General features: G+C 41.9%; 4 protein-coding genes across 8 annotated transcripts; 2 read left to right on the top strand and 2 right to left on the bottom strand.

Annotated features, from left to right (window-relative positions):
- Nucleotides 1-3,454: 3,454 nt before the first annotated feature.
- Nucleotides 3,455-38,939, bottom strand: LCP2 (lymphocyte cytosolic protein 2). 3 transcript variants are annotated; one of them, XM_014282785.3, is made up of 22 exons: nucleotides 38,632-38,939; nucleotides 35,016-35,078; nucleotides 31,649-31,695; nucleotides 23,992-24,057; nucleotides 23,055-23,086; nucleotides 22,699-22,746; nucleotides 22,192-22,226; nucleotides 20,659-20,854; nucleotides 19,770-19,873; nucleotides 18,488-18,554; nucleotides 18,215-18,298; nucleotides 17,405-17,430; nucleotides 17,306-17,325; nucleotides 17,094-17,198; nucleotides 16,166-16,196; nucleotides 15,523-15,535; nucleotides 14,358-14,478; nucleotides 12,027-12,076; nucleotides 11,093-11,196; nucleotides 10,156-10,233; nucleotides 8,880-9,035; nucleotides 3,455-8,136 (listed from the first exon to the last, which is right to left on the bottom strand). In XM_014282785.3, exons 1-22 carry the CDS (start codon nucleotides 38,707-38,709, stop codon nucleotides 8,014-8,016), a joined length of 1,647 nt encoding a protein of 548 aa, XP_014138260.1. In that variant the 5' UTR covers nucleotides 38,710-38,939; the 3' UTR covers nucleotides 3,455-8,013. The 3 variants fall into 3 exon arrangements, with proteins under 3 accessions (XP_014138260.1, XP_014138261.1, XP_005442727.1); XM_014282786.3 differs by having other exon boundaries at nucleotides 22,699-22,743; nucleotides 38,632-38,938; XM_005442670.4 differs by lacking the exon at nucleotides 22,699-22,746.
- Nucleotides 38,940-82,704: 43,765 nt separating this feature from the next.
- On the top strand, nucleotides 82,705-519,473 carry KCNIP1 (potassium voltage-gated channel interacting protein 1). 3 transcript variants are annotated; one of them, XM_027810328.2, is made up of 8 exons: nucleotides 82,705-83,276; nucleotides 501,577-501,701; nucleotides 510,060-510,129; nucleotides 512,933-513,003; nucleotides 515,129-515,236; nucleotides 516,205-516,309; nucleotides 516,883-516,945; nucleotides 519,193-519,473. In XM_027810328.2, exons 1-8 carry the CDS (start codon nucleotides 83,189-83,191, stop codon nucleotides 519,238-519,240), a joined length of 678 nt encoding a protein of 225 aa, XP_027666129.1. In that variant the 5' UTR covers nucleotides 82,705-83,188; the 3' UTR covers nucleotides 519,241-519,473. The 3 variants fall into 3 exon arrangements, with proteins under 3 accessions (XP_027666129.1, XP_027666130.1, XP_014138251.1); XM_027810329.2 differs by lacking the exon at nucleotides 82,705-83,276 and adding an exon at nucleotides 243,549-243,792; XM_014282776.3 differs by lacking the exon at nucleotides 82,705-83,276 and adding an exon at nucleotides 458,819-459,018.
- KCNMB1 (potassium calcium-activated channel subfamily M regulatory beta subunit 1) lies at nucleotides 112,740-127,996 on the bottom strand. Its single transcript, XM_005442671.3, has 4 exons — nucleotides 127,678-127,996; nucleotides 121,668-121,837; nucleotides 119,839-120,034; nucleotides 112,740-117,792 (listed from the first exon to the last, which is right to left on the bottom strand). The coding sequence occupies exons 2-4, from the start codon at nucleotides 121,802-121,804 to the stop codon at nucleotides 117,523-117,525; spliced, it is 603 nt and encodes a 200-aa protein (XP_005442728.1). The 5' UTR covers nucleotides 121,805-121,837; nucleotides 127,678-127,996; the 3' UTR covers nucleotides 112,740-117,522.
- A 22,879-nt stretch (nucleotides 519,474-542,352) lies between the features above and the next one.
- GABRP (gamma-aminobutyric acid type A receptor subunit pi) lies at nucleotides 542,353-562,005 on the top strand. The gene is made up of 10 exons (XM_055718601.1): nucleotides 542,353-542,499; nucleotides 547,408-547,497; nucleotides 548,785-548,897; nucleotides 551,035-551,102; nucleotides 553,099-553,316; nucleotides 554,153-554,235; nucleotides 556,675-556,812; nucleotides 558,069-558,221; nucleotides 558,788-558,981; nucleotides 559,960-562,005. Exons 2-10 carry the CDS (start codon nucleotides 547,442-547,444, stop codon nucleotides 560,272-560,274), a joined length of 1,338 nt encoding a protein of 445 aa, XP_055574576.1. The 5' UTR covers nucleotides 542,353-542,499; nucleotides 547,408-547,441; the 3' UTR covers nucleotides 560,275-562,005.
- Nucleotides 562,006-567,201: the final 5,196 nt, after the last annotated feature.

The following is a 567,201-nucleotide window of genomic DNA, read 5'->3' as shown; positions in this document are numbered from 1 at the left end:
TTTTGCCTGAAATTATATTCAAAGTAATTTTACTGCAGAGGTGAGGAAGGTAGTTCTGTAAAGTGAACTGCACTGTTTTAGTTGCCTGCAGTGCTTGCTGATTCATGTCATAATCCTAAATTCATGACCTGAAATATATTTCTAGCCTTCCCAATCTTTTTTTTTTTCCTCCTTAGAGAACTGGTTTGGTAGTAATTCTGTCTTTATCTGAGATTCATAAATGTGGCTGAATGGCTTCAGCTTCCGTAACTAAATGTATTTGCGGAAAGACTCCAGGGAGACAGTTGTTTCGTGTGTTAAACTAGCATACACAGCCAGATCAGCCCATGATTAAAAAGAGTTACAATCATCTTCAGCCGCACATATCTTTGCACATGAACCTGTAGGTTTATTTCAGGGGAAGCTGCAACTGCAGCTCATAAACTGACACATTGATATGAAATTTTTAAGGGCACTCCTCACGTAGAGGTGTAACTTAATAATTTAAATTATTAATTTCAAATTTTCATTTTGAAATATTACTTTATTAAGAAATCCAGAAAGTATGTCAGTTCCAGGTAATTTTTATTGCAGAAATTAAACATCTCTTAGTCTCTTTTTTAATTCTTAGAAGAAAATGCCTCGTACAATCAACAATTATGGAAGGTTGTTTTTAGGAAGGCTTTGCTGTTAAGAACCAGTTTGGTTTGTCCAGTTAGTTCTGGGGGCTCTGTTCATATTTTGTATCTAATTTTTCTGGTCATCACAATATTCTATTTTTCCTTCTACAGTTACTTCACAGAAGAATTTAAGTACAATGTGAGCAGTTATTTATAGGATGTGGTAAAAAACCCAAACCCAAATGTAGAAAGTAAACTTAAATATTTGAGCAGAGGTCAATGTGGAACTGCCTCCCCTGTCTTGAAAACCTCCCCATTACTTGGTATTTCACTGCTGTTGAGGTCAGCTATATCTTTCCCCTTCTCTAGTACCATAGCAGGATACTATGCCTGTTTTAACTAGCGGTCTCTGCAGTAACGCAGGTGCCTGTTTATCTTCATTATAGCTTCCCCTGCCAGCCCCATTCCTGGCAGCCATTTAAGAAATCACCTTTACAGGTTACTGAGGATAATGACTTCTGCTTATGCTAACACAGATGTTTTCAGGAACTCACTAGGCTACTGTTTTACTTTTTTGTATCTATGTTTTTTATACAATTTTATATATTTCTTTACATATAGGAGCTATATAAAACCACCTTGTTGTATATTTTCTTTCTATGCACGTGTACTCCAGTATTCTGCCAGGAAGATCACCAGTTTCTGCAAACCACAGAGAACTTTTTCCTTAGACACACACAGAAAGGGCACAGCTAACTTGTTTGCACTGGGGTCCATGTAAGACCTTATAAACAGAAAGGCTATGTAGTACAGGAATTAGTGAACATGTGAAGTGTTTCCTGCCCTGCATTTCTCATCTTCAGAAAGCTCCAAATCTAAGTGTCTCATGTTTACTCTTTGAGTCACAGTTCAATTGTGCCTTAACAGAAAATGCTATTCTGAGTTGCAATTTAGCTTCACCCACAGTCAGAAAACAACACATTTAGAACGTTGCATTTTTAAGAAGAAGTTTTGTGAAAGCATACCCCTGAAAAAGAGAATAGAAGAGTAAGTAAATGGCAATGGCAGGCAGCTGACTTCTCTGTCCATCTGCTCTCTACTGCACATGCAAGTAATTCCACTCTGCTCTGAGGTACGGTAACCCTCCTCAGTGGTGCTCACATTACAGCTGAACACTGAGCAGCAGGAAAAATGGTTGCAGTAAATTAAAGTTCTGACAGCCATTCCCTTGCTTGGTGTCCGTGGCTTTAAGTACTACGGGGCACACACTGGGGAAGAAATGAACAGTTCCCAACTCCCGGTCATTACTTAGCAGTTTTTGTTGAGTTCAACTGAGGTCAGATACATGTGTCTAAGGGCAGCGTTCAGTGTTGTGTAGACTAAAGTGATAAATCTGCATAGCAAAGTGCCTTTCTCATCTTCCTTGAATTTAGGTGTAGTATTTGATTTTTGCTCATCATAAATTACTCTTACTCCATGAGAATTTAAATTGATGACAAAAAGGAACTGACTGCTTATAAATTGGTTGCTGCAATGTGCAGTGAACACTTGACAGACAGGGCTTCAGAGGATGAGAGGAAATCCCGTTCACCACTCCCCCATGGACACCTCAGTCCTCTCTTGTCCACGTCTTCAGCTTTTGCAACATTTGTGGTTACTTCATACCTCCCACTGCTAAAATCACAACTCATACAGGCCTCTTGCAGCCTACTGACATTCCACATGCTGGAAGAGGAGCGCATCACGGGGCTTTCCTTGGTGAGCAAGGCAGAGGGCAGCCAAGCACTGGGGCTGCCCATGCTGGGGGCACACGCTTTCTCCTGCCCCCATGGGCTGCTGCCTGCCCCCAGCCAGGGCAGCCAAGCCCTTGGCCATGCCCCAGCCATCGGGGCTGCCCAGGGCCAAGCTGGAGTGACCAGCTCGTCCTGTTGCCTGCTGAGATGAAGCTACGGCACAACCAGGCTGTGGTAGTGGTGGGCTTTTCACCTCTGGTGGGAAGGGCTGTGCTGCTGCCTGCCCACAGGCCTCACCAGTGCCTGTGAGGTGCCAGGGCTCAGCCGGACTGCACTTTCCTCAGGGAGAGCCCTGCCTGCCTTCATGGCAAAGGGGCAAAGGCGCCCTGCGGTCCCTGGTGTTCTGCGGGTCTTGCTGCTAGCGGCTGCAGTGTGTGCAGGGGAAGGGGGCAGCCGGGAGGCATGGCCCTGCTGCCGCGTGGCCTTTGAGAGCAGAGGGGCCACCGCTGCAGGCCACAGCGGGCAGCAGGGCCTTGGGCGCCAGTGTCCAGGGAGGTGTGAGGCTTCATATGCCCGCACGCCATGAGGGGGCTGGTGCCGGTGGGTCTGATTCTCGGAGAGTGTACCTGCCCATGGAGCACCACCAAGAGCAGGGCAGCGTGGCCTGGCCAAACTGGCTGCCAGGGCTTTCTTTCAGTCCTTGGCAGGCCTTGCTGCGAGATATCCCATCTGCACTCCTGCGTGCTCAGGGCAGCCTCCAGTGACTCGTGGGGAAATCCTTGGGCCTTGAGGGGCGCCCTCATGGCCTGCTTCCTAGTGGCCCGTGGCCATCAGAGCTGGGCCTTGCCAGGGAGGGGCCTCACCCCGCCAGCCCACAGGCTGCGTTCCCCTCCCCGGGGCTATGAGGGACTTGGTTTGGCTGCCCCTCCAGCTAAGGGCAGGGTCTGCTTCATTTCATTGCACCCTTGCTGAACACATACAGTACCAGCATGAAATAAACCCTTTTTCCCCCCCTCCCTTTTCAGCACTGAAACAGCTTTCCAGTGACGTTATACATGTAAACGTGCTGAGGGTGTCTGAATCTGTGAGGAGAGAGATCAGAGAAAATGGCAGAAGAGCGAGCCCAGGCATCAAGTATTTAATTTCAGCTCTGTGACCGACCAGCAGACATCCAACACTTGACTTTTTTTGTGTCTGCTTTACATGCTCCTTGCATAAATTGATGATAGAAACTGATTGCAATGACTTTTTATGAAGTTTTTAATCTAAAAAAATGTAGAATTTTGTTTGACGAATTCTTCATCACAGTTATAAATATCCTTATTATAATATTATTATAATAATATTATATGCCTAAAATTAAATTAAATGCCTAAAACATTTGTGAAACAGACTCTAAAAGAAAGTAAAATAAGTAAAATTCAAGATTTTATTCTACCTCAAGGAGAATTACAACTATTCGACCCCTTAGACTCTATTTGCAAATAGCACTAATGACAACATAGTCTAGTTATCATATTTATCAAATGTTATTATATATTTGATTGAGCAAGATATATATATAAAATATATGTTACTCCACAATAATTTGGAGTTTGTCCTTTTAGGATCTTTGGCGTTGACTGATGACCTCAGTGCAAAGCCACTGTGTGAAGGGAAGGGAGACTTGGACAAAAAATCTATGTTAAATGTACGTTCAGGGTTTTTTTTTCTTATTTCTCAATGTGCTAAGGTGTTCTACAAAGTGAGCATTATTTATGAATATCACCCAGAGTTTTTCCAGATATTATTTTTGGAATTTTTGAATGATAGAGAGCTTATAACTAGGCCAGAAACATGATATGTGCCATTTCTTCTAATATTTTTCTTAAGGAAAAAAACATGCCCAAAAAGATTGTAGTATAAAATTCAAAATTCAAATTATACTTAATTTCAAACAGTTAGTCTTATTTGTCGCCAGATTTTTATAGTTTTTTTTTAGTTAAAAGTGAAAGGGAAGGAATATGATCTCCAAAATAAGCCAAAAGATGTTGTTTATAAGATAATTACCTGTACAGACACAAATGTTCCTGGGCAGGTATTAACAGATTCATTAATATTCAGTGCTGACAGTGACATTAATTTCTTTTACTCATGTTAGCGTCACAGTAGCTCCATCTTGTGGTTTACTAAATATTGCTTGATTATTAATTTTTATTTAGATTCTATAGGAAAAGTAAGGTTGGAAGCAAAAATGAAAAAATGCTGGTGAGGAGAAGAAATCTTAGATATGATTGATTTCATTGCAGTTGTTTGTAAGAAAAGAAAATGAACAGAAAACAAAAAATAAAGTCTGAGTGTTTAGTAGTTGCCTTCAGTATCTGCAATTTGCTATATCAAAGTGGATAATTATAAAATGGGGGAAGTGTTAGTTAAAATATTATTTTAGAAAATCAAAGAAAAAAATCATAAAGATTATGATTAGCTAAGTTAATGAGTTTGTGAATCATATGTACACTGCCAGTTATGGTTTGTTTCTGTTTCATACAGGTGTTCAAAAATGATGTTGCTGATCAGCAGTTTAACCTCGAAGCTGCGATTAAAAATGTTGAGAAAATGTCCAATGAGCTGAGGAAACTAAATGGTACTTCTGAGTTCATCATCCAGTTAAACAAGAAGCTGTTTAAGGCATCATTTTAAAAAGTGTGCAGTTGTGAATTATTTGGTTTTCTATGTCATGCAGCTGGGTTTTGATTTAATGAAACAATACAGTTGCTTTTTTTGTTTTGAAAAATTCATGAAACAGTAGGTACATAGAAATGAAACATGTTAGTTAGCCATGGAAAAAAACGGTTAGATAGTCAAAGGCATTCCTCTGCAGGAACAACAGTCTCCTAATAGAAATATTACCAGTATGCTAATACCAAGCTTTATTTAACCATCTTGAAATAAACAAAACAAGGCAACCCTCCAAATTTTTCAGAGTTGGTAGGTGAACACTTCAAAAAGTGCTGTGTATAAATTGCCTTTCACTTAGCATCTACTATTCCATAAATCCCATGATGATACACTGCCCTTTGTCTTTCAGTGGAAAGCCAGCTACTGCTTTGTGACCTTATTTTGAATTTCAACCATCCTAAGAAAGCCAAAGATTTAAGAGAAGCTGAAGACAAAAATTGGAGTTTGACAGATTAAGTAATAACATCAATCTTCATGCATCATCTATTAATACTGCTTCAGTCTGAACTGTAAAATAATAGTACAGTTTCCTTCAGTTAGGCTATTTTTGTTTTAAATTGAAAATGTGGAATGGAAAAATGCTAGTTTACTGGTTTTGAGAACTTTTTTTTTTTAACCCAGATTTCCCAAATTAAGCCCAGTAGGGCTGGGAAGACTGATATAATTCGCTAGAAAGGTCAGGAAACTGGGCATAACATTTTTCACATGTGGTTGTCTTCCCTTAAACAAAGATGTATTGGAACAGTAACAAAAGGTTTTAAATTACTTCAAGTCAAGTCATTGCTCTCTTATCTCAGTTGTGCTGTGGAAAATGGGTTAAGAAACAGTCAGTAAAGGAGGAACTGCAACTTGTCTCATTTGATCTGCCTTCCTCATTCTAAAAATGATGCTGAGGACGGGGGCCAAAGAGCAGATTACTTCTGGAAAACTGAAAGTACTTTCATTCTGGTTTTGGTGGTAACTTTCTAAAGCACCTAGCTACAAAAGAAAGAGTGGTCTAATACTCTGCCCTGAAATCTTCTTGGCTCTAAATTTGAGTAGCCAGTATTTTTGTGTAGTTCATTGCAATTAACACTCGATCGTACTTTACTTATGGACATGTTTGACTATTTAGGTGTGGTTTTATTCATACAATATATGCTTATCTGAATAATTAAATCAAGATTTACTCTGCAGAAAAAAAACCCATGCAGTATTATAATTTGTTATGCTGGTTTATATTTTGTTTCTCTTTCTCTAAGGAGATGATTTAAAACAAATATAACACAATTCCAGGCGAGGTATGGCTGGGTTGTCAGACATTTCAAGGCAGTGCATTGGAATAGAATTACAACCTCCAGCTCACATAATCAGTGGTAATATCAGGGATGGTATTCTTAGTTTTAACATGTTTTTAAAAACATGCATTATAACTGACTTTCAGAAGGTTAGTAGTGAGTTTTGAAAAAAAAATGGACTAGAAACAGGTTTTGTCTCCTGAAGTATTTTTAAAACTTTTTTTTTATTTTATTTTTATTTTTATTTTTGAGTCATGGTTGCATGGAAATGAAATGCACTAACTTTAAACTCCAGCACCTAGCTAAATATATTAGAAAGGAAGATAACATTTACAAAACATATATTTAAAGTAAAACTGTTTATGAAATCTGGTTAATTTATCTGAGAAGCTGTACAGATTACACGGAAGATAGTTTTCTGCCTTGAATTTTGGTTTAAGTGTTTCAAGTGATATACACACAAATGGCTTTAAAGGAGAAAAAGTGCGGCACAGCCTAACATAATTATCAAACCAAGGTCTCATCAGAAATCAAAGGTTACTGGAAAACCGAGGCAAAGAGTTGATAAATCCCAATTAACAAAGGAGAGGGGAAAACTCTTGATACAGTATGCTTCAGTGATCCTCTGTTGCAATGTATTTTAGAACTGAGAACTCTGATGTTTTTCTTTAAAAAATACAGTAAAAACAGAAGGCAGTTGTATAAGAGGAACTAAGCTTTGCCTGCTTGTCTCTGTCTGCTTTAAGAGATTTGGGTGTGTTCTGCCAATTAAGAATCGCATGATGATAATCTTGTTGATGTGCCTCCTATAAAAAAAGTAGTTGCTTAATTTGGAGTCAGAAGGACAAAGCTAAAGCAGCTCGAGCTCTTTGTTAAGGGGGAAGAGCTTGTTTCGGAGTGAGGTTAGGAGATACAGAATTCCAAGAGTGAGGTTAGGAGATACAGAATTCCAATTTGTGGGCTAAGACATGCCATCAGCGGTATGACAGAGAGAACATGATGTTTGCAGGATGTTGGTTTTTTTTTTTCTAGAAAACTGTGAACACAGTTTCATGGCTGAATAACATAGACCCAAATCTTGACAGGCTGCTACATATAAAACACTGGGGCTTTTTTTCGGTGTTGCTGAAACCTAGGTGTCTTTAGGATCCAGGGTGGAGTCCTCATCTTTTCATAGAGGAGGCCATAGTTAGAGTTATTGGGAAGTAGATTGTGGGGAAAAAAAAGTCTGGCTTTTATTGTCTTTTGTCTGCTACTCATCTTTGACAAGGTTTGGGTCTATTCTGTATCACTTTAAATTATATAACTGCTGCTGCAGTTCAGATGTGAAAAATGGCTTACTTTTTTTTTCCTCCTTGGAAAGTAGATACTTGAAAGAAATAAATTGGTATTTATTTCTGGGTCCTCTAATTTCATGTGGAAATAATTTCAAGAATGTACAGCTATCTCGGAAGAAAAAATTCTCCTGTACTGTATGCTTAGTGGACAGTAATAAACATGTAGGAAAATCAAATTTTAGAGTACTGCATATAAGGCATAATTTAAAAAAAACATTGTCCTTTTTCCTTAAAATTAGAAAGATTTTTGACGACTTCATGATTTTAGTTTGCTGAAAAAAGAAATATCCTGAAGTTTACAAACTTCAGTAGGCTTCAATATTGTATGTGATCTTCTTTAAGGTCTGATTTAAATATGTCCTGCAGCGTATTTTAACATGCATTGATTTCTTGAACCTCTGTCTTTTCCATCGATCAGAAGAAGAGGTGTTCTTTGGAAGTAATCAATGATATCTGCTACAGAAGAAAAATCCTGTGGAATGGAAAAAATGATAAGGCTATGGCAAAAACCACTGGTGGTGTTAGTAAATAATAAAACAAGAAGGTTTTTTTTAAACTCTAAATATTTAGCAGTCTTATAAGGTCCACTAGATACTGTCTGATAAGCTGGTTTTGTTCCTGCCATAACCTGTAGCTCAGTAACTTAATCTAGTGTGTGTACAACCTACTGCAACTTTGTATAATTAATTAATGCACTCTTGGCCTGTTTAATACATGATGTTGTCATTCTGCCTGACATGATGATTGCATTTGAACATTCAAAATGTTGGCTGATCAATTCAGAGAGTTCTGACTCGATCAGAACTGCAATACATGTGCTGACCCGTCAGTCTGGTGCCAGTGAATCCAATGCAGTAGTGCGGGATGTAAGTAAATCAGCAGTCCAGGAGCAAAGCGGTAAATTTGGCAGATACAGATTTGCTCCCACCTGTGTATTTCTTTTATCTGATATATTAGTGGTAAATAAACATTCTCTAACCAGGTATCTGGATTTCTAATAGCTGTATTCTAAGGCTATCCCTCATTCCTTGAGCACAAACAGGTGAATCTGATTTTACTTTCAGCAGTAACGTATTCTATCAGGAATAGCTCCGGGACAATAAGCAGAATTCATTGGAGTAAACCAGCTGCCAGGTTAAGCAGCCTGACACTTAGGAATGAGGCAGGAAATACCTTAAGATGAAGGGGAGTACTGTGAAAAAACAAACATAGTACCTCTTTTCCTTTTAAGCCGGTTCCTAACAAATATACGTGGTTTTGCTCCTGGTAACGAATCTGGATGTTGTATACTTTATCTCTGTACAACACCATTAGTACATATGGATGAGTAGCAGTTTTTCTTGAACTGTCTCTTACCAAGAATGTTCCATCCTGATGAAAAAACAAAAGATGAGAAATATACATCACTTCTGGATTTGGTCAGCGTAACAACCTTAACTAGAGCACTCATGCTTTTAAGTGTTGGGGTTTTTTTTCTTTCTGAAATCTCTTTCCTCCTGGTAAAAGAAGCTGCACTGTTAAAGAGTTTAGGTCATTTCTCAAATGTTTTATCTTTCAGTTTGCTACTTAAAACTTTCTGGTCTGATACAAACGCCGATTTTTAGGGAAGGGAGGAATGGTGTTCTGTGAGGGAGAGATTCCATTAAAGGAGGAAATAAAATGTCAAAGGCAAAATCTTACATCATTTCAGCCAGAAGAGAAGTTCATTTCTGGTAAGTGCCAATCAAGGTTCTTATGTGATCTATTCACAGACAGTCTCAAATAATGATAGTGTCTGTGTAATTTTGGTAAAGGCAGTAATATTCTCTCTCTCTCTGCTTTTCTTAATTTCAGATCTGTTTTAACAAGTCTTTCATTGAAACACCCTTTCTTAAAGGCATTGAATGTGGTCTCATAAGCTGGACCTTAGTACAAGTCACTGCAATGCTGTACGCGTCATCCTCAGCTCATGACATGTGCTGTGACACACCACAGAGTAAACACGTTTCCACCGTGCTGGAATACAGCCTGGTTTATCTCCACGTGCACAGGTAAGCGTGGGTTTCATCTGTTTGAATCTGTACTTCATTTTGCTGGTAAGTATGGCCTAGAAGAGGGTGGGATTCATCTAATTCAAGCTATCTAAAACTTGGAATGTGCAAAAAATTCCTCAATGGTGACTAAGAACTAGTTCCAGAAAACAAGTAATCTTCCTTCGAGAGGTGAGGTGAAACTGCTTTCTGGAGACACGTAGTTTGTTATCTTGGACTATGAAAAACAACAGCCTTTGTGGCTGGTTTAAACTAGGTGTGGAGTTTTTATCCAGGTAAAGCTATTCAAGACGAATCTTCCACTCTAAACATCTACATGGGTGCCTTCACTCTTCCCGTATGACTGCAAGGACATCTAGCTAGGAGGTAGTGAGAATTTAAATTTAATTTTTTTTTAAACTTTTTTTTAACATTTAAATTTAAAATTAAATTTAAATAAAAAACAACAATTTTAAGAGTACCTTGTTTATTTTTCGAAGAGCTGCTTCTGCTTCTGTCCGGCTAACGTAAGCAACGTACCATTCATCATTTAGGGAGTCCTGTGGGGTTTTGTGAGAAAGTCAGCTGCCAATGAATCAGCTTGTCATGTTAGCAACATACAAATAAGTAGAGAGAAATCTGAATGTGAGGGATATTTGTGTTTATGTGCAGAATCTCTGAAGGTATGAGCACCAGGGATCATACTAGTATATATATAATAAGTTCCACTACATAATTTTATAATAATCTTCTTACTTTGATGAATTTTAAAATATTACAGACCTAGCTATATTATGCCTTCAGGTAAGCTAGGAAAACAGATATTTCCAAATACTTTTCGTAAATAAGTAAAAAATAGATTTTAAGTGACATTTTCTCTTTTGTCTGCATGGGACACTAGCATCCTTTGTTTCTCTGGTTGTGATTGGGTTTTTTTTAATGATTTCATTTTGTTTTTCCTTTTTTGACTACCTCTGAGACAATAATGCAGACCCTGTGAATATGCCATGTATGGTTGCCCAGGAGTGTTATCACCAGGAGTGGTTTGCTCTAAACTTGCTGTAAAGAAGTATGAAACCAAAATGCACATAAAGGGTGTGAATTCTTTACTCACCAAGGTTTTGTGGAAGGAGAACTGAATATGTAATGCTACTTGAAGGCAGTTATGCAAACCACATAATCCAGCAAACAAGTATTTTTCTTATTTTGTTCTACTGGGGTTTTGCTATTTTTTTTTTCTTGGTGAAGACAAAATAGGGCACTAAAGTTTGACACAGAGAAAGAAACTGAAAGTCTGAAAGTGCTTACTAACATCATGACAGTGACTACTAATTAGAAAAAACAACTTTGAAAAATGTTTTCCCTCAAAATCAGAAAATTTGCTGGGTTTAACAGTTATGATTAATGTTTGTTTTGTACCTCTTCGCCCTCCATATTTATTTGGTGAACAGTGTGTCTGCTGGGAATTGGCAACGGAGGTCTTACATCACCTGTGCCTCTTGAAGGAGATCTGCTGTTGTTGCCTTCAAAGATATAAAAGTAGAAAAAATGTTAAAATTAGGAAAATAATTTCATCTGTGGAGTCATATAGTCTACAATCTTGAGTTTATGAGGCATGAAGAATTTATATCACTCTGATACTGAGACATTTTGAATTGATTTGAAATCAGATTTAGGCGACTATATGAGAACCAAGTTCTTCACATAAACTCACCCCTCGTGCACAGGGACTTTAACTGAACTTTTGCAGTTCAGTTTTCCTAAAAATCGGATGAACTTGAAAAAGAGGTTACATCTTTTTAGCTTCTGTACCATAGTTACTCAGTTGAGAGCATATCCGGTTCCTTTAGACAGTTAGAAGTGATGTTAACTGCATCCCTTAACTTCTTAGCATGTAGAAAGTAAAAAATTTCACTGTAAAACATTGGCAGCTGTCACCATATAAAAAAAATATTTGAAAAGCAGTTGATTTCTAAGCTTCCTTTATTTTTTACTTGTTATTACAGGATAAATATGCAGCATATTTCACATGGAAAGTGTTTTCTCTCTTTTTTGAGAATATTAGTATACCGCAGTGACTTGCAGCTGATGTTGCTGAGCTCTCAGTAGTGTTAGTTATATTGAAAAAGATGATTACATGAAGTTTTGATAATGGTTTAACTAGGCAGTAAGCCCAAACTTTATGGGGAAAAAAAATCTTACATTCAGACTAAGTTACACAAGCTGCCTTTCAGGAACTTGATAATTTTCTAGCATCCATAGGAAAAAAAAATATTATATTAACTGCACTGAAACCACCTTTTAACCTTCAATCATTTTTTGTATAAAAAATGCAGGAATGCAAGATACAAACCTATATGTAAGCGTGGTGGTAGTGAGCCACTTGAAGGCAGGTTTCTAGCACTGTTAAAAAAAAAATAGTAGTCAGTATAAATGCAAGACTGCTATACAAGATTTCTTGGCTCTGAAGAACTGATCTGGACTTTGTGCCTGTTTTGCAGAATATGAGAGGCTCTTGAGACCTATGCAGGATGAGGATAGCCTTCTCTTTTCTTTTTTTTTTGTTTTGTTTTCTTTCTTTCTTTTTTGTAAGCAGATCCACCATTAAGTTTACTTGCAGCTCAGTATCTGGGAATAAGGTAAAGGCAATCACTAATGGGCCCCCAATTCTTCTGTATCAGGATCAATTCAGAAAACTCATTCAGCTTGTTGAGCTTTCATGGGAATGATGACTTTATTTCCCTAAAGCAGGAAGCACAGGCAACACCTTGCTAAACGTTTCTTTCTGTGGAGTTCCACTTGAAGAGTCATTTTTCTTGTGGCTTCTATAACATTGTTGATGACCATGCAGTTTCTCATTATTAATGTTGCAACTGTGGATATGGAGCTACTGGAGACAGTCCAGTAAAAGACTACTAACGTGATAAGGAACTGGAACATCTCACATGAGTAAAGGATGAGGGAGCTGGGACTGTGTAGCCCAGGAAAAAGAAGGCTCAGAAGGGACTGTATCAATACCTGAAGCTCCAGAGGGCCAGGCTCTTTGCTGCGATGCCCACTGACAGGGCCAGAGGCAGTGGGCACAAACCGAAACACAGAGGGGTCCCTCTGAACATCAGGGGATGCTTTTTTACTGTGAGGGCAGCTGAGCACAGGAGCAGGTTACCATGAAGGGTGGTGGAGTCTCTGTTCTTGGAGATATTGAAAAGCTGTCTCGACACGGTGCTGGGCAGCCTGTGCTAGGTGACCGTGCTTGAGCAGGGGGCTGGGACCAGATGATGTCCAGAGGTCCCTCCCCATCTCAGCCACTCTGTGTGAGCTATGAGCTGACAGTGGCACAGAGCTCGTACCCACAGCTTCCGTGCATAACACTTCCAAGTGCCTATGCTTTCTCTCCAGTGTTTTTTTTTTCTTTTATGGTTTGTTTTTTTTTTTTTGTTAGAAATCTATCATTTTCTTTTATGGCCTGATCTCAAAACCCACATCCAAAATTACTCAAACTGAAGATTCCCAATCTTTGATTTTTATTTTTTTTTAATTTCTGTACCTAATTGAGAACAAACTGCCTGCATGATTTTCCTTTACAGTTCATATTTCTCTTCTGCTTAAATGGACTGTACAAAGAGCTCTGGGATGAATATGTTAATTTTGTTTGCAGAACAAAACACCCTATCACAGCTTGATTCATGAGAGAGAATCAGCCAAACGAGGGCCTCTGCTAGAGCAAAATTTGGCAATGCTGTTTGAATATAAGCAGAAGTGTTCATCATAGGAATAGTTCATATTTGCATATGACCTTGCTATTGCTACTGCAATATTTGTTCTGCTGGGTGTCAGCAGTTCCAGAGGATGATGGTAAGTGGGAGGAATTTATCAGAGACCCATTAAAAAAATACAGAGATTAGAAAATGAACTTCAGATTTAGACTGAAGGAGCCCGCTCTAACTCATGAAAGGCTAAGTCTGTTGCACACTACATCAGAAATAAAATTTTGATTAAGGGCTCTTCCATCCAGCAAACGAAGACATAACAATCTAATATTTGGAAGCTGAAGCTAGAAAAAAATAATAGTTGAAGTAAAGTTCGCAATTTTAAGTAGGAGTTATTAACCATTAGAGTAAAAATTAGTAGAAGGGTGGTGAAATTATTTTATATTTAAATTTAGAGGACTAAGGTTGTGGGGTTGTTTAAGTTTTGAAGCAATTAGTCACAGCTCTAGCACTTAGGCTCCTAGAGTGTGCAGAATCCTTTTAAAGAAGAAACTCTTTGACCTTCATCCTGCATAGCGTTGCAGAAGATAATCCCTTCCTTAAAGGGTATATCATTCTTATGGATCGTGCAGGTAATGGGAAAGATGTCTCAAAATGGAAGCATTGTACCATGTAGGCCCTAAAATACTTCTTTGACGTAAAACTGAGATAGTTACATTTTTTCTTGGTTGCCTGATGTACACTATCTGCTTCACTGAGTACAGAGCTTCAATTATATGAAGGATTCTCCTGGATAGTAGGAGTAATACATATTAGCATATAGTGGGGCAAGGGTATAGCTTGAAAAATTATGGACTACTACAAGTAGTTATCTTGTGTTAGCCTGAAAACCCTGTAGCCATGTGCATACTATTATTTGCTAAACTGCAAAGAGGTTGAGATTCCAAAGGAATGGCACAATGAGTGAGACAAACCTTTCTGCACCAGGCATGCTGTTGGATCCTGGCTTAGGCAGAGGCTTGACAGATTTGCATGGGAATGTATTGGAGCTGTATGGGGGCAAAGATATCTGTGGCACTGGTCTTTGGGGTGCAGCTGTGGAGAGAAAGAGAAGGCATCTTAAAACTTACTGAGACATTCTTAAGTGAGGTAGAATGAAGAAATGCTGTCACATTACTGCTGTTTAATTAGATAAACATAATGGAGTGAACTATTCTATAAAAAGTCCTTGATATGTTAGTTATGGTTTGTAAACTCATATAGTTAGCTGAGAACTTAAAATTAAATATTAAAATTTAAAATAAACTGGAACAGGCTTGAGCAACATTTACATTTTCTGACTCCTGTTTTGGATAAGCCACAATTCAGATACCTTAATTGTATTAGAGCTGAAGGTGGTACAAAACCATGTGTTTTCTGTTATGTTGCTTCAAAGTAGTGGATTTGAGGTTACCTTTTTGAACTTAATTCCTTTCTGAGATTTCTCCCATGTCATCATAAACAACAGTATAAAATAAAAAAGAACAATTTCTTTCTGCAGTGTTCTCAGACCTGAATTACTGGTAAGAGGGGAACAGATTAACTGTGCTCTGCACAGCTTAAATAGCCCTGTTCTTTATGGGGTCTTAGAGGCAGTGATAATTTGTAGACACTTGGCCAAATATTCTGTTTCTCTTATGGTACTATTTTACCAACTTAATTTTAGGAACCAGGATTCTGAAGTAATTTATAAATGCCATTATTACATGAAACAAGTTCTGTTTTTGTTAGAGTAAATAACAACCCAGCAGGGTCTGACTGAACACTTTGTTGAAAACTGGGAGGATACCAAGTTTGCATGCCTACCCATTTGATGCTGTGTGTATATCACAAATCTTTAAAATGTAATGTATTTCAAAATAAGAAATCCTGCTGTCTTGTAACTGGCTGACTGAAGGAAGCTATTACCTATTGATTTCCTGTGTTTTGCAGCCTTGATATATAAATCTGCATGAGGTGCTTTATAAGTATTCTACACCCTGTCAAGACAGCACCTGCCTTTTTGAAATGGCTCTAAAGAAACAACTCTGATCATTATTTATTTTTTTTTTAGAACTAAGACAGACTTAGAGTTTTAAAAATCACTGTAGAAATACTTACCGTCTTCTTCTTCCTGGGGAGCCAAAAGAAAATAAACATTAGCGACATATTACAACACAGTTCTTAGGAATATTTTACAGATTTGCATATACCACGAATCTGGTATCTATAGTCGCTTTCATCTAAAATTCTGGGGTTTCTATCTTCATGCCACGCCACATAATTTTTAAATTTCTTGCATTAAAGTGCAGCTATTATTTACAAATAAACTGTGACATAGATGTCCCATAATGGATCTTGACCCAAACTAGTCAGAAACTCTCAGTGGATGTAAACTTTCCTCATTCCTTCAGTAAATGTAAGCCCTCAGAGTTCTCTGAAAGTGAAATTCTTAGGTCAGCTTAAACTGAAAAAGAAACCCTAAACTCCAATACACAGTGAAAGAAAAATCACTTCTCACATGTCCTAAAAATATTCTGGCCTTATTCTTCCTGTTATCTAAGATAAAGTACTTGGGGAATAAACTGAGCCTGACATAGAAGAACTGTTTAACAAGAAACACATGCTATGGAAAAGCCATGAGTTTTCTTTATAACTGATAAAAGAAATGAGTTTACGTTTTCCAGAATTATTATTTTATACAGGTATTTAATTTTATTACCATTCCTATACCTTTAAATATTTGCTTTGAAACTATACTTACTTCACATTTTTTGTGAGGTGGCCAACCTTGCCTGAAATAAAACAAAGAAAACAAAACATACTTTGTAGCTGGAATATTACTAATTCACTTTGTGTGCATTAGGCCATATTTTCAGACATGAAACTATAGTAAGTTATACAGACCCAATGAATGCAAAACATTTTTTCCTCATAAAAATATTGGAGATTCTAATTTCAGCCATAATCTATGCTAGTCTTTAGCCCATCTTGAGTCTATCAACAAGGAAAATGTCTGATGAATTGATGATAAGATTAGAGCTTAAACCAAAATTTTTGCAATGATGAAACAGTCTTGAACTCGTTTATAGTACTTAGAAACATTGCTGGAGCACATGATAAGCCTTCCAGTCTTTGTTTCTCTGATAAATTATCTGGTTGATTAGCAAATATCAATTAATTTCTTATTTTGTTTTGAGATCAGTCACACTGTTCAGCCCTCAAGTTATCGAGAAAATGCTAGAGATTGATATAGTTCTGCTAAAGAATGCTGTTTGCTATTAAGAAGGAGTTTTGCAGGCTAGTGAAAATCAATGGCAGGGAAGTAAAGCTTTCTTTTTCTAACATCCTAAACAAATTAGTAATAGAACTCATGAAAGAATGTTCCCTAGAGCAACTTGATCTGGTGAAAAAAAGCATGGATCGTATATACATTTCCTTGTCCAACTTGGAAGTGAGTCATGCCCTGTGTAACAGCCCTTTCAGAGGTGGCTGGAGAAAGAGCTCTCTCTGCATTCACACTTTTCTGTAGCTTAAAGCACATCCCATGCCGATTCCTAAAGCAAAGCTTTCGTGTCTGCAGACACTGCTGTCATGCAGTAGCAGTAAATTATACTATGCTGTGTTGCTTATCCATGTTTTTCTTAAATTTAATTTATCCTTTATTAAATTTAAATTAAATGAACACTTACTTTAGAGGGGTTTGCTTCCGTAAAGGAGGTGGATTGCCTCTTTCATATCTGTCACTTGGTGGGACAGGAGGTTTCGGCATCATTGCAAGCTGTTCCCCCAGGGATCTAAAGCAGGAGCAGGATGATGAAATAAAGGCAAAACCCCTGCTTATTAAGAAATAGCTGGGTAATACTGGCATCAAAAGCCTCATTTCCAGAGGCAAAACTCTTACCTTAGCTGTGAAGTCAGAGGCTGTAAAACAACAAGGAATGGTTAAAGAGAATGTGTATCAAAATCGGTGAAAAACCTCAATAAGCACCAAAGACATTACCTTTTCAGGAAAGCCTGGCTTCCTCCCTGAAAATAGTAAAAGCTTACATTTAGAAAAAATGAAAGTTAAGATGATTAATTAAACTTTATATGAAACAAACAAGTTTTGAATAGCATTGAAAATTAATTTTGCAGATTGAAACCCTCAGCTTCCTGAGATGTAAGCCAGAAAAAAATTTGGTTTTGCAAGAGATGGCAAAACCGCCATATCTCTTACTAAAGGAAAATTTTAAGATTTTCAAAGTGATATGTTTTGCAATCATATTTTCTATGGTTCAGCTTTGAATTACTGGATACTTTTATGCCATTATATAACAGATGAAAGAATTTGGATAATAAATAAAAATCATAGAGTAGTCTCTTTAGAGTCTTCATAAAATATGGTTTTCAGGTCTGAAACAAATGCTACTTTTTCCTGTTTTTTCCAGTACCCAGCGTTTTTTTAGATCTAGGTACCAAATCACATAGAGTAGTGTGTGCAGAGTTTCATTAGCTTTGTATGCAAAAGTAATTTCCTCTTTATAACCTACTAAATATTTTCTTGTTCATTCACTCAAAACCTTTACTGCAGAGGGATCTCATAATGTCTTGCTGTTCAACTAGTCCTGACTAGGGCTGCTACTTTCTAGATATAATTTCTCTCACTTTGTAAGTAGTGCTCACATTATTTATTTGTAAACAGATCACCTTGTATGTGATTGGATCACAATACGTTTGACTGAGCCTTGTTCTTTTGCATGAATGATATTCAAACTGATCATTTTGAATAATTAAAAAAGCTCCATTGATGTTACCGTAAGGAAATACTGACCTGATACTGGGCTTTCTCTTTCAAATGGTGGAGCAAGGCGATCCAGTGGGGGTTTTGTGCTTCTGTCTATAGAAGGAGCTGGGGCTAAACACAAAAGCTGTGTAAGATAATTTACTAGTATAGGTAAATATATCTTTATTTCACATAGCCGTGAACAAGTGAGGCTTCCATATAAATAGTAAAAGAGAGTGGAACTGAGGAGATGTAGGCAAAAGTGAGGTGCTATATAGCCCGGGGGAGAAGCTTTACAAAGAGAAAACCAACTGTACTTACGTTTCAAAGGCTTGGTATTTCTCTCTCTACTCAAATCGTTGCTTGGTGGAGGAGGAAAAGCTGGCAGCTAAAACAAATATTTTACATGTGGTTAGAGTGTGTCTTCACATTTCTGGTTTAATTTTCGCGTATTAACCTCACCCCACCATATCTGCCAATCTTTGTCTTTGGCACAGCACAAAAAATAGGTTTCTGCTCAGCACAGGAAGGATAGGAGCCATTACCACCCCTGAAGAATGACCTACATACACGGGGGTTTTGTTACGTGCAGGATTGCCTTGGTTTGTTTCATCTCACAGGGAATACTCCAGTGGGATGTTACGTTTGAGGGGGGCCTGAGTATTGTCAAAGGAAAGAAATGAGCTTCAACAATCCTGTTATGTCTTTGCCTCTGCAATGGAGCAGGTGTTAGTTTTGAAAATTGGTATTGAAATTAGTGGGTGTAAATTTGAAGCTGAGAAATATTTATCATGTCTGTGCTGCTGATTGAGACAGAAAGAGGAAAGAGTGTCCTTTGTGGCTGGGACAGCTGGGGTCAAACAGCATTGTGTTGTCAGCAGCTGCAAAAGATGTTTGCATCTAAACCTAGATTTCTCCAGATAAATGCCTTTGAATGTTCATTCTTATTCCAAAAAAAGTAGAGCAGCAATTTAGGACAGCAGTCTTGAGAACTCATGACACCTAAGTCCTGTGTGGTTTATAGATATATGAACTATGACACTGTGTCAGACCAAAAGTCCCTCTATCACATCCTAAAATTACCTTTACTTGTATACGTGGGTAGGTCTAATGTATGTCTGTTCTGACAACCTATAGTGCCAGTAGCTTTCAGTTTTGAAGTATTCACAGTACCAAAAAAAGAGGGGAAAATATTTAAGTCCCCTATACTTTTAAGCGGTCTTAAATCAATTGAGTAATTGCTAGAAGTATCGCTTGGAAAGACTTAGCCTTTTTTTCTTTTTACAAATTTCACTAAAGAAACGAAGAGGCATCTATTCCATATCTAATTTATATGGGAGAGGCATTCACAAGTGGGTACAAACTTTTAGTGTAAGAAACAGCCAAGTACTGTGAAATAATTTAATATATATATCCCATGAAATTTAATTGTTCCATGAAATAATGGCCAGCCTTAACAGAGTTCAAATCAATTTTGATGGCTGAAATTCTTCCTCTACATACAGTGTCTGAATAAAAATGGCATTACACTTGGACTTCTAAGAAGGTACTGGCCAACCCAAACCATTCCATGATTCTATGAAATTTTAAGAAACAAACATACAGAAGCACCTCTTCCCCCAAATGAGGCTGGTACTGGGGATGGGCCAGGTCGCTGAGGTGGCACTGGAGGCTGCTGATGTGAAGATCTTGTTGTTGGAGGTCTGTCTGGAAAAAAGCAACCCCAAAATCCCAAATTAAACAACTACACAGTCTGGTTATTTTATTCTCATTCGATCTTTATGAAAAAAAGCCCTTGCAATAACCTGCATACTTAAATAATAGATCATAAAGACATTGTTTTAGTATATAATGGATAGTTGTTTTGTGATCAATGTTGCATTGGGAGTTAGGGCTCATCTGTCCCTCTGGTGATGAGGTGACTCCATCTGCTAGTCTGTTGGCCCACGCTATTTACTGTCATTCACTACAGTGCAGCGAGTGTGTGAAGCGCCAGCCAGTCTGACTGGCTGTTTTGTAGTCCTGTATTTGACTCCCAATGGCAGGCTGCTAAAGAATCAAACATTAAAAAAAAACCATGACAGGCAGAGAAAGCTGCTAGTTTGTTTTGGGTTTTTTTCCCCGATTTTTACTGGAGTTGTTGACACTTGTGACAACTTGCTCTATTCAAGGTTGCACTACTAGAGGTAATACAGTACACAGATATGTTTAACTTCATGTGGATTCAAACCAAAGACCAAATAACACACACATCCCATGAAACTAATCTTTAATCCAGCAGGGCTTGTCTGAAGTAGAAAATCTAGCTTTAAAAGTCACAAAGCCACCAACATGTTGTAAGTCTGTGTCACTAAATCTTATTCATGAGCTACACTGTTGACTTCAAGGAAAAACCTTCTATATTCCCTAACCAGTCACCTAAAATGTGCCTGATAATGTATGAAAAATACATACTTAAAAATCATTAATAACACTTAATATTTACTGATTACCTATATAATCTGTGTTGTTTGTAAGTGACTTGGCAGGAAATATGACATTGTGGTGTGCTTCATCATTATTGGATGGAGGTGGCTCATAGCCATCACTGTCATGTTCTGCTTCCTCAGGTTCTTCTGTTGGTGATTCATAGTCAGCCTCTTCCTTTTCCTGGTCATCATCGGGGCTTTCATAGTCATCATCTTCATCCTAGCAAATGTACACAAAATTGGGTGCTGTAACAGTGAACTAAACACTTTAGTGCAGTTTCCTTGTGGCCTTTCACTGTTGTGTTTTTCACTGGAGAATATAAAGTTTTTACAACCAGTTTGGGTGAAAAAATTCACTGTTGAAATAAAATGGTGAAAGGTGGCAGAATTTTATTAATGTATATAGCACTCAACAGCTGACAAAAGAAAATGAATATCATTTCGTAACAGTAACTGCAGTGGAAAGTCAAGATAAGGTCACAGCTGGTTGAAATGCACTGTGCCTTTGTTTTAAGTAACAGACAAGGCACCAGCAAACCAGTCAGTGCTTCCTAGGAACATAGTGGAGCAACAGCTGATGCCTGTTAATACTCATTCTTCCTTAATGGCATGTACTCTACAGCCTGCAACTCAACTTTTTTAAAATGCTTCAGAAAAAATGAGGTCTTTGATACGGGTATTGATGCCCTCCTGACCAGAACAAAATCAGCTTCAGACAACTTGCAGGACCCAGTAACATCACAGTGAAAATACGGTAGCAGTCATTACACACATCCGTGCAGTCTGTCAAGGCCCACAAGAAAAAGAATATTCAGTTTATCATTGATATCTTGGCTGAAATTTCCAGGCTCATTCTGTATTTACATAGAGCCTAGGTGCTCTATAGGTAGTTACTTTTAACTTTTGTGCTCCTAAAATAGCAGCAACTCTCCTGCAAACTTAGTACAAGTGGTTTTTAAAAATCCCTCTCCATTTTTCACAAAAAACTTTGGCATTGGTCAATGTAAGAGATCTTGATAAAGTCGGGCCATGCATCGTTCAGCTCATTCATTTAGCTAGCCATGTATGCTTCATTTAATCACATTTAACAATACATTTTCTATGCCAAAAGGCAAAAGGAACTTTTACAGTCTAGTTGGCTTCAAAAAATCACATTCTTCAACAAATCAGCTCTAGAGAATAAAATGGCAAGAATTTGCCACTGAATAACATAGCAACCTTTCCTTTACCTCTTTTAAGAGCTTGAAATATGTATATAAAATTCAGCTAAGGTTCTGTAGAGGCCTGATTGTAGGCTGTGAGCTTGAGCCGGTGGCATAGGACCGCCATTCTGAACCTCTGCCTTGCATTACTGGGGGAGACTTTTTTCTCAGGGAAGAAATTTGTAAGCAGCTACTCCAATCACTCATGTTCCTGCTTCTCTTTCTCCTCACCCTAACACCCCCTGCCATCGATCACTCCATGTATGCTGCTCAAAGTAGATAATGCAAGAAATGATAGACCTTACAGAAGAGGTAGTCCACTCAACCAGTAGGTTTTGCTAATCCCGATACTCACAAATGAAGACCAGTCATCATCTTCTTGACTGTATCCTGTGTAAAGAAGCATAACCACAGACTTCTTAGCAAGTACAACTTTAAACTATCAAGATACAACTTGACAAAAAGGACAGGACAAATCCCAGATGAGTTCTGAACCACCGTATGATGTCAGAGGAACAAGGTAAGTCTTTCAAAGGCAGGCAGGCAGGCCTGAAAGGCACTACAAATAACATTCTGATTCAAAACTAAGAATATAGCTATTCTTGTATGATATATGTACTGTCACTTCAAGTTTCTCCTATACTTTGAGTTTTAACTATAATTTGAAGTAGAATGCTTTCAGAATGAGCACAGACTTCTTATCTCTTTGTTTAATACTATTTTAGCTTTCATATCAAAAGATTTTTTAATTTCAGTAGGACTGGGGGAACATGGTAGCTTACAGAAGTTTTAAATAATTGTGGCCTATTAAGAAAATAATTGAAATAAAATTTCAGAACATGACAGGCACCTAGAAGCTTACCTCTCTGATGTATGGTGCTGCTAGGAATAGAGGCAGGGGGCAGAGCTGCTGAAACAGAGATATATAAGCACTGATACTATGTATTGGGTTAAAGAAAGGCAGGTTGGGGATGTTCACATAATTGTCTCTGCTCTTGCCCTTTTTCACCATCGTTTCTATTTTAAGCATATTGTTTCATACTTGTTCTCATGTAACTATTCTTGCAACTTCTTCGTGCTCTCCTCTTTTCCTGTTTGTTGTTTTGGGTTTCCCCCACCCCTAACCCCCATTTATTCTGACCTGCAGGGACTGACTTAACGTTTTAATACTTTTACACAGTTTTTGTTGTTAGAGACTATCTGCCAGTACACACTTACCTGGATTTTCAGGACATTTTTGTGTTTGAGCCCTACAACAAAGGTGAAAAAAAATAAATTGCTTTGATTTGCAGTTCTTAAATGTTTGAAGCATACTAAAATCTATTGTGAATAAAGGTAATAGTTAGCTTTTAACAGTGAAATGAAATTTATATAGATGAGTTTAACTCTGCCTGAAATGCCAAAACCACACTACTTCATATTACACATACAGGATCCTAATGTAAGTTAAACTGTCTTGAAAAAATTTAAAGTCAGTGAGGTCAAGTGTTTAGAAACAAGAGGACTAAGTAAATAAATTTACTCGAGGCCCCAGTCCTGAAAACCTTTTTTACTAACTCCATTCATGCTGCTGAAAATGAAGTTCATTAATATTTTTAGGGTTGATAGATATTGTTACGGTTTTCAATTTTAGTTGTGAACTCTAGTTAAATGGAAAGGTGTAAAATTGTGTTGTCAGATGATGCAAAACCATGTTATGTAGACTAGAGTTAGATTTCATTGTATATGAATATAAATTGTTCTTATGCAGTGTTATTGCAATTTTTGCTTTTTCTATTGCAAGAATATTCTAATCAATAAGTCATAAAGTATTAAAAAGTGTAACACTGTATACCTCTGTGAAATGCATTAATGATGATTTATTAATGCAATAGTATTTGCCTAGGCTTTATAGCATTCAAAAAGGTTAATTTAATCAGGTCGAAAAATGTATGAGATTTACATGTTACTTGGCTCTGGACATGGCAGAAGTATCTAGGGTGTTTGTGGGCGCAGGCCTCACTATTCTTAACAGATGACATTAACAAAATAGAGTTTTATTTTATATAATTTCCAGGCTGTCCCTCTGACCCAGGTATTATTGATAAAATAGAAAACAGTCCAGAAAAGATATATCTGAAAGCTTTGAAAAAGAAACCCAATTTGTTTTACTTACCATTTTGGTAAGAAAGATAGCCTCCCTTCATTTCTGTTTATTTCTTGACTTAATTTACTTACAATCCTATTTAAAAGAAATGCAAAAACAGTTTTAAAAAACTCCTTGAAACTCATCAGTCATTTTCTTAGCTGCTTTCCCTTCATATTTACTAAATTAAATCTGGTAATTCAGAATTATTATTTACAATGTGGTAAGAATACTGAATTTATCATCTTATTGCAAAGTTGAGCTATAGTGCATCCAATTCAAAACTGAAGGTTTTTTACATAGATAAAAACCTGTACTGTTGGATCAAGTTTAAAAATAAACATTAAACATACCAAGCCTTAGAAACTTTGGGTGTGGTAGACATCACACACTAGAACACTGTTTTAGATAGTGGCAATTGCATTTGCATTATTTTGCATAGAAAAAGCAGATAATGCTTCAGGAAGCAGCTTCTGCCAAGCTTATGGTTGAAAAAGCAGGGATTAAATGTACCCTGTGTCTATTCTTTTTTTTCCCTCCCTCTGCAATCAATATATACCTAACCCAGAATCCTTCCAGTAAAGAAGGTGAAAAGGTTTAGTTCCATGGGATGACACATTTGCAGGGCAGAAATAGTCATGGAACATATGAAGTTTTATGTCTAGAGACATTTTTCCAAGCGGATGTGTTTGTCATCACTCTGTAGTTTGGTGAGCAACAACCAATGAAATACAATCTTGAGTAAAATTTCGGTCAGGAGCATGCTTTTATGCTGCTAATATCGCTGGCATCTATAGTCAGCACAGACATCTAGGACTGAGAGGTTTTATATTGACTGACTCCCTGAAACAACTCTGAGCTTACAGGACAGTCGTTACTGAGGCTGACAGAATTAAGTCCACTGAGAGCAACAGAATTCTGCTCTGCTAGTAAGCAAGTTTGCCTCTCTGATTATTTTGTTTCAAGTAACAGGGGTTTTCTCAAAGAAAACCTATGATGAGTCATGGTCTGATTCTTAATTGTCATTATTTCTTTTTGAGGAAAGTCCTACCGGGAAAGTCCTGTGACAACCAAACCAAATTGGTTACATATACCTGGTTAACAGTTTCCCATTTTACTTCAAGTTTATATTATTCAGGTCTATCAGAGACAGTAATTGTGGAAATAAAAGTAGCATGAAAAAAATCAGCAACTCAACATGTCTGTTTATCTCAGGTTCTAAATTCTGTAAAATCTTAACTTGTTTGTTAGTGCAGAATTTTTTCCCATACATCTTAGATCTGGTCAATCAAACTCTGTATCAGTATTGCATAATCTTTGTTTCTGGCCAGGCAGTTGCCACTCTGTTTTGTTTTGCTGCTTCTTTCATGTCTTTCTGCTACTCAGCGATAATAATCCCCTAGGTTTTTCTGAATGACCTCATTTATGCATCTCTTTAATGTCTAACTGCTTTTCTATGCTGGGACTTGAGGAAGACACAATTTCAAGCAATATAATATTAAAAAAAATAAAGCCTACAAAATCATATTATTTTTTTTCATCCTCAACCATGCTAAAAATCTTTCTCTTATTTTGAATATCCCTTCTCTTGCCCTTTCTACTTTCCTAATACTTACTTTACTATAATTCAGATCAAAAGATAAATTCAAGGCATAGGGTTGCTCTATTTTATTACGGAAAATGCTATGGGGGCAGATCAGGCTGCCAGCACGTATCAGAGAACAAGCAATTTCAGATCAGTTTGATGGTGCTGTCTGAAAAGGATGAAGATGGGTAATCTGTAATTAAGGATCCACATGTGAAAACAGAAAGGCAGAGGAAGAATATTTTTTGGTGTTTCTGTTTGAAGACAGTGCTTTGCAGTTTTCTGATTTGAAGTAAACATTGTCATACTTGCCCCTTTTGAAGTAAGCACATACACAAATGTTAATAATTCAAGAAGGTTTGCAGCTGTCTAAATCCGACATCAGTACCCAAGCAAATTGTATAAAGCAAGAAAAATGCCAAGTTGTAGGCGCAGGACTCCTCACGCTCCTCTTCTTTCCCATGCAACTAACGCTCTGCGCAAGAAATGTCCTGCTGCAGGTGGTAAGGAAGCTGCTGTGTGAATAATAAGTTCCATGTGAAACATCAGGAAACATTCTGGGGTCACCAGTGCACTGTGTGTAGCAGTGCTCTGGTTGAGAAGTAGATTACGGAACTTTTTGTGTGTGTGTGGCATACTCTCTGTGTAGAAGAGGTAGAGGAAGGATCTTTCATAATACTTGTGTTTATTTTCAGCTAAAGAAGTATAATGAAGATCACTGGGTTTAGAGCTAATAATTATTTTAGTTCAGACTTCCATAGTCATGAATGAGACCTGAGTGTTTGGGAAGTTTCTGGACTGAACCTGGGCTGGCTGCTACGAGGATTTACACCAAATGGGTTTTGAGGAAAAATTGAAAGGGAAAAGTTGCTCATCTTATCTCGCTGTCAAAAAAATGATCATTTGCTGCTTAAAATTCAGTGTCTAATTTTTGCTTCAAGTTTATTGAAATGCTTTAAACTTCAGAGAGGTTATGAGAGGAAAGCAACGTTTAGAATAGTAACACTTCACAGTTAACATTATTGCAGAGAAGATTGGTGCACTGAGCTGCTGAGTCTGTAGCCATGCGAGGAAGGAAGTACCCAAACCACACTGCTTTCTGAGTTGTGGGAGTGGATGATAGGAGAGGATAAGGCAACAGCACTTGCAGAAAATGTTACTCAGACTTCTCTTTCTCTTTCTACCTCCTCCACCAGACACTTAGCTTAAAGCTGGCAGGAAGTTGAAGATAAAAAAGAAAAACAAAACCACACAACCAACCCCCAAAGCAGTACTCCCAAACTGGCTTCTGTTCACTTAACTGCAGATATCATTGTCACGAGTAAAATCCATTCTACATCTGTTGGGATAAAGGACTTAAGATGGATGAGAGAGATGGAAGGCAAAGTCCTCTAGGGCCAGGAAGATGCATAGTTGCATATTGAACACTGTCAAGAGCGTAGTGATGAAGTCTTTGTTTTGGCCGTTGAGAACTCTGTCAGGCAGATGCAATACTAATATGTTGGCTTCAAAACTGAGTGAGTATTAGTTATATTCTAAACCTTTCAACAACCTTTAGTATCCCAGCTAAGAAAGCATGTGTGCACACCCATCACCTCTGCCCAAGGCATACCTTTTTAAAAGAGAAGGGTACCACAGATTTCTTTTTTTTTAGGTTTTCACTTTGACTCCCCTGAAAGTAGGACGACTTTCAGACTGCGCCATGTCAGTAGGTCTGAACACTTCCCATTCAGAACTCAGCTCACTTCCTATGTTTGAACTGGTGGGTGCAATTATGTATTTTAGTGCAGTGATGCTCTTTTCATTACTGGAGTTTTTCACAAGTGCTATAGGATATGCCATAAGATTTCTGACCAAGACTGAAAATTTCAAATCTCAGGTTTGCCAGCAACCTGCCACTGAGGATAGCCAAAAGGATCAACAGCCTGGGTTAGTACCTTGACTTACTGAAAACTTGGACATCTTTTCTCTCAAGCTAGTAAACAATAAGAGTGGCAAAGACTGACTTTGGTGTTTAGATCATAGCTCAGGCATCGACCAGCCACCAACATTATTTTGAATGAGATCTTTGCTTTTTCTTCTTTATTGATTCTGATCACATTAAGTAAGGCACAGTCTGTCGAATGCACTTTAAAATATTTTGAGACTCACATTTGTTATCCACAAGCATAAACCTTTATGACCTTCTGTGACTTCCAATAGTGATAATGAGCAGTAAGAAAACTCCATGTGTCCCTTCAGTTGTATATTGGCCTTTTGTTTCATTAGATTTATTTAAAAAATGTTAATTACACCCCCATGGTTAGGTCTGAGTTTTAGTTAGCACTTAAGACACATACTCAGTGTCTGCTCTGTGTAACATATACCATATCCCTTCCCTGTTTCCCTGATGTACCACTTACTCTCTCAGGATGCAGTGAGTTGTTTGTGAAGCTTCAGGTGCATGTTAACCTAGTGGTATTGATATTAATTTAAATGGTTACTTCATAAGATAGCAAGTACAAGAGTAATATGTATGAGCTCAACGAAATCCATAGCACTACGTTTTTTAACAGTTTTTCATATTGTTACCAAAATGCCACATGTTAAGCTTAGTATATGTTTGAAAAAAAAACAGGTTGCAACTGTGCTAAGCTTTAATAACTGAATGAGTTGTTAGGTCAGCCATGATGCTACCTCTGTCTTAGGATGACAGCTCCATTCACGATAACCCAATCTCTAAAGCTGATGGTTGTGCCACATTTACTTGTTTTAATTTGTCAGTGGGAAAGGGGAGAAAATGTGTGTTAGCTGTTCCTACCAATAGGTTACTTGGCCCAAATGTTGCTGCTCCTTAAAGGACTGTGGCAATGTGGTAGCTGGGGCCATGGCTGAGTGTCTCCGGGGCCATAGATTTCCACTAAAACTGTAAACAGATGATGTAGGGAAAACCCTTGGTGGTCTGGAACCTGGCGACTGCATTCCACTGCGGCATGCATGATCCCTCAAGAAATCTACGCGTGGCCTGTGCATTTGCAAGTGCAGTGAATCCTGAGCAGGCTCATTGCCCGTTAACCCTTTTGCCCGCCACAGAGTTCCCAGAATAAAACTTGCGGGACTGTCTGGATACATCAGACACTTTGGTGCCCTTAAATATCTAAACTTTTTAGCAAAGTTTTCAGTAAAGAGTTCAGCTTTTTTAATGGAGAGTTTTAAAGGTTTTATGAAGTATTTTGATTTTCAACATGATGTTTAAATCCTTTTATCTGGTATTTAAAAATAAGCCAAAAGAAGATTTGTGAAGATGTGTACCTATAACATGACTGGTGGACATTTACTTTCAAAATAATAATTCTGTTAATAATAACAGAAAATAGTGGGGTTTTTTAATTAGTTTCAGGAAATGGCCTATCATACTTTGTAATGACAACTGTTACATACTTAGGCACTCAAAGATTCTTGTAAAAGTCACAGAATCATCCCCAAGTAATGCCACTGTTATATGCAAAGCTTGATCAGTAGAGTTGCTCAAATGTATGTATTTTGTAAACCCGCATACCTGGCTCAGGAGGTCGCTATGGATGCAGGCTGTGCTTTGCAAGCCTTGTATAGCTGCAAGTGCTGGCTTCTGTTCTCCGTACATGTAGGTCAGCACAACCCTGTAAAGTTACTGGAGAACAATCTCTCCTGTATATGTACTTTTTATTCATGCCACTGGCCACTGCTGTAAGTGTGATGCTTGCTATTTATATTAAGCATTTTTACAGAACATGCCCAGATTTTAGGACTGTTTTTAAGTATCAGGTACTATAACTACAATATGCTAATGTGTATTTCAGCTTGTAGAAAAACTCTTCCTACTAGGTGAGGTCTACATTATGATATAAAAGTAAGGTGTGAATGTCTTCTAGTAGAAGTCAACAGCAAGCACTTTCCATTTTGATGACAGTGTAGAGATTCTGAAGTAATGAAATTCATGTTAAAAAAAATGGAACGTTCTTCTACCCATGAATTTTATACTGTTGGATTTGGTTTTTTTGTTTTGGGTTGTTTTTTTTGTTTTGTTTTGTTTTGCTTTGGTTTTTTGTTGTTGTTTTGTTTTGTTTGGGTTGGGTTTTTTTGATGGTAACCAGCTTTTTTTCCTATTAAAGCTCTAAACTCTTGTTTTACACAGCAGCATTACATGGAGGACCCCACATCTCACCAACCTTTTTGCATGTATATTCACAATGTTCTAGTGAATTGCTTCCCTGTGTGGAGAAAGCTGAGGACAAGGGCTTTTCTGGCAGAACTTTAATTCAGATTCAATAATTTACTTATTCAGTTCTTCAAGTTGTGCACCGAGCTTCACTCTTCTCTAAAAGCTCTTTAATTTCAAGTTCTCTTCTTTTTGAGAAACCCAAAATATCTGACTAGAAAAGGCTGTTTGCTTTCTGCTAGGGTGTTTTGAGGTAGGTGGACAGTGAAAACAGAATTTTCAAAACATTTTTGAGCTATCAATAGATTAGAATCATTAGGCTATGATCATTAGATTAGGATCGTTTAGGCTGGATCTTTAAGATCATCGAATGCAACCCAGGACTCCCAAGTCCACCACTTAGATGAGGAGATAGGAGCAATGTCACATTGTTAGATTTCCTTTTAACTATTCAGCTATGACATTAATATCTCTTGTGTGTGTGTGTGTTTATTAGACCTTCCACTGACCACTTTTGACTCATGAATTGGAAGGAAATCACCAAAAATTCTCAAAATCAGGAGTTCAAACTGGGAGAACACAAGGCAGTTTTGCCGAAGGAGGGACAAATGATCAGAGAATTAAGAGTGATGCATTTTACGGTATGGTAAAATGAGTTTTTTGCAGAGAATCTGCTGTGACTCTGGGCCCTCAGTCTCAGTAACCACAGTTAAATGTTGCTTTTAATTGACAGTAAGTTAAAAAATGCTGAGCCACAGGGGCATTTTTTTTAATATAGTATGTTGGCCTCCTTACTAATACATCATACACCACCAATCCCTATTATTAGGAAATTTATTGTGTGAAAATATAGATATAACCTTAAGAAACATGTCATATCCAAGGCTTTCACGTTCAAGTCCTTGCATATCTGATCCAAACAGAGGTATCCTCCTGCCCTCAGATCTAGCCATCAGCCTACCCATGAGCACATGAAAGTGGGAGATCACACAGGTATTTCAGAATATTTCAGTATTCTTAGCTTCACCAAAGCATCTTACACAAGCTCTGATGCATCAAAAAATAGCAAAGCAGACTGTACCTCGCATAGCAAAATCAAGATATGCATACAGGGAGTGAGTCCAGAATTGGGAAACGAGGAACAAAGAAACAGCCATGTTGGAACAACTTAAGTTCCTTTTTCCCCTCCATTGTTTAGAAAACCTCGGAGAGCTTCATGCGATCATGGTTAAAAACCTGCACCTTCCAGCTTAAATACGTACCTGAGAACTCATAGCAAAATAAAATCCTTCATTTTTCACCATGAAATATTAGAAGCTAATTTCTCTGTCACTCAATATTGACTTAATGAGATTATTGTTCTTCAGTTAGTAACTTCTATGAAATTATGAAAGCTATTCTGGTAAATTTGAAACTTTTTCAAGGCCTAATCTACAGTAGCTAAGGAAAGCTATTTAACACTGAATCAAATGTTCCAGACTGATTTATCTTTAACGCCTACCTAAAGGAAAAGCACGTGATGAAAATCACTTGAACTTGAACTCCTCAACAGTTGTGTACATACCTGACTTTTTTTTTTTCCCTTTGAGTTAAAGATAACAGTTAAGCAGGGAATAATTAAGTCATACTTTGAAGGTAATACTTGCAAAAAAGTTTAACTTTTGTGTAGCTGCTGTCAGTCAAAGAATTTATGGATGAGTTTTTTGAACAACCCCCAGACAATTTTTTTGTATTGCATCATTGTGCTTGAGCAGTCATGACAACACTCCTTTTATTTTGGAACGTTCTTATTTTTCTCTTAGTACACTGCAATTAACAGGTCTCTAATTAATCACTTGTAAATCATTTGCCCAGTATTTCCTGTGAGTTTTCACTGCAGACCAGCTAAGATAATTTTAATGTTAAATTGGTTTGGCTTTACTTACGGCACTCTGAGTTTGGGAAATTTCTGAATATCATTTTCAGACATGTTCTGAAAAAGAAACACATGGCATATATCACAAAATTGTCCATGGATACCCTGTGACTTACAGAAGATTACTCATTCAAAAATGTGTCATGAAGTTTCAACAGATAGGAATATAGAGTGCATAGAGAAGCAATGCAAGATAAGAGCCTGCCCATCCCATGGCTCATTTTCATAAAAAATCCTCTCTCTATTTTTCTTGTTTTGCTGGCTGTTGGTTTTTACTTCAAATTACTGCCAATTGTATTAAACTATCTAGGAGGTTAATAAGCATCATATATGTTTGTTTACACACAAAGGACTTCAACAAAATAATCGCATCTAACTTCAAAGAGAAGTATTTCTGTAGCTAGAATGTTTTAATGATATCTTGTCAAAAGGATGTGTAAGGAGAAGGGAAATCTTAAACCAGCTCTTACCAGCTGAGAGTTGGGTAACCAACATCAATCAGCAGGTGAGCCGTTCTTCCAGGATTAATTTCAAATTAATAGGACTCTGTGCAAGGTTAAAGTCAACTCTTTTGCTTTTATGATCTGGGTGCTAATCCAGTTCTTTATTGATGTTATATTGTCACACTGACTTACAGGCAAGCTTAAAATCCATCCCTGCTCTGCTTCTCAAAAGAACTGGAAATAAAACCCTCTTCTGCAACAGCTTTCTCCCTTGAGATTGTTAGAGATAATTAAGCTAAAGCAGGTGAACAAACGTAAAACCAAAAAATTCCAGATTTTTAAGTTTTCTTCTATTTTTAAGGCAACGTGCAATGAAATACCCTTTATATAGGGCTGTTCCTGGCAGGCAAGGCAATCTCCTCCCATAGATTCTGATTTAATGCTATTTTGCTTCACATCTTTTTGGTACAGCTAAAAGATATGGTATTTAAATTATTTTGGAAGCTAGGTGTATTGAATTCCTTCATGTCTGCATAGTCCAGTCGGGCAAAGTTGTGCATGGTTGTGAAGTTTCAGGGTGAAACTATAAATTTTAAAACAGAGCATCATTTGCTGGAGATTTGCATTAAGGACCTTATCTGCAACATCACAGTATAGATCAAATCACATGTTCTAATGAAGATGTTGCTGAAAAACGTGAATTAAAAGCAGCCTTGGCAGCCTAACAAAAATCTTTCTAAAAACTGGGATGGGGGGAGAGTGATTCTCCCCCCTGCAATCATAGCATAGCATATAGCAATTAGATTCCAGATTACTCCTGACCTGACCTGAGTCTTGAGAACCTTACTGATGCTCCTGCAGAGAGACTCAGCTCTCTCTCTTCTGCCATCATGCACAACTCCAGGTTTAGGACCAATTAACCCATTATGAAAACTTTTGAGAAAGTGTTTCATTTAGCTAATCACAAGCTTCGCAAACTCTCTTTGGAACGTGGATGATAGTCTGGTTCGTTCTTTCTTGCTGCCAACAATAAGTTTCTAATTACACACTGGTTCACAATGCTATCAATGATTCTCAGGACAGAACAAATCCTATCTGTGTTTTCCAGCACTGTTTTGCCTCTGGGAGTACTCACAGCAGTAAAACAGAGAAAAAATGTATTCCCCTTATGGAAACGTCCTGCAGGATTTACTGAAGCGTCATATTTTTTTCTAAAGACTTTCTAAGCTTCTCTCTGGAATTCTATTCTGGTGATAAACCTGACAAATACTATGGGTTTAAACTCTCATAAAAGGGCCATGTTGCCATTTTAAATATTAGATAATTTTATTAGGATAAGTTACATGGAATCCCTCTGATTTTATTCCTACTACATCTCAACTGGAGTTTCCTTGTGGTAGCCAGCAGATACAGAAATGTAACTTTGAAACTAGGGTGTCGTTCTGATGCATAAGAAAGCAATACTTTTACAGTCAGGTTTACCATATAGATCTGACAATAGATATAAAACCTGCAGACATTCAGTCTTAACAGTTTCTTCTGTGTGAATGTAATTTGGCAGTTTCCAATAACATAAAATGTAAAAAGATATTTCTTAGAAAAGCCATTCATACAGAGAATCAACTGTACTCTAGAATTTTCCACTTAAAGTCTTTTTTGTTGTTCTGTTTAACAGGTGAACCGTTTTTTGCATTATAAAATTGACAAGTAGGTCAAAAGCTTAAAAACATTGTCTCAACAGGCATGAGCAGCTGCTTGCTTACTTAATAGAAAAGCATCCTTTGAATCTACTGGCATGCTTCTGGATAAATGCTGCACTCTGAGCTATACATTTACAGAAAAACTCTGGAAATAATAAAAAATTACAAAAATCACTTAGGAATCACACAATTATTGCTCTTGTTATTTGTACCTCACTAACTTTCAGGATTTCATAATGCTTCCAGAGCTAGAACTCCCACTCCAGCCACAGATCCTTAGCGCTTGAGCTAAGGAGAATCCCTCAGGCGTTAGTAGGATAAATCCTATGACACACATCTGAATGATTCTGACTCCACCCAGCATGAGGGAAGTGTAATATCCTGTTCCTACAAAAGGTGTTTGAAAAATTTATGTTGTATTTCAATGAAATGTCAAAAAAGATTGATACATTAGGATAAGTAAATAAAAAATAAGAAGGCTTTAGAAGAAGTATGCATAGATTTTCCCATGATGGCTGATTATGCAGATGATCAAAAAGGTTACTTTAAGGGAAAATAGAATACTTAATATTTGGAAATAAAATAAAATAGAAGTAAAATGAAATAATAATAAAAGCCGTTACACATCTTAATGGATATGTATTTAAGACCTGAACTAGCAGATATGTCAATGGAAGTTGTCAGCTTTTCTAAAGTTAATTTGTTGCTAAAGCCTGGAGCAATGTTGATTTAAACCCACAGGGACCTTGCTTACTAGTTTTGCTTCTCTTAAATGTCATTGATTTTATATATTGCTGCAGAAGAAATCCAATTTTAACTATAGAGGCATGAAATAGTGATTACAATAGAGGGCCAGTCATTCTGGCCAGGTCTCTCTTCTTTAGTAGGAAAGGACACTTAATAAATGTGAATTTTCTGTAGTTACTATTTGAAAACAAGTACTTCCTATAAAGAAAAAAATGAATTCTAGACAAAATTGTGGTTTTATAGCTTCCTTTTCAGTTTAAAAAATACTAAAAATTATGCATATTAAAGAACATGTTTGGGTTCCCAGCATTCCATATTTAAAGCAAGCTTTCTGGCTGATTTTAGCAAAGACATTTGCTTTTTAAATTTGTACCCCAGTAACCATCTGCAAGCTAAGTGCTTTGCATCTGCCAATGCAAAGTAGGGAGGAGTCAAAACAATGACTTGATTGGCATTTTACAGGAAGAAATTGTACAACTCTACTTACCAAAAACCTTTGTCCATTTATGCTGTGCTTCCTCACGACTTTCTCACAGTCCTTATACTTTAACTGTCAATGAAAAGAGGATGATTATTGCACCCTTAATTGCAAGAATGGATTAAGACACTTAGACACATGGCTAGCTTTCAGTAGATGCTTCAAGTAACCCTTTTGTAAACTGGAGCCTGTCTAAATGGCTCGTTTTGTTCTGTAAACATGAATTTTTAAGACAAAGGTTCTTGTGTGGACTTGAGGATTTTCATCCATCTGGGAACATGTAATTTCTCACATTAAAAAACCACCTCACAGTTGCCTGGGCCAAAAAAATATTTGGGAAATGGATAGTTTTGGTACTGACGAAGATAAACGGTTGCTGAAAACAGGGATTACAGCAAAAACCTTACTGTCTTGGAATACTGAACCTTGATCCTGGTTGCTGAATTCATTATTCTGATTGAAAAGTTTCCTTTTCTGGATGGAAATGTCATTTGTTAATCCTGGAAATTATCTATAATATTTGAAAAGCTTTTCCACAATATTATGTTTTACATTAGCATCTAGAACAAGGATATGCATTTTAAAAGTTGATCATATACATAAGAAAAGAAAGCTCCTAGTCCTACCAGACAAAAATTCAACAATAGCTGGGGGCACTTAAAAAAAAATAATTGAAAAAATGTTAGGTATATTTAGCAAGACATGCCTCTTAAATATTTCAAGTGGGTGTCTTAAGTGTTTTTTAATTTGAACAGTAATAGCATAATATGAGAGCACAACTTATATTTTTGATCTGGCTAGAATGCATGCTTTCTGTTTCAAGCTGATCAAGTCCATATCAGAAGGAACCCAAAGAGTGGGCAGAAAAAGTGACATTTTGGAGCCTTCAAGCGAGCAGAATGGCTGTGGGTCTGCCTGAAACTTCAGTTAGTGAAAGTTATGCAGACAAATGATCCTGTGCTGCTGGGATAATTCCCCTAAAGCAGAGAACACCTTATAGGGAGCATTATGTTCTTTCTTAGTTCTATCCTATTTATGCACCTCAAGGAATAATTTTGTAACGGTGTTGCATGAGAACAGATCCTGAAAACATCTGAACAACTGAGAGTATTTTTAGGAGCCACCTTCATTTATTCATATGCAAAAACAGGCCTAACTCTGCTAAATATTTTAGGAGACAGATTAAGACTCTTGCACAGACCAAGGACTTAAACCTGTAAATGATGTCTCTGTCATGCAGCGAGTCCTATCATGACATTACAGCTCAAGTCTGTATGCGGCGGTGAGCAACTGCTGTATTTGGTAGAACGTATCAGTGTGACTGACGCCTAATCTCTTCTTAAATTAATTAATGAAAAATACTGTTTAGCTATTAAAAATAAACCTTGGGATATTAGAAATATGACCATCTTTGCTTTTTCTAAAAAAAAAAAAAATTTGAAGTCTTTAGAAATTCTTTAAAGGTTTGATTCTTTATTGGTCCTTCCCTATTTTGAACACATGGTTTAAATTAACATAGGCAGAATTATGTTAACACACACAGAATTATAAATTAGATCTTATTACTGATAAGCATGAAGAATTCTTATTTGACAGAAATGGAGGACTTTATTAATTCCGTAATATATCATAGCATTGTTACATATATTACTGATGTGTATGCTGGCTGAATTTTGCTAATATGAAGGTGTAAGCTAACAATGAATTGACAAAAATCTTACCACTGCCCTGGGTCATGACCAATCACTTCAGGTGAAAGGAGATATGAATGTGATTGGCCTTTGAAAATTACCCCACAATTAGCTCAATTTAGGAGGAAAGAATTTGCTTATCCCTCTTGGACTTGAATCTTGACTTCGAACATATGGCTTCGAACAGGCAAAATATATTAAGCAGATGCAAATAAAGCATTCCTAATATTCAACCATTTAATGATACGTGTGAGGGAAATTGTATGAGTTTATCTGGGGAGAAGATTGGTCAATTGTGGCCGTTGCCCAGAGATAGCTGACTTAGGCTGCCAATACTGTCTTACACGGGTCTCTTAGATGACTTTAAGCAGCTTTTGCCTTGATTCACCTCCCCCAAAGTGGAATGCCAGGATTGTCTCTATCCGGAGGGGTATCTGGATCTGTCAAAGGGAAGTACTCAAAAATAAATGTAACCAGGCACGTTCAGTTATGATAAAACCTACAGTTAATCCTTCTGTCACTGTTAATAGAATTATCAACTCTTCCAGGAAGCCGCTTCCCCTAGTCTCTTGGAAACGGTGATCCAAACCACTGTGCCCCAGCGTTGTAATGTTTTTCGTATCTGTCTGAGGTTGCCTGTTGATAAAGATCTCATCTGTTCCATCTCTGAGTCTATGTTTCACTTTGCTGTGCCACTAACCCCTGCACCCTAAAATTAGAAGTTTGCAGGTAGTTGGTAGTTTCAGTTCTCTGGAGATCTGGTAGACATAGACTTCATGTTTGATCTGCTTGTCTTTTTTAGCTAGTTTTTCATCCTCGTATCAAACTTGCAAAATCAACTACCCAGATAAAACTTTTGTAGTTATACATGCCATTGAAACAACAAACAGCATGATTTCAAAATGAAGCCCAAACTGTTCCGGGTTTTACAAGTCCAGTCTGACAACTTACTGGAAAATCAGCCAGCTATGCTGATATTACTTGCAAATCTTCCCGAATCTTCTGATTGACCTGAATGTTAAATTCCAGGATGACAGTTTTGGACTTTGGGAGGAACGTGTTCAGTTGCCAGGGAGATGGAGCAGACACTCTCTCTGATGTGAACTGAAAAATGAGCCATTTACAGAGAACACACAGAAGTGAAATCTCAGTAAAATTGGCTCAGTTACACATTCCTGGGCAATTGCAAAGGTGTCAGCATTGCTGTGCAGAGGATATATTTTGGCAGTGAATTCCCGTTTTGCCCTTCAGAGTATTTATTCAGTGTGGAAACTCCTTTGCATTGTAAAATAAAATTTATAGATCATCACAAGTGGAAAAGATGTCAAAACAAACAGAAGTTCCGAGCTAGTCACACAAGGTAGTCAGAAAAGTTTACAGTGACAGGAAAGAAGGGGTAGCTAGTAATCTTTACCCATGAGGTTTGCCTACAAAGTTTTAGAATAGGGAAGTAAAATCAAAAGGTGAAAGGTCTTTCTAGCTGAGCCTAAAAAAATTTTAGGAGTCCATGTATCCACTGTTGTTAAGTTCCTGGCTGCGTTCTCATGGATGTGATTAGCAAAGACATTCAGAGACTCATTTGTGAACACGGAGCAATTGAAAAAAATGCTCTCTTCTGAAAGTCACTGAAGAAGACCTAGAAAACTTGTAATCTTCACACATTAATGCCCTCTACAGCTGTTAATATTTGTTATATCAACAATTGTAGTAAAGTGAGTACTTTCTCTAAAAGACATGACTTTCACTTGTACCTAATTTAGAACACACTTTCAAGATTCATTTATAGATTTCCCTGGCCAGTTTAGCTCAGCTTTTTAATTGTCAGAGGTTTTGGTTTTAGTTTTGCAGCAAGCTTTGCCCAATATAAAAATAGGTAAATTTAGCACAAACAATATTACACTAGTTTGCTCCTGACAAAACACAGTTAAACTTACCATCCTAAAATAGTCTGCTAATTCATCTGGGTTCCACGTAACCACGTCTGAACGGTAAGGAACATTTCGCAAATCCATTGTAAGTTTTCTCCTCCGGGCAGCTAGAGAACGTTCATAGCAGTATCGTCAATGAACCAGCCATGTATTTCCTGCACGCGCCCACCTCCACTGGATCCAGTAATTCCTCGCCTAATGCCCAGTTTCTTCTGTTTAAGAGCTGTTTTTGTAAATGTAGAACTACGTTGTTAGGACTTCCAGGAGAGATACTGCTTCCTCTAACACAAAATGGTCTCTTCTCAGAAAAGTTGTCAGCTAGTCAGCCTTACCACTTCCTTTGTCTGAATATAAATAAGTAAACAAGGAAGCACAGTAAAATGTTGAAAATATTCTGCCTGCTACATGTAAGTGAGCTGCTGTGGACCTATTTGCTTGTAACTGCATACATAAACATTTACATAGTTACACACTCCATACACTATAAAAATATTGGCATATTATCTGCATGGACATTGGTTACTGCTTCAGTGCAAGTCTAGCCTGGGCAAGACCCCCTCCAAAGAAGAAACATTCACTTAAGAGAAACTTCTTCAACTTACCTCACACATGGAGTGTCAATTATCTTTCTTTGATTTGTGCAACAATAAAAGGTTGTTGCTGGAGTTGCGCATAAGGGGGTAATGGTTGAATTACGGATGGAATTACAGTCAGCAGTCCTTCAAATGAGGAATCTCTCAGTGAAACTAAAAAACGGACAAGCTTAGAGGAAAAGTTATTACGTTGTCATTATTTCCGTGCTCCATTTTTCAGCTACCTCTAATGAGGATTTCTGTGTCTGAAAAAAAATCCACAGAGCCATAATATTACCACAGGGACATGACTGACTGTATCTGTCGTGTAAAGCCAATTCAGGCACTGTCCTCTCAGTAGGTCCTTTTGGTGAGACTACATTTAGTAATTCCAAATGTGCCTATTTTTTTACAAAAAGCCACCATGTCCATTGTCCCTTTTCTTGATGTGGATCTCCTTCCAAAGCTGTGTTGGTATGAATGCCTGAGGTCACTGTTCACATCTGCTCCATTTAACTGCACAAAGGGTGGCATTTTGTGAGGTTCCTATATTAGTAAGACTGCATGCATAGTTCTGAAGCACTGGAAGGTTTCTCATCTTTCTAATTAAATGCATCACTCGCGCTATTTCTAGTCATTGAAGACCTTCTAACCTTGGGTCTGTAATTTGCAAGCGCATTCCATACAAGTGTGTGTATTTGAGATCATATCTACAAGTCTCAGTAGTATTGTATATGAGTTTTCCTTTTGGAATTCACAGTCTGGCTTAAAGTACCTTATTTTTTCTGGGGAAATTTTGGTAAATGATGGCAGCATAGTAATTAAATCTCTTTAAAACTAAACTGCTGTAACAGCTGGTCTAAACACTGTAGCATTCATCAAATACATGATATGGCTGTTTGATGGGTTCCTACTTGAAATGGCCTACATGAATCATCTGAGGCATGTACTGACAGTATCACAGAAATACCATCACCTCTTCATTGCAAATCTAAATTTGGGGATGAAATAGGGCTAAATTAACTCATGACAAAGAATCCCCAAAGAAGAAGTTGTTTTGATGGTGCATTATGATCAGTGGTAGAGTGGGGATCACACAGCATACGTCTCAGCCACCCCATCACACACCATGTCTTTCAACAGAGAAACAAGTTTCTTACAGTACGGAAACAGGAAAGAGCCTGTGCTATAATTTCTAATTGTTCATTCTATTATAGTGTTTCATTACCTTCTAATGTAATTTCTATCCCAAATCCAGTGTAGCAACTCTAATTTCAATTGCGTTATTCCTTATTTGTACTAATATAAAATTAATTAGTCAGAATTTATTCTGATGATGTTACAGAAGAATCATAGATTCATTTATTCTGATGCTGAGATAGGAGAAAAGCAGTCACCTTTGAATTCAATCTCCTAGCCTAGAGAGCAACTAAGAAATTCTAACACATTTATCTAATCATTATTATTTGTTTAGATCCTGTCTATGTCACTGTAGAGTACATTGTAGATACCTGCATATTTCATGCATTTTGCAAAACCCAGCTGCACACATACTTGAGCTTTGTCTTTAACTAGAATTTCTTCTGTGATGTGATAAAGACATAGGATGTGGTGGCCAAGTGAGGCTTGCTGAGGAAACATCACTTTGTATTTTCTACATTTGTATTTTCAGATATACTGCTAAATTAGTGTAATGATTTCAAATTGCATTTCCAACCTATGCATGTATTTGAACACGTCAATGGAAAATGTTGTTCAACTTGCAAATAACCACGCATGAGTCATGGCCCCCAATCCCAACTAAACTGCAGAGAATTGTTATGAAAGATGTTTTTAATCATCTGTCTTTGTGGCCCAGAAATGCAATGTGGCAAATCCCATATTCCACAAAAGGAAAATCTTGATCCTGGAAAAAAGACCCCACATTATTTCCTCATGCTTTTAATTGTTCTTCTGTTCACTTTTCCCATATATTCCCATTTGTTTCTTCTTTCTCTTTCTCTCTTCAAAGTCACTGTGGTTACCTCCAGAGTCAGCACTTTCTCCCATGTGCTCCTGTTGCCGTCAGTGTCCTCTGCTCAGAGAGGCAATTTCAACACTGATGGTCACAAAGAAAGGAAATGGAGAAACAAGAAGTTGAATGTTCACACTTGCACAAACAAGCCTACACGCCAGAATCTCCAGCCAGATTTGGACAGGAGTGAAAAGGAGGACATCTGGGAAGCAACCACATCTGATTTTTACAGAGGAAGACAGAATGACTGCGGGGATAGCATTAGGGTGGTTAAATGAAGTGCAGCCAACAGGCAGGGCCACAGAGACTTCCTGGGGAAGAACGTCAGGTTGACAGGCTACATGCAGAAACTTGGTTGATACCTGAATACATTTAAGAGGTGACAATCCTAACTGTCTGCTGGGAATGATCACATCCTTTGAATTGTAGTAGTTCAATCTTATATTGCAAGAAATGAAGACACAATAAGTAGGCAGCACAAGATACATCTGATCCGTAATATAATTTTTCATCTAATTCAGTTGGCAATCTTCCACGAAATGGATTTTAAGCTCTTAGATTTTCAAATGCTGAGGAACACTGACATTACAACTCTTATCAGGTGCGTACCTTTTCCATTAAGACCTTTTTTCCTCTTTTTAAAGATTCAGGTCTTTTGTAGTTGATGCCTGCAGTGACACAACCTTCACATAAGAAATGTGTGTCTTCAAATAACAGCTGCCAATGGTACAGTTCTTTCAGATGTGGCAATGGTCCGGTGACTGGTATTTGGAAATGTGAGAGTCTAACCATTTCAGGCACTGCAGGAAGGAAATTCACACTGCCCACATTCCACTGTCTTCAAAGAGCATCGATATTTTCCATTTTCTCTCACCTCTTTCTGGTGGTGTTCTGTCCTGCAGCACCCTTTTGTAAAGTGCAGACAAGGGCTTCCTTTGAACAGCTTTCAGAATGGCTTATTTTTATAGAATAACTCAGTTTACATGGCAGTTTTCCTAAAGCCAAGCAAAAAAAGTGAAACCTCATAAGAATTTAGTCTTCATGTTCATCTCAGTCCCAAAGCAAAGTGGATCTTTATGACGTTTTGCTTTTGCCCCACCTAATTTTGTTTTTAAAAGACTCGGGCACTTTCTTCCTTTTATCCTGGGAACACTTATCATTGCCAGCCTGTGTTTCCCCTTTTAACATTGTGTGACTTATTCCCAAGCTGTAAATCTATCTATAACACATGGAAAACATGTTTTCATCTTTATTCCCTTTAAAAATCATCACATTATTGTTATATATTCCTGGCTGTCTTTAATAATCACCGAGCCACTCTTCCTCCTCCTCAAATATCCTTATCCATTATTTCTTTAATTCTTGTAGTCAAGTGTTAGCCTTGATTTTGCAGCATCTCTGCATTAATACAAGATCAAAACCTGAGTCTTTGCCAACTTAAAAAAGCGCTTCTCTAGGAATGGAGCTACAAGTCGTCGTCCCTCAGCTAGCGACCACCTCACAGCCCAGCACCCAGCACTAGTCCTGCTGTGCTGAGGAACAGGGATGGACACTGAACTGCTGACACTGCACTGATTTGGTACTTGGGTAATATATATGACATTTGATGGGACTAGCAGTTGAGGTAGATGCTAACCAACCTACCTGCATCTGAAATACATGGTTTGAATTAAACTGAGATACCGGCTTCCAATCCAATTTCACAAAAATAAAATTTCTGTATTCATCTTTCTGATCTCAACCTTCAGCAGTGATTTTCCTGGGCGGGAAAAAAAATGTGCATACTTGAAGAAGCATGTTTTCCATTACTAGTGAATTGTATTACTTTGAGTAGGTGGAAATGGGGAGTTCAGGCAGTTCCAAAATGCCTGAAATCCTAGAATGCAGCCACTAGAGTGCAGCTGAAGTCTATTCAGAAAACAGAGCATCAACTATCTATTAAGGTGCTGTAAAAAAAAGGCAAGTAGTTAGAGATATTCTAGCAAGAGTACTGTTTGTTCAGGTGCATACTTTGTTCCACTCTGTTAGGGCCATAGTGGCATAACGTGTCTAGTTTGTCCAGAGACACTGAACAAAAATGCAGAGGAGAACACCTAGCAGGACTTGGAAATGATGTCTACTGAGGAAAGACTAGAAAAAAAATAATGTTTTGCGTAGTCTGGGAAAGGGAAAGACAAGGGAAGGGAAAAGGAGACAAACTTAGTGACTTTGGGTGATAGCAATCAGTTGTTCCTGTGACCTGTGAAAGGCTCTGCTAACAAGAAAAGTAGCTGCAACCTTGAAAAGTAGGCATTGCAAATGGAAGGACTCTCCTGCCCGGTATTTGAACTGTTCAGAGCAATTCAACAGCTCAGTTCATAAACTGCCAAACAATGCCGGCCGTGTTGTGACTCAGAAGGAAACTAAGTAGGCAAAAAGAGCAACTGGAGAGGCTGTTGGGTTTGGATGTGATATTCCATTTTAGTACAGCGCCTTCCAGGTACAGAACTCTACCAGTGAACACACAGGTTTTGTAACTGAATACGCAAGTTTGACAGAGACACTGGACTTACTTAATGTGAAGATGAAGAAAGTTCAAAACACACCATTTAGTGCCAGGGAATTGCTCAGACCCTTTCCACCTGTGCTTTCAAAACCCACCGGTTTCCTGCCACCGGCTCCAGACATGACCTCTGCCAAGGGGGTGGGAGCCAAGCCCTTGGCTCTGCAGGGCTCCCCAGGGCCCCGTTCCAACAGCAGAGCTGCCCTTTGCTCCGACAGCTCCTGCGCCAGCTCCTGGTGGCCCCCGGCCCTCCTGCCCTCTCTGCTGCAGAGCTGAGCTGTGTCGTGCTGGGCTGGGGGAACCGCCAGCTCTGCAGCCAGACCCCATCCGATGCCAACTGTGGTGAGCATTTTGGGGTTTTTGAAAATTAGAGTTAAATCAAGGCTAGATTTTGCTGTCGTGGTGGGTAAAAGCCTATTATTTAGATCTGACTATGAGGAGAGGTGATCAGGCTCAAATTATTTTTATCAGTGCTGTAAACAAAAGGGGTTGATCAAAAAAGTCCCCGAACAAAGTGGTAAAAGATGGGAAAGGGAGAAAAAAGGACCAGTGTGAATTCAGTAGGGACGTCCACTTTCTGTGTCCTGGCCCTCTTCTGGCCTGGTTACCCCTGAAGAGCTGGCACAGGGTGGACTGGACAGTGCTGTGACATGGCTGGCGCTATGACATGGCCGGCGGTGATGACATGGCCAATGGTGTGAAATGGCTGGCGCCGTGACATGGCTGGTGCTGTGACATGGCCTGTGCTGTGACATGGCCGGTACTGTGACATGGCCAGCAGTATGACATGGCCAGTGCTGTGACATGGCGGCACTGTGGCATGGCTGGCGCTATGACATGGCCTGTGCTGTGACAAGGCCAGCGGTGTGACATGGACGGCGCTGTGACATGGCCGGCGGTGCTTTCACCTGGCTGGTGCTGTTACATGGCCGACGCTGTGACGTGGCCAATGTTGTGACATGGCTGGCACTGTAACATGGCCATTGCTGTGACATGGCCGGTGCTGTGACATGACCTGTGGTGTGACATTGCCTGTGCTGCGACATTGCCGGTGCTGTGAGATGGATGGCGCTGTGACATGTCCGGCACTGTGAAATAGCTGGCATTGTGACACAGCCGTTGCTGTGACATGGCTGTTGCTGTGACATGGCCAGCACTGTGACATGTCCAGTGCTGTGACATGGCCGGTACTGTGACATGACTGGCACTTTGACATGGCTGGCGGTGTGACGTGTCCAGTGCTGTGACATGGCCCACGCTGTGAGATGGCTGGCTGTGTGACATAGCCGGTGCTGTGACATAGTCGGCAGTGTACACATGGCCGGTGCTGTGACATTGTCGGTGCTGTTACATAGCCAGTGCTGTGACCTGGCCAGCAGTGTGACTTCTCCGGCACTGAGACATGTCCGGTGCTGTGACATGGCCGGTGTTGTGTTATGGTTGGCGGTCTAAAAACGGCCGACAGTGTGACACAGCCGGTGCTGTGAACATTGCCTGTGCTGTGACATGGCCGGTGCGGTAGAGATGGACGGTGCTGTGACATGTCTGGCACTGAGACATAGCTGGCATTGTGACACGGCCGTTGCTGTGACATGGCCTTTGCTGTGACATGGCAAGTGGTGTGTCATGGCCAGCAGTGTGATGGCCGGTGCTGTGACATGGCCGGCTGTGTGACATGGCCAGTGCTGTGACCTAGCCAGCAGTGTGACATGTCCGGCACTGAGACATGGCTGGCACTGTGACATGGCCGGCACTGTGACATGGCCAACGCTGTAACATGGCCGGCATTCTGACACAGCTGGCAGTGTGATACAGCCGGCGCTGTGACATTGCCGGTGCTGTGACATTGCCAGTGCTGTGAGATGATGGTGCTGTGACATGTCCGGCACTGTGAAATAGCTGTCATTGTAGACATGGCCTTTGCTGTGACATGGCCAGTGCAGTGACATGGCCGGTTCTGTGACATGACTAGCACTGTGACTTAACCGGTGCTGTGACATGGCCAGCGCTGTGACATGGCCGGTGCTGTGACATGGCCGGCGCTGTAAACATGGCGGGCAGTGTGACACGGCCGGCAATGTGACACGGCCGGCACTGTGACATTGCCTGTGCTGTGACATGGACGGTGCTGTGACATGGACGGTGCTGTGACATAGCTGGCATAGGAGGTGGTGTGACATGGCTGGTGCAGAGACATGGCTGGCAGTGTGACATGGCCTGTGCTGTGACAAGGCTGGCGTTGTGACATAGCCGGCGCTGTGACATGGCCAGCAGTGTGAAATGGCCGGTACTGTGAGATGGACGGTGCTGTGACATGGCCAGCAGTGTGACAAAGCCAGCAGCGTGCCATAGCCGGCAGTGTGAAATAGCCGGCAGTGTTACATGGCCGGTGCTGTGACATGAGTAGCACTGTGACATGGCCGGTGTTGCGGTGACATGACTAGCACTGTGACAAGGCCGGCAGTGTAACATGGCTGGTGCTGTGACATGGCCAGCGTTGTGACATGTCTGGCGCTGTGTCATGTACAGTACTGTGACATGACTGGTGCTGTGTCATGGCCAGCAGTGAGACATAGCCAGCAGTGTGACATGGCCGTTACTGTGACATGGCCTGTGCTGTGACGTGACGGGCACTGTGACATGGCCAGCGGTAGTGACATGGCCAGTGCTGTGACATGGCCAGCGCTGTGACATAGCCGGCAGTGTGACATGGCCAGTGCTGTAACCTGGCCAGCAGTGTGACATGTCTGGCACTGAGACATGGCCGGCACTGTGACACGGCCAGCGCTGTGACATGGCCTGTGCTGTGACATGGCCTGTGCTGTGCACAAGGCTGGCGTTGTGACATAGCCGGCGGTGTGACACGGCCGGCAATGTGACACGGCTGGCGCTGTGAGATGGCTGGTGCTGTGACATGGCCGGTGCTGTAACATGGCAGGCAGTGTGACACGGCCGGCAGTATGACACTGCTGGCGCTGTGACACTGCCTGTGCTGTGACATGGCCGGTGCTGTGACATGGCTGGTGCTGTGAGATGGACGGTGCTGTGACATGGACGGCGCTCTGATATGGCCGGCGGTGTGAAATGGCCAGTGCTGGTACATGTCCAGCGGTGTGACCTGGCCGGTGCTGTGACATTGCCGGTGCTGTGACATGGCCAGTGCTGTGACATGGCCGACAGTGTGGTAACATGGCTGGTGCTGTGACATGGCTGGTGCTGTGACATGGCCGGTGCTGTGACATGGCCGGCGCTGTGACATGGCTGGTGGTGTGCAGGTGGCAGTACCCAGCAGTGGCTCTCAGTGGCGAGGTGATGACAATGGCCCACCCCTGCCACTACTCAGAAGGGTGGAAAATAAAGCTGGGTACAGGACTATTGCTGAAGTATGCCCTAAAGTATTTACCAGATTGCTTTTTTTTTGGTGTGGTTTCTCCTTTCCCTGGGAGAAATCCATTATTTTCAGCCCTTTTGAGTCGCTGTCTGTGAGGGGGCTAATACTGCCTCTTGCACAGTGCTGAAGGTAACTACTGCGGCGTGTTTAAGATTATTTAAGTTCTTTACTACAAAACAGCAGCTGCTGATGGTTACGTATGGCTCTGGAATTATGCAGTGTGTCCAGAGTTGCACACAGCTTGTTACCTGGATGCTGACGGCGCAGTGGCCTCCATGCAGGATGGACCCTCTCGTGCCGTGAGGAGGTGCAATGCTGGGACTGCCAGGGGGGGCCTGGGAACCAGCTGCAGGACGCTCCGGATAACAAAGAGTGCTTCTGGAGTGAGCTGAAGCTGCAAGGAGGAGATGCTTTCACTGCAGTTGGGTAAAATACATGTAAGACAGAGTTGCTTTTGAGTTTTGTGGGTTTGGTTTGGTTTTGGTTTTTTGGTATTGGGTTTGGGGTTTTTTTGGTTGAGACCATGGCTTTGAAAGGAGCTTCCAGGAGTGCAAATGCAAAAGAAGGCATTTGTGCAAGCTGTGACAAGGGTGGCTCTGCAGGGCTCGCCTTGGGTGCTGGAAATCAGCTGTTACGCCTAGATGGTGCAGGAACCCTGGGGTGCTCCTGCTCACTACTGCTGCAACAGCTTTCTGTGTGCTTTGCCTTTTTTTTTTGTACACATTAAAAAAAAAAAGTAAAACTGTTCTCTTTCAGCAGAGACGACTAAACAGTAACAAAAATGTGATTTTTATCTCACGAAAGTTTTATAAAAAGCAATATTTAATTTTATCCAACTATTCTGACAGCTAAATACATTAAGATTAATTTAACTCAGGACATTTTTTAATTTTTATCAAATGAACTATTTACACCAATAGACAGCTTCTTGGCTCTGACATTCAGATTGTAAGTGACCTCCTTCTGCTTAGACAAGCAGTTATCTTAACCTAAACACACCTAACTACAGAACTTGCAGCGTTTACACTGCACTCAGCTCAGATCTGTACTGGTTAACAGCACGGCATTTTAATAACCGTACCCATCACAAGGAAGGCTTGACAACTTAATAAAGAAGAAAACAATTGCTCTTAATTTCAAAGTCAAAATCTGGAGTGAATGTTGCAGTTGCAGAACATCCTGTTCATACACAAACCCAGAACTGGATTCTGGTCCTAGTATGTTTCAAATTGTCTAAATATTAAACAGCTTGCTGAGCAATAAGAAAACCACTAGTGATTTTGCAATGCTGAGAAAAAGAAAAAAGCTTCAACAGCTTGTACAACAATATGTGTTCATTTCAGACTTTCATGGGAAATGTTTTTGTCAATCCTGAAAGTTTTTGAGAATGAATTTCTTGCCAGATGAGAAAATATCTTACTTGTGAGACCATTTTGATGAAAATAATGATATCTCAGCTCCTTGGTTACAACCCAGTGGTTCTGTTGGCACTTCATCCCTGTAGTGTTCCTAGCAGACCGAGCAAAAAGCTGGGACTCGGAAGAAATGCTCAGCATTCTTGTGTTTGTGGCACAGGGTTTTTTTCTTGCAGGCAGAGAAGACACTATCCTATAAATGGTGGAACATTTCCTCCTCTACAGGTTTCCCGAGGGCTTCTGAAATTTAGAAGTTTAGATGCATCTAGACCAGCGTGGTCTGCAGGCACAGATGTCAAGCAGAAAAATAGAGCTGCTGCTAACCAGCGTAGTCTCAGGTATAGTTTCGGGTTTAGTGTTAGTTTTGTTTTCATTATTTATATTCCTCTCTATGACTAGCTCAGAGTTTCCAGGGAGCTGAATTCTTGAACACCCCGTGCTTTTAAAATTTTCAGTGTCACCTTATATTCAAAATAAAGTATGTACAGAAAAAGAGATTTTTTTTCCTCATAAACAGGCATTTCACATACATTTTAATCTGTACACATGTGTAGCACTATGAGTGGATGCAGAAACAAATCTTTTTAATCCTCTGGCTCATTATGAAGGAGGGTCAGCACAGATCAAAAGTAATTATTCAGTTGGGCCAGTCCTAATTAGTCAGGTCTCTCATCCAAGATGTAGATTACAGCAACAGCAGTGTCCGAGTAGGAGCTCAACTTGCTACTTGATGGGTGACAGGGCACATTCTGTCAACTAGGGGCTGGAGCGTCCATTGCCCAGAGCAGCGCAGGGATGTGATCTGGGCTTCCTTCGTCGGCTACAGTGGTATAAAACTCAAAACCTCAGAAGGAAGAGTTGTGAGTGCTGAAGTTTCACACACAATTAAAGACAGCATTAGCTGATTCTGCAACTGCAAGGCATGGTCCCTTCCCAGCCGCTGGGTTCTGTGCTTGTGCTGCTCCTGCTTGCGCCAGCATAAGCATTTCCATGACCACAGGGGGAAACAGGATCAGGGATTTGGCTGTTAGCTATTCTAACAAAAATAATGACGAAACGGTAAGTTTCAGACTGTAGCTCTTCCCTGCAATGCCTTTGCTATATGACTATGCAGTGGTTATGCTGGCAGAGTAGGAGGTGTAGCATAGCAAGAAAAATTTTTGGCTCTGGCTCTGCCGGGAAGTCTGGCCTGTTTCTTTTGGCAGCAATGCTAGTTCAGACTGCACATTAAATTCTAATGTAGGTAAAGTGGTCCAGAAAAAAATAGGAACCCATTTAATTTTTACTGTGTAGTTCATCCCATTTCACCATCTTATTCTGGCTGATAGGGCACTACTTGTTTGGGATTTCAACTTACAGAATTAAAATCCTATTTTCTAGAGAAAGTTGAGCATTCTTTCATGTGCTTCTTACTAACAGCCCTGAGCAGCTTCACCTGGGGCCTCCACTCAGCCCCTGCCCATGGTCTGAGACTCTATTTAAGCTCAGCTCGGGACCCTGCTAAAATGTTTGTTATTGAAGATGTCGATGGGTAGAGACAGGTCTCCTCAGATAAAGTAATATTTGCTTTCCAGTAAAACTTTTGCTTTCAAGTGAAGGTTTCTGCTTTCCAGTCTTCACTGCATTGGTCAGAGCCTTGATACAGCACATATAGTGGGGATGATGAATCTGGATTGCTCTATTTATAGTCATTTAAAGACACGGGCTGCTCAGTATTCTTACTTAGGTTGCCTTGTTACTTATAGGATGGTCTTGAAAATGAATGACTTCCTAATGTTAGTAGTTTGGAGTACGAACCTGAGGATATGTTCCCTGATGCAGTTCTGAAGTGCATGTAGGACTGTTGGATATTCTCTGTTAACCAACATTAGCTCTGATTTAATGGTGTTAAGACAAGAGGTGATGCAGATAAGAGGGAAGGTAAGTAAGGAGGTATATGAATCTTGTTCCTTGCTGTGTAAGATGTGTAAGCAGCATACAGGAGCAAGATGACAGAGATCCAGCATGCATCCTATGCAGCTGGCTGCATACAAGCTGCATGCTTGTGGTGCAGCTTCAGCTCTATAGCTATTTTATCTGGCAGTCCAGCATGGACTCCATGTCCCCTGTGCCACAGCTGTGCAGTTGTAATAGCTAGTTCTGCTTGTCGTTTTCCTTCTTCTGAGTGGTGTGGCCATGAGAAGGGCGGTGCTTCTTCCCTTCTGTAGACTGTAGACATGCCTACAGTTGCACCTTCAAGACCACTTTTACTGCATTTCTTATGCGTTTTCCAGCCTGATTAATCCAGACCACTCAAATGGTTTGCAATGTCCTGTTAAAGGCTGGCTATGTAAGTTTACATGTATGTACATCAGCTATGGGAAGTTTTCTGCAGTCCCTTGATTAACAGATGAACTTCATAAGGAACTGAACTTTTCATGCTGTTGTGGTTGCTTCTGTTCTTAACACCAGTTCATGTAAGAGCAGATGTGATCAAGATACCCACCATGACCTCGTAGACCCAGGTACTCCTTTACCTAGGTAGGCTTATTCTTGCTTACTAATTTGAGTGCTTATAGGTCAGAAGGAAGTTAAATGATTCTTGCAAAATGAGACACTGATACCTCTAGTGAAAGGAGTAAATGTAAAACCCTTCCTAAAACTTGGGGATATAATTTCGTAGATGCAGAAACATCCTTTATTCCTCTGCCCCAAAGCAAATGCCCTGTAAGTATAATTTGGAGCAGTTTTAGGACCATTTTTCCCCCTCTCTATCTCGGCAATACACAGAAACTACCTCATCTCAACTTTGTGTACTTCTGCAGGAACACTTACCTTTGTGCTTTAATGTGTTCTGCAGTAATGGATGCAGCCCTCCAAAGGTTGTCGGGTGAATCGATTGGGTTTTTTGTCTTAATCCAACTAGGACAGAATCATTATTGATCAGCATGAAGTTCTCCAAAGAGACTAATATTGTGCTAAGGCTCCTGGAAATGGATCTATGTACGAATCTTGAATTTACTTGGCCTTTTCTCAGATACTATTTGTAAAGTAAAACTGTTACTGTTTTCATGGAGATAAATATCTATAAATAGTAGCAAAGAGAGGGTATCTTTCATGGTACATATCCCATGTAAACAACTTGCTCAGCTAAGTGCTTGTGCTGCTCAGTCAAATAAACAGCTGCCAGTTGCAGAATGCTTTTGGCTAATGTTGAGAATTGTTGGGCAGCAGAATTCCAGAACATGCTTTGGCTGCCTCTGTTAGTGGGGGGGACAGGTTAACAAGAGAAGCCATTTCTACAAAGTGAGCTCAGGTTCCCATCTCTGTGCAAAGACTAAGCAGAGCTCTGTTAATACATCTGTCTTACTGCAACTGCACATATAATAACATTTGTTTTGCAGGAGAGCATGTATTAATTCCATATTAATCTTCTATATTAATAAAGATCAGTTCTCTCTAGGTACTCTTGGCTTCAGGTCCAGTTTCTTAAATCTCAACATTTATTGAGAAAATTTTTGATAAGTGCAGAAGTTTATTTTCAATAAATATAAGTGATAGTGTGCTTCTGTGGGTGTGAACCAAATCAAGCTCTGTTGTCAGAGGTCAGGTGAATGTCATTTAAGTCTATATCGAGGAGGAGCTGGTGTGTGTGGTCAGAAGCAACATGGAGCTGTTGGTGGGGAAGACAGGTGTGTGCTGAGGATAGGCCTTGAGGGGGTGGGGGCAGCAAGACACCCTGGCTGCTCCAGCAGCTGTATGTAGGGTTACTGAGGAAAATGTTCCCGGGAGCAGTTTGTACACACGGAAGTGAAACTGGATTATGAGGGGTGGATCTGGAGGTGGTAAACTCAGGGCCAGATCTGTTATGGAGGTATGTGTCCGATGATCTGCTGATATTTACTGGTTTTGAAGACACTCAGTGATTCTTCTGTGAGAAGAGGGACAAGCCCCAGCCCCTGACTGGTGCAGAAAAGGGGGATGACAGGCTTGTCTTGTCTCCCCATAGGCTCCACTGTGGGATGAGATGTTCCAGCCCGAAGCCACGTGCAAAGCAGAAAGCTGCATAAGGTTCGGAAAAATGCAATTTGTTGGAAATGTGTCTTAATGACATAAGAAATATTTTCTTCAGAAAACATGAGAAAATTTATACCCCATCTTAGGAGTAATAGGAAATTATTGAACAGTGTCCAGAGTCTCTGGTTGCCGTGATAGGAAAATAGAGCACTTCTGAGGCAAATGTTTGCAGAATCATAAACAGTAAGAAAGATGAGAGCATTAACTGCAATCATTGAGGGTTCAGATCTTCAGCTGGACATGATCTTTTTTGAGTTCTATTTAAATACTTCTTTGCTGTAAGTACTGTATGTTGGTCTGAGTCTTTTGCTTATGGATCACTGACAGGAGACAGATGGCCTGATCCAAAGCTATGTGCCTTAGCTGGAGCATACTTGCTTTGCTAATAGCAAAATAGCAAATAATGACACCGTGTAGACTTTGAAAATACTTTGGTTCCAGCAGTTAATATTACACACATCCTGAATTCCTCCTGCCAAATTCACAGGGTAAAGGACTGTAGTAAGAAATTGTTGGGAGGAGCAGGGTAAAAAAGGCACTGAGGTACAAGCTGGCCATGATCCACTTCACATGTGGATTTAGGTATTTATAATTTGAAAGGCTTGATAAAAGGAAGAAAAATCATCTGAGACTTCTCAAACAGGAAGAGAATCGGTCTCAGTTGGGGAATATATAAGAGCAGGCTGGGTGAGAAGGGGAAAAAGGTTGATTATAGAATCATAGGGATTCATTTCACTACAGCATTTGCTGGAAGAGGTGCAGAATAATATTGTTGTATTTTAAATGAACACAGATTTTGGGTGACTGCATTGCTTACAATGAGATGATAGTTGCTATTTTTCTGGAGAGGAAACCCAATAGGCAGCTGTTAATTCTGTAATGTAACTTATGGGAGCAGTTTTACCATGCCTACAATGTGTTTTAAGGGAAATATTTTTATTCATGAAAAAGTAGTAAGCAAGCTAAAACTGTGGGTAGGGCTGGGGAAGAATTCAAATTGTGTTTTAGGCATAGTGCTTTAAGGCAGAGTTAGTTATACTCATGTCTTGAGTCACAGTGTTTCCATTTCCCAATGTTTATTATACCAGAATTATTCATGAATTTAAATCAGGTCTGAACACTGATCTTTGACGGGAAAATTCTAGCTTTCCTCTCCCAACCAGGCATATCGCCATTTTCCAAAGCAAACTGTTGGGCATATAACATTTAGTAATTTAATTATTTCTAAAGATGGGGTGGTGGTAGTGTTCTGAAAAACAGTTAAGTCACAGAGAAAGCTAATTTGCTGAATAAGCTGTAAGTCAAAGACCAGGTGATGGGGAATCTTGCATGGGGAATGTGTCTGCACAACTGACATTTTTCCCCTGCAAGCTTTGTATGTAAACAGGATACACATCTAAAGTGTAGCAAGAATGAAAACAGTGTCTGTTTCCACCTACACCACAATGATACTTTAAATAATTTCATTTACAGCTTTCTCTTACAGTACTGATTTGCTGCAGCTGAGAAATGGACCTTATCTTAGCAGCTCTTCATAAAGGTACAGTTCTCAGCCCAGATAACTTATGGAAAGATCTTTCAACAGTTATAGAAATTTCTTGAGATCCAAAGACTCACAAATCCCACTATGTAATGCATAGGTATTTCAGCCTGCTTAGACATGTTGTGCTTTACTGAAGTACCTTGCACGTATACGAAGCACGGCTGTTCGTGTGCTGGCCGGGGTGTCATAAATTTGCGTTCCTCACAGATGCCTAGTGCAGTGTTGTAAGACTAAGTGCACAATGCTAGATCCTTTTATAGACCTTGTAATATGTATGACTAGGTAAGTTGAGAAGAGACAGGAAGCTAATTTACACCTTACAAATGAGGGATTGAAAACTTCTCCAGAGCAATTTAATTTTCTAGGAATGACTGACTGTCATCACAAACATCTTCCTGTGTGGGTACAAGATCTGTTCCTTTAACCTTTCCCTTTTGCTAATGCAAATGTGCAGGTGTGCATGAGCTGGAAGGTGCTTGGGTGTTGGAGGGATGAGCATGGCATAAAAGCCTGTATGGCACAGAATATCACTGAGGTCACGCAGAAAGCATATAGCAGAGCAACAGCTTTAATCAGTGTAGTTTGAGTTCCAGTTCAGTGCATCAACTGTCTTGCAGAATTAGTCATCACTTGGCATAAATCTCAACAATTTTGCAAATCTGCAATTTTATGGTACACAGTTGGTGTTAAGTTACTCAACCAGGTATTTCCTGCACCGTGGTGGTATCAAATGCATATTTAGTCACAAAGCCATTTTGCTATTACTTATCCTTTGTAAGACCAGCTCTTTTGTGTGGGCAAGGTGGTGTTGAGAACACTTTTACCATTATAGTGCCTGGCAATAGACTTATGAGAGCACGGGTAACACTGTGGCTGTTTTGAGTTCTGTGAAGATACTGATATGCCCAGAGCATCTAGTAGAGGGGGAGAGTGTAAAGATGACTAGAGCCAGCTTTGTATAGCCATGGTTATCTTTGGTTTGAGAAAGAACCATTCTCTTCCCCCATTCAAGTTCTATTCTCCCATTTTCACCCTCTGTTATGATCTGTGAAGGAGAGTTTGCTTTGAGTGGACATGTATTCAATGTCAAGTCAGATGACTTGGAACCAACAGCCTCTGTTAGGCTCAAGGCAGCAAGAAAGGCCCACTTCAGAAGTATTTTGAACCTGTTTATAGGTAGCTTCTGATGAGCTGTGTTCAAAAGGAGATGCAAGTAACACATTATTCATCTAAATTTAACTTCACCCTTCACAAAAGAACAATTCTGCAAAGGAAAATATAGTAAGAAATTGAATTAGATTTCCCACTGTTGAAAGCTTATGAACAGCGGCTGATCAGTAAGCCTGATAATGAGGATGGAGTGCAGTGTTAGCAAGGCCTTGACATTAAAGAGAAAAAAACAGATGATTCTATGGGACCACAGTGTTTCGAACAAATGATCTGTATTCAAAAGAAAGTATACAGCAAACATTAAACTTTAATGGAATAATCTCAGGGGGAAGGTTATTTTCATGCAGCTGAACATTTTTCTTATTAGCATAGCAAATGGTCACTTTTGCAACAAGCATAATAAAGTTGTTCATCATCCACTTGTTCTGTGTAAAGGTTAAGTCTCCTTGGAAGTATAGTCAAATAAACTAGTTTACTATCCACTTTGGAATGCAGTTCTCCCTCTGATGAGCACATATGTGAGTTCTAGGCATTACTTCAATGCCAGTGGAAACTATACTTTTTTTGTTTTTAATACTTGAAAGAAAGAGTAGTGCTAATGCCTTGCATTAGCCACCTTTGGAGATCAGACTTCCTTATGAAATGTTTGTATGTGCTCATCTTAATTTGTCCCTTCTGAGATAAATGGGATTCTTATTCTACATGGAAAGTGTGGAGAGTGATTTGGTTCCAAAATTTCAAAGCTGGGTACAAGAAGGAAGGAATTCTTATGTTCTGAAGAGGTCAGTGGTGGTTGGCGCTGTTTTATTAAAAACGCCTAGAAGCTGAGTCTCTATTTTGAATATTTTTGAGCCTCAGTGATTGCTGAGGTTAGACAGGGTTGGTTGTTTATAACTTCAGCAGTAAGTTGAGGTGCATAGCTCTGGTTATAGACCATGAATTGCACTGGAAGTCAGATTGTTGAAAGTTGGTCATTACTTGATTCTCCCATTAGTTCAGAAGGATGGTAACCTTTGGAAGCCTTTTCCCTTTCTGTGCTCTTTCAGTTGTGATACCTTCATTTGTGAGAAAAGAGGAATGACTTTACAGGCTTACCGTGGTCTGCATAATGGATGGTCTTAATCATAGATTTAAAATACTGTTAAATAGCAAGTTCAACAAGGAACTGGTGAGTGCTGCAGCTGTAATTACTGGAGGCTGAAAATCACTTAAGATTGGTAATATATAGTAGCTGATATGTGGGCCCCAGATGAAACCACCCTCAAAAATATCTGTTGCAGTGAAGTTTGTTCTAAGGATATTTTTTGCCCACTCTATGATCCAGGACTATTACCTTTAGGACTTTTAAAAGAATTTCATACAATAACTACAGGCAGTAAGTTGTTGCAGTCCATGCTTTGTACTTGGACCAGTGTTTGCTTTTACCTGTTCTCACACTCACTGTTACGAGCAGCACACTTACTGCTTTTTTCATACAAAACTTCTGCCTACCTCTACTCTCTCCTTACTCCCTCCTGCACTAGTGACCACTATTTTTTACAGCTACTAAAAACAAACATAGTTCTATAAAGATTTGTTTATGCACAGCAAAAACACAAACTGTGAGTCTAAGCTTGATTTCCTGTCTGCTTTCTTTATACAAACATTTTAGTTTCTTTAAAAAGCAAGTACTTTAAGGTGGTGATCTCCAGTTTGCAGTGAACACACTGTACTTTCTCACCTCAGTACCTGTCATTCAAACCTGCCATAGGCCTCTTCCAAAAATAGTATAGACAACTTATAGCAGAAGCTGGGTAATCTAGTTAGAAGAGCAGGAGACTAAAAATGGATGAAATCAGATAAATGTTTTGCCTTTGATCAACCATCTGTGAAATGGTTCTACCAATGTCTCCTCTTACGGAAGGATTTCAATTTTTGCATGTAGAAAGAACCTACTGTGATTTCAAGTGTAAATCAGCAGGATTTGTGCTCCTAACTTGGAAACTTTCATAAGTCCTATGCAAGGGACCTATTTCCCATTCTCCCCTCTTAATATTGTAAATCATGTTTAAACTCTCCCAATATACAGGTTTGTATCCTGAAGCAGTGAAAACTGTGCGGTCAGGGTTTTTTGACATTTTACTATGAAGCTCACAATACTAACTTTTCTCCTTTAAGTATCTAATATTTAGAATTCTTAGATTTTAATAAAAAATAATTTCTGACCTTTGTAGTAGAGGTGGGAATCCAAAGATCTCAAATAATAGAACATGAATGCACACCTAAAATGTACTTAAATATGTAAAACTCCTTTATGTAGCTTGCTATTTGCTGGGTTAAAGTCTTACAAGTAACACTACATTGCGGACTTCAGACTGAAAATCTGTCTCGGAAAGTATGATCCATGTTAAGCATGCAATTACAGAGTGCTTAGCGTCTGCAGCAGGAAAGTCCTTATCCTGTGTTAGTTTAAAAAAAAATCCCAAAACAAACAAAAAAAAACACTTTAGGCTTCAAACACTGAAAATGCTTAGTTATGTCACCATTCAGTGTTCTTGTCAATCATTATGGTATGTCTCTTATGAAGCCAGTAAAAGCTATGGAACAATTTGTAACATAATCATTTTAATGAAGACATTCAGAATGGTGGAAGCAAACTGTGAACAGTTGCTAAATATTTCTGAAATGTGAACCCTGTAGCTTGTCACACATTGAGAAGTTATACAAATTTATACTCACTTCATCTTTAGTTATTCATAAATATTGTGATGCGCCAAATTTTTTCTAGGCTAAAATCGAATGTCTCTAATAGTAAAGATTAGACACAATATACTGCTAACACTTAAACTGGATCTAAACCCAGAAATTATTAGTAGGCCTTGGTCCCTTGCTCAGTGTACTTATGCTCTGTTATTCCACTTAAGAACTTGAAATACTGTTTATCATGTCATTCAAAACTCAACTAGGTGATGACAGGAGGCACAATTTAAATTTAGTTTTTTAAAAAAATAATAGAAAAACAAAATCCCTAAAGGCTATAGGGGAAATGACCAACAATTGCTTTGGGTTTTGATTTATAATTGGAGACAATGTCAAGCTTCACTTAAACTGTAAAGCAAAGTCCATATTTTGTTATAAATACCAGCCAGCATAAAAGAAGAATTTAAAACATTTACCAGCGGTAAAGGTGTCATCAAAAATTGCCTACTTCATCAAGTATGTAGTCAAAAAAAGTGAACATGTCAGCTAGTCCTGACTTTTAAGGTCTAAGTTTTTCTGCCAGTTTTTAAATGGCTGGAATAACTTCTTGATGGAAACAGACGAAGCTTTGCAGTTTGACATTCTAAATTAAGATGGGCAAAGCATTTACGCAATCCTGTCCTCTTTATTGTGTTCTGAGACTGAGAGGGGCTGCATGATTTTACAGGCCTTTTTTCTAGTTTCTGACTTACCTGCTGCTCCTCCAGATCACTTATTTGCCTTATGACAGTAGTAGTAACTGCTACCTGTGTACCCTGTGGGAAGTATATTGAGTGCTCACAGTTTGGTTTCATTTTATGTAAATACTGACTTTCTTGTAGCAAAGGAAATAACCTTTCTAGGGTTGTACTATGTATTGTACTAATACATCAACTCAAACAAAACTTAAAGGTTGCTGCCTAAGTTACTGATTACTGCAGTTATCTGTCTGTAAATTTGTACAAGTGCATCTGTGAAGAAGGTGCTTGAGATTAGGTTGGTTGTTCAAAATGCCACGTGTAAAATGATCAGCCTTCTGCACAGGCTTTGCTCGTTTGTACACATATACTTGGACACATTGATATTTTATAATCGCTATAACACTTTTCCGAATAGCCATAGCTAGTAAAAGTGTCTCCTCATCCAGGGTTATTTATTATAACTAGACTGGAAGCAGACCCACAGTAGATATTCTCTAAATGAGGACTACAATGAGACAAATACACTGTTCTACTAATGGCAGGAAAATGGACTTCTCTTTGTTCAAAAGCCAAAGGTTTTTAGAAGATGTGCACCTTCTGTATCTAAATTTAAGTGATTGATATAGAGGTAAGTATACATTGATCTTAACGTATTATTCAGGGTTAAGATACTGTGTGTGTTATAACAGCCTGTTGTCTCACTAAGGCAAAATAAGGCACTAAAATTTCCGAGTGAAATACTGAAATCAAATTAATTCTTGTAAGAAGTAATGAGCCTTTTCTTGTCAAATTCACTCCTAATTATAATCTCAGCAAGACAGTAACAGGCTAGACTCAGCAGGTATGTTTTAGCTAATGGAAATTACTAGTCTACATTTCCAGGAAAAAAAAGCGAAAAATTTACTTTGGATGCTTTAATGGAAGTGGGATATGAAGCTAGTAATACTGTGGGGTTGCTTGGCAGTCTCATGGACCAAAGTCACTTAGTATAGTCTATTTGGTTTTTTTTTTTCCCTATGTTGTGACTGGCTGCATATATCCTAGATTCAAGGCTCCATGTCGTAACAAGTTGTGTAAAGTTTAAATGAGTTTTCCTGGATTAGAATACTGAATTCCCTCAAGAGGACACAAAGAAACTGCATGTCATCACTATGGTATCAGGAATCTTACTTGGCCCTTCTTTTCTCCCACTAAACAACTTAGGGACACTTCATTATTAGCAGGTTCTGGAAGCTATAAATGAGGGATGATTTATCTGGTAATGGATCCGGTTAAAAGGCAGCCAGAATGGAAATCAAAGTAATCATACAATGGCCATTATTACCATACAATTAAATCCCCTTGCCATTACTGTCTTACACTAGTTAAATATTCAGTGTACCATGGCTACTATTAGTAACATTTCTAACTTATTTGTTCCAAACATGTCTTATTACTGTATGTTCAATTTAGTGTCAGTGTATGATTTTGGCTACTGGGCAATGCTACCTGTGTCCTGGTTCTTACAAAAATTGACAGACCTGAGGACACTTAATTCAGAATTGGACTGAGCCTGTATTCATTTATCCTTTAATAATCTAAATGCTTTCTATTTTCAACAACCTAAAATTATATAATCCTTTTACTCATTCAAGTATTACTAACAAAATTTAGTACATTTTAACACTTGGAATTGGTGGGCAAGTCTGTTTAAATTATGACTTTATTGGAATAGGGAAAGGTAAAGAAAATAAACTGCTATTTTTATTTAATAAAAGTACAGATTAAATGTAGCAGTTCTTTTCCCAGGAATTACCTAGCATTATCTAAATATATGCTATCCAGTAAAGCATGCCTTTTAATTTTCATGAAATCCCTGTTGTCACAGATGAATATTTTAAGTGCTTCTAATTGGAGGTAAGATCCAGTTTTGAAGTCAACTATAAAGCTCCAATTGATTTCAAAGGGTTTCTGAAACAAATATATTTCAGTCAACCTATTTGACTGATTTATAGCTGTCTGTGGCCTGTAATACTATGGTAACAAGGACTGTTATGTACCACTTCTATCAATAAGTGGTACCTAAAACTCCTTCTCCCTTGACGTTATGAATGCAGACCCATGACACTTTGGAGTGTGTAGTGGCGATGTTTGCCTGCATTCTATATTCTGCAGCAGTATAGGGTTTCTCCTTATCTCAGGCACAGGTAAAATGTTCTCAGTTCAGGGCTGCTGAGTAAAGAAAGAAACAGAAGAAGAGAGAGTAGACAAATGAACATTTCAGATTGTAGTGCAAAAGCTATTTGTCTGTTAAACAGCTCCTATTGTTATGGTTAAGAAAGAATCCCAATATGGAGGGACAGCTGAAAGGAGGAGAAAGAAATAGCGTTGTTCTCTTGTAAGGAAGGCACTATTACAAAGAGCAAGGAATAAAATTTATGAAGGAAAAAGGAAAGCTAAGGGAATGTCTTGCTGGGCAAAAATAGATGAAAAGGTAATGAGATCTTCAGAATAAATCTTTTTAAGTAGATGCAAAGTTTAGAAAGGAGTCTGTGGGTTAAGAGTCCAGAGTCAGCAGTCATCGATGGATGCCCACTCTCCCTTCAGGAAAGGAACAGACAGAAAACAATTGAAATCTGCACTTGTTTCCCTGGTCAGTGAGAGCTCTGCCAAACAGGGAGTGCTCTTTTGTAAGATGACTTGTGAATAGCATTGCTGTTCAGCTGTGCAGGTAGGCATTTGCTGAAAATTAATTTTAGAGGAACACATCAATGATTTTTTTGCATTAATATACTCTACCTGTACTGGTCTGGGGTAAGTACATCACAGTAAACTATAAGGATTCCATTGGGTGAATTAAGATTGTAACAATCATATTCAATAATCAACCAAGATGGACTGGCTTGAGCTCACCTACCTTTAGTCATCTGTTTTACCTAATCTTCAGAGTGGCATCTAGCAAATGGAGAGGCATCTCTTATTTGTTTCTTTTTTTACTCAATAGTCCTTCTCTAAAATGTAATCATCTGAAGACAACTGGGTTCATTTGCCCTCCAGAAACGTGCAATTCTCTTCACGGACTTTCAAGGGGGCTGAGGTGACAGCTTAGCCTTGAGGAATAAGGTTAAATGATGTAAATATGCACTAAGACCTCTTATAGCTCATCCTACAAAGAAGAAGTTTTAGTATTTTTAATTTTTCCCCCTCACTTTCACTGATTTATACTTCAAAACTCTCCTGGGACATGTGGTGGTATGGTTTTTTTGTTGCCAGTGCTTAAAGCATTAGTTTGAAATTATTTAAATTCAGTCAACCTGTTTGTGCAGGAAAAAACAACCTATTCAATCCCAGGGGCAGTCACACTAACCTAACCAATCCAGGAAAGGGTGGATATAATGATCCGTCCAGAATGAGGTGGAAATTTTCTTTGAAATCCGTGAAGTCTATACTTGATTCCACTTTAACTTCCTGAAGAGATGAACATTATAAATGTGTATTACTGTGCTGGATTGGCTCAGAGTATATTTTTTTCACTCATGAATTTGCTATGTGCTTAAAGATGTATTAACAATCCTATGATCTAATAAACAGTTTCCCCTGCAGTGATGTCTCTTACAGTAACGCATGTGAATGTGTGTTTTTTCAGGGGTGTTTGTGGCTAATAGGTTCTTCAGTAGCTGTATATTTCTGACTAATGGAGAAGTCTAGAGTGGATAAATCAGATAAAACTGGGTATTTTGTTTGAGCTGTGGGGTTTGTCCCTGTATCCTGCTCTATTCATGGCACAAATTATCCAATTAGAACTCAGGAAGATTACTGTTGATCTTGAATTCCTACAAAATTTAGGGTGTGAGCTTCCCTGCAGCTCCCAATTACAATCTTGATCCAATCTATTGGCAAAACCAATTCTCCTAGTTAGGAAGAGGAGTTGGCTGCAAAGCCAGTTCCCTGATGCAGTCTTATTTGTTTTTATGGGACATTTAATTCCCTGTATGGAAGGTCTTGAACAGAAGCAGATAATGTCCTTGTGCTTGTTCCCACATTCTCTCTGCAGCTGGCACTTTGCTTTGAGGTGTTCTGCTTTCAATCCAAAGGGTGACTGATGCTGTACAATATGTTATTTTCTTGAGGTTCTCACACAGCTTCTCAGAAATCGCACTCAAACCCAAATACCTCAGGTACTTGGTGTACCTTTTGCCTAAGGTAGGTGTGTTTTCCCCACATTTAGCCTTCTTCCTGCTTTTTCTACTACACCATTATGTGAAGATGTGTAACCACTAGTAACTCTGCCACAACACAAGACAGCAGTTACGTTCTTGCCTCCAAGCACCTTCCTTGCTTTTAATCACCCCACCAGCAGCAAATAGAATTGCATAAAGAACAGAAATATTAACATCTTGCTACAGTGTGTTTGGCTTTTTTAGATCACAAAATCTGCTGTTCTTTTTAAAAAACTGTTAAATTTTGGCAAAAAAAGCCAAAACAAGACAGATTTTTGCCTTTCGTGCTTGTCTGTCTATACTAGATTTTGATAAAATTGATACAATTTTCAAAAATTGTAAGAACCTACTTATAGGACTGCCATGTTCCTAGTGTAAAATAGTTCAGATTCAGTTCTCCTGCCCATGTCTAGTCCTATGGCCTTCGTACGTGCTTCTGAACCCTTCAGAGGCTCTTAGGTTTTTCCCTTTTCTACTAACTACAATTTGTAATGTCTCTTATTCTAACAATCCCACTTTTGATTTATTTGTTTGATATTGCACTCAGTTCTGGGGAACTTTTCTTTAATGTAATCATGTCTTCCCAACTGGATAATATTAGAAAATTGGATAATAGGAGCCAAATGTGGGAATTCCTCCGTACCTGTTATCATTAGTGTGATTTAGCAGTGTGCAGCAGAGTATGCAAAGACCAGCTGTTATCACAACTGCTAGATTTAACTTTACCTTTTTTTGGTGACAACACAGATCAAGGTGAGACACTTCTAATGAAATGACATAGTATTCCAAAACTGTTTCTCTTTCTGCAGATCAATTCCTTCTAGACACACACACACACACACACCGGGATTTATGCTAGTTCTTTAGTGGCACTTGAAAGCTTTTGAATACAATATCATGGTCTTCCCAGAATGAGCAGTGCATTCTTGAGAGTAAGTGTACTTTGCAACATGAAACAGCTTCCCCCTCAGGTCTGTCATATGATTGAGCTTCTCTGTCTAAAAGCCAAGTGGGAAATGGAACAAAGGAAATAATTGTCACTTTATGAATCTTCAGAGAACTACTAAAAAGCCTTTGTAGTTTTTTCTCTCACTCTTTTGTGAAGATCTCTTATGCATGACACTTTGAAAACAATGATAGATTACAAATACATGCATAGGTTAAACAAAACTGGCAGAATTTGGACAGCCTTGACAAATCCATTCTGCATAAGTGTATGTAGCTGATGAAGTGACTGATAGTCTGAATTCTCTCATTCAGAGAGTATTTACTCAGTTCAGTACTGAACTACTCAATATGGGTAGTTACATCTTTATGTAGAAAATCACCTGCTATGAGTTGTTTAAATGTTGTTGACTGGTCTAGCATCAAAGTAAGTTGTAACTTGGCTCTGCTTCTGAAAGGGCAGAAAGTTCCCCATCTGAAACGTTAAACTGCCACTGAGTTCAAGAGCAGAGAGTAGTTATCTCCCCTGCTGCCTCACCTGAAAACACAACTAATACTTCCAATGTCCTGGTTGAACTCATTTAAAAGGCTTTTTCAGAAAATACAGTCATGCATTGGAAGCCAGCAGGGAACAGAAAGAATCGGAGTCTTATCTACTTGAATTATTATATAAAATGTTGAAACCCTGGCCTGGTGCATAAGAGCTCATTTTAAAGAAAATCACCTGGCTATATTTTAAATGCAAATTTTACCCACTCTTCTCTAGTTCTGCAATCCAGTACCTTCCCTTTATGTATGAGAGAACATGCTTCACAGCACCCCAAAGAAGGGCATATGTTTTCTGTGTTCAAGTTCATGGCAGTAAGCAGAAAGGATCAGCTTCACAGGTGAGTGGATTGACTACAAAGGACATCAGAATTAGAGTTCAGCTCTAGATTCTTTACAGGAGGGTGACAGGATAATCTGCACGTGTCTATCAAATTAAGATGCATGTACACACAGAACATTCTAAACCACAGCTTGGAAGGAAACTATATTAATTTGGGGTGAAACACTGAATTAATTGACAGATTGTGATTTCTCTGCCTTATTCAGCCTAAAATGTGTTTAAATCAGAATCTTTCTGGTTTTTAAAGTCTCTAGAATGAAAAACAAATCCAGAATATACAATATGTGATGGTGGGGCACAGCTTTGATGAATCAGCTGAAGTATTACCACAGAAGAGTGGACCCATTTTAATGAAAGGCTTCAATTTGTAGTGGAATAACTAACCACCCTTAGACAACTATATGTATTAATACAACATAAGATGTTAGTTTTCCTCCCTCAAAATCAATGTTTAGAACATTCAGTATTAGCCACAGTGATAGGGAAATGCACCAAATCCTATTGACTTAAACATATGGGATTTGAGTACTTTAGGTATCTCTGGTTTATTGATGGGCCTTTTGTAGGTCGTGACACAATGTATCATGTGCTAAATTCTTTCTAAAATCTACAATCTAGAGTAGGTGCCAAGAACTGGGAATTCTGGTCATAAACTTTTTGAAAGATGTTATTGCTGGGTTTTAAAATTAAAACAATATTTCGAGATCCTAGTCTAAAGGTAGGGTTTTTTAAGTGGAGCTAAATCTTAATGCCATAAGTGAAAAATAACCTGGTTCAATGGGTGAAGCAAAAAGCTTAATCTAGATATAACAGAGGCTTTATCTAAAACTTGATGTGAATAGAAGTCTTAACATCCATTTATTGCTGAGGTTTTGGAAGCACATAATGAATAGATAAGTGATCTCAGGCTTTACCATTTATTTGTTTCTAAACACTTTCTCATACTCTGTAGCAAAGCAGCATTTAATTTCCTCTGAAAGTGAGACTACATTGTCTTAGCTGTAGTCTAAGTAAGAGTTAGCCCTGGTTTTAGAGCTTCCCATCTGCATTAACAGGAGAGATAATCAAAGAAATGTGGGGACTTTTTTAAGGCAGGAAATCGAGGTTGTTTTCCTATAATTCTTCCCTATCTTTTTACTGCCTTGTCTATTTAGACTGGTTGACTCCTTGCAGCAGGGAATGTTTTATTTTCTCTACAGAACCTCATGCCCAGTTGAGTGCCAAACTGAAAGACTGTAGAAGAGATTAGAAACACAGATTTATTGAACACTACTGTAGTGACTTAGTCAAGAGCAACTTATTCTTGCACAGTACTGCTTAGGTATGTCTTTGCAAACACTGCTTTCCAATGGTCTTTGGGGAAAGAATGATGTGGTAGACCCTGAGGAAATTAGTTGTGGAGATATGTACTACAGATGAATCAGACCAGCATGTCTGAGTGGTTTTAGACTTTTTAAAGGGCTCAAGATCTGGAGTAGTGACCAAATATAGTTAACTCATCCATAGCAATTTTGTTTGGCAATTTATCTGTTCTTTTCTCTGGCCTTTGGATTTGATGCAAGCATCTCACATAGATTATTCCATGTGGAGATCAAAGGCCGTGGAACCTCTGGAGCAGCCCTTCATCACCGTATGAAAGCACAGGGAGGTGTGTGAGCTTCATCCAGGTGAACTGTGAAGAGCTTTACAAACCAAGAAGAAAGCATATAAACATTGTAACTTTCTAAGTAGAAAGAAAAAGGTCCTACATGATTAGGACCTGGAGAAAAATACCTTTCCTTCTGAAAAGATCTGAGACGTTACAAAACAGCTAGAAGTGTCTATAATACAGCCAGTTTATTTTGTAGTGTTGCTTTTATATTTAACAGAAATTGTGACAGTGGAAAGGTGGGTAGAAATATTTCTTTTCCCATACTGGGAGAGTTATCCTGGGATACAATGTTTTTAACTTAGGCAGTCTAGGCAGCTGTAATCCTGCTATAATAACTGAAGTATCAAAACTGCAGTTAAGTACTTAAGCACTTAAAGCTAATTGGAAATTTGATTTGGATTCCATTGGAAAACATTTTACTTTTTCTCACTTCATGAGTGTTCCAATTGCGAGTAAGAGCAACTGCAGCCCTTGGGTTGGTTCACGGGGGGGGGGGGGGGGGAGAGGTGGGGGCAGGATTCAGGCTGCAGAGACTTCTGAGAAACTCCAGAGGTTAAGAGTTGCCAGGTTTTTCTTTGTACCTGTACAAAAAAGTGGATGGTGCTTGTAGGTGCTATTGACGTGCAATTATTATTACATTTTGAAATTAAAAATGCATTTCCTTAACATCAGGTTTGGGGTAGAAAGTGTATTTACTATTCAAATAAAAGAAAGTATTTGGAAGCAACTTGTCAGAGGCAGATTCTGTTTGGTGAACATGGTGAACATGCTTGGCTTAAAGACAGCAAAGGCACTGGCAAGCAAAAACTGCTTGAGGGTCAGTATGGTTTTACCCTGCACAAACATGTATGTAAGCAAATTAAAATACAACAGTCTGGGTTTAAACTGCTCTCATAAAGGACAGGATAAATGAGGCACTTAGTGGCTAAATGCACAGGGGTAATTAGGCACAGACACACACAGACCCTGTATGTCTGAGTATGTCTGAGTACCTCTCTAAGAATTTACAGGAGGGGGAACATTCAGCACAACAAAAACTCAAGAGTTTTTCAAGAGCACAGAACAGACTTATGAACCTCTCCTACAAATATTTTTACCACATCTTGTATAAGGCTTGCTTAGAATCCTTCAGTTCCAGAATACAAATTTTTCATTTCATGTGTCCAATTAAAATAACATATCATGACTGCTCCATTACTCTAAAATCTGGCAGGATCATGAAAAAGCATGAGTTCCTCTGCTTTTATACTTATCTTTCTCTCTTGTCCTTGCAGGATGATATTTTTATGTCTCTGTTTCCATTGAAAGTGTTCTTTGAATATGCAGCCATCAGCTTTTATGCTCAACAGCCAATTAGTTTGCTCGATCTAACCAACACAGCGCTTCCCCACAGCAATCTCATCTTCTGTTCCTTGGACGACATGTGCTCTTATACAATGTCCTGGCAGCTGAACCATGCTGCAAGCAGCTACCACATCTGCAAGAGAGGAAAAGGTGATGCTAAAGGGCTGCTGCCACTTGCTTGTGCCCAAGTGCTGCCATGTTGATGACCCAAGGGCTATTGCTATGGTATGACCCACAGGGAGAGTGCCAGAAACCAGATTCTATACCCTCAAAACTGATAAAGTCGGACCATACAAAAAAGACTTTTTTGGTTGACAGATCTGATGTTTCATGTATTCAGTTACTAAACCTTCAGAGATTTCAGAATTCAGATGTGCATCTTGGGATTACACCTACTCCTGCATGCCTTTATGTACCAAAGCAGATGAAGCATTAGGCACCAAATAACTGCATTGCACTTCAATAGTGGCATGATTCTGAATTGTCTTGTAAAGGCCATAACTAGCAGATATGAGTGTTCATGTATTTCTAATCCGTTATGGCAAAAGGGCCATATGTGTTATGCATTTTAAGGTCCTACAAAAGTCTAGAAGTTTTGATTAAAAATTGATATATACTTCAGCATTTCTTAATATAACTGTATGTGTATGCTTTTAATATGATCATTAATATCCTGGTGAGTCTCTAGTTAGCTGTGTGAATGAAGCTGACAGAAAGAAGAGGTCTGTGAGTGTGAACTTCCAACTTACTGCCAGATCTGACAAACCTTCTGCCAGGTATTTGCAGAGGTGGACAGAGACCCAGAGATGCCATGGGCCCACCTTTTAGGGACTTATTACTCAGTCCCACTTTCCCTTGTAGTTTAATAGAAAGTTTCTCAAAAGAGTGACAGTTTTCCTTGTCCTCTGTCCCCCAGTTCATGCAGGAAACCTGGTTCTCTACTGATATCGATATTACACTGTTTCAGCTACCACAAGCATGACAGTGTGACTACCCTGATCTAATAATACTTTAAAATCAGTTTGGGGGTAGTGAAACAGTACAGGGCAAGAACTCATGTTTGGCGTACATTAGTCAAACCATGTATTAATCTCACTGTCGGTTTTCTTCCACAAATATTAATGAGGAACTAGACTTTTTAAATGACCCATTTAATTGCAGAAGAGGGTACACTTTAGGGGCAACTTAAAAGCCATTAATTCCATTTCAGAAAGCATTTCTGACATAAAGGTTAATGGTTAAATATCTTAAGATACTTTATAATGAAAATATCAACTTCTCTGTTATAAAGTCGTATTTAACATAAAATTTAAGTAAAGTTAACAAAAACTAGTAAAAAATGAATTCTGTATTGCGGAAAAAAAAAAACCCAAACCACAACACTTCTTTCCTATCTAAACAAAAAGCGCTGTTGCAGAAGTAGATTTAAGGCCAGTCTTAGCCAGTGAACTCAGACTCCTTGCAATCAGAAGTCTTCCAGCAATAGTTTTTGTTCTAATTGTGTTGTCATTGCAAGTCTATCTTTGCCGGTTAAGTATGTTTGGTATTTACTCCAGAAGTTCTTGCCTCATGAATATTTTCATGCTTGGTAGCAGCTTTCAGATTTCAACCCACCTGCCTAGTTCAACTGACCTGAGAGTTTGGTTATTGAATTAGGAAGACTATGACCACAAATTTCTATAGCTCCAAACTAATTTGGCTTTGTGGTGGAAATACTAACATTTTAATATATTCCTACATCTTTTAACAAAAAGATAGCAGATGTCTGGCTGACTTGACATAGATCAAAGTTGCTATACAATATATAGCAAGCTCATGCATTGTTCAGGTACATTCCTGATGCCTCAGGCTTAGTATAGATACTAGGAGTCATTAAGACCAAAGCAAATCCTTTGATATGTTATTGTACAGTTACTCATAAAAATAATATGATGAGGATTTTTGCTAGTAAGAAAGAACAAAGCAAATCTTTTGAATGGTGGGGTTTTTTTTTGTATTTTTCATTTCGCTTTGGATTTTGAAACCCAGTGATTCACAAGCTTTACCCATTGCTGAATTTTGGAAAGCACTATTGCTTTTTCTTTGATGGATCTGATGGCTCCAAAACCTGTCAACCTTTCCTTAATCCTGTTAGGTGTAAAAGCAAGGGGTAATCAAAACCATATTGCAGTTATTTTTACCTCTCAGGTTGTCTGGGAATGCATCTGTGCTATTCTGTAGCAGTGACAATGCTGAAATAGTGGCCTAAGGGCCAGCTGTGTACATAATTTTAGAAGACATAAGCTGAAAGAGAAAATACACCTAAATTCTCTTCATTGACATAGAATGCCAAACTGGGTAAAGACATTATTTTGTTAGGCAGCAGTCTGACCAGCTCCAGGGTTTTCGAAGTAGACTTGTAGGACATAGAAAGGCACAAAAGGGGATTTGTAAAGGATAAAGAAAATCATGGGAGAACAATTTTTAAAATAATTCATAAAAATAGTAAGATAGTAGTACAGATGTCTGAGGATAGTAAAAGAACTGGGCCTACTCAGTCTTGCCCACTTATTTTAGAATCAAAAATAAAGAAAATTATACTTCCTTTTTTCCAGCTGTCCTTTTTGCTGTATCTAAAACTTCCTGAGCTCTTTTCACATTGCATCGGTAAAGTTCTCCCCAGCTCCTGTGGCTATTCTTCTAGTCTATCTTTAAGTTGATTGCACAGCTGCAGGAGAGGTAAGTATTCCATCAGTCTTCTCCTGCTGCTACACAATCTGTCATTTTATTGCCTCTCTGATGAATCTCAACAGCTTTAATTGATTTTAAAAATAGAAGTGACAAAAATATGATAAAAACAAAAACATATCACCCATTGCTTTCCATGTATGGCATAACTGACTTTTGGAGCAGCCAACGCCAATGTTAATGGAAAGAGCTCATGCAGCATTTTCTGAGCTGGAGCCCACTTCTGCAACATGAACGGTTTACCATGGGCGAAGATGGGTTTTCTGTTACTCAACCCCAAAGAGCTTGACTCAGTGAGGCAACCAAGTTCTGTAGTCTGTTATGCAGAAAGTCAGGAGGAACTTCTCACTGTTGGTGAATGTGACACATAAGTATGTAAAAACAGTAAAGTCTGGAACTGCTGAAACTGTTATGGTTCTTACAAACCTTATAAGCTTCACTGAGGGGGATGCAGGAAGCTTTTAAATTCCTGTGTTCCATAGCCAGAAGTGATGGAGAATGATGGTTGAAATTGGTCAGGCTTTTCCTGTCATCAGGTTTGTTGTTGTGTGTCTTGTAGATCAACCATAATTGCCACTACACAGTGGCAAAATGGGAAAGTTTATGACAAGGAAAAGCCTGTGGTGAATGGAATAGGAGGGGAAGATGTTCTAAAGTTGTCTAAAATTAGTGAGATGCAATAGTCTCTGCTTTTGTTTTTTGAGAACAGTAATGTGGTAAATTGAATCTTGAATTGAAAGTATTTCTGATCTTTCAGAACTATAGTTGCCTGATAAATGGCTGCCTTTATAGCCTTGTGCTAGCATGGACCACCCAGATGGTACATGTACAGTGAGAAGTGGTACTGTAGGACACTGGAATTGATGGCATAACACAGTGGGAACAACATACAATACCAGTAAACACATTCTGAAAGACTGAGCTTGTCTACATGAAAGAATAATGCAGAAGAAAGTGTTGTTTCCCTTTTAATTGTATAGGTAAGTTGCAGTGCTTATTAATAAAATACGTGCACACAAAAGGATGTGTTTTATTGCTCCAGTAATAGTTGCTTTGGGTGTATTGAGAAGTAACCTTGGACCATCACTTCCTTTTAGCTGATAATTAACTAGGAGGTTCATTACAGCTTAGATTAAATTTACCAGCCTCAGAAAGCCTTGCAAATAAGATAGATGTGGGGTTGGAAAAGATGTTATTGCTTGTGAGATGAGGTGGCCTTCTGCAGAGGTTATTGGACTGGGAGCTAAGAGACCTGACTGCTGTAGATGCCCCAGGTACAAATTTCTGTTCTTGCTGGGTATGCCACTTTGAGTTTAGTTACCCTCATTCCTTCTAATTCTTTATTTTATCTGTTTATACCTTGGTCTGGCCCTATAGCAAAACTAATCTGACAGAAAGTCCTGTTTGGGCTGTCAGCAAATAAGTACCTCTGCCATGATCTGTGAAGAACAGTGGGCAATCAAAGTGTATCTGCCATAAACTATAGATGTAAGTAATCTTCAGGGAAGTTTGGCTTGCTTCCCGTGTATACTTCTGGGGTCTGGGAAAGGCTTGGAAATGTAAAACTGTACAGGAAGTTCTCTGTGTTTTCCAAATTCCATATGCTAATGTATAGTTTAAATAAAATCATTAAAATCTCAGATGCAATAGGAGATCCACATATTTCTTGACCCCTGATAGTCTGGGTAAATTCTCTCTGGCTGGTATAATTCAGAACGGTGCTGATAAGCTTGTGCAATGCACAGTTTATACTTCATTTCACATGGATTTCATTTGATTAGCTTTGAGACAGAACAAAACAGCAACAAAAATCCCACATAATGAACAGCAATGTTCAGAACTCTGACAGCTTTTCCCCAGCACGTTGCTTTGATTCACAGGGTCCTTAAGCCAACAAACTATCTTGTTCTGGTTCCTGACCCACAGTAGTCAACCTAGTTGTATTTGGACAAGTGTGCAAAGTTCACATTATGCTGAATTCATGCAGGTGATGAGTATGAGCTGATGTACAAAGGAACATTCCCTTAAAGACCACGTTAGGGCTTTGCAAAAGTCCAGTGAGAAGGGTGGTTGGAGGGTTGGCTTCTTTTATACAGCAATAATGTTTGTGGTACTATTAAGGAGCATGGTGCTTAGTAAGTCAGAATACTGTTGCTGAACATTCTCAGAGAAAGCTAGATAAGCATCCCACTCCTCCTCTGATTGTGTTTTAGCTGCAGTAGCTGCAGAACTATTTGGAAGATCATGGAGGAACTAATGGAAATAAGGAGTTATCATCTACTTTCAAAACTTTCAAAATCTCACCAGGCACCTGTGTGTGCTGGAAGGCCTGAAAGTGCACATGTGAAATAAGGTACAAAAGAAAAGTGAGGGTAAATTATCCTCAGTCCATGATCTAGCTGACATATTAGATTGCTGGGCTGTTTGGAAAGGGATACTGCTTCTTAGGTGCCTGTATCTAGTGACTGACTAGCCCTTAAAGTCTATCTAGATCTAGTAGGTAAAGTAGTGGACTGTGATATAGGTTCCGTCACTCGCTGCTGCAAGAAACTGAGTATGTCAGCCTTTTGGCACCAATGCTCTTCATCTGGCAGCTAAGGAAAATACCATCTTTTTTGCCCTTCTTACTGTTTCCAAAGTATTCTGAGATTTAGTGATCAGGGTTCATTAGATTAAAAAATAAATTAAAATTTTAAAAAGCAGAGAAAAAAACCCCCAACATTTAAAAATCAATTAAAACCTAGAGTATCAAGGCTTTACTATTCATTGGAAATGGAGGGGAGCAAAGAGCACCTGTTATGAGGGGTTTTTGAACAAAGGCTATCAGTGGTTAGAGTCCTGCCTTTTGCACCATGTGCGCAGAAAAAGGAGTTGCAATAAGTAGAAAACAGCAGACCCTCTATCTTGCTGTTTAAATATCAGGAATGAAACCCTACATTTTTTCAAGGCAATAGGTAACTTGTCATTGTCAGCTGATCCAGGACTTCTTCCCTTGATGTACCTCCCCAAAGCACTGTAGTTGAGAAGAACATGTACATCAAAAAGATCATGGGTAAAGCCAACTTGAATAATATTTATTACGAATCTACCCTTTTAATTAATGACTGACTTTTTTTTTTTTTTTTGAATGAATGAAACTGAAGTTCCAAGTCCTGAGTATTTATGAACACTTGTGAATTTGCCCAAATGAACAGATTTCACCTAAGGGTAATTTACAGACTGTTTGTTTTGATTCTACTGTAGTCATACACAGCTGGTTAATCTGCTGATTCCAGGCTGTTTTGCTGATTGATGAATTTTAAACTAAATAACAGCTGAACTAACATTTATATTTATATTAGTGGAACTTTCAAGAGTCATGGAAACTTTTAAAAAATCTCACAGGTGTCTACAAATTCACAAATGATACAATCACATTATTGTGGTCTGTATTGAGTGTAACTGCTCTGTATCATAACAGTCTCAGGGCAGGGCTCTATGACACAGGACAACTATGACACAGTTCTTCAGATGGTGGTGTGTCCAGAAGCCATTCATAGCTTTCCATCTATTAGAGGTTAGCGGTTTAGTCAGTATCAGAATCAGGCTGTTAACAGCTATGTTTGGGTGCGTGCATAAACCTACATCTGCTAAAAAGGTAATTGAAAGTGGTATAAACCTATTTAAAAAAATCACAGATACTGATACACACTGCAATTTTCAAACCCAGAAAATATTTCCGTAAGAGTTCAAATAATCCTTTTTAACCTCAAAAAAAACCTTCATTTTTTTCCTTTGAAACTATTATTTTCTGAGATTGTCAAAGTAGGCTGGACATGTTCTCATAATAGGATAAAAAAGAAAGCTTAACAGTTGTGACAGCTATGTTTAGATCAATTGTTTTGGGTGGTTATAAACAGTTTGGGTTTGTTTTTTGGTTTTTTTTTTGTTCGTTTGTTTGTTTTTTGTCAGCTGAAACATTAATTTTGTATAGCTATTCCCTACATTTAGCTGGAGAATTATAGCTTCACAATTGGAGGTTAGTTTAATGCAATTTAATTGTGATTTAATTGGGAAGGGGCTTAACTGTTTGCTCAAAAGCTTCAACACCTATTTTATGCCCAAAGGAAATAAAAAAAAAAAAAAGAAGAAAAAGTGAACGTAAAAGGAGATCATGGGAATTTTGGGAGATTTGGAAGTATGACCTATCCTTCCCTATCCTGCCTGACTTCATTTATATAAGTCTTCCTGCTTCCACCAGAATTTAGTTTATTTTTCTGAACTAGAACAAATTGTTATAGCTCATTAAAATGTTTAAGTATATATTCTTTCTTGCTGCTTTCTGAGAAGTTTAGCATCTGCTGCATAAATTAATGTACCTATACCTCAAGAATGGGCAGGATGGAATAAGTAGTACAATATGACTGGCTGTAGAAAGAAAACTGGCTGGAAGTGCTTTGCTTCATAATTCCTGTACCAAGCTAAAGACAGTTTGTCATAAAACTGTCAGATGCCAAGTCATTAAACCTTATTTTATTGAGGCAAATAGATTCTTGGGATGCCAAAAATAAGTATGAGGTAGGCACATGTTATTAGATGCATTTAATAACAAGATAAAAGACATGGAAAGAGTATTTTAAATCAATTCTATCTGAGATAAATACTGCAATGTAAAGAAAGAAAATACTTTGTCTAGTCAAAATACATACCAGGTCCAGACCAACGAATGCATCAGTGAACTAACTCAAAGTTGAGTGAAAACCTAGTATGTGAGGAATGGGGGGGTGAAGGAAATATATTTCTAATTTTCCCTGAAATTGAAATGCTGAGAAAATTTCATTTTGGAAGCTCAATGACATAGTGCTTCTGGAAGGAGCTGTGCTGTCCTTACTGCCATAGTTGTTCTTCCAGTTGATGTTCTCATCAGTGTTGTTTCATCTTTTTCCTGACCTGTCCTACCAAGCCACTGAAGCACAGCTAACATATTAGTGATTGCCTCTCTCCTTTTTCACTCAGGGACAGCTCAAGCTCAAGCATGCTCTGATACTGTTATAAACTAAAAATGAATGTGTGCACGCATCCATGTCATTGAAGCTGGGAGGCATAACAGCAGCCATTGATTTAGCATAAACATTCCCAGCCTACAAATCTGGAGACCCCTTTGACAAATCATTGCCCCCAAGGTGAAGAGAAGCATGGTTTACTTTTTCTATTCTTCCTACTTTGGTCCTCTGTAACCACCTCTGCAAAGGCATACTTACCCATACAGCTTACACACTTATGATAAGTAAATCTCTTGGGTTTGTACTAGAAGTTTTTCTGGATGGTAGATGTCTTCTGGGGAAGCTGCCTTCACCTCCCACCAACCTACTTGCAAGGGCAAGACCACTATATCCCTGTCCCCACTTCGAGCTTTACAAGCCGACTACAGCCAATGTGTTCAGTGTATGCTGTTTGCTCTCTGAATAGCTTTGTATTTGCCAAGTAGCATCTCTGTCCTTAGTTATGGTTGAACAAACTGTAATTGAACATCAGAACAAAGGAAAAGTGTGTCTAACCCATCTCCATAACACAACTATTTTGAGAATACAGGGCTAAAGTGGAGCTTAAGCAGGACCTCATCAAAATACTAACATCACCTCACCACTGGAAGCATGGCATCAAATGTGCATTTGATATGTTAAACCATCATTTCTATTTACTGAGCAGAATTCACTTCCCAGTGGAATATTTCTGTAAAGCCTGTGTATGGCTCTGGTTTTCCTGCTACTTTTAATCTCCTGTTGATACACATGTGATAATGACAGACATAATGAAAGCTAAGACATGTCACTAGAGTGTTTCTTGGACTCTCATAGCCAACAGCTGTGAAACTCTGAACAGTGTCTGGCTAGATTTGGGGGTTGTTTTTGTGACAGAAGCTCATGTAATTTTCAGGGATGTGGTGTAGAACCCTTTTGCTTTAGACTGTGCAATTATTCAAATCTATTCAAGAGTATGAAGAAGTATTCAGCCCAATCCCAAACTGAATTATGATTTTACCGGTATATTTTAGCAACAGTGACAAACCACCTCAAGAGAAGTCCAGAACTGGAATATCATGAGGGCTGGAACTTCAGCCAATTTCTCTGCAGGAAGCTTGCACAGCAAGTACTGAGCTTGGCTAGGAAAGAAGGATCTAGGCATTGGCCTCAGCCCTCTCTGTAGGGAAAAGCTCTGTCTGCACACAGCTTCAGGGAAGTCAATGTGGTTTTCCACAGGCAGAAGTGAACCACCTGCTTGGAGTGACTTCCAAGTCCAAGGTGTCAGGCTGCTCCTGGAAGAGAAAGACAGAATTGTAACTTCAATTTATGTGCTCTCTGTATATGTATGCCTGTATTCCAGGCAAAAAGTTTTGTACCCAAACCTTGAGTCTCTTAGTTTCTCACTGCACTCTAAAAAGCTCATTTTAGTGTGCATGCATTTTCATAAACCCTCTCTTCCCCTAGATTTCTGTATAAATAAACAATTAGTCATGCTCGGCAGATGGGATATTAAATAAACAGATGATCCAATTTGAGTGGACAGTTTGTGGAAAATACTGATGTGTTGCTATCTATATACATTCCTACCCAATGAGGAACGCTGCCTGAGTCTAGCGATAACTACTGTGCCATAAAAAACCAAATTCTATAATGATGAGGAAATCTCCATGTGATGTTCCTGAGGCTCTGATTGATAATACTAACTGGAATTACAGACTGAATAAAAATGCAATATGGTCATTATCTGCCTGGCAGCAATGCCAGACACCAGTGGAGAAGATAATATCAGGGCTGGGAAGCTGCTGCTGAAGTGTTGGACTGGTACAAAGGAGACCTTGATTCTAAACTTGCTGCTGCTTTGCTCCTGGTAATCATAGGCAAGTGAGTCCATCTGGTTTTGTGTTAGTCTACCAGATCTGAAAAACAGATACTAGTACAAACTTCCTTGGGAGTCGAATGTAGCTGATTTCTATACATGGAAAATGCTCAATATTAATTCTGGTATTATTGCAAATAGTAATGGCATGTGATATGGCATGCTGAGAGCTCTACCCTCACAGGCTATCTGTATTCAAGTAAGGCGTGAATCCTTCTTTTTAAGTAGATTGATTTTCAAAGCTATTCCTTGATATTATACTTTTCTAAAGGGCCAAAAAACCTGGTTCTTATTGTGTCAGGTTACCTCAAATCTAGAAGTAATTGGGATACAGCTAGTAGGAACAATTGCCTGTACCTGCTGGATTTGCTTACAAACAGATTATTAATATTTAATTTATATTATTTTCAGGTCTATCCTGAGACAACTGTGCCTTTGGGAGTGCAATGAAGATGATACAGTACGTCGGTAACAACACTTCTGGACCCAAGAGAACACCTGGCACCTCTACACTTCCATGTCTGGGTAACTCAGTGCATATCATTGCTTCACATACCTCTCTTCTCTGTGAAGGAGAGCTGGGTGTGCAGGCTGGGCAGGAAGGAATCTTGTGGCATGCTCCAGCCAAGTCTTCAGCTTTGTCAGGACAGCAGGGACCATGACCGCCAGGCTCAAAATGAATACATGGAGACTGAAAACAATTTCCTGTTCTTCTTACAGCATTAATGTAACAGTGCACCATACCAACAATGGAAAAAACTTCTTAAGAAAAAAATTAGGGGAAGGAGTTTGAGAGAAATTTTTGCAATGATATGCTTCCCGAAACCACAGGGAAAAAGGGTGACTTGGATTATCCTTCTTAGGGTGAGACCTTTCTGGCTTTCATGCAAAAGTCTTTCTGCAGGCAGATATGAGAACGGATCTCCCGAATACCAAACTAGTTGACAGTTTCTTCCACAATGCCAAGTAGCAGAAACACAGGAAAAGAATATAAATAATGCAAATACCAGAGTGTATTCTCTGATAGTACCCAGGATCTATGATGGATCCCAGCCATTATCCCATTTGCCTTTTGGTCTCCACAGCATGATGGTAATATCTGTGGGATGAACTGGGTATCATGAATGCTATACCCTGACACCCTTGGCAGCAGTTAGCTCTGGAATTGCTCTTTCCAAACCTAATATAAATACAGAAAAATAGGGATATTCCCTTTATGCTGGAGGGGGCTGTAAGGAAGCAAGGCATCCAAGTTTGCAGTTTGTTTGTTCACACCTATTCCAGAGATTATTCTTGAGCATTTGCTGTGTGGTTTCAAGATAAGGGATTAAACTTTCTCCTGATGCAAATAGGTTTAACTGTCTTTGATGTCAGTGAAAACCATACTGGCTGAACCTCTGGTTGAACTTAGCTCATCTGAGTCTTACAGACTTGGAGAATATTTTTACATCTTGCCCACCCACACTGTGATCCTGAATGGCAAATTAGGAAAGAACAATTTCCTACAATGCACTTTTATATCTCTTTGGGATGACAATTAACTTGTTATATAGTGTTCTCAGACTTTACATGCAGAAAATTAAACTAAGCTTGGGTGTGAGTGAACCAGTTATGTTTCTGAATGCTGTGTAACTACTGTAGTCCCTGAAAATGCATGTAAAATATATTAGAGGGCATATTCTGTTTTATTTTGGAGTTTATTATATCAAAACCTTCAGAGAAAAATACTTTCCCCTACATCACAACCTTCCCTTTGAATAACCTTACTTCTATATGCCTTTTTACCTTTGCCTGACCTTAGACTTCCAGCATTATACAGAAATTTAATATACAGCAATATAGAGGAGTACTATCTGTCTACACTCATTGTCTGAGGCCATTATAAAAAAGCTCAAACAGCGACATAACACCTTTTTTTCTCAGTAACATTTTCAGTCAGTTACTGAAGACTGTCTACATTTGCCTGCAATCAGAATAAGCTGCCTTTGTGCTTTCCCACAAATAACAGCAGTGAGCAATTTGAGACCTTTCATGCCCAGTATTTTTTTAGGATTGTCAGTGCTGGAGGCTACATTTAGAGGGCCTTTTGGCTGCTGGAAGTCTGGTTAACTCCAGCTTTCGCTGAGTTACAGGGCTGCAAATCTCCACCACTGCTGAACCTGATGCAGCTTTTAGGAAACCCTGTGGTTAAGATGATCCACTCCTATTAAAGTATATTTTGTGTTCCTTTTGACCCGTTTTCCCCTGTGTGGTATGGGTGTGCTGGTTTTGGCTGGGATAGAGTTAACTTTTTTCACAGTAGCTAGCATGGGGTTGTGTTTTGGATTTGTGCTGGAAACTGTTGATAAGACAGGGATGTTTCCCTTATTGCTGAGGGGTGCTTACACAGAGCCAAGGCCTTTGCTGCTCCTCACCCCACCTTGCCAGTGAGTAGACTGGGGGTACACAAGGATTGGGAGAGGAAAAAGCTGTGACAGCTGACCCCAACTGACCCAAGGGATATTTCACACCGTATGACATCATGCTCGCTATACAAAGCTGGGGGAAGAAGGAAGAAGGGAGGGGACATTTGGAGTGGTGGCATTTGTCTTCCCAAGTAACTGTTAGGTGTGACGCAGCCCTGCTGTCCTGGAAATGGCTGAGCACCTGCCTGCTGGTGGGAAGTGGTGAACAAATTCCTTGATTTGTTTTGCTTGTGTGCACAGATTTTGCTTTACCTATTGAACTGTCTTTATCTCAACCCATGAGCCTTCTCACTTTTACCCTTCCAATTATCTCCCCTATCCCGCTGTGGGGGGAGTGAGTGAGTGGCTGTACGGGACTTAGCTGCTGTCTGGGGTTAAACTACAACATATGGGCCAAGAGAGGTAAATGGATGTCCAAGAAGAACTCTCATTCTCTGTGTGAAATTAGGGTGTTAGGGACACTTAAAGTGCTATCTGGGATATGACACAGTTTTCTTCTCCCAACTATGTAAGACCTCTCAGTTTCCATTACTTCCATTAATACAACTCCTAGCTCTTGTTATGTCCATTGCCCTACATTCCCACCCCAAATTATATCACGATGTATATATATAAATGCAATTAAACATGCTGCAAACCTTTTATACAGAGATATACAGAGATATACTAATTAGCAACCTGCTGACTCCTTGATTTCCCTATTGACGTTTTACTGCCTTATTACAATTTATTTTTTCTTTTAAAGAATCACATTTCCAACTTTGAATTAGATCTCTGGGAATGAAGGACAGCCTTGAGATGGCTTTATGAAGGAGTTACTTAGTACTGTGTTTCCCACAAATCTGCCATTCATTTTGTGTAGTCAGCAAAGGTTATGAAGCCAAGAATGGTCCAGAGAAAAGTGGCTTTTGGCTTTTTCAACACATCCCCTCCACCTCCTTTCCCACTCTCCATCTTCACATCACTCTGTACTGTTTACCTTACTGGTTGGAAATTTGTGGTGTAGAGGGCAGAAATATTACTTTACACCTGAAACCCATGCCACTCTCTATTCAGTCATATGTTTCTGACAAGGTTCAGCAATGTATTTAACCTCTGCCTCAAGTTTCCCACTAATAACCTTGGACAGAGAGTCCCCACTAACGTAATCACCTCTGAGATGGGGAAGCCCTGTGTAACAAAGGCTCTGGGCTGTGTGGAGGTGAGGGTGGCAGGAACCACAAGACCTTTGGGTGTTTGCTGCAATCCAGGGGGAGGATTTGGCGGCAGTAGGGACCCGGCTTCTCTCCTCCACCTGCAGTGCCCCACGGAGGGCTGGCCTCAGTACTCAACATCCTGTGCCTCAAAGGGCAGGTTCTGAGCACTCAGCTGGCTGGCTTTGGCTCTGCCGAGCGTAATAAAGGGAAGAGAAGATTTTTTTGATAGATTTACAGAAAATTTACATGAAAGGTTGTGTGGGAGTACAACCCCGAGGCGGAGGCCGCAGCCCCAGGGGATGTCCGTGTGGGGCCCTGCCGGCCTCCCGCCACCAGGCTCAGCCATCCTTGTGAGCTCACACCTGCTTTCTACAGAATGTTTCCATTGAAGCTTTTTGGAAATTTTCCAAATTTGAGAACTATTAAATCTGAAAAAAACTGAAACTGAATGTTAGGTATTTAAGGCTAGAGGCAACTGGGTGGAAGCCAGTGAGCAGCAAAACTTCCAGTGCCTGACAGCTCAGCTTGGGAGTGACAGCCCGGGCATGAGCTTCATGGTGGCTATTACTGAAGTAATTTTGTCTGTATGTCAGTTTTTATGTGTCAAAGTACCTTTTTCTGAGGTAAAATGAGGCAGTGTGAAGCCTCTCTGAGCAGCCCTGAGGAGATGGTGAGCAGCTGCATGGCACAGGGGTGCCTGGGGAGGAGGAGGGCAGGAGCGCCCATGTGAGGGGAGGAGGAGGAGGGCTAGGGTGCTTCCAGGCGCGAAGGGCAGGCAGTTGCCTGTCTCAAAGCAAGGTGAACCATTTGACAAAGCCCTGAATTTTGCCTGAGAGGGATGTAAGTTATACTGCAAAGCAGGTTAGTGCCCCCTGAGCAAAAGGGATTATCGTTGTTCCCTGAAGTGAAAAGCTGTTTGTTGTGCTTGTTTCTCAGCTAAGGCAGAAGACTCAGCTGTTGCTGCTCAGACGTGATGGCTGGCTCCAGGTGGCTGTGTCAGAGACAGGGCTGATCAAGTCATCTAACAAGTGGCAGCTGGGTGTGAACTGAAGCCTGAGCTAATCTGCTTTGTAACCTACCCTGCGACAAGCAAATACGGCATTTTGGGAGTTGTTTAAAAACATCTGAGAGGTCTTCAGTATGAATGAAAGCCTGAAGATGCCCGACTCAGTGCTCAGGTGGGGTTGAAGCTCTGAGGCAACTTCTGCTTTGCTGCTGGACACATCAAGTCTTTTTATTAAAAGTATTCCAGGCACGCAGAAATAATTGACTGAAGTGAAGAAGCCAGAGCTGTGGCTGTTGCTAGGGGATAAACTCACGGTACATGGTAAGAGGGAGCCTTGTGTGCATCGGACAAGCACAACATGAGGTAGTGTGTAAAAAGTAAAGGTATTAAACAGTGCTGTGCTGCACAGAGGTGTGAGCATAAGCCCCGCAGGCTCTAGGAGCCTGACTGACACATCCCTGAGTGTTGAGCAAATACCCAGCTGAGCAGCGTCTAAGCTGGTAATATTAAAAGGGACTTTTTCTGAGTGCAGCTTTGCTTTTCTACTTCTGGCAGGTTTTGCAGAGGAATCCCCTGCAGCCTTCTATGTGTAAAGTGCAAGTACAGTGTTGGTAGAATTTTCTGGTTCCTTTGGGCCTGATGGGAGTAAAATTGGCAGCTTCATTGAAATCAGCTGGAAAAGAGAACCAAGAAAAGGGTCTTCAAACAGCAGCTTCTTTTTCTTGCAGCAGTCACCACCCTGTGACTCCAGCATTGATTGCTGCATTACCAGTGCCCGGCATGGCAGGCTGCAAAGCCTGGTGAAGCAAATCCCTCCTCCTTCCCTGCCTGGCTGAGGTGTTGCCTGTGCTTAGCAACTTCCATCAGGGCACCGCGGCATGCATGTGCAATCACAGTGGAGAGGCTGAAGGGGAGAGCTATACCTTTAACAAAAAGGGGATGCAAATTTCTCCACTGCAATCTTTCCTAGTAGCTTCAGAGAGGCAAATCTCCGTGCAGAGGCTGGTGCTTTAGTGCATGAGAGCAGAGTTATGTGCATTGCACAAACTGTCGTCTCAACTTTGTAAAGGACTTGCTTTTTTATTTTTTTGTCATACCTGGACTTTATAAGAGAGAAGAGCATTTCTACCCTTTTGAACCATGAGCGGTTGTTCAAAGAGATGCAAGCATGGGATTGTCAAATTTGCCCAGACTATTTTTAATCTCATCACAGGCACTCTCAGCAAAGGTAAGAGAAAACATTTTAGTTCATATCGTTCTTCTCTGCTGTTAGCTTTGTGTGGGGAGTTTTGTAGCCTTTAAGGAGGTTTGTGATAGAGTTTATTATTGTCTCTTCAGTGGCGTTCTCGTTTAATTCTGGGAACTGACTGCTCTGAAAGAAGTTGCTGTGTGCAGCGAACACTGGAGCTATGCTGTAAAGCCTTATGTAATTGTTTCTAACTTGTGTAGTTTGTAACCTGTATTTGTCAATCTGACATAGCCCACAACTGTAGCGGGCTATTTCAATGTGTTCGGAAATGTGCTTCTGAAAGCTGATGTGCAGCTTCAAAAATTGAAGACTTCATAGCTGTCAGTAACTGGTACTTCTCTGTGTCATTTTCTACTTCAGTGTTTCTGCTTGTTTGAAGCATGCGCGTACCTTGGCTCATAATCTAGGTATGCCTTTGAGTACCTTTTGTTTATTTAAGTTTTGCTTGTCACCTACACACCCTGTGTGCCTTACTATGTGGCAGGTGGAACAGTACCAAAATTATTTATGCTGTCCTCTTCACTAAAATCAAACAATTAAAAAAACAAATCCTCTCTTCTTGTTTGGAAGTTTAGTAGTTCCTGTAGTGGTGCACCGAGGTAAGTTTTTGTTGGTTGTTCCTTTTGTGATGATACTTTTCAGCACCACCTATGGCAGCTGGTTAAATGAGTACTGGTGATCTGGTTGGGAACTCCTGACAATAATAAGCAACATTATGCTTGACTGCTGCTTGCCTGTTGAAATGTGGACAATGTTTAGGTGAGGGTCAAACTTCTGCAGGGGTGTGTGTGTGGTTGGAGGGGATGTGATTTATTTTTTGTTACTTTTGTTTGGAATTGATAATACAGTCCGGATTAAGTTATTAGTAGAGAGATTCATATAAGGCTGAAGAGTCTGTGCCATGATGTGGGTTTTTTAAATATAAAGTCTGTAGCTTTTTTTAATGTGTTCATAATCGAGGAGCAAAAATGAAGCATTTCTTTTTCAGGTAAGTTATAATCCTTGTAGTTCTGTGGCTGTGTTGGCTGCCTGCAGCACATGTGCTCCTGCATGAATTTTAATGTTTAAGTTGTTTCCTAGGATAAACTGAAGCAGGCTGAGGTGACTTTTAAAATAGCAAATGTGAAAGTGCCAAGAACTGTTAAGTGCAGCGTGCAGCTTCCTTTTGTAGAAACTGGGGAAATATATTCAATCTGTCTCTCTGGAAAAGAAATAACAGTTCTGAGACAGCATTCTCATATTAACCTTACTGGTTTTCAAAAGAAATCTACACAAGAAAATATCTGTTTCACATAAGGAATGCTGGACAAGTTGGTTGTCTTTAAAGTAAAAACTGGTTTTAAATTGCATCTTTTTGTATTTAATTATTCTTCTTCCACTTGCCCCTGCCCCCATCATCCATAGGCTGTCAAACACCAGCAGAGGAAAGATTAAAAACTTGTAAAAGTCTGTCACAGGAAAAAGCTGTCTGATGTTGGTTATAATTCATGATTAATGCCAAGATGTCTTTTTAATATTAAAAACAAAAGAGAAAATCACAGAAGAAAATATAGCAAAAGAAATTACTTTCACAAATGGTAGGGAAGAGAAAGTAGTGGTAGGATGCTATCTGCAAGACCTTATCTACTATAGCATGTATGTATGGTGTATTTGGTGTAATTTATTTGTGCTTTTTTCAGAAGATAATAGAATGTAGGGTGTAGACTGCTTTAGTCACAAGTTATTGACAATAAACTTTGTGCTGTTTGCTTGAGCTCCCCTTAAGGCAAGCAGAAACCTGTGGTCTTGTAGTGTTTCCCCATGTGCTCATCTAGAGCAGTTCATCTATTGTGGAGTTTTCAAGTAGCCCTTGTGCCTCTACTGCTTGCCTTGCTTTGGCAAAGGGATACATCAATGTTTGAGTCTGACAGTAGAATAACACATATGGAGAGCTAGAAATGGGAGTATGAATGGTCCAAGGCCTGCTTCCCATCCCCACCCTTTCTTCTGAAAGATGCTGCCGTTGTGCCATCATTGTCTTTGCGGCCAATGCAATGGTATTGTACAGTTTTACCCACATCTTTCCTGTGGCAATGTCTCATTTCAAGCTGCTTGAATTAGATAAGGGTGGCTTCCTAGGATTCAAAGCATTTAAAAGTCTGTTAAACTTTTTTTTTCTCCTAGTCAGCTGCTTGTGTTTTGAACTGGAATAACCAGACTGAGGAAGGAATAAACTGTATGAATGAGTTTGTTGCATAGATATCAAAGACCTGCTGTAATTAAAATAAATGTTTCCGTATCATTACCTATGAAACTCATAACTAGAAAGAAAAACATTAGAAATCTTGCTCAGGAGTCTTGAATATTTATTTTTTTTTAAAGTGTTGAGGTTTGTATATTTATCCCAGAGCTGATTGTTTAGTATTTCTTCTAGTAAAAATGGTGTATGTTAAGCCAAGAAATAGAAACTGTTGTATGTTGCTATTATTGTAGGGTTTTAAACTTAGACCATATACATGCTCTTGAATGTTCAAGCAAAATCCTGTGTTCTTCATCCCAATCCTGCCTATTTTCCTTCGTACTTATTAATGTTCTTTATTTTCCTTGTAAAAAGTGTTTAAAGTAAAAATAAAATGTGAGGCACAAGATCCTTTATTTTCTTATGCTTCTATCTTTGAGTGTTATTGTGGTGGCAGATATTCCACAGTTCAGTGAGATGTAGTCCTTAGCTGTGCTCTATGGCTTCTACTTGTCTTAATAATAGCATTTTTCTGTCCCCTTGATTATTTACAGTAATAAAATGATACTGTCTGAGCTGCAGCTATAAAATCATTTTGCAACAGGGTGTGATGAGACAACAGCCTCTCACTGCAGTCTGCAGTGAGGGAATAGGCACACCTGCTAACCCCGAATGGTCACCAGCCAGGTTGGTGTGTCCTGATTTAAATCTGAGCTGCAGCAAATCTATGAGGTTGTAAGCCAAGAAGTTCATAGCTGGTATCTCTGCAGAGCTGGACTAGCAAATTTTGCTAGGTTCCTTCTCACTGTGCTCTTATTTGGAAAAATTTAGTGGCAGAGGTGTCTGCTGCTGTGCAAAAGAAGGCCTCTTCCACCAAGAGCTTTGTGTAGTAAGATGCATGTGGTAAAGAAAATATGCTAGTTGAAGCATATGAAGTATGCAGCTGGTGGAAGAAGAGTAACTCCCTTATTCTGCTTCTTGGCTTGGATGGAGGTCTAGCACTTGCAGGGAAGAGTCCAGAAAAGGCTTTTAGAAGTGGGTTACCCTGGTGATGGACAGTGTGTGATCAGCAGCACTTTTACCAAAGTTGCCTCGAAGTGGTGGTGGTGGTGGTAGAAATGTTTTGTGCGAGGTTTGGGTGTGCTTTCACATAACCTCTACTGTGGTGTGTGAAATAGTAGTTCATTCTCCACACCCTGGGAGCAAGTAGGGATGGTAAGAATGAGTTTGTTGGGGGTTTCCTATTGAGCAGAATGATTAAACTACAAGTCTCTCTGTGAGTGTGAAGATATTGCTAATGTAATTAAAAACCTAGTACAGGAGGACCTTGCTGAGTGACCAAAAATGAAGCTGGCATGAGACCTCTTGGATTTCTATTAATGTGTTATAAATTTCAATGCAAGAATACAAAGATTATTTCTGGCACTAGCTCTTTCAAAAATGTTCCTTTGCAAAAGCTGATAAGATTCTGCAAATTAACTATCCTTTCACCTTTGTTCCCAAGCTGCCCCTCTTTTAGTCATGCTATTAAAATGCTTGCCAAAGGCTCTCATTTCTGTTTTCTTGTTTCTCCCATCTCTGTTCTGCAGTGCAGTTCATCTGCAACTGGTAATTTGTCCATTTTCTTAGTTTTAATTGCCTAATTGTCTGTTCCACTGCAGCGATAAAGTCTTAAAACATCTTGCTCTCCCCACAGCCTCCCTCTGCATGAAAGTATTCTGTTTTACAGAAGTGTGGTCTGTTTTGCTGCTGCTTTGTCAATCCAAATTAGTTAGTCTTGTGAGATGGTAAGGAAAATGCATGGTCCCTTTTAGTAATACACAGGCTCTGTCTCCTCTTAGTGAAAGTTAATCTTGTTCCTTCAGAGCATACTGGCACTGCATTAGGTTTGTCTTCATGTCTCCAGTGTCTGAAAAAGCAAGGGTAGAGTAGATGTTACTAGATGTCCTAAAGACCCAGGAAGGTTTAACATTTGTTCAAGTGATGCTGTGGTTACTGCACCTGTGTGGAATACAAAAATGTACTTGGATTCTCCTGCTGCTGCATAGCTTACTTTCAGCCCTTGAGTTCTGGCTATTCCTTCAAATTTAGAGAAGCTCTGATTCAGAGGGCTCTTCTAAAAGCCTTTTGTGTCTGTTCTTTCTTTACAGAACTTTTCTGAGTGTTTTAAATGTCCTTTTAATAAGGAAACTGTACAGAAGCCAGGTTAATAACATGCTGTTAGAGTGGGATTAGAGCTTATCCACGTTTTCCAGGTGGTCCTGAAAAGTAAGTGAGGGTTTCTGTGCAGAAGATGCTGGTGTAAAGCCCCAGTTAGAAAAGGACTGCCACTATAACGGGCAGAGTAAGAGTCTTCACTGTGCATCTTTAGAGAGAAGTCCACAACTGCTGAAGCCTCACAGTTCAGAACCTGATCCAAAACTCTCCCCAGTGAAGCTCTCCAATTTTACTACGTGGCTGGTAGGAACTCTTGCGTGGTGTGTCTGTGGTTCTTGTTTTGCTTTTTAAAAACCCAGCATATCTAGTTATATTTTCTCCATACTGATGAATCTTTGACCCACAAAGCAAAATATACCTCTGTTTGGCATGTTACACATGTTTTATGTCTATGAAAAATGAACTACAAATAAATCTTTTTTTTTTCCACAAAGTATGTACCACTTGAGCCATGTATGTACACACATTTCACTTCTGTCTTTCATCAGGAGCAAGATATAATAATAAGTATATATTTTTTTGCATAACTGATGGATTAATCTGCAGATTCTCTAATAAAAAAATTTAAAATCAATAAAGTAATCATGTTGGATTCTATAGCACTGGAACAACTTAGGAAAATTTGGCATCCTATTGTGTGTAGGGGCTTTTTTTGGTTGGGTTTGGTGTTTTTTCTCTCTTCCCCCCCCCCCCCCCCCCCCCCCCCCTTTTTTTTTTTCTTCTCATAATTGGTGGGCTGAAGAAAGAATTCTGACCCATGCTGTAGCTGTATTGATATGCTAATTGTACATGTAGGTTTTGTCATTTAAAATGGTGTAAAATGAACATGCCACAGTATATTTTGACCTAATGGACCATAATAATGTCCACCTAATGAATGGTAGTAAGTGTAAACAGATAACTTCTGAAGATGGCTTGACATAACTGGGTACTAGCATGTATTAAATAATTGTAAAAATAGCTTTAATTAACACATGAAGTGTAATTTTAAGATGTAGTTTTATCTCCAATAACACAGTACTAAAGGGTAACAATAAGGTAACACTTGTACATCTCTTCTGTGCTCAGAAACTAGTCTTGAGCTGCCAGTCGACTGTTTGGTTTGGGCTATATTCTGCAAGTTTCTTTATTAATTACTCCTGGTCTGTAGAGTGTGTTCAAATGTTGATCACCTTGGTGCTAACAACAAAACAAGCAGTGGTGTTTCTACTCCATGCTGGGTGCCTGGTAAAGCTAACTTGTTTCCTAAGCAGGAATCCCATTGTTAGGGAAGCAAATGAAATTCTGTCGACTATTCTTTATGATGGTATTTGTGGGATTCCTGTTCTTAAACCTTTGTTTTTGTTGTTTTGATATGATTAGTAGGGCTCAAAGATGGTAATGTAATGGAAAGCAGGCATGGGGAAATTTTAACTATAGCAGCATTTAAGCTTGTGATGTAATTGGAATGAATATTCATGGACAACTTGTTCCACATTTGCACAGCTTTACTAAAAACCAGTAGCATGCATATATAATTTGACTTTCACTTCTCAGCTGGCTTTAACTTCTAATGTCATTCTTTGTAATGAGCGTTTCACAACATTTGGCTTGCAGGGCACGTGAGAGGAGTACATTTAATGCCAATAACTAGAAGTAAAGTAGTCTGAGGTTTAAAATCGGAGTGATTGAATGCTTTCTTTTGTAAATGGCAGACGTGGTACAGTAGCCTTACATTACAGAGTGAGAGAGAAATTGCTGCTGCAGGCTTGATGAGGTGCTCATCTTGTAAAGCCAAAATAGAGTTTTGAGAGTGTAAAAATAAAACCTTGTTATATAATTTACATAATTGCATCTAGCAAAATTAATACCATTTTAATCTATTTCAATCTGAGAATTGTCCCTAAACATTTAAAAATCTAGTAAAGAACAAGTGTTTAACTTGCCTGGCTTTGAGATTGAGTGGCACCTTCAACTTTTAAGTAAGTGTGTCTCTCAGATGTGCAAAAATGGCATGGCATTTTTCTAATGCTTTCTTTATTTTTAATGATACAATGGTGTTTTGCCATTTTAAAATCTTTGTACCTGGAAAAGCAGATGTTTGGTTCTGCATTATTTCAGCTAGAGTCATGTTTAAACTGGGTAATGGGAGACGTAATGAACACATACTGCACTTCTTTCATGATGGATGTGTGTTTTACTCAGTGGAACAGCAACCATCATATACTGAAACTACTTTCCTAACTCAGCCTGTGAAGCAAGGAAACAAAGACTAAATCTACATAGAAAAGTGGATGATAAAGGCGCTCTTAAACTCTTGTCTGCTTCCTTCATGTTCTAGCTATGAATAGATGCGTCAAAGCTGTTGCTAAGTGTGAGGAAAATCATGTGAACTCCAAAGAAAGATTCTTGGTGCCCTAGTTCAAGTCTAGTTCAAGAATCCCAGGAATTTTAACCCCCCTCACCAGCCAAAGTGAATTAGGAATTAGCCAGGTAGGGGTGACCATGTTTCAGGGGTTTGGGTGGAGCTGTTCTGCTCAAGCTGCGCCAGTTTATAGAGGTGATTATATAGCAGTGGTGATCTGGAACACCTGTGATTGAGGCACTAACTGTGGGACTGCTCTGCCTTTCTCTGTCCCTCTTGCAGCTTTCCTGCTAACAGGGCTGTGCCATTTTCCTCTTCTTTATGGGCTTCTGACTATCACACTTTTAAAATATTTACTTTGTCACTGGATGCAGGGTCACTAGCAGGAGTGGATTTCAAGGTAAGGATCAAGAAACTTATTCGTCTCTGTGGATCCAGTTTTACTTGCATAGAAACTCACCTGAAAGCAATGTAAGTAATGGAATACTTCAGTTGCCTGAAATTGTTCTGTCATGTTTTCAGACCCTGCAATAACGGTGTCAGTCTTCATCAAACAAATATGGTTTAAAACATGTCTTTGAATTGGCTGTATTTCCATATAATCTGCTGTTGAAGGTGACATGTTCTGGGGTTTTTTTGGTCTACACCCTCATAGTTTTGCTATAAATATCATTTATTTTTTATTTATTGTCTTGTCTATGGGTTTTATTGCCAAAATGTTGTATGCTTCAGGTGAATGTGTTGCATAATGTTTTGATTAAGGCAATAATTCACAACAGTATTGCATATGTTATCCAGTCTAAATTAAAGTGTGTGTTGGCTACAAGTGAAATTAATAAGCACCTGGAAATATCATTCTCTTAAAGTGTTTTTGTACATTCAGTTGGGAAGATGATAATGGAGGATGATGGTGTGGGGCAGTATTCCGGTGAAATATGCACGCTTTAACATAAGTACTCACAAACGTGTTGCTGTTACTTTGCAGTTTGAGTGTCTGCTTTAGAGTAAATGATAAACACAATAGATCATCTGTCTTCCAAAGAATAATGAAAACATACATAGCCATTCTTAGAGTGGAATAGTCTGGTTTAGACTTTTAAATTCACAACTCCCCATGGTTACCCATGATAAAGCATTATTACTACTGCACAATAAAGCTAGTGATGACTCTAAGCAGGATAAGCCTCTGATAGTACACCAACATTCCAATGTTTGCGTGGGTTCCTGGAATGAACTGAGAATACAAAGTGTGAGAGATCTTTATCGTTTGTATATTGGTAGAGGTAAACATGTTAGTTTAAAGAAATGATCATGACATGTTCTACATCAAAGTGCTTAGCCTAATACTATAAAATATGGCTCTTGTCACACCCCCTTGAAGTAGTAAAACTTCAGCTGTCTGTTGACAGAAGTTGAATAAGATTCAGTCTAAGAGGAGGCCAACAAAAATGAAAACCACATTTCCAAGCATAAAAAAGTTAGCTTGAAGCTTTCAAAGGCATAAAAAGTAAGATAGACTTCTCTATTTCCTACTTAAAGGTTTGGGTATTTTTGCTGTGATGATTTTTGGGTTTTGGGGGGGGGGGTGTTGGTTTTTTAATCCCATACCTGTTGCATTCTATGTGTACAAGGAGTAGCAGTTCTTCAGGTTATGTACTTTAGGGAAAGTCATAAATGTCACAGGTTTTTGACTTGGGTCTGAAAATGTTTGCAAGCTCCCCAGTTGTTGAATTCTGTGTTTATGTTGATGCTCTGAAAAGAATTTTATCACTTGTTTCATGAGAAGCAATTTGAGATTCAATGAATGAAAGCATTGTATAAATGTAATCCATACTGCAGATGGTAACTCAGGATGCTGCAGTGATTGTTATTGGCAGCATGGTGAGCTGTGATAACTAGGGTCCTTTCAGTTCTCAAAAGTTCTCACTCATGCAGTTGTAGTGATGCGAATCACTCCAGAAACTTAAAGGAGTGCTGTTTGTATTGAGGGCTGGCATTTGAATTTATAGGGAAATACCTCATGCTGTGCCTTATGTTCATCTTGGAAATAATTCTGCTTTTTGTGAGATTTCTGTCTTCTCATAAATACAGGAAAACAGAAGAAACATTTGGAATGTGAACATTACTCTGCAAAATCACCATTACAAACTGAATATATTTGCAGTATTTCATGGAGAGGTAAATCATCAAGACCATGGGCTGTCTTGTGAAGGCAGCTGTGATAAACAAGCTGTGCATTTGTCTTTATAAGAGGAAGAAATGACAATATTAGACAAACTTATCTGACAAGCTATAGTATGCAAATAAACAAGGGGGCACAGAGCTACGAATACTTTTAACAGTCTTTGGGATTGTTTAGGAAGTTGGGGGAAGGGGGAATTCAAGCCTTAAATGCTTATTAAATATTGTTGCCTATTATGCAGCTAATAGCACAAGCAAGGAAATATTTAAACCAAGAACTGCTTCTGATAGAGTACAGCAAATCAGACCATAACAGGTGACGTGGGTGTGATAATGTACATCTGCAGGAAGTAATTCTGCCTAGCAAGGATGGGGAGTGGAGAGCTGAAGCCATCTTGAAGCTTCTGTCCATCTCTCTTTTTTTCAGAGACAGAGTGCTGCCATTCTTACAGAGCCTAATTTAGCATTTTTAAATGCTTTTGTAGGAGCTTAATTGTTTTATTCCATCTTCAGACTTACCCAGCTTTGCTATGCACTCAGTGTGTGACAAAAGTAGGTATTCTGTAGGTATAAAAATTGAGTGTGATATATACAAGGTGGGCAGAATGAACCTGTTGTCTTCTGTTATGGTTTGTTTTGGATTTTCCGTAGCACATCTTCTGCAGGTTGGATAACCTCAGGTAATGGAAGAAACAACCTGTGTTTCATGGTAATCTTCACTTGCAAGGACTAGACTCTGGATCAGCTTCTATAGAACAAAAACTTAAGCACAAGTTCTTTTTGTGGTTTCTGGAGTTGTGTATCTGGGGTTTTGGGGGGGTTTTTTTGTTTATATTTGATATACCAAAAGTGACTTGTCAGGCATAAAGCTGAAAAGATTATTTGAGAACAACATCCATTTCAGGATTTGTTTATTTTGACTTTGGCTCTCTAAATCCTATTGAATTTTAAAAGTTGAGGGGTAAATCCCTTTACAAGGAATCAGACACAGAAGAAAATTTTACGAAAGGCCATCTTTTTGGCTTTATGCAGAAATACTTGCTTTGCTCTTAATGACTCAGTACAAGGGGCAGAAGTATGATCCATAGTGACTACAGTAAGCCACAACCCTGATATCACTAGAATTATAATCAGTTTTTGGGATAAAGATTTTGACCAACTTGTCTAAGAATCTATAGTGAGCTTTACTGCTCAGGACCGCTATGTGAGAGGGTTTTTTTTCTTCTTTTTCTGTCTGTGACTTGGCTAACAACTCATCCTGTGAGTGCGCTTGTTACCTTCAGAGGAATTAGTCCACCAGTTAATTTGACATGCCGTGTCTTTCCTGTGTGTTTGATCTGGTTTTTGAGAAAAATGCTCTGTGTACTTGCAGTGTTTTACATAAATAATAAGTAGCCATGAGAATTTTGTAAAATGACTGGTCAGTAGCTGTAGAAACAAACAGGCATAGTGGCAAAGCCTGGCGTTTCTAGCATTCTCACAGTATCTATCGCCTTCAGCTAAAATCAGCCTCCAGATAGCTGAAGGCTATCGATGTCCTCATAAAAACAATTTATCTGAGAATAACCTAACGGTTAGTATTTTTCTATGCCACAGAGAGTAACCATAATGAAGACTAGCTCTTAAAACCTGTTTGAGACCTACTTATTTTTGGGCTATGTGTTTTCTGGTGGTGTGCTTTGTGACACTTTGTGCACTTAAAGTTGGGCAATACCGCATTACAAAGTCTCTTTCAGCAATAAACACTTGATATTATGGATACATAGACATGTAGATGCTTGCTGGAAGTGCATTTTTCTCCTGTTTGAGAGCAACATGAATATTGCAGCACCGATCTGTTAAGCAAGGGGCTTAAAATGGTGGTCTGATATCCAGGACATGTGAAGCGGTACAACTCTGCAGCACTTCAAGATCTGACCTAATTATTTTGGCACTTGATGTCCTGCTAGAAAAGAAACGCTACCCTTAGCAAAATTAACTTGCTAGATCTGGGTGTGAGGTTTTGTAAACGCTGTGCCAGGAAAAGGATAATATATTTGATAAGTGTATATATTTCCCAAACACAAGAACCTTGGGTTTACATTTGAAAAGAAATTTGTAATTTCTCTAAGTCTTCATCCCTTGAAAGTATTTTAATGTCCTTTGTCCACTGTTATACGTCTTAAGGGATAGATGTCAGGAAATTTTTGAAAAACTGATTTCCCTTTAGGTAAATAATGTCGTGTGTCTAAACTACAGTGTTTCTTACATATCTTAGGAAGAGAAGGAATAAGATATTTCAGAGGAATTTCTAGATTGTTGTGAATATGATTCCGGTTCTTTCAAGTTGCTGTTTGACTCAAATTTCTGACCTCTCCTTGTAGAGATATCTAAAGTAGATTAAAAAAAACCCAAAAAAACAAAAAAACAACCACACATGTTTTCATGGTAATGTGAAAATAATTTGTGCACTTAATTCCAGATGAGGAATCTGGTGAATGCTATCACTAAATAAAATAAAATAAAAATCAGCATCGTGTTTCAAGAACTAATATATTTTCTAGAGTTGTTCCATGCTGCTGTCTGAAGTAAAGTATTTCCTAAGATGAAATAAACTGGTGAATTGCCCTTTAAAAAGCTAAAACTCAAGTGGATTACTTGTAGTAAACTCATGAGCATTTGGATTAGTTTAAATGTTCCAGACTATCTAAAAATAGTCTCAGAAGCTGCAGAAGAGGATGCAGTGAGCAGCGTTCATGCTGGGCAAGACATCCTTTAACTTATATGTGTAGGGGTTTTGTTGTTTTAACAAAGCCATTGTCTAGTTTGAAAAGAAAAAAAATTCTGGTACACTTCAAAGAACACTCTAAATACTATAGTGTGGCTACAAGGCCTATTAGTGCTTATTTTAATAAAGAACAAACTACTATAAACCCCCTTTACTTTTTAAGAAATATGTGGAATTGTTTGGCGTGGGCTTCTCCTAGCAGTAGTATAAAATGAACTTTAGATTTGCAGCCCTTATTGTTGCCTTCTAGATTAAAGCAGGAGATACTCAGTTCATGGGCACAGAGGAAATCTGCAGAACAGCACACAGAAAATGTTCCTATTGATCAAAAAATGTTTAAGTGTTCGATTTCTTTGTCCTTGTTCATGAACTTGACCAATGCTGCTTTCAACGGCCGTATCTGGCAGAGATGAAGAGTTTACTCAAATATCTATTCTTTGCCTTCTAGCCATGATAACATTAAGCTGTGTGAGGTGGCCAGAAGCATCTTTGATTGCCAGCCACTTATTGCTGCTTTCTTATGTATACAGTATCTTGTTTTGCTGCAGACTTAAATGTTTCTTTCCGGTATGTTGAAGTACTTAACTGTGCCTTTTCCATGTATTACACCCCTCTTTCCTCTCCAGTTGTGGAGCTATAATTTAGCTCCATTCTACTCTTTATCAGTTAACTGACAAAATGAGAGACACCCCCCAGCACATGACTTGGAAGTCCCTTGAGAAATGTTGAAGGAGGTTGTGTGATATTGTTCTGATTAAATCTTCCTATCAATGATTTTATTTCATAGAATCATGGAATGGTTTGAGTTGGAAGGGACCTTAAAGATCATTTAGTGCCAAACACCTGCCCCAACCAACCTGGCCTTGAATACTTCTAGGGATGGGGCATCCACAGCTTCTCTGGGAAGTATTTCTGTAAGTATTTGCATAATTACCTTAGAATCGTAGAATCATTTATGTTGGAAAAGGCCTTTAAGATCATCAGGTCCAACCGTTAACCCAGCACTGCCAAGCCCAGCACTAAACCATGTCCCTAAGTGCCACATCTATTTTAAACACCTCCAGGGATGGTGATTCCACTACCTCCCTGGGCAGCCTGGTCCAATGTCTGACCACCCTTTCTGTGAAGAAATTTTTCCTAATCTCCAATCTAAACCTCCCCTGGTGCAACCTGAGGCCATTTCCTCTTGTCCTGTCACTTGTTACCTGGAGAAGAGACCGACCCCCCCTGCCTGCAGCCCCTGTCAGGCAGCTGTGGGGAGCGATAAGGTCCCCCCGGAGCCTTCTCCAGACTAAACCCCCCCAGTTCCCCCCGCCGCCCCTCCCAGCACTTGTACCCCAGCCCCTTCCCCAGCCCCGTGCCCGGCCCTGGACACGCTCCAGCCCCTCCATGTCCCTCTGGCCGTGAGGGGCCCAAACCCGAACCCAGGGTTCGAGGGGTGGCCTCACCAGTGCTGAGCACAGGGGGACGGGCACTGCCCTGGCCCTGCTGGCCACGCTGTCCCGGCTACGAGCCAGGGTGCTGCTGGCCTCCTTGGCCACCTGGGCACGCTGCTGGCTCCTGCCCAGCTGTCTAATCCCATTGATATCCCTTTATAAGGCTGCAGTAGTGCTATAATATAGTCCATGTTTTCACCTCCCATCCTACCTTATAAAAAGATATTTCTGAGCAAGTTAAACATACATTGCACTAGCATGCTTTTTATGACAAATGTTGATAATATTCAACAAATACCTGTACACAGTATTAGTGCATATATAAAGCAGTGAGTAGTTAGTAGTCAGATAAATAAAAACCAAACTAAACTGCTAGCACTGTACACAAATGGCAATTGCAAGCTGATCCATTCCATCTTAGTAATTGGGCTTGCTAATGCTGCTGTAGGAATGCCTTGTGTTGTGCAAATCAAGAAGCAAACATCCCAGTTTTCTTGCAAGCTGTTTTATGAAAGGACAAAGGGAAGCAACTGTCCCAGCCCTCAGATCCTGGGCTCTGAATTCTGAACATGATGCCAGAAGTATAAAGAACTAAAAAAATTATATGGACTGTGGCTCCAAAATTGGAAAACTGCATGTAGCGCTAAAACATCTTCTCATAAGTCAGCTTACAGTAAAAACCCTTTTATTTCAGTGTTTGGCATAAATACAGTACTGTAAAAGCAAAGAAATAAGCTAAATTGAGTTCCACTATTGCAACAATATTGAGTCCAGTAAATGAAAATGCTTCCTCCTTTGCAAATATTGGCTTTTGTTAGCAGCCTTAAACTTCTTGGAACAATTCCCATTGACTTACCCAAGTAGCTAAATAAGTTTTGAAAAACAAGCTGGTTTTAATACTGCAGCTTCAACAACACAGATACCAAAATATAGCCTTGTCTATGTAACCTGAGCTGGGGCTGAAGCTGCTCTGGAACTGGGAGCTAAAAACACTGATGTGTTTGCAAGGACTCAGCAAAGTATTTGCTACTGCCTTAAGGTATTAAAGGAGGAGCTATAATGAAATAAATGCTGACTTGGTAAGAGTTGCGGAGTTCATTTTGACAAGTGAATGTGCTACGCACCCGGCTCTCTCTTTGGCTCTCTCTTTGCCCTCCTGTCCCTAAGCCATAAAGGGTTCTGGCATCACACTACTGGAGAAGAGGATATAAAAGCTGTGCAGTAGCCAGGAACATTTTCCAGCCTAAGAAAAGCCTGAAAAAATCTTATGTCTTGCAGCAGGGCTGGGTCAGCAGGTCTCACAGAAGTGAGACGCGAGAGGCTCTGGCTGCTCCTGACTGCCTCTTACAACAAGGGACATTACCCTTCATTTAGAGCTTACTGGGAAAGAGAGAAAATGGTATGAGCAGCTTATGTCTTTCATGAAAAACTTTTTTTTTTTTTTAAACAAGATTATGCACAGGTTCCTCTCTTATTTAATTTATCAGGAAAATAATGACTGGAAATCTTGTGGCTGGCACTTGCTAAGCCTTTCTCTCTGCAAGCTCTGTGTTGCAAGGGACTCATTTTCCACTTATCCACAGCAATGTCTCGACATTCTTGCTGTTTTTTCTTCTAATACTGATAAATAAAGCTATTAACAGGCTACTGGTATAGTTGTTGATGTGACCATCTGTCACAGACACCTTCCATTTCATAATGTAGCACAACTGTAATACTAGGACGCAGATTACTCAGGGATAGAAATGTACGTACTGGCAATATTTCTAGTTTTCACTCCTCTTTCTAGTGGAGCGGTATGTAAACTGGTATAGGTACACCAGCCTCCCCAAGTGAAAGGAGTCACGTGGGCTTTAAATGCTGGAGTATGCTGTAATGACATTGCAGTATTAGAAAGTAAAGGGTGAAGCTGCATATGGGACCAAGGAGGGGGAAGGACTGTAAGCTTGAAAATGCTCTATGCCGGCAGTTGCCATGGTGCAACTTTACTAACACACATCTTTTCCTTGCTCCAATGTTATGCTAATATTAAACAATACATTATAGCCATCAAATGCTACCCTGTGTGTTTCTTAAACAATAAAATCAACACAAGAAAACCCAAACCTGCCCATGCCAAATAAAGTTCTGTAAAGCAGTTTCAGGTAGGGGTTTTATTTTATTGTCTTGAAGAAAGTTTGTTGCTCCATGTTCAGGAGGTGAATGCAGTTTCTGTAGGCCAGCAAACAGAGTTTCATGGTGATTTAGGAGCCCTAGTGAACTGTAAAACAGTTAAAGTAAGCTATCTTTACACTTCCTTCTGAAGTCCTTTGTGTAAAAACATTTTTTTTCAGCTTAAATTAACTGGTTTTGGTGCTTGGAAGCACAGTAGTATAGGCTCCTCCATTCTTATTGCTGTGTAGGAATTAAAGCTGGCATCTTTTCTGACAAGAGCAGCAATAGCATGGGATGGAATCTCAGAAAGGAGCTTTTTTTGTTATTTGGGCCTGGTTTCGGAGGAATAACCACAAACAGTTATGCTTTTTCTACTTTGTTCACTGCAGTTCATATCACACTGAAAATACTATGCCATATCCTTAGAGTTTTTCAACTTGCACACCATTAATGTTTTTCATTTTTCACTATCAATGTTACAATTGTATGATCTGTTCATGCTGTTAGAATTATGAAATGGATGTTTCAGTTTTGAGATATTGGAAGGGGTTAGGGAAATTACAAATTTAGATGCCTACATTTTAACAGAGAAGACCTTGTCCTAATTAAAGAATGGCTTAAATTTGCTCGGTTTCAAGTCCTGTGTACAAAGTTGTCTTGGTTGCTATCTTCCATGTAAAGCATGAACAATAATTTAACTTCCTCATTATTCATCCTTGAGTTTGAAATCACAAAGCCTCATCTCTTCTCTGTAACTTAAACTTCCTATCAACCTATGTGTGTGTTTCCTTTCTAAATTCATTAGTTCATTAATTTTTGTCCTTGCTTCTTGTTCAGTTTCCAGTAATAGAATGTGAGAGAGCCAAGAAAACTGTCTGCTGGAGACATCTCTTTTTAATAACTTTGTATTAGTGCTGCTGTGCCCCTACCCAGAATTCATTTGCTAAGAAGGCTTTATAGGAAAACCTGTCTCATGGTGCTTGGCAGAGAAAACGCAATGCCTAACTGTAATGAGTATTGATTGGTTTTAATTTGTTTGGTGTACAATAAGAACAAACTTTCTCTTATGTTGGGTAAGGAAGTGAAAGTTGAGCGATATCCATTTCCCACCTATCTTAGACTGTTCTTATTGCAGCCATGCAGGGCACGAGTACAGCTGACTTTTAGGTGAGCAGTTAGACAGCCATGAGATCAAATTGCAGCAAACTTACTCAATTCACTTAAGGGGAATCTTCTTCTCACAAGCTGTAGTTTGAGAGGGGGAGGTTGATTTGGCATTGAAGGAGAAGTTGGTGCTGTCTCTCACCTGATTCCAGAGTTGCAGTCCTTCTAGAGCTCTAGTTTCATAATTAACTACTTTACAATTTTGTGTTTTATATTAGTCCATGAATAAGCACCATGTCTACATATTTTGAACTCCTTCTTTTTTATTTTTTAACTCTTTTAGTCATGACTGCAAGTGATTTGCATGGGAATTCCCACTTGAGTGCTGTTCTCTCACCTACTGGATTTTCAATGAGTTAAAACTTTGGCCAATTTCCCTGATGGTTTCTTCCCAGGAAGCGTTTCTTCTTGTTTGACTTGAGCATAATCTGTGTTTGGAGACAAAATTTTATAGTGACAGTAATAGTAATAAGGTTGACAACTTTTTTTTTTTTTTTTTTTTTTAAATAGCTGTTGTAATTTACTCAGGTCAAGAAGTGAAAGAAGGCACTCTTTCGGGTTTTGGGTTTCTTTCTCCTTCCTTTAAATGTGTCAGATCTTGTAATGGTTTTATCCATCATGGATGATGATGCTATATTTGTTTCCACTGTAATTCAGAAATTTGTTTATGGATTGAAAGTTTTTAAGAGAGTGTCACAAATGCTGCTGATAAGCCTTTGTGCAAGACTTCACATTTAGATTTGAGTCAGCTCAAAAATGTGTTTAAAAAATAAGAAAAACAAAAAGACTTGCAAACAGCCAGGCTGTTTGGTATTGGCCACACATCTGAAGTGGCTTAACTGTTGAAGTAATTCTATTACAGGTGCAGAATGAATTATTTATGAGGAAATTTGTAGCAGACTTAGTGGCTTCACAAAGTAGTATATAGGTATGTTGGGCTAAAAGCTGCTGACTGTGGTGTAGCTCTGATCCGCCCCTGAGATCTGTCATTGTGTGTACATAGGTATTGATATTGGCTCCAGCAGTGTTCCATTTTCAGATCAAAGTAAATTTTGGTTTGACCAGGTAATAATGCCATTGCAAAGTGTCGCACTGGAGGTTCACGTCTGCAGTGCTGCACGTGTCTATTGAGACTGTGACAGAGCAGTGTGGTGGTCTTAGAGATCTCTGGCATCCTGTCAGTCATACCCTTGAATAGAGGCTAATTCTGAGCAGGCTGAGGATTCAAGCAACAAAACCTTTCAACATCCAAGCAACATATGGTAAGTCACATGCTCAGTGTAGTAATAAAGAGGGGGCAAAAAGGCTTGTTATCTTCATCTGTCCAATGGGGGACCTCTTGGTCTCTGCATGAGGTTCCTAGGCTCTGTTGCAACAGGAAGATTTGAACAACTAATGACATTAAGGAACAAAAAGCTTATGCCGTTATCAAATTCATTAAACGTGGAAATAAACTTTTAGAGTGTACCGTCCTCGCTCATCCAAAATCAAATGTCATAAGTGCCACTCTTTAGTAAACAGCCTAGTATCCTCAGTGACTTTAATGAAAGCCTATCTGCTTCTTATGTAGCCACGCCTGCTGGGAGGTATTAGGAAGACAGTGTTACTGGTAAAGTCACTCTCAGCACTGCATGTGTTTTATAAAAAGGCCTTGATTTTCTCCTGGCCTGACAGCTGCAGTGCTTGGGAGGTATTGTATTATAAGTGTGCCAGTTGTCTGGCTTTCCTGCAGCATGCTAACAGGAGATGAAGGAGAGGAGAAGTATACTTCTTCCTCGTTACCCCAACCAGTGACCAGGACATTTTGCTGTAGCTTAAGGTGTTGAGGATCTGCCTTTTCACAGGCAACTATTTGTTTGCTAGTGTTTGATGTATCTCTGACAGAATCCTTGAACGAGCAAGGTGAAAGAACTCTTGTTCCAGATGTGACATCTGGGCAGGATGGAGCTGTGCTTGTCAATGGATGCTCATTGCCATTCCTGCACTTTCCAGCAAGTGCAAAAAGGAGGATGTGGTGTTCTATATGAAAATGCTGTTGTTTTCCTATTATGTAAGAAGCAAACGCTGCAAGTTATGCAGGCCAAAGAAATTATTCCAGTCCACCTCTTGACATACTTTGTTCTTTATTTGGTGCTATATGCAATTATTTATATTCATAATAATTTTTTTAAAAGCTCTACTTCCAAATGCTTCTGTTTTAAAAAAGCTTAACATACTGTGAGAATACGTGTCCTATACTCCAGTTTGCGGCAATTCTCTTTCTACCAAAGTTTACCTTATATCAGAATAAGACTATATTGCTATGTACACTTACACTTACAGATTTGGTGCTTTTAAAGCCGAAGGACCTTCAGGTTTGCAGCTTGAAAATATTGAAGGTGAAAAGTTTGGTGTGTGGGAAGCAATTTAACAGCACTTGTGCTGTGAAGAGCACCCAATAAATACATGTCAGGAAGGCTTATTATGTGTTGTTTTTCAGAATGAATTAAGAAGGAAATTTTACAAGATACCAGCCAGTAAGAGCTGATTTGAGAAGTGAAGGCTAATGGCTGCCTTTTTATTACTGGGCTTTGTAAAGCATCATGTGTTTATCTAATGCATAACGTTCTGCTTGGGTGCAGCCTTTGGTGAAGGGAGCTGACTAATGCCTAAATGACATCTTTTGCTCCAGTCTTGTGCAGAACTTCATTGATTGCCTTTTCCCAGGCACTCGTTTGATTAGTAATAAATAATGTCTTCTGCTAATTTAAACTAATTGAGTTTTTGGCAATATGTGCATATTGGGAAGGAGAGATGATCAGGTTCCTACTTCCCTAATTAACTTACATTAGGATGAGGTTCTGTGCGAATGCAGAAATCCCCATGAAATGTAGGAAATATTAATCCATTTTTCAGTGCCAGTAGGTGTTTAACATCCATCCTGAAAGCTAACCTTTCACTTCTGTTAAGTCTGTTGGATGCCATGACACCCCTCTATTGAATTAATAATTGAATATTAGCTAGACTGGCCTAAAACTAACCTCATAAGGAAAACAACTCTTCTGTGAGCCAGGTCCCAATGCTGAGGTGAGAGCCAGTGTCTGGATCAAAGGCAACATTGCACATGTAGGAAGAGGGGAGAGGTGTGTCTGTCTCTTTGGGAAAAGCTGTTAGATCAGATTTGCTGTAATAGCCATCAGAGTACTCCAGTGATAGGGCTTTGAAGTATCTTGGACAGATAACTTTGAACCTGTCGACATGCTCAAGCACTTTAAGAACTGTTTCAGAGCTGGGGTGATTTAGCAGCCTGACTGATAGTGCCCTCATTGAATCCTTTCTAGGGATTAGATAGGAGTTGACTCTAAGGCCAAGATCTGTTGATTCTCAAGAGCACCCTGTGATCAAGCAATAGTTGTCTGACAGTGTTTAAGAAATATAGGTTACAGAATGTTAAAGCAGTAGACTGTTCTCAAAGTAGCTTTGATTTCTTGAGCAGAGGACCAGTAGCATGTAGTATATCTGAGAGTGTTATGGGGTGTAAAAATAGAAAATGGAAACATTATGGCTTGTATTAAGGAGGGAGAGGTTTATTGTAACGTTTCTTTTCAGACATTGAAGTATATCACTATACATATTTGCTTAGAAAAGCAAAGGTTGGGGTCTTTTGTGTTTTCATGTTGCATGTTGGCTCTTTGCCCTAATAGAATTGCATGGGATTTTCTTTCTTTCAAATGATCTTTTTCTATAAATGCCTATCAGAATGTATTACACTAAAAATTCAAACCCACACAGCAATATCATGTTTCAAATGACACTGCAACAGTAATGCAGAAAAGATTAGAAATGGAAGTTGAGATTTAATGTGGAAATAGTCATGACTAATGATAGGCATCAAGGTTTGCTTGAGGGAAAAGTGCATTTTAATTGCTGTGGATGATTAGTCTTGTCATACATGGGCCAAATACAGTAGTTGTTGGTTTTCTGTTTTGGGGGAGAAGAGAGCAAGAGAAATGGCCCAAGTCACAAAAGAAAAATAATGCTAATCATATGGCAGGAGGCTGCATTGCTTGTGTCTGATGCACACAGGTCACTCCTCTTCCTATTGAGTAAGGTGTTATGAGAGTGTTTCACTGAGATTCACTAGTGTTATATTCACAAGTAGAGTAAGGTGTGTCGTCTTAAAATGGTATTATGTCGTTAAAAGCTATAAAAATGTATACTCTTTCTTATTCTTTGAATTCAATGCAGTAGGGTTTTTCTAAACCTAATTTGAACTGGCTGATATTTTTCAAGTCAGACTTGTTGACTCTTGTCTCAAACTCATTTTTTTAATGAAGAATAAAAGACCAGAGAGGCAAAACTGGAGTAGATTTAGAATAATTTGTAAGTCTTTAATGATAAATTTCTACTAAGTTCCCCAAAGAATTGACATGTGAAATACAAACTTCTCTCACTGCAGTTTTTCTTCTCCATACACCCTTTGTTCACCTATTTTTTTTGCATACAGTTGAATGGCTTTGTAGATGTCTTCCTTTAGAACTTCCAGCCTGAATTTCCTTATAAAATGGGATGTGCAGGAGAAGAGTCATTGAAGTGAGAAAATGTAGAGAACAGAACAAGAAATCGTTGCAAAAGCAAACCCCGCAAAAGAGAAATATAAATTGGAGCAGAAAGAAGAAAATAGGTGCAAAACCATAGATAGCCCTAGTTCTGCCTGCCTAGGGAAGGGAAGACTCTAATTTGTTTCTGCCAAAGTTGTGGATAAACAGAAAAGAAAAATCCCACTATTTTCATGATTTAAAAGGACTATTGAAATACAGGCTATGCTCTTCAATCTCAGATGAAAGCTCAGCATTAGTTCTGCTTATCTCTTCAACCATGTCCATAGTTTTAATGGAACTGGAGAGCAAATTAATATTACTTAAACTAAATGTGTCTTACAGCCCACTTGTGACTTCTGCCAAAAATCTCGTTCTTTTTCCTTATTGTTTGCAATCACATGATGAGAGATGCAGAGAGGCTGGGGAGCTGGATGTGTGTGGACCGTAATCTGTTTAAATAAATTATGCTGAAGGATTGCCATTGGCAATATTCAAACGCTATTCTACCACATTCATACACCAAGTACTACATTTATTACTACAGATACAGTTAAGGGAGTAAAAATTTCAGTCTCAGTTGCATGCTAGCTAGATCTTGAGGGTCTTGGATCAGTCAGCACAGAAGTCCTGTGTCATCAGTTGAAGAGGCTGTTAATTTTTTTTCTCGTTACGAAGCAAGAAAGATTGCTAAACATCAGGTTTTGGCGTTTAGCCCATAAGTTTTATTTTGCTCAAGTGCAGTATCTGCAAATCTCTCCATCTTTGAAATATGTACTTTAGTTTGACATTTCTGTTTTGTCTTTATTGAATTTCAACATTTTTACTGGCCATACACATATTAAGGGTAATACATAACTCTTTATATCAGTCAGTATGGTACAATAGATAATACTAAGTACTGTTAAAGAATTTGCTAAAAAAAAAAGATTTTATTATTTTTCTTTGTTCAGAACTACATGATATTAGGATGGACTGATGGAGGAGGGCAGTGTTAGGTGAAGGCATTTGTTAAATGACTGGCTTCACAGTCCTACATGAAGAAAGGAGAGCAGTAGTAGTACGAGAATAATGGGCTTCAAAAAAGATATTTCAGCAGGCTTGGGAAGCTGATGTACAGTCATCTGGGAAGGTAATATTAGGAAAGCTGGTCACTGCTGGAAACGGCAGGCAGTGATCCTGACTGTGCAGGAAGATAAGCACCGTAAGAGACTAATACAGATGAAATAGTGGAAGCATGTTGGGATAAGAGCAGAACGGTCAAGGTGCAAAATGAGTTATTACAACTGACAAGCAACTTGAGAGATGGTAATAAAAGTGTCCAAAAATACACTGGAAAAGAGAGAGACAACAGACAAAGATCACGAGTGCTGAATGGCTCATGGCTGAAGTCATGGCTGATTCTTCCTTTAGCCTTCAAAAACATGTGACTTGTAGCTTCACATAATTAATTACCACAAGGAAAGAGAAACCAGATGGGAACAATGGCTTAAAAAATGTGTAGATAAGTCAGACGTAATTGAATTCATATTGCCTGATGAAAATCACTATTGATGGCTAGATCTGTGTAATCTTTTAGCTGTTGGAATTTATTTCTGAGAACAGGGGAAACTTTGGAACAGTGATTACTGTAGCTGTAGCGTGGTATGGGGAAGAGAGAATGTATAGGCCAACCAGCCTAACATTCCTGAACAGAAAGATAATAAAATAATTATGGGAAAAAAGCCCAGCTGTTTGAGATGACCCAATTTTGTAATCATCTCTTCACCATTCTCTGCCCACCCAAAAACCAAAAAAAAACCTCCCCAGCTAGCCAGCTTTTTGTCAAAAATCAAACATGCAAAACCCCACAACAAAACAAACAAAAAACCTCCTCTTGTGTTTTCATTAGCAAAACTTTCCTAGTGGGAATGTTGGAAATGGGAGATGCAGTGCTGCTTTATTAGGTTTTGTTTTGGAACTATATACTTGATAATTTTTAACCAAAATAATGAAATACTATAGTTGAAATTGCTGTTAAAAGCCGTTTATTAAAAAAAGAAAAAACACCTTTAAATATGTCTCCTAGATTACTGTCATCTGCATCTGGTGATGTATGCACCTGGGGACTTTGCTTTTTTACAGTTGGTGAGATGAATTGACAGAAATTGGGATTAGGAGCATGATAGCTCTGCATAACTTTACAGAATAAGTGTTAACATTCAGTATCATACAAAAATTAGCAATATTGCAGAAGGGAGGTTAGAGATTGTATTTCCTTTTGTTGGTGGCATCTGAGCTCTTACAACTAGCTTTCCAAAGTGCTTTTATCTGATTAGTTTACTAGTGATAATTTTACTTTGGTATTTTTCATGCTTTTCCTAACTTTTCCCAGTCCCCAGCTTGTCAGTGATCATAGAGTATTTGGTGACATGTCTGGTAGGCTTATGATTTTGGTTTTGTTGGGGATGTTTGTGTCTGCATGGGGAAGGGGGTGTGTGTTTTGGGGTTTTGTTTGGTTTTGTGTTGTTGTTTTTTTCCCCTAAAATGTGTTGCTTCCAGCAAAGTAGATCTCTTGTTCTGTTTCTGAGCTGTTCTCATTCTGTTGCAAACTTGCTTCTAGATACTGTTGTGCTGTACTCCCCATGGGTAGGACTTGAGAGAAAGCACAATCACACTGGAGCAGCAACTTGGATCAGCACCAGTTTTGCTTGTATCTCCAGCTACTAAGAAAAACAAGGCTGATGTGGACTGCTAAATGCTACCAGTCTCCTGTGCAGAATTGTTTCTTTCAACCACAGTGCAACACACGGGAATAGTCTTACAGAATTAATTACGTGTCTTTTAGTCACTTAGCTCTTCAATGCTGGGAAAAGCATATCTTAATACCTACAGCTGGGATTTGTACCTTCATTTTTTGCAGGCAGATTAATTCTTAACTTCTGAATTAATATTTCTGACTATTGCAATCAAGTGCCAGTGCCTGCTTTTGACATGAAACTAGGTTGAGTTGAGAAGATGGAGGCAACAGAATTACACTTTATCTGTTCATTTTTCTTGGTTTGAATTAAATTTTATCCTTTGATAAATAATTTTTCCAATCTTAATAGGCACAAGTATATCCCTGTACATTGCTATGATTTGAGATCATGAAGTGTCATCAGTTTGAGTCTAAATTTCATTCTCTTCTTATACTACCTTCCTGTAGAGTCTTGATATTTTAAAGCTGTATAAAATACTTGTTCTTAATACCATCTGAGAGTTTAAATGTCAGCTGAATGGGTGGTTTACTGCATTTCTATGTAGATAAATCCCGTGCAAACATGAACCTAAACAGTGCAGATTATCACAATATAAAATAACAGAAGAAGCATGTTGTTAATCTTGTTCCAAAACAGCTTCTGTAGTGTTTTATTCATTAAAAAAAAAAAAAAAAATAATGCTGCTTTCCAGTGAAGAACCAGCTGGGTATCAAACTTCCTGTATTGATCTATTAATTGAACTTTTAAAGAGGCTGTGAGACTACAGGAGCTTCTCATTTATTAAGAGTATCTTCAAGTGGCTAGGGACTCTGAGAGCTTCAGTTATTAGGTGTCCTATGCTGACAACCGCATTTACATAGTGCAATCTAGAATTTGGATCCTCTTGCCCACGATCAGCTGCGGCTCGCTCAAGGAGCAGGATGTGGCAATGTCAGCTGTCTGAGTGACCTGCAGATTTTCAAAACCTGTGATTGGAAGCATCTATTATGTATCAAGAAAGATATATTTGTATGCCTCCCCTTGCTTTCAGCTCTCCTAGACTGTCCATTCCCATAACACTCGCCAACAAATACCAGTAATAGGGGGCTTTTTTTGGTCAGTTGGTGTTTTTTGTTGTCTTTTTAAAGGCTGTTCTTCTATTTGCAGTTTGGGCTCCTTCATTTTGACAGGTTTGTGCAGTTTTGTGTGGGTTTTTTGTTTGGTTGGTTTTTAGTCTGTGAATGTTTCTGAGACTGTAGTATATTGGTATACTGGTGAAGGTGGTACATGGCCTTTATGGTCAGAGCTATGGTTCTTGTATTTTACCTGAAGATTTCCAGAACCTCCTCAGTGTTCATATGCTCTGTAGTCCAGGCAAAATATTCTGATGCTTTTGAAAGCAGCTGGCTTTTAGGCACAATGTTATGTAGGAAATGTTTGGGGAAAAACGGCAACAAAACAGTTTTGTCATGCAGGTATTGTATATTTGCTGACATTAAATGCATGTTACCTATTCTGTAGTACTAACTGAAAATTTTAGTATTTTTAAGTGGCTTTAAGCAAACTTGATAACTGTCATTCTGAAACTTTTTTTTCTTCTTTTTCAACACTGTCCATAACTAAGCATGTTGGTCACTCTGTTAACATTAATTTGATTATACGGTAGTAATATCTACTGCTGTTTTAGCCTCTTACATTAAGCCTCATTTATGAAACTAACAGTGTCATATTACCCAAACAGGCTCTTGACTCCATTGCCTTAAATCCTGTTCTCAGCTTTGGTCTGCCTCACCAGTTCAGTGTAACCTGTATCTCTTTGTAATGTCCCTTCTATTTGCAGGTTTCTCTGTTGCTAGTTATACAGGGCATATTTCAAATGCCCTGGAAAAGCAACCAATGTTTTAGCTATTAGAAAGACCAAATAGATTTGTGGTTTTTTGAGGCCAATTTAGTACGTGACTTCCAGGAGGCAGATGTGGCAAAAACTGGAATTTGATATCCGCATTCAGTGCCACCTTGACCCATGGTAAAAATGAGGTGTCACTCCGCAGTCCTGCCCTGAAGCTGCCACTGAGCCAGTGAGTCGGCTAGGAGTCAATTAAACACTTGATGCTTCTGCTGAAATCAGCAATAACAGCACAGTTGACACTTTTATTTCCTATCACTTGTAAAAGGGGTGGATTTTCCTGAGCTGGTGCTCAGAATGCTGCAGGCTGAGCCACAGCATTGAGCAGCTTATGTAAGGGGTTCACATCTCAGTCAAAAATTCACGTCATTTTCCTCATCACCAATGTCAGACCCAACCTTCCAATACACATTGCTACACTAAGACCAAAGACAAGAGGTCCTGTGCTTAAAGCACAGACAGTAGGACATGCTGGAAGAGCTGTATTCATTCAGAAAATGCTCAGGTGCCCCCACTAGGGTGGCCATTCTGGGGTGAATAAAGCCACCTTGTGTAAATCTGTTCCTAAACTTGTGGTGAGCATTTACTTGGGATGTTGGCAACGTGTTCTGCTGGTCTGGAAAATACTCTCAAATGCAGCACTGCTACAACTTTACAGAATAGAAACTGCCAGGAGCTATTAAAGTTGGTTGTGCAATTTTGTCTTTTTCTCATGCCAGATAATCTGCCCCAAAGGATGCTGCGAGAATATTGGGAAGCTGAGAATGCTCTATGGATGTAGGCAGGCCACAACAGCATAGGTCAATAACTTCAGCTTTGCCAGGATGACTTGATTCTTCCAGTCTAAATTATTTTCTTGTATGGAGATCTTTGGGCAAGAATCAAACAATAGTGTTTCTACCTGGCCATAAAGAACCCCACATTCTTTTCATGAGGTGTGTGTGGGTGCTTCAATTTGTTTATAGTCTATTGAATCACCACATTAACATGCTACTTCTGAAGAGTAAATGGTATATAATTCACGTTCAGGTAATTTGATTGATTGCATAATATTTTAACACCTTTAAAAGTTCTGTTCATTGGTGCTATTTCATTGCTTTACTGAAAGCAGTAGAGAAGGCAATGAATTATTTCCTATCTGCTAGTGAGGCATGAAGAACCACTAGTGAGGCATGAAGAACTGTTTCAGTGACTATAGAGGGGAACATCAGTGGCTATAAAAGGAACAATGGAGACTTCAGATTTTTAATCTGATCTGCCTTTCCATAGATAGAAGCTTTAAAACAGCTTATAAAAGTTTTATTAATGTATATCTTTATGCAGCCGCCTAAGTGCTATATTTTGAATGAATTGCTCGATACATAATTTCTCATACAGATTTAATTTCTGTTGTCAGTCTGTCTGATAAACATGCACTTGCAAAAGGCTTAAAAAACCAAAACCTAAACAGCGATGCATCCTTTACAGGCAAACTATTCTTTCATGTCAAGTCCAAGGCAAAAAGTTCACTGCAAGGTCAGAGCTGGAGAAAGAGGAATGTCTGTTTTAGCAGTGAATCACCTGAATTCCCTCACCTTTGAGTTCAAGCCCCTTGTGGTTAGCCACGCATCTGGGTTTTGCAGTTGTAACTCTCTGATTTTCTGACCATTGACGGATATGGATAAAAGGGTGTTCTTTTGCTCACCTTTTCTTGTGTGTTCACCTGCTTCTGTCACTAGCTTCAGGATCATAGGAAAGAACCAACAGTATGTGTAAGTAAAGGCAGCAAATGTTTACTCACACAGCAGTCCCTTTATGTAACAAGTTTAATATTTTTAAGTGCAGTAAAGGTAAAACCTGTGGTGCTAAGTCTCTAGACAGGTCAGATAGTTTATTTACTCACATTGTTTATCAGTTTCATCCTAGTTGTGTATTTTATAGGCTGCAGTAGTGGCAGGTTTCACATTATTCTTGGTATGCAAGATTCAGACATGATTGTGGGCATCTTCTCGCCAGAAATCAGAGGGTAATTCAGTTCTGAGGGCTGTCCAATAATCATCTTTCTGTCAATCTAGTTCATATAAGAATAATTAACTGGAGGCATTTGTTCATTGCAACTATTTCGTGATTCCAGAGCTGGTAATTATTTTCTGTAGACTAGGCTTAAAATCTGGTGTTATGGTTTCAGGCTGTTGAGGCTGATAGCCCTATTGACATAGGGGTCATTTGATTATTAAGAGTAATCTCCAAAAAGTAGTCAAGATTTATTTCTTTATTTACTGTACAATTAAACATATCCAATGTTTTGAAATATTCCAGCAGAGAGAAAATTATGCAGTGCTTTAGTAAACTATAAACCAATAAGCGTTTCAAACACAATTCTTTTGTTCAACCTCTGTCTTTGAGGTTTCTTTCAGCGACACCTCTTTAATACATTGTGTTGTCTCTTTAGACTTTAAAGCATTTGTATAAAATTATTTAAAGACTATTCAAAGAGGTTTTATAAGAATGGCCTTGAGTTTGATTGGACTACACAGCCTGTATTTACTTCATTCAGGTCACCTTGTTTCGTGTGTGGTACAAATAATTTACTGAAGAGATGGAGCCTTACAAAGAACTCTCTTCCCTGCCCCCCATCTGTAAAATTAATCTTGTGTTATCTTTTTGCTGAAGCTGAAGTATTTTCAGGTGCTCTCCTTGCTTGCTCTTTGTGCTGAATGCAGAATAACTTATTTAGCACGCTGAGACTTTCTGAAAATCTGACTGGAATGATAAAAGGTAAGAAGTAGAATCATAGAATGGTTTGGGTTGGAAAAGACTTTAAGGATCATCTAGTTCCAACTGCCCTGCCCATGGGCAGGGACACCTTCCACTAAACCAAAGCTCAAAGCTCCGTCCAACCTGGCCTTGAACACTTCCAATGATTGGGCATCCACAACTTCTCTGCACAGCCTGTGCCGGTGTCCTACCACCCTTATAGTGAAGAATTTCTTCCTTCTATCTAATCTAAAGCTACTCTCTTTCTGTTTAAAGCCATTACTCCTTGTCCTGTCACTGCATGCCCTTGTCCCTCTCCAGCTTTCTTGTAGCCCCCGTTAGGAAGTGGAAGGCTGCTATGAGGTGTCCCCAGAGCTTTCTCTTCTCTGGGCTGAACAACACCAACACTCTCACAAAAGAGAACTGCCTGCAATCAATACTTATAATTATTCTTCCTGTGTTAAAATATTATCTAACTTCAAGCCACTTTGTAAATTTGGAGTCAGTCAGTTAACCCTAAATGCTATTTTTTCTGTTGTGGAAATTGCTAAAAGGAAAATTTCTGAATTGTTTTGTATGGCTTCTGAATATTCTAGAGACCCTGAACTGGTGGTGTTAAGTTTTTCCTAGTTTTGTAATAAGTAACTAAGGATAATTTGCTGATCAGACAGGTTAAGCAACAGGAATGATCTCGTTGCAGACATGGGAGTGTCCTACATTATCTTAAGACAAATGTTAAACCCTGATGCTATGTTGCTTTGACAATTTGTATCTTTGTTTAAACCTTTGTACCAAACGGCTGTGTGGAGAAAGATTGCATGAACTAGTTTTGTAACAGACTAAGCAAGAAACCACGATAACGGAAGAAGCTGAGGGGCGTACCAAAGATGTTGAAACCGACTTCCATGAAGGTAAAAGGAGCTGTTTAGCTTGCCTAAATTTGCGAGCCTTGGAGGAGCTGTGACTCCCCAGCCGCCCAGTGCACTGTTTTTGCTTTCCTACCTTAATAAATATTTAGTGAATTTATTTTGGACTCAATTTATAATTCAACTATAACAGTTTCCTTATTAAAACACACACACACAAACACAAACACCCAAACAAACAAAAAACCCACCAAAAACCAGCCAAACAAAAAGACAAACCCAAAAGAAAAAAAAAAAAACACACCCAAAAGGTAGTAACAAAGTACCAGCTACTCAGCTGGAAAGTATTTTGTTATCAAGTGTAGTGGGTTTATGCAATGAGTGAGGAATCTTCAGGGACCAGAGTCGTCTTTGTGTTAACTGCCCTGTTGCTGCTTTGAGGATGAGGTAATAAAAATAGCACCAGTTAGCAGGATACTTAAATCAAAGCTGCCAGAGGTAGCCAGAAAGTATCTGCTATTGTTTACGTACATTAAGAAGATGCTGGTGACTAAGGGGTAGCTGCTTAGCAAATCGGTGGCCATAGGCTCCTCTTAAGCTGCCATTGTTGCTACCTTATTGAAGGTGGAAAACAGTGATCTTACTAAAAGCTGATGAAAACTGAATCTGTCTCATCCAGAATTATAGCCTCTGGTTTATGGGAAAAGCTTTGTTTTACAACCTTTTGCAATAGTTGTGTGGGTGGTGTGTTTTGTTGTTTGTGGTTGGGTTTTTTTCCCCTAGAAAAAATGCTAGTTCCCTCAAGTATAGTGCTGGAGCTTTTGTTCTTTTTCATCTTCCAACAGTAGAATCACCAGGTCCAAGCCTTATTTGGCACCAAGGAGAAAAACTATTCCTAAGAGTCTGTGCCCAGCACTTGAAAATTAGGACTTCTAATAGTTTCAGCAAAACAATATTATTCATATAGACATATAAAGGGCTTGCACAACTGAAGTATTCATCAGGGTCTAAAAATCTGTCCCTGTTCCCTATGTTCCCTGTCTTTCTGGTCGACTCAAGCACTACTGTGGTCTGAGCATCAATGCTGGTGAAAGCTGTGTGTAGTCAAACAGATTTGAGGTATGAATTTAATCTCCAGCTGCTTATACTTCCACTTCTCTTCTGGCAGGAGTCTTAATGCTGTCGTATGTACCTTGAGCATCTGCTCTGCCTTGAAAAAGTGGATTGTGTACATCTGTCACTGCGATAGTCACTGTATTGAAGCACTTCTCATAGGAAGTGTTTTGCTGGATCTCAGAAAAATAGCATTTTATTTATCGGATATTTTATAGACTTGATGGTATAATCCAATAATATTAAAAAAACCACCAAACACACACACAAAAAAAAAACCAAACCAAAAAATCCAAACGAAAAAACCAAAAACCACCTACCCAACAACGAAACAAAAAGCCCTAAAGGCTATATAGCTTCCTTGTGTGCTGCTCTAAGAAGCATAGAGTATTATTAAAACTTCACTCTCTAGCAAATTACAACTTTTGCAGATGGAAGAAGGATAGAAAAATGTTTACAAAAGGCCAAGAATAATTCAGCAACGTGGCACAATGTTAAAACATTTAGTTCTGACTTTAAGAGAAAGTGAAACTGTAAAGGAAAAAGAGTATCTATGACTTTAACATTAAACTTTTTCAGAAATGTGGAAAATAACCAGTATTTATACACGGGCAAATTGTTATTATAAAAGAACCATTCTGTAGTGCCTATATATTTTGTGTGTTTGTTTTCTACATTATAATATTTGGCTTTTTGAATTTAAACACCCTTTTTAATTTGGGCGAGAGAGAGGCTGGTTGGTGAGAGTCCAAGACAATGCAGTTTCTGAACTTGCGTCTAGTTTTTCCCCTGAACGGGCTGTTTTCACTTGGAATATCTCCTGCCCTAATAGGAAATGTTGCTATATTGGAGAACAAAATTTGTGGAAGGTTTTTCTTCATGTTTTTGCAATGTTGTACATGTTGGAGGGAAATAATTGTTTTCATGCGATAATCAACTCTATTTGTGGTAGACGTAAATCTGGAGACACAGCTTGCACTGAATAAATCTTCATCTACTTCTATCAGGGATAACTATGAACAGGGAGGCGAGGAGGGTGGCTTTAGGGAGTAGTCTCAGGAAGCCAAGGTAGGAGTTGGAAGCAGGAGCTCCCAGTCTTCATGCTGAGTTCTGAGCTTAGCAAAATCAAGAGCTTCTGTACTTCAAGGACAAATTACTGACTCATGAGTTAGCAATGGGGACTGCTGCTAAATATCCAACCTTCATTTTTCTCTGCTGAGCTGAGAGAGGAGCAAGGTGGCAGGGGTACTGGTTTGCTGGACTGAGTATAAAGTAGTCATGAACAAGTTTTAGTTTGCAAACTGAAGGCTTTTGCTTTTCAGCAGTAGTTTAAAAATATGGAGTAAAGCTTTGAAAGAACCTTTTAAATAAACTGCTTTTGTCTTATTTGCAGCTAGCTTGTTCACCTCCTTTGGTACCAGTACAATGCATTAGGTTCAACAGGTATCCTCTCTGCCTTTTTATTTTTAAGCAGTTACCACAGTCCTGCCTTAGCTTTTGGTGAACTAATAAACCAGGGTCTCTTCCCCTTGCCATCCTGTTGGCAAATGCTTTTGGTCACCCAAAACGCCTGTACCTGTCAGCTGCACTTTCACTTTCCTGAATGAGAAAGATTAGAATCATATATACACACAGCTTCAGATGCATTTCATAGAAGTGTTGTATGAAGCTGTAAATACCTTCCTGTTTCTTGTGGAAATAATTCTCCTCCTATATTCATTTTTTAGTTTAGGCTTTTTTTTTTTTTTTTTTTTTTTTATAGCACCACTGACACTGTGTGACTCTTAAGCACTAGAGCTTGTCATTTTTCCTCTTGTAGATTTCTAATAGATAACCATCTAGACTTTTCATGTTGAACGAGTGTTACTGATATTAATAACTGCTGTTTTATACTATCTTGGTCTAATTTTGGTTTGATGATCATGATGAAAAGCAAACTCTTGATGCTGTTCCATTAGTAATGTTGGAAAATGAATGTGGTGGCTTAATATTTCAGCCTTCCTCTTTCTCACAATAGAGAATTGTGCCACATTAATGAGAATAATTTTTTTCCACTAGAGTTTAATGGATTTAAATTTGCACCTAAGCCCTGAAATTTTCCTATGAATGATAGCTACCAAGTGGTTCATCAGGAATGTGACAAAAAATTTTTTATTAGCTATGTCTCAAGTGCCAGTCAAATACAGCATATAGGAAGTAGCTTGTGTTCCTCCTGTGTCCAGTAGCAATTTGGAAATTGTCTGAGGGAAACAGTTATTTTCAGAGAACAGAAAATGTATCTATGCATGCATCAGAGCATTCCTAAGAGTTGGCACTAGAAACAAAGATGTCTCCATTGTGAAATATCCTTGTGCTAAATATGGAAACTTCTGTCCTTAGGTCATATTACAGTGTTTAGTAAGACATCATGGATGTTTCAGACTACATAATTGTGTTTTTCATATTGTGACTTCCCTTCCTTAACAGTTTTATGATACATGCAAATGGTAGGCAGATGGTCTTCCTTGAGTGGTACACTTTGTAAAAAGTAAAGCAAGGTGAAGATTTGAGTTAAATACAAAAACTTCTAATATAAACTTCTTTACCATACCCTGTGTTTTGTGGATATATTTAAATACATACAATTGGTGTTAAATGTTTAGAGTGCAAACTTTGTAGTGTCTGCGTATGTATATTTTGTTTTTAGGTGGTTCTCCCCTCTCCCCTTTCCCAAAAGCAGAGACATCCATGATGATAAATACCTTTTTGGACCATAGCAAAACTTCTTTATCAACAGACAAGAAGACTATGCCATGAATACACACTATATTGGTAATTAAGTATATAAAACATGTGTCTGCAGTGATGATATATGTGGATCTGGCACCAATTGTTATCAACCAGACAGAAAATTAGGACCACGTCTAAAACATGGAACAAGAGTTTAGTAGTAAACTTAAGTTGTAGCTCTGTAAAGCTACTCTACCGCAGAAAGTCCAAGGAAACAATAGGCAGTAACTCGGTCTGCGTTCTTATGAGGTATTTTCAGGCATTCCTGGTGTCCTGGTTTCGGCTGGGATGGACTTAAATTTCTTCTTAGTAGCTAGTACAGTACTGTGTTTTGGCTATGATGTGAGAACAATGTTGATAATGCACTGATGTTTTCAGTTGTTCCTGGATAATTTTTATACAAAGTCAAGAATTTTTTGGTTTTTTGGGCCGTGCCAGCCAGAGGGCTGGAGAGGCACAAGAGACTGCGAAGGGACACAGTGAGGACAGCTGACCTGAACCAGCCATAGAGGTATTCCATGCCATGGGACGTCATGCTTGGTATAGAAACTTGGAGGGTTAGCTGGGGGGGGTCGTTGCTCAGGGACTGCTTGAGCATCAGTTAGCAGGTGGCGAGCCGTTGTACTGTGCATCACTTGTTTTCCTTTCTCCCTTTTCCTTTGGATTTTGTCCTTTTCCCCAACTTTCCATTATAATTGTTGTTATTATTGTTATTATTATTGCTCTTACCTTTTTATTCTGTTTAAATTATTAAATCTTATTTCAGCCCTTGAGTTCTACATTCCTTTCCGATTCTCCTCCCCACCCCTCTGGGTGCAGGGGAGTGAGCAAGCGGCTGGGTGGTACTTTGTTACTGGCCAGGATTAAACCACGACACCTGGGAATCAGTTTTATATTTTGTCTTCATGTAATGGATTACCATCCATAGTGATTCAGTTTTCTGGAATGCCTACCCTTGGATTGATACCTGATGTATTAAAAGTCACACAATGCAGATAAACAGGCAGAACAAAGCCGCTTTAATATCTTGCAAGGATCTCTGATAGATATTTATGTTCTACTGCCGAGCAGAAAGAACAGAAAAATACTGACTAATTTTTACTAGAACAATAATCAGGCATCCACCTGTAAACATGAGTGTAGGCCAAAGGAAAGCAAAAAGGAGGCCTTTTGGGGGATAAAGTCTGCTTAAAATGACATTGGTCTGCGTTCCTCCTGGGTCATAGTAGCACGGGAAAGTCTGGTATTTTTTGAAATTGCTTGCAATTATTTCTATTCGTGCTTTAACTTCTTTAGAGTTCTCCGACTTGCCTGGGACGTACGAACACTGGAATAAGAAATCAAGGTGATTCATTATAATGGATACTCACAATTCAAGGTTTGTAGTTAAGCCAAATTGAGTAAAACAAACATGCTAGTACTGACAAAAACTCGTGTGGTTTGGCTAGTATCCAGGGTAATCATCTTGGTTTCCTTATGCACATAACCCATTTGCCATGCTTCACTGTTTCTGTCAGTGTGTCTATGCCCCCAGTCTGCAGTTTTGCAGATTGGAGTAATGTTGGAAACCAATAGTACATATGTGCTTGAACTAAAACCGCAGTCTTTGAGACTGTCACTTCATTATTGCAGTGCCAAGTTTGGATTCCTAACAGAGCTTGTAGGCACTACCACAGCAGAAATGTGTTAATTGTGCAGAAATTCACAACTGGCTTGTCAGTGTGCAGAAAAATGAAGTTGCTGTACTCTGCACCTCTGGTTGTAAGTAGCAGGAAAAATAAGAGAGAGGCATGGCTGTTGGCAGCTTTCTACTTATCCTTGCAATGCAGAACTATCTTGACCTGTAGTAATAATGCAAAGTTATTTATACTTCAGTGGATATACTAATAGACTTCAAAGCAGTCTTTTTGTTGCTGTAATTCATAACAGTTTCTTTTATGCAACACTATTTTGCATACATAATAATGCTTAGGTGTCTTAAGATGGAAACTGGCCAAGGCAGAAAGGGTATGGTTCCCAACCTGAAGGTTTGTACTTGCAATAATGTAAACAGTAGGTAGGAAATCAGCTAATGGCTGCCTCTTGCAGTGAGCAAGGCTCTCATTTCAATCTACAGCAGATAATTTCTCCTTTGCCACTTCATTATATGTAGCTTTTCCTGAGATAGTTACTATAAAGACAGACATTAGCTAGCAAAATTTTCTTCATTTCAGTGTTTTATGCTACCAGGTTTGCACTGTGTGAAACTAATCTATATAATTTCTTTAAGAAGATGAACACTTGTAGTCTGAGGATGTTTGTTTTGGATTCTGAAAGTGCTTCAGTCTTGGGCATCCAAGATCTGAATTTCATTTTATGTCCCCTTAGAGAGAGTGTTGAGCAGCAGTAAGGTCTCTGAAATACTTCTGCTATTGGTACTGAACTGAACCTGACCTTCCTTGGACAGCATACTTGTTAGAGAGGTTCTGGTTGTGGGGGAGCAAGCCTAAAGATGTTGAGCTCTTTGATTCCCAAGGAGAAATAGTGGCAGGAACAAAACAATAACATCCTCCTTCCCCCCCCCCTTCCCTAATTTTTCACACACCTCTAAAGCCAGATTAATACTGTGCACCCACATTTCTGTCCCACCCATGGTCTACAATCATCCTCTGGGGAAGAGATTGCTAAAACAACTGGCCAAGGGACCTCTACTGTGATACGCAGCGCCTCTGCATTACACAGGTGCTTCCCACAGCATCACTCTCTTCTCCGTGACTCCAGGTTTCTGCTGCCATACTGGCCAGAAAGACTTGCAAACCAAACCAAGGACAAACAAGTTTTCTGGGTGATCGTCTTCCAAAATTATGGATTTGTTTCTCCTTTCTGTCTAAAATGTGCATAATTTCAGATGTTCCCAACAGCACCCTTATTTCCCCTTTCTTGGCTTTATTTCCTGCTTGATACCACCCACCTATAAAATAGAAGTACAATTGGTATTTGTGCTCTCGCTTTGGACAGTTTTTAACCAGGTCTCTCTTGTGATAATTCAACAAGCAAGTGAGCAAACCACAGTTTATGAACTATTTCTTACCAGTGGTCTTTAGCTGGGAGACTTATGTATTTTTAAATGTTCATGAATGTTAAACATTCATGTTTGTTTACTGTAATTCCTTAACAAGTATTAACTTAATGTTTGATGTAATGTTTAAAAGATATTTTTTTTTTAAAGTGTTATTTCTGGAATGTTTTAAAAATGCCTTGGTCTAAGCATGGATGTGAAAACATGAACAACAAATGCTTTTACTATGCTTCTTGGTTTAAAAACAATCACCCCTTCTCCTCAAAGTTGCCAGCCAGCAGCAAAGAGTGATTATTCAGTCTCTGTTGCAAGTACCTTAGGGTTTCTTTCCAGTGTATCTTCAGTCTGATACAGCATCACCTCTTGTCCTGAGGCTGTCAGATTTACCCACACCTGCAGGCAGGGGTAAGGAAAGGTATCCCCATCCTCTGAGCCTTCGCTGTTTGGGCAGAGTGCTTTATCCTTGATGTTGGCTTTGAGTACCTGGCACACACTTTCTGTTGTCCACACACTACAAAACCAAAACAAAAAGTGTTGCTTTTAAATGTGTTGACAGCGTATGTTATGGGCCACATGCTGGAGATACATCTGTGTGTGCCAGCTGTAGGTGTGGTACGGGTGAACTCACGGCTGCTCCCTTCTGGGGCCCTGCACTTTGCCTTCCCTGAACTGACGGCTGGGCCAGGGGAAATGGCGCCATAGGAAGGCGGTTCTTTTGTTGCTGTTTGTTACACGTTCTGTGGTTTGAAGTCAGATTCTAACCTCATCTGTAATCAGCTTCAAGTGTTATTCGAGAAAGAAAAATTAATATGGATTTTAATGTTTGGTAGTAAATATTTGGAAGCACAGTACACTTGATGTCTCAGAAATATTTTGACTAATCTCACTCAATTCTCAGAACTCAGATTAGCTCCCATGTTTCCCCTGCCTTTTCTTCCTTATGCGAACCTTTTGCATGAATAAGTAGCAGGGTTCTGTCGGACAAAAGTGGTTTTTTTTTTTTTTGGGGGGGGGGTGTTTGTTTTTTCTGTTGCTTATCCCTTTTTCTCAAGGATTACTGTTAGCATACCAGCTTTTGCTTACAGCAGTACACTTCAGTGGCAAAAAAAAGTAAACAAATAGTCTCACTCAAGTTCTTAAACTAATCTTTTTACATGCAAATATATTTTGTAATGTAATCTGGAGGCTGGAAAATAAATAAGCGTAAATTACTGTTTTAAAGATAATGTTTTTCAAATGTTTTTGAGCTTAAAGGTGCGCTTAGTAAGAAGAATGAGATGGATGTACTTTATCGAAATCTTCAAGCATGAAAAACTGAGCTGCACTCTTGTTGCTTTGTTTTGTTGCAAATTGATTTTGTGTGTGGAGACAGAACTTGCAAAACAAAATAAAAATATGAGTAACAGTAACTTCATCAGCATTCATTGTATTCTGCAACATTTGCTGTGGTAGACTGGGCTGTTGGAGGATGGTTGATTTGGAAATAAGCTACTGATTCTCAACTGAACAATTTTACTGTGACTTTTATGCTCAGGTTTTTATAGTTTTATTAAAAAACACACACCCTCCTGCACATGGAAAAGCTTTTTTAAATTATTTTTTTAATTATTGTTAATCCAAGATTTAGTTTTCCGTTATTGAGCTTTGATAGTCATGGCTGGTTTTTATTTTACATGTTTTCATAGTAAATGTTTTGTTTTAGTCCAAGGGTCCTCAAACTTTTTAACCGGGGGCCGGTGCACGGATGAAGTGGCAGGCAGTCATCTGCGACTGCTTGGTTCCCCCCCAACCCCCGGTGGGGGGGCGGGGGGGTTCTGTAAATACCAGGGGCCGGATTGAGGACCCTGGGGGGCTGTATCCAGCCCGCGGGCCGTAGTTTGAGGACCCCTGGTTTAGTCTATTCTTACTCTGGCTCTGAAGGTGATCATTCCCTCTTTCTTTTGCTTACCTGTGAATGCTCAATGACTTCTTGGCTCACCTATTTCTTTCTTGTTTCTTCTGTCTTAAATTCTTATGAGCTCTTCAAGAACATACTGTTTATTTATTGTACAACATACTACCATATATTTTGGCGCTGTTTCAATAATTGTATTTGACAGGAAAAAGAAATAGCTTTGTATTCATAAGCAAATGTCTGTCATTACCTTTTAGTGTAGAATGGCACAATGGTGATCCCAATAAAAAAGTACATCATCGTGGAGCACGCAACCATTCCCAGTCCCAGGCACAGGGCTCTTGTCTCCCCTCGCTTCTGTGCAGTCACCAACTTTTTTCCCAACATGATTTAGAGTTGTGTAATCTGAACAATCTCTTCCTGGTATAAAACAAAATAGAGAAAGGAGAGGGAAAACGGGACTAGGATTGGCTATAAGTATCGCAGTTCTGTAATAAGTTTCTGGAATATAATGTATCCCATGGAGGAACAGTCCATTTTTTCAAAAAATAGATTTTTTCAAAAAAAGTTACAGTGTCTTTTATTATCAGTAGACTTCCTTTTTACTTTCTGATATTTACCATATAGTACTCCAAAATGTATGTGTGTGTGGAGGATGGGAGTTAAGGGTAGGAAAACCTGATTATCTTGTGGGAGAGTTCTGTTAACAGCCTGATTGTCCTCAGCCTTAATTCCATCTTTTTTACGTCGTTGCTTCTCTGAAGTAAGAGGTATTGTGTTGTGTATTGGTAAAGGCTGCATGAAGGGAAAATCTTCCCACAGCAGAATCCTTTTTACGTTATGTCTTTTGTTCTGGATTAGTCTGAAAGGGGTTGTCTTATTTCGAAAGAGCTGAAATAATTTAAAATTTAGCATTTGAGAGGCTGGGTTCTGACTTCTGCATGTTTGTTGTTTGGCCTTGCCTGTTCAAGGATGCTCAAAACTTGATGTCCAGTCAAATAGTGGAGAAAAGCTGTGTTTTCTAGATGTGATGCCACCAAACACGATGCAATAGGATTAGAAAAAAGAGCAGTTAAACCTGCTGTATTTCTCACCATAAGTACGGGGTCAGGACTGCTGCTGGCACTAACGGGAGAGTGCAAACTGCAAAATGTTGGTGTAACACCAGGGGAACATTCAATCAGAGCTGTCTGAACCTGAGCTCAGGAGAGCCTGGCATTTCCCCCCAGCTCCCTTGCCAAATAGCATTTTAAATTATCTTGCTAATGTTTTGATAAAGAGAATCTGAAAATAATTGCTGTGAATCCATAAGCCATTAAATCATTACAACTGATAGAAAGGATTAATACATAAATGAGGATAAAATTCACAGAGTTCAGCCTATCACCAGAATCTGTTGAACTGACAGCTGTTAACTGAAGGTTCATGAGGTTCTGTTTTTTCCAAGAAAACATGGTGCAAGCCATAGTTATGGCAAATGACAAGACTGGCACGATTTTGGGTTTTTTAGGGGGGAGAAGGGACAAGAGCAGAGCAGAAAGAGAAAGGGAGACTATATTACATACATGCATGTGAGAACAGGACTGAAACCTGTTTAGGCAAGACGATGCCCAGCTTCATGCTTTAGCTGGTGCATTTTCAGGATTTCAGCTTCAGGTATGTGCAACTATTTAGTATTTACCCTTACTGGCTGGCCTTCAGGACAGCGTGGTCTCTACCAATGTTCAGCTAAGCAATGGAGCAAATGCCAAGACTTAGGTTTAGATACCGTATAAGACAAATACAAGCCAAAGCTAGCGAATGGGTTCTTAATGTTAACCATGAGTAAATGGTCTCCAGCTACCCCAGGCTGGCAGAGCTGTGGTGTTATCGGGGTGGGGAACAAGACTGAATTCTGTGAAAGACAAGATAATGACACCATCAGTTGTCAAAAGAAAAAATGTGAATATAATCTGAGTTTTGCTTTCTTTTCTGTTATTTTTGGTTTTCACTGGTAAAAGTGCCTTACTTTGACTGTTTAAATGTTCAAAAATTTGAACGTTGAAATATTACTGATTTTAGACTACTATAACACCTGAATGTTAGTGTTATTAACAATAAAAATATAGATCTCTATGGACAGTAAAACAGCTTTCATACAGCATAACTCAAGGCTAGTTACAGAATTTTTTAAGTATCTATTTTGAAGTTGCTGGTACATGATGTCAAAATGAAAGGCTGTTTTGAGTTGTCCCTAGGAACAAAAGGAGTTTTTGTTTGAATATTGAATTTTTTCCAGTTCCATATTTCATTCCACTTTAAATAAAACATCAATATACACTGTGAATTTTACAGACAGCATTTTTAAGGGAATTATTTTTCTGATGATCATGTGTAATTCACTGGCATTTTAAGAAGTAAGGAAATTGCCATAAGATGAACCTTACCTGCTTACTGGCATTTGAGTTTAATACAGAATGTGAGCAAATGCCCTTAATAAGGCTGTATTCTGTTTTTCTTGGTCTGTGGGGCTATAATAGAACATGTGGCATCAAGCACTGTCAGTGTGCTCACACTGTGTCTGCATACTTGTGTATAACCATGCACAGATGCATGTGCACCTTGCAAGGAAACTTGGGTGAATGTCAGTAGTGGCTATTCCTTGGAAACTTCTCTCATTTCTTTTAGTTCTGTGAGGGCAAAGTGGAAATAGCACTTTCAAAAAACCAATGAAGTCTGAAATAATAAAAATATTGGAACATTGTACAACTTGGTATTAAACTGACTCTTTTACTTATTGTCCAGCTTGGTCAGAGGGGAAAATGGAACAAAGGAACATCATCAGTCCTGGAGCATGGGCCCTGAGTCTGTGTGTACCTGAGTGGCAATTCCTTATATCACAGTGGGAAGCTGCTAATAGGCGAGCGAAAACCTGTGTTGTTAGCAAGAAATTCTTAGATGCAGTAACAATTACTCATCTTTCATTAGTTCTGTGGGAAAATGAAAAAGTGAATGATTGGTACTGCCACCATGACTTATGGAAAACTTCTAGTGGCCTTGTGCTGTTAATGTCTTGAATTTTAGATGAACCATAATCTTTATATAGCTGTCCCAGTTATGCTGAGAAATAGTGGGGTAATCAGACCACTTATTACATAGAAAACAAGAACTGTGGGTCAATTAACCAAAGAATTAACAAGAAATGTAATTACCCCACCAGTCTGAATGTCAGCCACATATGCAGCAGAAGTACTAGTAAGCTCATCCCTCCTAATCATTGTAAACTGCCAGACTACCTCTTTAAGACACATAAAGAATTTGTATGTGTAAATTGGAAATTTTAACAAGTGGCCAAGAGGTTTTCCAAGTATTATGTGCAGTGTTGTTCCCCTTCCTGAGGCTAGCCCCAGGCTGCCTGACCCTTGTTCACTGCGTGGGCTGCTAGGTGATCCTGTTTGCCTCAGCTTCCCCAGTTCAGATTTCTGCTTGACACCAAAGAGAATAAGGACATATAAATTATGCAGAGAATGTTAACAAGAAAGATTCATCTAAAAATATCTCACTGAGGCCTCCTGTAAACATTAAAAAATAACCTACTAGGTCTTCAGGCAGTGTAAATCAGAGGTGCTCATGTCACTGTTGTGTTGCTGAACCAGATTACTGTGAATGCAGTCCCTAAAACTGAAATATGTGCTTTCTGATGCTTTTTTTTATGATTTAAAATTCAGAAGACCAGAAAAATCTGTAGCGCTATTTCATGTATGTACAGAATAATTTAAGAGGAAGCACAAGTCAGTGAAGGAAACTCCGTGTGCATTTTTTTTTCTTTTCATATATAAATCTTATGTTCTTGTGCTGAACATCCTGCATTTTCTGGCTTCAGGACAAAACAAGGTGCATGCATATAGAAAAATGTATTCATTTGGAATTTCCCCATTGTTCAAAAGGTTAAGTTTTTTCAGATTAAAAATTCTTCTGTCTCCTAGCTCTGTCAGTGTATATTAGGAGGAATGTTCAAAGAGCTAATTAAGTGTTTCTTCAGACAAAATCATTACATCTTTGAAAAATGAAGCACTGCAGAGCACTTGATTGGCCCAGGAAGTTTCTGAGCATATTTGAATTGGTAGATATTGAAGTGTGTAATGTGGGTTTTAGCCTGGCCTTCAAGAGTAAATCTAAATGTATCTTTTGCATAGAAGATTGTGGGGTGCCTCCATAATTATTAGGAAAATATAAGCTCCAAATCTTTTCATAATGTTCCTTCTCCCTAATCTTCTTCTTCAGTCTAGTTAAATTATACAGTACATTAGCTGTGCAATTTCAATGTATAATCACTGCATTGACAGCTGCTGGTGATAATCCTAGGGATACCATCTGCTCAAGTTTGGAATAGTCCCCTATTTTGATTAGTAGACATGTTTGATACTTAGCAGGAAGTCTCTGACGCCTCCTCCCCCCATCTCAAGGAGTTTCCAGTGTGTGACCTCCACTAGTTAGCTTGAGAGAGGACTCATTCAGTTCCAGGCTGCTCTTAACTTGGGTATCACAGTATTGGTAGCAGTGATGAATGAATCTTGCTTGCTTGCAGAAGGAAGGGTGCTAAACCCTTATCACAAATTTAAGTTGGGAATAGATATTAAACAGTGAGGTAGTATTTTTTTTTCAGCTGATTTATCGTATACCATATGGTGAACTTGCAGTGAGCATTATGTTTTGCTTTCAGATGAGCATCAAGTGCTAATACCACATTACACCCAGAATGATGCAAGTCATCCACCTCCCTAAAGTGATGAGTTTTTAAACAGGCCTGGACCCTTTGGCCTCTACTACCTCTGCATACAAATAGCCACCTTGTTTTCCCTTATCAAGTGTCAACTTAACAGCCACCTTGTTTTATTCTCAGAACATGTTGTGTGGACAACATGAAAATTGATGGCTTTGCTGGGTGTGTAAAAGGAGCATAGTATTCATTGCCAGTTTATTGGCCAAGTGCTTTGTGTGGGGACCAGAAGGCAACCATAATTTTTAGATCTATAAATATGAGCTCTGTTCTGGTTATGCTACTGTGGCAGAGCAGCACAGCTTACACATTTACTGCTGTCTTTGAGTAGAATTAGTTTGATCACTCACACTTGCCTACCTGTTTCCATATCCATCTACTTAGATTCTTCCTTTCTGTTTCAAACCTGCCTCATCCTTTTCTCATCTGTTACCCCACCGCTTACACCCTGGACAAGGGACCTGAAGTTGAAACTACACTTGTGTTGGCACTTGCTTCCCCTCTCCCTGCCCTCTATTTCCTACCCTAGCATTTATATGCATCTCTTGCTGGTAACAGATCTGCCTTTGCCAGGGATGCTGGGGCCAGGGGACAGTGGTTTTTGTTCATTGCAAACTTATAAGAACCCATTACTGAAAAAGCATTCTGGGCATCTGGGACCACGAATCCTCTGAGTGTTACAGAATAAGGTGACGCTGAACCTCAATGGAAATCTGCACAGAAAAGATTTTGCCACGTACTCATAGTTGCCTTGGAAACCTGAAGCAGCAATATTTTGACTATGTAAAATGGTACAACCACATATATTTTATGAAATATGCTGTATCTTTTTGCTCTATTAATGTTTATCTGATGTAATAACTAGAGTGAATTAAAGAAGTTAGCTTTTTTGTTTAAAAACCTGTACAGTTGTTTAAGAATAAATCTGTTAGCTTTTTAACCTGGTTGTTCTTAAAAAAAAAAAAAAAAAAAGGCAAAAACAACCCAGAAAAAGAGAGTTAATTGCTCAGTTCAGCAGTTCTAAAACCTGTCTGGAGTGCTTCTTTTGGATTCTGTGCAGTATAGGGCTGCACAGAATGGATCAATTTAACAATAGATTTCATGGAAGCCTGGAAGCATTCAAATGCCTGGTTTCTCTAACTTAGAGGTAGGCAAGCACAGCCTCTAAAGAAATGCTGAACACCCAAAGCCATGAAACTCCTAAGAGTAAAGGTGTGTTAACCATTAAAATTAATAAAAGCTATGATCCCATATGAACTGCAGACTCCTGATTTGTGAAATTGTGTGTGTTATCTTTCCTAATAATTGTGGAGAATTATCAGATTGCATCCAGTTACAAAAGAGAACAACTTAACCCACAGGCTACAGAAAAGTTATCTGTGCTGTCCTCTACAGTGCTGCAGATTCAGAAAGATTGTTGCTTCCAAAACCACTGTACTTCTCAAAACCCAGAGCTATTGCATGTTCCCAAGGAAAAATTCCTGCTTGGAAATATACTTACCGATTTTGATGAAATGCTTCTTTCTTTGATGAAAAACTTCTGTTACATGATGGACTTGGAATAGTAGTAGAACTTAAAGCTGAAAGGGATTTTTATGTTTGGTTTTTTCTTTTTTTCCTTTCCTGTACTTCTCTGGGTTTGCTTTGCTGTGGCTGAACTCCTAACTTGGTTCCACTATTACAAAGCTTTCTGTAACCATAAATGGTAAGGTATGAAAGAACACTGTCCTTTTTGAGATTAATTGCTGAAAACCAGGAAGCCACAATACTAAGACCCACTACAGCTGAAGAAACTGAGAATTCTTATACCCTAAGGCCCCTTTACCACAGATCCCGGTGGATTTGTCTTAAGCAATGGTTCTGCTCCTTTTGTACAGCTTTTTAGTTTAGAAATCTGATAGGTCTTTTGGGTAAGTTTTAAGGAATTGACTGTACCAATGACCACTGATACAGATTCTTAATTCTTCATACCTAAGCTATTGACAGCAGTGTATGAATGTTTTGTTCCCACTAGTTTTGGTCAGTTTGTATGCAACAGATGCTAAAATTCTGTCTGTACAGCAGACCTCTGTAGACAAGAACAAAGCATCCATCGTGCCATAGATATGTTAATGTCCAGCATGTTCCTCTAGCCAAAAAGCCAACTTTATTTCTGGGACTTATAAACAGATGACTCCTAACACAGATCTTCAGAGAAGAGCTAAAATAATTTTTTTGAGAGAGAGAAAGAGAGAGGAAAATTCTTTTATTGGGAGACTAAAGGAGCTGAAACAAGATAATCTACTATAAAGCATTAAGAGTGTTCTGAGCAATGTAAACAAGGGTAGGATCCCCTCCATCCTGCTTTAGGCATCTAATAATTAGCTGTTTTATCTTAAGGCGATCTTCTGGGTTTACTTTTGGTAAAAGATTTGAAAGTGACATGTTCAGAGAGTTCGTGCTGCCTGAAGATAAGAGATGTATCTCCCCCAAAAGGACTTTTTCTATTATAATTGATGCAGAAGAGAGCACACAAAGCTACCTTGGATTTAGAAACTGTCTGTTAGACACTTAAAGCTAAGTAAGTTGAAGTCAGCTACTATCATCTAGATTGGAAAGATTTATGATCATAGTATTTTTTTTAATATTTGAGAAGTGATGTAGCTAAATTTAAAGAATGACATTTGAAGGTTGAAAAAAAAGCCTTATGAACAAAACTTATTCCCAGATAAAAAGTGATCTGGTTGAGTGGAGTTTTCTATCATTTTTTGAGACTTGGAAAACAAGACCGAGTATTTCAAAGGTGCAGGCTTTGGCTCAAGTAAAAGTCATATTTTTAATGAGGAATTGATTGAAAGTGAGGGTTTTGGGGGACTATGTGATTCAGGAGTCAAAGCAGAAAACAAGGTAACCCTTGCTGACTGAAATTAATGAATTTTGAACTCTGACTGTCTCTTCTGCCTGCTCTCCTTAACCCTGATGGCTAACACACATGGATCAATTTTTAACTGCAGCACTAAGCAGTTCTGCAAAATTAACATAAATCTTGTGGATTCCACAGGCAGAACAGATCACACTGCTGAAGTTTCTCAGTGTACGGAAGGAGGTGGTGGTAGAGCGCTTTGGCTCACCTTGAGGTGCACTGGTGATTTATTTGAATAGACAGAAGCTATGCTACAAGTCTGGTACCACAATCTACCTTTTGCTTGTTTCTTTTCATCTCGTGTACACTGCAGATGTGCAAGTCCAGATGGCCTCTGGCTTTTGGAGAACTAACCCAATAAAATAACATAGGTTTGCCAAAGGGAGGTGCTATGCTGATATCCACTCTAACCCTGGGATATTTCAATGTGCCACTGACCTGTATGGTGATGTGTATGCGTGAGAGCTGTATCAATGGCAAGCCAAATCTTTGTTATCTTATAGACTGTAATTCTGTACTGCAGTCTAAAATAGCATATGCCTTATTAAAATCACATGGATTTTTTTTTTTCCCAATTTGATGGAAGGGAGGAAAAAGGGAACAGTCTGGCTGAGATCACCATGCACTTTTGCCTTGGTGCACCTTTCCTTGCAGGAGCTGCAGTGCTCACTCCTCTCCGAGCCTTGCTCCTGGCTATCAATATGGGGCATCATGAACCAACTCACCTGCTTGTTCAAGGCAGGATTTCCCTGGTCTCAGAGAAGTACAGGACCAGCTGTATCCCCTGCATGAGGATCTGCTGCAGGGACACTAATTCACTGGTTATTTGTAAGCAGCTAACTGGTAATGAACAGTTTCTCTTGGCCTTATGCTGACCCAGAGAGGGAGTGTGGGTGACTGCTGGAAAGGGTGAGATCCTGGAAGTGCTCTTTGAGTATGTGCAGCAGAAGAAACTGTGCCCAGTTAAGGTCACCTGGAGCTAAAGGCAGTAGCCCCTTTGGTCTATGATCCTTTCATAAATACTAGTTTTAGCCAAGTTAATCCCAGACTGTATCTGGAGGAAGAAAAAGGGAAGAGAGTATCAGAACAGGCTTTTCTGAACTAAAATTCTCTATTTTGAATCTGAAAAAGTTTCTTTTCAGTGTCTTGGTTCCTACTTTTTTTATTCTAATATATTAAATTTTAGCTAAGGACAAAATAAATTAAATTTGAGGGATCGTTTCCCACAATTCTTTGAAAAATGAGCAATTTTTCAACTTGGAAGACCTGCTGTGTCTGTAGGTTAGCAAAGTATTTACACTTAAAATTATCAGTCTCCAGAACTGCAAGAAACTATCAGAGAAATTGAAGAGAATTAAGACAAATATTTCTGAGTAGTTATTTTCTCTGTAAGTGCTAGTGGAAATAAAAACATGGAAGAGAAGGCATGTAGATCTGAAAGAGAAATTGTGTAAACATTAGCATACAAGGATTGTAGCTCTGTTTTGTAAGTAAAAATATGAAGGGACTGTAAACGTTACAACAATGGCAGGGGAAAAGTTTCTGATGTTTGTTTCCTGTACTACTCTGTAACTAGTACTCAAACTGTTGTCCTTTCTGCATCATCTGTATTGCAGAATGCTTTCTCCCAGCTCCTTTTTGTTTCTGATAGGGCATGGTCATGGCAGGTGTGTTTTAGTTCAGAGGACTCTTAACCCTCCCAAGAAATCAGACTGACTCTGAAGCTTCAAGGAAGCTCAGGAGAGTCTGGTTCAACCCCATGTGCTACTGAACAGTTTCTTGATGTGACATCACATGAATTAAACTTATTTTGTGGTTGCAGGTGACCTGTTATGCATTAGGCTGTTATGCATATGTAACAGGTGGATCTTGCTGGAAGTCCTAGTCAGATTATACAAATAGTGTCCATACACAGGCAGAAGTGATGTGAATTTGCAAACTGTGAACCCCCTTTTAGCTCCAGTGTAAAGAGGAGTTCAGGAGTTAAAAAGGGGAAAGGAAAAAGTATGAAAGGTAAAAAACCCCCAAACAAACACCAGTATCTTTTTGTTGGTCAGAACTGCGTATTCTATTCTTCTAAGGCAATCATCCATAAGGGTTATTTTCATGTTAGGGCATAAGAAAAACTTAATGGCTATGAGACAGAGCCAGTTTAATAAGTATTGTAATTTTATTTCCAGGGCTTTCTTGTGCTTCTGAAGAATCACTGAGCTGTGAAATGAGAACAGTTGTTTGTATCTTCAGAGAGCCCTACAAAGTTATTAGCTCCCACCTTCCTAATTGAAACATATTCATAGTGTAGTACATTGTCATTTTTAATGGGCATCATAAAGAGAAGCTGTGGCTCTTGAACAAGGAACAGTCACGTATTAAAAATTATGCAAGTTAGAAGGAGGCAGATGTCCTAAGTGCTGGCATGTCTAAATCAGGCACGGGCAAGCTTTCAGACTCAGCTGCTTTCTTTTAAGCAACTAAATTAACAAACTGTTTGCTGGACTTGCTGATAACTCACCAGTTTCCTGAGGACTGAGAGATTCCTCAGAACTTGTCACACACACATAAACAGGGATTTTGGATCATTTGTTTGGCCTCTAACTTTGCAGCGTGGTGGCTGTGTGCTTGTGAAGATTCCCTGAGTTGGAAGGTAGCTGTAACGTGATGGGCCTTCCTGTGATGTTATACCTGTATTAAAGCATAATGTTGTGGTAGAATTTCATTTGTGTCTGAAGTTACTAACAACACTTACTACTGTGTGTTGAAACTGAAGTTAGAGAGGATACTTAACTGTTTGCTGTACCCAGCCATCTGTGGATACATACTAACTGACTTCAGAGATTAAGGACATGGTTTTCAATCAGAGAGTAAGTGCATATACTCCTTTCTCAGGTTGGATCTTGCATGTGTAATCAGTTCTTAATAAAGATATTCCAGATAGAGGAGCCCTTGAGATTTAAAAAGAAAACAACAAACACCACCACAAAAAAAACCCTCAAACCCAAACAAAACAAACTCACACCACATTGTATAGAAATTTCGATTGTGAATTTAAAAGTATTTTACAAAGGGAAGTAATTTTTTTTTCCTTGCTTTGTTAGATGAGCAAAAAGAGCTAACTGCCTTTGCCTGGCAAGTGAGAGGCAATCAGCTGACCGGGTTTGCTGAGTTTCTGCAGGGTGCTCTGTATGTTTGCAGGTAGAAGTACAGAGGGGGCATGGGGGTTGTTCTGAGACCATGGCATCTCCCACCTTACTCCTTTTATCTGCCACAGTGACTTGTGCTCTCTCACTGCTATATGCTTAGCTGTGTGACAGTAGCAAACAAACCTGAATAAAAAATTTTCAGTGTAGTTAGAAGTTGGTGTTGTCTGCTTTTGAAAGTGTGTCTCAGACATGCAATGCATATAGCATTACATTTGATGCTGATGGGAACTTTATGCAAAGACTGAGTAGTATCTGATGTCAGGTAAACAGAAGCTGCTATGAACATAGTCATGGTCAGGTTAACTACAACATAGAGCAAATATAAGACCTTTCCTGAATTTGCAAACTTAGTACAGCAACTTTCTGACATGTTAAAGTGTGGCATGTAGTGTACAGGTACCATGTGCTCGTGCTGGGAGACGTAAGCATTGCCAGATAATCAAGGCAGATGCTTATCCAAGATAGGATGGAGGGCTAACTCTGGTAGTATTGTTGCTAATGGTCTCTGCTGTCATCTGTGAAGTTGGTTTCTTCAGTGAAATGGTAAATTTCTCTTTCTGAACCTTGTTGGTTCCATGTTTGTACTGTATCTGAAAGAAGGACTTTCCCCTCGTCTGTAGAATAGGAACAGTATTTCTGTTCTTGCTGTCTGAAGGCCAAATACATTAATGAAATGTCATTTCGTAACGGAAGGCACTCACTATATTAAGTTGAGTATAACTCATTATGCAGCCTGGCCAATAAAAGGAAAAGTGTTTTGGTTTTTGGTCATCACCTGCTTCTCCCTGGCCCTTCACCCCCGTATTGGGTAGTTTGCTAAGCTGACAAAATGCAGGCAGAAAAGAGGAGAAATGTGAAGAAGCTTTCACAAAATAAGATATTTAGACATAACAGTCTGTGATGTTAAGTAAGCCTATGAGAATGCAATTCCAGTCATCTACTCAGAAATAACACAGTTCTGTATAGCAGAAGAGATCAGAGAGTTGCTGTTAAGACTTCTTTACTTTTTACTTTTTGGAACTGAGTAGAGCCCCTGTATTTCTGTCTGACAAACCCCCGTCAGCAGCATGGCCGCGTGCGGCCTAACACGTTCTAGATATGTCAGACCTACTGCATATGCAAGTTGCAGATGAGCACCTTAAGTTAAGCAAATCTGCATGACTTAATTTACTGTCTAAGTTCTGGGCATCAGGCAGTCTGGTTATGGTAAGTCATATAGAAACGATAAAAACTTTTTCTTGGCTTGAGGGAGAACCTCTGTGTTTTGGGAAGCCTGGATATTGGTAACTTGAGTACAAGGCATATATCATAAGTGGTATTTTGTTATTGCTTATCAAATAATAGAAGTCAGGGCAGTTAGTATGGTTCATGTGAACCGCCTGTTGAAACCCCACAGCTGGAGCCTATTGCTGTCCGCTGTGATCCCTGATGCCATTGCTTCCTTTGCTGAGAGCTCTGCTCCCTGATGTGCTGCTGCTGCTGTTATGGTGAGTGAGGTGCTTTCTACCTCTTTGTTCGTGTCCACACATTGACAGCCTTTATTGCTGTGACACATTTACTCCTCTCCTGTATTGGTGAGGGGAGATTGAGAAGCGATGTGCTATCCTTTAGTTTCCTATGCTCCCAAAATACATGATACTGTAAGTGTATCAGCCTTGCTGCAGTGAGTTACAAAGTCTCCAGAAAAGAGATGCAAAACATAGTGGTAGCAAGGGTGATGTGCCTTCTTTTTCTGGAATTAAATTGCTTAAAGACAGGATTAAAAAAAAAAAAAAAAAAAAGGTGGTGGTGAAATGAAATGAAAATATATTATGAAATGTCCTTTCTTTCTATTCCACGCCTGTTCTGTATAGAAAAGTTCACAATTTTTTTCTTCTTGCCCTAAGTCAGATTGATATAAGGAATTAAAGTAAATCTTTTCTTTAACATTACTCTTTTGTTGCAGAAAGTTACTGTAAATGAGACTGTGGCCTAAAAATAATAGCATTGATCTTGTGTTCCTTGAAGCAGTTAAATTTCCTTTTGGAGTGCAGTCCCAATATCTAGGCATTTAATGTGCTTTAATATACACTTTTCATGAAAGTAACATGATTACTTTGAGCTCTTCCTTTACCTGGGGAATTTTAATCCATTTCAAAGTAACATTGCCCCAAGAGGTGACTGACACAGACGTTTTGGGCTTATGGAGCAATTTCCACTGTGATTAAAAACTCAAATGAGCCATTGGTAGCAGAGGTCATTAATTTTGTCTGTGTAAGAGAGGAGGTCATGCAGGCTACTACTACAACAACCTGGTACTGGATTTTTCCATGACTTGTGGCAGGTTTCAGCTGAAGAGGGTCTGACATATATGGCAGACCAGAGGAACATAGTTTGTGAATACCATTTTTTCAGATTCACTTGCCGAAGTACATTTATTCTGTGCTGACATAGAGAAACAAAAGCCTCAGCTGCTCCGTGTGTGGAGAACAGGAGGGGAGTGATGGAGGGAGAGGTGTGGCAGGGATTTGGTGGAGAGAATTGCTAGGAAATGGTCTTTTTTACACATTAGAAGCCCTAACTTCCTATCTTGACAGAACAGCGGCAGAAACAGAGGTAATGTCACACTTCTTCACCTTTTTCAACCGGTCATGCTTTTGGGTTGGCAACACTTTTATTCTGTAATCATGGTCTTTGTGCTTCTCGTACTATTTTTCACTTGCTTGCTTTATTGATAACTGAAGGTTGAAATACCAAGATGAGGCACAGACGCTGGGCAGAAGGAGCAAGTGCTCAGGGCATGCAAAGGTGAAAGGCTATGTTGATGCTTGATCATTTCAGTGTCACTTCTACCCCCAGTTTTACTGCAGGACTGTCTTCTCTTGGTGCAGCACCTCACTGGACTATGAGGTCCTGGTTGCCAGAAACTGTGGTGAAGCAAATGGCTCTTGTACAGCATGGATGTGTTTGCATCTCACTCTACCACAGAGTGCAAAAAAGGAGTTCTGTGTGCAAATTTAAATTTCTCAAAGAAAAGTGGAAGCAGAGCTGAGGAGAAGATAATATTTGGGCCACTAGGACATATACCCTATCGGAGATACATATAGGCTATATTTGTGCACAGTTTCTACCTTGAATCTTTTCACCACCAGGAAGATTTGATAGTATACCTGCATGGACTTCAAAGATGTTAATAAAATGTGTGTTGCTTGAGGAAACAGCACTAATTCTTTTTGTGGGGAGAAGAAACTATTAGACCTTGCTCTGTAACTCTCAGCCTTCCTCACTTTAACTGTATATTTCTCCCTTGGACCCTACTGTTTTCACTGTTGATGTTTAGTTTCTTGTTTTCTGTGTTATTGCCGCTAACCTTGCAGCGTTGTGAGAAGGAATGGACTGATGAACCAAGATAGAAACCTGTGACTGTTGGGAGGAATTTGATGTTTGTGCATACAATCTGGCAGGAACTGGCACTTGCATTGCAGAACCTCTTTTCCTCTACCAGAAGGCTTTGCTAGAAATGACAGGAATGAGTAGAATGAGAGAAAGAATTACTGAACCATTAAGGCCCAAAAGTTTCAGGACGACCTTTCCTTCAGGAAGGGATGTTCTGGTTTCTGGAGGGCTGGACATGTTTAACAAGCCTCCAAGAAGGACATCTGACCCAGGATGTGATGTGAATTGCTTTGCCCTGGTTTACTTTTTCTGAACCATGAATGCAAGTGTGGCTACAATAACTTAGTAACTTCTTCTATTTTTCCGACCTCAAATGTAGTGAGTGCTGATGCTAGTGTGGTTTGTAACCTCATTTTACAGACACAAGTTCTTGTAATGCAGAGGATTTCAAGAGGGAAGACCTTTGTAGCTGAGCAGAGTCCCCTGTAGAGTGAAATGGTTCTGTTGCAGTTAAAATTGAGTACTTGGAGAACTGGATTCCAGTAATGTGTATTTTGCTTTTGCTTGCAGAGGAAGAGAGTTGAACACTAAAAAGTTACTTTTCTAATCTTTCTCATCTCCTTTTGTATCTCACAGTATTGTAATTACAAACCAGTAAACAAGAATATATGAAAACTAGTTTCAGGTCATAGTTTTATGTTAAATTTTTATGGGTATCAACACAGTTTCCATGAAAATAAACTTACAAACCTTGGCCCTTCATTTTAGTGAGCTTTGTTAACAGTGCTATGCACTTTAGTAGGAACTTCTGAGACGTTTTACAGGATTTGGAAACCTCTTGATGAAATGCTATGGCTCACTACTTTAGGGCATAAACAGTGGCAATGTTTAATCTTCATTATCTGTCTTTGTACTTGCTCAGCAATTCTATGCTCCCCCTGGATTTCTTTGTTCTTATCAAAATTATTTTATCCCCCTCAGGTTCTTTCAGTCTGTTGCTTTTCTCATTCAGTTTCTAGGTGAATAAGCCTTTTTTTCCTCTTGCTGCTTCCCCCCCCCCCACACACACACACACCCAGGCTAAAGGAAAGAAAAGGTGAAAACTGCATCCTGAACTTTGATTGTGTGTGATGAGTTACAAAGCACTGCAATGTTCATAGGGATGATGTGTGAAATGTGGGTGGTCCACAGCAGTGGGCTTTGAACTGGGCTTTAAGCCAATGGCTGACTTTCAGATATATTTTTTTTTAGGGAGAGTGGGGTGGGGTGGATGGTGGTGTCTTAACTAGCTGGATTTTAAAAAAAAAAATAACGTATAACTATGGGTGAAGAACACTAGATGAAAACCAAAATGCTGTTCTTTCTTGACTCTACAAGATGGGATTTTTTTACCACTTGACTTCAGTGGCAAGAGGATCTATGCTGACAGCTCATGCACACCTTAAGTAGTATTATTTAAAAACTGGCGTAAGCAAATGAAGCCAAATTTTGGCAAATAGAGGAACCTGTTACTGTAGTATTTCTTGCAGGTTTGCTGAAAATAAAAATGTAGGGAACAGAGTCACAAACCAGTACTCTAATAGATTGATGTCTGTAGTACCTTTTCCCCAACTATATATGGGGATGGGCATCTCTTTGTCTGGCAGAAGCTGAAAGAATAGTGAATGGTAACACAGGAGGGGATAGATTAAGTGTCTGTGGTATAGCAGGTTCAGTTTCAGATATATATGGCTGGAATTTGGCCTGCAGTTCCCGGGTACTGATCCTAGCCATTCCTGACAAATAATCCTTTTACAGACCTGTGATTTAATAGTTTCATCTTGACAAAATAAATGAAGCTTGCTGTCCATTTTTTTCTGGGTGATAAAGTTCTCAAACTTAAAATGGTCATCAAGTATCACTGTGTAAACTGTTTGAGGCTAATCAGAGACCTTATTAAAACAAGAGCCAATAATGTGTTTATATGTCTCCTCCTCCCCCTTCTTCTACCCTGCTTTTGATGCAGATGCTCTCCAAAAAGCTTACAGATTGCTGGCACTGACATGGGAGGTGGAGGAAGTGTAATAAGCTTCCTGTGTATGACTTCACGATTTTTGTCAGGTACTAAATACCTGTGTGTACAAGGTGCCCTTTATATCAAGGGTTTTGTCTTGCATTTGAATTAAGAAGATCGGATTCCTGCAAAGGTAATAATGCCAGGATAATAGCTGCATATGGGAACATCTCCATAGTTTCTTCATTAAAATATTTTGGACATAACTAAGGATGTGCTAGCCAAAACCTCTTCAAAATCTGCATAAATTGGCAGGTGTCTATCTGTGGGAGCAAACAGAAGAATTGATCAGGATTTTTTTTGCAGGGTTTGCAAACTTCTTGTAGGATTTTTGAGCCAAGTTCAAGACATCAAAATGATCCATAAATGATTATAACAGAAACTAAAGTAAAAAGATAGTTACAACTTGTATTGATATTGTGTGGTCATGATGCAGAATTTGCAGCACATGTCTCCTTGTTGTCACCTGACAAGACCTCTGTCATGCCCAAAAAAGAAAATAGCATGAATTTCTCATATAATGCCCCACTGATTTCTTTCACAGGCCAAGAAGCAAATGTATCCAAACTTTTAAAAATCTGAACTCTGGCTGTACTCATTGAATCGGTACTAGAGAGCCAAGGTAGCAGAGGGACTGGAATCGCGGCCATGCCAAGAATTTACGATGACACAATATCCAGCCAATCTAACACATTGCCTCATTTGCCTGCATTATGTTGCCACAAGATGTATCCTAGCCTGTTCCAGTTTCCTTATGTTCTACTTATAGCAGGGGTGCTGAGATAATATTGTGCACCCTCAGCAGGTGCTCTGAAAAAGGAGCATTCTCTAATTCCTACTGTTTTTCTTTTTGCACATAGAAAGGAAGACTCTTACAAAGCACTGGCAAGCAGGCTTCATGTAGATAACTACCTCAGCTTTGACTTCAATGATATTGGGCTTATGTGTGCAAAGAAGGTCTATACCTGACATTTTGTTGGGCAAAACAGCAGCATGTTTTGCACTAAATATTCTAGTTTCCTTTAGTCCTCTTCATTGCTTTTGACATTACAAACTCTTGGATATCTCCAGATTTACCCTGAGCCAGTTGGACTTGCTTCTGAGATGGAAGTTAACCTCCCAAGTCCCTCAGAGCTTTCCCATACTTCATACTGTCTCAGGAGTCATGCTTTTGCCTTTCGTTGTTGCATTTCCTGTGTATTTCTGTTTACAGTCAAAGTTCTGGCTTTTCTCAATATTCTTCATGGTCTGCAGAGCTTAGTAATATGACTCTTCTACTGACTCTGGACTGCTTTCATTTTGCTGCAATTCTTCAGAGCAGTCCTTTTTTAAAAAAACAAAGCGGGAGGAGGGAGAAAGATTGACACTTTTCTTAGTGACACCAGCCAACTTGAAAATAGACCAAATCTTGTGATGCTTCTCTTGAAAGCAACTTAGATGGAAAACAACCTGAATTCTTTAGCATCTTCTTTTTTAAATAGTATCCTAGTGGGATGCTGAAAACACCAGAAACAGGCTTGTAAGAGATAGCATGAGTTTTGGGATTTGGTATGAACTGCTAAGGTTTAGAGAATTTTTAGATGTAACTTCCTGGATCCCTTGTCTTTATTTATAGACAAAAGTTACCAGCATGGGGAAAGCACTCTTACACTTAGCACAGTAGTTCAACAAATAATACCTGTGGTCAAGTTCTAGAAGAGGCAATGTCTCCAAGGCTGGACTGAGATAGGGTGTTGGTATGTGTTATGCCTACTGAGCCTGCCAAAAGTCTTCAATAAAGTTTTGCAAGTAAATGAGCTGTGACACCGTTCTTTAACAGTAAATGGACTTAAACCCAAAGAGAGTTGAATGCAACCTACTAACCTGAGTGGTGAAGGATTATTTCCATGATGAAAGAACGAATGTGTTGGTACTGTTACATTCACATCTTGTTTCTGACAACAGATTTGAGACTGCAGGAAATGTGGTTTTTTTACTTTCTTTTACTAGTAGTCAGGTTTTTGGCCTCTTATGCTTGAATACATGCTATGCTGAACCTAACTGTTATGACTTGTAGCCGTATGGGAACCAGAATGGCAGAGGTGCAAGTGAATTTCTGTTATGTGATTAAGGCCGCTATCTATTCCAGGGAGAAACACAAAGATGACCAAAAGAAAAATGAGAAAGAAGAGAAATTACAAGAAGAGTTTACTTGAAAAGGGAAATAGAGGATGATAAGAAAGATCAGAAAAAATGAGGAGCAAGATTCAGCTTCCTTTTTCATGCCTGTGACAGTTGTGGAGCTCAGTAATCACAACTCTGTGGGGATGATATCCGGCTAGGAAGATTAGTAACAGGAACCAAAAATCTGTCACAAGACATTCTTGAAAGCTTATGTTTCCATAAGTACTTGTTCAGAGTATGCCCCATGCTGAGTCTTGCTTATCTCTAAGTCTGTGAATAGCTTTTGGAAATGAATGGGGGTTTTATTTTTTTCATTTTATTTTTATTACCCAGTATACTGCAAAAAGATAAATAAGCAGCTGAAATACTTTAAAACTTCTTTGTCATCCATCACTCCATCTGCTTCAGGGCTTAGCACACATCCCTGATCCTTCTCTGCTGTGCTGTAGAGCTTGGTCTCTCATATTTCTTGAGTGGAGAACAAGGGCAACAGTGTGAATTCAGGAATTATCTTGATATTTGTAACCTTTCAATTTTTGCTTCTCTCTTTAACCATTTCAATTGCATGGCAAACTGCCTGTTGCATACTTTGGTGGAAAGTCTTTCTATTATAAATATAGTCTGTGTAAAGGTAGGATATGCATAGCTATGGACAGGTACCATCAGCTGAACAAGGGAACACAATCTTGAGGATTACTTGTGGGTAAACTGGAGATCACATCTTTGCCCACAGTGAAGTAGAACTGGTCTGTTGTACAGATGACTGGTAATAGCAAATCCTAACTAATGTTCACACACTGTTTGCTTTAAAGATCTATTTTCTTTTTGAGAAAATAATAAAGCTGAATATAGGGAAAATACTTCCAAAACTGATTCAGGACAGATATCTGAGTTTTGGGAGTACTCTGAAGTGGTTTGGATTTTTAATTATTAAAATGTATATTGATTTATATTAACATGTCAATTGCAAAATATTACAGTCTTTCCCACACCCTTCTTTCTTAATGACTTAACTTTTCTCTTAGAAAATTACCACTTTAGTTTTGAATTCTTCCTGATTTGTAAGAATGTTCTTGACTTGCAGATGAATTTTACTGAGCCAAACTGACAACTTCCATGGCGGTGGAGCAGGAAAACAAAATACTGTGTTCACTGGGGGATGCTGACAGTATTTTTATCAATGACCAAGAATGGTAAATCTGAAGTGGCTTAAACTAAGGTAGGATGAGGAAAATACACACACTGGCAGCCAGTATAGGAACGCTAGGTTATCTTCTTATGTCTGGTATTTTGTGTCTAGAGCTGTACAGAGCCTTTTGTATTTTGGGAGGTATGGTATCTTTCTGTGAGCACAGCCATGACTTTGGATGAGTATGTATACCTGACATGGACATGTTCTGTCCCTCAAGAATGGATTCCACCGTGAAGAAGAACAACCATAAATATTCCTTCCTCATTATCACCTGGACCAGTGATGAGCTGCTAAACAAAACCATAGCTAAAAGCCACAAGGGTTATAAATTACTGGCATGGTCACTTGACCTAGTTATGGGATCTTAAACCTGGCCAGCTCATATAACTTTGATGACAATGATTGCCTTGATGTCTGGGATTAATAGTGCTGGTCCTTTGATGACAGAGTTTGTTTATGAGAGGTAAAGGATTCTAGGTACTTGCTGAGACAGCTAGTATTAGAGAAGATCAGACAGTCCACAGTGTTTTCATTCTTTTTTAAAAATATTTTTTAACCTTTGAAAATTTATTGCATAAATATTACAGAAAAGAGCATATAAGAAGATGGATTGGCTTGGCTGTATCTATATAAGGTATAGTTTAGCCCTGACTATCTCCTTGCTTTCCTTTTGTAAATTAATTGATTGGGAGAAAGGAAAGATGAAATAACTTGTAGGAGTATGATTTCCACTGAACAGGATCAGTCAGTGGCTATTAATTTTTGTGCTGAGGTTACTGAGCCATGTGGTTGTGCTAGCAGGAAAATTCCCCAGAACCTTTTACCCCAAAAAATGTTAGATTCTTCCCATGATCTCAGGATGCTTGAAGAATGTCTAGTAAGTTGGACTGCATGAGACCCTGGCAAGGTAGAAAATGGGTTTGTAGCCTCTCTGAGTCTCAAACACTGTCCCAGACAACATGGGGTCAAGGGAGGTGCTGCTGCAGTACTCCCCTCCCAGGCCATAGCACACTACATGCAAGACTGTACAGGCACAGAATGGCACCTGGAGTGAGAAATGGGAAGATGCTGAAGCAGCCTTGAGCTTGTAGGCAGTGGTGGAGTCCTGTGTGCCTTTGCAGCTGCAGTCTGCTAAATTCATCACCTGCCTTGGTGGCCATTGCCCAGTTCAGAACGAGGGGATGGTAGTACTCCTCAAGGAAGTATTCATCCCGCTTTACTGACCACAATGCTCACATAGCCCAGGTGAGCAAAAGGTAATTTTCTGGTCCCCAGGGCAGTGATGGTAGCTGTCAAAAAACATTAGGACGGAGCAGGCTCCGTGAAACAGTTCCAGAGAGCTGGGAGAGGATTTTTTCGTGATCATGTCTTTAACCCATTTTCTGTGCTCAAGTTATTGGCCTCAATGCAGAGCGGTCATACTTCTAAAGCTCCTTTTTGCTGAAATGTAGTAAATTCACCTATACAGGTCTGGTTTGTTTTTTTTTTACCCTCTCTGCCATTGTTCACTTCAGACATTAAGGAAAAGGGAGATCCTGAAAGTTGTTTGTTCATAAAGATTTTTCAATCCTCAAATGCAAAATAGAGTCTGCAGAGATTTGGCCTCTAATCTGTATCATAACTTTGTTATATACTTAATGGCCATTAATTTGTACTAATAACATTCAGCCATTTAAAAGAAATTATGTATATACCTGTTATTATTTCAAGATTAATTTGCCTGTCAGTTAAGATCAAAAAGCTTGCTCCTGAAAGTTCCTTGATATTAATCAGAACACTTTTCTGTTAGTGCAGCTATCTTTTCCATAAGATATATGTTGAAAGAAGTCTTGGTGTCACTTCTGTTTGCATTGTTTTCTTTTAATGACCCATCCCCCCATCTCATGGCTCTTTCCCCCTCCCCATTCTTATACCAGCAAACAATGCTTTGTTTTTACTGGTGACTGTTTTCCTGTAACAAACTGTCCTCAAAGAGCACAGTGCTAATGGATACCAATGACATAAAATCAGTCTTCGATGCGTAAACACCTGCTGCAGTCAGTAGATCTCACATTGGTTTATTCCGTTTTGTCCTTGTTTCCATTTTACGCTACTCATGCTTCCCCCAGTTGTTATTTTGCCACATTATTTTGAGGCTGAGCCTCCCTAAGCAGGCTGCTCCATGTAACACTTGATGTGAAGTTGTTCTTTCTTTAATCTCTACAATGTGGACTTTTATGTGATGATTTTCATTCAGCATAGCTATAATTAAGAAACAAATTATACTGTGAAAATACTGGGTCATTTCAGGAAAAAAAGAGGTGCAGAATCTTTCCCTTTTAAATCTTGGGGATCTTTGGACAGACTCTGACAAGGAAGGTACTTCAAATAACCCTCATGAAGGGGAGAAACCTGGACAGTTTCTTGTAGTTAAAACATGTCTCACTGATCTTCTGAACTCGCAGAATTTACAGCTTTTGAAATATGAAACTAGGATAGCCTCTGAATTTTGCAGGTAATGCTTTCTTGTATAATCAAATTGTTTAAAGTAATATTTTTGGGTTTGCTTGGTTTTAAGGTTGAGCTCTGTCTGATTTGGTTCACACATTCTTAATTGCTATTATTTTAACTGTCTGTCTTACTTGAGATGGAAAAATCACCAGCTAGCCAGCATTTCTAAAATTAGCCTAATTACATCACCACTTTATTTCTAAGAAGTTTTATTTATTGAGGATCAAAAGAAGCAAAAATAGAACTTTTTGGCGCGAAGCGTATATCAGTATTTCTAAGTATGTCTGTGAAAACATGCCCAGTTTTTAAAACGAATGGAAAGAAAAGTCAGCAAATGAGTTGTTAGAAAGTAAGCATAATTGCAAAATGTCAGCAGGTACAAAACAGCAGGGAAGGAAGGAGTCCAGTTGCACAGAGTAGAGGGCGATCAGTGGCTTTGTGCACACAGTGACTCATCTCTCACAGAGCAGAGTTCTGCTGCATGGTGTGGGCTTCGTCACTTGCCTTTTTGTTTCGGGGTTGAACACGACTGATTCTATTTCATATAAGTAATGTTATTCCTATACTGTGCAAGGATATGGTTTGTTATTTCTAAGGAACCAGTACTACTTAATGTTTGTAATGTGATCTACAGTCTTTCACTTGCACGACAAGCACCATGCTGTGAGCAGCACAAGATTTTGCTTAACCTGTCATCCATTTTTTATAATTTCGTTGGCTGTTAAAATTTTTGGAGAATACAAAATGGCAATGTACTGCCCACAAGCTGAGAGGTGTTGCTGGCTGAAGATGTGGTTTGCTGGCTAGTAAAGCAGCTGCAAAACCCCATCTGTCCTAGCTAGAGTTTGCTTTGCTTTACAGTCAAAGCAGCAGAGCTGCCTCAGTGAGGCACCAGGCCCGTATGGTTTAGCTCCATGAGGTTCCAGGGCCTTTTAGTCAGGAAATAAAATCGTGGCGAGCTTGGCAACGCTGTTTTTCTGGAATTTTTCCACAAGTAGAATTGGTGAAGGGTGAGAGTCTTTGCCATGTGCATTCAGAAGAGATAATATTGAGAGGATTAAAAGCTCGCTTCAGAGTTTCCTGAGACTCCTTCAAGCAATGCCAGTCCTTCACAAAGACAGTAAAAATAAGTTTTATTTATTATTTTTTTCCAGTATTGGTATTCTAGTATGTACATAGACATCCAGGTATAGATTTATTCTCTTATTCAAGTACTTCTAGCAGGAACAATTTCAAATTCTGTATATGTTGCAATAATTACCATCTTAAGCAATATTAGAGTATGGGCTGTTACTAAAATTGGAAGTTATGAAATGATGAAAACAAATTTAGTATACACCTACTTTCAAAAGTCATAAAAGAATGAGAGAACAACCCTGCTATTGTCTCTGACGGTCTTCATACCATTTTTTGCTGAAGATGGTATAACTTGCTGTGTTCTTATGGAAAACGTTTCCATTTTATAATCTGGTTCTAATTTCTGTGCATGCCTTTCTCCTCTGCACAAGAAAAAAATCTGGATATTGGATCCCTTCTGTAAAAGCAACTAGATAAGAAAATTCTTCGTACAGTCCATGTATGCCCTTTAACTAAAACTTCTTGTCTTTAGTGGAATTTCTGTGCAGTTTCAATGTTGTAGTGCTATTCAGGATTAAAAGCACAACATAGCATGTAACAGCAAGTACCTCTAGTTGGGATCTCTATTCTTCCATCTGGTGAGGTCCAGGATTGTTGTACATCTGTTCATGGGCATGTAGGTAGCTGTCACAACAGCCTTGACAACGTAGTCAACAGTGCAACAGCACCAGCCAAGTGTGTAAAAACACAGTGTTTTTCAGCTGGGAGTATCCTGGCAGGTGATAAAACCAGAATTCCTTCTCCACCCATGGTTTGGAAGAGGCAGGTCACGAATGTGTTTGGTGCCGGGGTTTTTTGTTTGTTTCTCTTTATTTCTTCCCAGTTTTCTGGAAAGTAAAGAAGTCATTACGTTGTAAGGTATAAGTGGTTCCCCTGCTTAGGTACTGAAAGCCTAATACAGAGCTGGAATAATAAATTGTCTCCAACACTGTATTGATGTCTCAAGATAATGTAAACTTTCTGGTTCTACATTGAGGGCATATGGCATTAATCTGTCAAAATTACCCGCGTAAACTTACCCTCTGCTGTGTGAGTGTTCCAGTTAGATGTCAGAAACATTTTTTTTTTTTCTTTTTTTTTAATTGCAGAATATGTGCACCAATTAAAAGCCTAACAAAACCACACTTCTTATTCAGACCCTGTCAAGTCCTTCTGCTCCAAAACCAGGCTGTGTCTATCTCCACACAAAGGAAGGGACATTTTATCTCAGCTTCCATCCAGCTTTATGTGCTTGGATCAAAGAGAGTTTTCAACATACAGTACTGCACTGGGAACAAAAGTTGTGCATGTGTTTATTTTTGAGGAGTTGAAGGACAAACTAACTTCAGTGTCTGTGTTGTACCAGGCTTTCTCCTTAGCTTATCTAGCAAACAACCCCACTACTTCTGCTTTAGGAAATTCATGGTGAAATATCTTGAAATTCCAATGTGAAGATGTGCAGGCAGTAGGGGTATATGAACTGAAGTTACGGGTCTTTCTCTGCAGGTTGGTATGAATGCTTGCCATTTGATGAAAAACCAGGGATGAGTTTGAACAGCAAACCATCTCACCATCCTGCACCTGTTTCAGCTGGTCTGCCTTTCTTAATGAGGAACACACAGATGTAGGGTGATGCAAACTTACAAAACAAAGTAATTAACACTGGTTATAAAAGAGGGAAAAAAAAAATTTCTCTCTACTCAGTAGAAAATGGAAGGCGGTAGGTAGGGGACTTTGCAGCTGTGGCTGCCATTGCCTTGCTGTCATTTGGAGCGATGGCCCCTGCTCAGCTGCCTAGGGCTGCGCCCAGGCTGGGGGAGCCCGGTGTAAGGCATGGCAGGGAGGGGATCTCATGGCTATACAGAGTAGATTAGGGTGTTTGCCCTTTGTGAGTTTGGCTTAAAATGGAAAGAGCTTCAGAAATAAGGATTTTTTTTTTTCAATGTACTTCATTTTAGTTTCCACAAATTGGCTGGCTTTCCCTCTTGTGCTTTGGGTTCTTTCCCTGTTTTAAAGAATTGAAAAGGCAAAGAAGATGTACTATCTACTGTTCTCTTGCTGAGTAACTAACATCTTGAATTAATGCTTTCATGCCTAATACAATTTTTATAATGATTACTTTTTCTGTATGAATTTTTAATATTTACAAATTGCATTTTATATTGGTGCAAGAAAATAGGAAGCCAAATGTAAAATAAGTAGATTAACTCTGCTTCTAAAACCAATTGCTGAAAATAAAAATTTCTCAAGTGCTGAGCTTGTATTTTGCTGATCAGCCTGACACTGAGGAAAAAAATAAGTAGAATGTGAAATTTTTTTTGTTTTGTTTTGAGAACCTGCTTTTTCTTCAGTTGAAGGTCTGTTGTCAGTTTGTGAGGACAAACCTCCATTAAGCCACGTTGCTCTTAAGCTCTGATGTACATAACTGATGAGCAGCAATTCTCATAAATATTTATTCAATTATAATTTAATTTTAATCTTATTAGTGTGTACCATTATCTGTTTCAGCTTCTTTTAAAACAGTATCTTCATCCTCTGAAAAGGAAGTATTTAAGTTTTAATATTACACCAGTATGGTAGTATAGTGAGGCTAAATTAGTTTAAATCTCTTTGTGTTCAAGTTGTCTCTGCTTAAATAGGCACAGAGTAATTGATGGTTGAATGAATAAAAAGATATGTTGCCTCCATTTATCCCTCCAATTTTTATTCATAATTGTGACTGACTTAATGTTTGTACGACATTGAGCTAAATCACTTATTTCAAGCAGTTCAGATGAAATTTTGATATGATGTTATTGTATTGCACGTGGTAACTGAAGGTCAAGCTAAGTGTGAACAGAAGGGAAATGTTAAGGAACTAGTAAGTGTTGCAGCTTGGATGCAAGAAAGTGCAAATAACCATGAAACCAATTTTGAGAGAAGCATTTTTTGTCTCAGATTCTGGTGTATTTGCCCGTCCTGAGAGCACCTTGCCTGCACACAAAGCTTCTGATGAAATTTTGCTTTGTATTCTTTAAATTGATTTTTTTTGGTGTTAAACCAAGTAGCTGATGAACAGTAAATGTAACTGAAGGTGCAAAGTTTGCATGTATATAGAAGAGCACACAAATCTGGAGAGCGGTGTAAATGACTTTTGCAGTTTTGCTTTATGGAGATGTATTTACCCATTGAGACGTGACTGTTTCTTCACCAGGGAGTGAAGGCAGTAAAAAACTTCCATGTACTCTTGTGCTTTACAGAAACTTGGCTTTAGCATGTTAAAATGTTGAGTAGTAACTTCAAATAGTAAATTTCAGATGGTATTTGAAAGGGACAGCTGTTTTTTTAGTTTTAAAGAAATAAGCCAAAGTATTGCTCAGCTACTGTTTTAAGTCAGTACTGTAAGACATTGTTTGCAAATGTTATCATTGCTTATTTACATTTCTTTGCTCATATCTAAGGCATGTAAAGATCATCTTTGTTCTGCATTTCAAATATATTTCTTTTAAAATGTCATCAAATCACATGCCTTTGCATGCAGCAGTATACCTGTATTAAGAACAAGCAGATCAGTGTCTCTAAGCAGAAACATTTAAAGGGGATCACTTTAGTGTATTAATTTAATGTTTAAGCATTCTAGCCTATTTTTATTAATTAGATTTGTATTGTTCTATGTTACTGTATTGAGTTGTAGTAGAAGATGCAAACATAGCATGGTAGGTGCAGTTAAGTGGGCTTTAGTGACCCCAGAGTCCTTGAGGAATTAGCACAGCTTTTACTGAGGTCCTGTCCCCCTCCTGCCCCAGCCACCTTGCTGTCATCGTGGAGACTAATTCAGAGTAAAGGTTGCTTCAATAAACTTCTTTGCAATGTGTTCACAGCTTTTTGGGTGTGGACCTTTCGTTTCCATCTCTGCTCTTCTGGTATGTTACGTGCATATTCAGTACATGGAAGCAAACGCCACAGCCTGGGTTGCTATGTGGCACCTGAAGAAGGGCTGGTGTGGAGGTAGGATCGTGTGTGGGTGGGTTTTTTCCCAACGAAATTGGATAGTCTAATAAAACATGTTTTCTTCACAGGATGCTTACCTCATTCTGTATGCTTGGCAAAAGGAGATGGAGTATTTTGTTAGCTCCTTTTGTAAGTGTTAGCTTACTCAGGAGCGGTATTTTTCATTGCAATGTGTGCCTTGCCACTAACCAAGCTGGGAAGGTGATGCTAATTGTGAAATGGCTCTGGCTGCTGGGGAACCATGGTGAGGGCTGCGATGTGCTGGCAGAGCCAGGCGGGGGCCGAAAAAGGTCTTGCCTGTTTGGTTCAGCAGCTGAGAGTAGTGTGCTGCGCTTGATAACAGCCGCTCTTTGGTGAAAGAGTAATCTGTCAAAATGCTTGATGACCCCTCCCACCTTCCCTCCCTCCCTCTTTGTTTTTTTGGGGCTTGGAGTTTTGTTTTTGAACAAAATCTATACATGGAAGAGCTTCCTGTAACAGGTCACCTTGTGGGTGGGCTGCATGTGAGGGAAGGGGAACAGCGGAGCCTGAAGGTCTCCCTGCATCCCTGGCAGGTGGCACTGGTGTCTGTCCCATCCATACCTGCTATGACTGGTGCAGGAGTGGGGGGCACAGAGGGGAGCACCCTCCTGAGGGGTGCAGCTGCAGCACAGTCCCTGCTGCCAGGCACCCCTATGGCAACTGCCTGGTTTGGCTTGGCTAAAATCCTGCCCTGCATGCAGGGAACTTAAAACTTGAGTCTTTTAAAAGAAGGGAGGATGCAGAGAAAAAAATAATGTAAAAAGCTCCATTAACTTCAGTTATGGTGGTCTGTTAATACATTTGTAGCTCAGAGTGGTGGAAAATTATTTGCAATAGCAACTTTCATCAGGCTGTTTGACTGGTTATTTCCAAGTGCTTTACTGAGGAGGTAATTGTGGCAAGCCCATTCCTACTGATGGGTGGCTAAGGACATAAGGAAACCAGGAAGGATTGGGGATGAGCTAAACTAGAATCCCCTTAATTCAGAGGGTTTGTGCCCTAGGTCCTTCTGCCACCCTGATTTTGGGGTGGGTTTTTTTTGGGGGGGTGGTGGTGGTTGGTGTTTTGGTTTTGCACTGAGAGGCAATGTGCTGTATGCAGGAGGTGAATTTTCCTGCTGCCCTGCACATAAAGCTGGGAAATACAAATTTTCTTAGTCTTTGAGGTACTTGGGCAAAGCTTATTTATTCAAGGTCTGTGTACGTACATGAGAGAATAAGCCTGTTCATGGACAAGCAATAACAGAAATCCTTTAATTAATAAATTAGTAATTTTTATCTGTCTGAATAGCAATTATAAGTGAGGAAACAAGCAACTATAAAACACACGGCTGAGACGTACCAGCAGGCCTGTTCAGATTGTAATTTAGATGCTGCTCATCCAAATTCATGCTCTCTTCTATTATACTTGAAAGGCTGCAATAAAAGCAGCATGGACCATTACAGCTGATGGCACCTAGGTGCAAGGTGACTCCGCTTTGGGAGAGATTCACAGCCCAGCTGCATGCTCCCAGTACAGCGGGGTGTGCAGAGGCCGAGCCAGGACAATCTGGTAGAACCAGTCCCTTGTTCCTGGGCCTAAGAATTAAGCAAACCAGGACTTAACCTTCAAGATGAACTTAGAAATCAAAATTTACTCTGGAGTGATTCCTTTGGCAATTGTTTTGTGCAAATTATGCTGAGGAAAGCAGAGCCTTCTCCTTTGTTTTCCTTGACAACCGCCATGTGAGAGCAGTGAAGAGACAATTCAGGCACATGGTATTTCCAGAACTGGGCTGATGTTGCTCCGGAAAGGAAGGGCCAAAAGCAGTGAGGTGCAGCTCTGACAAAAGCTGTGGCTCAAGCTGTTCCAGTAGGGATGGATGGACACGTCAGATCTGCAGTGCTGTTTGCAAAGCTGTTTGCTATGAGGAAATGTTTCTTGACTGGAGCAGTTTTGTTGGAGAGCTCAGCTGGATGGTGACTTTTGACTACCGTTCAGGAATTTCCAAGGTGTACCGAATATTACCGGTGTGCTTATATCTCACAACCTTTGTCAAGAGCCTTATCTGTTGTGAGGGCTCCACTGAATCAGTGCACATATGCATTTTATCTGAACATCAGCAACCAAATTCGGGAGAGGCAAAGTTGTATGGCTTTTGATTTTTTTTTTATTTTTTTTTTTTTTTTGGTCCTTAGATGAATTCTAACTTGTGTGAAAAGTAGCAAAGATTTGGTTAGGTATGCTTTGGTCTTTTCTGGTGCCTGGTAGATCTGTACACATTGGGGGCTGAGACAGTTACTAAGGTGTTTAGTAGCGTACCTCTGCAACAGAGAGGGGCTTGTAGGGGTACAGCTAGAAGCCTGTGACAGCAGTGAGGGGTTACAATCAGGCTGCCCCCTGGTGCTGTAATACAGGTTAGATGTAAAATGCTTTCTTACCTGCAGAAATGCGGTAGCAGCTTCTCTAGAACGACCATGCTGCTTTGGTGGGGCCTTTGATTATGGAGGGTGCGTTTTGGCTGAGGTGGGATATAGAGAGGGTGAAATCCAATGAGGTGTTAGTACCTTGTCCGGGTCTGCACTGAGCCTCAACACAAGAGGCAGAGCTTGGACTTACTAAACGTTGTCTTGTGCTCATAGCAGCAGTTTCTTTGCTTCGAGTGATTTCTGTTTTACCTTGGGGTTAGTTACTGAGTTTTGTAAAGAACTTGGAGGATGTGGAACTTGCTAAATGTACATTCAATTAACCTAATTTTGAAGGTGAGTTTTTTTTGTTGTTGTTTTGTTTGGGGTTTTTAATTTTTTTTCCCTGCATTATATTGGCTTTAGTATGTGAAATAAGTACTTCAAATTCCCAATTATTTTCCCAGGAGGAATTGTTTGGGCTGTAATGTATTCATGTAGAACTGCTTTTAACCTTTGAATGGATGTCCTTGAATAATCATTGCTAATTTTCATTAATAGTGATAACTATAGATGACATTTTATGTTGATGGTACTACTCCAGAGTGAGAAATCACATTTTTATTCAAGCGTTTTTCCTGAATACTACCATGTGATTTTTGCTGAAGCTACCATGTGATTCAATATCATTTAAACTGTTAGAGAAAAATTCTTCACAGTGTTCTGTACATCTATATTACCATAGTTTTAAAGCATGTCCTTATGGAAACATTGTCTTCCAGAGTAAAATTTGGCTCCAATATTTTCAGAGTTAAGCTAATGGATAAACTTGCAAAATCAATGCAGTGAGGCTATGCATTTGACATACTGCTGTACAATACTGTAGCTTTGAAGTACAATTTTATGGCCACTGCATGAAACGTTAATGTAAACATGTACCTGGCAGTGGAGACAACTATAGCAGTCATGTGTAAATCAGGGCAATGAGTACAAAGCTGCTTACAGGCAAGCATTCAGTTGGATCAACTATTGAACCACTTATTAAAGCTCCCAGTGCTGTGTTCTAACTTTGCAGAGTAAGGGAGCACTGGTGCTGCTGTCTTCCTCAGGCTATGTGAGTGCACTAGGTCTTTCCCTGTGTTTTAAACTGGTATTGCCTTAGTTTTTGCATTAGGTACTTAACCTGCTTCTCAGCTACTGCATACAGCGGGTGCGCTATCCATAACACTCATTCAAGCTTTTATTATTGTAGCATCACTGTGGTAGACCATGATATACTAGATGTTGTAGAGCTTTTGGAAAATAAATCTCAAGAGATGGAAAAGTGAAAGTGTTATTAGATTTGCTACAGCAGCCAAAATGCAGAAAGAATAAATAACTATTCTATTCTGACTTCACAACAACAGATCTGCATATTAAGCTTGGATCTCATGCCTAACTTCTCTTGCTTCAGACCATCAATTCTAACAGTTCATATTGTTGCACAGGCAAAACATGTAGGGAAACTCTTACCTACCCAGTTGAAAAAATAGGAAGGATACTATAAGCTTATGGAGAGATACTATAACCTTTCAATATGCATCAGCTTAAAACATTTGCAAAAAAAAGATAAGTTGAATAATGTATTTGACACAAGAAGTAAAACTTTCTATAGTTATGTAGGAGGAATTTATTTCAAAAAAAAGAAATCAAATATTGCGTTTTCAAAATGACAAGATTTTGTATCTTTCAAAAACTGCTTATTTGTGTGTGGTCAGAAAATCAGTGGAATTGGCACCTGATTAAATACCCAAATGTTGCCAAATCTGTACTTTAAATGAGAGAGACAGTTGTAGAGGATAAGCCGCCTGGAGCGTCTGCTACTTGTAGGCAGTAAAACTACTCCGTGCTTGACCTTGATAAATCTCCAGTTTTTGCAGATGAAGATGCTGGACGTTTATAAGGAACTTTTTGTTTTGAAAGTGCAAGACAGTCATTGTTCTCCAAGTGCAAAAGATCGCAGAGCTGAGAGGTTTTATGCTGATGTGGCTGCTGTAGCATGAAACACATTCTGGTGATCCTTCAGTGCAATTCCAGATGAAATAAGCACAGGAAGCCACAAACAATGTTTAGATTTAATAAAAGAACAGATCCTTTTGCCAAATGAAAGCCGTAGGCTTGGACTTGCTAAATTGATGGCTATCTGTAATGTCAGCTGCCAGTGATACTTCATTAATAGTGATAGTAGCTGTGGTAATTGCCTTCAGCACCTGGCCTGTAAACACCCAAGGAAGTTAAGTATCCCTCAGCAAGGTCTTATTTAGTGCCAGATCAAAGGAGGGATTATAATATGATAAAAATAGGGTACTCGTTTACAACCGTAAAACGACTCTGCCTCCTGCTCAGCTCAGAGATGTATAAGCTCCAGGGCTGGGTACTGTCAGGTTTCTGAGTTCCCTGGAACATCTAGCCCTGCATTTCTGCATTCCCCCCAACCTATGGTTTTCACAGGTTGAAGCAGCTTAGTCTAAATGTTCAAAGAGTAGGAGAAATGATCCAGGACTCATGTCAAATCTGATTTACCAGCTGGTATTGAAAGTGCACTACTTTTTGCAGAAAGGCTCTTCAGGACAGAAATTATGTCAGCTTTTCTTTTTTTTTTTTTTTTTTTTTTAATAGCTACTGTGTGTAACTAGTACCACAATATCAATATATCAATGCATAATAGTTCTAATTTTGTTTTTTTAATTGTACATGTTGATCTTATTCTTTTGCAGTTGTTCAGAGGAATTTAGTCCTGTGTTGAGGTTTTTAACCTTGTAAGTACTGTAACCAAATGTTTTTCATGGTTCTTGTCAGCTAGAAAGTGCTACCAACGAACATGAATATGTAACATACCCATTACCAGAAGGCAGCTTTCTGAGGAGAAGAAAAAAGAGAGGAAAAATATGTATACATCATATAAATTGCAACAATAAAATGGAATTTGGCGTGGAAGGGGGGAGCATAATGATCTGATATTGTGTTCGTCTATCTGGGTCTAGGTACCAAGCTAATTGACTCTAGCCCCCTAGAAGTCTTAGCCACTACAAATTCTTACCTATTTTCTATTCAGAAGATGTATTTATCATCTTTTCTTCCTTTTTTCTCTTTTAAATTAGGTCAGCTAACCTGTCACTTAACAGGTTAAGGCAGAAGTGAAGTAGAATAACTTTACAATATTAACATATCCTAGATTCACACCAGTGTAGACTGTGGTCACTTTTTAAAAAGCTGAATTTGAAATGTCACTGCACTTAGGGTTCAGAAAGATAGACTGGGCTGTACTGGTTTAAATAGATGCAGTGAACTCACTGGAACAAACTTCAATTAGTGTCAGTTGAATATTATGTCCAAAATTTGCAAATGGTCAATATTCAATTAGTTCAGTTGGAGACTGGCCATTGAAGAAATTATAGCTACACTGTGAATAAAGCATTCTGGAAAATATTTGAAAGCAGGATTTCAGTTTGTGTGTATGAGAAATGCCGATAAGCTTAGTCAACCAGTTGTCACAATTTTTTGCTCTTTGTCCAGTATTTATTTTACTGCAAATTTGAAGAAACTGCATTATCACAAGTAAGTCATACTCAAATATTTCAAGTGGAACAATTTTATATGTAGTTTAATTTCATGCACTAATACTTTTCCTTTGACACTGTGCTGAGTATTCAAAACTTGTAAACTGCTGGGACTCCGCTTTTCACTGATGTTATACCATAAAGGATGTATAAAAACAGTGGCCAAGTCATTCTGAAAGTAGACGTCACAGATTCAATATACTAATTAGTTTTTAATTCTGCTCCTATTGTAAGTCAAAAAGCTTTTGTAGAACGAATGAGTAGAAAACAATGCAGATAACCCTCATTTAAATTTTTATGCATGTATGTATTACAGAAAACTAGAAAGAATTTTCATTAATAATTTAGAATAAGTACAAGACTTGCTCTTCCAACATTCACATTTTGTGGTGAAATCTGGGAATCATCTTCTCTTTAGTGTTTTTTTAAATTAGATATTTCCTTAACTGAAGCATTTAAGTGAAAAATGGTATTGGGTATTCAGTCTCTCCAGGGTTGAATTCTGTGGGTTTATGTGGTTTGTTTTTTTGGTTTGGTTTTGTTTTGTTTTGTTTTTTAACAATTCTATTTCTCAATGCCAAACACCTTAAAATAATGGAGGACATTAAATGTGGACAAACCGGACTTTGTGGATTTAGGTTAGGCTGAAGCTTGGACAATTCAACAAACAACAAAAATCAAGGGATCTTGGTAGGACTCAGTGGCCCTTTGTCATTTGGGAGCTCTGCATCTAACCCTGTCTTTGTACCCTCTGTATCTAATCTCCTTTTAAAGTTCATTCTTCACCCAGTCCTACAAGTTGATGCGAACTACTTAAACAGCAAAGCACAATGGACAAGATTCCCCTTTGATGAAATAACAGGGATGTAGTGTTTTCCTGTCATTTCTCTGTGTTGGATCCAAAGATCCAATGAGCATGTTACAGGTCAGGGATCTTTCCAGTTACTTGTTTAATTCCAGGTTTAAATTTTGGTCAAATCCGTAAGGTACAGGAATCATTGCATGACTTCTGGATTAAAAGAAGGCAAGTAGTAGGTTGTGATACAGAGTGGGAGGAGACTGGGTTTTGGTGGGCTGGACTGACTGAAAGGTGCCCTTTTAACCGAACTTTGAGAAACTGGTCAAGCCTCAGTTCTTTTGGCTTGATAACTAAATGCTTCATATATTTCTAAATTTTAAAAAAAGAGTATGAAGAAAAGGTTGGTTCATTGATACTAAGGTAATTTGCGCTTCAGTATTCTTCAGTATCGCTTGTTTTCTGATGTGTAACATGTCTTTCATTCACTGAAGTGGACACATAGAGTTGTCTGTACATTTTTTTGTCTTTGTTAAATCCTGATTATTTTGGGGTGGTTTTTTTCCGTTTTGGTTCCATTTTGGGGTTTCCTAAGGTCACTTTGGTACAGCAGGAGCTATTTTAAAATCTTAGTATTCATTGCATGTAGAGGTTAAATTGACTATATTTTTTAAAGTATTCCCCAAGCATGCAGAGTACCACAAATAACCAAGGTTCAGCAAAGAAGTATTAGAATAGTTCTTGCTGCATTAAAGCATTTGGAAAAGAATATAAATTGCCGTTGTGTTCAGCATAGTGTGGTTGTGATCTAAGGTCAAGAGATACTGAAAAAGCCTTTTTCGTATTAGTTTGATGGATTAACTTCTACTGGAAATATAGGAAATTACATTCTGTGGAGCAAAATAAGCATTATGGAAAAAAAGCACGTGTGGAAATGGCTGCAATCAGATTTCTTCAATTTTATTTTTTTTATTTTTATTTTAAGGTTTCCTGTACAACTCCATTATATCAGATTGTAGCCTTGGTGACACCTGTCAAGCCTTTTTGTATTGGTGGCTCTTCTGCTGCCTTTCTAGATTTTAAAAAAATATCTTCTGGTTCTCTGTTTTGAGCTACTGAAATGAGGAAAGGGGCATGACTACAAGGATAGAAAAGGTAACATGAAATTTTAAAGCCATCACTAATGAATTAAATCTCTCCTGAAATCATATTGGGTAACTTTAAGCAGGAATAGTTTAGAGTAGATTAATGAGGGTAATAAATAATCTTATGTATGTGGAGTACTAACTGACTGATTCCTTGGAAGTAAAACAGATCAACAGATCCTAGAACTATTGCCAAAACAGTACAAGCTATTGAACAAGATGGGCTAAGTTAGAGGCCCAGCTCAGCAATTAGGTCCCGTCCTGTTCCCCGCCCCCCTCTTAGAGCTCTCTCATCTCCCATCTTCCTTCCTCTGGAGTCTTCAGGAGCCTTTTCTCTGTCATCCTCCTCCTCCTTTCTCAGGTCAGTCTATCTCTTCTTCCACCATTTACCTTCCAAGACTGTTGGAGAGGATCTTGCTTCTAGATATATTTTCACCTTTTGTTCTCCACTCTTGGTTCTTTTGTACACAAATATGTGCATGCTCCCACACACATCAAGGTGCAGAAAATGATCGCAGACAGCAAATATTTAAGGGAAAGAAATGCAGAGAGTGGAAGACTGAAGAGACGGAGGGAAAAGGGGGAAGGCAAACTTAATAAGATTTAAATCTGAGCTCAGAAGAGTATGTGTTTTATGGGCTGAGGGGAGAAGGAATAGATGTCCTTTCACTTTCCTGGGTCTGAGTCCCAGGAAAATGGAGTGTAAAGTTGCCCACAGGCTGCTGGTGATCACCTCTATATCACTGCTCCCCACAGGGACTTCTAGTTTGATGCCATTTTCTGTGGTGGCAAGGGAAGGAGAACAGTACCTGAAAATAGGCCTGGATCACGAGACATCTGAAAAAATTAATGTCAGTTTGTTGTGGGAAAGACCTAATATTCTGTGGGACCTTTTTGGTTTACTCATCATCACCAGTGAACTAAGATATTTCCCTCTGCCACTTCCTTACTGTTTTCTGATATAGTAGTCTCCAACAGTTCAGGAATTCACATTTTTGTGTATAACAGTGTTTCATCTAATCCAATACCCCTTCACACACACCACTGAGTTCAGCATTCAGAAATGCTTTTCACTTCTCGGAGTGTCAGAGGATGTCAGAGAGGTAACAATCTCCTGATTCCCTCCCAGATCTGCTGCTGGTTTCCAGATGTGTTTTGGCTCCTAAAAGAGCTGTCAAGGAATAAAAATAGCTGAAGGGTTGGGTTTTTTTCCCTATCAGCTTTCAGTTGAGAAGTTCAGGCTTGGTAAGATACATATCATACCTCTTCCATGCTCTACATTATGGTCAAAATTTAGTGTGGGAGGTGTAGCTTAATTTGTCATTAGCCATCAGCTGTGTATGTATGTTGCTCTAGGGCCAGTGGGCATTGAGATTCTAATTGCAGCTTGTTTTGCTGTTCAGCTCAATTGTTTCTGTTGTTTTCAATAAAGTAAGCCTGCTGAAAGCAAATTGTATCCTCATTAAGACTAATTAATAGTTGCCTTTTCCAAAAAGCTTTATGTGAGGCTTTGCACAGAGCAATAAACTGAAATATTGTCCAGCTGCAGACTTAATGTCAAACTTTTGCAAAGGGAGCCAGATGCTATATAGAAATAGTTCTGCAGACCCTAGCACTTTCTTTGCGTTTTATACTCTTCCAAATGGCCATCGTTACTCTCATTCTTTATTCAGACTAACAAAACTTGTAAAGTCTGATGGAGTCGGATCCTGCTGCCATGGGAATCGGGGGAAGTGGGAGCTGAAAACAGTCATATTTCTTAAAACAGATTCTCATAACCTATTTCCTGAGGAAATTCTGTTCCAGAGTTGCTTTGGCCATTGGTAATAAGACTTATGATAACATTTATCTATCTGTACAGCATGCTGAAATACTGCCTTGTCAAAAGCTATCAAAATAACTTTCAGGTACTGAGCGGAGACGGTGAGAGACTGATTAGCTTTGCTCTGTTCTTTCAGGTCACACAAAACTTTATGCTTTTTCATCAGTATTACTTTCTTTAAAGTTTAGTTAATGCCCAGAAGGCAAAAATAGGTTTATGACCCAAATATGATACTGGCAGCTCCTGTCCCCCAACAGGCAAGGCACGGTAGCTGGAGGAGGCCCATGTGAGTGAGACAAGTAGGGACAAAGCCATCAAGTGACGCCATGTGTTTGCTGTTCAGGCACTTCTGCTGCAAAACGTATTCCCTAAGGAAGAGTTTGTAATTGCCATGCCCCCCGCCCCCCCGGGTCCTTCGTAGTGCTGTGTCTATTCCCTTGGTCATTCCTTGGGCCACCACTAAGGATGCAGATCCCTCAATCCTTTCCATCTACTGTCACTCAGAGCAGTGGAAGATGTTATGCTGTGCACAAAGGTGTTCTCTCCTGTTTGTAAAATGAAATACTGGTTTATCTTCATTTAAATTCCTGCCCCCCACCCCAATCCAAAGTTTTATCTGATTTCAGATGAAATTAGGTTTACCCGTATCCATCAGAAAGCATGAGAGGGCCTTATTTTGTTTGCATTTATACTAATACATTTTTTTATCTGTTCTTGTTAAGCATCAGCTGTGAACCAGCACTCTGAAAGTCATGGGGCAGGATCTAGTACTTCCAGGTGAGCTTGAATTTGTCCTGGTGGTTGGTTTTGATCTGATCTTCAGAAGTAAATGATACGTCTGAATAAAAGAGAAATAACAGCTATGGGAAGTTTTACTTGCTGTGTGCTTTTGCCTGTCACAGAGTAACATGTTCATCTACCTGCACGCAGGTCCTTGGAAATCTTTAGGATTGCAGGAGTAAGATATCGCTCACTGCTTTGCTCTTCCTACTGTTTCTTGCACCAGCTGGTGTAAAAAGCCCCTTTCAGATGCATGAAAAAAACTTGTGAATGTGAGCAGAAGGAATGCTAGGTGAGCAGTCCTGCTCTTTAAGCATTGGAAAGTCACTGTGTCCAATCGTCTTTTAGTGTTTCCCAGGGACTGTGGGAATAGGGATTTAAGAAGTGCGGTGTTCAGAGTGCTGTCTGGCACGGGGAGTTCATGTGCCGTCTGCGTCCAGCAAGGACTGCCTGCGTTCTTGGGTTGCTAAAGAAAAGTTAAGGAAGTTGGGCATGGTTTACTTGTGGTGCTGATGTAACGGGTATATAGATCACTCAAGGATGTTATCTGTGGCTTAAATATGGATGCAAAATTTTGTGAGCCCTTGGGAAGAAGGGGAAAACCTGAGGATGCTTCTGCATGGGATTTTCTACTGCCTGCCATGGATGTGGCTTTGTCCGTGCAGGCATCCAGGCAGTCATCACTCAGCGCTTCCAAGTTACATGCTGCAGCTCTACTGAGAGCAAAATTGGAATAGATCATGTCTTGTGGCTTCTATTGCATTTTAATTCATGAAACAAGTAGGTAATTGATTTTGAAGTTCATTGTTTCCAACTCAAGAGAAAGCATGTTTGTAAGATTAATAGTTCTCAAGGAGAAATTACAAGGGAAATGGTAGCCTAAAGTAAAAAAAAAAAAGGCAAAGTCAAGCTTTTTCTTCTATATCTGGTATCTTTTCTAACTGAATGTCTACTCTGAGCATTGCTGAAGGGTACTTAGGCCAAATTTCCAACCTCTTTGTGTCTTACTAACCATTTTTGAAAAATACATGAATGACCTTGAATGGGAGAAAAGGATACTGCATTGGAGCTTGTGGATTACCAAATTTTCTAAGCTCTTACGGAGAAACAGGGCTTGGGCAAAGAAAGTAATTCCTGTGATTGTTCCTCACTGTGTTAATTCTGGAACATGCTTCTGGTTTTGATCCCAACTCCACCATGATTTTTGGAGATGCCATGTTTAGGGCTATGGAAGGGTTTTTCAGTTTCACAGCTGCACCAGGGCTAGCAAAGGGGGAATCATTTTAGACTGGAATAAACATGTAATTTTGGTATTTTACTTGCCAAATATAATGCTGGAAAAATTTTCTCCTTTAAAAAGGAAATCTCCCTTTGTTTCAGAATAAAGAGTTTTACTGTGGACATGTATAGAATAAGTGACAGAAATAAAGCGAAACATTTGGAAAGGGAGGTTACCAAATATTACAGGGGTCTGACAGTGTACGTTTTGGATGGAAAGATCCAAGTGCAAAGAGAGATAATTTTGAGTGCCTGAGCCCTCCTCTTACTACTTACAACAGCCAAGAGCCAAAGTTTATTATACAGGGAGATGGGAGGCCATGTCTTTAGTTACTAAATATGTTTTTGTATGAAGAAGTATGTCTTTGTCAGAACAGGGACTGGGACCCAGGAATCCTTTTTCCCAGGTTGGTGCCATGAATCCAGGTATTTGCACAAAACAAAGCTGAGTACAGGGCATCTGAAGAAGCCACCAGCTTCTTGATGTGTCCCTTCAGGTTGTTCCTAATGGCCAGTGGGGATGTTTGAGCTGGAACTTTGTATTGAATTTGACTTCCATTTTCCAAAACCACTTACATTTAAGTTATATTTCTGTTGTGAAGCTAATAGTTACAGGAAAATGTTTTCTTGGGTGTAACCTAGCTGATCAAGTTATTACTGCTATAATTACATAAAATGAGACAAGAAGTGTCACTTCAACTGTGGTGTCTTTGTTGGGAAATGAATCTCCTGTCTTCTACAACTGATACATGAATGCAAGAGTCTGAAAACCAGCAAATCTGGAATCTGTACTTTCCTAAAGTAAATATATTACCACTTTTTTGATATGGATCAATAAGTGACATCTACTTCCAGGATATGGTGGGCAGAAGTACTAAACAGTTCCCTGTTAGCATATTCTGTGTGGTAAATATCTGAAGACTGTTCCCCTCAGTGGGTAGAAGCTGTGCAGTGCAATTATCTGCTCTGCTGTGTGGTTTCCTCACACTCTTGTGTAGAAGTTTGCTTCAATGTGGACTTTTTTTTTTTTTTTTTTTTTTTACCCCTTGTTTTAAATACTCTGTGAGGAAAATATGAGTAACAGTGTTGTAAATAGAAAAACCATGTAACAGCTGGTGTCTGGATTGGGTCCTTTTTCTAGTTTGGTATTTTAATGCTGCCAGACTTGGGTAGAAAAGCAAACTGTTGGAGAAGCACGGTAGTGCTGGCAGAGGTGGCCCATGCAGTGGTGCTCAGCCTGCAGAATAAGGCTGCGGGGGGTTTTGCTTGGCTGTAGGACAGCGCACAGCTTTTGAGTGCCATCTACAGTTTTCCCCAAGGAGAGTTTCAGCCCTGCTGTACCTTTGGGTCTGGGTGACCATTGCCTCCCTCCGTCCTCTTGCCTGCACCTGGGAGCCCAGTGCCATCGCGGGGTACCTGGCCTCTCCCACAGCTGGGTGCTGCAGGCACTGCCGTGCTGCTGCTGGAAACACCAACATTAAACCAACAGGCTTAGGTATTCTGTTGTGAAGCCTGATGGCTCAACACTTTTAACGACTGATTTAATCAGTCTCATTACATATCGATTTTCCTTGTGCTTTATAAAATCACCATATTTAGGGAAAGCAGAAACCCTTTGAACAGGAGCTAAAATTATTTTAATGCTTTACATTTACTTCTGGTGACTCTGCATAGCTGGAGTTGAAGCCTGGTATGGTTTGATACCCTCACAGACTGTCACAGTTCCTTGAGTTGCAGACATCTCCCGCTTTCATCTAGTTTTGCCTCTCCTGTTTGGGCTAGGTGGTGTCTAACTGGAAAGTGTTTTTTTTTCTGTGGCTGGACATTCATACCTTTCTCTGTTTTGTGGAGTTTCTGATTCCTGACAATGGGCAAACCTTACCCTGTCTGGGGGCATTAACGTGGCACCTCACCTCTACCTACTTGTCCTTTTTCTTGATTTTGGAAGTTGATTGTTTTTGGGGGGTTCACTTCTCCTGTATCAAATTTAGTTGAAGCTGGCTGCATGGGACAAGAGATCTGGGGTGAGCTGCTACAATTGTATAAAGCGGATTTCCTTAAGAGGCTGGGCCAAAACACTCCAAAGGTTTTGCTTTTCTTTCCAAGCAACTCGAAGTATCGTTTACTACAGGCTTAAGTTGGGCTATCACTTCCAGGCATTAACAGCCACGTTACTTACATAGTGTTGTCTTTCCCTCATATTTGCACAGGAAAAGATGAGCCAAGCGGGGTGGCAGTGGGGGGACTGTGGCCACATGCCTGGCTCCCTGAGCCCCTGCCATGGGGGAGGAGGGGGAGCCCTTGGGAGCTGGATCTGCCGCAGCGGGGCTCGCTCATCCTGCTTAGCCTCACTGTACACTTTTGGAAGTAGTTTCATTGACCAGTGCTGAAAAGTTGAAGGTCCCAGCAAACCTTCAAGACAGCCATATGTCTCCCGTAGTGGTGTTGCCTGAAATTCCGAACATGGAGTTGGCATTGGAAGCTGGCGGTACCCGCTTTTCCTCTTGGTTTGCCTATGGAATTCTCCCAGTTCATCCTGAGCTCCTGTCTTGATTTACTGTAATAATCTGTATTCTTGGCCAGCTCATCTCACTCTCTTGAGAGGAATATTCTTTAATAGTAAGAGCTATCTATAGGTTCTAATAGAAATTAGACCAGGGGATGTAAACCCATAGGGATTTGGGTTTTAAAGTTTATCGACACTGTTCCTTAGGAACTGCGCCTGTTCTAGCAAGGATACCTAAGAATTTTGCTCCCTTTGCTTGTGATAAATCCAGATCCTATAAAAACAGCCTGGTCGTATAAACCAACAAGTCTTTATAGCCAAGCAAAGAAATAGTTTGTTAAACATTTATACTCTAATCATAAATAATAATACTAATAAAAAAAAATATGTGAGCAACCAAGTTGCGTATTTTCCTTAAAAGAATACCAATATATGTAGTATCATTTGCAGGAATTTGAGATACATGTGTCTTGATCTGATTCAAAGTAATCACCTTGTTTCTTATGGAAAATATTTGTCAGGTATTCCATGGCTGCTGTTCTCCTAATACTTATGCAACACAGGAGCTTTTAGGTCTGAAGTTGCTTTTCTGACAGCTCCTCCAGAGAGGGCAGGAGATCTCTGGAGACAGGGACATATCAAAGTGTTGGAGTGTTATTAGCAGTACTGTGGAAATAATTTTCATGTCCTTAAAATAACTACACCTCATGACTTTTAATAGATGTTTCTGAGTAGGTAATAATGTCTCTTATTTTGGTCGTGGTTTGGGGTTTTGGTGGGTTTTTTTACCTCTTCAAATTATTAGCTTTGGAGTGGTGTCTTTTAACACACCCTCTAAAGAAACTCACTATACTTCTGAAGAGATATCTTAACACGAACACAGCTGCGAGCTGTTGCCAAGTGCAGTCTGTAATAATAACGGTGTTCTGTTATAATGAATGGATTTTTATATTTAATACAGCCTTGGGGAAATTCTCCCCCCTTTGTGTATTTCTAAAGCTTATAATAATATATCAGTGCAGAAAGAAAATGGTAATTATTAATCTGCTAAAATTATGTATCCCTTCAGCCACACTAGGGAGTTTGGATATTCAGTTTCAATATTTGTTTGGTGAAAAATAGGAAAAGTGCTGAGGTTTCAGCATTTGGTTCTGGCTGAATACTCTGCCCCCAGCTAAGGGAAGTAACTGAGGCTCCAGCTGTGCAGTTGGACTTGACAGCGGCTGTATTTTGTCAGCTACCATTCTTTTTGTTTCCTTATGTTAAATAACCTGCATGGTGGTTAAGCTACAGAGAGAATTAGGACTAGTAAACTGAAAAAAACCCCAACCCCAACCAAAAAAAAAACCACAACCCCACCCTGCTACTTTCTGTCCAGCTTCTCTGTAGTGTTACTTGCATTTGATGTCCATATCTCTGCCCTGGACTTAGAGAGAATCAGAACTGCAGTAAATTGAGATTACTGGTTGAGAAGGCACTTCCCCATATCTCAGCTTCTTGCTGCTTGATCTCCCGCACACAGCTAGAACAGCTCTTCAGAAAGTTGCTTTATCAGCAGCTGACTTTACAAGAAGCTGTACTTTCTGCTTGGGCTAAGACTGGATAGGCAAACAACAAGATTTTCAGCCGCTGAAAAGAGTTTATTGCTTCATGCTCAGACAGCGAAGCTTCTGGTCAGTAACCCCTAGGTTACGATCAGCACACCGCAATCTTTTTGTGTGATGAACAGTATAATTCCATTTTCACATACCCCAGGAAGGCTGTGGCAGATGATTGCAATAGATGGCCTCGGCCATTTGACAGATGGCAGCAGGGATTACCTAGCACAGCTGTGCCATTAATTGTGTGAAACCACTATGGCAGACTTGAGAATCACGGGCGAGCTATTCCTGACTGTTAGGCTGGTCTGGCTGAGTCCTAGAGGTTCGCCCTGAGGACAATTAACTCACTTTGAATGCTGGGCAGCCCACTGTGCAGGGTCAGCCTGACTCCTTGATGGGGACTGCTGCTGGAGCATCAGGGCCAGGCAGAGTTGTGCCATCTTTTTGTTCAGCACTTACAACAACTGTCTTTTGGGGTAGGTGGGCTAATAACTTTCCTCAAAAGCTTTAACATCCTGTGGGATGCAAAAAGCTCATTCTGTAGCGACTGACAGGTAGACATGGGACGGTATGCAAAGGACGTTGATCAGTAGAAATGCCCATGGTGTGGCCTAGCAATGCACCGTGTAATGTTGTGCTCAGTTCTGCTCCGATGTAGCTACACAGTGCCCAGAGCAGGAGTACCTCTGCTCAGAGCGTGGGCAGTGCAAAGTCAGCTCTGCACTTGGCTTCACCCATGCATCTGCTCTGTTTTTAAAGTAACATCTCCCTTCTTCATCAGTGTCCTCAGCACAGGGTCTGTTCTTCTGCCCAGAGGATTACAGTGGAAAAATTGTTACCCCCACATCTCTGTTCTTTCAATTGTACATTTTAACAGTGCATAGACCCAAATGATAGTTTGCAGCAGCAATTTTAAAGAGCTGCTTTTTTATCTGCTCTGGGAGTACAGCACAGCAGTAGAAAGGCTTGTAGCTTTCTGCTGCATATAAGGACCATGGGGAGGTATGCATGATCCATAGCAGTGCTTGGGACTACACTAGCCCCTAGCCATTTGTACTGGTATGAAGATTAAAATTTTGTCTTTGTCCCTATGTGTTGGGGACCTGCTCCTGACCTCCCCAACCTAGGCTTTCAGTGAAGAATGTATGGTGGACATTATGATGTAAGCAAGAAAAACCATTTTCCTTAGTATGCTCCAGACTCTTAAATAGGGTCATTTAGACACTTCTGTTAGTAGTTGCAGTAGCTTTCGGCACGGTGCTGTACTTAATGCATTTTTTTAATGTTTTATTGGATGGCAGCATTAGTTCATGGCGAGGCACCTACATTGTTGCAGGGAATGGAGACATAAAAATAAGAAAGCACTATCATTATGACAGCAGCAGCAGTTGCTGCCAGCCATTATTAGCGAGCGAACTTCATCTCAGAAACAAATTGTCCCCTCCTGTGGGCTAGGGCAGTAGGTTGTGTTTTCATTATGTATGCACTACATACAATGTAGTAAAAACTGATGGTAGTCAGTTTGTTTTATAGCTGTATGGCATGCTACTAGGAAATTTTAAGGAAGAAGCTCATCTTGTCAGCTTTATTTGAATGTGTTCAAGTAAGACTGAATATGTCTTCCCATACACATAGGCTGTGACCCCTCTCACTGCCTGCTGGGGAGAGGGGATTTGGTTGTCCTCTCCTGAAAGGACTGAAGCATCCTTGTTGTCCCATTCTCCTGTGAAGCAGAAATGCCCCAGACCTGGCTGTGCCAGTAAGGAGGCAGCCAGGCTGCCTGCTCGTCTGGCAGTGGTGGTGGCAGGGAGCAAGCTCTGGGCACATACAGCATCCCAGGCAAGTGAGTTAAGCTGCTTTTCAGCATCTTCCCCAGAGACAGCCTTGGGTCCTTGGGGGGTACCGGCCCTGTGAGATGCACCAGTCTTTCTGCAAACGTGGGCGTTACGTTGCATGCAGTGCCTGTCCTTGTAGCTGTGAGGACCAAAAAGGTTGCTGCTGTTTCAGAGTGAAAGTTGGGTTTCTCCAATGTGATAATACAGCTGTAGGAGTCCTTCTTATTCTCCAGGGTGAGGCTGAATTGTGAGGGATTTGAAAAGCGAGGATGGAATAGGTAAAAGGAGGTACTGAGAAGTAGATACAGAATTTTATTGCAGTTTAGATAAATTTGTGTCCCCGTTCTCATTGCATTGCTGCTCCACTGTGTGATTTCTCTTTCAGAAATGCATCAAGTTTTTTATCTGAAGGCTTGGGCTTGTTTGACTACTTTTCCCATTTCTCATTTGAAATAAGTGAATAGGAGAGCTAGTTAAATGATCTTTCTACACTACTGTGCAAGGTCTTTTTGGTTCTCTCTTGCTATGTAGTAATTATAAATGGAAATCTTCTGAAACTTCACTGTCTCTGTTCAGGCTCTAGTGTCTTGACTCCAGCAGCAGCTGCTGAAGCTCAAACCCAAATGCTTTTTTTATTTGAAAGTCTGTTAAGAGGATGTTCTCAAGTCACAGGAGTAAAACTTTGCAAGTTAATCACTATGACACCTTTTCTTTCTGATGACTGCTAGGAGTGTGATGATTTTATACCAGTAATAGGTAAAAAAATGAGAAGGGTTGGTGATAGGATTCCTTCTTAGCTTAAATGTGTTTCCTTCAGTTCCCTGCTACTATACAGAACAGTTCCTGTTAATGTATGCTATGAAGAGAAAATAAAGGGATCAGGTATCCAGTTTTAGAGGTTACTCCTTTCCACTGATTGACTGTGGTCTGTATGAGCAGCCACTAAAAATTTGGTCCTAAGGGTTAAAGCCTGTAGTGATGTAAACCTTTGCTGGCTTCACTGAATCAAGACCAGTGTACCCTGTCGGAGGTTTGGCTCTCAGTATTTACTGTGGAAGGCAAAGTTATTGAAGTACTGAATGTTTGCAACGGCATTGATCTGTCCTTTTATTGTTATTTTTTGTAATTCTCTGAAAGGAAGCAAGCTTGAGACCTTTTACAGACCTCAATCAAAGTATAGGCTGACATTGCCCTTTTTGCTTTCTGTTTTAATTAGCCTGCACAACAGGTAATGAGCAGAACTATTGACTAAGCCAGCAAAAGGAAAGGTGTGTGTCTGCTGTGGTGTCACAGCACTCAGCCTCAAGGTTGGCCGACCTCAGAGCGAGGGAATCGATCCGCAGGGAATGGGGCCCAGGTAAAGTTTGCTGTGAGATGAGCAGCAACTGGTGGAGCAGCTGCCTCTTTGCTGCTGAAACGGGCTCCTGCCAGCAGAGCAGCTGACGGAATCCTGCCAACACCTGCCCTGCGCAGCGCGGCAGTGGCGCAGGGGCTGCGGCGGGCCGGGGCCGGGGGGGAGGGGGGGAGGCGGCAGCGCTGCGGCAGGGCCGGGGGCTGGGAACTGGGAATCCTATTGCAACCGAACAGCACACTCCAGTGGAGCCAGGGCGTACTGCTCCGGGTCTGCCAGCGTCTGGCAAACACCTTGTGGGGGGGTTTCTTCTTCTTTTTTTTTTTTCTTTTTCTTCTTTTTTTTCTTTTTTTCTTTTTTTTTTTTTTTAAGATTTTTTTTTAACCAACAAAACAAAACCCAACCAAAACCCACAACGCTTTTATTCAGCCAGTCCCTTGCCCACCTCAGGCAATGCCGATGTTTCTCTTTCAAAAGGTACATAACTCTCCAAAATAAATGTAGTTCTCTCTGTTTGTTGCCACTTGTTTTGGCTAAACTGGTGGAGTTGCGGATATTCCTGTTCCTTTTCTGTTGCCTACTGTGTAAACACAGAGAGGAAGAGACTGGGCCAGAAGAGAGGACATCTCATCCAGATGGAGCCCGTTGCCCTTTTATTTTTCATTGTTGAGCACAATCTGAGTTTCTGTATTTGCAATCTGTCTTGCACATGTAGTTTTTTTATTTTCCTCTTGTATATTGGTAAAATAATAGACGCGAGAGTGATAGGCTGTGCCCATCCTCAACCTCATGGGTGACTTGGGGCATCTTAACCTTAAATAACAATTTTGTTGTGAGTGTGTTTGAAAATCATGGCAAAAGCATATTTTTTCCTTGCTCTAAAAATGTGATTGTGTAACATAACTGAGTACAGGTGGCACCACAGCAGATTGTCTCCTGTGGAGTCTCCAGATAGACAGAAATGTCTCATTGCTGCCTAGGATGCAAATTCTTCGAAGCGTTGAGCATGTGTAACCTGCACAGTGTGTTTTCATTTTGATTCTTAGAAATATTCTTCCTGGTTGCAGTAGATAATACTTCCACAAAGAAAGAAAACAACATGTGCTGAGAAGTTACTTTGACCATAGAAAAAAATAATAGTGAAGGTATCAAGAGCTGAAGGCAGAACACTTGAGCAATACTTGCATGTTGTCTGGCTGTATAGAGGTGTGCTCGTTGTGGTTGGGATAGGGTTAATTTTCTTCACAGTAGCTAGTATGGGGCTGTGTTTTGGATTTGTGTTGGTAACAACAGGGATGTTTTCTTTATTGCTTAGGGGTGCTTACACAGAGCCAAGGCCTTTGCTGCTCCTCACCCCACCGGTAGACTGGGGGTGCACAAGGAGCTGGGAGGGGGCACAGCCGGGACAGCTGACCCCAACTGACCCAAGGGATATTCCACACCATATGGCATCATGCTCGCTATACAAAGCTGGGGGAAGCAGGAGGAAGGGAGGGGAAGGATGTTCAGAGTTACTGTTCCACGTGATGGAACCCTCCCTGCTGTCCTGGGGGTGGCCAAACACCTGCCTACTGATGGGAAGTGGTGAACGAATTCCTTGATTTGCTTTGCTTGTGTGCATGGCTTTTGCCTTACTTAGTAAATTGTCTTTATCTCATTTCATGAGTTTTCTCACTTTTACTGTTCTGATTCTCTCCCCCGTACCGCTTGGTGGGGGAGAGTGAGCAAGCATCTGTGGGGCTGAGTTGCCAGCTGGGGTTAGACCACAACAAGACACTTGTGCTCATGTACCCCATAGCTTTTCACTTCAGGGTGCAGAGTCAGGTTAGGAGTTACTGATACTTAGTACTCAGGGGCAGAAGTACTAGCAAAGAGTTATGGACCTTCATATGAGCATGAGGTCACCTATGCTGTATTGTTGTTTGGATAAATGACATAAGCTAAGTAAGAGTCTGGTCTGCAGATCTGCTAATCAGGAAGGTTAAATAAATTTTATAAGCTCTCAAAGAAAAATAAAATGACGCATCAATGATGCAGAAAAAAAAGCAGGAAATACACATTTGCAGCAATGAAAATAATGGAGTCCAGTCCAGTTAGTTTAGTCCCAAGTAGCCTGCAAAATTACAACAAGAGCTGTAGAGAGAACACACAGAATAATAAAATATAAGTAGGAAAGAGTGAAAAAGAGACTTTTCTGTTTGAAGTGAAATCTGAATGTGCTAAGAACTTGGCTGTGAGATAGAATTTTTGCCCTGTCTTCTCTTTTTACTTGTAGTTTGGGTTTTGGAAGTTTTGTGTTACCTCTGGGCACAGTCACGATTCTTATTCATAAATGGTCTTTTTCTCAGATTCACATACAGTTGGCTCTGCCATGCTGTGCCAAGGTGCATAATTTTTTAATTGCCAGGGTAAAAATTTTGCGTTCATTGGCTTTGAATGAGCTTAAGCTTCCATGAAAAGTGCTGACTATCAAACTGCCAGTCTTCATTCCAAGGAGGAGTGCAATAAAGTCTTGTTAAATCAAGCTCTCTGCAGTGTGCAACCACTTAAATAAATGTCTCATGTTGTCTGCATGAGGCTTTTAAAGTATAACAGTTGCCTCTGTAACCATTGCACAGGAAATAAATAATTGATGGTGTTCACGGCAATCAGAGTGTAATTTCTGCTTGCGTCTTTGTGATGGAACACTTCATAAAAATAATTTATTTCCCAAATTTGTTCTCAGGAAAGAACTCTGGACCACTGTGGAGTGAGAAATTCTACAGTGTTAAGAATTTGTTTGTGCAAAGTTTATTCCCAGAAATGGTCAGGGTACTTGTGAATACTTAATGAAAAACTGAACTATTATGGATGCTGCATGTGAATGTTGAGTATTTATTTGTTTGAGGACTCTTTTTGCTTCTGTTCTGTATTTGCTGCTTGGTAGTAGTTTAATAAAGTAAATTAATAGTGAACGAGGATTTAAAAAAATGGTTTTTATGTTTAGACCATTTGACCATCTTGCAGCATTAGCATTATCTTAGTGAACTAACAAACTACCCTAATAACCATAAGCAACGGAATGATCAGACAAGAAAAAAAAATATTCCATGATAACTGATGATATGCGTTGGGATGCTGCACACATCCTACTTGTATGTGATCAAAATTTAACTCAATCAGGAAACAGCTTGATGACTGCACTGGGCTGTCTGTATTGTACGCTCAGTAACTATCGATGTTACAACGCTTGTGCCACACGGTGGTGGTACAGCCTAGTGGAGCTGGTCTCGTCCCCTTGCTGCCGCAGGCATCCTGCTGACCCCGAGGTCATTTTGGCTCCTTGTCTATTTTGGCTCTCAGTCTGTAAATGAGCCGTGGTGCTTGCTATCTTCGGAGTGCCTTGAAATTTATGTATACAAAGCAGTATATAGAATTAGTGGATTTTCCTATGTGCTAGTGTTCTTGCTCTTATTTGTTTTAAAAAAAGACTTACAGGGAATGCTTTCTTGATTCCAAATAAAGCCATTAAAATCATTCCTCCTCCATCTCAAGAGAAATCCACAGTCTCAAAATCTGCACAACGTCATTTTTTTGAGAGCCTTCCTTGTTCTGAAGCCTGCAGTCCTTCACCTTTTAAGCCTATGCTGATCAATGGACCACACCGGACTGTGAAGCTGTATGAATGCCTCCAGGACAAAATTCAAAAGGGTTTCTTCCGTACTGAATTTTGACATTCTTCTTCCCAGGAATCTTGGGTACCAGGCTCATTGCTCCTGCATAGCCTAAGGAGAGGGATTACCATTTAGGCTTCAGCCTGTGTCTAGTAGGTAATCAATTCTGTGCCTTAAAATGAGAAGGTCCTGAGAAATCAGGGTAAAGAGAGGTTGTGTGTGGAGACGGGCAAATCATACACAGGGGATGGTGCCTGGTGGGTCACACAAGAAACAGTGTTTCTCTTCCCATCGCCCTCATGCCACGAGCCCTGAGCTATGTGCAGGGGAGAGGTGTTACACCCAGCCTTTTTCTGTAACAGAACAGCAGAGAGTAACAGCTCCAGAGAAAGTAGATTTGAACTACAAAGCTCTGGGGGACTTTGGGGGGAAACTTTTTTATCTGCATCTTTTGGAACAGTAATCCCCCAGTCCCTGCTTTTCCACTTCACGGCGAGGAGGAGAGAGCTCAGCTAACAAGAGGCACTTTCAAAAAATCCCATTTGCGCACACCTTCCAGTGTTTTTTTCAACTTCATTAGTGTTACCAAGGGCATTTCATATCACTCCACTCATCGTAAAACTGCAGGTGAGTTCAGCCTCAGTCCTTGTTCCCAAACTCTTTGGAGGTTGCTCTTTCATGTAGGCACAGTGCTGATGTCACCCCAGCAACAGAAAAGTTGCGGGCTGCATTCAGAAAGGTTTGGAGCTGTGCGAGCAGGCAGTTGCGTCTGTCGCAGGGACGTCCCTCCCTTGTCGCAAGGCACCAAATGTCAGGTTGTTGACAGGTGCTGTGAAATTCATTTGATGCATAGTCTGCCAAAGTTCCAACCCTTCCTAGGCTGTCCTAATACTGCTCTGCTTTCACCCCCTAGTTCAAATTATCAGCAGCCCTCCGTAAACTTTTGCAAGTACTTATGTAAAGCTACTGGTACCAGATAATGGGGAAAAGCTGGTGGTGGGGGGGGATAATTGCTTGTTATTTTGCAAGAATATCTTTTCTGCAATGTCAAATTCAGTCATTGGGCAGTATTTCAACCCTCATTTACACTCCGCCCTAGGTTGACTGTACTTTTTTGTTATGGCGGCATTTACAGAATTTCTACTCAGTAGGTAGCAAGGTCATACCAAGATTTCTCCTCCGAAAAGAGCTCTGCAAAAGCACGCACACTATCTAGAGTTTTAGAGAGGAGGGCTGTCATTTTGTTCTGGCGCAGCTGGAATAGTTAATGGTCTCACATCTCAGCTCTGTACTGCTTTGGAAAGTCCCACCCTCAGTTCTGTACCATTTAGCTAGTAGGACAGAGCTCATTTTCAAAGTGGGCTCTGGGTTCTCGCTTGTTTCGTAGATGTTAGAAGCTGAGGGACAGAGCAAAGGAAATAAGCCCATGACCAGAAAGTGTAACTTCGACAAAGTTGGGTGTAAATCTCAAACAAAAAGACCCAGGTCTTGCAGCCAGGCTTAAGAACATTTAGTACTTTTTGTTTGGCTCTTGCAGGGTATGGGTGGGCAAGAGAACAGCATCCTGCACTGTGGTGTATTTGTTATAATTAATATCATTTATTATAGTAATTGTTTCAATATATTCAAGGTCTGACTTTTAAGATTTTGAGCTTGCAATAGAACATTTTGCTCAGAAAACTCTGCCTGCCTCTCCTCTTATCTAATTTGCCTGTAGCAATGTATCAAGTGAGCACGGGTGCTTTTTTTATCTTCATGGGTTTTGTTTATTATCTTTTGCCATTAATTGCTTTTCTTCCCCCTCTTCCTTCAATAATGAAACTTGAATGAAAAATAATAGAATTAAAAAGCACTCCCATAGTCAGATACAGCAATCGTTTGAGGGTGTTATTAGTTTATGCCTTACTCATAAGCAAAAGAGCTGTAGCAGTACTTGTGGTGTGCCACATCTTTGAATTTATTTTCAGGCTCCTCAGTGTAAAGCTCAGATTTGCTCCCTTTGAGCAGAGTTGGGAAGCATCGTTCTGCCAACCTTCTGGACTGGTGTGGTTTTTACAAGCAATGAATAAAGTTCTGGGTATATAAGTTTATCATTTGCCCAGCAGTCCTGTATTAAGGGTCTTTAATATACATACATATATATATATATATGTATATTGAGCCATGTACAGTCTGACCTGTCCGTTTGGGGAGCTTAATGTCTTGCTAAAAGACTAGAACAGCCCAGTAAGTAGCAGTTGCTGTAAGGGACATACTCTGATATCATGGATATCTCAACAGGATTACTCTTTCCTTCCTGGTGCTAGAATTGCCTGTCTGAAGGCCTCTTTCTTGAGTCTAAATTATGTTCTTCAGAGCCTTTCAGATAAGCTATTATTCACCTGGTAACTGGAAAAAGTTACAAAAATCCCTGTTGAAGTTCAGTAGAACTACCTCAGCTGGTTCTGATCTTTGTACCCACGGCTTTTGAGCATCTCAGTCTTTAGCAAGCTCATCTATGCGGAAGTGTCGTGGCAGAAGGAGATGTTATTTCTGCATTACAGATGGAAAATTAAAATGGTCACACAGGAGTTGTGTTCCTGAGGAGGGCAGTTTGATCCTCACAAGTTGCTGGGCTTTTGTCTTGTCCCCTGGGAAGTTCTGTTTCTGTAGCCATAATTATTCTCTTACTTCAGGCTCTGAAGTAGCTGTTTTCCAGATCTTTACTTCAGTTTCCTATCTTAGGTTAACTCTGTTTATGGCACACTGACCTCGTGTGTGAAGTCAGTCTGTATTTGTTACAGTGCATTAAACCCTAGAGCTGCTGACACTTTCTTAGGATGCAAGTACCTGGGAGCTGGGAATTTCTCGGACTGGTTTATAAGGCAGGTTAACAGTGCTCTCTGCTGTCTGCACGCTGTGTGCTTTGCTGATAAAAGGAAGAGGGTGCCTGAGGGGTTAGGGGAGATCCTTCAGTGCATTCTGAGGTCCCCTGGAAGAGGAGATGCTTTAGCAGCCTTGGCCTGTGCTTTTCAGGGAAGGACTGAACGGTGGGCTTTGGTTTTAGGCTGTTGATTGCAACAGAGCAACTGTATTTCTTTTTCAGTCTTCTTGGAAGTAAATTGGGTCAGATCACTTTGTAATTTGAACAGGGAACAGAATGTGGCATGGGGAAAGGGTAATAAAACCCAGAACATCATTTAGAAATCATTCTTATGTAATATAAATTATAAAAGAATATAAAGAAGAACAAAGGAAAGGCCTAAGTGAGTATATTTCAGTACATACACACTTGAAACTATGTGATTCAATACACTTGTTTTTCTAAAACCTCTAATACCAAACCCAGGGTGTGATCCCCAGCTTCCAGAGCAAGAGGGGTGGCTGCGAGGCTGGCTGAGAGCACGGGGTGTGCCAGAGCCGTGGGCACCTGGGACCCCCCCGCTGCCTCCTCCCCGCCCCCCCCCCAGCATTCAGGGAAGCGAGCAGAAGCGGGGGTGGGTGACTCCCTGGGGACCAGGGTGTGCTCACCTGGGTGAGGATGCCAGCGCGCTCGGGCAGGCACTTCGTGATTTCCCACAGCAGAGGGTACTGTTACCTGTGCCTGCCCTGCTGGAAACATTGGTACAGAATGATGGGTGTATTTAGTCTGCTTGTTTCAAGCTGATGTGGAGTTGTTAAATATTTATAGCAGACATATATATGCATCTTTGCTGCTTTACTGAAAATATTTTTTCTGTGAAGCAAATATACAACATGTTATCTCTCTGGTTCTGCACCACAGTGCTGATATTGAGCTTGCAAAGCTTGCCAGGCTGCTGATTTCCTGAGATTTCCTCTATCACCTGTAATAACTTCCTCTGCTAACATTTTGTCTTACTGCTTTATTTTTGGTGAGGTTTTATTTTTGTTTTAATGCCACACCTTTTACAGAAATGCATTTCTTCTGATGACACTGCCTTCCAGATGCATGACATCAGCTATGCAGCAAAACCTAATTAAAAACAATCACACAATTACTATTCCCAGTGTCTTGGCACCAGTGGTGGGTGATTCTGGGATCTCCATCCTGGTGTGGAGCTGCAGGCACGATCCCCCATCTGACACGTCCTCCCTGCCCTGCAGCCCCTGGGCAGTGCCACATACACCAAGGCTGGCTGATGCTGCGGTGCCTCAGGTAGAAGTGTTATTTGGCCTGGCAGAGAAGCCCCTGGTAGTAGTTGCTCTTCAGAGAGGCAGCCCTGGCTCCCAGCCAGCTGAAGGCTGGAATCCTTGAGCCCAGGTGTGTGCCACATCCGTTGTGCCTCCTGTGTGCCTGCAGCATCAGCTGTGTCCTCAGCAGACTGCCAGAGGAATGTGGTATTTTCAAGGCGGGAAGAAAGATTAAAATTGAAAGCCAACTTTTAAAAAGTAATATAAAAGGAAAGTCAAACTGGCTAATAGGTAGCTTAGAGATGAGACATGTAGTTCTGCATATTGAATTTCCTAGATTTTTAAGTGTCTCATATTCGGAAGCTGGATCTGTTCTGTGTCCTCTCTCTCTGTCCTGGTTTCAAGCACACAATGTGATGTTGCTTGAGCTGCTGGACGTGCAGACATGGGGTGTTCTGTACTAAGGGAATAGCTAGACCTCCCCCACCCCCCACCCCCCGCTTTGAATATGAGATAGTAGGGAGTAACTCAGGAACAGTTGGACTTAAAAGTTTTTAAAGGTCTTTTTCCAATCTAGATGATTCTATGAAAGGTAACAGGCTATGGGCTCTTGATCTGATCAAGTGTGGCAAAGCATTGCTTGGCAGTTATTTGCCTTGATTTGTGTTTTAAGTTGTCCCTAGATGTGATTTCTTTGTACCTGATAGTTTGCTTGGGAGCAATATTGTCTGAGGATTGAGGCAAGGGAAGAGTTTGTGCAAACCCACTGATGATTTCTGTGGGATGTTTTAATGCCAACACTCAGGCATCAGATAGGAAAGGGTGCAACATAATCTGAATGGAGAGCATCCCCAGTATAAACATGTATAGGTAAGAGGAATCTGTATGGTAGTTTATATATGTTTATGTATGATAGTTGCATGATCACATCTTTGCACACTTATGCATTGCCCAGTTCAAAGACGATACTGATTTTTTAATTCAGAAACAGAGTATCTAATTTAATAACAAGCTTTAGGACTTGTGTTTTAGGTTAAAAAAACTCAAAGAGCTCTGCTGGCAACTTCACGGTCCTTTACCAAGATTACACACAGCAAACGCTTGTAGTGCTGAACATCCTGTAGCTTTTTGGGGCTGTAGTCTTCATACTAGTCTGCATGAATGAGATTTTTAAATTGTATGTGAAAGGACAGGACCAGGAAAGGCTGATACACTGTTTCATTTGTTTGCACCATAAATTAGTATTTAAGATTTTAAAGGTAATTTGACTCCCTCTTCCTTTCCTCCTCGTACTGTTAAAGTTGTAACATCAATTTTTAAACAAATTTTTCTTACACAGTCTTGCCTATTTTCTTCATGTATTTTTATCTTGCTTTGTCCCTCCCTTCCCCTTTTGCCTCTTTCCCCTTCTTTTCCTTCATTTTGGGTTTTATTTAAAAAACACTTGTTACTTGCTGAAATTAACTTGATTCTCACCAAAGTTGGTATCATGTTCTGAGCATTTTGTTTAAATATTGTCTATCAACTGTAATTATACAATTGTTTATTTCTCTCTCTGACATGATTACTTATTTCACATTTAAAAGTTGAATTTTAAGCACTGTGCTGCTTAAAGAGGAAGAGAAATTAAATTGAGGAGGGGGGAAAGGAGTAAAAAAAACATTGATGCAGATGAACTTGTAAACCTTGTTTAAGACATTTCTACTTTGCTAGTGAAATGCTTGGACTATCCATAGATGGTGTCAGGTCAGCCTACAACACTGAGTTTAGATGCAGGTTGGTTTGTGTGATACGTTATCGTGTGGTTATGCAGTTCCTGGTGCTGGAAGTGACTAGTTCCTGGCAAGCATCTCTACCCCACTGCATGGTCCCGTTTCCACTTCACCATGATGATGCCTTCATGCTAAAATAAGGTTGCTGGTTCTGGTGCTAGTTCTTTCCCACCCCTGGCTCTAAAATCCAGTGTTCCTCCTCTGCTTTATTTTTCATCTCTCACCTGCTGGGCTCCTCATCTGCTCCATCTTCTCTGTACTGCCACCACCTTTTGGCCTTCCTGTGTCTTCCTCCCCGCACTGTTTGCCTGTACCCTCTTCCCAGCTCGAAGGCTGCTGATCATCCACTCCTTCAGTAAGGCAAGGAGTCACTGTTGCAGTTTTGTTCAGAAAACTGGTGCTGCTGGCTTGGATGCATCTCTCTGGCAAGCTCCAGATGAGTATGATGACCCCCTGGGGGTAAGGTGCTGCTCCCCTGAGTAAGCTGGAGAACCACGTTGTTCAGCATTGCCATAAACTGCATATTCCGTGTACCTTTGACTTCCATTGCTGCTCTGCTCCCTCATACATTCCTACAGAGATTGGTACCAGTAGTCTAAAACCTTCAAGCAACTTCCAACAGCTGCTCATTTAGGGGGATAAAAAAAAATCTGCACAAACCAACAAAACAAAACCTTGAAAAACCTACTTACCAGAAAATTGATTCTATCACTTCCTCTAATGTAAGCTTGTCCACACAGAAACAAACTGATCTTGAATCCTGGGAAAGGAAACATTTAGTCCTGATTGAAGAAGACATTTAAGGTCTGATTGTTTTGCTCCCCAAAAAGGACCTGACGCCCTGAGATGGAGCAGCCAGAATGCACATTGCTCTCTGCAGAGACAACATTGTCTCTTTTTGCTTAACACAACATGTTTGTCACTTTGGATATCTTAATTCTTGTGAGAAAACTTCAAGACTACGCATTTATTAGTTTAGCTTCACAATGCTGTTGGTATCTGGTACCCACTTAACTTTTGCTGTGCTTCCATGTATATACCTCTATACTTAGAAATAGGAAAGCACTAAGAATTTTAAAATCAGGGCTGTAAATTGTGCATGTTGGCCTGGATGTCAAAACATCTCTTATTAAGAAAGAGTTGCTACTATAATCAAGAAGAAAAACATCCTTTCTAAAAGTATTCTAATCTGAAAACATCAGCAAATGACAAAATTCCAAATAAATGACCATGTGTAAGAAAGAGCAGGTATTTAACAGTATTTGCCACAGAAGATTAAAGCCATGGGATTCAATGTGATTAATTATGGTACTGAAAGCGGATCATGTGTTGCATTGAACTGTAGCAAACACCAGTGTGAGGGCTGGCAAAGACTCTCACAGGAGTGTTTGTGATTGTATTATTATAATCATAAAGTATTTGACACCATCCTACATGACATATTTGTCTCTAAATTGGAGAGAGATGGATCTGATGGATGGACCACTCATCAGATAAGGAATTGGCCTCTTACTGTGCGGGCGGCGAGAGCTGTGGGTGCCCCATCCCTGGGATGCTCAAGGCCAGGCTGGATGGGGCTGGGAGCAGCCTGGGCTGGTGGAAGGTGTCCCTGCCCAGGGCAGGGTGTGGGACCAGGTGATCTTTAAGGTCCCTTCCAACACAAACCATTCTACAATTCTATAATTTAGATAATTATTTAAATAAAATAGCAAATATTCTCACTTCTTCAGACAGGTCATCTCATTATTATTGTTATCCCTCTATCTGGATATAATTTTTAATTCAAAGGTGTAGTGAATTTGCTGTTCAAATCAAGGAGACCTTGATTCTAGAAAGAATTTTGAGTGTTTGGGTTAATCTGGATTAAGAAACTGGGTGTGAAAAAGTAAAGCTTCTGTTAAAAAAAGAGGGTGCTCTTCATTTAAATGTTGCTATGCTTAGCCAGTCGGAGAGAACATAATTTTTCATCGTGCTTAAAATATGATGTAGCTGTAGACCTTAAGAAATGACGAGATTTTTTCATTCTTTTTTCACCTGTTCTTAAATTGTGAACCATTAACCTCAGGATGCCATACCTCCTAACGCTATCTAAAGAATTTTTGTAAATTGTAGCATTCCACCTGCTGTTGTTTAAGACATGATACTATAGAGATCTGAGATGCTTTTGAGTTGTTTGATATTGTGGCGTAGTGGTTGTGGGCAGCTTCTAACGCTTCATAGTTCTGGAAAGCACAGTGAATTTTGACTCTCTGAACATGAGCTGGGAACAAAGAGTGTTGAAGGATCTGCTGTACACAAATAATAGTCTAACTGGACTGTAAGGAAAATATTTCCAAGTTTTTGATGTGCGATAATAAATATAATAGTAATTATTATGAGTGAAATACAGATATTCCATGAAGAATTTATGTAGGACTGAAGTACAATGGTGGATAATAATTTGGGAGATAAATCCAATGTCTCGACACTCAAGAGCTCTAAATGTGGCCTTGGAGATCACCAGTGGACGTGGGATCAGAAGCACTGTAACAGGGTTTTGGGGCATGCATCTGTGTCAACTTGAGATAAGAGCAAAAGGAACAAGTTACAGCTCAGACTTCTTTAAGTCTATCATAAGTATTTATAGATATTCTACAGGCAGATGTACCTATTTATCTCTCTGGAGTAGTTTTTTATTTTAGCTTTGGTAATAATATAAAGGTCTGGTTGGTTTCTCACTTCATAGGGGCACCTCTGATCGCTCCTTCTTATTCTGATTCCTTTTAGTCTAATTTAGTTTACCTACCCAACACTTATCACAGTCTATGAACTCTTTTGTGTTTTCACGTTTCTGTTTCCATTTAAACTACAGCAAATAAGAGATACGTCACATAAAAATCTATGTCTTTTTAAGCGGGTGAAGACTATACGTCAATTATTGAATTTACCACAGTCAGTAAGCAATGTAATAACCTGACCAGGTTAAAACCAAACGTGTGTGTATCTATGTATTCACACCTGTAGTGAAAAGAAATGTTACTTATTTTCTATATAAGAAATAGGTGATCAGTGGGACTATGTTCAGAAAAAGACTCAAAATGACCATTCTTAGCAAGAAATAGATCCTATTGTGTTCATTTATGCCTTAGAGTTGTTTTCCCAAAGAATACATAATTTGAATTTTCCTGCAGAAAACCAGCAGGCCAGACATGTTCCTGGTGGTGCTAGCAGGTCGGTCTGGAGGGGAGGGGAAGGTACGTGCCACAGGGGTATCAAGGCCGGTTTTAAGTCAGTGAAGAAGACAATCAGGAGATTGCTTTCCCAGGCTGCTGAGTGGAGATTGCCAAAGGGCCTGTGTGACAGTTCACAGGGGATGTGAGGGGGGAAGATTGCACTTCTGTGATCTTGCTGAGAGTTCAGTTGATTGGTTGTCTCTGCTTGTAGGTATAGGAGACTAATCTTCCTGGGCCTTTCCCACACAGGACATTGAGAGAATGACCATCTGCTCCGTGGCAAGTTCTTACAGAGTAAAACGTGCCTTTTCCTTTAGGAGATCACCACCCTCTCTGAACAACCACTTTTGGCAAAAGATGAGTGGCAGCGAGTCAGAGCCAAGTAACCTAGCCTTCCTAAAATAAAACATTTTGACTCAGTTGAATAGAGTAACAAAATTCTTCAGTTCAGATTTTATCTTGATCCAAAGTATTCGTTAGTTGAGGGGTTGTGTTTGTAGAGGTGTTGCTTTTTGTTTGTTTTTTGTATTTTTTGTTTTGAGGTTTTTTGGGTTTTTTTTTCCTTTCCTTAAAGTGCTGGTTTCTTCAAGGCTTGCTTGAAGAGTTTGGTCTTAAGATATGAGACCCCTTTGTATGAAGCAATTTCTCAAGTATGGGGCTTCATTAAGTCATACAGGAGCATCCAGCTTCAGGTTATATAGAGGTGCAAATACACTATCACCTCCTGCATTGACAAAAATAAAGATATGATATGTTCTCACATAAAGCAGCACACAGGCAGCTGGGAACACTGAAATTACTAAGTGAATGCACCAATTATCAAATATAGCTTGAAATTTCCCCCATCAGCAGACGTACACACCCCTTTTGTTACACATACAGATACAGACAAGCATAGCTACACTGTGATCGTTATTAAAATGAGTTGCAAAAAATAGCAGGACCTTTTTACACAGCATGGTTTGCAGTAGCAGCTTGTTGCTAGAGAGATGTGAATTGGTTTTGTCTGCAGCTGGAGGAAGGCTGCACATCAGGGGCCAGTTAAAGCTCTGGGAAGGAAAGAGCAGTGTGTGAGAGTGTTGTCTGCAGTGCTCCTTTGACCTGGCAGTACAAGCCTGCTCCTGTTGCCCTTCCTCAAGCTTCAGTTTGTGATAGTGGGAGATACTTCACTGAATTTTGCGGGATTGAGCATTATCCTTACCAAACTTTGAGAATCTGCAGATCTCTCAAATTAAATGCCAGGATCAAGCCATCTTTATGAAAAGTTTTTAAAAGCAAACCTTTCAGTTTGGTTTTAGACACTCTGGAAGCTTGGAGGCATTGCATCTGGCGGTCTGATTCAGTTCAAGACTAAATTCGAGAAGCACATTTCAATCATTGCATCCAAAAGGTGGTTAACTTTGGATATATTTTCTCTCCTGTCCTCCATAAACATGAGCACACATGCACACTTGCATTTCCTCTTTGATCATGCCAGACCAGGGAGATGTTTCTGCCTGATGTTATGACTTGGAGCTTGTTAGCCATAAATGCTCCTGCATCAAGCCTTAGGTAGAAGCCATTTCTGCATTACTTTTTTATTATTATTTCAGTGTTTATTTGTTTATCTGTTCCACTGATATGTGCCATAAAAATATATAGTTAATCAAATTGATCTGGTATTTTAACATGAACCTCCACTGTACATGTTATCTCTCAATAAAAGTTCTTTGTTTAATGAATGATATTTTTCTCACTACTGCAGCAAGAGAACTGTGCTGATGGTGCAGGAGGTCTTAGGTGCTAGAAATGAGGTGACTGATGAACACAAATGCAGGTGACAGCAATATATGGCCTGGTTTTCTGAAGAGTACTTAGAAGTGAGAAATATTCCTGACCATGCAAATAATAGCTTTCTGTACCTATCATGTAATCATTCACAGCTAACTGTTTATTTACCTAAAGCAAATAATACAGACATCTCTGTAGTTCTGAAGTTTTACCATGGGGAACAGCTGAGCCTACTCTGCATAAATCCTGATTCTTCAGGTAATGAGCTGCTTGGTTACAGCTGGAGACAGCTGGAGCTCCTGTGCCCTGCAGCCAAATGCTGGCATCCAGTGGAGTATTGCAACCACAGTCTCCTTGTGTGTTTCTAAAGCGTAAAAAATTGTCTGAATGACGAGTTCTGTGGAAAATTGCTGATGGAAAATCTTCATGGTTCCCTTCTGCCAGAACAGCAGGAATAAGATTGTCCTACTTGTGCAAGAAAGCAGCAACGTGCCTAACTGGATTCAGATTTCTGTTGATTTGTGCCAATACGTTGCTCCTTGCCCAATTTGCTCATGACTTTCTGCATTTGTTTTATTTTTCACTCATTTTTGCACAGTTTGGGCATGGTGCAAAAGAGGAATTTCTCCACTGAAAAGTGAGAAAGCAGAATTCTCACCTGTCAGGTTTTGAACAAAGATGCTAATTATTGCCAGGAGAGGTCAGAAAGCTCATGTGAGAGTCTAAACAACCCAGTTATCCTGAGGAGGTCCTAGAAAAATGTGCTTCTGTAAACTATCTCGAGATGTCACTGCCTGCTGTTCTGGATGACTTTCATCTGCTTCTAATTGCACCTGCCTGTGGTCTGGTGCTTAGCCACCAAGCAGGGCATTTTTAATTTTTTTTTTTTTAGATTTGTAATTTTCAACTCCATGAATATATAATTTCTTCCATTTGGCTCCAGCAGTTATCCTCTACAGTTCTGCTGTGATGAAAAGGGATGCCAAGTACTATACTTCCCTTATGCTCCTTTCATCATGAAGGCATAAGAAATGAAATCAGGGATGGTAAGGAAGGTAGTTGGAGTCCTGCTTCACTCAGTGAGAAGGCATAGTTATGCTATCACCTACACATCATTTCCGTAGCCTCCTTCAGTCTTGCGTTCCTTGAAATTCAGGATACCTCTTTGTCATGAGGTTCTGCTTGTGGTTCTCTTTGGTCATGATGCTGATGAAACTCAGAACATTTATTAATACTTGGGTTCATTGAAATTCATTAACTTCTTGACTGAACATCAGAGTAATTTCTAATAATTTTTGCTGACTTTGTATCAGTTCAGCAAGTCTCTTTTTGTCATGCAGAACTCATTAATTTAAGTGGAAATTTGTTTTGAAGTTTTGGGTTAATTCACACCCATAATGGAAAACAGAAAGTACAAAATGAACACCAATTAAAACCACTAAAAACAACTTCTTGCATAACTGTGCACAACGATGTCCTTTTGCAGACTGTGGTCTGGCAGCTATGAGAAATGCCTTTTCTTGCTGTAGTAATACAGCTGTGTTTGGAAGGGTTACATAAGGTGCCCTGTTTGCGTAAATTTGATTATTCTTTTCAAAGTCCCTGGTTAATATTAATTTGAAACTAAGTATCTGGCCTGAGTTTTGCAAAACTCATGTGTATAAGTGTAATGTTCAAATTGCAAATGAGATGGTGAATTGATGTACAGCTCCCATGAGCCTCGGAGAGCTGTACAGAGCATGAGCTCCTGTGTCCATTTGGCAGATTGAAAATGTGTGTTTCGGGTGAGGAAATCTGGACCTGAGATGTTCAGAACTGCTTGAAGGGGTTTGAGGCCACATTCCTTTTTAAATATATAACATAAACTCTCTTAACTTTAAGAAACTCAGTGGCATATAAGCAGTAATTGCACCACTAGCACTGCTCTGTGATGATGTATATAGCTCTGCTTGGCGTCAGTAGGGGCTGGCTTTGTCCTGCTTTTGCAGTCCTACCAACCTTCACGGCTTTCTGGGGAGTTTTAGGTTTTCCTGTGACTTTGTAAATGTATTCCCCATGAGTAACTGTTTTCTGTCTCAGAGTATGTTCACTGAATCAAGCCCAAAGCTACACATGCTTTTAATCCTAATATTCCCAGTAATTATAACAAACCTAACTGCACATCTTTGACTTTCTACTGTAGCTTGTATTCAATTCAGTCTGTCAGTAGGAACTGTCCTTGTGTTAAATTTTCAGTTTCACCAGTTTATAAGGATTTTTCATTGAGATTTCCACAACATTTTCTAGTTGAACCACGAGCGCTGATATGTAATTCGAAGAGTTATATCAAATAATGTTGTATCATCATCATCTGGGAGTACTGAGGCATCATGTCAGCTCTTGCTTTCCCAGACTGCTGATGGCAATCCCTCTGGCTGCTCCCTGTGCTTCCCTTCCAGCACTACCAGTGCACCTGTGAGGTGATCTCCTTTGCATCTGCTGCTAGTGGGCTCCTTTTTTCTTAACGGTTATTTCTGTAGCTTTGGTAAAGTGTATTTGAAATGCTAAAGATTATTTGGGGCTGTACTCTTGATATCTTTTGCAATGCTTCCTTTTGCATTTCTTTTGCCTTTCGACCTGTGAAATCTCTTCTGAATTCTTATTCTTACGACCTGTTTTTCAGTTTCCTTTCTAAACAATGAGATCCTAGTCTAGTTTCACCTTGCTTTCACCATAATGCTTTCATTCAACACAATATGATTTTTTCTGAAGGCAGAAACAGCCTGGCTTATAGACTATATTTGTTAGTAATCTTTTCTTTGAGCACAGTCACTGTCGTATAAGAAAAGCTGCCAAAGTATCACAGTTCTGTTTTGTTTCATTAATTTAAAGGCAGTCAAAAATGCTTCAGTGGGCTCTCCTTCCTTCTGCAGGCATCTTTAATATTCATATCAACTAACAGGTGTATTTCAGATTGAGATATTTTTCAGACTTGCAAACTTGAGGTTAATAGCTTGCCCTTTCATCCTGGTTTACTCGAATGATATTTAGGAGATCAATATCTTCAGGGCTTCAGGGCAACATTTAAGAAAAATTGGTATTTTCTATGTGTCTCCATTGTGCTCAAGTCCATCTCTTTGCTTGTGGGTACCAGGGCTCTGTTTAAGTATTCCAGAATTTTGAAAATTCACCAGTGATTGTTACCTATTTAGGAGCTTTAATTGTTCCGCTTCTTGTTTCTTTTCTTTCAGACTCAACTGTTTGGGTTTTTCTACCTCGCACCCACCCCGCCCCTGGTTTTCACTTTTCAAAATTTTGCTTGGAGCTCTCATCTTCTCTTAATGCAATCAGAGTCTATTCCAGTTTCAGGTAGTAACAGAGGAGGGAGGTGATGCCTCAGTGCATGGAGATTTTTGTGCTCCCGGGGTCTCATATTCTTTTAACTGGATCCAGCAATCATAAGCATCTCAGTCATACATAATTTAGTTAATCATATGTCAAGAGAGATGTGTATGAGGTGAATGTTACAAAAAGAAATGAACCAAGAGACCCATTTCAGTGCCGATTTCTTAGCAGAAAGGTGTAACTCCCTTTAAAAGAAGGGAGTTTTTATCTGCCACAAAGCTCATAAATTATTTTTGAGGTGAAGCTGGAAGTCTGGAGTATAAAAATTGTAATGAAGGACTATAGTCTTCTCAAATGTAGTCGAGTGATAGTTCCTTGAGGCTGGAGATGCTGACTGACACTTGCTGTATGCCAGGGAAATACTATTTGCTTCAGAATTCAGCTTACAGAAGAAAATCTTATTTCTGTTTTCTGCAAAGGTGAAATGCATTTCTGGTTCGGTATATATGTATGCTTTAGGGAAACTGCTTTCTGGTAGTGCAAACCTGCTTTTCTCTGTCCTAGAGAACCTGTTATTTCTGCTCTGCCCCTCCAACATGTGATACTCTGTTGGATAGCTGTCCTTATCCTGCTTTGTCCTTCATTACCACTGCTGATCTGGGACATACTTGTCGCACCCTGGGTAGCTGTGGTGGGGCTCACTGCCAATGGCACTGCCTAAAGAAAGTTTGAGCCTTCACCTTTCCCATCAGGAGGATCACAGTCCAGATGATCCTCATGGAGTAACTGCATTCCTATCAGTCCAGCGGGGTTTCAGTAGCACAGCACGAGCTGTCTTCTCCAGTCAGAATATTGCAGCAACATGCAGGGGCTAAGGTGTCATTGTTCTTCCTAGTGGATGGCTAGCTGGGAGCACAAAGTGTTATGACTGATGACTTTTTGATGTGGAGATTATAGCCATACCCTGAAAAACGTTAATGTGAAATATTGGCAATAGTAAGGCTTAAAATGTTCCATCATTTGTTGTTCGTGCTTTATGTCCTGTTGCTTCTTGAATATGTTGTGCGATATCCCAAAAACTGACTTATGAAAAGGCAATTCGTTAAGCATTAAGAGATGAGGTTACAGCCGTGAGCAATAGGGTTGTGACCGAGGCTGACCCTGCAGCAGTAGCCATGGACACTTTGGGACTCAGCTGAGTCTATCTCACAGTGATGAAATCAGAAGTAACTCTCGGGACTCATTACAGTTTACCTGCATAAAATTAGTCTGAATATGAACAGTAAGTCTGGAGGGATATGAGATTTTTCACGTTGTTGAAAACCCACATACATACATGAAAACAATAAGCTATAAATATATTTGTTATAATTATGATCTCTTACTGGATAACATGTAAGCAAGAGTTAAATTTGCAAGGCAATAAATATTTAACCAATTCTGGCTGCAATGATGCTGAGTTTTTGCTGCTGTGGGAGTCAGAGGTGGTTCTTACAGAGCTCAGCCTGTTCAGTTTGCTGCAGGGGGCTGTTGTTTGAGACGCTCCTATTTGAAGGTACAAATGAAGGTATGGAAGCCCCTTTCACAGATGTCTGGAAACCAGCTGGGGCAGACTTTTGCTTGTATTCAATGAAGGCCAGATTTCATGTCAGTTAAATTTAATGAAGGTCAGTCTAACTTCACAGGAAGTTCCATGAAGCTCTACAGCCTGAATATTAAAAATTTCTTTTCTTTTTTTTTTTTGGTTTTTTTTGCGAGTACTCCTCTTCCTACTCCTGATATGCAAAAAAAATCAGGAAGATCATTTACCAGCTCCCCTGTGGCCTCTGCTGAATGCAAAGCAGTGTATATATCTGTGTGGCAGAGGATTAGAAATAAGTAGATGTTCTCAGTTTAAAGATGAAAAGAAAACATCTAAGAGAAGACTGCAAGTAGAGGCACACCAGAAACCTGCAGAATGGATGGCTTTGTTGAACCAAATTCCTCTCTCTTTAATAATTCCTGATTATTTTCAACAGCTATTTGCATAAATAGTCCTCTTTTTTTTTTCTCCTCTGACATAGATTTGACTTTTTTGCAGAAAAATTATAGAGCACTGACTTTTTGACTGTTCAATCTTCTGCCTTATTTTACCTTTACATGCTCTTTGAGTTCAGTTGTTAGTCATTTTACCAAGAATATTTTAAAAGCTTAATATAAATCTTGGTATGTGCCATTTCCTCTGTGAAATGGATGCCTCATTTTCTTGTGGAATGTACAGAAGACATACACACCCTGGAGTGATTTCTTACTTTGAGTTGCAGTTTGATCTAAACCCAGAGTATTCATTTGGTATGGTGTCTTGTTGGAATTTCCATGAAAATGGTTTCTACTGAAGAAAGGCTGCATATTCTGAGGTTACAGATAAACACCAGTCCAAGCCCATTTAGATCTGCATTTTTATTATGCTTGCTAAGCTGGTTTATCAAGACGGAAGCACATTTCCTGGAACAGAGAAACAGCTGAGCCTGTCAGCGTTATTTATTCATTGTTCATAGCGGTAGGAAGCTGTTGCCAAACTGCCAGTGGTGTCCAGTCTCTGTAAAGAACTTGCCAAAAACTGCCCTGTTTGGGAGTGCTTGAATACCTCACCAAGCCATCTGGTGTGGAAAAGCACATAAACACAGGAATTAATTAACTGTAACTAGTCTCTACTGAGCATATACAAGATGAGGTGTGTGGTTTTGGTTTTTTGTTTGTTTTGTTTTTTTGATGTGTGTGTGAATGTTTATAACTTGGATGAAAACTACCTGGTTGCAAATTTGTAATTCCCTTTAACAAAGCACAGAGCTGCAAGAAAGCCTCAGCTGAGCAGATGTAGAGAATTGCTTAATGTTGTTGGGGATTCAGTCTTTTCTGCCCCATACTGCAGTGCAGCTCAAATGTTTTTTCTTAGTGGTTGCCAAGGAAAATATTCTGTATGAGGACACATGCCTCCTAGCCTGGTCACTTCACCTCAAATTTCGTATTTTTTAAAATTCGTAAAGTACCGAAAACCCTTCTTTACCTGCCTGTTATTGCATATTAGTAATGCAGGAAGGAATAAAGCCTTGCTTATTTAAATCCATCAAATGCATAACATTTTCTGACTATATTTGATATACAGACATTGGCTGACTTAAAATAAGTAAATGTTTCGATGCATAGCAATTTTGCATCTCTCTTCCCAAGATTTTAGCTTTTTGTTTGCATTTACATCTTACAGGAGTTCAACAGCACAGCACAGCAGCTATCTACCTTATTACAGCACATAATGTGGTGCCTTGGTGTAGCCAGGTATTCTGACTACTCATATAGACTTCCTCAGAAGAGTAGGGCATGACAGTGCTAAAATACAAATATTCCACATTGTTGTATTCATGTAAACGCCCTTTTTCCTTTTAGATGTGTGCCAGGAAGGAGCCTAGATGTTGTAATTCTCAGCAAAGTTCTGGGCAAAATGTGAAGGCAAAATTGCCCTTGGCTTTGAAATCTTCAGTAATTAAAGAGCAAAAGGACTTTAACAATCTTTCTTTCTTTTTTTCTTTTGTAAATTGCTTGCTTAGCCTTGCTTTTTTTTTTTTTTTAGCTTTGCCATTGAACATAAACTCTCACCTCTGAATAGAGAACAAACACAATGTTGCAGACTTTGGGCTTTAACATGGACAGGAAAATGTTTGCTGAAGATACTTTCTTATTGCAATTCACACAAAGCTGTCATCCAGAAAATGCGTTGGGTTTTCAAGAAGCCTGTTTCTAATGACAACCTAAGATTTGCTCTCTTTCATGCCTAAAGTTGTGTTACGGTTTGCCTTCATAGCTACGTAGCTATCAGGCAGCTTTTCCACCTCAGGGATGAGCTGTTATGCATGCTGCTGCTGCCTGCTCTTATGTGCTTGGCTGTCTTTGGACCTGGGCTATAGTGAATTTAATCATTTGTTTGGAAGTGAAGTGGAAAAAGTTGGCAAACTTGACCATGAACAGGTTGGAGCTGATTTCTTCCCTCCAGAACATCAGGTCCTGACCAGATATTGATACGTTCATGTCTACTAGTCTATTTGCTTCACCTTTTCTAGAAGGTAATAAATAGACTGATTTATTTGAACTTGAGAGTGGGACAGATAGGAAGGGCAATATCCTGATGGATTCTTTTCAGTGAGAAAAGGAGGAGACCTTAAGGGACTTAAACTTAGAGAGAGGGTGTAAAGACATGAAACCCAGCCTGCTTGAATGTATGCCTTGCTACAGCTCAACTCATCTAAAATTAAAGTAGCAATGAGCCAGATTGTTTGTTTCAGTGACTGGACTATTAGTAGTAGATTTTTATTGTATTGAAAAGCTCTGTTGGTAACTAATGGCAGATCTACGCTTGTACATTGTCCTCCTGACAGAAATGTGAAATCTTTCTCTCTGGGATGGTTCCCTGGTTGGAATGATCAGTCGCTGGGGTGTTTCTGTAGTTTGCAACGATCTTCTGTCTTCCATGAAATGCAGTGTAAGCTTTCATCGTGCCAAGAGAGATGTCTGTGCTTGAGCCAATGTAGTGCAAACCATTCTGGGCATGCGGTAAATGAGGAGCCTGAGAATGGGCCGGCTGGCTGTGTTGTGGAGCACATTTACTTCTGTTGGGTAGTCTCTGCAGCTTTTATCCTGCTTGAGGTCATGACATCTCTTCTCGTATTCCTATAATTACTCTAAAAAGTCTTATGTTTTCTCTTACTAACACAGACCTTATAATTGCAAAGAAGAGAGACAGCAAGAGAAAAGTCTCTAGTCAACAGCGAAGACAATTCTGGACATGCTTCTAGGTTGCCTCTTTTCTCCTTTTGTAGCCTGGGATGGACTATTGATAGCCCACGATGCCATTCATATGCACATGTATTCACAATACTGGGTATATTAGCAAATCCAGATCCAAAAGCTTCCAAAATTCATAGTTTGAGATTAATTCTGAACCATTTTTACCTTCAGGTTTTATTACATGCGTTTTTTAAAAACAGCCTATCCAAAGTTTCAAATTAAAATGTGGATGTGTATGTAAGTAAGTAAAAATTGAGATCTATTTTTTATGGTTCAAGAACACTTCCTTATGACTGTATGGTTTTGACTGTCGTAATGTTCCTGTCTTGGATGACAGGTAACCCTTTTGAATCTTTCTGTGTCATAAATTACATTGAAATGTTTCACTGCAGCTGCACTGGTCTTGGCTAAAGTGCTGTGCCAATGTATGCTTAATTTTTATTTTTTTTTTTTGTACCTGGTAAAAATGTGAGAAAAACTAATGTTTTCACACACAGAAAGGGAGGAACATTGTTCTTTGATGTTTTACCTTGTACAGTCTGCAAAAGAAGAAGTTGAATTTTATTCATCTATTGAAGAGAAACTAAATAGTTTGTTTTAGCTTGGGGCAAAGTCTAGAGGTGGCTATTTTTGTTGAAGTGTCTTTTAGAAAATAATGGAAAATCTAGTATTCAAGCAGGTACCCTTACCTTCCTTTCAAAGTAAAAGAGAATTGAAAATAGATGTATTTCTGCTATAATGCATGAAAATTAGACCCTGGGTTCATGCCAGTATCTCTGAACTCTACCCTGTGCCCCTTCCTATGAGCTATTAAATGGCTCCAGGAAACTGAATAGCTTTAAAATGTTCAGCCCAGCTTCTGTAAGTCCCTGCAGTGGATCAGATACTTCTACAGGTGAGATCATGGATAGGTACCACGTGCCTGTGTTCCAGGCAGAGTTAGACAGATTTCTTTTGCTTTGTTTAAATTCTCTTGGTCCTGAATCTGGTTTAATCTGAACAGTCTTTGCTTGGACTTGGACACATTGTGTTAGCAATAGAGCTGAGTGGGTGCCCCTGGAATTCCCTCGTAGGAAATACCATCATGCACTTAATAACAGCTTGCTTATTCAAGAATTAAAAGTATTGAGCTGTCAGGGTACAGGCTGCCTGGGAGTCACAACCTAATGTGTCAAGCAGGGCTCCTGGCAAGGGTCTGAGCCTTTCCCATCATCAGAGGCTGTCAGAGCAGCCCTGAGTGGTGTGATGTCTGTGCCACAGAAGGAACACTGGCGGCTGGGAAATGAACAGACAGATCCGTAGGGTTGGAGGAATAAGCAGGATAATAGAGGCAAAGATGACGAGGATCTCATGAATGAGGAAGCAAATGTCCCCTGTACAAGCATTAAAGGAAGAGCATCACGGAAAAGTGTCATTTTTATTTCTGAGGGCTCTGCATGCAGCAAGTAAAAATAGGGTTTGAGAATTAGGCAATTTTTTAACAGCAGTTTGCAGTATGCATTTGTATGAGCACAATATAAGGCAGGTGCCCACAGAGTGAGTGTAGTTTCACTAGTGACACTATTTGCACTGCAATAATTTATTTTAGCCTCCTGAGTGAAACATGCCAAACCTGTAGACACATTGGGATTTTTCAAAGAATAGAGTGCATTGTTCAGGGAAGCAGCTTATGCAGACCTGGGGGATAAGTCTTCTCAGAGGTTTTGAACTAAATCTAATGCTATATTATTGAGTATTGCCAGTACGAAATAAATGGCAAAAGTCCAGTGAAAATGATGGGGAGGCACAGTAATACAGGCTACTTATACTTTTACAAATGTTTTTAGCAAACAGTTTCTGTTCCTCTCTTGCATATGGGGAAAGCAGATATGCCAAAATGTCATCTTATAATTTTTCTCTTGCCTTATTAGGATTTGCTAGGTACTTTCATATAACCTAAAGTGATGGTAATTGTGGTGCAGGGAGTGAAGGGATGTAGTGGCTCAGGTGCTGGCATACATAACTGTAGGTTTCAAGCGCATATATTCCTTTTCCCATATATAATAGCATATAATATCTAGGAATAGTTTTGCTGTTATCTTCATAGCATTTTCAGAAATGGCATTTTTCTGGGGTGAAAAAAAAAAAGATTGATAGAAATAATTCTTATGGGGATGGTTTCACATAAAGAAGAATAATTTAAGTAGGCTTGTCCAGGGTCGCTTTTCTACAACCAGTTTTCTATGCTAAGATTTTATGAGGAATCATGCAAAAGTATGATTCTCATTTGCTAAAAAAAAGCATGTAGTGTCATAGAAGTCATAAAGGACAGAGAATTAAAACAGAAGCCAGTAAGAGACAGAGGCTGCTGGAAGATATGAAGGTATATGCTTATTTACAAGTGTGCAGTGCATGGTAGCAAAAAAGGGGAGGTGAGTAGTTTTAATGTTCAAACTTCATCATGTAAAAGCAAGGCTGAAAATTAAATCCTTCAGGAATTACCCAAAAGCACCACAGTAACAAAGTCCTACGACAATTTGGATATTATTTTTTTTTTTGATGCTGCTTATCCTGCTGCCCTGAATTTCGACAATGCCAGGGAATAATGAGTTAAGAAATGAGCCAGCCAAAGAAGACATTGAATGGATAGAGGTTAATTCCCTACCTCATTCAAGTAGGCTACTCCCTAAGTAGACTTCTGCTGGGAGAAAATGTTATTTCACGTACAAATGTTTGGTTATTCTCTTTGTGCAGCTTCACAGTCTAAGCTTTTCTACCCGGGAAACAAATTCCCACAGGGTTCCCATTCTGTGTTGCAATGTTCATTGTGTGGGAGTTAGACCTGTTAGAGCATTTTTAAGTATAATCTGCTGTTAGAAGTGTTTGGGGCTTAAATGACAAATGGGTAATTTTAAATAATAACTCTTTGAAATCTAGGTGGAATCATAGAAATCGCAGTGAAATGGCTTGGCTCTGCTGTTATGTTCTTTGTATTTAGGTCCCTAAAGCAGATGTGCAGACCAGGTAGGTATTCCAGGGAGTTTTTAAACTTATTCAGTGGTTTACAAGCTTTCTGCATGCCAGTACATGCACTTTTTGTGTACCACAGCACAAAATCTTGTACATGAAAATTTGCTGCTGCAAAAATTTGCATTAATTTGGATTGTTAATTTGAATGCCTGGTCTTCCACCTTAAATTTACGCAACTAGGCAAAAATAAGCATGTTCTCACAAAAGTATTACTACGCATAAAAGAACAGCTCCTCTTTTTGCAGGTTCTTTTATAATTAATCCAGTTTTGCAAACTACCTTGTGTATTAAATATTTTCACTGAAGTTTCAGACCAAGAAGGCAGTGAGATGCTATATTTTTTACTTTTATTTTGTTACCAGATATAGAAGACCTAACTTTTTTAATATAAGCACACTTTAGGATAATCCTATGTGCCTGACTGGATACTCATGCATGTAAAAAGAACTACTTTTGTGTTTCAATCCTTATTTTGGTATCTTAGTATCAGATTTGGTATTGCATTTGAAACCAGTTTTCTATGATTAGACTCTTAAAATGGGTTCTTATATATCTGAGACTGCTGGTCTTCTAAGTGAACAGGTTACATTTAAATTGTTGCTGACATCTGAGCTATTCTGGAATGCTTATCCACCTTCTGGCACTTGAAGGCAAACTGAAGATGAAGGTGCTCAATTGACTCTGCAATAGATGAAGAAAAGGTAGAAAGAAAATGTTCCCTGAGAAATAAGAAAAAGAGAGCAGTTACCATCTGGTTTCCTGAGTAAATGGTGGGGGGTGTGTGTGTGTATTTGTTTTTGGCCAGAGGGGAAAGGAATGGGAAGGGGTTGATGAGAGATTTGGTTTTAATCAGGCAACTTAATCTCAGGCACCATTTCATAACACCCTTATGCATGAGCAGACATCAGGTTGTTTTTCTCTGACTCATGCGCACCTAGGACCTTCTGGTTTTGGGGTGCCCTTCCCCATTTCCAGCCAGTTATATCAGTAAATGCTGGGAATAGAGTCAGGGTTCTTGATTTCTTGTCCTTTCCTGTGAACTTGCTCATAGTGGGAGCTGATGGTCCTCAGCAGTGACTGGAAACACAGGGGTAGGCAGGGGCCCAAGCTGCTGGCACTGACGTTAAAGACCATGGGGATCAGCCCTTTGAGAAGTAGCTACATTTTTAGAAAGCTGAAAAGACCACCAAGGTTACTGAGATGTATTGGAATGGGACACTAAGATTTTCACAAATATGCAACAGCAAATCATTTCACTTTGCCCAGAACGGGTTAAATAATGGTAATTCAAGAAGGGATTAACCTCCTGGGCTGCCAGTCCTTATACAGCTTTTAAAGCGGGGTGATTAGCACTGAACCCAAAGTCATTGATGCAGCGCAGGCCTGGGGCTGGCTCCGGCTGCACTTTGATGCGTTTTAAGCTACTTTTGCCATCAGTTTGAGGCTTCTTGGGCAGCGGATCTGGCCCTCAGATCCTTCCTGCTCCTCTTCCAATTCTGCCAACTTGACATTTGCTTGGAATTTTGTGTATCGTCATACCTTTTCTTGCCAGGAACCTGAATGTTCAAAAAGTTTAGTTATAAATTTGAGAATTTTTTGAAAGTCTTCCAAGATTTGGTTTATAGCTTTGGATTTTGGTTCTTTGTGAAGCTGCAGGAGCTGAGTGTATTGATGGGTTTGTAGAGTGAGAAACTGGACAGCACTGGTATTTGCAGCACAGTGCAGTTTCTGCCACTTTCCCCCTGGCCTTGGGCGTACAGCTGGACCCCACAGGGCTGAAAGGCAAAGCCAAGGGAAATACGACCGCAAAATACAAATTATTATTCACTAGTGACTGTTCTTCTAGGGCACATATAACATCTAAATTCCTGTGCATATATTTAAAGGAGCACCACTGTCTCTTAGGAGAAGAACTGAATTCTCTTGTTCTTGAGTTTAAAACTAATTCCTTCTGCAAAATTAAATCTGGGGTGGTTGCTTTGAAAGTGCAACATTTACTCCCCTTCCATAAATGAAAACTTTGGATTTGCATAGAGCTTATGAGAAATAATTACATCAATGTGTGTAAAGTCTTTTCCTCTCCATCAGGAAGAGAATACCCCTAAATTTGGACTGGTAGGATTTTACACTGTTCCCCTAAAAAAGAAGTAGATAAATAAATGAGAGAAGAGAAATAATCTCTCCAAGGTGTGTCTTCCAATGAAACTGACACAAGCATGAGTCAAAATTACCATTCCTTCAGTGAAAATCTAGACTAACTCCTTTGGTGTCAGTGAATTTGCCAGAGTGTCAGTAAGGTCAGGGTATGGCGTTAGCTCCTTAATGCAGGAATTGAATACTAGGTTCCAGTTTAAGTACAGTGGTCCTAATGCAGGCAAGGATTCTTTTTAAAGTGATAAACTTTCTAAGATCCCCTTGTTTTTAAAGTTAGTTGCATGATTCAATATTTATTCTTGATGTTTCTTGACTTACCTGGAGATAAATAATTTTCCCTTTAGTCAATTTTCTGAGGATAGGAAAGTGTAATTTATATTCACAAACAGCATTTGTGTGCTCTGATCATGTGAAACAACATCTGCTTGCCCAGTTTTCCTGTCCAAATTATTTTTGGGGATGTGGACTGGAAACCTGAAATATGAAGATGGACAGGTTGAAACTGAAGAACATTATCTCACAGGAAGAACAGGTACCAGTTGGTTTCATTTTCTCTTTTGAGCAAATAGAGGGAGCTTGTTATGTGGAATTTTCTTGTGCTCTAGAACAAGATTCTTGCTTGTCAAACCTTTGACAGGCTTTGTGAGTCATGCCGAGCCTCTTCAGCCCCCATTTGAGTGATTTGCTTTGGGATGGGGCACAGGGCTGGATCTCTGTTTGCTCCTGAAAGTCCCTGGAATACTAGATCGATTAGAAATGCTTAAAAACTCTCTCTTGAGGCTGGCAGAAAGTCTTTTGGATGATATGACAGAAGATGGCCTTTTTGGGGAGGATCTCATGACAATACCAAAATAAACAAGGCATGGGAGATGCTCCCAACAAAAAAGATTCACGAGGAACATCAAAACTTTCAGGCAGGAGCATGTCCTTCAACAGAAAAGGCAGTTGCCAAGGTACAGCACAGGGGAATTTCATTACTGTTCTCATCATTGTGACAGCAAGAGACAATAAGGGAAAAATAAAAATGCCTATATACATATTTCCTTCCATGCAAATACTAAGAAATTACTTTCAAAATGATTCTTCAGCCAAAAATGACACCCTGCAGTCATGTGTGTCTGGCTGCTTGTGCGGCAGTTCTCTGTCCAGGGTGTCGATTCCTCTTGTTATGGAGTGTATTATAGCCATTATAAAACCACAAATGGGCATAAAAAAAACCTTGCTGTAATTCCAATCTTATCTCGTGATTCTTTTGTAATAGCACCTTTGGTCTTACTCCAGTGGGGAAGGTTGCTTTTGTGCACTGTGTAGCATCACATGGCAGAAAAAAACATGTAGTTCTTCAGTGCCATTTCTTCTTCCTCTGAGGATGCAAAAAGAGTTGATGTCGGAAAATATACTCTCTATTCTTGCAGTAACGTGATTATTTTTTATTTTTGCTTTATTTTTCAGAAAGTGTAGGGATCATTACACTTTCAGTTCTCTCTGTGTAATTTTTTGTGCAGAAATTGCAAATATAATTGAATTTTTTGGGAATCCATGAATTCAAATGAGGCAACAATAAAGGGAACAGGGTGATTAAGGAATTGTGATTCATTTGTTGTACATCGTTATAGCAAAAGCTTTTTTGCTGGTTTCCTTGCAGATGAAGTCACTGAACTATGATTATATTTCAGAAAATGAAAGGGGACAAAAATAAAAAGGCAATAAAACAAATTAGTAGATGTCTTGAGGGATGCGATTATTACTGACTGACTATGTTTTGTATCATAAATGTTCCAAAAGTCTGGCAGTTTAAATAATATATCCATGAAGGCAAAACTCTTCTGGTATCAAAATCTTCATTTTGCTGCTGCTCTTATATTCTCTTTGAAGTTCTGAATTGGCAAGAAAAAGTAAAATTGTCTTTTAATGATGTTTCTAAAAGATAGTGTAGAACTGTTTGAAATACCATCTCTTAAAAAAAAAAAGAAAAAGAAAAAAAAAAAAAGAAAAAGGTCATTGAGGCATGTAAAACTCTTTCTTTACCTTAACATTACTGTTACTTAATACAATGACTGATATGCTGATACTCTATGCCTGTCATGGCACTGTGTTGCATTTTGTACTCAGATTTGAACCAGAATGGATAATTAGATTAAATTAGTGGAGATCACTCAACAAGCAACCATTAGGGAAAGACCTCTCTACCCAACAGGTTTGGTGTGGATGTGCAAAGGCACCACTGGTGAGGGGCTGCGCTGCAGCCTGACACAGTGACCCCGCAGTAAGCGAGGGGTCCTCCCGCAGTGATGGTGTCTGGAGGTATTTAGTCTGCAGCAGCTGGGATCTGCTGCAAAGCCACCTGATGCCTAGTGTGACTTACCCTGCTGTCAGGGCTGGGACCAGGCGTTCACTTTCCTTCTGCCCAGTAAGTGGTTAAAAACTCACGTTTCTGTTACTAAAATAGATTACCATAAAATAATCGCTGCCTGCCACAATGATAAGTGCTTGCCTGGCTTGGGGTGAGTTTACGGCCACCCCACGATCCACGTGTGAGCACACAGTCCACATTCTCTGTAACAAAGCACTGCGTGCTGCTGCCAGGTACGCCGAGCAAAGCCAGCACAGGCTGGAGTGAAGGTGCCCAAGAGAGTTGACCTTGGAGGAGCCCAGTCATAATACTTCGTCTATTGATATCATATTATACATCCATTAAACAACCTACATAACATTTTATGGATTGACAGGGAAAACAAGTTTTGTGGTGTTTTCTGCTTGGTTTAACATATCTCTATCCTGTGTGCATCTTATCAAAGAGCATTGCTATATGTATGTGCAAGGCTGGCCTCTTCACTCCCCTGTAAGAGATCTGAAGCTGAGGTTGCCTTTCTGATGGCGAGGTCCGAACTCACCTTTGAGGTCTGTTTCCTTTGAGCAGTTTCATACAGTGTGGAGAAAAGGGGTGCATGCTGGTGTGATATGAGCGCCACGTTAGAGGTTGTCCCCTGGCATGCTGCCCTTGCCTGGAGCCTGCTGCAGCACTACATGATGCCCAGCCGTCCTGGGAGAACCACTGCTTTCCTAGGAAGCAAGGCAAACAAGGAGCAGCTGGGCTGGACTTCAGCGTTATAACCACTAACTGGACTAGAAAAGAAGCTGCTTTTGCCAGTGTATCACTGAAGCTCATAAATATGCTTCGTGACGTGCATCGCCTGCCTCCCAGCTCTAGTTCCTGCAAGCTCCGGGAGCACTGGTGGCGAGGGGCATTCCTGAGCCCGTCACTCAGCCCTGATAATGGTTTTCTCTGGATTTGACATTGCACAGTGGAGAGCAGGGTAGAGCTGGCTCCTGCTCCATCTCAAGTGCCATCTCCTGTCACTGCAACTGGAGGAAATGCTGAGAAAGGGAAGGACACTGGGGCTGAGGAGAGGGAGGAAACCAATCAGACAAAAACTCTAACTTTGTAAGGGGAGATCAGGGATTTTGCTGGCAGAATATAAATAGTATCCATTAGGATGAAGTTAATCTCTGGATTGACTGGATACTGCAGTGACACAGAGCAGCGTTTGGTTTTGGCCGGTGTGCAGTGCTGGCCCCTTCTGCTGCCTGTCACAGGGAAGCAACATGGCTGCTGGATGAGTCCCAGGGGAGCGTGGATGCAGGTTTGTGTCCAAGGCTTAGGTTAAGCCTCATACTTGCACTCTGTAGCTGTACCAAGGGCTTTCCACCTTTGTATGAATGTTGTGCTGAGGAAGGGCCCTGGTTTAGCAAATTTTGACATGGGGGGATGTTGTCCCAGGGGAGCAACAGCACTGTGTGTTGGAGGGGCTTTTCTCCACGCAGACTAGTTTCTTTTTTTTGTAGAGCAGATCAGAAAATACTGCTGCTTCTCTCTCCTTACTCTTTCCTCTCAAATGCATTTTTCAAAGCTAGTAGAATCTTTCACAAGGTTCTGTGTCTGACCAAAAATAAGCACCTGAGTTGTGACCTTCTTTGTGTGTTTTTCCTTTCCTACTTGTTTTTTTTCCTTGTTTGCATGCTTGCTTTTTCTTCAGGAGAAAAAAGAGAGAAATAATTTTGTTCTATAAAAGATGCTCAATTGTTAGGTGGGTTTGCTTTTGAAACAAAGGCTGTTGTAATAGTCTTTCACAGGAAACCTTTATCATTTTTAAGTCTGTTCTAGCACAGTGGGATAGGGCTGCTACATGGCTACTGTGATTATTCCAGAAATCTTTCAAGTTTAGATAGCACTTGCAAGAACCAGAGCTGACTTAATACCCCCCATGCCAGGCAGGCTGGCTAAGCAAGTGTGTCTGCAGGTAAACACGTGTTTTGGCTCACTGTCATCTCTGCCATTTATTATCTGTGTTAAAATGATTTCTTATGTAGGTGTTTGCTCCAAGAAAGACATCTTTGACAAAGTATCAGGTCTGTTTGAAACCTTAAAAGCATTCACAAAAATATCACGCCCTGACCAAAGAATTCTCAGCCAAGCATTGTACTCATTATTTTACCATTCCCAAGCACAGAAGTGAAGAGTGTCAGCATGATCACAACCACCAACACAACATCGCAGGGAGCAGGAAAGCTTCAGGGGTTGTACTTTGAGGGAGTTTAAAGAAAACCTTAGTGATACCTAGCAATCCTTGGTGGGATGAGTTACAGCAGCTGACTGGGGTGGGGTGGGATAAAATAAAATCAGAGTTAAATGTATTTCTGTAATTCATCTTTTCCTTAACAAAGGAACTCACCAGTTGGGGATCTCTTGTCCTTCTGTGGGCTGCTTCCTAAACTCAATGGGATTTAGTGATTAGTTGACTCAAAACTAATGTGTAGAAGCAGCAAACTCACATCTTTTCTCCTACAGAAGACAGTGTTTTCTATCTTGGAGAAAAAAGTGTAGCCAGCTTTGCAAAGCTGTACAGAGTGTAATTCCTTCCTGACCTCTCTAACATATGCCTTGAAGCACGATACTTTGTTGACCTTGTTACTTCATCTTGCATAACTAGTTATACTCACAGTTATACAATTTTCCAATCCTTTTGAAATCCTGCATCTACAGGATGGGTTTCAATAGCCATAATAATGATTTTTATAATCCTTTGGAGAACAGCAAGGTTAGAGATTAATGCAGAATTTTATAGTGAACTATTTTAAATAACTCAGTAAATTATCCCAACGAGGGCCCAGAACAGAAATAAAACACCACTCAGCTGTCTCAACTTCTTTTTAATGATGCTTATTTCTTGAGATCTGGTACAGTCCTGCCCTTCCTATTCTGTAAACTTTCTGCAGCAATAAGATTATGATGTCACTTGCTTCTAAATCTCCTAAAATGAAGGACCTGATGTTTATATAGAGTTGTTACTGTGGTTGAGATGTGAAGCCCTGCATCCTCCAAAAGGCAAAGCACCTCCCTGCAGAGCGCCCACTGTACCGCTCAGGTAGCACACAGGGCAGGCTTTGACAGAGATGCCATGAAAATCAGTGCCTTGTTTTGAAAGAAAATGTGATGGGTACATGAAAGGAGAAGTTGTAGTGTAAGAAGTCTTAAATAAAATTGTATTACCAGCTAAGTGTTAGGGGGAAAGTATTGATGCCAGATTCTCATTACCAAAGCTGCCATCCTCCTGACATCATCTGGCTTGGTCTGAAAATCATGGGGTGAGTGGTCCCTGAGCCCCTGTGCACAGCTAAGAGCCCTGAGTTAGGGTCAGAGTACGTTCTAGGAAGCAGGCTAAGCTGTGCTCCCTCATCAGGTTGAGAAATAGATTCTCAGGCTCTTTGGGACAATCGTCCGTAGTGAATGTATCAAGACATGGGGGAAGAAGCTGTGATGAGCAGTAGTTCAGCAAAGGTCAGTAGCTGGGGCAGGTATCCATTGGTCTGGTAGTGGGAAACTGAGATACTTGTTTCTGAGCTCTTGGCATGGCATGCTGGCAAATACCAGCCCGTTCTCAGCACCCTACCAAGTGGAAAGTACTGCTATTTTCTGTATATTTATAGGTAGAAATGCAGAAATTTAGCAGATGGTGGGAACTCATCATTCTCAGATCATATGGTCATATTCTTAACTGGAAGAGATCAGCTCTGAAACCAATGGTGTTATACCAATGTACAACAGCCAAGAGAACTGACTAATCAAAAGTCACAGGTTGGAAACAGTTTTGGGTTTGGGTGTATTTTTCTTTCCCTAAGGTTAAATCTATAACCTGATGCGGCTTTCGCACTTGCTGTATATGGTATGCATGATAGCTAAAATACAAAACATTGAGGCAGTCATTTGTAGGCAGCTTACCTTTTCCAGTCAAGCCAACTATGGTGATGTGTTTCTAGAAGCTGTTCTCCATAATGTGCAGCCTTTAATTCTCCAAGGGCTCCTGGAACACCTGAAGGCAGGGACTGCACTGCATACCTCACCCAAAGCAGCGGTCTGGGTCAGCACTGGGGAATAACCGATTTTCTGATGGAGTGGCACTTGGAAAGCGTGGAGGGAGAAATAGTTGGAAATAATGAGGGATGCTGTCCTGGGATTGTGCTGCTTGCTTTGGAGTTCCGGTGTTACATTTTTCTGGTGGGTTTGTTTGTTTGGTTGGTTGGTTTTTTCCCTATGTCTTGGTTAAAATACAAGGAACTGTGGAAACAGCAGTTGCAGGGAGAAACATGTGGAGAGTCCACTGGAATAGACAGAAGCAATCTTTACATCTTAGAATTATTTTTAGTTCAGAATATCCCAGCAACCTTAGATGAATTCATAAAATGTCTTAGGTTTTCTGCATTTTCATTTTTCTTCCCAAATGTGCTTTTTGGCCATGTTTTGTGTTACAGCTCTTTCAGGCTGGGAGGACCGATCTCTTATGGCAGATATGTCAGCAGCAATGTTCTCTCATCTCTCTCCTGGTTGAGGCAGTTATTAATGGGTTGGGTGCTGTTTGTGTGTGCAACTGTGGTGAGGTATTTTCTGAGCTTTGATTCAAACACGTGTTTAGATCTCACAGAGGAAAGTTGCGCTATTTCACATCGGTGGAATCACAGGGGCAATCTTGCATATTGTCTTGTAAGTTTTGCTGTTTCTGACTCATCTCAGAGAGATCTGCCCCACTGTGCATTCCTAAAAAAAAAAGTAAATAAAAAGACGGGAAATGTACAAATATGCACGTAGCAGAGGGCTGCCAGCCCAGCCTGGTTATGGCTGCACAAAGGGAAAACTGGCACCTGGCTGGTGCACTGTGCAGCCGCCCTGCAGCGGGGACAGATGGGGCTGTGGGGCTGGCGGGGCTGCCCAACAGGGCTGCGCTGATGGCTGAAAGCTGTCAGCCATCCCCCGGTGGTTTGGATGAGTATGGCATTAATAAAAGGCTGTAATAGCCACATGTCTCTTCATTGCTCCTTGCACTAGCAAATAAGGGGGTGTGCGTGTGTGTCTGTGTGTGTGAAGGTAGGTGTGAGTAAGGTGGTGAAATTAACATGTTACAAGTATAGGGGGGGAAAATGAACCTTGAAGGCAAAGTGTAGGGAATGAAATGTAGGTTTTGTCCATGGCTGCTGCCAAAAAGTTCAAGACCTCTATGCAAAAAGACACAGGCTCGGAAAAACTGTGGAATGAGCATACCTGCTGGTGTGTAATCAGTGGCAGTAGAAGGGGCTGGGACCACGGCTGTAGAGGGTGGTGATGGATTTGCTTTTCATACACTAGAGATTCACAGAATAGGTGATGATAAAAACCAATGTATTTTCCACTTTGCCACAATTTTCCATATTTTTCCACAGCATGTTAGGGACTTGTCAGAACATCTGCTCTGGTCAGTAAGCACAGGAAAGAGACTTGGAAAAACCCAAAGCTCTCTTTTATCAGTAGATATTGCAGTTTGTTTTGTAGTTACTGCTATGCCCAGTTCTACTCTGTGGTGCTGGAAATACCAGTTTTTAGATGCCACCTCTACTCTATAAGATGTATGATGGCAATAGCTTGGTCTAGACAATTAAATTTGTTTCTGTAAATCTTTAGTTGCATTCCTTTCACTTCATAACTAGAAATCAAAACCTGTTTGGTGGTAAGAATTCTTCAGTTCAGAAGAGGTTGGTGGCAGCTGGATGAGGTCATGCCTCCTGACACGTTTTGAAGACTAACTTTTTGACCAGCTTTTCTGTGGATGTTTCAAGGGTGCTGATGCTACCACTGAAGATACCAGTTTAGCTTTAAAGGGCTAATGCATGCCTTCTCAAACCTCAGTTTTTGCTCCTGCTTCTCCCTTGCCAACACAACTTGACCTGGCAGCATCAGAATTGTGCTGCTTTAACTCTTCCAGCGTAAGATGGTAAAATACGTCCATGGGGGATGCAATTACACCAGTGTAGCCTTGTTCCTGAATGTCTGTTCTCATGCAAGAGGCTGTTGAGCTCAACTGCTCTGTCACACTTACACTAGGATAAGCTGTACTTGCTGCTGATTTAACTGTTAGCTTTAAACAAGAAAGATTTAATTCCTTGTGTAATAATGGTGCTTTTTGACAAAGACCAGACTTGAATAATCTATCTTTTGGGATGGGAAATGGTATCACTATAACAACAAGCAGTTTTTAGGAAGAGAATCCAGCTTGTTTCAACACTAATATGAAAAGTGAGATACACTTTCTCAAATACGCACTTTTCAGATTTCCATAGTACAACCTAGATTGTTGCTTTTTGCTTCCTCTTCTGTTTTTTAATCTTGATAGTATCCTCATCTCTCTTTCCCGGTCTTTGCTTCACACCTGGACAACGTAGCAATTTCCATTTCACTGGGGTGTACGTATCTGGGACACATCTGAGAAGAAAAAAATTTTCTTGCCCCCATGTAGTCCCTATCAGTGACTGCCTGCTATGGTGTACCACGTGGAGTAGCTTGTGCTCACTATCTTAGTGTTGTGATGAGAAGGGTGATAATAGGTGTCAGAAGTGATGAGTATCAAAATATATCCAAAAGCTAGAAAGTAAAAAAAGTTTCCTTTAGCTAGTCCAGTGAGACCTTGGTTCCTGTGCCAAGCCAGCAGTTCTTGGTGACAATGAGAACTGCCCCTAAAATACTAATTTTTCTTTCAGTGGCTTAAGGCACTAAAGGTTCATTTGAGATTTCATCTAAACTTCAAAACAGAGCTTAACTGAAACTAAGGAATTGAACCAATTATTTTAAATTCTGAATTTCATGTAGTTTAGATTAAAAAATGTGCTGGTCTCCCAGGCTCTGTTGAACTTGTGAGTTCACATACTCAGGGAATCCTCTCCAAAGGTTGGCTGAATAAGCAGGTAAATGGAAGTTTCTACTATAGAAGTTAATGGATCTTTTGTTCACCATTACAACTGAAAGCAGATTTCAGAAAATGCACTAATAACTTGTTATGTGACGGGGCAGAAGCAGCATCAGGATGCTGTCTGTGTCAAATGACCATGTATGCCCACATCAGATAAATAACAGAAATCTGCACTTCACCAGCCCGTTGCAAGACGAGCATTCTCCCAAGTGCCCAGCAGCAGCACAGGAGCCAGCTGGGCTGGCAGCTGGAGGCACGTGCTGGGGCTGTCTGTGGGACTCCGGCCTGTGAGGTGGTGTCCTGGCAGCCGTGACACACAGTACTCTGGTGGGTATCAGTTTCAGCCCAGCAGGGCCGTACCTTTCCAGCAGTACTTCAGCATTTCTGCTCCAAGCCTCTTGAAGATGGGCTTTCATCTAAGTTTTTTTCCACTTTTTTTTTTTTTTTTCTTCTTCTTTGGGATAACTTAGTAGACTGATTAGCATCACCCTTATCGTATCTTTTTCTGTAGTAGTTACACACAAAACTGTATTATGTCTTAAAGATAGAAAAGATGTCAGCTCAATGAATGCAGCCTCACACCACTCACTCGCATCTCTTGCAGTAATGGTATCATACCCTTTTTTCATTAACTTACAAGAATAAAAGCTTGCTGAAGTTTTGTGCAGAGCCGGTACTTGTCTGCACAACTGCTGTGCTATCACCTCCAGGGTAGTGGTACCTGTGGGCTACCCTGCAAGGTCAGAGGTGCTCTGAGCTGGAGCTGTAAATCCCACCAGAGTGGAGCAAGGAGGAGCATGTTTGTTCTATTCCAGCAAGCTGATGGCATCCAGGATCTTCTCAGACTCTTGGACTAACATCACCTCTCGTGGATTGTGCTTTCTGCAGGGTTTTTGCAGCCTGGCAAGGAGGAATGTTAATGGATAGGCTGGGAATAAATTTAATGGCTTTTCTTTGCTTTGTACCTGGGTCCAGGATGGTGGGAACACCACTTTGTTACATGTTACAGGCAACAAACATTTAAATATGTATTGTAAGATAACAATATACTTAGAGGCAGTAAAGTGAGGCTTTTATTCCTGTATCAGATTGAAACCTGCCAGTGTTGTATTTTGCCTGTTAGACTGGGTTTTGGATGCCCAGGATGTGAATAAGATGATGCACGTTGGTATGTGGGAAAATGATATTCAGTTGCTGGCGTGGTAGTATTACAGGTCTTATGTCAGATGGCCAAACTTCTTTCAGTCTCTTTGTGCAAGTTATATACATTTTTGTACAATCTGTAACTTTGTATGGGAACTCTCTTATAAATACTTACCTGTAAATAAAGTGAAGGAAAAAAAATTTTTCTAAGGGATGGCTGCATTTCAGCAACAGATTATCTGTTTATGTATTTTAGCATTCTTTTATTGAAAAGCTCAACCTTAAGACAAAAGATATGGCCATCGTGGATTATTAGACTTTTCTGAGGAAAAACCATTAATGTGTTTACTTGCATCACAAGTAATATCAAGTATTTTTATACCTAATTATTGGCACATGCAGTTGCCATGAACAAATAGCAAAACTGTGTTCATGCAGGAGTTGCAGAGGTGCTCAAACCTTTCATGAACATTTGGGTACATTCTGAAATGGTTTTCCTGACTTTGTAAGGTCACTTTGACTGTGCAGAGGATTATATAAATCTGAACTTTTATTATTATAACCCTTTGTTCACAGTTCCACCAAAACCTTGAAATAGTTTCTCAGAAGTAACTTGTAAGAGAGACATACTAATTGAGGTCAGCTGAGCCATGCGTTTGATGAACAGCATGCTAGGAGCTGCGTTAAGTGATCAGCTTCCATCTGGAGATGAGGTTTTATCGCAAGCCTTTGCAGAATAATTAACTGTGCACTTGCCTCTGATGGTCACTGTTTTGGAGAAGTGGCTTCTGCCTTCTGAATGGACTTCAACAGTTTTTCCTTCTAAAAGAAAGGTTCTGATGAGTTGCTTTTAATGTTTCACGGAGGCTGTTCTTCCCCACTCTTTGGCAGCTAGCTAGCCTGGGGGGGGATAAGTTTTGATTAAAAACTCTGTGAATTCACTTAGCAGAAGGAGTTCTGGCTTCCCAGGAGCTGGTGCCACTAATGAACCAATTGGTGCGGCTGACAGGATAAACTAACTGATTTTTCATCATCATCTTGCTCTTCTCTAAGGGAAACAGGTTGGTGGTTTGTAGGTAAGGCAAGATTTATTTGTTGCTTTGCACGCAGCCAAGCCACTCTGGGGACGTAAGGAGACATACATCTGCTGGGTTACCTATATGTGTGCTCCTAGGTGCGTGCAGCCTGTTGGAAGTCAATGTGCAACTAATGCTTTTTTCCCCTTTTAGCTTGTTTTTCTCACATGCTGAACATAAGACTTTTAGATTTATCTGTCTTACTATTCTTTATGTAATGTGACTTGGTGTCTCAAACAAAACCCATTGCTCATTGTCTTTTGGAAATGTTGGCTATGGTGGCGGTATGGGGACGTGTGTGTGCATGCAAAGTCAGACAAAATTTGTAAATTTTTGCTGCTTCATTATTGCTGTGGGAATTGCAAGAGGAGAAACAAGAGAAAATATGTTGTACTGGAGCAGACTGCAATGCTAGAAATCTTTCATTTGCCAGTAATCATATGGTTATTTAACCAGTCTGATAAAACAAATATAGTTGTATGCAGTTTTGTGTACAAGCATGCTTTGTATCCTGTTATCTTGGTGTTCACTGCCTGTTTTCTTCTCAGCCTTGTTTCTAGATTTTCCTAGATTTTCTCAGTAATAAAATGCCAAGCTTTCAGGTTATGTAGTGTTCTTTGTGTTCTGGCATTGATTTTTGCTGAGTTTTTTTTAATACTTGGTAAGCAGGCAATATGATAGTTTTACCTGTACAGAAGGTCTTGATCTCAGAAAATTCTGGTCTTAAAAATTACTTTGTGAATGAAAGATCTGGGCAAGTGTTACTGTGAAAATAAGGAAAAAAACAAGCCAGTTAAGTGTATGCAGTAATAACTGAGGTAAGTTATGCCACAAGATGACATGCCACTGAACAGTTCTTTTTTGTAACAGTCATAGAATACGAGTAAACAAAGTGAGCTTCAGGAGAGATCTGCGCACTTTCTTAGAGTGACAGATTATATGGTGCTAGAAAATCCAAAAAGGTAATTTCTACATCTGTTATTTATTCATGTAGTAATGATGACAGGTGAATTTAAAAGAGAAAAGCAAATCTCTTCCTTCTCTTCCAAGCCAATCTACCTTGCCTTATGCTTTTTCATGCAGTTCTAGGGTTTGTGAGGGGCTATGAATAATCAGGTCTGGTATCTGGGGGTGTCATCTCTGCCCTTTCATTTCTGAGACAAATCATACTTTAAGCGAGAGAGGAAGATTAACGCTGTCATAATTTGTGTTGATAGTTGTGGCTGAGGCACACAGTAACAGAAGAACTTCACAGCTGTACCTGTCAGAGGGGGCTGTTCACTGCAGACACACCAGCATCTTATTCGGCAGGGAGGTGGGGAAGGGATTTTGGCGGAGCTATGGGTACGGAGTCTGGTGTAGGGCTCCCTGTCACCTCCACTTGTCAAAAAATTGCTAGCAGCCGAAACCTGCAGGAAGCAATTGGGTAAAGGTTATGTATTTGATTATTTCATAGCACAGCTAAGTTAAACAGCCTTCCAGCTGTTTGTTTAATATTAACGATTCACTTCATCTACACAGGCAATGGCACTGTTTTAGAGTCATTTAATGTTTTTGTTTTAAGGAATGCTTTCTCTTTTATTAAAAATCCAGGGTGTATTTGAATTGTTCTATCAGTGCCCTCCTGGGTAGCTAACATTTTTCTCTGCGTGTGGAAACCTGAGGTGAGTGATGAGGCATCGCCCACCAGAAATCCTCCCGTCCATTCGCGGTACAACCAGCACCAGCCGTCCGTCCGTCCAGTGACAGCAGCTCTGCTGTTTCCTGTGGCACCTGCAAGGGCAGAGGATCATCTTAAAGTCTCGAAGCCCCAAACCCCAGGCAGTGTGCCCAGTGCTGGCCTTTAAAAGACCACGGAGCTTCTCACAGGGTTTAATATTTTTTTTCTTTGCTGCAGCTGCTCTTTCTTGAAACTCTGTTGCGTGTTGGGTCTGCTGTGTAACAAACCATGCTGCCTTCCCTATGAGCGATATAGGGCTAGAGTATCTGTGGTTGAAATATGGATTCTGCTACCAGTAGTGCAGTACCTCTTTGAATTTTTAGAAGCTGTCAGTGTGGGAAACCTATAGGATTTTTATTAGTTTCCACTGTATATAGAAAGATCTCTGTGATTTGTTTGGGGCCATACAAATGAGTTATTGCCTGTGAACTCTCGTTAACTTTCCTAACAGAATTGCACTGCATTCCTTTCACTGCCAAATGAAATTCTTTGGCTCTCCTGAAAGGAGTGGCTTAAACCAGCAGAGTCTCTTTTGGAAACCAGCTCAATTCCTGATGTGAGAGTATCAAATACCTTCACTAAGACTCTGCAGGTTCTGTTGTCCTCTTATTAACCCAGGTTTAGTACTAATGTAGCTCTTCACTTCCATCACTGCCTGGCTAGGCTGGAGGGGCGGGGGGAGCCGGCCAACAAAGGGGGAGGGGGAAATCAGCCCGCCTGTCAAATTGCAGTGAAAATTGTAACGAATGCAAAGTGTGTGAAATGAATGGTGCGTCAGGCTGTCTGCCTTAACTCAACGAACAGGCCCAGCCTCATGCAAACAGTCTCCACACACACCTGCTTGTTCTACTTTTCCTTTTCATTAGCCAGTGTAAAACACTGGACAAGAGGGGAGTTTCTACACCTTTGATGTTCTTTGATGCAGAAATAATTAAAATTTCTGTTTCTGATCTCTGGAGGCCTTCAAGCTAAGAACACAAATCTTTCACCTTTTCATGCAACTTAAAAGCAGGCAAGCTCAAAACTGAAGGTTTTTACGAGTGTTGTCATGTCTAGGAAGACAATTTTCATTGTCAAAAATGGGTGGTGAAGACCAGGAGTATTTTGGTCAACAAGAGAATAGCCACACTCTACAACCAGATTAAGACCAGGAGCTGCCTGTTTCTGGGGGTCCTGCCATGGCAAAGAACTGATGGGATGACTGAGTGTTTCCACTGGCTGAGGAAACCAATAAAACCATGCTCCCTGCCAACGTGATACAATGAAAATAATCCCTGCTGGCAGCAATTTTGGAGATCAGCGTGACTCTATGCTGCTTAGATACAGGAAGGTATTTGCAAAGGCTAATTTCATCCCGGTGAGGCTCATCTCTCCAGGGGCCTCTGTAAAGAGAGCAAAGGATAAGCAGCTCTCTGGAGAGGGACTGGGAGCAGGAGCCCAATTTAGCTGGTATGAATCACCAGAGACAGGCTCTGACCGTCGGCTGTGGAAGGGAGTCTGGAGAGAGGCTCCTTGTTAGGCTAAAGATAACCTGTGTGAATACCCTTCTGTCTCTTCGGAAAAATCCACTGTGCCTGCATCGTTAGCTGTTCCATACGTGAAATGGAGCTATTCAAGCACATTTAACCTGCTGTTATGTTCTCTCCAGAGCAACTGGTCCAGAGAGGGATAGCTACCTGCCTCTCGAGTCTGCTTCTGCAGCCTGACCTTCACTCTGAGGCACAGAGGTGTGTGCTGTGGTGTGCAGATCCTCCTTGGCTTACGGGATACAGAATGGGATTTTTTTTCCTCTTTTAGGAAAAGAGAAAATTTTATGCAATACACTGATTGGTTTTTTTTTTTTTTTTTTAACCGTCAAGCACTCTGAAGTAGAAGGACAGAATTAGTAGTGTTTGTGCAATGCTATTTCCCTGCCTTGTGAGCCTGTATTATGACACAGCCTTCAGTTACATGATCACACAGTCTTTCTTCCACAGGGCACTGCTCAGTGAATGGCAGCTTGAGCTTGTTCGATCTTTGTGCTCATCTTCTAATGCGTATGCCCCCTCAGCTGGTTTCTGCACATCCCCTGCTCTCAGCTGCCTGCTGCTGTACCCTCCGCGGAGGCCTCCCTGCATGCGTGCGTGAGAGGCTCTCGCCACACGCAGCACACGCTCGGGAGCTGTGTGCAACCTGTTCACAGGCAGAAAAATAGCAGATGAATTCATAAATCCATGAGTATGTTATATCATCAATAACATTGCATATATATTTGTGAGCAGAAAAGGAGTTCAGCTGAAGTAACATGTCTTTGTAGTAACTTAATTTCATTGTAAAATCCACTAGATATTTAGATGGTAATTGAAAACATTATTTAAAGTCTAGTATTCAGTATGTCGTTTGAGTTTCAGACATGATTAACTGAGACAGCTACCTCTCTGGCCTTTTCTTGCTCACCCATGAGAAATACAAATTCTGTTTGTCCTATGCAAAGTCAGTGCCTGACACTGTCACTCGACTTTGCTTAGGGCAAGCCCCTTTCCATGGTTCCTAATGAGGAGGAGGTGAAGACAGCTATCAGACATCACTCTCTGCTAGCTCACCCCACCAGCTGTAGCATCAGTAAATTCCTGGAGCTGTTTTGATTCCCAAAGTCCAGCCAAGAATCCAGCTTGGCTGTTTCAGAATCTAACGTCAATGACAGGATTAGAAGCATGTAGGGGTTTGACAGCATGAAAGTCTGACCTTTTTTGTATGCCAAAGTGAATGTTTGCAGATTGGTTTTCTGTGGTTGGTATGGGGGTTTATATTTAACTTTTACTCCCTTAACCAAACCCAACAGACGAAAATGAAGAAAAGTAACAGTCCCGTCACTAGCAACCCCCATATATGATGCCTTTTGCTCTCACCTCTCCAAACTGTTGCTCTGAATTCAAGTTTCTCCTGTCTCCCCTGGAGGTGTTACCAAAGATGCCTACCGCTGTGCTTCTATGTATGTCCTGCCAGCTCTGCTTTTACTTAGGAGTCGTCAAAACAGGGAAGAATTTTGCAAACTCCATTATAATGTGAATATACACTACCTGGAGAATGCACTCTTTGGTGGTTTGCAGTTACCTTATGTGTTTGTACGTGTCCCCTCAAAGAGCTCGGCTGGACTTTTGGCAGGAAAATTGCCCATTTGCCTCATCACGGCCCCTGCTCTTGGTGTCAGTCCCATCACTAACCTGATGGCCTTGATTGCCTGTGTTTGCTTCTAAATGTTAGCAAACCTGCACCGCCACATTTTACTTATCAGTAAAAAAAAGGCAGGGCAGAAGTTTCCCCTTAACTTTTTAGGCAAGGGTTAATTGAGTATATTTACCAGCCTTCCTTCAGAGGAAGAGGGAGGGCAGTTAACCTCATTTGCCCAGCCTGATGGCAGGGAGAGGCATCCTGCCTGTAGTTCCCTGAGGATGTGCCCCTGTAAAACCCAGCGGATTTCGGCACAGAGTGCTCTGCTTTCAAGCTCTGCCTCCCTTGCAGTGCCGGGGCGATTTCAACAGGGCATTTCCTGGAGCAATGAAGAGGAATAGAGCAGGCAGGAAGAATGCTGACACCCGCGATTTTTCTCTCATATTATTTTGCAGCTCTAATCCTAAGAAGAAAACTAAATGGGCAGTTTCCTGATGATTTGTTGAGTTAAAAGTTGTACCTTCATGGTCCCTGCCCTGGGGGATACTTCTAGGGTGGTGAAGGTAGAACAGTCTCAGCACTCGCTGTCTGCAATATCCCATAGTAATGTACAAATTCATCTTCATTTATTGGCACTAAGTGGGAGCCTCAGCACTCAGGGGGACTGGCAGCCTTCCCTCATGGTATGCTGAGAGGGGCAGAAGGGAGAGTCTTCAGAAACTCTTTCTGCAGGAATCATTTGCAGTAGCTGGGAATAAAGCAGAAAGGAAAAGAATGGAGGGGGGTATCTGACTTCCGAGGGCGCAGCAGAGAATTGCTGTCATGGAGGAGGGCCCCGTGTCAGCTGGACTTCTCATCCTAGGAGACAGGAAGAAATACAGTCTAGAACATAAAGGCGAGTGGGATCAGGTCTGCCTGCAGTGAATCGTAGTGCATCTCTGCTTTGTACGGATCCAAGCACATCTTGCTGTCCATGCATGTCCCAGATCAGAGGGATGTGTACTTGCAGCTAACCTAACGGCTGCAGGCAGTGCATCTCTCCAAAGCATCTTTGGAACATGTTCACTGCGCACTGTTGGAGAGAGTGGAGCGACCTGTGGCTTTTGCAAGCTGAGGACGGGGTCTTGCAGACCTGACAGTGTCCTTTCCAGCATGTCAAATGTTGTGAGAGGGCAATGCGGTGCGTTAACTGGGTCCAGGCGGCTTTGCGTGCATGGACTCCTGATGACTTTTGAGGCCTGCTGTGTTTGAGGAGCAGCCTGACTGACAGGTTTGAGACTGGCAGTGGTGGAAGTAAGGTGACAAGCGAGTGCCTCTGTAGAGTCTGTGCTGTAGCCTCAGGCAGGGAACCTAGGAATAGCATCATCTCCTGCCACCCATGGCATATAAAGCAGGAAAAATGCTGCCCTTGGCAGGAGGCGTGGAAGAGGTGTGCAAAGCTTGGCTCGGCTCTCCCTGAGGAGGCTGGCAGAGGGGCAGGGGAAACAAACCCTTCAAAGGGTCCTGAAATGCCAGCAGGCGAGTCCCATCCCATCTCTGCAGCACAGCATGAGCTTCTGCTACTTCTGGGAGGAATTTCCTTGGCGAGACTTGTATTCAATAACCACAGAGGCTATTAAAACCACGTCTATGCCTTTAAAAAATGTGTTATTTGACATTTTCTCCTCATTGAATCTGTTTTCAGTTTTCAAATGCAATAGCTAAAACAAGTTCCAGAAATATTTTCATATCAGAAACTTGAGTTAAGCCTCTTATTTCTGTGTATAGTAATGACTAACTGGTTGAAAACAATTGCTGCTCCTTTTATGAGTACCTATGTCGGTAAATATAGGCTTTTTTGATCACAGTGTTTCACTGAACTATGTGAATTTTGCTTATGAAAAAAAGGAAAAATTAAAATCAGTTTGGCTTTTCTCCCTTGAAATAAATTAAGGCTGTGACCTCATGTTTCACCACCTAATGAAAAAGTAACACAATAAGAGGAAAGTATTGGTTGCTGAGATATTATAAAGGAAAAGGCAGAATACCGTATTCTCCCTCTCAAATGTTCTAGTCTAGTACAGCATTTATTTACAGGTCATGATATGTAACGCACATGTGCCATGATGTTACTCCGAATTAGGAAATACTCCTTTGCCTGGTGGTCTTTTTTTCTTTTTTATTGCCTATAAAATTTATTAAAGCAAAACAAAGCATCATATTCCTCTAATATAGCTGGAAAAATCTGACTTCCAAGGGTGACATCTTTCCCTCTGTTTTGCTTTTGCTGTGCTGAGCTACTGTTTTTTAGACTCAGAAGTGGCTAAGTATTTTTCAAAGCTGCTATCTGTGGTTTGGCAATCCCTTTTTTGGGGGGATATGATCACATTGCTCCTGAAAAACCCTTAGGTTGTGAGCACGCTGCAGGTTGAGAAAAATCAATGGCAGTATTTACGCGGAGGTGCCCTGGGAAGCTGGCAGAGATGGAGGGCTGCCTGGCCTCTGCTCCGAGGCACTGGGAATGTGCTGGCGGGATACCTGCTGTAGGAGGAAGATGGTAGAAGGTCTTTGGATTATTATTCCCTTCCTAATTCAATGCACTCATTTTAGAAACAAAAACTAAGAAGGCAGAGAAAGAAACTATATAACAAATTTGAGTCTGTCCTGTCAGCTGGGCTTTTGCTCAGAAAGAGGGGATGAAGTCAGGCCTGTGAGAGCAGTTGCATGTTCTTGCAGAAACAGCATCTTCTGGGTTGAAGCTCTTCTGTTTCTCTTTTCATCTTTCCCTTGTGATGTCTGTCTCCTCTCTCGTTTGTTTTCCTTGCCCTTTTCAAGACCTATTGGAGCTCAATGGCAGCAGCGAGGAGGAAGGTTGCATGGGCAATGCGGGTGCTTCTCCACCCTGTACCAGGCTGCAGCCAGCTAGAACCAAACGCAGGCAGAGGAGCTTTGCATCATCAAACCACACATCCTGGCACGACAGAGCTTTAAAGCACAATGAAAAGAGCAATTCTGCCCTATGAAGTCAGCACAGCAAAATCACAATTACAGATTTAAAAAAACAAACTAGAGAAAATATTTAGAAGAAATGTCTTAGCTTTTATTTTTAGTAGCTATTGTTTTAAATATAATGGCTGTGTAAGGCTGGAATGTGAGCTGACTCAATTGCATAATTTCTCCAAATTGATTAGAAGCATAAATGATAGGAAGCAGAAAAGAACCAGTAATGACTGGACCAACAATTCCATTCTGCTAAGAGGGGCTACAGCAGCCAAGAGCCTTATATGCCATCTTGGAAGTGAAGTCATGTGTCTCATGGGTGTATGTTTCCATGGTAATTTTTTTTATTTCTGGGGAGACTGAAAATCTTTGTAAGAAATGGGAAAACTCATCCAAAAACTATGATTTGAGGATGTTGCCTTGGAATAGTAATATAAATACCCCAGAGCCACACAGAGCCTGCTTTGGCAGGGGAGCCAGTGACATCTCTGTGCACATCTGAAGTGTTTAATTAGAGAAAAGTGAAACCAGATAGAAGAGAAACATATTCAGCTACCCCTCTGCTGCCTGCCTAAACCGTGAAACAGCTTTTTGTAGTTGATTCACGTGCCTTGAGCTTGGCTTAGGGAAAATGAGTTTTCCCATGTTAATATTTTGATTTTCAACTATGTAACGGCTTTTGGAAAGAAATATTGATAATTTTCTAAGCCTCTGCCTCATACACATGATTACAGCAGTGAGGTGTGCTTTTGAAAAACATCTGTGCTGCACACTACAACTTCTTGATACTTTCTGAAGCTTTTGTGGTGCACTTTTTCAATGACTGTTGGATTTTATGTGTACTTTGGGTTCAATGCTTTTATCCCTGGAGCAACGTAAAAATAGTGATATCTTGTAAGCAACTGCAGAGGGCCAGCCCCTTTCTGCTGTAAATGAAAAACTGTTAAAACACACAGTCACAGAAGATGTTTCACCTGTGCAACTGAAGATCAGCATTTTATTTAACATTTAAGAAACACTTGACTGGGGTAGCAGAGCAGGGATGGAATGGGAAAGATGTGTTGAATGGTGTTAGAAATTGATCCATAACCAATAAACATTGTGGTACTTTGAAGCAATTGTTTTCCCTGTATTTTACATGCAATGGAACTGTAAGAATTACAATTAAGAGTTCAGCTCACCTGATGTGCTCAGGGAGCATATGTGATGCTATAATTGTGGGCACGCTTAACAATACGAATAGGTTTTGTTCCAAGTAACCTTTAATATTATTAATATATACAATCCATTGTTGGGTTAATAAAGGGCAAGAGGCTGAATTATTGAAGATGTTAATTGGGTTTAATACCCATTAGTTCCATTAAGGGGCTGTACAACTATCACATAGGAAATGTGTTATAATGAAGAAGAAGCAAGTACATCTCCCACACGGCTCAGAGTTCCAGTAAGAAGCTAGTGATGAGCCCGTGGGGGTCTCTGGTGCCAGTCAGAGGAGGGAGCATGCTCTGGGGGGCTGGCTGCTGTGGTGGGTTCTGTGCAGGTCACCCTACCAAGCAGGCAGGGCTTTCTGCAAACTGTGTTCAGAAATCTGTGTGTGCTGATGGCTGGCAGAGCCACCCAGCAGCAGATGACACTGGAAAGGCCATAGTTCCTCGTACCTGTTTTCCTTCCTCCCAGCTAGCCCTGTGTACCACTGGAGTGGGGAGAGAGGCAGGCAGCCATGGAAGCGCAGGCTGGGGACTGTGTGGCGAAGATGGATGGATTCAACCAGTGGGATTTGCTGGAGGGTGCAGGACGTGTTAGTGAAAGTGGTTGTGGTCTATCATCTGTGAAGAAACTCGGCAACTAGGGAAGAAAGGTGGCTATTATTACACTTGTGTTTAAGGCAAGGAGGAGGACTGGGGTACAGGAGGCCAACCAGCCTTGCCTTAGTCCGTGCAGGGAGCACATCCTCTTGCAGACTGTTCCCAAACCAGGGAGGATGAGGAGGCACTCAGGAACAGTAGCACGGATTGTGTGGTGTGTAACTTGCTGTGATGAAGGGGCTGGCTCTGCAGCCAAGGAACGAATACCCAGACTCTGTTACTTTACTGCCTCCACCAATGCCAACATATTAATGTCAGATCAGTTATTACTGCTGGGCACTTTTCAAGCTAATGTAATATTTCAGTTATTTTGATACTTCCTTAAAATCTGTAATTGATGCCTTTGATTTGATGATTAATTTTATCTCTAAAATTTAACGTGAGCATTGGGAAGAATGATTTGATTACTGGCTTTAGTTACCTTAGTCTTGCAAGAGATTCCTGCAAAGTTAATTGAGTGTTTAACTCACAGCTGACTGTGATGCCAGTACTTGAGAGAGAACCAAGGAGATCCTCAATTCAGAGACCAGTGAAAGTCTTTGGATTAAATCACCTCCAGGTGAAATGCTGAGTCTAAACCAGTAGCTCACCAGCTATGGCTCTGACAGCAGAGCCAGAGGACCCAGCAAGAGGTAGCTGGCAGCTACCACCTCCTGGCTGGGAGGAGGGACCCCGCTGTAGTCCTCTGTGGTGTACAAATTCCTGTTGAGTTCCTGCAGGCATTTCAAACACACCTGGCTTACCCACCAGCAGGTACTTGCTGGCAGGTTTCAAAGCAAAGAATGGAGTTAGAGCTTGTAGGTGAGATGCACAGATGGAAATAAAGTAGCAGATACTGATCAAAGTCAGTAACAGAATATGTCAAGGTAAGATATGCTTTTCTGCCCTAGGAAGAATGAATTTCGGTGGACAGGATGTTTTCTGTGCGAAGAAAGGTGATTAAATCTTAGCTAGGGAGAGAAGTCCATATTGAGATGTCAGCAGGAGAAGTGAGGGCGATAAAAAGAGAGGAAGATCACAGTAGGTGAAGTCCGGGGGAGAGATTTAGATGGGGGAAATCAGGAAGTTAGTAGAAAGTGAAACAGAAATTCAAAAAGACTGCAGGAAAAACGGGGGGGGGGGAGCACAAAAAAACACTGAAAGAAGGACAAAATGTGCTTTAGTGATATTCTGCAAGTCTCCCACAGAGGTGGGTGACAAATTGTTAGTGTGTGGGCAAGAGGACCGTGTTTGCTGGGGGTTTATTTTGTAATCTAAGATAGGCAATCCTTTCGAATGAGGAACGTTTAGGAGTCTGTCTTGGGCTGGAGAGAAGGGCATTGAAAATGAGGCAGAGAAAGAGGTACTACATTGGTTTTTGTGCTCTTGGTGTTCAAGTCTGCGTAGTCCGAGCCCAAGCAGAGTGGTCCCATGCCATCTCTAGGGAGGGCTGCTTTGCAGAAAAGTTATGTGTCTCCTGTAACTTTGGCTAAAAGATCCTACGTGACTTGAGAGGGGAATGAGATACTTAGAGCCTAGCAACAGAGGATAACTTTTGCAGTACAGGAGGAGATCTTTAAGATATCTTACTGGGCAAAATTTGTTAACATTACATTGGATCTATATTCTGCGTTCAGTTTGAACATCAAGAACAACCTCAGTGGAGCTTCTCCATTGAACCTGGTTTCAGACAAAAATGCCAGCTGGCACAGAAGGCATTTTTCATTCTTGATTTAAAATACCATAAATTTTTCAACATTATTCTTTTGGGAAATAAACTATTTCAAAATTATCTCCACTTTTGCATTTCCGTAGATGCAAATAGTCTGTGAGCTTTTTCATGGGCAGTTAAGTCTACTGCCAGCATCTGAGCTAGTGGTCAGAGATGGAGAGCTGCTTTTTGAGGGGTCTTCCTATCTGAAATTTCCTTCCTTCTATCTGTGAAAGCATTTTGGCTTACTTATTTTCAGAGCAGCCATGAAAACCCATTTGTTCTTCCGACGCAAGGTGAGGTGGAGAGGGCTGCAGCCCATTCACAACTGCTGGGTTAGGAGGAACGTGGTTCCTTTGAGCTGCTGTCTGCTGAAAATGTGTGAGAGCAATGAGGGGGAAGACAAAGGGTGCCCATCCCAAGTACTGTGGTAATCCTCCTGGGGGTCCTTCCTGAGAAGAGGTGTTAAAATTGTCATGTGAGGGGAAACCATGCATCCTTCCTCACCTGGCCAATGTTGCACAGTGTGTACGCAAGAGAAAAAGATGCTGCTAGACTGGCAGCATGATGGCAATGCTGTTATTTTGCAGGTACTTGAACTTCCAGCACGTTAGATACTTAAGCCTTTTGGGTTTAATACATGCCCGAGCAGTGGAACGTGAAGCTTGCCTAACAGGCATTGCTCAAGCTGTCTCTACCCAAATACTGCACTTCAAAGAGAAGCCTTCTTACGCAGTCATTTCCCATAATCTTTTCAGCGCTGCAAGGCAATATATGTCAAGAGATTTCCTTGTATTAATCTAAATAGAATTCTTAATAATTAAGGCAACCTAGTCAAGTCAAAATAAATTTAATGGCTCATATTTAATATTCTGGTTAGAGTCCTTATGAATCAGGCAGAAATGTTACAAAAAATTCAACTAAGCATATGTCAGTAGTAAATAATAGAAGCCTGGATTGCAGACAAGTCAGGCCCTAAGCTGATTAGTACAAGCAACTGGCTGTAAGTCTTCCCTGAAGTCTGATGGATTTAAGACGCTGCTAATACCAGTGTAGGATATGTAGTAATGTATTTCAAAACCTAAGTCCAACTTCTGAGGAAGCCGATGCAAAATCAGTACTTGTGAGTGTATCTGGACAGCCTGGATATTACTTACCTCTAGGTATTTTCTGATGCTTAGCGTTCAGTGCTTCTAGCATCTTCCCAGAGTGCTAGCTCTGAGTGAAAGCAGACCACATTAGGGGAAGACATGCATTTTTAGGTGCTGAAATAACCAGGGAGTTGTAAAGTAGCCACACTCAGTAAGTGCTTGTTACAAAATGGGACAATGCAGAACTTGAGGGACATGAAAGTTCATGCCCCAGGTAAGGGACTCTGTAGGCAGAAGTTTCCCTTGGCAGCGTCTTGCAGTGTGAGCCTCACAATACTGGTTTGGTGTTTTGACTTCATGCTCTGGGAATTCCCATGTTTTGAAAAATTTCTGCTAAATATTTTAGGAAGCTTATGAAACGTGGATGCTCAACCGTAAGGAGCCACTCCAAGTCCTTTTAAGACTTGGAGTCATACCGCACTTCTCAGAAACCAGTTGCAGCATCATAAGGATAGGGAAAGGCCAGCTGTTAAACAAGAGGTTTGAGGGGCAACCAGCCCCCCAGCGCCACACTCCCTCTGGCTGTCACCTCTGTGCTAGGTGCTTCCAACAGCACAGCTCCAGTAACTGAACTGTGTCTGTCTATTTCTAGCAGAATTGTGCTTTTGTGCATGGTGTGTTAAAGCCACTGAATTTTCAGACCTAAATTTGGTGCATTTGTGCTGAGCCATGCCTGAGTTGTTTTCTCTCGCTGCTTGCATCCCTGCCTGGTCAACTCATCACCTGTGTATCAGACACAAATAAAAAGGGTGAATTGCATCATTAAGCATCACAACCTGTTAACATTAAACAGCTGGGATGCAAACAAGCCCTGAAAAAATTAACTGGGGTGCTCAGGGTCAAACTGATTTTCTAGAGAATGACAAATGGCTCCAAATCTTGGTTTTATGTACAAGTAATGACTTAGGAGGTTACCTGATCTGGGCTTTCCACCGGTAAAGCCTGTCCAGTAGCCACCTCTGCTCAGGCTGCCGTGCTCACTGCTCGAACCAGAGCAACAGCTCCCCCAGATCCACCCTGGGCTTGGGTCTTTACATAGCAATCTGACAATATTGTCTCCCTTTTATTTCTTTATTTTAAATGATAATTAGTCTAGCATGGCTGATTATGTGATTGCTTTTGAAGTAGTTTAGCTGGATTGCACTGCATTTTTAAAATATTTCTTCTCTTTAGATACCTGCTTTAATGACTCCCCAGTGCTCTGTCTTGAGGTTTTATTTATAAAGGATCTTGACCAGCTTACTTTCACGTAGTTATTACCATAACTACTTGAGTGGATTAAGAGAATGCATCTAATGTGATATATTTGGATTTTAATAACTCAGTGGTATTTTCTTATTCAGATTTCCATTTAAACAAAAACAACAACAAAGAAAAAGTCCCAGTTGGTTTAAATAGGACGGTGGCCACGTGGACTGACAGCTGGCTGAAAGATTTTATACAAAGGCAGTGCATTGATGTGGGGAAGGCTTCTGGTGGAGAGCTGCCAGAATCGATTGTAGGACTTGATTAAAGTTCATTGCTGATTGGGAAGATGTGTTAAACAGGACGTTAATGAAATTTGCAGATGATACTAAATTGGGAGGCACTGGAACACCAATGAAGAGAGAGAAATTTAAAAGGTATCAATGACCATTAGAAAAATGAGTGGAATAGCTATGAAGAACTGATTCATTTGGGGCGGGGGGGGGGGGGGGGGAAGCTACAGTTGTTATTTCTAAAGGAAGGCTATCACATATAACACTGAAGAGGGAGGAGAAAGCTTGGAGGTAGAAATGCTGTCACTGAATGTCTCACTGCAGATTAAATACTCTATTTCTCTGTGTCATGGCCATGAAAAAGCCACTAATTCTGGGAAATGTGTTTGAAAACACCTTTTTCTGAGCAGAACATTAACTCCTTTTTAAAAGTGCTTGGCCTGTCCCAGCGCAAGGAGCACACCACGGGCAGGTGCTTGTTTTGTTCCTCTCTGTTTGGCATCTTTGTCAATTTTCCCATCTGTTAAATGGCACCAACACCTAACTTGGTTGCAAATGGTGGAGTTTTGGCTTTGGTGTTTAAGACAAGGCTGCATGCAGAGTTTGTGACTCCCAGCCTGTCAGAAAGCAACACTGGTTGTCAAACTTTTTGCAGAGTGCTATCAGTTATTGGTGTTTCCTTCATTAGGAACTTATTTTTTCATAAATCTCTTTTCTGCAGCTCTACAGAAGAGATCAACCCTCACCTCCATACCTAAAAGAAAATCCAGGTTTAGCTGCTAAGTTCTTTGTGTGCATATAGGATTGCTGCAACATGGAGCTAAGGCTGCAGATTTGCAGTAGATGTTCTCCCATACGCAATGTCTCCTCTTACCCATAAGTAACGTGTCACTCAGAATGACCCTAGGGTGTTGGGGTTTTTTTTCTGAAAACTATGCAGTGTATTTTTATTTCCAATCCTTCTTCCTCTTTGTCCTCGATATAAACTTTCTGCTGCTTCACCTGGAATCATGACAGAGCAAGTATTATTGCTTGCTATCAGTGATTGGTTCATGATAACTGTGCTTCTTAAAACATTGATTAATTTTATTAGTGCAAAGACCAACAGAATTACATACACCTAACACAACCCCAGTAGGACTTAGTAAGAATTTGCGTTTGCTGCTGGTGAACATCAAAATTCAAATTTCCTTCTGTTCTGCTTTAAGGTTACTTTTCCCGTTTATATTTACAGTTTATAGCCTGTTCTCCTAAGTGCTTGTAAATCTGCTCGGATCTGATACACACAAGCACAAGTGGCAAACAGGTGATAAAGCTTACCACTAACTTGGGATTGTGAACATGCTGTGAGGAAATACTGTAAACATACTACTTTGAAAAATGAGGCTTCTGATTAAAAAAAAAAATTATGGAGGAAGGGGGATTAATCTGGATTTTTTTAAATGTGTATAAGCATCAAATTAAATTTATTTTTTTAAAGGAACATGCCAATATTAAGATTACCTATTGTGAAACTTTCTATGTGCAAACACAGGTGTAACTGCTTCAAAAATATTCTTTTGGTTTTGTCAGTCAGTCTTTGCTAGTCATTCAGAACATAAAGTTGACCAAGAACTTGTTTGATCCTTTTTTAGTGAAAAAAAAAATCTTTAGACATTTTAAAATTTTAGAAAAATCTAGAAAGTTTTAGTGACACTCAGCTATTGCAAGGCAGTGTTCATGCTCTGCAAGCTCACACAAAAATCATGGGGAAAAAAAATGAAACCTGTATTTTTATTACAGTTATCCTACAATCTGACATGATTTTGATCTCTGCGTCCTTCACATACTACACATGAAGCTTCTTTTTTTGTTTACTGAAGCTTTAGTAGTGCAATGACTGGTTGTGTTTTCCTTTTTTAAGAATGGAAAAAGCATAACAAATGTTTTTTCTGACTTTATTGAGCTACTCCTTTACTAGAAACATTCCTAGGTAACTTGAAAACAATAACGATCCTGAGGCCCAAGCTGTCACTTTTCAATCTTTATTATGAAAGAGGAGCTAGAGATGTACGTAATGCCTATGTAATACAATGTCTGCTGCTGACTGGTTGCAAACTCAGAGCTTGGTCAGCATCAGCTATGGCGTGAAGTTTTTATATGAGTTGAAAATTTTGTTTTGAGCACAAACACCTGAAGAGGAATTCTGTGGAAATAAAGAAATGTTTGAAGTTAGGCACATCCTAACTTTGTTGGGTTTTGTGCTTAGTTGTGTATTTATGGACAGATGGTGAAATCTTCATATGCTTATAGCAATAATAAGTAACCTGTGAAAAATATAGTTATCAAATTATGAGCTTTCTATATGTGCCGGGAGCAGCTGAGTTGTTTTTCTGATGGCAGTGGAGGTGGTATTTGCAGTTTTCTTCACTGGCTGCTGGTGATTACACTTCTAATCAACCACAGTGTTCCTGGAAGATTTTAATTACATTTGCTCTTTCTAGGCTGTTTTGATATCAAGTGAACTTTTAAAAAGCCACAGTCATCTTCCACAGAACTAAAAATGAATTGAAATTCTGCCATGCAATTTTAAGCTGACATTTTGATAATTACAGAGAAGCAGCTACAGAAAAATAATGTTCACGTTGAATGCTGGAGCCCAGGGCTGTCGCCGTGCAGTGCCCTCGTGTTAGACCTCTGGAGCTGGGCAGTGCTCTGCATAGCCTTGCTGCAGGAATACCCATGGCCGGAAAGAAAAGGTGGAAATTTGGGGGCAGAGGGATGAAGGACAGAAGTGTCTTTAGCAGAGCTGAGGCCAGCATTTGCAGCCAGGCTGTGGGCATGCCATGGTTGTGCTGCCTCTGCTACCGCTGTGTTTTTGAAGCACATTAAAAAGTGATACTCAACTCACATAAAAATAACTGTCATAAGGACAGGGAAACTTCAGCAGAGAATCTGTATGCACAATAAATGGGGTGAATAGTGTGAATTTTCCTGTGGAGTTTTCACACTGAGTTATCATATCAAATACAGATGCTGAAGCTGATGGCACTGTGATTCCGGTTCTTTCATGTTTTGATTTCTATTGAAAGATATTTTGAGATAAATATACCTGACTCAGTAAGATCCTGTCCCGTACAACTGTTTCTGGAGAAAAGTAAGAATTGCATGTGCACAGCACTTCTGTAGCTTGTACCAGCATGGACTAAAGTTTAGAAATAAAAGAAAGTAACCATGCCAGGGTATTTATCAATACGATGTTAGTAGTGGCACATTGGAGTAACTTGGCTGAAATCTATAATGCCAGCTAAATTCACAATCTCTGTTTATTTGCAAATATGACTAGCTTTAAAAAGTGTCCTAGCATTAGCTGTACAAAAGTGGTATGCTTTACTGAATAATTCTGGTCTTCTGATAAATAATGTCAGTGAGGAGAAACACAGCACATTTCTAGGAGTCCTTGCCTAAGACTGAGAGGTGGTTTCTGTTAATATCACACTCACAAAAATATGTCCTACACTCAAGCTGATTATACTGTCCAAACCTTACTCTAACGTAAACACATGGTAAGATTTGGATTTCCCACCTCTTCTGGCTATGAGAACTGTCAGAATTGATGAATTTCCAGGTTTCCTTGGTTAGGCAAAACACTCTGCTGTGCTCTGAGCTGTGATTAGTTAGCTGTAGGAGGGTGTTAGTCTTAGCTTGTTGTGGCTTTGCAGTTTGCTTCTATCTTGTTTTCTAGCCCTAAAGACTGTTAGCAATGCAGCTACTGCAGGAGAAGAAATTTGCTGTAGGACTGATTGTTTATATGAAGGATAATTTAGTGTTTGGTGAAAGGATGGATATGTATCCACCTTGTTTTAGAGGTTGATAACATGCCAGAGTTGCACTGCACTGATGTTAGGCTTGGTTAATCCTCAGTTTCTGCAGGTCAGAAATATTTCTTACTGTGTTATATGAGTGAAAGTCTTGAAATTTGTTTTTAGGGAGTTTTCCACTGAGTTTTAGAACAAAGCGTCTTGGTGAATGTTGGTTTCATGATGTCAATTGAAAATGCAGGTTTAGGCTGCTGCCTAATCACACCTGAGATGACATCAGTGGGATCCCACAAGTCTGGGTGGTGGGCCAGTGTGGCCCTGGTGTATGTCTGTGTTGCATCCTAATGCCATCAGCACAGGGGTTTCTGTCAGCATTCGCCACATGGAGCGGCCACCTCCCGTCTTCCGTCTTCCTTGTGCATCTCCTCTGTCATGCAATGCATTTATTATGCATAAAAGGCCCTCAAGTGACAAATCTCAGGACTGTCCATCCTATTATCTTCTGAAGATAGGTTAAAATGTTAGAATATAGAACACACAACAGAAGTTAAAAGTAAACTGATGTCCAAAGTCCTGAATATTCCACCTTAATAGGAAGTTTTTACAAAATATTCTCATAGGACTGAACCTAAGGTAGAGCATGATCCAGGAGTCACAGAAAGCCAAGGGCCTGCAGGCCAGGTGGTTTTGATGGACACCACCTTCATGGTATTGATCAAGGCCACTCCATTCCCCTCACATGCGCTTTTGATACAGGTGGTTCCCCGAGAAGCTGTCCTGAACTTTTGAGCTTTTCTACATCCATTACTATTTAATAAGCTAAAAAGATTGTTACCTGGCTAAAAGCTGGTGCCATAAAGACAAAAGGATAGAAGAGACAACCTGTCAAAGCTAGCAAAGTATTTACCAGAGGGGATGGAGGGCGGGAGTGTATGTGTGCATAAGATTAAGTGGTTTTTTACTTTGTGACAGGTTATCACAGAGATAAATGTGGCTTTGGTTTCTGTAAATGTGGCAGGCTTTGTTGTTGTCATCTGTACAGTGAAGAAAGCAAGGTCATAGCTGTCATTTCTTTGTTCATGCTTCCAGCTTGGTCTGGATAAGTGGTACAAGTGGGAACCCAACATAGGTCTACTGTATTGAAAGTCAAGTTGGATTAAAAACAAGCAGCAGCTTTAAAAACACATAAGCAAAGTTAACAGCCCTTGTGCAGTGGTAATTTTGCCCTATTGGATGTTTTGACCCAGCATTTCTGGACCTGGAATGGTCTTTAGTTCATAAGCAAGTCCAGATATTTTGCAATTAAATCAACAATACACTCCAATACTATAGAAAATACAAGTTACGTTGTTTTGTTTTACTGATTTGTTCAATAGCTCATCAGTGACAGAATAAATGCACGCTACAGAACCTAACTAAGTAGGAAAATTATATTAATGACAAAAAATGAAAGCGTAGTATTAATTGCTGGCAATAATTGTGCTACATCTGAAGCTGTGTATTACCTACCTCAAAATAGTGATGAAGCCGTGATACCACATCTAGTTAAAGTCTTTCCACCTCTCAGGGGAAACAATTAGCAAATATTACAACCAAAATAGTTCTCTGAATTCTTTGGAGTCACCATCATTAAACAGAAAGTGAGAGTGAATATTTGATTATATATTCAATCAGAAGGGAAAATACAGCCTGTTGCAATATTACTGCTGGTCAAGACTGTGAAAGTGAACCGCTTCTGCCTGGCAATCCTTCAAATTCAGCCTCTGAAAACAGCTTCAGAAAGGTTTGGGTGAGTGGAGGCATCAGATGTAATTACAAAAGAAGGATGAGAAGATCAAAGAACAACACTAAGCACAATCTAGGAGAAGCCCGCAAAGCAAAGCTGAAAGGACGAAAGAAGATTGCAGAAAAAGAACTCAGCCTTTTTCAGGCACGAAAGGAACAAGAGGTCACTGAAAAATTCAGCAGGGCTTCAAGAAGCAATTTATTGACAAAAGCAGCAGATATGTCTCTGAGGGATTTGATGAATTCTTACCCTCAGCGCTGACCTGGTGAGGCGGAGGTCAGATGCCAGAAAGATAGAAACCTGCCACGAGGAGGGGAGGAAATCACCCTCATCCAGGATCAGCCAAAACGCAATGAGCCTGTGATGCCTCCTGGCACTCCAGGAAGACAACTTATGTGAAATGATGCTTAATGAACATCAAGTGGGCTGAGGATCAAATCATTCCAAACCCCAAAGATTTTTAACCCTCCTTTCCTCTTTTTGCTTTCATTTTCTGTGTGTGTTTACTCTCCCTGCCCCAATTCAATATTTAATGTGCTGTTACCATTTGTGGGCAAGTCTGATCGTGAGATACTGAAGGCAAAGCCTGGCTTTAACAAGCCTGTTGGGTATTTTGTGTATCTTGCTTATTCTCCCATGTGCTGCCCTACAGCTCAGCCCCACGCTCCTTCTTTCAGCTGCCTTTGGTACATATTGAATTCCAGTTTAATTGCTGTCTGACCTTGGACGCAGAGTGCAATTGAGGCACAGTAAACACCAGGAATACGGACATGAGGTAGCTAGATCTTGTCCTCTAGATTGAGCACAAGATAAAGAGTATCAGATATTTGGATGCTGATTAGTGAAGGAGTAAAGATTTGGTATTGGTGCACATGAAACATGGAGGCATTTATTGACAACTAGAATTTCTCTAAAATTGTTTCAAGTTTGCTGCTTGAAATGGGTTATTCACTTATGTGGTTTGCTTTCTAGAGCTGGACCCTTTCCTTTCCCAGTTTCTGAGCTGCAGGCAGCATCTTGCGGGCACAGAGCGTGTAAGCTCTTTGTGGAAAACAGCTTTTCTCAGCAATAGTTAGTGTCTGCTTTCACTGCCCATGAACTTCTATAACTTCATCCAATGCAGAGATTTTCTGCTCACCGCCAAAGCAGTGAGTTCTTTTTCAGGTTTATATATGACACTGCACAGCATGTTTTATATGTAGCATCCCTTTTTAAATGTTACCACTGTTGGACTGGGTGTACTGATGGAACAATTTCAAATGTTTGTGCTGCTTCTGATCTCCTTTGCTTCTGTCTGGACCAGTCATTTTCACATGTGAAAATGTATGCTAATCCATGCCTTGTTAATATATTTAGTATCAATTAGCATAAGCAAGGTTGTTGAATGCCATAATTTAGATGCTAGGCACAGCTATTTTGCTTGTGACAGGAAGGTATGAAAAATAATTTTAACAAATATTTGTAATCAAGAAACCGGAGAAATTGCTTTTAAATGGCTATATAACAACCAGAACACAAGTCCCAACATTTTAAATTATGGTGCATCAGTTCTCTAAACAGCATGGATTTGCAGCCGGAAAGGTTTGCATATTTGCCAACATGAAAAGAAATGAAATTGTGAGGAGTGCTTTTCATTACTCATTTTTATTATTTTTTTTCTGCTACTGCAAAATGTATCATATTGTAGTTTTATAGCATCTATCTTATTGAGCTGATATGCAAAGCAGAGATGAGTGGAAAAGCCCCTTTGGAGTTGGGTCTTATTTCAAATCGACAACTTCAGCAATAGGTCAGGCTTAGCCCTGACAAAAGCACTTCTTCTGTAGCAGCTCAGTGCTGAAAGAACCATTCTGGGGATCTATATATCATTCAGATCAGGGCTAGTTAGATTAAGCTTTTAATTCATCTTGAAGTTGCAGGCAGCTCCTTCAGACATTTTAAGACTAGCAACTAACTCCGCTTTTACACATTATGTAGCACCGTGGATATGTAAACATGTAAGCAGACCTGTATGTTCACTGTCAGTGCTGTGAGCAGCTGTTCCAGAACTCTGTTTAAAAGGGTAAACCTGCAGCTGTGCATATATATGTCTTTTTCTGTATCCAGTTTCTAGAGCAGTGGCTGTACAAGTGTTTGGGTAGATCTTAAGTATTTGGTAAAGCATAATCTAAATTTCCATTTGGGACCTGAGTCTTTATCTTAATGTAAATGGCGGCATGGGAAAAAAAACCTAGGAGACTTGGGATAGTGTTTTGGTACCCATAAATGTATATTTAAAGCTAATGTTGAAGGTTTATGCCAAAAAAAGGTATAGAATATGCTCAACTTTTGTTTAATTCTTGCTCAAATTCCAGCAGTTTATGAAATTGTCATTGTGAATTTCCCCAAAATTTAGTCTGGTAGAATTGGGCCAGTCCTGGGGCAACAGGGATCTCTGTTTTTCTCCCTTGTTTCTTTGTTCCCACCTGTTTGCATGCCATTGGAAATAATTCCTGGGTATTACAGGACACTGTTTTGTTTAGGTTGCCAGGCCCATATTAGAAGGTTGGAAAGGTCAGCACATCCTGGGAGGTGTTTTATTGTAAGCTGTTAACTGAGTCTTGGATTTATGTTCCTGGAGTGCTCCGATATCCACAGCAGGAACAATGAATTACTTTATTTGTGTATTTTTTTACTGCTGTATCTTATAGCAATGAAGACAGTGACTCCACTAAGAGCAGAGTGAATCTTTCTGGTGCTTTTCAGTGAATCTGGATTATTATTATTATTTTATTTTCCTATGTGGAAGGGCAGGAAAACATTAGACTTTCTCATCTAGACCCATTAAAGAGAGAAAATAATACATATTTCAGTTTTTAAAACAGTGCTGTAGTCTGAAAGTCGTAGGGAAAATAACCTCATGCATAATGCTTTTCTCCGTTTGTCCAGTGAGGGTTTGCAGCATGCATTTAAAGCTGGTGCTTGCCTGTCTCTGCCCCTGTCCATACACAAACTTCCTCGCTATGCTGGGTGGGGGGTAGCTGACCCCAGGAGTTCTGTACACGGGGGGTAAAGGCACAGAAGAGGAGCAGCGGCCGGGACCTCGTGTGCCCTTGGGGACCCTGCAGCGCCTACTCCCTGGGTACGGGTATGCAGCAGCCACAGCTCCGTACCAATAGCTTCCTGATGGCTGGTTTCTGCTAGGGCTTTTTCCACTAGATTAATGAAATCTTGATGACAATCTTCATAGCTCACAAAACAGGACCGCTGAAGATTTGTTTCATCTAAGTTTGCTACTAAAATTTTTGCTGTCACTCCTTTGGCAAGAATTAATTCTAAACCAGGGACTAAGTCTTCAGCAGAAGCTAGATGGAGGGGACCTGGAAAGAAAACAAAGGGCTGACTGGAATTTACTGGTCTGTGCCAGATGAGAAGTTATTCATCAGCTTCAGGAGAAGCTTCTTCCACTGAGAGGCATTCCTGGTTACACCCTGCTGCTCTGCAGACATGCAAAAACTCCCAGCCCATATGATTACCAGCGGGGTTTTACTGAGGAAGGGGATCTATGGGGACATAAATCACTCACCCTTTGTCCAGCATAGGAATAAAACACTGGCTGCCTTGCAAGAACACCAAACAGGTCAGACAACAGCTGGCTGATGATATATTTGCTACAGTAGGTACTTCGTTTGCCCGAAGAAGTTTAGTGCCCACTCTTGGTGCACATGCAGTCTGTGTTTGTATGTTGAAATGGGTGTCCTGTGACAAACCCCAAGAGTTTTATATAGTACTTGCACTAATACTGATCCAGTATGGGACAACTTCTTAGGCTACTGCAAAGTATACTCTGGACACTGGTAGAGGCACGGGTAGAAAACGCAAAAATAGCAGTACAATTTTCTGCACTTGTGAAAAGCACCCGATGGACAAGGGACTAATTCTGTTTGCTTTGGAAATTTTTTTCTGCAAACAGAAATTTCTTCTTCTGTCCATATATATATCTGTTTGGGAGCTATGCATGAGGTATGGAAGCATTTGACTGACTCCTGTGTGTATGTGAAATCTCCATGGCTTCCTGAAGTGGCATGATGTGCTGACCCTTTCTCCAGCTGCGGGTTTGGCCCTGCTGGCCCAGCAGGGACACTGCTTCCCTGTCAGCTCTTCGGTGGCTAGGAGAAATCATGCTCCACCAGCATGGCTTGTTTAACCCGAGGTTTAAAGGCCATGTATTCCAAAAAGTGTTGATACTCAGTTCTGAAGGTATCCTTGGCTGAGCAAACTAAAAGTGATATAGATATTTTGACCTGAATATCTGCATTTGACTTTTGGGTCCATTTGCTGTAGTTGCAGGGTTATTGCACGCACCAGTGTGCTGGCAGCAATGGAAGTAGCATCGCAGTTTGTCTTGGAGCTGTCTCCACCCTACCATTGGTACATCTTGAAATGGAATATTTTTAATTAGTTAATAACTCCAGAGAGTATCTGGATTGGTGTATTGTACAGAATTTGAAAATAACTGTCACCGATGATGTGATTTGGGGAGCACTTCAGCATCAAGATGAAAGTTATTATATAATTGTAATAATAATAATTCAGTCCAGCAGCTAGCATTCTAGGAATGGCATATATCCCTTTTATTGGAAGCATTCTTCATCTGCTGAGACCTTAATGTGAATTCTTTCACATAAATGAAGTTAAGATGGAAATACTCACTGGTACTGCCAAGACAAACACATTACAGGGACACTGCAGTTACTCCCCAAAACAGGTGATTCTCTGAAAAATGCACAGACCTCCAAATTTGTCAAGAGTTTTCAGTGTCATAACAGTGTATTTTTCACATTGTATCTTTGTAGTTCCGTGTAGTTCTGCCATGTAATAATGCCACTGAATCTAGATAAAAACTAGCTGCTTAAGAAACAGATTTTCCAAACCTTTCCCCCCCCCAAAAAAAAAAACCCAAAACTGCTGTTTTCCTTTGATCAAAGGAAGGGAGAGTTTAGCTGTCATTATTTCAGGATTTCATGAATCCTGACAACATTTATTGGAAATGTCAGTGAATTTAACTACCTGGGAGCTACCTGAAATTACTTAATTTTTTTTCCTGTGATGCCAACCAAATTAAAAACCTTATTTTGTCCTGTGGGTCCCATGGTAAGGAGGTTTCAATCTAAAAATCATGCTATTATGCTACTTTCTCAGTCATCCCCAATCCCACTTAATTTACATTTACTTGTATATGTAGGTTGGAGCATGATCCTTCTGGTGCAATATAGTCTTGATTTTAATTTGGTGAATGACTTCAGTATATTAACTGCTGGCAGTAATCATTGCACAGGTCACAGAACTCGTGGTTTCCATAGGGACCATGTGATTCCCCATGATTGCTTACATAGATACTGGTCAACCACTGCCCTGCTGACAGCTGACAATTGTTCCTAAGCTTGCTTTTCACTGGGATTGCTGTAGCAAGGTATCAGGCATAATCTGGTTTTAGTTGGGTATTCAAGGCAGATGCCACATCTCAACTTCAAAACCTCTTTGTGCCCAGTCTGCTACAAAGAGTCTGCTCCGTGTTGCACAAAAGTAGTGTAGTTCAATACACATAAACAACAAATCAAGATACTTCCAGGCAATATGGTAAACTGATGTCAATGTACTGAGGGGCACTTTTGTATCAAAATGAAACTCTTAATTTACTGCAAGCAGGTTGTACAGATGGAGCATCAGAAGATGTGCATTTGCAGGATGGAAAATTGAGACATGTATAAACCTGGCTGTTTGGTGTGCAGGATATGAGTTTGGGAGGTGTTAGTGCTTACCTATCTTAATGAAGCTTGCCAAGCTAATCTCCATTTTAATGCATTGTTTTATCCAGCTTCAAACAGCAAACATTTCAGTGGAATAATCCTATCAGTTTTTTTTTTCCAGCAGGAAAGATTACAGCACAGAACATAAACAAAAAATTATGAATCTTCATTAAGAAAGTTGTGTTTATTTTGAAAGTTAGGAAATGATGCAATGAAAGTTGTATGTCATTTCAGTTAAAGCGTGATGTCATCAATGATTAGAAAACGGAAAAGTCTTCCTTTTCTAGAGCACCTTCTAGCAGGACATGGCCAGGGGACCATCCGTGCCTGGTGTGCATTCCTGGAACATTCAGAAAGAAATAATACTGATTTACTTGCCCAGGTGGCCAAGAAGTCCAACAGCACCCTGGCATCTTTACCAAGGGGCTGGGCGAGGGGACGGGGCGCACCCCCAGGCGGGTTGCAGGGACACCAGGCTGGGGGACAGCTGATGTGCCGGGGGCAGCAGGCTCTGCAGAGGGACCTGGGCAGGCCGGGCCGAGGGGCCCAGCCCAGCTGGAGGAGGTTCAACAAGGCCGAGTGCCGGGTCCTGCCCCGGGGGCACGACAGCCCCCCCAGCGCTGCGGGCTGGGGCAGGGGGCTGGGAGCTGCCCGGCGCGGAAGGGGCTGGGGGGGCTGGTGGCCAGCTGGGCAGGAGCCAGCAGCGTGCCCGGGTGGCCAAGGAGGCCAGCAGCACCCTGGCTCGTAGCCGGGACAGCGTGGCCAGCAGGGCCAGGGCAGTGCCCGTCCCCCTGTGCTCGGCACTGGTGAGGCCACCCCTCGAACCCTGGGTTCGGGTTTGGGCCCCTCACGGCCAGAGGGACGTGGAGGGGCTGGAGCGTGTCCAGAGCCGGGCACGGGGCTGGGGAAGGGGCTGGGGCACAAGTCCTGGGAGGGGCGGCGGAGGGAACTGGGGGGGTTAGTCTGGAGAGGAGGGGGCTCTGGGGGGACCTTATCGCTCCCCGCAGCTGCCTGACAGGGGCTGTAGGCAGGGGGGGTCGGTCTCTTCTCCAGGTAACAAGTGACAGGACAAGAGGAAACGGCCTCAAGTTGCACCAGGGGAGGTTTAGATTAGATAAAAGGAAAAATTTCTTCACCAAAAGGATTATCAAGCCATGGAATAGGCTGCCCAGGGAAGTGGTTGCGTCACCATCTCTAGAGGGATTTAAAAGACATATAGATGTGGCACTTGGGGACCACAGCAGACTGGCAGTGCCAGGTTAATGGTTGGACTTAATGATCTTGAAGGTCTTTTCCAACCTAAATGACTCTATAATTCTGTGTAGAAACAGTATACCCTCTTATTTAACATATTTTTCACCTGATGTGATTTAATTTGACAGAAGCTGAACTTACCTAGGGGTGTCTAATGGCTGCTCTTGTTTTCTATTGTAAGGCCCTATGGTGAGAACAGAAATAGCTGGTTAACTATCCACATTAGTTACCCAGCGGTATGTGCATCCCTTCAATGACCTGAATTAGACGTGGTTAGTTTGGTACATTTCTTTGAAGTGCACTAAAGCAAAAGGAAAGCAGGGATCCAAGATCACCTGGATGTCTTCTCTACCCTCTTCTCACTGAAGTGAACTTCATTGACTGTAAAATTCTTTAGAGTCAATTTATCAGTCATTCATGGAAATACCAAACAATTAAAAACTGCTTTTTCTTTCTCAATAAGGCCTCTTTGACCATTATCACAAGACAGAAGTGAAACTAGCTGTCAACCTGGATTGACATTTGTTGTTTGCTTTCTTTGTATAGTTTTGACACATTCTCTTTAGTGCTTCTGGGAACAAAACACCATTGAATTCTTGTCTGTCGCTCAGCTTGCTTAGTTTGTAAGTTCAGGCAGTGCTGAGCTGATGCTGGGTGTGTGAGTGAGGGGGCAAGTACATGCTACACTCCAGCACTGCCTGTCCCAGCTGTTGGGAGAGATGTCCTTGTCATCATGCACCAGGACACGTTTCCCTGGGATCTTTTTCTGTGTTTGGTTGCAATATATACCAGTCTGAGCCTGTTAATTTAGCTGTACACTTCCTCCGTTATGTTCATAGAGGCTGTGGTTGCAATAGAAATGCTCGTGTATTAAGATAAAAAGTTGGTTTACTGAGTCTGTTTGTGAATCTACCTGGTGTTTGGGTTGGCTGCTTGGTGTTCCCTGGAGTATTTTTATCAGCCAAGTGCCTATTTTGTGAATATTGCCATTGCTGCTGTCACTGCCATCACAGGGACCGGGATTAAATGCCCACCTGGCAGCCACGTTACTGTATTCATCTTACACAGGCCAGTCTCAGTCAGGTTTGTGGTACACGGTGTGATGCAGCATCTCTGCCCTGGCCTTTCTTTCTGCAAAGGGAAAAGGCTTTTGGGATCTTCTGTTAACCATTGGCTGCCAAAATTCCCTTAAAAAGTCCTCCCATTGTTCCGTATGTGAGAGGTGCCTTAACACATTACATTCACATCCATATACCTGTTTTCAAATGACGTTAACTTTTTTGGATGCAGTCACCACAGTGCCATGGCAGTGGTGTCCTGCTTCCCAGCCTTCTCTGTGGCCTGATGGTTCTAATATTTCTCATGGTTTTCTGCTTCAGATCTTCTTGAAGTTTCTCATGTATGGATTTTATATTTTTGAAAGACAAGACTTCACTTGGCACAACGTTCAAACAGATTTCATGGGGTAATAGATGGTTTTCATTACTGAAATGTGAGCTTTTTCATCCTTAGGCACTACTGTAATGGCAAACAGAGAACAAAAGTTGCAGTTCTTGATTCCTCTGTGTGCAGCCTCCTCCTGGCTGTCCTTGGCTGTGCCAGACATGCTTCCTGGCTCTGCAGCCTGGTTTCAGGACTGACCCCCATCCTTCTTTCCCTCCAAGATAGATGCTGTTATGAAATTCTCCCGGTTTTTCTCTTTTCTTATCATGAAACCCCACCTTTTACAGGCACTTTCCTTGCCAAAGCCTCGTGTTCTGGGGAACAGCCCAGCCGTTTTCTATTCCTGCTTCCTGGCCTCTGCTCAGCTACATCTCTTCACCAGACGAATCCACACCACTGTTGTTCACCACCACCTTTTTTATTTACGAATCCACACCACTGTTGTTCACCACCACCTTTTTTATTTTGGCACACCAGGACCCTCGACCTTTTCTGATTGTCCCCTGGCTCTCTTGCCTTCTGCCTAGCTATAGTGTCTTGTCATCACCTTCAAAGGGTTCAGCACAGTGTCCTCTACCCCTCTGTCAGTGTTCCCTCCCTCCCTCTGGCAGCAGGGGTCCAGGACAGCCCCCCTCTGTGCTCCCGCAGCATCCCTCTTCTCCTGCCAGCGGGCATTTCTTCATGCCACCCTCCAGAGCAAGCGCTTTGCCCAGGTTTCATCTCTCTCCTATTCTTTCCAGTTTTTATCTGGAAACAATCTCCCCCTGTTTACAGAAGAAACACTCCAACCAAAGATACAAACTCATGTCTGCCTCGTGCTGTTGAAGTTGTCCCTAGCAATGTGCAGTATTCTCTTCCTGAGCTCTCAGCTATTTTGGAGTGTGACATACTTAGGGCCAACATTAGGTCTGCTCTGTGGAGTTCTGCCCAGTTTTATTACTATAACAAAGAGAAGCCAGCAGACAATAATGCAGTTTTATTTTCAGCGCTCACTACACTGCTTCATATGGGCTGAAAAATACCATATTCTTTTTTTCTTTAAGTACACAAATGTGTATGTCCATGCATACCTGTGTGCAGCTGCAGTGGTGAAGAAAGACCAGAGCAGAGCAGGGACATCTGGTCTCAATTTCAGGAGTCCAGGACTTGACTCCTTGTTCTGAGCAATACAATGCCAAATGCCAGCTCCGTTCTCTAGTCTCCTTCTTGGGATGTTAAGGAGGAGCAGCCCTTACTGCTCAGACCTCAACACCTGGCTTTTTGTTCCCTGTTTGGTGGCATTAAATGACCACTGCATTTATTTTGTTTTGTTTTGCATAGCTGTATTTGCTATAGACTGGAAAACAAGTGGCTTTCCAATGCCTTAATATTGTCACAGCCATACGTACATGAAGATCTAGACCACAGAGCTTTAAGACTCATCTATTGCATTTGATTTCTAACCATTATTATTCACTGGCTTTCATGTAATGAAAAATATATTTCCATCAAAATAGAATGGAGGACATCTGGCTTCTGAGGTCTGGCTAAGCTAGACTTTGCTTTGGGTCTGTAGAGGTGCAGTAATGAATCTTTTAATAGCTCCTGTTCCACTACCTTGTCCTTACAAAGAACAAAAGATGTCTTTGAAAACTTCCCTGTTTATTATAATGGCTCATGAGTAGAGAAAAAGAGGAAAAAAATTAGGCTCTTGTGTGTTGTTTCTTTCTTGGAAGAAACACTTCCAAAAAATACGTGCTAGGAAAAAAGAAACTACTTCTGGGGTGAATTCTGACTTTGTGAAAATCTGGAATAGGAAGACCCAGTTTATCCTTAGCATAATAAGAAGGTAAAGGATAGCTCAAAAAGTTTCCCCAAACAATTTTTACAGGTATAGACCAGCAAAAAGCTGCCTCGTCTTGGTCTCTATGATCAACCTGTTTTTCAGTGGCAGAGCAGATGGTCACATGCTGCTTAAATTTATCTCCATAGATCTTTGGAGTGGTTGTGTGTGTTTCTTCAGTAGGTGGACTTTTCTCAGCTGGGTGCCTTTCTGATTTGAACTGGGACAATTTCAATAAGTTAATATATATTTGCAGTAAATAAACACACCTTAAGTGTTTTGGTTCGTGTAACTGAAATGTTAGCAGTCTAACCTAATTTTTAATAATAACAGAGAAATAAACAGAAAGAAAATGACTGCTACTACAAGATAAATGGTGTGCCTGTCTTTCTGCTGCTCCTTGGAGTCTTGCGGGTTCAGTCTGGGAGGGGCTGCACTATGGAGGCTTGTGAGCATCCCAGGCTCTATGCATGTGCTCATGATGGTGATTATTTCTTCATCATCTCTTCAGGGTCCAGCTGGAGCTATTTTTATTCATTTCCTACCATGCTTTTGCACCTTGGTCTTCCATAGTTGGTCTGTGCCTGTGTGGAGTGCTGCTGCCTGGAGCCTCGGCACCGAGGTGACCTGAAGGATGAGTCTTTCAGTGACACTGGGGGCATGTCTGGAGTGCTACAGCATACTGAGGTAGATGTGCTCTCTGTAATTCCTCACCCAAAGCAGTGACTCCAGCAATTGGGCAGGTCATGGCTCAGAAAATCTCCACCAGGTCTTCTGCAGAGCCTTGGGCTTAGGGTCAGGCAAAGCACTTGGCAGAGGATGTTCTGGCACAGACAGATGAGGACAGCAACTGGTTAAAAATTTGCTAAGCAACAGAAACTCTCATTTCATTCTCTTAGAAAAGGAACATTTTTCTTCTTGCTTTTGATTTTTATTTTTTTCCCCCAGATAGCCAAGTCTCAGTGTTTCATGAACTGCTTTAAAAATCAGAGCGAGCTGGAAGAGAGGACAAGAGCCTGTGGGCAGCTCTCATGGTGCACAGGCAGCTTCTGCAAGCTTCTGCCATATCACTGCGGGTGCAATCAATGCAAAATTCATGTCTCCCGTTCCTCCCCAGCTGCCATCTCTTATGGAGGAATCTATGCCCAGATTATCACAGAAGTGACTGCATTTGTTGTTGCTGGGGGGACCCAGCTTGTTGCCATGGCTGGAGGCGGGTTTGTGCCAGAGCACTTCACGATAATTGGGCTGGTGTTGGTGGGTCCCAATTACAACCCTCCATCCAGGCTACAGTTGAGTGGGCACAGCTGAACGCAGGAGTCCTGGCATTTCTGTGTCAGTGCTCATGTGGCATCCTCCCAGCTCCCAGTCTGCTACTTGTACACTCTCAGCTGCTTCTCACAAGGACTGTTTACATTCAGCCTCAAGAAAAAAAGTAGCTGCTTAGGTGAACTGAAAGTCACCTCTGGCTTAAAGTGAAACACTCCTTGTTGGGTCAGTGTAAAAGGCTTCCCTGAAAGAACTGTTAGTTACCGGAATATGAAAAATGCAATTCCTTTAGTCTTTAGTGCATAGCAAGAAACTCTGGCCAATGCCGGCTAAGTCTCATTCCTAAAACACCCAGAAGGGAAGAGGAAGCAGTCACTTCCAGTCACTTCCAGCTCTATTTAGACTTTTTAAAGCAAGAACCCACCTGGAACTGCTCAAAGCTAGTAGATACAGAGTGAATGACAAGGGCTTGCTATAAACAGGCTGCTTTCAGGTTTTATTTGTGTTCATATTATGCAAACGATCATTGCTGTACTTTGGGAGAAAAAAAAAAAGCCATCAGAATGAATTTCACCAATGTCCTAAGTTTTAAAATCTGGGTATGACTGAGACATTCCGTTGTTAGTCCTACAGATCCGTGTGATGTTGCCAGCTTTGCCTTTTAGAAGAGAGGATGGCTGATAAACCAGAGATTATGTCCCTGGATACTGTGCTTAGGGGAGGGTGTTTTCTCCTGGCAACGGTCCACATCTCTGCATGATGAAAAAAACCAACTTCCCCCTCTATTTTCCTGCATATACCCACAAAAATCCCAGAAATGCGTAGTTCAGGACAGTTATAATGCAGGCGTGGTCTGGCTCCATTTCACACCAGTTGTCTTTAGTGGGAAGAGGACCTGTTCTTGTGTCAGGGAGCAAAGCTGTACTGATCCCAGTGACCTTGCTCCCGGGAGATTTCCATCCCGTACCAATATTAACTAGCTGGTATTATGATTCCCTAATTGAAGATACTATATTTGCATTTATTAAAAATAATGGAACTGCTTATTCGACCAATCCTTCTGGCTGCACCCAACAAATAAGCATTTACATCACTGCCAGTGTCTGTCTACTTCGCTCTCATGTTTCCAAGTCTCACAGATGCTTATTAAAAGCAGTAGTATAGAGTTAAGAGGCAGAAAGAGATCAGGAAGAGGGTCAGTGAAGGTCATGGTTTTGTTAGTCAGTAGGCAGAATTTATTACGTATGGTATATAGTAGTAGTAAAAAGATGGAATGGGGTTTAATCACTGGCAGACAATAATGATGGATTAGTGGTGACCCATGGGGATACATTTGCCCTGCTGATCTGGCTCAGGAGGTCAGCACCCAGCACCAAGCGCTTGGCTGAGTGTATACACAGGCTTCCATTTGGGCAGAGCCGTACCCCGATGGATGCTTTTGGTGCATTGCTGTACCTGTGCACACCTAGTGTGTGCCTGCCTGTCACCCCTCCCCAGAGGGCACTCCCCCTTCTTTAGCAGTGACTGCTGGGGCGGGCACACAAGTCACCTGTGGCATGGACTTTTTGTCAGAAAGTGAATGAGTGTAGGCGTGGCGCAGGCATTGCAAAGTGGTATGTACGTACCTTCAGCTGTGCAAGCAAATGCCGGAGAACTGTGTGTAAGTTGTGCTGTGAGAGAGCCCCACAGGGTGCAGCGGGGGTACCAGGCTGCGCGGGGCAGTGAGCCACACTGGGCTCTGGAGTGCTACATCGGTACCGGGGCTGCAGGCAGGTTCACTACAATACAGCATCTAATTTCCCCGAGTTACCTTTGATCCTCTGCTAGCAGCTCTTACCAAGGATGCTGGCTTAGGTACCCACAGCTAGAACTGTGTGTTTCGCTGTCACAGGCAGAGCTGAGCCTTCATCTTACCCCTAAAGAGGATACTCTGAAAATTCAGCTTCTCAGATAGAGGGTGATCGTCAGCACTTGTTATGACTCAAGTATTATCTCTGAGGCTGATAAATTTGGATGGTCACCTTTGAGGAAAGGGATATCCTGCCTGCTGTGGTAAATACCCTAATTCATTAGTGTTTATGATGCTTCTGTTCCTCTGAGGTCTTAATTTTCAGCTGTGAGGGAAAGCAGCTGCTTTTGAACTGGTGATCTGAGATTCTGTACTCATCCACCCAGGCACAGACGTGGTCTTTCCTCTTGTCCCCATTCTTGTATATTTGAGTCATACAAGCAAAAATGCATGTAACCATTTATCCTCATGATTTCATAGGTAACTGTCAATACTGGTTTCCAGCCAAGATAAATTTTTCTTTCTTTCAAGTTTCAAGAAAACCAAATATTCACATTTGCCCTCCGCCTTCATATACCATGCCGTTTCAAGTAAATCAAGTGTGCAGCATCAGGGATGCAATTTTATCTTCCTAAATTACTTTTTTCTAGGGTATCTCACCATATGGGCAACCTAGTCTGTCACTCCCAGGCCGAGCCCTTTCTGCATGGCTGGGATCCAGCCGATGTCAGGAGGAGTCCTGAAGGAGCTACTTTCTAGGTGCTTTTTGCTGAAAGGAGGTTGTAGTGAGGTGGGTGTCAATCTCTTCTTCTCTGTAACAAGTGATAGGACAAGAGGAAACAGTCTCAGATTACATCGGGGGGGGTTAGGTTGGATATTAGGAAAGATTTCTTCACCAAAAGGGTGGTCAAGCCCTGGAATAAGCTGCCCAGGGAGGTGGTGGAATCACCATCCCTGGAGGTGTTTACAAGACAGAGATGCAGTGCTTAGGGACAGGGTTTAGTGGTGGACTTGGCAGTGCTGGGTTAACAGTTGGACCCGATGATCTTAAAGGTCTTTTTCAACATAAATGATTCTGTGATAATCCATGTAGTTCTTTCCAACCTGCTACTTTGGAGCTCTTTAGATGATTAACACTGGTTTTCCCAGTGCATGAGTCAACTGATGTGTGGTTTTGTGAGTGGACAATGTGACAGGAGCTGCAGCTTATTGACTTCTGCTAGCAACAGCTTTGCTAGGTTGAGGAGGTTTTTGGTTTTGACATCTTGGAGACATCATGCCTGGGAGCAGAGGAAAGGAGAGCACAGCACCCCACTGGCAGCTGTTACTTTTGGTGGTAGGATGCTTTTTGCTGTCTTGTTTCCAATAGAGGAGCCCAGCGATGGCACTGAGAACTCCTGCTGGGGGGGAGGCAGGACCACCGCAGCCTTACTTGCTGGTGAAGGACTGATCCAGGAGTGACCGCTCAGTTACAGGAGCACGGCTCCTGCCCCAAGACCCATGGAGGCTCTGTCATGGCACCAGTGTCCCGTAAGGGTAGTGACGTATCTTGGAGGTAGCAAAGGTGGTGCAAACCCAGCCTGCCAAACAAGAGCCTCACCATCTCTCTTTTCTCCCTGTTTGCAGGAGAAAGGACATATCCAGGCACATCCTTACCTGCTGGTTTCTCATCTTGGCAGCTGTGGTGTGAAGCAGCTGCTGTTACGTGAGGGCACATCTGCCGTGGCCTCTGGTCACCCTGCAGCCTTTATTGTGTGCACGGATACCAACAGCAGTGATTTTCCACATGCACGCTGCAGTCTATCTAATATTTTAATGTGTAAACACAAATAAAATATTCATAAAATAAATATAAATATTTAAATAAAAAAGAGCTTAAGAATCTTATAGAGCTTTTCAGTGCCTTGTGGAGATCTTAGTCTGAGAGATCCCCATCTGGGTCTGGAAAGCTGGAGAATCCTGGTAGCCCAGGGGCTGTGGGACTGCAGCCGTGTGGTTTGGGGGAGGAAACTGGGGGCAGCCAAGGCATTGCACAAGCCAGTACAGGCTCCTGCCCCCAATGGCAACGGCCACACTGTGTGCCCCAAGTCGTGGGTACTTTGCAAACTGGTATGGTTCAGTTCAGGACTCTGGTATCTAAACAGGACCTTACTTCAGACATTCCTCAGAAGAAGTTCAATTACTGTGTTTTGAGTTGTAAAACGGGGGGGGGGGGGGGGGGGGGGAGGGAGGAATTATTGTGCGTAATGCCTTTTGCAACTAGGGACTAATTGAAAGCTCTTTGCTGGTATGTACTAGGGATGCAAATACACCTGTGCATGCAAAGGTGCCGTTGCTGGCAGCTTGTGAGCATGGGCTTTACCTCCAGGGATATGGATGCTGTGCTTTTTCTATCCTGGGGGCTCTGGGATCTGTGTTTCCTGAAATCTTTACTGCAAAGTTAGAGGAAAGCTGGGAAACCTGTTGAGACAAGGTGCTTTGGTCTCTGGTGTAGGAATGATTTTTTTTTTTTTTTTTTTCAAAAAACCACAGCATTAGCACAGATGCTGCCTTAATCTCAGTCACCATGTGTAAATAACAAATTAATTCTGGTTCTGATGGCTGCCTTAGTATATTTAACTCTTTCTGTAGCTGAGCACTTGTGATTTCACTTTCTGAGAAAACGTAACAGGATGCATAACAGTTTTTTTGAAATGTGACAGAACTGAATAAAATGCTGAGAATTGTCCTAAATCCTCTGAGTTCCTGGATGTTTGCAAAATTTTGTTTCAAGTTTGTTGTTTTAATATCCTTTAAAAAGGATGTGCACATACATACTTTGCAGAAAAATAAGTTATTAACAACTGTCTTACACCTGTTTCTGGTGCATGAGAAAGGATGCGAAGGAAAGGATACACAATTTTCTGTTTGCCCTGCTGCACTTATTTTCCCCTGACTTTCCTGCTTGAGAAGACTGTTAGAGATTGCTGCTTCCTACCTTTCTGTCAGACTCTTAATTAGCAGGAGCATGTAGTCTGCGCAGCTGGGGCTTTGATGCCTTGCTCACTATCGTTTCCCACTCAGAAGATTTCCATTCATTCCGAATTGGTACCCAGCCCAAAGCCCTGGCTTCCCCCCGAGACACTCAGCATGTCTACAGGACTCCAGTTTAGTATGCACTGGAAGAGATGCACTGATGCTCCCTCGCTAGACCTACAGGCTGCTGGTTGGAGCCATAAGGGAGTGAGAGGAAGAATTAGCCTGTGTGTTTATGTGGCTGTGCTCCAGTAAATATTTTGATGCATCTGCTGCCAGCTCTGGTCTGAGGGAATCTACCTAGCATTTAAATTTTGATGGGGAGCTGTTTTGAATAATAACAGTGCAGCCGGCTGTGAGTCAGTGCATGTGTGTTGACTTAAAAAAAAAAAAAAAAAAAAACCTCAAAGCTTAACGCTTGCTGAACGCTGAGCTGCAGTGCTTTGCTTTTTCCCTCCTCCTTTCTTCTTTTCTTTCTTCTCTTGACTTCCTCTGTCTTGTTTTTGTTCTTGGGGGCATTTCACATAGATTTTGTTCACTGGCAGTGGCAGGGTGGGTGAGAAGAATAAAAAAAACCCAGCCAAAATAAATCCTCCCAAAAAACTCACAAGTAGCTTTTGCAATGGGTGCTGTAATGGGTACGTTCTCTTCTCTACAAACGAAACAAAGACGACCATCAAAAGGTAAGACCTCCTGTTTTGCTTTTCCTGTCCCTTCTGTGTATTTGCTAGGACAGAAATTTATATTAGGAAGGGAGGAGAAAATGAACATGTGCCACTTGCAAGTAACCCAGCAATGTTTATGTGAGGTGTAATTTGAAGAGGAGAGTGGGATGCGTGGTGGTGGAGGAAACGTGTGGGCATGAGGAAATTGCTGTGGAGGGGCTTGGGGGGTGAAAAGCATCTAAATATTGTAATCCTTCATACAGGCATGTATGACGAGGAGAAAGTAAGTGGCTCTATATGCAAAGCACTTGCAGAAAAGACCTGTAATTTCCAAATCCCATGCTTTATAAACCCTTTGAGGAGGGAATAAAATGTAGATACATAGCAAATTCTTCCCAATGCCTTGTGATTTCTTTCTCAGAAAGTATTGTTAGAGTCAGTGTTGCATACTCAGTAATCCAACACCAAGTGTGCAGTACTAATAATGTGTGTTTTATAAAGATTATCAAGAGGGGGGAAAAATCAGTATGTTTTCATAAAGGAAAGGAGGAGAAGCTCTTGAAAAATTAGAAGTAAGCAGCAGTCTCCATGGTTTTAATCCTTAAATCCATAAATATTGGGTGTGAAATGCTGATTTTTCAGGAGGTCTGGTTTGTGTAGTGTTTGCTTGAGCTTTGCTCAGTTTCTTTCAGGGTTAATTCCAAAATTCCTGGGTGCTGCTGAGCAGAAAGTTGAAAGCTCTGTCAGGGACATATCCATACCATACAGAATGAGTATTGCTTAGAAAACAAAACAAACAAACAAACAAACAAAAAAGACTCTATAACTTAGGCAAGTCTTTCTGCTGTTTGAAGTATTCCCTGTCAGAATCTCTGCATTTAACAGTGTCTCTGTATTTCTAGGGTAGGTCTCTATTTCCACTGGATCTGTTGCTCAGTGCGTATATATACTTTTTAATTGCAAGTTGGTATGGGGTTTCTAGCAATTTAAATTAAAAATCATCTTAGGAAATATTAAGCATGAAGCAATCATTCTAAAGAGAAATGAGAAAGGGATGTGCAGGGGATTTGAAGTGGCAAGTTTGTGAGCAAGTGTAAAATTCCATGTTCCTGGTACAAGAGAGTTAAGGTAGGGTAAAATTTCACATTGCAGTGTCTATACATGGTTTACAGTTCACATTTCTCTGCTATCATAATGCAGCCATAATTGTACAATCGTCTGGGATGTGTATGATACTATTTATAATGCAAGCATAACTGTGTAATTGCCTAAGCACTGAGTCACACCTGAAGCTGTGAGGGTCGTGTTTAGGTACCCACGAGCTGAACACGGCGCGCTGGGCATGCTGGCTGCTGTGGCACCGAGGGGTGTCTTATCCACCTGCCAGAAACCTGGGAGCTGGATCTGATGTCCATTAAGCGCAGAAAATTTTTGGCTGAGTGTATCTGTTCTCTGCTACTTTGTTGTCTTGCAATTGGCTCATCTCTCTAGTGGATGGACAAAATTGCTTTTTGTTGGAGTTCATGAGCACTAAAAATCCAGCATCTGGTCACATATTTGAATATTTACAGTGGGATTCAATCTTGCTGATGCCTCCTGGCAGTGGTTGTTCAGCTATATTTTATCAAAAGTTGTGTTCCCAGAGTTATCTTCTCTTGGCTCGGATGTGTTACCCATGTGGTATTGCTGGTTAGTAGGGCACACAGCTGAGAGAGCAAGTTGGAAGAAATCCCTTTGATTTTTCTTGGCTATTTTCAAACCAGCACAGAATTTCACACCTTTTAGTCACTATTTACCTGGCAGGGAAGAGCATTACAGAACAACACTGCTGATTTCAGCAGTCCTCAGCCAATTGCAGATGCTCTTCTAGACCTATGCTCAGAGGATGCCCCAGATCTCCGGGAGTGGCAGGGGCATTTGCTGCATGTGCCTCTGGGCTGCTCGGTGCGTATCACGCAGACTGGGAGCACTTTACCTTGTCAGAAATGAAACACTGAAGTGTGCTGGGCTTGAATACAATCAGAAAGTGTTCTTGGTCTGTGAGCTCAATAGTTAGTAGAGGTCAATCACCACTGCCTGATGGATCCCTTACTGTTGCCCACCTGTTCCCTCAGTACCTCCTCCAGCCCCCAACCATCCTGGTGGCCTCCACTTGACCATGCACTAGTGGATCCATTTCTGTCTTGTACCAGGGAGCCCAAAAGTGGCCGCGGCACTCGTTGTGTGCTTGCACAAGCTCTGGGCAGAGGGGTGGCTCGTCCCAGTGCTGGCTGCATGCCTGGGGGGTTGCCTTCTCTGCCAGAGGGCACCTCGGTAACGATGCCTGGGTGTAACTGCTCTGTTTGATATTGCTGTGTCTACCTTTTATTAAAGTGTTTATTATCTATTTTGTTATTAGATTCTCACCTACTGTTATCTTATTTATTAATTATATTTATCTCTGTGTTTGTTTGACTACTTCAGGATTTATATAGGAGTTAAACACTGCTGCTAAAATAAAACAAGGGCTTGAAGAAATAGTTACAACAGGGCTAGATACACACCTGTGCAAATACACTGTCATCCTGGTAAATATGTACTCTTCCAAGTAGTTTGAAGATGATTTGTATAACCTTTCCTAGCTAAGCAGCTCGCACAGGTATCTGAAGCTATGTACTTTTGGGGTAATAAATGAAAAGCAAAAACCATGCATACGTATTGTTTTAAGAATAGGTAAAATATAAAGGTCACATCTAAGTGAGTAGTTTCCAGAGGTTGGTTAATATCAGTAAGCACGTGCTGGCTCCTGGCAGAGTGGGCTCCAGTGGCTGGTGCTGAACCCTCCCAGCTTCAGTGCAGGACACGTCTCCACCTGCACTGCTCCCCCTCACGGCCCCGCTCATGGCTGGGCCCAGGATGCTGGCAGTGGGACTGGTGGCCAGTTCAGGTAGTCCAGCTGTGAGTAGAAATGCTGGAGATTAACTTGTACCACTGTTCAAGAGTACAAGATTTCATTCCTTGTTTTAATGAAAATGGGGAGCCTGAATCAATAAAGGCACAGGAGTAGGACAGCCATTGCCTTAAAGCTGAGGCAGGGGTCCGGTGCGTGCAAGGCCTCGTCCCTGCGAGCAGATGGTGTCGTGGCTTTGCAGAGGAGGAGATCATTCATTTGGCTTGAATGTGAAAACTTGATTCAGTATAATTGGACGTTTCATCTAGGCAGGTTTTGAGCCACGCACCCTGTCCTGCGGGATAAAGATTTCTGCTTCTTAGATTTGCAACCCAATCAGTAAAGCTGCAGAAGCTTTCCCTGTTCGCTGGAGTGTCCCTGGGTAGTCTATGTGATTTGTACTGTTTGCTTCGGTAGTGGCTCGGGGCAGTTCTACAGATTATTTGTACATTTCATTAGAAATTATTTCCTCTGATCTCCTCAATTGATGGCATTTTAACTTCATTCACTGTTGGGATTCTTCTTGTCTGCCTTTTCCAGCATTCTGAGTTAGCCTAGTAACAAATAATACCTCTTTCTACCATGTTCGCTTCGCTTGTATCTCAGACCAGCAAAGCTGGGCAGAATTCCTGGGGTCCTGGTGGAGCCTGGCTGAGGTCCTGGGGGACAAGCTGGCCATAAGCCAGAAACGTGTCCTCCCAGCGAAGGCTGGGCTGCACTGGGCAGAGCATCTCCAGCAGGCTGAGGGAGGTGATGCTTCTCCTCTGCCCAGCACTGGTGAGACATCCACAGTCCATGGCTGGTGCTGGGCTTCCTAGATGGAGATATGGGCACTTACTGCACTGAGTCCACTGAGGGGTCACAAGGAATATTAAGGGATTGGAGCATCTGAAATACAGGGGAGAGGCTGAGAGAGCTGGGACTGTCCAGCCGGCAGCAGAGAAGGCTCAGGGGGATCTTATCAGAGTGTAGAAATACCTGATGGGGGGGAGCAGAGGTGATGGAGCCAGGCTTTCCTCAGTGGTGCCCAGTGATAGGACAAGGGGCGATGGGCACAAAGTGAAATACGAGAAATCCAGTTAAATATAAGAAAAAAAAATTACTGTGAGAGTGACTGAACACTGGAACAGGCTGCGTAGAAGGACTGCAGAGTCTCTCTCCTTGGAGATATTCAGAACCCAACCGGACAGTCATGAGCAACCTGCTGTAGTTAACCCCACCTTGAAGAAGGGACTGGGTAAAACAAAGATACGAGGTCCCTTCCAACCTCATCCACCCTCTGGCTCTGGGATTACCATCACATTAAAAACCCTAAAGATGTAAGGACTTGGAGATACTGGGAACAGGAAGAAACTCGGAGAGTTCAGTATGGACTGAACACCAACAAAGCTGTGAGGAGTTCTCGGTCCTCCCTTAGTATGTTAGCAGTTAGTGCTTAGGTACAAGATTAAAATGGACTTGAAAATTTCAAGATGCTTGTATATCTTCCAGCAAACATAAGCAATAAAATTATAAATGAGTTAGGGGAAAGAAATATGCAAAACCACAACAACATTAAAAGGCAGAGGGGTCAGCACAGCAGATAATGTACACACAGATGCCTCTCTGGTTTCAACTAGCTGTAGAAATAGAAATTTTACGTTCTGCAGCCACTCATGACCAAATTTGTGGCTAGAATCAGACATTTCCATATTTGTCATGGAAACGTTTGGATTAGCAGATTGCTAAAGCAGGTGGAATTTCTTGTTTTGACTGCTTTCTGTACCTCTGCAGTAGTGTGGAGTGGGGATGGTTACCCTGCCATTTGTGGGCAAATTCAGTTACAGTAGAAAAGGAAAACTGAGAAGTAAGGGATTAGCTATGTTTGTTCTTTCTTTTCTCTCTATACACACACCAGCAAAAGTGAAATGTAACTCAAATATTTCTCAATACCTGAATCTTGTATCTGCAGGCTCTAGCTTTTACTCTGACAGCACCAACAGAAAGCAGTACCACTTTCGCTTGGGAATCTGAGTCTTTTGAATGTAAGAAACTGTGTTTTGATCCAAGACCACCCAAGCCTAAACTGTTGAGAGGAGCCTGACACAGCTGTTTAATTTTGCAAGAGCTAACAGCAGGAATTCACTTTGCTTAAAATGTCAGTTGTGCCACTTCTGTAGCGACCAGTTTCTAGACTTTGTTTTGAAGGAAAGTTTGCTTTGAAATGGCTTATTGTCCGTAAGCATCAGATTTTGTGACTGACCACTGTTTTCCAGATGTTTTACTTAGCAGGAAACCGCTCAACATTGCTTGACTTGTCAGTCTTTGTAAGAACATCTGACTGACCTGAGCTCCTAAGATTGCTGCTCATGGCTGTGCCCTTTCAGTTCTTTGCACTAGAACAATCTGCTTTTCTGACCAAAAGGAGAAAAAGTGGTTCAACAGCATTTCAAGGAATCAGTCCTTCTCAGCCCTAGACCTACCGCTGCAGAATGGAGAACTATAGGTTTGGGCAGGGGAGCTGCCCTTGTATTTACTTTGACCAGTACATACCATTACAAAACAACGCTCTGCAAGCTGTTTACAGCAGCTTTATTCTTGATGGGCCTTTGAAATTCACCCAGGAGGATTGACAGACTTGCCTTTATTCCTCAAAAATCTCTTCAGGTTTGACAGAAAGAAAAGCTTTGAAAGTTGCCCTTCTTTTGCTTCTGCTCCTCAAAGAAACCTGACAGCTTGCCACTGTTGTGAACGAACGTGCATGTCCTAAAGACACGGACCATACAGCCCTGTGTCCTGGGTATTTGGTTAACAGAGAGATCTCAGTTCCTGGCACATTTTTCTTCTAGAGCAAGGAGAGCATCCTTCTCCCTGGTTGGAGACCTGAGCAGGCAGGTGCTGGAGTGACTGAAAGCAATGGCTGGTTTGGTTTTTCCTGCCCAAGAGCCAATGCACAGCACTGACATCTCATTTTCTCTCTCTAGTCTTTTCTGATCATCATCTGATACAGTCTGGCAGGTCAGGTACGTGGTCGGCTGCCTGCACTGAAAAGTGAGAGTTTGACAGGTGTTTTTTTCCAGGGAATTGGCTTTGTAACTGGTATACAGAACAACACTCAGCAACAAAACTGTTTGATATAAGCACTCCATCAGAAGCAATTTGGAAAAACTGTGGTGACCAGTAAGTGTTCATCAGAAAATGCCACTCCACGTGAAGTGCACAGAGGTGTGTGGGAGGCTGCTTGGCTGGGATGTGCCTGCAATGGGTGGCACAGAGGGGCAGGAGCTGTTTGCACTCTGCTTCCCGGTGTCCTCAGCAGCCCTGTGCCAGTGCTCACGCAGGTGTAGGGTTTGCTTAGAGGTGGGTAGGACTTGACGAACCTATGACTGCTTCCATTTCCCACTCCCCCATCCTCCAGCCACATTTCTGTAGCTCCCAAGCAGTTGTCAGCACTAAATTTCTTCCCTTGTCTCTTGCTTTGTTTCCCACTTGCTTCCCTATGAATTCAACTCCTGGAAATGAGGTAGAGGGATCTCAAATACCTGGTCTGAAGAGTGGATAGCACTGATTGAATTAAGTGATGGGTGTCCTTGATCGCTTCCCACAGGCATACAGTGCCTGCCTGAAATGCTGTAGTCAGACCCAACTTGGAGGTTTGGAATAAAGAAAAATGGATGGAGGAAAGTACATTATATAGTGCGTTATATGTTATGCTGCATTACCATGTATGTGTGCTTATTTACTGCCACTCGGAGTGCAGCACATCCACACAGACCTATGAAATCCCACCACAAAAGAGGCGATTAGACTTTAGCTTTGTGTGCCAGCAGGTTGCAGTGCTTTGAAGCTTCTTTTTGTTACACAATAATCCAAAAGGGTAAAAGAGAAAATACTTTCCAACTTTTAACTTCCACCCTTGATAGTCTTCCAATCTTTATCATCATCGGCTCTTCCAGTGTGAATTACTGGATATTTGATGTTTGGAATGGACATTAGGAAGCACTGGGATTTTTGCAACTGGAAGTTGCAATACTGTAGAAGTGAAAAGCTTGGAACTTAATACTTAGCAGAGGTTTTGGCCAATTCCCAGCTTTACGGTTGTTAATGTCACCAAATGCATAAACAGGAGTCAGTTAAGGTTTTATACCTTTTTTGAGGAAAAACTCATCTATAAAAAAGCAGACCAAGGTCAGTCAAAGCAAGTTATAAACCCATGATGATTTCAGTCAAATGTGAGGGGAAAAATAAAAAATTCATATTTCCACTTATAAAACTACAGTCAAAATGTTTATTTTGGTATTATTTTAAGCTTTATTAAAAACTCTGAAGCTTTACAAATTTTCCAAAATTAAATGATGGCGTTTTTTAGATGAAGTGTTTCATTAATCAAAATTGACATTAATTATGCTTATTCACCAAAAATTTCCAAACACTTTATTGGCTTGTAATTTTATTGTAGTTTTAGATACGAATAGAGAATTGTGAATGCTAAAGTACTTTCTCCATTGAGGTGGGGGACAGACTTGGGTATTTGTCAAGTGCTGTGTTTCTTATTCAAAATCATTAGCTGGAGAACATATAACGGCACAGTGGCGCAGAAGGTTTGGGTACCTGCTCAGGGTCTTGGAGTCCTGCCACCGCTCACACCATGGCTCTTTGTAAGGCGGGAAACTTCTGCAGTCTCTGAGAGGTGTTTCCCAGCAGATGCAGGATGCTCTAGGCACCCTATATTGTTCCCAGCAGTAAGGTACCAAAATGCATGGCAGGGGACTTACCCAACTGGGAAGTGCAGGTTAGAGCTATATGGGACCCCAGCAGCATTTCTAACCCAAATATATTTAGGCTTCCAAGCAAGGTATTTAATTTTTCACCTTTTTTTTTGTTCTGAGATGCCAGAGGGAAGGGGAGTAACTGTAAGATGGATTGTACTTTCCAAATCAGAAAATTATTTAAAGTCTACACTGTATCCATGTTTTCAAAATAGGTGAGTCAAAAATGAAGGAAGCTTTTCCCACATATCTCCAATTTGTGTTTGTGGGGTGATGTCTTTGGTCTGGACTGCAAAGGATACAGATAGTGGCCAGCTGATTTCTAACTGCATTCATGAAAATGGGGATGTGACTCATACCAGCACTGCTTGGGATGGGGGGGTGGGGGTGGGGGGTGGTAGTCTGGAGAGTTTGAATGAACCACAGCAGAAATGATGCAAAGTCCATAGGCAGTAAGCGGGGAGGCAGGGAAGGACCATGTGCCAGCTGACAGGTGCAGGACAGCAGGGCTGCCCTGGGGGTGAGCTGGGACCTGGGGGTGGGCTGCAGGAGATGCTGGCCAGGCAGGAGGGGAGTGGGCCCAGCCCAGCTGTTGTGTGGGAAAGCTTTAAGGAAGACATGAACTGGGTGACAGAGCCGTCCTTTCCTGGCAGAGCTCTGCTACATCTGTTTGGCTTTCCTCAATCCAAACATTACTTTCTTGACATATTTAACAACCACAGCTCTTCACACACACACACACACACACAGAGCGTTTGCTTTTCTCTTGCTCCACGAACTCCCCCCTCCCCCTAAGCCCATTCTGTGGGTGGCTAGTTGGAAATGCCCAGAATTTCCAGACGGCCACAGCTACGGTCTCTGAAAGCCAACGGGTAGGCACAGGACGTTTTATATTGTGGCTGAGAACAGCTAATGGAGAACATGATTGTGAGGATACACGTTGTGCTGCTGGAGGCAGGTTTCTAGGAAACGTGAGAGACGCCTGCATCCTTCTGCTGAAGGGTCCTTGGTGCAAAGGGAGGGTGTCACCTCAGAAGGGGGGAGCCGAATTTCAGCATGCCAGAGATCAGTGCTGAACATCAGGGACTTTTAGTGCTCTGACAAAATAAATGTTTCTGCCTGTCAAAATTCTATGCAGGAAAAACATGGATGAAACAAGCCATATTCACAAGATTTAGACAGTTTGTAGAGCGCAGTTTCAGAAGCAGAGTGCAAATGTTTTGACAACAATTCTAACTTTGCCTGCCTGCAGCTCAGGGCCGAGCTCCCAGGTATATTTTCCCAGGTACGTTTTCCCCAGCTGCGGTTGCTTTTTTCTAGTGAGCGATACAACACATCAGCCCCACAGATCTCTGGTTATCATGTGAGACCTCAGGCAGGGCCCCTGGTTCAGCACGTCAGACTGCACGAGCAGAGGCTTGCTGTCTGTAGGGTACGCACGCAGCCCTGTGAAGGATAATGCCGTTAGCTCCCCAGCTGCAAAATGTCAGAAGCCAGCACAGCATCTGTAGGTAAGGACAATTTCCCTTAAGGAAACTGTTTCATCCCATGCAGGTGAAGCCTGTGATGCAGCAGGAAGCATCAGCACCCCTTTGCACGCTGAATCCTCACAGCTCAAGGGACTTGCGCATTGCCACCTAAACTGGGAGCAGCACATGAAAAGAAAAAATGGGAAGCAGAAAACTTTTGTGTCAGTGCAAGGAGGATTGCTGTCTGCTAATCCTAATAAGCTAGTGTAATTGAATTGGCACACTAGTTTACATGCTTTGCTGGGAGAGTCAGGTGTGACACCAAACTGTGATACCAGTGCCCCAGGAATTGAAAGCCTGTCCTTGTGTGGATCTGTATCCCTGTAACACGGTGTTTGCTTTTATCTAATATTTTAACGTGGATTGCCAGAAGGTCTAGTTTGTGGTCCTGTGCATACAGAATTAGCCATGCAGCTGGCAACTAGACAAAGAACTGCATTCGGGCATGAGGAAAATCCTGCCTGGGTAGGCATTTGTATATGCTGAACGGTTGACAAAGGCAAGTATGTGCAGTTCTGCAAAGGAAACTGGCGCCACAAGGTCCATTCCTGTTTGTGTAGGCAGCAACCGGACTTGCACACAGAGCAGGTTTGGTGCTAGGATGGAAAGCCAACTGCAGACTGATCTTCTAGGAAAGTGCCTCCTATTTCCAGGGCTTTAAGGCATCAAAAGGGGCTATTTACAATAAAAGTTCAGCATCCCCTGCTTGGCAGGAGTTGAGGACATTACAGCTGAGCTGCTGCCCTATCATTTCTAATCACCTCTGTGATGGAGCACAGGGCTGCATGTGGTTCACCGTAGCCCTCCAGGAAAGTCTGCTGTCAAACAAAGGAAATTTTCTCATCAGGCATTTTCTGGGCAATGCCATCAGCTATAGCACTTTACATGGCTACATTTGCATATTTTTTAGCTGATGCTGCCTTTTCTTTTTCCTCTGTCCTGACAGCTGATGAAGGTAAAGTACTTACAGTTCAGAAGTTCATGTGGTGCAGGAAATCAGAGCACTCTGTACTTTCCTTGGGCGCTGGTGGTTCAGCAACGTGCCAGAGAGAGCACGGCAATGTGCCATTGTGAATGTCATCTGCAGCCCAACTCTGATCTAGGTGAATGAGGTGTAAGTTAAATGTGGGGCTGTATCTGTTGCAGTAAATGCACCCCTGTGTTGTGTGTACCACTGGTTTGTAAAACCTACAAAGCAAATTAGTTGTTAGACTGAAATTTTGGTCCAAACCTGAAAATTTCCTTTACTCCACAGAGTTTGTGAGAAGTTTTGGAAACTTAGGAAACACTCTGACTTAGAATTAATTTTGTCGCATCTCTTTGCATCGTTGGTTTTTAGCAAAACTGTCTCCCTTTAGAGCTGTTGTCTGGAAATTATTGATAGTAATTAGCTGGTAAATGTTCCTAACCTCCACCCCGATCAAAACCAGAAAAACAGTTGGAAGAAGTTGCTGGGGTGTAGATCCCCACACCGACTCTGATACATCAGGCTCGGATCACTCAGAAAACACAAAGCCTCCCCCATTTCTTGCCCCCCTGCCCCTTCACCCCACTAGGCTGCTGCTTTTGCCTTGCTTTCTGCTTGGGCTGCAGCAGTGCTGGCGCTGAGGCCAGGCTAACAGGCGCGGGCAGAGCTGGGAAGCACAGGTGCAGCTTTGCCTCTCTGCTTCGGTGTTGCAGCTGGCGTTTCTGAGGGACATGTCCCTGCTTGGGGACCAGTGTCCTAAAATGCTGGTTATCATTTATGGTCAGTCTTTCAGTCAATATGCATGAATTGTGTGTGTTCAGATAGCTAAACAAATATAAGAAAATACTAGAGGCACGTGCGTATCTGGTCATGTTTTCTATCAGCAAGAACACTTCAAACTACTGAACTCCTGAAAGAACAAAAAGCGAGGAGCGAGCCTTTGATCATCTCCCTGTGTTTCTGTGAAGAGGTGCTTCCCTGCAGAAGCCTGCACAAATCATTTACTTAATGGGTGTGTTTCTGTCCTGTTAGCCATGATCGTAAAGCAATCTGTTTAAAGAGCTTCATTTCCCTATAAATTAAACTCCTGAGGCAGGATGAGGTGGGCACAGTGCTGCGGGAGATCCCTTTCCATCTGTGCTTCCCCTGCAACCTGGGGCAAGGTGCTGGGTCTGTGTTTCCACAGCACCCGCTGCTCTAAACTTGCTGGTGTGTGGTTTGGGAGTGTGATGCTGCCCAGCCGCAGAGTGTCGGTGCCCTTGGTCATCCTCGCCAGCCTGCTGTCCTTTTTTGCATGATAACTCTTACAGCTGTAGAGTTTTGCCTAAGCTAATTGCTTGTCACTTGCCTGCTTTCTGTGATTTAGTTTTATTGTATTTTGTTAAGCATTATGAGATGGCTCCCAACAACGTTGAGATTTAGGAGTGGGAGGTCAAAGCTAAGGCATCGTTACTCACGGTGTGAGTGCTGTTTCCCAGTGTCAGGCAGCACAGAGACCACACCAGGCAGGCGTTGTGCATGTGGAATTGCTGCAGACAGGGCATTTGGCTCAGGAGCTCACTGCAGCTGTTGCCAGTGGCAAAGGGCAAGGATGTCATTAAGCAGCTAGTCTGACACAGCATTCACCTGCAGAAGCTTTTCTCTGTGGAGCAACATTCCTGTTTTCAGTCAATTAGTCGTCACTGATGTTACGTGGCAGCAACAGGATGGCTGCAACAACAAAGGCTGCTTTTGAAGACCCTGTCCCGGAGTCACTGTCTTCTGTAGTGTCACCACCTGCTTTGCTTTTCTGTAAGCAGCTAAAGGAGATCTGATGTTGCTGTTAGTTTCAGGGCTGCACTTCAAGAGGCTGTCAGTGCTGTGGACAGGCTTACATGATGCTGAGATAGCTACATGGATAGGTCTTTTCCCAACGTGGGCAGGGAAATGTTTGTTCCCCATCCCGTGATGGGAGTTCTGACCCTTTCCAACAGTTCAGACAAGATCACTGCCTCTGTACCTCTTGGGTTTAGGATTTCTCTTTACTGGACATGTGGACAGAAGGGAACAGGAATTTTGCCCTTTGCGGCTGACAGAACTCAGTACAGTGTGGTGGCTCTTGTAATACTGGCAGGTTGCAGCACCACTGCAGTGAAACAGATCAGTCACCTCCCATCCTACCTGTCAGGTGTGGCAAGGTCCTGTGCTTCTCTGTACCAGACCTGGAGGGACAAGTGAGATGTCCTGAAGGGTGGGTGAGAGAGGCTCCCAGAGCGTGCTGAATAGCTGGAGAAGGTGCCTCTTGCACAGGAGAAGGGATTTCTTGCAGTGATGTTTGAGATCAGGAATAGTTGTGGATGTCAGATGTAAGATACCAGTAAGAATGTTTGTGGTCATCAACAAGTGGGAACGTTTGCGTGCGTCCTTTGCCTGGTGCAGGAATGGACAGAGAAAGCGGGGAACCTGCAGAGTCATGCTGGGCACTGTGTGCATGGAAATCAGCATCACCTTCCTCAGCTCTCTCTGTGGCATTTACCATAAAACATTGTAGAGGGAACAGAACTCAGCAGTAACTACTCAGATCTGTATGTTTTAATTTCTCTGTGCATGTTGAATTGTGTTCTTATGCCGATCCAGGTACCCTTAGTCAAGTTGAAGTTACCTCAAGCAAAGTGACAGGGTGAACTAATGTACTTTTTTTTATTTTCCTCCCGTTCCCTGATATTCTGAGTCTGGTCTTTAAGTAAGTAGTATTTGGGATTTTAACCTGTTTGCTGCTGTGAAAGGTGGTGTGAAAGAACCTGCAGCGGAGAGAGAACAGCTCAGAGAGAGATGAAGGTGTTAGTGTCTGTGCTGGAAAAGGCAGCAGAGTACGACCTAAAGAAATTCTAGCAAAGTTAATATTAAGGTGGTTTCTAGTTTTGGCTCCCAGAAAACAACGCATTTGTTAACAAAATATGTCTTGTACTAGTAAGAGAGCCTCAAACTGATTTGCATTTCATGGTCCACATAAATGTGGAGAAGCTGCCAAAATTGTCTCTTTTTCTCCTCTGTTTTCATTGTAGGCATTCCAGAAAATTGAGCAAAACATTTTTCCCTGCTGTTTGGTTCTTTTTTTCATGCATATGCATTTCTGGGACACGCGCTCCTGGAGCATGCAGCCGAGTGCACATGCCTGGGGTCTCTGCAGGCTTCTGCAGCTTTGAAGCAGAGAACCTAAAGTATAAGCAAGATATTTGCAGAATTAAAGAGAATTTACAGGAACAACAGTTGAGACTTTGAATTCCTGTAAATGAGTTCAGTCTCAAATCCAGAGATGAGCTTTCACCTGCCTTCTGCTTCCATCTTAGAGATGTTTATTGGACTGCAGTAGGAAAGGAGAGATTATAGAGTGAAACTGCTCACAGATGTGAGGAAAATCACTTGTGTTACTGTTTTCTGTTGATGTTCACTGTAATGCAGTTTGCTGTTGACACCACATTACAGAAGGGATTTATTGGTGAACACTCTTGGGTGCTAAACCTGCTGACACATGGCAGTATAGGGGAACACTCTAAATAAGTTGGATAGCTTTATTTTTGCAGCACTCTTGTCACCCTTTAACACCTACATAAAGTAGACATGCAGATTTTTAAAATCCAGGCCTCCAAATCTCCTTGCTTCTCAGCTGGAATATATGAATGTTTTTCAGGTTGAACATCTCAAGCTGGCATGTGTTTTGTTTTCCCTGAGTCTCAGCTTTTAAACTTCAGCAAGCATAGGGAAAAAGTTAGCCTGCATTTTACAGTGTCCTCTGAGCCCAGAAGAGTTTGAAGGCACAAGCTAATTGCGCAGGAACTTACCAAGTCTTGTTGAGCTTGATTCAGCCTGGGAAGTTTGGGGCTGTTCTGCTGCCGATGCAGCTCTCTTCAGCGAGTCCCTTCCCATTTATTTTGGAGTTGTGCATTTCGGTGTTGCAGGTGGGCAGAGAGAAGACTGAAGTACAGGTTAATTTAAAGGCTTTTGCTCTGCTTGGTGGCAATAACCTACTTGAAGGAATTGGAAGCAAAGTCTCAGTCTGCAGCTTCCTCCAAGTCTTTCTGGAAGGCTGGGAAGGGATTTTCTCTTGCTACCTCCCTGCAAGCGGGCGCGCAGTGCAGGGGGTGGCTCAGCCCCTGCCCATGCAGGCTGTCCTCCTGCTGCTCCCTCCCGCACCCCACTGCACAGGGCTGCTCAGCACCCACCGAGGGCTCTCCTGGGCTCGGGGCACCTGCCCTGAAAAGCAGTGCCTCATTCCCTGGTGCCAGGCTGAACTGCCATATACCACCACTGTCACTTACCCATACATAGGAAACAGAGGGTCGTTATTTACCATCCAGCTTAGAAATGTATTTACATTTCAAGCAGTCGGAACCCTCTCTTGCTCGAGCAGTGTGGGTGGGTCCCCATGTATCTGGTTTTTGAGGAATGTTGCAACAGCTGTGGTTGAAAAGCAAGGAAGAGACTCGTAGGATTGTGTAACAGCTAATGGTGTGGTCCTTGTTCTCTGCACAGAAATGTGTTTTGCTTAAGAGCTTCCCCTCTAGCAGCATCCGTAAGTTCCTTTAAAGCCAAATACGACATGTCCTTCTGTGCAAAAGTGGCAGGCAGAAGTAGGTCAGGGTTTTGTCCTTTTGAACTATTAATACAGATCACAAAAATGTACCAAAAAGTGTGGGAAACTTTAAAAAATATGATGAAACTTTGGGGATGACTTGGTTTTTATTACAGCTAATACTGTATTTGGTGTAAAATACAAAACATATTTTGATATCTTCCTTCCTTGGTGTTAAAGAGGGTAGAAGGAGAATCCAAATTCATTCTTGATTAAAACTTCTTGAACCCTGTATGTCTTTTTTCCGTGAAAGGTACTGCTCAAAAAGAAATTTTCCATCTCTAAAGCCTAAAGAAAAAAGGAAGTGTGGCCAGCCCAACCGAGCACACACTGCTACTGGCTTCTGAAGGAGTTTTAGCAAGTGTGTGGGATGATAAATCACGCAACATCAGCCTTGGCGCCTGTGCAGGGTTGAAGAGGAATACAGTTTCAATCTGACGTATCCATTTTCTCCCGCATGAGGAAGAAATCATCATATCAGCTATTTTAAAAGAGCTTCTGCATGTACAATGTCTATATGAATTACAGAATGATTTAAATATCTGTAGATACCAGCTCTCCAAGGAATTTAATCTATTGAGACTCACATCTTACATTGTAAATTTATCTTTAGTTGCCATCTTTCACTGACGGATCTGCAAAACTTAAAATATTTTCAGTAATTAATTGTCAATATTAGCTCTATTGTCAGAGCAACAGTTTGGATTGTTTTATTGTAGGGAAGTGGGAGGGAGCCACTGTTTTGGCAAGTGACAAGCAAATAGTATATCATTAAAAGCCAAGTGTTGGAGTCATGAAATCCAGTATCAGTAGATAATCAGGGTCAAGTCAGCGGTGAGTTTCTAGCTCATGAAGGCAGCTGTGCTGCATGCATGTGTGAAACGCAGATTGGTGTTTCTCAGAGAAAGCTTTGAACTGGACCTCGCGGTTCACCAAGACCTGTGGTGGAAACCAGAGTGCTGTGGTGCTGCCTGCTTTTCCAAAGCATCTGGCACGTGTTTCTGGGGGATGGGTTTTCCAGTAGATTTCTTGCATTAGCCCTGTGGAAGTTTAGCCATTGCCCAGGCAAATTGTATTAAAGAAAATAGTCATTAAACCACTAAATAAAATCTATTTAGCACTTGTCTAGTATCTAACCATCTTTTGCAAGAGGATGCTGACAGGGCTTCTGCCCTGCCTCTTTGTCCACACCCACGTCTCCTCTCGCAGCTCCCAGCGCTGCTCTTTGCTTGCTTGGCCCCCACAGGAGCTGTGCCCTTCAGTACTGGCTGTGCCCTGCCCTGCTGCTGCTGCAGGCTTTGGCAGAGCTGGGCTGTGGATTGCCATAGGGGCAAACCCACTGAAAGCTGTCAGCTTTCTCCACGGACTTTTAGGCATGTGTGGGGATATTGTACCTATAGTCGTTGTGTTGTTTTCATGTACAGTTTGTGCCGAATGCAATCATCACCTAAGCTTAATAAATAATTTTCATAGAAATTGTAGACTGCCTCCCTAAACAGATTACAACTCAGTACTCCTAAATGTAAGTATGTAGCAGCGCCGTGATCAGCATGCTGCAAAGGAAGCCTCCCAAATGACAGGACGTATGGGCAGGCATTTTCCCTTGTTGCTTGCCAAACTACAATGCATCCATAGTTTCACCTTAAGCAAAGCAACTGCATTGCCTGAGGCTGTAAATACCAACCCTGCTCTTACTGGTGTGAGGTGAGCTCCCAGGTTGGCGAGACCACTGTGCCTACAGCTCAGAAAGCTGCTTGTGTGCTGCTTACAAACAGCACCATTTTTTACAGAGAAAGATTACTGAATTAAGTTCACAAATGTATAAAGTCAAAACCAGGGCCTTTTTTTGTTTTTAAAAAAACTTATTGCCTTCATCCAGAAATCTTCTATGTCTGTAATACAGTCTTTGTGGTGACAAATATTTTTAATCTTTGACCTAGTTTGTAGCTTTTTCTTTTTTTTGTTTTAATCAAGCATGGCAGGAATAGGAGTGAGTGATACGGAGAAAAACTTGCAGCTACCCAACCTCAGAAGTACACGTCCTATCTCTGAGTCTCTTTTCATCCTTTCAAATAAGCAGATTAGATTTTGCCTGAACTCAAGCCATTAAGCCCTCAAAAGATGAAGGTTCGCTTTATTAAGCTCTTAAAAAGAAGTCCAAGGTCTAGTCCCAGCTCTTACTTTGCATGATGGGCTATCCTCACTGTTTCACTGCTTTCTGTGCTTCAGGGACAAGCTAAAAAAAGAATATAAGGGAATGAGGTTTTTACCTTTGGCAAAATGCATCTTTTTGCTCCCTCACGGCCATGCCCTGAGCTAACCTGCCTCGGGAAGCCGCTGCTGGGAGCGATTGGCGTTGTCTTAAATGAACATGGTAAGGGGTTAGGACCAGAGTGAAGAAGGGGTCTTGAAAATTCATTGAGAAGGAAGAGCATCTCTGTGAACACAAGTGTACAAGCTAATGTCAGGAGGCCACAGGTTGGTTTTTTTTAGATATGACATTAATATCTTGCTAGGCACAGTCAAGACTGCCTCACCAGGGTTTATATGTGTTTGTACGTGTAAGTAAGTACAACAAACAAGTGCTATTCAAAGCCAGCCTAATATTTTTTTATGGATACATGTGAAATTGCTCTAAGGAAGAAGCAAGATTTTTCTATTAAAAAATGGTATGAATTTTCATATCAACTTTGTTCCTGTATGTTCCCCAGTCTTAGTCAAGGGAAGAGTTGTTTGGTATCAATGTGTAAAAGGAAAATGCAGAAAGAAGGAAAAAAAAAAAAAAAAGGAAAGCAGATAACATTATCAAGATGGCAAAGAGAATCCAAAGGTCCATCTAGTTCCGCCAAGAAAAAGCAGGGAAACAATTTCCTTCTGCTAAGCAAGGCTGTAAAAGCATGCCAGCAGGTAGGACACAACCCAGGGCAGTCAGGGCAGGCTTTTGGATCAGGCCCTGATGAACTACGTGTTGTAAAGCTGCTCTGAGATCTTGATTTCAGCCAGAGAAGGAAGTGATCCCTCTGATGGGTATTTTGCTTATTCTTACTATTCCTGCTCCATTATTCTTAGTGCTTTGTTTCACACACCAGAAGCAAGGAACTCTCTGGACAGGCAGTGACCGCTGTAGCCTGGGCTGTTGTATTACCCTGGTAAAGAGAGAGCTTGGGTCTCGGAAACCGTGAGGTCTATTACTGTCACAAGCCATGTGAGATGGGACAGGTGGGGACAGTGACTGATGGCAGCAGGAGCTCTGCAGCATCAGCAACTGCCTGGGCACTGGAATGACCTATGCTCCCTCTGCACGCTAATCTGTTTTCCATGACTTGATGATTAAGTATAGCTATAATATATAGGGAAAAATTAACTCACATTATACAGCCCATCCTTAGGCTAGTACAAAAAAAAAAAAAAAAAGATTCCCTGTAATCCAAATCCCTCAGCTTTGGATCACTGGTAGGCTGTGGAGCATGGCTCCTGTGTCTTATTTTCAGCAGTTAAATTGCATCAACAAACCACTTAGTTATATCTGTTGCTATAATTAGCACCTGAGGAGGAGAGGAGATGGTCTCTGAAAGCAGGAACAGGATAAAAAGCTGTCCATGGGATGGGCTGTGCACTCGGGGTGTTACCGAAGGCTTTGTATGAGCTGGCTGAAATAGCTCAAGAAGCAGCAGGCGCGTTGCCGCGTGTACCCAGGCTGGAGCGGCTGCAGTGGGTTCCTGCAGGGTCTGATGTTTCCCAGCTTGTCCATGTGTAATCGTATGCAGGAGAACAGGATCTTAGGAGCTGCATGACAGGCAACATAAAAGTGTGAACGTTAACATTCCTCTTCAACTCGACCACCTCTGTGTGTCCTTCAGATACATCTCCTTTAATCTCATCTTCTTCTTGTCTGGAGTCTCAGAGGTGAGACGAGTCCGTGAGGACTTGCTGGGGTGGCGGAGCACAGCTCCCTGCCCTCCTCTGCTCTTGGTTATTCCCTTTCTATGTGCCACGCTCAAGATGCAGCACAGTTATCTCAAACTGTGAAGATTCAGAGATGCATGCTTAAAAATCGTGACTTTCTTAGCTTGATGTGCAGTGTGTACCGCACCACGTCCCTCCTCTCGCTGTCCCTCGCCCAACTGGAGAAGCAGCAAAGTCCAGGGAACGGGGGGTCTCCTCAGCAGCTCAAACTGACACAAATATTTGTCATTGGAGGTCACAGTTTTTCTCACAAAGCTAAAAGAAACCAAAGGAAACTTCTCTTGGGATGTTGTGGAGGATGGCAGTGTTATGCCACTGTCCATGTAGATACGGGGAACGGGTCATGGGCTGCTAAAACAGCGTTCTGGGTGGTGGGACATTTCCCTTGCTGTGGCAAATGCTCAGTGTCACCCTTCAGTTGGGGCTTTCTAATTTTTCTATAGGATTAGTGAGCTTGTATCTGCATAGTGCATCTCTGGAGGCCTTTAACAAAGCACTTAAACACTTTCTACTCTTCCTTTCCCAGCTTCAAAACTGCTGTATTTTGAATAATAAAAGGGCCCTGGTGAAGAAGCTATTCCTGATGCAGATTCTGCCGGTGTGCTGTCCTGCTGCCAAAGCTTCTGGGCTGGTCTCCAGGCATTTTGGCGCTGATTATTTTAATTGCTATTTGACTTCAACATCCTGCTCTTTTCTAAACCTTTCTTTTTAAATTTCTACTTTTCCTGCCGTGTGATTTTCCTCCTTTTCTCCTCTTTTGTATTCCTGATCCTCTCTTCTTTCTCTGGGTGTTTTGCTTCTCCTTTATACCTCTTTCCATCTCTCTGCTCCTGCTGCAGGGAGGTAACGGGACTCCTTCCCTTTGTCCTGAGGCTGTGCAGCTGCTCAGGAGAGCAGAGATTTCTTTCAGAGGTGGGAGCTTTGGAGGAAAGGGGGTGGATTACACTTACGAAAGAGCGAGCCCTGGCATCCCACTCCTCAGCTACTGTTGCACCCCTGGCTTTGCTGTTCCTGTTTTCCTTAAAGCACAGCAATCATCAAAACAGTTGAAAAGTCTTTCTGACCCTGGTTGCCCCTGCGGTTCCCTCCATGGGCCCGTACTGAGTGGGCCGTGGGTTCAAGGCACTCTAAACCTGTCAACCACTTTGCAAATGTCTGCAGTAACTACTGTGCTTCTTTTCCACAACCAAGTTTCTCGTCCTCGCTTATGTTTTTGTCCTTGCTTCATTCCACACCCTCCCTTTATGCAATGTTCAGATGGCTTCTAGCTTCACCTTTATGCAGATTTGGTTTCTTCCTCACTGCAGGAACTCTGTTTTTTAATGAGATTTCAAGTATTTAACAAAACTAAACCAGTAATGAAGTTGAGACTAATTCCTCCTGCAACTCCCCCTCTGTGATAACCTGTTGACAAGCATTTTCTGCACTGCTTGAGTTTTAAGCACTGGGTCATCCAGGATGGAGTCAGCTGGGTGCCAATGCAAAGCCTTTGGATCACTTAAGCCTCACAAAAAGGCTTATGTGGTTTGAGTTTTGTATAAAAGCTTTGTGCTCTTGGCTTTTTGGGGGTTGGATTTTTTCCCTAATGAGCATTTTGTAACAGTACCTTTCCCACTTGGTCTGAAACTACAGTGGAGGAGCTCGGTGCTCCTGCTTTGTACAGGATTGGACAAATTAATTCTCCATAAATACAATATAATCACTTATGGCATTGACGTTTCCCATACTAATGACTGATTCCTTAATTTTGCAGTTTCTTACATGCTTAATATTGCATTCTGAATGTGAGAGAGGCTTTTCCTTTTGACTTGTCTTACCAAATGGGCTTGCGATGTTCAGAAATTATGTCTAGTCTGAGAATTGTTTGGTGCTGCTTGTGTCCATTTCACGTAACATGGGGACACCAAGTGACAGCTAATGAGAGCTTCAAGGACACTGCATGACACAGTGTGTCTTCCTGCTCTTCACATCAAGTATCAGCCGCTGCTTTAGGTGAGCATTTTCCACGGTAGAATGAAACTCTAAGCACACTATGTGTTTGAATAGGCTTTCTTAAGTACAAAACCACTAACTCCTAGGTCAAGAATTCCCTGAATCAGAATTAGCTGCAGCCTAGGAAGACATATCTGTATATATTTCCCTTGTTCCTAGACTCTTCCCAAAGCATTTCCTAACCTAGTTGTTCTCTGATCTAGTACATATGCTCCTATGTAACTTTTCTTCTTCTGAACTGGATTTAATTGTTTCTTCCAAAAGTACTGCAAGTATTTTGGCATGCTCCAAATGTCAGGGAGCAAAACGTTCACCTGGTGTCAGGAGGAGTTTGGATAACACACCTATGCTTCAGAGCTCCTGAGCTTGCTCTGTAAACAATAGTGGAATATCTAGCAGACTTGGATTTTGTTGGCTAAAGCTTGTGAGTGCAGCTGGGAAACATCCAGGCACGTAACAGTGTCTTTGGTCATCTGGAAGATGCAGCCTTTGAAGCAAGTCTGTGGTGCTTTCAGACAGGTTGGAAGTACACGAGCCTTCTGCATTTGGGATCCCGTGGCCTGTAATGGGAAAACTTAAGCCTGAAACAGAAGAGTAGGTAGGTGTAAGAACACTACAGTGTTTTTGAGTTCTGCCAAGAACTGAAGTCCTTCAGAACCTTTGGTGCTGACAGATTTGCAGCCAGTAGTACCAATGGATGATCTTTGCAATTCTTCAAAGCTTCAGAGGTGTTTGGGGCTTTTGTGGTTTTTGGGGGTTTTTTTTCTACGTAATTTGTGTTGCATAGTGGCAGTGGTATTTTGTCTTGCTCTAATAGCATATTTCATTTTTTTTTTCATAAACTAATTGTAATTGTACATCTCTGTGAGAATCACAGGTTGCTTGTGTCAGCGAAACCTGGGGAAATGTCAGTTGTGTTGCTAATGTCAGAGCTGCTGGAGCTCATTTCCTGTAACCTGCACTGTCTAAGAAGCCACTTGCTTTAGTTCTCCTGTATTTTTAGCAGTAGCTTTGCACTCCCAGATAGTCCTGAAATTGTGCTACTGATGCCAGCCCACTGGGCAGGCAACAAGCTTAGACTGGCGAGCCTGCTGGGCTGCCTCTTACTCCAGGTCCATCAGGGAAGAGCAGGATATGTAAATTTCCTTTTTTTTTTTTTTTTTTTTTTTTTGCTTTATTGATACATGTTTCTTACCTTGTCACTGGGAAATTGTAAAATTCATTTTTTTCCTAACAGAAGTGAACACTGTTCTGTAGCAGGCTTTAGTGCCGCAGCTGGAGAGAGTCTGGCTTCCTGGTGTGTGCTCTGGACAGGAGCTGCTCAGTGATGTGGGAGGAGGCAGGGGATACAGGAGAGGATGAGTAGCTCTTCCTTTGGTAGAACTTGTGGCAGGTGCTGGTGGGCACAGCTATCTCCTGTCTGGTCATCCGTTCCGGAGGCTCTGCTTGGCACTGTGTCACTTTTCCCTGGCTTCCTTGTGTCCTTTAAATCCCCATATACAAACCATCTCACCTCAGAAGACCTGTAAAACCAGAGATTGGTGGGAATCTTGTTCAGCCATAAAGCAAGATTTGGGAACATTGCAGCATTTTCTTTTTTTCCACATAAGGATGAAGCTGAGACAACCCAGATTTTTATAAAGGGGAAAGATGAAGGTGTGAAGCAACCAGAGCAACAGCCTGGCAGTGTCTGGGCTAAGCCCTCAGTTTGAAGCTGGCAGGATGGGGACCTGTACCTGTCTCTTCTCTTGCCCCAGTGACAATTTCAGCATCCATCTCTTGGCCTCTCCGCAGAAAAGGCTAGACTTGCTCTGGTATGTTTTAGCCAGCAATTGTATTTTGCACTTGTATTTAGAATTTTTTTCCTTGAAAAAAACCCAACAAACAAACAAAAAACAAAAACAAAACAAACAAACAAAAAAAACCCCCCGAAAAACCATACCCACAAACGCTAGAAAGTTTGGAGATCAACTTAAAAGTAAAATCAATAGACAACTCTACTAAAAACACATTTCAGCCAGTGTTAAAAAGAAAAAAACTGTGCTTCCAAATGCAAAGCTCTGCTAGGAGCCCTGTGTCGCTGGGTGGTTTCTGCTGCAAACATATAGGTGTTATTCATGCATGTAAAATCCACTTTATACAGACCTTGATGCAAAACTTTATAAAATTTTTTTAGTTAAAAAATTTCTTACACAGTGGGGCAGAGACGCTTTAAGGGTTTTGCTCTGTTAAACGTGAGCTCCCTACAACAGGCATTGCTTTTCCCAGCAGAAGCATCTCTGCCCTTACTATGGCAAGTCCCTGGAGGTGCCATGACAACAGGGCTCATGTTCAGGTGCTTACCATGACTTTGATAAAATGTATGGTATTTATTGTGTCTGGCTTTCAAATAAAGGAAAAAGCAAAGAACTAGAAAAAATATGGTAGGTATTTTAAGATACTGGGAAGAGTGTTTCTGCTGGTTGAGGTTGGAAAGAGCTCTGTTTACTGTTCCTGTCTGAAAAACATGCCTGAAGGACAGAAGTGTATTCCAGAAATCCTCAGATGCATCTGTACGGAAATAAAAATAGATATGTTGATAGTAGCTGAAAAGAATCCCAATATTCTGCAAAATCTAGTAAAAATGATGGTGGAATGCTTTTTTGACACATTTTAAGGGAACAGGTGTAAAAATTCCCACCTTCTTGCTCTGCCTTGTGCTTTGCAGCTGCATTCTATGATACTTTCTCCCAGGTTCCCTTTCCAGAGAACGTGGTGGAGGTGAGTAGCTACACAGACATCCAGCACGTTCCTCCTGCCCCTGAACCCCACCAGACTGTCCTAGTTTGGTAACGGCCTACGCTGAGGCAGACTTTACCTAGTAGTCAGTTAGAGCAGTAATACAAAAGCTTAGTATGTATTTAAAACAGGGGGAACCCTCTTTGGTTCCTCTGTGACTTAATTTCTTCTGAATCCTTTAGAAACATATCCCAGCTACATTCCCAGGCAAGGACTCCGGTCTTTCCTCATCGCAACACGCACGTGCTCAAATCAGGATACGACGGGGTAAGAAGTGAAAGCCCTTTATATTTGAAAAGGTGCTTTCTTGTGCTTCAGTTGCTCCTTGGTGAAGGTAAAACGCTTACTTGCATGCTCCATGTGAAGGAGGGTGGAGCGGGAGAGGAATCCATCTGTAGTTTGGAAGCGTGTCATGCACCCTGCATGTTGGCAGAAGAGGTGACAGACTCTCCCAGCTCATCGCTCTGCCCGCAGTGCCCAAGCCCTCGCCGTTGGTTCAAGGCTATACCACCGCCATGGTTAACACAAGGTTGGAATGTTACTCTGGGAGTTTTATTCTAGCAGTTCATGAGAAATCAGTACGCTGCGGAGAAGAAAGCGTCAGAGAACAGCCGTTCTTCCCATCTGCAGCAGCTGCCAGCCAAGAGCTGGAGCAGGTTCCAGGCAGGGACTAATGCTGACTTCTGCGGAGCAGCAGAACTCCTGTGAGAGGTTTGTTACCTTCACAGGATGCTGGGCTGTGCTTGGAGGTATATTGTTTGGAGATAAAAATCATTAGTATGTTTAATTCGTGTATCTATAGCTCAGGGTACCTGCAGCACAACCTCCTGCATGGATGATCAGTTTGAAGTCCCACAAAAGCCCTAGAAAGATGTTTTCCAAAAGTCTAAGTAGAAAATTTATGCATTTGCTTTCCTGAGCTGTCCATCACTGCAGCACCCTGTGCTTTGTAAATCCAAATGCATTTATCCTGACAGCACTTCAGAGCGATGGGGCTGTGATCACATGGACCATCACCTTGCTTGGCTGTACAGGGAGAACACCCATGGCCTCACTTTTCCAAGTATTCCCTGTTTTGTAGTACTTTAGAGGATCAAAGCTCAGCTCACTTCAGCTTCAGCTGAAGCTGTTGAGTATTCAGCATTTTACAAATCAAGCCCCAGCCTCTCCCGCTGAGCACGGAATGATGAACGTGCAGTTACTGACAGTTTCTGCAATTAGTGATTTAACAAGAGCTCTGTAACAAAGGTGTAGTGTGTTCTCAAGAATAGTGTTACCCAATTTTGAGAACATCCATTCCTCTTCCTGCAGTTCCCTCCCTCCCTCTCCATCTTTCAGCCCTGAACTGCGGGAGAGCCCAGTGTTCCCATGAATGGTAACCTTGCTGGTTATGGCCCAGGGGGTTATTCCCAAAGCTTTTCCAACCCCTCTGAAAGGATAAAATCAGGTTCCTACTTAATAATATCTGTTTACTCCATGAAGCATATGCAGATTCCAAATAGTATTGCACAGACACCTTTCTTCTGGCATTTTTTGAACTTCTGATGAGATGTCCGTGTAGTAATTATTTTCTTATCAGGCCTTTTTGTCCAAGTTGTCGTGAAGTGCAAAATATCAAGCTGAAAGGACAAAGTCTTTTATCTGGCAATACATGGTCCTTCATATGATGGAGCATCAACATGCCTTTAATATCACAACCCTGGCTTTGCAAACTGAGCAGGCAGGGTAACTGCTCAAAGACTAAAGTTTTCCCTTCTCTCAAAGCATACCTTGCAGGTGCTGCTTATAGAGGTGCGATCATGTGGTGAAAGCTCTGTGAACTCTATAAATAGATATCTAACTTTATATTAAAACATAATCCTTGGAAACCATTAACCCTTCCACAGTCAAAGCTTTGCAGAATGCATTCAAGGGGTGTTAGTTCAAGTTGGTCTCCTACATCAGGCTGAGAGCCCATAAAGAGATTCACCGGCCTTTCTGGGGCATTGATGCTGTCCAGTGGTGCTGCTCCTGTCAGTTTATAGGGCTCTGATATGGCTGTGCGATACCACGTGTGGGAATCTATTAAGGAAACCTTGATTTTACCCAGTCATGACTAGAAAGCAAGGTAGGGATAATCTCCCAGTGTACTGTGCCTTGCCCTCAAATGTGCTTTCTCTGCCTCGCTTCTGTTCTGCCTGCTTTTTCTGTGGGTGATTAATGTTAATGAGGATTGAGAAAATTGCATTGCACTGGTTAGTTCTGCCAACCAGCTCCGCTAACCAGCAACTTTTGCAAGCATCTGAATCCAGACAAATCCCTCCTGTGGTTTTAAGTTGGTGCTCTTGTGTTAGCAAAGGAATTTGCCCCGGTACGTAGGAAGCTGCAGAGTCCAGCTAGTTCATCCTGTGCTTTCCAAGCTCCTTTTAACAGGAGAACTATGTGCTGCTTTGTGGCATTGCTGCTCTGTGCTACAGCTGGAGAAGGGAGCCTCATGCACCACTACTGAGTGACAATGCATGGCACTGCTGTCACCAGGCAGCTTTTTAGCAATGATTATAAGAATTACAGTAATGTCTAGGATGCCTGGAAGGAAATGGGCATTGTTACCCTTTCAGGGATATAAACAAGCTTTGAGGGCATCAGAAGAACCTGCACTTAATAGCTCAGACCTGGAAGCTGTATGGCAGTTACCATCCAGCCAGGTTAAAAGTCCTTGTTTGTATAAGTGACGGGATCACATTTATTTTCCTCACTGTGTAGGAAGGATGCTGTGTGGGGGTGGGCTTGGGGCTGGCCGGCCAGGACACCATGTACCTCCTGTGCAAGGCAGGCAGCAAGGGGTGAATGAGGTGGGTTTTGAGCTAAGAGAAAGGAGGTTCTGCCTGCTAAGGGAAATAACACCTGCACTGGAAAATGGGGTCTGCCTCCGTCTCTGCTTCAGATTCACGTTGTGGTGGCTCTTACCTAACCCTATGCCACATCTCACAGCTGTCTGTTAGTGGCACAGCTCATTGCCTGGATGCTCAGGGTGTGAGTGCAACGTGCAGAGCTGCTTCTGCTCAGGGTGTGGGAGCAGCTGCTGGTGCCTGCGCCAAGCATCCAGGTCAAGCTCCAGTGCAGGGGAGCGGGTGTCCGTCTCAGGGGCTTTCCTGGAGACCCGAAGGGCACATTTGATGTGTGACAGATTAGAGCCATGACCCCATAGTCTTATTTGAACATCCCAGGAAGCTGACCCAGGTCAAAAGCCATGAATCCCTCAGGAAGGACTGCAGCAGCAGCCAACCTCCCCCTCCAGGACAGCCCCGCTTTCAGATACTTTGCTAGCTAAGACACAAATAAAAGTAGAGACAGACTTTTCTATAGCTTTGAGTTTACCTTTCTCAATTATACGCAAATGTAGCAGGATTTGCCACAGTGCACTGTGTCACCAGCAGCCTACAGCAGTTCACAACTGGTCTATTAACATTCATGTCTGGTGCCGTAATTCAGGTTCCTCTGAACTTTCTATGAGCAAAGAACAAATTGAAACATTTTTGAATTTTCTTTGCTCTGTGAACCACGGTTTGGCTTGCCAGAGTCATAAATGGAATTCAGAGCAATACAGCAGTTGTAATCACACCTCTGTCCTGGGCTGGGGAACATTTTACAGACTGATTAGACTGTAGAAACCCTCTGAAATGGAATAGGAGGTGGCTGCTAATGGAAAGTCAACTGTTACACAGAGCAAACAAATGAGCAAAGTAATCCTCGCACCAAAAAACAGGCACTCAGTCTCGCACTATTCTGGAAAAAGTCATCTGGTTGCTTTATCTGCTGAATCAAATTTATTTTAATTATATTGCAGCCAGTCTGTTCCCCACTCCTGTGTGGTGTTTTTTGGTTCCATCGTTATTAAATGGTACTACTGCTTATTTATGTAAGGGACTGGATCCAACCCACTGAAGCCAAAGAGAGCCTTTCTGTCAGCTTATACAGATTGTGCCTTCCCCACCCCGCTAAGCTAGTGCACTTTCTAAGACAATACCAGAGGCCTTAAACAGATTTTTTGAAATAATTTAGATTTATTATTTAAAAAGAAAACAAAAACCACCCCCAAATCATTCTTAGGGGTGTTTTTATTTCTGGAATTGTGTCTCTTGCTCTCCAGAACATTTTAGAGGCTGCAACAGGGTCAAAACCAAACATCGAATGTGTCCTCAGCAGTGTTCCTCCAAGTGCTTACTGGTCAGCAGCTGCATAGGGCTATAAATGAGCTACATTTCTGTAAATACCTCTCTTGTTGCATTACTGGTTAGATCTGAGTTTGTATGGTGTCTTGGGAATTAACAATAGTTTTTGAGATGTACTGCCTTACACAGCTCACATCTTGCTTTTCTTTTTTTTTTTTGATGTACAGTTTTCTGTCCAAGGCCCAGGGTGTGCTTGGAATGTGTCTTTAAATGTCTTTGCTTGCATCCCACATCCCATGTTTGTCTTTGCCATACACATACAGAGTTGAAGCTGAATTTTCATCAGAACTGTTTTAAAAAATGCCCCAAAAATTTACAGAATCCCAGCAGAGATCTGAACCAATTTCATTATGTGTTTCCTTCTTGACACCTTAAATTCTAGATGAAAGGCAAAGAAAATCCCTGGTTTGATTTTGCTGGCAGTGGAAGGTGGCAGTGCACCCCTTGCAGGTACCGTTACACAGCCGTGTGTTTTCCCCTGCAGCCACCTGCAAGGGCACCAGCATGCGGGGGGGAGGGGGGGGTGCGGCACAACAGGCCATGGGGACACAGTGACATCGCACTGGTATCTTGCCCACCCACCCCCCCCTCGCCCAGGAGCCTGCTCAAACCGAGGTGGCGAAGCCCCAGCTCAGCTGGTCCGCAGCAGGGACCCACAGCTGGTGCAGGAGGGGCTGTGTCGTCACTTCCATCTCTGCCCTGACTTGCTGCTGCCTCGAGGAAATCTTTCTAGTCGTGTTTCAGTGTACTCAGATGTAAGGTGAATGTGAGTCCTTTCTACTTCTCCTACGCCTTTATTCTATATAATGTTGCAGGTATGTGTGGGATACAGAATTGTGGTTTAAAACTACCACCAAATCACAGAATCATTCAAAAAACTGCTGTAAAATCTACGTCTTGACTGGGAGACTTTCAATCTGCTTTTTCCTTTTTTTCACTGTATTCAAGATTTCTCATGCTTCATCTTAAATAATAGTACTTTCCAGATAGAGGTGGTACAATGAGGTTCACGCTAGCTGCAGCGTAAGAAAGAATTCTAATTATATTTAAATACCCAAGGCTAACAAATAGTTCAATTAACATTGGCAAAGACTGCTTGTAGTTGATAGTTTGTTCGTGAGGTTATAAATAGACCTGTCAGAGCTCTAACGTGTGCTGGGCAGATATTTGATCGTTAACACTGACTGAGCTTGCAACGCCTAGGAAAAGAGTGATTTATATCTAGAAAAGGTTGAAGAATTAAGAATAATGATGTAGCCAGAAACAATAGTGGTCTTTAATGCATGAAGTTGGTTAGACCCTGTCCGGTTTCCTGATGCACGCAGGAGTGTGCGGGGAGTGAGCAGGGGGGCGCACGGCAGTGGGAGCTGGGCTGTGACACATGGACAGGGGTCAGGCTGCTGGTGGTGCTTGGAGAAATGGGTGGTGGTGCCATTTGCAGCTGCCCGGCTTTAGTAACGGCTGTAGCTGATGTATGTCCCTGTCCCCACACAGCTGCATGTTTTAAATAGTTGGTGGCTGCACGCTCTGAGGACGCATATCTGTCATATTCTGATCTGCCATCCTTCAACCGAGAGAGATACACCTTGCTGCTACCATGCATAGCACAAGCCAGTAGATTATCTCTAGCCTGTTGTGTCGCTTCAGTTTTGACTACATACATACATTAAACATTTAGACGTTCTCTAGCACAAAGCACAGGGTATATGGTGCATTTAGAGGTGGGATACACATTCACGCAGCGCTGAGCTCCCTTGCTGTTCGCCTGGGGCTGGTGATGTCTCTATTAAGCACAACTGCGTTTTGCTACCAACAGCTCAAGGTGCCTTCGTGCAATGGCAGGCACTCTGTATCTAAGACAGCAGGGGAAAAAACTATTCTGCTGAGAAACTGACAAAATTTGGGGTCTTTTTTTCTTGTCTCCCAAATCTTTGTCCTTGGCAGCCTCTGCTTGTTCCTGCTGCCACCTGTTTCGCCGCAGCCTGGGCAGGTGGCACTGGCCTGAATCTGACGGCTGCCTCTGGCCTCTACATTCTCCCTAGCCCTCAGATGATTCCCTTTGCTATGCTTGAACTCAGAGAACCAGGCATATATTTGATATGAAACCTTTATGCAGTAATTACGTATTGCCTGTTTCCCACACATTTTTCAAAAGCTTACAAATACTACCTGTAGCAAGGTAAGTTTATACTTTGTCTTAAAAGGGAGAAACAGTATTGTACCCAGTATTAGTCAAACCAGAAAAATACTCTAGCTCTGTTTTCTTTTTCCTACTCAGTGACATACCCAGAAAAAGCTGAGAGGAGACCTAACATATTTCTGAATTATCTCCTCCCCTGGCAGACCGTACTGCGAGTGGTTTGTGCCTGAGTTCTTGCCATTGCCTGTGCAGCACTGTGCAGCCTTTCCTAGGCTGGGACAGAGCTGCAGGCAGAAGGACCTGAATGCCTGACAGTGCTCCAGAGCATCCATTTAAAATGAATCTTCTAGCACATGCCAAAGATAATGCTTAGAATTAAAAATCTACAATAACTACTGCTTTTGGGGAAATGCAGTATAATAATAATAGCATGTTGGCAATTTTGCATAAGGCTGATGGCTTACAGGGCTGCTAATTAACTATGGGTTTTCTTTGCTGGCACTACAGGGAGACACTTCATGAGGAAAAATGTAACTGAAGCCAAAGAATGACTGTCTCAGAAATTCACTGTGTCTGTCACAGTTATGGCAAAATACTGAGCTTGCTTGCTATTGCATGCTAAAATAGTGTGTTTGGGGATGCTTGTTGGTTGTAGTGTCAGTGAAAGAAAACATGTGGAAGTCTCCATCTTGGTTAACTCTGGGGCAGTCTGTGAGTCTTCCCAGGCTGGAATTGAGTTTTGATCAACTGAAACATCATTACGTGTCCTGTCCGTGTCCAACCAGAGGGCTGCAAGGGATTTCCTGCGTGGTGTATGAGGCAGCACCTGTGCTCAGCCCCGTGTTAGAGAATTAGATACTCAAATGGAGAATTTAATGTTCACCTTCTACACCCTCCTGAAACCCTTTGGAGTGTGTTTTAAATATAGGAGAGGTTAAAATACACTGGGATTTGTTTATTTTGTTTGCAAAAGGGTGTTTTCTTGAACATTCTTTATTTGATTAGAGATTTCAGTCTGACCAGTAATCACAGTTTAGTATATTCAATTCCTTTGGCATTAAATTTCAAGTTTACACTTGGATAAGAAAATTAAAAGTAATGGTATGATACTCTCACTAAAACATACTCATAATTCTAAATGATGCTACAGTGCTCAGGATTTGAACAGTGTTGTTAAATAACAAAGCAACAAATGTATACTTTCTGCTACAAAAATTTGGCTATCATCTAAGCATCCACTTGTTATTCCAAAGCTTCTACTCCTAATCATCTTGGGATATGGGTTATTTTTTAACAAATCTTCATAATTTCTACTTCTAGAGTCACAGGATTGGATACCTTTTAAACTCTTCTTGTTTATTTTCAAATTGTCTATAAGTACTCAACTGAAACATTTAAGGAAACTGTACAGAACCCTTTTCCCCCCTTGGGTTTTGCTCTATTAGCTGAGACTGAAGGATTCTGAAAGGGAGAGTGGAGTCATGGCTGTAGCCTGCAACCAGACATGGACGGAAAGCAGCCCAGTTATATCTGGATTGATTTTCAGGCTCAGTTGTGAATTTGGGGCTTGGAACCAAACAAGAATGAAAGGCTGGATCTCTTGATGACACAAACTGATGAATTTCAATTCTATGTATTTCTATGCTATAGGTGTTTGTGGTTAAAATGGAGTTAGTTGATAGAAAATATTTCATAAGACCTTACTATAGGTAATGTGAGATCAAAAAAGATTTAAGTCAATTAATTTTGCAGATGTTTGCCTGCCCATTTATCATGGGCAGTCAGCACTTAGTGTCTTCATTGGTGGCTGTGTGACACTGTGTTCATGTTACTCCTTTCTTAGAAATGGTTATTCCTTATCCACTTTGTTCCACCTGCCGATCAACCACTTGTGTGTCTTTTTAGGTCACCTCGATGTTGCAGTTCTCGAGTAAATCCCTCAATTTACTGCTGCCAGCCTCGGCTCTTTTCAGCCAGCCTGATTTACCCTGTTGGTCTTCAATATGGTGTTCACCTTAATTTTTATTTTTGTAATTCATAGTATTTTGCCTCAACAGATACACTTCAGGGTGCTAGAGGGAGTGCAGGTTTCAGGGAGGTTGGTTGTGAGTGGCCGTGTTTGCTGTGATGATGCTGGGTCATCCCTCAGCGCATCAGCCGAGCAGCCCCCAGAGGAGGAGGAAGGGCTTAGCTGCAGTAGGCACGTGTTGTGAACTAATGCAGAAAAAAATCTCTGTGCTTCCAAGTTTGTTTCACTGTAGAATTTCTCACCAGCTGTAATAAAGTGACTGGCTTGCAGTTGGATGAAGACTGCAGGACCACTGTTGCAGAGTTCTCTTCCGATGCTTTTCCCTAAGAGATGATTGACTCCCAATAGCGATCGTTTTGCGTTAGGATTTGACGTGACAGACTGACTTCTTCTCTTGCTTGTGTGCACTAATGAAGGGGAAAAACTCTCTCAGTCCATTGAGAAGGATGCGCTCGGGTTCCCAGCACAGCCGAGAATGGGTGTGTGCTCCTGGTGTGGTGCTCAGCCTGTGCCTGAATCCCTGCCTGGAGCAAGGAAGGATGCAGGTGGCACCTTGTCTGCGGGAAGCTTGCTGGCTCACAGCCACTGCTTTTAGAAAATAGTGTCTGCACCAAAGTTTCTAATCCCCACTGGTGAATTATTATCTCTCTTCTAACATCCCAGCTTGCCTCAGCCCTTCACAGAGAAGAGCTGGGCTGCAAATCAAAGCTTTCACTAGCAGAAAGTCATTAACTTGTTTTGGATACTTTGGCAGAACCTCATCTCTAGAAAAAGAGATGCTCCCAGATATGGTATCTTAAAAAATAAAAATGAAACAGTGCAGTTTGTCTGTGGTCAGTTGCTCAATTTATAACTAATTATTCTGTGACAGCTGTGACTGATGACAGCTCCAGCCCAGTGCAGCTGAATGTTGTGAGACAGCAACTTTATCAGGGGTCTCCAGCAAAACCCCTGCTTGTCTTTGGGGCTGGGGTTTGAAAGAGGCAGGTAACATCCTATGTCAGAGCTGACTAATTAATCTTTCAATGCAAGGATTCCCTCTGGCATTATCCCCACAGTCCTACTGTGTACAGTCGTTGCCATGGCAATGATAAAAGGCTACTATGGCTGGCTGCCCATCTCCTCTTCATATTTTTCTTAAAGAAAATAAAAGCCAAGATATACTTCAGAGCAGATTTGCTGCCTGTGAAAACTCTGATCTTAGTTAAAGGTCCCCTGAGGAAAACATCCTTCTGACTATCCCCAGCTGCCTCTGCTCCCTGATGCATCACCCCAGTTTCAGGCAGACTCCCTTGGTTCAGGCTGATGTGCTGCAGCAGAGCTGTGGGGCTACGGCTGTGAAGTGTGAGCCCACAGCTGGGAAGGGATGGCCTCGGACAGCTGGGGGGGGGGCCTGATCCCTGGGGAGCTACAGACACCCCCTGGAGCATGGACAAGTGCTTTGAGGTCTGCATCATCAAAGGGTGTTAGATCCAAAATGTTTTTTATACGGATAGTGAGGCACTGGACGGGAGGTTGGGGGTGGGGTGTCCCTGAAAGTATTTGAGTATTTTCAGTTGCCTTTTATCTCATTTGAATACCTAACTAGCTCTAGCCTATCTTAAAATCCAGGAAGTGCCTATCTCCCTTTGCAGGTAACTAAATAAATTTAAAAATTTAGTTCACTGTATACTCCGTTTTCTTCTCTGTGAAATAAAGTAGGATGATTTAGAAAGGATAAAGTTAATTCCTAACACTGAGGAGAGGTATGAGGACTATCTGGGAATAAAACAGGATTGTGTATGTGAAATGGTTGTGACGGTGTTCAGCAGTGACTACTACAGGCAGCTTTCTCTTGCCTGCAACTCCACCACTGGCATATGCTGTGACTCCTGGTTAGAACAAATACCCGGCACTGAAGGATACCTTTATACCAGATCAGTTCAGCAGCAGCACAAAGATGACAACTGACCTATGGGTTTAGGAAAGAAGTCAGTCCATAATTGTGCTCAGAATAAAATCCTAGAGACTGGTGTAATCTCAGCTCTGGTATAACTCCTATGATGCCACCAAAGCTTAATATTTGGAAAAATACCTCCCAATAGTTCCCTGAAGCTATTCAGGCCCTTCTTGACTCTTCACCTCCTCGAAGTTTCTGTCCAGGAAGGAGCATTAATGCAATCTATTCACCAGCCTCCTTGTTGAACCTCTTTCCTGCTACTTTTGCCCTGGTGAAAATGGAAGGCTTCCTTGGAATTATTCACATTCTGGTGGTCACAAGTTTTTTATGTAAAGCTCTCAAACTCTCTCATTCTCCATAGCTGGTGCCTAATAAAAGCAGCAGACCAGGTCTTTCCCTGCAGTTATGTTACCTTTGTGCCTCCCTGTGGCTTTGTCTTTTCAGAATGCATCCATCAAAAGTCAGTACACGCACTTCTGCTCTTATAACTCTAAATAAGGCTGTTGACACCAGAAAGCCTATTCCAGAGAGTTCACTTAAACAAACAAACAAACAAACAGCAACAACCAAAAAACAAAATAACAAACAAAAAACCCCCATGTTAAGTGAGGTCATTGATGATTTTGATCTTTGTACGTCATATGTTAGCATAAAGCTGCAGGATTTTATGATATCTTCGGGTTAACTTTGAAATAATGAAAAGCTATGCACTCCGTATCTTGAGAGTATGTACATAAAACCTTCCAAATTTCTTTATCTGCAGAAAGATAGCCCTTCCTTTCACAGATCCCCAAACGTTTTCTTAGTAACTGTATATAATTTCAGAGCCTACAGTGTTATCAAGAACTCTTTTGCTGCTCTATACATGGTAACACTTCTGTGGCTGTACCATTTGGGTTTTTTTAAAAAAGACCCCATCTTTTTAGTTTCTTCTATCTGATGTGTTCCTGTAGGGCTATTGAAGCATCCTGGTATCACTGGGTACACGGGGGAGAAACCCAGCTATGGCAGGCTGCCGGCCCCGCTCCTCACATCTTGTCCCCACTCCGCCTGTGCCCTGTGAGGTGACGTTCATACGGGTTCACGTTCAAACGCTGTCCCACATAGACAGGCAGCTTGCAAACCTGGTGGATCACACATCATTCCACCTTCATGCTGAAGCTTTGAAAAATGTCAGCTGGAGAGCAGACTGAGCTGTGTATGCCTGCATGGCCGTGCCTTTGCATGAGGCGAGGGCCAGCCTCGGGCTCAGGGACATGCAGAAAAAATAAATCAAAGCATTCACATCAGGAGCAAAGTCAACGAGCAAAAGTCACACTTCTGCGTTTAGGGCAAGTGAGAAGCTACAAGTGAGTACCCCAGTGTTCGTGTCCTATGTGGGGCAGAACTTGGAGGGCCAGGCTGAACTAGGAGACAGCGGATTTTTTTTTTAATTATTATTTTTGTTTGGTTTTATTATACAAATGGAAAAACACAAGCAGATAAGGGCTTCAGGTGAATTGCAGTTGAATGTGACATGTAACTGATGCTCCCAGTAGTCTGAAGAAAGCTTAAGGAAATGTTTTAAGGTATTTTGAAGAGGAACATTTTTAATCCATAAAACCCACTAGCTACAAAACTGAATAGAGAAAGAAACATTTTTGGCGTCCTAGACCGCTAATCAAAAGAGTTTAAATTTTTTGTGTTATATGCTAAAGTATGCAAAGGTCCATGGCAATTTAAAAAAGAATGTGTTCAGTTCACGGAGAGATTCTGAATGAAAAAAAATATACCACCAAAGATTTTGCAGATACTTACCCTGTTCCAGATTAGTTAATAAATGTTGCAGACAGTCACCTGGCATGCCAGGGCTCACCCTGTGGGCAGTCACTGGTGTGGAGGTTTCACTGTGGGCAAGCCATAAACTGGTCAAATTAGCTGCCTCTCATGCCCAGCTCAACTTGTGGTTGCCAGGGCTTGGCAGAGTGCACAGCCTGCCTGCTTCCTCCGGAGTCAGAGAAGGTGCCTCGTGTCTGCGCTGGGGCTTGTTTGTTGTTGCCGCTAAAGGTGAATAACCTGGCCTCAGCTTGAGCGGCCGTTTCCTATAAGTAATTGGGGGTTATGTTTTGGGTGAAACCCTGCCATGCTTTGCTGCTTATACTAAAATCTCTCTTTTCTGAAATCCATCTTTCTTTCAGTATTGTGTCAAAAAGGTTGGGTGGTAATGAAGCAATGTCCTAACAGGTGTGTCAACAAGGAGAATCAGGTCACTTGTGAACATCCCTTATTTTGTATGCTGTCAATCAGTAAATCGCCCTGGGAGTGATGGAGTGAGCCTGTAATCAGTGCAAAACAGACATGTGAATCTTATTTAATCCTATTTGACTTGTCATTTTAATGAATTGGGTTTGGGGGTGAGCTGTTGCATACAACTTCAAGAGATGCTGCTGCTTTTAAATTCCTGTAGTTTCATATGTTGTGTTACTGCTAAACAAGCTGTACTCTGCAGAGTTGACTTGCTGTGAATTCTTTAGTTATTCCTCCTGTGCCTTATTGCTCATGTCAAGTGCAGAACTCAAAAGCCACATCACAATCTAGATAATGAGCTGAAAATACCTTATCAGAGACAAATTTAGATCTAAAATTAAGATTTCCCCTTGTTTCAATGTGCTTAGATCTGCATTTCTTTAAAGTCAAATGATTTGGAGGCCAGGAAGCCTTTCTTGCTGAATTGCTTGGTACTTAGATGCTGTTTGAACCACTAAGTAATAGATCATCTGAGCTACATAAATTGACAGCAGTAAGACAGCTTTTCTTCTGCGCTTGACACGAGTCATCTGTTCCCTCCTGTCTGTCTTGCTCAGCTGCCACTTTCATTATGGAGACAGGTTTGGTTCCGTAGTTGACTTTTTGGATGACCAAGAATGGTACTGATCCTTTGATTTTGATGATCTGGAAGAGCATCAGGAGAGAGGAGATAAACTGGAAACTGTATGGCTTTTCTTAGTGTTCCCACGGTGAAAGATGATCAGTAGCAGGTAAAGACTCTGGACCAAGCCAGCTGCGACAGCGCTTGCTCTGTACTTTGGTTTGTTCCCTGGTGGTAAAAGGAAAAATATTTCTTGTCAGCCCTGCTAAGCCTGAAAAGCCTGTGAGGTGGAGCTTGTAGAGGAGAGAGATACTGGGGGACAGAGAAGGGAAAGCTGCTTTCTGCTTTTGGTCATGCCTCAGTGGCCAAAACTGGGGAACTTGGCAAAGAGGGACAGAGTGTACGTGGTAAAGCAGGCGTTTGGGGGAGGTAGGTAGGGTTCTATTTTAGTGCATTAATTCTGAGAATCCTAATGGATTTATCCATTATTTTGAATGCTAGTTGGCCTAATTCCAGTCAATTGATTCAGTTTTAATGTGGCTTTTAGTTTATTTTGTTTGTAGTGATTTCATTTACATCCCTTTCATACCTCATTTTATCAACTTGTCATTATGTATTAGAATGGTGAAATGTGCATAGGTGACCCTTTCCAGCAGCCCTCCCTATAACCCAGTTACCATCCACACGGTGGTGGAAGGTGGGGTACTCTGCCCCGGCCCCCTTCCCCCAGTGCACAGCTCACCCACCACGTGCACTTCCCAAGGCCGTCTGTTTTGTCTCTGATATGCCCACAAACCTGGCATCAGTCGCCCTTAGCAAATACAGAATGCAAAGCGCTGTTCCAGTTGACTGCACTTATCCCATTCCTGTCCTTCACTGTGAGCGTCCTTTAAATATAGTCCTTAGGTCTTTTTGATCTCCTGGCCCTATGGGAACATGGCTTTAGGTATGAATTACCCTTCTAGTCCAAACTCATACCGTCTGCAGCATCTGGGAGGTATTACCCATTCAGGCTTGCATTTGAATGTTAGGTACTAATTTCAGACAAGTGTCTGTCACTTGAACATAAAGTGTGCAGCTGCAGCAGCCCCCAAATAATTATTACCTCTAACTGGCAGCCATTCGGTTCTTTCTCTTTTTTTATCTCTGTAGTATCTGTATGAGTATCCATGGTATGATTCATTTCCCCTACCTCCAGCTGGCTGAAAGGTAGATGTGGAGATCAGCTTTTACTCTAGGGCCCAGTTACAGTCAGTGGCGAGTGATCCGTCCCTCCAAAGGACAATCTGTCCATCAAAGAGAAAATGGGATAAATGGCTTATTGCTCTTCACTGACTGTTCTTTAGACTCAATTCCTAAATGTTTGATGGGCAAAACAGCAAAAATGAATCCCAAACAAAAAATTGATGTGATAGATGATGTTTGTGGCCCCGCTGTGTTACCAGTGGTTTGTATGGAAAGGCATCTCCCTGTCCCTAAGGTAGCTGTTCTACTTGTTACAAAACGTGACCGTTGCTTTTACTACCTTCTTTTAAAGCAGTGTCTAACATTAGGCTTCAGTATCCTTCTTTTGTGGCCAGTACAGAAGAGCTCTATTTTAGAGCTCCTGAGGAACTTGTGATTCAAAGCAAAACCGTTTCTCTTTGCCGTTGGAAATGTGAGGTAGGATGCCTTGCTTAGGACCACATTTAGTAACTGGAGCAGCTACTAATTGAACTGCAGGGCCATGTGCTGGAGTGGCAGGCAGCTCTCTTAACGTGTGTGTAGGGAAATTACCTCTTTCTGGAGGCAGTTGAGTCTCAATTATTTGTTCAACTGGTGATTGCTTGCTGACTCATTCAAAATTTGGCATAATTCAGCTGGGTTGGGTGTTCAGGTTGTAATTCAAATCACAGACTTCATTTTCAAAGCAAAATGAGCTGCAAAGCAATATGAAAGTGTGTAAGCTTTGAGAGGCTTGGAAAAAGCTCAGCACAACTTGACCTGGGTATCTTTAAAGACTGGGGAAAAAAAAAAAAAGCTTAGTTAAACATACAACTTTACTAAAACATAGGGTGTTTTTGCATTGGTATTGAACACTTTACTAATGGTCTTATGTAGTTTCTGCTTAGTACTACACTTATTTTTCACTACTCTGTCATTCTGCAGCTGCTTAGGCTGTTTGTTCTCTTGCATGTGATTCCTTACTTAGCAACTGCTTTACCAAAGCGCAAAGTGATTTCAGTCAGACATGGAGGATGGTGCTGTTTCTTCTCTCAGGCTCAGATTCATCACTTTTCCTAGTAATTTAGTAGCCGGTAAACTAGCAAAATGGATGTGGATACTGCCTGGTAAGGGACAAAGCTCTGGACCTCAGGAAACTGCTGTTTTAGAAAGCATTTTTCTAACCTTAAAACTTATTTTCGGTAAATAATCTTAGATTTCTTGATAACAGTACATATTACAGTAAGACCTACATACCAGTGCATGAAGTGAGATTTCAGGTAGCCATTTTTTTACCGAATGTAAAAGCACCAAATGTTTCTATTTAGGTGAGGATTTTCCTCCAGTTACTTGGTTTTGCTAGAGACACAGCGGTGTTTGTTCACATTGGTGTAATTCTAGTATCATAAAGTGAATGATGCTAATCGCTGATTTGCCCTGTGAGGATCTGGGCATATCTGTCAGGGAAATATATTTAGAATTAGAATTCTTCTGATATATATGCAGCGCAAGAAAAATAAGGCTGTTGCACGGAGATGATTGGCTGTGTTGTATCTTGCACTTACTTTCACTGAAAAAAATCAACAAAAATCTTGCCTTTCTGAGCAGTGTCTTGCATTGTACTCTTTTAGATCTGTGATGGTTACATTATGCTTTCATACCATCTGTGAGAGTGGGCCACAACTTTTTTTTCCTACAGGCACTGGTTTAATTTTTTTGTTGTTACCGTTTTTAAGCTACATCATAATGGAGGTTTATCAGAGGAGAATCCTGGGGGCAACAGACCTCCTTCTCCTGGCACATATAGAGCCTGGAAGGTGTGAGTATTTTTATCCAGTGAGTGATAATTCATAAGCTTAATGAATAAAAATGCAAGAATAGTGTTCCTGTAGGTACATCTCTACAGAGGCAAAGGAGCAGCTCTGAGATGAACCGAGCACCGTCTCACCTTGGGGACAAAAGGGCAAAGTACCAGCGGAAGTGTGTTGTGGGGTGGCTGCTCTCCCCACCCTGTGTTTCTCGAGGGCTTTGGCTGGGCAGAGTCCAAGCCCAGTTCTCATGCTTCTGCCATACAGCAGCAGTAGCTGAGTTATCTTCTCCAGAAGATCCATGAAATAGTAATAAATCATGCTGGCCCCGCTGGATGCGCCTTGCAGGAGGAAGCTTGTGGGGGCCCCTGGGGTGTCTTAAGTGCCCTGTCCCCTCTGCTCTGGGAACACCTCGTGTCTCCATAGCAGACAGCCTGGGGGCAACCTGGGGGGAGGCAGCCCCCAGGTTAGTCTGAAACATTGTCAAGTTGAATTTACAGATGCAGGAGAACTCCTAATTACGGGGAGCTGTTTGCTGCTGTCAGTGAGAGCGAGAGGCAAGCTCTGCGCTACAGCAGCACTGCCGGTGTCAGGCAGCGTGCTGCTCCTTGTCTTCTGGTCAATCAACAGATTTGCTTGAGAGTGGAGTTAATGCAGTGTCTAAGTGAAGTATTTCCAGTGTAACTGCAACCTCTATCAAAACATGCCTTTTCTAGATTAAGTATCATCCACGAAGAGATCATTTTTCTATTTCTTCTTCCCCCCTAAACCCTTACTTTTCTGTGCTTGCTGTCTGAAAGCACGCAGCACTGCAGCACTGCTCTGACAGCATGGTGTGTTCAGGGAGGGGGAGACAAAATGTCAAAGACCTTCAGAACATTCACAGTCTACTTCTGGGCTTCCCAAACATCACTGGGGTTTTCTGGGTAATTTACTCAAGACTGCTGCTTTTTCTCCTGGGGATTGTCTCAGTAGCGTGACAAGCTTGGTGCAGCTCAGGTTCAGGGCTTTCAGGACACCAGCTTAATATCCACTCCCTACACACAGTGCAACTTTTGGCAGTTGAGCCCTAAAACACTGGAGTGTTATTAGAAAGCATTTGCATTAAAAAGCATCTACAAAACTGAAAGGAACATCCCTTGCCTGAAGCCTTGGCAAAAGTCCACCTGAATCCAGGCTGGAATCAGCTCCCCAAGTGCCCTGGACTGCAGGTCCCCTGGAGGAACAGAGACCATCCAGGCTTTGGGGCAGTTTTAATATTTGACGTGTATATAGAATTCTTTCTGTCATCACTTCAGGTGGAATGACACAGTTTGAAAAGCTGACACAGGGGCTAGGACCCAGGTCAGAGAGAAGCTTCCTAAAAGAGGGGAGCATGCTGTCTCACACCCTTGGGCTCTCTGTTGCACTAATTTCATTGTGCTACTCTCACTCGTTCCTCTTACACTTATTCAGAGACCACTGTCATCCTGATTATCTGTAATTAGGAGCGGAAATGACTGTCCAGGTAATGGCTATTGCTGTACAAATGTATTGCATTTTTTCTAAAGTAGTTTTGGAATCCTGGGCAGCAAAACAGATTTTTCTACCTTTCAATTCATTAAAAGTGAAAAACCAGCCCTGTTTGGGACTGCATAAAAAATTACCATTCTTCAATTGCAGCATATATTTCTTGAAGTTAATTATACTTGAAAATGTTAACTAGATGCAAGCTATTTTTTCCTATCCTACAGCAGAGTTTACACCAATGTCATTGTGCCTGTTTCATACATGAATTAATTGTACATAGATTGTTGCCCTTCTGCAAGTGAGAGCAAATGAAGGAGCTTTAGAGAGAACCATTTTAGCATGACTTAGTGTTACTTCTTTTCCATTTTCAGGCTTTTTAAAGAGCTCCAGGCATGATCACATTTGTCTCAGGTCAGACTCTCTGTCTGCCCTCCCTCCCTCTGCCTTCCTTCAGGCTCTTCCAGTAGCTGCCAGCTTTGCCAAGCAGTTATCCATGTGAGTTCATTGGAAGGTTTGTTGCCACTTTAAGGCATAGAGTTTAGGTGAAAGAATGAGTTATATAGATCTTTATTACGACTGAAGCCCAATTAACTACTTTGTTTTAAAAGATTACTGAAAGGTTCAAGAGTGGTGTTCATCCACTTCAAGGTGAATCCTTCAGCCTCATCTTCACCTTGGCAGCTACACTGTGCATCTCTTCTGAGGTCTTGTTCAGATCACCTTCCTTTGTCTTCCCACCCCAACAAGCTTTTATTAATTCTTTGGTTGTCTTGCAGAAGCCAAGAATTATGCCACCACTTTTGATTAAGAATCACACTTTCCCAGTAATTTCCATGCACTTCTTCTAAAGCTTATAAAGAGATTTTGCAATAGCCATTAATAATTCTTAGCCCATCCTCCGTGTTTTACAGAGTGATTTTGGAGAGATGAATGTGCCTCAGTTTGATGTTCATGGAACCTTTTACTGTTTTCTGTGCTGAAATATAGGCTAATGTGTCAGATAATGCTACCCAGTTGCAGCAGTTTTACTCCTGGCTAGGCAGGGTCTTGCTGTATGAACCCTAATAGCTTATACTGTTTTTAAGACTAGAAATTAAGTTACATTAATCATTTTTTGCAAATAGTTTCGAAGTTATAAACCATTGATCAATAAAAGTGAGAGAAAAGACTGGGGCCTTTGGGGGAGAAGTAATGCATTCATTACTGTGAACAAATTCAATATGAGGAATGAATCAATGTCATGACTTGCTAGCAATGTATTACATATTGTCCCATATAATCTAGTGCAGACCAGACTGGTATTTCTTTCATGTGGTATCTGAAAAATGATTGTCCTTCCTCCAGTGAATTGCTGTTTGATATTTTCTGCAGAAGAGAATATGAAACAATAATGAGAGGGTCAAATGCTGCCCTTCCCTGGACACGTGGCTGGCTTGCTCAAGTCCACAGCCTACCTGCCAGCATCTCTCCGTGTACCTAAGTCCCATATTGATGACAGCCCTACAGAATGCAATACAGAATGGCAGCCCTAAGGCACTAATACCAACAACCAAGATAAATGCATTACACATCACAGAAAGGACTGAATAATAATTTTAAAAAAATATTTTAAATGTATGGCAATTATTTAGAAAGGAAAAAGGTACTAGGGGGATGCCTACTAGGATGCACAGAAACCACCTACTGTGCAATGTTATAGTCTCTCAAATTCTTCTGAATACCGATCTCAGTTAATCTCAGTTATCTTTTCCCAGATTGTTTCTTCCATGCCGCTCTCCCCTCCACAGCACCCACTGCTCACGTGGAGAGCCCGGCAGCCCTTGCAGGCAGCTGGCAGGAGCCTCTCTGGCCCAGCCTGTCTGAGAGAAGGGAGCTTGACAGGCACCTGAGCCATCTTCTCACTCCATCTCCGCAAGCCTGCCATCGATGAGTATGTATCATCCATTTCTCACATGGCAACAATTTTAATGGGACCTTTTCTTCTCTTCCCTCCTTAAAGCTAGTATGCCCTTTATCAGGAAGCCTGGAAAAGGATGTACGTTGGTCTGCACTGTCCCAGTGGCAAACAAAAAGCAAAAATATCTCTAATTAGTTAATCAGTGAAAGGCCTCTTATTCTGAAAACTCATCTGCAGGTTTTATGATTGTCTTTTTTGAGTGTTTTCTTTCTGAATTATATAGTACAGTAAAAAACCCAAACCAGATACTTTCTCCATTGTTTTCTGAGTCTACCATTACACTACAAAGTACCTTAATCAGCTTCATCTTCATAGTATTTTTTCCCCTATAAAGATAGGAAAGTCATTGAAATTCTGCTGGAGAAAGTATCTGTGCAGGATTTGAGAAAACATTGCCCCAGGAGCAGTCTAAGCTCTATATACTATTAAATGCTATCAAGTTAAACAAACAAACAAACAAACAAACAAAAAACCCAAAGAAAATAAACAAACCAAGCCAACAAAAAACTCCAAACCCACAAAAATTGCTTTCATGTCTGATGTGAAATATGTGCAAGACTAGGCACCTTGTATGAAGCTTCAACCTACCTTGTGGTTTTATTTTGGATTCTTTTTCTTCAAGGGATTCTAACACACGTTAACCAAACTAATCCCCTTTCACTATCTCATCCCTTTGGATACATTCAGACTTATAAATGTCAGGGAGACATGTGGTTAAAATTTTGCAGTGGGGGGTGGTGGAATGGAGTAATGAAAAACAAAACAAAAAAAATCATCCCACAAACTCTTATTTGCTGCTGGTGGTAAACAGGTTAATACATTCCTTAAGCTGAAAAGCCAGACAATGAAAAAGTGAGTGAAAAGAAGTTAAATTATTTAATGTGAGTAATAAATGCATGAATCAGACACCATTAGAGTTGGGTGTCTTCTCATTATTGACTGATTTGCTTGAAGCCCAAATGTTCAAAAAAAACCCTAAGCAAATATCAAAACACAAAAAAATTGTGCAGAACTTTGAAGCATTTTGCACAAACTGGACTCTTGTGGTTTGCAGACCATACGGTTGGCTTCTGGTTTACTTGGATTTTTCCTGCATTATTGTTGCGCATGATGGGATCTGCATGGCTAGATGGTGTGGTCAAGGCTTCCTCTCCTCGTGGTCCTTTTTCTTTGTGTTTGACGCACAAACACTGTGGTGAGATGTTTGTGCATCAGCTCGTGAATACCAAAGTTTCTGTGCGGGACCCAAGAGCGGCTGTCGGACTGCTCTGGCTGGGCAGGTGCCATCTGTAACCCGGGGGTTCTGGCTTCGCTTGTAGAGCTGCTCTGGGACACATGAGTGGAGAGGCAGCACATCAGGTAACCGAGTCCTGTTGCAAGGCGTGGGGTGAGAGCAGGTCAAAGCCAAACCTTGCACACCCCGCTGTGTCCAAGGCAGCGGTACGTGTCTCCCTGTGCTGCAGCCGGCAGGCACAGGGGTCAGCTGCTCTGGTGCCAGAGGCACTGCACAGGGTCCAGGGTCCAAGAAGTGATGGAAGGATGACTGGCCATGCCTGCAGTAATAAAGGATTTCTCAGGCCTGAGATGGCAGTTTCATTCATAACTGATTATAGTCACTTCTAAGTCTTCATAGCCTGTCCTGTAACTTTTCACAGTTATCCATAGCCCCAATAGCAGGAGCTTCAGTATTGACATTTCTGCAGAAAATTTCTCTGTATTTCAAAATCAGCCATTAATCTGAATTAGTAAGCAAAGATTTTAAAAAAAAATATATATCCAAAAACATTGTGTTCAAATATGTGTTGAAGCACAGCAGATAGTTGTTAAACATCTTTTTTTTTCAATTTCTCTTAATCTGTGGTGGTGTTTGTGCATCGTGAGATGGAGGCGGTGATGTCCAGCCAGGTCTGAAAGGCAGTGGTTACCTTGTTGTGTGCCCTGTAAGAGTTCAGCCATTGCTTTGCATAAAACATTAACATTTTCCTGGACTAGTGGTTAGACTCTGTACTGGTCCTAGGAGGGCCCCAGGCTGTCAGTAAAACACAAGATTTGAGTTTGGTGGTGGATGCTGAGCTGTGTCATGGGCACCAGCGGGGGGTGACAGCTGCCCAGGCACTGCTGTGGCTCTGCCTCCGCCAACAGCTCTCCTTCCAGCAGCTCACTGTTTTGCCACTCCGCAACATAACGCTGATCTCTTAAAAGTACATTTGAGTGGTTTCCAGCTCTGGCTGAAGGGATAAAATACTTTGTACTATTTATTAGTCTGAATAACACCAACAAATCAGTAACTGCAGCTAATAACAGCAAAAGGTATTAAGGGGACAGTGAGCATCAAGTCCAATTTGCAAGGGCCTTTAGATACCAATTAATTGTAGCTGGGGGTTTTCTTGCCTCATGTAATCACTGTGGTAAAGATGGGGTTAGTGCACAGTGGTGTGGTTTTCCCACAAGATAAGCAATGGATTGGTTTTTTTGGATTGTATCCAAAAGCAGCTGAATAATGCTGAACTGGATTTCCTATCCCTCGTTCCAACCCACCACCAGCACCGTTACTGCTGAGTAGCATCACGTGCCATCTGTCAGCACTAGTGCCCAAGTTGGCAGTGGATGCTTCTGGTTACAACTGATCCAGAAGAACATCCCCCCTCTGCCCCCACCCTCAGCACAGGACATGCTGTCCGAGATACTTGACATACAATAAGCGACTCTGCTGCAGAGATAACTTTAGACTTATTCTTCTCATTGCCTTTAAGCATTTTCTTCGTGTTTCGGTTCTCCTTGCTGTAACAGCAACATTCTTTAGCTGCCATTTGCGGTTCTCTGTTTTATAAGATACTGCTGTCTTATTAGGTCAGGGAATTCAATAAAGAATAGCAGGATTAAATTAGATCAAATGAAAAGCGTACTTTGTAGGAAGGAGGGTTTAACTGGAAGGAGATGTCAGAACATACCAATCACTTTAATACCTAGGTGTGGGGTAAGGCATGTCTGATTTGAAGCACTGTCAGTATGTCTGCAGAGCAAACAGAGGCTATTGTGGTGTGTGCAGGCACAGCCTTGTTACTGTGACTCCAGCAGTAACAGAGAAAGGGGGAGGCGGGGGGTCAGGGTCAGGGGGAGCCCCTGGGGGGCTCATGCAGCACATGCTGATAGCTGGGTCCTTACCTTGCTGTTACCCTCATTTGTGTTGCCAGACTAAAGCCAGGGCAGGGGCAGCTCCCCTGGCACAGTGTACGCCTTCATCTGCTGTGCAGCCCTGCCTGCGATGCCCTCCATCCTCCTCCGGAGCCAGTGAGCCTGTTTTACTGCACGTGTGTGAAGGGACACCTTGCCAGCCAGGCTGGTGCAAGACCTGGATTTGCTCTGATGAGGTTGCAGCGAGCAAGACATCCTCTAAACTAGCTGTTTCTGTGCAACCACATCAGCTCTGACCTGGGCCTTCTCTGTTCCGTGTTCTTCTCCAGTTGTGTGATCTTTGTGACACCAAGTGACTCTAGCAGGGAACACATCCCCAGGGAAGCAGCAATTCACTAAGTTGTGCGAGTTTAACAACCCCTTGGTCCGTTCATCTTCTATTTGGTTTTGTTAATACAAAACAAAAAGGGAAATTATACATCAGATGAAGAGTGATGGTTGTTCTGTCTCTGTCCTTTGAGTCCATACTGGGATCAGGAACCACAGAAGCTCCATGATGGTAGCTGTTCTTGGAAGGACTTGGATCCCCACGTATTTCTGGAGTTCTATTGATTTTTTATCACCGATCTCTGATGGCCACACACTTTGCACAGCCATTTGCATTGTTATTGTTATGCTGGTTGCTGCGCTGCAGCTGGGCTTTCCATACCCAGACTGGAGGCTGAGGAGGCAAGAGGAGCGATCGCTCCTGCTGGCACACGTTCCTGGAATGACCACGCTGAAGTAATGAACTTAAGGTTTTGACATGTTCTTCACGGTAATATTAGTAGAGGAGACTACTGCAGATGACAGCAAATTAGATAAGGCAGGGTCCCCCAGTGATTACTGCCTGCCACGGAATTAGTTTCGGCATTAATATTTCACTTAATTGAAGAGTGGTGCTTAAAGTCTGTACAGTGCTCCATAGTTTTTAACTTCCTCCAAGAAACAGAAATCCAGGCCTAGGCCAAAAATGGGACATTGACATTCCCGTCTGTGACGATCCCCGTGGGAAGTACTGATAGAGTTGCAGTGGTCAGGAGTTACCACCTCAGCAAATCGGGGGGCTCAAAGGCAGGGAGAAGTCACAACTTCTCTTTCATTTTAGAGACCAAAGCCTGACTTGTAAACGTGTATCCCAACAGTGTTTGGCTAAGGGAGGTCAGCAAAAATGCAAATTTATCAAATCCCATTAAAAAAAAAATCAGATATAGGTCTTAATGGTGGTGGTAGGGTTTGGGATTTTTTTAAGTTTGTTTTTCCTTGCTTGGTTTGGCAGGGAGCAGCAAGGGACAGCTTTTTGTTTCCTGTAGTTGATTCAATGCACATTTTTGTCATTAAAAAAGCCAGAGTCGCAAGGAAGTTTCATCCTCAAAAGCTAAGTTAGTGAAAGAAATATAATAAGCACTTTAAAATGTTGTAACCAGAAGGTGTAGCCAAACAGGAAACTTAAGGAAACCTCTTTATGGTTGTGTCAGGTGCCATTTGTGCTGTGCTGCAGTGGAACAGCCAGGGTGGGCTGGCAGCGATCCCTCAGGCCTCAGTGCCTCTGTGGTGTCATACTGCTCGGTATGGGTGGGAAGGTACCGCCTCGCTGCCACTCTACCAAGTTACACCATCTCTCCTAAAACTACAGTCAACTAGAGTGCTTCACGGAGCCCGCGTGAAGGTATCCAAGGTGGTTTTAAGAAGACAAAGCCAGCAAGTGTTAGCAGGGCACTGGACCCGAGCGAGGGAGCGTTGATTTTGTGCGTAGTTAACAGCCGCGGCAGCAGTTTCCCTGCTTGCGTGACTGCTTGGCCTTGGGATGCGGAGCTCATTTCATCGTGTGGCCTGCAGGTTGTGTTGTGCTGTAGGTACACCTCTGATCTCCAGGTGTAAGGGTACATAGGCTTAATTAGGTCATCATTTTTAGGACCTGAGTGACATCAGTGCTGCTTTGCTAGAAAATCTCTGCTGTTTTTCCTTGACTGTTGTTGATCAGACCCAGGCCTGTGGATCACCTCATCCCAATTGCTGATGTAATTGTTTGCAGACTGTAATTTGATGAAAACTTCATTTTAAAACTTATTCTTACAACATGACCAGGGATAATTAGCTGACAGCAGCATAGTTTTGTTGCACAACAGCTAATTTGGAGGCAGTGAGTCCTTGTACTGGGAAGAGGTGAGTGCGGTGGCACAGTCCTTCAGGGCTGCTTTATTTTTGTTGAGACATTGACCAAAGGAGCAAGTTTATAGTGAGGTTCCCCCTCCTCTGTTTTTTGGCTTGTTTTGTTTGTTTGGTTGGTTTGTTTTGCTGATGCTTTGCTTTTGACAAAGGACTTAGATACTTGGTCATTGTTTGAATGTGGAGAAGTCAGCATTATTTACTAGGAAAAGGTAGCCCATGATCCTGGATGGAAACCGAGAACATTAATTTATACATAATTTATACATTATTTCTGTGGGTCTGACCCTCACACAGACACTGGCCATTCTCCTTATTTGAGGCACACGGATTGCAGAGAAGGGTTTAAGTAAAACCATATATTGGCTTTCCTCGTGTTTTCCTGTCAAAAATATGATCCCATTAAATGTTGAAAAAGCACCAAAAGTATAGATATTAGTGAGAAACCCACCTTTGAAGTATTATTGGGTTTTGGAGGGATTTTATCATTGCCCTCATTTAATACCTGGTTGTTACCAATTGCTGTGGTTCAGCATGAGCTCCCGTAGTGTCAGAGAAGCAGTCATCCTGAGTTACTCTGGCACACCAATTGCCTTGGCACCCCAATTGCCATGGCACACAAAACAGCTGCTGTCTCTCATGGCAAATGCAGAAATGGGCTGATTTCTGCAAGTTTTGCGTAGTTCTTATTGGACTGATAACTTAGCGAAACTGATGGGGCCAGAAAAATAAGTATCAACCACTTTGTTTTGCTGAAACTTAACAGGAACCTAACAGAGATTTCTGTGTCTTGAGAACAGGGGAATTATATTTGTGACCTACATTCTTCTGGTTATTTTTGTTAATTGATGAATCATTTATTTGCGTGTACGTTTTCCCTGTGTGCTCATTTCCATAATAATATAAATATAAAAAGAATTACAAAGGCTTTTCTGGGGTTATAGAGGACTGATAGAGAATCTCTGTGTGCTACTGAGTACTTCATTTTTTTAGACAGTTAGCATGACTCTCTTAGTGGGTGTTTTGCTTCTCTCTGAAGTCCTGGCTGGCATCAGCTGCAGACAGCATGGTGCTGCTTACAGAGGTTAAAGCAGAATGGTAGGGTATGCAGTCTTATTTTAATGCAATCAACCAAGATAACACCAGTATAAATATGATTATCCTTTACACGCTCCATAGGTTGGTCCTATATTCACTTAAGCAGATCCATTTATTTATCAGTTTTATTTAACTACAACAAATATCTATATAAAAGGCCTAAATACTTTTTTTCTGCCTGCCTGAAATACCAGTGTTGGTTGTGTGTTTTATTAAAAAAAAAAAAAATAATAGCAACTAAAGGCTCCTAATGAATGCTTTCGGGTCTTTGGGCCTGTTTGACACTCCCTGTAGATCACTCCAATTCAGTGGCTGGTGGGTACATGTGGCTGCTTGCCTTGCACCTTTCTCCATCCCATTTGCTCTTTGGCTGTCCCCAGGAATGGCAGGGCAGTGCCCTGGGACCAGTTCAGCTCTGGTGCTGCCATTCAGGGTGAAGGTGATGGGGGAAAATGATATCTGTTTCTAGGAAGAAATACAAGGGAAAGGTTATAATTCTTCTTCCTCTTCCATTTTGAGATGGTGACACTCAGGACTGAACAAGGGTGGGACGTAGCTCCTAAGTCCCACAGACATTGCAGTCCATGCATAAATGGATGAACCAGAGAAAACTGTAACCAACAGTGAAGACCTGGGGATGAGAGCTGCTTTTTGAAAGGCACAATTTTTCCAGAGCCAGCGTGCACTGAAAGAAGAGAGGCGTGCTCAGCGGGACGCGGTGTTCAGTGTAACCTTCGGGGCAGCTCATACATGACTGCAAGGTTTGGGTCAGCCATGTGTGAACAAATGTCTTGCGGAGTAAGTGGGTGGAAAGCAAGCTACTCTCACAGGTTCACCTCCTCAGAGAGCCCAAGGCAGACCTGACACTGTACTAACAGCCCTTTGAAAATCCCATCAGGAAAACAGAGCTTGACATTTATTGTCACTATTAAAGGTACCTATAATGAGCAAAACCCAGCAGCTAATTCCTTCTTTCCATTGTTTCTCGGTGGAATGATAGTGCCACCTCCTTGCACTATGGGAGGAGCGAGCTGGTCTAGTGTACCTGCCTTCCTCCCTCCGCCAGGTGTTTGCACACTAAGAAAAGCTGCACGCTGCTGAGATCACTGCTGCCCATGCTGTCGACCCTCTCCAGCACCGAGGTGACAGTAGTGGCAGCTCCTGCAGTGATGCCAGGGTTGGGCTGGCAGTCACAGGATGTCTCACAGAGTCCCTGCCCTCCAAATAATAACACCCAGGGGCTGATATCAAATCAAGTCAGTAGCTGTGGCTTCTGCAAACCTGTTTCAGACTCTTGCGATGGGTTTTTGCTTCAGTGCTGTTAAGCATGGTACAAATTTAAGTCATGTATCATTTATGAGCACGATCCCCTCTGCAAAGCTTTCTGGTGTTCAGCTTGCAGCATCCGTGAACAGGCTGTTTCTGAGGAGTAGAGATGGTCTTTATTGAATGCACTCCATAGCACCTTTTTGATTGCAAGCCAGCTTGTCTTGGTCTTACTTAGGTGAAATTGTGTGAAAGTAGAAATCTGGGTTAGAAGAAATACATGCAAATGCCATTACACTTTCCCTTGCATTTTCTTCTTCTTTTTCTTTTTTATTGGGTACTTTAATTTGTCCTGGCACAGGGACAATAACTGTTTGCTACTTGATGTGGTTACAGAAAAACATGTGAACGTGATATCAAACAGCCTTTGACCTCATGGTATTTTCATGTTTTTTTCAGAATCATTTCAATCCATAAATTTACACTGGGATCTATAAGTTCAAGTCTCATTGATTTCAGTGACAGATGCATGTGTGCCTTGGTGAACTGAATGAGAAATAAGGGGCTTTAGCTATTGGCAGAGGGGAGATGTCCTCATTTGCCTGACAGCTGGGTTTGTTCTGCAACTCACTCTTCCAGATGAGCGCAAAAAGATCCTGCTTATTACCTGAGTAGATGCAATGTTGTAACTAGACATCCCATTCCAGATAGGGCATTGCAATCCTAGCTTAAGCCCTGGAAATTTGCTATTCTGCAAGAGGAGCACCTGCCTTTGCTACACGTCACAAACCTCAGTGCTGTGGAGGTTGCTCTGGAGTAGCAGAGAGTAAAGGGGATATCTCAGCCACATTTGTTTCCCCATTTCAGGTGCATGAAAAAACTTGATTACAAAACATCGGGAACATATGGTTTGTGAAATCAGCTGGTGTGTGGAAAATTCCATCTCTGGGCTGGGAGCTGGGTTTCCCAATCAGAAGGCAAGTGTTAATCTCGCTCCATCTATCTCAGAGCCTTAAGTCTAACAGTAACACATTCGCAGCCATGAATGTGCCTCCTTTCAAGGAGCACAGATCAGTATGCCTAGGCTGTACGTCCTCTTCATTCAAAAGTAGGTTTTATTATACTGGGTGAATTGCCTTCGAATCACAGGGAGTTTCTGTAACATTGGTATTTGTTCCAATACTTACCGTAGTAACAACCAGATTGGCTTGCATGGCTTTTAAATAATTCATGACTTTGCACTGGACTGCATTCTTCTTCACCAGAAAACAACATTTTCCTGTAACAGTTTCTGTAAATGATCTGTCTTAATTGTGGTAGCTATGCCTTGTCATCAATGTTGTGGTGTTTGATCCTTAAAATCCTTTATCTCTGGTTTCTTTCTGGGATATCTGGATTCAATAATATTACCAGGAATGCCTGTGGAGAGGATGTCCCCAGGACTGCGCTCGCAGCTTGCTTTGGGAGGTAAAGCAGGTCTGGTTCCTTACACCCCCACTCAGCTGGACACCAAGAGCGATGCCCTGGGCACTGTGCCCTTACACCTGTGTGCACCCTTATGTACTGCAAACAGTGGTCTGCAGCAACTCTGCTAGTGAAATCTCTGCAGTCAAAATATTTATGAAGCTCTTCTGATGTACCAGGTAGAGAGATGTCCTCCAAGCCTATCAGGTAAAGAGACAATAACCGTTCGATCATGACGGAGGGTCCAGGAGGACTGAGATGTGAGACTGAGGTGGAGGTGAGAGGTGGACTGAAGGAAAGAAATGGGGGCACTGCAGAGCTAGAGCTTGATGAATGTTAATTTGCTTTACATGAGATGTTGACAGTCCCTGCCATGTTGTGTGAGGGGTGCAAGATACATTTACAGATTAGGTGAATGCTACCACTTAAAACTACCAAACCAGAGCAGGAGCGGAAAGGCCCAGAGCTGAGCAGACCAAACTCATGGGCTTGGTCGGTGCAAGCAGCTGAGAAGGGAAACTCAAGGTTGGAGTGAACAATCAAGCTGAATTAGAGTTTGATGGTTTATTTGCGCTCACTCATTCCTTCTCTTGATAGAATCACTAAAACAACCTTTACCTGAAATATTAAGCCCCAAAGAGTTGCTGCCACAGTAAATATTACACTTGAATTGATTAGGTGCACTTCAGAAATCAAGCCACATTCTTAATAGAGGAGCAGTGCATATTTTCAATGTTTATCATACTGTATTAGGTGTTTAATTAAAAAGAGGTTCCCAGAGGATTAGCCAGCTTCATGTTGATGGCAGAAGCAGATCTGTTAGCAATTTTTGGCAGGTAATTATAATGTGGAACTGGATGGCTCGAGCTGAATATTTTATGATAGGAGCTCTAGTTGGAATGAAGAGAAGTATAATCACTCTTTTTGCTAGAGGAAAAAAAATAATCAAACAAGCACACACACCTGTTTGCTTCTGCAGGTTTGCTAGCTTGGTAAATTAGGAAGGAATTAGTGTTGATATTATCCAGATTACTGGGCTGAGCTCCACAGCAGGGAGCATGGGAATCGGCTGATGGCTCTCACTGCTCACACTTCTGCAAGCACCTGCTCTCGCGTGCTCCTCAGGGAGCCGGGGGGATTTGATTTCTATTCTCCGCTCCTATGTTGGATTAAGCCAGATCAGCAGGACAGGATGTAGCCCTGCATGTGAGAGGCAGAGCACAGCTGGAAAATAGAAGCATCTTCCCCTCCTTAGGCAATGTGCTGCCTGTCTGGGTGTGATTTTCAAGAATATTCTTGACATCAGAAGAGGGTTTACCCAATGTAGCCACCCTCCACTGATCCTTGTGACATCCCTGTAGCTAGGAAAACTTGTGCCTTAACAATGTTTGATGATCTTAATACCACATGTGGCAGCAGGTAGGTGGTGTGAGAGGAGGTAAAGAAAAGTTTGCAGAGCAAAGCAGACATGCAGCAGGCTTGTTTCCCAGACAGCCTCAGCCCAGACCCCTCGCCACCAAGCTGCTCCTGCACAAGGGCTTCCATGGCAGATCTTTTGGACAGGTTGGGACATGACACATGTGACATCCATTTGCTGCTGCTTACATTGCTAAAAAAGCAGCAAATGAACAGGTCTTACTGGATCAGATCATTAACTCTCAGAAGTCCAGCAGCAATCCTCTGCTTGTGGCTGATGCCCGGGGTCTCACAGGAGAGAGAAGGACCTGCTCTGGTTGTGCTGCTGGGAATCTTCGGGATGTTACCGGTCTGCAAAACGAGGCATTTGTGAAATGCAGCATTTACTTAAAGCAACTCCCTCTCTAGATAACCACTCAGTGACTCCATGGAAATGAGGGAGCTTAAAAGAAAGGTGGGAGAACTCAATGCTGTATTGACAGGTTTTTTACCATTAGGGTCTGAATTAATTTTAAAAATGTATTTTTTAATTGCTATTATTTGGTATTGACTGCAATATTAGCTGTCCCTGCTCTTAGCACACATGGTGGTGTGTTTGCACGAAGGCACGTGTTTGATGGCTGTGCCAGGCTGTGTGCCATGGTGGGAGCTACCAAATCCAGGATACAGTTGCTGAAGCTGCCCATGAGCACTGGCAGGAGAAGCCTTAGAGAAGCCTTAAAACATCAGGCTCAGCATTTTATAGGCATTAGGCGAATGAGCTGATAGAAGGAAAAGGAGAAAACAGATGGGAGAAAGCATTTATGAAGCAGCTGCCTGTTAACCAATAATTTGGTACATTTCCTTCAGTTCTTTTCATTAAGCCACAATATGTGGATGTCTCATTTTCTGTGAGATCCATTGAATGTTCAAAAGACTTGGCTATAATTAAACAAATGCTGAAAGAGCAGAGACATGCACTGTGTCAGGAATAGTCCTCTCTGCGTTCTGGAGTACAACAGCCCGATACAGCACCCTTCTTCTGTACCCATCTCTTCGTTCGGAGTTCTTTTCAACAATTAACAGGGTAACAAGGTGAACGGATGATTCAAAGTTAATATTGTTTAAATCTGAGAACTCCCTATGGAAGGTTTGGTTTCAGCTTTCAGACCCATTGGTGGCAGCTTGGTGTGGTAACCCAGGATTTATCAATGTACAGGATAAAACTTGCTTGATTGCCTGTGATCTCTACTGTGGGAAGGAATTTGACCTTGCATTCTGATAACAGCCAGATATGGTCACATCATCTTTCCACTAATTTAGGACCCTTTGCATCTGCAGTTAAAAATATAAGACTGAATTTTTGTAAGAACTCAAAATGATAACACTTCTTTTCCTAACTTTGTTGCAGTTTGTTAATTAAGTTATGTTAATGATATGATGTTAATGACTCAAATTTTCCCTATTGCCTGCCCACCTCAAGTTCCTCACCAAAATGTGAGTTGGCTCTGCCAGGGATTTGTGCCGTGGGATTAGCGGGGAGAGACCATGTCATGCAGAGCACATCCATCCCGGAGCAGAAAGGTGAGCCCAGCCTGGCTGTAGTTGCCTGGCCCAGGAGCAGGGCAGGAGGTCTGCTGTGAAGCTCCAGTTCTCATTCCTGGTCCTCTGAATCCACCTATAGGGTGTTTGACTTGCACCAGGCCTAGGCAGCAGAAGGGAACATAATTTCCAGTGTTTGTAGTTGATACAAGGAGTTCCCTTAGTGACTGTGGGTGCAGAGAGATCAGGTGATGAATGAAAAGAGGTGCTCTGAGTACACTGTAAAATGGGCTAGAAATTATAGTGGATTCCGTGTGGAAAGGGCTTGTGTATGTCACGACATAATATACCATTTTTCAATATGCAGTAATAGCAAGCAAGCCTCTCCATTAACGTTTGAAGTTTCGATGGTGTGGAACAAGGCCTGGGTTCCCCAGGAAGGAAGCTGCTGTGGGTTTGAAACCGAGGTGAAAAGACACCCACATCTTCACATGCAGAGCAAGTGCTCCTGAGGGACGTTGGCTTTTCAGGTGCCCTGAGATTGACTGGGAAGGAAAACCTGAATTTTTGTAACCTCTGCCCACTTGGTCTTCCAGGAAAATGTCCAGAGTGCTTCATCCTTTCTGTCGTTTTTGGTTTTGGAGTCAAGGGGAGAAATACTCCACTGCTGGTAACTCTCAGAGCTTCGTTAAGATGAGTACAGTCCCATGAAACTGTGACAACTTCTACCAGTTAAGTGGTACATGAAGGATCTCTTTAAACTTCTACTACAGTGAACTCAAGAGATTGTTTTCAGTTATTTCTGCAAGCTTTGAAGATATTAATATCAGAAAATAGTAACTTTCTTGTGAGCTACAAATGACGTTACGTGCAGATGTGGTAGCATAGTGGTTGCAGCAAGTCACTTTATCAGTGTCCATCTCACCACACAGGCTGCTTCATCTTCCAACACCAAGCTCTTGACTTGCCTTGTTGATAGCTCAGATTAATCATTAGCTTCTTATTAGTCTTGGTCATTAACCTTATTAATTCTTACAGATCTTTAGGGAGTCTGAGACAATCTGAGGATGCAGGAGCCTTTTATAGCAGCCAAGTCCCATGTTTGAGTTGCATGCGGAGAAATTAGGACGCCTCCAGCTCATGGGAAAGCTCTTCAGTGAACAGCACAGGAGAGGGACTTTTACTACTTGGGTTGTCTTTGATCGCCCAACACACTGCTTCAGCTCCTCTGTGGGTGCTAGCAACCCACCCAGCACCTCTGCCTCATCATGCCTTACTCTCCTGAGCTGGAAGCTGGGACCCGCAGCCTCATCACAGGCAGTGTTTCTGCACTAGGAGCAGTGGGAGGTTTGCATGTGCAAAACGCTCTGGCTCCTGAGGAACACAATTACCATTGATCAGGCTGAAATGGAGATGCGTGCTTTGAGTTTAGCTTTTCATGCTGGTATTGTTATTTGCCGAATTCATTAACTGCAGTGCAGCTCAGGGTGCTTTAAAAATTTAAATGGAATTGACTGAAAACCAAAACCTAAGTACAGATGAGTGTTATTTACCTCCAGTACTCCCTATAATTCTTAGTCTGGAGCTAAAGCAGCAGCAGTAATTTTCCCCACCTCCTCTGGATAATGGCCTTCTATGCTAAAACTTAGCTTGGTTGTATGTCTGTATTTTGCTGAAGAAAGGCAAGATCCCCCTGCAGAGGAGCCCAAGCAGAGGAGGGGCTGGGGGCAAGGCAGAAACTGGTGCTTAGGAGAGGTGAGGCTGCTGTCTGACAGCCACATCAGCCTGCGACAGGTTGACAAGCCACTCGGGCTGTGTGCTGCAGGGGCTGATAGGAGCATCGCTTTTGGCCACATCATTTGTACCGTGTGTTTCTCTCACAGAGTCTCTAATGGTTTCTGACCAATGGAGCTCTTCTTTCCATGGAGGTACTTGTAGGAAATTTCTCCTCTGGCTACTGCATATATATTATCTCTTTTCATGGGACCGATAAGAGTTTAACTGTCTTTGAGACTCTACTCCTGTTTTCCCCACCAGCAAATCAAGTTGGCTGGGCTGAGCTGGAATGTGCAGAAGTTGTTACGGAGGGCGATGGGGAGGCACGTAGGGAGGGGTATCACCCAAAAGGCTCATTGCTAGAGGAAATCAGGCCTCGCTTTCTTTCTGGTCATTTGCAGTGTCTGAAGACTAAAAAGGTGGAGTTTTCCAAGGTGGGAGCATGCAGCCAAAGAATAGGGGCTGAGCACTGATAGACCAATTTCCCCCATCCCGCCTGTCATGCTGCAGGAAAATTTAGCACCTGAACAATGCTACCTGGGAGCTGGTCAGACTGGCAGTGGAGGAAACCTGCACTGTACTGGTGTGAAAACAGTGTAAAAATAAATTCTTCCCTTTTTCAACAGTATCATCCATACATCTAATGTATCTTAGGCAGAGTGCAGTGATGTCCACCATTCGCAACCTGCTCTTTCCTCGCGCATCTGACAGATCTCAGCCAGTGACCTGGTGTCCACACCGTGAGGAGCTTTTCTGTTCCCTTCCGCATACTGTGCTCTGGTCTCACGTTACTAGAAAGTTGCTGATTTTGCAGAATCTGGAACAATGGGTACGTAACTGGATTAACAGAGACAGCACATTGTGCAATCAATATTTTTTCTTCCCATTCCTGGAGATAGAAATAAGCAAAATTCAACCAGGGGCAAGATACTGTAGCTGCAAAACTGGTGCTGAACTTACTAAGATACCTTAAATGTTTTCTGCTCTGATTACAAGTATAATATGATTACTTCTCAGTGCTTGCCTCGGGTATCTTCACTGTATGCATTGGATGGGATGTTTACAATTTGTTTCAATCGCCATATTTTGTAAGGTTAGAAGGCAAAAAAAAAAAAAATCATAAGTGGTATTTGAGGAGAAGATAAAGTTCAAGATACTCGTGGTCAGACTTTTAATAGCCCTAAATTCTGCTGACAGGACTCAGGCATTGTTGGCTTCAGCAGGAGCTAAGTGCTCCCTACATCTGAAGCTTGAGTGCCTTTAGTGCTAGAGTTGCTTTTTAACCATTAATTAAAATGTTCTGTTAAAATACTAAAATCCTAATAGAAATTCTGCAGTTGGTATAATTAATTATTGCACTTATCTAACTGAAATTGTGGCTTCACAAGAGTAAAAAAGTTTTATTACCAGCTTGATGTTTTGCCTCTACATCACAGCCTTATTGCTTTGATACAGAAGGTTATTATCAAATCCAGTCACATGTAAGCTAGTTACATGCCTGAAATATAAGTGCCTGCCACTGCATTTCTGTAATCAAAGAGATATAGTTTTTAGAAACTAAGAAGGATGTGTGCAGTCACTGCTACAACTGGTTTGTATATTTATTTTTTGTAAAATATGTATGCTAATGTTAAACAAACTATGTTTCCTTTTATTTTGTGATTTTTTAGATCCTTTTTACTCTTTCAAGCTATGTTAGTCCTGAAGTAGTCCTGAATAGATAAATAAAGGGAAAATGCCAGTTGTCCTTTTTTTAAAAGGGCTGGGCTGCTTTGTCCTGTTTTGAGCAGGACCTTCCAATGCTATTCAAATGCATTCATTCTAACAGACAAGAAATTTCCAATAGCCAGGGTGATTCTATAACAAGAGAATCAACATAAATAGTAGCTAAAACCAGAGCATCTCTGTAGTGTCATTTTGTTGTTGTGGAATGAAATAGAGAAAGGGGGGCCGTATGCCAGGCGCCAACGTAGCCATGCTGGGAGGCAGTCGGGGGAAGGCTGGGTCTCCAACTGCCATTTAAGAGCAAACCTCTTCCTGTGAAAAGAAGTAAGAGTGCTAATAAGCTTTAAGAAAACTAGTGTTATGAAAATTAGGCTGATCAAGGGAAAAAGAAACTATTATTAACAGGAACATCTCTGGATTTTACTGAATCGATTTATCAGATCTGGCAAATGCCCACTTTCTACGTGATGTATCTGGTCAGGAAGGTGGCCAGAAGGAGGGATGCTGTGTGCCGCTGCCGCAGACAGCTCCGCACTTGGTTCAGAGGGGCGACACACAGATCGTGGGTCTTGCAGGCAGCATCAGAAGGGATCTGTGTCGTCTCCTTTTAAATACATTTCTACACCGAGATTTTAGAGAGAAAAGCATGAATTATTGCACAAAACATAGAAAAGCATCCTGCAGGCAGGGAAATCTTTAGCTCCCACTGTGTTAGTTACTTCTGTGCTACACTGAGCACAGATTTGAAATGTAATGTGGAAATTTTAATAGAAAAGCAGCTAAGAGCAAGAAGGTAGCAGTCACAGTATCAAGCGTTCATTGCAACATTGGCCCTAATCTGTACAAAAATGAATCCCCAATAACTCGATTGACACAAGGGTCCTGCTTCTCTTATTCCAGCTGCTGTAGCTGTTAGGGCTGAGTGCTATGTTGTTTTGCAGAGCCCATTTTTCCTCTAAACCTTAAATACATAAAGCAGCCAATGCACACCCAGGCAGATATTCTGCAGTACGTGCAGAACGCACCTGTACTTTCTCCTCTCTTCCTCCCTATTTCTGGACAGCAAGAGTGCCTGGCCTCTGCCAGCTCCTCGTGGGAGCAACCCTGGTCCAAAGCTGGCAAAGGGCTTGAAGGGTCAGGTCCCTTCACCTCCCATGGAGGGGTGCCCCATGGCATCCTTGGGCCTGACGCCCAGGGGTGGGAGGAGGCAGGATAGATTTATCTGCTGCTCAGGTTAAAAAAGCCAGGGCACCAGCTAGGACTTACGGCAAGTCTGCCAGGGTGCTGCAAGTGTTAATGCGGGGACGTCGTGGGTGAGCTCATAGCAGAGACCTAAATGACAACATATAGCTTTCCATACAAGATACTATCATTAGACACCCAGAACATAGATGCTAGTGATGTGTATGCATGGATTACTTAAATCTTCTGGGCATTTCTGCCCCATAATATCAGCTGTAATCATTACAATTACAGCTTAATTATCCACTTGGGCACAGGTACAAAATAATACTCCTGCCTCACCTGTCAAAACGGAGATGATGGTTGATGGCAGCTGTGTGATTCTCTGCCCCAGCCATGAATTTCATTAACTCCATCAGTGTGACAACTGCCAAGTCCTGCTATTGACAGGAACTCCATGGTAAATTTGCTAAATTTCTTGGCTTGTGCTGCTACTCAGCAGTGTTATAATGCAAGGATACCTCAGTGAATCCCAGGAGTCAAATGATCTCTACCATAAAGACTGTTCTATAACTTTTCAATCCTATATAATATATAGAAATCAGTAATTTGGTTTTTGAAAAGAGCAGAGAATGAATCAGGCTCACATGCCCAGTGATGCATGGTTCAGTGCTCATCATGATACGATCGTTTATAAGTGACAATACTGAAAGCAGTTTTTAAATTCAGCACCTCTGCCATTTCTGAGATGAGCATCGCTTGTTGCTGGGAGAACTGTCAACTGCTTGGTACCAAGTCATTTGTTACATCTTTTTAGAATTCTTAATACCAGTTCAACCCTTTTTCAAACAATTCTAGCTTACTGCTTTAATCACTGTATAATCTTCACATAGGCCCTCACCCGATGATACATGCATATATGGCTCTTGCTAATTTGGAAGGAGTTAAATTTGCATAGCAATGAAGATTAGGACAATTAGATGTCTTAATTATATTCTATATTTTCATTATTTTTTGTACTCTTAGAGATGGCCAGGAAAAAAACCTGCTTGCTTTCTCACATGACATCCCATTCTTTGGTATTTGTTCATATGTTTTTAATGAAAGACTGTAGACCTGGTTGAGACTGAAAACATCAGAATGGGGAGAAGAAGGAAAGCTGTTGGTGGTCACAGCCACCGCCCGACAGAAATGGGTGTCTGCGCTGGCTGTGGACCTTGGCATGTTTTCATATCCTCTATTGCTTCAGCTGTAGAGCCAAAGAGGCATGGGCAAAGAAGCAGGATTAATGTCTTAGGTGCTAACCACCTCAACAGAAGGTATCAGAGAGTAGCTGGAGGAGAGCAGACTTGCTGATGGTTGACCCTGGGATTTCCCCTGTACTGGTAGCCTTTCTCCAAGGGGGGAGACTGCTGCGGTCCGCGCCGCACAACCTGTCCTTCCCGGAGCTGGTTCCCCATCTCCCACACCAGGGGCTATTAGCTACTCTTAACTTTATTTAGCATACTTTTGCAGCTTTGAAAGACATGTTGGATTTGCCAAGTGTGACCAATTTCTCTTCTACCTTCCAAAGAGTTTATTGGATTTCAGTGTATTACTTTAATTCAGAGAGATTATTGCTAGTGCCCTTTTTGAATTACATGTACAAGTCTAATGGATCATTTTATATCAATGTAGATTGTAAATGGAGTAGCACCACTGACGGTCTCCTAGGCAAACACACAGCTGTGGACAATGAGTTACTGCTCTTAAGATGAACAGAGTGAGTTTTCACTTGGTTTTAGCCCTTAGTGCTCCAGTAGGATACCACTAGGACAAGGGCAGGCTTACCATAAGTAAAGCAAAAAGAATCAATATGACTCTGGGAATAGGACTTTTCAGAAAGAATGAATTTATTATCCTTAAAATAATTATTTTGATAGACTCCCTGTGACCTACTGAAGATGTGTTTGGGTTTACATTCATGCAGCTAAATCAGATATCCATCAGCCCCGGTTAAAGGCGTCATCTGTAGTTGTCTTTCCAGGTGCCAAAGCCCATCAACTTTTAATATGGTTGATTATTAAGGAGCTTTTGATGTGTTCATACTTCTCCTGGGCTGAGCAATGAAATGCCTATAACATTTAACATAGTGGCTTGACATTTAAATGTCAGTTAAAAGCCTTTTCTTGAGCAGGTACCATTTCCAGAGGGACATGTGTTTCATTATTGGGACAGCCTCACAAATAGCTAGATAATGTGTCTGTGATTTCAAGTCCTTGCCACAATTTTATTCTACAAAGAGGGAATTTAAAATTAATTATTCCCAGGCTCTGCATAACTTAATGGAGTTGGTAATGACTGGTACAGCAGCCACTGTGTGCACAGGCAGGTGGGGACAGACACCAGGAAGGTTTGACAGACTGCTGGAGAACTGTGACGCTCTTTTGGAACATGGCCAGGAATAATTATGAAAATAACACTTCTTTTCCAAATGTTTAAATTGCTGCTAGTAGAAATCTGCTTGGAAATAATAAAGGACCACAGCAATTTATGCGGTGACCATAAGATAACCTCCTTAGTGACCGCAGACTGTAGATGTTGGTGGCTCTGTTTTATCTTTAGAAGGTCGTTCCCGAGGCAGAGCCGGCGCAGAGGGGAATGGCAGTGGAGAGCGAACGACCAACACGGAGCTGCCTGCAGAGCTGCTCTGGATCTTGGTGCCTGAGCACAGGAGGCTGCATTGCAATGGACCTTCCAGCAGGGTTTGACACATCCTTTGTCCCTGTGGTTGCTCTTTGGGCAGTACCCCCTGAGCAGCTCTGAGCAGTTCTCTGCTACGCAGAGGGACAACGTTCCTTATTGCTCTTTTCTCTTGCACAGTAAACCAGTTCCAGCTCCACTGCAGGGGGATGCCGATAAAGCCAAGAGCAAAATTTGCCCATCTTGTTTTCTGTTCAGCAGCATTCCCTTTAATTTTTAATGATTACAAATCACCTTATTCATGAGGCTTTGGAATAAGTAATAATGTATGCACATTTCATGGGGGACAAGTGATGTCATCGGTCTTTTTCAAGTCTAAGATAACAATGTTAGATGAGGTACCGACAGCTTGAAATCCTTTATAAATGAATTAAATTGCTTCATAACATGTAAAAAGAATAGGTTGTACTAGATCAAAACTGTTCCTTCCTGAGGTAATAAATAAAGTAATAATACAATTGTTAATTTGTTTGAGGTTTGGAATCAAATTTAGAAAGAAATAATTGAACACAAGTGTGAAATCTTGTTTCTAACAGTTGTTTTACCCCAGGAGTATCTTGGGTTCCCTTTCCGGAGGAGAGCAGGCGGGTTGTGTTGAGAAGGAGCCTCATTTAAAATGCAAGCTAAAGCAGACAAACCAAGGAAATTAACAGGGAACTTCCAAAAAGTACTCTGATTGAAGTTTACTTTGATAGCATCAGCTTGTCCAGTGGTACCCTGGGAGGAGAGTGCGCTGGGGTAAGGGTGCTGCTGGGCCCTTTCTGCTGTACGTTGGCAGTTACAGCCAGTTGATTGGGGGTTGCTACTCACTGGGGCACCGTGCTAAGCAGAGTTCCCTGTGAATTCATGTTAAAAGTACATTTCTAAAGGTTGTTTCTTTCTGCTTGCTGAAAGGGACCCTCAAAAACCAGAATAGATGGTTCTTTAGAGTTTCAGTCTGGCTGTCCGTAAATGCCACGTGACTAAGAATCCTCTTCACCCTGGTTCAAAAGTACCCCTGAAAAAGCCCCAATTTACTTGTGCCTTCCAAGGGCAAATATCATCTGCTTTTGTTTAAAGATGTTTCTATAAGGAAGTCTGTGCCAGGTCATTTGCACATGCTGGCAAGTTTGAGGCATCAGTGCTCCAAGGACCGAGGAGAAGCCCCATTCATCTTTACTGCATGAGCACGCCGCACAATACTGCTTATCCCTGATTATGTACTTTCACAGATAAATTGCAAACAAATAGAGGTAATTAGGACATAAGAATGTTCCATTTGAGACCACAACCATTTGAGATTTCAAAGTATTTACCTTCCTCTGTTCATACTGTTATTCTGTCGTTTATTACTTCCTCTACCGAGTTAGCACGGCAAGGATGTGATGGCAAAGTATGAAACAGTTGGGTTCTTTTCAGCTTATGCCAGTTATTAACTTTCCTCTGTTTATCAAGGAAATAAATCCTCTGGTTTATTAGTTTGGTGGTTGGGGGGGTTGTTGTTTTTCATTGTTTTTCAGTGTCGTGTCCAAATAGAACGTGTTGCTTTATATTGGATCTTAAGTCATGGCTGGATCCTAAGAATGATTACAGAAGGTGGAGGGCATCTTTCATTTGAAAACCATTATTTGTATAGGACAGTATTAACTCAATATTAAACCAAAATCTAGTGAATAAAATTGCCCTAAGAGTTAAGCTGTTAGCATGGGGACAAGGGGGAAGGGAAGGAAAGCAGGGAGCGATCTGAATGTTTAAGCTCAAGTCTAGAAAGTTAAAGCCTGAATTTCTCTTTGTGTTTCATTCATTTATTTATTCCACCTGTGCAGTCATTCTTAATGCTGCCACAGTTGTTGAATGTGATTAATATTCACTCTGTTCTTAGCGTCACTGCAAGTGAGTAAATCTTATGCACCTTTCTTTTCCCATATTATATATTGCATAAGCACTATTAAAATATAGCTGCTCACTCTGGGGTCATCTAGGCTAAACAGAAATACAAATCACTATCCTAAAAGCAATTCAAAGGAACACTGAGTGTTGTATACTTTTTAATCATCTTCTTGTTACTTTTACCATTAGCAACAATTAGTACCATTAGCAACAACTGTGCGGGGGTTTAATTTGGCAATATCTATTGCTTGTGAGGGAAAGGGTCAGGGAGCAATATTTAGAAATACAGGAATGACTGTATGAAAAGAGATAAAAATGAGGTTTTAGCATTCAAATTCGTTTTGCGTTGGGATGAAATTCTGAGAAATAGATTTATAAAATGCAGGGCAGGTCTGTGGGCAGGGCAAGCAGCTGCACCATGGAAGATGGGTCTGAATCTGGTTCTGCTTGACTTGACAGGTCAGCCATCAAGCCAGTGAGCAGTACCTTAAAGGTGTAATTCAGGAGCAGACCTAGTCATGTCAATCCAAGAGTTAATTCAGTTGTATTCCAGTTTGTGGGAGTAAAACAAGGAGCAAGAAAGCATTTTGCTGCAAATACTCTGCAGTATTAATGGAGTTCAGAATGATGCGCAGAATTTGCACCTCTGGGCTGTGACTAAATTTGCCTTGGTTTGGAGTCAGTCCCTCCTCCAATAGCTTCTTTTTCATATTTCTCTATTGAAGCTTGAGGTTTGATCTCTTCCACCAAATTTAGCTCAAAAGCAGGCAAAATACCAGGTGCTTCAGAAGTAGATGCTGTCAAAAACAAGACTTCTGACTCTGCCTTCTGGCTCTACCCATCACTTGCTGGTGCAGAGGGAGGTTTGCTAAACTTTTTCCTCTTCCCCTCTAAAACATAGGCGGATTTTTAATTGCCTTGTTCTTTGTTAGTTCATTTTATTCCTGGTTCCCCATGCTGTTCAATAATAATCTGCAAAGGCTAGGGTTAGCTGTATTCATTCATTCTGCATAAATAATCTTACATAAATGAGAAGTGCAGAGGCTCTGAGCTGTGATTGGGCTGGGGGGCAGGCGCGCTCGGTGCTCCCTGGAAGAGGCAGCTCCACGCAAGTCTCCATCCCACCTCCCTTGGGCACCTATTTTAGTAGGAGATGAATCACTTGCTTTTCCTCTCCTTTGAGTGGAAAGAACCTGGGTGAGTCACAGGCACTAGCAAAGTGCTTAAGTGTTAGATATCCTGGTTAAGCACATCCCTGAAAGGTCCTTCAGTAACAGGTATTTGCAAAGACCAGCTTGACTGGCTCATTTTGGAGCACCAAGGGGGAGCAGCTCTCGCTGCAGGTGTCAGCGTGAGGCCCCCGGCCGTGTAGCATGAGGCTTCCGATAGTGCACCTCAGCGTGAGCTGTGAGCCCTGGGTTGCAGCAGCCTCCTGCCTGGGTCTGGTACTAATCCAGTTAAACACAACCCCAGTAGCAGGAACATAAAATCCCTTTCTAGTCATAAGGAAGGTTTACAAGCACCTCCTGGATTGCCTGGGGTGGGTAGAAAGACTCGTGTGTTGCTGCGGTATGCAATGCAGTATGGGATTATCATTTTCTTCAGCCCCATCTTGTCAGCTCTTCTTCAGGAAGGCGTGGAAACCATTTTGTTTCATTTTTTGCCTGCTAAATATATTACTAAAGGAAATTTGAAGCTGTGGTTGCCACACAGGTACTATGAAGTTCCATTTCAGCAATGCTTTTAAGCCTGTTTCAATCTCAGTGATGCTGCAGGTCCAAGCCCTGTGCCTGAGTGCTCTGCTGAGCGGGAGGCAGCGGTTCCTGCCGTGGGGCTGGTGCAGCTTGGCAGTGGGGCAGGTCGTGGTGGCACCCTTGGTTGCCTTGCCGCCGTTACAGAATTAGCTAGCTGCAAAAGGATGTTTCCAATCCCAGGTTGCATTTCCATCACGGCGTTTGTCCTGGATATCTCAAACTTGCTGAAACCCCCAAAATCTCCCAGACACATCTGTTTTTACTGCTTATGTCCTTTTAGATGTAGGTATATTCTGCTAAAACTGCCTGTGCTTTGTATGATTTCTACTCCAGTGCTTCTCATTACAATAAATTCCTTTCTCTTACAAATATAGTTAATTGCTCCTTTTACAGCCCACACTTGCCTCAAAGATTTTAGTTAAGAGCTCTGAAGAAGCATTTTGATGTCCAAAGCCACAGGAGTATTTAGCAGTGTGCTGCCGAGAGATGCCAGGCTCTCCTAGGCCACGACCCATTGCAGCCTCTGCTGCTCGCTGAGAAGGACCAGGGTCCTCAGCTTCTTCCCAGACCTGAAACAGAACTTCACCACAGGTGAACTAGCATACTTTCAAACAGCTGGGTAGCTGGATAAGTAAATTGATATTTGCAGTGGAAGCTTACACACTCTGTGCTTGTCTACTTCATGCTCATCACTACTTTTCCTCTACTTGGCTTTGGAATAGCCGTCATTCTGCTTGATTAGTTCCCAGCTGATGGAAAAGGCAGCAAAGTGCTTCTAATGGAAACACAGTGGTCTGTGTCCAGAAGGGTGTTGTTGGAAGTGAATTCAAAACGCAACACATTAATTTAGGAAATGCAAGATGAGATGTACGTTTCATTGTAAAGATGGTCCCCTTCCAGCTGTGCAAAGAGCCTCACCAAGGTGTTACTGAATAGCAGCACTTCGGGAGAGCTGGCTGAGAATTTCCCATTCAAGCAGTTTTCTTAAGAGAATTTCAGAGAAGATGTAGTTCCCAGAAAATAAAATAATTTCCCAGAAGTTCATTTTTATTATGAAAAATAAAATTTACATATTTTACAGTCATTTTGACCTAAATAGTAACACTTTTTCCAAAATGGCCCAAGGCATTTTATATTGTGTTGGTATTAGCTGGAACTTCCTCAGTGCTGTGCATTGGCTCACGGAACCATAGCTCAGGACTCCCCGTGTTTAGGTGCTGGAAGGCTCATCTGCTCCCCAGCTGTATAGGTTGCTTTCTGGTCAGTGTATTTCATTTGGTGGAAAGAAGGGCTCATGGCAGGGCTGGGACCCGTGGGAGGGCAGGAGCAATGGGGCCCTGGAGGTTTTGATGCTGTCTCCAACCGCGTTCTTGTGTGCTGAAAAAGTGTGACTGAGAGGATGCACTCTCAGGTGGGTGGAAAATCAGCAGGATCGGGCTCAAAGCTAGACTAATCAGATATTTAAACTTTTCCAATTATTCAGGTTAGTAATATTTTCATTTGCTCAAAGCAGTACCTTTGGAGAATGCGCTCACTACAGCACAAAAGCTGTTGCACCAGATTAGCAGCATCATTTCAAGAGAAAGCAGGCTTGGGAAGGGATGTTTTTTGGGGGGTGGGGGTGGGAAAGCTGCACAAAAGCAATGTGCAGTCCCTCAGGAAAATGAAGTTAATTCATTTAATCTTGTAAAAAAAATATATTGAATTTCAATTCCCTAGATGTTTTGCTTGTTTTACCCTGGCCACTGTACTGTGTTTGCCTCTGCACTGCAATTCAGGATTTGCTGTCTGTAATCTCTCTGTCAAGCTGATCGCATTGATTTATACCTCTGCTGCTCCCATCCAGTTTATCTGCCTTGCAACCAAGGAGGCAGTTCTCTTCTGATGTTGTGACTTTTTTATTATTGGAATTTATCTTGGAACTGTGACTGTGGTACAGTGTGCTCGCCACCTCTCTGAAGGAGAAGCATGGTCGGTCTGTAGCTACGCACTGCTCTGGGAGGAGCAGCGCTTTCCTCTCCCTGCCTGGGAACCCAGATGAGCGTGCAAAGTGCAATTAGTGACTTCATGACTGCGTGTGAAACTCTGTTTCCACTAAATAGTAGAGTTTAAGAAGTCAAACATGAAGAAGAAAGCATTTTTATTGTTGTGGCAGATTAATTCAAGATGTTTCCAACTTTGTAACGCTCTAGATGCTATTTCTAATGATAATGTTTTAATCTCTGCGGCAGGCTAAATGCACCTGACAGACTATATATGCTGTCTCTGGATTGTGTAGATAAAATCATTTTACTGTTACCAACAATAATTGTCTGTTTCCACTAAAAGTGCTTCAGCAGCATTCAAGGCAATGGAAACACAGACCCAGACACAGCAGGATTGCTATGAATAGAGCAGATGTGGCATGTGGGGGCTGAGCTCCCGCTCTGGCTGCATGGGGATGGCTTTTGGCATCCCAGGGAAGTGAGAGCCACTCTTGAGGGATGCTGCCTTGGGGGAGCTGGGTCCCACTTGCAGGGGGGGCAGGGAATGCTGAAGCAGCATTAGCTGCTACCACTCCTAGCTCGACAGAAGTCAGTCTTTTGCAGAGTCAGCTGAGCTGGCAGCAGAGATGGAGAAGACGCAGCTTAGGGAAAATGCATCTAATAATGCTCAAAAAAGCTCCTGAGACCTCAAAATGCTTCCACTTGACTCACGTGTTACCATTCTTTTAGTTACTTCCCATCTGAAAAGCACAGACTAATTGGTGAGGTTTCTATGTTTAAAGGATCCTGCTTCTTGCATTTCACTATGAAAATGGGGAGATTTAGTCAATGCACTTGTAAAATCATGGGAAAACGTACATGGAAAGGGAGAGCCCTGCCCCCAGGCCTAGCTGCGTACCTCTGTCAAGGGCTATGGGTTTACCTGGCTGCAGCTTTAGGTACTTAAATGCCTTTACAAACCTGCAGTCAAATCTCTTTTCAGAAGGGCTGTAAGGATTTAGGAGGTCAAGTCTCCCTGACAAGCTCTGGGACTTGCAATTTAGTTCCTATGTACCTTGTGCCTTTAGAAAATCAAAGGCACCTGTAAAATGCCATCTTTGCTCCAGCTCCTCTCTGATTAGGAAAGCACCCCATGCAAGGCACGTGATGGGGCTCCGGAGGGATGCAGGGGTTTCCATCATCCCGGGCAGGTCAGCAGGGGGACAGGTGCCACTGTCCCGTGAGCAGCAAGTGCTCCAGGGCTCCTCCGCAGCCCCAAGCAGGCTCTGTGTGCTGCCAGGCACTGCAGAGCATGGAGCAGCAGTGGGATGCACAATATTTGTGCTTTCATTCACCTTTTGCCATAAAATAGGCATGCCTAGCTCTGCAGAAATCATTGGAAATTTTAAAAAGGGTAAGGAGAACAAACCAGAACACCAGGGCTGGGGCTAAGATGCAGCCCGCATACCTCTGCGGTGGTCCCTTGTGCAAGTGCATGCTTGGATACCTCATGATACGGACCGTGCTAAACACAATATTCACTCGGTTTACTCAGGGCACAACTCCCCTGTCCTTCTGTGTGCTACATTCTTACAGACTGGGCTAAAAACTGTGACACACAACCGGAGGTAAAATGCAGTGCTTTTTTTCCTGCCTTCCTTTTGGAAAGTTAGTGTTATGATTTTTCCTCCCTATTTTTTTTTCTTCCTTATTTTTATTTTTATTTTATTTTATGTGTCAGTACACATTCCTATGTCAGTCTTTTTGCTTAAATGGAGAGTGCTGTGTATCATGCCTTAGGCTCCATTGCTTCTGAAAGCAATTAGAAAGGATAAAAAAAAAGTCCAGAAAGAGAAGGTCTAAATGAGAACCACAAAATAAATGAGGAGGAGGAAAACTGGATAAAAAAACCCCTGTATACTAACTAATTATTGGAAAGCCTCTGATTTTGAAAAAGGACAGTCTTTGATGGAAGAAAAAAAGTGTTGTTTGATATAATTTGATATAATTTGATTCACTGCAATTCCAAATTGCTAATTAGCATGCAATTGTAGGGCAGCGCTCCTCATAACTTACCAACACCTTTCATTTCCTACTTGCTCTCTTAGGCTGTTCTGTCTAAATGAGTCTGTTCCGTTCAAGAGCTGTGTACCTCCTCATTATGTCTGCAGTGCCTTATTAGACCATCTCCCCATAATGATCACTTCACAACTAATAATAGCATGTAGGTTTAGATCCGTTGCTATTGCCTATCTCGAGCAATAATCATTTTCCGTGCATAAGGAAATTTGCTATCCTTTTCATTGATGCTGGATCATTTCCTCCTAGGGGTAATGAGAGCTTTAGCATGGCCCATTTCTTTCCAAAAAGCTTGACTTATTACTAAGGTGCCATAGAAGCCATGAACTCTATTGTTAATTGGACGTGAAACGGGAGCATACAGGATAACATCTTCCTCAGGAGTTCAGCACCCGCCCTGCCCAGTGCTCCTGCCTGAGCTGGGAGCGCGCTGGTTCTGCCCCAGGCTGCAAGCACCTCCATTAAAGGGGTCCGGGACGAGCTCTTGCTTTGGAGGGATCAACAGCACGTTTATTGTTTGTGCAAAGGAACATTTCCAATATTGCGTGCTTTTGTCTCCTGTCATTGAATCGTTAACTGCTAATGCAGATCCCCGCATGGCCGGGGGCCAGTGAGAGGTGGGGTGCAGGTGTCTGTGCTCCCCAGCCCTGCACACCATGCATGGGTTTTGATTGTCCAAGGGATGCCAGTGGGATCAAGAAACCTGGTTCAGGTACCTGGAGAAGCCGAGGCTTCGCTGAGCACACTGGGGGGCTGGTGCTGGCAGGCTCAACGGATGATGGCTGCAGTCTGAGATGGCGTTCCTCTGAGGGAGGTGTAAACACAGACCAGATTTTTCATGATGAACAAACCCAACCACACCAAACCCTGCAGACACCAAGTGAATCAGTGTGCTGTTCGGTGAGTGCACACACAAACCAAAGGGGTGATGTGGGGCAGACACGGCGCACGTTGGCGTATGGGTCCATGTCCCTGTGCCCTAGGCTGGCCGGCTGTTACAGCATCCAGGAGCCCTGTTGCCTGGACACATTCAGGAGAAAGTTGGATCCAACAAGGGAAACCCATGCACTTGTGTGCCCCAGTGATAGTCACAGCTCCTCTCTAGTGTTTGTTGGCCTTCCAGGTTTGACTTCCAAAGACAAAGCCTCAACTTCTAGCACCATCCCTCCAGCCAGGCCTTTCTGGACACCTTGTCCCATGGCGAGCTCAGGGCTCTCTGCATTCATGCCCTTTCCTTTACAGGAAAAAAGAGGTGTGCTCCCTGCTCCCCGCTTTGAAGTCTCCTATTTGAAGTACAAGTTTTTGCTTTGGAGCGTGGTGGCCATGGGACCTGGCCATGGAACATGGCCCTGCTAGGCGCCTGCACTCCCTACCCTCCCACCAGATCCCAGCCTTCCCAGCTTCCACAACTCTTAACAAGTTATAAAGATGCAATGTGACAGGGAAATGTATTTTTAATGCATTTGCTATTCTGTATTCCGTACACCACAACACCTTTAAAAATTGAAAGCAGTAATACCAAAATGAGAGGAACTTGCCAAAGTACAAAGCGCTCACCAGTGTTTCCTATCAGGGATTTACTATTTTTTTGAGGTATTTCAGTTCCTGTGAAGTAAAATGCTACCATCCCTTTCCTGCCCATCCCTTCCCTGCCTGCTGTTATTCCTTTCCAAGAATGAGCCTATAATTCAGTTATTGAATAATAACTGTCACATCTCCTGAGAGCACAAAACTTATTTATGGCTTTGCCCCTGGGCAGGAGGAAGCAAGGAGCTGCTGACAAAGACCCAGATAGCTATTTATGTCGAATTTCATTTCAGGGAAGGAGCATCTTGACTTGGTTTTGTGATCTCCAAAGCGATGCAGGCAGCATGGGGTACGGGGGCTGAGAACCTGGGGAGACTTTCATAAGCCTCAGGTTGTGCCCACTGGAGTGCCAGCCCCTGCCTGCTCTGCCTTTCCAAGGCAAGCCAATTAGCCGGGGCTGCTGCTGTGCTCCAGCACTTGAATTTAAGGATCCAAACCCTGATGAGGGGAATGGCAGTTAGCCGATGAGCAGGGCTTGTGCTGGGCTCCTTTGGATGGAGGAGCCCTCAGATCTCCATCAGGTAGATGGAGATGTGGGCATGGCATCCTCTGCTTCATCTGCAAAGCTATTTGGGATCATATCCATTCTCTTGTATTCAGAGGTTTACCCTAAACGTTGAAAAACTACAGCGAGCTTTGATGTTTCACTGATTAATTACAGAACAGGGGTGAGTCACAAGTGTTTTGGCATCAGTGGAAGCATCTGCAAGAAATAATGTGGCAGGGTCAAACTGTCCCCCTCTTTACGTACATTTCCTGGATAAACTCACATATTTATGGATGTGTTTCCCATTGAAGGTGCTTGCAAGTGGCTCAACAACTTGATCTGCCCCAGTGCTTAATATTTTGCTGGTCTAAGGCAGCAGTCTGGCACTGTAAAACTGAGCTCCTTGTCAAGTATGAAAGAGAGCACAAAAGACATAAATAACTTCGGGGGGGGGCTCTAACAGGTTTCTCTTTAGCACAAAGCCTAAAGGGTGATTCTGAAACTATGGATTTTGTCTCCCTGGCTGAGTTATTGCTGGGGAGATGAGAAATTTTTGCATCTCAGTCTTCCCACCAGTGGTGGGGCTGGGTTGTCCCCTGTGCAGGGCTTGGTAGCCTTCAGGCTGCTCTCACAGTTGGTGCAGGTGGCCCAGGGTTGCTGTCTCAGCTCCATGATCTGGGGACTCTGGCAATGAAGTCTGGTGAAGTTAATTCTATGTCCACTATGTGTCAAAAATCGGGGTTATCACAAAGATCTAATCTCCTTTATAGAGCTTTACAATAACTTTCTTGGTACGTTGCTGTTAAAGTCTGCACATGTCTTCCTTCAAGGACACCATAAATAAGCATAATAACAATTAGAAATATCCCAAGTGAAAGCCGGGATGAGAGCTCTGCAGCATATGCCAAGGACTAGAGTAAGATTAAAACATCCTGGAGAAAGAGCTCACCAGCAAGAATAGTGGCAGCTGCCAATTATTTTAGCTGACAATGACTTCTCTGTAACCAATACAGACAAGTATTAAAAGCAGTTCATAACTGCTGTCCTTTCTTGCTTAATGATGCAGGGGAACAAGAAAAACCCTGCTACCAGAAAGGGACTGGATAGATGGCTCCAGTCCATGCATCCCTTGGGGAAAACATTGCCAATTAAATGAATACTCTACTAGGGACTTTTAATAGTGTTAAAACGTCAATATTTGGATAAGCAAGAATATACGTGTTAGCTTCTGCTTCTCTGAGGTGGTGTGCTCAGTGGAGACATTGAAGTCGGTGAACCTGTAGCTGAGCTGTGGGAGCTGAATGGTCCATACCTGGAATTTCCCATTGACATTGCGCAAAATGCGTTTAATTCTAACCCTTCCCATAAGAAGTCGTACTATTATGTTATGTTGATTCTACTTTCACATACCTTTCAGGAAAGCGAGATAAAGAATTTTTTTTTTTTCTTCTTGTAACACATGCAAGACAAATTGTGAACTGAGCCTCAAGATGAGTAAAGTCTGTTACCGAGCATCTGCTGAAGTACCTAGTAATGGCTGTTGTAAGTGTTGTAAGGCTGGTCGTAGCTAATATTAATGCTTCATCCTCACAGGATCCAAAATACCGATCCTCACTTTTGTTCCACTGCTGAGCACTGAGTCCATGTTTGGACTTAACATGCAGGTGCCAGTACTGCCACAGTCCCAGCAATAAGCCCACTCCCTCACCCACTGTGCTTCTGTGATTGAAACATCTCTCTTACAGTGGGGATGTGAGCAATGAGCTGAGCATTCCTTATGCCCTCATTTTGTTCAGTTGAAGGAGTCACCTGCAGTATTCTGCCTTTGGAGAGCTCACCCACTTTGAAATGAACTTCCTAAGCAATGTAGTCCCTTCCTCATGAATAACACTGTCTTGGGAACTGTCTCCATAACATAAGACGAATTTTTGTGGCCCTGAAAGCTCAGTGTTCCCAGAGTGCTTGGAGAAGTTTTTGGAAATCTGTAGCATTTAATTCTTTGATTGCATACAGTGTTCAAGGCCTGTCTGTTGAGGAACAGCCTTAGGATATATTTTTTTTGTTTGAGAACACAATAACTAAAGCAACAGTATCACTGCTAATTGATCAGTATTAATTTAAAGCAAATCTGTAACCACAGTTAAAAGTATTCTGCAGCTGTGCCAGAATATTCTGAGGAAAGGAAAATACGAGAAGAGAAATCTCTCTAAAAATCCAGCTCTTAGGGGTTTGTTCTCTTTATTTTTCTTGAAGAACTTGTCATTAAGAGCATTCATGTTGGCAAAGTGCCTTCCCATGTTGGGAGCTGCAGCATGTCGGTCTCATGCTGGGGCAGAAGGCAGCGGTCACTGTGCGACCTGCTCACCAAGGTCCATGGGGTGAGCGTGACGGGGGAGCCATCCTCCAGCCACAGTGGAGTTACTTCCCTCTTATGGTCTCTCCTTGCGGCCTTAACAGAGAATTTATACAAGAAAAGAGTGTAATGGGGCATATCAGGTGTGTCATGTAATGGTGCAGCTCTAACTAGCATGTTTGGAGGCTGGACCCCTTCCTAAAAGGCTGAAGGTTAGTCAGTGGCTTGGGTGAGTGTTGCCTTGGTAGAGCCTGGGAAGGCAAAACGCCGCAGCACATCACTGCAGTGCAAATGAGGACGGACTTGGGCTCTGGGTGTGAGATTTCTGTGCTTATCCCATGATGCTTGTAATGATGATTTTTATAGCTGGCCCTGCTGCGCTTCACAGGAGCCGTCTGCTCAAAATAGAGGGAGGGCTGGAGCGGTAAGCTTTATGTAGACCTGTGCGCAGAGCAGAACAGATCTGAGCTAAAAAGATGCAAAGAAATAGCCAAGAGGTTTGGTGGCTGGTTACGTTGCTGTGTTGCCAGTCTGTGTCTGGCCCAGACCACCATGCAGGAGGGGGGCATGGCTGGGGTGTGTGTGTGGGGGGGGGGGGGGGGGGGGGGGGTAGCATTGTATGTAGGAAGCAGGTGTAGAGGTCAGAACTGCTAATTTGCATCCAAAAGCAGAAAGACTGTAAAGGCTGGGTCACACTAACACACCAGCTCATTTTGAGAGCGCTTAAAATAATTAGGAGCCAGAGCCTCATGTCTGGTGATCTCTTTTGACTGGCTTTGGAGCTTCCCAGGTACCTTGCCAATGAGAAATATAAAGTCAATTTTAGTACTTGAAGTCTGCAGGTCTTCAATAGTGCTTGACTCATGCTGGGAAGAAAGAGGAGGAGAGCTGTCACTCCGCTGCATTTTTTTGTTTCGGCATATAGAAAAATTGTTATTTCTCATAACAAATATATGATAATACTCTTAAGATGGCACAGTGTGTGAATGTCTACACTATTCATCATCTTGCTGGCTGAAAGGTGTGTATGTGTAGAAGTAAATGAAAGATTGCTAGAAAAGCATTGCTTGAGATTGGTACCCCCCAGACTGAAGTCAAGTGATTGATCCTCCTCCAGGTACATCATACCTGTCCTCCATAAAGGAAATTACATTCTCTTACACTGATCAGCTGTGACCATAGCACATGAAATTCTTAATACTGGCTTATTTAAAGGCAACAAACACTGTGTCATTTCTGTTGGAAATAATGCCACTGGCCGGCTTCATTCAGCTCAGGAGCTGCATGGTAGGACCTCAAGCATGGCCTGATGCTGGGCAGATAGCCAGGCTGGGCTTTGCTGAGCCTCTGCCACCTGTGAAATAAGCTGGAGACATTACAACAGGCTTCTTTGGAAATGGCCATTGCTCCTGCAAAGAGCAGCTTCTTTCATGAGCGTTAGTCCTGAATGTGCAGACACAGTAATTAATGTAGTTCTTTAAACACCCCTGGGTTTCATTAGCTTTAGGGGAAGTTTGGTGCTAGAAGACCACCCTGCCCGACGCCAGAGCTTGGTCTAAGCAGTTTCTGCTTTAGTGCACAATTGCCCATGATTTCCCAAAGTTCTCTGAAATTGCATCCTGTGTGTCAGGCTGAGACTCGTTATGTGATTCTTTTTCTTGTCCAAATCTACAACACTGAATTGCCATAACAACACTGCGACCAATGTGAACTGCTTTGCATGATAAAAGGAGCACAGAAATCCCTGCAAACTGATCTGGAGATGCCTCAGTGAGATGTTAGCTTGACTAAGCATTTCTGGGAACTGGGAAAGGAAGCTGGACAGCAGCGTGCAATGTGTCTCTTGGGTCGGCCTTTTGATGCTCGCACAGAGTGATGTAAACCCAGGTGCTGAATGTTGTATTAAACCAGCTCCCCACAAAGCAATCTAATAACAAAGATGTGTAAACAACAGCATGATAGCAATAAACGCAATTATCAGTGAACTGAGTTACACAGAAGAGGCGGAGATGACTCCTGCTGTCATTTCTGGGGAATATAAATGCAATGCCTGCCGCGCGTCGGGGGAGCCGCTCTGCCGCACCGGGAGCCTACCCCAGCTCCCGCAGCTGCCCTGGGTGTGCGGCCGGCATGCTCAGCACCTTGCTGCGCTCTGAGCACCCACCCTCCAATCCTCCTGCTCTCGGCAGTCCTACACCTGCCCCGGTTGTTCTCTTGTACAACCCAAGGAGCCAGCGGCCCCGGTGTGGGAGGGGATGGTGCTGCTGCTGCTGGTGCACAGTGTCAGGGACTGTAACATGCCGCACATGATCTGGCTATCAAAGGTGCGCCTTCAGGGTTTGGAGCTGAACTCCGTTAAATACCAATATTGCTTCTAAGCCTGCTCACCTCGCTGCTTGGAGTGTCTCCTCTGCTTGAACATGGCAAAGTGGCGCTGGCAACCTGTGACAGTGAGTGCCGAGGGCTGGTTCTGTGCCGTAGGACTGACTTTCACCAGGCTTAGATTTAGGGTTGTCATTTTAGTCCTGGCTACCAGCTTGGGGAATGAATGAAGTCTGGTAAAACCGCTGCAAGCGGGGAAGGGAAGGAAAGGTTTGCAGCTTCTCTGTGGGTTTGGTGAGAGCAGCTGAGCTGCGGTGACCATGCCCAGTAAGCAGAGGGAGGCTGGGGCACAGCCACTGCACGGGCACGGTGTCCCCTCGCTGGGGCCGGTGTCCCAAGAGGTAGTAGGGGTGCTGGTGTGAATGCCAGTGTGCGCGGGGAGCGTGGCTTGTGGTTATTGCCTGTATCACAGACTTACCAGAGCTACAGCCTTGGGGCACAGCTGCCGGCCACCTCCGCTGTGATGGCTCTGCTCGCTGCCCTGCCTGCCAGAAGAGAGAAACCTGGGGGACAGGGTGGCACCTTTGCGTGAATGTGGTTGCACTTGTACCAGAAGAGGCTGGAGAGACCAGCAATTCTGGCTGAAGGCAGAGGGAGGCTCTGGAGGAGGGATGTGGAAACTGCTGTAGATAATAAACCAGGCTCCTCAGCCTACTAACCACACTAGTTCTGATAGTCTAAATAGAAACACTGGAAAACACTTTAAAAAAATGTACAGACAATTATAATTTTAGCATAATCTTACTTTAAAATTAAGGTTATCACACAATACTAAAAGTGAAGGTAACATAGAAGAGAAGACTTTGTAACGTGACAAGCTGCCTTGTCTTCGAAAGATAATCTTTCAGATTTAGCAGTGTAATATCCACAGGACTCAGGGTTATACACAACAAAAGTACTTTCTCATCTGAAGACAAATAGGACATTTGTGAGCAAATGCAGAAAAGCTGCTTCCTCCTGCCTCTTTCCTGAGAACAAAACCCTGCTTGCCGGAGCTGGCTGATTGACTGTATTAGACAGCAGGGCAATTCAGATGAAAGATTATCTGACATTTTAAATATCTGTAAGTTTAATGTAACAGGTAAAGACTGTCTCGCAGGAATATTATATCTATGGAGTCACAGTTTTAAGAGGTGATTATAACGCAAGCAATTGACTACCATGTGGAGTATGTGCTAAATGATATCATGAATGATAATGATGGTTCACTTGGCAGCCTGACAGGTCTCTGATCCATTTATAACTGCACAGAAACTGGAGCACAGGAGCTGCTGCCAGATGGCATTGGCAATAAGCGGGGATAAACTGGGCAAATTCAGCACCGTGCAGCCAGCCACCCAGTGTTCGGTGGCCGGCAGGCATAGGGGCTGTGAGCCATGGCCACAAACCTGGGCCAGCCTGGCTCCGGGGCTGGCTGGCAGCAGCAGCTGTGTGGACACCAAACAGCACAGCCTGAACAACTGAAAAATATACCTGATAAGCCCTCTGTTAATAGTCGTCATTGTGCCACTTCTTCTCACCCAAAATCACATTAGATGCGAGAACATTAGCGACAATGAATTGCACAAATCTTTTTTTCTGTAACAAATATCTATTTATCATTTAGTTTTATTACAGGTTGTGTTACTTTCTTTTGTCTTAAACTATTGATTTCACCAAGTTTTTCAGTAAACAGAAAAATGTACACTTTGTATCAGTCTTGTTACCCTGAATAAGGCAACAACCACACACATGCACGTGAAGCAAATGATTTCGTGTGTTTATCTCTGTTGAGGAAGCAGCTGGAATTTCACAGCACGGTGTGTTTAGCAAGCAGTGCTCAGCATCACCTTGGAAATTATAATTAGGCCCGTTCCCCTTGCATGATGCTGAGCCCACTGTCATGGGAGTTACTCTCTTTAATTCACGCCTGTCTGTGGCTGGTAAGACCTTGTTTTCTTAACTCCTTTCTGCCGGTCACAGAAGGACTTAGAGCTGTTGTGGTGCTGGGAGGCATCCCTGAGTGCACTGGGTGGGCAGGGAGGGGACAACCATCTCCGTAGGCAGTGGCAGCTCAAAGTGGCCTTGGGGACATGGGGTAGAAGCACCACAAGGTGTTAAAGGAGATTGACTTGAGCTCCAGTACCTCCAGGGCCACTGCTGCTGGCAAAGCAACAATGTGTGGGTACCATCCCCTTCCAGCCATCCTGCCCATGGGCGCTGGGCTGACGGGCAGCACCCAGAGTTGTTGGTACAGTAAAGCTCACCCCGCGACAACAGCAGGTACGCCGGGGAGCACGGGCTCGGGCTGGCTCTTCTGTGTCTCGGACCTTGCTGTGCGGGAGGATGTGGCCTGGGTTCAGCCTGGCAGGGAGATCAGCCCAGCTGACACCCCTCTCCCCAGCCGTCACCAGCCTCCAGCAGTAGCTGGTGGGTGTCTGGGTCAGTGCTGGAGCAGGGTGGGGATGGGGCCGGCACAGGCTTCTCAGAGGGGAGAGCACAGCGGGCAAAAGTCTGATGGGGAAAAACTCTCATGATACCAATCACTGCAGTTGCTGTGATGGTTTAGGTTTTATTCCAGAGAGACAGAGGTGGCCTCTCCGGGCTTGGCAAACCGCTGTGCAGTCCCTGAGTGCCTGGGACTGGTCATGCTGTGCCATGATGAACAATCACCCACCAAGGAAAATGCCTTGAGCACTGTCTAAATGAGGTGTTGGGGCATATCGCCAGCACCCAGGTCTGCTTTGCTGTCTCTTAGAGCCCCCTCCTCTCACAGGGGACCTGTGCCCTGTGCTCTGCCGCTGGCAGGTTAATCCTCCAGCCTGGCAAACTTGGGCTCACCACTTCTCATGATCAGGGACCCTGCTGAAAACAATGCCCTCATGCAGATAAAACCTGATGAATTACAGCTCCTCGAGTCTTTAGTACAATGAAATGTTATGCAAAGAAAAAGAGCAAGAGACCGTTTCAGAGCCTTTTATGGTGATTCATCTGGGAAATTATCTGAGAGCAGATAATTTAATGCTAATGGCTTTTTCTTTTTTGTCCAGTGTCATTGTGAGATGATATTCCAGCATCCTTTCTCCATGCAAAATGGGCTGGGTTTTGCTTTGAGGTTCTTCAGCTATGCAGCTAGTGAGATGAGCGGGTAATGAGCACCCAAGATCAGGAAATATTTGGGGGGGAACTATGGTACCTCCCAGGGACTGAGGTTTGTACCAACTCTGTGCAGTGTAAGGCAAAATCATAGTTTAGGAACTAAATTCTTTGTTGGTGCCAGGTGAGTTAACTCCAGGGATTTTAGAAAATTTTACTTCGCAGGAGCATTAGGTGCAGCAGAGGCAATGTACGCAGGGAAGAAGCAGAAGTGCTTGGAAGTAGAGAAGGCAGGGGATGGGCAGAGTAAGGGAATGGTTTTGGTCATTTAGTTTACTGAAAATGCTGGAATTGTTCATTTGTCATGTAAACACTGTTTAATTTTCAAGCCCTTATAATAAATGCAGCGTAGCAGAGAGGCAGGTGCTTTGTTAGCCTCCTGCCAAAGGCCGTTAGCCAAGCGATTAAAGCCCTTGGCAGAGCATGGGAGAGCCTGATTCAGCTCTCCAGCAGCATGCCCTTGCTGCTAGCTCTCTGCATTTTCTTTCCTCTTCCTGACACACCCAGCCTGTAAGAAGGGCTGGCATGACCAGAACAGCCCAAGCAGCCCAGCCTCTCCTGGAGGTGCAGGAGAGCTTCCTCCAGTGCCTCACTGCGCATTGGGCTGGCAAGCAACAATTTTTCATCCAGGTGCAGGATGTATTATCTTTACTCTCAAAGTTTCTAAAATGTTCCTAGAGCATGTCCCACAGCCTGAGACTGCTCTTCGTTTTATCATTCCCCAGCACTGCTGAACAGCTCATGATTTCTGGTATTCATACTTAGAAAGAAATGCCCTTTGGTCTGGAGAGTTCAAAGCAAAAGTTTTCCGCATTATTACACAGTCCCCAATATGCACCCTTGCCACCTCCAGCTCCACTTCTTTTTTGGACAGTAATTGAACCCAGTGGTATTCTAAGAGTTGATGTATAATAGAAAATAGCCTGAAACAAAGTGGAAGAAAATGTATTTATGATCAAAATGACCCTAAGGTGCAACATGTGCTTTCTCTGCCACATCTCATGATCAATGGTGACACAGGCACACAGCTGAGATGCTGAGGCCACACTGGCAAGCCATTTGTTTCATGTCAGAAAGCGATGCTAAATCATGGCTATTATTTTCATGCTAAATCATGGCTATTATTTTCATGCCAGTGGTCAAAAAAAGCCCCTTGTGCGAAAGCTGTAGAGGAAACATTACCTTCAGCTAAATACAGATTCTGCAAGATCATGACTCCTTTATGCATGCACAAGATGAAGGAAAATAATTTTCACTAATTTATTTTCAATTTTACATACCTCTTAATATACCTACAGATCTTTTGCCTCTTGCTTAATGTTTTCTCAGGTGTGAAAACCTCTTGATAGAGAGCTTTGTAATTTTCTGTCTCCATGCATGGTTTTGACATAATATTTTGCATTCTTAAAAAAACCTTTGAAACTCTCTTTCCCCTATCCTTATTCTCTTGTGGTACAAAGTAAAAGTCAGCGTGATCATTTCATAGCAGAAAAGTAAATTATTTGATAATGAAATTCAGGGAAATACCTTTTTCTTTCCTTATTTTTTTATTTTTTTTCCTGGCAATGTTTAAACATTAGCTAGATAAAAGAGGGAAATGGGAAAATACAAAAGAGCTGTTTAATCAAGTCTTTACTATCTGACCAGTCTTCAAAGCAGCAGGAATCAGTCTCATGCTAAAGCCTTGCTGTTTCTTCTATGTCTCTGGCAATCTTAGCTGTAAATAAAATTTAAAATGACAGATGTGAAAGCTTGCAGAATAATTGCTCTCAGAGTAAAAAGTTGGCAACAGATTTGGTGCTGATCCTGGGATTTTTTCTGGGGACAGTTTTGCAAACCTGACTGGTCTCATATTCACCTTTTCTACTATTTTGTATGGGCTCATAGATACCAGCCTGAAATGTGCTTTTAAAAGAACAGTATCTTATGCATGTTTAAACAAGGACGTGGAATTTAAGTGCTGCTCAAAGCGCACCTTGGGCGTCCTATAGGGTGCTGATGTGCAGCAGTGGGTGCAGAAAACGGTCCCTCACAGTGGCGATGTTATGGACTCATGGGAACACCAGGAGCCACGGGGAGCAGATGTGGCAGAGCTTCAGATTTCCTGATCTTCAGTTTTTCTGTCAAACATCCTCAGCGCAGCTCCTGGTGGGCTTTTTGTTGCTTTCATGCTGCGGGGGCAGATTTCCATCCCTCCCCGCAGTGTGAGCCCTGTGGGAAGGGCTCCCACCGTCCATCCCACTCCCTGGGCAGATGCTCTGCCAGTGGGTGCTGTCCATTCTCTCAGATCTTTAAAACCATAAAGCTCAGCATGTAGAGACATAAAATATAAGAATAATAAACCACAAATATTACACATATGAGCATTAAAGTCAATGGCACTGCAAAGTTAGAGGCCGTTCCTGCTCCATCTCTGACCACAGCCGGGTGTCACTCTCCTTTGTTGGGCAACGCTGGTGGGTGGCACCTTGGCCACAGCTGGCTGTGCCCTGCGAGCAGCCTGGGCAAGGGCAGCAGCTTCCACCAGGGCATGTGAAGCCTCCAGTGGGAGCTCTGGCTGGAGTGTGCTTTATCCATGTTTAGATGGGAAACTCAGTCCTGAGGGGAAACAAATCTTGAAAGATTATTTTTTTAATATTTTTTTTTTTTTAAATCTTATTTCTTAGGTACTGGGCTTCCAAGCCCATCAAATTGGTGTCTGAATCTAACACACTAAAAACCACTCAGGCAGCTCCTCTGTCCCCAGACCCAGTCAATCACTGTTTAAGATACTCCGTTGCTTCTGCAAAATCAGGGACTACAGATGGGTCAAGCAGAAAAGCTTGCCCCAGGTTCCCCCACAGGCTTCAGGTTTGCCTTGGGGGGAGGGTGTTGGGGATGCTGGAGAGCCCTTGTTACTCAGGATGGGATGAGATGGGAGAAGCTGGGAGCTCTGCAAGTGTGCAATCACATGCCTGCTCTGAGAAAAAAACAGGACCTGGGAGTTAATTGTTCAAAGGCAGCTCCTTTGCCCTGTTTTTTGGAGAGGAGTTCAAAATGTTGCGGGTACACCCTGTGCTTTTTAAACTGCACTTCATTACTTCAAGTTCTGTTTTAAGGTTTTGACAGGCAGTTTGTTTGGCTGCTTCAAACAACAAATAATTCAGCACACCCCCCACCCAAATGGCTTTTTGCAATTAATAAAATCATGTTTATGCCATTGAATTAAAATATTGAAGACAGTAAGATGACTGTGAGTAACACAGTCATGAATCTCATCCACAGTTTTGCAACCTGCTGTTCAGTAACGCTTCTTCCACTGCTGCTTATTAGTTGTTTATTTGCTAACTGCTTTGTCAATGTTGGAGAAGCTCAAAATAATTTCTCTGGGCCAGGCTGGGGGGATGCAGCCCCTGATCAGGGCAGGGCTCTTCTGGCCTTAGCAGGGCCACTGGGCAACCCCCAGCTCCTGGCTGCGAAGGGCCACTCACCTCATGGGTCCTGGAGAGGAAGGAGCTCTCCACCCCCCAGCAAGCCCCTCTGGATCATGTTTAGGTGGTGGTGTGGAAAAGGATGGCATTTTGAAAGTTTACTGTGATTTCTTTTGCCAAATATAAAAGAGTAAGTAGAGTCGTGACTTAGTAAACATGGACCTTTAAAATGGTTATTTACGTAGCATACCTTGTTGCTTTGCTTATGTGCACTTTGCTTTGCCGTGGTTGCTTGCAGGATGCTCAGTGTGTTCAGCCAGCACCTCCCCCTTGGCTGGGCACATCCCACAGCTGTAGGTGCAGAGGTTCGGAAGAACCTTTCCCAGTTGGAGAGTCTGAAAGTGAGGTGCTTTTTACTGGGGTGCTTTTGCAGAGGTGCATTTTGACTCCAGTCACTACCCTGAGGCTACTTTAAGAGTTCAAGGCCACTGGGCTGAAGGGATGGGGCTGCAGGGGGGGCAGGCTGCAGCCCCCTGCATGCTCCGGCTACACAGCAGCGGTGGCTGTCCCAGCGCCCATCCCACAGGTGTCTCCTCATGCTTGAGCTCACAGGAACTCCTCCAAGGAAATCCAGCAGCATCTGTCATAAAAATGCAAAGGGAATAAGGCAGATGAAATTTCCACCTTTTCCTTGGCACCATATAGCTGTTTGTTTACCTTACTAGCCACCAAGTGATGCATATTTATGTATTCCCCGTGCCAGGATCGCTCCTTCTGTCAATGAAAGGGCACAGCCTGCGGAACAGGGAGCACAGCAGCTGCGTTTGCAAATGTAAAAAACATGAATAGTGAAGATAAGCATTCACAGCAGTTTTCCCAAACAGTCCTTTTTTAAGTCTAACAGTGTCTGTAAAGAGATTCCCGTGGCATTTCCACCAAGTTGGCCTGCAGCATGTAACGCTCGGTCTTGGCAGACTGGATGCAGTTTATCTGGAGTAAGGAGCCGCCTGTGTTTGTGCCCAAATAGCTGACTCAGCAACCTTTCAGCCCTCGCTCATCCTTGGTTTTATTGGGAAAGTGCTCTTCCTCTATTATTGTGAGCTGTGCTTTAGCTGTAATAGCTAAATAAAAGTGTGATTTATGTTTTCTCTTACATGACGGTTCTTCTGGCAGGGACACTGGCTTCGCGCTGCTCTGCCACCGCACACAGACAGGACCTTCCCACCAGCAGAATAAAAATGTTGCCAAGTTAAGTGCTCGAAATATAGTGATGCCAGAATGAAAGTTGTCTGTACAAAATTAACCTGCAGTCCTGGCCATAAATCCTGGAAATGCAGATCTGGCAGGGAGAAACACATGAGGAGCCCTGAGAAAGGGAAGCCCAGGCCCAGCAGCCAAAGAGACTGTTCAATTATTTTATTAACAGAAAAAACAGGTGTTTTTCTATAGCTTCACCTACAAAACCAGCTGAGTTGCTATGGCTGGATTTCCAAAAAGAAGAAAAAAAAATTAGGCTGACACATTTTTCCAATGCAATAATACAATACAAAACACTAAAAGTTTTAGCTTCAAACACGGAGCAGGGGACATTGCAGCAGGCAGTGCCAGGCAGCCAGCACTAGCAGACTGCTCCGGTCCCACCTATGCCTCTTAAATAGGTTTATTACGAAGATTTAATCCACGATGTAGTGGAGTGACTGTGTGATTTATACTGGCATAACATGTGTCATCTTGTATCTACTGGTTTTATACTTACTGACTCCATAGTTAATTCTATGGACATTACTTCGAAGTTCATTTGGCAAATAGACAAGCTAGTGCCAGGGAGCGCTTGTCACAGAGACTTTTCAAAATTGCTTTACCAGTAACAAAACATTAAATAATAAAATGACAGCACACAATCCACTGTAAGAAAAGCCTCCCTTGTTTCCTCTGCCATAGTAGCTTCCATTGATTGATTTCACAAAGTTAATCATGTTTTAAGGGGTGGGACCATCAATCATGTACCTTGGGCTGTCTCTGACGCAGGATGCAGTTGTGATGATCTGGATGAATACGAATGTGTTGCCAAAACATCTGTCCCCACGTGTGGTGTCACAAGAGTGTGGAGATGAGGAATATTATTCATTCTAACTGGGAGGGGTTTCAGATCCCTGGAAGCGTGTCTAGAAGAAAACAGCAGAGAAATTAAGTCATATCATTTAAACCTAGTCTCGCAGCGTTAATTGATAGTTGCTAGGCATCAGAGAAATCTAATAATTTATCAGTCAATCATAAAAGCAATGTATTGGCAAAGTGGTACCAAATGTCAGTTGGAGTTCAGTGGGGGATTAACCGTGAGAAGAATGCAAGTGCAACGCTCCTCTCTCCTTACATTCCTTCTTTCTCTTTGCTGAAGCCCTCTGTTTATTTGCCTGCACAGAATGAACGGCTGTTAACTGCTTCTTCTGCAGCACCATCATCTGTTACAACAAAGGGTAAAGCAAAAAGAATGACAACAAAAACCTGCAGAAAGCCTTCTTTTCATTTCACAAACAAGTCAAATAGAAAAGGTGGTAACTCAGGTATTTGCATTTAGCAGAATATGAAAGGAAACTCAGAGGAACCAACCTCATTTTTGCCTGCTGTCTCAGTTTAGTGCACATCTGTTCAACATGAGAAATAGTAAAAAAAATGAGCTATTTCCCTCTACCCTGTAGCGCGTGCCTAGTGCAGTCTCTGGGTCCCACCCCGCCACTCCTTTCTGCTCACTCCCACCCAGCACCGGTAACTTTTTTTGCAGACTGACCGTGGTTTATTGTCTTGATTTCATCTTAGCTGCTGCTTGAGCTTAAAGTTTCACTAACATTGCAGAGAACACCTCTGGAAGTTGAGTTGGAGCACTTGCTGCATCCCTGGGGATGCGGCTGGGGGAGTGCATCCCCCCGAGCCTTTGCCTGCTGCAAGGTGTCTGGTCAGCAGGAGAAAAAAGAAAGGAACAGCCCACTTTACTGTGTGTTATTTCTATTCCTCACCCTTTATGGTGAAGAGATATTTTTTTCCTGATGTCCATCTCTCCTTCTAAGTCTTCCAGCTGTTCTGATTGCATGAAATATTTCCTTTATTTAAAAAAAGAAGAGAAAGAAAACGGGGGGAGGGGGAAAAAAAAGCATTCCTTTTTTTTTTTTTTTTTTTTTTTTTTGGAGTGGAGGTGTAGCAAAATCCCATCCCCACAGTACTAGAAGATCCTCAGCATTGGCTTTTCCATGATGTATCCCGTTAGCAGCTGTAACGCTGGTGCCCATGCGGTGTTTCGTGTCCCAAGCTGTTTGCCAGGCTGGGGCTGCAGGTTGGCCAGGATTCCGCAGCATGGGGCAGCAGGATGGACTCACCGGTGTGTTCTGTCCTGAGCTCAAGGGTTAGAAGTGCTGAGCCCTCAGACTAGCTTTCCTTTCCCTCCGATGGGAGTATCTGCTTTGTATTGCCCTGTAAAACAGAGGGATGAGTTGAGCTAACGGCTGGCACATTGTGTAATAATATATCAACACTTAGGAATTTGCTGGCAAATAAATACCCAACAATGAAATTACAGCCATGCCTCCCTTGGGTTGCTTCCCTTCTCCCCAGAGTACAGTGCTCTGCTTAAACCAGGTGAAATTTATAAAGGACGCATTCCCGGACAACACTGTGGAGCCATGTTCTAATAGCATTATAGAAGCCCATGAATAGCGATGAGGGGTCGGAAGAGCTAAGCCGGCTGCCAGCCTCTGAGGGGGGTCAGTGTACTCAGGTGGAGATAGGGCAAATCAGAAAACATTTCTCATGCAGTTGTGCAGGGATCTGCGATAGGGCAGGTTTTTCCCCATCTATTTTGCTAGATTTACTCAGTCATTTAGAAAGTAATATAATTGGAAAATCTCTTTAGCTCGGGATTACATTTGCTGGTAGAAGATAGAGAAGGTATTGGTAAACAGACAGGATTATTATACAGTGTGCCAGCAAAAATTGATTTGTTTTTCTTGGGTGGGGGAAAATATTAACATTGTCCTATTTCTGTCATATGTCCTTGAGAAAGACAGCTGCAAGGTTTTATATCAGATTGTCTTCACCTATCCTGTTGCATATCAAAAGCCACCCACTGCAGCGGAGTGGGCACAGGAGCAGCGTGTGTGAGCAGGGCAGGTCCTGCAGCTCCTGCCCATGCACAGACATGCGTGCTCTGTGCTGCATGCTGGCACTGCTGCACGGGACGTTATATGCCTCCCTACTGACACTGAGGCTGTCTGTTCTTTCTGATGGCCACCACAATTAATATGTTGTGTGTAACATAATAGATTGATGGACAGTTCGGAAGTTATTGCGGTCACAGGATACCACAGATGATCTGAATTCGGTACCCAGACAGGACAGAATCGGGCTCCTCCTGATCCATCAGCACAGCCAGAACCTTCCCCTACCTGTGCAGCTGTGTAAGGTCTTTTCAGTTGTTCGCTGCCATTGCATTTACTAGAATGGTTTGGTAGAGATGAGAACTACCTCCTTCATCATGGGTTTGATGAGTATGTAGGCACTAGGAGCAGCCTACACCTTCCATTTCCACCTTGGCAGGATATATGCCCCCGAGCAGAGTTTTATGTGAAATGCAGAGACAAGCATTTACATAGAAATTTTCTTAACTTTCCAAAGAATTGTCTTCTTTGAGATGCAAAGTTTTTATCCAAATCTGAGTTTTCAGTGTGTAAAGAAAATAAGGGCAAACATTTAGCACTAAATAAATTAGATGCACAATGAACTAACTGAGTTTCATCTGCCAGAATTACTCAGCAGTAACATTTCATTAACATTAGATGTTTAGCAATAGGTTTACAAATTAAAGTGCTCTAACAACTTTCCCGTGACTTCAGGCAGCTGCTAAAGGGCCGGGGAGCAGCCAGCTGACCTCGGTTGTGCGTCGGCACGTTGCACGTTACGGCACCGGGCTTTGTGCTGACTCAGCGCACTTGTCCAGCAATCCCTCCAAGGGATGCTGGGGTTGTTCTTGCTAGAAAATGAATCCACTCATGAAGGTTGATTGCTGGCCTTTTTAAAAGGAAAAAACAAATGAAGCTGTAAACCAGTATTTAACTGATATAATAGTTTTCCTTATTCCTGCCACACCGGAGTAAAGTGCAAAGCAGGCTCTTCGGTGGCTGTGTAACCATGTTGGCAATGCTGTTTTCTGATCTCTGCTGGGCTGTAGGCCCTATCCAGTGGTGGGCAGAAGAAAAGTTCATGGCTGCATTCATGAGACTTAACTTAATGAACCTTAATTAACCTTCAATAATCATTTTGTACGATTCCACAGAGGGAGGTCACAGCCAGGACTGGATTGAGGCACTTTGCCCATAGCAGCCTTTCTCTTGCCCCCTCGTGCGTGATGGAGAGCTCCTTCCCTGTTCACCTCCCCGCCCCAGTGGAAGTGCTGTCGGTGCTGCTTTTCCCACCCGAACATGCAGACAGCAAGCGTGGCACCTGCCTGGCATCACCTAATGAGGTAGCAATAAAGACAAAAGCTGAAGTAAGAACTCATTAACCATTACTTCTCCCTTCTGGACAGAACAGTTTTTCAGGCTGATGTGGTCTGAAGAATATATACGTAAGTACATATGTCTAAGTATGTACACATACAGGAATATATAGATATATAAAAAGAATACCTAAATGTATGGATCACTGGGCTGAAGAACCCCCTTGATAAACTTGGATGACTGCCAAGTCTCGCTCAATGAACAGGTTCCCTCAGCATCTCACCCAGCATATGGGGCTTTTGTTTCCATACTGAGGATGGAATTGTACCCTCAGATACTTCAGTCCCAGTGTCGGTCTTAAAATAAGTTTTCTGGTTTCTGCTGGTATCCTTAAACCAGCAGCATATTTAGGTGGTAAAACAGGATGCGAACTAAAACAGGTGAAACTGCAAGTCTGACGCTACGGCCACCAACGGCCTCTTGGGAGGAGCCCATTTGTGCAATTTTGATCATTGTTTATGCCATGAGCTCCTCCACCCCAAGCTACCCTGCCCAAAAGGCATGTGGAGCAAACCCCAGCATTTTTGAATACAAGCTACAAATGTATTCCAGAAGATAGAGATTTGGTGCATCCTCAGGTGTAGAACATTTAAAAACCTTCCCTATTCAAAGATGTACCTGGTAAACATCCAGGCAGCAGCTTTTTGCAATTTTAATGTTATTTATATATTAATGTTCCCTAGCGTTAATATAATAGGCTAAGTATAGAAGATAGCTGGGGACTTTAGGATACATCGGGAAGAATACAGCTTCATGAAAACAACATTTGGAGCTAATTACAAGACCAATGGGTTAGAACAACACTAAGCTGCCAAAAATCCCTGGATAGTTACTTATTCATAGCAAAATGAAACCCAGCAATTGAGTGGGGAAATGTAGCTGTAATAGAAATCATGCCTGGAATATTCATAGAGAAGTTTATCAGAATTCTGTGGAAAATACAGTATTAACATTCATAGGCCTTGAATGCATCCTTTAGGACACTTCTAATTTCACTTTGAGCTACATCATCTTTATGCAGCAATAAGTTTATTTCAGCACACCATGTTCATTTAAAAAAAAACAAAAAAGATTGCTTACATGGAAACATATTTAATGAAATCTGAAGCTAGGTAAGGACAGATACCTGTAGCAGTATTAACCTTGCAGAGGAAGGGTGGGATCTGTTAGGATTGTTCATATTCAGCTGCATGCAGTCAGGGTTAATCTTTGCTATTCCTGCTGTTGCAACACAAAAATTATTTTCTTTTCCCTTCAGTAACAAAACAGAGGAGAACTTGGCTGTTGAGCAAAGATTTAAACATCATACCTCCTCAAACAGGCGTGTGTTGGGTCACCCTTTGATGACTTGCATAAATGTTACTTTAGGAGACTAGTTATAGGATTTCCCCATACAATTTTCTTTTGTGGGGTGTTTTCTTTCTTTCTTTTTTTTTTTTTTCTGTATTGATGATATCGGCCTTGAGATTCAATGGTGCTGAGGAAACTACAGGGCTAAGTGCAATGGGATTTGTTCCCTAATTCTCTCCGTCTGGAGCTGGTTATGGAAGAGCAGTTGCTGGGCGTTGTGTTTGCATTCTGCAGCTACAGTCGTGGTAGGAGGTTTGATTAGAAGCAAAGCAGAGCACAAGGCTGGAGACGACACCTCGGTGAGAGGCTGCTGCTGTGGGTAGGAGGGGGTCGGTTGTGGGAGCTGGGGAGGGAGGCAGCACAGCAAGGGGCAATGAATGCAGAGGTGTGGGAACTGTATCTGCCAGAGAGCCCCGATGGCTTACAGAGGCATACCACTCCCTGGCTTCTCTCTTCTTTTGCTCTTTTACAAAATGCCTGTAAATTGAGAGTCCCATGTGCTTTTAACAGTGTTTAGTGCTGTGTTAGGTTTTGACTCTGACATTTTGCTATAGAGGATTGGAAATCGCTGGCTTTTCTCCTAGCTCAAAGTTAAAACAAGAAATATTTGGGAAATGTTTCTGAATATTTTTTTCCTTCTTGAAAATCTGTTTTCTATAGAAAGCAAAGAAAAGCAAAGAGAGATCCTCATCTTCTCATCTGAAAACCTGTAAACTTGTGTTTTGCTTGTAGCTACAAAGAGCTATAAAAGATGGAGCCATTCCATGGAAGTTCCTGTTTCATTCACAAAACCATTTTTTCCTGATGAGTTACAAAGCACTTCCACCACCTATGCTTGCATAGTTTGAAAAGAGGAGTCTCAGCTTTTATTAGACCAACCAATGTAATCAGCAGGCAAGGCAAAGCCTGGAGGTGGTGCAGCTCCCAAATATCTCTGTGCTGCGTTTGGGGAAAGGTTTCAAATGTAAATATTTCTTATCAGCATCCAGAGAGCTTTGGTTCTCCTTCACTACCCTATCGACGTTTCAGCATCACTGAGCCTTTGCCCTGTCGCTGTTGGGACATACAGCGTTACATACCCAGCAGTGTGTGTGTAGCCCCCCATATCCTGGAATCGGGGCTTCCAGCCACTTCCCATTAACATCAGCCTGTTGGAAAGACCCACTCTGTAGTGAAGGCTAAGATGCTGCACACCAGCCAGTCTGCCAGAAGCTTCTCATTACTGACAAGTGCCATTAAATTTTATCCTGTTTAATGTCTGCGTTAGAGCAGAGCCTTCCTTTGCTTTGTGAGGTTTAATGAAAGATTAGGGGTGGGGAGTGTCTGGTTCTGTTGTCGCTAACGGAATGCCACCACAGCTAACAGACAGTATCAAATACTTTTTTGGTGCCAGTTTGCAGGCAGAATCACCTTGCTTTGCTTTCATCCATTCCTTTGCTCCTTTCCTTCATCTCCCATTCAGTCTCCTAACATCAGTCACATGAAGAGCGCAGTCACAGGGGTTATCTGCCTGCCTGCTGTAATGCCGTGGTTTTACGGTCAAGTTTCTGTGGCTTTAAAGAAAATATGAAAAAGGATTGTGTTGCACACAGGCTCACCCAGCATACCATCAGCTAAACGGTGAATTCAATTAATGAGCAGTAAAGATTGATGGTGGCTCAAAAGGATCATTATTAAAGGCTGCGACAGGGGTCTGCTTCCTCCAGGTGATGCTTAACCTGATAATCCAGAAAGATCCATCCTTTTTCTTTGCTCCGTGAGGAGGGCACTGCCAAGCTCAGCACTGTTAGACATGCCTGTGCTGGACTTTATTAATGTATCAATATATTGTCTGAGGTATGCAAACTTTTTCAAGACTTAAGCTTCTTTTCCTATGGCTTCAGTAAAAATCTTTGTTCTTCCTGCTCTGAGTGAGCCCGAATCACTGCCCTTCTGGTTTGGTTGGAGCTGCCCACCTCCACTGCCAACTCGGTACGTGTGGACAGGGAGGGAAAGTGAGTCCAGCCAGTAAAACACTACCTTTTGCTCTGTATACACTATGGCAACTGACATCTAAAGGAAAATTGGACTTCTGGTCTGGACAAAAATCTATAGACTAAATAAGCTGTTGTTACTACTCTCTTTAAAATAAGCTGAGGACAGAATTTAACATCCTGGACACCCCAACAGTAAAAAAGCAGCTGCTACTGCCACAACTTAAGATGATCCAAGGTGGCAAGGTTTGAAAAGAGGAGTCTCAGCTTTTATTAGACCAACCAATGTAATCAGCAGACAAGGCAAATCCTGGAGACTCAAGTACTTCAAATCCCTTGTTGGTTTTAGACCGATTGTTTAATTTAGTCTAGCAAAAGATACATTTTCCTTCAAATCCTGTTACCTTTACTTCCGTAAACAACTTGTTATTTTTATCTTCAAGAAAACCCACTTAAAGCTCAACTTTTCCACTAAAACTATTTTTCAGTTTTTTAGAGAATTTTTTATAACCTGTTCACCTGCATGATTGCCCCTGACTGACCACTGCACGTGTCCCAGTGCTGCCGGTCAGATTGCTTCTCCCTTTTTCTGTAAAGCAAGCCTCTTCTGTAATGATCTAGTAATAGAGAAGTTGAATTTTAATGTTCCACATAGGTGCTGCTTTGGAGTCTTTAATCTTCGGTTAACCCTGATACACCTCCATTTGTACTGCTGCTCATTGGACTATACTAAGAGGAAGGGCTTAATGTCTGTGTTTATATAATGTGCTGTAATTCCTGGTCTGTATTGTGCAGTGTGTGTCTGATCTGTCCCATCTGGTTCGAGGGCTCAGAGGGCCTGTACGTGCCTGCAGGCACCAATGTTGGTCCTTCGTGTGCTGGGGTTGCCCAGCCAGGGCAAGTCCCTGCTCCCATTGCTGCCCAGCCCCAGTACTACCCGCTGCAACGTGGCTTACGGAGGTGCTGGAGTACGTAAGGCTTGCTGGGGAATGGGAATGTCAGGGTGACTCCTCTGCAGCCAGGGTTACACCTTCTTACAGTGTTTTACCGACTTTTGATAAAAAGGTAATCCAAACTACCAGGAATACCCAGCTGAAACATGCAGAAAACACAGGTTTTATAATAATTGATTTGAAATGGGGAAGAAAAAAAAATGCTTTCAGCTGTAATCCCCTCCCATCTTGACCTACATTAGCTGGGAATTCAGAGTGAATGCAGTTATGGTGGCCTCTGTGCAAATAATCCCTCCCCGCTCTGTGTACTCTCCCCAAACCTCTGCTGTTCCCTTTCCCCTGTGACACCAGGCATGCTGGCAGCTGCTGTAGCTGCAGCACGTGTGCTCGGTTCCTGGACTCGTCCCATTTAGTCACTGCAGACTGTGTTTTCTGGGGAATTTCTCACCATTTGTTTGGATACACAAACATCTCTATCATGATTTTTGCAGTGAATAAACAGCATTTTCATTTTATGGAAACAAAAATGCATTCAAAAGGTAGAATGCCTCATAGGACTTTGTTGTTACTGTTGTTCCCTTTGTGCTTTTTTTTAAAATATTTTTCATTATAGTTTGTGTCCCTAAAAAAATTGGGACATCCCCCTAAAGCTTCTCTTCCTATTTCCACAACTGCCAGATATGGATGTGAATTAAACAAGCAAGCCAAGTTATCTGTGATGCTACAGAACACTATTGCATGCCAAATGGTTGTGGTGAAAGGGAGCTGCTTCGATTGTTTATCTCAGATTTAGCCCCTTGTTTTTGGTTTCCATGTAATTTTGTGAATCAGTTCTGATTTCAGTGGAATCAGTTGTTTGTTACTAAGCATTTGCAGGAGGGAAATTCTTAGTCCGTGGATAGGGTTTTTTTGACTGTTTGCTGCAATGATGGGTCATCTAATTACCTGGTGATGCCTGTTCTTGGCATGTGGGTCTCTGAAATGCCAGGCTGCATCAGCAGAGAGGTAACAATAAAGGAGTTCTCGGTGCAAGGTTGGGAGAGGGGAGATTCATTTGTGGAAGACTGAAATTCATGAGTATTCTTCCAAATACTCTTCAGACTACTCAACTGATGACTAACATCCCTGTGCGTAAGAATGCTTCTGTATTGGTTTAGCAACCAATTATTATATTATTTCATCAGTGTCATAGTAATTACAAAGGATTTTTCAAAATCAGAAAACTTGAACTTCTCCCTTGGAAACCTGGTCAAAAGGTTGCACACTACACCTCTTATTTTCCATCGTAATATCCTCCTGTGTATTTCTGCCCCTACAAACCCTTTCAAGCACTGGGACTTCACCAGCTCCCTCTGCTGTGTCACAGTTAGCTCTCAGCAGTCAACCGTTTGTAGCATTATAGTCTCTTGTTCTTACTCAAAACCTCAACGTTTCTCACTCCTTAGTGTTCCATCAGCTTTGTATTTGCTAACAGCTAAATATTCTATTTGCATCAAAATGAAGACAGGATTTTTCAAAGAGAATGAGGTGCTTATGTAGCCTTAACACCAAGGAACTGGGGCACGTGATTCCCCTAAGCACAGGGCAGAAAAATTTCAATCCTTTCGGTTTTTGGTGATTACCCTGTCTGCTGATGTGGGGAACGGGTGCAACCTTTTATCTGCAGGCATGTCTGTGTCTGGTACCAGTTTTCTTATAATTTTTTTTCTGATGATACCAGGAATATAAATATCCAACCTAAGCTAGGATCTGTTGTACACTGGGTTGTAATTACCTGGAAGAGACCAAACTAACAGAGATAAGAATGTGCCTAGATAAGCTGTGAGGGAGCGCCCTACAAAAAGATGCAGGAAAGTCTTCTTGTCCTACTATGTCTTAGCAGGAGCTGCAGGGCTTCCCCCTGCGGTGATGCTTGCCAGGGACAAGGGGTTGCTGTGATGGGAGTCCACAGGAGCCCCAGATAGTCACCGGAGGGGAGTCTCTGGTTGTGGAGGTCTCAGGAGTGTGTGGCCGCAAGTGTTTAAGGGGAATGGGGAGAACCCAGACTCTGGAGAAACTCAGCAGCACAATGGTTTGTGCAGGGCAGCCAGGCAGAAGGTTAGGTTACACTTTTCAGTAGCAGTGGAGTGCCACCAAGGGCTGTGCTGAAAGAGCTGGACCACGGCACTTTCCGTGAGGTAGTAAGTGGAACTCTGGTTACTCAGTATGGATGAATCTTAAAATTAGACAGTAACTGTGACGTTTGCAAAGCTGGAACAGAGTATCAGCACTTCTGCTTTCTGATGGTCCCTCTGTACAATTTTAAGCATAAATAATTTTACAAAGCCATATATTTTTGCATCTGAGGTGAAATACCCTTGTATTTGGTCATTAATTAACAGTACAGCAAATTAAAAATTGACATTTGGTTGTACAGAATTTGTCAGCAGAATTGGAATAAATTGCTCTGGGTATATGTAAAGGTCCTGGTATTCCTGCAGCTAGTTGTTCATGTGCATTGAGATGGACTCCTGCTCCTGCCTGGTTGTGATTCCTTGCCCAGATGAAGTAAGAGATATGGGAGTAAGGACACAGTGTCTAGCACTGGAATTTCCAGACATACTGGAATTTCCTGGGATTTCCCTCATTTGAGGGTTCTGCAGAGCCAGACTCAGCTTAGCCTGCAGACCCCATGCTCCCTGTGAGCCTGAGGTGGCCAGCATCGGCACAGTCCAGCTGGACCCTCCTGACAGCAGCCACAGCCACCATGGCGTTGGGGAGAGCACAGACAGCCCAAGGGCTCTTTTGTAGGTTTTCAGTTCTGTTTTAAAACTTGGGGAAGGATTTCAGTGCTAGCACTGTGTGATAACACAGGCAGCTGGTCCCCACTCCTCATTAACAGTGCAGGGAACGACATCTCCACCAAAGCAGACAGGGAAAAAAGTCCTGACTGCCACATTGCAATAAATCGTGTAGCTCCACTGCAAGCTGTGGGAGGGCTAAATTTAAACCCCTGGGTTTGTGAAGCCCAAATTGAAAGACAGAAAAACAAGAAAAGCCTCTTTGCTGAACACTCATCCAACATCACCCGCTCCGGAGAGGCTCCGAGGTGCTGTGGCCCTGCACCGCTGCTCCAGGCTGCCTTGGGGTCACCAGTCCTGGACTGGGTGCTACAAGGCAGCTTCACACCAGAGCACTTGAAACTCCTGGAAAATGTGCAATAGCCAGCAGTGCCGGGGAAAGGCTGCCAACAGCCCCCAAGTGTCACGGTACATTTTGGGCAAAAGCAGTCCTGTGCAGGAGGGGCCGCTGCACCCCAGGGCTGGGGCATGAGCCTGGCCGTCCCACAAGGGCTCTCCCCCTGCTCCTGCTTAGGCAGCGGGGCCAGAAGCAATGGGTCAAGACCATCACGGTCCCCAAGTGACTGCTGGGTGACACACCGTTACAGGTCAGAGATCCAGATAACACCTAGACTTTAACATGCATCGACGAGCACAAAATACCTGTCTTACTCAAGTTTTATGTTTTAGAAATCTTTGCTGCTTGTTGAGTTTCTGTGAGCCATGTGGTGATGCCTTTTTTGATTTTGAGATATTTCCATTATGCAAAATCCATATCCATCCTTATACTTGGCTGCTCCCACATGGAGCCGGCCTTTCCAGGGGTAATACCAGTAATGCAATCAGTGAGCGTGCCGCAGGGAGCACCAGTTGCAGTTGCTTTCCCAGAGCACTGTGTCTCAGGGTTGGGTGTGACTTCCCAAAGGGTGGCTGCTCTGTTTTGACACTGTGCTGCCACTCACCCATGGCAAGTTCGGGTTTTCATACCGGCCTCCTGCCTCTTCCTGCAGGCCACCCCCTCTGCAGGGAGTTTGCAAATCGTTAATGCATCCCTTGAACGGGGACATTTGCAGAGAAAGCTGATACAAAGTGACACCAAGAAGGAATTTTTAGCTCAGATGTAGCCTTTGGAAGCAGAATATACAATATAAAGCTGCAGTTCTTGACATGCTGTCCCTGAGACCACACAGCTCTAGGTGGTTTGTTGCATTCAATTCTTGCTTTTTAAAATATTGGCTTAATCAAACACTTTTAGCCAGAATAAAACAGCATGAAAGGCATCTAAAAAAGATTCATTTTACTGTCATCTTATGCTTTTTGTTACTACTACTGCAAATATGAATCAAGATTGTTTCATGTTAATGAAGTTTCCTTAAGCTGTGGGATATAAACTGCATGTTGTATGGAAATTATGGAGCTGAAGCACAGAATAGTGTAAGATAGCATATGCTTTTCTCTTTCCATTCCTAAAATATCAAACTGTGTCTTTTTCCTAGTATGTTGGCATTCTTTACCAGGTGTCTAGCCTCTTTTAATGAGCATGTCTGTTCTGTAAAGGTGTCACACAAAGGAATTTGCAGTAGTAGCTGCTGGCGTTCAGCCCTGTCAGCAGGGATGCCCAGCTAAAGGCATCAGTTCGTACCTTATTGACAAATCTTTCAATTATTCTATTTCTTAAGATTTCTCTGAGTTTTCCATGGAAGCACTCCACAAGCCGTGGTCCTTCAGGAACTCCCCGGGCATTTGTCCTTCAGTAATTCTGATTATATTGGAGCGAGTCTGACATTCAGGGTTGATGTTGAGCATCTAGCTCACTCAGCCTATGCCCACGAGCCACCTGCCCCTATTGTATCCTGCATGAGAACGGGCTGTAACGAGTCTGTTCCTCCTTCAAGGAAAATTTACCGAGGAGACAGCATCGCTGACAGCATGGCATCAGCTGTAGGAATGAGACCCAAGCTACTGCTCCTGCTCTAGAACACGGCAGGCAGGATCTCTCATGTCCCTCCTGGAAAAGGTGAAAAACCTCAGATAAATGAAAAAATCGTAATGGAGATGAACACACAGGGGGCAGAGTGCTGGCGGTGTGCAGTTGAACGCAGCTGGAATGCCTGGCTTTCCCATGGCTCCAGCTAGTAATAGAATGATGGAGTAAATGGTTCAGAAAAACGTGCCCTCTGTCTTTCAGGTTTTGTGTGCAATAACACAGAGTTTTGATTTTTTTTTGCTTGTTCCTCAGTGTTTTCACTTGTTCTGTACTTTGAGAGCTGTTTTCTCCTCTTTCTATAATTTTGTATTTTTCATGCAGATTGCTTTTACTTCTGGCTTCTCCACGCTTGTAACAGACCTTGGACTCCCCGTAAAGAACAGTTTTGTTGGTCTGTTTATAGTTTTCTCTTTCTCAAGTAAAATTGCTCCACAGCAATCCAGTGGGGCTTTTGCTCCATTTCATATTAAATTCCAATTGAAAGGCAACGTGTCATAACAGAAAAACCTGATGCCTGTCTTTCAAACGACCTCAGTGATTTAATTTAGCACTGGTAGATGGCTGATTGCGAGAGGGCTGCAACAAGAGGCACACTATCTCTCTTGCTGTGACCATCAGCTGCCACCTCACTGCTCCCGGGCACAGGGTGCTCCTGGCCGTGTTGGCAGGATTTGCATTTCTCTTCTCCTTTCTTAGCTATTTTCCAAGTTCAAACTTCATCACCAGAACTGCTTCAGCCCCTCATCTTTCTCCATGCTCTCCAGCATTGGGTGCTGCTGTGGGTGCTGGGTGGTGTGGGCAAGGTGCCATGGGGCTGCCCAGGTGCCCTCCCCATAGTGGGGCCCAGGACTGCCCCTGCCCCATTGTAGACCTGGGTGATTTCTCCTTCTCACTTGTGTTTGGGCTGTGTCCTTCCCTGCATGCTGCTGTGCACTCACATACTGCTAAGGAGAAAGAAGCATAAAGACTCCAGAGCATTAAAAATACACTTGCTTTAATATAGAGCCCTATGGGAAGCAAGAGAAGGGATTGAAATTCTGGTGGCGGATGCTGGATGTTTCAGCTCGCAGCTATATCAAATATCCCCAGCGTTAGAATAAATCTTCAGAATGCGAGATCTGGGGTTGGTATTAAACCTCAGTCCAAGCAGTCCTGAGGTTACAAGTCACCTCATCCAGTCAGACCACTTATTAGTTTTAGTTTTGAACTAAATTCTGCAAATTGGACCAAGCGTGTAAGTGCAGGGAGCCCTTTCTGCAGCTGAGCAGGCTGGCCGGTGGCTTGGCTGCTCTGCTGCAGGACCCTGACCCGTCCCCGCGTACGGCACGTTGGCTGCAGCCCCTTTCGGGAGCAAATCTACTCCCAGCTGCCACTGCAGTCTTCATGAAACAAACTCTGCAAGACAAGCCAACCCCTTAGTGCATGCTGCAATTATTTCTACCTTTCCATTTTATTTTTCTGACCTCAAGAGACCTGAAAAATCCTGCTTAAAGCTGCGCTAGCTCTGTATCCTCCTGGATTTTCTCCCTCATGTGACAGATCACTCTTTAACAGAGAAACATAGTCACATAGGGGACAGGTGCCTGGGATGACAATATTTTAATATTTGTTTTAAGATTACTCTGGGAAAATGGATTGACATAACAATTGTTTAACTCATCAACTCTTAAAACATGTGCTCTGTGGAAAGTAAAGGGAAATATGGTTTAACCTGAAGGACGGTAGAGAGCTGTGACTCATCCCTCAGGGAAAATTTCTCTTTTGTATCATGAATTGATGCACTGTAGGCCAGTCGGGAAGATAATTCAGAGCAGTACACGGCAAAAAGACTTTTAACTTAGAAGCAAGTTCTTGTATTGACAGCACAAATTATATAAGTAATTTGTTTGAAATTAGTACTTTTTCTAAAGTAATTCATGGCTCAGGAAATTCTCTTTGGTTAGAAGTTTTCCTATTTTATGAACAGATCTACTTCTGTTAGCCAGTGAGTCATGCTGCTCCCTCCAGCTAATACAGAATGATGCTCGCAATTATGGGAGCTATCAGCTCCTTAATGATAAGGATTTTAATTTGGCTGCTTCTAAGACATGCCATGAATAGAAATCACAAGGGCCTCAACTCCTTCTGCACAAATCTTAATTGCAAGTGAAACTTCAGCAACTAGTTCACAGGATAAGTCTTCTTTAAGGTACTGGATGCATTCACTAGTGAGCCCTTGGAGAGATCTGCAAGTAGCTCTATGGCAGGAGGAGGCTTATGCTGGCAGAAAGCCATGCAGATAAACTCTGTGGTCTAAAACTGGGGATCAGCTGTGCTTGTGAAATGGCTGAACCTCTGGCACAGCCTGAGAGGTGAAGCATGGTGCTGCACCCCAAATGCTGCCTCCTGCGATGCCCCTCAGGCAGGGACAGGGCAGCAATGTGTGGGGCAGGGTGGCTGGGCTGAGCAGCACGCATCCTGATTTGGGTGCTGGGCACCCTGGGCACTGCTCCTGCAGCCCAGCCGCGTCCTCTAGTGAATCACATCAGGGTTGTCTACTGCAGAACTTCTCTCTCCGGCTTTTCATCACTTGGTTGTGATAAAAAGACACAAAAAATGAAATAAAACCATCAATCAAAAGACAATTTAAAACTTAAATCTGCAGATCAAGAATGGTGTATTATGATTCTTGTCTTACTTTTTCGCATTTTCCATCCTAGTTCGATTTAATTCTGCAGCTGTTTACCTAGAAATATAGGTGCTTTTTTAAGGACCTGTGCTTTTTTGCTTCCACAACAGGACCAAAGATGTATCACATAACTGCTAGACTGCAGGAGATCTCTCTGCTACTATGTACAATAAATAATTTTAATACAGCTCCATCTCTTCCACCCTCTCTGAAATGATTAAGAGCCCTGTTTGGATTCTGAACTGTGTTTGCAAGGTGGCATTAAAGCCAATGTCTTAATGAAAAAGGTTTGCCCATGTCAGGGGGAAATATAAATTATATTTACCTTTATGGAGACTTTGTTTTGAAATGTCTTTGAAAGCAGCAACCTATATCAAGAACTTCATTTTTATATGGCTCAAGGCTTTCCTGGTCTGCCAGTGATGGTGGCTCCATGAACAGCAGTGAATCACTCTGGCCTGGCTGGCTGCCACAATTAATGCGAGCACATGCTGCCTTCCCGTAATTACTGTGCACTCAGTGTGGATTTGGAGCGATCCTTCAGCGTGTGGTCCATGTGCTTCAGACACAGAACAGTCTTGCTCTCATGGTCCTTTCTCAAGTTCTCCTCTGGGTGTCACAGCTTAGTGAAATAGAAGCAGATTTCTGTAAATAATTTAGATGCCCTGGTTTTCATTATTCTGTATTTTCCATCCATTTTCACAGCAGGTTTCGTACTGGTTGTATCATACTTCGGTTGCTGATAGCTACAGGTAGCATTGATTGATAGGCAGGTTTTTCCAGCTTAAAGCACGCTCTTAGATTTTGGGTTGGGGATGTTGATTGATTTTAGTTGAGACACACTGAACCCAGATTTTCACAAACCTCAGAGCCCCTGGGCACCCTTGGCATGAACATGACTTTGAGAGTTGCAAAGCTCTCCCCATGTCCCAGATATCCAGGGCTACTCAGCAGCAGCAGGTCTGGGGCTTGATAAACTGGCATTTATTGTGACCAAAGATTTCCTACCAGCACTACTTCTAGCTGCATGCTGATGCTCTGTGTACAGTCCCATATGGTGTTTACTTTACCTTGATAAAAATCAGGACCTACAGTCACCGGCTCGAGTGTTTGACACTGCATGCTCTGCCTGTGCTGCTGGAAGGTCCTTCCCTCTTATTCATTACTGATTTATGAAAAATAAGTTGGCAGTGTGTGTACAATGTCTGTTGGAAAATAAATGTTCCCCTCGTGCTTGGCATCCTTCTTGGCAGATGTAGTATTGACAGCAGGAGGAGAATTCATCTTCTCCTGGTTATGGCCTCCACAGCCACCGGTGGGGACGGAGCAGGGGTTTGGTGCGTTGCATAGCTGGAACAGGGACATGTTTCAGGGCCATTCGCTGACCAGATTTCAGTGGCAAAACGTAGCTACTAAAATACATATTTTTGAAATACATAAATCCTACAGTTTCTGAGTTTAACAGTCTTCTGCCAAATTATTTTTATTTAGAAAAGTGTGTCTTTTGGAGCCTGAGTCTCTTTGAACCTTCCTGGTCTTTTGTGCTTGGTGTGGTGTGACTCCTTCCACAGCTGTGACTGCAAACAGTTTTGATCTACTCAAGAGTTAAACATAGAAAAGGATGTAAATTCACGTGGCGAAAGAGAAAATCTGCTGATCTGTTGTTTGAAGAATCCAGGCACTGCCTCATGAGGGAGCCATCTCCAGCTCAGTTCCTTGACTTCACAGATAAGCTTTTAAAAGCTTCTACCTAAAATAGCTGTGTGTACCTTGGGGGTTGCAGTTTAAGACTCCGTGGCCCTGCTGTGTGCTGCTGACTAATTGCTGTTGCCCTCCTTTAGCCGATATAATCACTCTCGCTCCTTCCCAGCAACTGATACACGTGCCCCATCCGCTGGCCCTTTGCTCTTTCATCTCCAAGTGGCAGGAGGGGAAAAACTGATATTCAGTGGGAGTAAGAGACGTTGAATGTCACTGAGTTTTAGTGCTTGAGTGCAAGGTTTATGCATGCTACAGAGGTTGGTTTGCTTCTCCCAAAAGATGAGGAAAATGGGCTGAAACCCTATTCTCTGCACATTTTGTTTTCCTACATAGTTACTCACCTCAGGTTCCTGAGAGAGTTGGGCCCATGTCGATCCAGACTTCATGAGACAGGGGATTTACAGCAAGCTGAGCTTTTAATAACTGTGAGTTATGGGAAAGGACACCAGCCATAAACCTCTGCTAGCCTGCCTGCTGCTGCTCTGGGCACACAGAGATCACTGCAGGGGCTGTGGGTGGGTGACAGAAGAAGCACCCAGCTGATGGAGCAGCTCATGTGCTGCCTCACGCTGATAAAACTTACTGAGTCAGGGCAGGCTGCAAAGCTCCCTTGCCCCAGTGAAAGCTGCCTGTGTTTTCCTGGCAGACCTTAGCTCAGTTTTTTTCCCAAGTCTTGCAGACTGCAGGAGTTGTAGACACGACCTAGTCCAGCTCCTGCTAGTGGGAGCCCAGCTTGGATGCACTGCACAGCTGGTTTTGCGTCTTGGCATGCCTGGCACCAGGGTAGCTCTGCTTTGTGGATTTGTAACACCTCACCTGGATGGACACCCCAGCCGCAGTGACAGCCTCTGACCTCTTGTGATTTAGTATTTGCTATTGCTTCAGTGCAGGGAGCATAGCCACTAGGTACGTGGACACATGCAGAATGCAAAGTGGGAACCGCTGCAGTTTCTGTGTAGATTTCTGTTGGTGCAAAAGTGAACGGAGTGCTCCAAGCCAGCATCCGCTCCACTGTTCACGCTGGGGAAATGCCTATGTGTGGGGCTGAAGCTGGATCCTTTATGTTATGCTAAATCAGACTCCACCTGCCTTGAAAACCTCTTCAACTCTGCCCTTTCCAAAAAAAGACAAACAAACAAAAAAAAACCTAGCCCACCTATAAATGAGCAGAACGTGTTCTATCTCTGTTTTAAGAGGAGACAACTAAACACAATTATTTGTCATGATCAAAGATTAGAAGAAGAGGCTTTCAGGCCATTATCCTTACTGTATGCAGGGAAGATTGAATTTAAAAACAAACAAACAAAACAAAACAAACAAAAAACCTCAAAGATTTTAAAACAAGAGATTTGAGGAACCAAACTGAACTACAAGACTGTGATGCTCCAGCTGCAGTTTGGAGGGGAAGACTACAGCCACTTCCACTGCCATATGGTACAAACACATTCCTTGTTTACAACACCCTTAAGCTTTGCAAAGGACGCACTCTCATAAATCAGATAGTTAAACAGGGCTTTACTAACTCTCTTTTATGAAGACCCTGTGCAGCGCAGCCACCAGGCAAGCCCTGACCCTGCTGTCCCCAGCACAGACGTAACCCCAGGCCCCTGCCTGCAGCCACAGCAGCCCCAGAGTCTGCCCCTGGGCTTCCGGAGTTTTCCATCCTTCTTCCTCTGCCAGGTTTGCACCGTGACACCATATGGCCGCAGTGCTGCGCTCCCTCTTCATCTGCCTGCCTCCAGCCAGTGTGGATGGACCTGCTGCACCTTGCAGCCAGCTATGAGCAGGTTTGCATCAGCCTTTGCTATTAAAGACAGACACCAGAAATGCCAAGGGCTTTACAAAGTAAAAAAATAAAAGGAATTCTGTGCTCCAAAAGGTATTAAGGTATTGCTTTTTAGGCATTTTTTTTTTCTGCCAGAAGAGTTTCACTTACTCATTAGTCAAATCCCTTCTGAAAACCCATTTATTCTGAGGCTCACAAGTACTAATCTGCATACATCATATCATTACCTTTGCAGTTTACAAGGAAAGGGATTTACATCTAGCTCTGAGATCTCCTACTGTGTGGGTGTCTTCTCTGACTTTTTTTTTTCCCCACTCTTTATTTTGTAAATGCAGGGAGGCAGAGCACCCTCTTCTCTCTTCTACAGCGCCAGCCATACTGTCAGCACATAAGGAGCAAATCATAACTGTCAAATCCTTTCCTATTTTACTGTTCCAGCAGCAATCCACAAGCAGCAAACCACATATTCTAGTTTTCCACCGACATTTCAGTAGCCCTGTCTGCGTTTTGGTATTTAATTCTTCAGCTGATGGTTCAAAAGAAAATTCTCAAGATTGTCCTCCCAGTGGGAGCTTGGCATCCTGTGCTTGGTGATAATGTTGGTATGTCCCATGTCACTTGGTCTGGACAACAGAAAACAGTACCCTTCAAAAGCAGTTGGTTGCTTCTAACAACATTAAATCTACGGCTTTGTGCAGTGGAAAAAATATGTACTGCAAAAATAGGTGTTATTATTGACAGGGGCATAAGCAAGAGTGCAGCTTCAGGAAACAGTGAGACACTTTGGCCTAATTACTAAAAATCTATGTTTCAGAGTAGAGATAAAGGACTTGGCAGCATGGGGCATGATGTGTGGGTCAGCGAAGGATGGAAATTAATGTGGTGAACAGTATGGGGAAGTGGGGCGATTCCTTTTGTTCCTTACAAGTTGCTGTGACACCAGTCGGGTGCGTTCGGAACCGCTGGGCAAGCAGCAGAGACGGGAGGGTTTGCTCTTGGCAGGAGCTGCTCTCTCTGCCATGGAATTCTCAGCTCTGAGGTGCTCTACAGGCAAGATTTCAGTCAGCATTTTGAAAAGTATTCAAAGATATCAAGAGTCTATAATTCTCATGGCAGATGTTGCTTAGCCTTCCCAGTTGTTTCTGTGCCTTCCATGTGTGCAGCCCCGTGTAAAAGCCAACACCTCTACAAGCATCTTCAGGGATGTGCAGGAGCCGGCTGAGCTGCAAGAGTAGCAAGCGGCTCCCATGCAGCCCCAGGTACAGCTGTGCTGGCGTGCAGGGACCCTGAGAGCTGCAGCCAGCCCTCAAAACGTTGGCATTAGGCTTGGGAGCTGCGTACAGACATTTGGGTTGGTTGGGTTCCGCTTGCCAGTGGGCAATCAAACCTGCCTTTGGAGGAGGCAGACGTTGGGACTGGGTTGGAGCGTTGTCAATCTGAGACAGTGTCTTCTTTTGTGGCACGTAATTCTCAGTCCCTGTTCTTTTCATCAACTTCTCATGGACTATATAGGCAGAAAAATAAAAGGTTCGCTGTCTCTTGCAAGTAATGTAGGGTATTTGAAATGTTTGTGTGTGCACATAAATACAACTGAAATTAAAGGGCAGTGAAGACACCTGAAAATGAACTCAACAGACAATTCTTGAAGCACTTGTGTTGCTTAGAATAAGCCAGCATTTAATTTCAGCAACAGCATGGGGATCTATAATTTGCATTTTATAGCACAATCTGTATAATTTAAAAGCCATATTAATGCTTTTCCATGTAAATCAATAGTGTGAACATCTCAGCTATATCTACCGGCTACTGAAACAGTCGGTCTGGGGGAGAATCTGCAGATGCCTCTGGTCAGGGCACTTGCTCAGGGTGTCAGAGACGGAGGGGCAGACCTGCCTCTGACCACAGGGCTGCACGAGCCTTTTTGGCTTGTCCCACTCTTCCAGCAGTTGGGTGATGCTTCCAGACACTTCGAAGTGCTTGAACGTGACTTTTCCCTCCAGATTGAATGAGATGTTTTAGCTCTACCAAAGCTGAAATCAAACTGAAAAAAATCTTTGCTTTTTTTCTTCCCTGGTAGCAATGCAAACACAAATTATTTGAGCAGCCAAACCATAGAGCTATACTGGCACTAAAGGAAAAACTTCAGCGACTATTCCAGGATGCTCACTGGGTAAGTGTGTGTCTGCATGCCCAAAAAAAAGGGACAGAGCTATGGAATTAATCTAGTAGGTAGGACTGTCCTGGAGCTGTGTCACACTATTTTGCCTGTGTCACTGGTGACCATGCAGGGAGCTGCTGTACGTCTGTGGAAAACCCAGCACTCCTGGTGCAAAGGGCAATGAAATAAGAAAGTCTCTAGAGGAACAAGATGAACAGGTGAAGGTAAAAGAGTTTCTCCAGGTGTGTTGTTTGAAAATAATTACAGCAACTCCAACCTGCTCTGCCTTTCCGACAGCCCTGCGCTTCCTCTCACTGACACCTCTGAGCTTGTCTAGGGTAGTAAACCAACACTCTGGCAGGATCAAAATCACAAAAAGAGATTCTGAATAAAATCAAGCATTATTAAAGGGTGCTTAATTGCGTGAGAATTATTGCCCTCTCACGTGGTCCATGCCACAAGCTAGACTGCAAAACTGTGTTTTCTGCAGACCTGGGACTGATAAGTCTAGGTAATGTGACGGCGGTCTGCAACGTACAAGATGAGCTGGCAAACTGGAGTTTACCTTTGTGGAGAATGCGACTGTGGCACTAAGCGTGGATGCTGCTCGGAAACTTGTGTGTAGCTGGGTGCTGCTGACCTCATCTGGCAAAATGCAGGCAGGCACCGAGGGAAGGCAGCTGCCCTCACTGTCCTGGCTTCGGTGTGAGGACAGGGTTTATCTCACTGCTGGCTGATAACATGGGTGTAAGGGTACGCACAGGCTTTCCCTGCTGCAACAGGAGGTCCCGGTGCTGTGAGGTTCCTGGTCTGCTTTTTATATATATAATGCAGTTTTATAAAATGGGCAAGGCTTTTCCACGTGTATATTAGGCCAGTCTAAATTTCCAGGTCATTTAAAATGAAATTACAAGCTATCTAGTTTCTTCTTAAGTTATTTAAATCTATTATTTAACCTTTCCTGGGAAAGAACTCTGTCATCAATATTTATATATGTGAAGCACAAAAAAAGTGGAAGGTTAAGTTACCAGAACAAAATACCATGTGTGCCAAAATATTTCTATACCTTCCTTTTTTCTATACCTTTCTTCCACTTGCAAAAGCTATTTACACGTGCTAATTACACGCGTAGTTTTTTCATGTGAACTATGTCACTTAGGCAGGCAACACTCTGAGACCTTCCTTGCCCCATAACTCAACTTCTAGTCTTGAAACTAAACAAGTTGTGGTTCTTCTAGCCTGTGCCCAGTTTGGGATGACTTTTGTGCTGAAGTTCATGTCCATCCAGCTCCCAGGGTCTCTGCAGCACATAACCTGTGATATTTGTAATCTTCATGGAAAGGCAGTTTCCAGTTTAACATGTTCTTGCATTTCTTTCTGAAGCTTTTGCCTTGGCTGTAGTTTTTAACTGTCTGTAAAGTTCAGATGATGGTGACTGGGGCAAAACCACAACATAAATGTGTGGGGCCTCAGCATGCAGCTGACTGTGGAAGTGGCCAGATTATTTGGCTTTATTCTTACACTCTTTGCTCGCTGATCTCTGTAGGTGATTTTGCACAGAAGTTTCCCATCAAGTTAGATATCCACCTGTCCGGAATTTCCTTGCATATTTTACACTATAATTGCGCTACAGAGAATATGGGAAGTTCAGTGATAGATTTCCTGCATATTTTAAAGTTTCCTATCTCAGACTCAAAATACAGACAATGTAAGTAATTTATCACATAGAAACCTGCTAATTCATTTGCAGGCATCTCACTGCTGGAGCTTAAGCCAACACCCAAATAAATAATTTTTTTAAAAAAATATATATAAGTAAATACAAAGGTTGTTAACTCACATCCCTAACAAGTAAGTTTCATTGGAATTTCTGTTTCTTTAATGCAAGCACACCTCTAGTCCATCATCAGTAAATCTATAATCATTTTAATAGCTCAAATTCAATCAGCCCTGTAAGCCTCATTTTCTGTAAGTTTCTGCTATAAGGGAGCTAGTAATTTCATATTTAAACAAATGACCTTTATCTCATGGATAATGATTTTAAAATAACAGGAGAGCCATAACATGATCAAAGGCCATAAAACGGAAGGATTACTCTGATATATTGTGGGCTGTAACACATTGGGAGTAGGTAAACCTCTTAGCTTTTTGGAGATGCTTTCTAAATTTTTCATGTGATGCAAAACACCACCTTGTCTGCAACTACACCTGCTTTACATCTCCCTCGGAGAGGTCCCCCAGGCCATGTGTACCTTCCTCCTTCCCTGCCACACACCCTACATCTCTCAAACCTGAGAGGTGGCCAGTGTCCAAACCATGGCCGTGGCTTCTCCACGCTGCTATCGGACATCCCGGCATGGATCCTGGGCCCCAGCAGCTGAGCTGCTGTACCACTCTTGATTAAAAAAATGAGAGAAGACTCTTTAAATATGAATCACTCCCTGCTCCCAAGAATTACAACCAGGTTTTTAGGTAACAAGGGAATATGGCTCACTTTGAAGTACAGTCAGTAAAAAAACTCAGAAAGATGAAATACATCTCTGGGTATTAGATCATTAAAACACTGCTTCTTATATGCTACTGGGATCACAGAGAGTGGACTTAACTAGGAAAATAAGAATTAAAATCCTGAAGATATTTGCTATGCTCCTTGCAATCAATATGATGGAAATTCAACTTAAATTATTTGAAAATACATTAAAGCATCACATGGTTTCAGTAGTTTTGTATAAATTGCTTCAGCTGAAAACATTTCAAGAAAGATTTCCAGCTACATCTCTATCACAGTCTTACGTATCTGAGATTTTCTTTTCATTGCTGATTTGTCTTTAGAGCTATTATGGAGGTATGGTGGTGTGTGGTATAATTCAGGGTGGGCAAGGCTGAAATCTAGAGGGCCGAGGGCAAGTAAATAAGGTATCTAATAGATTCAGTGGACACGTTGAGAAGTAACAGTGTGTATGAGTTTAGCCTACTGGAATTAATGCTGAGGGTTTATTTAAACCACTTCTGTTGCAAAATGACAGTTGTTTTACACTACGTTTAGATCCTAGGTTAATAAAGAGTAAACCTTTGCTACTTTTCCTGAACCTCTCCCAGTCCGAAGGCACGGATGTCAGAGCAATGCTGGCTGTGTGGGGTGCACCACAAACCCCGAGGTACCTGCTTGCACCGCCTCGGGGCACAGCTCACCCCCTCCAGGCAGGCAGGGCCCTCGCACCCACCGCGGGAGGTGGGCAGAAGCAAGCCAGGCTGCTCCTGGGCAGAACAGTAACATCAGTAAGTATTGCATAGAAAACAGAACAGTTTAAGGGCTTTATGCTTAAGAAATGTTTTCCAGGGGTGCCAGCAGAACATCTGAACTATTTTCTGTGTCAGTTCAACGAAATCTTCAGGACAATTCGTTAAAATTTTTGGAATTCCCTCCAAGTTGTACAGTAGGAGGCTGCATTTGCTTATTGAACATAAACCAGAGAGAAGGTGGCACAAAACAGCAGATGGTCATTCCGTTGTGTTGTCCTGTTTCAGAAGGCATTCTCCAATGGTGAGGGCTCAGAATAATGTGCCGAGCTCCTGTCCTGGTTTCAGCTGAGGTAGAGTTAATTTTCTTCTTATTAGTTAGTACAGTGCTGTGTTTTGGGTTTGGTGTGAGAACAATGTTGACAGCACACTGATGGCTTTACTTGTTGCTGGGTGATGTTTATAGTAAATCAAGGACTTTTCAGTTCCTTGGGCCCTGCCAGCCAGAGGGCTGGGGGTCACGGGAAATTGGGAGGGGACATAGCCAGGACAGGTGACCCAAACTAGCCAGAGGTATTCCATGCCATATGACGTCATGCTGAGTATATAAACTGGGGGAAGAAGGAGGAAGGGGGGGAACATGCTACATTATGGCGTTTGTCTTAACCCGAGTACCCATTACGCGTGATGAAGCCCCGCTGCCCTGGGGATGGCCGAACACCTGCCTGCCCGTGGGGAGTGGGGAATGAATTCCTTGCTTTGCTTGTGTGTGCAGTTTTTGCTTTACCTATTAAATTGTTCTTATCTCAACCCCTGAGTTTTACATTCCTTTCCAATTCTCCTTCCCATCCTTCTGGGTGGGAGGGAGTGAGCAAGTGGCTGCATGGGGCTTGGTTGCCGGCCGGGGTTAAACCATGATGGCTCCTTAATCTTGTGTTGGAGCTGCTGTTGTACCAGTGCCCAACATTTTGTCTGCTATGGTTTTAAACACCAGACCCTGTGCACCATCACTGCTACTGTTAGTCAGCGTTCCTATATCCAGCTGTGCAAAGCTGGCTATTTGCATTTCAAGTGTCTCAACTAAGGGCTAGTGGAAGACTTTCACCTGGAAAACTAATCATTTAGAGTACAAAGGGTCAGGACTGAAGAATCTTTTACGGTCACAAGATCATGTTTTTCAGAAGCAAGGTGTTGAGAAAAGCCTTTAAAAATAGATCTTTGTAGGCTCAGAACTGTGCAGGAACATGCACAGACATGATCTGTTCCTTTACAAACTTTTCGGAGAGGTTTCTCTGCGGTTCACCCGGAGCAGGCATGGGGCTGTTGCTGAGCTGTACGCACAGCATGATGCTGCAGAGCAGTCCGTGAGGGTGAGGGCCCTGTGCCAGCGGCAGGGTGAGCGGTGTAACTGGGCTCTTGTCAGTCCTCGTGCTCAGGAATTGCTGCCAGTTGGGTTTGGGCTGTTAAAAACACGACCAGGGAGGCTGCAGCCGCGGTTGGGCTGGCTGATCCGGAGCGTGAGCACATAGGCTTTGCAGTCTGGGCTGAGTTTTGGTTCCAAGTGTGGAATTCCCAGGAGAAATATTTGTCTTTGGAAGACAAACCCATTGGTTCACTATACATCAAAGTTAAACTGTTAGGGGAGATTGTGCTGCATGGAAAACAAATACCTCTATGACAGTTAATCCTCCACTAAGCGCTTTGGCTCCAGAGGTGCCTTCCAACCTCAACCGTTCATTGATTCAATGAGACACTCAAATGGGATTGAGTACATTTCTCTGCCTGACCTTAACGGCTGTTGAAGCAATAATTCTTCTTGTTCGAACACTTGTCAAATTCCTGACATTAAAATTTTAAATTATAATTCAGATGAAATAAAGAAATCTCAGGCTGCCTCTCACAGCCTCATTATTTCATGCTGATTAATGTTGCTGCAAACTTCTCATTGAAGCTGGTGAGCTGAGAGGAGCTGAGGTAAGGTCTTAACCTCTAAAATCCCTGTAGAGTTGTATCAGGGGCAGTAGCCTTTCAACAGGATTTTTTATACCAATCTGTATTTCTCGTTGCAGGGTATAACTATATGTTTAATTGCATAGGAAGGTCTAAAGAGCCTGCAGAGAGGAAGCAACTTACTGTCAGGTTCTTTAATTTTTAAAAACACAGTTTGAGAACACATCAGTTGGGTTATGGGGTTGCTTTCCAGCTGTATGTTCTCCTCATCAAACTACTGTGTATAAGAACCACTTGGCTAAGTATAATGCTAAGGACGGTCAGTGCAGGTTCTTTTTGACATTTAAATAATTTAGAAAATGTTGTATATAATGTTATAAACCAGTCATCCTTGTGGCTGCTATGCAATCTGTCAGGTAATGCAAGAGCAGAAAGGTCATTTGATTGTGTGTAAAGGCAGTATTTTTGATAGTGACCATTCCTCTGTGCTTGGAATAAATGTTTATATCCTTCTAAATTTTCACAAAGGTCCTTGCTGCAAGTTGTGCAGTGCTTAACCAAGTAGCAAGATTTTTAAAAATCTTGTTTAAAAACAAGTTTTAAACTCTTGCGTTTCTGGGTGACTTTTATCCATGGGGACCCCAAGGTATCTTCCAGCTTCCAGTGCCTGCTATGTATTGCATAGACTTTCCAGAAGTTAAACTGGTGAAGTAATTTTGAAGAGTTGCCCAAAGCTTGAAAAGTACTTTATATGTTATATTCTGTTTAATACAGGCTCAGAATAAGAAAGGATTAAGTTAGCTGAAGACAAAAACCATGTCTTTTCCATAGTTGTTATCAAAATCTCAATGCTTCACACTTTATAGGCAGCTAAAAAGGAACCTTTGCAGCTTTTCTGAGAAACACAATGTTGTTTGATTTTGGAAAGAAATGACGGAGCCCAAGAAACCTGAGGCCAACAGCACTAATATATATGACAGCTGCCTTGATTTCCCTGTTCCTCCTTCGTTAGATGCAGAGGTTTTTGTCTTTGAGTTGGGCATAAAAAAGACCTGAAGGAAAATTAATATTCTTCCCTTTTCCTCACTGGATTCAGACAAGCAGTTTAAAAATTCTTCAGAAATTAAATCCCTCTGTGAGCTGCCCTCTTCTGCTCTGAAACATCACACGGGGAGGAGCTCATTTTGGCAAGAAACATGCTGGCTGCCTTCGTGAGAACGGACTGACAGAGAGCACTGCCACAGCTCTGCAGTGCGGGTGCGTCTGGCTGGTGCAAAGGGCCAGTTTGCTGCACGTTAATCTTTGGGAGGACCCCCAGTGTCTCAGATCAGCTGAAATCTGAGAAACCACTAAAATATATCCCCAAATCCCTGATAGCTGCACTAAGCACCTTCTCCCAAGGCAGTTTGCTTGATGCTTTCAGGCAGTGCCAGATTTTCTCTTTCTTGTTAGCAGTAAACCAGAGAAAAGCAAGATGGTTGTGGCGAGCTGTAGCAACTGTTACGGTGTGGGTTGTTCAGGCAAACCCTCATTTTGTTGTGTAGACCCAAAAACGCTGCAGCAGAGCTGGCCACCGAGGCTTCATCTTGAGATGTCTTGCATAGACTTGAGTGTCCGTGCCCTCACCCCACACCGGGCTGCTGCACGAGAGGGCGACATAGTTTTTAAGCTTCTTGCTGGAGCTGGCAGCGGTATGATGTGGGGTGCTGCTGGGCTGCCACAGCCTGGGCTGCTCTGGCCATGCGTGTCCAGGAGCTTGGGGGTACCAGTGGCCCCTGAGGTGGGGGCATGGCCACCTTGTGGTATGCCCTGCATCCCTCCCCTGCCAGCGCTGTGCAGCACAGCACTCTCGCGGCGCATCATTTACACTTCAGGCATAGTCAGCTAAATATGTGAATTTAGCAGATAGTTGCCTCCCTGGGAGCTGCTGTCAGGGCCGGGCCTGGTGGTTAGGCGGTGGGGTGCACTGACAGAGGGCTTTGCTGCTCTCCCACGTGACAGTACGTGGCCACTGCAGAGCCTTTCCCCCTAAAATGTTTTTGTCCGAGCTACAGCCCCTCTGGTCATGTGGCTGGGGACTGTGGGCAGCCAGCGAGCACAGGGCAGTGCCGTGGGGGCAGCCCAGGGGCACAGCCACCCCCTCCTTCCCACCATCCCTGCCTGCAGCAGGAGGCAATGGCTGGGAAGGGGCTGCTCCACTTGGGACAAGCACGTTCCTCCCTCCCTCCCCAGGAGCCTCATGCCCTTTTCAGTGAAAGAAAGCAAATTTGCTACTCTCTCAAAACTGTATTTTGGTTTTGAACTTACTTTTCATTGTGCTCCAAACAAACCATTCACCAGCTCTGCTCCTCCTGCCTGTGCTCTGCCAGGGAAGTGTCAGAGATGCTTCAACAGTGGGGAAATGGCATAAGAGGTAAAAATCTGCATGTTAATGTTCTTGTTGGCCAGTTCTTAACGCCTGCACAAATGCTTGCAACTCCATAGTGCAGCACAAGTGGAAATCACTCTTGAATTATTATCACCTGATTAAGAGACGGAAACAAATTGTGGCAACTGAGGTTTGCTGTGTAAACCTGAGGAATGTGAAATGGGATTTAATGGGGTCTTGACTTTGGCTTGTTAAGCTTGCTGATGAGGGTTATAAATCAAGCACTTATGGAAATGAACTGTTCACTAATAAGTAAAATAAGGCGTGCATTGAAAAAGATAGGTGTGAAGAGTGCTATCTAGTGTTATGCATGTCTGAAGCTACGCTGGACGTTTTTTGATCTTGGAGCAAAGCTAAAGTTTAGCCTGGATTTTAACAGCTCTTTGCTGTCTATTGTTGGAAGGGGCATATTATGACAACACTTCATTTTTTAATTGCTGACTTGAATTTACATTTGTTTACTGAGATGCTAAAATGAACTGAGGATAGTAATAAATAAATAATAATAAAAAAAAAGACTAGCAGATGTGGTCAAAGCAGCTGGCTAGTAGAAACAGGCTTTGTGAAATTTAGATTAGACCAAGATTTTATTTTATTTTCACGAAATTTTTGCTGTCTACAAAATGTCCCATAAAAATTCTTTATTTTTGTAAAAGAAAGTGAAATTGCTTTTATGGCTATTTCCCTTTTGGTTTTATGTTGTTTCAAGGTGTCTGTGCAGCATCACAGTAGAGGCATCACAACGGTGTTTTAAATACCGGGCACCTGCTGCTAATGTTCGAGCTGTTTCACTATACCACACACAGGAAAAGCTTCTGTTTTAAAATAAATCATGAAGAATATTCACATAAGAAATCTGAAGATTTGGAGGCTTGTACCAGCTCAGTACTCTTCACGGGGAATTCAGTCTGGTGTGTACGCTTTGCATACATGTTCATGTTACTTCTCACCTGTAATACGGAGATTGGAAAATTGTGGTCAATTTGCTGATTCTGAGAACATCAGTCAAATGGTAAATAATCTTACTAGGAAAAATCTTTTAAAAAATCACACTTATTGCTAGTCTTTGAACTACACTGACTCAGCCAATACTGGTCATCAATACCAGAAAAGAAAGTTTCAGCCAGATATGCTGAACTTGGGCTCATTATGAACCCCTAAGCCCTTGCCGTAGTGCAGTACTGATGCTGCTGTGTCTTGCCAAGGCAGTCATGTCCTGCAAATAACATTTTCTTAAATTGTTCTATAAATTTGAAATTACGATGGAGGTCATGCAGGTTCGTAGGAAAGCTAAGCCATTTCTAATGGATTCCTGTTCTTCACAAATGAAGTGCAGCTCAAGAGAGCACTTCATTAGCACCCCAATCACACATTTTTCAAGTGGGATGTTTTCAGTACAATGTTGTAGATTCACAGAGTTGTGCACTGGTACGTTAGAGCAAAACTCTTCAGTAACATTGGCTAAAATATATGCAGTCTTAAAAACAGGCAGGGGACTCTGCTGGGAAGTTCTCAGATTTCCAGATGTGAGAAGTGTTTCCCTCTTTTGTCCTTTCAGTACTGGCATAGTGATAAACTGTGATGGGACTGCTTCAGCTTCCCAGGCACTACCTGAAATCCAGCAGGTAGCTCCCATAGCGAACTCATGACCTGAGCACCAGCAGCTTCCATTTACAGAGGTATACAGGCACTGAAACAATAAGACAATAATTTCCCAAATGGTGTGCGTGTGCAGCCTTACAGCTGAACACCTGTGAGATTCACCTCCTCCTAGCCAAGAATATGCCCACGTTCTGCACCCCTGGTACTATTATGGTAATCCCTCTTGAATGAGAACCCTTGCTTTCACCTGATTAGCTGTCTGGGAATCTGTTCTCAATGTAGCTTTGATTGCCAGTAATAAAGACAATTTGATTCTCCCTTATGCCTCAGCTGCCTGTTAAATTCACTTTGGACAGATAACACCAGCATTTTGCAAAGGCATGTTAAAAAAAATTGATGTGTTATTGCCTACAGAAAGATCAACCCACTGAATATCTTCTTGGTGTCGATTTGAGACGCTCATCTGAGAACCCCAAGAGCTGGTTTAATGCTGCAAGCAGATTGGCACAACCCTTTTGGTTTTTTCTGGTTTTTCATACAGCATCAGAATCAAATCCAAGCAGGATGGGTTTGCTAAACGGGTAATGTAGGCAGTGCAGTCCCCAGCACACCCAGCTGTGTCCTGCAGCCCGGCAGCACACTGAGGCATCCCTAGACACACTTGGATGCTGCTATGTTGGGCTGACATCAACAGCTTTGACCCTTTGTGTTAATAAGGCACTGCAGTATTCGGTAAGATGTGAATTATAGGTACGTTTATCAAACAAATCCATGTTTCTCTTGGCTCTGGCACTGTATGGAGAGGTAATGTTGGGCAGGGCTAGTGAATTCCAGGGCGTGGAAACAAAGTACAAAGTCTGGTAGTGCCTGTTTGTGTCACCAGTTAAACGTAGTTCCTATTGCATATCTGGGTTGAGTAAGAGTAAATAACGTGGTCACTTCAGAGCAGGCTGTTGTGGTGGCATCACTGGGCAGTGAAGCCTGGCTTAGAGTAACAGGTGAATGTAGAAGCACCATGATACAATTGCAAGAGTGATTATTTTGTATTTATGCGGCAAATGCAGAAATTTAATGTTGCAGTGCAGCATGTGGGAAATTCCAGATTTTGCCAGGTATTTACAATCTTTTGGTAGGGCTGCCTGCTGAAGTCAGATGTCCCCTTAAAGGAGCAGACAGTAATCGCAATCTAACATCATCCCATGAACTGCTACGATCCTCTCTATTACAGCAAGTGTAAGAAAGTGAGCCCAGCATGCTGGAGCTGGAGATGTCTATTTTGCACTGACTATGTTTTCCTCCATATTAAATAAAGTACCACTGCTTCGTAGCAGTTTAGCAGCAATTGAGACATGCTTGAGAAGTGAGACATGCACACACACTTTGAAACCTCAGATCAAAAAGTTAAATATAAAATACATTGCATGTTACTGGGCTTTTTATAAGACAAGGGTTTAACGACATTACCATCTCAAAAAATTCAAATCGATGACATGTCGGGGAACAGACTCTAGGGACTGAAGACCATTTTGTTGGTTGTTAATGCAGTGATGATTTCCTGTCTAAAGCCAAAGGGATCAATAACTCCAGTTAGAAAGAAAACCCTTCAGGGAAAGAGAACTTGTGTCAGAGATGTTTGCTGGACTGTTTAAGTAACAATATTTTATAGATCCAACAAACAAGCTATTCCCAGCCCAGTAAGCAACATTTCTCAGCTGCAGGTCAGGTACAGCAGAAATTAATTTAGCTCAATAATGTGTGTAGCTTGTAGTACCATCCACAGCATTACAGAATTAATTTGGCAACATTTCCCATTCAAGCCAGGCTCTCCACGAGGTGGCTCACAAAGGAGGATCATAGACTTACCTGTAACTACATGGAATGATTTGGAAAACACCATGTAGAATTCATTCTGTGTGGCTGGATAGAATCATAGAATCATTTAAACTGGAAAACACCTTTAAGATCATTGAGTCTAAGCATTAACCCAGCACTGCCAAGTCCACCACTAAACCATGTCCCTAAGTGCCACATCTACATGTCTTTTAAATGCCTCCAAGGATGGCGCCTCAACCACCTCCCTGGGCAGCCTGTTCCAGTGCCTGACCACCCTTTTGGTGAAAAACTTTTTCCTTATATCCAACCTAAACCTCCCCTGCTGCAACTTGAGGCCGTTTCCTCTTGTCCTGTCACTTGTTACCTGGAGAAGAGACCGACCCCCCCCTGCCTACAGCCCCTGTCAGGCAGCTGTGGGGAGCGATAAGGTCCCCCTGGAGCCTTCTCCAGACTAAAACCCCCAGTTCCCCCCGCCGCCCCTCCCAGCACTTGTGCCCCAGCCCCTTCCCGAGCCCCGTGCCCAGCTCTGGACACGCTCCAGCCCCTCCACGTCCCTCTGGCTGTGAGGGGCCCAAACCCGAAGCCAGGGTTCGAGGGGCCAGCGGGATGTGACTCCATTCCCCACCGCTCTCCGGCCCGGCCGCCCAGCCAGCTTTGACCCCAGCGCAGAGCCCCCCGGGCAGCCATGAGCAGCCGGTGGCTGCAGGAGAGGCTGTGGGAGACGGTGTCAGAGGCTTCACTAAGGCCCAGGACACACCAGCCACAGCCTCTCCCTCGCCCACCAGGCCGGGCAGCTGCTCGTAGCAGGAGATCGGGGCTGTCAGGTAGGACCCACCTTTCATAACCACTGTGCTGGTAGGTGTTTCCCTTCTGCATCAACTGTAACAGGAAGGTTTTATCCATCCCAGCAGATCAATGTCTGCTTGAAATACAGTCACAAATGAGCATCACCTCTGTGTGATTAAAGCAGGTCAGAAAAGACTTCCTAAAACAGACCATTGGAACAGCTTGAACTGGGAAAATGTTTGCTCATTAGGTGTGTTTTGCATTCATACATAAATGGTAGTGAAGGACCTGACGGGGTCATCTCAAGCCCGTTCCCTCCCAGTGCTGTTGATTGCCATTGTCTCATGTCAATGAAGAGCTAGTGATGAGCTACATATATTAAATGCCAAATATGGTTTCAATTTACATGTTGATGTAAAGTATAAAGTCAGTGTATGGAAAAGTTTTCCTGAGAAACTTATCTATGGCCTCACAGAATGAGTAACAACTTCTGTCCCTTGATGTAGTAGCAATGTACTAGCAGGTGGGGACTCCTGCACTTGGTGACTGTCTGCCAAAGGGATGTTCTTATTTCTGAAGAAGGAGGACAGTCCTTGTGGAGGGAGAATGTTTAAACCGCTTCCTGATGCAGTGAAGGCTCAGGTACCCTTGGGACATTTGGATGGAAATGAGCCCGCCGGGGAAGGTGTGCAGGCTGCTGGCCAGGACAAGCCCGGAGCCAGGGTGAGGGAAGTGCCTGCAGTTCTGGGGGTGAGGAATGAGAAGGAAAGGCAGGCTTCTGACTATGAGGCTCTGTGAAGTATCTCGAGTGTTATTTTTCTTTCCTTTTTAGCACCTGTGTCTTTGCAATTTTTTTGCTTACTGCTCCTTTTGTGTGCTGTCTAAATACCTATTTTATATTTTTAAGACTTGAGTAAAGGGTGCTTTTGAAGTAACGGAAGAGCTCTGTTGCAATGGCTGTAGTGGTGCTTGTAACCGACGCGTTTGAGTGCTCACGCGGTGTGGGACAGTGAGACATTGCTTCCGAATGCCCAGAGGATGGGTGCCCGCTCGACCACACGGGCTGCTTCAGGAGCTCCTGGTGTAGGAGTCTGAGAGGAAGAGGTGCCTTCTGGTGTTGGGGTCGGGATGCTCCCTCGTCTTTGGAAAGTCAGGGGACACTTCTGCAGCCAGGGTGGTCCGTGGCAGAAACGTATGGCTGGCAGCCTTGGATTTGAGAGGATTTCTACATATGCTTCTGTGCACTAGTCTGCCCAAAGTGGGCATAACCAGTGTTCAGCTTCATCTTAGACTGCTGCTGGGAATGATTGTCTTTAATTTGCTTTAGCCAAGCCTATCTCTAGCTCTACGTAAGTGGGGTGTCTTTTTTTTCCCCTCTGTTCTCACAGGTTCTTTTATTGCCATGCAAATATTGATCTGGAATTAGCATAGACCTAGCTCTACTCCCACAGACATTGCAGAAAAATTTAGGACTGCGCTTAAAATAACAGTTGTTTTGACTACCTCATCCTAATATGAAGTGCCAGTTCTTGATGACTGATATCAAATCACCAGTTTTGCCTAGACTCTCTTACCCCTGTGGAGGGATATCATTCTGTGCTTAGCACCTGAAATAGGATTTTAAGTTAAAATGTTGTATCCAGATCTCTATATTTAGCTCTTCTTGTTTCAGAGATATTCAACTTGCAAATGCCTATTTTATATAAATCTTTTTTTCAGGTATTTGCATTTAAAATTTGGTTGGACTTATGTGAAAGGCTCTGCATAGCATAAGACAGCTTGCTTTGGAGGCAGAAAAATAAATATACCTCCCACTGAAAAGTAACAACCGTGCATGTTCCTCAAAATGCGCGAGCGATGATCACGTCTCACAGTGCTATTTTTCCACTGTGACTAATGCCCCAATTCCACTGTCCCCTGTCCATCTTTTCCAGTGCAAAACACTGTAATTCATGCATGGAGCTACACCCACAGATATGGACGCCAAGAGCACTTAGCAGCCTATGATTCAGCTCAGCAGACTAAGATAATGTATCCTATAGATAAAGAAAAATATGCTTTTAGTCTACTGCTAACCTTTTTTCTCCGAAAGGAAAGGAATTATCTGAGCAGGGTGCTCCGCTTCTCCAAAGGCAACAGCTGTGCAGAGATTAAAATGCCTGTGTCTGTACACAGCCTAGCCAGTCCCTGGGGTAAATGCAGCTCAGGTAAGGGTGCTTTACTTCGTGCTTCTGTGTGAGCCACCGAGACCTCAGTTTAGCTAAAGAGTCCTCATCGGTTCTTCTTAACCACATGCAGTGATCATTCTTACAGCATGGGCTGGTTTCCATCTCTGATAGAGTATGAGTACTTCTAACATCACTTGGAAGCAGGCAGTCATTGGGATACTTCCTAACATCATCATTACACCAGAGGGAATCTGCAGAGACCGTGGCAAACAGCAGGACTTTTGTGTGAAAGCTACTGATCACTGTAATAGCCTCCTTCTCTGAAGGGAAAAATGGATATACCTGGAGCTGAAATCCAAGGAGACCCTGAGGTACTTTATAGCTATAGTTAATGGAAATCAGCACCCAAACAGCTCTGGGAATCCGTCTTTCTGTAAGAAACCCTTGTGACATGGCTGGACATGCTGTGGGACATGGAATGAGAGAAGCAGGGCATCTACTGCCAGCTGTCACACTGGCCCTGGAGATGGAGAGAAACCAATCTCTGCCTTCTCACCACCTGGAGTAAGGACTGTTGCCCTAGTTTTGAGGGACAGCTTTGTTGGAGTTTAACATCGTCTGATGTGACCTGAAGAACTAGAGCAGCAGTGTCTCATCACTCTGTTAGGAGCCATAAGTCCTGTCTACTGGTAGGTTTGTCCCATTTTTCCTCTTTATTGAACGTCTTTCAGAGATGGACGAGGTGAGAGCTTGTGGGCTGTGTATACAGGGTGGACAGCCTTCTTTGGTCATGCAGCAGGTGGGCATCCAATTCCTCTGGACACTAGACTGTTCTCAGGGGCCCTCAGGAAAAAAAGGGGTTAAAATGGGCTCTTATTCACAGGAATTGCACTTGAAGGTTGGGCAGTAGCAAAAGGGGTCTCATTTCACTGCATTGGGATTTTGTTTCATGACAAAAACCGTCCATGCTCTGGCTTGGTGGATGATTTTCAACTTCATGTGAATTCATCAGGCTTTCATGATGACAGTAACTTGTGACCTGTGTGTTCGGTGAGCCGCACTGAGGATCATTCAAAAAACACCCAAAAAGCAGCAGCAAAAGATGGAATACCTGCCTTACGAAGAATAAACTCTCAGTAACAGAGAGTCCAGATGCCAGAAGGATCAGGGCTGTAGGATGTAAGATTGGAGCTTGATCTCTGGAACACCTGGTGGGTGGCTTTTCCCTGAAGTACAGCAAGGGGTAACAAAATGCTCTTAGTGGCCCATCAGCCTGCAGGCACTGATGGCTGCACAAATACGAAAAGGTACATGGCTGTTAAAATATTGCCTTTGCGGAGCTGTTATGACAAAAGATATCTAATGGTAGATTCAGACTGTACTAGCAAAAGCAAGCCATCAATAAGTAAGATTTTGTTTAGACCAAAATTTCACTGAAGGACTAGGGTAGGGGAGCCCCTACTTTGAAGAAAACAACTAAAATAAAAAGTTAAATGCAGCCAAATCTGTCCTGCAAAATCATTTCAAAATGGAAGCCAGAACTCTGAAACATCTTATATTTGTTTTTACTTTGAAGTTGGAACAAACTATTGAATTTGGTACCAGTCAGAAACAGGTCAGATTGACCACAACATAGTAAACATGAATGCATTTTTATTTGTCCTTTTTTTTTTTTTTTTCCCTGTGACTTTTGAATTGTTGGTAATTTTAAGGTGTTTTTGAAAACAGAAAAGAATGCTGCCCCCCACCCCTGCAGGGCAGAGAACAGCTTGAATTTCATGTTTTGAATTTAAGGGGAGTAGTGGGTTCTTTCACGCCAGAGCCAGCTTTGTGGGCAGACTGCTGTAATACACCGGTAGTATGTCCAGATTACTCCCCTTTTATTGTGTGCTTTGTCATTTTGAAAACCATGCTTCATTCTTGTGAGTTGGATTTCCCAATATAGCAGAGAGGAAGAGAATCTTTTGGCTTCTAATTTGTAAACAAAGTGCTTAGGACCAGCTGTTTCTCCAATGTGGTGAGCCAGCTGCCCCTGCTGTCTGTATCTGCCTGGCACCAGCTTTTTCCTCAGTTCCTTCCTGCAGCAGATGCTAGGGGTTAATCCTTGGGAGCTAGCACTTCATTTTGTGAAGCAGAAAGTTGTTTTCTACATTTATTTGCATCCAGGTGTTTTTACTCAGTGCATCTAGCTATTCACAGGACTGCAGTTGCCTTTCAGGTCAAGAAGTCTGTGCTAAGTTTCCACCCACTGGCATATTATCCTCCATGTGAGGCAAAGCAGGGATTTTCTGGGCAGTGTCCATGTGTCACCAGCACAGCGTGTGGGTGAGGACACAGCAGGATTCGCAGGCAAGAACGACAGCAGGTGCCTTACACTGGTTGCAAGTGAGGAACGCTGGGATGGCATCAGTCTTTGGTCCCTTGAATTGTATCTATAGTGTGTTGTAAAGTAATTTTACTGAAATGAGGCTTTACAAGCCACTTAAAATCTAAAACCCCCTTAAAAATCACTTAAAAATGAAAGAAAAAAAAAAAAAAAAGAAGAATGGGAGGGTTGTGTAATGAAAAACCCAGAAACTTCACATTTACTACAAACTCCTGAACTTTAAACATCTATGTACTCAAGAGGAGATTTAATACTTTTTCTCACTTTGATGCCATTATGATAGAACACTTTACAACATCTGAGCTGCCCAAGAATGTGAACGGGGATGGTCTTTGAGATGGTAGAAATCTCAAAGTGGAAATGAATTCACTAGAGATAGGTTAGTTCCTGAAGTCTCTTTATAAAAATGTTTCTCTCAGTCTGTTAAGATTATCTGCTGCTGTGCCAACTCCCTGTGACAACACAGGAAATGAAAAAATGATGGTAAGAAATCTCAGACTGCTTGTTAAGCCTTTTTTAACCATCATACAAAACCAAGGGAGCAATGTACTCAAAAGAGGATTTCCCAGTCTCTCAGAAGCACAAACATCACTGAAGATTGGGCTGCACTTGGTATCTGGATAAGGGGAAAAGTTGTGGGGGTTTATTTTGTTGTTCTTGGTTTTTTTTTTCTTTTTTAATGTTCCTTATCAAGAGTATTAAAAAACCCCAAAAAACCACAACAACATGAAAACAATCAGGTAGCTAGGTTTTATTTCTCGTTTCTGACTGGAGTCTCCTCAGTTGCATATTGGCAGAAATCATGCCTGAGAATGATTAGACAAAATTTACCTTGGAACTTTTCCTCACATCTGTAACAGAAAGTCACGTTGTTTGGGTCTTCTGCAAAAGCAATTGTCACCATATATGTTGTGACAGAAGGACTGGAGGGAAAGAAAAGCTGGCGTTACAGCTTTGGCCTTGCCCTGTCTGTTCTTTGGTACAGCCAAAGAGCGGCGGGACTCCCCCTGCGCCGCTCCCCAGGTGCATCGTCGTGCTTTCATGGATTGTTTCATACTGTGATGTTTGATGTTGATACAAAAATGGTGTTGCAGGCACAGTGGTGCAATTATATGGATTTCACTGGGCTTGTAGGGGATCTCCTTTGGTATAGCCCCTCCTTCTTTGCCCCTTTCCACTGGCTCAGTCCAAGGAGGAGTTTCCCACAAGTAAGGAAAGGGTGAAAAGATAATGTTTCCAGGGACCGCAGTCTCCAATCACTTATGTCTCTACTGGTTGTAAATTATTGGCTAATAATGGAAGTACTTGGTTTGTGTGTTGGGTTAGTTCAATAAAAGCAATGTTAAGGACAGCCTTTAGTACCGTAAAGCTAGGAGCTGTATGGCTTTGCTTGAAATGTGTTAATTTACGGACGGGTAGCCTGCAAAATGTTCTGACCCAGCAGTTACAAGAGGTGTAGCTCATTCAATTTAGCCACTCACTTTTCAGAAGATCTTGCTTTCAGTTAGGGTTTTTTGTGTTATCCATCACTGCAGCATCTCCAGACCTTTTTTCAGATCGGTAATTAGGCATGTGCTTAGATCTCATCAGCTAGAAAGCGAAGTATATCCTTGAGCACTCTGAAATGAGATGGGAATACCCATATGCCTGAATGCTTCTCTAAATGGGGTTAACCATGTGGAATATAACCCATCCTGTAGTATTTACACTATGACAGTTTGTCTTTGGTGCAGTGGGCTATCAGTAATTCGAAGATGAACTGTGTGTTCCTGACACTGTCTGCGCTCTTTAAACTGAGGTAGTTCCTGGACTCCAGGATGTTTTTTCTCCATTCCCGCTCCCCAGAGAGCCCTCAAAGCTGAAGAAGTTCATTGGCTGTGTTAGAGGCTGGGCATAAATAACAAAATTTCCCTCATTTCCTTTAAGTTTTTAGTAGGTAAATCCAAAAGAGTCAGGCAAGGAAGGAGCTGCTTTGCTGTGCTTGCATAAAAGCTGGAATTTGCTGGCGGTGATCCTTGCTGCCTTATTCTGAGCTTACAACTGAAGGGCGGAGGATATCTGGGGGTCTCTGGATCATTGACTTGACTATGCAGTAACTGCCATCAGAGGGCTTCATGGGGGACCTGTGAGAGATCAGCTGTAGATCCTTGTGTCTCTAGTGTGGCACAAGGCTCCCTGAGCTGCACTCTCTAGCTGGGATCTGCTCCCTTTTACACTTGCCAGAGCAGCTGGCACAGGGCCTTTGATCCTTGTGACAGTGGCCAAGCACGGTTTGCATATACATGTACAGGGTACTAAAGTATCACATTACCATGTGTATCTATACCTAAGATAACAGTTTGACATCCTCAGGAGGTATTAGAGTGAAAGGGAGTGGTCACAGGATAACATGTTTTGTTGGGAGATGCAAAGAATTTGAAAGTGGAAAGACAAAGCACTGAGCAAGCATTCAGTGTGTTTGCTGCAAATTAATTGTTTATTGTCTCTGTGCTCTGGTGCCTGCCTACGCCACTGGCAAATGTTTGGTAATTTACTCTGAACAGTGTCTATATTGCTATAGGTTTTGTCATAAAACAGCCCGGAGAATGCAAAGCTGCTCTAAAGTCATGATTCCTTTCATGGGATTGTCAGTTTAGTCATAAACAGATAGAAGCTGTTAAGAAAGCACCTACAAAGTAGATTACGCCGTGAAAAAACTGAACTCCTTTTCAAATGTTGTCTTTGTAAGAAGATGTCTTAGCAGTCTATAAAGCAGACTTTCTAATAACGACGAGTTTTTGCTTTTCTTGCTTTCCTCCTAAAAACTGTGAAAGGCAGAGCCTGTATATCCAAGTGCCTCTGTCAGGGTGAGCTGACTACATGGACACTGGTCACTTAAAGACAGGCTTCCACTGCCCAGGAGAGAAGCACGTCACTAAGTGCTTTGGTTCTGAGTTACTTTCCTAAACTACATATAAAAACAGAGAGAAGGCTTGAGCGTAAAGGATGCAATTTTCCACAGGGGCACTATTAGGCAATGCAAGGCCTATAATTTTTGTCATTCATCAGAGGGTCCCTATGGACTCTAAGTATATGCTTTATGCTGCTTAAGAAGGTAAGATCAAGACACCTGCCGTAGCTAGGTTTAGCCAGAAGGCTATGCACCACCATCCTTTGACTTCAGGTTAAATGGTCTCGGTACCCCAAGAACTGGTCTGCAGGTAACTTGTTTTTAAGCATCTTGTCTTGCCTTTACCTCACATAATCTTCTGCTTTCCCAAAAGGAAAGCAAAATGCTCTTTAGGAATCTCATTAATAAGGGACAAACAAATATTTATAATAGTCCTCACTTGGATGTAATTCCAGTGCTGTTCTAGACAAAAGAGGACAAGGGGCAAAAGCCATAAAGGGACTCTGTGGGTGCTGCCAGCTGCTGGCACAAATGGCCGCTTGGTGTATTTCTCCTTTTTCAGCCTGGACTTTGTATCTTTATCTTCTTTCTACATCCTCATTGTCAAGACCCTTTCTTCTCCTTGCAACCTGATGCAGTACACACCCACATCAGATCAACACCTCTTACAATTCATTGCATGCTCCAGTACACCCCTCTTATCTCTTACCCTAGTCCTTTCCTCTTGGTGACCGTTACCCTTCTGTGCTCACTGGAAGAGGCTCTGACCTAAATCCTGCTGCTTCCAGGGGCAGGAATGGTCCAGGTGTCCTGGGGCTGGGACAGGCACTGTGATGTTCTTACCATTTCTCAGAACCCCATTGCCAGTTGTTACTTTTAAGGGCAGAAATTCAATAATTCAAATAAGATGGAATGCTCATGATTATATTTGTATGTTTTAGAAGGCACTGACTTCATTTGAATGAAAGTTACAGATGCTTTGACTTTGAGCCTGGCAACGTTGTGGTATGAAATAAACCTTAAAGGATGTTCTTGGCTGGAACTGACATCTCCCTGGGCCGCTGGCCAGCCAGCCTTGGCTGCTCCAGCTTGGTGGCACCCAGAGCTACGCTGGGGCTGAGCTTTCTGCCTTTGGGCTGTTTGCTGCCATTATCTGGGGTTGCATTGGCTGAGGATTGGGGAAATAAATAAAATAAAACAAAATAACAACAAAAAGAGAGAGGCCCTGGCTGCTCCTACCTGCTGCTTCCTTGGCTCTAGCTTCCACATTCCTCTCTCAAACTTCTACCTGTTGCTGGCTGTGCTGAGCCCGCTGCCGCCGGGCCCCGTGCCGGGGCTGAGCACCCTCCCAGCACGGCCCCGCGGGGTGCTGGCAGCCCCAGCCCCTGTGCTGGGCTGGCTGAGCCCCTTGCCCCTGCCCCCGTGCTGGGCAGGCTGAGCCCCCTGCCCCCGTGCTGGGCAGGCTGAGCCCCCTGCCCCTGCCCCCGTGCTGGGCTGGCTGAGCCCCCTGCCACTGCACCGGGAGGTGCAGGGCTGTGCAGGCACTACAGACCCATTTCACGTTTTTCTCTGTTTGCTGGCATCCACAGAGCCATATTTGCTGTTGCCTGTGTATTGAGGATTGGGCCACAAATGCAGATTTCTGTAGGGAAGAAAACAAGGTTTTTCCAGGATTGCACATGCAAACATCAAAGATTATTTGTACAGCGACATAAGATTATGGTAGGATTGCCCTTTGACATTTTGAGTGTCAATGTGCAAAGTCAGTAAAGCACAAATTGGAGTCACTTATTCGCCAGGAAAGGAGGAGAATTCCTCGAGGAGATAAACCTAAATTTGTATATTCTGTCTCCTGCATCATTCCTGGCTGCCTGCCGGGGCGGGCGGGGCGCTGCAGGTGCGCGGCGCGGCCAGCAGAGGGCAGCAGGAGCCCGCACCGCCCGGCAGCGCCGCAGGGGCGGGGGGAGCGGCTGGGAACCCGCGTGGGAAAGGTGCGGGTTAAACCCTGGGAGCTGCAAGGGCGCTTTGCTGTTTAAAACATTGCGAAGTCCTTAACGTTACATCCGGACGCCAGGAATCTGAGGATGTTTTATCTGTATCTGCCTTTAACTGTCCCTGTCTGACAAACACCCAATAGTGTATTCCTGTTGTGGTAGGATTAAATGCAATCTGGAGAAAACGGTGTTCCCAAAATAAGGCTGACTGCTGGCTTTTTGCTTTTGTTTCTTCACCATGATGTCAATGCCACAAGGTGGAGATAAGAACCTGTTTAGATTTCTATCAGATTTTCCTTCCCAGTTACTTACTGGGGCTGGGTCCTCCAGCGGTGTTGGAGTACGGCCCTGGTGGGCTGGCACGCTTGGTGGACAGTCAATGTTTGCCAACAGCTTTTATCCACTCGTTAACTGCTTGATACAAGTCTTCTCGGCCATCATCTTGAAGGTGATGTCTTTCTTCAGCCTCTTTCTAATGCAGAACATGGGACAGCTCGCCAGCAGGTAACCTGCCAGGGACACTGCGCTCCGACGGCGTTTTCCGTGACCCCTCGAAGGTGGTGCCTCAATCGGCAGCATAGTAGCAAAATTTTAAAAGTAGATAAACTCATTTGATGGTTGGAGAGAGCAAAAGAATAAGATACATTTCTTGGCATTTACCCTTCGTACATCACTGAGCTGACTAGCTCAGAGCACCTCCCAAGACCAGGCAGTGCTGTCTTCATCGTGATGGAGCACAGAGGTGCTGGTGGTTTGAGCAAGTCAGACTTGCCCAAAGGCCCCTCAGAAGCATGTGGCAAGTCTCGGCCGTGTCACTGTTAGCCAACAGACAGTGCTTCCTCACACCTGAAATAACAGGAGTAATTTCCTCTCCAGCTGCTATTGTGCTATTGCAGGTGCTGAGACGTCAAAGGCATGGTACTGCGTGGTGTGTAGCGTTTGCCTTTGAGTAACCTGGATTTGACAGCTCTGAGAGACTGATTATTTCAGGTGCTTCTGATAGCACAGAAATATATTTTTATCAGCTGATAATGTAGAAATTCATGTGTTTTAATCCAAAGTCCTTCTCCATCTCTTTGACTAAGGCTATATCCTAAATAGCCAGAAATTTTTGTACCACATTAGGGAAGCATTTCCAGTGCTTTCAGAATTATCTCTAGATATATTTAGCTTTTCATATTGGCTGCTGCAGATGTCCTTTTCCATAATATTCAGAATTGAATATCCATCTGGTCAAAAAAATATCCTGTCTCCTATTCTCCTAGTATGCCATAGTTATTACTCAGTATTATTTGCCTAAGCAGCGTTAGCAGAGCATCCTAGAACCAGGTTCTGTATAGCAGTGAATGAAGTTAGTTATTTTTCAGTCTATTATGTGTATGTATGTTTATATGTCCTGTGTTCAGACAAAGACTTCAGCTCTTATAATGGGGGAAACAATGAGTTATCACAAAATGGAGACAGAAGGCTTAGCCTGGTATTATTTAATCTTTTTTTTTTTATTTATTTCTTGAGTCTCTAGCAGCAAGCTATAAAATCATCCTTTCCTGTTTGCTTCTCCCTGTTTTTCAAAGAGCCCTTTGAGCCACAACATCCTCCCTGAGCTCCATTGCTGGAGTGATTTGCATACGCTTATGGTTTTGCCCCACTTTCAAAGAAACCCATTGCTTGGTGGATTCTTGCACAGATGTTGCTTCCCGTGTTAATGTAAGACAGAAGTGTAAGAGAAATGTGATTTGCATAGCAATTGCCAACCAGGATACTGCCCCACACACATGCTGCAAAAACAATGGTGAGAAGGTGCACAGCAGGAACTTGGGAACAAGCTTCTTAGGCCATTAAATTGTTCTTGAGGTTATAATTTTTACATTCTCCTTGTCAGATAATGGCAGATAATATTTATTTTTCATATTATAAGCAAAAGTACCAACAGACTGTCTCCTATATAGTGTCAGCAGCCAGTCCATGTACTTGTTGGCATGCTGTCAGGGGCATGCTGAGTCTTACAATTTCTGCAGAATTTAATGAAGGAAAAATACCCTGGAAGTGTGCAAAAGAATAAAGGGAAAATATTTGCAATGAGGGATGGGCAAAGTAACGTCAGGTATCATGGACTTCTGCAGATTTATCTTTATTAGTAAATTGCCTGTCAGTTTACGTGAACGTTTCCACAGACAGTTGCATTAAGTTGCTGTCTTCACAGCAGGATTGTGTATAGCCAAATATCGACATTGGTCTGGTTGGCTCTATTTTCCATACACTCAGATCAAAGTGTAGTACTTTTCATCCCAAAATCTTTTATCATGTCATGTTAGCTGAACACCTGGCTTTCCATAGCTGGCTAGGCATGGTTCTAGGAGGCTCTCTATGCATTAAAGTAAAAATAGAAAGTGAGTGGTTTGCTCAGTAATTTCAGCAGCCCAGGTATACACAACTGAGGAGGTCCACGTGTTTGGGGTGTCAATGGTTCTAACATCAAAAAGCTGAGATCCTTAACTTTAAACCACCTGTTTTTTGACTTAGCTGTAGAGCAGCTCTTCTGAAATGGGTTAATAGCTACAGTGCAACACAGAAACTCCACTTTAAGATTCCTTGAGTTTTTCGTGCTCCTCGTCTCGCGGCTAAGTGGGAGTTTGCTATTTGCAGTAAAGCTACATGATGGAGGAGTCCAACATAGCATTGGGCAGTGGAGGATGCTGCTCTTTAGGTCCCTGGGGTTCACTATGCCTCTTTTCTGCACTCCTGCTAGTAGGGTGCCCAGAAAGCCATGTTTCCATTTCTAAGGGAAGCAGCCACAGCAGAAGTAGATCTTCTTTTTTACCACCTTCCTTATGGTAAATGGAAGCAGCCACAGCAGAAGTAGATCTTCTTTTTTACCACCTTCCTTATGGTAGATGTGACAAGAATTATTTTCCACAATCTGCCAAAGCAGAGGACCAAGGACTGAGAACATCCTTGGGGTGCACCATGTAACACGTACTTGACAAGCAACGCTACTGTTGCTTTCTGACACATGAAGTACCAGGTGCATGGAGCTGTAATAAAATCTCAGGGGCAGAGTGCTGAGTCCGAAAGTCATTTTGTTTCAGGCTCTTTTTATGTAAAAGTTGAGTTTTCAGCTGAGGAGCATTTCTTGGACAACATCTTCCTTCTCATTTCAGTGACATGATTGCTATCCCCTGGGTGGTGGCTCCTGGCACATCCCACTACCCCACCATGACAGATGCCCGTGTAGGGTGCCTGTGTTCCCCCACCAGTTCTGAGCTGAAAAACTGAGGACTTTCCCTTGCCTCCCTGAAGGGCTTGGCTCCTGGAAGGGAAAAAGAGGAGAAAGGAGACCAGGCATGCCTCTCTGCCCTGGGGAGACAAACACACCCTCGGTAGTCAGATCCTGTGTACTGGCAAAAACATAGTAGGAAAGTCTCCATCTTCCAGTCTCTGAAAAACAGGCTGATGTTTCCTACAGAGCTGTCAAAACACACTCACATCACGCATAGTAAAACATCTCCTTAGCCAAGTTTTACGGTGAAAAGCTGCAGAGACTACAGCCTCTTCAGAGACAGGCAACGGCAGATGCAACCCCAATGCTGCTGGGTGGGGAGACCTTATGCACAGGACAGCCGTTTGCATTGTTACCATCCTTGGGATGCAGAAAGGTGCACGCTGTGCTTTGGTGTTTGGGTCATGTCGATGCATTGGGCAGCCAGTGGTGTCAGAAATCTATGAAACCCGGGGTGGGATGTACCTCATGGAGCACTTTGAGGTGGAAACAGCAGTCTGCCACCCATGGTGGGAGAGGCCCTTCTCATGATGCTTATTAAACCACCTTTCATGAATTTACTGTGGCAAAGAGGAAAAAAAGTTTCTCTCAAACAGTTTTCATCCAAATGTCTTGTAAAGAAAACAGCTGGGAGACTGAGGTAAGGGAACTTGCTAGAAAAGCTCAGCTTACTCTATACATTGGGGTCCAAGCACTTGCTACCATTGCAGGAACAGTTCACCATGGAGCTGGTGGGTTACTACCTTACTTCTATTTAAAAGCTCAGTTACAGGTATATGCACCCCATCTTTCTAAATCTGCTCATCCTTGCGCTTAATCCTGCTGTTTCAAGCAATGCACTCTGTTGCACTGTGAAGCAGCAGGGGAAAGAAAAGCTGGGGGTGGGAGACAAGACTGTGTGAGCAGACAAAACAGAACTTTGTAATAAGAAGAAAGTCAACAGATATTATGTTTTGCCCTTTGGCAATGCAACATTTTGTAATTAAATTATCAGGATGGAAAAGGCTATCTTAATTATTTAAGGGCTAGGAAAAATGTATAGTCAAATAAATAATTCATTATACTGCAAACAGTTATTTTAACTCTAGTACTGTGAAATTTTTCAGAGATCCATTATTTATTTTCAACTCAGTGACAGATTTTTAAGTTTGAAGCTGTAACCCAAAATTTGCATTTTGTTTTCTTGCAGGTAAGTCTGGATCGGTCTGTTTGAACTGTGCAGTTTGGGAATGTGAGTGAACAAAGTAAGCCTTCTTCAACTGTCCCAGCCTGTTAACAAGGTCAGAGTGTTGTCTTTATTTTTGATCTCTAATACTTCACATTAAAATGAAAATGGAATGGATAACGTAATTGAAGATTGATACAGCTATGCAGACACAATGTGGTCTTTCTGTTTGTCAGATGCGAATGCTACAAGAACAAGTATGTGTTACTGAGAACTATTATGCAGGCTACTGTTTCACCTGTTCATGCTTAATCCAGGAGTGGATTGAGAAAATATGAAATATTCACATTACCGATATTCTAGAGGGTAACACAGCCTTTTATAATATTTTTTCATTGATCATTTAAATGGGTTCTCTGGTTATGACAGATAACAAGATACAAAAATTTCAGTGCCTCCTCTTGAACAGGGCCAAGTTAACAGGTCACATGCTGAAAAGCTTACTTTGTGGATCACTCAGAACAGGTTATCTTTTATTAATCACCTGGCAATAGGATCTTGCTATAAGTCAGTAAGATACTGTTATTGGACTGGCATGCTTTGCTTCCTACCTCAGCCTTGCTCTGTGACAACTCCTGCTAGCAGTAAGAAACCTCTTAACCTTGCAAGCTTGCTTGCATTGGAATGAGCAGACTCCACTGAGATGGCATCATGTTTATTGTGTCAGAGTTGAAAATTATTTCCTTTGAATTTTTCTTCCTCTCTTTTCTTCTCCCACTATCTCCACGTGCAATTAAATTCACCTCTTGTCAGAGGCTTGTGTTGGCTTTCTTTTGAAGTGTTGTCTGCATAAATCAAACTGTGGCTTCTTTAGAAGTCCATACTATGAAGGATTCTTTGTCCTAATCTCTGATTGTTGTTCATGTACCAGTATCAGTACCAAAAAGCTTTTTGCAATCTTTCTGTATGCCCATGTTGTGGTATGTGTTCAGATCAGTGCTGTTGTGATGTTAATTGCAGGACAGATGTTGATGATCAATATACAGAAAATGGTACACAAGGCACGTTCCCTTGCAATCATTTGTGAAGCTTAAAATTGTTCACTTTCCAAACACAAATTTTTTCATATTTCAGCTGGACACTGTAAAAGCTATTCATGTTCCTCAGATTCATTGATTAGTTCTGTACCACTCTAGCTTTTATACATTTGGTTATCTCATTTCAATTACTGTTCAGATCAACCAGCAAAATCTTCTATGAATGCTAAGAATCTTCTTGTGCTTGGCTTTTTTCCTTTCCTTTCTACTTCTGTTGACTGATGTTAGGATGTTTTGTTATCAACTGAGAAAAGGGGCTGTATGTTCTTTACAGCTACATCACCACTACCATTTTGAGGATGAAATAACAAGGGAGTATTTTCCCATGCTAATGAGTGCCTCACCTCTGAAGTGAAGCTGGGATTTGAATGGTAGCAAAATGTGTTACCAGATTCACATATGCTGTATTTCTATCTCTGAATCACCTATAGTTTTGTAATAGCTGCTGTATTTTGTTCTTCTGAAAGATTGCAGTGGTTTTGGTCATGCTCACCTGTCTCTTTGGGCACACTAGAGATAACATCCTCAATATGCCTTCACATCCAATTTTGGATGCCTCCTGGCTACCAGTTTTATACCTTAGCTCGCATCCTGCACTTGGCATAGAACAACTAATTCACCACAGAAGGGTTACACTTTCCGTTTGATCCTTTCAAAGCCTTTTGATTCCAGCTTTCCATTTTTGGCTTTTGAAATCAGTTTGGCTTCCAAAACCCGGGTGGGCAGAGTCTTTTGCTCTGCAGCAGTTGACTGGTCTCTAGTGCACGTGTGTACCATTGACTCTGCCATGACATGTGATACTTCTGTGTCTTTTCATGCACAACGTCCTGAGCTCATACCATAGGTACCCAGCCGTATTCCCCCTCCACACTCCTTAGATTGCCTCATCCACCTTGGCTTGGAGAGTTCTGCACAAGAAGCAGTCTCCATACTCCTTGAACGATTTATTCATTGATTCCAAAAGCAATAAGCATCACTTTTAACCAGGCATGTTGCACGTTATCAATGGAATAAATATGCTGTAGTGTAACGAGGCTGTGTATTATTTCTCATATTATAAGGAACTCTGGAGCTATTGAGGAAAGAGGGGCTGGATGTGAAAACAACATCCATCATGTCTCATTGCAATGAAAAGGAGGTTTGTATTTCAGCATTTCTGTTTGAAATGTAGAAATGCCTTTTTCAAGGGTTTTTAGACATAAGCAGATAAAAAGTTATTAGATGTGAATATGAATACTGACAAATCAAAAATAAAGCCTTAAAAATAAACACCTGATGTAGTCTAAGTTATGAGCAGCATTTTGGAAAGAAACTCCAATTTAAAGAAATATACAAAAAATAATCTTCTGCAGATCCGCTGAAGTCATAATTAATAATCAGATCAGATGGTCCTTACACGGGCTGCAGAAATGATGCTGAGGGGTTTAGGAGATAGGTTAAAAATGAATGGTTTTGAAAATGCTGTCCATATATAGCCATTTCTTACCCTAGTGTATCTCAGAACTCAGCACGATGGTAGATTTCATCAGCTTTAGAACTTCCTTTGTAAAAATATACCTCTTCTGTAAGCCTCACATAGCAAGAAGTATTCCTTTGTTGCCCTCAGGCTGCTGGTAATATACAAAGAAAACTATTCTGCCTTAAACCAAAATGAAACCTTAAACCCCGAGGGCTGGGATTGGCAGTTATCTTCAGTAATAACTGGCATGTGTGATGTCTATAGAAAGCTGCACTGTCAATTTAGACCTTGGGAGGCTGTGAAACAAGGAGCATTGGGAAGTTTGAATATGTGGGAGTCCTTCAGATGAAAGAGGATTGGTTTGGGAAGCATCTACTCCAGCTCACCTGGGGCTGTGCTCTGAGGATTGATTGTGGGATTGCAATCTGACATCTGTTGTGACAGCCTGCAGCTTGTGATTTATACCTGTATGTTGATGCTGAAATCCTCCTTGTCATTGTTTTAGTAGAGAAGAGGAACGAGTCAGAAGCTATTGCTCTTGGAAAATGTAGGAAGGACAGGCTTGTGATTAGACTTTTGATCAGGCAGGTTATTGGGATACCACCAGTGGAAAAGCAACAGGCAGACAGAAAGGGTGGAGAGCATTCCTACTTTTGAGATATTTGCAACTTCAGTATGAAAAATGACTAAGTTTATTTCTTACATTTAATATCAAATCAGTATTTATAAAGGCAGGGCTATGTTTATTTATAAAGAGAATTCTACTTGTTCAGGGTCTTTGCGCTGTTCTTGGGGGAATGGAGTGCAGAGCTGTAATATATTTAAAAATATATTTTTAAACAAATTCTTAAGTGTCTTTGTTTGGGGTCCTGGGATTAGCAGAGGAGCCTTGCAGGGTGCCGGACGTACCATCAGTTTCAGTCTTGCCTACTTAATCAGGCACAGCACAATGCAAGAGATTTCATTGAGTGTGATGTGACCTTAGACGTATTTTTCATGATTAATTGAGCTTGCTAGGCACTGCTGCAAAAGAAATTGCTAATATGGTTGGGAGGGGAATAAAATAAAGGTTGTAAGATTAAAAGTATACTGATTTTTCTTTAAACCTTGTAGCTGTGGAACCCAAATGGCACTCACGAGCCCAGATAAAGCTGCCATGGTAGTTTAACCATAGTTCTGTAGCAAAAGTTTCTTTTGCTATAGTTCTCCAAGTATCCACGGGCTAGGGAACTGATCGTGCTCGTGTATTAAAACTTCTCTGATTTTGAATGAAAATAAATACGACTTTTGTGTTTAATTTGTAGAACTGTTTGCTCAGCTTTAGCTGTAGAGTCATTATTTCATGCTTTTCCTACTGTAGATTTATGTATTTGGCAGGCGTGGTCTTGAAAGCACTGATGTGATGCAAGATGCTGAAGAGCAGAGCGCTTTAAATCTCCTCTAAGCAGGCTCAGCCATTCTGGTCCTTGAAATGCCAGTCAGCTCCCTGAGACCTTTCTGGGTGAAAAATCATACTGATGCTACTCTCAGGGGCATTGTGTGAGCAGTAATGCAGCAGTGGAAATGTTTTAGCCGGTAACCTGAAGTTGAACAATAATCAACTTTAGTAAAAACCCAGAAGAAACCTCAGGCTGCTCTTGGGGTTTTTTTCTGCTGCAACTCAGTAGCTGAGAAAGCAGCTTACCTCCTCTGAAACAAAACTACTGTCTGGAACCAAGTGACTTACCACCTGAAGTAGAGGTGCTTAGTGCTTTGGAGTTAAATGGCTTAAATTTATCGTGAAACAGACTGTGGAGGAGAAAAACAGGGCTTTTTGGGGGTTGTTTTCTAGAGATTTGGTTTTGTCTTGCACTGTTCTACATTATTTCTGAGTGTTCCTTTTCCCATAACAATGTCTCCCTTGTGTCTGAGAAAAATCTTGACAAAATAATTCTCCCTGAATTTCTTGTTTCTCTGGACTGCTGATGCTTGTACCAATGATGGGAAGTGGTACATCATCAGGGTGTCTAGATAACCCACCTATTTCTGAAGCCCACATAGTGGTTCTGGCAGTAAGAAGAGTCTGAAAGATAGAGCATGTCTTAAGATTTCCATTAAATAATTTGTGCAAAAATTGAAGCTCGGAACCCCACTTCACCATGTGTTCTTCAAACATTCCTTGAGGTAGAAGTTGAACGCTCAGTAGTCATTTATATATTGAGGAGTACACAGACTTTAAAAATAATGTCTTACCAGTGCACAGATGTATATTAAATGCCACATCATGAGCACAGGCACAGCTCAGTTCTTGCCAAACCCTGAGACAAAACTGTTTTGTTTTGAAGGTGTTTGTGCCAATGTAAAATTGCGAATATCTGTGCCATTCTCAGCCATAGTTTAGATTTTACAGAACTTTTCACAAGGGCACTAGGGTTACACCAAAGTTTCTGAGGACAAATAGGCTTCCTATATCGGGATGACATATATTTAGTTCACAGCATCACTTCTAGTCTTCTGAGGGGAATGAAACTGGCACCTTGTGTTCCTGGTGCAACTTTCTCTCATGATATTAAGACATAATAAGAATGTAAAACCTACACGTCTTGTGATAGGGCCTTCCTTTCTGATGGAGAACATAAATTCCCCTCAGTAACACAAAATCAGATAGTCTGTGATTTTATTAGATTCACCGATCTTACTAGCTCAGCTTTGTCTTCAAGGGGGTTCCTGTATTTTAGATCTCTTTCAGCATCTCTTCATCTTTGTTGTCTGAAATTATCACTACCAAAAAAGGTAGGAAATAGCATATTTAAGAAAATGTTTTCTGTGCTGCTGTCTCCCGTATGCCAAAGCAATGGCAACATCCGTACAACCGACAGATATGTATCTGTGATGTTTGAGAACTATCAGATTACTGCCCATCTGCTTTCTAGTTCAGTCATAATGTTATTTCCTGTAAAAATGGAAAACACCGAGCATAGCTCATGTTCACTCATGCCACTCAAAGCTGTAAGTGTCTGCATCACCGATGCTTTACTCTCAATAAATGAGATATTTTGCTATTAGGAAAATGTTTGACATGGAAAAGACAAATACCCCACACCAAGCAGAGGGCTGTGTTTTGTGGCTGGGAAGTGCGGCTGTAAGGCAGCCGGTCTGTGAAGCCTCGGGCAACAAGTCATTTCTTCAATTCCAGGTAGACTTACACATGTAAAACATCAGCTTCCTCTTCCTGCTTTCAACTTGCTCCCAGCTGACTTTAACCCCACAATTCAATAATTTTTTTTTCTTTTCTTAAGAAGGGCTGTACGAAAGGATGCACCTGTCCTGTTCCATGGCCAGAGTGTTTGCCTTTTGTGTGCTCAGGTATCTCATAGGTAACTTGCTTCTTGCTGTAACCATCTCCTGTGTTACTGCAGTGTGCAGATCTTCATAATTTATTGCTATATACTTCCGGCTATTTAATCTCTCCTTGTCTGTTAGAGCCATAAACAGTTTAGCAGGTGAATACATTGCCACTATGATGCAATCATCATGACAAAAAATGATTTCTTAATTCTGTATAATTTTTCTAGATCTTCTGCCTGTCTGTCTCTGTGTCTCTCAGAGATGGTTGCCCAAAGCAATTGTTTTTTGTTGTATTTTATCTGAGTTGAGAAGTGTCAGTGAACCTCATGCATTTACCTAACTCAGGAAAGTTTATTTGTTGATATATATATATCTTAAATACAAGCACAGTGTGTGCAAATACTAGGCTCTGCTTCACCAAATTCAAAAGCATATTCTCCCTCTAACTTTATAGCCCCTCAATAATTTAGTTGAGACCAGGGAATGGCACTTGGCCTGCCAGAAAGTTATTAGCATCACTAAAGAGTTGAAACCAGCTAATGCTTTAGGAGAAGAAAGTGGAATTTTCTTTTGAATTAGTTAAAAATTAATCAGTCCGTGAGGGACTTGCGGGAGTTTGAAGGTAAATGTATCAGCAAGAAAACCTGTGTGGCATGAAAGTGAAGCTGGAGAGTCCTGGCGAGTCCTTCTCCTGTGCTGAATTGATCATTGCTGGGTTACACGACAGTTGGAAGTTTGCCAGATCTCTGAAGCCTGTTGAATTTGGTTCTGGAGATAAGAAAATTAAATGTGGTTGTTTTTAGTTTCCTGTCAGCTTTGTCCTTATAAAGATTTCTGATTCTGTTGTCCATTTTGAATTGAATAAGTGCTGTTTGTTTTTTGGTGACCATTTCTTTGTTAAGGACAAATTCTAGGAAATTGGGTAACATGACACAGTTTCCCCTTGTGAGATGTAGTGAGCCTGAACGTCTGGGTACCTCAGTGGTCCTGGGGGTCAACATCCCTTGGCTTCTCTGCTGTCTTCTGGCAGGGGTCTAGCCAGCTACAGTTGCTCTGTAATATAGCTGTAAAATATGTTTTCTTACCATGCTTTCACACTTTTTATTTGATGTTCATACAGACCAGGCATCACTGTTGTCAGGCCCCTGTTACCCACTAATCTGTATTGAAAAAGATCAAACACCACATTCAGATTTCCCCCACATTGCAGGGATGCGTGTTGATACGTGTTGCAGGGAACAAGGTCTCTCATTTCCCTGGGTTTTTGTTCAGGCATCTGCAGGACAGCGAGCGTCTCCATTGTAAGCTTCCGTATTTCAAAGTTCTCCCAGCACAGGCTGGGGCAAGACAAGAAGAGATGAGTCAGCCCTTTGCAAATGCTCTGGAGGAGCAAACAATGTCAGCGGAATGCTTTGTTGATGCTCTTCATCAGTGAATGCAGATTTCAGTGAATATTTCAGGAAATCTTCATTAACTCAGAGAGTACTCTAGCAGGGAAACTGTGGGTCTAAGTGAGAGTCTTGCCTATAGATGAAATTCGGGGTCAGACCTTCACTTTCCTTTGGCACTGCTTCATCCCATTATTTTCAGCTATGCTCTGTAAACCTCCACAACAGTTCTGATTTTTATGCCCTTTAAATATACATGGACAGTTAACAACTTTTCCTGAGTCAAGTTATAAATATTTATTTTTTTTAATCTACCTCTGTAAGTGATCTGTAGCAGCCTTGTGGACACAGCCTTGTCATTCCTGCTGATGTACAGGATCAGCCGCTCAGCTGGAGTCTTGCTTTGAGCAGCTGGAAACTGCCCAGGGCCATGGTGGTGCAATTACTGTGTGGCACGTCAGCCCGAGATGTGAATTTCTGTGACCTACTAAGCTGCAGAGGGCATACTTTAATATCTTCTGCATAGCTCAATTTACAGCTCTAATTTCTGAAAGAGAAAGAGAGAAAGTCAGAGCTCACCTCCAAGTAACTTTGAAATGGTTTTCCTCCTAAGCAAGCGCAATAGAAAATTCTGTAGGAGACATGAGTGCTCCCGTACATGAAACAAGCCAGGCAGCTTTCTGCACATCTGCTTGTCAAGCAGCACATTGCGTCTTCATTTCTTAAATGTTTTGTTCGGAGCCATGATGAAAGGAACATAGCTGCTAACACAAGGGGCTGCCTTCCGACATGAGGGACATCTGTCAGAACGCTGCCTCAGAACAAACATCGAGTATTCTTCTGTTGATATTTCCTAAGCTCTTAATGTATGTTTTCTGATGTGATATTGGCTAAACTTGCTGTTTTAGAGTGGAGTGCTTATGCATAAGATTTGTTTCCTTAAAAAAGGAAGTGGTGTTTTGGATTCTCATAAAATTGAATTACTGGGGACCTGCAGTAGATCTGGATGCTTTGCTTCAGGCCCTAGTTCTGCTACTCTTAATGGTGACATGGTGAAAAAAAGACATGACCTTGATTCACATCAACCCTCTGAATGAGGCAAGTTTGAATACAAGCCTGTGCCTGGTGTAGGCATCCCTCCCAGGAATGGAGGAGACCTGGGGAAGTCTGGAGAGCCGAGTGAACGTCCTGCCTGAACGTCCCAGGGCGTGCGCAGCAGGGGGCTGGTGGGACAGAGCTCCATCATGCCCAACACCCCGGGCTGTGTGGGAGGAGAAGCTGTTGTATTGTGGCCTGAGCCCATAGGGTCCCGTTGGCTGCTGCCTCCCCAGGGGCTGCAGACACGAGAATGGCTGAAGAACGAACGGCGCTGCAGCTGTGGCTGGCAAAAAGAGGTGGACGTGGCCAATGCCCAGAATGGGCTCATGTCGAAACGCAGTAGGTAGCAGCTCCTTCAGATTATAAGACATTTCTTGCTGGAAATTGATACATATGATGGGAGGGTTCGCAAGGCACTTTGTCTTCCTATATAGTTCTCATTTTTCCTTTTGAACATGACTTTGTCTTGAGGGTGTTGGTTTTGGTTTTTTTTTCCTCATTATAATTAGAATTCAGAAAGTGAAGGCAACTGGCCTAATAATGCCGCCATGCTGTTTTAAAATTTAATGGCCAAAGCTGCAGGTCAGAAGCAGTGGCCAGGCTCGAAGTTGTACTTGGGATGAGAATGTGGCAACATCCCCGTGGCAATCAGCGGACCTGCTGCTCCAGCAGGCACAAAGCCTGCCGTGCCTCCCTGCTGCAAGCCAAGCTTGGCATGTAATTGCTGGGTCACTCATTGTCTAGTATAAGGCCAGGAAGGTGAAAGCTTCACGTAATCATGTTAAAGATTAAAACAGAGCTGGATTTTTTGGCAAGCCTGTATGTTGTGCTAAGATAAGGGTTTTTTTTTTCTTCAAGAAAGCCTTTTGAAATAGCTTCCTGTATGATAATCTTAAATTGGGACTAAAATGTAAAAAAGGTAAAGCGTTTCCTCTCTTGGGTATCACACGCTGCTTGCTGAGGCAGGGCTGGTTCAGCGCAGCGGTGCTTCTGTGTTTGAGCAGACTGCTGGGTGCTCCCCTCTCCCCTGTCACAGCACTCTCCAAACTATCAAGCTGCAACAAGGCCTTTTACCATCTCATACCAGCACACTCTTCATACAACCCCTCTGCTGCCTTCCCCTCATCTTGCCTCACCCAGGGCACGCTGTCTCTCTCCTCTTGCTTCTTCCTCTCACCTTCTCTTCCTCGGCTGCTCTCTCTTCATCAGCTCTCAACCACCTAACTTAACCAGCCACAGCTGCACCTTATCTACATCGGCCAACCCGCCGCCCCCGAAGCCAACCCACAGTTGTATATTATCATTGCTAATTAACCCAGCTTCATTCCACTACGCTTCCCTAGGAAATTCCTGTTGTATATTACAGACAGTTATGATAGCCACTTTTAGACATTTTAAAAAGTGGAGGAAAATGGTGTATCCAAGAAAACTGCGGGAGTTCCATGTTGTCCTAATCAGGTTCTTTCAGTGAAACAAATTCTTCTCACAGGTTTCTGCACACATCTATGCAATGACAACATTAACACCTTTGAGCCTTCTCTGTGGTCGGGACAGAGTGTTGTGCACTGAATACTCAGCACAGTTTTGCTTATCACCAACAGGTGACTGCCTGCTCAGATGCTGGATGCTTCAGGGTTTTCCTGCTGGCAGATCCTGTCATTAAGCGTTGTTCTCTGCTGTGATGATTGCTTTGAGGAAAAATTCTTCAAACTAAGATTTCACAAAAATTTTGAAAACTTGTTTTAGTTTCCCCCTGCTCTGCTACACACCATATGGGCATTTTTCTCATACCATTAGCACCCTTTATGTCCTTTTTATAGCAGAGAAAAGACCATCATGGTATTCACTGTGTCGGGTATCTGGGACGCTCTCCATCATCACTCAGTGGAGGGAGTTGAGGCTTCTTTAAAGCTCTATCAGTGTGATGTAGCTAATTTGACTAAAGCTTCAGAAAGGAAATAAGAACTCATAAGCAGTGCATTTGCAAACAGCACATAGCCCTGACAGCTGTGCAAGCCTGTGGCAGCTGGTTTAACCCCAATTTGTTTTAATGTGAGTGGTTTAGCTGCTTTCCATGCCTGGTGTTATTTGTCCTCCCTGCTAAATCCATGAGAGCAGAATGGCTTCGCATGGTTGGGAAGATACTGAAGAATGACTGGGACCCTCATTCTCTTCCACTGACTCTGCCAGAACAGGCTCAGTGACCTTCTCCAAGTCCCTTCACCATGCTGTGCATTCCATTCTCCACCTGCAACCCAGATCCATGATATACCCACATGCTTGGAAATGGTTCATAAAGTGCATTACCGGGCATTAGGTGATGCTGCTGTTGCCTGTCAGCTTTTTCTTCCACAGCAGCTCTTGGTGCTGGTTTGCTGCTGTTCTGCTCACAGCTGGTTTTGTATTCTCTTGCTGCTGGTGCAGGCATCTAGCAAGCCTGCATATGGAACCACAGACTTCTGTTTCTAAGTTAGCCTTAAAGAGCCTCTTTAGAAAATGGACCATGCTGTAAATGGAAGTTTAGTACAGATGTTAACTATTACTTTGGAATTAAATGTGTGCCTCATAATCACTTTGGACATCACTAACATCACTGAACCATAATCAAAGCATCGTTTTTTTCAGTGGTACAAGCTGGATTTTCTTCTCAGCATTCATCTGAAAATTAAATCTCTACATGAGATATCTTAATTTAATATTTTATCATTTATTTAAACTGAGAAGGTCCCACATTGCTTCTGAAATAAGAACTGTAAAAATAAAGAATTACAATGTGAGCTGCTATCAGGCTCTGGGGGTTGGGAAAACTGAAACACACTTTGCAAGTGTTTTGCACTGCCTTTTCTGGGATGGAGTAGCAACAGAAATGTGGCAGTTGCTCGTGTTGAAAGTTTAATTTGGTGTCCTTATTGCTGATTGTCCATGGATTACATCACTGAACACTGTTTATAGTGTCCATATTAAGAACATGGTTAGTAGTCTGAAAAAAATAAGATTACACTGTCTATATTAAGGGTATGACTAGGACGTTTTGAAAAAAAACTAGTGTGGCAAAGTTTATCTGTGAAACACTGAAATGTGAAAATACTGCCCTGGACACCTAACCAATACTCACTGTACTGTTTCATTATACAGTGCATAAAGCAGGAAAATGACAGCTCTCTTTTCTGAAGGCTTAGATCCCATTTGCATTAAATTCTCCCTGCATCTTTTTGTATGACTGTATTGAAAAAGTAATTATATTATTGGATGTGAATTTTATTCACTGAATAAATTGGCCTGGAATTTAACATTATTAGCATTTGAGAAAATACTGAGAGCATTAAAGGAAATATTGAAAGAGCTGGAACTGACACATTTGCCTTAAGTTTCACAGAGCTGAATTTAAAAAAGATGTGCATGCAAAGATACCAAGGCATAATGAAGCCTCCTACACACACCATAGGATGAAATATTTATACCGTAATCATACTATTAATAAAATGATGGATTAGCCAGCATCTGCTGCAACAAAACTCAGCTGAGAGACCGGTTACTGTCTAGAAGAGCAAAGCAATGTAAGAACTGAGGAGCAGAAGCATATGGACTAGCTTGGGAATCCCTGTCCTGAATTAGCCGTGTAATTGTGGAATCCACTGACTTTGCAGAACAGCCTCATGTTGCAGCTGGCACTTGCCCCCTTCCTTATTTCTTGTGGCAAGTGAAGGCCCAGGGAGCAGAAGGAAGGGCTGCAGCTCTGCTTGTGCTGCCACCATGCCTGGGTGGATCACCGTGAGTGCCGTCAGGATTTTATGCAATGATCTGCCTTGTTCTCTGTTGCTGGTAGATGTCATTCTGAGGCCATCAGGAACATATGGGCTCAATCAGAGCAGGGCAATGTCAGGGGCTTTACTGTCGGTTGCTACCCTACCCAGAGTGCTGCTGTGATGCTGAACAAGTCATTTTCTCCTCTTTGGACTTGGCCCAGTTTCCAAGGTTAAAAGAAAAAGATAAAAAACCTAAGAGGTTTGTGTAGGGAAGGAATGACAGATGGAAATGAGAAGAACAGTGCATCTGGGCTGTGAACCGACACGGTGGAGACAAATCTTAGACATGCCCTTAAGAGTAACCGTACAGGAAATTTTACCTAACAGGTAAAAACTTGGTGCTCTCCTGATTGCTTTCCCAATTCCTCTGTTTGATGCACGTGTGAGTTAGCTTAGAGATCTCTCCTTGTTTGCCAGGAATGGAAGGGTGATGTTTCTCACAGGCCACTGCCATGAGCCGTTCATCTGTGTGGCCCCTAGACTTGCACCCACCACTTTATCTGCCAGACCCATCTGGATGCCTGGGTCTGCACCAGTTCAAACTGCATTCAACATCAGAGCACTCTGTGAACATCTCCCAGAGAAAAGCTGTATGTAGTGTCGCTTTTTTTTACCCATGTCTTTCTCCTCTTTCTCTCTCCTTGTTGTTTTGTCCTTCATGCACCTTAATTTTTATCTCATGCTGTGAATACTAACTGCAAAGCAGATGCTAATTAAGCAGTTACTTAGGGCTAGCGTCCATACATAGTGAACTCTCAGGAATGTTGGGTTCTGTGTACATATTGTAGTGTTAAAAGTTTGATTTCTAGTTGTTCTGTGTCCCTCCTGTGCGCTGTGATGGCCTGGAAGTCCTGGAGGACTGGCTAACTTGCCCCCTGGCATTGCGGCCCACTCCTGGCCTGGCACCCAGCCTTCCTCCTGGAACAGAGAGGAGGTATTCGAGCAGCCATGCCCACCGTGTCGCGGCATGGAGATAGGTGGATGTATAACCCGGTACTGCCATCAGCGGTAATTGGACATTTTCCTCCCAGAACACCAGTGCGTTTCTCTGTTGACAGGAGTGTTTTCCTTCACGGTGAATTGCTGAAGCTCAAAAAAGAACAACTGAAAATTATATTGAGAGTTTGTTACAAATATGATATACTGCTATGAAGAAGTAACTAGTAGCAAATGCACAGCCTGCAGCTTTGTTCTGTCAGCTCGTCCAAGCTAAATAAGCTTTGATTGGAGTATATTTGAGTAGGCTTCTTTTCTCTCTCTTTTTTTCTCTCTCCCCAAAAATGCTGTTACCGGTGGCTTGGGCTGCCCAGAAATCAGCTGGGAAGTACTCTGAGGTTTAAAAATTGGGGTTTTGTCTGAAAAAAAGAGGAAACATTTCAAATAGCTTCTAGGAAGTAGAGTGCAGAGCAACCAAAATTCAGTAACAGAAGTGTCACAAGAAGAAGGCAGGGTCTGTGGATGTCCCTTCTCTGCTTTCTGGGGGTGGGATTTGCCCTCCCTGACCAGAGCTGTGGTGCTGGGCAAGGGCAGCGCTCTGCTCTGCACAGGCTAAAGCAGACTTGGACTTGGCCTCTGGAATCCAAGCAGGGAGGGAGGGTGCCTCAACGTGTCAAGGAGCTGGGCTGCTCTGGAAATACAGCCTTTGTAAAAAAGATCCATTTCTGTGGATCATTTTTATTTTCTACAAAATAGATTTTTTGACAAGAAAAAGAAGTTATGTATTTGTTAATTGGTTGTGTTGGTGGCTCAGCGGAGCGCAGCAGCAAACCAGAACAGTGGTACAAGTGCACTGGACTCTGAGAAATACCCTTTCCAAACAGAAATAAAATTAATTTTTAATGCTTATTGGCATCACCCAGCTTATGCCACTTCTAGTAGGAGCAGAGGTTTTAAACTTGACCAAAATTAAGCTTAAGTTACTTTCTTCTTTTTCACCTTCTGTCCCAGTCCATTTCCGTCAGGTAGCGTTTCCTTCTTTTGTCTTCTGTACTAAGACATTCTTTATTGATATAAATTATGATACTTTATGTCTGAACTGTCCCAAAGTGGTTTCATTTCCATGGTGATTTGATTTGATACTTCACTAAATTATCAACCTCCCCTCAGGAGTGTTCAGGCTCAATGAGAAATTGGGTAAGAAGCTGTGAGATCCTCAAATGATGTTCAGTAATGAAGAGAAAAGTGTAAGATTTATTTTTGAATGGAGATACCTGAGAAAAGCTGTAGATGCTGATGATGTTAATTATATTGATAATGAGCTAATACCTCTGAAATAATAATATTTGGAATAATTGTATGGGAAATAGTGTCATTCAGGCCTTTAGCAACACAGCAAAGCATTGCTGAAGTCAATAAGAAAACCATTGACCAGCATTCCAAAGAGGCTCTGGGGCTGATCCTGCTGTATACAGCAATAAGGGTCCATTTTGTAGTTGCGGGGGGACGCTAGCATGCGTACAGAAGGCCTTAGTACTCAAGTCCTCGCAATAGCATTTAAGTACTTAATGCAATTGGACAAGATTACCCTGGGAGATATTAACTTAAAACATCAGCTAAAGATAGAAGTACACAAACAGTTAAAAATCAGTAAGTGAAAAGAGTCAGATTTCAGGCTTTCAGATGAGTATTGTTAATTTAATATTATAACAAATACAATACTAATGTAAGTGTAGACTATTTTTCCATGTATCTGTCTCGCTTTCAAAGTCAGATTATCCCAAAATTAATTAAAAGAACAGTGAGTTTGGTAGGCGATGTTGTGCACTGAAGTGGCAGCCATTGCAGGCCAAATACTCAACAGTTATCAGAAGAAGTGGCCAGATTTTCAAAAGGGTGGGGTTGTGAGGTCGGGGTTTTTTTTTTCAATTCTGTGCATGTCAGAAACTGCCTGTAAATAAGGAGAGCTGAGTGAAGGTAAGTAGGAAGGACAGACAAGTGCTTGCTACTGTCTGCTATTAAGGTGCTATTAAGTCCTTCAGAGAATCTCTTCCTAAGTGTAAGGTCTGAGGACTTGGAAACAATTTCAGTTTTTCTGAGTGCTTGGAAAGGTGCTTCCTGAGGCAGAGCGGCATATTGCACGCAGTTCTGACCATGGGCATACTGTGTCCTTGATGCCATTTCTTGCCTTTCCTCATCTGGAAACAGCCATGGGAACAGCAGCTGACCTACACCAAGGGCAGTTGTTCCAGCATCTGCACAGAGCCCCTAGTGGTGTGCAGCAAGAGGGAAAGGCTGTTGTTTCTCACATACCCCTCCAACTTTAAAACTGATTTTCCTCTAACAAGTCTTTTCATACCATATTTAATATTTTGCTAGATTCCTGTATCTGATGTAAAATGTGTGTGCAGTGTGGGAAAACAAGATACTCAAACATGTAGTAACTGTATTTCACTCGCTAGGGAAATACAGCGAAAGGTAATTTTCTAAATGAAATTATTTTGCTTTGAGTTTTCTGAAGTTCACTTTAGTATCAAGCAAAGAATGTGTTTGGACTTTTTCCTCTGTGTTGTTAAACTATGACATCATTTCATTTAGAAACTGTAGTTCACTGTGAAAAAGGGGCATCAGATTTTACTAGGTATCAGACAGATTTGGTGAATTTTGGCTGTGACAGAAAGGAAATGCTAAACAAAGTGGTTACTGTATATTCTGTTGCCTTAGAGACTGAAACATCTGTATCCATGCAGGCAAGTGATGCAGACATGGTAAGATTTGACTTCCTTACATTCCTGTGTTCATCTTGCTGTCAATGGAAATGTTTTATGGTGGGAATATGCTGGACTTCTTTAGCATTGTGTTTATCTGGTTATGTGGCATGTCTTGGACTAGGAGGGCTTTTTAATTAAAATCTAACTCTGAAGTCAGGACGCTCCCTAAGAAAAGATGCTTTTACATGAATAATTTTTCAAGATGAACTTGGAGGGACTTGAAATGATTGTTGTACTGGTGATAATTGTTGGATTTGTGAAGGCACTTGAGCATCTGGGTCTTCTAGAAGGCAATTATGAAGGTAGGATGTTAAGAAATAGAAAATATTTTATTCTGAAAGCCTTTTGCTGCAGAGCATTATACTTTAATCTGTACGTGCATGTGCAGTGTTTAAGTATCAGAGGAGCTGAACAGTAGCTGAATTAACTTTAAATGCTTTCTTTAGAGAAATGAAATGTATTTAAATGTCAATATAGTACTGTAGCTCTCATTGCAGCTCTGAAAATAAATGTGACAGTCTTAAACCCTTCTTTGTCTGTGTTTAAGATTGTTTCAAGAACTTTAATAAGATTTGTATGCTTTAGAAAACTGCAGCTTGCATCCCGAAGCTCTGAATGAAAGAAAGGTTTACATTTTTGTAAGTTTATCATTGTAACTTCTAATTTGTCCTAATTGCTGGAAATGTCCTGGCTTATTTTTAGATATTGGCTATTATTAACAGAAAATCCAAAAGCCTTACTGACCTTATTTGGATGCATGTTTCTGTTGCGATCAGTTTAGCCCTCTTTCAGAATATTTACCTTTAACAATTCTGCCTGGTCTTGTTCTTTAGTCTCATGTAGATTTTAGGAAAACACTACTATTTGAAATGTAAATATGCTTTGTAGAAGATAGTTTGAGAGACCTGACTGCAAAAGATAATTTAATTCTTGTTAACTCTCTGTTTTTATAAACAATGTAATTCATGTAGAAACACAGAAATATTAAATAGAGGCAGAAGGGGTGAATTTTAGCCAGTGAGCTCTATAAATCAAAACATGCTGTACAGACAGCCTCACTGTTTAATAGGAAGAGTAGATTTACAGTGTTCCTAAATGTTCCTGAACATGATATACATTGAACAGCTGCTTTTTATAGAAACCTGAGGGTCATTTTTCATGGTAAGCTAGAAGTGTGCAAGTATTAAAATAACCTTCAGCTACCCACAGATACCAAACAATTATTCCTTTCTGCTTCAGAGCTCATGACAACCTGGAAAAGGCGAGGCTGCTGGCCTCATATTAATTACATGACAACATTTAGTACAAGGCTCAAAGAACCTTGGAGGCTAGCAGCAAGTACTTTACTAGAGGAAAAGTTATAAAACTTTTGGTTCGTTGGTTGTTTGCTTTATTTTAGTTCTCATGCATGTACCTGTTTCTCCTACTTCCTGCTGCTTTGAGTATTTTTTCTAACCTCTTATGCGTATGGATTAATTAAGAGGTACCCAGTGATAACTGTTGCACAGCATTTTGAAGCTAGGGCAGTAATGCAGATTGTTTAGCAGTTGCTTTACGTACCAGCTCTAGCTTTGCAAGGTCTGTTGAAATGATTGAATTGTGCAAGCAAGACAGAGTGCCAACAGAGAAATGCATTTATTCTGGCTTTTATGAGCCTTCAGAAGTCTGTGTGCTCCTATCATAGAAAAGTGTTACATGGTATCTGATATACAGTTAATTTCCTGTCTCCAGCTCTGGCAAAGCCCATTATGAATTGGTCTGTCTGAACCTGTTTTTTTGGAATCTTTTTGTTGTCTGCCTGGATGCATTCAAAGGGCAGATGCTATTTTGGTTTTAGTAACTTGGTTTTAAAAAAAACAACCAACCACAAAAAAAAATAAAAAACAAAGAGAGAGCACTGAAGAAGGAAGCTTTAGGAGAGCACCTCTTGGATTTGCACAGCTGCATCTTCCCAGTGCCCAGTCTTGTCCTGTACCTCTGAGCTATACTCATGTCATGAGGGGGGAACTGCACATCTGGTGCTTCTAAGGAGAGGGAAGGATTGGGATATTTGAGCAAATCAGAGGAAATTTTAATGATGTCTAGTTGTTTTCTGTTTAAGTTCAATTGAAAATTTAAACATACTAAGCAGGAGATTGGGGTTACTTTGCAAATTATACTGAAAAGGGTTAAAGTAAACTTTACATTAGGTTGTTAGAACTTCAGGGGAGGTTGACATATTCAGACTCCGTAGTTTGAACACATACACAGTTCTGGCTTCATTACAGTTGCTTCTGCAACCACCCTCGTGTAAGGACATACAGTGTACACATACTTTAATGAAGCTCTTGTCATTGCTGCTTGCTTTGCTTTAACGGTAAGATGTCTTGAATGAGGTTTGTCACTCATTATTTTCCAGCAGAGATTATTGACTGTTTGTTACAATAAGTTAATTCATAATGCTTGCATGCTGGTTTTTATGAAAAGAAATTTTGCTTGATATTCTAGTGAGAAAAAGTTTTAACTGCTATTAACATCTATTAATTTTGATAGCCCTGCTTGACCCTGTAGGACTTTACAGAGTATCATGCTACACAGGAATCTACACTGCCACTATGGTATAAATTCCTCAAGTGTGGGTTATCCTAGCGACAAAACAAATTTCTGTGGCCACACTTCATCATGCAAAGACAAAATAAGGGTTGGATACATACAGCAGTAGAAAGGTGAGTGCTAAATCTCAGGCACAGCATACAGAGCGCTAGCAAACAAGAGCTGAAATAGCTGGAAGGTGCCTTTGGCCTAGATAACTCCCAGCTGCAGCTCCAACTGCCTGAAATAGTTGTGGACCTTGTTTACACTGCACAGCTTACAAAAGCACACTGCTAACTACTGCCTACATGTTGAAACCAATGCAATTTTTATTTAAACTCATCATTACTATCTGTATAGAGACTTACAAAGTGACTTTTACAAATATGAAATCTAAAATCTGTACATTTTTAAATGGAGGAAGAGGACCAGGACTGTCATGGGCAGAAACAGACTAAACTTCTTGAAACTCTGCACCTTCCAGGCAGTAATAATAGGCTCTTCTGAAGGTCACCATCACTAAAAGGGGATGCTAGCGCTGGAGTTGGAGTTCTTGGCTCTGGCTGTCCTTCTGCTCTTACTCTAACATTTGTGGGCACGTGGACAGGTGAGCCAGCTGAGAAGACTGTGCTACTGAGAAAGTGCCTCAAACACTTAAACTTATAAGCTGCTTTGCAAAATCATTAGCCAAAACCACCTGCCATTAACTGAGTGAAGGGGAGGACTTCAAAGCTTTCCTAACTGAGTTTTTGTTTGTATCCATAACTGATTTTGAAACAATATACAAAATTTCACAAAAAACAAATACTCCCATGCCATTTCCCATCTTCTCCATTTGTATTAATATATAGTGGAGAACAGGTTCTGTAGCAGCTGCTGAACACTAGATGTTCCTAGGGAAAACTACTTCACAGCTTCAGCCTGTGGTTTACAAGGTACCAGAATTTGGTGTAGGGTAAAGGGAAGGAGTGAAGTTTCCCCCGACAGGCCAGGAGGTAGCTTCCAGCTTCCACGAGATACAAGATTCACTGTCTTAGTGATGAGGAGCCACAGTTTCTTTTCAGTACAGTCCTGTGCTCTGACCATGTCTTAGCAGGGAGTATAAAGCTTAAATTTCATTCCAGGCTGTTAAAAGCCAAACTTTCATTTTCTATTTGATTTAGCATAATGCCCATCTCTTCTGCTACTGGGAAGTATAGTGATCTGATGGTGTGACTGATTTAGACTATCAGCTACTGAGTAAATGATCAGGATGATAAGCCACTTTTGTTAAAGACCAAAGAAACTCATTGTGGGTCAGCCTGGACCAAATGTGAGTAATGTGCACCAAGAATCAGCACAGTGCATGAACTGACAGGTCTAAAATATCACACAGTATTCTCCCAGAATTTTACTTGTTCCTTGCACTTGAAGCACACTGTCAGCCCTACCACCACTGCAGCAATTATTTGTCATAATTATTTAATACATAAAGTTTTGGCCCTTTGCAGGGGGTTGTCTTTGCTGACAGCCATCTCTGCATGCTGATTTCACAGACCTGCTTCACGTGGAGCTTGGCTCGTGCTCAGCGTGGAGCCTGCGTGGCTGCAGACACCACAGCTGCCTCTGAGCCAGGCAGGGACCATGCACGCCAGCAGCGCTCACGCCATGAGCACGGAGGACTCAAACCGCTGGGATGCGAGTGTCAAGACTGTTCCCTGAAGGGTTTAGTCTGTGTTTAGTGTATGTAGTTACCCTGTGGAAGGCAGCATGTCTAGTTGTTTCCTATGTAGTGGCAACTGGTGTTACAGAAATAGTATTCCTGTGAACATTGCATAGGAGCAGCCACAGTGTCTGCAATGCACAGTGTACAGCTGCGGCGTGATGGGGAAGGGGAGGGATGTAAGGGTCTGCAGAGAGAGAGACAGGCAGGGGAGATGGCTGTCTTGACCACCAAAGTTCAAATCTCCATGTGGACCTTGTAGTCTGCATTTAGTTTGAACACCTGTATATTAATTCCCATCATTTTGGGAGCTGGTAGCATGTAATCTTGAACTTTCAACTGTCTGTTCCTCAAACCTCTTAGCAACTTTTCATTTTCTTCCTTCGTTTTCTGTAAGAAGGTGCCTTTTCAAGTCTAGGCCCTGGCTCACTTCCTGTGCGTTGCTTTGCTCTGGCCTGGCTGTTTGGCAGCTCTTGGGTGTTGGACAAGGGTTTTTCGTAAAAGCCAGCTGCATTGCTCTTGAGGCAGTGGTACAAATGATGCTGCTGCAGTACACGTGGCTCTGTGTGTGGTTAACTGGATGGAGTGTGTGAACATGAGCAGGGCCATCTCGGACCGCGCTAGCACTTTTACTCAACAAAAGGCAAGAGCACTGCTAGAAATTTATGGTCACAGGATAGCTTAAAAGGCCAGATTTTGTATTTTCTGGTGCCCACACACAGGTTTCTCCCTTTGCTAATCCCCTTCCCAGTCCATCTGTGACTGCTCTTCCTCTTAAAAAAATATAATCTTCATTGAGCCAATGCCCCTGAATGAGCTCAGAGTGCTGTCCTTGAGCGTACAGGACTGGCAGTGGGTAAGACTCTGCCAAAACGGCATCTTCCAGAATAACAAACAAGACAACTCTGTGTATGTGTTTCCCCTGGCAATCTGAGATACGTACTGAGATACGTACTGTACTTGCAAAAGGTGACAGAGCTAGCCAGCTGTCAAATGCTTGCTGGGTGAAAGGAAATAGTTAGCAGAAATGTAGTATTTTGTTTGTGTTATCCTAGCAGTTACAGCACGGTTGTTTGCTGTCTTCTCATACGTGTACTTGGTGCACACTTGACTCATTTGCCCACAGCACACCACACAACGTGCCTTCAAGAGAGCCTCCATTTCACCGGCCAGCACCTCTGCTTATGTCTGTGCCAAATTTTTGCAATTAATCTAAAAATGGGAGGTTTCAGTGGTATTTGTTGGTGTCATTAACAGACGTATTTGAGGGGTGTGTGCTTCAGCTGTGGATTCAGAATGAACTGTTTCTAGCAGGTGCTCAATTTTCTGTTCCAGCTTTGGGATTTTCACCTGTTGCATGTTCTTGTCTTTCTGAGTGGCTTATGAAATCTTTAGAAAGCATTTATACCTACAGAGGGGCTCTGACCTGCAAATCACTTGTGCACACTCATGTAAACTAACAGGACTGTGCCACTGTTTGTGAGCACAGAATAACCAAAGGACAGAAACATCCTGAACAGAAATAAACTTGTTTGCTACTGCCTGCCAGGGGTTTCTACGTCCTAACCATTACAGGAGCGTGTCAGAGGTTTTCCTCTCACTTCTTCGAGATGATGCTCAGACAGATGGAATGTCCTTTTCTCTCTGTACTCAATTTATTCATATGAAAAATGGAGTTAAAATTAATGACCAGGTTCATTTTCCTCCAAGCTTAACCTTGACCATAAAATACTTGGAACATTTCAACGGAAACATACTAAATCAGTAGACTTTAAACCCTAAGAATCTGCTAACAGTGTGTGCTATTATGTACCGCTGTGCACATAATAAACTTCTCTCTTTGCTCTGCCACAACTGACAGTCTCATCATAGTCGTCATCTAATTCATGCCTTAGAAGCTGGTTGAGAGAGTGTCACAGGAGGCTTCGTGGGTGTTATGCAGAATCAGGATCTCAACTTTTTTCCACTAATCGTACATTGCTTTTGGTTTGTAATATCAGCTGGATATTTTACATCTCTGCTTATCACGTACTCTTGAAAAATCTTTCCACTGAAAGTGCTTGATGCTTTCCAGGTAAATATACAGCTGAGCCTTTCTCATATTCAGTGTACTCCTCAGGCATACACACGTCCTTCAGATGTAGAAAGTAACAAAATAAGTTTCTGTCTTAGTGTGTAATTCCTAATAAGCTGTCGAGATGAAAAAGGCAGCAAAGCATGTTAAGGCAGAAGAACATACCTCTTCTCTCAAGGGTGGGCAGGAGTACCCACTGCAAGACAGAGCAGGATGGGCAAGAATTAAGTCTAGCCCTAACTCCTCCTACTACATAAGATAAGAAAACCTCTAAAAACATGATAAAAGTTCTATCCTCTAAACACATTTTCCAGTGTTGTCTTGTGTTACAGTGGCTGAGTTGAATTGATTTCTCTCATTGGCATACTGCTGTCATTCATGGTCTTCCTCTATATCAAGCAAAAAGGTTATTTTTATCCTGGCAGGCATTTTATGTTTATATCAGCTGCTATTTCAGTTTACCAAACATGCTAGATAGAGGACATCAGCGACGTGGGTGAGAGGAGCTGATAATTGTGATAGGAGTGGGATTGATTTTTTAGGAGAGATAAGGTCTGTTTCTTACATATAATCTAGATGTGCCTGGCATCTCATCAGGCAACTCGGAGTGTGGAGGGAGAAAAGAAGTAGGGCTAACCTGCTTCACATGTCAAAGACCAAAGGGTAAGTTGTAGCTGAAGGCCACGTGTGGTAACGAGACAAACCCAAGCATGCATGTTAACCAGCACCGAGCGTTCTTTCCTGCTTTCCTGCTGCAAGGCAACATGAAAACACTGTACTTTATCTTGGAAATCTGTATGGTGAGTCTCATACTGTGATCATGCTCCTTAGTTGTGCTATCATAAATTGCAGTGTGAGCCGGAGACCTATAGCAGGCACAGGGTGCAGCTGGATTGAGCTGTCCTGAGGAAGGTCCAAGAGTCCCAGTTATCAGCACTGTTGCTTCTTCCTTTGGATCCTTTAGCTGGAAGGGTTTGTTTAGTTCCTTACAAGAGTCACCTCTACTGAAGGAATCTGTAAATACCCGAGTCTCTCGGAAATAGAGTATCCACCTGCAGAGCTTGTTAATTGAAGACCCAGGTTAATGAACGCACTGGGCTGGTATGACTGCCTCTCAAACATCCAGGCTTCTCCTTGCACATGCTGGCAGCCTGCCCACCTCAGCCCAAGCAGCTGTCAGATCTGGGCTGTGAGATGGAGCCTGAAGGCCCTGTGGCACAAGGTCCATTTCATCCCATTCATCCAGGCTCCTTGTTAAATAGAATTCAAAAGCTCTTTCCATCCTTTTTCACACCTCCTCATTTCATACTGAGGGTTTCAATCCAATAAGAAGGCACAGAACAGCCCATATGCTGGTGGTGCTGTAGGTGATCATGTTTCCTCTTGTTTCTTAGAGAAGTCAGAAGTTAGCCCATCCAGTATATCGTGCAAAAGCAGGGAAATAAACAGTCACTCAGAACTGTTGTAAGAGTAACACAGAATTCTCACGCTGTTGTTCACGCAGATTTTCTCCCCAAACTGGAAACGCTATAATGTGGCCCTGATTTTTGTGAGCATATTTGCACAGCTTCCACACAGATTGTGCACACGGCTTTTTCTTCACTTAGATTTAAGGATGGCTGCCCTTATTTCCAGTGTTGTTTGATCAGTATTTTTGTCAGGAGAACGATCCGTGTACATATGGAAAGAGGCTGTATATAAAGTCCAGTTGCATTTTATAAGCACAGCTATTTGCTCAAAGACAGAGACAGATTTTGCCCAATGGAAGAATAACTTATTGGCCCTTAAAATAATAGTTTAAAGAGTTTCTATAGGCTTCAAAAAATCCACTTGATACAGGTATGACCACTCTATATTCTTATCTCACGAGATAATGAGACAGGTCGAACACTTCTTTTCAGCTTAGCTTGAAGTAGGTTTAGTGGCAGGTGGACTGCAGCAGCACTGTGTGTGAGTAGCTGATACGAAGTGGAGCCTCTTTGGCTGGTTTTTAATGAAAGCTGAACATCTTGGTCACCCTTGTCACTAGGTAGGGATGAGGAGTCACTTTGCTGTGGGTTACTGAAATGCCCTGTTTTATGGGGGTTTAAATACGCTTGTGCAATCACAAATTCACTTGTATCATGATTTGGATTAGAACTCTTGTAAAGAAAGAAAGAATTTCATTAATCTTTTTCACTTAACTTCTTTGGTGTTTTCATCGAGAGAAGACTTCTGAAGTGTTGATACACTCACATAAATAATTTCACTATTTTCTATATTCATTAAAACTTAACTACAGAAAGATTTATATAAGTTTAAACATGACAAAAACTGAAAGATTCCCTCAGCAATGCTGAAGCACTGCTTCACAGTGTCTGAGAAGTCAGAAGCATGTACAACCTCTTTGGCTACTACGTTAGTCCCTTGTGACTGTGAGCAATTGGTACAACCTCTTCAAGTGCATACCAGGCGACTTCTTTGCCTAAACACGCAACGGAGGAGTTAAAAATAGTAGTAGTAACACTTCATGGTCCAGATGTATAAACTACTTCCGCCCCAGACACCAAGAAGGTCCTTGAACCAGAGGTGAAGAGTGGATTTGTGCTGTTGTGCCGCAGCTAATATGTGGTAAGTACAGCCAGGTTCAGTGCTGCAGACACTGAGGTTTGCCAGGGATGCATAATTTTATCCTAACTAGATTAAAATATTTGTATTTACAAATACATGGTGATACATGATGCCACTGAGCATAGGAGTGGGCATCCTTGGAGGCAGTGCCCTGGGAGGCTCTGGAGGAACATTTTGAAACTCAAGGGGAGCTCGGGAAAACTTAAAGAAGCTCACAACAGGAACAGCATACATTTTATCATTCTAATCGGTCTACAAAAAAATTATAAGACTTCTTTTTTCAGGCAGAAACTGCTAGTATATGTGTGTCCCCAGGAGAAACTGTACCAGCACAAGAAAGGGTGACCTCTGAGTGTCACTGCGAGCTGTTGTGTTGGTAGAGTTGATGTTGATGTGTCAGAAATGGTGCATGGCTCCATGCCAGCATTGTACCACCACTCACACGGGAACATACCAATCACTAAAAAATCCTACTGTAGGACAAGGCAAGTGGAAACTGGATGCAAGATACAGTGAGCTGATATGAAAGCCTGTCTCTATGTACAGCTTCATCATCCCAGGTCTTTCTGAATGGTTAGAGGAGCTTCTGTGGCCCCATGGTTCCCACAGAGTCCACTGTGGGGGACATTTCTCTCTGGGGCACACAGGATTTTACTTACTACGTAATACCAAGTTCATATTGAAAGAATGTCAATTTTATTTCTATCTCAAAAAACCTCTAGCTTTGGGCTTGCTATTTAATCTAAGTTTGCTGTACTGTGAAGTAGAAGAAAACTTTTTGCTTTAGTCTGTGCTTCTCCATTGAACACCTGACCCACTTTTGTCCTAACTGTATGCTTCTGTGCTTAAAATTGCTTCATAGTTCAGTTCTCCAGGATTCAAAGGATTTTACTAGTTGTTGAAATTGTCCCTTTTTTTTTGCCTTTTGTCCTGACCTCTGAATTGTTACTATTCTTAAATAATTTCTTCTACTGTGTCATTTGATGAGGTGGAAATATATGAATTCAATAAACATCCCAACAATGTTGAGATGACCTAATTCTGACATCTTCAGAAAGGTCTGGGTTTTTGCCCAGTTCATTCTTGTGAAATTTTTACTGTACAATATGCAAGTTTTAGGAGGGGAAAAATATGTACTCCATAAAAGTGTGGTGAATCTTAGTTTTCATTTATCATGTACTTCAAAATATTGCGCTTTCAGTAGCACATTTTTCAGTGCTTTGAACTCGCATAGTCTCACATACAGTCACTAATTTGTAGTGCCTTGGTCAATATACGCTGAATTAATGTATTGCATTGAAAATGTAGGCAAATAATTTTCCTCTGCCCTAGTGGTGATATACTGTAGTTCTATCAGTGTTATACACTGTAGTAGAATTGGAGTTATCTTTTGAGGGTGGAGGATCATTGCCTTGTATGAACCAAAAAGCAGAGTGAAGAGGCAGCCCAGAAATGAACACAAGAGAGGACCTCAAAGTTCCCCCTTCAGAAAGTATCTTTCCACACCCGAGAAAAAAAGAGAAAGGGAGCCCACAGGGATGAAATAGCCTGAAGAAAAAGCACTTTTGTGGCATCTCAGGAGGTTAAATACAACCTTGGGGATGGACAGGTCGGGGTTCAGTGGACTGAAGAGAAGTTGTGGACCAGACGACACCTTCTTCCCTCCCACTTTGCCCACAGCCAGTCCTCAAGGGTTTCCCTGTGTGGGACCGGTGCTCATGCACAAGGCAGGCTGATGTCTGCATGAGCAGCAGCTGGTGGACACATCTTGGGGCTTTCTTTTGGGGGCAGGGAGCAGACTGCAATTCAAAAGACATCAGGTCTAGGGCAACAAGCGAGCTGCTCTACCAGTCTAATATAACTTGAAAACTTACTAGGAGATTTTGCTTAATAAAAGCAAATCATTACGCAGTACTGGAACTTGGGAGACCTGAATCTGTTGCCCATACCATCACTTTTCTGCCACCTTTACCAGACCCTGTGATGTTTTAGCTCCAGTAATTGCTTTCTGTTTTTCTTTCCCAAGAACATGAACACATCACTTGGTTCTTGTTGACCTAAGTTAATTTCCTAGCAGGACTGCGTGCTGGCTTGTTTCTCCTTGTCAGGTGGAGCATTGGCTCTTGCTGGCCATTGGCTCACCATCCACTGTCCCTTGCCTGCTGCTGGACACTTCCTTTCCTTGATCTTTTGTCCTCATATTTATAAAACTTGAGGATCCTATGCCTAGACTCAGTGCAGACCAGAGAGTCTGAAGAATAGCAGGGAATGGGATGCTGTAAGGACCAAGTTCCTACCACCAGCTTGTCCCTGCAAAGGCATTTGGTTAAAACCTGTGCTGGGTCCTGCTCAGAACAAGTGGATCAGGATTGCCATGCAGAGCGCAGCTGCTGTGGCAGGTTTGCACCCTGCATGAACAAGCAGTGAGTCAGCAGGCTGTACCAGAGCTTTTATGCTCCTTTCCACCTTTTGAAGGTTTCAGTCACACTCCCTGCAGCTGTTTGCACTTCTGCACTTTAAAAGCATCTTTTTGAGCTCAGCTGCCTAGAATTCCCAGCTGGGCTTTCTAAATACAAAAGGAAAAGGCTGAAAACAGCAACCGTTGAGTACTGAACACAAATGGCAGCTCCAGATACAACATACACCTGTTGTTGAGAAGAAAGAAAACAAATGTGATGGAACTTGTAGGAGAAACCTGAGGACCACCAGTGGTCCATCATGGACAAATTTAAACTGTGCCCTGTGAGTAATTTCCTGAAGCCCTCCTTGTCTTTTGAGCCATCGTTACTCCTAGCTTCTCTCCTTACCTGCCTTCATCCCTGCCACTCTGACTCCCCTCATCTGTTCAATAGGAAAGGAAACTGGTTCCAAAATAAAGAACTAGGTAATATACTAATAAAGCCAGCAGACACAAAGAGCCTGCTTGCTTAGTTATGGGATAGCAGCCCCCCGCCTTCCAATAGTAAGTCTCCCTCTTGTCCTTAGCAGGTCTCATAATGCTTGCAAAGGAGATTTTTTTATCATGATTTCAGTTTTCTAGGCAGAGATGGTGTGACTAGGCTTCTGATGGCATACTGCTGTCACCTCCACAGCTTTTGTTTCCTTCAGTCCTAGATTAGCTTTGTGGCTCTAAGTTCCTTCAGACATTGGCTCTGCAGAAGGTTTTGAAGGTCTTCCCTGCACCGCACCCTCAGATTTCTCATCTTGCTTTCAGTGGGGAGGCCAGTTCTGCCTGTGAATGGGCTTTAAAGCAATACCTGTGAGAAAAGTTTTTCTTCCTGGTCTCTGCTTGGATACTTGAGGCTGGCCCATTGCCAGTATGCTGAATTGCTGTGTGTCATGGTTTAAGCCCAGCTGACAGCTAAGCCCCACACAGCCTCTCTCTTACTCCCCCCACGGTGGGGTAGGGGAGATAATTGGAAGGGTAAAAGTGAGAAAACTCGTGGGTTGAAATAAAGTCAGTTTAATAGGTAAAGCAAAATCTGTGCACACAAGCAAAGCAAAACAAGGAATTCGTTCACCACTTCCCACCAGCAGGCAGGTGCTCAGCCATCCCCAGGGCAGCAGAGCTGCGTCACACCTAACAGTTACTTGGGAAGACAAATGCCACCACTCCAAATGTCCCCTCCCTTCTTCCTTCTTCCCCCAGCTTTGTATAGCGAGCATAATGTCATACAGTGTGGAATATCCCTTGGGTCAGTTGGGGTCAGCTGTCCTGGCTGTGCCCCCTCCCAGCTCCTTGTGCCCCCCAGCCTGCTCGCTGCTGGGGTGGGGTGCGGAGCAGAAGCAGCTTTGACACACTGTAGGTGCTGCTGTTTCCAGCACAAATCCAAAACAGCCCCCCAAGCTACCGTGAAGGAAATTAAGTCTATCCCAGCCAAAACCAGCACATTCTACACCTAACTACAGAGCAGGTTAATAATGTTACACCGCATGCCCACAGCTACTGTTGTACAGAAGATCTTTTGCTTAGCGTAGTGTTCAGGTTCTATTAAGGTGTACATTAATACCCTATGTAAAAAGGATTCTGAATTGCCTGAAAACTAGCATTGCAAGATTCAGAAAACCTACATGGCAGGATACGGTAGGCTTCAGTAAACCTTTTAATAGTCCTTGGCTAAAAAAGCAGCATTTGGTATAGGTCATAAAAGTAAACACAAATACGGCACATCCAATTACTGTGGAAAATCAGACATCAGAGTGCAAGATGAAGGCAGTTGTACGTGAATGCCTGACAAGAAATCTATTGAACATATTAAATTATACACCTCTCCCAGAATAGCTTGAGTTTTGAAAAGAATATAGTGCAGCAGTACTCAATCAAGAACAAAAATACAAGCCTGGTGCACATCAGACTTGGGACGATGTACACACAAGGACTACCTTGAAAGTGAGAAAACAGCTTTGAACTTCACAGCATGCCATTACGCAAATACACATGCATGCAAATTATAAAGAAATCTCTCACTGAAGTGAAGCAATGTGACAGCCACCCTCCACCGTAAACCAGGACACAGGTGATGGAAATAGAAAAGGGAGGTAGGAAGAATAAAGGAGCACAGACTCGGCACCCAGGGGCTGTGCTGGCCAACTCCAGATGTAGCTAGCAGTGCTGCTAAAGGGACCTGAGAAGACACAATGCTAGTGTCATATCCAGCCTTTTCTAGTCACAGGCCACTGGGTACCCCACAGAGCATTTACTCTCCAGAATACTTGCAGGACTCTCTGTTGCAGACTTAGTAAAGTCCCAAAGCCAGGAAAGCAGGAAAAATCTACAGCTACAACTGCATTGAATTCTAGGTCTGTGCAGTAGTAGGGTGGTGGTTAATAAGTGATGCTTTCAGGAAGCAGGCTGCAGCCTGTGCTGCAGAGGAAGGAAGTTTCCTCCAGATGCCAACCAGGAGTGTGTCCCAGGGTGTGCCAGCAGAAACACAGAGAGAATTCAATTCATTGCTGAGCATGGTTTTCTGTTCCAATATTGTGTGGGGAACCAGGGCCAGAGAGGTGCAAATAGGTACTCTTTTTATTTATTTCCTGTGGTGTAAAGTGAGTGCTAATTCTAGCAGAGTGTAGGCAGGATGGATGTGTCCCAGACAATGGCAACTGGCTGATACAGAGCTTGTAATTCTGTAACACCTCGCTCTGTTGCCTCAACTCTAGTAATTAACAATTTACTCTCCAGAAAATTAAATCGGTTCTAAATTTATGCATGGGAACAAGATAGCAATAACTTCCTGAGCAGCTCGGGAAAGTGGAGTTGGATTTTGGTTTTCTGGTCTGATGAGAAAGGTTAATGAATGTTGTACATCCATATTAAAATAGTTGAGGGGAGAGTGAGCAGCTGGCGACAGCAAGGGTGCCTGGAGCCAGAGGAAACAGCGTTACTTGCTCTGTCACTGCCTTTCTGTGTGACCTTGCACATTCTGGGAATTTTATCTATCGCATCTCCATATATACCTTAATATCTCCAGGTATGTATAGAGCTTTAGTACTTAAGGCATTATAGATGTGCAAAGTATTAAGGTGTGGAAGGGCTTCAACAGGAAAGGGGAAGATACCCTTTTTTAGTTAGTTTCCATACCAAACACAGAATATCTGTTTGCTTTTGATTATTTTCTCATGACTTGTATGAAAGTGAGCTGGCAGACTGCAGTGTGGGCATAAGGCAGCAGAGGCACTGCAATACCAGGCTCTTGCGGACCCAATTGATCCATACATCTGCCCCAAGGCAGCTTCTGGCAGCTGTTTCCTGACTTGTTCAAAAAAACATCCCATCTCAGAGGCTCCTCAGTCTTTAGGCAATTTGTGTCAGTGCTTCATTACCTTCTCCAGGGGAAAGCTTTTTCCTCCTACCAAATTGATTCTTCCTTGCTAAACTTGAAGTTTGTTACTTCTCTCATCCACCAAGGACATGTAAAATAGATTAACTTCTTCCTCTGTGCTGGACTTTTGTGTACTTATAATCTCTTCTTGGTCTTTTCTTTCCTGAGCAACCTCAATTTGTTTAGGTCTTGTTTATTAGACTATTGATCATTCTCGCTGCTCTGGACTTTTCTTTAATTGGCTTATATCTTTCTGGGTGTGCATGACCCAAAATTGGATCTTGTACTTCAGCTGAGGCCTTGATAGTGTGGAGAAGAGAAGAAGGGCTATTTAATTTTTCTTCTAAGTTATCTCTGTGTTTCTACTTCTAGAAAAGCATTTGCCTGATTTTTCTAACATATAGGTCTTGATTCTTTATAGCTTCTGAATTTCTTTATGGAACTTTTTTTATACCAGTAGAACTCTTTCCCACCCTACATTTGTGCAGATGATTATTCTGACATAGGTATAGATTTCTGCATTTGTTCTTATTGAATAGAAACCTGGGTTTGCTTGTTTTCAGAATTCAGCTTTTAACATATTTTTTAAAATTACATTTGCTCTTCAGTTTTCCCCCTTTCCCAGCTTGGTATTATTTGCAAATCTGGTAAGTACACTAATTCATCTGCCATTCATAATGATTGATAACATGCCTAAAACAGCCCCCCGTGAGGCTCAGGTTTATTATATCTTCTATTTTGAGAATGAACCTTTGATACTACTCTGAGTATTTTTCCAAGTAGTTCTGCATCCACTCCCTACTATTTTCATCCAGACTGTGTTTTCTTAGCTTATATACAAGAAAGTGAGATGAAATACTGTGAAAAGCTTTAGAGAAATCAAGATGTGACACAAAATCTATTGTCTTACTATTGAAGGAAACAAGATTGATTTGACACCAATTACTCTGAACAGATTCAGTTGGGCAGCCACTCATTTTCTTGTGATTTTCTCTCTGCTTACCAATTGTTTGGTTTTATTTGTTTCTAGAAACTGCAGCTAAGCTGATGGATATCTAATTCCCTATCTCCTCATCCTCCGCCTTTTGCAAAGACAGAAAGTGTATTTATCTTGTTTCAGTCTTCTGCACCTCATCCGTGTTCTTCAACACTGGGTTGCCAATAACTGCTAACAGCCATGAGATTTCATCAACCGAGGATGGATATCAGGCCAGCCAATTTCAAAACATCTGGCTCATCTAAGTACCCTCTAAATTCTTCCTTCCTTATTAAAAAATAGAGACCTATGTTGTTGATTTTATCAGTTTCCATATTGGTTAGAATCCACTCTGAAGGACCCCTTTTCTAGGTTTTTTTTTTTCCCACATCCTATGTGAAAAAAAAATTACTGAATTCTACAACCTTGTTGGTGTTATCGTGCTTTTCCCAGGCATGTCTGTGCTTTTTCCAGGCATGTCTGTATATTACCACTTCCTAGAGGCTTCTGTCATCATTGCTCAAGGACATTTCTTCCCATGCAAAAAAAAGATGCATTCCCCTTAACTTCCTGATTTGACAGTCTATATTATCAAACTCTATTTTATGGTAGGAGCCAAGGTTTCTTTTTATCCCAGCTAGCACCTTCTCCTACAGTACGAATTTCAGGTGTTCATCTGAGTAAGTCTTCCTGTTGATTTCAGAAACCAAATACTTTCAGCAATCAAATAATTCCCCTCTTTACAGCTCTCATGACATCAGGCCAGATTACCTTCTTCAGAGTACTTGGAAAAGCTGCATGCAAACTGCCGGCCACTCAGCCCTGGCTGCTAGCCTGTTGTGTTCCTCCTGTTCTTCTGAAAGGCACAGACACAGTCAGTCATCTCATGCTTTTATCCTTGGTGACCTAAAGACTCTTACAGTGACAGCTGCACAGGCAAAAGCAGGAAATCTCAGTGGAAGAGGAGTGGTAGAGTTAAAAAGAAAGGTATAAAATCCTTCCCGGCAGTTGTGAATTAACATTCTCATCTGGGAGGTACTTTCTAAACCCTGCACGGTGTATTGTTTGTTAATAACCTAAAGCAGGTTTGATTCCAGCAATGTATTTTAGCAAACAATGCTATATCTTAGCTTTTTTGTATCTTTATGCAGGGTGATGAAGGAGGAAGGCATTCTGCATTTATTTGGAGCACAAGTGGTTTTGAAGGGAACAGCCATGTTGAGAGGGATGAGGGGAGCTCACTGAGGGCTGCTGCTCACGCTGACCTCTTCCACAGCCCATGGACAGGCTGAGCCAGAGGTTGAGCCTTTGAGGAGGGGAGATGCTGCTGAGCACTGCGCCTGGCACTGTGTCCCCAGGTCTGGCCCAGACCCCAGCCCTGTTGTGCCTTGGGGTTTTTCCCTTTTTAAATGACCTACCTTTGAATATCAGTGCATATTGCATTTGCAGCTTTCTATTAAACCATGATGAAGAAGGAAGCGGCACTGGCAAGTTATGCTCTGGTTGCTTATGCCTCCTTTGCCATGTTCATTCTCTCTTAACTAGCTCTACTCCAGTTGATGTCTCCTCATGTGGAAATACTTCCATGCCTTACCTATTTCTGTTGCTAGTGTTCGGACCTTTTCAGTTTCCTTCTGGGATCTTGATGTACGACCCGGTTTTTAAGCCTTATTAAGGGTTAAGCACTAAATGCCTTTGAAAAATTGTACATAGATTCTTTGTGCAAAGTTTTATCCGTGAGTAGAGTAAGGACAATATTGTGCACCTTTAAGAAGTTGCTGAAGATTAATGAAACACGTTTGTAAAGCACTTGAAAAGCTTTGCATATTGTGTTACTTCTTGAAATGCTGTTTGAAGAGATAACTAACAAACTGAATGCTACCATATGCAGTATTAATTGCACATGCAAATACAGCAGGCTTCATTATAGGATTCAATGGCATTTACTGAACTCTGTGACACATCACTATAACAGCATGCTTTTATTTGAAGTAAAAGAAATTAAATGAATCCAAAAATAATTTGGGGATATCTTTAGCAAATCTTTCCTTTACTTTGAAATAGTCAATTAGCCACCATTCAAACGTTACATCTTACCTGCCATCCTGTACCAGAAAATGTTAGAAGTCAATAGGTGCTTCTAGTTGAAAAGAAGTTTCTGGCAAAACTTTCTCTTCTGAAAGATGACACCAAACTGAAAAGGGTAGGATATATCACCAGCTGATTTTCTTCACGATAGGAGAATGTTAAAAAAAAAAAAAGCAATCACTTGCTGGGTTTATTTCCTTTATTCTGGACCAAGAGGTTGCCTGTAGCAGCAGAGCAGATAAAATCTCGGTCTGCGGTGTCCTCACTGGCTCTGGAGGTTTGTCAGTGAGGATGAAGGAAAATGGACCCCTGAGCTTGCACGCAGTGAGCCCCAGGGCTCTGTCTGGAGACAGCTCATGGGGGAGGATGGTGGGGGAGCCGGCCCTCAGGGGACACACCAAGCAACCACATTTGGATGTTTCACTCCCAGGCAATGACACGAGTGCAGATCTGAGCTGCAGCCTTTGTGCATGGGTCTGTTTCAAGAGCGGTTCTGCAGTTGTAGAGAAGAGCTTGCACAGCCACCTGCAGCATGAAAGATGTAAGCGGAAGGAAAACCTTAGTCAAGACCTACAGGAACCAGAAATCAGAAGACCAGCTGGAGAGAGTTGAGTAGAAATGTGAGAAGACTGAAAGGGCATTTGAGGAGGTGTGAAGGGAAATGAAACATGGCAGGAACTGGAAGTACCATGACGTTCTGGGGATTGCAAGGGAAAGTGGCTAAATGATGCTGAAGGAGAAAATGAAGTGACCTTGAGTTAAGCTGAGAAGGTTAATTCAAAAGTACGGATGTGATGTTGTGGCTGGAAATGGGATATTCTGGCACAGTAGCTGGAACTAGTGCTGTGATGACAAATTTCTGCTGCAAAGAAAACCTTTCTAAATAGAGGTCATACCAAAGTACCAACCTGTCTCTTCTTTACTGGAACCAGTCTGCAGTATTTGCAGAACTGACTTGCTGGTCAAAGGGGGGAAATAACAAATGGCTTATTTTAAGTGTTTAAGAGGTTGTAATGGCTGCAGCTTTACAGCTCTGCTAATTTATGGGAAGGGATGAGATGCAGGTTCAGTAGCAGTTGGTGACAGCTCTTCACGTCAAATGTTTCCTGTTAAGCAATGTAGCAAAATTATACAGAAACAGAAACAGCGTGTATGATTTAGAGTTGTATGTTACCACATCATTCTTAGGGCTCTTTTTCTGCTGTTTACGTTTAAAACAGAAAGTGTGCTTCCCGCTTTGGGATTATTTGTTCTCCCAACTATATCAAGTTTAATTGCTCTTCTTTGAACCATGAGACAATGCAGTATTTCAGAGCTAACATTCTTTGTAAATCCCGTCACTCATTTCACTCACTGAGAATTGATATACTTAGGCTTAGTATATTGGAAATGAAGCTAGGTAGCAACTCCATTCTGAAAATCCTTGTCACCTATGCCTTTTCATAGTGAAGAGCTATGTTTTCAGACCAAGGCACGATCTTTCAGGGTGGGTTATTTTTGGACTGTATGACTTGAGATACTTCAGACCTGTATTTCAGAGGCAGTGAGGGCACCCACTCCAAGATGCATGTTAGTGTGAAAGCTGCACTGCCATGAAGGGTTGTGTTGGCAGAGGCTTGGTTCCTGCAATTCAGGGAGTAGCTGTATGGGTAGCACAGCTCCGAGTGCGCATCGTTAGACATTGCCCTTCACCTTGGGCTCAGTACTGCTGTGAGCACAGCCAAGTTGGACAGCAGGCAAAACTTCTGGCTTCAGCTGCAAGTGTAGATGCATGGCTGGGAGTGGGGAGAAGGAAAGCCCAGGTAAGTCACAAGAGAAAAGGGGGTATCCTGGCTTTAGGTGTTCCTAGACCTGTGAGGAGTTAGCAGGGTGTGGAGGAGGTAGTTTGAGGATTTCAATGGCTAAGATCTAGCAAGTAGTTAAGGAGCTAAATGGGAGGCAATATCAAAGAATCTAGAAGAGGGAACCTTCAGACAGGAAGATCTGCTAGAGAAAAATCTGATCTGGGAGCTGGAAGGCAACACTGTGCAGAGATTGTGGGGAAAACCCACCATATGAGGGAACAGAAGGGGAAGCAGGGGACCTACTGGGGTGGGCAATGGGGAAGCCCATGTCACCCAGCAGTGAAAGGTGCCATAGGTATGAGACAAGAGAATGAAGACTACAGTGCCCTCAGAAGAGTGTTTGATTTCTGAACCTTGCTAACCTGAAACATTTGTGTGGTGTGCTGTGTGACACAATCCAAAAGTTTGCATAAATTGTATAACCAGGCTCTCAGAAAGTGAGAAAACATTATAATTAAATTCACTAGCAGAGCTTTAATTTAGTGCCCTGAGCAAATACTTCATAAGCTAACCCATCTTTTCTTCCCCATGCAGTCCTTCTATTGCACAGCAAGATGTTGCCTCCTTAATTTTCTAGGACTTTTTACAGAGAAAACAATGTATTTTAACCCTACCCATGATCAAAATCATACTGGCTTTTTTTTGTCTTGAGACTTTTTCTCAGTTTCTCATTTTTTATGGTAACCTGATGCAGGCACATATCCTTAATAATCACAGCTGTAAACAATTAAAAACACAGTCTGATAAAGGGAGCATGTCAGATGAAGGTTGCAAGGCACACATGTAATATGGCTGTCTTCTAAGCTACTAGTGTCAGCAACTACTGGTAGAGAAATACAATGCTGCAGCTATAGGTCTCTGATTTTTATCCAACTCAAATAATAAGAATTACAAATTATTCCATTTACTATGTGTTTGACCGGCTACAGATGCGTCTGTGCTTCATTTCCAATATCACTGCTGGATCATTAAGATTACACTAACATCTTTGAATGGTGAAAACAGCTTAATTAAACTAGAATATTCCCTCAAATGTAAGTTGCATGCAAATATGAAAATAAATTAATGATTTTTTGTGTTTTTTTAGGAAGATGTTGTGCATAACAATTAATTGGCCCCATGAAAGTCTTGATGTTTTCTTTAAATATCATTTTGAACAGATTATTAACAAAAATTGTGTGTGTCTTTTGAGGTCACTTATCATTTGCAATGATTTGACTGGTGTAATAAATAAGCCAGTACAGGCCCTGTGCAGAAACTCCTGAAGTAATTTGTCAGCATTTATATATTATAGATATGCCCAGGTAAGATTTAGTTGAGTTTTAAACTGACCTTAAGATGTTATAAAACGGGCAGTCGACACTCAGATTAGTTCCCAACTTCTGATGTGATTTAATCAGGCTTGGTTACAAATGTAGGCTGGGACAATAACCTTTCATTTTCACTCATGCTTTCAGTTCCTCTAGATTAGACCTTCTGGAAGGCATTCCTAAAGGTACTGTTTGATGTAATGCTTTTTCCAACTAATTTGCTATTTAATTGTAGGGTAATAAAATGTTTGTCACCTTTGAAATTTTCTAAGGTAAGTTTTCCAGTTCATATTACAAAAACTGTAGATGAGTGTCATGTGCCAGAAGGCGTTTGTTGTGAGGGCTGGTTATTTGACACTATTCTTAAGATAATTTTGAGTAGCTTTTTGACCTTTTATGAAGTTTCTTACTCAAATGTTTCTCTTATCTCAACTTCCCTTTAGGAAAAAGAAAACAGGCAGATGAATTCTACCCTTCTCTGTACAAAGTCAAAGAAAACATGTTGATTCTTTGCCATAAATAAACTTTCACTAAATAAGCCTTTCCACTAAGTCGTCTTGGTTCTGCAAAGCCATTGACTAGATAATAGCTGAGGTTCCCAAAATTATTCATGTCTCTTTGACAGTCAAAATACCCTAGTTGCTTTAAATTTTTATATTTATATATATATATAATATATATATATATATAGTTGGAGAAATTATTTCCACCTTGTCAAAAGGTCTTTTTTTCCTAAAGTATTTATGCAGCTTAAACCATAGATAGAGAGATTCTAAGAGATTATTTAGAAACCCATAATTTCTTTTCTAACTATACGCCTCAGTTTCTTAGGGTAGTTTCAAACAATATTAAATATATTACAAGATGACCTGTAATCCATAGAATTTATGTATGGCTTTAAAAATATTGGCAAAGCCTAAACCAAATCCTTTATTCATGTGGCATTAAACAGAGTGACTGTGAAAATATGCTTCAGGAGTTTCTGTCCTTCCTGAGTGTGCATGGCAGGAAACCACTGAAATTGCAATGAGGAAACTGCAATTGATAGACCTTCCTGATACCTTGGTCCTTAGAGAACAGTGAAGAAAGTAAAAATAAATGCACCTCACTGATCTGGTGTTATTGCATGTCTGCCCGAGCTGCTCTGCTCACTTCTCCCCTCAGTACCTCCCCGTCCTTGCTCACCTGCTGACCATTTCAGTGGAGCCAGGTTTGCCCTGCACTGTCCAAAGCTTGAAGTGAAACCTGAATGTTAGTGGGAGAGTCTTAATAGTTTAAAAATTCTGTATAGTACTAGGCAAATAGGTTTTTACTAGAAAATTTAATAGATGGCTTTTGAAAATATTAAAGCATTTCATGATGGCTTTTAAAGAATGGTTTAGAAATTATGTTTTGCTTAAATACTTAAAGCACTTCAGGGAAAAAAAGAAGGGGGGGGGGGGCGGGAAAGCAAATGAAAAAAACCCAAACCACTTCTTTTTGGCTCTAGACCTTTCACATCTTTTCTAGAGCCTTATTCAGGGTAGCAGCAGAGACCGCCCTGACACTTTGTGTTCTGCAGCGTAATGGGCATTTCCTGCTCCCCTCAATTTATGGCCCTTAGCAACACTTATGTAAGAAAGATGAGCCAACTCATTAAAAGCAGAATTTTTTAAAGGTTAAGGTCCAGCCTTCTGTCTGGTGAGGTGGTACATTTCCAATTGCTGATTTATGAGAAAGACTTGAAGAAGACCAGAAAGTCCTCCATCATTTATCCACTGTCCTGGCAGACTGGGGAGGTGCCGGCAGGCTGGGGGGAGACACCATGCCGCCCGTCTACAAGAGGGGCAGGAAGGAGGATCCAGGGAACCAGAGCCCTGTCAGCCCGACCTCGGTGCCGGGAAGGTGATGGAGCAGACCATCCCGAGCACCATCACACGGCACATGCAGGACACCCAGGGGATCAGGCCCTGCCTGACAGCCCCAATCTCCTGCTACGAGCAGCTGCCCGGCCTGGTGGGCGAGGGAGAGGCTGTGGCTGGTGTGTCCTGGGCCTTAGTGAAGCCTCTGACACCGTCTCCCACAGCATCTCCTGCAGCCACCGGCTGCTCATGGCTGCCCGGGGGCTCTGCGCTGGGGTCAAAGCTGGCTGGGCGGCCGGGCCGGAGAGCGGTGGGGAATGGAGTCACATCCCACTGGCCCCTCGAACCCTGGGTTCGGGTTTGGGCCCCTCACGGCCAGAGGGACATGGAGGGGCTGGAGCGTGTCCAGAGCCGGGCATGGGGCTGGGGAAGGGGCTGGGGCACAAGTCCTGGGAGGGGCGGCGGGGGGAACTGGGGGGGTTAGTCTGGAGAAGGCTCCGGGGGGACCTTATCGCTCCCCACAGCTGCCTGACAGGGGCTGTAGGCAGGGGGGTCGGTCTCTGCGCCCAGGTAACAAGTAACAGGACAAGAGGAAACGGCCTCAAGTTGCACCAGGGGAGGTTTAGGTTGGATATAAGGAAAAAGTTTTTCACCAAAAGGGTGGTCAGGCACTGGAACAGGCTGCCCAGGGAGGTGGTTGAGGCGCCATCCTTGGAGGCATTTAAAAGACATGTAGATGTGGCACTTAGGGACATGGTTTAGTGGTGGACTTGGCAGTGCTGGGTTAACAGTTGGACTCAATGATTTCAAAGGTCTTTTCCAACCTACATGATTCTATGAATTCATGCTTGGTATGCCTGACATCTCCTGATTGGGAAGAACCTGGAAAGGCAAATGCTTGTCTAGGATTATTTGGGGGTTTTTTGGGAGAGTCCTGTAACAGGGGATAAAGCCTAACAGCGGTATCCAGTGGGTGTCGGCAACATCAGGAACCCATTTGTTTCCTCTTCATTGCTGTGGTGAAAATGGTTGAGTAGTATGAGCCACTGTCTGTTACTGGAAATACATTGTTGTTCTGAATATGTATTTAGGGAGATTGTAGCTCCTCTTCTCTTTGCTTTTCTTAAATACACCAACCGTGAAAAAAAAAAAAAAAAGAAACGATACTGCCTCTTCATCAAAAATTGCTGAATTTCCCTGACTGTGATGGGTTGGCCTTGTCCAGCTGCCCACCCAGCCACGGTCCCAGTCCCCCTCCTCGCCCTACAGCGTTGTTTCTCACATGTTTTTCCTCACTCCCAGGCAGCTTTTTGCCCTTCCTCGAAGCAGCTTCCCCAGGGGCGCCACCAACTCCGCAGAGAGGCCCAGCTGTGCCCAGTGGAGGGGCCACTGCGGGGCCGGCAGGAACCAGCAGGAACCGGCAGGAACCGGCTCACCTGCAGCCCCGCTGCCAGCGCCTGGGCACTGAGAGGCATTTCAGTTTCTGTGTCCCCTACGGAATTCAAAAAGCATTTCTGCCTTATGTCCTGGGAAGAATGTACTCCTGTGGTGGCTGAAACAGGAAGGGTGGGAGAGGGAAATCAAACAACTCCGTGCAAGGAGCTGCCACCACCCTGGCCCTGGCCTGGCCTGAGGACAGACGGGTCAGAGGGCTCCTGGAGAGTCAGATGTCCCCGCCTGGAAAAAACTTGGGAAAATACAGTGAAGAAAAGCTTTGATCTAGAAGAAGGTAGGTCGAAGAGGTTTTCAGTTGATTCTGGGTAGCAATGGCTTTCGTTATTTTAAAGGTAGTATAAATGTTTTGTATCTCAGTGCTCATTATAAACATCACATAGAATAATGTGAAATTCATGACATATAATGCTGGAAAGAAAATTCAGTTATTCCGAATGAATTCCCAAAATTCCCAATCAAAAAGTTTGCCACCAATTTCCTCAAAAGCAAGCTACTTTTCCAAATTTGTCTTAGTTTTTAACCAAAAGAGTTTTGCTTGAAGAATGTGTAATGGGTTGTAATTGTATTGTAATAACTTCTAAATGAGCAATCTATCATTCCACGTGAACAAAATCTCCAAACCACATTTATCTCTTTGACTTGAGAAAAGATGTGAGGATTGAAAGTCTCTGAGGTGATGGGATTCAGCTCGTAGGGAAAAGCCTAACACCAACTTAAAAAACAGTGAAAACTGAGGTCAGTATGGGATTCCGCAACAAGCTACCTGGATTTCTCTTATCACGTTTTACATGAAAATACTTGCTTTTCTAACAACAGAAACTAACTGAAAATTATGCCATTCAAGATTTTTTTCTTTTATATTGTCTGTACCATGTTTTTAAACTCAGTTCAGTTGTTCCTTTTCTCTGAAGGTTAGTCCTAAATTGGGGAAGTATGTACTGCCAGCATAGACCTGTAAAATCTAATCCACTCAATTAAAACATGTATTTTACTGTTTTCTCAGTGAAAGTCTGGCTTTCACCCAGATACATTAGGCTTAAATTTTCTTCAATAGTGTGAATAAAATATCTGTTGTTTTTAATGGTTTGCTGCAAAGTCTGGTGCCTGTCATCCCTTCTGATAGTGTAAACTGCTCATTACTTCAAGAATTAATTCAAACAAAGAAGTGGTTCTTACAATAAAGTTGATTCCAGCTACTTGTCTTGCCATGAGCTGTAATACATGCACTATTGGTGACAAAATCTGATCCTAAGTGAAGAAAAAGTCTAAAAACTTGGGGTTTAGACTTGATGTTTGTTTAGTCATGGGTGAAATTTGTGTAGCATAAAAGTAAAAGCTGGGATTATGAAAGCAGACAAGGAAATTCACCCATGTCAATTCCATGTATTTTAATGAGTTGGTAACTAAACCCTAACTCATGTTGGCTTGGCAGGCTTTAATATCTGTGTGTAGAGTACTTAGAGCATTTGGTAGTCGCTGCTATAATCACCATAAATTAACACTTGTTGGAAGTTTGCTCCTTAGCTGGGTTTAATGCAAGACTTCACCCATTTGGCTGAATTTTATTTTTTTTTTTAGGTTTGTGAGGTTTGTTTTTCTTTGGCACTACCACAAGTACTTTGAAAATTTCAGTACTGTTTGTAAGACCGGTGGGGGGATGCATCACTTACATGTTATTGCCTTTTAGTTGGGGGTGGGGAGGCTCATCTTGAATTTTGAAGGAGAAATGGTCAATGTTGGATATTCCTCCAACACCCAAGCTAGGAACTGTTCAATATTGCATATTCTCCCCTTCTGCCCTGGTTTTCATACCCAGGGAGTCTGGTAATGGTTTAGTGGTTTAACTCAGTGATAGTCCTTTAACATTTCAGAAGCAGAAGAAATTATTTGTAAATTGCTGTGTTCTTCAGATACAAGTATCCAAGAAATCATCTTCCTGATTTAATATCCCCCAGTACCCAAAGAAACAAGCAGTTTAGGCAACCTAACATGAGTATTTGTAGTGCAGAGAACACACAGATGCCTCTTTTTGGATCCAAGTTTTCTAACAGCCTAATTTGTAAATGAGCTTTCTGTGTATTCACACACTCCTAGTAATTTGGCTCACCGACCTAAGGAAATGCAGTCATCCAGCTGTGAATAGTTTCCCATACTTTCATGCTTCATTTCCAGGGAAAGAATCATGTCTGAGCAACTTAAGGGGAAAGAGCTGCTGAGGCATATAAATACATCTATTATAAACACTGCTTCTTAGAAACGGGCCTGTGTCTTGGTGAAGTTTTGCTATGAGCACTAGTGGTTTCTGCAGAAAGCAAATCTAAATGGGGCGTGCAAAGGTCTGCAGATAGGAGCAGAGCCTCCTGTGTGGAGTGAAGGTTACGCATGAGCAGAGGTATGGTAAGTGTGTGTGCTTCCCTAATGTGATTAAAAATAACAAATGCTAATCTGACTTACCATCTGGGGAATGTGCAAATGCCATACAAAAATATCTGTATCTGAAAGTGTGTGATCCGTGCACAGTTGGATATGTAGATAGAGCTGCTGTTAAAAGACTGAAGCTTTGGGTAGCAGTGGATCTATTAATATAATAATACATTGATGTGTCGTTATCTGCTGTCATAATCTATTAACACTATGATTTCTTCTCCTTTGTGCTGTCTGTGTCTGAGATTAGTTTGTTTCAGGGCTGAACTGTGATAGAGAGGAAAGCATTGCACTGGGGTTGAAAGGAGTTGATGAATTCAGCTGTGGAATTGGTGTTTCGTTTTTTCTATTGAGACATTTATGCAGCAGAATGGTCAAACTCATTCATAAATTTGACACCTTTAAATAACTAGTGTTAGCCAAAAATAAACTACTGAAGTGACATACACACAACACATTTCATTCAGATTTATTATAGAAGTTAAAGTAGTTCACAGAATAGTAAGAGTTAAGTCTAGGCAGGTACTTAAAGAAACCCATGAGCTGCATTTGTGGAGCCTGAGGAGGAAACTCCTCTCCCAAGAGGCTGGAGTGCTGCTCTGGTTTAGGGGTGAAATTCCTTCTTTATGAAGCGAGACTTTAGTGTATTCCCTGTTTCCAGGAGCATGGATCTCACCCCAAGAGGTACTCTGGTCCAGACCTCTTCTAGCATCTTTGGTTGGGGTTCATCATGTAATAGAGATTGCTTTAATGTTCACAAAGCCAGAAAGCAGCCCTGGTGTCTGCTGGCAAGAGCACTGCAAGGATAACTTAGGTTTAGAAACCTGAGACCATGGGAAAGCAGTATAAACTTGGGTTTGTGAGTTCTTGATGAACACCAGGATTGCTCGTCCCCAAACATGAAACTCACTTCCAGGAAAGGCTTCATGGTAGTGAATGCTCATTGGAGGGAAGCGCCAAATTCCCAGTGGTACAGGGCCAGTACTGATTGTCATTCCCACCACCCTCCTGCTGCCTACACGGAGTTCAAAAGCACCTCAGAAGAGCCTGTCTCTCTGTTCAATGGAAAGGTTGGTCTATACTTAGGTTGGGAGTTCCTCTAAATACCAGATTACTAAAAATTTAAGGAGTGCTTAAATGCTTAATCCTGCTCCTTGACATCACTAAACTGAGATTTAAAAATGCTTTGCATCAGGATTTTGCTGCCATTTGAGCTATTTTGTGTGAAACCCTGTGATTACAGAATGATAATGTTTTGACACAGTGATAAAAGCCAGGAAATCCACCATTAACATTGGTGTTTCTGTTTCTCTTGCCTTTACTGCGTGACAGCTTTAGTGTAGGCAGTAATTGAACAGAAATGACAATAGCAATTAACTTATAACCTTCTGCTTCTGTACACATCCTAGCATTCATTCAAGAAAAAAATGGCCATTAGGAAAGTAAATGTTTGTGAGCGATCTCTAATAAAAATTCGTATATCTTGGAAAATCTGCTGTGAATATCAATATGACCAGGATTTTCATTTCCCTTGCAGATTTTGCCATTAAAAATACCATTAATCCCGTCTCTTTTCATTCCTAGTTCATGCCTTCTTTGTCACAGTAATTAGTCCGAAAACTGAAGTTTACATAATGTTCTTTATGAATTACTATGAATTGGCTAAATAGGCTATTTTGGCATTGATTTTTTTCCCCAAGAAGCCATTAAGGTTTTTGTCCATGGTTCATTACTGTTGTGATTAGCGAGGTGGGAAAAGAAATAGAAAACACTGATTTATGTTTCATGAATGACAACTTCCTATTTCTGGTTGCTCCATATCTGTGGTTTAAAGCCTGGTTTATTAATTAATAAGTAGAATTTCTCTGCATCTTTGATCATTGATACCATCACACAGAATACTGAATATTTAAAAGTAATTTCCAGTTAATTTCTAGTACATACGTTGTATCACAAGTCACAGCATCACCTTACAAGAACTATGCTCAGTGATTAAATATATAAGATACTCACTTTCCAATTTGTGATGAATGTACTGGTAGTGAAAGTGATAGGTTTAACACTGATTTGAATTGATCAGGTGTCAGTATAGGCTATGAAATGTCTCCTAAAAGAGCTGCTGAAGAAACTCAAACAAAATGATTTTTTTAAATTATCCATATTAATACTTAGGCCTGAAAAGGAATAACCTGAAGTCCTGAATCTTTAAGAGATTTTATGGATTTCAGTACCTCTGAAAATCAAGTTATTTTATTGAAACAACTAATTTTGACCTACATTTAGCAGAAAAAAAATCCCCTCAAAACAAACAAAAAAACCCCTAGCCTCAACCTTGAACACCAGACAGCACCAGCTCCTTCTAGTTTATTGGTGGTTACTGAGGACCTGCTTGGTATGAAAACTGCTCATGTAGGTATTGGTTTCACATGCCTGTCAGCATCAGCACTTTCTACCAGTTCCTGCATCACAGGTGAATTTTAAGAGAAATCTATGTTTGCGGTAATGGACAGCAATTGTTACCTCCATAAAGTTTTCCTTTTCTGTACTTGTGCATCTGCTGCAAAAGCTTTTGATTCAAAGGAACCTATTTTGCTTTTTGATATAGCGTGAGCCCTGCTAAAATGAAAAGGTGTTACATGTGTGCTTTGGTAGGAGCCTGGGGTCAGGCTGTTGCTCGCTGGCTGGGAGGGAGTGGGAAGCAGAGCCTTGTGAAGATGAAGGCTCCTTTGCCAGTGAGCAAACTGCCCATAACTCAGCCCACCTGTCTGTAGTTTATTTGCAGCTGTTTCCATTAAACCTGTGATATATATCCCAGGTTAACAAGCACCTGTATTGCAGTGTGTCTTAATGTGTGTTCTGGGGGTGTATGTTTTCCTCTGCAAAGTGCTGGAGTTATATTTACTAATGTTAGTCTTATTGTTGGGACTAACTTGTTGTGCAACATTTCTGCTTGAAAAAATGTGTTTGTGGTGGTTATGGCCCTTGTTAGGAGAGGGTTTTACTGCTAGGTGAGCACCTGAGCTGCATGCTAATGCACAGAAGACTGGGTACTAGGCAAGAAAAGAAAAGGCTCAAAGGGCTAAGTGTGTTGTCTCTCCACCCTGGCAGCCTTGAATAGCTTGAAAGAACATTCAGATGCAGTAGAGCTGTTTCAGGTATGTTTGTCTTCTTTATTTTCAAGTAAGACCATTTATTTAGTCTGTTTATTTCTGCAGATGTCTTCAAGCTAAAGATTTTCATGTGTGAGTTTTGATTTTTTTTTAAAGTCTGTTGAGTACTTTTGAAAACTTTTTTGTGTATTGCTTTTCTTTACTGGCTATTTAGTTGTAAATAGACTGGGCAATGGTTTTAGTCTAGCAAAAATATGGGTTTGTGTAGCTGCATGGGTAGGTCAGGCTTGCAGAGAGCAGGAGTGCTCTGAAGCTGAACTAAATGTGTTGCTTAGGTTTGATTCCCTGCTAGACTTCAGCTTGGCACAGAATCCTGGTGGACTGTGGACATTATTTCAGAGTAGAGATTGGTTGTCTAAGGCTGTGGAGTTGCTTTAGACTTGTGTGTTTTAAATACTGAGTTCTTGATTCAAACTCTTCTCACCTCTTAATGGAACTAAGAGGGCTTTGAGCAACTAGTTTGTAAATTATTGATAATAAGAAATCTGTGTTTCCGTTGTTTTGTTGTAGTAGAGGCAGATGTGCTGTGTCAAGGACTCCAGAGGAGGATGGCATGGCTGCATGGAGAGCTTGGCAGAGGCTTTGGAAGCAACAAATTCTAGGACAGGGTGGGATTTCCTGCTGTATTTCAGTCTTACAGGGCTTTTTTTTTCCCAATAAATGGAAATTCAGATTGGGGGGGGGGGGGGGCATCAGGTTCAAGAAGTTAAACCTGGTTCAAGTCATCTTGTTGTGGATAAAACTGAATTTTGTCAATGTGACGCTATGGTGTTTACTAAACTGAATTCTGTGGGGCCAGTGTGAGTTCTAGAGGGAGCTCAGTGGGTTCAGGGTGATAGAAGAGCTAGGGCATGAGGCACTAGTGCTTAGGCACGTTCAGCCTTGTTTTTCCCTCTACTTGTGACTTCCACATACCCACATCTGTCCATGTAGCCTCTTACTTCCAGTCAGTTTTCCAAGAAACACCCTCTTCTCCTTCCTCTGCAAAACCCAGCAGCCGAAGAAATAAAGGTGTTATTTGCACCATAACAAAAGCAAACGCTTCCATAAAGCAAGTGCTGATGGGCATCTAGCCCAGATGTGCTCTTTCTCACCTCTCTTTTCCCCAAAACAACCCTGTTAAGGAGGTGAGGGGCAGAAGTGGCAGAAGCACCAAGGAGCATATCACCTCTGCCTGTACCTCCTGTTCCTTTGCCGGGAAGGGACAGGCAGGAATGGGCTGCCCAGCCAGGGCAAACAGGGTTCCTGGGCCACAAGGACAGAGTAAGGATGATGGCATCAGCTCCGAGCTCTGGAGCAGCTGTTGGCATAGCAGGAGTTACAGGAGGCAGGATGCCTTCATCCTGGGTAGCCGTCTAAAAATTCCCTTTTCTTCCCCTGCTAGCAGGGACTGCTGCTTTATCTACAGCTCTGGTGACTGTCTCATTCCATAACAGCCTTTACTTCAGAGTGCTCCTCCTTGACAGGCTGTCACAACTTCATCATTACGGGTCCTTCACACCTGTGAAAAGTGACCTGCTCTCCTATTTGTGTATGAATTGTGTAATGCCCAAAGCAGACTGTTCAACACCCGCATTTTTATCTCTTGGACCAGTATTTTTCCTTGTTCAAAGCCACCTTATTCGTCAGCACCGTTTGGCCACTGGTAAATTAGCATGTGGCAGCTCTCTCACAGATGGTTTAGGAGACAAAATAAAAAAAATCTTTATCTTACAGGGAAGTGTTACAGGACTGTGAATGGCCAGAAAATAATTATACACTTGAAATTCCACCAGGATACCAGCTGACTGTAGAAAAAAATTAGCCTCTTTGAGACTGGGAAGTTTAGAGACGGCCAAGTTTTCTCCTAGGCTAGGAGAGAAATTCTTATTTTTCTGCTCAGTTAATGGGGTGAATTGACCCTCCAAGGTATCAGATAAGTGCCACTGCTGGTGCAACACAGGGGGCAGAAGTGTGAGGATGGGGGGTTAGAAGGGAAAAAAGAGGCCTGTCCCTTTTGGCAGGGATTGTTAGTATACCTGTGAGTCCCACTCCAACACTGACTGAAACTGAATGGCTTAAAAGCAGGATTTAATCAAATCCACAGCGTGAGATGCAGGAGAGTCTGCACTTGGAAGGAAAAACCTTTCTGGTTTTCTATAGCACTGACATAGAGAGAAGTGGGTGTATTACCTACCTCTGAGTCTACATCAGTAACTCATTTGCCAAAGAGCAAGGGAGAAAGTGAGTAATGAAAGTTTATGGAGTATATTTTCTCCTCAATGTGCTATTAGCATTAATGGGAAATGCACTGAGAGTGAAGCGAATATGCCCCCTTGTGTGCTTAATGATTGAGCTCCCAGGTCACTGCTAAATCTCACACACTTTATGTGCTCCTCTACGCGATGTTACTACACTGTAATTTAAAAAGGGGTAAATTATATTGCTTACCTTAGTTAATTGCTGTCTGTGAAGCAATAGCACAGCCAAGAGCAGAGTGCATCAAAATGACCTGAGATTGATCTTTTTCTAAAAACAGAGCTACAGAGTATTCCTCATGTTACAGTCACTCAGGATGCAGTATTTAGAAAGCAGGTAATATTTGGTCAGAAGATCAGAGAAACTAGCTTTGGTGACACTTGCTTTCTCCTGAAAGCATAATACTTGATCACTGCGGTGGAGTTTTAGCAGGAGCAGAATACAAACTCCTCTGGGATTGTCTTTTCCAATACTGAGTGAGGTGTTTTTCTTTTGGTGCTTCTGTAAATGAAATGAGGAGAGCAGAAGCAAGGGGAGGGAGCATGGAAATTATATAGTGGTATGTACATAATTTGTTTGGGTTTTAATTTGGGGAAACTATAGGCCTTGAATGTATGTTAGTCCTTTCTGGATCTCACTGGAGAATAATGGTGTACAAAACTAAAGCATGGGTTTCTTACTGGGAATGAATGTAGAAAGAGGTCCATCCCCTCTAACTTCCAGTGTGGGTCCTGTTAATTCATGTTTAGGGTGGTGACATCATTGCCCTGTAACACTTAGATTTGGTGAACTCGGAAGGAATTTTGGGTGAGAGCCCTTATACTAGCTTTCCTGAGGGTTTTTTTGTTAGCAAAGAGGGTCTCATTCACTTGCAGAGATGTGACAAAACTTCTGGGAGCCTGTGCATGGCCACAGGGCTGTAGCCTGCAGGTGACCATCTTGCTCAAGAACCTGGCTGTGTTTACTTCCATGAATAAGATGGGGATGATAGAAATCAACCCAAAGCTGTGTTTCCTGTCTTGAAAGGGCAGAAGACTTCCAGGCAGGAGGAAAGTTTGCAAGCAGGGGGAGCTGGTTAGCTGCTCTCTGGAGAAGGATGTCAGACCCTGCTGCTGATGTTGGAGGACACCACAGTTGTTCCTATTCCATGACATTAATAGAGGTTATGCCCTATTCCAGTGCTTGTAGGGAGACCTCTGGTGTGGTGGTGTGCAGTGATGAGGTAACTGGAGATTACAGGGCAGCCCGTGTGATGTACAAAGCCACCTTGTCCTGTTCAAACTCCATCAATTAACCTTTGAGGAACATGAAACGTGGTACAGGTCTGCAAGAATTTCCAAGCTTTGTCCCATTCCCTAAGGCAGTGTTTTCTGGGGCTGCACGTACAAGCAGAGAGTGTGTTGCTGCACACAGGATAGTTTGCCCTTCTGTTCCTGGGGCACAAAGCCAAACCTCCCCATTAAAAAGGGAGCCACAACATTTGCATCCTTCTCAGGCAGTGCGCAAAGACCTCAGCCTATGTTTCTAACCCTCATGAATACTGAATAGCTTTGTTATTATAATGCAGTGCAGCCAAAATGAATTAGTAATGCTTAACAATAAACATTGAGATTAATTTAGTTGAGGTTTGCTTTTTTTCAGAAAAGAAGTGATAATTGCATTTTATACAAGCACTGGCTCTTTTTCTCCCTCTGAGCACAGAGGAAGGACCTTGATGTTGTAGCTGTCAGCAGGCCAGGGCTGCTATAGCACAGGGGCTGCTTGGTGGGAGAGCCACTGCAGCCCAGAGTTCGGGCACTGTGTGTGCAGGCAGGTCTGTCAGCATGGCTGCGCCAGATGGCACGGGGCTCGTGGGCACAAGTGATAATAAACCCCATCTGTGATGTACAGTAGGCTCCTCTTGGTTATGCACACCCTGTGGTCTTGGTCAGCTATTAGAGACTCCTTTAATCATAGGCAGGCTCTGGAGAGCCTTCCCCAACACCCAGAATGTGAATCCTTGAATACCCCTGATGCAGCCTGCTGTGGAGCAGGGGGCTGCTGTTGAGCCAGATGAATTGGAAGAGTTTTCACCAAGTGACTTTACAGGAGCTGCTATAAGTGTTCTCCCCTTCCCTGAAGCACAAAAGGAAGAACTTGTTGGTCTGTACCACCACCAATAGCTCCCATGGCTCTGCCATCTAGAAAGAGAATGCAATCTTTTAAGAAAAGTGTGTGTGTATATGTGTAAACTCTCAAATTAACATTTGTTAAACCACTGCTGAATCATGACAATTGAAATATTACTGAAATTAAAAAAGAAAAATTGGGAAATTTGGTTCTGTTTCACTTAAACTGTTACAATGGTGCATGTCTAAATGTATGCCTGTGTTTATCCTTCCTCTGTTTTGTTTCTCTTGCTTCAAGTTTTTCTAAAAGAGTGTTGTTTTCAAATAATGAAACCTCAACATTTGCATCCAGACAGGGTCTGAGTAAATTTTGCACTTTGCCACTGTATGTATTCATCAGAATTACTGGCAAAGACAAGCTCCAGCTATTGCTATTCATACTCTCATAAATCTCTCCTTTAGATTTCCTGGATACCTTGATATATTTTAGTTGTTATTAGGTGAGCTACAGAAAAACAAACTTGTAAGTGGAAAAAGGTCTGGCCTAACCTTACTGTGATTTGCATATCCTAATCTAATCAAAGCTTTTGATAAATTTTTAAGATGCTCAGGCATAATAGACCTGTCCACCCTAAACTCTTAAATCACCTTTGTACAACTTCTGTTCTAAAGTAAGCCTCATACTTTATTGTGTGTATTCATAGCGAGAATGGTTCCTCGGTACTGCTAACAGACTCTCCTGCAGCATTCGGCCCTGGTCAGAGAATGGAGACTATCACTTTGTGCTGCTAGAAAAATCAGGACTAAATCAGAGATGCATGCTCACAAATCTCCCTGAGGTTTCAGATGTGTTAAATTATGCTGTGTTTGCAGCAGAAGTAACATAATGCTGTAAAGCAGATGTGTTTTGAGTGCATTCAATGACTTGGAACATCATTTGAAACTTTATTGTGAAATCCCACATCTGGTCTAATAACTTAATTATTCCATGAACTCCTGGGCATCTGGGCTTTTATCAGAAAAGAAGGAAACTGGGTATCCAGGAAGTTGCTAATTAGAGTCATTTTTAGCTACCTTGTCTCTACTGCATGAAATGTTAATAAGCTAGTTTCTGTGAATCTGTCATATATAAAATTGCTTAATTGCTTGCATTGTATGCTACAGAAATCACATTTTCAACCTAGAAATGGACTTTGATAACAATTTTTCTGCTGCTGAAAATACTATGAACGGTGCTTACAGTAGCTGATGGGGTGGTGGAGGAGCTCAGCTCTGGGAGGGGACGTGGAGGGGAAGACTTCCTATCACCCTTGGGGACTAAGCTGGAGAAACCCTTAGAAAAGCTGGAGGTGGCCCTTCCCCACTTGCCACTGTTGGTGTGTCGCTCATGAAGAGGAAAACGCGTATCCTCGATGGAGAGAGAGGCTAATTGGAAAGAGCAAATGGAGAACCTTATGAAAGGAGTTGCTGCATGGGACTGGCTCTGGCTTGGCCAAAGCTGTGATGAGTTTAGAGCATGTCTTGGTGGGACTGTTAGGGAAAGGGTGGATTTGGCTTCTAGGGACTCTGTTGGTTGGCTCTAATAGAAGTGAGCAGAGTTAATGCTGGGCTGCAGTACAGCCAGTCTGAGAACTGACTCTAAAGCAAAGCCCCAGTGCAGAGCAGCCCTTAGAGGGCAAATCCAGTCCATGCTTTCAAAGCACTTAAATCTGCATTGTTGTAGTTGCTTCTTACAGGGAGCATGGAATGAGGTTTCATCATTTTGAATTTGCTTTGAAGTAGGTCTGTATTCAACAGATTAAAAGAATAGTTCCTGGAGAAATGTTAGCATGCAGACCAAGGCTTCAGGCTGTAAAACTGACAGTAGGGAAGTGTAAAGGGTGATAAGGGAAACAGGCTTCCATGATAAAATACAGCCCATGGGAAAAAGTGTTGTCTGTTAAAATCTCCTCTCTGAAAGGCAAGGAGAGCAGTGGAGTTTCTGGAGAGACAGAGGAGAGGTGAGGACTGAAAAATCATCAAATGGGCATTGAATTTGTAACTTTTTATTTCTGATAACCACCATTTTCTTGGTTAGGAAGATTTCCTTGTGTCTTGTTGGAGGAGAGAGGGAATAAATACTCTTTAAAAGGTAAAGGAACTTAAACACAAATGTGTGCCTGTATGCTCACAGAATGTCAAAGACTGGTGGTATGCAGACAACTGGTAGAAGTTCTGTGTAATCATAGGTGAATAATACAACGAAGAGAGTTATTGTATGGATGAAAACAGAAGAAGTAATCTTAATGTCCATGTGATGTGCTAAAGAGGACACTTTTTTTTAAGTAAGAGGTTTAGCTAAATAAGAGCACTTAAAATTGAGCTGGACCACAAGTGTGCTGAAGTTGATTAATTCTGGTAGACAGAACGTTCATTTTTGCTGTCGCAGGGCATAAGATAAATGTTCATTTGCCTTTGTATATGGCTTTAATGCCCTAAAGAAAGTGGTGTTATTTCTGGAGCTGAGAGAGGTTTTAACTTGCACTGCAGAAATAACTGGTGCCCTAGTTTAGTTTCGTGAGCCCTTGCCCAGAAGCATAACAAAACAGACCTGTGTGTTTTCTACCTTGACGCTGCCCAAGGGCCAGCTTAAGTGTTTGGGTCTGCCATGAGTGTAGGTGAAGCCTGGGTGCACCTTGTGTCCCCAGTGCTGTTCAGATCAGAGCAACTCTGACACGGGGCTGGAGGGTTACCAGCCCAGCAGTCACTGGGGCAGGAGCCAGGAACTGCCAGGACCACATTGAGATACTCACCTGAAAGAAATGCGATTTCTCCTCCTTGTTGCTTATTTAAAAGCCTAACTTTAGTTGTAGTTCTGTTAAAACACTGTAAAGAAACCAGTATTTTAGTAGTGTCTATTTTTATCCAGGAACCTGTTGAAATGCCATTCTTCACAAGAATATGTTTTTAACTTTTTTATTTAAGATTCTTGTAGCATCTGACTGCTTTTAAAAAAAAAAAAAAAAAACAAACACAAAACCAAAAACCAAAACCCAACCAAACAAAAAAACCCAAAGGCTAATCATAGTGGCATTTGCCAGCAAGAGTGCTCACAATTTCTTCCTCTCTTTTTTTTTTTTTTTGGTGTGGTTTGGGTTTATTTTAAATTTATATATGGTTTTGGTTTTGTTACTTGCTTCATTAAGGTTTTGTTCAAGAGTCACATTTTACATGTTTTAATAAGGAAACCAGCAATTTCATTCACTCAGCAAGGTGCTTCAGTTATTAGAGCCCCTGGCAAGTTTAAACAAAATGCATGGATAGATGGAGGATATTTGCCATGTCTTGTCTTCAGAGTGCTTTACAGTCATTAACCAATTATTCATGGCTTATTCTGTGACTATCCAGATGGATCTCTGAGTTGTTTGTATTAAATTATACTTACAAGATCATACAAATTGAAAGGAACTACATGATTTCACCCATAAGGAAATTAATGATTTTGTAATTAACTGCTTAATTAAAATAAAGAATTTAGATGTTGTCGAGAAAGCTAATTGGAAAAGCTCTCCTTAATGCATCATTTTTACAAAAAAGTTGGGATGTACAAGGGCTAGGAAGTAGATCTGCAAAAGCCACTGTAAATCAGCAGACAGGAACTGATGGCAGGGCAGGAAAGCAATATGAACTGAGTTATAAACTTAGTTGCACCATCATCACTTGCAAAAGTAAACAATACTTGGTTTAGAATAAAATGATGTGGTAAAAATAAATATCTTCTTAATCACCCAGAATCCATTGCTTTCGTAAAATTAGCTACGTATTTTATAAGACAGAGGAATGTGAGGAGATTAAGAGAAAGTCCTTGCTCTGCTTCTGCTTAAAATCTTTCACACTCAGTCTGTTCTAGAATATCCAAACCTTGTCTTTGTTACATTTCCTAACAGGTAGGCTTGTAGTATGCTTTATGGTCTCTGCCTTACAGTCAGTCATTTAACTTTCTTAAATCACAGCTGAAATGCTAATACAGGTGATACACGTGTTTCCAGAAAGAAGAGAGAGTTTTAATTAACTGTGGCCAAAGCAAGCTGATTAATTTAGATTAAAATAGCAGTGAAGATGGAATGACTTGGATTTTTACTGGATTTCTGAGCTTAAGTGGCGGCTGCTGAGATCAGGGAAATCCCTATGGCATTCTGATTTCTTCCCTGCATGATGCACTGAAACAGTTAAAAGCACATTGTGCACATTTTGTTCAGCTCAACATTCTGGAGGTTCAGAAGATAAGAAAGGCTGCTCAGCATGAAGGAACTGTGAAATGTATTTGAGAATGAAGCTTTTGATGAGAATTTACATCAAACACACACACATCCCAAACTTCCATTTTGAAATATATCACACTGTTTATTCCTCCAGGGAAGTAAATCTTATCTTTTGGATTTCAGACTGTTGTTCTGAACAGTTTTTTTCTTAAGATATTTTAATGGCAATTGACATATGCACTCTCCCCACAACTACGGGGGGACAGGGATGGACGACAGTCCTGTCTTCTTGGATTTCTCCTTGTGGCAGGTATAATATCCCTTGCATGTTTTTAAGCCAAATGCCCTTTCAGAATTATACAACATTTTGGCTATTAGGTGATGGTGTGACCAAAATAATGAAAGCTTTCCTGCAAACGGCATTGCAAACGTTGCAGCAGAGTTCTTTTATAGGCAAACTTCTTTCTTGGTTACATAGAGTGTGAGTAATTGTTCTGAACATCCAGAGATGGGTATAACAGCAGAAACCCTCTTCTAGCCAAGATGCATAGAACATAAACACTATCAGTAGACAGCTCACTACTGCTATATGTGTTTGCACAAGTTCGTGAAAAGTACTTATTCCAGTAAGTGTGTAAAATACTGATATGGTATAAACTCTCCCAGTGCATCCTGGTTTGCAGGTGTCAGCCTGCTGTCCCCCCATAGCACAGTGCTGACACTGCAGACAGCCCTGCTGCCTGCACAGGTCCAGCCTACAAAGCAGCAAGTAATGCTAGGAGTGCTGTAAGTAAGAAAGATTATTTTGTTCTTAGATATACAGGGAATGTTTTCAGGGTGCTGATTTCTCAGGGCTGACAGCGTTGGAAGGGATTAGGGTGTGAAATGTTGAGCTGCTCCCAAAATTGTGCTAAACAGGTAGATGTCATTGAAAAGAGATTTATGTATTTTGCGGGGGGAGGAAGAGAAGAAGGGGAAACAGATGGGTACTTTGTACATGGGTTTGCTTTTATCTGGAAAGGAACAGGTAGTTTGCTTAAACATCCTCTGCTTTAAATTTCTGTGGCTCTGGCACGAAAGGCAGGTGGGAGCGGGGGAGCAGGGAGCCTAGGCAGCCTGGCTTGCTGTTGCTTCCACTCAGCAGGGTGGTGTGGGGCACAAATAGGGTCTGTCCTTACGGGCTGTGGTGGCACCTCACCACCAGCTGCTCCCTTGAGCCCTGTTGGCAATGGAGGCAGCAGCCCCCAGTTGCCTGCCTCCATAGGTGTGCTGGTTTTGGCTGGGATAGAGTTAAATTTCTTTACAGTAGCTAGTACGGTGCTGCATTTTGGATTTGTGCTGGAAACTGTTGATAACATAGAGATGTTTTTGTTATCACTGGGCAAAGCTTACACAGAGTCGAGGCCTTTTCTGCTCCCCACAGCCACCCCAGCAGCGAGCAGGGGAGGGGGCACCAGGAGCTGGGAGGGGGCACAGCCGGGACAGCTGACCCCAACTGACCCAAGGGATATTCCACACTGTATGGCATCATGGTCAGCAATATAATACTGGGGGGATGCTGCTCAGGGACGGGCTGGGTGTTGGTTGGTGGTGAAAAATTGTTTTCATTTGCATCACTTGTCTGTCTTGGGATTTATTTCTCTCTGTTATTTTCCTTTTCATTACAGTGTGGTTTGGTTTTGTTTTTTTTAATCATTAACATGTCTTTATCTCAATCCATGAGTTTTCTCACTTTCACTCTCCCAATTCTCTCCCCCAACCCATCCATAGGGGAAGTGAGCAAAAAGGCTGCGTGGGGCTTAGTTGCCAGCTGGGGTTAAACCACAACAGTGGGTAATGGCCAGCTTGACTGATTCCTAACCTGAACATTTGCAGTTTTCCAATGTGGAGCACCTCTCAAAGCATACTTCCATGCAGGGAAAGCCATACCTACTACTTTCCACTATGGCTTGTGGTTGAGCGAGTAAATACTCTGAATGCATCAATGTTCCTTGCATATTGTACAGGATCAGAGTAGTAAATTGTAATTGTGGACTTCACGTGGTCGAAAGGCTTTGCTCTGGAACACCAATTTAACTGATCACTGTTTACCAAATGCCATTTCTAAGGGATGTGATGAATGTATGTGCACAGAGCGTGGCTCATCAGTTGCTAAGTGGTAGCTGATGGTCACATGGCGGGTGGTCTGTGTGAATTGCTGTTTCCTGTTGGTGCAGCAATTGACAAATACCAAACCCTGTGATGCAGCCATGTATCAGAAGTGCTGTGAAGGAAAACACACTTCAAGTTTTCAGTGGAGGAGGGGAAGGAAAGCAACCAAATCCCATATGTGTTCTGTGCAGCAGCAGGGGAAGGATTTCAGTGACCCAACTGCTCTCTTGAAATCTGTCCTATATTTGCTTTACCCATATAGTGAATATGGATATTTTTTTTTTTTATAAAAGGGCTGCATCTGAATGAGGGTAGCCAAAGCTGCTTCCCCACATAGTGTAACAGATTGTTCAGAAACAGCAGAAATACAAATCTCATGATGGGCACTATGGAGCAAGGAGTAGCGCAGGGAGCAGCTGTGGATGAAGACACAGTACAGACATGCTGCTGTGCCTACTCTGAGGATAAATTAAATACCTTTAGTCTCTAGAGCTTTCACTTCTGTTTTCCTCTAGAATTCACATTTCTTCTCTTTTCCCTCAAAAGATGCAAGTTCCTTTGAATGTATGTTTCGTACAACTTGATCAGAAGGCAGGTCAAAGCTGCTGTTTGTAGTAATGGATGGAAATGTTCTGAAACCCCAATTCAGCTGTTGCCAGAAGTACCAAACAACCTAATAATGTAAACTCTCTCATCTCAGTGCCATCAAATAATTCAGTATTCAAATTAGTCATAGACCTCAGGAAAAAATCAATAATACAATTCTGCATGAAATAAAGCATGGCTTCAGTTCAACTGAACCTACTCACTTCAAGTGTATTCTGATTCAGCAAATCTGATCTGCAATCAGCCTGCTTGACCATAGATATCTATTTTCCTTCTGTGAGAAGAGATGGTTCAGCAGCTTGATACCGGGGTGCAGGATTTTCAGGATTTTCATCTCCAAGTACCTTTGTTCAAGGTTGTACTAAGCTATTTCCATGCCACAGTTGTTGGATACCAGTTCATATCCAAAAAGCCATGAAGCAGGTGCTAACTCTTAATGCTGCAGTGTGGGATGACTGCAGCTTTCCTTTGGGTTTGAGGGGAGGAACACGGTCACCTGCATTTGCACAGCTGGAACAAAGAGCCTCTCTCACTGTGTATTTCAGAATCTTTCTGAAGATTAAGGATTAAATTAGAGACCTTGTGTGCCTTTAAAAATTTCTTCCAAGTGTCAGTCTTTCACCTTTACAATGTGAGGTTAATTTATTGCCCAGGGAGGTTGCTCACAGCAATGCATTGACGACAAAGGTGTGATACCTGTGTTATCACAGATGGACTGATGTCCTGCCATGGCCTGGCTAGGTTTTTCCTTTACCATGTAGATAATAAAGAACTGCAAAAGGAGTGTCTAAGTTCAGGTCTGCTTGTCCAAGATGTTCAACTAATAGCTGAGACTTGCTGAGAGAAATGGCAAGTTGTGTTCCACCAACCTGAGGCTGGAGCTATGGGTCTTTATCCATTAAAAAAAAAAAAAAAAATAAAGTGTAGATCAGCTTTGAGGTAAGAGGTCAGAAAAGAGGTATCACTCGGAGTCTTTAGAGTTTCACTGTAGTGGCAGTGACCGTAGTAGCTAGTACTAATTACATTAAAGCAGTACTCTGCTTTTTATTATATCTTCACACTTGATGGGCTTTATTGCATCTTGGCTCATTTTGGGGTTTTGTGGCTGTCTTGTGGCAAACTGAAGTCCATTTCCACTTAGTGAAGGTTTTGGCAAAACTTCTGTACAGTGTAAAGATCAGTCCAAGAGTAATGTTTTGCATCATTAAGTGGTTGTCAGAATCCAAGTTTTTGAGCTGCTTGGGGACACAGGTAACTTATCCACCATTAATGGTGAGGTGAGTAGGCAGACTGGGAGTAAAACCTGTATCTGATATCTAGATATTTGGATCATTCTTTTCTTATTTTTGTCTCTTATTTCTTTTTTCTTCAGCAAAAATAGAACCGAACCCTTTCAATGTAATCCAATTAAGAATCCAATTAGCACTACAACTTCTAGGGCACTATTATCATGTTGACTTTTAATCATGCTACTGTGAGTATGTTTCTCTTCTGAGCCCTGACTGTTAACGAATAATTAATTTGAACATGCTGAGGTTGAACACTTCTTTTGAGAAAACTCTTGAAAATATTGTATATATTAGCTATTTATGTGATGTTTTAAGAAAAAAAGGATAAACCAGCTACCTGGACTTTAAAAGATGAGCTTAATATTGATGTATTTGTAGCAGTCCACCATGAATGAAACAGTCTGCCTGGTGTAAGAAAGTGCATGTTGACTAATAGAATTAACTGAAGGATTCCAAAAATGAGCATTCCTGCTAAAAGGGCTGACCACAGCTTTGTGATCTCTGAAGGTTTGTATAATTGCTTCTCATGGCTGTGTTTTAGTTATGAAATGTTTTCTTTTTAATTAAAGCGTCATCCCTCTAGTATATACCACTTTCATTTGGTTTGTAATTAGGGAAAGAACTAATGCTGTGATTCTTAGCACTCATAGGATACCAAGTGAATAATAAAGAACTGTACGAACAGACTGTCAAATCTCAGTATGACTTCTATCGCCCCCCTTCCCCAAATCTTGCTCCTACACTCAGGTTTTATCAGTGTTGTAGTTTTCATGGTTATAAGGTCTATTAACACTGCTGTGGTAAAGCAGATCAGTGAAAATTTTCATCTAAAATCCCCCTGTAAAATAGGAGTTAGGAGGAGGATAATGCATTTGGTGGGGGTGGAAGGTCTGGAAGAGTCCTTTCTTCAAGTATGGACGTGTTTGCCTTGCAAAATATGGCAAGCCCAAGGAATGCAAGTGCAGTTTCCTTCCATGCTACATCTGCAGTAGTATGTGATTTAATGCATTGCCAGCTTTGCTGAGCCTAGCAAGAAAGGAGCCAGTTCACAGAAGTTCATGTTATGGAGACTTTTTTCAGTTTTGAACATTTTAAATAATGTTTTGTTCCACAATAATTCCTTTCTGTTAAAGATGATAGACTTTATGCCTTCCTTAAAGTGTAGAGAATAGAATGAATATATTGAATCAACAGAAACTTGAAACAGATTGCTTCAGGTTAATGGTCTCATCAGCTAGAACTGGGGGCTAACACAAACCACTTTTGCCCCTACATAATTCACTTCCAAACTGGCTGGATTAAGCCACAAAGCTTTAGCTTTCTCTGATGCTACTGATGCTTTGACCACTGTGAGCTAGGACAACTCTTAAAAAAAAAAAAAAAGGGGGGGGGGGGGGAGGGATGTTGGTGGTGTTGGGAGGCAGCAAAAAATGCTTAGGCTTCAGCGAAATGTATGCCTTTATAGACTTACGTATCTAAATGGGGGGGAGAGAAAATCTTGTTGCTCTGTCAAGATTTTTTTGCTCCTAAGTACTGAGTTTATTGGAAAGGACAATAGAAATAATAATAAAAAAGTCAAAGAAAGTGGTGCCTTTCAAGCACCAAAACACTTCCCTAGGCTTTGCTTCTAGATAATGAAAAGCTGGTGGAGGGTTATTTTTAGTCAGCTGACACATTGTTTTAATTTCTAAAAATTCTATTTTCATGATCTGATTATGTAAACTGTGTAGCCTTTCTGCTATTTTTTTAAGTTTGATTCACTTGGTCAATTACTGCAATGACACTTAATTTGGTCTTAAACCAAGGTCTCTTTATTTGGTATTGTAAGTCCTTAAACCCAAAGTATCTAGATAAATTCAGTATAAACTAAAAAACAAGTTCTCCACTTTTAAATTGTGAATTATGAGAGCATATTTGAGAGATTTACATTGTCTTTTGTCTTCAAATGAGGCATGGAAAATGGGTAAATATACAGACATTGAGCTATTTGTCTCCAACTGGTTCCCGTACCACTGCATCAAACTGCCTTATGAAGTAGAATGCAAAAACACTTTATTTCAGAAAACCCCCAAGATCTTTCTGCATGACTGACATTTGTGATGAGCCTGATAATGAATGGGATTATACAAGGTAACTCCCTAAGTGTTGAAGTCATAAAGGTTGCTTGTTGAGTCCAGCAGGTTTTAGATCAAATACTTGAACAGGTTGATCTGAGAGGTAGTGGAGACCTTGGAAACAGTCAAAACCTGACTGTAAACTAACCTGAGCGACCTGCTGTAGTTAACCCTCCTCTGAGCAGTGCCTTTCTAATATCAACTGTTCTGTGATTCCGTGCAAGCACACACAGAAATTAATGTCTCAATCTTAACAGTAGAAGAATGAGATGAAATTGCAAAGTCAAGTACTTAACAGAGTAGAGAAGAGAACCTAAGTCTCTTAAAGTGAATGCTATATTTATCCTGGAATAAATTAGGCTTTCCTAATATATTCTGATGAAATGAGAAGTATAAGGATGACTTCAGGATCATTCCAGCAGTGGGAGGAAGAAAGCTTACAAACTTCTGTTGTACTGTGTGCTGCGTATAATGGGGAATGAGTTTTGACCTCTCTGTATGTAATTATTGTTTCCATTGGACATGTAGTAGAGTTGGGCATCCTGGTTTTGATTGTACTTGTAGGTGATAGATTAAATGTTGGCTCTGTCATTACCAGTTAATAACTATTGGATTTACAATCTGTGAAATAAGACAGTCTCACTCCAGTTGTCACTGGCCAGGGGAGGAGTTCTCTGCTTCCATAGCTGGATGTAATGCATGTTCTTGCTGATAATATCAAGCATGGAAATATCCTGGCCCAGACTTTGCTAGGTAGTTCAGAGAGGTTCTTTGAAAAGACTTACCAGTACAATCTTCAACAGCATACAAGGTTTATGGCACTAAACATAAATCTTCTAAAGTTTGTGTTAAGCTGAAGCGTACATGTGGTTTATGGTTCCTCAGAGCTCTTGCATGAGATCTGAAAAGCTGAAAAAATATTGTATCTAAATAACAATACTGTCTAGCTTGAAGGAGAAATTTTATGTTACAGTTCCTTTCCAAAAAGAAAGAATTCCTTGTGATCCAGTGGCAGGTTGGTGACAGTCTCTGAAAGGACAGGCAATTAGCCTTGCAATAGTGAGTCATCAGATTTTGTCATTTTTTTTGGACAGTGGAAGAATTGTGTCCTTCCATGATCACTCAGAGCCCTGGAGTCTTGCAGAGGTTTCCTTCTCAGTGTCATGTCACAAGAGTCTACACACACAGCAGCTGCTTCCAAATGCTCTAGAAAATGCAGTTCTTGATGATTTCCTTCCCCAGCCAACAATTACAATTGTAATTACAATTTCAATTGTTGATGTAATCCAGAATTTCAAATGTATATGGAATTCTCTAATCTAAATCCCATCACATTCAGTTAGTCTAAAATATACCCTGGTCTCTTGTGTGGATTTGCAGAAACCAAGTCTTCCTCTGTGGTAAGTCCGTGCACCCTCACTTATGCCCTGTCTTGGGTTCAGTCTTCCCATCCTGATTCTTGTTGGCTTTTAACTCCCCTTTAAAGGGATAGGAGCAGGTCTTTAGCTCCCCTTTGAGATTCAAAACAACATTGTCTATCTCTTTGTTACTGGTATCCAGTTGTGGTTCTGTCTTTGGGTGACCTTGGTGCTATCTCTCACTACATTTTTTTCATGTTGTTTTGCACTGCAGAAGTGTAGTGTTCTGCTTTAGAAGTGGTGTCAGCTCTGTGCTTAGTGTCCAACAGGCACGCTTGCTTTGCATTGTCTCTGTCTTCTGAGTCTGCAGTGGCTTGCACAGATTTTTCAAGCAGTTTCTGTTGTCAGCATCAGCAGTGAGTAGGTGTAGCATCTTTTGAAACCCCGTGACAAGTACCTAGCACACCAAGGCATGTGTGGCCAGTGCTGTACAGGGCTTTTCTGACTAGATATGGGTGTGCAAATAGTGCCAGTGTCGCCACCAAAGTGTGCGTGCCCTGTAACGCCAGGCTGCAGGGAGATGCTGTGGGAAGTTGTCTTCGCCTGCAACAGGATGAACCTTTTGATGCTGAAATATGTACCTGGCCCATTAGCTATAGGACCCATTAGGTCACGAACTGTAAGTGGTATGGAATATTTCTCCTGTGCTTGTTGATGGATTAAACTTGTTGCTTGGCACATAGTGAACCGCCCAGCTCAGTAGGAAGCATTTAGCTCTGTTTCCTTTACAATTCCTTCTTGGTGAGATTGTTTTCTGCGTGAAGTCTTATCTAGCAGGAATATGTGATAATGCCTTTTCTGCCGCTTCTAATGCTGGCAGAGTGTGTCCTAATAACCTGCAAATATGGGGTAGTGTAGAGGAATGAAGCTGGGTTAATTAGCATTGATAATATGCAGCTGTGGGTTGGCTTCAGGGGCGGTGGGTTGGCTGATGAAGAGAGAGCAGCCGAGGAAGAGAAGGTGAGAGAGGAAGAAGCAGAGAGAAGAGAGAGAACACACATGGATGAGATGAGACAAGGAGAAGGCAGCAGAGGGGCTGTATGAAAAGTATGTTGGTATGAGATGGTAAAAGACCTTGTACAGCCGGCTAGTTTGGAGAGTGCTGCGACAGGGTAGAAGTAGGAAAAACTGTGAGCCAATGTCAAGTTAGGGCATTGTGTGAATCCATGCAAAGACTGTTGTTGTTCTGAAGTGTTGCTTCAGTTAAGGTGATGCTGAGGCTACCAAATGCAAATTGATTATGAAGTACAGAATTCACAGCTAGGCACCTGGAAATACATCTGTTTGAGGCACGCTAATGTCCAGTCTCCACTGGCTTCAGGTGTCCTTCGAATACCTTGGTTCTCTGGAGGTCTCCAGGTCCTGTCCTTCAGCTCTGCCTTGCCAGCTGCAAGGAAAGTGAAGGATAGCTCTTGGCACGCCTAAATCAAGGGTAGGGGTAAATTTTTGTGCTGGATTGGGCTTCTGTGGGTAGAGGCTCTTATACAGTAAGTATTTGCACTAGGTATCTCACTTGTGGGCCTTCTGGCTTCAACTGGAAACTTCCCTTGTTTTATTCCCAGTCTACCAAGTGGGAAAGTGTAAGAACAGAACTTCTTTTTCTTTAAAGAAGGTGATATTTATTCTCTTCCAGAGGTTTTAGGGGAAGGGGTGTTAATGTGCAGGTGAAAAGAACCTGCTCAGGTGTTAGCCCTCTGCCATGCAGGTTTATTCCCCAGGTTTGTGCAGCTCTAGCTTATTGCTCATAGAAAAACATGTAATTGCAGTAGTTTTCCTGGTTTGTTTCAGTTTCCCAGTGAGCCTGGTTTCATTCCCTCCCACATGAAGGTATGCATAAAAGATAGTATACATCTGCACTTGAATTTGGGCAGTTTAGGGTTGTTAACTGGTCAGTTAAACAGCCTGATTTCTAGACAAGCCAAACTGTATTTCCTGATGCACTAGATTTATTTTTAAGATTTCCCATCTCCCTCTTCATCATGTCATGTGCAAATTAGTCCTTCAGAGTAATTTGAAAACAGGGGCTTATGTGTGACAAGAATGTATGATGTGAAATATACGGTACTTTTGTTTTCAGTTAATTAGAAACTTGAGATCTCTCATTACTAATAAAGCTTCAGGTTTCTGTTCTTTGAAGCAGACAATTTTCCAATCAGACATAATTGCTGAGAAAAGCTCCTTGGCTGAATCCATTAAGTTCCCTGCCTCATTTGTTGGTTGTTTTTTTTGTTTGGGTTTTTTTTTGGGGGTGGGGGTGTTGGGGGTTTTTTTGTCTCCTTTTCCTCACTTCTTGGCCTAGAGACAGTAAAAGTTATGGCAAACCTTCAATAATTACCTGAATGGCAGACACGCAATAGCTTTATAAGCTATCTGAGTGAAGGTGATTAAATCTGCTACACTGAGCTGTTCAGCTACAGCTATTTCATTCTCTCTCTATGTAGAACTTTAAAAATTCTCTGGGCAAAAGGAAAAGTATTGCTTTCCAAATACATGTTAATTGCTCATTTGTATTGATGCTGGACATAATTCATGAAAAATTCTTATAAAGTGCCTGCCCTTGAATGGTTTTCTGGATGGAACACCAAATGTAAATGCCTCCTTATTGTTACAGATTGCCTACCTCTGTGTCAATTTAAAATTGTTGCTTTCTCCTCAGCAGTGAGAAATTATGTATTTCAAATTACTTCCTCAGAGCTCATCACTTCAGAAACATTAGCACCCTTGTCTATTTGTAACCTGCCTTTTTATGCTCTTGATTATAACTCAGAGTCTAGAATGGATTTCCTGATTTTATGGGTTGGTGTAAAGCTGCTGAAGTAAAATATTGTTGCCTGAGAATTTTGCATAGGATACACTGGTGAAAAAAAAAAAACCTCTTCTTGGAACAGAACCAAATTATTTAATTTTTTTCTAGGCTAGCATAGAACATGAGTGGAATGACTTGTGATAATACTTGGAAGGAGAAACACTGCAGGCATTGCTGTCATTGCAGACTGATTACAAATGACCTTAGAAAAGTGAGCCAGCATTAATTCTGATAACCTAGATGCATAGAAATTTTCTGTTTTCTGCATTACCAAGTAAATCCTGATGGCCTAATATCCAGGTGTCTTACGCATGGCTTTTCAAGGTCTCTGTTTTGGTACCAGCAAAAAATGCTATTGGAAAGGGACTTAAAATATCTTTGTGTATTTACAAAGAGTGCATTAGCTGGTGTTAGGCAAGGGTCCATCTTAACATAATCTGGGCTTAAAATTCCTTTGGCTTAAGCAATATTTAGTGTGGTTTGAAATAAATAGCTTATAGGTATGTATATAACTACAGCATGCTTCTGAAGTTCTAGTTTAAATTCAGTACTGATAAACCACTGGATTGTGGAATACATTTCACTTAAAATCCAGACTTCCAGAGGGGGCCTGGCTTGGGAGAGTAGGTCAGACTTATTTTAAGGAAATTTCTTAATCTGTTTAATTCTACTTTTTTACTCAGAGGTGCCCAAAAATGCATGCAGGTTCAGGAATGAAAGCAAGGGAATTCTGTTCTTCTGTCCCAAAGGTGACTTTTTTCCCCAAACATTTTATTGATTTTTTGCATTGGGTGGATGTAATCAATGTCAGTGCAGAACTAACTGTTCCATTGCAGTGTGTATGGATAGTTTGGGAGGCAGGAAATTCCAAACCAATATAAACAAAGTGATCATTTTTTAGACTTTGTAATAGTGCTGGGAATACCCAGTTGGATTATCTATATAAGCAACTTTAAATTCCTCCTGATGTGTGTGTTGTCTCCCTCTGTCTAATATTCTTATTTAATAAAAAGCAAACAAACATTGTTGGTGTGTCTAAGTACATTTGTGGGGTTTTGCCCAATTTCCTCCAAATCAAATCTGCCTTTTTTAACCCCAGAGGCATGACCAGTCGTGTACATTTGGTACAAAGCATGAGAGTTCTCCTAAACAATACCTTAATGGTTAGAAAACTGGCTGAGGATGTTTGAGATTAGGAGCTGAAATCCCCTTCAGCCTGTTCTCCCGCACATACCTTGTGCTGTCTCAATGGTCCCCTCAGCACGCTGCCCACCCTGTGCAGGTATTGCTGGCTGTCTATTGCTTGTGCCCTCTGACTGCTCTTGCTCTTCTTCCAGGGGAAGAAAAGAAACCAGCCAAGGGAGACATAATATCCAATAGTTAGTACAAAAGTTTGTCTTTTAAGACAATCCCTTTATTCTGCTGGAGTGTCTGTTGACTGTCTCGGTCTTCCTCTGAAACGAAGTGGGCTTGCTGTCCGCTCTCTGGGTGATGTGTGTTGGTACAGTTCTCGGCACAAAAGCAGTATTTGCTTGTCATTATTGCTACAGGAATCACTATTGCTAATCCATTTATCGCGTGCTTTTCCTGTATTTTACCACAGTTCATTCCATAAGAGTCTTTTGAACAAAAAATAGAATTTGCAAATTCTTTTTACTTTTTTTCAGTCAGTCAAGTAGCTTCCCAATGAAGTTAAACCCTTTATTGTTCAGAGAAGAATTTGTGGGTTTTGCTTTAGCTCAAAACCCAAAATGCTCAGCAATGAGCTACAAGTATAATGCTGCTTTCTCCTTCAGCATTTATTTCCCTTTGTATGGTCTACAGCCTTAGTGCTTCTGTGGGGTTTGTTGTTGGTTGTTTGCTTTTTCCCCCATGACTGTCATTTTTTTTTTTTTCTTCCTACAAAGTCAGAATCGCTTCATGGGTATTGGCTTGAGTAAAAGCAAAGGGCCCCGAACCGCCCTGTAAGTTTTAATGAGCTGTAGTCTGCCTGTGCCTTGCTCAGGTTTGAGTCCAGTAGCGATTGTTGTTCAGCAGAATTTCAAATGGTTTATGAAGTTACTCCTTGAAACGAAATCCTGCTGGAAGAACCTGCTGCTGACCTCTGCTTTGTCTTTGTCTATGCCTGGTATCATCTGCAGGGGTAACAGAATAGGCTGGTTGGGTAACTGCAGATTTAAACAGTGAGTACCTGATATTAGGCTGTACTCCTTGTACTTCCAGAAGCATTTGGATGTACATAAATGCTTTAGAGCTGTCCCTGGTTTTGAGCTGCTTATTAAGGCTATGGTAGGCTACCTTCCTATTCTTAATTTTTTTCTCTGACTCCTGGTGTGCATTCTCCCTCAAGCTTGGCTCAGTAAATTGACGCGTTTCTGGTAACAAAAGCAGACATCTCTGTTTAGGGTTAGAAGAGTAATTGGCATAAGTCTGGCTGATATGTATGGCATGGATAAACTAGCTTTTATCTGATGTTTCTCTTCTTTTTAGTCTTGATTTATCATTCAGTTTTCATTATTTCTTCCTGTCTTTTGTAGTCTTTTTTTTTTCTCTCTCTCTCTGTATCCTCTCTTTTGTTTTGAAGCTTTCTAAAGGGTAAGACTGTTCAACAGCAGCCAAGGAACAGTCAAGTTTTCAAATCAGTGGTTTTGAACAAAAGAAAAATACTTTACCGATCAAGTAATTGTAAATGGCATTAAGATTAGGAGTGAAAAAAATGAAGGCAAAGTTGTATACAAGCCTGAGCCTGAATAATTTGAATTAAGGTGTTCAAGTAAGACAGCAGGAAGAAGGCAGTGCACCAAACTAACCTGCCTTGAAACTGAGGAAACCTGTCCTCTGGCCCTGGCTTCCCATCAGGGCTCTAGGAAATATTCTCTTGCTCTCTCAATTTTCTTATTAGGGTTTTCTTTGTTAAATATTCCAAAACTATAGGTGAAAGCTCTGTGATAGTAGCAGTAATTACCTCCTGATTAGTATTTACTTAAGAGGAATTTCTACCTATAAGAATTTTCCTTAGTTTTGGTAGGGTTTTTTCGCAGCTATTTTCTTTCATAGGTTGTGCGGCCTATTTTCTCCTGTTTCTTAGTGAATTGCTAAATTTTTATGCACTATATAAATTTTAAGTATTTTTAAATAACATTATCTACAAACCATATCATCCTGAATCGGAGTAAAATATCCACAGACTTAGTACAAACAGGAGGTTCTCAAAACTTATTTCCATTTCATTATAGCCAGGAAATGGAGATCTTTGTGTTAGCCTTGCTTCTCAAGAAATAATCCTGTACTGAAAGGAGGCAGAATTGCAGTGCCTGTTCAGATTACAGCCAGTCAGTGTCTTCCTAGTTAACAGATAGAGGCTAAGACAGATTTTGTGGCTTGATTTCTAAGAAGAAATGAAAGCAGACCCAGAATTTTGTGGTTTTCTTTTAATGCTAAGAAAGAAAGGAGGCAGAGAGCTGAGCTGATAACTTATGAAAAAAATTGCTGTGAAAGGGATCCAGCACTCCCTCTCCATCACTGGTTTTCAGGCAGAGCTGAAGTGCTGCTCTCTGTATGCTCTTTAAAAACATCAGGCTTTAATATTAGAGTTTGGGTACAGCAATAAGCAGATATAGAAAGGTGTGACTTAAGGTTTCCTGTACCTTTGTCTTTGCTGATTTTTGCTAAGTATTGAGTGTGTATGGCGTGGGCAGGGTCTTGGAGAAGCTTTTTAAGACACCTTTAGATTGTGCATCCAGAATGTTTTGATACACAAGAGTTACCCTGCACAGAAGTCTGTGCTGTCAGGTGTTGTCTTAATCTGGGCCAGTTCATCAGTAGTTCGAAATTGTTCAGACTACTACTTAAAATTATCTATATTTGTGTAATAGCAGCTGGCTCTGGGCAAACCTGCCAACTGCCGAGTCCCTCCAGCTTTCCTTGGAGTGGGGATGACAGTGTGGTGTGGGTCGGCTTCAGAATGTGCTTGGAGACTGTGTAGTAGTTGAACGAGATGTTTCTTGCTGGTTCTTACCTTTCCCACCTTTTTCTGCAGCTAGAATTAGCTAGAGAGCAGAGGCCAGGAGGAGAAATAAAGGAAATGAGAACATACAGCTTCTTAATGAATTAGATTCAAGATAACTGGCTAATTACAGGAACCTGTTAATTCCCAGTTGCTGGAGTTACCTTCCCCCAATGGCATCTTTGTAACTGACTTCTTTATTAAAATGGAAATGTTGGTCTGTGCCTCCCCTAAAGTCACAGCAAACCCATGTCACAACATGCCCAGCAGCTGGACTCTGGTTTGGGCAGTCTCTGAAACTGAGTGAACTGAAAATATCTATTTCCTACCTGTTGGTAGAGCAGGGCAGAACTATTTTTCAAGAAACTTCATTCAAAATGATGCAAGTGAGACACCTGGGGCAGGGATCTAGTCTTACACCAAATGACTTCCTGAAAGACAAGTGTCCTTGGCTGCTTGTGAGGACATCAGCAGTGACTTGCCAAGCTCTGAAATGCTTAAATTCATATAAGGAGATTATTAAGATTTTGTGACACATAGTTATTCTCTGTGGTGAAGGCCTACGTTGATACCAATGGATGTTTCATCGCTTTGGTTTGTTGTATCATATGCTTCACATTGACCTTTACCCAGGTATTGCCTGCTTTAAGGCTCTCTAAATGCTGTTATAGTGTAACTTCCTAGTGTTTCACAGCGCTTAGTATATTTATCCCATTAGAGGTCTCTGAGGCAGTGCCATTCATTCACTTGTAAAAGGGGAAGCAAAGCACAGAGCTCAGGGTGGGGGTGCGCCTCCTTCCTGGGCCCCTAAACACACGGGGGCACCCTGGTGTCTGTGACCTGGCTGTGGTTTCACAGCTTCTGACCAGCAGAGCAACCAGGTCTCTGAAGTTTCGGACTAACATCCATCTTTTCTCACTTTTTGTGACTCTGTTGCCTGTTAGGAACAAGCAAGGGCCGACACTGACCACTTACTAGTTATTGCTTCACACCATTAGTAACACTTACGTGAGCAATAACCTAGCAGTAACTAAGGAGGACCATAATGGCAGTGACTCAGAAAAACATTTCAGTCACCAAGACTGAACGTCAAGGAGAAAATGTCAATTTCAGCATCAAAGTGGCGTTGACTTAGATGTGCCCAAGAGAAAAATGAAGGTGATAGAGCACTGCCCCCAAAGCCAAACCACTAGTATAGTAAGTGTTTTATAGATAGTCAGGCATAATATGGGTATGCAGAAAAGGGCTTCACGTTCATGCGGGTCATATTGCCTGTTCTGGTGTATATGCAGCCAGCTCCCACGAAGTGTGGTGCCCTGGTGATTCATTTGTGTATGATATGAAGCATGAAGACTTTATCTTGCTCTGCTGCTGCCTGGCTATGCATGTGGGAATCAATCCTTTTCTTTCAGCCCACCAAGGGGGATTGAGAGAGAGAGAGATTGAAGAAATTTCTGCTGTGAAGGCTCAAGCTCAGATCTGAGGCATGGTCCTTCACCTGTGTGTGGCAGGTTTCCTCTTAACTAAAGCCCACATTTAAGACTTGTTGGTTCAGCTCTTGTGGCACAGTTAGTTGCCCTGTCCCTGTGCTTTGAAGTTGTAGCAGAGACCAAAGCAAAGTCTGAAATGACATTGTGCCATTAAAGTTTATTGAGTGCCTGTGCAGTTAACATCACTATAAACAAGTGATAACCAGAATCCTCGGCTGACACTTAAAGTTTAAGGCTGTTGTATGGTATTTCCAAGTCTATGTGCTGCCTAATGCCCCCTCCGAGCACAATTACTGCATAAAATGAACTGAATGTATTTAATAAATATGCTAACTTCACCTTCTCTTTCTAGAGTTGTAACAGTGAAATTTTTAGTAGATTTGAGATGATGTTATTTGAGAAGATGCTATTTCTCTCTTAACTGGCTCTCCAGGCACTCTTCTGTTGTTCAGGAAGATACATATCTATCCCACTGGAAAACAGTTTATACTCTGGTCTGAAGAAACCTGTGTATTAATGCTTGCTGGTGCTTATATCAGAACAGCTAGAGACTACCTACTTGGTATTCAGGAGAAATACATAGGAATCAATTTTTTTTTGCATGTTAGCACAAAAGATTGTAGCTTTGCAATCAGAGCAACAAATTAGACCCTAGAAAATTCCTTCCTGCTTAGATCAATTATGTAGCAGAATCCATGCCATTTTGCCTATGTGCATAGGTGTGAAATCAAAGGGTTTTCCTTTTTCTTGTTTTGATGATGCTGGAGCTAGCAACTGAATTGGTATTAGTGCCCTTTTTGGAACTGGCTGATTTGAGAATATTGCGGATTTCAGGCTTACAAAGCTTCACGTATTCACAAATATATTTATGTATTTCTTCCCAAAAAACGTAATCGACATGCATGGGTTTTTCTATAGTGCCCTAAGATACAGATGCACATATCTGTTTTTTTAATCTAAAACCAATCCTCCTTTTAAGTAGACCATAGAGCTGAAATGGCAAAACTATGCAGAAAGATGCTAATTGTGCCGGCTGAGCCTCTGTTCCACTTCCAACTGTAGGCAATGAACAGTCTGTAAAGGCTGCCTTTGTGGTAACTGATATCACACACAACTCTGGGAATGGAGGGCAGAAGATCGGGTGTTTTCTCAGCATAGATCATTCAGCTTTCCTCATGCAAACTAGATCTTTATATAGTTGCTTAAATGGTTGAATTTATATCACCAAAGTACTATAGTTCTAAGAAGCTTAAACTGGTGGAATGATTTCATGATCTGCCAAAACTGAAAGAATTTCTACCTTCCTTCATTTCCCAAATTTTTTCCTGCATGCTTTTCTTCTACAGAGAAGCATCCTTCAATTTTGAAGGCCAGCTGGAAATGGGATACTGCTCACTACTTCCTTATTGAAAGTGTTAAGTGCTTGGATGTTGTGCCATCTTTCTTCTTTCTGGAAATGGCAGAGATGTATCTCTAAAATTCATACCAATACTTTTGTTCAAAATGTTTAAGCTGTAACTGGACGATAAATCTTGCATGAAAACAAGTTTATTGTAGCGCATGGTTTCCTGATGATTAACAAAAGAGTTAATCATAATTAGCTAGTCACTGTGAATGTAAAATGCTTAAGGATAGAGAAAGCTTCAGCCAAGGATTTTTAAACATACTGAAAAATGTTTTGTGGTTTAGATTAACTAAACTACCATCTCCAATACCTCCGGATATAATTCAGCATCATTGCTAGATCTTGGGTTTGTTCTTTGCCTGAAAGAGCTCTGAACAGAATAAGTACCAACAACTGAATTACCCTTTCATGTCATCTAAGAGTATTGCCCTCCAGGCCTGAGCTATGATTTATTTGAGCAGCAGCAAAGCATTCACTGATGTATCCAAATTGATATTTAGTTTAATAACGGCAATTAAGCATTGCACTTTTTTCACAAGAATGTACCTTGCAATTAATAAGCTGCAGCTTAATTAAATTGGAAGGAGGGAGGGGGAAAGTAGTATCCTTTATTGTACTCTTTTCCATCAATAAGAATGTGTTCCAATAAGGAAATTGACAGGACTCTCTAAGTAGAGACAGTGTTGTTAAAACCTCCAATGAAAATATCTAGTGTCCATCATGAAAATATCTAGTTAATTGACATGGACATATTTAATCAACTTTTCCTTAAAGAGCTGTTTGGATATATGTTCTGAGGAGGAAATATCTTCCTGTGCTTGAACTGACCAAATTTTGGATTGACACTGGAACTGGACCAGCACAATTTGCAAAGGGATTTGACCTTTCATCTTCATACCTGCATGCTGTGTATTTGATTTTTATTAAGAGATGGCATAATACAAATTACATATGTAAATGAACACGTGATGAGTTTTTATATGTATATAGACACACACATCAGAAAGTTTGGTTTACAGCACAAACATTAGTATTGTGATACAGTATAGTACCTGTCCCTGGGGAGCCCTGTGGTAGGAGTCTATGTAATTGCCATTCTTCTGCAGACATTGGAAGAAACCATCTAGTCCCAAGGTCCAGCGCTTCTAAAATGTGCTGAACTGGGTCCCTCTTTACAGGACCCTGGTTTTGTCCTGTTTGACACCGGGATTAGCCCAAGAGATGTGCAGCTGTATTGCTTCAGAGGCTAAGTGCCTCTGCAGTAAGATCCGACAAACTCTCATGCAGATGAATGTTTATTTTATCAAAAGCTGGCTCTCAAGTGTCTTATGCTTTCTTGGAAAAAAGTGAAGCTTTGAGTTGTACGTGTTGAGGACTTTGAAGAAAGTCAGATATCATCCTCAACCATGGAAAGCACCTGTAATACTTATCATTAGTTATTCAAGAGGGTTGTGGATTATTGGGCGAGTATTCTAACTGCTGAAGTGTGTATGATACATAGTGTACCCTAAATATGAATATTTACAGACCTTGGATGTGCTCTGTACATATCATTCTTTTACCTGTGCTGCCCTTTCCCAGATGTGCATTATAGTCATAAATCTCTTTCAGTTTGATTTTGCCCTTGAATTTAATCTTCAATTCTGAATGTAAATCTGTTTGCAGAAAACCCTTGGCACCTTGGTTTTCCTTGCTGCTTTTTTCCATGCAGCTCATATTTTTTGATGTACTTTCAGCACTTTTTTTTCCTGGTTTTCTTAAAGGGGTTATCTGTGAGGCTGATTCTCTTTCCCTTGTCCTCTCATTCCTCTGTACAGAGAGTACATGTTGCCATATTGTTTTCCTTTTGTTCTCCTCTGCTGTGTAAATGGTAGCAGCCATGTGGGAGTGAGTGGCATACTGGCTCCATCACTAGTGTCCAGCTTGCTTGGTAATGGAATATTTTTAGGTACACATAAGGAAAGAGGTTTGATGGTGGTTGATTATTTCAGGCTACTAGTAACTTTAACATCCTAAGTATAGTTTGTCATGCGCACCTGTATTGCAGCTCTTCAAGTGCTTTGCTAGTTAGACATCAATGTTTCCACGAATGTCAGCCGATCTGTGCTGTGCTGAGAAGCAGAATTTAAATCGTGGTGTCACTAGAAGAACAGTTAAACCATAATTCATAAATCGGAGGGAGTCTGGTAAACTTCAGAGAGCTGACCTCTATGCTGAGTGCAAGCTACATGAAACTGCTGTCCCTCATCTAATAGTTGGAGTGGTGCTGGCAGAAGCAGACATCCCCCTTCCTAGAGCACCCTCTGAAGGTTCTCCTATTTCCTGTGTATTTAGAACTACAGCATAAACCACTCTTTTTGTCTGCGTTATACTTTATAAACTTGATATTGCTTCTTTAGACAATTTAACTTCAGACTTTTGTTTTATGAATTGAACCTTTTTGTTCTTGGTTTCTGTCTTATTGTCAAGTATTAATTGCTGAGAGTTTTTTACTACTTGGCCCAGGTTTCCAAACGTTTTCAGGATGGTTTCGTTTGAGACTAAGATGTCTCTAAAATAGTTATATGGTACTATTTCATAATTCACTGTGATGTATCTAAAATATGGTTAGTTTTGTACAGTTTCATAATTCCTTCATGAATTTATTAATAGTATTTCCTAATAGTAACCTTATTTTTTGTGGCGCTATCTTTTGCAGAATAATTATGCAAATAACTAATTAAATCTTTCAAGCTGGGGGTAGAACAGGAATACAAACTACAGATGATAAAATAAAAACTTAAGCGCAAGTAATGCATAGATGGTACAATGAAGATGAGACACCAGTAAAGAGTCAACAAGAATGTTTAGGTATTTCCTTATACAACAGGTCAGTAAGAAATTTAGAGTTATTTAGAAAACTATGTGCATATATTAAGTGTCTGAGGCCACTTAAAAGAAAGAAATCAAGAAAAGCATTGAGAGAACATGGTTTAATGTAACAAGCAAAGGCACAATATCCCTTAAGTGGAGTGTCTTTCAGTGCTTAAGTCTGTAATGTGTATGTTGTAACTAACAAAGATATAAGGTGTGATCTTAACTGAGCAATGTTTCACATAATTCTTATGGAAAAATAAGAGCATAGTTCTAATATTCCTTTAATATTGGTATAATTAAAAGGTTTTGGATGGTAGCAATGGAGCAGAACAGACTGCAGCAAAATGGCATGGTCCATGCTCAAGGGCTTTTTCAAAAGAACAGAGTCAAATGCATTGACTTGAAATGCTGCCTTGCAAAGAGCAACCTGTGTGGGTTTTCCCCATGGGCAAAGGCTGGACAGCTTGGGCAAAGGCTTGTGGCTTACAGGTGACCCTATGCACACACTGTGGAAAGATATGCATTCTTATAACAGAAGAGGCAGCAGCAATAAGTGGCAGCCTTAGAGGTTTAGATTGAACATTAGGAGAAACCTCTTCCCTAAGAGTAATGTGGCACTGGAGTGAGCAACTGTCTCGGAGCACCAGTGGGATTACTATCCTTGGAGGTCTTAAAGTCTCGACTAGCTGTTTTCAGGGAAGCATCTCTTTCTCTGGGCAGTAGGCTGGGATATAGGCGATATCTGCTATTCCTTCCAACTAACACTTCTGTAAAATTATGAAGTGCCTGGAGACACCAGTAGATTCACATGGTTTTGGTGAAAATCCTCAGTAACCAGCTGTCTATGCTCATGCTGCGACTGATGGCAAGAGAATATCCATCAGGGAGAGATGTATGAGTAAGTAGTGAAGCGTATACGATACTGGATAGTTTCATTGGTTTTATTTCTTAGGGGTTTTTCCTTTATCAATACAGTTGGAATAAGCGAAAAAGCTGGTCAGAAGGAGCATCTTAGCAGTTATCAGCAAGTTGACATGCATTGGAACACTGTAGAAACTGTAAATGATAAAAGCAGTTATGCCAAATAACAGAGTATGATTGGTGTTAAACAAGTTTAATTTTGTTTTTAAGCTGTGATTCACCCTGCATCAGTCTTGTGATGTGAACTTATGATCTTCTAAGTCTCTGGAGGGGGGGGAATCTACCTGTTCATTGTCATTCCCATATAAATAACTCAATATGAATCTAGAAAAACAAAGCCCACTAGGAAAAAAAGTCACGGAGCAGAGGTTCTGCATTGTTAATTATCATTTTTATTAAAACTGGGAATGAAGCTGTGACAAGCCAGTGCCTGTGGGAAATATGTAATATGGAGGAAAATCCACCTGTGATGAGAAAATCACTGCGGCCCCACTTAGCAGCAGAGGCTTTTAGCTTTATGCCTCTTTACTTCCAGCTTCTGGAAGCAGCTATCATCACAAGGGAGAGGTCACGTCTCCACTTACTTGGGGCAGAAATCCAGTAGGCAGGAAAATCTCACTTGCAAAGCACATCTGTCTTCTGGCAATTGTGATTTTTAATATCATTTTTTAACTGCTCTTTACTACCATGTTAGGTGTGTTTGAGGAGAGTGCTCACCTCTGAGTACAGGTTCCAGGGGAAATGCTCAGCTGGATGGGGGACTCAGCACATGCTGACTGCATGGACTGGTGCAGTGGCATTCCCTGTTTGGGGAAATGAACCTCTAGTATAACTGAAACATCAGGTTTTATAACTTTGTGCGCAGTTTCAGGTTGTACATAGCCCCATCCCAGTGCCTCCCTGATCCGTTCTTCACGCTACATCCATCCCCTTATTCAGTGTCCCTTATGTCAGACTTAAAAGAAGAAACAACACAAGAGGGTATTTCAAGTTTTCACTCTCTCCCCTATTCTTCTTTTCCTCACAGCATGTGTCCTCCTCAACTTTGTCTGTTTAAAAAGTAGGAGAATGAGAAGTCTTGCAGCCTTTTCCTATCTTCTCTTTAGTGCAGCTGAGGTTATTAGGCAGTTGCTACAAGTCCATCCAGCCTAAACAACAGCACAGAAAAGACAGCAAGTTTGGTGCTACAGAACTTTGGGGAAGTCCTGAGAGCAGCTGTAGCAATTCTGCAAGTCTGATAGTGATCTGTGATCTTAGAGAAGGCTGCTGGGTTTGGTTTTGCCACTCTGGTTTGTGCAACCATGTTGGTTTACAAATAAAAATCTAGAGAAAGGGGTGAAAACCAGTTAAATAGAAGGAAAAAGTGCAATTGAGTCTGTCTGAATTCCTGTCAATAATATCTAGTGGTTGGGAGAGGTTCTCATTACCCTTTCATTAATTATATATTGCCTCAGTTGTATACTATCCAATTTCAGATAGTGTGCATGTAGAGTATGGTTCAAGTTAGTCTTCAGGGTTACCTTTTTTTCTTCGTTAGTTGCTGGTAGTCTTTACTACAATTTGTAGCTTGATGGGAGGCTTGCTTAAACTTTGATCTGCATGTGCATCATTAACACTTACCTGCTTTTGTCATCGTGTGGTCCAGCGCAAAGCAAAGTCTTCCATGCAGCACTTTGTAGTAACTTCAAGGTAGGATGTGCTTCTCTGTACCTCCAGCTGGCATGCAAAAAATCAGTAACAATGTACTGGAATTCTGGAGTCTTTCAAAGATATTCCTGCGTTTTTTCAAAGTTGATGTGAATTGTGTAATAAGCTCACAAAAGGCTGGGAATCGCTAGCTCAACTAGCTCAAGACAGTCCTCTTAAGGGGAAAAATGTGTGGGGTCCTCCTGCTTCTCTGCATAAATTGTCCATGGATCTTTAGACCCAACAACATCCTACTACTGCCAGAAAGCTGGGAGGCACTGATAGAATAAAGACGGTAGCTCTTTCACATGAATCAGAAGAATTGAACTAAGGGGAAATTTTTGATGGAATTATAGCTGGTGTTGTTACAGCAGAACAATTTATATCATGCCAGGACAAGGGTTCATCTGCCGGTTACTTCCCTGCACTCACACTGTGAGGAAATGGCAGACTGAGGAACTGAGCTCCTTACTCCTAGCTCCCTGGGCAGCACTAATAGAAAAGCATCCACATTTCTGTATTAGCCAAACCAACTAATGGGACATTTGTGGTTCACCTATCATTATACAGAATGTATCTCTAGTGAAAAAAATAATAACTAGTAATTAGCCAGGACCTTCAAAAACACTCCTAGCAGGTGGGTAACTGCTGGGAAACATAAGTGTGATATGAAGCCAAATTAATTTGCAGGCAGAGGGGTCAGGGTGGAATTGCGGTGCAACTGGAAAAAGACCTGAGCTCGTTGTCACTGGATGACTGTTAGTTTAACTGAAGATTGCTTGTACTTTAGATGGGGGCCCTAAATCATCAATTACTTAAATATCAAATTTGCTAGGTTTTTTGAAATTGTAGTCAGCAATTATCAATCGATTATATTCTCTTCACACATTCTCCAGATGGCACAAATTACTTGGGGCTAGTCAGATCCAGAGAAATCTGAGAAACACCAAAGGGGCTTAATCATGGTGAACGGAGTAGATGAATGACTGTTGACTAAGGCAAGCTAATAAAAAGCTGCAAGTTAAGCAGTTCATATTGTTGCTTGGGACTGGGTGCATTAAAGTCACTCATGAGAATGTCCTAGTTCTCATCTTGGTTTATCTTAAAACAGCAATAAAACCCACTAACTTTACACATGTACAAAAGAAATCATATTGGATAAGTATGTATGAAATAGTAATTTCATACTTTTGACATTATAGCCACCTGCAATACTGTAAACTATCTCATTATGCTGTTTCTAAAATACAGCAGAAGTGGAAGGGCATCAGAGATCTACAATGAAAATAGATTTATGGACAATAGCCATGTGAAAAGACTGTTAAGGATTGCTGAGCATCAGAAGATCTATAAACAGAGATATTTGAAATAATGAACTGTACAAGAAGAATCAATCAGATGTTCCTGTTTATTCTCCATCATAACACAAGAGCAAAGGAATATTCAATCAAACTGACAAAAATTTAATATTTAGGGGTTTATACCAGGCTAATCAGAAAATACTACTGGGGTTTTATTAAAGGTGTGGGCAATAAGAACATGTTATGCTGCATTTGTTTTAAAACAAAGTGAGGAGAAAATTCCTCCTCAGGAAAGCATAGATGTATTCCATATAGCTCGGTCACTGGGAGAAGCTTCTGCTGTGGGGAATATTATTTTTTTATTTTGCTGTGATTTTTGCACCTTCATACAATGTATTTTTCCACCGAGCCAATTATAAGAGCTGATTATAGATTACATAAATCATTTATATGATTCATCATAGCAATTCTTTTATTACCAGAAAATCCTTTTCATTACATGTTATTTTGATTGATCTTTTTAAAGTTCCTACTTATGTTCCCAGAGGGCACACATTGTGCATATCCAGCGTAAACCTTTTTCACAGTTAATTGAGGCATTCAACCCCTTTTGCTGCATGTGAGAGATATGTATGCTGGGCATTAGCAAGAACATTTATCTCGATTATCAAGTATCTGGTATTTTAAACATTTGGATTTTTACATTCCTCTTTTCTAGTATTTGGCAAAAAGACCTTGCTGCTCTGCTGGTGAGCTTAACCTGGTCTGTATGTAACTAAGTTGTTCTTTCAGTTGCTGTTCTACAAAATCTGTTGTTCAGTGGCTACGGTAGAAAGCCAGGCACTCTGTGCTATTTATTTTACATGGGATGTAGTTAAAATCATTTAGTCCCTTGAGCTACCCCTCTCTGAGGACAACAGTATGTATTTTGCAGCAGACTTATGAATGTTTGGGAAGCATCAATCCAAAAGATGTTTTTTACGCTGTAGAATATTTATTCTGTAAAAACAAAAAAATTTTGAATCTCACTATTTATTTGGCTTTGGTTTGGGTTTTCCCTCATTACTCCAGTAGTGACTCAAATAAAATACCTAATAAAATCTTGACTTATATTTCTGCCTCTTGTTAAGAGCTGCTGGTCCTCTTTCTTCGCAGATTTCTATTGGAGAACTAAACTAAGTAGCCATTCTTTGGTTTAATTCCTGGAACCTATTTCTCTCATTAGCTCAATACTACAGTAAATTATGAGTGTTGCTGTAACTAATGGGCCAAGCTGGGAGGTAAGCTTTAGCAGAAAGATGCTATCTTTTACTTAAATTAGTTCTTACAGTGGAAAAAACAGATGAGTATTTGAATTCATAGGATTTGCCTCCCATAAGGCATTCATAGCCAGCTCTAGTCAGCCACTCCTGATGAATTTGAATATTTAAGCAGCAGCAGAAAGAGGATTTGTTTTAATTAATTGTATGCTATAACATAGGTCAGTGTGCAGCTTCCAAGCTACATGGGTGGATGGATGAAGGGACCTGGTGCTCTGCTGTCTGGCAACTGGCAGCAGTTTCCATAAAAAGTTAGGGATGCGTTGGTGTCATGTCACACTAACGTAAGGAATCCTGGTTCTCGGGGCAGTAACAAGCAAGTGAAGAATAAGCCCAGTGGCTAATGGCTGTTTCGTGAAGCTTGGGGAAATAAGGGGGAAGCAGCAGCCTTCAGGAAGAACTGCTGGCTTCAAGATGATCCCAAACCAACCTGAAGGTCCTGAGTGGAAAAAATGATCCTTCGACATTTCATCTAAGTCTGTTTAAAAACTGAGTCAACCTCACAAAAATCTTTTGGCTTTGACAATGTTAGATATACTGTCTAATGGATTCTGAGCTTCTGGCATGCATGAGGTCTTCATGCAGCAAGAATTCTAGGGTCCAAAACCAAATGTTCTTTTGCAGCTTGCTTATATCAGGAATGTTAGACTTGGCATAAATTGTTGTAACAGAGATGATGGAACTACCAGGTTTTCATGCCCTTCCCCATGCCTCTCGCTACAGTGCTGCTACAGGGCTTTAGAAGATGCAGAGGTGGGACACAGTGGGAGAACTGCAGAATTGCCAAGCATACCTGTAGAAAGCCAGGCTTTTTGAGTTTCATTGCTTATTATGTCATCATTTTTTAGTTTTACTTTTTTGTGGTAATTAGTAGATTCAGAAGGTTCAGGCATTGTTCAGAAGAAGCTATGTGACCTGATGTATCTGCAATAAATAACATGCCTGGAAATGAGTGGGTGAGTAAGATGGGCTTTTTTAGTTCTGTGTGCTCTTTAAGATCCATTAACTTAGGGGTCTGAGGAAACAGTGCAAAGTGTACCAGGCAGCCAGTAAATCTGTCAAACATCTCTTCTATATACAGGAAGGAACCTGTTTATTTTTGTGGTCAGTGTGCCTGGCCAAACTTAATGTGACGGGGGTTTTGTGGTGGTTTTGGTTTTGTTTGGTTGTGGGTTTCTTTTTGTGGTAGAAATGTTTCTCTAATGGAAACAGGACGTGATTAACCAAGGAAATTATCTAAATGTTTTGAGGTATGTTTATCATGTTTCTCCTCCAAATTCTCCTCTCCTTGTCTGGGAGCAATTTGACAGTGCAGTGATTTCAGTTCCTTGACAATTTTAAAGCTGAATGTGTACATCTGGGAAATATGAACCATAATGCGGCAACATAGTCAGTCATACAGCCAGGGCAATGAAAACCTAATGTGGTGGACACTACAGAGTACAAAAAAAAAAAAAAAAGAAAAAAAATTGTTTGGTCTGAAGTATTCATCTGTAGAAGTGGCTTTGGTATCATGCCATTGAGCTTTGGCTAGTTAGCTGCCAATGACAGAGAACTCTCATGAATAATGTATTTGCGAGTATGATCTCTTACCTGGCCACCTGCATACAGAAACAAAGCTCAAATTCAATTAAAGTATTCATTACTTCTTGACTTGATCACTCAAGTATGTATGAGTACTCTGCACCTCCAACCTGGCTTTAATTTGAGCATCTCTAAGCAATTCAAGTGTACTACTTAGTTAATGTGATATACAAAAATCTCTTTAGGGTTCTGCACCTGAAGTTATTGTTCAACAGTAGTTGAAGGCAGAGGCAGTATCGGAAGAGGTTATGGAAGCAGTTTGGCAGGGCCTGCCTTGCTCTTTTGGGACGGTGGGGAAAGGGAGCTACTGCTTGCCTGGAGGGGGGTGGGGAGTGTGGGGACAATGAGAGCCTCAGAGTCCTGTAAAATAAAAGGTGTTGGCTGTGTTTTCCTGAGTATCCCACATGGGACACACCATCATCTTCCCCTAATAGCACGCTTGAAAAATCCAGCTTTTACTGGTGTTGCAATCTTGCATCTGCCATCCTGATAAAACACTCAACCTGCTGAGTGTTTACTCATCTGTGGTGATAATGGAGAAATACATAATTGACTGAACTTGAGAGCAACCTGCAGTGCTACCCTGTGCCAGCAGCCTGATAAAATATTGCAAAGGTGAGCAAGTGCAAAGTGCTTCTGTCTGTCTGAGCTGCCTGCAAAGGATGGCTCTTCCAGGCCAGTGCCGGTGCACACGGATCTCTGGGTGTGCATTACATGTCAGCAAAATGCCCCCACTGCTGTCCCGTGGCTAATCCAGCGGAGCAGGGCTTGGAGCCGCTGCTTACAAACAAAATTGCTGCACAGGTCTTGGACTCTATACAGGAATACACATATATGTGTCAAGTGTGTTTATGAACATGGCGGGAAGCCAGGAAGGAATTAAGGGAAAGACCTTTTCTTTCCTTCCCTACAATGTGCCATAGTATAGTCTGTTATGTCGTGTGGAAGCGGCATTGACAAAAAGCATCTGTATTGGCAGAATAACGGAGAAAATCCCAAATGCAAACATTGGTGTCACAGATATTAAAAAAAAAAAAGTGTGAGAGGTTGCTGAGGTTAGCAGCACAGTGCTAAGTTGTTCAGGGGCGGAGTAAACTCTTGAGAGAATTACCCTGAAATGAAACGAAATAAAACCATAGATTATAGTTAAAAATTCCTTGTATGTTTAAAAAAAAAAAAAGGCAAGGGCGGGGGGAAGAGGAAAACTAGAAACAGGGGGAGAGGTTGAGAAACAGAGGCAGTGTGAGAATGAGGGGGGGAGGGAAATGTGCTGTACACTTAGCTGAGCAGCAGGAAGAAAAGCTTCAAACGGAGGATTTCTCAGCGTTAGATGTCTGCCAGTTGTTTGCAGGCACACCAGTAGGTATCTGTGTGGTGCCTTAAAGGATGTGGACGAAAGGCGAGTCGGAGGGACTTCAGACTTTAGGGATTGTGGTGGTGGTGTGCTCCTCTCTGAAACTTTTGCACTACCTCGGGCTAATTGACTTGTCAGATGGTAAGAGAACTTCCAAGTTTTCCAGCTCCTGTTTAGTTTTGTTTAAATTTGCTTCAGTAAAGCCACTGTAGGTAGCAGACAGGCTGTGGGAAGGAAAGCATTGTCTGTCAGTGCACTGATTCTCGATATTGTGATTAAAAATCATACAGGCTGCAAAGAGGGAATTATGCTTTATTGAGGGCTTTCGTGTGCTTTTGGTATAGTACCATAGCTAGAGAGAATCTGAAGCTGTGATTATCTTTTTTGCCTTATGTATTATTTTATCAAATTAAGAATTTTTTTCTTATTGTTAATTCTTTTTCTCTCTTGAAATTAGTACCAGCCTGGAAAAAAGAAAGTGTCCCTTGGGGTAATGGAAGCACAGCTGATAATTAGATGCATGATTTCATATGGCTATCTAAAACAATTCTGTTGTGACATTTCCAGATTAAAGACATGATGGAATGAATGTGAATAAAAGAAAACTTCTCTGTATTTGTTATTCCAGACACTTCAGCAAAGTAACAAGAAGCAAAATAATCTAGGGAGAAATATTTCTGTTTTCACCTATTGAACTGGAAGATTTAGTCTCTCTTCATCTTATCAGTGTAAAGAACTTTTTTTTTCTTAAAGGTTTTCTTGTCTGAGTAAAACATATATATTAACAATTAAGGGAGATTTGGGATCATATTATCTATTCATAAAGCGATGTAGGTATCATTTAATTTTGAAAGAAAATAACTTCTTGATGGAGTAGATGAGGTATCTTTTCTTAAAACAAAGAGACCTCCAAGTCATTGAGTATATTCTTGCTTCGATCACTAACTGTGCCAAGGTCATCTAGCAAAGGAAATAGCAATGATAAAATATTAGCATAAACACTTACATTACTTTGTTCAGATATTATCTTTAAAATACAAGAAACCTAAGGCTGATGAAAGATTGAATAAAAGTAGAGGATATTTAATATATAAATGTTTTATTGGATAATGTTAAAAACAAGAAAAGCAGATGGTATTTTAACCTTGCTACTGTAAAATCAGTGCTGTCACATAAACTTGGAAATCCTCCTGCAGGATTAGGAACAAATGTGAGAAATGGCCTTAATAAGAGTTATTTTATTTAGATTAAGAGAAGATGTAAATTGGCATGTATTAGTCATTACATGAATGTTGCTATTCCTTACTACAAAATGAATATCATGGGAGTTTTTAGTTTACTCCTGGAATGCCACTGGAGTTCAATTATATAATTACAAATAAATTAAGATCTCTGACAATGACAGCTAATTTCAAATAATGGCAATAGAAGTTCTCACCTTAAAAATAAACTGTTAAATCTAATGCTGAGGCAGTTTCATTGCTGCCTGTTTAACTGCAAGAACATTTTTATACCTTCTTTCCACACTTAGTTACTGTACTTCCAGTTTCTGCCCTTTTCAAAGCAATTGCTTTCCCCAGAAGTGTCTCCCCAGTGTTTCTCCAGCAAAGTCAAGTACGTGACAGGTGAGAACATTGTTTGTTCAAAGATGAAATCAGCAAAAGTGAGCAAACAGTCCCACCTTGTATTCACTGAGCAGCTCCGGCTGCATTTTGTTTGTGGTCATCAGTTAATAATCACTCAACCCATACAAGTGTAGAAGGGTGTAGGATTTTCTTGTAACTCTTTGTAAAGGAGCACTGTCAGTTACTGATACACATAGTTCCTGATTGCTGATGAATTACTTGGCAGTGCATAGGAGCATGACACTGTAAACTGTTTCAGATTTGGATAACTTTTCTTGGAATTCCTTTTTTTTCTGGCTGCAAAATAGTTCACCTGGAGACAAAGATATATTTATCTGGTACTCATTATATTGTATGAGTCTGTTCTTCCCTTCTGACTCGTGCTAAGAATTTCTTATATGTGTAAATAGTAACATTAATGTAATGCAGATCGTCATTAATGTGGTGCAATGCAGACTTCAATCACTAGGAAGTCTTTAAAGGTGCCATTAAACTGTTTTCTTTGATGTGCTAGGTGGCAGTGATGGCAAAAGGTATAGTGGGTGCTTATATTGCAACATAAATATTTCTAACATCTTTTAATGCTCTAGAAACAACCTCATGAACATATAGCTATTCCATGTGCTTTCTCATAACTGTGAAATAACACTAAAATAAGACTCTGAAATTGGCTATATTCTTATTCCTTCTTAGAACTAGAATTAGTCTGGCTCTTGTAGATGGACCAGGCTTGCTTAAACAGTATTCTTTTGTCCTGCTTAAAGGAAGAAAAGAAAAAAAAAACCACCCCAAAACCTGAGTGCTGATTTTTCATTAGTCTAACATAGGAAGCAATAGTTATAGAGAGGGAAATAGCATAGACAGTAATTTGAAAATGTGAAGTTTTATAATTTGCTGCAGCTGAATGAATGGGTGTTCAGTCACATTCCAGAGGTGAAGTCCCATTCTGGCTGTTAGTTCATTCAGGTGTTTGACTGAAAATGACTGAAACCAGAGACATTAGTGGCAGTTTTAATCTCCAAGCACAACCCAAAACTGCTGAGCATTTTTAAAGAAAATGTTAAACCAATAGGAATTTTTTTTTTTTCCTAATTTCTTCTGTTCCACCTGAGATGCTGGTGGAGCAAGCCTATGTGAAATGACCCCCTAAAACTCGGCAAAGATAAGAGCTCCAGTAAGATCAGACCTTTGCCAGTTACACTGTTTTATGTTTTCTGAATTATTCATTAGAATGTTCCCATTGGCTTAAAACCAAGAGGGAGAGGAGAACAGGGCATGGTAGCCTCTACATATAACTAAGAGACAAAATTTACATAACTAAAGAGAAAAGCTTTGCAAAGCATGTGGGGGGGGGGGCGTGTTTTGTGACCCTAATAAAGTAGAAATATTGATGACTTGCTGCTTTATGCTTTTCTCAAGGTTCTGTCTGTTGGGGGTTCATGTTTGTTGGTTGTCCTTGCTGCCATCCTACTTTTTGACAGAGCGGCTTCAGTCTCATTAGGTTAGCTCCCAGCTCCTAAGAGCTACACAACCACATCCAAAAGGGTGGGCTAAGAGTTGAAGATTGGTTTTTAGTGCAACAACACATCCACAAACAATTATATGTACTACGTATTATTTGGGGAAATACCTGATGAAACCTTGTACTAACTTATGACTGGGGACCAAAAAAACTTCTTCATCAATGTACAGCCAGAACTTACTCTCGTTTTGTTTTGTGAGTTTGGCTTCAACTTCTTTGCAGAATATCCATCCATCTTCTAAGTACCCTTGAAGAATTCGTAAATCTTATTTCTTGAAATCAGAGGGATCCAGAGCAAATGTGAATTGTGCTTTTGGACTAGATGGTTGGCTGACTGGTTCAGTAATACCTGTGGCAGGGTACAAACCCCTGAAAATAAGTAGAATAAGATATACCATGAAATGTATTGTCAAGGATACAACTTTTTACTGCAGGAAAGCTTGCTTTCCTTAGTTGTAGTCACTTACTTTATGACAGAAGATTTAGAAGCAGGTGCTCAAATACTTTTCTTGATTGAATAAATCTAGAAATCAGCTCTCAGATGCTTCAGAGGTTTTTGCTGTATGTGTCTACATAATTCAACAGTATGTAAAAAATATACTGCCAACTGGTAGATTTCAGTTGCCACTGAGAGAAATAATTTTAGTATAATTACTAATGGAGATGAGGTCTTAAAGCCAGTTCCCGGGACCTTCACTAGAATGAGTGCTTTCAGGTCTTTCTCAGTGCACCTGTTTTCATGTGGTGTATCAGTGCCTGATGTTTTTTGGAGAAAGGAGATGGAGATAGACGTTTACTGTTGAATCAAGTAACCTTTAAGGTAATCCAGACCTCAGACCCAGAGGCTTGTTTGTTATAGTGCCTTTACTTGTCAGCAGCTGAGCTCAAAACAAAAATGAGCTGAATCCTGAAGCAAGAACTCTGCCCAGGTTCAGACCTGAAGTAACTGCAAAGAGGTGAGATTTATAATCTCGTAACTGGTCACTTCAGACTGTATTATTATTGTCTGTGGTACTCTTCAAGTGTTGGGGCTGAGCATAGCCAAAGATCAATCATACCCGATATCAATTTGATTCGTGAGGTGCTGTTTAGGTTTAAGTAATTGTTGGGGTCTGCAGCGGGTCTGCAGATAAGTTAGTTGACCTCAAAGACTTAGCCGTGTACCTTTAAGACAGCCACAAATTGTCAGGTACGTAAACAGGATGTGAAGAATCAGAACTTAGAACCACAGCATACGGGCACCTACAGCAACAGCAAATAGCAAGCAAGGAGGACACAAAAACCTATCAGGGTCTAACACCTGCACTGTCTAAGATCTATAAATAGTTTGTATAAACAATAAAGGTCATTTTGTCCGAACCCAGCCACGCAGACATAGTGTTTCTTTTAAGTCCACCTCGACTTGCGTCACCACAAGTAAAAGCATGCAAACGTTGAAGCCTCTGAGGAGGAGATCAGTTTTGCACCAAGGGCAGTCCAGGTTTCCTGCTCTGGCTTTCTGAGCCCAGCTCCACAAAGATATTCATGGCCCAGCTCTGCAGATACTAGACAACCTGCAGTGAAATGCGTATTCTGTCTTCTCATAATATGCTAAGGTATCGATTAATTCAAATGTGGAAGGAGGATATTCTTCTGTAAAAGTTCTTGTGAGAGTATGTTCTTTCCTCTAGCTTTGAAGATGGGAACTTCAAACCCACTTTAAAGAGAGGGAAAGAAGAGAGGTTTGAGCAACCTAAAAATTGGAATCTTTCTTCTCCAGGGTATCCCCTGTGAGGGTGCTCAACTATGAGGTAATAGGGACAGAAAATGCTGGTTTCAGCCTATTGATGCTGCATGGTGCAGAGGCTGTATTATAGCTGAATCAACAAATTTCTTTACATCCTTCCCAGTGATTTCTTTTCAATTATTCTAACCTTTGTACAGATTTTTCTTCATCCAAGGCAGAAATCATGTGTTCTCGTTCTGTGACCCCAGCCTGTTGAGAGCCAGAGCCAGTGTGAACCTCCACCAGCAGCCAGGGTAATGGCATCCCCCGTGAAGCGGTGCGGGCAGCAGGTGTGGAGCATGCTGCCCTGGGAGGCACTTCTGAACTGCTCCGGTAGTGTCAGTGCTGGCAGAGTTGGAGCAGTACGCCAATGCTGGAGTCCAGTTCCTTTCCCCACTATGCTAATACCTCAGTTTGTGATAACCCAGCAATTATTTTTACCTCATAGGGAAGATAAGGATAACTATTATTCATACTCTTTCAGAGGGCTCAAATGAGAGGTGTTATAAAAATGCAATCTGTAATTGCAGTACGTCTTCTCTGAAGCACAGGGTAGAAAGCGCCTGAACCTGTGCACTGCATCCTCCATCCTCTGTTACTCTCACTGTACGATCCTGTTCGTTTCCTTGATGCAGTTTCTCTTTTGTTCTTTCCCACCAATATTAGTTGTTTGTTGTGGTGGGGGTGGGGTGTTGTTACTAAATAAAGTGTACCTGATGATAGTTGCTGGCTGTTTGCAATTTTTTTTATCAAATTTTTCCGCACTGTGTTCTAGTATGCCACATTCCTACTTTGGCTTTCAGTCCTGCTCACTCAGGTGAGCTGAGAAGTACAATGCAAGTTAAACAATTTTACCTGTAAATACAAAGGATTGAAAAATAAAATGTGAAAGCTCCTGAAAATGGCTTCCATTATTTCATGTACCTACCTTCCTGGCAGGCGCCTATACAAGCTTTTGGGGTTTTTTTATAGGAAAGGCGGGGATCTATAAAATTTTTAAGGCTTCTTAATATTTTAAGGAAAACTATTGTTAGCCTTAAAAATCGCTCAACTGCATTTCTGAAAACCCCTTAGTTGTATAATAGAACATCGTATGTTGCAATATGCCACCGAAATGAGAATATTGCCCTGCCTGCTGAGGTGAAGGTGGCCTTGTACTGGCCCTGCTGTTGCAATTGATCTTCTGTGTTTTAAGGACTGCCCTTTGCAAGGAAAGGTGGATGTTTTGTGCATGGTTCCATATGAACTTTGATAGAAAACATGTATGATTTGATCTAGGACAGAGGTTTTGATGTTATTCTTAAATAAACTTTCCTCTTGTTCTTATATGTGTGGTCATCTGCGTATGAGGTGGTACACTTCTTTCCTGTCATACATAGAGTCATGTAACTATAGTTATATTACAGGTATCAGTAGTTTTGCTGCGAGGCATTTTTTGACAAAGCTCTCCTGGATCATTTCTCGTCTGTATGAGGAGTCCTGAGGGTGCAGTAGCCTTTCCCCCTTCCCTCTGTCCCACCCACTTCCACATCCTATAGCGGTCTGAACTTGGATACTTTTAGCCCCCAAGCTGTGCAGATGCTGTGGTGGTGTATGTAAGGAGGCCCATGTTTTCATGACTGTGCAAAGTTGTTAGTTTTTTCCTGTTCCTAAGAATGTAGGCAACTGAATAATTTGGTAGATCAACATTTTGGGCTACGGCTCTTACTGCAACTAATGAATTCCAGCATCTCTGCTAGGTCTCAGGTTTTTCATGGGATATTGGTCTGAGTGAGTTTTATGTAACTATTTACTTTTCAGCTGGAAACAGTGAGACCCCAGGTCTCAGATATGGCAGTAAAAATATAATTTAAAAAAACCCAAACAAACAACAAACCTGTGGTGGATTATGAATTTCAGAACCTGCTTTTTTTTTGGCCAGTGATGTGTTATGGTAACATTGTGTTCATGTCAGTGTTTGCATAGGTGGACCACACGTTCAAATACTCAGCTCATTTAAACACTGATAACCTGCAAGACAAGGTCCCACATTACAAAGGGAAGCAGTCAGGAGATAAATGCCTGAAGTATTGCAACTGCTTAATCTTAATACTTGAGAGTATGGTCTTGCTTCATGAAGATATTGTTCACGTCCATGTGGTAAAACAACACTGCATAATCCATACCCATGAGGGGAATGAACTAGGGCTGTGCAGCCAGACTTGACTTGATCTTTCTTTGGTTTTTGAATCTTATCTGTGCTCCCCTTGCATAGGGTTTTGTCCATGTAAATCTGTAGAAGCACGTAATATGCATTTATAATCTCTCTCTATTTAGCTTTTTTAAAAATATTCCAACTAATTATTACAGGTTTCCTATAATGAAATCTGAATTTGCTGCAGTGCTTTCAGGGTTTCCTCTCACACAGGTAGACAGACCCTAGACTTTGTTGTACAGTCTCTTGCAAAGCTCCTGCAAATTGGTAGCCTTGGTATAGCCTGAGCTGTTGGCTTCCAGTTGGGGTTGAAGTGAGTTTTGTTTGCAGCATGCGATCTTCTGATTTCCCTGCCCTGGTGGCATTTGCTAGTGCTTAAGGAGTCTCTCTAGATTAGCTTCTGACAGCTGCTCCTGGTATTCTGTGGCTTTTGTCTTAGCTTCAGCTCTGCTAAGGAGTGAGAGAAGTTTTGACATTGTGGATTAATTGCAGCCATTCCACTCCCCAAGGATCTCAAATTGAGTTGGTCATGCCATTGCTGTCTTAACACTGAAGCTTTTAGTGTACGACACTCTTTCAGACAGACAATTCAAACCTTTTAACTAGAAGAAGTTTGTTTTGGCAGCAGATTCTGCCTCAACCCTCTGGATCTATGAAGTGATTCAGTTAGTAGCTCTAATTACTTATGCCTCTCTGTTTACCAGAGCATACTGCACTACTCTGCTGTTTATACTTTGATGTTTATCATAGTTGCTCTACTGCTAACCTTTCTCTTGAAATAGTAATTTCTTATCCATTTTTCTCCATGCTGTAATAAAGCTGCACGTTTCATGGCTCTGTCCTGCATCCCCTTGTGTCTGTGTTAAACTACCCTCTGTGTGTGTACACGTGCATACCAATATTTATTGTTCTGGTGGCTTGTCAGTTTACCTCCACTCTTCATGGCACACTTACTGCCTTTCAGATTTAATCTAGATACTCACACTGTTTCCATTACTACAGCAGCTGCTGTTTTGCCTCCTTTTGGACTCTGGCAGGGTTTTGTCCCTTAGCACCCCTGCACTGTGATCAGGGTTGTGGAACTTTTAAATGCTGTGTCTGTGTGACAGCGGGGTGCAGCCCTTCAAGGAGCAAAGCTGGGTTGACTGGCTCTGTTCATCTGAAATGCTACCCTGCCTTTTGTGCTCCATCATGTTAATGTCCTTTTGCTTTTTATCAAATGGTTTTAAATGTCAGTGCTTCACAGAACCTGTGATAGCACCTGAAGCTCTGCCTTTCTAGTCTCTGCCTTTCTAGTCTCTGCCCTAGGGCAATCCCATCCACCCATTTTAGTACTAAAATCTACTCTTTTCCTATTCTTTTTGCTTACTTAAATTTCTGCGTTCAAGCAAGACTAACACAAACTATGTGTGTGTAAAAAGAAGAAGGAAAAAAATAAGTAATGTTGAAGTTGCTAGCTGGTCCTCTCTCTTCCATTGTAGACTTTCTTGAACATTTACTTTCTCTTTAGCACATGGTCTGGTCCAGAGAGTTCCCTACAAGTGTTTAGTGTCTCCTTGCTTACTTTGATTACTACTTTCTTGCTTAAGCAATCAGGAGCTTGTTTTTAACTGATTATTTATTATTAAGAGGTAGAATTAATACAGCAGCCCATTTTCTAGCTCTGTTAATGCTCACGTTATGTGTCTTTCACTCGAGGGGACAGTTAAGTACTCAGAAGTAGAAAGTGGCAGACTATCATGTCTCCTAGTCCATACCAGTAGGTACTGATCTTTATAAAAAAAGATTATGAAGGCTATTGCCACAAATTGTAACATTTCTACAGACAGAATACTATTTTCCTAATTCCCAAGTGACAGTATTGCATTTTCTATCCTTTTTTTAAAGGAGAAAGGTGAGCAAAACAAACTGTGGCACTGATCCTGAATTAGAGATTAGCAGCTTCTTCCTTCTGTACTAATTTATGCAAAGAAATAGTCAGAAAACAGTTAATGCTTTGCAGAAGTTTAGTAGAAACATCTTTCTTCAGGGATATTCAATAATGCTGAAACTTTGAAACTTTTGTTGTTGTTATCTGCCAAAGTCTTGGAGTGAGATGTAACAATGCATTTGCTTCCTCTAAAGCATTTACTCTCCAGATTCAGGTTAGCATCACTCCAAAACTTGTAAAGGCACAAAACTGAATGTCTGTTTGAGCATTATACTTGCCTGTCAGGGCCAACGCTGTAGCTTTTAACTGTAGTTTTGAGGAGAAAAGCTCTTACAGAAAAAGCATGTAAATACTTCATTAAATTATAGGAAAGTGGATGTGGAAGGTGAAGAGGTCTCCTAGTCCATCCTCCTGTCTCAAAGCCAGGTTGTACCAATCTGTGTCAGCATGGCAAACTCATTACAACTATTATTTTGTCTTCAGTTCACCAATGGACATGGAGAACAGATGATTTCTTTTTTCTTTGTACAAGCCTTGTAAAGAGTGTTACATTCCTTCAGGTTCCTCTTCACTAGTCTGAATAACTCTAATTCTTTTGGTCTTTCCTTGTTTATGTGATTTAATCTGTGATAGTTTTTATTGCTCTTACCTAAAGCATTTATTGTTAATGGACACCTTTCTTGGAGCTGTGACTTAACTGCCACCAGGAACAGCAGAGGGATTATGCCACATGGCTGGCAAAGTGTATTCCTGCTTGTACTTCTGGTGAAGTGCTTGTTGTCTTTGCAGCAATACGAGCAGTCACTTATGTTCAGCTTTTGACCCACAGTAATGCACAGATCTCCAGCCTGGCCAGCTGGTTTGGTGTGGTTTATTCTGTTGTTGAACTTCTAGTCTTTTGCATTTGTCTTTATCGAATTCTATCTAGTTCCTTCCCTTCAGGCCTTTTTTTCAAACTTGTGAAGATCTCCAGCAGTCCTTTCCACATGGTGACATCTGTTCGCTGTGATTGTTACCAAAATCTCGGAATGAAGAACTTAATCGACACCAATGTGATGTAGATAAGCAGACACTTCTTTATTGAGGCCGGGTGCGTGAGTGAGTCTCCTCACAATCAACGCACACCAAGCTTCAAAATCATACACCTCATATAGAACTTATTCATACATATTCATTAAGTATTCATGCATAAACATAGTATTTCCCCAAAATCATTAACATACTCTTGCTTTGTATGTTAATTAGCTTATCAGTCCTTTGCGCTTGTGCAAATTCTTACAAGAATTGTGGGCAGGGGTCTCTGGGACGTGGGCAGTGGTCTTTGGGAGGAAAGCCATAGGCCTTCCTCATGGTGTACTTCTCACCCTGTGCCTGGAATGTGATGATCTTGCCAGTTTGCAGTGTTCTTATCGGTCTGAGCTAATTTATGTCCTTGTCGGCCATCTGTTTTTTCTTGTTTCTTTTAGTCACTTCCTCTAGATAACTTATAAACAGGCTCCTTGTTAGAGAAAGTTAGAGAAAGAGAAACAGACTCCTTCTTTCATTAGTTATTTCATTAATTATTTCTTTTAAACTATGGTTACATGACCTAATTACTATACTTACATTCTTTGAGTAAATATATTTGCACTTCACTTATTGTCCCTATTCCATACAATTTCTTTATATCAATTATTAAAGTTCACAATTTCTTGGCAGGTAACTGCGAGTTGTTTCATTCGGTTGCTCTCAGTTCTTGGCCTTGGTACAGGGCTGTACAGAGGATTTCATAGCAGCTTTTGTTGTGCAACTACTAGTTTCATTAAAATATATCTCTTATTCCTCTATATTTCTATTAAAATGATTTTATAAAAACAAATAAAGCTAATTAATTCTAACCATTAGCAAATCTGTAACATGATCATCCAGCTTAGTAATAAAAACATTGACCATGACTAGACCCATGAAAGACCTCAGTGGAGTTGTGTGTGATCCTTCCTTTGTTCTGATCTGAACCACTGAGAGCCGCCCAGTCTGAACAGCTACACAGCCAGTTTCTATCTACCTCGTGGCAGCTTTGTAGACCATTCTTTTCCTTAGTTTTCAGGAGAATGGTATGTGAGGCAAGGCCAACGGTACTAGTCAGATAAAGATTTAATGTATCCTCTGTTTCCCTTATCCACCTAAGGATGCACTATATCAACTCAGCTTTATTCTACTGCAGTTTTGACAATTCAGTAACCCATGCTTGTAAGCATACATCGTTGGTTGTTCCAGCGTTTCCTGAGAACTAAAGTGAAAGATAAAAAAATTGTATGGTCCTGAAATCCTTCCCTCCTCTTTAGTTGTTTATCCTTTCCAGGACAAAACAGAAGGTCCTGCCTTTGGTCTCCCTGTTTCTTGAAGGTAGGGAACACTCGGTGATTGCCAGTCCTGGGAAGCTAGGAAGGAAAACAGGATGATAATATGATGGGAAATGCAGCCCTGTGTTTTGGATTGTCTCTCAGACTCTGGCTGAGGTACCGTCCTCTTCTTCCCCTTCTCTTCCTGTGTGGTGTGAAGAGGTGGTGTGGTGTCACCTCCCCACAGGCATCACGTGGCAGTGCAGGAACAGATCCCCTGGTTTGTGTTGATTAGTGAGATACTAATGCTATACAAGAAATTTGAAAGCACAGGCTGCTGGTTCACTCTGTTTAATTTGGCTAGCCCTCCCCTGCCCCAAGCCATGTTCTTTCATTGTTGGTAAAACTCTTAAAGAACTGCATCACTCTGTAGCTTCTTAATTCTGGTCTATGTATTTTTGATGTGGAGCTCTGGAGGTACACTCTGTCCAACCAAAATTACTAACAGATCATTTCAGGACAACTGTAATACCAAGAAGATGGAAAATGCCCTTCCTCTTCTTTCACGTGACAAAAATAATGCCACCTGTGTTTTACAATTCCTGCCTAAGTTATCAACTACATAAGCATTCAGTCGGAGATCAATAACATTTTGTGGGACTATGGCAGGGGGGGTCATTCAATCAGTCATCCCTTAGGTTGTATTCTGTTTGTGTTTCCCCTTCAGCTTTAACAGTTCCGAATCATTAGATATGGATTTTATTTTTAGTCTGTTTGTACAATAGTCATTCCATGTGCAGCATGGCAAGTCTTCATCTTCAGAATGTGTCTCAGCATCTTCAGACCCTTATTCAATGGAAAGCATTGCAGAAAAAAAAAGTAGCATTCGTATAATACCTACCTCTGGCAGCCTAGAAGCTAGAAATGCTATTTTAATTTTCATTCATGTTCTGGTGAAGAGGATACATTAGGGTGTAGTGGCGATAGGTGTAGGAGTGAAGTAAGGCTGTAGAAAACCAGAGCAACAACAACCTCCTTTTGGAAATATAAACCACATTTTTAATAAATCAACATCTGTGCTATCAACAGAAAGCCCAAGCACAGCAAACTGCACATGTAAGTGTTTCTGAGAAGTGAGGACAGCTGAAAGCATAGAAGTGCCCTTCATTAAGTTCTGTAGCAGATGGCCAAGAGGAGAAAGGGATGTGTTTCCAGTGGGATAGACAGAGCTGGAGGGGGAGATAAAAAGTAAACTACTCTGTGAAGTAGAAGTGCTTATTGTGCTTTATGTGTTAGTGTTTGAAGAACTTGCATGTTGAGCTGACTGCGAAGTTTGTTAATGTTTGAAAAGTGTGGACCTTTGTGATAGTTATCTAGCTGTTTGATCGCTATCTTAGTTATTTTACGGAAAACTTCAAAGTGGACTACTTGGGCCTTTTTTAAAAAACATGGTAAGCATGCAAAAAACATACCAATATACCACAGTAAAATTTTTAAAATATCTGCTCACCATAATTCCATGATTTGTTTCAGTTAATTTCCCATGTATACAAAAATGCAATAGTACATGAGTTTTGTACCTATTTACGTATCTTTCTTTCCATATCGCCTCTCTCCCTTCAGACTGTCTTGCTAAATCCATCACTTTGTCTGCCAGGTAGAAGAATGTTAGAAGAGGTTAATATTCTATAGATTATTTTATAATTAATTTAATAGAATTACATAAAACTTGATAGATATCCTCAGTTTCGCTGCAGGAATTCTTGTTTGGCTTAATTTTTTCCTCAAGAAAAAACCTCTGAAGAGGAGGGAGCTTGTGCTTTGCCCGTTTTCTAGAGCTGCAAGAGAAACTGTGGACTGTAACATGCTGCATCAAATCTGCCTTGCAAAATGACAAGCCCAGGCTGCCTCTCCCCTTCAGAAACAGCATACATGAGGCAAGGCTGGATGCCACGGGAGGCACTCATACATGTGGATCCATGTTGTAGCAAGCTGCAGTGGGGATAAATGCAGTCCGTGAAGAGAAGGGGGGAGACTTTGCGTGTAGTGCCTGCAAGGCAGATGCTTGTTTCAAGGAAAAGCTGTGTGGGTTAAGAAAAATATATGCACGCCACTTTCTAAACTGAACGGCAGCACCATTGAAGATGCTTGCCCTTGTGCAAAGCTTATTTCTGAGAGGCTGTTGAAGCTATTCTTAATTCATAACCTGTGGAAGTGTTGGCTACCAAAGTTAGAGATTCCCCAGTGCTACTGAACCAGGTGTCAGGCTGCTTGGCAGATGGTAACTACAGATCAAATTGGGTACATTTGATGAGCCTGGTTTTCTGTTCTTTCACTGTTTGTTTTCTCTTCTCCTTCAAGACCTTTCTCTGGTGTATTTTTGGGATGGAAGAGCAGCTGGATGATGGGAGATTCAAGCAGGATTGTATGTCAGTCCCATACAGGTTACTTTGTTTAGCAGGGAGAGTGTTTCCAAAAAAAATGTTACCAAAAAAACCCCTAACCTTCTGAAGGTTAAAGCAAAGCTTTTAAGTATAATCTGGAAGGATCTCATTTTTACAGGAAGATTAATTTTTTTTCTAATATATCAACAGCAGCAAAGTTGGAGAGTGTCAATAGATGTGAAGGATCTAGCCTAACCTCTAGCTGCCCTTATCTGCTAATCCTCAGGGGGATAGATACAATCTTCTGTGAAGCACATCTTTGCTGGTAAATTCAATTAACATGTATCAGCAAGTTAAAGACACAAGTTGAAGATGTTTTAAATTAAAAGCTAAGTCTATCTGGATGCCAAGAGGTGTAATTTCCTTGCAGAGAGACTTGTCACGTTGCAGGGGGTTAGAGTGGATGTCTGAGTTTTGAGCTACATTTGAATGTAGCCATCCTTTGACTGGTGAAGGTGACGAGGAAGTGGTGAACTGTTGCTGGAGTGGATGGAGAGCACCAGCACAAGGGCAAGCTTTTTAAGGAAGCCATCCTGTGACGCTAAATCTGTCTAAACGTCCTCTTGCAAAACTTTGGACACACCTGGCTTTGGTAAAGACCTCAAAGTATTTCTAAAGGGACTGAAATTTCAGCCAATTCTTTTTGGAACTAATTCGGATATCTCTGTTGATCCTTCCACCTCTCTCAGCTACTTCAGATGCCTTCAGGTTTCATGATATGTAGACCCTGGCAGGGTGATGTCATATGTCTCTCCCTTTCAATTGCACAATTGCTTGTATGCCTTAGGATTCTGTAACAATACACTGATCTTATTACAGCGTGTTCGAGAGGTAAAGTGCACGTGCTGGTGGTACAATATCGTGTTCTGTCTGCTTAAATATATCTGATGTGGTGGCTTCCTCCTGCACAGCAGGCACTGGGAGTAGCACAAGAACTCTGTCACTGAGGGTATACTAACATAGTTTTTATCAAATCCAGAAATCCAAACACACTAGCAGAATACCTGCTCCAGTTATTTGTGGTGTTTACCTACCTTCTAATGGGGTATATAACTTGAAATGCTGTCCAACAGGCAAAATTCAGGGTGAGGCTTGAAAAGATCTGACTTTTAGTCCTATCTGGCCACTGTCCTGCTGGGTGACTTGCCAGAAGTCAGTCCCATCAGTAAGGGCTGGGTAATGAAGACAAATTTCCAATGCAACTTCTTTGCCTCTTGAAGTTTTGAGGGAATCATTCATCTGAAGCCAGAATGGAGTTTAATTTTCTTCTCATCTTATTCTGGAAGTACAATACTTTGATAACAACCATCAATTTGATTATTTAATTTGTCACCACTTAAGTTTTCTCAGAGAACTATTTATATGCCTACTTCTTTATCTTGCATTAACAGTTTAACAGAAACAACAGTAGAAAATAAAAACCATCTCACCTGTGCACGGCCTGCAATGTGTGCTACTTCTCAGATGGAACCTCTTAAGTCCTGTCAGTGTCAAATATGTTTTTACATTTATACTGATCTGCAGGATGATAATCCAGGCTTTTCTCCTAGAATTGAAACATAATAGAGTTTGGGGGAGGCATGGCAACTATTCAGACTGGGTCTATGCAACACAAAAGGAGCTGGTGTTTGACTGCAGGTTAACACATAAATGATTGAAAATCTTAGTATGTTAGCAGGGTGTGATGATGTTAAGATAGACTACTTGTGACCTAGCAGATTATATATATGTGTGTGTGTGTTCTTCCAGACCTCTCCCACATTATCTGCTTTGCTGAAAACTTAATTCATATACCCACAACTCTGTAATAATTTAAATAATTTATATAGACTAATTAGCTGTCTGGAAGATGCCCAAAGACATTCATTTCACCAACCCTGAAATTGTACCTCCTTCAGAATTAAATTCAAGTGCTCTGCAATATTAACACCATTATAAACTTCCTAGGATAGTTAATAGCATAGAAAATGGATTCCGTATGCACAGCTCTGCATTTGTGGGCTGCGGAACCACTTTGAAATGCCGAGTACGCACAGAGGCTTCATCCCTCATGAATCCCATGTGCCTTCTCCATCAAGGCCCAGAAATGGTGACAGCAGTGGACAGTGCTGCACCCCTGAGAAGAGGGGATTCCTGTGTTGGAATACCAACTTGTCATTTTGCTGCCTTTCAGACAACAACGACAGGAATCACAGTGTTGCTGGATGAGTATAAAATGATGTGGTCTTATTTTGAAACCCACTTTGCGTTTCATTGGCTCTAGCTCTGAAGTCCTCTGACCTCTGATTGTTTCTGGTTTACATCAGTGAGAAGAGCACCCTTCCCTTTCAGTGCTCCCCCGTACCTCATGAATTCCCATTTTCTGTTGAGAGAGGTGCTGGAGAGCATCAGCTGAGATAGTGCTGGTTATACCTGACCTGAACCTGAGCCTCTGTAGTGTTCGGACAAAGTTCCTCTGTTCCTCTGAAGTTCGGACAAAGCTTCAGCTAGTTTATTCTCAAATTCTTCAGTTTTCTCAACCGTAAACCTGCCTGTTGATTACTGAGATAGAATCTCCTGATGGAGAGAGCAACAAAAGATACGTAATTAGCCTTATAAAAGGGGTAAGTAGTGGTGCAGGCTCTGCTGCCTTTGCTTCAAGGGTTGTGAAGATCACAGTGCAGAGCATGAAGTGGAGCCCAGAGCCTTTTGCCCTGTTTGGAGCTGTAGAAGTTGAAAGAACATAAAGTAGCTGACTTAGGCACAAATACGTCTTTTTGAGTGATGTTAAATTAAAGCTTTAGCATGAAACCTTTGTTTAATACAAAATGTTGGAGGAAGGATTTGGTATAGTTCAGTCAAGGACCTGGGATACAGAGGGAGCTAAAGGAAAAGTGTGACATTCCCATCTGTATGGTTTGGGTTGCTCTCTGTACTTCTGATGAAATCTTGAAAGTCTGTATTTTGTGTTTCATCCTTTTAGATTCCGGGGGAAAAAAATTCTAACAGAAACGGCTACAAATGGTGTTTTCCCCTTTCCTGGAGACTTACCTAGTATCTTGTGTTTGGCAAAATGTGTAACAGCTCATACTGGTACTGTGTGACAGGTTTGTGCTTTTTGTCTGTGTTGGTAGTCAAATCTGGTCTGCTTGGTGGACTAAAACCAACTATATAATATTACTTATAATAAAGAATTGGGAAATTAAATACAGTTTATCTTGGAGAATGTTATGATCCAGGCCGGTCATGGTGATTAATGAATGTCATTTGCAACAATAATCTAAATACAGTCTGCTTGCCACATAATCATGGTGTTGTGTTATAGCATCGTTCACTAAGACTCATCACAATGTAGTGATTTTCTTTATTTATTTTTTTCAAGCCCATGTGTACTTTCGAACACTTTACTGCTAGCTTTATCAACAGGGATGTTGCCAAGGCTCGTATATAGGGTCTATATGTTATTTTTTTATCTGCTGTGAAACTGAGCAGGGAAAGAGTGAAAGAGAAAGATTGTCAGAAACCAAAAAAAAAAAAAAAAAGTGTAGTGAAATTTGGATATTAATTTATAACTCAGCTGTGCAGATTTATTTTAGGGGGAACTTTGGCAGCTTATCTCACAGTCTTAGAAGGTGATCCTATAGGCATGTTCAATAATGCAAAAATCTGGCTGCCTTCTGACTAGCCAAACAAGAAACTAGCAGTTTAAGTCTGAGTTGCATCTTATAGTAATAGTGTATTTTGGCTTTTATAAATGTGCTGTGACCTGAATTTTATGTATTAAAAAGGTTAAGATGAATAATCTTGTGCTAGGGTTTCCCTGCTCCTTGGGACCATGTAGCTGGCTGGATGCACTGTAAGTATAGGCTGCACAGTAAAAGCTGCCTGCAGAGCCTGTCTGACAAGGCACTACAAAGGCCTGTGCTTACAGACATTTACCATTCATGATCAATTCAGCATGTGAAACGATTTTTCTTAATCAAGTGCAAAAGTTTTTTCCTTTAGAATGTAACTGAATCTGAGTGCTGTAAATATTTCTAAAATCTTGTATAATTATATAGGTGTTGCACTGAGGACTTTCAATCGATTTTTTTACTTGCACCAGAGCTGTTTACCAAATGTAACGTTCAGATGACTAAAGCACCCACCAAGCTAAATATAAATGCATCTCTAAATGAAAATGCACATGATAAGAACTTGTAATATCTTACTAAGTGAAATGACATCATTGCCTGTCTTACTCAACTGGGCGAGAGATACCCTGCTCTAAGCTACCTTTGTGGTGCAGGTTTGAGTATACAAGTAACTGTACAGTCTCCCCAAAACTGAATTTCTCAATGTGTTTTGTTTCTTTAGTCCTGCTACTGCATTGCAAATGGAAAAGATTCCATATTTAGATGTTACTGGGATTATTTTCCCGAGTGAAGGTTTGTTAGCTGGGTTCCTTTTATCTCCAAGGAGCAACTGGGAAATTAGTTGTGCTTAAAGAGCTGACTAATCACATTTCTGATGACCAGCAAAAGTCTCTAAACTAGGAATAAAAAAAATATGCTGCTCAGGAAGAAATCCTCATCCGACAAAATTACAGCATGTTAAACTGTGCACTATTAGCATATGTGGAAGAGAAAATGCTTCTTCCAGGTATGCATCTTAAATGTAAAGATCAGAGTAAAATTTGTCTTTTTTTCACATGAGAATTTAGCAGAAAGAACAGATAATATTTTATGACTTACCAAAAAACCTTTCTTTTTCCTCTTGCTTCTACCACCTTCTTTTTGGTATTTTTTTTCAAGTGATATTATGAGGCCCTTTTAAACCAGTTTCATTACAGTTAATTCCCCCTCTCCTCAGGCAGCTGCAGCTTTAAGTACCAAATTTTTATTATACCTCGAAGCTTTCTGCCTGCTAATAAATAATGGTGGTAAATTTTTATGAAACAAATGTGGTTTCTCATTGCAGCAGAAAAGAAAATAAGTCTGGTTTGTTTTGGGTGGGGTTTTTTCCTCACCATGTATCTTTAAATTATAGAAATTAAATAGTATGAAAACAGCATTTGTTTTGAAGAGACATGGCCAGGTTTAATAAAGTTCTTTGACTTATGAATGCCATTAATGATAACTTAGATCATCACTACACAAAAGTTATTTGGAATCTTTTAAACATATGGGTTTTTTAGTCACTTTTAATACAGTCTGTAAAGAGCAGTCAGCTGTGCTTTCAGTTTTCATTCCTGAGGTGGGTTCCTGTCAACAGCACCAGCCCTTGCCATGCCCCTGAGTGCAGGTGAAAGCAGTATGTGCATCCCTGGCAGGACACTAGGCTTACCTTTACCTGCTGTGGGAGAGAGGGAAGGGGAGGGGGCATTAAGGTGGGAGGGACAAGAGGAGTGTGACCTGAGGCTGCTAATTCGAACTTTTAAAGAGCCTAAGTGGGTTTTGAGGATGCATCCCTGGACTTGGCCCTAGGGCGGTCTCTGCAATGGCTTTGCTCTGGTGGGTTGTTAAAACTTGCTCATTTTTTTTCACTGACTTGCTGAATTATCGTGGATGCCTTGTTATTAGTAACTCTCAAAATGAGAGTTGTGGTCTAGCTTGTTGCATTGCTGTTGAACCATGTCTCACTGACATGAAGCATCACTCATCTAAACGCTAACCTGCCTGTGTTTGCCTGGTTGTCTCCTGGTTTTAAAAAACTTGCAAGAACCACAAGGGAGCTAGTATAACGTGCCATGTTTTGAAATCCAGAATCATTTCACTGGGCTTGAATAAATTTACAGTTGTAGGGGGAGACATTTCTTTTGGCTGAAGAACATCCTTGAGAATTTCAGGGTAAGGCTGCTTTTCTTGAAGAAATTGAGTTAGAGGCGCTCATAATTGGAAAGGGATAGCAATTTAAATAGTCAATATAAATGGAACATAATTAACATTACCTTAATCCCTCTCCCATGATTCTTAAATCCTCACATGGGAACCTTGAATTGAGGATGCATGTCCAAATGTATCTTAATTAAGTCCTAATTAATTTAACTACTTGAACAGTTAATCCTTTTTCTCTTAAAAGGAGATTTCACACTGTGGGAAAAGTAAAACATTTCACTTGCCCATTTTATGTCCACTATGCTTCCTGACAGCAAGGCTGTGAGGGTCCGTGGTCCCACGCGGCAGCAGGAGTGGGTGCAAAGAGCCGCTGGTGCTGGGCGCCCAGGGGCCGGGACTGTGCCCGCAGCACTGACCTGGGCTTGCTGGGGGTCTGCAGCACCCTGCACAGGCACCCGCCGCTGTGGCCAAGTGCTCGGCTGGCAGTGGGGGGGAGGGTTAGGCACAAATAAGAGAAAGGTGAAGCTGCCAGACCTGTCCCTAAGGCCAGGAGGGACAGTGCTGCTCGGGTCCCCGCACCACCAGCTGGTACAGCTGCCCCAGGGTGGGCTCCCAGCTGCTGGAGCAGGGCTGGCAGCACATGCCGACTCCAGCTGTGGGTGCTCCCTCTGTGTCTTTGTACATGCAAAGCTCTACCTCTCAATTTTTCTATTATTCTGGGATTAGGCCAAAGCTTTATTGAATTTGTTGTAGATGATTATATGGGGAATTGAAATTACAAGATAAAATCTGAGGCATTCAGAAAAGGAAATCTTCCTTTTTTTATTCTTTACATGCTCCAGTTAAAATATTTCAAGCTAAATGTTTCTTCCTCCCTAAAATAAATAGCAGTGACCACTTGCACAGACAGGTCAGGCTTCCCCAGGTAGATCCTAGACCAGGGTCTTTGTTACCTCATCCCTTTCTTGATCGTCCTATGGCACCCTGATGTCAGAGCCCAAAGCAAAAGGGAAAGAGCCAAAGGGCTCGTCAGCACAAGCAGCTTTTTGGTTATTACTGGGATGAGCTTACCAACGATGGCATGTCCATCTGAACCTCTTTGTTGTGCCTCTTGTTTTGCTCATACAGACTAGAGTGGCTCAGTGTATGTTGATGATGCTTCAGACAAAAAAAAAAATATCTAATTTAATCCTGAACATGTATGGAGTGCTTTTATAATTCCTTTTTGTTTTTTAAAACTATTCTTAGCAGTGCTCTCCTATCTTTGTTTCTCAGTTGTTTGGACCACTATGTGCGTTCCTTGAAACAGAAAGGAAGAATCAGAATTGTGAAGTCTAATATATTAAAATGTTTTCATGGCTGCTTTAAAATCAAGTCACTGGTAAGAGCTGTGAGCAGCATTTGGTCTAAGTGACTGGTTTCCAAAACTGCTCATATTGCCAGCCATTTCCCAGTACTCATGGGCACTGTATCTCCTCATCCTGGTTGCACATCTGTGTTGCTAAATGAAAGTAATCAGAATCAGCATGAAAATTTAATAAGCTGCATTCTGGCATTGGCCATGTTCTCGATTGTTTTCTGCCTGCAGAAGTCCTCAGACGCTGTCAACCAGAGCAGCTCCAGTGTTTACAAGAACCGATGTTTATTAGCCTCAAATCACCCTCTTTTGGTGGTATTCCAAAACCAGACCAGATCTCTGAATTTGTAGTATTTTCAGGGGGCTGATCAAAGCCAGGCCACAGCCTGAGAAGCTGTAAACCTCATGGCTTTCCTCTTCCAGTCTGAAAATTAGTATGTTTCAGAAGCAGAAAGATCCTCTAACAAATTAGTGGAATTGAAATCTTACAACTTTAGCATGGTAAAGGTTTAAATAATTATGTATTTTGACTTCATGGCAGCTCATCAAGTGCACAGTTGGTTGCATCTACAATCTAGGCAGGGTGTGTCTTACAGTCTTGAGCCTCGTGGCAGTCCCTACTGCCCTTCCAGGAGAAGCAGAATAAAGAGAAAAATGGGAGCAAGTTTTGTACTTGTCCCATTAACCTTTTGGCACAAGAAAAAAGTTTTGAGATTCCCAGCACCACTAGCTGGACCGAGTTTTGGAAATCATGAAGCTATAGCCTGTTTCCTGAAACTTTCTGATCTTATCTGCCAGAGTTTCAGCTCCCTGTCTGCTTTGCTTTCTGGCTTGTAAGTGCTTGTGATTTGGCTCCTGTGTGGGAGTTCAGAGAGGTCTAGCTCAGTTCTGCCCCTCCTTTGGTACGTGGTGCTGGCGTATTTGTTATATTGACCCCAGCAGAGGGATCAATCACCATATGCGTGGCAGGCTTGGGTTTTGGCTCCGGTTTTATGGGGTTGCTTTACTACTTGGTACCAATGTGTCTGGTCTTTTGTCCCCTCCACACTGACATTTGTGCTTCTCAGTGGGACGTAGAAACCCATGTGAACGATCTTTACATCATCACACTGTGCATGTATTTGTTTGCTCACCCTAAGAAATGCAAACGTGGCTAAGAGCACTTCCAGAAGGGATCTTCTCAATGTGTTGAACCACTCGGTGGGTACCTGTAGGGTTTCAGCAGACCACTGCAGACTGCTGAGCGAAGGGAGGGAGACATGGACTCCTGACTGAAAGGAAAGGCTTAGCTCAAAGCTGTTTGCTTCTCCGAGTGTTAAATCTTAATGAAGAGTTAACAAAGAGAGATCACTTGAGTAATTCTTAGTAAAACTCCCATCTCCTTCCTAGGGGAGATGTTTTAAATGGTTTTCTGCTAATTCTCTGAACACTTGAAACTGCATCAAAATGCTCCAGTGAGATTTCCTCTGCCCCCTTACAAAATCAGCAGCTGTCTGCAGTACCCATGGCTGTGGATTAACAAGGCTTTGCAGAGGAGCCCAGCGCGCGCTTGCCGTCCTCAGGAGTGGGTGTGCGATGCTCTGGATTGCTTCCTCTCTGTAGAGTGTCTCAGAGCTGATTAAAAGAAGAAACAGCCTGCCCTCAGCTTGGCGGATGCTCACGCTGCCCTTTGGAGGTAGGAGCGCAGGGGAAGGTGAGGGTGGAAGGACAACCAGGACTACGTGGAGGGATTAGCAGCCAAGCGAGTTGACTGAAACAGCTGCTTCTGAGTCTCACCACGGACCAGGTACGGCCCTGGCGAAAGGGCAAAAAGATTCCTTGTAAGGAAACGGAATCTGTTAGATATCTTGAAGCAAATTATTGCTTTCACACTAGTGTCTTACTAACTCCAAAGAATCTAGTGTGTTTGATGGGTTTTTCTTATTTTCTTTTATTTAACGACAGGAGCTGACATTAATTGGGATGAAGAGTTTCAGCAAGTTAATGCCCCTCAGTCTTGGGCAGTGGTGTGTATATATAAAAACAAGTATCTGATTTGTAGTTGTCTGCGTTCCAAATGCTTAGGCACAACAATTAAAGACGTGGCTGAAGAATTTGAATATGTACGTACTACAGCAGCTCCCTTTCTGAATCAGGACGTACGTAGGCTGTATCTGGAGAGGTGCTAATGGCAGAAGGGTTTGGGTTAGTGTTTCGAGACCTACTTCATGTTCAACTCCTGGGAAAACCAGAAATTAGGACCCTAATGTTTTTTGTGAAAAAGGTCCAGGCAGTATTGGTTGCTTCTATCTATTGCCTGAGATCAGGTTCACTTAAATGCTTGAGGTGTAGGTGCTGCTCTCTAACAACAGATCTATGGAAACATAACCTGTGTCGCTGCCAGCTCTCTGCGCTGGGAGCTGTGACCGAGGTGTGATGCTGTCCGCTCCCCCACGGTTTGCATCGTTTACTTCAGCAGAAAGCCTTATTAATAGGAGCAAAGGCATTTTGGCAAATTTTCTCATGTCCTACTGAAAGATCTGGATCTGGACTGGAACAGTATTTTTGAGCAGTTTCTTCTGTGAAAGTAGAGCTTAATTGCTACTTATGTTCTGCTTAATTATGTTTCACATTTTGGAGCAATCTGTTCAACAAACACAAGTCCTGTGAAATGGAAAGTAGTAATGTTTTGGGTGATACTGTCTCATTTGGGTGGGATCTGTAGTGTATTGAATAGAACTCCTGAGTTGTGCCTGGACCAAAATAATTTGTACTTTTTCTAGTCTTTGCACAGGTGAATTGCCATAATGCGGTGGTGAGGTGTCCTGTCTCCTAATTAATTCCAAATTCACTCCTGCTGTGGATGGTAGCATTGCCTTATGATTACACAGCAAATTGTTTTACACACTGCTGTTTCCAAACAGGAAAAAGTGTATGTGAGTAAACATTTTTTTTTTTCTTTAATAAATGTGAGCAGATCCACACATTTTCAGCTTGGGGGAAATAAATATTTGTTTCTTTGGAAAAAAAAAAAAAAAACAAACCACACACAAGAAACAAACCCAATTCAAAGCTTCATTTTTTAAAAAAAAAGTGATTGTAAGAAACTGAGACTTAAGGCCAAAGTACAAATAATGACTAATTATTATTTTTTAAAAAAAGATCTTTAGCGTGAAATTTCTGTTGTGCAGAGTGTAGGTGCCTGGCTATGAGCATACATATGTTACATTTCTGCTAATTTGCCCTGTAGTTCCCTAATAATGAAGTAAAAACTTATGGATCTGGGTAACTTAATAGAGAAAAAGCTGCAAAGAGCTGCTGCACTGCAAATAAAATGAGACAAGCTGGCCACAAACTTTGTGCAGGTGAGGATGGTTTCTGCCTGTGTTACCATGAAATCTGAACATTTGTAAAAGTAAAATTTGAAATATTTTTCCAAAATGAACTTTTCTAAATCACAGACAAAACTTCCATTTTGTGGCAAATAATGGGTATTTTTATTTATTTTTCCCAACTGGAACATGACCTCTGGAAAAGTGATGTCTCCCACAAACCAATCAGAATTCCAAATAGCTTCAAGTGCCCTCTTTGGGATCTCAGCCCAAGCTGCTCACTCACCCGTGGGTGGCTCAGGCACGGGGGCCACCTGCCCCAGCTGGCACACTGGTGGCTGTGGGGCACTCGCTGGGAAGCAGCAGCCCCTTTTGCTGCCCTGGCTTGGTGGCTGCTGTGGCAGCCTTTTATATCTGAGGCTACGTTTAGGTGCTCCCACCAGCACAGGCGTGCCTTTGGGAAGGCACAGCGAGGCTGTGGATGAGAAGGTAATGCACACACACATTTTCTCTTTCCAAGTGGAAAGTCCCAGTCCAGAATAAAGAAATCTCAGGTGAGGCTGCAGCTTTGTGATCCCCTGCGATCATGACCTTAAACACTGCGTATGTGATGGCGAGTGCTCATTATAAGGGTTTTATGTGGTTTCAGTTGTGTTTGTCCTTGCACCATTGTCTATTTACCTTCCTCTTCTGGATGCCTGCTTAGGTCTTGTGTCGGTTCTGCAGCCGGTGCCAAGTGTAGGTAATCCCACCTGTTCAAAAAAGGTGCCTCTAAGGGGGAAAACAACTTAGTTTTTACCCTGTAGTTAAAACCTACCTGAATGCACAAATACAAAATCCTGGTTTTCCCATAAGGACCCAAGGATAACACGTCCTTGAATTAGGTACTGAACTAATTACTATTTCTGATTGCTTGATTCCTCTGCATTATATATTCATTGACTATTTTTCTTCTAAAAGCCTTTTTCTAACTCAAAGCTAGAGCAAACCAATGTTCATGGAAATCAGTGCAGTAATAAATAAGGGACTTAAAGTCTCTGATTTGCTTTTCAATGAGAAAAAACTCAGAGAATAAGTCCATTTGTAATGCATTGTCTTGGCTCATCAGAGGTTTTTTTGATGAATAACCTATTCCAAGAAAGAAAAAAAGAAAGTTCAGTTACTTAATTTATAATTCAAAAGTCTCCTATGAGTATTTCATTTATTAAATGCCCTCAGAAGAGTTTCTGATATTTGTTCTGAAAAAGCATCATGGCTTGATGGCTTGACATGTTCTGGTTTTCTTTTACCCTTGCTGCTTTGGATTCAAAATCTTGCCTTGGTCCTGGCTCACCCTACATTTCATAATCTGGGGGAGCTCATTTAAGGCCAGTGGCTTAGTGACACGTTTTTGAGGAGATTGCTGCCTCCATATCCTTCATTTCCCCTCTCTGCTCCTTACCAAAACACATGTGGGAGACATCAGTTTAATTTGGGATTGTTGTTTTGGTTTTTTTATCAAGCAGTAATTACTGATCTGAACTTTAGTAGCAGTATAGTAATGAATTTAAACTATTGGATTAATCTGTGAGTGGCTGTGGTAAGAATTTTCTGCCAGGCTAGTTATCCATTAATAAGAAACGGATCTTTAAGAAAACTGATGATGTGGGGCTTTGTGCCCCTTGCGGTAGGCTGAGGCTGTCCCTCTGCTGCCTGTCACGTCCCCAGCTATTAGACTGTCAGGGGAGAGAGACATGTCACTGCAGTTAGACAGTAATTTTTCAGGAAATAGGTTTTGCATGAACGTTTCCTCATTTTCTGTTCTTCACCTCCACCCAGGACCAATTTAAAAAAATAAATTACAAATGATGACTTTTAACAATAGATTATTTTTTTTTTTTCCTTTACTCAGGTGTGACTGAGGGTATCCCAGAGTAACCCCAGCTCTGTCCCAGGCTCCCTGTGTGACTCCGGGCAAATGTCCTGACAGGGGGGCAACTGTCAACCAAACACTCGTGAGCCAGGGCTGCCCAGGCATGCCACAGCCTTGGCACGCAGGAAAAGCTCCTCTGCTCCTCTCTGAGCACTCTTTCTTGACAACTAAAAGGGAAAGAATGCTCTTTATGCTTTCTTCTTTGCCGAGATGGCAAACCTTTTGTGCAGGAACTGTCCCTGCTATGTGTTTGTGCAATGGTGGGGGCCTGACTTCAGGATCACAGATATAACTGATAGAGCCCAGGATCAAGTCAAGCTCCAGAAAGGGAATTACCTTCCGTGAGCTCAGCTGGGTGGTGTAAAGGTCTCAGCCATTAACATTATTGTTACCTGTGATGGTACTCGGTGCTATCCAAATTACATTTTATTACAGCAAGTAAGCTCATCATATTATACTTGTGCATATTAAGTACATAGGCTTGAAATTTGCTAAAGAGCTGTGCATGTCTTAGGTAAAAAGACATCAGCTCTGGATTGGGAAATTGAATTTGGATTGCTGGAGACCAGGACGGGGTTTTCAGGAGTGTCACTCTGTCATCCTGTTGTTGTTCTCTTCCCTGGGTTAGATGTATTTTTTGGTCTGATCAAAGACAGCCATTCTTGTGTCACCTTTTCCAAGAAGAAAACCCTACAAAGTGTGAATAAGCTGATGGAAATGAGGAACACTGATCAGGGTAAGAATACTGCTGAAAGGCTATTCCCCGGGCACACTGAGCTAGACTGTGAAGTGCCGAGAACAGCAGCTTTTTGGAATACTGATCGCCCCCAGCCCTCCCCCCGCTCCCGTTTTTCAGGCAGGTCAGTACTTGACTTTATTTCTGTGGCTGGTTTGCACAGCAAAGGATTCTTGCTAGCTGGAGTTCAGCACCTGCCCCAGATTGAGAGAAAGCCTGACTCTGCAGCACAGAAACGGCTCGGGGAGGGGGGCTGTCTCACAGAGCCTGAGCAGGTGAAAGTCTCTGAAAAGGAGCAAGAATTAATGTGCCTGCATTGTGAATGCTTATCTCCTTTTTGGAAATTGCCCTGGGTTGCTCGGCTTGCTCTATGAGATACGACAGACAACTTGGGACAAGTTGGTGATGTTGCCTTCGAAAAGAAGATTAGTGACCACGTCATGTGTTGGTTCATAGCTGTTCCCTGGGGTTCAATCTGCTTTTCTCAGGCTGATGCTGGTAGGGTAGAAGAAATGCTTTCTGCCATCTGCTGGGTTTTTCCCTGTTGCACCAGCCCTGAGACTTGCTCTTTTCAGCGATTACGCTTCTCTACACAGCTGATTCACAGCTCTTGTTATAAAGCCTTGCGGTGGAGCATGGCGTAGCAGGTGACTGCTTCCCTGCTTGGGAAGCCACGTATCTGCTTTTCTGGGAAAGGGAATGGATGTATGTGTGCATACAACAGCAGTCGTACTAAACCTGATTTGTTATACCAGTGCTAGAGTAGAAAGGAAGCTCAGCAGCATGTACTGCCAGTAGCTCGGGGAATATCGTGAAAGAATCTGGTGCGCTTCCTTCAGATAAGTCAGTTTTTAATGTTTATTTAATCACGTGTCTGCTTGCCATCAGTTCTTCCTGTTGGTCATCATTCAGCCTCATCATTCTGTTACTCTTGGCTGCATTCCTTGGATTGCTCTTTGAAGTATTTGAAGTGGTTTAGAATCAAATACTGTTCTTTCAGCACTGCCTAAATATCAGCCTAGAAAAAAAAACCGAGTCTGCTGTAACTGGAGTGGAGCTTTGTCTTACATGACAGCACAGAACCAAAGTACAAAGTCAGACATATTTGTAACAAGGGAGATGCATTAACTGAGTGTTAATGAAGTTGAAGGGATTTGCATGAAGCAGTGGGAAAGCATGTCTGGATGTATAAGCGTTATTATTCCCATTTTACTGGTGAGGCTTTACAAATTGCCTTTACTCCTTCCTGTTCTGCCGGAGAGCTACTGAGGCATAATTCATTTCAATAGCAGTGCTGGAAATAGATTCGTAAGCAGTTGCATGCTGTGAAACAGCACTCCTGGTTGTAATGCGTTATCATGAGGAAATAATGCTGCTGATGCTATTGATGATCATGACTAGGAGGTTAAAAGAAGCTATCAGTGCTATCAAGCAAGATAGCTTTTTAGGTCGTGTTGCAATTCGTGTTTTAGCTATTCCTCTTCTTGAACGCCCGGGCTCTCCAGTTCAAGTCCTGCTAAGGATGTAAGAACTGATTTGCATAAACCATTTTGTGTTTCTAGCAAAATACTGCAAGTTCTGCAAAACTCCCTTTTCAGGGGAACAGTGTATTCCAATGGTTTTTTCTTTGATTCCCCTAAAGGGAAATGACTTATTGTGAATTCTTCTGCAAGGCCATCAATGTGATGGGAGAATTTTCTTGCTGATCTTGAGATTTTCTGCTGCAGGGCATCTGAGAAGGAGCAGAGAGTTGGGTTTTGGGAGCTGGAGAAAAAGCTTCAGCACCTGTGCCCTTCCAGTCCTACAGTTTAATTGTAACCATGACTCATGAAGTACCACTTGGTGTATGAAAAGGATTGGTTGTGGGTGGTTGTCCTTGGGTTAACTCTTCAGGCAGAGGTTTTCAGGGTCTGAATTTTATATTCATTTTATGGATGTATAATTGTGTTTGAAAAGGAGTAAAGAATCTCCTCTTACACAAATTCCGTTACTGATGATTGGGTAAAAATTGTACAAACTGAAGCCTGGATTGCTGTTGGGGCAGCTGAAGAATTTCTGAAAAACAGCAGAAAACATTGCAAAACACACAAGCAGTGTTGGTGGCAGTTTGGACATGGCCTTAGGCCGTGCCTTTGGTCTAACTTCAGCCTGGACCTGAGCTTGTGAGGTTGAGCAAAATCCATTTTTTTTTTTTATATTTATATGATTTGCAGCACTGAAAACTTTCCAAAGTGCCGTGTGTGTGCTGCTCTGCATGTGGCGCCTGTGCCCCTCAGTACATCCCACCCCAGCCACCCACCATAAAAGGTGTTCAAGGAGATGTTCCTGGGTTTTACTGTGGGAATGGGCACGTCTCCTAACTCACTACCTGGAGCTATGCCCAAACCACCACCAACGAAAGGGACTGCTAGCTATATACCTGTCTACTGAACGAAGGTTGTATATACTTGCAGCAGATAGCACTTAATATTCCAACAAAATGCACAAACTAGAATTAGTCTCAGAAGGTGACTTTGTCAGACTGAGCTATCTTTTGTGCAGAGATGTTTGAATTGAAGAAGTGATGCTGAATGTATTCACAGTTCCATATTAAGAGTAAAATGGAGAGTGCTACCAAGTTCCATGGTACGTAAAATGTATGTATTGTAGGAAATGTATTTGTTTAACAAACCATACAAAAATTATTCGACTGTATAATGACTTAGTATGTATTTTTCATTTTTTCTTTCTTTTCAGTTGGTAATTGGTGTGTTACCAAAATGGCATTTCAATACCTTGTTTCAATGCTAAGTGATGTACTATGTTTCTTATAAAGCACAAAAACAATCAAGAGTATGCTTCTCACTTTCTAGTGTGGATAGTGGAACGTGAGGCTTGATTTGTGGTGTAAATTGTTGTGCTATGACAATGTAAAGAAATGTGACTTGAAACAGCAAGGAGTAACACTGAGAAATGGAACATGCTCATGATATGCTAGACATAAGATCCCTCAAAAGTGAGTAAGATTGAAGTGCACACAAAAAAAGAGGCTGTTCGCCCTGAGAGGCAGCAAGCATGCAGCTCTCCCTCCGCTGGGCAGGTACTGAGATCTCTATTTTTCAATATCCTCCCCCCCCACCCCCTACTACTCAGAGAAGCAGCAAATCACATAATTTGAGGAAGTTTTCCAGCTGACCTAACTAGAGCCTGCCAAGGGCAAAGAAGCTCCCGTTGTAGGCTTTTACCTAGCACCTCCACAACAGATTTGACCCAACAGCAGGACAGTAGTTTTTCCACCAGCTCTATTATGTTTATAGAACAAATCTATTTCTCCTTGAGGGCAGAAGGGTTGTGTTGGGGCTCCTGTATATTGAGAAAACAGAGCTGGCTGAAAACAATCCTGGACCTAAGGACCTATCCCCTCAGTATGTTTGGTAGTGGGGGATTTGTGTATAAAGCTATTCTATTGAGTTCCTTTAACTTCATCCTATCAAACAAGCGAGTAGCCTAGTTCAGAGCCTAGAAAACCTGCCTTCTGAGTTTGAAAGCCTTCCTGATGAACAAGAGACCGAGGCAGCTATACCTCTGGCCTGCTCACTGCCCCATCACACCCTGCAGCACTCCAGTACTCTGGTTTCTAGAAGTAAGACAAACAGGAAAATATCTTCTTTTTACCTTGTACTACAGCTCTGCTCTGCAACAGGATTGGGGTTTTTTGCGTTAAAATGAAGACAACCTGCCATGTTTATTTCCTTACATAACAGGACTGAAATCAAACACTAATGTTGGGGGGGTGTAATGCCTTCCCGGCCAGTGCAACTGCAACAACATAAAATCCACTGCTGTTCAGATAGTTTATGAGTTCTCAGAGGACTGGGCATAAGCACAAACAAATGCAAGCATCTTATTAGCATGCCACTGGTGAAATAGGATTAGGTGGCTGCAAATTCCATCTTTTCTCCATTTTTCTATCATTCTTGCATCTTATTTTGCTACCTTCAAGGTTTGTGCTTGGTTTTCCCTCATCTTTGTTTAGGCTGTGAAGGAAAGAAAACATTTTAAGTTAAAATAAAAAATGCAACTGGATATATAAGGGGTATGCAGGGTCTTATGTTGGCTTCGCTAGTACAGTTTTGTTGCAGCTCACAATGGTCAGGTACAGGTGGGCAGTCCCATTCCATGTACACAGTCCTGATGGTTTAGTTATGGTGTTACCTGCGGTTTGTAAACAGAAAACATCTCAGAAATAACAGAAAACATCTCAGAAATAATCCTCAGAAATTATAAACTGAGTTTCTGCCAATTTATCTTCCTTTTCGTTGATCTGTAGTTGCTCAGAAATTGCTCTATTTCACTGCCCAGAGAGTAATGCATAACCTGGGGGGTTTAGGAAAAAAAAATAAAAATCCTAAGACTCCTTTGGAAAGGGATGAAAAATAAAGTACTCAGTAACTGCTTCTGCAGTGGTAACAACACTAGTTTCTCCTATTTGTACTATTCAATATGCTAAGTAGACATAAGCATATGAATTTGAGATGATGATTAAGAAGTTTTCTGTTAAGCTTATTGAAAAGTGCCATTTTTCAAAAAAGAGCAATTTGGTGTTAAATAGAGACTGTAAACCAAAACCTCTTAGTTATAATTTTAATAGTCTGGAAGGGAATTAATTTTCAATTGAACCCTTGAAAGCTGACTCTGAAGTTTTTCATACAATGAAGAAAACTGTGTTGTTGCAAGAAGCTTTTTTCTATTTCTCTTCTCAGGGGTTTTTTTTTCCTATCTCTATAAAGAGAAAAAGAAAACATTGTTTATATCCAGAATGTATTATCTACAGCCTAAAGTTTTGATAACCCACAAGGTTACTCAATACAGAAAAATAGCTAATCTTTCTCTTTTTTTGCAGCACTTCTATTGTCTTCCTGCTATCTGTTAATCACCTCTGATGCATTTTCATCTTTTCAAGCCCAATATTTACAGTGGGACCTCTCCAGCTCTTTTTATGCATTGATTTCACCCTTTCTAAATCAGGACGCTATTTTTGTGCTTTCTCTAATGACGGCATTTACATCTCTTTGTTCTTATCAATGGAAATTAGTTTGCAGCTAGTGTTAACGTGCAAATTTAGAACTATCCTTGTTAAACTTGAAATGGGAGATTTTTTTTTTTTCCTGTCCTCAGGTTACCCAGCAAAGTGGGTTTTCCCTGGCAGTGGGTGATTTCATGGCTAATGGTTGGACACTTTTGCATCAGCAGAGATTCAGGGCCTCTAAGCAACTTGCTCATTCTTTTTGTTTATTACAAACCTATCTTGGTGAATCAAGAAGGTTAATAAGTCATATGATTATACTGCATGTGGTACAGTAGAGTTTAAATTTTACTAATTGTTTTATATGCTTTCATTAAAGTTTCTAGTATGTACTGCTCTCTGTAGTACGTGTTTTGATCTATGTAAGCGATTTAAATTCATGGTTTGTAGGCTCTTTGCTGTTGAGACCAGCTTCTCATGTAAGTATTCCTGAAGTTTCAGTTCAAAAGGGGAAAGTGTGGAGGTGTCTGTAGTCACTGATCTATGAACCGTGTCCCTGTACAAGCAGTCAGGCAGGCAGGGTTCAGTTCTGTTACTGATTGCCTCATGCGATTGTTCTCAGTATCACCATTACTCTTGCACTGCAGCAGCCAACTGAATCATCCCCTGTAGTTTTCTTTGTTGGTCTTGATTTTTGCTTTAGTTGTTCCTTTCTCAGGCTGAGGACAGCTGAACCAGAGTTAGTGAGGCCAAGCACCAAGACTCAGCAATACTGTCTGACCAGGCATTTTTACATCTTGTAGTGATGCTGTTGGGAAGCAATGTTCTAATACTTGCTTCTGCCATTTTTTTTCTTGCGGCCAGATGTTTTATTAAATTCTCCAATGCACAGTAAATTCTCTCTATTCCTGTCGAGTTTAACAACCAGTCCCAAAGATTTTTTCATTTCTTCTAGTTATGCACCTGTTGAGCAAGCTGAAAGTAGAAACCTCAGAGTGAGAATAATGAAAGAAGGTTCAACCCCTCCAACAGCTTAATGATGTGATGTGTAGTGCGTGTAAGCTGCCTCCTTAAATGTCCCAGAACAAAAACGCGTGCTCACTTCTAAATGTGTTTTGGGTTTTTTTTATTTAAAGGGAAAGTGTTGAGCATGAGGATTATTTAAATGGCTTTAAAGAATTCATGGTGGAATTTCTTGGCCTTAAGGTTTCAGGTAGAAGCCTTGAGTTGGTCATAGCCTGCTCGAGGGTTTGCAGAGGTGGTTGGCTGCAAGATGGATTCAGCTGGAGAATGAGGTCTTGGCATTCTCGGTCTATGCAGAGAAAAAGAATGACTGGTGCATTATGTGAGCTTAGACAGTCTTCATACACTGCTTTTCCTGTCACCTCCTCTACAGAGAAACACGCAGCAGTGAGAATCGCTCAGTTTTGGTGCCAACTTGATGCTAGTGTCCATTAGGGGGATATAGATGCACCATCTGTGGGCTAAAATGCACTGGCTGGTGTGTGAGAGGGGACCGGGTGGGCTTTGTGGGCAGCAGCAGGAGGCAAGACACTGCAGAGCCGATGGTGTGGTGAGAAGGTGTTGAAGAAGGTTTGGGCAGCTGGAGGCACAGACTACATGGAAATGAAGGAAATAGATGCCAGGTGGACTGAGGGCAGGAGCTGCCCAGGCTGTGGAGGTAGGGCCAGGGAGACACAGGTAGTAATATTCTGATGAAAACTCGTGCCTGTTGCAGGTTAATGCAGATTATACTGTGTACCCAATTCTCCAGTAAAAGAAACTGATGCTGTGAGAAGCCACATGCGTATATGTAAAAGAGGGGGTTTAAAACTTTTAACCTAATTTGCTAATGAATTTTTTTCCAGGGGACATGAGAATAGTATAAAATGACTGTGTTGCAAGTGAAATGACTGCAAAGAGCAATAATTAGTCTTCCAGACACACCTGAGACTTCTTCACTCTTACTAATATTTTTTTTTTTCATTATTTCTACAATTGTCAAAGAGCTAAGCTGTGGAGGGGAAGCAGAAGGCTGCGCGCCCTTCTTGTTGCCCCTCAGTAGACTTAAAAAAAATTGCATGTGAAGTCTTCCTTATCCGAGTTGCTAGGATCACTGTTGCATTGCTGTCTTGCTGTATGCATGGATGCTTGTATGACTGCATGCACGCTTCACTTCACATGCTGCTCAGAGTTTCATGGCCATGCAGGGGACAGCAAGCTCTGACTTCCTTTTCTGCCTCTTGGGGTAAGGGAAAGAGGCAATTCAGGGGAAAAGTGTAAAATATACCTGGAAACAATCCTGCAGTTACTGGGAAAAGTGATCCTCTGGCATTTGCAGAACACCTCCAATGTCCCTTTTAAAGTTAACAAAAGACAAAGCTGTGTATGGTTGTCACTTTCTTTTTGTTAAATTTTTTTCTCACTTTTTCCTAGACCCTGCCCGATGGTTTTACGTGTATCAGAGAGGTAAAATTTAAACCAGTTTGACTCTATTGATCATATAATTTTTGTAGCAAAAGTTTCTTAAGCTAGGAGCTTTCTTAAGTTTCTTTAGCATACACACAGAGCTGAGTTTATTCTTACTTCCACACTGGCAGCAAACAAAATTGAAGGTGCTTGATAACTTCCCAGTTCCTGGGTAAGGCTGCAGCCTGGGGAGCAGCTGAGACCCCTCTGAAGTCACTCCCATCTTTTACTCAGTCTCCAAGTACTTCTGTGTGCAGTGCTTTATCATCGCATGACGTGCTAAGTCAAGTACTTAGCAATTCAGGTAGTCTCCACGTAAAGCTTTGAGATGGTATTAGTGGGAATTTTCCTAAAATAATCAGAGGGAAATGATTTTCTAACCTTTCTAATGAGTCATGCAAATTCACCTGGAGGAAAGCACTTGTCCCAAAAGCACATTTTCTGCAGCATCCCCATGGAAAAGCAGCAAAGCATCCAGCAAGCTTTCAGTAGTTTTCCACCTGCTTTGACAAGTTGCTTTCCTTATAAATGATAGGTGGGAATGTGCAAGGAAAAGTGAAAAGAAAGTGTGGTCCCAGGTAAGGTCCTTCCAGTGCGCTGGACACCCTGCTGTCTCTTGCCCTGGGAATGGCCACAGCAAAGCTATCTCTAATGATGAGCGGGGTTAATACAGTGTCTGCAGAAACATTTAAAGTCAAATTTGACATTGTGTATTTCATGTTCATGTGGTTGTACCTGGTCTTAGTCATATGCCAGAAAGACATTCTGGAGGTACCTGTGGCCTCTGAGTATTTTTGCGCCTTTTTCAGAGTATAACCTTGTTCTAACTTCCCTGTGTAAAATTGTGAAACTAATTAAATGATTATAGAGGCAGAGGAATTTTATGTTTTTTATAGATGATCGCAAGGATTGGCCAAGAAATCTTCAATTATTATTATTTTATTAAATCTCAAAATTGTATACACTATTGGTTTTCACGTAACTTTTCTCTGCAGCTGGTGGTGTTGAAGGTTCACACAGGCAGAACAACCTTGCTAAGCTTGACTGTTTGTGTAGTGAATTTGTTGTTGCTGATTTAATGGTGAAAATGGACCTGAAGGACTCAAAAAATCATTTCAGGAAAAGGGAGAAGATAAGGAGACGTTGGTTCCTTTTTGCTTTATTGGCTGGAGAGCATCCCTTTGGTAATTAAAATTGAACAGCCCTTTATTAATAAATTATTATTAATAATAATAATGCCTGGTTGGAGAGATCAATTAAGTGTTTAATATTTGATACAGCAGTAGGTATCTTAGTGCCTTTTTTTAATTGATGTTTGCCATGAGCACGTTTTACTTAACCCTTTTTTAGGATTCATAGATGTGCATACAGACGTTTTTCAGCTCCAGCCGAGCTGTCATTCCACCACGCCAGCCTTGGTGATTTGCAAGTATTTGCCAGGTGGGATCACTTAGAGGCCAACACTTGGATTTTTGTCGTGGTAGAAGCACATGGAACTGCACAGAAATACTTTGGCTGTTCCAGATCATGGAGCTGTACTTGGTAGCTGCCCCTGCCCCAGGGATCTGGAGCCACAGACCTCAAAGGACTTCACAAAAGCAGCATTTCCAGCAGCTCCTGCCTACACCAGTGGGATGCAGGGTGCACCAGTAATACAGCTCTTGCCAAAACTTTCTGCCGTAAGGAGCATTTATGGACTCAGGCCCTTAGTTACTTCTCTTCATGAAATTTTCAAATATTTGCAATTGCTTTCCCGCAGTCAGGATCTATTTCCTGCGAGATCTGCCCAAGCAAGCATTCTGTCTGGAGATTAATTTCAAACATGTTGTGGATAAACTAGAGTTAATTTTTTCTTCAGGTCCTTGCTCCTAAAATATAGCTAATGTTTTTTTAATAAAAATAAGATGCAGTCTAATAATTCTTGCACATAATTTAATCCCCTTCTGCTGTATTTGTAAAATTACCCCTTTTATCTAATGTTGTCAGTTTTACTATTAACACTGGGCACATTAGATGTTTTTACGTCTTGATTTTTTTTTACTTTAACAAAAAGTGAATTTATTATAAGCAACGTGTTTTCAAAATCCTTCCATTAGCCACAGAGCCTGGTGTTACATGGCTTCACCTTGCAGCCTTTGAAACCAGGGGACAGGGTCATTTGCATTTTTATTAAATCATCATTTACACCCCCCTTTAAACTGTGTTTTAGGCCTTGGGTTGTCCTTGTCCAGCCCTAACGATGCAATGAGACATTGCTATTGCTTGTTTGCCAGGCACGCAGGGTGGAGCGGTGGAAATGCTGCAGTATTTTGGGTGGCCGCTGTGGGAAGGGTTTTTTGATGTTTCTTGTGTTTCACAAGGGAGTTTGGCCCAGTGAACCCAACCCTGTGCTTTTGCACAAGGTGTTGCTTGTGTAAAGGTGGCTGCTAGTGGGAGGAAGGACAGGCATGTTAACAAATTTGGGCCCAAATGGCTGTTCAAACCCAGAGCTGAGAAAGCAGCAGGTAAATAACACCTAATTGTTCCCTATTTTATAGCACACAAATACGACTTTGGCATTGTCTATCACCAATTTAATCTGTTCCGCTTCTGAGGGAAGAATTGTTGGATCCAAAGAATACTTACTAGGCTTTTTTTGTATGGAAATAGCTTGCTAAAGCAAATACTAGTAGGTGTCCTGTCAACAGAGGATTTTAGGACTTCAGTGCTGACAGAAGCACGTCACCTGCCCTCTGCTGCTGGTGCTGCCGGTTACTGGCTGGACTCTGCACATTTAGGAACTGGGTTTGGACAGTGCCTCTGTTCGTGTAGCTGCCTTGGATGTGCATCACCTTACCTGTACATTTTTAAGGTAAATTGCCAATGAAACAATGTTTTCCTTAACATAGGAGATAAATGTGCCTGTGTCCAATGGAACTGAAAGAGCTGGAAAAAATAAAATATTGGAGCAGGTCATTTTCCTTCAAAATCAATAGATTTCTTGTCTCTACAATAGGTAAAAGGACTGAGTCCCTCTGCCTGGTGCTCTGATGGAGAACAGTAGTCAGCTGTGGTTGAAAATCTGTTTCCCTCAATGATGAAAACAATGTTATCCATAGGCATGTAGATGTACAAGACAGCTTCTACATGTCTAGGCTTAAATTACTGCAGTTTATCGCTTGGAGAAATGCAAATTCCGTTTGGCAAAGTTTACAGCAGTTAAACACAGGGCCAGCTGTAGGCAGTCTAAGTATGGAAATCTTCAAGTTGTAAAAATAACAAAAGGTAAAATTGGAACAAATATGAAAGGATGTATAAACCATGCCTCGTTAAGTAATTTCCAAAGTGTATTCAATTAAAATATTGATCTACTCTAATGAAAATTCATTCTCTGCTCTTGAGCAAGCAGCAGAGAAATGAAATACAGTATCTTTCATTAGCAACAATCCATAAAATATGCATGTACATGCAAGTACGTCAGGATTATTTTTCTTTGTGAAGTGAAGCCACTATTTATTTTGCCTGATATACAAAATGTGCCTGTCCTACAGGTTAAGCAAATAGAGATGATGTTTTGCACAAAAGTGCAAAATTAAGTAATTATTACAACCTGGACCTACTTTGGAGTAAGATTACCACATGCATTTCTACATTTCTACCAGACTCAGACTTTGTACCCAGCCATAAAAATAGGGCCAGAGGCAAATTTTAAATCAGAAAGTGCTACTTCCCATTCCTCCAGTTTTAAACACATTGCAGCAAAAAACAGGTAAGCAAATGCGCAAACATGTTCTGCACTGGCTAAACGGTGCAGGTGATTTTAAACCTACGACCCAACTAGCTGCAACAGTCTAGTGTGGAAGGGATTAGTCCAGATGCTATTTCAGCAAGTGCTGGAGCTGGAAAAAAAAAAAAAAAAAAAAAAAAAAAAAAGAAAAAATCTTTTATCAGTACCTGCAAGCAGGAGAAACCTCCTGTTTTAGTTACTGAGTCCACCTAAATGATAAGCACAGGTACCCCAACAATAATAATAATAATCATGTTTTGAGATCCATAATAATAAATTTTTACCTATTTTCTAAGTTTTAAGTTTTTACTAACCAGCTGTATGGTACCCAGACCCTGAGGTGAGTGTTTGCAGTGGGCAGGGCAAGGGAATAGTTCCAGCTCAGAAGGGATGCTGTAAGCAACAGCAGCTGGTCACACCTGTCGCCTGAGCTGGGGAGGTGATGACATGCGTGCCTTGCAGTGTCTGCTGTCAGTGCTTAGGTCTGTTTGTGCACTTGCAAATTGAAGGAGAAGAAAATTAAACAAGTGGCATGCCTGTTTCTCACGTTCAAATTTCTCAGGGTGTTCAGCAAGCTGTAATCAAGGCAAAACTGAGGAAGAACATGATATTAGATAAAATATCTTATCGTGCTTTCCTAATAAAACTAAATTTTCATGTATCTATTTATATATACTTCTGCCTGCACTCACCACCGTAAAGTGAGCTTCAGTTTAATAAAACTTCAATATTTATAAATGAAAGGGCTCATATTTCATACAGAGGCATCGCTGAAGAGCTGGGATGGAATGATCTGGTGTGGTAATGAAAATGTAAATAAGAGGAAATAAGATATACGTGCCAAAAGGCAAGGGCAGATGAGGAGGGACAGTCTCCTTTTTTACCACTGATGGTACTGTGGTTAAAGGGAGTCAGAGAATGGAAGAAAAAGGTTTAAAAGAGCTGACTTCAGAGAAAACACTGAAAGGAAAACAAATAATAACAAAAAAGTCTTTTGGGAGGGTGGCTACTATTGAGTTGGACATGATCCATTTGCAGAGAAAAGCAGTTTGTGCCCTTGGGTCTCCAGCGGCAGGTGCCTCCTGCCCTACAGTATGTGCTGCCCTCTGGACCGTGGCCAGGGACGCGGAGGGATGAGCAGGGACACTGCTGGAGGGAAACCTTGGAATTTGGGATGCCAACGGAGAAAAGCTTAGATGTAAATGTTGGATGAACACAAGGGAGGGAATGTTTGATCTACAAGGCCTATTAATGTGAAGTAGTTAGTCTTAAAATAAGACTTATCTTTAAAAACATATATTATCATGAAACACTGTGGAAAATAGCTCTTTGTTGGCAAGTGATAGACAAAATAACCTGATAGGGTTTTTTTATTTATTTTCTGTGGCGAGGCTCCAAGATACATACATCCAGGGCTGCTCTGTTGCACTGGGGCATGTTCCACTGAAGGAACAATTTCTACCACTTGCAGAGTGTGTTTACTGGAACAATGTTGTTCTGGTATCATTTTGAGTGTCCCCTTGGCCAGATCTAAAGCTGCACAAGATTCTTTTTTGTGAAGTTTCAAAATATTGCCCTTGGGAAAGTAAGAGGAAGCAGATGAAAGGATTAACCCACAGGGAACCGTCAGATCCTCTTCAGAGGCAGAGATTAATGTTGGTCTGGAATAGAGAATGGAAGGGAAAAAATATAGCATCCCTTTGAAAGGGATGAATTTTTCATAATTTCCTTTCTGCGGTTTGTTATAAAGGAAAGAGCCACATTTCTCAGCATGGGAAATAGAATTAAATCTACAACAATAATCTGGCTTATTTTTAATATAGAAATATCTGCCCTGTGGGACCAAAGCTCATGAACTGATTGTTGGAAAAAACTATTCTTGCAGGACAAGCTGAAGAAGATGAATTGCACTCTTTTGAAATAATGATTCATTGAACGAGGCCAGTATTGTCAAAAGACAATATATCATTATTAAATTACAATGTAATATTTTATTCAAGAATGTTTTGGAAAAATTATTCCAAGACCCTAATTTTGAGTCTGCTCATATAAAGGACATCTGGATAAGACAAAGAACTATGAGTTCTGAGCTGTAATTCTGCAGATTTTGTTCAAACGTGTCATGGTGCTATAGAGCAAGTTTTCCATGAGAAAGACCTTTTTCTTTAATGATTTGGCTTTTAGGATACTAACACAAATTCCAGTAAGTATTTTGGAAAACTGGTTGCTTAAGGAGGAGGTGGGGAAATTAAAAAAAAAAGGCAAATAAAGCACTGACAAAAAAATTAGTCATATCAAAATATTTTGCAGAGTGTGACTTCTCAGTTGGATCTTTCCTGTCACTAGAAACCATGTAAACTTCCATATTGTAGAAGCATAAATAAACCCAAGTATGAGAGTAATCCACTAGGCTGGCTTTCCTCATTTCCCTCATCACTTACACGAGGTTGCATAGATTATTTTTATTCCCTCTCTCTGTTGAATTATATTATAGGATATAAAGACTAGATGGTGAGTTTTTTATGGTTTTATTTTACATTAACTGAAGTTGTAAAGAACTTCAGAGTGACTCAAGCAATATGAAATGTCAGTGAAAATCTGTGTATGAGCAGAGAAAGGCTCAGAGCCTAATTTATTTATATACTGCACAGCACAAAATGCATGGTTTCCTGTGGAAACCCAAAGTTACAGTCAGGGTCATGTGTAAACTGCTTATTGCATCAGGAGACAACAGGGAAATGCAAGAGAGGAGTCTGGGTTTACGTGTGTTTTGTAAAGGGGTTTAGGTAACTTGCAGTCAACCAAAGGTAAACAGAAAGGTAGTTCTTATACAATGTACAGATAAGTAATGAGTTTCCCTAATCTGGTCCTCTTCTGAATGGATTCCCTCTCATTTTTTTAACCACTTATTCCCCTTCCCTCATTTTAAGGAATTTCATACCCTTTTTTTTTTTCTTTCTACCGCTTCTTACGCATTCCTTCATTTTGTGGTATGTGTTTTCTTTTAAAGAAAATGTCTTCTTCCCCTTACTTCACATTATCTGTTTTTTTTTTTCCTGTAGCAGCGTCCTTTTCCACCTCCTTTCCTCTAACAGGAGCTATAATTTCTACACTCTTCGTTTTCCCGTTGTGTGGAGAAGGTGGCTCCTTCGGGCCACTTGCCAGTGTTCAGTAATTTTGTTCTGCATCATAAATGGTTGTGATAGTCTCGTTCTGTCTCATGCTATTACAGTCTCTTACCTTTATTTCCTTTCTGTGCAAGGGACCTTGAGCACAGTGCTCAGGAACGTATTTTCTCTGCTGAGGCCCCACAGATGCTGACTGTGAAGCTCCAGACACAGTGGATTAGGAGGCTGGCCAAATCCACCAGTATTTCAAACTGGTTTCTTAATATCGAAACAAGGAACCAACGTTAATTAACCCTTATCACTCACTAATGTGTGTCTTCCCTTAATAGTGTTCATATGTATGTACAGAATTAATTAAATTATGAAAATATGGCTTTAGCCTGGTCTGGTTTTCCCCTGAGCCTTTCTGCCATTCAGGGTGATGACATTTCCTTGCATATTTCTGATGAAAACTTTGTCTTTCTGTAGGAATTACTATATTGTACTTGAGCCAAATAACCTGAAATATTTTTGCTGACCATGAATTGTGTGGGTTTGACAATGAAGGGGGTGTTATTTTTTATGTCAAGCAGCTTTTGGATGTAGATGGGACTTTCATATCAGCTGAAACCTGAATCTGGTCCTTGAGATTCAGAGAATCTAAAATTGACATACACTAATCGTCTGTATATATTTGGGTATTACATACACTGCTGGGGAAATGAGCTTTACAGGTTAAAAACATGCATCAAAAAAGAGGTGAGATTATGGTAATATAGGATGTGATATACCCTGAGTATTTTTCTTCCTTGTGGGAGAACATTCTCTTGAATAAAATGCACATAAGTATTTTTCATTTCTTATCTGTTATCCCAAAAAGTCCACATAAATGCAGGTTGGATTCATTCCAGATTCAGCAACCGTCACATCATTTGAATTTCTCCTAGGATTAACTTGACCTTTAGTATCTCTATAGCAAGCTTTTCGCTTAGCACTCAGAAGAGTTTCCTTCACTGTTTACCCTCGAAGTAATGTCGTTGTCTAATATGCTTAAGCATGTCTGCTCTCTCACTTCTGTTTGCACAGCCTTCTCTAAAGCTAGTACTTTGAAAGGCCTATCCCTCCACACTGTTTCAATATTTAAATAAGAAATACCTGGTGTTGCCTTTTGGAGCAATGTATCTGCTGCCTGCCCTTCTGTTCTCACCACCAGTTTCAGCTTTGTGAACAGGGAACTAATTGGTAGCCCAGTAAGAACAGTGAGCTATTGCTGTACTCATACAGCTTTTATTTTGCTTTCAAGAGGTTGAAAAGTTACACAGATTGGTTCTGTTGATGGTTTCTTTTTTCCCCCGTTACTCTTGAAATCCAGTCTGTCCTATCCATCATGTTAACAGAGCAAAGGTAACAAAATAAATATTTTCCTGTCTTCTCTTTCAGATAAGATTGAAGATGAATTAGAAATGACTACAGTGTGCCACAGGCCCGAAGGACTGGAACAGCTTGAAGCACAAACCAATTTCACCAAAAGAGAACTTCAAGTGCTTTACAGAGGATTTAAAAATGTAAGAATACTGCAGTGAACTGAGTCTAGTATGTACGTGCCCCCCAGCCTCAACAGCTCAGCTGCATTTCGTATCATTCCCCTGCTAAACATTAGTAGTTTTGTGCTAGATGTCCTCTACCACAGCAAAATGAGCACAATCTGCCTCTCCATCTAATATTTATGATTCTGTAATCTGCCTAAAACTCGGTTTGGATGAATATGTGGCACATAATATTCTCATTAAATTTGTTTCCCAAATGTCAATAAGCACACTGCAATTTCCTCAACTGTGCCACTACTTCAAGATAACCTGAAAATATTTTAATGGTTACTTATTTAATTCTTGCTGTCAGTTCCCCATGTTCAAATATGAGATGTACTGGTTGTGTATGATTAGCTGCCCAGGATGACTGTTTTTTTTATCCTTTCTCTAGCTGGCGAGATCTTGCTCTTGTAGTAGGATATTAGTAGAGCACATTAGGACTATAAGGTCTTACATAAGTAGGAAATAAGGCTGGATTGGCAGGAGCCAAAATAAATCAGAAGTTACCAAGACTGAAGAGACAAGAGAGGCTACAGATTTAGGTGAAAGCAGGAAACATGCCAGTTGGCATGACTGCATGCACCGAACAGCACCGTGCTCATCCTTGTGAACCACTGTTCCAGCCACGTTCTCCGTGGTAGCAGGGAGTCTATGGCTCCATGAGCCACAGCTTCTAGGTCAGCTGCTGCTGCTTCTTGGGGACTCATCATAATAAATAGAAACAGCAAATTTTGAGGCTACATGGAGCAGATGTTTTAGGGACCTTGAAGAATGAATACTCATTACATGGTTGCCTGAGGGTCTGGATTCAGTCACCCAGGTGGTTTGCGCCAGCTGATATTTTTATGATGATTAATAGATTGGTATCAAGCTAGCTCAATAAACACAGTGTGGTTTTTAAGTTGTCTTGCAGGACAGCTCCAACATTTCAGCTCCGGCCACAGTGAAAAGCTGATATTTCTGGGAAAGAAAAAGTCAGGGCTATTGGGTGAAAACTTGCCAAAAGAAAGCTGAGCTACCTTAAATATAGGCAGTGTTCAGGGAAACCTGCTGGACATTGAGAAGGGCCTTTCTTTTTTACTGTCTTTGGTTTTTTCTTTGATTCTTGAGATCTGATTGAATCACATCTCCAGTGGGTATTTGACTCCTCCAAGGAGTCTGGTGGTTTCATCCTTTATTTCACCACTCACCTAAGTGGGCTAAGGCACAGTTCAGCTTTCTCTATTTTTCTGTTTGGTGCATGTGTTGTATTTGTATAACCTTTGCTGTACAGAGGAGGTGATTTCATGTGTAAAGTTTTCCAAGCACTGAAGACTAATATTCTGAAACCTCTTTGTGCTTTGGGCAGTCAGCAAGAAATTGTATGGCTTTTGAGACGGAACTTGACAGGTGAACATACAATATAATGTGACACGACTGCCTACAGTGGGAGACTAAACTCGGAGAGTTCTTAACTGCTGTGTTGTGCTAAGATCTTTGAAATGCCTTCTGTATTGCTGTGTTTGGTGGGCATCCCATGGGGGAGAGCACCTCTGTGCTGAGAGGAGTTGTTGGCTGTGCCAGCAGCTACAATGCAGAGCAGAGAGGCAGCCTTTGCAGCACTCAGCAAACGGAGCATTTACCTCTTGCCTCTCACAGTTTTGCTATCGCTTTTCAGTACAGGGGCATTACCTCCCAGGGCAAGTTTGATAGACACGTACATTTAACTTGTGACCTAAACCCTTTCCTAAGATCTCACTGAAGTTCTCGGTATTAATTGGCAGTGCTGGCAAGATCTTGTTTTGTATCAGGTTGTTAAGACAAAGCAATCTGTTTTTCTCCAGCTGCTATGCACACAATATGCATGAAGGTTTAATATCTAAGGTTTAAACTGAAATGAAAGGGCAGCTTTAGCATTTGTAGCTTGTAAATCATGGTTTCAATGGGATGAGTAATTATGCACAGCAGGCAAACTGACTCAGCTGTTACCATGTTCGCTATTGTACCGAACCGTCTGCTTTTTGGGATGATGTTACAGTGCCATCTGGAGATTCAAAATCCCCGTGGGAATAGTCATTCTCCTTTTTCACTGAGAGCAAACAGTAAGTACAAGCCAGATTGCACAGGTCCTGTTTAATCATAAGGCAGCACCTGGATAATCACAGAGCAATTTACAGGCACTTGCAATGGACACGGAGAGAACGAGGCCCCGCTCAGCCTGGCTGCACTCACAGGCACTGGGGGTTCCAGGTTCTCCACTGTGGATGGTGTTTGGCCTAAGGCAGTTCAACACAGCCTGGGGCAGCCTCTGGACTGGTGTCCTGGCTGACCAGGGTCCTAATATTCAGTACTACTTATTCCTGTTCTTTCTTCATCTCCAAAATCTGTTGTCCCACTCCCCCCAAACTCCCGAGTCTCTTCCCAGTGTGTCACTGGTCAGGTCTGGTGTTTCTGCACCAGACTGATGGAGGCTTCCACTAAATTCAGACCCTTTGTAGCTCCAGAAAAGCAGAGCACGCTAACCAGGGAAGTGTCCCTTGCTGCCTGGCCAAATGTCCCCTCCCTCTTTGCCTTCAGCTTTCTTTTCCAGTTGTGAAGGGGTGCCGTCTGCCAACATCTCTTGATGCTAGAACCAAAAGTTCACTTCTGTCTATCAGTTCTCCCTGTCCCGGGTTTCATTCTTCATTATGGGGAATATTCTGGTTTGCACCTTGGAGTTAGCTGCTGTCAGACTGGAGCCAGAATAACGTAAAGCAATTGCTTTGTGATTCTTTTGGCTGTGGTTCTGCAAAAGCAAGGTAACAGAGACAGCACAGACCAGAAGAACCTTTGGTGGATCTTGCTTTGGTTTAACTTAACACAATAAAATGTGAACCCTCCTGTCTATAAATACATCAGGAGAGAGAACTGTTTGAGCTAAAAGGCAATACTGGCACAGGAACAAAATGGCCATGAATAGGCACAGGCTGGAATTAGAAGAAAGTTTCCACTCCCCAAAGGAGTAAAGTTCAGGGAACAGTTATGGAATGGGAGGGAGGAGAACAAGAAACTATTTCTAAGATGAAAATTGATAAATTGATGGCTAATGAAATGACCAGCAGTGACAGAAGCTTGAGCTCAGTAATTCAATAGTTCCCATTTAGACCATGTTTCTAGTGATGTATATTCTTTAGAGTTGAGTACATAGATTTAAAAGGATTGGGATTTTTATAGGATTTTTTTCTCCATTCAAGGGGGGGTCTGTGTTCTTAGGGAAATGGTTGTTAGCTGCAAGGGATAATTTTCTAATACTAAATCAGAAAACAGGCGCAACCCAAATAACTGAGGGGCTGTTGGAGACATATCTTACTTTAATGTGAATACTCTAGCAGATCTGTAATGGAGTGTAGTATGAGATGCAATAATCTGTAACAACTCATGTGTTTTGGACATTAAAGCAAGCAGTACAAGCAAGGTAGAAATGTTTTGATACTTTTAATAATCCCCAAAATATCTCCAAATTGGGAGAATATAGTGAGGGCAACAAAATCCATGGGATGCATGAGTGCTTAGAGATGCAAATCTGGATTGTGCATCCTGAAGGAGAATACGTTAGTTTGTCTGTAGTCAGCTAACTTAATACCTCTAGTTTAGCAAAATGTGACCTCCCCACAGTACTCCTTTTCATGTTATGGCCAAGTTAGCTGAGAACAGTCTGATAGGCAGCTTTTGTTTAGCTCCACTTCAGTTCCCCTCCTGATCCCTGCTTGTCCGCATTACATATCTTTGAAAGCAATCTATGAAGTTAATTTCTAATACCAGCAGAAGAAAGCCCAGCAAGTGCAACTTCTGCTTGCCTTCTTTTTGGTTGGAGGTTTTTTGTTGTTTTTTTGTTTTGGTTTTTGGTTTTTTAATGTGGATTCAGCTTTTTTATGGTTTAGTATTTTAAAAGAAGTCTGAGAGGGCACATTCAAATGCATGACTCGTGGGGTCAGTGTCAACACTCCATAGTTAACTTTCTGAAAATAAGGGGTTGTTTCTGTGCATGACAATACAAAAAATGTTTACTGTTCTTGTTAGACATTTTAAAAGAATTTGTAAGTCAAAGAAATGAGGTGATTGCCTGAAATCTAGCCCCCTACCACTGAAGGAAGGCCTTACACATGTTATGGTGAAGGGCAGTGCTTTTTCATACTGCCAAGAAATTTTTCTTGAATGAGTAAACCTTTTGTTATCTTCAGTGGAATTTAAACTGATGCTAAGCTTACCTGCTCCTTTCCACAAGAGAGATTTCTTTTGAGTCAGCTGAATTAAGTAGTACTATAGCACTAATGAGGCCTCTTGAGCATTATTTGGCTCTTGTAAAAACAAAACTGTGATCAATTAAGTGCAAATGAATTGATAGTAGCATATGTGGCTGAAACCAATCCAGTTATGGAAAGCCAAACAGGCTGATCAATGTCGGCACTGCCTCTCCCCAGCACTCCTGGAGGTTTGATGCAAACTTTCATTTGGCTTCCAGATGGAGCATCAGAAGCAATAAGGATCATGTGGAAATTCAGGAAATTTAATCAGGCACAATGGCCAAAACGGCTACAGGAGACCATGCCTTTCTGAGGAGACTGTGTGCTGCAGCAGCCTGCCCTTTGCAGACTTACTCTTCATTCTCAGGGTTGCTAGAGGTGGGCTGGAGCTCTTAATAAACACAGGCTATTAATATAGCATAGAAGAGACACAAGGGACTCTGCGACTGTGGAAAGTATAGAGAAAATAATGATCAGTCCCTACATTCATAATCTATCTTTAAGCATGTGTAGTGATGGTTCTTAGTGAATATAATGGTTGTATTTATCAAGATGAGAGAAAGAAATACGTCTGCACTTAGTGTGCTTGTCCAGTAGCTCTATGCTGGAAAGGATGGTGTGCTCTGCTAGGTTTAGTTTTAAAAAGAATGACAATTTGAAGTTCTGCAAAGGCCCAGTGTGGATCTTGGAACAGTAGCGCTGCAGTGACCAAGGAGAAAATCTCTACCCAAAATTGGCTGTTGATAAGGTTCTTGGTCTGACCTGTAATTAAAAGATACCATAAATAAAGATCAGATTATTTATTTAATGTGATCAGTTTATTTATTTAATGTACATCAAAATACAGGCTTTAAGAAACATGAACTTTGGGAGAATACTTCTATGGTAGCTGTTACCTTCTAACAATTATTCGTCTTTTAGTGATTTCTAGCTTATTGGAAGTGGCATGGACAGATGAAAAAGTAACCACTTTTCTCATGACAAAGAAACCAGGCAATGGCTGTTTTATGAGGAGCTTTGGAACATTTTGAGGATACTTCTCTAACTAGGAATTTTGCTGTACAGAATTAGAAAGTTTTGTTAGTTCTGTCTATAAATGAAAAAAACAAGATCTGGTTCTGCAGCTGCTGGCTTTGGGTACCCTAGTTAGTCTGTTTATCCCCTCGCTGTGGAACAGTCCTTGAATCCTGACACTGGAGAAGGGGCAGCTGCAGAGAGGTCAAGACCACAGTGCCAGATTTAGGTTTTATTAAACATGACCAGTGGAACAGCAGTTGTCAGGACATGAAGACACAGACTACAAGATAACTGCAGGGCTTTTCAAGGAATAAATTATCCTTTAGTTAGCTCAAATCTCTCCCAAATCGCTGATGGTTTTTCTACCCAGATGGTGGGTAGAAGACAGCAGGATTTCTTCTGCATTGGAGCAATGAACTTAGATCTAATCACTCTAATTTCAATAGCAAACAGGTATGTGATTAAGGAACTACCTCATTGTCACCTGAGGTACCCCTCCTTGCTCTCCTTCCATGACTTGCACAGGATAAAGTGATTTCTCTTGTTAGTTCTGTCCTGTTCCATGGTTTAGTGAATGCACATAAGCAGTGGGTGATGCTGGCAGATTAGAGGCTTGGAAAAAATGCCTTTTTTCCTTTATAGGCTTGTCATAGTGGAAGAATTTCCTGTCAAAGTCCTTTTTGTTCTTAAAAGGTACATAAAGAACTCATCAATAAATAAGGCATAGACTTGAATCTTCCTCCAGCTTTTTGTGTCACCAGTTCAAAGGGATTTTCTTAGACTTCCCAAGTTTACTCATCTCAAATTCAACAACCTGTAATGCTACCAGAATAAGCATTTGTCTGTCTTGGATCTGCAGAGCAGAGTGTAACATGCAATGTGTGTATGTGTCTATGGAAGCTCCAGGCTGCCAGCAGTGAGTAATTATAGCAGTACTGGTGCCTGCCCTGTTTTGCAAACTTGACCAGGGCCACCATACGCACTCCCGAGACTGCTCTTTAATGAAATCCAGACCAAGCACAGAGTTATAGAGAGGTTAGGAGATGCAGAGAAGCAACAGTCAAAGGATGCTTGGTTCCTTCTGTGCTTTTCAGGGTGGGATGCTTCATCCTGGAAAAGAGATAACGAAGGAAAGATCCACAGAATCACAAGTAGCAGGTAGAAAAAGCCTTGGGATCAACTGCTTGCTCGTTCTATTACAGGAATTCAGGGCTATCAGGCAAGGTGGTAGGAGTCAGGTTCCAAAAATTGAAAGCTGGTGATTCCTTGTGCAAAGGGCTATAGACCTGTGAAACTCCTTGCAGAAGGACATGTATTAAGATGAGACAGCAGTCAGTGTGACCAGAAAGTGGACTGCATGAAGAGAGTATACTGCCAGTAACTGATCAACTTTCTTGATCCCAAATCTGGCATTCAGCTTAATTGTAAGCATCAAACCAAGATATATGCACCAGTTTTGTAAGACACTGTGTTAGCCAACTCGAGATAATCCATCTTCAGCATCTTTTACCAGGAGTGACAGTGTTCTTGCTCCCTTTTCCCTCTGTGTGACACACTGCCTCAGCTGGCGCTGAGGAATTTACATTGCTGTGAATGGAGTCAAACGCTTGCAGCGGAGGACAGACCTGTGGTGTCTCTGCCAGATGGTAATTCCTGAAAGTGGGAGAAAGCTGGCTTCTCTGTGGCTATGATTCTGTGCTCTGTGAATAAGGATCAGTGTCATGGTTATTTTATTGGTTTGCTCTGGTTTCATTTTCAAAATTGGTTAATAGGCAAATCTGTGAGGAAGAGTGTCATCAACTGGGGAATATTTTATATAACTGAAACCTGCATGTAGTCAGGTAGCAGTGCCTGAGGCTTGCTGTGATACTCAAACACATGTTATAACAGCACTGAGCTGGTGGGGAGACTGGTAAAGCACCATAGCCAAGCTAAATTTGCTCTTGAACTTTACTTGAATTGCCCAAGTAGTTTAAGATGGGGGAAAAAAAGAGTTGAAAGTAAGGAAACAGGACTCACAAGACAGACAATTCTTGTGCTGCTTTTCACCCATCTCTTCCATTGCCTGTGGCCCTGCATCCTGCTGGGTAAGATCTGAGGGCATCAGTCCAGGTATCACTTACCAGGGTATAAAGCCCCTGGGGGCCCAGCTCCTCATACCTGTCAGGTCTCCCTCTTCATGGGTGCTGTCTAGACTCTGCAAATGTGCCCAGGGAGCACCTTCTATCCCAGAATACCATAGCAGCTTGGATTTTGCTCAGCTGTAGCGAAGCCCTCCAGGCAGAGATCCCCTTTTCCCTCCCTGAATGCCACCCCATGGAGCTAGTTAGTTACTAGGGCAGGAAGTTCAGGGCACAAAATCTGCCTCTGTCCTCCTAATTGTTTGCCCTTATCTGAAGCAACCAAAAGCGAAATTCCTTACATTCCAGTACCAGAGCTTAAAAATAAAATAACCCCACAGGCTGCCAGCTATAGAAAATTTGCATGGGCACAGTCTGGTTTCGTAGAAGTGTATGGAAGACTAAGAAGATAAACAGGTTAAAAATGATCTAATAGTTTTCAGCCTAAAACTAATGCTTGTTTGTAACGGCTTACTGGTATAGTATGTGCCATTAGCTTCCATGGAGCTGGTGACAGGTATCTGGCTACAGTCTTCTGCTGAGAGTTAACGTATTTGTATCTGTGGAGGCATCAGACAGGGAAGTGTTAGCTGGCACTGACATTATTTGTAATTATTAGATGAAAGCTTCATATGACAGAAGGCATGAGCTGCCTTTCTAGGCCATCCTATAAAACAGTGATCAAACACTGCTGAAAACACTATTAGAAATGTCAATAATGGTGAACCAAGTCTATGAGATGCTTAAGATGAAACTGCAGTCTGAATTATTTTAATTTCTTCAGCTGCATAGCCTATGCATCCAGAGCACTGTGAGAACAGGAATGTGATTTGTTTAATTGTTCTCTTCGGGCTTGTAGAGTTTTGCAAATGAACCTTTACAGAGCTGTGTTTTTACTTTTTTTTTTCTTTCTTTCTTTTTTGGTTTTCTAACAGGAATGTCCTAGTGGGGTTGTTAATGAAGAAACATTCAAACAGATCTATGCACAGTTTTTTCCTCATGGAGGTAAGCAGTGTACTTTGTATCTGGCAGGTTTACTGAAGCATGCCTTAACATCCATTACTGCTAGCTGGCTGCAAAACTACTTCAGATAATCTGGGTAAGAAATGTGAATTGAGCTTAAGCTTTGCAGGATCTTAAACAGAAACACAAACATCAAGGTAATAAAATTAAGTTAGGACCTTTGAATAGTTATGTCACAAGAATATTGACAAACCCACATTAAATGTTGTCCCTAGCTGTCAGCTTTTTATTCCCCAAGTCCAAAATAGAAATGGGATTTAGGGGGGGGCGTTATCCTGACTTTCTGGATGGCAGAAAGCTAAATCATTTCCCTTCAGTGTGTCTTGCTCCCCTGCTTGGACTGCTGTGCATGTAGTATCTAGCTCAGAAGAGTCCCAGACCTCATTTTTTGCCTGCAAATTAATCAAAACCTCCCTAAAATTCTTAAAGCAGTTCTTAGTTGATGTCTGAACTCCTAGCTACCTGAAAAGGTAATTTTTGGTGTTTGTGTGACTTAGGCAGGGTCATGTCACTTATTGGAATATTAAAATATTGTATTAAACTTCTCAAATAAGGTATGTTCTTGCCTTTTAAACACATCAAGAATTATGCTCTTCGAAGTCAGTATGATCCTAATGGGATACTGTTCTCAAATTGAAAGAAATGAGCCATGGTTTTAAGTGGCTTTTTAGTAAAAGATTCAGTGTGCAAGGCTTTCCTAGATATGTTCCACTCTGCAGAGCAACACTGATTGTGAAATGGTGACTGACGTTTCTGTAAGAGTGTATGTGTGCGTTTACTTTAAGTCATTAACAAGTGGGTTTTCAACTAAACGTCAAGATAAAACACGGTATGGTTATGTTTTACAATGCATGTGATCTCAAAACTGTGCACCTATAAAAAGTTTACATTAACTTTCAATATGGACTTGATTTCCTATTGTGGTTGCTTTTGGTTTTGTTATAAAAAGCAACTAATCAATTTTTTTTAACAAAGATGCAAAAATTTCAGCTTTTATAATCTTAACATGTTTTTGGATGTGTTTTGTATTTTCAACCTAAGTTCCAGTAAGTCCAAGAAACTATTTACCCCAACTAGCTTGTTTAAGTGACACACCTCAGATGACTCCTTCCTTCCCATGTATGAAAAACAACCAGGCACAGAAACTTCTTTTCATGGATAAATAACTTTTTTCCCCTCTACTAAGGCTGACAAATACTTGCCTTTTTTGTGTGTCTCATTCCCTTGAAATGTGATTCTCCCTTGGTTAATGATGATGGTAGTAAAACCGTGCTTAATAATAAATCAGTTTAACAGCAGATGTTATTTCGTATTTTACACTGTTTTCTTTCACTTGGTTTCCAAACTGTTTGTAGAACATTAGCATCATAAATGTGAGAGTTCAGATTCCTCAGAGATTTTTTCACTTTTATGGCTCTCTGTACAGATAAACTTGTACATCCCAGAGGTAGTAAAGTAGCTCTGAATTATAAAAACTTTGTGCACTGTCATCCCAGGCTTGTGATATTTTTTTTACATAGGACTCCTAACCTTGACATGATTTCATTTTTTTTTTAATCTGTCATCAAATGATACTAGTGATGTAGTATTTCTTAATGTACATCATACCTCTAATTTAGTATGTTTAGTTTGTTGTTTGTTTAGCTTAATAGAAGCTTTGAGTAGGACTCTCCCGTAAGTAATTCTGTGGTTTTCTTCTGGAGCTGTTTTATTTCAGAATCCTTTTCTTAAAAATGTAGTAGACAATTATTTTTTCCTACAGCCCAGCGTATGCTGTCCTTATGGATGACAGTAACTTAAGTATTTGATTTTTCTGTGGAGTTAGACTTTTCTGGATTTGAATTATGAGAAAATATTTCATCATTTCCTAGAGACCAGAGTAAAGAGATGCTGGATCATTCCACCTGACTGCCTGCATAGCCCAGGGCACCAGGCTTCCCCTCAATACCCATGTGCTGAGTATGAAGACTCAGGCTTGACCAATGCTTTGTGTTAGAGGCAAAGAATAGAAGAGACCAAAAAAATGTGTGGTTGCTGGAATATCAACGAATAATTGAGGGAAAATAATGTCAGTTGCTTCCATCTTGAAAAGTTGGGCTTTAGTAATACAAAGAGCAATGTGAGTTGCCTGCAGAGCAGAGAACAGGCCAGTGAAGGTCTTAAGGTCAAACACCTATTTGATTTTCTTCTGCATACCGTTACTGCTCTTCCCAGTGAACAGCCATCCTTCATGTGGCCGTAGAAACTGCGGTCAATAGAAAAGATTTTCTAAAACCAGCAGTTTGATTCAAAAAATATGCCTCTGAAGACATTGCTCTTTAACAGTCATGGGCCAAACTCAAGTTACTGGGACTAGACCCTTCTGAAGTTGGGAGGGTCCCTGAGGATCTCTGCCATATCCCACACAAAGCAAAAAGGTAGAGGAGGGAAGCACACATGCTGCAATCCCTCTCTGGTGCTTTTGCTGCATTTCCCACCAGAGCTAATACTCCGTTTGCCCCAGAGGCACTCTTGGGTGGGTTTTTTTGGTTTGCTCGTTCTTTCAAGTACAGCCCCATAATGCAAATCATTTCTACTGTAATAAAAGCTTTTACATTTCAAGGCTGTTATAAGGGAGGGCGTGGGGATTATGCAAGTCAATGTTAACATTTACTAGTTCGTAGAATATCTGGCAATGCTACAAGGCTGGGTTTTGTACAAAAGGAAAATAAGCTCATGAATGTTGTTTAGAGCCATTAGTGTAAAATGAACTGTTGTACCAATCAGTGCACTTTGTGTTTTTCAGATGCTAGCATGTATGCACATTATCTCTTTAACGCATTTGACACTGCACAAAATGGCTCAGTGAAGTTTGAGGTAATTGTTTTGCATCCTTATTTGCCCCTTTCTCAGTTTTGTGGGTTTTAAGCTTTTCCATCCATCCTTCATTGTAAGGACTTGCTGGATTATGGGCCAGAGGCTTCAGTCTAGAATTAGTTGATAATTTAAAGTGTATTTCACTTTAGTTCATGCAGATGGAGTTACATATTTTCTTTCACTACAGAAACATATAGATCATGTTAGTATCACAGGGAGAAAGATTACGTAGCAGAGACGAGTGGTCAAGGACAGTCCCATATAAAAAGAGATAAGTGGCACAGATAATTTGGATGCCAAAGGAAAGCCATCTTGTGTCTTCTGCAGTCATGTATTGCATGATTAAGTTGTTATACATGTATGTTCCTGGAATATGGGGGGGTTAAGCTTATTTGATATATTGAACAAGCATCTTGGATACTTGGTGTCCAATGGAGACTAACTAAATCCACCCTTTAACTAAAAGGCCTGTGGCTATCGCTACACATAGCCATACTTCAAGCTCACAACATAACTAGGAGTGCAGCAAAGGGATTTGTTAAGTCATAGACTTCTGGAGGATGAACTTCATAGTTTTGAAGACAGTTTACTGTGATCATAAAACCAGAAATCATAGGCAGTCTTGCCTTTGCTGTCAAATGGACAAGTACTCTGGTAATTTCAAATGGACCGAACAATTTTTTCATTTACCAAATGTAAAATAGGATTGTTATCATATGTATACGTGCATGTCTGTAGCAGTGGCTGCAGTGGGAGTTTTGCATATGGCAGCTACTCAGTAGTTAGAGGCTTCCAGAAACCTAAGCAGACTGAGAGAAAAGAAAATGCTTAGATAAGTATTTAAAAAAAAAAAAAAAAAAAGTGCTGAGCTTTTCTTTCTGGCAAACCTGTTTCTTTAGCAGCTGTCAAACATAAGCATTCTGTCCCATTTTTTGTGTTGTTCAGCAAATTCAAATTCCTCTGAGCCTTGGCAAAAAGGAGCAAAGATTTCTAAGAAGTGATGCGCAGCCCCATGCAGAGCTAATGGAGATAGCATAGGAAGGACTAAGTACATTAGATGAGGTGTCAGGAACTGTATAGCTCTGTTATCTTGAAGCCCTGCCTGCACTAATAAATCCCTGGGGCAATGCTGTTTACAGTGCTTGAGCCACCATGCAGTGTAAACAATAAATCAAAGCTACAGAAAGCAAGAACTCTACTGTAAACAAAAAATACAATTGAAATGCTGTGTCCCAGGCTGAGTAATTAGTGGTGGGATTGCATCTGGTCAAATCTGACAGATTTTGCCAGAGAAAAAAACCTGCAGCTCCCTGTGTTTTGAGGAGTTTGGGATCTCTCCATCTCTTGTAAGGTGGGCACAGAAAAAATGCTGGATTTTCCTCCTTCACCAGCACCCTAGGTGGGGATGTAAGAAAGCATCAGCTCCTATTTCCACAGTTAGAGTCCAGCTGTGTTTAACCAGGCAGTGGCAATCCGAGTGACTCTTCCTTGTAGCAGAACATTTCTAGGAGGGGAATGGCCACTGGAGTATCTTGGCAGTGCTTAAAAACCAGACATGTTTTGCTATGCTTATGTTTGTGCAGTGTTTAAAATATGACAGATTTGGATGGGTGTCCCAGCTTCTGGCCTTGAGCATGCTGCGCTTCTCCTGGCAAGTCCGAGGAGCCAGAGCAGCCACTCTCCTATTGCCTTCAGGATCTACGTCTGTCTTGGACTGGATCTGCTCTTAGTCCCATGCTGGTTTCACAACCCTTACCTCAGGACTAGTAGAGTTTATGGCTGCAGCACCGGTTAGGCCTTCCTGCCCCTCTGGCCTTGCCGAGCTGCCTAACCCGTATCATAAGCTTGGCTTTTACACTGGCTGCAGTTGAGTACTTGAGGACTTTTTTGATTTTCCTGGTTACCTCATACACGTTTATTAGTGTGACAGTACTCAATTCATCTTAGCAGATGCTACATCCATTGAGTCGTCAGAGAGGACATATTTTTGGAAAAGGAAGTCAGAAGAGATTGATAACCATATGCTCTATCCTAACAAGATAAGTCTTTTGACTAGCATTATATAAAGAAAATGACTTAGAAAAGGCTGTTATGAAAATTCATGCTTCTCTCTGCCTCAAACCAGGATTTTGTGATGGCATTGTCCATTCTGTTGCGGGGAACTGTTCACGAAAAGCTGAGATGGACGTTTAATCTGTATGACATAAATAAGGATGGCTATATAAACAAGGAGGTAAGGCTGTATCTGACAAATGTGGTTGACTTCTGAAGAGAGCTGACTGGTTTCTGTTGCAGAGCACAATTAATTTTACATGCAGCTAACTAAATGCAAATCAGACTGGACTTGAGCATTAAGTAAAGTGCACAGCAATCTTATATTGCATGATGTTGTAGACATATTTTCCTATGTTATAGTGCCTTTAACGGATTGCTTCAGCTAGGAGCAAGATCATAGTTACAGCCACGAACAACACAACCTTTGTGAAGGGAATGGTGGCAATAGCTACTCAGTGAAGTTCAAGGGGGTTCTGGCTGCACTGGGAGGTATGGTATGGGCTCGCCTCCAGCACCGCTCCCAAATTCTACATTATCATTTGGTTTTTTTCTTCTTACCTGGTACTGCTTGTTCCCTTTGTGGGAAGCCTTGGTTTTGAGTATGGTAACCTTGAATATTTTGCAAATACATCCTCATCTATCTTCTCAAAACTATTTTGCATACTGGAGGGTTTGTGGTTGCTGCCACTGGTCATGGAGTTGTGCGGCAGTTTGTGCAAGGTGTGGAGAAGGGCTGGGTTCACAGTGACTGCCATGAAGGTCCCTGGCCCAGGAGGAGGCTGTGGGACAAGGTTGGTGCCACAGTGCTCAGGGCTGAGCACGCCACTTGCAGCCCAGCACTGTCCCCAGCAGCTGCCGTGTCACAGCACACATCCCACAGTGCTGCCTGGCCAGGGCAGGGGAGTGGGCACTGCAGGAGCCTCCAACACGGCTGTGGCGAAGTCATGGCACAGCCAGAAAGAAGCACATGCTTTTTATAGATGAACTTGTGTGTGATGATATGCCTTCATGCACATGTATCAGCATTCTCTCTGCTGCTTTGTAATAGGAGAAGGAGGGTAAAGAAAAGGGCAGTAAAAGAAAGAAATGTGCTACCATTTCTATTAATTGTCCTTTTGTGTTTGTGCTGGCATGCCACTGCTGCAGGAAATGATGGATATCGTAAAGGCAATTTATGATATGATGGGAAAGTACACGTATCCAGTGCTCAAGGAAGATGCACCAAGGCAGCATGTAGAAGTATTCTTCCAGGTACTTGATTTTTGATGTGTATTTTCTTAATACTTGAGCTATGCACCAATATACTTTACTGTAAAGTTAGCCCCAGGTTCAATCCTATGCCCCACTATATATTCCAAAGTAAACTCTAGCAGCCGTTCAGCCTAACACTACAGTGTCTGCTGATTTCCTGGCTCCAAAGGTGTCTCATTTGTCTCTTAGCCCAACTTTTTTCATTGAGAGCTGCCACATCCAGCAGGTCTGAAACCTCTACCCATGTTGCAGCCCCTCTGCATTTCTTCTCTGAACTGCCCATAAAGAAAGACAGGAATATGGGTGTTGGCTGGTGAAGCAGTGAATAAATAAATGTTGCCATTAGAGCAGAGGTTGCTGTGTATGTCAAAGAAGGAATAGTTTGAGGTGACCTCAACAAAAGTCCTTCAAACACTGGAGTAAAGAAGTCCTTAGCAATTGGCAAACTTAACCAATGACACTTAGTCTGTAATCTAAGCTTGTGAAGTGCTCTCGGTTTATTCAGGTTGTATCAACTAAAATATAAGTGCAGTGTTATCTATGGAAACAATTTTTTTGTGTTTTATTTTGCAGAAAATGGATAAAAACAAAGATGGTGTTGTAACTTTAGATGAGTTTATTGAATCGTGTCAAGAGGTAAGGACAAAATTATAACTGCAATGAAAGGTCTAGCTCATGCCAACAGTGTTTGCTTTGCCTTTGAACAAACTTCAGCAAGATGCTGCTCAGGATCCCAGGTTTCCTTCGCTCTGTGAAAATAACAGCTTCAAGACTGAGTTTCTGGTGGTGCTCTGTGAAGCCTGTGACAGAAACAGCAAAGTAGGTTCAGGCTGATCATGGGAGAGGGCCTCTTTGTTGGCAGTGCTTTTGGTTTCCTGAGTGAAGTACCTGATTCTATAGACAAGCAGATAACTCTAGAGAACACCCATAATGCTCTTAAACATCCTCATTTTTGGGTTGGAGTTTTTTTGAGGGGTGGGGGTTGAGGCTGATATTATCTCTGTGCGCTGCCCCTGGATATCATGAGCAGGTACCATGTTGCTGGAGCTGCCTAGAGCCAAAGGTCTCTCAAAGTTTTGTAATTACAGCACTGACTTATAAAACCAGTTGATGTTTTCATGGTCAAACATTAAAAGCAAGTGCTGTCCATCATAGCAATGATTTTTATTTATTTATTTCTGGTTTGGAAATAGGCTGCCTCTTTGCAAATTCCTTATGGTAGATTGGTTGTAACAAATATTTGCTGGTATTTTTAGCACTGGCACCAAACCAAGCATCTGCATTAACATGTAATTGCCAAGTGTCTGTTGGCTTAGACTGTAATTAACTATGTGAATGTTTGCTCAGAGATCTCTCTAATATTTAATCAGTATGATAAGGACCTCTACATTTTAGAAAGTTTACATTGGTACTAATAATTGCATACCAGCCCTCCTCTGTACTTCACTTACCCTGAAAAGGTCTTCCCTGCACTCCTCCATACCCAAGCGATGGGAAGATGCTCGCTGTGGAGGGCTGGGCTGGCTTCCCACTGTTTCTGTGTTAAGTCTGAATCTGGCAACACCCAGATTACTTCTCAGTCAAGGACATGAGGTGGCAAGATCCCTGTTAGCAGATGCACAATACAAGGCTAATTTTTTGCAGTTAATTCATTCTTGGTCCCTCCTGATTGCTCAGCTTATTTTTGGCCTTGTCTTTAATTTGATCATTTGTGTTGTGTATTTTTCTTCACATTCATAATTTGCCTAGATACATGTGTATGATTAGTTGTCTCATTATTGAAGCAGCTTTGCTTTACTTCTGTTACAGTTTATTTAATCCTCTGCCCTGGTTTGGGTTTGGTTCCCTCTGTTGACATCTTGCACTAGGAGCTGTGCAGACTGATGCACTGACATGTATGGTTCCCTGTCAGATGGGAGCAAACCCTGCAAAGCTACGGTGTCTTGGGTTTTTTCTTTATGAAAATCAAACCAAGTGCACTATGGTCCTTACCACTGCCATTTCTGAGGATATGGCTCATGGGCTGTGAACTCCTAGCACTGATTTGGAGAGGGTGATTGGTTTCTCATGCAAGGTGATACCTTGTACTAGTACCCACCAAACTGTGTTAGAAGTGAGATAGATGGATGCAGCCTCAAAATAAGATATCTGTCGCATCTCATTCCTCTAAGTTGCTCAGTGTCGAAAATTTTCATGTTACAGCCAAACAGTTATTCTAACTCTGGGAATGACTGAATTCCTGGGGGGCGGGGGGAAATCATCATTATGCTTTTGAATATTACTCTGGTTATTACCTCAAAGTACAATTTTGAGAATTCATAAGAAACTGTTCCAGGATTTCCCTTGTGTGTCTCCAACTTTCTCATTTGGATCTGGAACCCTGAAGGGGCTGAGATTGCATGTGTTTTGGGTTTGAGCTGGTTGTATTTGTGGGATCAAGCGGTCCTTCAAGGCAGCTTGCTTATCAGTTCAAAATCTGCAGTTTGGTTTGGATTTTTGAAGCGTATTGGCTAAGTACATATTTGTATATTCAGGATCAATGAAATGCAGTTGGGCACTGAAGTCTGAGGGTCCAGTACAGTCACCAGCTCAATGCTGGTGTTTGGTTTTCTGCAGTAAAGCACAGCCCACGCTGAATGTCACGCTTGTGAGGAGATCCTGTGCTTGTGTGCCTCAAACCACCTCAGGCGCCAAAGAAAGAGACTGCTTTGCTGAATCAGGCCCCAATCACTGAATCAATTCCTGCTCATCGTGGGTGAAAAGCATTATGAAAGCAGGGCTGTTGCCTGCAGTAGCAGGTGCAGAGCCCCTCTTGTGCTACACAAAGTTAGAGTTGTGCTTGTCAATGCTGGTTTTATGAAAATATCTTCTCATTGCTTTCAGGACGACAATATCATGCGATCCTTACAGCTCTTTGAGAACGTGATGTAACCATGTCTGGCAAGTGCTGGAGGAGTCAGAGACTTTCTGTGTAACAAAGATCTCCTTTCTGGGTGAAAGCTTTTTACAATTCAGCCATGTTCAGTGTGCGAGGATTTTGTATGACATCTTCAACCAAATGGCAACCGAATGCAGCCGATCCCACCTCCTCTCCCCACGAGTCGTCGGTGGACCTTTGTTTCGTTTTGGAAGCATGTGAATACTTTAAAAAATCCTGACGAGAGAACTGCTGCTCAAAGTTCAATGAGTAATATACAGCGTTGTTTGCTAGGCATAAGTCCTGCTTTTAATCTAGCAAGCTTGATTACATATGATAGCACGTGTTGATAGCTTACTCGGCCATCTATTGCAAGTAAAAAGCTCAGTCTATACTACCATACGGCAAAACATTTTATGAATGCATTGCCGTTAATCTGCTTTGACAAAAGGCAAATCTACCAGGGCTGTCTGTAAAAAAAAAAAAAAAAAAAAAAAAAAAACAAACAAAAAAAACAGGAGATGTACCTAGGACATTAAGCAGACAGCCCGTGTAGCCAAAATCCCCACGGCAGGGTGGTTGTAACTAGGTGATCTCATAAGTCTGTTCCAGCCTCAACCATTCTGTGATTCTATGACTCTGCAGAGATCCTGCTTCTCCTCTCGCATGCACTGGTGCTGCCGCCACGCTGAGTTTGGTGGAGTTTTTCCTGAACACGTTAACCAGAGGATCTTCATGCCAGGGTGAGACAGAAAGGAGCAAAACATGTTGCACATATAAATATTAAACTACAGAACAAATCCTGTTCAGTGATGGTAAGGCCTTGCAAGACTGGGCAGGTTTGTAAGGGCTGGTACAGTACGAGGAATACCTGCTCTGGTCTCAGGCACCTTCTGCAGCCCCAGCACATGGTGGGACACAAAGTGATTCTTCAGTGTGTATCTCTGCAGCACCATGGTCATGTGCTATGGTCCTTTTGGTGTAGTTTGGACATGCTTCCTTCATTCATCATTGGAACATCTGTATTTTTCCATTGGGTGTTACAGTAAACTGTTGCCCACTTTGTGGATTTATTTAAGCTTTCCAGTTTTACTCAGTGCAGAAAAGGGCCCAGATGATGCAGCTCTGTTTCCACATACAGACCTTGGCACCCACAAAGTGCCTTTTAAGTTTAGTTAGTAGGGAACTACTTAGTTGTTATTAGTCTCAGAATCAGCTGCTAGGCCCATATGTCCCTTTGGGTAGTTTAACATTTTCTATAGCACAGTCTTTTTTTTTCCTACAAGGCAGTTGCATGATTTGTACAAGTCCCATTTCCTTACTAATGCCAAATAGAGCATTGGTGTACAGGGTTGTTTGGTTGTTGGTTTTTTGTTGTTGTTTTCTGTTTTACTAATTAAAAAAAAAAAATCATTTAGTAAATGTACTCCAGGGTCGGATTTTGCCCAGTAGATTTTTCAGATGAGGAACATGTCAGAGCCTGCTTTGCAGGAGTCTCTTAAGAAAGCTAACACACCAGAGTGCCATTGTAGTCTCCAGGTAGCTGATGGCTGAGAAACCAAGGGAAGGAGGGGAACAGCCAATTTTTCCAGCTGCTCAAACCACACAGAAAGGAGAGTCCCTGCCGTAATGCTACATCACTCCCATCCAGTAAGCATATATTTTTATTATATCAAATACTATATTACAAATATACTGTTAGCAGTGAAAATATATTTTAAAAATTATGTAAGTGGAAGCTTTTTATAATACAAAATATATAGAATGCTTCATTTCCATAGCCCTATATTTTATAAAAAATCAATCTATTGAAGTATTCCTGATTATAGAAGTAGGTCTGATCAGTACTAGTGTAATGCTATGCGAATTCCCCAAGATGGGACATTTGCCCCTTTTACTGTGCTTTTCCATACACTTCTACATAGTCTTCACTTCTTCACTTGGCCCACTTGTCATCAAAAGTGCTTGTTCAAGTGGGTGAAGTTACATGTCCACAGGAATGATGCCCTAGTCTATCCTATTTCTCATCTTTCATACAAATACCGTTAATTAATTCCTTCCTAGCAATGAGACAGAGCATAGCAACTCCAATAATGTGCTGTGATTGGCAGAAGTGATGCAATGCTGTGAGAGTAGTCTTGTCCTCTAGTTGTCTGGTATTGTCTATTTAATTTTTATTTGATAAGCAATTGATAAAGATACCAGTTATAGCTGAAATACTGCACAATGTTTACACAATTCCTTCTTGATTCTTCTTGCAATCACTTTAGCAGATGGCAGAATTTAATATAACTAATAACCTGCTTTTTTCCCCTCACCAAAAAAGCATCTGTCTATTATCAGTCTAAGCAGTTAACTTCAGCTGGGGGAAAAGTGGTCGAGATAATGGAAAGCAAGCATTTGTGTTGGGCTAGCGCAGTGCCTTTCTGCCCTAATGGTGTGGCTCCAGATGTGCTCGTGAGTAGCATGTACAGCTTGAAAAGCTTTGAAGATGCCCTTTTCAAAAGAAAGCATTAGTAGTTATGTGGTACCACAGTCCCTGATGCTAAATTGATTTCTGGAGTTACTGTGCTGAATGTGGCCTGGGCTATGTTTTCTGTGTCCCCACTAGCAGAATGTGGTGTGCGGGTGCCTGTGCGGTACGGGCGGTAGCTGCGTTCTGTTGAGCCTGGCCCCAGTTTGGCAGCGTACTTCAAACCTGTGAATGTTACTGTCAGTACATGCTGAAGTGCATTGCTGAAATCAGGCTACCGCTAGTGGCCCTGCCGTTTTGGCATCTCATTTTCTGCTCCACTGTGTCAGTTTTCAGGTCCCAGTAATGATGGGGATGTGTTAGGCAAAGAGGGAGATACTGAAAGCTGCACTGGTCCAGATTCTGCCCTTGAGGCATAACTAGCTTCGATTTTGGTCTTGCAGGAGCACAGACCACACCTGCGCATACCTGATGTGCAGCCCTGGGCTGCCACCTCTCTGCTCCACTTGGCGTGCGTTCTAGCTGAGATAGGAGGATTTGCAAAGTGACACAAAAGAGATGTATTTTTCACGTAGTTCTAATAGTAAATTCTGTCTGTGGCAGAGTCATTGCTTTTGCAAAACTGTTTATAATCCTGCGGTTGTCTCTGATCCCACTGATATCAGCCAGGGGCTGCTGTGCATCAGTACATAGAAGGCCTCTGGGTTTTCTACGAGCAGCAGATGTGTCTATGGTGTGTGCTCCAGCCAACAGACGGTGGAGATCCAGTGACTGTGAGAGGATTGTACTCTGCATGGAAATGTCTTTGGGTTTGTTTTTTATGTTTTCCGTGAACATTACTTTGTAAACTTGCAAAGCCTCCCATCGCTCATAAATGGGGCTTGCAATATTTATGGCAAATAGTACTACAGCTTTCTAAATAAAACATGGTATGCTATTCTAATCTCATACCGTCATAAATCCTACTGCCAGTATGCGGAAAGTAGTTACTATGTGGGCTTCTAAGTTACAGTTAAACTATCTGTCAATGCTATCAGCTGTGCAAATTTCCTCAAAGTTGTGAACGTTTAAATAATGTCTGAATCATTAGTCTGACTGTTGCATTAGTTACAAACATTAGTCTGCATCTCCATGCCAGCTTTTTCTAAAAAAAAAAAAAAAAAAAAGCTTTCTAACATGCATTTTAGGCAACAATCTGTTGAAAAATAGGAATGTGATTAATGATAATGCAAAAAAAAAAAAAATAGTGTGCCTGTTACTGTCGATGTTTGTTTTCCTGTTACTTTGAATGCGTTGCAATGTTGTAAGTAATCATGAGTCAAGCTATAAACCTGAGGTGTGGAAATCCTAAGGTTCAAGTATTGTGGGCAGAACTTTGGTATTGCCTGACTGAGACACGTGTTGAGAACAAACATCTTTGTGTCCATATGTGACCTCTGATAAGATGGTAGCATAGCAGCAGCGTAACAACCTTTTATTATTATTATTATTATTATTATTATTCATGGAAGTGCCATGAAAGACCTAAGGAAATGTGCAAATATTATAAATTGTGATAACTAAAGCCATGTTAATGGAGCAGCAATGCATAGCTTCACTCTTACAAATGCTATTCTCCAACAGCAATTTGTATTAAATTTTGTTGAATGGTTTTAAAAATGTTGGTTTTAATAATAAAAAGAAAATATCTGTAGGAGGGTGTCCTTTTTTACTTAAGGGACACTGTCAGGTTAAAAATTTACAGTGAAACTTTTCAAAGCAGGACTCTTACAAAGACATAGCTATCTGCATAGAGGCTGTGTAATTGCCGTGAACGTAACATTTACATGCTAATGATTTATTTGCAACACTGATTCAGGGGTGTTCTTATATTTGGTGCAGTGACACACACCTAATTGGTGGGCTGGCCCTTGTGTAAATAAGAGTTCAGAAATATTCTACCTGCATCACTGATGGTATCTTGGAGTAATTAAAATTGGAAGCTTATAGGCATGTCATTTCTCTTCAGCATTTTAGCTTAAGTATAACCAAGAGAACAGCAATCGAGTTGAAAAAAAACACAAACATGATTTCATTTGAAAGATAAGAAAAATTAAACAAAACCTGGCAGTGTCCCTTTAGCTCTGGTTTGTTGTAAACATCCATTCTGACACATGGGGAAATGCAGAAGAAATTTTGCGAGACTATATATATGTGTGTACATATATATATAAAAAGAACTTGCTCAACTTCGTTCTGTAGGGTATAATATGTCTACCAGCACATCCCAGGAAAAAGAACATTCTCTTGCATACATGCAGAAATGTGAAAATAAAGATGCCTGTGTGAAATGTGGTGTTGGTCTCACTCCAGTGCCTTTCAAGGTTGCGTTGCCCAGCTGGCAGCTCCCCCAGCCAGCTCTTGGCTGTGCAGACAGCGAGCGAGTGGCCTGGGGACAGCCACCTCTGCCATCGAGGCACCAGCCTGCTCAGAAGAGACAACAATTCCCTGTGGAAAATGCCAAACCTGACTTCTCTCTGTCCCTGCAAATAAAAGGTGTTGCAGCTGCCTGTCCAGCACCTCTCGCTAGCCCCGAAGCGGACCCAGCTGCTGCTAGGCAAAGCGTGCTCTGCCTCACTGCACGTGTGTATGGCTTTTGTTCATTTTTCGGCACCAGGTTTGCCTGAGTGGCTGTCTGAAGTCTAAGTCACCGCTGTGAGATATTGGACACCTCTGATTTTGTTCTCAGCCCATCACCACTGCAGGCTGAGCATCCTGTCCTGCAGCCTGTGTGGGCTGGGGCGTTGCATCTGGTGGTTTGAAAGGGCAGTGGAGGAGAGGGCAGGTAGGCACTGGCAGTGAGGGCTGTCCCCACAGCACCTCCGGGAAAGTTCTGCAGAGCATGGTAGGGTGAAACTGAGGCAGGGCCTGCAACTCAGCATGTGAAAAAGGTTACTTTTGAATGCAACAGTAGCTTTTTCTTACTGTGAGACTAACTGCAATCTCTGCTTATCCACCCAGGTCCAGCAAAGCTGGCACATGAAGGTCTGCTTCTCTGGACAAGTAGAAGTTATCAGCTACCCAGTTCTCTTGCATTTGGGGCCAGAAGATGCATCTGAGATGGAGAAACATGAAGAAACCATGCAGTGTGCTGTGGAAAGTGAGGCTTGTAGCCTGGTAGAGTGGAATGTCACTGGGAACACTGTGGGAAACAAAGTAAAAACAAATTGGCAAGGTATGGGTAACAGTGGTATGAAATCCTCAGTGTATTTAAATCACAGGTTAACATGGGAGGTTATCAACTGCAATGGGCCAGTCAAGGACAGACATTTATAAACTACCTGTGTTGTAAGTACAGTGAAATCGAGTGTCAGGTGGAGCCTGATGTTTTCTCGTCTCACACTGACACTGAGGCCGGCTGAGGTGATGCATCCATGTGTCCAGGTGACGGTCACCCCAGTCTGCACAGCACAGGTAAATGCATACAGGCTTCCAGTTGGCAGTTTCTCTTGTTAAATTCTGTCCCAAAAGAACACCTATGATAGCTGGCTTTGAGAACTAATAAAAAAAAAAAAAAAAATGGGTTCATGTAATAATTTTTTTATAAAAGTGCTCATGCAAAATATGTCTAGAAATATATCTAAGAGTAGAGAAGGTGAACTTTGAAGAACAGAATCTAGAGGAAACTATTTCTAATTCACTGAAAGAGAACTGAAGCAAAATTTTGCATCCTTCCATCACGTCAGATCTGTACTGTGTGAGATGAGGCAGAAGCAAAAGTCCTGCTTGTCCTAATTGATTGGAGAGCTGGCGATGGATGATGGACCTACCCCTGCTGCTTGGCCAGGAGAGGCTGCTCTTTGCAAACAGGAGACCTGTCCCACTCACCCATCAGGAGGTGCAAAATGAACTGAGGATCCCCAGATCCTCAGTGGATGTGGTTATTTCCAGCCTGTTTTGTTTAAACTTTTCTTTTGTCTTGCAAAAGAGAAATGTGTCTTTCTCCACCTGTTGTTGCAGGGACTCGAATCACTGTGAGGCTCTGGCTGGACCCCCCCGGGGGGGAGGCACCTCCTGGCAGTGCAGGGTAAGTTGCCATATTGAGTGTGAAATTCCCCTGCGAACTATTCTGCTGTCCTGGCCCTGGCGTTGCATCTGGCCAGTGTAGCAGCTCCCCGTGCTGCCCGCAGAGCCTGTGGGAGAGCCAAGGTACCAGGTACCAGGGGCATCTGCCCTCCTAACTCAGGCCAAGGGCTTCTGCAAGAGGCTGGTTGTGCAGAAAGGGGAGGATTGCCTTTAAAACCTGGGATGCTTTTAAAGATGCTTGTTGTTGCGATTTTCAATCGCAGCCAGCTGCCGTGAAACAGAGAACAGGAACAGGGTTGCAGCACAACAAAACAATTTTTTGCTCATAGGAATCAGTTCTGACCTGAAGTCTCACTGCAGAAGAAAATCAGCCCAGATGCTTACTACTGTCACGTAGGGCCAGGAATCCAGAGAAAAAAAATGTAAGAATGAGGCCATTCTGGTCAGCATGAACACTCCTCCCCAAACCTTATGACCTTCCTTCCCTACACTACCGGTTTTCTTGTGACCATGTTCTTACTGTTTCAAAAACCCAGCTGGGTTGCTCTGCCTGCAGCTGAAGCGGGTGGAAGAATGATAAAGCCACGTTGCCACTTTCCTAGATTTTTAGAGTGTGTTTTCAGTCTTTATATTTGCAGGGAAAGCAGAGGAGCGCGTACACTGATGATGTAAAGGATGGAGGTGAAAGGATCATTGTTAGTAATGTGCAGTCATCTCTTGTTAAAAATGTCTGTGAAAAGTTAGTGCTGATCCAGAACTTTCCAGAAAGATAGGAAGTTATTGGAAGGTGATGATTTAAAAAAAAAAATCAAAGATTGATTTTACAATCCCAGGGTTAAATTGATTTGTTGGCATTTTCACAGACACTTATCCACCTAACCTTTTTTTCTAATTATCTTATTGATTTACTTATAAATCAATATAAATCGAAAATATATAACAATGTAAGTATACAAGGAGGTAAAAGTCAGCACAATGTTTTCTGTCTGAACAGTTATTCTAAATTTTGGAGAACCTGGAACATGTAGAAGTACAAGAGACTTATATTTCCTTCACACAGCATGAGCCGTTGCAGAAGACTATTTGCCATTATGTTACTAACCAGTTGTGCATAAGAAAAATAACATTAATTTTAGTGAGTGAGCATTGCAGTGGTGGGAGACAAGACCTATCTGTGCTGTAATTGATAAATGGTAAGACTCCTTGGGAAAACCTATGCGTTTCTATGACAAACTGAGTTGCAAAAAATACCTCTAAGTTGTTCTCAATTTTTGTTTCAGATTTTAAAAAATTTATCTTGGTTTATTTGCCTTATATTTGTTTTATTTTGCGCTAAACTGTGATATTGTAATGCTAAAATCTGTAAGGACATATTCTACAAACAAGTTACTGAACTGTTTTCTAGATCAGTCTTTTGTATTCAAGTAGCTGGACACAAGCAAACAAGAGACACTTCGAAAGGAAAAGAAGGTAAGAAATCGCAATCACAGCAAAACCTTGCAGTGATTTTATCAGTAACATAAAATTAACAGAATATTTAAGCTTGTAGTTTAGACCTTACTGTAGCAGTGAATATTAAGTGCATGCCATAAATAAAACCCAGGAAAATACAGTGTAGATTTTGGCAGCTTCAAAGTTCAAAAGCAGAATTTCAGAACTTGAAAATTCACTTTTCTGGGAGCATATTTAATGCCCATTTGGGACAGAAATCTCATTACAGCTTGTGAAAAGGATATTCCAGGGCTCAAGCAGCCCCACTCAGCAGTCAAAAAAAAAACCATTGCAGAAATCGGTGTGACATTGTGCAGAGACCTGTAGGTAATTTTAGATAACATAAAAAGCCATGTTCAAAAATTTGATAAACAAGGAGGGGCGTACTGTTCCTTTACGGTAGCTTTACTACAGGTTTGGGCTGGTATTTATAATACTTCTGTGACCTCTCTGTTGACAGTCTGTGGACACCTTGCCATCTCCCGTGTGCATCTCCAGAGCCCTCAGTGAGGCTGGGAGGTGCTGCCTGGTGCCTGTGTAGGGGCTGAGAGGGGCCATACGACTGCGGAGGTAATTTGGACAGAGCCAGGAACGAAGCCAACCTTTCACACACTAGGTGAGTCCTTGTGCGTTCGCTATTCCTTTCCTCCAAGGACGAGTCCACGGAGTAAGAAGATACCCTGTTGTAGGGGTCTGGGGCTAGAGCTCCCGTGGGGAAGGGGCTGGAGGTGCCTCCCGGTACGGATGAAGTCTGGAAGGGGCAGACTGAACCCACAGGGTCTGTGTTGGCCCGCAGAGAGAACGCAAAAATGTAACAAACCTGGTCAAACCTGTTCCCCGTGCTGGGGTTTCTCTCCTTTGGCTTTTTTTAGCACTTGGCAAAGAGAGGAGCAATAGATGTTGTTTGGCTGGTCTTCTATGGTTTCGCTCTCGAGGTATTTGTAGCACATTAATATGCGGGTGCCTGGGCCCTGGCTGGGCGAGTTTCTTCCTTGTTTTCAATGAGAGGCATCACTGCAGCTCTGCCAAACCCTCAGCTTCCACCCCCAGCGCAAGCAGGGTTGGGAACCAGCCCAGAAGACAGCCATCATTCAGGTACTGGGGCACTGACACAGAAACCAGAAAATGGTCTGAGGCCTCTGTTTACCCTGTACTCAAGGCACCTCTCAGTGCTCCTCCACTCCCTGCATGGAGCTGGGCAAAATAGCCAGTATCATCATTATTGTGATGATGTAATAGATTTTATAGTCACCAACACTCTCAGTATAGACTGAATTTCCCGGTGCAATGTTTTTTTCTGAACACCAAAATGTTATTCACTAACATAAACCTGCCTCCTTTACTTGCACTGCTCATGTTGAATTTACAGGAGCAGCTGTCTGGTATCTGCAGGTGAGTTGCCCAATGTTCAGGGATATTTTAGGATATTGTTGGCATTCTATAGGTGAAGGAATAGAGGCAACAGTTATAGAGCAAGTGCTGACTATGCCTCATGCAGTCCCTGCCTGGCAAACAGGAAAAAAAAAAAAAAAGGCTGTGGTGTTTGTTCAGAGCTGCTGAGAATGTTAATGAAAAGCAATTACAAAAACCTGTGGTGGTGAGTCCCCATGTATTAATCTTTATTAGAGTTAAATTTTCCTTTGCAAATGTGACATACCATCAGGTTTCTGCCTCAAGGGTGTGCTTTGTGGGATGGTACAGGGAAGAGTGTGCGGCGTTCCCAAAGTAGCTATTAATTTCCCCCAAGTGCTTTTAGCAGACGAGACTTGCAGAGAGCCAGCTAACCCAAGCCAGGGTGGCACCTGAGCCACTGGCGGGTGCGGCTGGGGACACCGCTGTCACTCGGTCGTTCATGCCACGTAGCGCAGTCCAGCATCTCTGAGCGAGGGTTGCAGTTAACCAGGGCTGCCAGACTGAAACAAAAACTGCACAGCGCAGGTTGGGGGGGGGGGGGGGGGGGGGAGCGGGCGGGGTGTAGCTTCTCTCATTAACCGTTTCTAGTTGAGTGGCAACTACTTTAATATGGCAACAGCGGAAAACTCTAAAGAATTGCATGGGTTAAAACATCAGTTTTATTCCTTTCAGTGATGTCCCTTTTGATACAGTGCATGCATTCACTGGCAGGCAGTTACATGGCCCTAATAAAAGCAAGTTCCCTTTGATAACTGTACTGGGGCTCTGCCAGGACACCTGGTTGCCAACAGGCCCATGGGGACATGCTCGTCAGTACTTTTCCAGATGCCACATAGCTTTTTCAGGGGGGTGTGATGATCTGACATGACTGTAGATGTAGCAGTAAATAGGCTACAGGGCCTTTAAGGACACCAGACGTTTTCTCTCATCAGATAGTTATCAGTGTCATACCAAAGGTCATGTTCTCCATCAGCTCACAAGAGTTTCAATGATTTTTGGTACCAGGAACTTGTTATTTTATTTGTGCCAGGACTGGATGTACTTTATACTGTAACAAACATAAACTGTAAATAATTACAAGTGAAAATGTCAGATTTCTTCCTCCTTTATGTGATTTCCCTTTTGGTTTGTTGTGTGCATTCGCTGGCAGACAGGCATATGGCCCTGACGCATCTTAAAGATCAAGAGTGACCCTGAGAAGGAGTGGCCTGAAACCTACTTTATCCCAGACACACAAGGAGCATCAGTCTGGCTCTGACACAAGGCCTGTGGGAAGCTGATGCCAGCTCCGTCACACGTAGCAGGGGCAGGGAATTCTGCAGGTAGCATGCACTGAACTATGTAAATGCTTTTAAGACTTCTTTATCTTTTGAAGCGCAGAACTGAAGGTAAGCCTACAATCATTTCTTTTTATCCCTTTAAAATATATTCATAGTCCTTTAGGAAAGCTCCATTATATAAAATTTCTTTCCTTTTCCTTGTTTCCATAGTGCTCAGAATGATCTATGCCAAAGGCAAACATTTCAGTAAACAAAACGAAAGATGTGTGTTGTGATACCATTCAGACTCAGTTTAAAGATGTCTAAGGTCATGCCCTCAGAAGAAAGCCCAGCAATGTTTTTGTTCAGGCTATTTTACATCCCATCATAATTCAAAGTTAAGTTAATGTTTCGCCTCGGGCTGCAGTAAATTAGATAAAACAGTATTTCCTCATTCACAAAGTAACAGCAGTTACCATTTTACTTTGTCCACACTGCTCTGTTGTGCTGATAAAGGAAAAAGACATTGCTTAATCCCTTCTAACAAGACTGTTGAGACTGTTTTAAAAAACAAAATACATTTCTGTACTGCATTGCCCATTGCTGAGGCATATTTAAGACTGCTGAGCCTCAACCTATTCTAGGTAACGAGAGCTGGCTAGTGGCAAACCTACCACTACTATTTGATAAGCTAAAAATAAAACCAAACCGATGCGAACCTCAAGATGATTTTTCCACCTCATTTTGTTTCACCCAAAAGCAGAAAATGCTTGTTCCTTGGAGATTACTGAAGCACTCTGTGAGTGAGCTTTTCAGCATGCCCTCTTCGATGGAGGTACCGGACACACGCACATCTGGACGCGATGCAGCTGAGCAGTGCGCACCCGACCAGCTTCTTGCCGAGGAGCGATGCCCCTGCCCACGGTGCCAGAGCTCCCCGCGGAGGACCAGGGCTTGGTGTGTAACACAGGGTAAGAGCTTCAGGTAGGACGTTTATCTGCTCTTTTACTCATCTGCTGGTGGTGCAAATTACTTTCAGATCCCAAATGGTAAACAAGAATCTAATATCTTCCACTATCCAGAACTTCTCAGCTCAAAAATAACATAACACAAGGATTATTATTCTTGAGTAGTGAAAATAATAGTATGAAGTGTCTTCTTATAACCCACACCCAGCCACTTCACAAGCTAAACACTGCAGTGTGTCCATACCAGCTCTCTGTGACTGGGACGAAATGAAAATCCAAAAGATTTCTGATTGAGTACATTGCTGCAGTGCTTCCTGAGAGGCATGGAGATGCTGGGGGGGGTCCCTGCTGCATCATCACCTCCCCCAGGTACTACAGCTGCTCCAGTGGAGACACCACTGTGCTGCAGAGGGGATGAATCCCACTGGTAAGTGCCATCACATTTGGAGAGAAGCACAAAGCATTCATGTAGTAATTTATGGTGTTCATCCAAGTATTTTGGCATTTAATTTTTTTGCTTAAAAGCCACCACCCCACCCTTGAAAGAAAACAATATAAAAATATAAGGTCCTTTGAGGGGGAAAGTTCTTAATTAAAAGAACAAAAGTAGTTGTCTTTCAGCTAAGTTTTTTGTGTTTATGGTGTTCAGAACAGTTCCAAAAAACGTGCACTACCAGTAGAGAGAACTTTCCTTCTCACTTGCATGCACATCAGAAACTAGTACTTACTGCAGCTTGTCTGATAGGTACATCTTGATCTGATCTGCTCTCTCAGTGTATTTCATCCTATTAACATAAAAATAAGCAGTAATTTCCAATAGATCCTAATCTAGTGACAGCTAAAATATCTGCCCAGCTTTTGACAGCTGAAGTCACTTATATGGATGAAATATATATTTAATAAATTAGGGAGCAGAAAGGAATGACATCATATCAGATGATGAGTAAGAGTTTTGGCCAAAGATTAAACCACAATTGTGCATTAATCTGAGACGACAACAAAATGTTGTGCACCTGAAACGGTGTCCAATTGATTGTTCCCAGACTCATTCCTGTATCTGACAAGAGGTTACATTGAACTTTTTTTGCTTTTAAAGTGTATTCTTTATCTTTTAAGTGAGTTAGAAAGCTGTACAAGAGTCTAGGCTTGAACATTGGGTGCTGATGTGCATACAGATAAAATAATGTTTTCAGGTTGCAAGGGGCAATGTCACAATGGAAATAATCAAATGGGGTTTCAGATTGGAGAAAAAAACATACCTGGTACCAGCCCAGAACTTTTGTTCCTACCTGAAATGGTTTTTTGTCTCAACCATTAGCAGTACTGGTGCATTAGACCTGTTAACAAGACAGTATTGGCAAAAGAATTTGTTGCTAGTGTTGCTTGTTTTTCAAAGAGCAGCTGGAACCTGAAATGTGGTCTGTGGCGAACGGCTGCCTGGCCATGGATAAGTGGCAGTGTTGGGTAGGTTTTGCAGAGCGCTGGACACACCAGGTTGCTGGGAGGTTGGCTTGGGGCTGCCCGAGTGTGGACACGTGGGAAACCACGCTGACAGGCAGCTGTCCTGCAGCCTGGTTCCCCTGTGCCTCCATGCATTAGCAGTTCATAAAGCTAATGTTCACACGTTACAAGGGTTTTAAATACTGGATGAAAGGTAAGATGTCACCTGTTACTTGTGTGGCACATACACTGTGTTCTGGAGCAGGACGCCGTGCTGCGGGCAGCAGCGTCTGCGGGCAGCCTGGGCTCACACCAAGGCTTGGTGGGGCAGCTGGTTTACCTAACCCTTCTGCTTGCCAGAGGAAAAAACAACAAATCCTGGTGATCAAGAGTCAGAATAAGAGAAGATGAACAGAAAAGCATGTTTCCATGAATCTTTGTCTTTAGAGGAGATAGTGTGAACAGCTGTTATCTCCAGTTTTCATATGGGTGGCTAAGGCACGGAGCAACGACAGAATTTCTCGAAGTAACCCAGAGGCTTGCTCTGACCTCTGACACTATCCCAGACACACAAGGAGCATCAGTCTAGCTCTGACCCAAAGCCCGTGGGAAGCCAGCGCCAGCTCTGTCACACACAGCAGGGGCAGGGAATTCTGAACTGTGTAAATGCTGTTAAGACTTTCCTTTATCCTTTGAAGTGCAAAACTGAAGGTAAGTCTACCATTATTTCTTGTCCCTCTTTCAGCTCATTCTTTCCCTGGAGGATCTCTGTCCGGCGATGTGTTGGGGGGCAGGGTGCTGGGTCAGGCTGGGAAGCCTGGGGGGCACTGCGCGGCGAGACCATGATGCTGCGGGTGCCCAGCAGGGCAGACCCTGTGGCAGGGCAGACCCCACGGCACAGCTGTGTTAGGGCAGCCTGGCCGGCCGCTGCTCCTGCCATTCCCATTAACAATGAGGATTGTATTGAGGCACAGGGAGAAAAGGGCCGTTTGTTTGCTTGTTTCCAGTTAATCAATTAAGAACACTTTAAAAGGTAGCAAGAAAAAAATTGCTGTGTTGAACCTGCCATGTAATTAATAGGAACAAATATATCCACACCGATGTCATCTCCCACACCTTTCGTTTTCTGTGGTAGGTACCTTCTGCAGGAAAATCCCTGTTCTAGTGCAGAAGGGAACCGCGGAGCAGAGGTGATGGAGGGGCAGGAGCCGGGCGCTGAGGGTGTTTGTTGCTATGTCCTTGCCCTGCTTACAGCAGACACATGGTGAGGTGGGGAGGGTCACTACCTGGATTGACCCGTTCCCTGGCAAAAGGCCTGAGCCGCTGGTGATGGCTCGCCTGCATTTCAGCCAGGGCTGGACCCCGGCTGTGCTCCCCAGGATCTTGCATGGGGAAGCACAGACCAGCTCCCGTGCAGCCTGAGTCTGGTTTGAGGTTTGCATTTGCTTTATCATTTCACCCAAAAAGAGATATTGGTAACAACCGAGTGTTTTATTTTCTTTTTTTCTGTAGACCCCATTGTCAAGTCACAGAGTTTGCTGTAAATAAGTCTACAGTATAAAATGATGTTTATTTTCTCATGCCATCAATTTTCTGCCTCCTCTTTCTATTTTGTCTTTCAGGTATTCATTTTGGAAAATCTAGAAAGGTAATTTATGCGCAATGTTTCTGGCTTGACAGTCTCCTTAAATGCTGAAATGGGGCAGAAATACAGCTGGTGTGGTGATGTTTGTCTCCAGGTCACTGCTGTAGCTGTGCCATTACCTTGCCATGCCTGGGCGACTGCTCCTTTCTCCAGGTAGTCTTTGGCAAAAGCCCAGTCATTACCTCTCACTGTAGCAAGAGTGGGTGTCGCTGCTGTTTTAAGCTGCCAGGAGCCCAACACATAGCTACAGAAAATAAATGTGGTATGAGCTGATTGATTTATCTGCATTTTCTAGCCCAGCAATTAACTCCGCTTTTGGGAGGCAGTACCAAAGCAGCAAGCACGCTCTAATGCCAGATCAGAGCTGATAACATATTCCTCCCTTTCCCGGGCCTTCGCTAGCACAGAGATCAGCCTATTAAGGAATAATCTCCCAAAGCATCACCCGGCCTCAACGAGGAGCATCGCCGGCTGTACTGCGGCAGAGCAGAGCCTGGCCAGCCGCTGGAGACAGAGCAGGAAGCTACAGGTGCCAGGGACGGGAGGGAGGTGGCAGCTGGGAAGTCGCTGCTCTCACCCTGCTTTTTGCCAAATTGCTTTGAAACTTATTGTTACTGCACAGATACGCTTCCCCATTACCTTAAGAGCTAAGTGGCCCTAAACGCATCGTAGCCCTGCGCTGGTGGCTGCTGGTGGCTGCATGGGTGGTCCATGCTGGCTGCTGTGCGGTGGGGCCAGCACGCAGGGTGACTCGTGTGGGGGGCAGCTGTGGCTCGTGGCTGCGTGTGGCTGTGGAGTGTGAGGTCTGTGGGGAGACTGAGGCAGGTGGGATGCTTCCGACCTGGGAGCAGCGGCTGGGAAGTGGAGCCCACAGGTACTGGTGAGTGCCCGAAGGCCCCGTGGTAGCACAGGCTCAGCAGTGGGCTCTCAGTCCTGGGGAGGCGGGGGAGAGAGGGGGAGCTGCTTTTTCCACTGCTTGCCTCCCACGCTACCCCAAACAGGCTGCACCCCCTCTCCCTGTCGGCATGCTCCCTTTCTCTCAATTTCTCACTTGTGTAAGCTGGGGTTATATTTATCCCAGCCCTTAAGGATGCTAATAATTCAATTCAGATGCTGTAGTTAAAAGCTACAGCACATAAGCAAGCATTCCTGCTGGGGAGTGTTTTGTGTCAGCAGCCCAGCAGCTTGCTGATGCATCAGCTGGGAATGCAACAGGTACAAGGGCAAAGTCAATGCCACGAAGAGGAGACACCAAGGAGAAGGCTGCTGCCAAGGCAATCTCCCTGAGCCGCTTGTAAAATTCCCTGTGTTTAAGTGTCTCTGTGGGTGGCTGCTGATGGAATTTCTATATAAGGCAAAAGAAGTTGAATCTATGTTCTCTCTTACAAAACTTTGTGATTCAGTCAAGTGGAATCAGTGTGGCTATTTTTTCATCCTGACTTGTGTCCTTTATGTGTTTCTTACAGCTGAGGACTGAACTGGTCATGTACAAATTAAAAAGTAAGAACTGAAAACATTGCATGTATTTTTGAGGTGTGCTCTGGTCTTAAGGCCAGGACCAAGAAAGCCACGTGAGCCCTTAATCAGCAATCAACAGTGCTTTGGTTATCAAAAATCTCATCAAATCGATACCTGAGCACTAAGACAGGACAGAGGCTTTACCTTCCCTGTGGTGTTCCTGTTGTTCTCTGCAGAGGGCATCTGTTTACCTGTGCTGCCTTAGCAATGCGTGTGCCTTTCCACCGTATCTTGAGCTAAGGCGTATCTTTTGGGGAAATGTCGTGCTTGTCCTTTGTGGCAGCCCAGGCCTAGCTGTGCCCCTCTGCTGTATGGATGTGGCTCTGGACATCCCATAGGTAGGCAGTGACATGTGGCAGCTGCTACCGGGCAGGTAACTAAGCCATGGGGTGCGCTACTCACGCATCTCCTGATGTTGCAGACTGCCTGTCTAAGGCTCTCCTGTTCTGAAGGACAGTGCAGATGGAGCAAAACAGGCTGTGCTCACCTGAGAAAATCAGTTTCTGAAGCGATGTGTTGGTGACAGTACGATAGTGCAGGGAAAAGGCTCTGTGTCTGTGTGTGTGTGTCTAACTTCTCCAAAAATCTGTGGTCACAAATGCAAATGGTGGGAGTATGCACAACAGCCAGCAAGGTGTGACCCTGCTGTTGCTCCTGATTAGTCTCGCTAGCTCAGAAATTGGTGAAAGGATTCAGAGCTGTAATAGTCTGCATGAAACATCAGAGAGCTTTGGCGTGAAATACAACTGTAATTAAGTGTGATGCTGTGGCTTTCACGTTGCTACAGTCAATTCATTGATACGAGGAGGGCAAATGCTGTGACAGGGGCTTGGGATGATTAATGAGCTTGTACAAGCTTCATGTTTTGTTGAAATTACAGACACCTGCTAAGGCTGGAGCTTTATTAACGGACACCGTCTTTTAGGCATATGAAAGTAGAAGATGGGGGGCTGCATGCTGAAAGCCCCTTCCAGGATGAACTGGTGCCCTGCTGGGTTTTGTGGTTCTTGACTGGCACGGGCTTGGCTAAAGCGTGGGTGACCTGAGGGCAGGTGAGAGAACAACACTCCCGCCCGGCATCTGTTCTCAGCATTAAGGGCATATTACAGGAAACATCACTCTGAGCCTTGCTCGTGTTATCTAACCCCAAATAAGTAATGGCCAGCGGAGCAAGTAACAGCAGCAGTTTTTCAGGTTTGGAAGGCTGCTGCTGCACCCTGTGGCCCGAGAGCAGCTCACGGCTTCTCCCCAGTGCAGGCAGCATGGTGCTGCGTTGCTTTGCAAAGCAAGTGTTGCGCTCCAGGTTAGCAGCTGCCGTGCGCGGTTCTAGCTCAGCTTCTGCTGCTCGGGAGCCCAGTGCCCTCCTGGTGCCGGCAGCATGCAGGCACGGCTGTGGGAAGCAGGTAAAACTCCTTCTTGCCAAGACTCAACCCTGGGGCATGGGCAGAATGCCCCCCCTCCCAGCCTCGGGAATCCAGGTGAAGTATCTCAGAGCTGGTGGCTGGTGCCCAGGCTGCTGGCACGGCTGCGAGCAGGCAGCAATGCAGTGCTGCTGCCCAGGGACACCAGCCCACTCCTCCTCGTGGCCTTTGCTGCACCCCCTGCACCCCACAGGGATGTGGTGCTGGTGGTGCTGGGCAACCCCTGCCCCCGAGGCTGGTGGGGTCTCTGCCCTGCAGCCACCTTTGGGGTTCAGCAGAGATCTGTGTATTTGCAGGACTGAAACTGTGCAGCCCGGTGTAAAAAAATGTAACAACTTAATTTTCCAGTGATCCCCCCCGCCCCCCTTTTCGAAAGGGATGCCTTCAGTTTAAAAAGAAGTCCATTTTAAACAAAAGACTAATGAGTATGGTAGCACTTCCTCTTTTGCAAGTTTAAACACCTTCATCTTTCTTCAGAGAACAGCTCTAAATCATTTTATTTGCAGGCCCTAAGTAGGAATTTGTATTCATGGTAAGACATTTATTGAGTTAATTTATTTAAGGCTGAGGCATAATTTCTAATAATGGAAGAGTCCCTAGGCCCAGTGAAATTGTCTCTCTGATACAGCATTAATATTTTAAGGGTTATAATACTCTGTCAATTGATCTGTGTCTTTTAGGGAGTAGGTTAGTTATTGATGGTCGCTCATATGAAGGATTATCTTAGATAAAGCTGGCACTCGGCAGACCTGTGCCAGCATCGCCACACTGGAGGGAGGGGGCTCCAGGGTCTGGGTAAATGGCTATGGACGGAATGAGGAGGAAAAACAAGCACAAATCTGCAGAATGGCTGCTGCCCCCACCGCCCCAGGCTCAGAGAGCAGCGGGGGGAAAGCCCCGATGCCGTGTGTGTGTGTGCGCAGCCCTGTGTCCATCGGCGGCTCCTGAGGGGCTGCGAAACGGGGCTCTGATCCGAGTGGGGTGGTGTCGGCACATCTTCTGCAGGAGGCTAGTTCTTCTTGGCAGGTAGTCTGTTATGATAACGGTTAAGAGACAAGCAACTTGACCTCTGAGAAGCTTAATTTCTCTGTTCCTGAAAACAGGGAACACTGGCGCTACTTCTTGAGTGATTTAAAAAGAAAAGGAAAAGTTCAAATTGGAAAAAAAAAAATCTTGTTTGTTTTACTGCTATATTAACAGGCTCATTGCACTATGAAACATAGTGCTGAGTGGCCTTTAAAAAGAAGGTACCATAAACCAAATGTGGATTAAATACTTGTAGGGAAAGCCTGTGTCAGGGACGGGATGACGGGACCACTGAGGCCCGGGCAGTTTGATGGGGCACGTCAAACCCCCCAGGCCAGGCTGAGGGTACCGAACCATGGCAGTGCAGTGGCCTGGGAAGGGGGACAATATCAGCAAGTGGTGCAAACCGCTGGCAAGAGCTGACAAACCTGAAAGGATACCAGGGTAGCTTCAAAGTCTGTCACCTCCTGCCTGGCATTTTGAGTGGGCTAGCTTTTAAGTTTCCTTATAAACCCCAGAGGTGCCTAATTGGTGGGAAGCATTAAATGCAGGAACTTGAGTCAGATTTGGAGTGTCTGAATGTGGCTCCGTGTCGGGCTCAGCTTTGCTCCTGGCACACATCTCCTTCAGTACGTGGAGCAAGCCAAAGCCAAACACCATGTTGGGGCACCAGGTTTCAAATCAAGTTTTCTGAGCAGCAGCTGCTATGGGCAAGTCAGTCATGCTTCGTCAGTCCGGTGTCTGCTTTTAATTATGGTCCAGAGGTGGCTCTTTTCATACAAGCAGCTGCGGCTGCGAGGTCACACAGCTCACAGGTACGCAGGGATGGGCCTGCCAGTCACTGCAGCTGGGTAATCCTGCCCTGCCAAAGCGTTGCGACAGCTTTAGAAGTGTTACAAAGAAAGCTAAATTGTCCATGCTAAGCTGCGGTGGCCTACTGTGGGTGTGTTCCCTGGCTTTGAGTATAAGGTTTTATTTATTCACATGTAAATGATTCCTCTTAATGCAATAGGTAAAAGCATGTTTCTACTAAGAGCTAAATTCTGCTGTAAGTCAAATGCTGGTACTCTGTTTCTATGTGCCTGGCTTTATTGTGGGTATTGAGTATTTACTGAGGAAAAGTGAATGTTGGCATGGAAGGACATGCAGCTGCAGTGCAGCTTTGACTGTGCTGCCTGCAAGAGTAAGATAAATGTGTTGGGAAAAAGTGGGCTGTGGAGGCATTCAAGACATTACATGGCTGGTTTTTCCCCTAAAACTTACTGCGGTGAGGAGTGTTTCACTGCCCTGCAGAACTTCAGACTAATGTATGTGTAAGATGACTGATCACGTCTGAACTGTGCTCCTCGGGGCCCCGTCTGATACTTTTTTCTTACATGCTCATCTGTCAGTTGTGTTGTCAAGCCTTCAATTAATGAGTTACTGGCAGCTCTATTCATCCTTACTCCCTCCCTTCAACCGTGCTTGGTGCTTTCCCGTCCTCAGCAAGGTGCTGCAGAGGTTGGCACACCATGACACCCATCTGCTCAAAGGATGCAGATGCTCAGCGAGAATGAAGACAAAATAAAGTGATTCTTTCCATTGCTGCTTTCCTCCTCTGAGAGGTCAGTGAGTCCCTCCTGCTTTTCCCGCAGGAGGGGTGTGCCAGGGCACGTAGCAATTGCTTGACTAAATCACATTTGTTGCTTAACAGCCCTACAGCTCTGCCCGCCAGGCACGCTTCAGGAGGCGGTGCAGAAAACTGCAATGGAAAGTAGCCAGCACAGTGTTACACAGAAAACTGTTTCCCTTTGCCATGGCCACCAAAGATGACCAGGGAAAGCAACCCATAATTACCCAGTGCACCTGCAGGCTTCTTATTCAACACTTACCTGTTATTGGGAGCTTGGACAAAAAATTGCTACATGTTCACTGTGAACTTTGCGGCCATGCGTCTGCTGCAGCCTTTCAGTGTTATCATCCGTGCCCTTGGTCTGATGTAACATGCAAATAATCAGAAACAAAATGTCTGATGTGTTTTCTCTGTGTATTCCTTTACCATTGTGCCCCTTTAATGCTGTTCAGTCTAAATGACACGCTCTCATTCATTCTTTCCAAATTCTGCTCACACAGGAATCTTTCCATAGCAGCTACCTTTTATTTCCCATTTCCTCCTCTAGCACACCCAAAACCGACCAGAGCACTCGTAAAGATTCTCAGTAAACCACCTTTGCTTATTTAGCATTAATGTAACAAATACCTATAGTCATTATCCTCCTCTTCATATGTACAGTTCGGAAGGTACCCAGGGACACCATTTTGTGTCCTGCGAGGGAGTTACTCTTGTGCATGCTTGTCTTAGCTGATAGGAACAAGAATAATTATGTCTCACATAAAATACCTGCACATACACAACGGAGGAGACTCGGCAAGCAGAACTGCTGAGGTGGGAGGGACCGTATATATAGGGTTACAGCTGCAGGGCTGGCAGGTAGAGAGCAAAGTCATAGAAAGCGACTGCTGGGCTGGAGATCGGGCTGCCTGTTGGAGGAGGGAAGATGCAGTTTTCGCACCCAGCCCTGGCTCCCTGCCTGCGGTGAGGGGCAGGTTTGCCGAGTGAATGACACCTGCAGTCATTGCCCAACATGACTGAGCACAGGCAGCTGTGAGCCCAAGGATCTGCAGCCACAGAGGACTGGCAGTGGCAGGCGAGTTTAGATTAGAGCTAGACTTCAAGTATCTAGTGCAGGAGGAAAAGAGCTGCCTGGAGCATGCCAGATCTCTGTGTACAATTGTAATTATTCACAAATTTTATGGACCTTGTATTTGCTCAAAAGGAGCCAATGAATTGACCAAACAGAAGGCAAACTTGACGTTTGGGAGGAAGAATTTATTTCACGTAAGTAAATCTCAGAAACCTTCATTTTGATATAATTTAAGACTTTCTGTATGAGTTTAGAGAACTCGGGCCCGCGAGCTGCAGGCAGGCCTGCGTGCCATGCAGGGCAGGCAGATCTGAGCATCAGCTGCCGCTTCCCACAAGCAGCTTGAAGGACGAGAGTTTACATCTTGAAAAAAATAAATGCATTACTTGGGCATGGGTTTAACTTTCTTACATAGGGACTGAATCTAATTTTAGGTAAACCCTTTTGGTATCGTGGAATTGCTTCTGATTTATTGGAATCAATAAGACCGGAATCAGGCCTGCAGTGCGTGGGGTGTCATATAAATAACATACCTGGTCCCCCCTCATACTAAAAGTAGTACTATGTATAGAGTCTATGATATATATGCATGTGCCACGCGTGGTACCAACACATGGAATTAGGAGTGGGCTCTGCATTTGCCAGGTACCAGGTGCGGTGTTGTGCCCCAGGCAGCCTGGGACTCGCCCTGGTGCTGCTGGTGGGCACCAGCATCGCTGCCCACTACGTGCCACGGCGGCTGCTCTCTGCGCAGCGTGGGGGTCAGCCTTGCACTGAAGCACAGCAAGGGTCGCCTCCAGCGAGCGGGCACTACAGCCCCAGCGAGTCACCTCAGCCGTGCCTGCTGTTTCCAGAACTGGGGGGTAATTCTTCATGTGATGTAATGACAGTGACGTGGATGGAAAGAATCTGTATTTTACCAAGAGCAGAAGTTCACGGAAGTTCTTGAAGGTTTTCTGCAGGTTTCATGAAGTCACTTGTTTAACTGTCCATGATTCCAGATAACTACTCAAGGCAACTGGAAAAAAAAAAAAAAAAAAAACCAACAGAAAAACCCAACCAGAATAAAGCCGTTCATGCCTACCACTGAGCAGGCAGCTCCCGGTGCTGTCACACACTGCCACAGCCAGCACGTGCCTTGCAGGGGCCCAGGCTCCCCCAGCACCTCTTGAAACACACCTCCTGCTCCTCCAGGCAAAAACTGGGCCAACAATGACCTTCCAGACTTGTCAAAGTCACTAAACAATCTGGCTGAATTTAGATCTTCTCAAACAGGGAAATCAGCAGGACAGAAAAAGTTTCAGTTCCAACCAGAACAGAAATGCTGACATTTTGACAGAATACAAGAGCATGGCTCTTCAGTCAGTACGAGACATTACTTTCAACTCAGAATGACGTGCTTTGTTTTACAGCCTATTTAACACACTTGAAGTCCTTTCTCAGTTTCTTGTTTTAGTCAGGAAATATTATAAGCAAGACAATAGATTTTTGAAGCTAAAAGATCAGAAACGATTAAATTCAGTATTATCAATGCACTGGTACGAGTGCTGCTTCCAGGTCCGCCCATTCCCTTTCCCTCCATCAGCCTCTAACATCCCTTTTTGTCCTGCCCAGCCAAGGAATGAGCACGTGTATCTGTTGACACGTGACGGGATCCCACTACCTCTTTAGTTCTGTAATAAAAGAATCTGTTCTGTTTGCATTGACTTTTAGTGTCAAATAACTAAAGTTTCCAGTTAGCGGCTTGCAAAAAATGTCATGCAACCATGTTTCCCTGTTGTTAACTCCGTTCTCTTCCTTGTGTCGTCTTCAGATTTTTTCCTGGCCTGCCAAAATAGATCTTCACCTTCAAAAATCAAAAAGAGAGCGGGTAATTTATTTTTTTTGTTCCTGGGGAGGAGAACAAGATTTACAGTTTAAAGGAAAACATATTTCATTTTAAAGTTGAGGAAGTGAGAGGCAAATCATTCTAGATCAACTGAAAATGAAAGCCTTTAATTATTTGTTTGGTCAGTAAGTTGAAATTTGAAGAGCTCTCCTAATAAATCATCAGAATGCCTGACTCTTCTGCGGCAGCTGTCAGGCCGTGAACCTTTCCTTGCAAAATCCCCTGCCCACACATCCCCAAAGCGGTTGTCTTTCAAGGTCAGACAGCTGCTCACGGTGCAGGCTGGGCAGGGGCGAAAGGAAACGTTCAGAAAGGGCAGACAGACTGTATCTGGCTTAAGTCACTCAAAACCTTTTCTAGGTAAACATATGTTGACCTTGAAGCAACATTTTGGCAAAGTCGGTGAAGCCTGATCCCAGGTTGTATGATGCTTTTTGCCTCGTTTTGTAATTGTATTTGGCAACTACCGCATTTGCGTTGGTGGCCAGAGAAAGCTCAGCACAGACACTTGCAGCCATGGTCATGGAGCTGGAAGCTCCCAGTGGTGGTGTAGTGATGCTTTCTCCCGGAAAGGTGTTCCACGGGAGGGAATGCAGGGAGCAAAAGGGGACTCTGACTCTGTCCGCCCTCTCTGTAGCAACATTCCCACGTGCTGGTTGTGTTGACAATTGGTGAGCAACACCACTGGAAAGGTGGTGAAAGTGAAACTGCTGCTGGGGTTGTGCTGGTCCTTGTGCAGAGCCAAGCCGCTGCAAAGCCAAACAATCCACACTTTTCCGTGCCTGAGAAGAAAGTAAGTGTCCTCGTGTGATTTCTGTCAAATCTCATCCTGGGAATCCAAGCATTTGTGAAAACACCCCAGTGAAAACGGTTGCCTACAATTTTTAGACACGGTCTTATTTGTGTGTGGCTCAGGCAGGCTGAGGTTTCAGGTGCGAGGGTGTCTCAGGCGCTGCGGGGTCTGCGTGGGGACCAGGCACGTGGGATGCCGGCTGTATCGGGCCACCTGTGCCTCGCCGTGCTCGTGACCCTCCCTGCCCGTGGCACGAGCAGCCTCCAGCGTTTCCTGCAGAGCTTTTGCTTACAGTGCAAGGGAAATGGAACAGACATTCATCGTGAAAATCTTAACTTTGTGTAATAAATAGAGGCAATGCCTAAATGGGCAAATTAAATGTAATCTGCTTTTATTTCAGCACTTGTTTTGTTTTCTCTGTCTTCCTTAGCCAGGTTTTATTCTAAGATGCACGTGTGCCTGTGTTGCGTGTTCTGCAGTTGTAGCAATTTGGCTCTAGTAAAATTTGACCTTGTGAATGATTACTCTTAAGCTTAGCAAACTGGCCATATGGGTTTGGTTTTCTGGATGGCTTTTTAGATTCTCATAAATGCTCCTATTTCCCAGCACTGCAGTGTCATCGGCCAGTAGAAAATCAGAGGCTATGCTAATCTGCTCTGTGCGGCGAGATGCAGGCGGTGCTTTCAGGTGGTGAGTGGGGGGTGACGCAGGAGTGCAGTGGCTCCTGCCAGCTTCCCTCACAGTTGGTGAATGCTCCAGATGAAGGAGCCCACCAGCACAGGTTACAGTGGCAGTGATGCTAAGCAGCCCAGCTACAATTTCAGGCTCCATCAGGTGACAGTGTGCATCTTTTCTACCTCACACCCTGTTCCCTACAAGCAGAATTATTGAAGCTGCTGGTGATTTTCCCTCCTTTCCTGTTTTTGCTATTACCATTCCCTCAAAGATAGAGGAATAAAGCAGAATTAAGGAAGCAAAGACTGAACTGTAGTAGGAGACACATACTGCTGTTGTTGGTTGGTGTGAAGAAGCATTATTTCATTAAATTCTCTGAAAGCAGACAGAGGGTTCCACAGAGGACTCTAGCTGGATGTATTTTACTATAATGCTTGCATCTTTGTGTAATTTTTCAGCCAACAGGGAGAATACAGAGCTGAGTCAGCTATTACATTCTCAAGGTTTTATTATCTCTGAGTACATAATGAATTATTTTTATGTAACTTTGGCATTGGAAGCAGTCTCTCCACCAGTTGTACTAGTACTGCCTTCAGGACTACTACTGCTGTTGTGGTATTGCCTGTGCCATGCCTTCACTGGCCGTAGAAAGATGTCCAGATTAAACAGCATTTAAATGAGGTGAGGGGGGGAGTCTGTTGGAGTAAGCAGAAATCCTTTACTGGACAGAGAAACATAAATACACAGTCTTATAGTAATTTCTTCCCAGTATACTGTACTGATGAAGCTGGTAACTTCTGATGAAAGCTTCTCCACTATAAAAACAGAATTGCAGTTGTATTAGCTGATGCGCTAGTAAAGAAGTGGTTTGGTTATATTCAGGTCTGGGCACTGGTGTCACCTTTTTCTTGCCCCCGAGTACTTTGGTATGCCTGTTTCCAGCTTTCTTAGGTACTCACAGATCCCCCTTTCACTGCCTTGCAGTCTTTGATGTATTTATTATTTTCACAGCCACCCTCTCAAGGGGGAAAACAAGATGCTCCTTGTTTTGCAAAGAATTAGCAGAGTCACAGAGAAATTGAGTCTCTGTTGTTCACTCAGGTCTGAGGCAGCAGCAGCTATAAATTTATCCGTGTTGGTTTGTTCCAGCTCTCTTCCCCAGACAGCAGCGGCATGCATTGCAGTGCACGCTTCAGTTCCGTTAACTGAAGATACAACAGGGTCCCAAGAAGGCTTTTTACAGCATAAGAGGTCTCCATCCATTAGTCAGCCGTCAAAATAAATAGAATTTGGCTTGCTTTTTTCACGACAGGGTCTTAGTAACTAGGATCAGATAGAATAAATCTGTTCAGAAACTTATTCTGATGCACCAAAATGCTAGCAACCACAGCGCCTGTGCGAAACATGGTCACGAAGGATGCTCGTGAGGGGTTCCTCAGTTCATGAATTCTATACTTTAACTAAATGCTAGTTTTCAAAATAATCCTTTCTTCCTAGAAGTACTTCTTTAAACTGCCTGGATGAATCCTTCTTCTTCCCATTAGAATTGTGGCCTAACACTGCTGTGAGGAGGTAAATGGTTCTCTCTGTAGCTCTGCATGATCACGTTATAGTGAGGAGAGCAATAATGTCTGGAAACATCTGAACACCGTGTTCAAAGAAAGCACTAGCAGTGCAAAGCCTTGCTAGGAATTCAGATGGTGGACAGATATTAGAGCATATTTTGTTTAAAAAAACATTCTTCCTCCAGTGCCATGCCCTGCATTTGTGGTGCTTGAATGTTGAGGTGTTTTTGCTGGCTCTGGATAGGCAAAGCTGTCCTTGCCTGGTGCCCTGCTGTCCTGTGGCACAGCACCGGAGCCGTACAGCCAGCTGAGCAGGCAGAGTGTCCTCTGGGCTGTGGTGAACTACCACAGGGAGAATCTGACGCAAGCAGAAAATTCCTGGTATTTGGGTTACCATGTCACAGCCAGGTTTGAAGCTGAGGCTGTACAGCTGCACATGATGAGAAAGGCACTGAATCTGAACTGGGACCTTGCTCTCACGGTGCCGAGGCACGGTGACTGAAGGTTTGCATAGTCATTCCTGGTTTGTAATGATATAATAAAGAGGAAGACTCGGATGCATCCAAGAATAATGTTGCCTTGCCAGTATCTGCAGGAAAACTCGGACACACGGGGCACGCTTCAAATATTGAAGTTGAGCAATATTGTGTTTCCAGCTCAGAGTAACGATGGCTGAGTAACAATCTCCCCTCCGCAGCTGTGGCAGTGTCAGACTCCCCACCCCATCCTGCAGCAGCTTGCTGTGGCAGCACACGTTAGGTGTGTGGCAAAGCGCTGTCCCAGTGCTCCAGAAGAGGTGTGCAACTGATGTGGCATCTCAGAGCAGGAGCAAAGCTGCCGAGCGCAGCAGCGCGCAGGTCATTGTGGCGCCAGCGCCAAGGCCAGCGCGAGCCTGTGGGAGTCTCTGCCAGACGCCAAGATCTGGTTCCACTCCCAGAAAAGTCAACGAAACCCATTTCAAGTGGAATGATTTCATCCTGTACTGCATGCTGAGTGACTTGCCAACAGTACTATTGTGGCATGGGCTTATCCCAGGTACGAGCTAATGGAGCGCAGAGCTGCAGCCTTTCTGTGTAGCTGGTTAGTGGACCTGAGCCCTGGACTAGAAGATGCTGAACATGTCACACATGGGCAGGATCTCACTCTGCTTCAGAGTCTGACTGCCCTAGGAACTACCTAAACATTTTTTTTTTCTATTCAGTAGGTCCCTTCCTGTAAAGGAATGAAGCTGGGTTAATTAACATTGATAATATACAGCTGTGTGCTGGCTTCAGGAGTGGGGGGCTGGCTGATGTAGATAAAGTGCAGCTGTGGCTGGTTCTGTTAAGTGGTTGAGAGTCAATGGAAGAGGAAGCAGCCGAGGAAGAGAGAGGAGGAAGAAGTAGAGAGAAGGAGAGCGTGCCTGGGATGAGGAGAGCCTAGGAGAAGGCAGCAGAGAGGCTGTATGAAGAGTGTGCTGGTAGGAGATGGTAAAAGACCTTGTTGCAGCTGGCTGGTTTGGAGAGTGCTGCGACACCTTCCTGTGGTGCCATTTGCAACATCAGCTAATTGCCATCCCATGCTGAAAGAAGAAAAGCCCTATCAAAAATGAAGTGGCAGCTAAAATTTGCTGACCTTGTCAAGGACTTCAGGACCTGAGCTGTCACTAGTGTCTTTTATGTGGAAAGCGTTAAGACAGCGCAGTGCTGAAAAATGACACAAGCTAGATAAAAGGGCAGGAGCCACTATGTGTTCAGGAATGTCAAATATCACACGGTGTATGGTTCTGACTATGCAGGATTTCTTTCCCCTGTCCCCTTCCCTTAAAATAGTTTTTTCTTAAGCCATAAAACTTTGCCTTTCTTTTCTGCTTCACAGATGAACAGAGCAATTACAGGAATAATCTCCAGAGATGTTCTCCAGATATTTTTACTTCTTCAGTCTCTGTCTTTTCCTCCCAACACAAAGGTAAGTGGAGTGTGTTTTGTTTTACATCTGAATTATGTTTCATATAAATAATGTAGGTCAAAAGGAAGCTATGCTTCCAGTTATCCAGCCCACCCAAAGAAAGCTGGGTGCAGTACAGGACTGGGCATAGAAAAGGGCAACCTGCAGAGTTCAGGACCAGAACAGTTGGCAGGTTTTGCCCCGCACTGGGTTCCCAGCTGTGATGTTACTATCCCTGGATCTAGTCTTAAGTTTCTTGAATATTTATGTTCATACTATGCACAAACCAGTTCTGCTCTAAGGTCCTTTTTGGCCTAAAACCTGCCAAGCTCCAAGGACTATTGACCCAGCTTTAAAGGGAACAGAGGAAAAAAAAAACGTTCACTGGAGCTTTGAGTAACTACATTGCTGTTTCTTACTGCACAGACCTGTGGTCCGGAGGTCCCAGGCAGAGGTGCTGCCTTCCACCTCCTCCAGCCCTTCACAAAGCAATGACAAACTCTTAACGATTCACTCATTTACGTGTTCATCAAAAGAGCACATGACCACACACAGACACTGCACCATAAAACTGACCTTTTACAGTCCAACCCCCCTGTCTCTCTAGCTGTCTGTACGATGGTACAGATCTGTCAGCCTTGTGGTGCCAGCTTTATTGTCTACCCACAAAACATTAATTATGACATTGTAAATTAGGTTTGAAACCTCTGTATGCCCTGCAGGTAGGGGTGGTTCAGCCCACAAACCTTTGTTGGTGCCTGTGAAGTGCTCAGCACTCTTCCTTTCCCCTTACGCCGTGCTCGGGGGTTTTGCTCCTGATGATGGATGTAGGGATGCTGCCCGAGACGAACATACGAGGGTGAGGGTCCTTGTGGAGGGGAAGCTGTTGGTCAGTAAGATTTGTCTTAGGTTGTCATAATGGGGGGCGGGGGGGCAGGGGGAGAAATGCATGTCCCTTGTAAGACTGCATGAAAAGGGAGATTACAGGTTATTATTAAGGCTGGCGATACATAGGCCTGGCTTGATTCATCTGGGACGTTTTAAGAATGTCCTTAAGCTACCATGTATGCAAACCTGTAGCTATCAGCTGAGGTAATTTACCATTTTTCCACCTCTTCAAGGTACCAGTCATTCAGCAAAGGTAAGCAATGCAAGCAAGTGCTTGTGATTTCAGGGATCTTCTTATTTTTACAAACTATTTTGTGCAGTTTGCTTGTTTGAGCACAGGTGGGAAGCATAGCTGCAGCCACACACCAGATGTGCCCAGCATGTCCGGCCACACGTACCAGTATGTATTTTTGTCCCCAGGAGGTGCTCCCTGGGTCACGTACCTGACTTGCACAGCGGCGACACAACATCCCTCCCTGGATTTGAGAACCTCACCATGGGATACAACAAATACCTCCGGCCCTACTTTGGTGGTATGTTGCCTCCACGCATTTGACCATTTGATAAACAATCTGTGAGGCTTGGGGTGGGGGGGACACGACACAATTCTGTAAGCTTTCTTTAGGGTGCTCCAGTTTAAATGGTGGTGTTTCTTTTAAATTAGCTAGTAGCCAAGGCTGCCCTCCTTTCTGTGCATCCCCTGTGGTATTGCATAGATTGTGCACGCATGTGTGGGACATGAGAACACATCCATCGAGGAGGGAAATTTACAAACTCCAATATCTGTGAAAGACCTGACAGAGTAACTAAATTCTGCTCTAACAGTACATGCTTTTGTTTAGAGTCTGACCCTTGTGATTTTCTGCTTTATTTTTGTTCATGTATATCTACTTAGTAGATTGTGGCTATAGCAGAATAAAGCCATCCTCCTTGCCAGAAATACTGACTTTTGACACATGCTTTCACTTCACGCTGAGACAAAAGTAAACCTTCATTAAACCCTTGTGAAACTCCAGGGAGTAGGGAGCACCTGAAGGACAGTCAGATATTCAGGAACTTAACTGAGGCTCTTGTCCAATTTGGGTGTTAAGTCTCCCACCTTCCAGGTGAGTGATGTAACCGCACAGAGGAAAGGGTTTCTCAGAATGGCATTCAGCACCTGAAAAATATCATTGAAAGTTTAAAAAAACAGCTATGAAACATTTTATTTATATTACTTTTACGTTTCTGCCAGAACCCATTAATGAAACTATGCACAAGAGAAAAATTCCCCATCAGCTTTTTCCAGGACTTGGATGTTTCCCATCGTAGCTCCTGCAGACTGACCTGCTGCGGCAGCTTTCAGCTTCTTCCTTTTTCTGACCATGATGGCAAATTTCTGGGACAATTCAGCATTTACCAGCTTGTTGTGTCTAGACTGTCTGATCCAGTGCAGGAATAGAAAAGCTCCTCTAGATCCTGTCACATCAGTGAACAGATGCTTCTGACTTGTGTAACAGGGACCAACGGCATCGCCCCACCTGGGCACGTCACACAGCGCCACGCGTTACACGGGGACGGGCAGAGCTCAGGATCTGCCCCCCGGGCCTTAACTCGGGGGCGCTGCAAGCGGCTGAATGTCTAAAAATAACGGGGGGCACGACTGAGAGCTGCTTTGCAGAAATAGACAGCTTCTGCCAGTGAAGTGTATTTTGGATTTCGGAACAGTTTCAAACAAACAACAACCCAGAAACACCTCGAAAGAGATTTAGAAATTGTGTCCCGAGGCTGTTCCTAAAGGTGATTTAGACGGCGAAAAGGGGTTTCAGCGAGTCCCCCGACAGAGGGTCTGTCCCCGGGCCGGGGGGCTGCCTGGCGCCCCCACACTCACACGACGGGGAGGCAGGGACGGCGGCACCGGGGGCGGGCAGGGAGCCCGGCCCGACCCCCGGCCCGACCCCCGGCCCGACCCCCGGCCCGACCCCCGGCCCGACCCCCGGCCCGACCCCCGGCCCGACCCCCGGCCCGACCAGCCCCCGGCGCGGGCGTCTGCGGGGGGGCGCTGCCCTCTTGTGGTGGCTTTTGGCAGCGAGCGATAGGAAACGGGAACTGTCGCGATTCGGGACTCTAGTGCTGGACAGATGCGTGTAAACAGAGCAGTGGCCTCATTGCTAAAAAGAGGCAAAGGCAGCGGCGGGTCGGGGGTCCCCGCGTCCCTCTGCCTCCGGGTGTCGCTCCCGAAGAAACGGGGATGGATGGTACCTGCCCTGCGGGCGGGGCTGCCTGTGCAAGTGTGCATGTGAGGAGCACCTTGCACGGTGTGCATGTGAGGAGCACGATTCCCGTGCATGCCCCTGTGTGGGTGTCACAGACCAGGTGCCCAGGGACAAGCTGCCGGCACTGCTGGTGCGTGATGCTGGTCCTCACTGCCAGCGTGGGAGCGTGTCAGCAATCTGCCACCGCCATCAGCCGCAGAACTCCAGCTCCCAGCAGTGACAGCTGTGGTTTGGCTCACGGTGCTGTTTATGAGTGTAATGCTCTGAACTCTTGTGTAACCCTTCGGGTTTCTGCGGTTTGAGAGACAGCCTGTGACGCTGCCAGCAGTGCCCGCACTGCACAGCATCCCGAGTGGTTCTGTTGTGCCTTCCACTCTTCCCTTCTCTCTGCTTAAGCTTCTCTTTCCCTCCACAGGAGAACCTGTTCAAATTGCAATGAGTATGGACATTGCCAGTATTTCTAGTATATCTGAGAGCAACATGGTAAGTGAAAGTTTTTATTTTAGAAGAGACAAGTAGGATCTGCCTGGGAGACTTGCCATATATTCCTGTGTGTTCAGCCAGAAGCTCACAGTCCAGCTGCTTTGCTTTTCTGTGTCTGTTGACCACATCCAGAGGTGTGATGGGAACAGGGCTCGTTTATGACGATATAGATGTCATAGTAATGTGAGCCTGTAAGTAGAGATGGCTTCAAAGGTCCTATAGATCAAATACTTGGTACCTTCTGGAATTCAGGTCACTTGGAAATGGCAGGGTGAAGAAAATTCAATCCTGTGTGTGGCATTCCCTCTTCCTCACCTTTCCTCTGTGTAGGGGAGGGGTGGCTTCTGTTGGATGTGCTGGTGTCAATTGAAAAGACAGACAGGGTTTCTCCTCAAGGAGAAGAAATGAGGTTTTGAGCTGCAAAAGGACTGGTCATCCCAAGGAAAAAAAAAAGTAAAAAACAACAATAGAGAGAACCTCTTCCCACCACTGATGAGTCTGGTTCCCTCCACTTCTGATAACAGCTGGATTTCAAACAATGATGACTGAAAAATTCTCTTTCAGGTTGACAAAAAGTATGGGCAACTTGGATAAATTCAGCAAATAGTATCAGTCCAAACAGGAACAATTTCAACGCTTAATTTCAGCATTTTCAAGAACACCACTGAATTTTTTTTCCCCCCCTCTCTTCCCAACAAATTAAAAAAGTTCACTAAATAAAATATTGTAACTTTGATAAAGCTATTCATTTTGGGGAAGAAGCAGAACCAATAAAATCAATTATTTATGTACCTTTAACTTAATTAAATGGCCTGGTAAAATAGCTCCTCTTCTGGAGTTTTTCTTCTTGATTGTCCATCTAAATTGTTCTGATTGCATGGAAAACATTGCAGAGGCTTACTCTGTGCCTCAACAAAAGCTGGAAAAACAACCAGAATTCTTCACTTTTGTTACTGTTACGATGCACGGTATTGAAAGCCATAACTGCATTATTTGACATGTTTCCTCTTCTGTCACAGGCTGAGATTAAAATTTTGGCAGTTGCAAAAGCTAACGCAGATACCCTATATTTACTTAGACCTTTTTTTTTTTTTAACCATTTTACAAATTATAGATCAAATGAAACAGAACTGCTTCATCTTCCACAGACAGGCCACATATTCGTAGTAAAGCATGGTGCCTTCGCACTGCTAACACAATCACCAGTGTCGGTCTGTTTGTGACTGAGATGTTTTGAAAACGAAAGGCATTACTGGTTGCATTTACTTTGTCTATAACAAAGGGAGTGAAGCAGTACAACAGGACCCTTGTCTGTCCAGAAGGCTCAGCAAAGACTTGCCTTTAGAGCCACATACTGCTTATTCTTTATGAAGGGGCACTGTGAAAATACTCCAGTTGCTGCAGGTAGGTTTTGGCAGGCTACACTCAAGGTACTCCTAGTGTTCTTGGAGTCAAAGCTCCTACTAAAAAAGATGCAACATGTTTGTTGGGTTTTTTTTCATTTCTTTGGGTGTTTTTTTTTAAGACCTTTGTGAAATAACAGGTTGGATTTTCTTACCTTTTTTCTCCAAAGTGCTTGTGTCTCTTTCCTGATCACATTTATAGTACGTGTAATTTTCCAGCTCTAGACAATGACTGATTTTTAATGGCAATGACTTGCTGAGTGGCCTCAAGTGTGTAATTCCCATCTGTTTTCTTACCTGCAAAATGGACACAGGAATATCAATTACAGTAATTGCTCATTTAAAAAAAAAAAAAAGTACTATAAGTATAATCTTTAGGCCTCAAACACTACACCTTAGAGTATTAGTATATGAGAAATGTAATACAATAAATAAAACTGTGATGAAAATCTATCAGATCTGCTGCATGCCTTTGAAGCTGAGCTTTGATAGAATTAAACAAATGTGCTGGCTCTTGTCGCACGTGGCACGCCCACAGCTGCACTGTGCAAGTGTTAGGGACATGCACCCTCACGGGTTTTCCTCTTTCCCAGGATTACACAGCTACTATATATTTGCGGCAGCGCTGGACAGACCCCCGGCTGGTCTTCCACGGCAACAAGAGCTTCACCCTAGATGCTCGTCTAGTGGAATTGCTCTGGGTACCAGACACATACATTGTGGAGTCCAAAAGGTCCTTCCTGCACGATGTTACTGTGGGGAACCGCCTCATAAGATTGTTCGCTAATGGCACTATCTTGTACGCCCTAAGGTAAATCAACCTTTGGCTTTGCTGATGATGGTGGTTCAGAATAGATTTCCAGAGTTATGCTGGACTGAGCAGGTACCAGCTGTCACGGGTAATAAGTTGGGGGTCAACAAGTCAACTGTGACCATGATGTTGTGATCCATTCCCCCCTGTTTTGGCCACTGGAAACGCCAGCCAAGGGTCAGGATTCCCCACCACGGTACGTGCTGCGGCCTGAGCACGGTGCTGCTCAGAAAGCTTGCAAGTTTAAGTGTCACCCAGGACCAGCAGAATCTGCTGGAGGCAGGCATCGTAACAGTACGAGGTTAACAGACAGTGGGTAAGTACTTGCTTACCCAGTGCCACGTAGGCGTCGTTTCCACTTTTTAGCAAAACTCGTATTGGTACCTGTGCTGCAGAGATGCGCGCGGTAGCTGTGTTAGCCATTCAGCTGACAGTAACTGTGTCCCAGTTGCCTTAACTGCGAAGTAAAGTGGCAAAGTAAAACTCTCCACATCAGAACACGCCACAGTACATGTGTGGTTACTGTGCCTCAGGTGACAAGTGGTGACTTCTTAAGATCTGTAAACTGTAGCGCTGGAAAATGTGTGAATCTACACTAAATCTCCCACCACAGCAAAGCAAAATTCCTCCTTTGGATACATTTTCATCAGTGCGGCTGCAGAGAGCAGCCTGTCTTCTTAAGGAGGGTTTGCACCGATTGTATCAGTCCATTCATTTCACAGGTCAAAATTACCTAAATGACCGAGCAGAGCCTTTGAGGTCTGCTTTGCTGTGAGAAAGAGATATTTTATTACGCACCTTTATTGCTATTTTTTGAGTTCTTTCTCTTCCTACAGAATCACTACTACTGTTGCTTGTAATATGGACCTGTCAAAATATCCCATGGACACACAAACATGCAGACTGCAGCTAGAAAGCTGTAAGTATAAAACTCCAGAAAAATCTGACTTGACTTTAAATTTGTTTATTCATATGTAATGACACATCTTGACTATTTGGATTTATCACAGTGGCTTTCTGGAGTAGACTCTTATTCCTGCAGATATTAAGGTCCAAAAGGAAACTGCTTTGCTTCGTCATTTTTCAAATGTTTGTGTCATAATCCACAGTTCAGAGGATTCCGGTTACTGCGTGATTTATATATAAAGAGTGGTAATAAATAATATTTTTATTAATGTGTAGCTAGTGCAATTTTGCACAGAAAGGGTGAAATAAATAATGGCTGGATTTCCAAATTCAGTCCCTTTTGCACACACAGCTTCTTCAAAACTAACTTATGGTGTAAGTGCATGGCATTGAGCACAGCCAGGAACAACTTTTCACGTGTTTGTGTATCTACCACCTCCTGCACCTCCCAAACCTCCAGTGTAACGAGCCAGTGTGAAGGGTGGCTCTTACTACAATGAGCTGAACGTGACTCAAACTCACAAACTGAAAGTAAGGCAAAGGAAACTCTGTGCTGTCCGCGTCCCCCTGAGGGCTGTCTGTTACAGTGATGCAGATAATAGGACCCTTGTCAACAGAAGAAGTCTCAGCCTTGGAAGTCTGAAGAAAAAGAATAATCAGTGGCTTCTGATCTCATTTAAATTAAAAGCTTACCCATGGCAAAGCTGGCTGGGAAAGACTCCAGGAAAACTGAGGATGCTACATGCCTTTATCCAGGAGCTCAGCGAGGGCTGCTGTTCTGTACCTGTGAAGCTCCACAACGAGCAAGCGACCATCTCCTGCTTCATGTCACGGAAAGAAACATGTAAAACCTCCACAATGAAAAGACCAGATTTTAACTTCTGGGGTTGCAGCACGAAGCACCTAGGGAAGCATGTATTATTTTCACATTAAAATCATATTAGTTCACCATGGTTAACTTTATTACAAAGAATAGCTCCTGAAATAATAATGATTGGCCTCTTCTGCTAAAGCATAGCTTGTTGGGGCCCGTTTTAAAAGTGATTGGGTCCTACATCATGCTCAGTTGCTGTATAATTCCAATGAAATTACATGCACATTGCCCACTAGAGATTTCATTAGGATAAGTGCCCAGAAATAATGCTATTTAAATATACGCCAGATGAATTAACAACAATCTATCATTTATTATAAAATTTTCCTGAGTAACCGCAATTTATAAAACTGCTTAGAAACTTTGAAAGTCACATGCTTAGGATTCTATGCAGGGATTCATACCCTGGACACCTAATTTAGGAGTTCATCACACTCAAGCTCTGGTAATCTGTGTCTAATAAGAAAACACAATTAGATAAAAATAGAACTGCAACTGCATCTTATTCCTTCTACCAGGATGAACAGGTTATTATCAGAATCAAAGCGTCCCTACTCATTTTCTCAAAGAAGGGCACTTAATAAAAATCAAATTAGTGAGATTGATGGGCTTGTTTCCTAAATTAAGTGAAATTTCTGAAGTGAATGGCAAGCTGGTGACTCAGTACAAGCTTTATCCCTCAGACTGTGAGGTATCCCTCCGTCCAACCTGAGAGTGAGCTATACCATCGTTTACAGTCCTGGAGGCAATTACTCAGCCAGCATAACGCTAAACTGCTTGAATTGTTGATCTTACTCGTCCCACCACTTTGAGGCAGGAAGCTGGCGTTACCGAAATGTCAGATGCATTTAGTTGTCCTCAGGAACTTAAAGACTTTGGGGATGGAAGGAATGATTTGCAGAAAAAGCTGCTTTTATGAGCAAGTTGTCTGGACAACACATACCCTGTCATATGTATTACAAACCTAGAGCCTGGTTTGTAACTGCATAGCAGTCGCAGCTTCAAGCTCTTGACTAACTGAAAACGCTTTTCTGGTATTTTTAAGCACTTGAATAGATGATTCAGTGAAATGTGCTTCTGCTACCTGGCAAGGGGCTCGATGGGATCTGTATTCTCTTGTTTTAACCAGTGTTTCTCCTGACTGAAGAGACCACGTTCGAGGGTTGATTGCTGCAGTAGTTATAGCCTGCTGCAAGTAATCAAACTGTGGATGACAGGAATACATTATCTTTTAAAATGCCAAAATATTTTCAGATAGAAATACCTCTTTAAAATGCGAAAATATTTTCAGATAGAAATACCTCATGTAAATGATTGAAGCAAGTTCTTGGCAGCCTTGCATGTGATGCATCACTAACAGTGGCACACGTTCCTCTTGAAGTCTGAACCAGCAGACTGAAAGTACAGCAAGGGAGGAACAGCACCCATCCACCCGTAGTCTGACACAGCCAGGAGGGTCTTGGTCCAGCCCAGGATGCCAGGATCACGTTTCTGTTCCCACTCAGGAGATCAAGCAAGGCAGTAGCTGGGCGTTTACTGGCTAATCCACATTAACGTGGGTCTTTATGTTCTCCTTAGGGGGATATGATGAAAATGATGTCATCTTCACATGGTTGAGAGGAAACGACTCTGTCCATGGCATAGAAAAGTTGCGGCTCTCTCAGTACACGGTGGAACATTACTATACCCTGGTCTCCAAGTCACAGGAGGAAACAGGTAAATCAGTGGAAAAGAGAGACAAGAAAAGCTCTCACTTATTTCCCCTCCTGCCTCCCTTCCCTTCCATGGGCCAGTATCTTTTGACTCAACCCTGAACCAGCAAAGACTCTAACAAATCTTAATCTCATAAAGAGAGAGACGGAAAGATGGTGAAATCCAATTAGTTGCAATCAGGATATTCTGCAAAATGGAAATCCACGGGCTATTCACTATATTTATTTTTTTTTTTTAATTCTCCACTTCTTTCCTTCTCCACACATACCTGAAGAAACTCTCTCCCTTCCTCCCAGGTACATAGACTATAAATACTGCAGAGAGCTGTGTGTACAGTAACTGGGAGCAAAATTAAGTTTTGAAATACAATTTTGTTTGTAAATTACAATTCTATCATGATGGAGTAAGATCCCTTTGTACATCAGAATTCAATGTCTTTTTTCATTGTCAGTGTAAATACTCCTCTCTCCAAGCACAGGCACTATGAAAGGGAGAAAAACTTCCTTAGAATGACCAGGTTGTTAAAATAACAATGTTTTGTTGTTTTCTGTAGCATACACAGCCTACAAACAACATGGGTTTTGTTTCTACATATCAAAGGGAACTATTGTTTAAAGAGCAGAAACATCTCCTGAAAATACTAGCAATCCAGCCCCAGATCCCTTATGCCAGTATTACGACAAATTGATTTTAAAAAATTGAATTTTTTGAACGCAGAAAGACAGACTTAGCAAAGATCACAAGTTACTGATGAATACAGGGGGTCTAATTCCCTGTGATGATAAGGCATTGGGATGCTTTGGGATGTGAGCCAGGGCCTGCCGAAATTGAGAGAAAAATCTTTTGTTTATCTTTCAGCCATCAGATAAGACTGAACTTGGCAATGCCCCCTCAAAGCAGTTATTGGGAAAAATGTGCTGTGCTGAGTCTGAGACAACAGATGAAAGCATTAGCCCTTCTCTACTCTGAATTAAGACACTAGTATAAAATGTTTCCACTGTGGATTAAGTTCAGGAGCCCCTTTGCAAGGCACGCGTTATTTTACCTGTCTCTTGTCCAGCAACACTATGTATCTGTGTCCTCTCATCTAGGACGTATTAGATATGTAGGACCTCTGAGGCAAGAAGCCAGCTTGTGTGAACAACACATCTCCCACGATTTCAGTGCAGCTCTGCTCAGAGGGGCTGGGGCTGTCCTGGCTTCAGTTCTGGTGTCTTTGGGAATCTCATGCTGACTGTGTTCCTGCCTTTTGTGAACAGGCAGTTACCCACGACTGATACTGCAGTTTGAGCTCAGAAGAAACGTCCTTTACTTCATTTTGGAGACCTATGTGCCCTCCACTCTGCTTGTCATGTTGTCCTGGGTTTCTTTTTGGATCACGTTGGATTCAGTGCCTGCAAGAACCTGCATTGGTGAGTTATTGCCTGAGGAAGGAGAAGATTTAAGCAGGTAGGGGAGCCTCTGAGGGCTGGAGAGGCAGTAGATCTCTTGAGCTCTCTGCTCAGTGGTAAAAGCTCTGCTCACGTGGTGCTTTTCCTTGCGGCAGAGCTGGGTTGTTGGTACAAGGAGTGGAGGCGATGCTGTGGCTGGCACACTTGCCCTCCTGCAGAGCTGTGTATGGCCAAGGCTCCCAGCAGATTTACGATAGAGAGTAGCCAACAGAAGACACATTCTTGATGTGCTTTGGAGGGAGCAGGGGAGCGGTGGACTTCTTTAATGAAAGCAAGAAAAATAAGAGCCAAGCGTGGAGGCTTTTATTGGAGGCTCCAACTGGAGCCAAAGTGTCCAATGCAGTGACGCCTGTGTGAAGCCAGTAGCTAGTGCTACAAAAGTATTTCAGCTGATGGGTGATTTGGATTTGGTAAGAAGGGAGGTGCTCTATCAGGCTAGCAAGAGAGAGACAACACGTGAAGAAGGGTAGGCCAAGCCTTTTCTAAAGTGTCCACAAGGGAAGGTCTTTCCTTTTCTGCTTCCCAAGGAGTAACAACGGTGCTTTCTATGACAACTCTGATGATCGGCTCACGAAGTTCACTTTCAAAAACCAACTGTTTCATTAAGGCCATTGATGTTTACCTCGGCATCTGCTTCAGCTTCATCTTTGGTGCCCTTGTGGAATATGCAGTGGCTCACTACAGCTCATCACAAAAGTGTGCAGCTAAAGCACCGCCAAAGGTAATGCCTGACCTACCTTAATAAGCCAAGTTATCTTGGATTGACAATTAGTCCTCTGTTAATTAAGGAAGACAAATGGTCTTCCTGTTATGGACACAGTAACATTTTTTTCTCGTAATTATCACTAAATCTAAATTTTTTTTTGCAACAAACACATGAGTAGCTCCAGACTGCTGTGATCTGACACAGACTTCTGCACACCAGCCAGAAGAGCAGTGGCCTTAGCCAACAGTTAGGTGAGATTCACGGGACCACATTAGGAAGGCACGTTGGCCCACCACTAACATCGGGCCCGGAGCCCTGAGCTGAGCTCGTGTGAGAGCATGAGGCGCCTCTGTTCTTTCAAAATGCAGCCAAAGAAGGGCCAGAATAACACCTCTCTTTGCTCTCCTATGAAATAACTGTGATTAGGACACTGATCTGGAAGGTAATCTCCTCTGCCAGAGGAAAGCTGAACCCTTCTTCCTCCCTTCCTAGAAGACAGTACCAAATATCAGTCCCACAATGGTCTGTGGGGGTTGTGAGAGTGAGTGAATTGGTCAAAACGCTCTGCTTTAGTGCAAAAAATTAAATAGGTATGATTATAGTCCAGTGGTCACTGAGGGTCCAAATCCTAACTAGAGGGAAAAGAGGTTACCCACCTCAATGCTGAGTTCCCCAGGCATTGGGTTACTGTGTAGAAGTGAAGAGGTGGATGTCTTGTAGGAGATGGGTATTGAGTTGCTTAGTAACACTGAGTGAGAATTGCTCAAAGATTTCAAAACACCTCTAGAAATCCAGTGGTGGAAACACAGGCATCTCCGGGACTTCATGCACTCCTAAAACCAGGCAGCAGCTGAAAGGCATGTTTGAGTACTGGGGTGAACATGTATGGAACCATGTTCTTTTACCTTTATCCTTATGGTCTCCCTATTGATTAAACACTTTTCCTCTGCAGAAGACAAACCCTAATATTAACTGTACACTCTTATTTCCTAGGGGCCTACAAATGAACTCACTAAAGAAATGGAAGAAGTCAACTTCACTAACATCCTCAACAGCTCCATCACCAGCTACAAACAGAAAATCAGCTTTACAAGCGTTGAGATTTCCAGCGATAATGTCAACTGCAGTGACTTGACCATGAAAACTCATGAGAAAATCAAATGTGTCTTGAGAAACAAAATGCACAGGATTATTGGTTATTTCACAATTCAGAACCCCAGCAACGTAGACCACTACTCCAAATTGCTTTTTCCTTTGTTTTTCATGCTGGTCAATGTGTTTTATTGGGCTTATTACCTATATTTTTAGTAGAAATAAGCCACTTCATTCTCCTACTTCAGCAGGAGAGAAATGGTGCCGATGGGCATTGAGGTACCTAACCTCAGTGAATCCAGTGTGGACGAATGGTCTGTTGTGTTTCCTGAGGCACAGAGCAGAAGAGTGTGTGAGGTACACAAGATGCGAAGCCTTGGTGCTTCAGCATTAGCAACGTTGACTCTGGACAACTGCTTGTTCAGCTGAGTGGCTGTGCTGAGCTCTTCTGCTCGAACCTGCTTTTCATGCCAGCCTCCAGCCCCTCCAGGCCAGGGCTGGCTGTGTAGGACTGCGTGTGGCAGGCCAACGAGTGCTACACGTGGTAGAATTATTTTGTTAGTCTGAAGCAGGCTGGAACCTTCTCATTTAGATCTCCAAGAGGATGTAGGATTATAGCTGTTCTTCTTTGCCAGAGATAACAGGAACAGAGGGACTGGGGTTGCTGTCTCAATAGCTCCTCTGTTCAAGTGAGAGAACCCGAAGGCAGCAGCGTGCCATGCGCACAAGAATGGCTCCCGTGCCCGGTGCTTCCGTGTCCCAGGGGTGGTGCGGTGCCAGGCTGGTGACAGCAGCGCTGGTGGCATCGGCGCAGTGGTATGCCTCCTGTCAGACTCATTGAGGTAATCCTCACTTGCTGAAGTTATCCATCCCTGAGACAGACGGCAGGCTTTTTGTTTGTAGAGCTGCATTTTTTCAGAGACTTGGGAACAAAATACAGGCAGCAGAATTGTTTTGTAACCCATCTCTTACACTCTTCTCATTGTACTGCAGTTGAACAGATTCTACCACCTTCCACATCTTCCTCAAAAATTATTTTTCATCCCGGAGAGTGCCTCCTTCAGCTTGCACTGCTACAAGCAGCTCTCCTTTCTTGCCAGCCATATGCAAGAGTGGCCAGTTTGCCTCCCCTCTTCTATGTGGCTGTGCAGCTGTGGCAAGTCAGCAGTGCTGCTGGATGAAAACCCCGTGCGTGGGCTGGGGTACAATGATCTAAATCAGCCTGTCACTCTGTATTTTAGGCTAAAACAGTGTTATGTTTCTGCAGAAATTCAGATTCTCAGTGGGCTCTGGAAACTGCCAGTCAGCTTTGTTTATCCCCCAATCAGCAGGACCAAGAGCATTGTTTTAAAAATAAATGCAGCATGCACACACATTTGAGAACCAAATGCCATTTGGTACTATGTAGCTTAAGGCTACTGGAAGTCTTTATTTCCTGATTTTAAAATGAATGTTTTATGGCAGATTCTCCCCTCACCCCCCTGCCTATTTAGCCTATGTAACTTTCATAACTTTGAGGGCATAATCCTGCAGTTATGTCGGCAAAACTGTACCTGCCTGCAGTGGCTGCTGCTCAGAGTATTGCCTGAATGAGGCCTCTCATCGTGTACCTTGTATTACAGTCTCACACATGCAGTGTTTGCTTAGTGTAAGAGTCTCTTACTGGGGGTTCCTATAGAAGGTGGGCAAAACACACCAAACTACAGATTTTTTTTACTTTAATAACTTTTTATTGAACCACTTCACCACGCTATATTGTGAAGGTTCTAAACCACCTATTCATAAATCACAGCTTTTACAAAAAGCAGCACAAGAAGACAAAGGGGAACAGACTGACAATGGCAAGTGAATAAACACAAACTCCAATAATGAAATGTTGGCTTGTATATACTGGCATTTAAAGTCCATTCCATAAAATGTAATAAAGTGAATGTTTGTGATATGAACACAAACCCCCAGAGAGATTCTCTATTAAAAAAAAAAAAAAAAAATCGTTACCTTCTTTCTGTATCAATTTCTTTCTTTAAAACCCAACTTAAATGCCCTAATGTGTTCAACACCGGCCGCCGCCAAATATTAACGTTAACAAAAGGAATTGCTCTGTACATTAAACTGCCACACTCAAGGCTTGCACTCATTAGATGCAGCTTTTGTTACAACTTTGCTGCTTTGCAGTTGCTCAGGACTTGTTCCAAGTTATACTTGTTTTTTATTGACCCGGCCTAGCGAACAGTATGATGTCTTAAAAAAAGTATCAGCTCTGTTCTCATTTATTGCTGATGTTGGTAACTTCAATACAGAAAGGAGGGACAGAAGGTAGAAGGGGAAGGAAGCATTTTTTTCAGGTACCTTTATGAGAATATCCTTAAAGAGCTTTTGGCTTGACTGGGAGAAACATCTTACTTCGGAAACTCGTAAAAGCTAGAAAGTATGGACTCCTGCTTTATTTGCTCCTACATCTAATTTTCTCTCTCATTGGTGGGCTTCACCACTTTAATGCACCTTATATGACTGTCCCCCTACATAAACCTGCTGTAACACAGGATATTAACTCTGGTCTCAGTGGTGTGCACACAGAGTGGTCCTGAGGCTGTTTCAGTGGTCAAACTGATGCTCAGCAAGGACCAGCTATGGAAAGTGAGACAAGGTAAGTAAGCCACCCAGCCTCTGTCCTAGTGGAGGTACATCAGGCATGTTAGAGGGACTAAAATTAATTTTTGCTAATTACACCCAACAGTGAAGCAAGTCAACTTAGCCACACTGATGTCCTGGAGCAGCCTGGTGTTATTACTTGCTGGTGGTGTCATCCCACACATGATGTGCAGAGGGCAGTGAGAGATGAGCATTGTGAGCCCAGATACACTCTTCAGAATGGTCAGGATGATGCACTTGCACGGTCCCAAGTCTTTCCTGTCTCTTTCAGATGTTGTCTAACACAAGCTAGAAGCACCACTGAATTCACGATGAGACTTTCATATCCTGATAGGCATGGAGCGCAGAGCAGCTTCCATGTTACTGGTGTGCAGAGGTAATCCCTGATATCTTGACAAACACCAGCTGAAAAATCAGCCTTTCCCACAAAGGACTAGTACGTAACATGTAAGCTGCAGACAACAAAGCCACCAGGTAAGCACTGCACACAGCTCTGTTTTGCCTATGGGTTCAGCCTTGAGTAGGCTGTACTGGGAAGAGGAAGGGGTCTGAGCAGCAGCCTACCCTCTGAAAGCCTCTAGGGTGGTGGTTCCTGAGCTGTTTCACCTCCCACAGACCACATCTGCCCTGTAGTTCTGAGAGGACTTGGCACCATGAATGCAGATAACCCACAGGACAGAGTTACACCTAACGTTTACTATTCCACCGCGGTGCCAGTTTGTGCTCTTGGCAGAATGTGAATGTATGGAGGAGAAGACAACTGACTTGCTTTTTGGGATAATTCTGCTTTTCAGTTATGTTCTGATCTGCTGTGACCTTGCCTTAAGTATACTTCCTAAAGCTGCAGTTTCTGGAACCTTTGTCTCTTTTTAAGAACATTTGCACCTACTTTAAGACTTTGTGGACAAATGCTTGTGCATGTGTGTTAGCATAGGAAAGCACAAGGGATAGTGAGCAGCAGTCAGGCAACACAGGCAACTTGAGGAACTTTCAAGAGATGCAAATGTTTGTAACTGGTGCAACACAGAGGAATATAAAACCTCATGACTATGGAGAGTCACTCTAGCTAGCACAGGGACCAAAGGCAGTCAAGCCACAGCAGCATAAAGCATTTTGAGGATTAATTTATACAGTTTAAAATATGAAGGAGCTGCACTATAGAGGAAAGCTAAATTAGGCTAATGCATCATGCATATTTGTCTAAAGAGTGTAGCAGCAAGTGACTGAGAAATACCACCTATTAGTACATCCCAGCATCCCCCTGCTTCCTTCCATGCCCCTCGCCTATGTTCTTCCCCTAAATTTTCTTGTGCCCACTTCATCCCAGCATAGGCAGGAGCTGGTCCTGCTGCCGCAGCCACTGGTCTGAGCTTGGGGAGTGTTATTTTTAATTTTCAGGAGGATGAAGGGTTCAGCTCGGGAATCCTATTGTTTCAGAGCATGCGGTTTACATTATGACTTCCAAAAGGTATTTGTATATGCAAACACTACCATCTGCTGTAAGGAATACTTTGCATTTTTAAAAGGTTAATTCCATTTCAAACCTACTGATGGAGTTGGTAGCAGAAACCACTCTCCTTTGCTTACTGTACTTAAGTGTCAAAACGCACAGCCAGCAAGCCACGTCTTTATAAGGAAAGACTGTTTAGTACTGGTAATTAGCACAGGTTTTCTCCAGATTCTCACTGAAATAACTTCTCTGTTCATTAATGAAGCTGTTTTAAATTGCAACCTGTTGTTACACTTGGGATCAGACAATGGGCTGCTTCTTAATCTGAGGCGAGCATTAAGTCTTTAATGAATAATGTGATGCATTTTCTTTCTCTTTCCCCTTTTGAGATCTGTGTCTCAGACTGCAGTTTTCCTCAAAGTTCCTGTGGTTTGAAACACTTCTTAACTGTGTCTTACTCTATTGGCAATTCACCAGGAGAATTTAATATTGAACTGCAAGCTGCTGTGGTTGGGCACAAAGATCTGTTATGTCTTATTTTCTCCACCAGCTTAGTGCAGGTACTTACAACTGCAAACAAGAAATCCATAGTTTGGGAGCTAACATTTGGGTGATCATCCCTGCCAGTAAGCTAAATGAACAGAAGAGTTATGAATTCTGAACTCAGAAAAGGAAGCAAATTTCGTTCTAGATGCGGAACACAGACTTTTGTATAATATCAGTGTACTCTACAGAGAGATCGCAGATCCTAAGCAGGGGCATGTATAGTAGCACAGTTTTGAAACGGAAGATTTTCAGATTCAGGGTGTACCAGCAAGATGCTGGCTCCTGCCTTTACAGGGACAGCGCTTTAACTGGGTTGACTGGGCAGCTGCACCTGTTTAGCACTGAACTGTCTGGAGGCATGTTGTCCTGAGAATTTGGCCCTCTGGAAGCCAGTGAATCCAGAAGTCATCTGGTTTGGGTTTTTCCAGTATATTGTAGGGGTTTTCTTTTCAGTCACACTCCAGAGTACCTCCAACCTCTACCAGAAGAGGGATTTTGATGCAAATGGCCTGTTATTTGTTTCAATGTTTTTTCTCAGTTCCACTAAATAAAAAAAAAAGGGAGTGTTTTATCAATGTGGTACTCTATTACGTTTTTATTGGACTGAGACCCCCAGAAAACAAATCCTCAGACTTCAGAGAACATAGAATTAAAGCTCCACAGGTAGGCTCAGACTATGCAGATGGCTCTTATCATTGCTGCAGGACCAAGTCCTCCCACCAGTCCAGAATTTCAAATTTATCCAGTTTAAGACATACGTCCACCTGCAGCACCTTGTTTTAAATATAGAGATTATTTCACTCCCCTCAAAGGTGACCATAAGTTTTGACTTTACACTATCAGTTCAGATTTTCCCAGAGATGTCCTGCCCTTTTCTTTCCCTGCAGCCCACAGCCTCTGGCTCTAAAACACAAACCTGAATGGGTCTACCTTTGCCATGTGCTGTGGTACAGGAGAGCAGCAAGACAGCAGGATCCTTTTCACTCATAATAAAAGCATTCCATTCCAGCATCGATGAATACCATTTAAGTGGTATTTTCTACAAGCTGAGGTAGTCAGTTAATAGAAAGCCTCTTTAGGGCAGATTTAGGTTTGTGTCAGTTGTTGTGAAATGCAACGACAACTGTAAGACCAGATCAGCTCTTCAAGGCAGCTTGTGCTTTCAGACATCTACTTTAGCACAAGTAGGTCAGCATTTACTGCAAAAACATTACAGCTTCCAGCGCATGCAAGATGTTTGTGTTTGGCCGTGCTGCAGTGGGAATAGACTGAGACCGAGTGTTTCATCAGCCTGGACAGAAGAGCAATCTGAAGTACGTGCCCTTGGACAGGGACAAAGACACTCGCCCTGCCAACTCAAGCAGGAAGCCAGCTAAGCTAAAAGCGCTCAGCAAAATCCTGAGCCCATTTAACTTAATGAGAGCCTGGCTACTGGTTTAAATGGACTCAGGCCTTTACTTCTTAACTCATGCTTATGCATATTTTTCATTCATATTCCCTTACTTAATGCTGTTTCCAGCTTCCATGCCTTTTATTAGGAACAAACGTGCAAAGCTAAGAGCCATCACAGATGAACCACACATGTTACTGTGACCCTTGGAAACAGCAGGATAGTAAAGGGGCCAGGATGGGCGCTGTGCTTCCAGAAATTGGCAAATCCAACCCAGAGCCCTGCCCCATCCTGACCCCAAGGGTGTAAGCATTAATGAAAGGTAGGAGTAGCAAATATCCCTAGACAAGCCTCATCTTCCCAGAGGGACATCATCTTCAGCGTTCATCATAGAGAGCCACCACTGATTGTTTGTTTGTTTTTAGCCTCCAAGTATTCAGATGAGTGACCTTGTTAGGATATTACTCCTTCTGACCAGAGGCATGAACCCAAAAGCCTAGGGGTGCCAATCCATAGGACTCTTTGCTGCAGTCCTGTTTGTCTGTAGGCAATACAGAGAGCCCTGAGAACAGCAGGAAATGTTAACAGCCAGAGGCAATACCTGTCCTCTTGGCCCTTCTTTCAGGATCTAGTGCTGCCCCTCCAAGCTTGCTTCAGGCATTGCTTTCTGTCCTTATTCACTCTGAAGCTTCCTCCTGTGCTCTCTCACTTCCACCTCCTACTGCTGCATAACTCAAGGTGCCCAAAGCACCCCAGCCTACAGCCAGCAGAGCCTCCCCTCCCCACACAGTCTGCATGTCCCCTCCACCAGGCAGCACCGTGCATCTCCTTTCAAGCTCTCTGGTCACAGATGAAAAATGTTTGTCAGAAGCGTTGAGTTCTGGAACTATTCCCACTGAAAAGCACAGTGGTGGGAAGCAGATTCCTGCTCTCTTCTCCAGCTTTTTTGCTAGGTCATTTTGATCTGACACCATTGTCCAGGCTATAGACTTTTTGCAAGACTTTTTGGAAGCTCTATTACCAGAGCTCACAGCCTGAACCTATGTCTGTTGTGGACTTACTTCTCTTCGTAACAACAGTCAGAGCTAATTGTGTCTTTGAAGGA

This window comes from Falco cherrug, chromosome 8, assembly GCF_023634085.1.
Source record: "Falco cherrug isolate bFalChe1 chromosome 8, bFalChe1.pri, whole genome shotgun sequence".
In the NCBI taxonomy this organism is placed as follows: domain Eukaryota; kingdom Metazoa; phylum Chordata; class Aves; order Falconiformes; family Falconidae; genus Falco; species Falco cherrug.
Note: the sequence above shows the minus strand (reverse complement) of the source record. Positions and strands in the feature narration are given on the sequence as shown.

Bases quoted from the DNA above. Each gene is read 5' to 3' on its own strand.
- LCP2 (XM_014282785.3), bottom strand. From the start codon at position 38,709: ATGGATTTGCGAAATGTTCCTTACCGTTCAGACGTGGTTACGTGGAAC. The intron at 23,087-23,991 runs GTAAGTAAAACA...CCTTTGTTGTAG, and splicing joins CTATCTTTCTTACCAAAATG to GGCTCAAACACAAAAATGTC. The intron at 9,036-10,155 runs GTACTCTTAAAA...TTTTTTCATCAG, and splicing joins CTCTTCGAAAAATAAACAAG to GATGGAACATTCTTGGTAAG.
- KCNMB1 (XM_005442671.3), bottom strand. From the start codon at position 121,804: ATGTTGGGAAAAAAGTTGGTGACTGCACAGAAGCGAGGGGAGACAAGA. The intron at 120,035-121,667 runs GTAATGACAGAC...TTGGTTTTGTAG, and splicing joins GTGCCATTCTACACTAAAAG to TGTGTGGACAACAGAAAGTG. The intron at 117,793-119,838 runs GTACTTGCAACA...TTCTTATTCCAG, and splicing joins CACTGGAAAGAAACCCTAAG to TGTTCGTACGTCCCAGGCAA.
- KCNIP1 (XM_014282776.3), top strand. From the start codon at position 458,910: ATGTGGACGAAAGGCGAGTCGGAGGGACTTCAGACTTTAGGGATTGTG. The intron at 516,310-516,882 runs GTACTTGATTTT...TTTATTTTGCAG, and splicing joins ATGTAGAAGTATTCTTCCAG to AAAATGGATAAAAACAAAGA. The intron at 516,946-519,192 runs GTAAGGACAAAA...CATTGCTTTCAG, and splicing joins TTATTGAATCGTGTCAAGAG to GACGACAATATCATGCGATC.
- GABRP (XM_055718601.1), top strand. From the start codon at position 547,442: ATGTTCTCCAGATATTTTTACTTCTTCAGTCTCTGTCTTTTCCTCCCA. The intron at 551,103-553,098 runs GTAAGTGAAAGT...CCTCTTTCCCAG, and splicing joins GTATATCTGAGAGCAACATG to GATTACACAGCTACTATATA. The intron at 556,813-558,068 runs GTAAATCAGTGG...TTTTGTGAACAG, and splicing joins CAAGTCACAGGAGGAAACAG to GCAGTTACCCACGACTGATA.